At 38.4% G+C, this 411,507-nt stretch overlaps 16 protein-coding genes across 33 annotated transcripts; 8 read left to right on the forward strand and 8 right to left on the reverse strand.

Annotated features, from left to right (window-relative positions):
• The first annotated feature begins 923 nt into the window (after positions 1-923).
• pard3ab (par-3 family cell polarity regulator alpha, b) lies at positions 924-76,710 on the forward strand. Of its 3 annotated transcripts, XM_079612222.1 has the most exons (26): positions 930-1,310; positions 18,270-18,371; positions 26,878-27,061; positions 27,177-27,358; positions 28,759-28,902; positions 33,490-33,569; positions 34,175-34,258; positions 34,988-35,113; positions 36,151-36,545; positions 38,806-38,945; positions 39,038-39,166; positions 39,713-39,748; positions 41,891-42,079; positions 42,218-42,388; positions 42,709-42,735; positions 43,112-43,262; positions 46,997-47,180; positions 47,414-47,556; positions 49,920-49,964; positions 50,761-50,991; positions 51,129-51,348; positions 53,521-53,628; positions 54,356-54,586; positions 71,723-71,840; positions 74,670-74,791; positions 75,763-76,710. In XM_079612222.1, the coding sequence occupies exons 1-26, from the start codon at positions 1,191-1,193 to the stop codon at positions 76,187-76,189; spliced, it is 4,089 nt and encodes a 1,362-aa protein (XP_079468348.1). In that variant the 5' UTR covers positions 930-1,190; the 3' UTR covers positions 76,190-76,710. The 3 variants fall into 3 exon arrangements, with proteins under 3 accessions (XP_079468349.1, XP_079468348.1, XP_079468350.1); XM_079612223.1 differs by lacking the exon at positions 42,709-42,735 and having other exon boundaries at positions 924-1,310; XM_079612224.1 differs by lacking the exons at positions 42,709-42,735; positions 49,920-49,964.
• Positions 76,711-105,311: 28,601 nt separating this feature from the next.
• On the forward strand, positions 105,312-150,150 carry nrp1b (neuropilin 1b). Of its 3 annotated transcripts, XM_079611630.1 has the most exons (19): positions 105,312-105,423; positions 107,969-108,023; positions 122,365-122,449; positions 127,827-128,004; positions 133,450-133,631; positions 133,824-134,051; positions 135,558-135,725; positions 138,112-138,275; positions 143,441-143,596; positions 144,237-144,381; positions 144,725-145,056; positions 145,161-145,305; positions 145,430-145,597; positions 146,417-146,461; positions 147,649-147,795; positions 147,911-148,260; positions 148,338-148,434; positions 148,771-148,815; positions 149,442-150,150. In XM_079611630.1, the coding sequence occupies exons 6-19, from the start codon at positions 133,937-133,939 to the stop codon at positions 149,708-149,710; spliced, it is 2,346 nt and encodes a 781-aa protein (XP_079467756.1). In that variant the 5' UTR covers positions 105,312-105,423; positions 107,969-108,023; positions 122,365-122,449; positions 127,827-128,004; positions 133,450-133,631; positions 133,824-133,936; the 3' UTR covers positions 149,711-150,150. The 3 variants fall into 3 exon arrangements, with proteins under 3 accessions (XP_079467756.1, XP_079467755.1, XP_079467754.1); XM_079611629.1 differs by lacking the exon at positions 107,969-108,023; XM_079611628.1 differs by lacking the exons at positions 105,312-105,423; positions 107,969-108,023; positions 122,365-122,449 and adding an exon at positions 126,223-126,834.
• Positions 150,151-156,872: 6,722 nt separating this feature from the next.
• On the forward strand, positions 156,873-178,658 carry itgb1b (integrin, beta 1b). Of its 2 annotated transcripts, XM_079611637.1 has the most exons (17): positions 156,903-157,301; positions 166,139-166,196; positions 167,306-167,391; positions 169,851-170,070; positions 170,236-170,406; positions 170,515-170,753; positions 171,444-171,599; positions 171,696-171,791; positions 171,912-172,001; positions 172,218-172,358; positions 172,710-172,912; positions 172,998-173,236; positions 173,875-174,097; positions 174,189-174,421; positions 174,511-174,677; positions 175,928-176,005; positions 177,294-178,658. In XM_079611637.1, exons 2-16 carry the CDS (start codon positions 166,139-166,141, stop codon positions 176,003-176,005), a joined length of 2,400 nt encoding a protein of 799 aa, XP_079467763.1. In that variant the 5' UTR covers positions 156,903-157,301; the 3' UTR covers positions 177,294-178,658. The 2 variants fall into 2 exon arrangements, with proteins under 2 accessions (XP_079467764.1, XP_079467763.1); XM_079611638.1 differs by lacking the exon at positions 175,928-176,005 and having other exon boundaries at positions 156,873-157,301.
• Positions 178,659-180,566: 1,908 nt separating this feature from the next.
• Positions 180,567-198,767, forward strand: LOC306997974 (integrin beta-1-like). Of its 2 annotated transcripts, XM_079611641.1 has the most exons (15): positions 180,567-180,773; positions 188,500-188,647; positions 188,937-189,003; positions 189,260-189,345; positions 189,449-189,653; positions 191,546-191,716; positions 191,796-192,031; positions 192,506-192,589; positions 193,656-193,751; positions 193,879-193,968; positions 194,602-194,742; positions 195,965-196,167; positions 196,256-196,494; positions 196,914-197,136; positions 197,228-198,020. In XM_079611641.1, the coding sequence occupies exons 3-15, from the start codon at positions 188,937-188,939 to the stop codon at positions 197,466-197,468; spliced, it is 2,082 nt and encodes a 693-aa protein (XP_079467767.1). In that variant the 5' UTR covers positions 180,567-180,773; positions 188,500-188,647; the 3' UTR covers positions 197,469-198,020. The 2 variants fall into 2 exon arrangements, with proteins under 2 accessions (XP_079467767.1, XP_079467766.1); XM_079611640.1 differs by lacking the exon at positions 180,567-180,773 and having other exon boundaries at positions 188,475-188,647; positions 197,228-198,767.
• Positions 198,768-199,992: 1,225 nt separating this feature from the next.
• On the reverse strand, positions 199,993-204,149 carry LOC306997975 (uncharacterized protein). Of its 2 annotated transcripts, none has more exons than XM_079611643.1 (7): positions 203,978-204,149; positions 203,660-203,740; positions 203,420-203,446; positions 203,116-203,242; positions 202,892-203,016; positions 201,681-201,891; positions 199,993-200,230 (listed from the first exon to the last, which is right to left on the reverse strand). In XM_079611643.1, exons 1-7 carry the CDS (start codon positions 204,137-204,139, stop codon positions 200,097-200,099), a joined length of 867 nt encoding a protein of 288 aa, XP_079467769.1. In that variant the 5' UTR covers positions 204,140-204,149; the 3' UTR covers positions 199,993-200,096. The 2 variants fall into 2 exon arrangements, with proteins under 2 accessions (XP_079467769.1, XP_079467768.1); XM_079611642.1 differs by having other exon boundaries at positions 202,892-203,043.
• Positions 204,150-210,928: 6,779 nt separating this feature from the next.
• LOC306997973 (integrin beta-1-like) lies at positions 210,929-221,238 on the forward strand. The gene is made up of 16 exons (XM_079611639.1): positions 210,929-211,206; positions 211,825-211,891; positions 212,151-212,236; positions 212,343-212,547; positions 214,412-214,582; positions 214,662-214,897; positions 215,372-215,527; positions 215,629-215,724; positions 215,852-215,941; positions 216,578-216,718; positions 217,921-218,123; positions 218,212-218,450; positions 218,882-219,104; positions 219,294-219,526; positions 220,407-220,573; positions 220,698-221,238. Exons 2-16 carry the CDS (start codon positions 211,825-211,827, stop codon positions 220,761-220,763), a joined length of 2,379 nt encoding a protein of 792 aa, XP_079467765.1. The 5' UTR covers positions 210,929-211,206; the 3' UTR covers positions 220,764-221,238.
• Positions 221,239-221,970: 732 nt separating this feature from the next.
• epc1b (enhancer of polycomb homolog 1 b) lies at positions 221,971-241,996 on the forward strand. Of its 4 annotated transcripts, XM_079611634.1 has the most exons (16): positions 222,007-222,335; positions 223,138-223,228; positions 233,008-233,167; positions 233,899-234,044; positions 234,304-234,339; positions 235,648-235,854; positions 235,936-236,084; positions 236,429-236,573; positions 236,779-236,937; positions 237,020-237,109; positions 237,225-237,373; positions 238,265-238,629; positions 238,948-239,069; positions 240,465-240,597; positions 240,684-241,029; positions 241,434-241,996. In XM_079611634.1, exons 3-16 carry the CDS (start codon positions 233,068-233,070, stop codon positions 241,504-241,506), a joined length of 2,220 nt encoding a protein of 739 aa, XP_079467760.1. In that variant the 5' UTR covers positions 222,007-222,335; positions 223,138-223,228; positions 233,008-233,067; the 3' UTR covers positions 241,507-241,996. The 4 variants fall into 4 exon arrangements, with proteins under 4 accessions (XP_079467761.1, XP_079467760.1, XP_079467759.1 ...); XM_079611635.1 differs by lacking the exon at positions 234,304-234,339 and having other exon boundaries at positions 221,971-222,335; XM_079611632.1 differs by lacking the exons at positions 222,007-222,335; positions 223,138-223,228 and adding an exon at positions 225,324-225,805.
• Positions 241,997-242,673: 677 nt separating this feature from the next.
• Positions 242,674-249,264, reverse strand: nlrp3l (NACHT, LRR and PYD domains-containing protein 3-like). Its single transcript, XM_079611631.1, is given in 12 exon segments — positions 242,674-243,848; positions 244,131-244,250; positions 244,599-244,685; positions 245,176-245,436; positions 245,868-245,951; positions 246,061-246,144; positions 246,378-247,762; positions 247,766-248,091; positions 248,237-248,281; positions 248,533-248,676; positions 248,973-249,001; positions 249,157-249,264. Coding segments are annotated over 11 exon segments (2,571 nt in total). The 5' UTR covers positions 248,989-249,001; positions 249,157-249,264; the 3' UTR covers positions 242,674-243,829.
• Positions 249,265-249,619: 355 nt separating this feature from the next.
• Positions 249,620-258,356, reverse strand: LOC306997966 (NACHT, LRR and PYD domains-containing protein 1 homolog). Its single transcript, XM_079611625.1, has 13 exons — positions 258,188-258,356; positions 258,058-258,090; positions 257,336-257,584; positions 257,196-257,237; positions 254,171-255,887; positions 252,732-252,815; positions 252,467-252,637; positions 252,239-252,307; positions 251,888-252,034; positions 251,644-251,802; positions 250,771-250,893; positions 250,315-250,434; positions 249,620-250,188 (listed from the first exon to the last, which is right to left on the reverse strand). The coding sequence occupies exons 2-13, from the start codon at positions 258,068-258,070 to the stop codon at positions 250,158-250,160; spliced, it is 2,925 nt and encodes a 974-aa protein (XP_079467751.1). The 5' UTR covers positions 258,071-258,090; positions 258,188-258,356; the 3' UTR covers positions 249,620-250,157.
• A 725-nt stretch (positions 258,357-259,081) lies between these two features.
• Positions 259,082-261,435, reverse strand: LOC306997976 (dual specificity protein phosphatase 14). The gene is made up of 2 exons (XM_079611644.1): positions 261,143-261,435; positions 259,082-259,799 (listed from the first exon to the last, which is right to left on the reverse strand). Exon 2 carries the CDS (start codon positions 259,789-259,791, stop codon positions 259,282-259,284), a length of 510 nt encoding a protein of 169 aa, XP_079467770.1. The 5' UTR covers positions 259,792-259,799; positions 261,143-261,435; the 3' UTR covers positions 259,082-259,281.
• Positions 261,436-261,965: 530 nt separating this feature from the next.
• Positions 261,966-282,200, reverse strand: kif5ba (kinesin family member 5B, a). Of its 2 annotated transcripts, none has more exons than XM_079611626.1 (26): positions 281,863-282,200; positions 276,293-276,380; positions 276,128-276,201; positions 274,053-274,157; positions 273,888-273,936; positions 273,670-273,725; positions 273,478-273,565; positions 273,178-273,302; positions 272,992-273,096; positions 270,153-270,298; positions 269,815-269,963; positions 269,333-269,541; positions 267,944-268,012; positions 267,643-267,849; positions 267,396-267,539; positions 266,298-266,486; positions 266,032-266,149; positions 265,872-265,927; positions 265,682-265,791; positions 265,384-265,485; positions 265,077-265,137; positions 264,898-264,969; positions 264,597-264,701; positions 264,183-264,399; positions 263,934-264,069; positions 261,966-263,522 (listed from the first exon to the last, which is right to left on the reverse strand). In XM_079611626.1, the coding sequence occupies exons 1-26, from the start codon at positions 281,986-281,988 to the stop codon at positions 263,519-263,521; spliced, it is 2,910 nt and encodes a 969-aa protein (XP_079467752.1). In that variant the 5' UTR covers positions 281,989-282,200; the 3' UTR covers positions 261,966-263,518. The 2 variants fall into 2 exon arrangements, with proteins under 2 accessions (XP_079467752.1, XP_079467753.1); XM_079611627.1 differs by having other exon boundaries at positions 261,971-263,522; positions 266,298-266,483.
• Positions 282,201-283,740: 1,540 nt separating this feature from the next.
• On the reverse strand, positions 283,741-291,186 carry ftr16 (finTRIM family, member 16). The gene is given in 14 exon segments (XM_079613388.1): positions 283,741-285,032; positions 285,123-285,230; positions 285,233-285,488; positions 285,604-285,837; positions 286,037-286,132; positions 286,346-286,940; positions 288,199-288,653; positions 288,657-288,721; positions 289,191-289,250; positions 289,387-289,546; positions 289,652-289,885; positions 290,081-290,176; positions 290,496-290,642; positions 290,646-291,186. Coding segments are annotated over 14 exon segments (3,483 nt in total). The 5' UTR covers positions 291,084-291,186; the 3' UTR covers positions 283,741-284,493.
• Positions 291,187-292,692: 1,506 nt separating this feature from the next.
• On the forward strand, positions 292,693-322,517 carry arhgap12a (Rho GTPase activating protein 12a). 5 transcript variants are annotated; one of them, XM_079613865.1, is made up of 18 exons: positions 292,734-293,000; positions 297,080-297,771; positions 312,547-312,804; positions 313,190-313,321; positions 314,307-314,405; positions 314,642-314,764; positions 316,208-316,273; positions 316,991-317,052; positions 317,172-317,253; positions 317,356-317,454; positions 318,055-318,147; positions 318,239-318,341; positions 319,189-319,305; positions 319,404-319,502; positions 320,256-320,333; positions 320,435-320,569; positions 320,656-320,761; positions 320,960-322,517. In XM_079613865.1, exons 2-18 carry the CDS (start codon positions 297,154-297,156, stop codon positions 321,132-321,134), a joined length of 2,445 nt encoding a protein of 814 aa, XP_079469991.1. In that variant the 5' UTR covers positions 292,734-293,000; positions 297,080-297,153; the 3' UTR covers positions 321,135-322,517. The 5 variants fall into 5 exon arrangements, with proteins under 5 accessions (XP_079469995.1, XP_079469991.1, XP_079469993.1 ...); XM_079613867.1 differs by lacking the exon at positions 313,190-313,321; XM_079613866.1 differs by lacking the exon at positions 316,208-316,273 and having other exon boundaries at positions 320,960-322,516.
• Positions 322,518-323,210: 693 nt separating this feature from the next.
• On the reverse strand, positions 323,211-343,959 carry zeb1a (zinc finger E-box binding homeobox 1a). Of its 3 annotated transcripts, none has more exons than XM_079613847.1 (10): positions 343,593-343,959; positions 336,817-336,978; positions 334,187-334,234; positions 333,080-333,220; positions 332,780-332,982; positions 332,543-332,648; positions 330,076-331,682; positions 328,301-328,864; positions 328,038-328,209; positions 323,211-326,329 (listed from the first exon to the last, which is right to left on the reverse strand). In XM_079613847.1, the coding sequence occupies exons 1-10, from the start codon at positions 343,648-343,650 to the stop codon at positions 325,734-325,736; spliced, it is 3,657 nt and encodes a 1,218-aa protein (XP_079469973.1). In that variant the 5' UTR covers positions 343,651-343,959; the 3' UTR covers positions 323,211-325,733. The 3 variants fall into 3 exon arrangements, with proteins under 3 accessions (XP_079469973.1, XP_079469972.1, XP_079469974.1); XM_079613846.1 differs by having other exon boundaries at positions 328,038-328,212; XM_079613848.1 differs by lacking the exon at positions 343,593-343,959 and adding an exon at positions 342,271-342,572 and having other exon boundaries at positions 328,038-328,212.
• Positions 343,960-346,731: 2,772 nt separating this feature from the next.
• Positions 346,732-367,466, forward strand: nlrb5 (NOD-like receptor family B, member 5). The gene is made up of 20 exons (XM_079613840.1): positions 346,732-347,108; positions 352,075-352,109; positions 352,186-352,234; positions 354,594-354,625; positions 354,757-354,820; positions 357,852-359,520; positions 359,963-360,043; positions 360,157-360,231; positions 360,336-360,440; positions 360,866-361,012; positions 361,223-361,297; positions 361,419-361,507; positions 361,787-361,836; positions 362,108-362,178; positions 362,278-362,495; positions 362,761-363,011; positions 363,181-363,297; positions 365,302-365,443; positions 366,803-366,847; positions 366,956-367,466. The coding sequence occupies exons 1-20, from the start codon at positions 346,802-346,804 to the stop codon at positions 367,225-367,227; spliced, it is 3,894 nt and encodes a 1,297-aa protein (XP_079469966.1). The 5' UTR covers positions 346,732-346,801; the 3' UTR covers positions 367,228-367,466.
• A 1,357-nt stretch (positions 367,467-368,823) lies between these two features.
• On the reverse strand, positions 368,824-390,176 carry kirrel1b (kirre like nephrin family adhesion molecule 1b; the record flags this gene model as incomplete). The annotated part of the gene is made up of 15 exons (XM_079613389.1): positions 368,824-369,939; positions 370,537-370,617; positions 372,010-372,116; positions 373,048-373,155; positions 375,061-375,277; positions 377,729-377,829; positions 378,062-378,188; positions 378,364-378,491; positions 380,498-380,646; positions 381,643-381,748; positions 381,842-381,992; positions 382,169-382,326; positions 383,458-383,607; positions 385,461-385,613; positions 390,095-390,176. The coding sequence occupies 15 exons, from the start codon at positions 390,174-390,176 to the stop codon at positions 369,388-369,390; spliced, it is 2,370 nt and encodes a 789-aa protein (XP_079469515.1). The 3' UTR covers positions 368,824-369,387.
• Between the last annotated feature and the right edge of the window lie 21,331 nt (positions 390,177-411,507).

Consider the following 411,507-nt stretch of genomic DNA (forward strand, 5'->3'; position numbering starts at 1 on the left):
ACATATAAATAAAAAATATAAATAATTAATACAAATTATACAATTTAAATAAATGAAAAATGTAAACAAAAATGTAAATAAATAAATCACTTTTTAAATGGACAGATTTATACACTTATATAATAATAATACGTTTATTTTATATAGTGCCTTTCAGAAAACTTTAAAACAATAAAGTATATACACATAGCCTATATTAATCTGTCCATATAAAAAGTGATTTACTAATTTCTATTTTTTATGTTTAAATTATTAAATTGATAACTTAATCCTTCATTTTATTTTATTTTCGTTTTTTCTCTCCATATTGACATACTTGAGTGTTTTTGTTTTTTTTGTCATAAGTCTTTCCCAGGCCAATTCTAAGTCAAGTCTGAAGTGTTATTCTGTCTCAAGTTGGAGTGAAATCTTAAATCCCTGTTAATAGTTGTGTATATGCTGCAGGTTAATTTTATATAACTATATTATTTAGAGAGGTGTTCTTGTTAATTGAGCAATAATTGTCTAAAATACATTATTTGAGGTTTTACTTAAATGCGAAGGTAATTTCATTTTAACTTTTAATTATAATGTTGCAACATTTGGAGAACATACTTATCCATGCAGACTTGGAGACTTTGGTTTGTTCACAAGGCTCTAATTTGAAGTCAGATCAATTTAGTCAATGTTGTGATTTAAGAGATTGTGATTTTTAAGAGATTGTGATTTTCATTTCTGCATCTAATAAATGTGATGACCCTTGACCCTTAAAAACCTAAGCCAACCCAACCCACACAAATTTATATTCACAAGTTTCACTATATGTGATGACCTAAAACATGATTTATACACTTTTCAAAAACTCAAAAACTCAAAAAAAAAAAAAAAAAAAAAAAATAATGTTGTCATCCCAAGTACAAGCAGTGACATTTACCACCGCCAGAGGGCGCGAGAAGCTCGTTTTCGTTGCTCCTGAACCGACTGAACACGGCGCGGTTCCCGTACACAGATCCCAAACACTAAACAGGTGGTCATACACCGCCACACAGCGCCCGGCCGCCGCGATGAAACGGAACGGGCACCGACTGTAACTTACAGTAAGCCGTCAAGGTGCTCAACCAAAGATTATTAATGATCTGGACATCAGAGCACTGGAGCCTTTGATCCCGAGTTTCCCTTGGATTCGGGAAGGTCTAAGGAGAGTTGGAACTATGAAAGTGACGGTGTGTTTTGGAAGAACTCGGGTCGTGGTTCCTTGCGGAGATGGCAACATTAAAGTGCACTGGCTCGTTCAGCAGGCCGCGATGCGGTACAGGAGAGCGATCGCTAAGGTGAGCTGCTGTTTCAGTGTATCCTCTGATTCTGCTTTGGAAACATAGTTGCGCCCGATGCGCCGGTGAGGGCTGCAAATATGGCGGTGTAGAGACGGAGTAAGTGAGCGGGGGAAGGGATTGGGACAGTCCGGACACTTTAACTCCACTGAACAGGGGGAAAGGACGAATTTATTCACAAGTTATTAAAGCTTTGTGCGTTTGTACCCTCTTTTAATGCGTTGGGCCGTCTTCTTTGTTCTTTATGTCAACAGCAGATTGCTAGAAACCAGTAAGAAATATGGCAAATATGAAGTAGCCTAATATAAGAGAGAGCGAAGTTTACTCCACGTTTCAGACGTTATTACCCTACTTTGGGGACCCTTTAGAAATGACATTATTTACCAGGGTGCAATATCATGTGCATTGACTTATTGTTTACATGGCGGGTTGCTGCAGCTGACGCGTCCTTATGCTATTTCTAATTAGAAAAATAGTCTTGAACTTTTCTCATATGTGTGTGTGAGTTCTGCGCTTTGTTTCAATGAGTTAATGAGAGCTGCTGCAGCAGCTAGGCTAACAGTGACCATTGTGATATGACTTCTAAACGTTTGGCACGTCTAAACCGAGTTACAACATATTTACACTTAAAGAGAACGACGCGACAAAACCGGAACGCTGTCGTTGAGGAATCAACAAAGCTGTCTGTGGAGAGCGAGAGAGCTCACTGTCCGCGCGCCTAGTTCTGGACGTTCAGTGTCGTTGATTAAACTGCAAGTTAAAACAAAAAAAGTTTCCGTCAGTGTGTCTGTATGGGGCGTTTGAGCTCCCTCTCTCCCCCCCTCTCTCTCTCTCTCTCTCTCTCTCTCTCTCTCTCTCTCATATATATATAATATGTGTGTATATATATATAGCAAATTTAAAGTTTTAAACAAAATGAACAGGGCTTAAAAATATCATACACTTGTCATAATCAGTCTAATAGAAAATGGGCTTTTCCTTACAAACCAGTTAATGGTAGGGTAGGCAATTTCTTTACTAAACACTTTTTGTTATAGGCTACTGGTTGAAACTCTCTTCACATCCTGATAGTAATCAATAATAGAAGTGATCTAAATATTAAAACATGTACATATATCTTCTGTGAAAGTCTCAGGACCAAAAAATATTCGTCCAATCAATGCATTCGGTCCAATTCGGTCCTTTCCTTCACGCCATGTCGTAACTGTAATTACGAGATGGCAACCGCCAACCCGTGACGTTCTCAGACTCGGATTTATGCGTGTTCTGTGTCAACACCATTATATAGCCTACCGTAATTTTGTTTTTGCCTACCAACGAATGTATCGACGCAAAATAATCGACGTGAAACGATTATTGTGCCGCTGCCGCATTCCGTCCTTTCCTTCACAGCGGTGCACTTCCGTTCCTCTCTAAAAGCCCAAACCTGACATCCAAATCAGCTAAATAAGTGAGTATTGTAAAATGCAGTCTATTGTTGCTATACTGTGGGACGTGCTTGCTATTAAACAGTGTTTTTTAAAGCGCATTAAGCCGCGAAAGAAAACATGGCCTCCTGTGCGCACGTTCCGAGACGGGGTGGAACCGTCTATGGGTGGAGCGCGCATAAGCAAAGTATATTATGAGCTTCAGATATCTGCCTAAACGGTCAAATACACACAAAATTATGTCAAAATGCCAAGTATTCTGTTAAACACAATCAGTTTCGGAATGTTAGATAGTTGAGATAGATAACATGTTGTGTAACAGTATATTGGATCCGTGCATAAACTCTTAAAGTGACAGCAGTCTAATATTCCTGCTGCGGTCTGCCATGTTAATAAATAACTTTAATTCTAAGCATTAATCTGTATTTAACTTTGTTGTGATTGAATCCAAGAATGTCTACAGTAGATGTGTGTCCGAGATGAACATCAGACGTTAACAGCTTGGACTTGTGTTTTGACCACCATTTGCACAGTTGATCTCCCAGAATACCTCAAAGTCTGACTTGCGCCGGTGGGAAATCAGCATTCAGGATCAGCAGCACTTAGAGTAATAGCGTTCAATACGCAGCTTTTAAAGTTAAATGATCCTAGGCCTAGAGATTCAGCTCGATATACAAAGGAGAGCAGGAGTGACAGAGACAAAAGCATGTTTGTTCACATGAATAAATAATTTTCTCCTTTAGTAGCGTATGAGCAGAATAGTTTACATGTTTACAGTGCTAGCCACCTGTGAGTGTGTTTGTGTGTGGTGAAAGATTCAGTGTTAATATAAAGTTATTGCCACTTTGTTTTCTATTAAAGACAGCATCTGCTGTTGTATGGCTGTGATGATGACAGTTGTTGTTATGATGATGTAGAGTTTTGTCATGATGATATAGAGTTTTATTAGCCTGGGTTTCCCCACACTGCCTTTGCGCAGCGCAATTTTATTCTCGCTGAAAGGCAGTCTGGATACCATGGACCAGATTTTCGCCTCATCTAGGGAACCAATCACAGAACGGGGAGGGAGCAGCAAGACGATGACGACATCTATGCGACACAACTAAGCAGTTTGTTTATATCCATATATACCTTCGACCCTCATGTTTATCTTGCACAAACGCCAATAGTCGCTGAACGTCATTGTTTACACACAAATATCTTACCCATCGTCTTCTTCCTTGTCTAATTTCTGTCGCTCTACATACGTCATCTGATCTGGCATAATGGAAACGATTGGCTATGAGCTACGTACAGGCGCTTTTGATAGACATTCTTAGCACCCAATAAACGGCGCCGGGCATTCGTAAACCACGCCTCAAATACGAGAAAATGCACTTGTGGTTCCCAGACCCAAGTCTCAACAATTGGGTCTGGCGTTAGCCAGGCTAGAGTTCTATTGTAATGGAGCAGTTATTATGGTCCTATGGAGTGTTATTGTTATGGCAGATCTGATTTTATGATGAAGTTAAGGATGGCCTGTCTAAGAAGTTTGAGCCAGTTGACCCAACTGTCAATGGTCCTGCTCTGAAAACGTGAACATTTGCAATTGTGATTTGTATATTTCAAAAAGTCGCTAAAGATAACTAGCTGGCTATAGAAGAGGCTTTGTCAAAATTAAAAATAGCAAGAATTTCTGAAAGTCACAGAAGCATCAGTTAGAATGGTTCGAAAATGATAAATCACTGTATTTTCCAGCCAAAATGCTTCATTTACAGCTGTCTTGAGTTTATATTATAGCTAGACTATAATTCCAGCTTATATGGTTGTAATGGATACAATTTTTAATTTTTTTATCATTTTGGTAACACTTTCAAGTTTAATTTGTTAACATGAACAACTAACAATGAATGAACAATACTTCTATGACATTTTTTAATCGTATTTAATGTTAATCTCACCGTTTACTAATATATTTTAAAAATCAAATGTTGTGTCTTAAAATAAATGCTGTAAAAAATATTGTTTATTTTAATTTCATGTTAGTTATTGCATTAAGTAATGTTAACAAATGAGACATTTTTGTAATGTGTTATTGTCTCTATGATATGGTTTCTTTAAAAAAAACATTTTTATGTTAAAATATTTTTTTTATCTTGTTTTCTTTTTGTAAAACGGTCAAATATATATTAAATAAACTTAAAAAAAAGGTTAATAAAATAATTAAAAAACAGTTCATGGCACATAATATATATATCTATAGATATATATACATAGATATAGGGTCAGGTAAAATGTTGATGGGACAAGTACAAGTAATACGCATAGAAAAATCCTTATTGTTGAGCCCCTGTGAGGTGTGGAGCGTTGTTATGATAATTAGCTGATATTATGCTGATTTGGAGTGTTGTTATTATGAGGGGAAACTAAAGTCAGTATGATGATGTGGCGTGTTGTTGAGATCATTTAGCTGAAATTGTGGTGGCGTGTGGAGTGTCATTGAGACAATGTTGCCGTTGTGTGATGTTGCTTTATAACAAGGAAGTGGAGTGCTGTTGCGATGTAGCTGATATGCTGATGTCCAGTTTATCACAGGAAATGGAGTCATGTGAATAATTAAAAACGGTGTCTGTGCTCTGAGAGAGAAAGACAGGCAGAAACAGGGACGGTGTTAGTGAATGTGTGATCTGCGGCGTCCTTGGTTCTGTTATATTGTCACTCTTTCCATTTGCTTTCCCCAAATACCTCTGCTACTCTTTAACTACATTCAGCTCGCCTTTTTTTTCTCTCTGCTCACATTGCTCTCGTTCTTCTAGGTTCTAGGCTTTCAGCTGCTCTTTAAAGCAAACACACAAACGGAGGTGTTCTGTGTGAGACTGTGGGGTTCGATCTGTTGTCTGGAATTATTATCCCTCAGAGCACCAGCACACATTATTCCTGTCGGTTTATAATCTCTAAAGTTGAACATTTTAAGGGTTATTAGTCTGTGTGTGCTGTATTGAAAGGGCCCTATAATCCCTGTTTGGATCACAGTGAACAAAAATATGTCAACAGATTTACAAAAGAAATATGGAAAAGCATCAAACTGAAAACAAGGGCATTTAATGTAACCTTGCATATGAAATGGAGCTATCCCAGCTGATCACTCCTCTGGTCTGTTGCAGTGTGTTGGCAGGTTTTTCAGACGCATGTGTTCATGCAGCAGCTGTGCCTATAGAACTGGATTCTGGCTGTCTTTTTTGTATTGCGGTGCCTTTTTTCTGTCATTTTGCTGTCGGCAGCTTGAAATCTTTTTGTTTACATGCTGTTTGAGAAATGCATGCATAATAAGACAGAAATTGATCAAACGTTTTGTAGAATATTGGATTTCTATGGCAGCGTGGGAAAAAGTCCATGAGTCAAAATCTGCTAAAGGGTTTAGAAAGTGATTTCACTATTGTTTACAACAGGATCTGCATTTTCATGGGTTAAAAAAGATTTTTGTTATTAGCGACAATAAAAAGAACACATGATTTTCAAACAAATTTACGACTCAGTCTCTGAGTAACATGTAATTTATTTGAGCCACGAAATAATCTTCATCATTCCATAAAATAAGTATAATGAACTACACAAAGAGCATTTCGAAAGTCTCCAGCGCATTTTATAATTACCCAAAAAGCAAATATAGTTCATATAACACATGATTGATTCTACGTTTTTACATGATTTGTTACATTTAATTCCCCCTCCGCAGATTTTGACTCCTATAGATTGTTGTAATCACTGCTGTGTGTTCACTTCAGATGACTTAATAAGATTCTCTCTCACACTCTTCTTACTGAGGGTATCTGTATCTGTAATATCTCTGTGATGTTATTGAGTAGACGGAGGGCTCAGCTGTCACACTGATGCAGAAAAATAGTTACACAAGCCAGAAGCCACTGAATTGTTTCAAAAGCAGAAGCCTAAAAAAATGAGGGATTGTGTCCAATAAGGATCTAATAAAGAATTGCTTGTAAAAAAAATTGAACGCTATCATTGTTGCGATCTGAATATGACTGGGAGGAGCTCTGATTTTGAGTTGATTGTTAATTGTGATTTATTTATTATATAGCCAATGTCATACATATATATCTTGTATATATAATCGGTGTTGCTTTAACAGGTAACCTACCGAGACCCAGGTCTTAGCATGGGCTTCTAGGTGATTCCCAATCCTCGCTCCAGGCCACCAGAGGTTTCCTCTTACCATAAAGCTTGTATTTGTACTTATTGCTGTATAAAAGTGGGGACAAAAGAAAGAAACCTTTAGCTGAATTATAACCTGTAAGTGTGGATTGAAAACATCTGTCAGTTTACGTTTTAAATGTTGTGTTTTTGTAATATTTTGTGGCATAGGAAAATCTTGACCTTGAGTTGTAATTGGCTTCCTCTTTTTTTGGGGTGGGGGTTGGGTAGATCCTCCCATTTCTACTGAATCCTAGATTTCTCCACAGGGAATGATGCTGTTAGTGTACTAGATGTATTTTGGAAAACACAGTGTTAGTAAGTTCCCTGTGGAAAGAAACCCTCAGCATCTTGCTAAACTTTCTTTGGAGAAACTCTCAGCTATAACCTTTCAGAAAACATTGGGAAAAACGACGTGCCTGTGGCGGCATTTCTGCTAAATATTATGTTGCGCTAACAAGCATGTTCAGTTTTATCCTAAACAGATGAACGTTGATGAATGCTGGTTGCATTTTATTAAGTTGGTTGTTGTTACGTATTGCAGCAGTTTGGAAAGGAAATGTCCAGGTAATGCTTTTTTGCATTTAAAAATAAGTATTTACACCTTTCATAAATCTAACCAGTAATGTTAACAAAATCAAAAGTGAGATAAATACATTTCCTAAGCAAATGAGGTCTTTGATCGTGACTCTTATTTCACGGGACGTAATCGCAAGTGCAGTGCTGCACCAGGTGAATTACTGAGCAAGTTTGCTACACCAGAAAAGCCATAGCAATGGAGCAGGATATGCGACTATAGTACGTGCTATGAAGAAATTAGTTTTTTTGCGATTAATAAATGTAGCACCCTTGGATACAGGAGTTTTTGTTGTGTGTTTGTTTGTTTGTGTGGTTAATCTAGGGCTGCACGATTAACCGAAGTTAAACCGAAATCGGAAAATTCACTGATATCAGAGCGGATCGATCGGTTTGCAGTAAATGCTGCTCCATGCAAGTGTTGTGAATTTTAGTCACTTATAGCTTTGCATAAATATGCTTTATTCTTATGAAAGTATCCGAGATCGAGATGTCTATAAAAACACAGATAAACCAGATTTTGTTGAAATAATTTTCATTGTCTCTATCTGCGTTTTATATCTCTGAATGTCTTTATCCATTTAAATGATTTCCTGGAACATCATACGTTTTATGACTTCTCCAAGTCTTACTTGTCGACTTTATGCGTAAGGAGGATGCCCTCCAGCTACGCATATGCAACAGACATTAAAAATAGGAAAAGTAATATTTTTCTCTAAAGACATTTGAAGTAAACGCATGCGATTGCGAACCCATAGGTTTTTCTCCTGTGCAGAGAAGGGATTTTTTTTTGTCTCCCAGTGGACGCATAAGATCTCCTGACAAAAGTTGTGGATGTTGTTTGGATTGTGTGAGTGATATTGAGCTATAGATACTATTATTAATTAAAAATAATTATGATATATCCTCTATTATGGATTTTTGAAAATGACCTATCATGTAGTGTGTAACAGGTCTAAGTGAATGAAAATATCCTGCAAAGTTTTAAATCTGAAAGTGCACCGTATGTGAAGTTATTGTCTTTCAAAAATAAGAGTAAACTCTGAGTCAATGAAATTAATCATTTTTTTAAAAGAGTAATAAGCCTTTTCGTTGTGATGTCAAAACGTATTGCCCAATTATGGCGCGCACAGACACCAGGGAAAAGTTGAACCCCCTCACACCGGCAGCTGATTCATGTGGATACTGGATACTAGCATCATGTCGAGAAGATGCTGGGCTCTTCTCGACATTTCGCAAAACCGCTTGCTCTTGAAAGACGGTGTTCAATAGTTTTGAGTTTTATATTGTGTAGGTCTCCTGCTAACTGGTTAACTCACATTCTTACTGTCTCACTCAACGTCATTGTTCGTTTCTGTGTTAAGTTTACGGTGTATAAGAAGCCTCAGGACAAGCAGAGCTGACGTTGTTTTGGCAATGGGAGTTTTTGTTTTCGCCGCGCGCTGCACGCATCACTACAGACTGAGCTGTCTGGCCAATCAGAGCAGTAGCTCGCAGAAAGGAGGGATTTATAGATTAATCTGATGAGTCTTTTGAGAATCATTGAAAATGTGGTGATGTGCAAATGTATCTTATGAGAAAATTAAACAGTTTTTTTTTTACTTTTGTTTTGATGCATGTAAACCTGCTATAAGAGACTCCAAAACAACATTAGGAAACTTTAAAACAATATAATAGGGGCACTTTAAGCAGGTGGTTACGTTCATGCAGTCTGCCATTTTTGGCAAATAAAATAAAATGTGTGAAAACATTTCTTTTAGGGTTTGTATTTTGTGTGCCTTGTGTGGAACATTAATGTCTTTTTTCAGTTACATTTTGAACTGATGAACTACTTGTGGTTGTTTTCAGAGATAGTAACATACATTTTATAGTTGTGCTACAATTCTGTGGCCTGTGCTACAAAACTTTCAACGTCTGTAGCGCCAGTGCTATAAAAACATTAACGCTCAGCCCTGGGTTAGGTACATTTTTGGCACATGTTAAGAGAACACTTAATAAGATGTTAAATTTACAGAAAGATTATCATAGATCTAATGTGAAGAATTGGGTGAATTAATGGACAGAGTTGTGACATTTATATGGATCATCTTTTGAAGGCATTCTTGATATCACAGCAAGTCATGGCCAATTGTTACAAACCCCACAGAACACAACTGACATAGTAGTAATGCCTGTAAAATAGCAGTGTGGACACTGTGGTGTAATGTTCTCAGTACTGCCGTGGGTCACATACACGAATGAGTTCATTGGTTCAATGCTTCTTAAAGTGACAGTCACACATTATAGATGGGCAGCACAGACCCACGTGATTGAGTTGGTTAGTTGTCAAACATTCAGTAGTGTCTGTTTAGGTGTAAATGTCAGAATGACCCTGCACCTTCTGTTTAGGACATACACATATGACTTTGTATATGTTATTGCCAGTCATTTCCATTTCCATTTATTTTCTAGTGTGAACTATAACTTAAACGCTTATTACAATTTGCAGATATAAAACAAGACCTTATTTTGTCCATTTATGAACATTTGTTTTGTTACTAGTTTTGACAGGTTATGCTGTTCTTTTGGGTACATATTCAGAACTTTGTCCCCTAAAGGGTGGCAAAGCCTGCCCATACAAGTGAACACAGTGTGTGTGTTTGTGCAAGTTGTTTATCTGGGTGCCAAGCTATTCTGAATAGCATGAGATCCACAGAGGGGTATTTCAGGCTGCGTGAAGCTCACGAAGGACTTATTCCTCAGGAGACGGCTTTTAGAAGCACGGTTTTCGCATTTGTGTGAATCTCCCGCAGTGTGTGTGTGTGTGCGAGAGAGAGAGGGAGAGATGGAGGGATTGTGTCTTTATATGGTCGTGTCTGTAAGATCTTTGTCACGATATTTAAAACATCAGCTCTAATGTCGCTGGAATAGTCAAAGACGGCAGCTTTCTGCTATAAGCAGCTTCAAGTGTTTGTATAAACATACAGGATTCAGTGTATATACAGGTGTTTCGTCAGCTATATGGGCACTTTTATGTCCCAGCAGGGGCTCATTTCTATTAAAACTAACAGATTTAACATTTTTCTTTTTGTTATAAAGGTCACATTAAAACGTAGAAGCTTTTTCTATGCCTTCATTTATATTGGTATACTTTTCAAATGCTTTTTAATGTATGAAACGGGATGCACAATATATTGATACCATGTCAGTTGATTTAAATGTGCATGCTCATTTTCCAATGCTCCATGTTTTTACATTTAGATGACCTTTTTTTGTCATTAATGCTTACTTGAAGTTATCCTTTAAAAACATAAAGGGATATTATTTCACCGATTAGCATTAAGCTTTGTATCAGTAAAAACCCGGTAGTATTTTCGAATGACCGTGCTTCCCTCCTTCATGTCCCCCTGAGACGAGAGATTTCTGTATTGTGTGTCTGGAAAAAAACTCAGATGACGCAAAAATCATCATTTAGCTGCTTCATCCGAGGCTTTTTTGGCCAGAGGCTAGAGACTATACAGCCAGCTTTTCAGTTTCGAGTCAACTAGTAGCCTAGTTGTATACTTTCTTCCGATACTGCCCTCTGTAACCGCTAGGTGTGGCTTGTGAGTGGCCTCGTAGGGCAGCGAAGCAAGTGCATTCTGGGAGGAGTTGTCTTTCATCCACATGAGCCAAAAATACATTTTCTGGAAGGCACCAACTTATAAAATATTTTCACATTTCTACTACATAAATGACCCAATTTAAAAACATTAATCTTTCCAGCGGTGAAATATCCCTTTAAATGTACATTTTTGCAGATCTCAAAATTAATATCCATTTTTCATACTGTACATTATAATATTGTGATGTCTTCACTTAATTTCACATTTAAAACAATTGCTTTGATTTTTTTTGTTTATTTTTAATTTATGTAGACAAAATTGTGAAGAATATTTATCGGTTTGTCTGTCTTGGACTTCGACCATAACAGTTTGAGCATTGACCAGTTTTAGTGCATCCAATATATTCAATCTCAAATATAAAAATCCCAAAAAGAGTGAAATATACTTTTGAAATGTTTATTTTATGAAAATATTTGACAAGTTGCGAATGTCCTCATTTTTGCTACTAATGAATTTTTGCTTGTTCAAGATTTTCAGTGAATAACGACTTGAATTTTCTTCGCCACACAAAATGTAACAATAATAACATAATTAACATAATTCATGTAGGCTATGTGTTTTTTGTTGTTGTTGAAGATTGACAGCCCCACTCCTCATTCACTTTTATTAACTGACTGGGATATTCTTAAATGACATTCTGTGTTCCACAGGAGAAAAAGTGATCATTTTGTGTTAGATCAACCCGTTTAAATAATGACAGATTTCTCGTTTTTGAGTGAGCTGTCCCTTTAATATTGCATTTCTGCTGGACTGGTGTTTCTGTGCTGAACCTGTGACTGGTTTTTACAAGGTTAACAGTCATTTTGTGAGTCTGTCCTTCTGCCTGCAGATCCAGCTGAAGACAGATGAGTGTTAACGGACGGTCTATTTTTAAGTCTTAGACGAGGCATTAATGGATGTGACTTAATTGAGTCTAGCTCAAATGAGTTTGACTGTGTGTATGTGCATTCTGGGGAAGAGCAGCTTGGATGGAGAGCGAGTTTATGGGTTCATTCATTGTCATCTGTTCTAAAACATTGGACAAAGAAAGAGCGAATGAAAGAATAAAAAGCATAAATCTGAAAACATCAGACAGCATTGTGTGTGGGTTATGTAAGAGTGCAGCTGTGCTACAGGGATTTGCTCCACTGTGCTGGTGTGCAGATATGCTTATGAAAGGGAAGGGAGAGTGGGGCAAAGGTTCAGAGATTTAGGTGCGATTTTCAAGGTGTTTTAAGCCTTGGTTGTTAAGTTGCAGATTAATTCATTAATTAATAGTTTAAATGATTCACTGTGAAAAAGCACACAAATCAAGATAACAAGGAAACATTTTATTTTATTATTGAACTGAACTTGCAGACACAATGTGGTTTATTCATTATTATTATGATGATGGGAAAATACTTTATTGCAGATTTTATTGTACACACACTCAGCGGTTTTTGCAGCGATGCAAAAGAAGATTCCTTTTTGGCTTCCCAAAAAACCTTTCAGGGAAATATTGTTCTTAGTGTGAAGAACTTTTTTCCACTATAAAGACCCCTTTGTGGAATGGAAAGGTGCCATCATGGATGTTAAAGGTTCTTCATAGAAACATAGATGCCAGATTCCTGTCCTGGAATGACCATTGGAGTGTAGTTTATTATTTATTTAATTTTATTAAGGGAGTAAGTTGCATTGACTTGCACACACAGATTTTTTTTGTGATTATAATATGCTTATAAGGGGGTGTTTACACAACACTGTTTCTACTAAAAATGTTTTGGTCGTTCATTTACACGACAACAGCGGGTTTTTTTGGGGGGGGGGGGGGGGGGAATGGGTTTCAAAGTGCAAGTTTTTGAAAACGATACCGTTATCGTCTCTATGTAAACTACAAAAACGTGAATTTGTGAAAACGTTGATATCATCCACATGCGTATTACATGTTCAGACTAGTGTTTCTTTACAAAGCAGGGCTCCAGACTAACTTTTTTCCCTAGGAGCACAGTGGCCCCTAACAGAAAATTTTAGGAGCACAACCAGGAAATTTAGGAGCACACACCGTAAATCAACATACTAACCAAATATTCACATTTCTACTAATTTCCAGTGTATTACTAATAAATACTTTGATAATAGATGCAGAAATTACAATGCCTTTGCGCTCTGATTTAACGTTACAGCCTCTTGTCTTCTAAAAGCAACCGGCAATTGATTTATTAACACCGCATACTCTATGCTTTGTTATTAAATAGAGTATTGTGTTTAAACTGTGAAGTGCCTGCACTGTCGGCAAACTTCGTGTTCCCCGCAGTTATGGGGTAGCGACTGCAACATTCGCAGTTCATGGTATTCGTCTCCTTACAGTACTACCTCAACCAGCTGAATTCTCGCAGCCAGTCTTCCCGAAAATGGTGGGTTCGGCCTTTTTTGCCACTAAAACCTCTCACTCTGAATCATCATCCGACTGTGACACTGTACTAGGGCTGCAACATTTCAAATAGCTCACAGTTCAGTTTGTATCACGGTTTTAGGTTCACGGTTTCGGTATGATTTCGGTGTTATGTTCAGGGGAAAAAAAGACTACTGTCAAAAAAATTAAGAAATAATCTAACCACAAGCAAAAGCACAAATAAATACAATAGAGCAAAGATAGCCTAGCCTACTAATAAAATAAACTATGCTTTTCAGGTAGGTCTAACATTAGTTTTCAGGTACAGAAATTGAATAAAATAATCAAATGTAAAATAACATTGCATATTTGACTGTATAAATTAAAGATGAATCCTTATTAAAGTTACAAAAGCTATTTAATTCAGAGCTGATTCAGTAGGCCTACACCGATACTGTGAGTGTCTTTCTTCATACATGTTCACTTAAGGCATAACAGATACTATGTCTGCTAGGATACTCATCAAGACGGACATGTTGACTTACTTTTTGTGTGAATTTGTCCATTCAAGAGCAAGACTTGAAAGATAATATTTGCGCGCTGTCCGAGATGAGTAACCTACGCATACACATAGACACGAGCGCGCGCACACACACACACACACGCGCGCGCGCACAAATCTAGACGCGAGTTCTCTTTCGCGTCTTGCTCTTGAATGTTTGCATTGGCAAAATAAATGAGTTTAGTTTAAACACCGATGGTAACATCTGCAGTTCAGGTCTCGCCTGCGCTCGTGCGCTATCAACTCCCGGGTGATGACGGCGTAAATGACAGGTCATGTTCGAGCATTTGGCACTCACATTGAACAATGCACAAAGAGTAATCGTTTTCTTCACGTTTTTTTATTATTATCGCTGTTGTAATGTTTTATTTGAGAAGCCAGCAAGTGAATTTAACTGGCACACTAGCCACAGAACGAGTCAATAGTTCGCTTGCTCGTGGCTAAGACGCACATAGCAGGTTGTGATATTTGTCTCCGTCTCCTTCCTACAGACGTTGAAACGCGCGCTCGATTATCTCTAGGACCCTCCCCCTCCACACATTAGCCACTTACAGTGGCCATTCCCTATTCTTCTTGCACTGCCACACATTCCGGATTCATTGATAAGCCCCTTCCACGTTTAACGTGTAAAAAAAGAAAAGAAAAAAAAAAGGGACTAATTTACTGGTCGCACATGTGCGACTGGATGTAAAATTCAGTCGCACACTCTCAAATTTTGGTCGCAAAATGCGACCAATTGGTCGCAGTCTGGAGCCCTGCAAAGTGACATCGCCAACTACTGGCCCGGCATGAATAATAAAGAATTTTTCGTCATTTTCGTGGATCCGTGTGAATGGGGATAGTTTCGACAATGTTGTCTCCTTGACGCAAAACTTTTTAAAAACCCAACTGAAAAACGTTTCTGTTTTTAGTACATCACTGTCATGTAAACGTACCCCAAGTCATTCTGGGGATTAGACTAGAGTCATGTAGCTGCTTGAATCACTTCTCAAATCGAATGAAATCTATTCTCAAATTGAATCTTATACCAGTCAAATGTTTTCTTCCTGAATCAAATCTGCAACTAAAATGAATCCCGTTATTTTGAATATCTTCTCAAATCTTCTTTCTTGTTGAATCTTATTCAATGTTATATGTTGAATCTTTTTTTTTAATTATTCAAATCTCCAATTCAAATCAATCTCGTCAATTCTAATTGAACGTTATAGGATCACGTCAATGAATCAAATTAAGGCATTTAAAGGGGCTATGTGGAGTTTTCTGCGGCATCTAGCGGTGATGTTTCAGATTGCAAACAATACGCTTACAAGCGAGTGCTCGTGCGTGTGCTTTTTTTAATTTATTATTATGTGGAGTTTGTGTTGGAGTCTGTGTTGTGCTGGTCGTTTATATTAGCAGACTCCATGTCATAAAGTTGCAGTGTCGTCGCTGTTGAGTGCAAAGTCAGTAGACGAGTCGAAAGGCGAGAGGCTCGTGACCGCGCATGCATGTCTCAGTCACGTCACTGGATTCCGCGGCAAATCCGACCCGGAGCATCACATGGAAATAGGAATACTTGCTTTCAGAGGTAATAGCAAAACCCGTCAAGTGGATCATTTTATTGGGAGATTACAACCCCTTCACACACAGGCAATATAAAATTTATTCATTTTTGTAGAAAAACTACACATAACACCTTTAAGGCAAAAAAATAATAATTTGAAATCAATATTGCAATTCTTTATAAGACATTTTTTACTTGATGGTGGTGGTAATCTCTTTATGCCCTTTTGAACTTTTTTTTCTTCTGTTTTTCATGTCTCGTGTTTTTAACCGGAACAATGCGTTCTGTGTGAATGGGGCCTTCTCTGTTTTGCTTCAGCGACAGGTCTAGCATGTTACCTGGCTCTGTGATGATGCATCATCTCTCCTGTATCCAAAATATTCCCAAACCACAGATGTTGATTTTTTTTGGCCAAGTCCTTATCCTGTCCTGAATTCACCTTCCCTGTTTCTGTGCTTTCTTCCATGTCGTAACAGTAAACCCACTCTGTTCTGTTCCCGCACTAGATTCAGGCGAGAAAGCACTGACAGAAAAATCATGCTTTTAGATCGTGTTTTTATTATGATTTCCATGAATCGCACAGCCCTAATTACTGTATATATCATATGCTGTGTGTTGTCATTACTCTGCAAACACTCTGAACCAGCCTGTGAAATACATGGCATTTTTTTATGTTTCAAAATGTGACAAACAACGGTAAGGACACATTCCTTACTGTTTTTTTTTTTGTCACATTTTGAAATATTTCAGATGCCCGCATACCTCTTTAGAGTAAACACTCATTATGCCGAACATGAGTGTGTGTGAGTTTGCAATGTTAAATGACTCTTATTTCCTGTGTCCTGCAGAAAGAGAGCCAGTTTGTTGAAAAAAGGAGACTTTATAAAGACTCTTTCTCATGAAAACACTTTGCTCTCTGTTGGTGGAGACTGACGTTCCCTTGTTTGAGTTAGCGGACATGTGCTTTCTCTGTCTAGAGATTTTACGAAGCTTTATTAGCGTCATAAGTGAGGGATTACATTACCAAAGCATTAATAAACATCACACACACATACACCCACACACACAAACAGTGTAAAGTAAGTTTGAATATCCGGTTGCTGTGTACATGTCTCTCCTCCTCAGATGCTCAATAAGACATGGACTCTCCCGTATCAGATACACTCACTTGTCTTTAAAGGCACAATGCTCTCAGCTTACACACACGGGTCTTTCTGAGAGTGAACTTCTCACGTTACTGAGCGCGTCCTCGTTTAGGACTGTTCGCTTCGGAGCTGAGAGGAAGAAAGGAATGAAGAGAAGGAGACAGAAAGGGTGTTTAGCCGGCTCTGTTCTCTTTTGTGTGTGGAGAAAGATAGATTGTGATGTTTAGAGATGTGGAAGCATCACTTCTCTCTGCAGAAGAGACTCAGGGAGGAAAAGGGCTTGGCTAAGCAGGTAGAGTCAGCGCTGATTGGTTCATAACCTTGTTACGTTGTGACATCATGACTTTTCATTGGCTATAGCAAAAGGAATCGTTTACTGTTGTTTTGACTCTGTGATTTTATGCTCGAATGATGTTTAAATGCATTTATTAGATGTGCTTGTTGTTTTGAACCTCTAAACTTTGTCCAGTTACACCTGTGCCGTTTGTGCTACAGATGTGCGTGATTTCTTCTCTCAGCATCTTAGACACCTCATAAATATATAATTATGGAGTTTTGTGGCTTTCAGGTTTTCTCCATAAGATTTGCAGATGTGAATTTAAAATGTTCTCTTCCAAGAAAATGGACCAAAAAGTTGACTCACCCAGCACTACACAGATGTTTGCTCAATAAATATTATTATTTTTTACTTGTGTTGATTTGTATTATTTTTATTTAAATTGTTGTTATTATTATTATTTATTATTAATGGGGATTTTAATTCTATTAATAATGGTCTCTATGATTGTTTTGGTCACTACAGTTATATGCCTCATTTAATATTTAAAATAGTAATACAAATAGTATTACATTATCATTTATTTAAAATATAAATTTTACTATTGAAAATTAATAATCATTATACTTTTTATTATTTATAAAGTATGATTGTAATATTACTTGTTCATTAGCATTAGTAGTAGTATTAATAATAATAATCAATACATCAGTAATATTACATTCGTATTTTATATACATGCATAGCTACATGCTATTATTTATATAAAATATAATGAATTTTGTTATTGAAAATTATCAATTTTTTAATTTTTATTATTAAATATGACTTATTGAATATTTATATTATTTTTGTTTTTATTACAGACCCCTGACAGGAAAATGCTTTAATTTTTTGATTGACAGATGTTCCTGTCCAATAGTTCAGTTCGAGTTCTCTGTGACTTTGAAGTGTGTGTGTGTGTGTGTTGTTCTGTTCTGTTCTGTTCTGTTCTGTTCTGTTCTGTTCTGTTCTGTTCTGTTCTGTTCTGTCTGGGTGATGGTCTAGATTCAGGTGCATTATCCTGATTAGTTAAACCCTCATTATGTGTGTGTGCTGTGCTCTTCCTCATTGATTAGAGTGTCCTGAATCTGATGTAGTTTGTGTGTTTAAGGTCCTGCCGGGGTGTGAATACTTTCACTTAAGTTCAAGTCAATCAAAAGTTGAACATGTTCTCTCTGTCTCTCTCTCTCTCTCTCTCTCAGGGTGAAGAGTACTGGGTTCAGGTGTACCGACTGGAGCACGGTGATGGAGGAATTCTGGACCTGGATGATGTTGTGTGTGATGTGGCTGATGACAAAGACAGAGTGAGACATTCATGCACACGCACACACACACACACACACACACACACACTGCTCGCATTCTCTTCTAAAACAGGCAGCGCTCCTGTGTGTGTGTTGGTTTAGTAGTAGGCCTATGTATTTTAGTTCCAGGTATCAGATGACTCTTGTCTCCCAATAACCATGACCTAATTTGAGGATGAACTCACAAACACATCCACACACTGCTCTAAACTCCAATAATTCTCCAATAATTATTTCGATTAAGGCATCACTAGGTTTGTATGGAAGTTTTCACAAATTTTCAATCTGTGTCATTCAGAAAATTCTACACATTTCTCTCCTTTTGTGTGTTTGTTTTGCAAAAAATTGTTAACTTGCTAATTCCTTCAGCTTCACCAACAGGATTAAAGAACTCTCGGTTCCATTTAACAGGTTACCATGTTCAGATGATTCCTTAGAATTCCACAGACTCCCACACATGAACTGATGCAAAACAAAACAAAGGAAAATGTGTGTAGATTCTGTGTGGAACTTCTTGCTATTGTTAATCTGAGGCATTAGATACTGTTGATATTGGATATTTAATTTTGCATGATTATTTACTCTATATTTTACACTTAGATTAACTTAAAGGTAATCCTGAAAAATGATAATTATTTAATAACACTGTTGTGTAATCCTTAGCAAAATTATATATTGTACGTTATAATGTTATGATGCCTAAATTCACTCATAACATTAAAATCAATTGATTATAGTTTGACAAAATAATGTAGAATATTAATTTAGGTTGTTATTTGATGATTTTTATTTTTAATAATTCTCTATGATGTTCTGGATGTTTCCTACATTACTTTGGCTTGGGTCCCTCAATATATATAACATAATTAATTGAATAACAGTGATTATAATTATTTATTAAATAGTATTACTATTATTTATTATATTATTTTAAAATATTAAAAGTTTTTAGTGTCCCATTTAAATAAATTATTTATTAATAAATACTATTATGTAATAAATAAATAATTGGGGTCGGTAAGATTTTTGGGGATTTTTGGAAAAATAAGTCTCTTATGCTCACCAAGGCTCCACTGATGATCACAAATACAATCAAAACAGTAATATTGTGAAATATTATTACAATTTATTTTACATTTTTAAAGTATTATTTATGAATAATTAATAATATCTTCTGAGATTATTATAATTTATTATATCAATGAATTTCTATAATTTATTAATAATGAATTCTTATCAGTTGAAAAAATATTATGCTACTTAATATTTTTGTTTTTGATAAATAGAAAGTTTATTTGAAATAGACATTTTTGTAACATTTTACATGTCTTTTGATCACTTTATGAGTCCTTGCTGAATAAAAGTAAAAAGTGGCTCATTATTACTTTGGTATCTGACGGAACTTTTATATTTATGCATCTCTTATTAGTAGTACTGTATATTCAAAGTCTTTAGAATGAGCAGTTGCAAACATTTAATAAAGAAAATGAGTGAATAATTGAAAAAGCAGGGAGGGATTTTGTTTTCTGGCTTTGTGTTTAAGTGAATGTCTGCCCCCCTCTGGCCAAACACAGGCAGTGCGCCGTCTTTCCCACATTTCAACATGTTGCTGACCCAGAACAGATGATATCGGCTTACCAAGACCACAGACACTTCGCTAGAATGTAGTTGTGTGTTTGATGTGGTGGGTGTGTCTGGGCGTGTGTGCGTTATTTTAGTTCTCTGTGTGAAATAAAAGACACTTCACATGTGTGCCTGAAGGAGTGTGTGAGATCATTCCACCAGAGTTATGCTCACACATTTAGAGCTGATAGTGTCTAGTTTTACCATAAAAAGGCCCTCCTCTCTGTCAGCCAGTGACTGTGTCACATCCTGGTCTCTCACACTGAATGACTCACACTGCACCTGCGGTCACAGGAAACACTATCCACAAACAGGAAGTGCTACAGTACCGCTTTAATGTGGCTTATTGTGACTTATTCAACCTGAAATCACACAAAAGCACAGAAACTTGCATGTATGTATGTGCAGAAATGTGGACTGGCTAATATTAACGGTCTATGACCATTTTTTAGTATAATGGTCTGTGGGAAACCAATGTCCATTTTCAGGCAAAATATACGCATGGATACACACTTAGAGCAGTTTTTTTAAAATAATTTTGTATTCTTAATACAATTCTTTGTTCTTAATTTTTTGTATTTTTATTTTATTTTTTTCTATTTGTCCATTCATTTTAGTTTTGCTTTCTGTAGTTTTTTCTCTGTGACTATTAGTTTCAGTTTTTTGTTTTGCTTTTTTGTTTTTCTGACTTTATTCAATATTTGAGTTTTAGGATTTTAGATTTTATTTTAGTAAGTTAATAACATTAGTTATCCACAAATTAAAGTAATTAGTATGGACTTTGTAGGCCAACCGGCAGTTAGCATCACACTGGTTTCCTCGACAAAAACCCAATAGGATTTTTAAAAAAATTTGTATTATAGCATAAAACAAGCTTTGCGATCAACAAAAGTTTATGATACTTACATGTTTTGTCTATCAAGATAATTATCGTAGATGAACAGAACTTTCATGAATTTTGAAGCCTAAATGCAGTCGCCAGAAGTAAAAAGCTAAAGGTAGACTATAATTTAAATGTTTTGGCTTACAAATGTAATTCATACCTGCTCTACTCTATTACACTGTTCAAAAGTTTGGGGTCAGAAAGTGTACCAAGTAGTTTGTTTTCTCTTCATTTATTCAGCAAGGATGCATAAATCGATCAAAAGACATGTACAATGTTACAAAAATGTCTATTTCAAATAAACTTTCTAAAAAAAAAAAAAAAAGCGAAACCGATATTAAACGACACATTTTTTCCAACTGATAATAACATTGAATTACGAATAAATTATAGAAATTAATTAATATAATTATTGAATAAATAAATGTGTGTGTATATATATATATATATATATATATATATATATATATATATATATATATATTAATAATTTATTATTATAATGTATAAATTTATTATTATAATTTATTATTAATGTATTCTTATAATGTATTAATTTTTAGTGTATTAATAAATTATATATATATATATATATATATATATATATATATATATTAATTATATTAAGTTAATTATAATTATTACATAAATTATAAATGATTCATGAATAGTAAAAAATGTTTTAAATATATTTATATATATAGCGGTATATAATTTTTCAAAATAATATTTCACAATATTACTGTTTTTATTGTATTATTGATCGTCAGTGGAGCCTTGGTGAGCATAAGAGACAAAAAAATTCTTACAGACCCCACACTTTTGAGCGTCAGTGTAGTCGCTTCACAGCGCTCATTAATAAACACTGTACGCCCTGTGTCACACACACACACACACACTCACACACACTCACACACACTCACACACACACACACACACACACACACACACACACACACACACACACACACACACACACACACACACACACACACACACACATATAGGGCTCCCTTCAATAAAACACCTCCCCGTCCCCGCGACAGGAGTGTTATGTGTGAACCGGCCGCCCCATATAAACACTGTAAGCGCAGTGTCAATGTATCAGCCAATCGGGTCTCCGGGTCCCTAGTACACAGCGACCAGAGCCCTGAAACCATTCTACTGTATATTAGGGTTTTTCTTTTTAATGTTATATATTAAAATAGTAAGTTTACCACAGAAAACACTCATCCCTCAGTTTTTTGCATTAATGGTGTGATTCCTGTGTGTGAATATTTCTGTGTGATCGGTTACTTTCTCTTTGCATGTACCATGTGAAATTTTAGTAATTGAAAAAATGGAAAATGTTTTTACATTTTACTTGACTAGATTGATAAGCGGTTTTATCACATAAGCCTCATGTTGACAGTATTTTTCAGTTTTATGCCTAAATATATATAAATATATATTTTTTGTATTTTTTTAATTTAACATTTATTTTGGTGCAATGCCTTGCCCCATATATTTCATTTGTAAGTGCATTGCTGTAAACAAATTTTGTTTAGGTTTTTTTTATATGTTATGAAATTAATTTCTGTGTATCAAACTTTTTTAGGCCACCACAAAAAGAAAAACACTGACTAGATAGTTCAGCTAGAAGACAGTAGAGGGCGCCAACAATTCAGCTGTGATTGCACCTCTCTCTCTTTCTCTCTCTCTCTTTTTTTTTCTTTCTCTCTCGCTCTCTCTCTGTCTCTCTCTCGTTCTCTCTCTCCCTCCCTCCACTTTTTCTTTAATCAACATTGCTTGTTTTAAAACAATGCCAGTACTCATGTTTGGCCCTCTGTCAGGTATTAACTAAGCAACACAAAAGCTCTTTTATGCCCCCTTCTGTGATAACGTCCTCTCTGCTGGACAGGAAGCGGTCGCCGGTTATAAACAGGACGTTAACGTGCTGCTTCTGGTCAGACGGTGTATGTGGACGTCTTGTTTGTGTGGATGTTTTCCTCAATGCTTAAGGAAGTGTGTGAGTGGTGGCGTCTTAACAGGAAGTGTCTGTGAATTGGTGCTGCTGGGTGTGTTGCATTCACTTCTGACCACATGATCTGTTACGTGTGTGTGTTCATGCAGAGTGTGACCGAGGATTTGCCCTGCCACCAATGACCAGTGAATCATTGCATAGATGCTATCATTTAAAAGTTTAGTCCATAAACCTCATGATGATCACATAAGTCATGATTTACTCACCCGTTCCAAACTCGTAAGATTTTCGTTCATCTTCGAAACACAAATGAAGATATTTTAATACGAGTTTTCTGTCCCTCCATTGACAGCTACGCAACTGACACTTTGACGCTTCAAAAAGTTTATAAAGAGATCGTAAAACTAAATCTATCAAAAACAAAACAAAAGTGGTTTAGTCGAAATTTTCTGGAGAGAATCGATCACTTTATATGATGAACAGATTGAGTTTAGGCTTTTATTCACGTATAAACATTCATCAACACACACACCAGTTATTGTAAACGGAAGCTCAAGCATGTTCGCTTGACGTGTGAGAACCAATGAGGTTCATTCTCGTGTTACGCACTTTTGAGCTTCAGTAAGAACCAATGAGGTTTGTTCTCTCGCATCCAGTAAGTACGGTTGAGCTTGTTTATGTGTGCTGATCAATGACAGAAAATTCACAGATTACATTTAAAATATCTTCATTTGTGTTTCGAAGATGAATGAAAGTCTTCCGGGTTTGGAACGACATGAGGGTGAGTTACTGATGACAACTTTTGTGTGAACGAAGCCTTTAAGTTCAGTGAGCTGGTGTGGCCGTCTCAAACACAACCCTGTTTCCATTAGCAACAGGCCTCTTGAGGGATTGAAGCAATGGGCCGCGAGAGACTGTGTGTTTACAGTGACGGTGGGTGTACACGGGTTAAGGGATGTGGCTTGGCACAATGCGAGAAAAAAAAACATTCTTAAGGATCCCATGAAATAAAAAAATGCAATGTTTGGCTTTTAGTCTTTAGGGCCAACTATATGCCAACACACTCTTAAATGTTGATGAAATGGCATGCGTTTTGTTGATATATACGCATTTGAAATTTCTCTTTTAGGAAAATGGACAAAGAATATTAATGGCTTCTCTTGCACACTTAAGCGAAACAAGTTTTGTCAAATAAAATGCTTTTGCATTACTGCATTAACCTGAATCTGAAGGGGTACAAGGCGCGTGTGTGTGTGCGTGAGTGAGAAAACCAGTAATTTTTTACTTTGTGGGCACATTTTTTTTGATCCCCATGAGGAAAACGGCGTATAAATCATACTCTAATGATGGGTAGGGGATAAAATAGTATAAAAATGATTATGGAAAGTCCCCATAAAACATGAAAACCCAACGTGTGTGTGTGTAATGGCTGTTTTACAGTGGCTTTGAGAATTGTTCATCCAACCAGATTTTACAGCCGTGTCCAGCTGAAGATGAACTGTGGTCTCCTCTCCTTTGGTCGGGTTCAGACTCATATGGTCAGATATGTGTAAACTAAGCTATAGGGCAGTCAGAGCGTGTGTGTGTGTCGGAGTGAGATGGGTTCAACAGATTGGGAAGCTCAAAGATCACAACCTTTTAAAGAGGGGAAATGAATATCCACACAGGAAGTATACAAATGTTCTCCTGGGAACTTCCTGTCAGCACACTTGGCTCACACAAACCTCTGTTGACCTCCAGTGTATGTGGAAGATGTTTAAGATGCGATTTGGGTCAGCGGGTTCTTGTTTTTAGAGCCATTGTGAAACACATGGAGGGATTTCTCAACGCCGTCCAGCTGTAATGCTACTGTGTGTGTGTGTGAGAGAGTGTCTGTGTATAGCAGTAATGCATGAGGTGTCATGTTTGTTTAGGTAACCAGTAAAGAATTACTCAACTCTATGAATAACAGCACTGCAGTGTTATTTGTAATGTTAAAGTTCGTTGAGGTCTAGAGTATTTGAAGCAGCAAGAAACACAAACACACACACACACACACACACACACACACACACACACACACACACACACACACACACACACACACACACACACACACACACACACACACACACACACACACACACACACACACACACACACTGCAGCTAAAGACATTCTTCACATCTTCATATATGTTTCCCCTTCATCTCTATTGTTTTTCCATCACTCTTTTTCTTTGCACTGCCCTTTTGTTTCTACAGTGGGGAAAATATCATATCTGTGCGTAAATCTGGCAAAACCTTTGGGGACATTAAGGGTGTCCTCATTTGTATTTAAATAAAGTAAATTGTTTTATTTTTACAGTTTTATAGTTAGTCGGTCTGTAGTATTTATAATTGACTGTATATAAAAACAAGAGAAATCTATGATGTGTCCCCATTTAGAAGTGTGTGTGTGTGTGTGCGCGTGTGTGTGTGAGAGCGAGAGAGAGAAAGAAGCTTTAGTGTTTAAGCTTCAAACGTGCTGAGAGCAGATCTGTCTCATGGGAACGTGTGTCACAGATAAATGTGTGTGTGTGTGTGTGTGTGTGTGTGTGTGTTTGAACCTCTGGCTGCACCTGAAGATCTGCTGTGAAACACTGGAAGCCTCACTGACTGCTGGTCATATAAAGCTAACAATGCAAAGCTATAAATATATATATATGTATAATGTATACGCGCTCAGATAGTTCCCTTGAGTGCATTTCCAGAAGCGTCATGTTTGAAATGATCCAGACCGTCCTTCTCAAAAAAATAATATACAAAACAGACATTAACAATTTATTTTCTGACAGACATTAGCAATCATCTTAAAGAAATGCAGAAAGGCCGCACGCACGCACATTTTAGTGCTTGATTTCCCACATCCTAGATTGGATTGCAAAACATACTCCCAAAAAGCCTCAAAGGGGGTCCCTATGGATTCTGGGTAATGTGCCCTTCAGCAGCTCTCCTGTGATTGGTCCGGACCTCTATCAGTCAGTCCAAGCCTCAAATGCACTGGGTGTATCCAACCATTTCAACCCACCAACTGAACCAGTGCTGCAAGCATTATCATTCATGTTGACACACACACACACATTATTGAGACCAGATGTTCACTTTGTAGCTGAGATGTTTCCTTCTGTCCCAAATACTCAAGTGTCTTGAGGGACACGGTGATGAGAGTGTCCTGCTCTAAATGAGGACACCACACACGCGCTGAAGCTCTCCTCAGACTTCATAAAGCTGCATGACTCCCTGTGGTCAGGAATAATCAAGTTTTTAGAAGCACTATATTGGAATGTTTTTTGTTGTGCTGTTCAAAGGTTTCTCGTGCTCACCAAGACTGCATTTATTTGATCAAAGATACAGAAAATAACAATAATATTATAAAATATGACTAAAAAATAACTGTTTTCTAATTTTTAATGTAATTTTTTCCTGTGATGCAAAGCTGAATTTTCAGCATCATTACTCCAGTCTTCAGTCACATGATAATTTCAAGATGTGTGAAGTAACATTAGTTAATACATTATAATAAACATAAATAAAAAATGTAAAAATTATTTAATCTTGATTTTTTTTTTCTGTTATTAGTTCGTGATACCATATGCTTTAACTAACATAAAAAATTAAACCTTATTGTTGTATTACCAAATTATTATTATTATTTTTTGCAAATTTGTAACAATCTAGAAAATATATGTCTATATAACACCCTTTTGTTGGAAAATGATGGTATTTCACATGCCATTTTAGCCAAACCTCATCCATGTTAACCAGCTAGACAACATTATTTTAGTGACAAATGAGCAGTATACATCACAGAAAACCAAATATTTAAGTTTGCAAGGAATAAAAATGGATGAAAACATCAATGATTTATGATTTTCAGTGGCACTGATCTGAAACGGTAAGCGACTGACCTGAAAAGTGTATCTCACCGAGTTTGGGGAAGAGGACCATCCTTATTGTGTTTTAACTCTCTGAAATGCATCATTCTCACTATTTCTGTCTCCGTGTCTCTCTTTGCAGTTGGTTGCAGTGTTTGACGAACAGGAGCCTCACGTCGGAGGTGACGGCACCAGCGCGAGTTCCACGGGCACACAGTCGCCTGAGATCTTCTCTGGAGAGCCGTCCACCTCCACCCCACTATCTGCCTTCCAGCCGTACCTGCCCCACAGCGAGATAGAGGTCACCACATCCACGCTTCGAACCAGTAAGAGACCGAGAGAATCTCATAATATAGTCTAGGTCTTTGAAACTGTGATATGTGCCACTGCTGTGGAAGTTTGGCCTTTTTGTGTCACTCACTGGTCTCTCCTTTCTCACAGACATGCCTTTGCATGTTCGTCGCAGTAGCGACCCGGCGATGTTGAACCTGACAGCGATGTCTTTCTCTGAGCCGAGCGCACAACCCGAAGAACCTTCCAGAAAAAACCCCACACGTTGGTCCACCACCGCCGGCTTCCTGAAACCACGTTTCTCCACCGGCACCAACAGCCTGGAAAGGAAGGTATGTATCGGCTGTGGAGAACATGATTGACTTAAGGCCTGTTCACACCAAGAACGATATCTTTCTCGTTTATTTTAGGCACGCACTGCAGTAATGCTGTATTTCGCTTTAAATGCTCGAGCTCTTTAAAGCAGGATGGATTCTGAATGGCTGTCCATTTTTTTTTTCTCATTCATCAGCTGGGTTGTTTTTTTTGTTTTTTGTGGAAGTGATTCTAAATGCTCTGTGCCATTATCTTTTTAGTTGTGGTGTTGACTATGCTATTCTTTTACGATTCAAGCGATTTCTATACATTCATTGTTATAGTTATCGTCCTTGGTGTGAACAGGGATAGTTTACCCAAAAATTACAATTCTGTCATAATTTTTTCACCCTCGTTAAAAACCGAAAAGACATTCTTGTTTGAACGAAGATATTTTGAAATACGCTTCAGTGTTGTTGTTTTTGTCCATACATTGAAACTCAGTTGGACCCAGTGTTGTTTTGGACCCCATTTACTTTCATTGTATTGTCCAAACAGTTAAAAATTCTTCAAAATATCTTATTTTATGTTCCACAGAAAAAAATACAATCATATAGGTTTGGAACGACATGAGGGTAAATGAAGCCATAGTATTTTATGAAAACTATCTCTTTAATACCCATCTCTGATGCTGATTAATGTTCATACAAAGGTTGTCAAGATATTTAGAGGTAGTAAGTGCCAAGAGGACGGCTGAATTTACTCTCGGAGCTGATGTGCGGTATAGCTGCTTTTGAGGCCATTGGGTTCCTGCTGGTGTCGCTTCTTAGATCATATCCCATAAATCTGTCATATTTAGTGGCAGAGGTCACATCACCCTTTATGCCACCTCCATGAATATTTACTGTCAGTGCTGAAGGGTTCACAACCCCACGTTTCACAAACAGTAAGAGCTCTATAAAACAAGCCATGTCAAGCCATGTGACTGCAGAGAATGTTGTGCTGCTATTTGTTAAATTTATTGTGTGCGTGTGTGAGTTCATTTAATGCGTTTGCTGATGTGACCATCATTTCTCTGTCTTCTCTCCTTTCAGCAGAGTAATGCTTATGTCAATGCTAGTCATAAAACTCTCCAGACAATGAGTTATGGATTTCACTCGCTCACACACTCTCCCTCTCATCTCAGTTATTCCTTTGCAGTATTAGGCATTGATTTACGGCCTTTTCTTCTTATCTATCAGCGCAGTACCAAAAAAAATATATTTGGGCATACATGGCAGTTTACTAATATATTAAATTGTAATCTGACCTTCCATCTATATTTTGGATTACTATTATTACTTTACAACAGTTTACTGAGTAGAGAATCAACAGGGAGCTAAAAATATTAATATAATATTCTTTATATATCTCTCCATCTCTGTCACACTCTCTTCAGGGCCAAAGTGTTGACACATATCGTAGTCTTCCTCGTGATGCTGGGCAGTGGTCCAATCAGAAAGAGTTTCAGCGTGAGAAGGCCCGTTCCTCACTCAGCGCCAATCATCCCATGGTGGACTGCTGGCTGGAGAGACAAGAACAGGTTGGGACAGTAATGATCCACTTTCGCATATAAAATATATATTTTTTGGGCTGAAAGATTTGGGAAGAAAATCTAATTGCAATTTTTCTGATAAAATTGTGATTTTAAAATACGCTTCATAAAGCTCCAGGTTTGCTCTGCTTGTTTGTAAGGCTGCACAATTTTAACAGAAAATGTAGATATTAGTATGACTATAAAATAATAATAATAATAATAACTCTTGAAACATGCATCTCATTTTATTTAATTATTTGATATCACTGCCTTTGCAATTTGATAATCACAGTATCATATCGCGATTTCGGTTTTATTTTGATTAATTGTGCGGCCTTAATTTTAAATGGTCATGTTTCTACATTCTACATTTGAAAACTTTCTGTCAAGTACCGTACACAAAACGAATGAATTGAAACGATGCTATAAAAATGAATGAAAATGAAAATGAAAAATGAACTTCCACAAATATTTGACTTGATATCAGTGATTTTAGTGTCTCCTATTGGTAGATCAGATACTTTGGTAGGCCAGTCATGGTTAGGTAATCAGTGGAAAGCACGATAAGATCCTATTATTGCTAAACACCAGAGAAAATAACAGTAAAATGTGTGAAAGTTCAGCACTATATTCGACTTGACAGCAAAACCACTGTTCTTCTGCGAAGGCACTGTTTCTTAAAGGCAAAGCACACTGATTTTTGAGACGACAACTTTTATTTAAATTAGTAACATTTCCACAGGTAGTGAGAGATGATCACGAGAATCTTCTCAACAAAAGTGCACCTTTTACATCTGATTTTCTGTATCAAAATTCTTACGTAATGCCACATAACTCAAAACTTGATTTACACTACTGTTGAAAAAAATAAACAATTTTATTCTGCACAATGCATTAAATTGATCAATGCAGACATTTATAAAGTAGCAAAAGATTTCCATTTCAAATAAATTGTGTTATTTTGAACTATCTGAAAGTCCTGAAAAATGTTATCACATCTTTCACAAAAATGTTAAGCTAAATTAAATTAAAATATTAAACTGTTTTCAAATTTGTAATAAAAAATGTTTCTTGAGCAGCATATTCAAATGATTTCTGAATGATCGTGTGACAAATAAATGACATTTTATAATATATTGAACAAAAATGTTAGGGGAAAAAACTAGAATATAAGTACAGTTCATCTTTTTAATAAAGAAACATGCAAAGATTTGCTACTGTTTAAAATAAACATTTTTGTGAATGAGGTCTAAATAACGCTGATAGTGTTTGTCTGTTTGTGTTGTATTGTGTCTATTAGACACAGAGAATTGTGAAAGCACTGAATCGGTGGCATTGATCATGTAGAGAGAGAAGAGACACAAGGCTGGTGTATCAGAGAGAAGATCCAGCAAGAGAGGGTTTGTGTGGAGGAGGGGAGTGTGAGTGTGTGTGTGTGTCTGTAATTAATCATAAAGGTAAAACAGCGATTATAAATCACTCTCAGCGTTCGACTGCTAATGAGATAAGACTATATATAGATCTCTCTTTCTCCTCTTATCTCTCCAGTAGGTGCTGCTGTAGGTCAGTTGTATCACAGTCATTGTTTTTTTCTCTTTAGTATCTCCTTACATTCATGTTCACTTTGTCAGTCCACTGTGTTTAGTGTTTATCAGATAGATAGATAGATAGATAGATAGATAGATAGATAGATAGATAGATAGATAGATAGATAGATAGATAGTCGGACTGATAAGCAGACGGATGGACGGATAGATAGATCGGACTGATAAGCAGACAGACGGATTGATGGATGATAGTCGGACTGATGGACGGACGGACGGATAGATAGATAGATAGATAGTCGGACTGATAAGCAGACGGATGGATGGACGGATAGACAGATAGATAGTCGGACTGATAAGCAGACGGACGGATGGATGGATGGATAGATAGATAGTCGGACTGATAAAAAGACAGACAGACAGATGGATGGATGGATAGATAGTCGGACTGATAAGCAAATGGATGGATGTTCAGACAGACAGGCGGACTGATATGCAGACAGACGATAGATTGACGGATGGATGGATGGATGGAATGATAAGCAGACAGATGGATGGATAGATGGACAGACGGAGTGATAAGCAGATAGATGGATGGATGGATAGACAGATAGATGGATGGATGGATAGATGGACAGACGGAGTGATAAGCAGATAGATGGATAGATGGACAGACGGAGTGATAAGCAGATAGATGGATGGATGGATAGACAGATGGATGGATGGATGGATGGAAACAACTCTCTTTTGGTTGGAAACTGTTTTTTTTTTCTGAAATTCTCACCCTCTTCCAGAGGTTGGTCGGTCTCTCACTGATTAATAATGAAAGACTAAACAATGTTCTCTGTTACTTCTCTGGCTTTTTCTCGTCATGCATAGCAACACCTCAGCAAATTAAAGTGAGGCTTGCCGTCTCCAAAATAACAGCAGGAGTAACACTCGACCATATACTAATAATTGACTGAATTAGGACGAGCCCTTTATCCTGAATGTGTATTTGTCCCGTCGGGATTTGCCGTTGAATGTATTAATGTGCAGCTTCAGTGAGGAAAAAGATGTGCAGTCAATAGAAACGGACTGTTCAGGCTCTGCTTTCTTATGATATTAGTCATTTCAGTTTAAGAAAATCGCAGAAAAATACTTGGCTACACAGTCACCGTGGAAAACAATCTCTGTTTGCAATATGCTTTTGCCGAGGGAAAGGTTTGGATCAGATCCGAGCAGGACAATGGCTTGGCAACCGTCTCTGATCATTTCAAGCATGTTGGATGTTGTCAGAGGGTCTGCGGTGCCGGTCTGATACAGTTATGCTGTCAAACACACACACACACACACACACACACTCTTTTGTCATATCAGACAGCTGTTATATAAAACGCGATGGTTATGTCTGCCGTAGAGGGTGTATTGTGTATCACAGCTATTTTCTCCTCTTCCTTCCATTGTTTTTTCTCTGTATTACACTTTTGAAAACCCTTGTTCGCGGAGGAAAAGTGTGATTGACCAACTGCCCTAGATAAACCAAAACATGGGGCGAACTAATCAGGGCTGCGTTTCCCATTCAACGATCATGTAACTCATTCAATGTTCAACCACGTTGGTTAATGATGTCACGCAGGTAGTGGAGTAAAAACTTATATTAATTAATCCATTTGAGATCAAATTAATGGCAGTTTTTTTGCTACAAATCTCAGACATGGCATCTGAGGACTAATACGCATATGTACATTTCAAAGAAAACTTTTTCAAAATAAAACTTTATTTCCAGATTCAATCATAGGCTTCTTTTGACGTACTAGAGCACGTATGCACATGCACTCTCTTCAGAAATGCCGCTTTAAAGGCACACCGCGGAACTTTTGGCCACTAGGGGCGCTAGACCTGTAACTTTCACGTCGAGTGCCCCTAGAGGCCACAAGCGCCACAGCACTGTCGCAAAAGTCAAGAAGACATCCACGATCCCTCTCGCGTTTTCTCTTTTTTGCCTCCTCAGGAGCAGTTTTAAACTTTTTCCTTGCCTCAGCCATGGCCAGGAGTCGAGCAGGCGAAAAAATAGTAGCAAAAGCGTTAGCTCCTTGAGTATATCAGAGCTTGTGGTCACGTGACGGTCGTAAAGTGATTCGTTCTCCAGGCATTCTCCAGGTCACATGACCTGGCCAAAGACGGTGCGTCTTCTCCAAACTTACATAGGCGGTATTTCAAGAGGGCAGCCCAGCTCGGAGCATTGATAGTGTCAAGTGCTGTATATTGGCCTGAGGAATCATTTAAAATAACTCATATGCTTCAAATCTTTAGGTCACAAAGTCCGCAGTGTGCCTTTAAATCTTTGTCCTTTTCTGTTTTTGTTTTGTTTTTATTTTGTTTTTTTTCTCTCCTTCCTTTTTGTTCACTGCCACCGCTCCCTTGAGCTGAATAATTCATGTGACTGTCTCAAGCCCAGTGTTATGTTTGGACCTAGAGTCGTGTGTGTGTGTGTGTGTGTGTGTGTGTGTGTGTGTGTGTGTGTGTGTGTGTGTGTGTGTGTGTGTGTGTGTGTGTGTGTGTGTGTGTGTGTGTGTGTGTGTGTGTGTGTGTGTTCTTCTTTAATTACAGATTGTATGACAGTATTGGGTCCAAAATAGTTAGATTGTATAAAAAACTACTTTCAAAGACATTGAAAGTGTGTAGGCTATGTGAGAACATATAATTGGTGCCATGGCAGCAGTACATGGACCTGTTGGTTACTGAAACTTTAATGAGAGTGTGTGTGTGTCACTGGTAGTCTGGCACTACTCGGATAATCAAGTGACACAGTAGTGAGCATGAGCTCTTGTGTACTTCCACCTGATTGTAGTGTATCAGGTGAAACATCTCATGTATGAACAGAGGATGAATTCCTTCAAACTGTTTCGAAAAAGAAGAACTTCAGAGCTTCCAGTAGAAGTATTCAGCCAGGTCATGTCATATATACATGTTCTTTTGTTATTTATTGATGTCATGTCAAATGTCCTGCTGGATGGGGTTTTGTTGAGTGCAATGCATTGTGGGTAAAACCGTTTTCTTGTTGCAGGATGAGGAGGAGAACGGTAGGATAGAGCCTGTAGGACGTGCAGATACATGTTTGGAACACATGGGAGTGAGATCGTTGGAGTAAGTGTCACACACACACACACACACACACACACACACACACACACACACACACACACACACACACACACGTGTTCGCTGACTGACAGCAACAATGATGTTATCTCTTATTTTATGTGAATCTCTCCTTCATGCCGTCAGTTTGATTTGCAGGTAATGAAACATTTCAGCTCTAGAGTTTTATTGTAAAAGATGACAGTTTTTTTTCCCCTAAACACTGGGATCAGATTGAAATGTTTTGTATTAATCTCTTATAAACTGACATCTTTATTCTCAGTCGAGTCTTTCACAGTTATGTGTGACACTTTCTAGATATGATGACATTGATGCCAAAATGAAAGAGTTTTTGTGTGAATCTTTAGACCCTTTCATACATAGTTTTGACATTTTTGTGGCATTTATGGTCTATATAGATGCATGAACATCATTTACAATGTTTATATAGATGCAAGAGTGCAGTTTGTGTGACAGCTGAATCTCAGCAAATCAGAGCATTTGTTCTGTTTGCATGTTGTGACTCCGCCCCCATGGATCTTTATGTTGAACTGTATGTTCATTTACTCTGAGTGTGACGGTTTCTTTCCTTTTTTGCCTTGATCCTTCAGTGATATCGTGAAATTGGTGGAAGTGTCCAATGACGGAGGTCCACTCGGGATCCACGTGGTGCCCTTCAGCGGACGAGACCGCAGGTAACAGTCTCCAAAGACCAATGTTATATCAATAAAAGGGCCAAAAGTAAAAATAAAATAATAGTTTTTTGCTGATGAAACTCAACAACTGAACATAAAGCTTGTTTATGGAGGCCAGCACTCAATAAACCAGTCATATTCTTGGTGTATGTTTGCCTGAACTGTTAAAATAGTTTGCATACGGAATATTATATTAATACATTTAATATTCAATTAGTTTTTTTTAACCCAACAAGAGCTCTGTTTTAGTTCACTTTAAAGTCTTCTGCTTCTCCTTAATTCACCTTGTATTTGTTATGAGTGATCCTTGTTTGAGTTGAGGTGACTAAATGTTTGCGTGACTCTAAAGAGTCATTGAATCCTCTGCAGAGAGTCCATAAGAATCTGTCCAGTTGAGATGGAGTATCTAAACAGCATCTGTATGTGAGCGGTCAAAAGGCAAACTAATCTAGCTAAAAGCAGTTTATATCTGTGATCTGCATCTAACTCCAGGCGGCGAGCTGCAGCAACAGAACACGGAGTTTTAAAGATGAAGAGCGTTATTTATCTTGAGGAATTAGCTTTCGTTCAGAAGTGCTTTATGATGCTGCATTAGTTTCAAGTTCTTTCAATTCGATATCAATCAAATTAATGTTTCATTTCAAATGGATGACGCTTATGACTAAATGAATAATAAATCTCAGGCTCCCAGGCATAGATCAAGTGTGTGTGTGTGTGTGTGTGCTGCAGGACGTTGGGTCTGCTGGTGAAGCGATTGGAGCGTGGAGGAAAGGCTGATATCCAAGGTTTGTTTCAGGAGAATGACTGCATCGTTCGGATCAACAACGGAGACCTGCGGAATGTCCGCTTTGAGCAGTAAGACCTGAACTCTGACATGTGTACAGAGTGCTTGTTTGTCACTTTAACTCCTTACACTTTCCCTTCAACTTCCATTATAATGCTCCTCTGTAGGCCTGCCGCTATTATTGATTCATCATCTGATTGTGGCCAGTCAAAACCACAGATGATTTTCTACTTACTACTTCATTCATTCTTTCCCTCCATCCTTTACCCCTCTATCCATGCTTTCATCCATCTGTTCATCCATTCATCTTGCATCCATCCTTGCATTCATTTTTCCATTCATATATTTGTCTATCCATCCATCTCTTTATTTTTTCATTCATCCATTCATCCATCCATCCACCTCTTTATTTGTTCATCCGTCCATCCATCTATCTGTTTATTCATCATACTCATGTTTATCCATTCATCTCTTCATCCATCAATCAATCAATCCACCCATCCATCATCCATCCGTTCATCTGGTCTTCCATCCATCTGTTCCTTTATTCATCCATTAATTTAATTTTCCTTTATTCATCCATTAATTTGTTAATTTTCTGTCCGTCTATCCATCCATCCATCCATCCATCTCACGTATTTGTGTCTCCTTTTCTCTGATGTTAAAGGGATAGTTCATCCAAAAATAGAAATTCTATAATTTACTCGCCCTCAAGTTGTTCCAAACCTGTATGAATTTCTTTCTTCTGCTGAACACAAAAGAAGATATTTTAAAGAATGCCGGTAACCAAACATTTGATGGGCCCCATTGACTTCCATAGTATTTTTTTCCCATACTATTGAAGTCAATGGGGTCCATCAACTGTTTGTTTATCCATATTCTTCTTCTTTTGTGTTCAGCAGAAGAAAGAAATTCATACAGGTTTGGAACAACTTGAGGGCGAGTAAATGATGACAGAATTTTAATTTAGGGTGAACTATCCCTTTAAGTGAGCCTCCTATATTTTCTGTTTTGCTGTGTGTCTGGTGGTGCATTAAAACATAAATATACAATTACACATGTTTGATTTAATTCCTAAACCTAAATGTTTGTTTTTGTATGTTCTCAGAGCTCAGAACATGTTTCGTCAGGCAATGCGTTCTCCCGTCATCCTGTTCCACGTGGTTCCGTCCCCCATGAGATCCCAGTATGAGCAGATATTCCATAATGAGAACAACCCCAGAGCGAACATTGACCTTTCTGGACGTTTCAGCCCAGATTCCCTCGCCAATGATCTGATCGACAATGCCGGACTGGATCACGCCACTCACCGACTGGCACAGCACAGGCCACACCCACCCAATAACCATTTGGACACTAGCTCTCCCCTTCATCATTCTGTTGGTTCGTCAGGGAAACCTCCATCAGGTCATGCCTCGTCTCCCCAAAGAGGCTTAAGCCCCGCCCCTACACCCGGCTTCACTAAGAAGGTTGGGCGGAAGCTCGGAATCCAGCTTAGAAAAGGTATCAGTAAAAACTTCTTATTGGCTGTCATTTGATAAACAAAACAGTTATACTGGTATTTAATCAAATTGACCGCATATATTATGATACAGTTTTTTATTATTGCTGGAGACAATTAAATAATTAAATGGGCATTACAAATTTTTATGTAACAATTTGAATAATAATAATTGTTCTAAATTAACTTGGAAAATCCCAATGAATTATATATATTTTATTGCAAGATAGTTTTTCTTTCATGTATTACTAAATTATGTTGTTTTAAAATATGGTTTATGCCCTGGATGTGCTAATGAATCCAGATTTCTATTCTTGAGCATATTTCCGATCATGCAGAGTCTGCTCAACTGGGAGAATGTTGCTCTGTTATCTGCCAACAGCTCCTGCCTGTTTGTGTGTGTGTGTGTCTGCTGTAAAGGTGTGGGATGTGAAATGATTGACAACAGTTGGCACAAGTCTTGGCACCTGTGTGTGGACAGGTGGCCCAGCGGGTGCACGGGGTGGCGGCGGGGTTACGGAACAGCGGTGCAGGGAGCGTTGCTAGGCAGCGCCTCGTGTCAGTGTGATGTGTTTCCATATGGCTGTCTGATTCTCTCAGTGTTTTATTGGACCCAAGTCACACACACCGGAAATCTTGCAGTTCTTTGTGTAATGTGTGACTGAACTCTACCTGTAGGGGTCTCTCTCTCTCTCTCTCTCTCTCTCTCTCTCTCTCTCTCTCTCTCTCTCTCTCTCTCTCTCTCTCTCTCTCTCTCTCTCTCTCTCTCTCTCTCTCTCTCTCTCTCTCTCTCTCTCTCTCTCTCTCTCTCTCTCTCTCTCTCTCTCTCTCTCTCTCTCTCTCTCTCTCTCTCTCTCTCTCTCTCTCCCTTGCTGTTGGGTCAATAGGTCACGATCTTGTGTTGCTATTCAGACCTCCTATAATCCAGGTTTCTTCTGCTGCAAGCTTCTGATGTTGCTCACACGCAGATAGACAGAAATCTGACACAGAAATCATTTGTTTCCAAACATAGTTTATACATAACATTTTTACTAATTAATTAGGTCTGCCCCCAACTAAAGATTTTTCTAGTAATCTGTCATTTAAGCCATTAGTCAAGTAATCACACGTTTATATTAATTTAATACTTTAGTATATAGTTACTAAACAATAATAAGCCTTTAATATAGGCTTAATATATAGCCTAGTGCACGCCTAAAGCTTGCCGCGAAGCACTGGCAAAAGTAATGATTATGAATGTGTCTGAAAAAGTAGTAAGGAAGACATTTTTTTAATTTATTAATAAGCTAGTATTTTCTGAGTCTGTGCCTGCTGCAAAGAATGAAGTTGAATATGCTGACTTGTCATCTTCGCAGTTCAGTGGATGTGCCTTTAGAGAGAAATGCACCTTTCATACGGATTACGTAATCAGAGAGTATTTGTTTTCGATTTGAATTGTGTTTTTTCGATTTGAATTGTAGACATTTCAAGCTTTCTATAGATATATTTCTCATGTCTGTGAGACCAAGTAGCCTGTTTATGCTGAGTTTAGGTTCATTTTTGTGACGCGCTCCAATTCACAGATTTTTTTTATTTATTTTTTTACAAAAGCACAACGTTTTGTTTTGATTGTAAGGGGACACATGTAAAAGTAGACAGGTTAGAGTTTCAAATGTATTACTCTTATCTGTATGGCCAAAAATGACCGTATTTTAAGTTGTTTTCGCTGTTATCTGGGTGTAAAAGCAAGTGATCAGGCCAGCGCCTCAATGTCATGCAGTGAAGCACGCTATGCTTTAGCTTCCACACTCTGCTCAAACACGTGGACATTTATCTAGGTTAACGTTAGAGTGAACGGCCAAGTAAAGTTGCTACTACTTGCATGTTTCAAATGATAAGCCATATTTAAGGTTGATGGATGATGGATTTCCTGCCTGACATACTGTACTTACCACAAGGACCCGACGTAAACATCCTCACGGACTGCATGACTTTTTTTTCTTTCTTTTTTTATTAATTCATTTACTTTTCATTTATTTCTCTTTTTTTAACATTTATTATTATTATTATTATTATTATTTTTATAATTATTGTTGCTGTTGCCTTACCAGAAAGTGACACCATACCAGTAAGCGTGTGTTATACTGCATTGGATCTGTGGACGACCATAAAAGCCATTTACTAGGGCTTTAATCCTACAACCGCTTGTTTCTCTGAATGAAATGGATAGTTGTATATGTTAGGTTTTGGTTGTCTTTCAACTGTGTTCTCTGTGTCTGACAGGGCCTGAAGGTCTCGGGTTCAGCATCACATCAAGAGACGTCCCTCTTGGAGGCTCCGCCCCTATTTACGTGAAGAACATCCTGCCAAGAGGCGCTGCCATACAGGACGGGCGACTGAAAGCAGGCGATAGATTGCTAGAGGTGAAGAATATATGAATAAAATGAGTTTTATAAATGAATAAAAAAAGTCTGAATATAGAATGACTTAACAAATTATTTTGTGGTTGGCACAGGTCAATGGGGTGGATCTTAACGGGCGTTGTCAGGAGGAGGTGGTTTCTCTGTTGAGGGCGACTCCCATGGGCGGGACTGTGAGTCTTCTGGTACTGAGACAGGAAGACTCCTTTCTACCCAGAGAGATGGTGAGGATCTGTCTCTGTGTGCGTTTGAGTGACAGTTATGAGATGTGTGAAATCCTCCTGCTAATGTCTTCATCACTATCGCACAGCATCTCACACATATAACTGAGGCTCACCGCACTTGTTTCACAAGTAATGTGTTTGAGTCAAGGTTACTAGAATTTTGCAATTTCACATTTTCTTCGCACACAATTTCTATTTGCATTTCAATGAAAACTCTATAAAGAGGACTATTTATTTTTCTTGCTTATTTTATTTCAGTTGATTTTTCAGTGTTTAGTTTCTGTTAAACATTACATTTATACTGTTTTGAAAACATCTATGTTGTTTTCCCTCTTTTTGAAGGGTCAATTCAGGTAAATTGGGTCACTTTTCACATTCAGATCAAAAGCAAAAAGCCAATTTACCTGAATTCACCCTCTGATATTAACCCCAGTTTGAGTGATGTTTAAGACCCTTCTTTGGTTGCAATGTGTGCATGTGTTTGTTTCATGCATTCATTTTCAGTTGCAGTTTTACCATAGTCCTCTTCTTCCTCGCTCTCTTTAGAACACAGAACCAGCGATGCAGAACACAAGAGAATGGGTAAGAACTACACACACACACACACACACCTCTACATCTGTACATGGCGAGGTTTTTCACTTGTGCAGGAACTGTTAACAGGGAGGTTCAGTGCAGTTGTTGTCACTAAGGTACATACATGTGTCTCTGAGGCTCTTTAACACTCCTTATTCAGTCCAGCGCACTTTCTTTAAGGGATAGTTCACCCAAAATAAAAAATGTATGTACTCACTCTCATGTTGTTCCAAAACGTATGACTTTTACCAAACACTTGAAAAAAATTATTAGGGTTTGGCTATCGTTTAAATTTTAACGATGCCAATTCTGTTTATCGATTCCGATTCTTATCGATTCCGATTCTTATCGATTCCAATAAGGTGACTAAATGTTTTAATTTTCAATCATTTATGGGTGAACTATCTCTTTAATCTGACTCACTTGTCTCTATGTATCCCAATCTGTTTGTAATGTATGTCTGTCTCTCTGGTGTATTAATAGACAGATCATGCTGTGATCTCAAAAATGAAAATTCTGTCAGTAATTACTCACCCTCGTGTTGTTCCAACCCCGTAAAACTTTGGTTCATATGCGGATGACACATTAAGATATTTTTGATGAAGTCTGAGAGACCTTAAGTTTATCAAGCGACGAGAATACTTTTTGTGCGCAAAAACACAACAAATATAAGGACTTTATTCAACTATTCGTTTTCATCCGTGTGGGCCTCTGTTGTGAGTTCACTAGAGCGCCACAATGCATGCGCGGGAACTGATAAACTTAAGGTTGAGCCACTCTAGTCACTTGAACTATTTTAATGTCTTAACTAACTTTTCTGGGCTGGCAAATGCAATTACCTTGTAGCCTATGAGGGAGTGAGCCAGCTCTCAGATTTCATAAAAAATATCTTAATTTGTGTCCCGAAGATGAACAAAAGTCTTGTAAGGGTGAGTAATGAGAGAACTTTGCGTGAACTAACCCTTTAAATTAAAATCACATGTTGTCTGTATAGATAGAGCCGCAGCTGTTTCGCTTAAGAAACAATGTCAGTGTGAAAGCTCATCCTGCCTCCCTCTGTTTTTCTCTTTCTGTCACTCTCGCCGCTGTTTGTGCATTAACCCCTCAAGGCTGATAAGATCTGCTTTAGCAGTGCTGGTCCAGAGAGCAGGAGAGAACTAAATGAAAGCCATCCATTTCCTTCTGAACACAAGTGTGTGTGTGTGTGTCAGAGGTTGTTACATTAAAGTGAAGGTGATTAAAGCTCAATAAAGATAGACTTTCTTGAGCAGTCACTCAGTAGATGGTTGTTAAAACCGTCACATCTCTCTCTCTCTCGCTCTCTCTCTCCCACACATACACTCACACACTGGCAGACGCTAACATGAGGGAGTCACTGGAGAGGTCAGAAGAGCATCAGACGTAATGGGTTTATTATCTATGTGTCTGAATCAGAGAGCAGAGGTTTGGCAGGCATCATTTCTCACGAAGGCTTTCCTCCCCGCCTCATTTACATAAGCTGAATTTGCTTCAAAAGCAGGTGAAAGTGGCAGCTTTGCTTGTCAGCGACGGTAATGGACAGGAGAACGATCAAAAACTGCTTCTGCAGAGATTCATGGTGTTTATTGAAATCTATTGCACACTGCAAACAGAAACTTGCTATCCTGTCAAGGTTTAAATGGATAATTCGTTTAAAAATGACTATCATGCCAATGCCATTATTTACTTACTTTATGTGAGACACAAAAGGATTATTCTTCTGAAAGACACAAAATGAATATTTAGAAAAATTGTACTGGTGACTCTTTTCCGATGAGGCTTCCTGATGATGTTCCACGGAGGAAAGAAATTGGTTTGGAATGACCTGAGGGTGAGAGAATGTCTTAAAATAGTCTCAGAACAACGGATTTGTAGTGTGTGATCGACCCCAGAGTCCACAAACCATGGTAGTGTCTTCAAATAGTAGAAGTAGTAGAAGTAGAACGTTTTTATTGTCATTGCCAAATGAAGATATTTATGTTTTTTCTAATGAACCTGTCTCTCCAGGCTGTCCGTGTTCCCCGGTTTTTGACCTAAGACCTTAATCGTTGCTTTTAAATGGCTGTTTCATCTTCAAAACTACAGATGACAATTACAGTTTTGTGTCTTTCTCTCTCTCTCTCTCTGTAGAAGGTAGAAGAGGAGGAGCTGGTCTTAACCCCAGACGGGACGCGGGAGTTCCTGACATTGGAAGTGCCTCTGAGTGATTCTGGCTCGGCGGGATTAGGAGTCAGTGTCAAGGGTAACAGGTCAAAGGAGAGCCACGCTGACCTGGGCATCTTCGTCAAATCTATTATCAATGGAGGAGCAGCATGTAAGGTTAGATGTATACCCAATATTTTTTTTTAGCAGATTCAGTCGAAATCTGCTTTTTTCATGATCCATTTGTTATTGGTTGCTCAGTCTACTTACAGAATGGTGTATGAATGGTGTTCATAATCTTATTCTCTGGCGTAGGACGGAAGGCTGCGAGTCAACGATCAGCTAATCGCAGTCAATGGGGAGTCGTTGTTAGGGAAGACAAACCAGGACGCCATGGAAACGCTGCGCAAATCCATGTCAACGGAGGGCAACAAACGAGGGATGATTCAGCTGATCGTGGCAAGAAGAATCAACAAACGCCACGAGGTAAAGAGAAGAAGAGACAAGCTGAGGAGATCCTGAAAGCTTTGAGCATTGTTCATGTTAATGTGTGAAGAGTGCTTAATGTATGACTTATGTAAATGACATTCATTAGTGTTTTGGGTTGAAATAAAATGTTAATAAATATTTTCAACTTGACCTGGTTCAGAATATAAAGCTCACTGCATCTCAGATCTCTCTCACTGTTGATCGTAGTTTGTTATGGCTCGCATTTGAAATCCTCCAGTTTTGCCGAACACACACACACACATTAAGGTTGTCCGCATGCTGTTTTCTTTTTCTTTTCTTTTTTTCTTTTTCTCCAGAGAACGCCTGATCCGTTTAAAGAGCAGGTAATCAGGTCACTGCATTTATCAAGTTTGTCCACAAGGGCCTTCTAGATGTATTTTCTGTAATTCTGAAGGGGAAACTATGATGGTCTCTTGCTGTTTTCTGTCACTGGGCTGTTATAAATTGTTCGGCTGATGGTAATTGTCTTACCCAGAGCAGAATCATAAATGCACAAGATTTTCCCGTCGTGTCAAGTGCTCAGTGTCTGCTTCTGGACAAGACAGGGGTCTTGAGCCCAGCGGAGCTGTTTCTGACCGCTCTGTCACCACAACACAAACCACAGTAGTCAATTACATCTCTGAGAAGATAAATCTACAATGTAGGTCGTGTGCTTTAATTGAATCATGATGTTCCTCATGTTCTTTTGGATTCTGTTAGGGTGAGAGCCGATCCAGTCCCCGGGGGTTAGAGCGGAGCCTGAGCCCGTCTCCTGACGACCACGAGCGGCGGATCTCACACTCCCTATACGGAATCGAGGGGCTTGATGACAACCTGAGGCCGCAAGCTAGCACAAATAACCGTAAAATGAGTGAGTTGTAACACTTAAAAGTTAAAGTGTGTAATTTCTGACCAGCTGAAAAGTGCATTGAACCTCTCCTTTGAAGTGTAGATAGAATTTTTTTGTAAACGTTTATTTAAAAAAACTTAAGTCTTATCTATATATATATAGTCGTCGACTTTCTTCAGAGTCAATAGCTACAGACCTCCAAACTTCGTGTGACCTTCAGATTAGCTCAAGAACAGTGCATAGAGATGTTCATGGAATGGGTTTCCATGACCGAGCAGCTGCATCCAAGCCTTACATCACCAAGTGCAATGCAAAGTGTCGGATGCAGTGGTTTAAAGCACGCCGCCACTGGAATCTAGTGCAGTGGAGACGTGTTCTTTGAAGTGACGAATCACGTTTCTCTGTCTGGCAATCCGATGGACTAGTCTAGGTTTGGCGGTTGCGAGGAGAACGGTACTTGCCTGACTGCATTGTGCCAAGTATAAAGTTTCGTGGAGGGGGGATTATGGTGTGGGGTTGTTTTTCAGGGTTTGGGCTTGGCCCTTTAGTTCAACTCTTAATGCTTCAGCATACCAAGACATTTTTGTGACAGTTTCTTGCTCCTAACTTTGTGGGCACAGTTTGGGGATGGTCCCTTGCTGTTCCAAATTGACTACGCACCAGTGCACAAAGCAAGGTCCACAAAGACATGGATGAACGAGTTTGGTGTGGTGGAACTTGACTCGTCTGCACAGAGTCCTGACCTCAACCTGATAGAACACCGTTGGGATGAATTAGAGCGGCGACTGCGAGCCAGGCCTTCTCGTCCAACATCAGTGCCTGACCTCACAAATGTGCTTCTAGAAGAATGGTCAAAAATTCCCATAAACGCACTCCTAAACCTTGTGGAAAGCCTTCCCAGAAGAGTTGAAGCTGTTATAGCTGCAAAGGGTGGGCCAACTCCATATTAAACCCTTCGGATTAAGAATGGGATGTCATTAAAGTTTATGTGAATGTAAAGGCAGACGTCCCAAAACTTTTGCCATTTTATATATATGTATATGTATAATGCCAAAAGTGCGTTATATATAATTACATAAGTACTGTTACAATCTCAACTGATTCAGTCCGATACCTGTCTTGAGTGGGTTTGATCTTGGTCATGATCTTAGTTGGCGGGTTTCGTTAGTGACCTCTATATATATAATATATATACAATTAAACACTGCATTGTCAGAGTTGATATTTTGCCCTTATATGTAGTCAGACACTTCTGAATGTGTCATTATATTAATAACGTTTTACCAAAATTAAGCTCAATGGAGTGCTCATGCGTGTTTTGTCTGTCGTTAGAACGGCCGCATCTGTGGCAGTAAGTGCATGACATCGTTTTCATCAACTTACAGGCTATAAAGTTTACTGTAGCTATGTGGCGCTCAGTTTTTTCTGTCATTTGGCCAAAATCTCATGTTATTAAAGACTAAATGCAAAGCACAGGCAATTTGCGACAGTATATAGGCTATGAGTCAACAACAGATGCTAGACTGACACTTTTCCTCAATATTAGTCTTGAATCTTATTTGATTAAAATGACACACATAAGTACATATATGGTCTTCAGATCAACTAAAACGCATTGGGTTTGGGAATGCGTCGTTATTATTGTTTTCAGGAAAGTAATTATTTGCATTATTTTGCAAGTTAATCATCACCAGATGCTCTCTACGATCACATTTGAACGCAGCATCAGGTTTCAGAAGAAGAACTGGCATCTCTGGGCTGCAGTGTATAAGAAACATGTGGTCTAACAGAAAACATATGAGTGTTACCCTGGACAAACAGATGCAGAGCTGTGGAGGTTCACTGAGAGCTCTCTGTGTGAGAGCGGGAGAGCGCCCAGCCGGAGCTGTTATCCCGCCTGTCAACAACTGAATCCACTCATGGGAAATGACAGTAGCAGGGTGCCACATACAGAAGTGCATATGCTTTCCCATTCGCCATACAGTATATATATGCAGAGTCATGCTCATACCATCCATACACTCACACAGACAGGCTTTCATTAGCTCGCTCTACTCGAAGGCTCCTGCGGAGAGATACAGACTCACTTCTATAAGAATGTGACTGTCTATCTATTTAAAGACCTGTTTTCAAACACTCCCCAGAAGATGTGTGTCAATAATAGGAGGAGGATGTTGTAGTTTGTGTGCAGAATGGGTGTGCATCTGCACGGGTGAGGTTATGTATAAACAGACAGCAGGTTAATTTCTCTTAAACAAATGTTATGAAAATTTGAATTGTTTTTTGGATGACTTGGCTTATTATGAGACATTTGTTTGGTGGAGGGGTATAGTGGATCTAGTCGGCTTTCGGAAGTAAAAGTCCTTTTCATTTTCTCCATGGGGAATTTCTTTTTGTGATAACTTGTAAACCTTTAAAGACAGACCTTGAGCTTGTTAATCGGTGGTAGGTGCTTTTGTTGAAAACATCAGACAACTGTTTAACAGCAGAATTCCTGTTGAAAAACTACTTTACCCATGATTCAGAGAATCCCAACAAACAAATTGAGCCAAAATACATTTTTAGTGACCGCGCACTCCCATGAATCACTGCAAATGACGTAATGGAGTCACTACACTCTTAAACACCCTTAAATATTTGTATATGCTGTATGCATATTTTGCAAATATGTATACAGTACACAATCAACATTTTTAAATCAATAGTTTTATTTCTCTGTCGTTTTACATTTTTCTCTGTCGTTTTAAATTTAATTGCTCTTTCTTTTGCCAGGCTTCATGGGATTGTAGTTATTTCCCTAAATAATGTTAGAGAATGTTAATTAGTTACACTGTCTTTAACCTTGGACTAAAAAAAAAATGACATTGGTTTATGGCGCTTTTACGAAAACTTTTTAAAGTTCCTATTGGGGAAAATAAATGGTAGAAATATTTCTGGAACCAAGGCCGCTAAAAAAAAGTGGGGAGTGTTGCACTTTATTGTGGTGCAAGTAGATTGGTAGACTCGGGTGCTGGCAATGCCAAGGTCATGGGTTTGATTCCCAGGAAAGGCACATACACATGGTGTGTGTATTGCTTGAATGCCCTCTGTGTGTTTTTTACGTGCTGATAACGATATCTCGATTACATTGTTTGGTGGAAAAATATACTCAAGAACTATTATCAAGCTAAATGGCATGAAGATAATCATTTGTTTCCAGTATTTCTTTAAAAAAGCACTTTGTTCCCAAACGTAGTGCATTGTGTGATCGTTTGCATCCCACACGGTTTCACTTATCGAAGTATACTGAAAAAGCAAAGTGTTTCTCATGGGCTTTATTTTAGACTAGGGTGGGAAATTTCTGAACAGATTAAAAACAAGCTAACAGAACTATTTCCCATATCTAAAATGCATACTTTCTATCTGTATTTAATTAAAAAAATGCAAAAGGTTTCTGCACAAACGAATATAGAAAAAGCAGTCATGCAAAGTGCACCCAGTCTGCATTGCATTTAAAAGTGTTTCTCACTACATGCAGGGTACGACAGAAATGATTCATTTGTTGCTCTTGATTCTCTGTGACTTTGACCTGCTTTGCTCAGAATGAGTTGATTTATTTGTGCATAAATTATAACTTACATCTTTATTTTTACCGAAACCCCGGTATTTATGAAACCCCCACCATGATAGGGATTAGCTGAATTACTTGATTTACTTTATAATAATAACATAATTTGATTTTCCCTACACCCCTTCCTGCTCTTATCTCTCTGTAGATCATTATCAGCTCTCGCCGACGGTGAACATGCCTCAGGATGACACGGTCATAATTGAAGACGACAGGCCACGTGTTCTCCCCACCCAGTTGTCTGACCAATCGTCATCCAGTTCACACGATGACATGGGTTTCGCTGTGGAGACACCACCGCCGCCACCCTGGGACCAAGAGCTTCCTGACAGGTAAATAAAAGTGGACGGTTTAGAAAGTATTGCAATTTATTTATTGAAGTATCCATTGTCTTTGTTTCTATTTTGAGCATCAACTGTCCGACTCTTCTGACGATCTTCCTGCAGTAATTGAGTCCATGGTCTTTCCTTTGTTTGTCAAAGGAGCCTCTGTTATTAGAGCAGGGCCAAGGGCTGGACACTGTGCTGTGATTTAATGTCTCTCTCTTTCTCGATCCCTTCCTCAGCTCTTCCAGTGCTAAAGATGAGGGGGTGTTTCAGAGGGAAGGCTTTGGCAGGCAAAGCATGTCTGAGAAACGCACCAAGCAGTTTGGAGACGCAGGCCAACTCGACATCGTCAAGACCCGCAAGTCCAAGAGCATGGACCTAGGTAGTCTAAAGATCAATCTTAAACACAGAACTTGGTCCTAGATACTCTAAACATTAATTTGAAAACACAGTGTTTGGTCTTAGCTACTCTAAAGATCAACCCGAAAGCACAGTGCTAAATATCAATTTGAATCAGTGATTGGACCTGGATAATCTAAAGCAGTGGTATTCAAATGGCGAACCGTGTTCCGGACCCGGTTCCATCCTTGAGACATAGTTGTGCCATTTTACCGTTTCTACAGTTTAAAGTGAGCAGTGCATAAAAACATGGGGCGGTTCACACCTCAAGTGCTCAGGGTCGTTTAAAGTAATGATCTTTCAGAGCACTACTCCCCATCCACACTACTGTGTTTTCGTTTAGAAACGGAGACCTTTTGCTACGTTTGCACCTCCCGTCCAGACTACAACTGCAAAAACGAAGACTTAAAACGGAGAAGTTTAGAAACGCAGCCGACCCCGTTTTGCATTTTGAATTTCCGGAGGGTGTTTAAGTGAAGACGGTCAAAACGGAGGACTTTACAAACGATGACACAGAGGCTCACGCTCGGCTCTATGATTGGGTGTCATCAGTCATGGCGTATCCTTCCGATTCATCAGCCACCCATCACATGACCCGTCCCCGTGAAGAAAACATACAAAAACAGCCTCGACTATTTAACGTTAGTGACTGCAACATGGATGGCCAAGCATGCGCCCTTAAAATAGCATATGACTAACGCGGCACTGACTTTAGACTAGGTTTTTCCTGGTTTGTGGCGGAATTGTTTTCTGAAACTCCAAAATAGCACCAGGGAACATTTGCGCCGGAACATACCGCCTGTTTTCGCTGAACCGCGAAATGTGCTACTATGTGCTACTTATAGGTCTCTAAATGTAAAAAAAAAAAAGCCTGATAAAACATCTGATCTAACCTTTTTATATTCATATTCAGTTGGGGCCCAGTATTCTCATCTTTGACTATTAGGAATTTTTCTTTTACAAAGTACTATGGCTGTGTATAATAGAATATGGAAATGTATAACTGTTCCAAAAGAGTATTGTCCGGACCTCCACTGGGAAGGAAATATAGACACCGGACCGTTTGGAAGTTTAATTGAATACCCCTGCTCTAAAGGTCAGTCCCAAACACAGTAATTGGTGGACCTAGATACTCTAGTATCTACTCTAGTTGTACAGATTACTCCCAAACCTCTAAAGGTCAATCTCAAAAACAGTAATATGACATAAATATTGCAAAGGTCAGTCCCAAACACAGTGATATTTGACCTAGATACTCGACAGATTATTCCTAAACAGTGTTCTAGGACCTAAAAATTCAGAAGGTCAATCTCAAAAACAGTAATTATACCTAAATACTTTAAACATCTGTCCTTAAAACAGTGATTGGACTTAAATACTCTAAAGATCAACTCAAAGCACATTACTTAGACATAAATACTCTTAAGGGTCTGTCCCATCTCCCAACACAGTGCATGGACCTAAATACTCTAAAGGTCAATCTCAAAACCATTGATTGGACCTAGATACTCTAAAGGTCAGTCCCCAAGACAAGAGGTTTGACCTACTTGCCTGATCTAAAGATCAGTCCCAAACACCTTGCTTGGACCTAGATACTCTAGGTCAGTCCCAGTAGATAAAATCCCACCCTGAAATCCAATCCATTTGCTCAAGTTACTTTCCTCTCTTTTATAAGAGCACTTCTCAGAATGTCTCTCATTCTGAGCATCACCATTCACCATCCACCGTCACTAAGTCTGCATTGGTCTCCCTTGTGCATGTGCTTTCTAATCTGAATGCTGTTTCCACTGATCCAATTCTGCTGGATGTTCCTCACTTACCACTTTACCACTGAAATGGAGCTGGTGCCAGGGCTCAGACAAGGGTTCTGCAGTCTTCTCTGAAAAACCGTTCAGAGTTTTTATTTAATTTTTATATATACTAGTTTTTTTTTGTTTTTTTTTGCTTAATCCTTCTAGGTATAGTTAACACAAGCTATCTAGCTTTGTTACAATGACATTATTATGATTTCGATCCATAATGTAAGGGCTTCCTGCTTTTAATATCAGCAGGTTAAAGAGGACAAATACGAATCCCATTTTTCTCACACAAAAAAACACCTTTTCTTTGGTGGAAACATGTGGAATGAGGTCCGTTTGGGCACCGGCACCGTCTCAGTAGAAAAGGGATAATTCTGAATCAGCAGAATCACTATGGAAACTCACGGTTTTGTTAATGAGCGCTGACTGATTGTTTCTGTCGTCTGATTTGTTGATGGTGATAATTGCCTGGTTGCTTGCTGCATGTTGAATGGTCAAACTAACCATCCTGTGAATGTATGTGTATGTATGTGTGCCCCTCACACAGTGGCTGATGAGATTAACCTCACACAATGCACAGAGAACCACCCAGGTAAGCATGACCACTTACACACTCACTTCTTTTCCACACTACATGATTGTAACGTCCCTGCCTGTTCTTCTTCAGTGTTTCATCATTGATTACTTTCCTAGGCCTGTTTGTCACAACTTGTTTGTCACAACATGTTTATTTTAGCACCTATATAAACAGGTTACAGCATTCAAACTAAATTGAATGTAAATTCACACTTTGCAATTAAGCAATGGTTTTATATAAGTATAAATATAAATGTAATTTAATCTTGTGATGTCAAATCTATATTTTCAGCATCATTACTCGTCTTAAGTGTCACATGATCCTTCAGATATCATTCTAATATGCTCCTTTGCTGCTCAAGAAACATTGACATCAATGTTGCGACCAATGCTTCTCAATATTTTTGTGGAAGCTTTTACTAATCTAGAAATCTTTTGTAACATTATCAATATCTTTACGGTCACTTCTTACAGTTTTTAGTTTTATTGTAAAGCATTTTGTTCTGAAAATTAATTTGATCTTAATATTGCAGTACTACAAACGCACAGCTGTATTATATTTAAAATAGCAGGGGAGCTCTGACACGCTTCAGTAAGGCTGTGCTGCGTGATGAAGATAAATTCATGCAATCTTTCCTGTCCTCCACTTACATTCATTTATCTTCATCACTTAATACAGAAACACACCTTTGCTTCCATGGCTGACTACATACAAAAGAAACACACACACACACACTTTGATTTGTGGCGGACAGACTGCATGCTAACTGCTCAAATGTACTTTGTGGTTTAACTAACAAACTCTTCCTCAGGCTCTTCCTCGCATGACGTTGGCCCATCTCTTGGCCTAAAGAAGTCCAGCTCTCTGGAAAGTTTACAGACGGCTGTCGCCGAGGTAACTCTCAACGGCGACATGCCCTTTCACCGGCCGCGGCCACGCATCATACGGGGGCGGGGCTGCAACGAGAGCTTCCGAGCCGCAATCGACAAATCATACGACAAGCCAGCAGCCAATGGAGATGAAGAGGAGTGCATGGACACATGTACGGGCGCATTCAAATTCATCAAATGTAGTGTTAACGGCTGCCAATTTGATTAACTTATGTTAATTTTGTTTTTTTATTATGACTGATAATAATAATAATAATAGCATTCCCCCCCTCCCTTTTTCTTCCTGTAGTGGATGAGGACACAGAAGGAAGCTCTCGGTCAGGGCGGGATTCGGTTTCCACGGTAGCTGATCTCACTCCGCTTCCCGTCACCGAGCAACAGCTGATCAATGGCAACCAGCCTCAAAACGACAAGAAGAAAGAAAAAGGGGGGAAGGACAAAAAGAAGCCAGAGAAAGAGAAGGGTAAAACAAAGAAAGGAATGCTCAAGGGCCTTGGAGAGATGTTCAGGTAATTAAAAGCAGATCTGAGCAGTGTTTTGTGTCAGATAAAAGAGACTAAGAATAATGATGATAAGAGCGCAGATCAGCCCAGAGCACTTTTTCTTCATGTCCTTAATTAGCTCAAAACCCAACAATAGAATAAAAAGACTAGTGTGCTCCCCACCGACGCAGCCATGTTCCAACAATAGGCAGAAACACAAAACTGGAGAAAGATGCGAGTTAAGAAAATGAGTGGTGTTTGCACATACGAATCTTGCCAACACATTTCTTAGGTGGATAGTTGCAGGGCCATTGTTGCTATGTTGTTGCAAGGGTCTTCTGGTTTCTGGAGCTTTGCTGGTTGCTAGGGTCTTTAAAATAGCAAAGTTTCTTTAAAAAAATGTATATCATGGTTTCTAGATATGAGCTGCAGTTGCATTAGCAAACTTCACTTATGCTACCCCCATAAATGAAAGACTTTGTTTCAGTCAAAACATTAAATGTCTATTTCAGTTTATGTAGTCCCAGAATGCATGTAAATCAAGCGAAATGTTGATTTTTAGTATTAATTACTGAAAACTGTTGATGGAAAATATCTAATGGAAAAATGCAATACTTGTGTATTTTCAGTGCTTACATCACTTGGTCGGTAATCATTTTTAATGTTTTTGAAAGAAGTCCCTTATGCACAAGGCCACATTTATGTGATAACATTAATATAGTCTAGTAAAAACAGTAATATTGGGAATTTTATTACAATTTATAACAACAGTTTTCTATTAGAATATATTTTAAAAATGTAATTGTACAAAAAAAAAGTATTCCCGAGTGCGTGTTAAATTGAAGGGTGATCGCACTTTCTCTGTCGCTGGGCCAAGATTATGGAACAAACTGCCCTTTGTGTTTAGATCTCCCCCAACTTTAAATACCTTTAAGTGCCATCTAAAGTCATACCTGTTCTCTTACATTTTAAAACATTAATGGGTTTTAATGGTGGGTGTGTTTTATTGGTGGGTGTTCTGTTGTCTTCTTTATTGTATTTATTCTTTTGTTTATATTATTTGTAATGTACAGCACTTTGGAGTTACTGTGTAGCCTGAAAGGTGCTTTCTAAATAAATAAATACCAAAATACTAATTCATTCCTGTGATGGCAAAGCTGAATTTTCAGCATCATTACTCCAGTCTTCAGTGTCACATGATCCTTCAGAAATCCTTATAATATGCTGATTTGGTGCATTACAAATATCTGTAATATCACTTTAATGCATTTTTGCCTAATAAAAGAATACATTTCTTTAAAACAAATTACTGACCCCAAACTTTTGAACAGTAGTGTATATAGACTGTCAACAGCAATGCATCTAACTAGATTACCTGGACTATTAATAAAAAGAATAATGTGGTTGATATATAATGATTAATGTTGATGGGCTGTTTGTGTACTCTGTGGAGTGACAGTGTGTTCCTGAGCTCTAGGCAGAATGGACAATCAGATCTAAGACACAGAGGAAAAGTTTGAGTTTCCACGAAGTTATTTAGAGAGATACGAGAAGACTAGAGGGGAGAGAAAGCAAGAACGCAGCTCATTCGAAGGTTTTTGAATCTGTCAGCAATAGATAAATCATTTTTGAAAAGCTCGGAAATTTTCGACTGCTTCTAGGGCAGTGGAGTGTTTTAATGGCTGTCATCTGCCTCACTGAGCCAAAGCTACCTGCTACATATTAATGAGCGCTCTACATATTAATGAGCTCTGCAGAATATCGGAACTCATACGCATACAAACGTATTGAAAAACTCCTTTCCGCTTTCTCACACACACACCTCAGTCATCTCTCGTGCACATGTCAGCGGAATAATAATGAATCTATATGCTTGATAAAGCAAAGATTTGCAGAAAAGCTTTGCAGAGTTGCAGAACAGTGATTAGTTTGTTAAATGAATTAGAATAGATGGATTAAGAGCTTTAATGTCGGTTTAAATAGAGCCGACAGGTTTAAGAGCTTTTTTATTAAAGAAGAATCATGCCCATTAAAATTGAAGGGGTATTTTTGTTGAATACTCAAATTGAATACTCAATATTTTTGAGCCAAGTAGCATTTGAATGCAGTTTCCCAAAAAATTATTTATGTTTTTTAGAATTAAGATCCACCGCTATTTAGCTTTTTAATTGCTGTCAACCTGAAATGTGTGTGTTCAAGGTTTGGCAAGTACCGTAAGGACGAGCGCTTGGATGGTGCGAAGTGGAAGCCAGAGGAAACTCATGTATCGGAGGAGGAGATGCGCAGAATGAGACAAGAACAAGAAAGGTGCACACACACACACACACACTCGGAGTCAGAGCTAATCTCCCCCATCATCAGCCTTTGATCAGAGGCATTTCCTGACACTTTACCTGCTAGCCGTACCCACTTCCTCAAACCCTCTTCCTTTGTGATTGTTTGAGTCCTGTTTGTTTTGTCAATGTGTTTTGTTAAAGCACTATGATGCTTTCATATTTTTTATATGTTTGTGTAATATGTTTGTCATTTTAAGTTAATCGTGTGTATGTTTGCCCGCAGGTGTGTGTGTTCATGTTGTTTTATTAATAATGCCATGTGAACCCCCTCCCGTTTTCCCTTCTGTCCTGTGAGACCCTGCTGAGATATCACCACTCTTTCAATTTCTTTCTTAATCTCCTACTCGTACGCTCATTTATCATCTTGCTTTTGATGGAGGTTATATAGGTGGGGTTTTTTAAGGTCCCGTGTGAAGAAACTAGCTCTTGTGTTGTTTCCAAATCTGTATGTATGACTGACTTCTGTGGAACCCAAAAAATGAAGAATGTCCATACAATGAAAGTCAATGGGGTCCCAAAACAACATGAGATCCTACTGATTTTCGTTGTATGGACAAAAATACAGTCTAGAATAAATCATGTTTTTTTTATATCAGAGGACATTTCCTCATTTTTAGTGTTTCGTTCACCCTGATCTGTCTGTTATTCCTTATTTTTAATGTGCGTTCTGTTAATGCTTTTTCAATGCTGTTATGCAGGATCCAGGCTAAAACGCGAGAGATTCGCCAGCGTCAGGCCAGAGAACGAGACTATGCTGAGATCCAGGACTTTAGCCGGTCCACCCTGACCTCACTTCCTCCCGAGGAGCCCCCGTACGCCGGCATCAGCTCGCTGGAGCACGGCGGGTACCATCGGATCCACACACCTCCGGACTCACCGTACACGCATAAACAGAACGGCCGCAACGGACACCCCTCCTCGCCAGACAGGTATTTACTGTAATGACACTCATTTCTAAATATCATAGTCCTTCCACTTCCTGAGTTATTAATGAATTAACCTGCCATTTTGAAGTCAAGATGCTATTCTTAACACTGTCTGAGATGTATCATTCTCCTTAAGTTGTATAAAGTGTTGAAAGTATTCTCGAGGGCTTTCATAAAACCCAGTTTGTGAGAATGTTTTGTTTGGGTTGTGTGAGGGTTGCATGTTTTTTTCTGAGACTAAAACAAACACAGGCGGACAGAGACAGGAAGGCCATTTCCTGTAAGAACCCTCAGGGAACAGGAAGTGGGTGTCATTCCACAGAGATGCAGAACATGGGACTGTGGGAATTATCCTCACAAATCTGCACAGGGAAGTGGATCTTAAAGGGGGCACAATGTGTGGGTGGGTGTGCTTTTATGGTCTTTAGAGACCATTGTGTGTGTGTGTGTGTGTGTGTGTGTGTGTGTGTGTGTGTGTGTGTGTGTGTGTGTGTGTGTGTGTGTGTGTGTGTGTGTGTGTGTGTGTGTGTGTGTGTGTGTGTGTGTGCAAACCGTATAGCATAGTGATCTTCCTGTTTTCTGCGTTTCAGCCAATCAGCTTTATTTATCAGTTTATAACTGTCAGGTCATTTTAGTTAAAACCAAGAAGTTGTTGGTGTGGCAGTCTGAAAAGACCGAAATACCTGATGTGATGTTTTAGGATATTTAGGCTGATTGAAGCTGTTATCTCATATAATGGCAAGATAGTGTCATTAAATTGGCAGGATTTATCTTTTATTTAAATCTTTTAATCAGTCTAAATCATCTTTGAGAATGAGACATTGAGTGCGGCATTTTAGATAAGGTTTTACAGAAACATGTTTCTTGTTTCTCATTCAGCTTGAATTATTTTATTTATTTATTTTTAGCATCATTATTAAGCACTTGAAACTTTTAGGTTTTTTAGATTTTAATTGAAAAAAAAATCATACATTTATTGACATTTTTTACGAGTGAGGACTCCTGCAAGTGTTTTTTTCCCACGTTTTTAGACCCTAAACAAAAGTGCACACATTTCACAGAAGAGACTTTGGCTAGTTTCAGACCAAGTCCTTTTTTTTTTTTTGTAAACTTGTATTGTGTAAACTATTGAAATGCACAGTTGGGTCCAGAACATGAGCAATCTAGAGGCATCAGTTAGTTTCTAAACTCTCAGAACAACGCCAGAGAAAGGGGTGAAAGAGGTCACAGTGGAAATCCAACTATAATAGTCTCATTTTTACAATGTCACTGCTTTAGCCGGACACACACGCACACACACACACATATACCGAGCATCTGACCTAGAAATCAGAGCGTTGCAGCTTTCTGGCTGTCAGCTGCAGTATGGTTTAAGTCCCTCAGTGCAGAACGTTTACGTAAATGAGAAATATATCTGTTCAGTCAGCAGAACTACTTTTTGGAGCCTGATAAAGGGCTTATACACACACAAACCAACCCAGTTCAAGTCCAGTTGAGGTGTAATGATGCATTAAGATGCAAGGTGAGGAGTCTTAGGAGATGTTTGTGCATACTAAAAGGTTCTCTCTTTATATTTCTCTCTCTTTGTCCGTTGTATGTGTATATATGTGGAGTGTGTGGCGATCGGAGCGGTGGCTGATATCTGAGGGTGTGACTTCAATTATAAATCTCTCTCTCTCTGGGGTCCCTGTCCACCCACCAGACTACATGCGGCTTTGTTAGAACGTGTGTTTGTGATCTTCGAGTCGTAATCTGTTTAATCTCTGTTATTGTGATCGGTTGGTATGTTATGTTTTTTTTTTTTCTTGAATCACTTAGAGGATTTTATTGTTAATGGAAGGATCAGAGAAAATAAGAGAGATGAATGACTTTTTGTTTGTGTGTATGTGTGAGTGCGTGTGTGTGTGTGTGTGTGTGTCGGGCTGTTTAAATGAATTAAACTCAATCTCTCTTATTCATTTCCACTCCTGACCCCTCCTCTCTGAGCTGGGATTTGATTCTCTCAGGTTTTATTAAATTGACTTCTTAGATTTGAGTCAGAGAGCGACAACGTGCGCACACACACCATTTATGTGGGGGGTTTTTCCTCTGTCTTTATGAGCAAGGATATCTGAGCCCTTGCTGTTCACATCTGAGCTGATGACCATGGGGCCACTGTCCATGTCTCTGGTCTCCCACCACCCTGTGTAATCAACATTCCTCCCTTCTCCTGCTGAACTTTAGTGTGTGTGTGTGTGTGTGTGTGTGTGTGTGTGTGTGTGTGTGTGTGTGTGTGTACTCTTGCTGAGTCGACTATGAGCCCTGTAGGGAATTTTAAAGAATGAACGTTGCAGAGGCCAATTAAAGCAGCCAAACGCACACAGAGGGTAAACATCTGACTAATCCCACAGCATTCACGCTGAGAACTCACACATACACATGCACACACACACAAGTTTAAGCTCATTATCAGCATTCCCTGGCACGCTGCGTGGAAAAAAAAGCTGGGATTAAGAAAAACCAAAGCGTCAGAAACAAACTCACAGCTTATAGATGGATAAAGAGAGTGTGACACCACTGCTAATTAAAATAAATAAATGAGTAAAGAGAGCAATGAGTGGTAGCGAATTTTTTTTTTTAACCTGATTGTTGTCTACAGTATCCTCTGACCTTTAGGTTTGAATAAGCTGTTTGTGGTTCTGTACATTTAAAACTTTTGATTTGCTTTTGCTTGACTTCTGATTGACTGTCCTCCGCATGTGTGCAGTGTAGTTCACAGTTTTTTAAAGGGATAGTTCTCCCAAAAATGAAAGTTCTGTAAAAATTCTGTGAAACAAAAAGCGTTGAGAACCAACCAACACAAAAAAATATTATTCAGATATTCTCAAAATATCTGCTTTTATGTTTTACAGAAGAAAGAAAGCCATACAGGTTAAGAACAACATGCAACAGTACATAATGACAGAAAATCTTCCAGTGTTGCGTGAACTATCCCTTTAAACAGAATGGGCTGAGTTGTTGAATATTAATAGACCTTGTATGTAAAAGTAGGCGTTAATATACTCTAGAGTGCAGTATCGAAATGACTTCTGATATAATCGTTTTTGCAGCTTAGGTCTGTTTCACACCCCATAGGCAAGTAGTGCATAACCAACCGTACTCCGAAAATACGGGTAAAATACATATATTTTTGTATATCCTTTAATATCAAAATTGGAAAATTGTTATGGACACACTTTTTTCTTTTTTTTCTTACTATATTGTAAGTACAAAATACAAGTACAAAAAGACAAGTACTAAGTATTGTATGAACAAGTAAAAACTTGATAACTGTATTGAATCATAATTTGCATGAGGATGAGGAATTTGCATTTAGAGATCCTCCTTATATCTAAATTATGAGACAGACCCCAAACTGAAATTGTAACCTGCTTCTAAATCAGCTAGATTAACTGCAAATTGTTGTTTATAAGTGTGTAGTACACTCTAGAGAATTCTGAGAAGTCTGTTTATTTAAAATGTAATCTTTTATTTAAAAGCATTTGCTAAATGAAGTCTTAGATTCTGATTTGCTGTATAGAAAGTGTTTGTTTTCCACTTTATGTTGCTTTAATCCTGTATAGTAAAAGATAAACTAGCTAAATGGGTTCATCATGCATTTTCTGAAGCAAAAATAGACTTAAACTCTACTTTTAAACGGGCCTTATTTTGAATTTTTGCTCTGGGTGGATTGGGAAGGGAGCTTTCTGTTGTGAGTGTTATAGCACATCAAAATCTTAGGACAGAAGAGCAAAAAATATATTTTTACATGCTATATACGTCATTTAGGTTTATATTGGAAGTTATTTTATCTGTGAGCATAACACAGCTGATATTCCAGACCCTGCGGCTGTTCCACACACTCCACTCATGGTTTGTTTTGGAAAGATCCGCTGAGGGGTCAGTGTGTTTGTGGCTGGTGGTCTGTGGTTTCAGCCACTGAGAGGTTGTGTCCGATTGTGGTTTAATGTTTATAAATGAACAGCACGGGGGTGACATTAATAAAGCCCAACAGCACTGGTGGTTGAACCATCTCTCATTTGGGCCAACTGACATACTCAAATGATGAATGGATCAGAAGACATTCAACACAATATAGAGCTACATTACCCTTTTCATGTTGATTTTTCTCTCAGACAATTACCGAGATAAGTTTTCTCACTAATTCTCTCTCCTTCGCTTTCCTTCTCGCTCTGGCTAGTCAGTGAATGCTCATTTAAAGGATTAATTCAGCCAAAAATGAATATTCTGTCATAATTGATTCACTCCTACAATATGACTGTCTGTCTTTTGTGGAACACAAAAGAAAGAATCATCTTTCATGCAGAACTCATGCAGTCTATGAGCTTGTGTGTCTGTTATTGATGAAAATAATGCGTAGATTAACAGTGACAAGTGTCACAAACAGAAAAAAATCTTTCTTTTTCACTTAGTGAGCTCAAACAGGCCTCCCATAATGTAGCTAAATCCAGTATTTGCAATGTTATCTAATGGATTTAATCTTCCACAACTTGTGATTATTAATTAAGGGGCCACACATGCAGACGACAATCTTGAGTACTACAATAAACAGACATTAGCAGATAATAACCATCTGTTAAAAGCTGAATGTTCCACTGAGACATCAGATTGTGTATTTTGTGTGATGTGGCATATGGTTTAAGATCTTCTCGGTTCTGTGCGCCTAAACTTGTAATCACTGGAGGTGTGACATCAAATAGAGGTCGAAAGTTCAGAACTGGAGTCAGGGTGACCCAAAAACCAGCGTTTCTGAGATCCCAGACCTCCTCGATCACCACTATGCCCTTAATTGCTTCTGGGACTGTCTCTGTAGCTTTTATTAGAAGGTAATTGCTATATGACTTCTATGGCCCTGTTTACACCTGGTAGCAACATGCTATTTTTGGCTTGCCAATTATCTCTAAATATCCAGAAATATAATTTTCATCTAACAAAAATTGTGTTTTAAACTGATGTTAATACCAGGTGTAATCCCTTCGCAGTATGACTAGAATAGGAGTGGGTTTGTTGACTTTTGGGTTTGTTGACTTTTGTCTCTTTATTAGAAAGTAGAAAATTATAGTTGGGAGAAGGATAGGATTGGATCAGTATGTAAATGTGTTTGTGCGTGCGTGCGTGCGTTCGTTCGTGTGCCTGTTCGTGTGTGTGAATTGAAGAGTTCCGCTGAAATGAGTGGATGCCCTCTCTCTGACCCCTCAACAAGATGACCTACTTTACTGACAGAACATTGTTCTTCTGTCGGGAACGTGCTTCTCTACGTCTTTTTATACTCCTTCGTTTTTTCAGGATATAGCTCCACTGCAAGTAGGCTAGTTTCTCAGTGTATTTAGCATTCTACACCAAATTTGCATGTGGTTTGTTCTCCTCCTTATTCTAGGGTGTCATGTGCGACTGTTTGTAAAGTAGATCTGCATCTGGCGTGAAAACACCAGGTTTGAGCATGCGAAGGCATGAATAGCGACTCCGTTCCAAAACTAAGCAAGCTGTCTTGATGTCTGCTGCCTACCCAGGTATCTGCACTCTAAACTTTTTTATTTTACTGTTATATTATGGGGTTTGTTGAATGCTTGATTCTGACTGGTTGACAACAAGTCATCCTGAAAAATGAAGCCAAAATATTTCGATCGCCCCCCTGGTGGCGCTGCAGTATACTTCATAAACCCTGTCCTTTCCATGTAATCGAATGGGACGCAAGCCAAACTAAAGAAAATCCAATTACCCTGGTTTCTGTCATTTTAGGTAGTTCTTATCACGCTGGCCAATGTTTAAGTGTTCGTTTTTTCCAAGAAGTTTGGATTTAGTTAGTTGTTTGATTGTATAAAAATGGGGTGTAACGTCATGATGGACAGCTGTGACCTTGATACCGCAACTTCAGAATCACTACTGAGCAGATTCAGTTTCCAAATGATGTAATGGGCAACGACTGTTTCTGGGATATTTTGGCTTCATTTTTCTACAGTGAAAGAAAATGGAGACTTGTCGTCGTCATTTTTTTACAGTCTATGGTTGACAAACATTCTAAGGAGTGCAGTTATTATTCAGGAAATGCACAGCTAAATTAGTTCCAGGCAAGTCTTGTCCACATTACAGTTTCATATCACTTCTACACATTTCAGTTATCAAAGGTCCTTACAAACTACAACAGCAAAAGAACCAAAACCCTCAAAGCAACAGAATAAAAAGTAACCACTATTTCCATGTTTTTCCCATTAAATTACCTTTTATTATCTATAGAAAACACTTTTTCTCCCACTCTTCCTACACCAAGGCAGATATTTTTATTTAATATTTATATTTTATTTTATTTCAGCTTTAATTCAGTTAATGAAAAGCATTTAATTGTTTTAGTCTCTGTATCTGTAACATCCTCCAGAAATGTCACTTCATAAGTTAGCGATTTGTCAGGGGTTTTCGTTAAACCACGTTAGGCTGCCGACAGTTTTACTGGTGTGAGGCGACTTCATATTTCAGAGAGAAGAAGTGACTCCAGTGTGACATTAAAACGGTCCCCCTGTGCGCACGGCTACATGTTCAGATTTAATTGGTTCTGTTGTCGACGCTCACGCTCAGTCATGCTGTGAGCTCTGCGTGTACGTGTGCGTTTATAAGACATTAGCTTAGAAATATTATCTCACTCTCTGTGTTGTTAATGGCTGCTGTAGAATGTGTCACTCAGATGAATGAGTCATTATGAGTTCATATTCGAACGTCGTAACTCATAATCATGGCTTGGATATAAATATGAGCTGATTTTTTTTTTTCAGGCGCACTTAGTGGGAGTTTCCTCAGCCCGTGTATGATGGTTAACAGAGTTTTTCTGTAGGTCTGTTCGCGTCACATGACCTGACTGACATTTAGAAAGGTACAGTGAAGTGTGTGAGGTGCCGCTAACAGACTGACTGCTTGAGTTACAGAGAGCCAATTAGAGCATTCATGCCAACAGATCACACACACACACCTACTCAATCTCTCCTGTGAAGACATTAGGCCTGTTACAAACTGCCTACTTAGCCATTATGCTGATTTTTAAGATTACTCATTTTGTCCAAAATTGCAGCCAGCATTAGATGTATACTTCAAGGAGAAAGAAATCCCGGAATGCTCAGTGAAATCATTCAATTCTGAAATTGTTTTATGAAATGGTTCACTTGGTTCACAATGGACTTATTTCAGACAATGAAAATTGTGCTATGTAGATTTTTCTTATTTTGCAGAGTACATCATTCAAAGTTGAGAGTGCTTTTTACATTTCATTCCAGTTCATGATATTGAATGTGAAATAATTTAGCAAACAGGAACTACACTAGTACATTTGAATAAAGGAAGAAAGAAATCAAAGAAAGTAGCCTAATTTAAATCTGTTAAAGGTTTAGTTCACACTAAAAAAAGCCATATATTACTCACCGACCACAAACAGGGAACAAAAAAAAAAATGTCCCACTCGTTCTCAACCATACAATGGAAGGGAATCGCGACCAGCATCAAGCTTTTAAAAAAATATGCAAAAGTATAACAAGAATAGTCCAATGCTCCACATGTCGTATATATTCCAAGTGTCTCGGGTTATACGATAGGGTTTGGTCAAAAAAACAAATTGAATGTATTATTTAACGCAAATCCTGACCTTGGCTGTTGGTCTTCTCTGTGTGTTTGTGAGACTCTGTTAGCGCCAGTTCACTCCGACTCATCCAGTAAAAGCACACAAGTTGTGCTAAATCAAGACTAAGACAAACACAACATAAAATAAAATGAATGTACTTCCTTCTCTGCGTTTTGAATGTATCCGTTCTGTTCATCGTTACAAGAAGTTTGCGTGTTCATATTTGTCAAATGTCTGTCATTCTGACTGACATTTTTCAACTCTTGATTTTATACTTTTTGGGGATTTCTAGTTTTTGTATTGGAAATTGTCAGTTTTTATTAATCTTGATTTCTCACAACTTGTGTGCCGCTTTTTCTGGGCTAATAGAGAGTGCAGAGAAGACCAACAGCCAAGGTCAAGAATTTAATTGTTTTTATTTTTATTTATGTTTTTACCAAACCCTATCGACACCCAGAACACGTGGGATATATCTTTTTTCAAAGCTTGATGCTGATCTATTTTATACATTTATGTTATGGATCTTATTTTACAAGTAAAACAAGACTTCTATCTGGTGACTTATGCAGAACTCCCAATATTTAGTCATTTTTTTTCTTTTTAGGTAATCTATACACTCAAATCTGTCACTACTTCCATTTCATCGCTTTTTTAACATGCTAACTCTGAACTCTATTGAAGTCAACCAGCACTAGTTGAGTCTTCTGTTGCCTTGGAAGACGATTGGAAGCATAGAGGTTTGAAAAAAGTTGTCTTTTTCATTTAATACTTTTTTTTTTTTATCCCTGCATTCACATTGTCTCATTGTCTTACTTTCTTTGGTGTCTAGACTTTTTAAATTGGCCTTATGTTAAAGTTTACATGGCTGTGTCATAGACACAAAAATGTTTCTGAATGTAAAACCTCTCCTATGTCAAGACACTGATCGGCAAAGCAGATCTAATGATCAGAACGGGGAATCACTCTGGTCTTATCGATTTGACACACACACACACACACACATCTCACACATGATTCTGTTAGCAGAAGTAATGAGAAATCAATAAGTACTGACTCCCTTAAATGCACAGGATTAATACTATTAGGAGTCAGTATGCTTCGTACACACACCCACACTCCCATACACAAACACACACTCCTTGCTCGTAAACCGCCTGTCCATTAGCCTTATCTTTTGGTCACATTAATGAAAGCTTTTTACCCACAATGCACAGTGCTGTAACCCTGGCAACCACACCACACTAATGTGCCCACCTATGCCTGACGGTAACCATGGAAACCACACACCCTTCACTCACATCATTGACTTCTGTAACCATGGCAACCACGTGTAAACCACTATATGATCCACATAGAGTTCAACAGTTCCCGCCCTCTTTTTCAGCAGCGTTGGTTCCGGAAGTTTTCTTCTTCTTTTTTGTTTCCTTCAAACAATGCAAAAAAAAAACCTGGACATTTTAGCCGATTTACAAATCCCGACATATCTAGGAAAAATGGGATGTACGGTCCACTCTAATGTGTTTGTACATTTCAAGTGTGTGTGCATCCCTTGTGTACTGTGTGTGATAGTTCCAGGGTCCGGTGGTTTCCTGATGACTTTACTCCAGTCAGGGTGAAAGTAGGTCATCTAGAGTTTCTCTGCTCTTTTTTTTTGTCTCACCCATACAATTCAGGAAGAAGCGTTGATGGACATATTTGCGGAAATGTCACCTCTCTTGCTCCAAAAGTTCCTATTGTCCTATAAGACTACTGTGAAAGTCACTCATGCTGAAGGGAATTTTCATTTATAATCATTGAATTCTTTCAAATCTAATTACATTTTCTAGTCAGGTTTTGTTTTTTTAAGCAGTCCACCTCCTTCCCGTTTTTGCTGCCTCTTGCATCATTATTATTGCACATACCAAATATTACATTTTAAGGCATTCTTGACATGAGTGATACCTCAAATGGTGCAGCTTGTTGAGCAGAGGTGCGCTATACTTTCTCAGTCGCATGGAAGTTCAACACATACAAAAAAGTATAGGCCAAAGAATATTACACTTATAGGAACATACTACAGCAGTGCCATGGTTCAGTTTTAGTTACCAAATGGCATTTTTAATGCATATTATGGTGCTGGATACTAAGTTACCATATTCATATACTTTGGTGTTTGCATGATGTTACAAAGTATTACAGTCATAGTAGTGTCTAAGAATCTGTGGATGGAAACGCCTTTGTACATTTTTGTAAGTGTATGTAGGTCTCTGTGTGGGTGATAAAATGGTGTCTGTGGGTTTGAGAAAAAAAAAAAAAGTTCATACACTATTTGTTGTGGTTGTTTGTACTACCGTTTAATATATTCCTTTGATTGTTTCCAAAAGTCTATAGTCTGTATATTCACATATTTGCTGTCTGTGGTCAGTGTTGCCAAGTCCGCGTTTTTACCGCAGAATTCGGCTACTTTTACACTGTAGCCGCGGGTTGTTGTTTTAAAATCCACGGGTTGTAGAGAATATGTATTGTAGACTATTTGCTCCAATAGTGAAAGTGAAAAAGAGAGAGTGATGTTTTGTCCTCTGCATTTAACCCATCCAAGTTAATGCACATACATTAGGAGTAGTGAACACATACACACTGCAAACCGTGGACACACACACCCGGAGCAGTGGGCATCCATTTTGCTGTGGCGCCTGGGGAGCGATTGGGGGTTAGGTGGCTTGCTCAAGGGCACTTGCTCATTTTCTGTCGGTATTGAGAATCGAACCTGCAACCTTCGGGTTACCAGTCTGACTCCCTAACCACATGAGTCTCCCTACTGCCTACTTTCCCCAATAGCAAAATAAAGAAATCCACAGAAAGGCATTTCCATGACTTTTCCCAAAGAGGGAATAATATAGAGATGTCAAATTTGCAGCAGTGTTTTTTTTTTTTACTGCCAATGTAACGCATTGTTTTTGTAATTATAACGATAAGTATAGCATTGTTAATGTATACACTTTTTTTTTTTTTATGATGATGATGATGAAAAACTGTTTCATAAGTGTTGATAACTGTATAAAGTGTCATCACAGTCTGCGAAAAGGGTCAGTTGGACTTAAAGTGAGTGAATCCTGCAAGTGTTTCCGCAATAAACGGATCAGAAAGGCATATGTACACAATCCCCTATCTTCAAAGGTGAAGTCTGACTGCCACTTTGCTACGCAGTGTCTCGTGGGAGCTGAACCTCACTGACTCTGACAGTGCTGAAATCAATCATAACTGTTTATCCACACACACACACACACACAGAGGTCTCTGTGACTCTGTGTGTGAGTGTGCAAAGGCCTCTTGAGCCATTTACAAGACAGATCCCACACAAGCCTAAACAGCACCTCTGGACCTCGACCATCTGTGTACGTGTGTGTATGCACGAGAGAGAGAGTATGTGTGTTTATGTGAAGGTCATTCTTTGATGTGACTTAAACTCGAAGCCCAATGGACCACTAGAGTCATTCCTCACACACTGCCTGAAGAGTTTATGCTCCCGTATGTTTCAAATTAGCAGCACATCTGACATAAACACAACACCATCATTTAAACAGATACTCACTATAACCTTCAATCCCCTTTAAAGACGTTTTCCTACTGTGTCGATCCCTTTTAAGCAGAGTAACTCGACTCCCTGAAAGTCAATTGCAGAGTGAAACGCTTTATTAAAAAGAGCTTTATTAAACTCTTTATTAATTCAGAGTCTGCACAGTGTTGAAACACAATTAAAGCCCTGACAGCTCTAACATTACTAAGAGTTATTGACTTAACAATGGTTAATTGAAGCTGTCAGTCCTGAAATACAACTTCATGTGCCTGCATGTTTAAACATAGGGCAAGAAAAAGCAAAAAATATTAGCTTACAAAAACAGTCTGAGATGTGTGCATTTTAATATTTTTTGTCCGTATTAGTTTGATCAAAAATAAACTAAAATAATTTCAATATGTACTGTAGATAGATAAATAACTCTCATGTAAAAGCTGCTTGTACAATAAAAATAAGCAGGCACAGCCTCAAAAGCCTGGTGTGTATATGTGTGTGTGTAAGCTGGTCTGCATTCTGAAACTGTTTGCCACAGTCTTGGCGCCTGTTTTTTTTTTTTTTTTTTTTTTTTCTTTTTTTTTTTTTGTCACCTCTCTCAGTAGAACTGTTATCTGGCAGGACTTTATGCCTGTTCTCAATTTCCAGCGAGCACAAATACACACATGCCCACCCTTCACTGAGATTTGTGTCTGTTTGTGTTTAAGTGCGTATCAGTGGCTATATCCCCATACAGTAATGTCTGCACATATTGTTTCGCTCAGAGATCGAGAGAGATTGAACAGAGACCCGTCAGTCCCTTCAGTCAGCTGTGACTTGCAGAAAAGATTTACAAGAGTAAAATACGGTTTCAAAAACAAGACTGGATATTAGCTTCTAATCTATCAGACTCCATCATTTAAAAAAAACAGTTATAATATTGGTCAATCCTGATGTGGATATAGATGTATTGTCTGTTCATAGTGAATGTTTTTGTTTTATGCTTTCATGTTTATATTCTCAATAAGGTGTTGAGTGCACAGCAGCATTTTTGACACTCTTTCCATTTGTGCACTTATAGCAAGCCCTGAACTGCCCAAAATAATGTGGTCTATCCATTTCAGCAGGAAAGCATGGTTACCACGGCGATAGTGATTCTTATATGCTCTAATGGCGACTGGAGGTCTTTTAAAGTACATTAAAACCGACGTTATCACAATTCCTCACATCACATGCACACTACTCTCAAAACAAATTATGACCCGTGAGGAGACCATATGTCTCCAAATCTCTTTCACGAGGCAGAAGCGGTTTACATATTGATATTAGATGCTGCATTATATGCTCGGGTGGAACGTTCATTCCTTTTATGAAGAGAGAAAGATTTTATCTGCTCATATCTATCTTTTTGTGTATCAGTGGTTTTAAAAGCTTTGCTGCATGACTGTACGCAGAGGCTTTGCGTCGTCTAGATGTGCTATTTTAGTAATGAGTCCTGCAGATCATAACAGTCATTATAATCAGACTTCTCCCTCTCTGCATATTACTTCCTGCGGAAGACAAATGCTGGATGAGGCTGTGAAAGGATGAATGCTGCATGAGGCTGTGAGAGGGTCATTTGTAAATGAGACTGTGAGAGTGAATTCTAGATGAAGCTGTGAGAGGATGAATGTTAGATGAGGCTGTGAGAGGATGAATGTTAGATGAGGCTGTGAGAGGATGAATGTTAGATGAGGCTGTGAGAGGATGAATGTTAGATGAAGCTGTGAGAGGATGAATGTTAGATGAAGCTGTGAGAGGATGAATGTTAGATGAGGCTGTGAGAGGATGAATGTTAGATGAGGCTGTGAGAGGATGAATGTTAGATGAGGCTGTGAGAGGATGAATGTCAGGAGAGGCTGTATACTAGATGAGGCTGTGAGAGAGTGAATGGTAGATGAGACGGTTAGAAGAAGATTTATAGGTGAGGCTGTGAGAGGGTTAATGTCAGATGAGGCTGAATACTAGATGAGGCTGTGAGAGAGTGAATGGTAGATGAGACCGTGAGAGGGTGAAAGGTAGATTTGGCTGTGAGAGGATGAATTGTAAATGAGGCTGTGAGAGTATGAATACTGGATGAGGTTGTGAGAGAGTGAATGCAAGATGAGGCTGTGAGAGGGTGAATGCAAGATGAGGCTATGAGAAGATGAATGTCAGGAGAGGCTGAATACTAGATGAGGCAGTGAGAGAGTGAATGCTAGATGAGGCTGTGAGAGGATGAACATCAGATGAGACTGTGAGAGGATGAATGTCAGATGTTCTACTGGGTTGGACCATTAATCATATCAATGATGAATTTACAGTGAAGTGCACTTTTGATTGAGACGCACTTTCTTGACCACAAAATGGCAGCTCTTATAGAGAGCTGAGAGAAAATAATGGGGTAAATGAACTTCAAGTGCCCACTTAAACTGTGTTTTTCATAAGCATGTGTGTTTACCTGTGAAAAGTCAGTTTAAACAGATCTGGTTTCATCCCTTCTTGCTCCCAACTCCCTTTCTGTTCATTTAAAGTGATAAAACAGTCAAGTTATATGCTGTGATTTTTATCCATGGTTGGTGCGTATTGATTATTTTGACCTGATTCTGGTGCGTTGAGCTCACAGCTGTTAGATAAAAATGCCAGGAGGAAGTAGAGCAGTGTTGACAGTGGTGATGATGATCTTTTAAGGGGATAAAAAAATGAATCCATCCAAAAAAAAGAAAATTCTGTAATTTACTCACACTCAAGATATTTTGAGAAACGTCTCAATTGTTGTTTGGTTTCCATTGTCCTTCAAAATTATTTCCTTTTTGTTCCGCAGAAGAAAGTAAGTCATACAGGTTTGGAATGATATGGTGCATTTGTATAATATTTGTAGGTATTTTTAATCAATTTGAAGCATTTATCATCAGGCATACACATAAATATACAGTGCATTCATTCATAACACAATAGTTCTAGTGTAAAAGCTGTTTGCCCTTGAGTTTGGGGTTGGGGGTGTTCAAAAATAGATCACATTTTTTTTGTTAATGTTTCTGTCTAATGTCACACAAGCAAATAAACTAGCTATTTGTGCAGACAAGGACATTACGAATGTTGCATTTTCATAAATGCATTGGATTTTCTGTTGGTTACGGTGGTCAATCATATTGAAAGTACTGAATGAGTACTATTATTATTGAGTGTTATGCTTTTGTAGGTTTGCAGAGTAACTTCAACAGGTCACGTAACCCTTTATACTCAAACACGACTGCTAAATAAGCTCATCTATGTGTCCGCCGCATCATGTAGAATTAATGTGTTTAATTCCAGTGAGTCTCTCAGTCCGATCTGAGAGTTATGCCACTGTTTTAAATGGCTCCAGCTGTTGGCAGTGAAAGAAGTAATCCTATGATGGGGTCAGAGGGACATCCTGTCTGGCTCAAACTGTATCTATGTGTGCACATGAAAAAAAGAAATATGTCAGGACATAACAAATGTGTTTAAGTCAATGCAGCTGACAATGGAAATGTAATTTCACACAGGTACTGTTACTGCCGTGTCAGCACACACACACACACTCACACTGGCTTTCTTTGTTCATCTGGGCATTGTAATGCATTTAGATGTTGCAAGGTTATTCTTTTAGCCTTTCCGGAAACATTACAGCAGTTCTTCATTGATTCTCTTATTGGATTAAATGGCTCCATGGTGTTGATGTATTTGTGTGTTTTTGATGAGTTTGTATTGATTGGTGTATGTTTTAGATCAGGTCTAAGTGTTTCAATGCCAAGAGAAAGAGTTCAGTGGTGGTTTTGGAATGAATGTTTGACCTATATGTATTTTTGTGTATGTGTCAGTGGCGCCGCTCAGCCGCTGCTGAATCTGCACCGACACGCCAAATGTGTGAAATTATAATTCTGTTGTGAGTTTGCACAGTCGGAAATGTGACGAGTTATAAAACCCTGGGTGCCGTGAAATAATGCTAACCGTTGCCGGGCTCAAACACAACCATACATTGTGACTAGTGTAGTCTGAATCATGAACAGATTACTCTTGTTATGAGCCAGTTCTTTAAAAAAAAATGCACAAAAAGACTCAAAATGCACATAAATGCACTTATTACAGTCGGTTTGAATAATTCTAATGATTTCTTATCAGAAACTAATTGAATCCATCAGAGTGAACTAGGGATGCATAACGATTAATCGCAATTAATCGTTTTCAGAATAAAAGTTTTTGTTTACATCATATATGTGTGTGTACTGTGTATAATAATTATGTATATATAAATATACAAACATGCATGTATAATTTTAAGAGAGAAATCTATTTATATTTTAAGTATTTATAATTATATATAATATAAATTATATTTAAATATAAAAATGTATATAAACATGTAAATATTTTTTAAATATATACATGCATGTGTGTGTATTTATAAATACATAATTATTTTACACAGTACACACACATATATGATGTAAACAAAAACTTTTATTCTGCAAACGATTAATTGTGATTAATCGTTATGCATCCCTAGAGTGAACACTGAATTAATAACTTGCATGGATCTGCACGTTTAGGCCAAAACACGGAAACGAGTTAGCATTTTAGCACTTCCGGTTCCATCGTCGCAAAGCAAATGGCTGAAATAAGGTCTGTGGTTAACACGGGCTCAAGATACTTTCACATTTTATTTTACAACATAAAATACATCAGTATTACAAAATTAGGTCATACCTGCACTACTCCATTCGATACTTACAATACCATCACCCAGCTGAACATGCCCAGTTTAAAAAAGCTAAAAAAGGGAAAGCGGCTAAAGCTAGCCAGAGCTCGGAGCCATCCACAAGTCCGCAGTCTCTCCTATCTTTCCTTGGTATGAGCAGAGAAAAGACCAAAGCAATTATGAGGAAAATTATGGAATTTATGGATGTCCTGCCGTTCTCTAAAGTTGAGGACCGAGGCTTCAGAAATATGATAAATTGCCTCAGCCCAAAATATACAATACAGAGTAGGCGGTACTTTTCCTACATAGCGTTACCCGAGTTGTTTAATCTCGAGTCATGTCTCATACGCAGCCCGTTACAAGCCCATCCCGAAGCAGCAACCAGATTTACAACTGATGTTTGAACTCATTTTCAGTTAATTGTTATTTCTACATCTTTCATAGCACTTTATTTGAGAGTTTATGAGAGTTGTGTATGTGAAAGAAGATCCTGTAACAGTGCAGTTTGGGGGAAATTGTAATGTTTATTAATTTCCTTTATTATGAAAATAAAATTTTGCATTGAAGAAATGTAGATTTCAATTATAGTTCTTAGAAAGAAAATTATAATGCTCATAAATCGGTATTGACTGGTCACACAAATCGGAAATTGCAATCGGCGCATCTCTGATAGATAAATAAATACATATATATATATATTCACACACACACACTAGAGACACATGCATATTTGCTGAGTAGTCTGCATTCTTAAATTATCTTCAGTCTTTTCCTATGACAGATTTTATACTGCATCTGTGTGTTTTAAACTGGACATCTGCTCATGTGTAAAAATCCCCAGTTGCTTCTATAATCGTAAACACTCAACATGTGATCATGGAATTTTAATAAGAGGAAATCTGTCTGGTTCCTTCTCACAAGCACACACATTCACGTCTGTACTATAAGTATATTGTCCGTGATTTCTCCTGCGGGTTTTCCTGATCTGATCTTGTGGACCAAAGGAGCCCAGAGAGACCATATCTGTTGCCCATTGAGGTATCTGGACCATCTGTGCTCAGTGTGTGACACCTTGACCTTTGTTCTCATAAAGTTAGCGGAGCGTAACTAGGTGACCTTTTAGAACGGGTCGCAGTTCCAACACCTGTCATCCCGGAGAGTATAGGATCAAAGAGATTATGATGTAATGTTCAAAATGTCTCATCATGTGACCTCTTCCTCCTGCTCAAACAGGCTGACGCCGAGCAACCACGACCGAATTCAGCGCTTGCGCCAGGAGTTCCAGCAGATCAGGCAGGATGAGGTAGAGCCAGATGATCACCAGCGCTCCTACAGCTTGGAGCAGTCCTGGGTGAGTGTGTGAGCTGTGTGTGCACCCATGATCACTGGACGTACGCCCATGGTCTCTGGGAACTCCCAAGAAGGATAAGACAGTCTGAGGACTGGGGCGGTTGTGTGCATGACCTCCAGGCCTGGGATTACGCTAACTTGCTAACCTGAGACCACTGCATGCAGGAGCATGTCACTTTTGACACTGACATTATCCGCTAACAATGCTAACATCACATGTGTTCATCCATCTGGACTGTTCACCCATCCATTCATCTGTTCAACCATATCACCGCAGCCATGGCTTCGGCAGATCATGAATTAAGGCAAGAACTGTGATTGGCTGAGTATGTGTGTGTTTGTGGCATGAAAGAGTGAATGTGTGTCTGAGAGTAAAAATCATCGTTTTAGACTGAAATTGTTTAGTATTTAAGCTATTGAATTTAAATCCAGATCATTAGAATCTGGTTTGAGTGTGAACTCAATATGATGATCTGGATTGAGGTAAATGTAAACCCTTTATGCCTTTACAATTGTGCAGAAGGTCCTAATAAAGGGATTGTTCACCTCAAAAATCAAAGTTCTGTAGTTTCAAACCTGTATGACTGATTTTCTTTTATGAACACAAAAGTGTCCATACAATGAAGGTCAGTTGTTGTGGACCCCATTGACTTTCATTTGTATGGGCAAAAGATTCCTAAAACGTCTTGTTTTGTGTTCCACAGATGAAATAAAGACACGCAGGTTTCGAAAACAACAAGAGTAAATGATGACAGAATTTTCTTTTTTGGGTGAACTATTCCTTTAAGTCAGGAATGAGTTGCACTTGAAAATGATCTTCCTTAAAAAGGGGTCTTGTCCATTTCAGAAACTCTTCTGTGTGGAATACTTTTAACATTATTCATTTGTAATCATCTTTCCAGGGAGAGAGTTTCAATGAACTGTTACACACGGTATTATGTGTATTTTCCTTAATGTAAATTTGTCTTTTTAAAGTTTTCATCTTCTCAACTTTTTCAAACACCTTTAATGTATGGAATTATTTTTGTTGTTTCGCTTTGTAATGGTAGTGATTATGTAACTGTATTAAATAACATCTTCGATGTCTTTTACCTTCCCCCTTTTACGTCCCCAAATTTTTCCCAGTTTCCAAACGTCCAAAACCCCCATGCTAATTCTAAGCCCTTTTTTTTATGCCTAAAACCTTTTTTGTACAGCAAAAGGCAACAGAATAAAGATGGGTGGTTTTCTTTAATGAGTCCGTTTTGTTTCTCTAGCCAAATCAAATCCAATTCAGGTATTTTTCAAACATGTCCATCATTTCTTCTTGGAGTTTTGGACAGGTGAGAATAAACAGAAAAATTTCCTCTTGACCACTAACCATTTTTCGTGAGTGTTTGTGAGTCAACTTTAACATCATTGGCTGTTATAAATCAGATAGCGTTTCTGCATTCGTATCAGACCTTTAATGCCGTAATCTGTTTAGCAAACAAATGGTACGTTCCTGTGACGCTGATGTTGTTTTAGGCAGTGAAGTGTGCGTGTGTGTTAATGAACTGGGCTAAATGACCCGGCTCCACACATCCTTCATCCTTCAACACCTCTGTCTCCACGGCAACATGGCTGGCAAGCTGTGTCAATCAATCCCAGCATGCTGTTCTCCTTCATTAGAGTTAATGGAATTCTCCGTGTGGATCGGCTCTTGATTGAGCATGCCTGGGACGGCATTCATCTGTTTGACCGAGCGTGACGAGAGCAGGGAACTCAATGTAAATGTTGCCATAAAAGAAATGGATTCTTATGGGTCATGAGCAATTTACCGCAGTTACACTGTTCTGAGTGTGGAACAAAGCCGTCAATGTGTGTGTGAGAGAGAGAGGCGGTGTTAAATGAGTCTTTTATTGTTTATAATTACACCCTTATGTTCCGTGCCGACCAAGTGTGAGTGTGTGTGTGTGATTTCTTAATGAATTACATTACAGAAGTGCTTATGTTATCACTACAAATCCACCCCTCACCATAAAATGAGCTAATATTCACTCAATGTTCATCTAGCATTCACCTAACATCCAGCTAACATTTATCTAACATTCCCCTAACATTCACCTAACGTCTGCTGTGACCCCTCATTCCAGTGCATAATGTATGTACCGGTAGACGTGTAGCTCAACTGGCAGAGCATGTCGCCAGCAATGCCAGGGTCATGGGTTTGATTGTTAAGGATCACTGAATCTCAGAGGAATAAAACTAGCACCACTGGAGATGAAAAATGTATGAGGGTTTAGAACTAAAATGATTTTAAGCATAATTTGTTTGTTAAAAAAAGCCTGTTTATATAATAAATATAATTACATCTAAATATAAATATATACTTCAGTTTTGTTTCGCATTTGTAGTTTGATTTTGGGAATTAACGTCGAGCAGAATATAGAGATAAATAGATCTGGAATAATTGCACATGTTTTTAATGATGTGGTCATTTTGAATAATGGATAATAATCTTATAATAACTATTGAGGACCGTAATGTAGCTGTAATTTTGTTATGAAGAGTAATAACCAACTCCATGAATATTTAATGGGTTATAATCTACTCTAATGGTTTCATTAACCGCAGTAATGCGCTAAAGGTCATAGGACTGGTAATAATGTTGCATAAACACATTTCTGCACTAATGTCACAGACCTCTACACAAAAAAAACATCAGTGATACCTGGTAAGTGCTTAGCTTAAGTGTTTGTTTGTCTGTATGTTCATAATGTTCCTTCCATAACTCCATAAAGTTTTTCATACTGCACTTTTACCTGTTTGTGTTAAATGAACATGGTAATAACTCTCGTTCCTGTTACAGTCGAACTGCGGCTCGCAGGCTTCGTCTGGCCGTCACTCAGTGTCTGTGGAGGTGCAGTTACAGAGGCAGGAAGCCAGAGATGCTTTCACACATGCTCAGAGACAGTACAGCTCTCTGCCACGGTACGCGTTTGTGTGGAATCTATTGCAATGGTGCTTGTTGTTATTTAGGCCTATTGGTCGAAGCACTTAAATAACCTTGTGAACTCAAAAGTAGGAGTCCATGTCTATTAGCTGTAAGAAAGGGTCAGTATGATTTTTTATTTTTTATAATACTTTTATTCTGTAAGGATGCATTAAATAGAAAAAACGTGACAGTAAATACATTTATAATGTTGCAAAATATTTCTGTTTCAAATAAATGCTGTTCTTTTCATGAAAAAATCCACACAAAAAAAAATGAACCATGCTTTCCACAAAAAATTCAAGCAGCACAGAAATGTTTATTGTGCAGAAAATCATCATATTAGAATATTTTCGGAAGGATCATGTGACACTGAAGACTGGAGTAATGATGCTGAAAATTCAGCTTTGACACCACAGGAATAAATATATTTTTTAAATAGTTAAATTGAAAACAGTTCTTTTAAATTGTAGTAATTTTGACTATTGCTGTTTTTACTGTATTTTTTTACCTTGATGAGCATAAACACTGACCCAATTTTTTTTTAAATGGTAGTTTATATGCTAATGTACACCAAAAAGTTGACAATTCAGTTTTAGCAACTTTATATTCTTTCTCTATAAGAAAAATAGGCAAAATGTAGAATTTTTTAAAAATAAAATGTACAAAGTTAAGTCAATAAATTCCTCCTTGTGATTACGAAGGAAATTAATTGACTTTGTATTTTATTTTAGATTTGATTCATTTTGAAAGTGTGCTCATATATAATACAAGCTGTCAAGTGTTTTTGCTGGACTGTGATGAAAACTAAAGGATATTGGCTAAAAATAAAAATAAAAATGTAAAAGGAAGCAGTTCTTTGATATGTCCTGCCCCCTGTTTTCAGTTTCAATATGAACAAACTATGAATGTCTTTAAACAGCCCATATACACTAAGCTTCTCACCTTTCCCATTTCTCCGCGTGTGTAGCCACCCTCGTAAGACGCCCACCCCGGCATCAGAGAGTGATTGGGCGAGGACGTGTCCAGCCGGAGACAGTTTCCAGGCAGCGAAGGACAGCGGCCGTTACTCCAGCTACCAGGGACATCGTTCCGTCCCGCGCACCGTTCCTCGTCACGGCTGCAGGAATGGCCTCTCCGTTCCCCCGGGAGCCGGCGGTACCTCGGTGGGTGGAGGATACAATGCACGTGTCCTTCTGGAGGCCCAGGAGCTCCTGCGACAGGAGCAGAGACGCAGGGAACAGGAAATCAAAGGAAGATGCCCATCAATGCGGCTGGACTACGAATCACAGGATTCTAAAGGGCCCCACAGACAGGACGTCCCACCGTCCCCTTCACAGGTTGTCCGACTCAGCCGCATACACACACCTGAGAAAACACACCCGTTTTTGTCGTGAGAAGAAACAAACAAACAAAGGCTCTCTTACAAACATTTATTTGTGTGCCACTTGTACACAGACTCCCCGAGTGCCTTTTCTTTACGAGGTCACAGTGGTCCTGACCAGATCGACATTGGCTCATTGGTGCGTCCAGAGGCAACAAGTCTCTTGGTTCGCTGTGAAGACCTTCATGCTCTGACAATCAGCCTGACACAGACCTGTTCCTCTCTAGAACCATGTAGAACTTGCAGTTTGCACAGGTTATAATGAAGTTTTGTGAAGTAGAGCTTTTTTTAAGATTTATCAGATTCATTCTTACACATCAGGTAAAAGTTGTCAGTTAAACTTGTATATGATGTAGTCAGGGGAGTCGCTAGTTTTGGGGAATAAAGGGACTGAGTTACAGGGGGCCCAGAAAACCTAGCGACATCACTGGATGTAGTCACATGTTTGAAGAGCTCGACAAATCTAGGTACAAAATACGCAGTCAGAGACTCCTGGGAATCCAGTGAAAAGAGAAAATCCCAAAAATGCAATGGAAAAGAAGAAAGGAAATGGGGTCACAGATAGCAGGTCATTAATTGATGCTCCTCATTAAATTTTCAGAGCTCTTTCACACACAGACACACAGAACCCACGACCCACTGCTGCCTGCCAGGTGTGTGTGTGTGAGTTCCTGTCTCCCAGATGACCCACACTGAATTTTTCATCACACACACCAGCTGCCCCTGTATTGACAGGCCACAGCGCTCTGTGAAAGTTCAGACAAAAAGATTGTCTTCCCTTCTCCCCTAAACATGCATAAATGCGCACACACACAAACACACTGAGGCTGAGTTTGAAATGGCATATGGAATATAATAAAAATGTATAGCCTGTGTAGACACACACACACGCATATATACAGAGAGTATATATATATATATACACACACATACAGTATATACATGAAATGAAAAAAGAAATGTGCATAGCTTCAATAAAGGCTATATGTATATACAATGTATGTATATATATATATATATATATTACATGTATATGTATAATGCTATATGGCCCAGTTTCATCTTATTTGTTCATATTACCAAAACTTGAGACTTTCTTACACATAATTGGATATAAAATCTTTTTATATAAACAATATACATGCAAAATGAGTATTGAATAAAATAAAATAAATCACTTTTTCACATATAAGCAATATTCAGTGCATACTGCACTCTGCACAGTTTACAGTACACTAGTATTCCATTTCAAAAACAGCCACACACTCCTCTGGAACACATGATGGATTTTATTGATCATTTAAATAGAAAGTCCTTACCCACTCGCAGTCTTACAGCCTGTGCCTGAAGCATCACTTAAGCCCCGCCTCTTTGCATATCAGCTCCGCCCCCAACAGCTGCCGAGATGGTGAATCTGCATGAGAGCGATGCGTTTGAGTTCTCAGACTAGAACTTTGAGTCTCTGATAGTTCTGGGCTTTGAGTCAAGAGCTCCCGTTGAGCTGAGACTCTCTCAGACTGGAGTGTAAGAGGCTAGGTCAGCGCTGTGTGTGTACGTGCGCGGGGGCAGTGCCATATGAGCCAGCCCATGCTCGCTTGACACATAACAGTGGGACACATGGTGCGCAACACACTCTACTGCCCAGGCACAGATGGTTGGGTGCGTTTGGTGTGTCTGTGTGTGTGTGTGTATGAGGATATCATGAAAAGAGCCTCAGTACGACACGACTAAACAATCAAGACACTTTGTTATGTTTTTGTTTTTTTTCTTCCTTGTTCCTCCGTATCCAGTATGGAAATTAGCTCCTGATCTTGCCCTGCTCATCCTGTTTTGTACATTCACCCTTTTTTAACCTTTTCAAATGAACAAAACCTCTTTTGCACCTTTTTAAATGTCAAATTTCCAGATTGTAACAATTTTAATGAAGAAGCGTTAAAAACATGGCGCCTATGATTCTTTTATTTATGTGTGTATCCTAGGATAGCAACCATCTCCATATGGTGTTCTAAAGGTCAGAGGTCATGAGCGGGCAGAGATATGGGGTTTCCAATGGACTAATGTATGATTTTCTGGATATTTTGTGTTAGTTTGTTTACAGGACTCTCTGTACAGGGTTTTTTGCTTTTTGTTTCTGCTATTTTGTGTTGTTTATACGCTGTTGAGAAATTGGTGATGTTTAGAAACACAGCAGCTGTTTTAACTTTGAACTGTACAAAACTCTTGTAAAATAAAGGAAGGGGATGCTCTTCCGTTTGCTGTACACTCTGTGTTTTCGTGTGTGTGTGTGTGTGTGAGATCCATATGTATACGTATATGCCACATTCAACCACTCTAGACACGTCGACTTGCCCGCCATCTTGCAAAAGGTCAGAGTGTCATCACACACATTAAGACTCAATGATGCCACAACATTGTGCAGCTTCTGTTATGAAACCGCAAAGATTTGAATTCACAGGCGAGAATGTGTTGTTATATGTATTAACTCAATATTACAGGTTTTTACTTTTCAATGTTTTTACTTTTACTACGGTGGCTTTTTGATGTCATGTCAGCTGACTCCTTAGTCTTGTTGTTTTGTTTTAGTTTAGCAAAATCATCTGCTGAGTTTTCGTTTGTGCTGAAGTTGTTTTGATGCCTGCTGTCCTGATCGTGACTTTTTTGCTGATCTTGTTTCCACCTTCTAGCCTTTTTTTTCTTGAATTTTCATTTGCTTTGCATAATTAGTCATTCTGTCATTGATGGACAAAAGGTCACCAGGGTCAGAGGTCAGTCAAAATAGAAAGTCTGTCAAGCTTTCACTTCTTTTTCTTCCAGACATGCAACACATACCCTTACTTACTTCTAGAAATGGTTACATTAAAATAAGAAATGAGAAACCTGCTCTTATTCAGAAGAAATACCGCAGCTAAATTATCTTCAATTATCACATTTGGTTGCATTAATGACTTGATGTAGACAAAACGACATACTATATGATCTGATGGGGTTTTCTGGGTGAAATTATGTTTTAAGACATTTTTCGACAGCAAGATAATTTATACGATTGATATACATATATTCAAAAGTTTGGGGACGGTAAAATACAAAAATAGAATAAAAAATACAGTGAAATGGTAAAATAGTGAAATATTATTACTAATAATAATTCTAATTTAATACATTTTAATTTAATTCATTTCTGTGATGGCAAATCTGAATTTTCAGCATCATTACTCCAGTCTTCAGTGTCTTATGATCCTTCAAAAATCATTATAAATATGCAGTTTTTTTAATTATTTTTTATTATCAATGTTGAAAACAGTTGTGCTGCTTAATATTTTTGCGGAAACCTTGGCTGCGTCCAAATATGCCAACTTCCATACTATATTATAGTAAGTGAAAAAATGAATGTGAGCTGAGATTTCTAAATTCATAGTATTCATAAGACAGTATAGGTGAAAAGTACACTGATCTATTATTTCTATCGAGATTCTGAAGTGCGCATTTAAAGGGACATTTTACTATGTGGGTTAGGCATGTATATAGACATGTCTATGGACACAACTGACGCTGGTAGGTCACGTGACAGTAACAACATGGCGGATGTAGTAGGCCTATGCCCGACAGTATATAAATAAGTATGCCCAAATTTCATTCACAATACCTATATCGATACTATATACTTTTTTTAATGGTTGCAAAGTAAGTTTCAAACCAAATGTAGAAACTACTATAAGAGATTTCGGATGCAGTACAGTATTCTTTGATAAATAGACATTTAAAAAGAACAGCATTTATTTGAAATAAAAATCTTTGGTAACATATAAATGTAGGCCTATTTACTGTCACTTTTGATCAATTCGATGCATCCGTGCTGAATAAAAATAATAGTTCCTTTAAAAATCTCTCTGACCTCAAACTTTTGAATGTATTGTAGCTACATTACCTTTTATTATGTGTAAATTGCACAATCATGCAGTTTAGCCTGAAACGCTGATTAGTGGAATAGGAATCATTCAATTCCATACGATTCTTATTGCTATTGAAACGACTGGTGCATTATTTTAATATTTAAAAATGTGCATGTTCACCAGGATAAAAATGGAAAGAAAACGATGGAGAGGGAGAGAGAAAGAAAGGCAGAGAGTGCTGTGCCAGAGCAGATGGAGCAGCCCTTCCTCCAGATGTTTTTGAAGGTGCCACTCTCACCTGGAACCTAGCAACAGATGTGCTAATTACACACACGGACACACACACACTTTTTTCTCACATAAATGTTCTCTTACGTAGAGTTCTCTCGTACTGCGTCGAAGAACGCTACGGGAAAGATATTTCTTTGTCGAGATTGAAGCCAAAAATTAATCCTTAATTTTGTAATATTGTAAAACGCTTTTCTGAAGCATACAACCTAGGCGGAGCAATACAGCTCACCCATTGGCTGCTCTGCCAGAAAAGCACAGCCTATGCGAGGCCAGGACGCTGACCAATGAGGACGCTTCGCGCCCTTCTGCGTCACCTCCCGCCCAAACAGGCGTGGCCTAGGCCTATAAATACGAGCATAGCTGTCTAACACGCCGATTTTCTTAAATTCACGAAGCTGCACGCATCGTTGGATTGGATTCGAGCCGCCACAGCCGTTTGGATACAAGCACCTCAGCAGGACGCGCCTCTTACCTGAAGCCGCTGGTCATCGCCGCCTTCAGCCGCCGTTCCCTGCTGCGCTTCTCCGGCGTGGAATATCCTTTACATTATGTGTGTGTGTTTTGTGTGTGTGTTCGCCGTCGCGTCACACAGTTTTTCCACACTAAAAGAGCCGAGCGTCTTTTTCAAGATGTCTCGCACCTCCTGTGGCTCGTGTAGAGCCCCGCTCAGCGACGGGGACCACGTGCTTGTGTTTCCTGCCTGTGAGTATCACGCAGCTTCAGCTCTCGTCGATGGCGGCTGCCATCACTGTGATTTGATGCCTACGGTGACTCTGCGGACTCGCCTGGCGTTCATTTACTGAAGCTGCACCCTTTTCCGCCCGCTGTAGTGCCGCGCCGTGAAAAGCGCCGTGCTCAGCGGAGCCCGGAACCTCCCTTCACCACGAGGTGCTCGCCGCTGCTGCCGCTAGCTCCTCCGCCCGCTTCGCTGGACTCTCTGACCGACGGACAAGGGCCGCTGTGTGCCGCCGCGTCCGTCATGGATGAGGAAGATGAAGCCGTGTCTGTGAAGGACGACTGCTGTTCTCTCCTCGCTTCGGGTAGCGAGGGATGGGCGAGCTCCGAGGATCTCCCCTCCCCCGCCGCTCGTGAGCGTCGACGGAGAAAGACCAGCATCGATGCGCTTACCGGCTGGATGGCTGCTTTTCTGCTGAGGAACGTACGTTACCGTCCTCACGACCCGCGCCTTTTTCTTCCTGAATTCACGAAGAAATCGCGGAGTCCCGGAAAGCCCCGTTTTCAGCCAGGATGCGCATTTCTGCTTCGAGGAAAGCTACAGTGTTAAAATCCCGCCGCGGCCGGATTTCACTAAAATGTCTCGCTCGCACAGTCCCAACATTCGCGACCGTGCCAGTGTATTTTGCAGTCACCAAATCGGCATCAATGCCCGTTTGCCTGCACACAGACGCCGTTTTCACGACGCCCCAGGTAAATCTGAAAATGTATTTACTGGTGTCCCGGCCACGGCCGATGGTGTAATGTGTGTATCCGTAATGCCCACGACCTAGTGCCCATTCGTACACACAAGCACAGCCCTACACAATACAGGGCTTGCACACATAAAATCGACTCGTGTCGGTTGTGCTTCACATGTAAGCTAGTGAACGTGCCCGCTTTTCAGTGCCCACAATCACTACACACTGCATGTCCCGTGGTTTCTGTAAAAACGAAACGAATGTACGGTCAGTCGGTTCTGATAGACAGTACTCTCTGTGCTACACGGTGTCCCGGCCATGGCCGATGATGTAATGTGTGTAACTGTATGCCCACGACCCAGTGCCCATCTGTACACACAAGCACAGCCCCGCACAATACAGGGCTTGCACACATAAATCGACTCATTTCGATTGTGCATTATATGTAGTGAGCGTGCCCGTTTTCAAGCGCCCACAATCACTACAAGCTACATGTCACACGGTTTCTATGAAACGAAACCTATGCACGGTCAGTCAGTTCTAATAGACAGTACTTCCCAGTGCTATAAATGTACCCGCGTTCACGCACCCACATTTATTCTCAAACATGCCGAGCCGTACGGGGCTCGCACCGCGCGCTCCCTCTTTCAGCTGAGAGAGCTGAGAGCGCGCGCGGGCTGCCCGCTCGATTAAGCGCGCCCCCGCATCACGCTGCAATGGCGCCCATGTTACAGCACACGACTGCTCTCGTGTCGCCGCCATTTCGCGACCAGAGCCCGGTTTTTCAACCCGTGCAAGCACAGCCCTGAACAACACAGGGTCTGCACACATAAAATCGGCTCATGCCGATTGTGTTTTACATGTAGTGAGCGTGACCCACTGCCAAGTGCCCACAACCACTACACACTGCACGTTCCGCGGTTTTCTGTAAAAACGAAACTAACGAACGGTCAGTCAGTACACAAAAACAGTGTTCCCGGTGTTATAAATGTGCCCGCCACCAAGCGCCCACGTTTATTCACAAACATCACGAGCCCTACGGGACTCGTCCCGCGCGCTCTCTCTCGACACAGAGAGCTGAGCGCGCGCGGGATGCATACTGTGTTAAACATGCCCCCCGCCTCACACGCCACGGCGTCCATGTCACAGCACACGGTTGCTCTCGTGTCGCCGCCATTTCGCGACCAGGGCCCAGATTACATTCAACCCCTAGTCACACGTGCAGATGCATGGGAATGACTTCCCGGGGTCTCAGAATGGGTGCTAGAGACTATAAAAAGAGGCTATTCGCTACAGTTTCATCGACGCCCTCCCCGTTTCACGGAGAAAGTCGAAACTACGGTGAAAACAGAAGTAGCACATCTACTTCGAGCCGAAATAGCGAAGCTATTGAGCAAAGGGGCCATAGAGCCTTTATCTCAAGCTCAGAGCGAAGGGGGTCTGTACAGCAGATATTTTCTGGAACCGAAAAAAGACGGGGGTCTCAGACCCATTTTAGATCTCAGGCATCTGAACAAAGCGCTGACAAAGCGAAAGTTCAGAATGCTCACGACCAGAGCTATCCTCGCGCAGATTCGCCGAGGAGACTGGTTTATGGCAATAGATCTGAAAGACGCGTATTTTCATACAAATTGCGTCACGTCACAGGCGATTTTTGAGATTCGCCTTCGGGGGCCAGGCATATCAGTACACAGTCCTGCCATTCGGCCTGTCTCTAGCACCTCGTACATTTGCAGTGTGCATGGACGCGGCGCTGGCACCCCTGAGACTCCGCGGCATTCGAATTCTGAATTATTTGGACGATTGGCTGATTCTAGCTCAATCACCTTCAGAACGCATCCGCCACAAGACCCTAATTCTCGATCACCTCGAGTGCTTAGGTCTGAGAGTCAATTGGGAGAAAAGTTCACTGTTTCCCAGTCAAAGGATCTCCTTTTTAGGACTGGATCTGAACTCACTGTCTATGACAGCACAGCTGTCATCACAGCGCAGGCAAAATACCCTGCAATGGCGAAATCCTTCCTCAGCGGCCACATAGTGCCACTCAGGAGATTTCAGAAAATGCTGGGCCTCATGGCCTCAGCCTCAACAGTGCTGCAGTTGGGCCTGCTGCGCATGCGCCCACTACAGTTCTGGTTGAGAGCGCGCGTACCGCGCCGAGCATGGTTACACGGTCGTTATCGCCTCAAGGTCACTCAGGAATGCATTTCAGCCCTGACACCATGGAGAGCGTCAGACTGGTACCGGTCAGGTGTAAGCCTGGGGACTTCCTCGAGCCTGAAGGTGGTGTCCACGGACGCGTCCACCTCAGGCTGGGGAGCACTGCTCGACGGCAGTCCGCTCTTTGGCCAGTGGTCAGAGCGAGCCGAACTACCGCACATAAACTGCCTGGAAATGATGGCAGTGGACTTTGCGCTGAGGCGCTTCTGTCCCCGGATAAAAGGACACCACGTCCTGGTCCGCTCGGACAACATGTCGGTAGTAGCCTACATAAACCGCCAGGGTGGCGTGAGATCCCGGAACCTATTCAGGTTAGCGGAACGCATACTGGTGTGGGCCCAGCACAACCTGCGCTCGTTAAGAGCAATGCACGTGCCAGGTCACTTGAACGTAGGCCCGGACAGACTCTCACGGAACAACGTTCCTACGGGAGAGTGGTCCCTACACACACAGACAGTGCGTCTGCTGTGGAAAACGTTCGGCAGAGCGGAAATAGACCTGTTTGCAAACCAGGAAAACGCTCATTGCCCAGAATTCTTTTCGAAGAGCGCGAACGCGCTGGCCAGAGTCTGGCCCCGCCGCCCGCTCTATGCTTTTCCTCCTGTCTCACTCCTGCCTCAAGTGCTGGAGCGTATCAAGGAGAGCGGATGCTCAGTACTGCTAGTTGCTCCATTCTGGACGAATCAGACCTGGTTCCCAGCTTTGATGCGACTGAAAAGTGCTGCCCCGTGGCCGATTCAGTGAGGAGAGACCTCCTCTCACAGGCCAAGGGCTCGATTCTGCATCCTCACCCCGAGCTTTGGTCCCTACACGTATGGGCCATAAACGGGTACCCGCTAACCTCCCAAGAGGAGTGTTAGACACGATCGAACAAGCTAGGGCTCCGTCTACTAGACGGCTCTACGCTTCCAAATGGTCGGTGTTCTCTGGATGGTGTTCAGATCAAGGTCTGTCACCACTTCAGTGTGGAGAACCGGAGATTCTCTCCTTCTTGCAAGAGCTATTGGATAAGGGAAGAACCCCATCCACGCTCAAAGTCTATGTGGCTGCTATATCAGCGTTCGTTAATCCAACGCTTGGCCGTTCACTAGGCAGGAACGACCTGGTGGTCCGCTTCCTGAGAGGCGCCAGGAGGTTAAACCCTCCAAGGCCTCCTTCAGTCCCCGTTTGGGACCTTTCTACAGTGTTGAACGCTATGAAAGGGGCCCCTTTCGAGCCTATTCACTCAGTTGACATGAAACACCTGTCTCTCAAGACCGTGTTTCTTTTGGCTCTCGCTTCAGTGAAGCGTGTGGGAGACTTGCAAGCGCTCTCAGTGAGAGCTTCTTGTATGGAGTTCGGGCCAAACGACTCTATAGTCGTATTGAAACCGAAGCATGGGTACGTGCCTAAGTCCCTCAACACACCGTTCAGGGCTCAGGTCATCTCCCTGTCGGCCATGCCGGCCTCAGAGGACGGAAATAGCTCCCTTTGCCCGGTCAGGGCATTAAGAGCTTACGTGTCCCGCTCCGCTGTTTTTCGACAGACGGAGCAGCTCTTTGTTTCGTTCAGCGGGCGCTCCAAGGGACGAGCCGCAACGAAACAGAGTCTATCTCGATGGGTAGTGGACGCCATTGCGCTAGCCTACGCATCTAGAGGCTTGGAATGCCCTTTGGGCATCAGAGCACATTCCACGAGAGGCATGGCCTCTTCATGGGCTTGGTATAGCGGAATCTCGTTACATGATATCTGTATGGCGGCAGGCTGGGCCTCCCCGTCTACATTTATTAGGTTCTATAACCTAGAGGTTCCTGCGTTGCAGGCTAAACTGCTCTCGGTCTAGAAGACTATGTATAAGTGTTCCTGCCCCGCGCTGCGGCCCAGGTCACTTCAATGGTAATATGTACAAGTGCTCCTGCCCCGCGCTGCGGCCCAGGTCACTTCAATGCCTAATATGTATAAGTGTTCCTGCCCCGCGCTGCGGCCCAGGTCACTTCAATGTTTAAGCATCACTCACTGACAATGTGTCCCATGAGCATGCTATTACCCTTCATATATATCTATATTTACATATATATGCTATTATGCCTTAAGAGGCACTACTATAAGGGATGATGCTATTTTAGCCGCTCTCCCTATACTTCTTGGGGTAGGCGCTTGTATACCAGGGCGCGCGCGCCCTTAGGTGTCTGTGTCGATCCAAGAACACGCACGGCGGTTTGCATAGGGTTCCCGTAGCGTTCTTCGACGCAGTACGAGAGAACTCTACGTAAGAGAACGTACTCGGTTACTAACGTAACCTCGGTTCTCTCTAGGAGAGGGAACGAGTACTGCGTCTCATGCCGTGCGTGTCCACGCTGCGTCGCTTCATTGACGAAAATCGGCGTGTTAGACAGCTATGCTCGTATTTATAGGCCTAGGCCACGCCTGTTTGGGCGGGAGGTGACGCAGAAGGGCGCGAAGCGTCCTCATTGGTCAGCGTCCTGGCCTCGCATAGGCTGTGCTTTTCTGGCAGAGCAGCCAATGGGTGAGCTGTATTGCTCCGCCTAGGTTGTATGCTTCAGAAAAGCGTTTTACAATATTACAAAATTAAGGATTAATTTTTGGCTTCAATCTCGACAAAGAAATATCTTTCCCGTAGCGTTCTTCGACGCAGTACTCGTTCCCTCTCCTAGAGAGAACCGAGGTTACGTTAGTAACCGAGTACGTTTTCTTCTTCTTGTGGTTTTCTCACACAAACAAGATAAAAAGAACAGTGAACATTTCTCACACACACAAAAGCGTTCCTGACTTTAATTTTTTTTTTTCATTTATTTTGTGTGTGTGCGTGTTTCAGTGTAGGTGTTTGCTTGAGATTGAGGTTTATAATTCGTAAATGAAAAAGGTCTTATTCTGACCGTGGGGCAGAGCGTACACACACACACACACACTGCAGGAGAGTCTGACAGACTCATCTCTGAGACAAAGTGGTGTGCAGGAGAGCAAATTCAGGAGAAGTAGAGGCAACCGTTCTGCACACTACCTGAATAGGTTCACGTTTAGAAGAGACTCGTTGTTTCTTCTTTACTAGATCAGTGGCTTGATCAACTGTTAGTTCAGATAGAGCAGAAACATTTTGAGGTCTTTAATGAACAATTAATGTAGTTAAAGACTGTCAGCAGTCTGTAATTAATATCTAAAAAAAAAATTAAGTTTCTATTGAGTTTTAATGCACTTGAGTTTTAAGCACTATAGCAATATAATTCAACAATCAATAATTAACCCATTTGATCCTAAGCCGGGTTGGTAGCTATTATTTATGGTAAATGCTATTTTATATTTTTCAGTTTTAATTTTTAGTATATTTATCATGTGTTTTTGTCTTATTTTTTCAATTTGACCCTTGGCAGGGAGCTTGATTGACAGGTGATCTTGACCAATCATTCTTCGCCATCCGCCATTTTGTCCGACAAAGCAGTTCGGAGAGTTAGTAGATTAACATGGGAGGATTTGAACTTGAAAAGCGGAGGGTACTGACGCCTTTCCGCGGTTAAAACAACATTCCTCCTCATGTTCATTCATGTTTATTTGATGCTATAAATTAACTGAAGGAAGAGATGATCGGTTCATAAGCAGCTTTAACTGATGACTACAGTGATCTGTCAGGCACATTAAAGAGCCACAAAACGGTATTTATTGTTTAAATTTCTTTTAAAAAAATACTCAATTTGAAAGGTGAGACTGTTTAATATGTTTAATATCAACAGTAACCGAAAAGTAACCTGGTCTGTCCTGTCTGTCAGCGCGTTGTCTCTGCTCCGTGATGTATTTTTCACTGTGAGAACATGGTGTGGTGTGAGAGCAGCGAAGATTGTCGGACATAGCGACAGGAACGGTCAAATTGATCCGGGTTGGTATTATTTATATGTTAAATTATATTTTATATTTTTCAATTTTATTTTTAGTATTTTTGTCATGTGTTTTTGTCTTATTTTTTAAAATGTCTATACAGCTTAATTTATTTGTATTGTATTTTTACCCCCGGTTTCACAGAGGCTTAAGCCTATCTCAGACTAATGTGTGTTTGAGCTGTTTTAACTAAAAGCAGCTTGCACTGATATATCTTCAATTATGTCAGTGTCATTGTTTTGCATGTCTGGAGATGCACACCAGTAATGTTTTAAAAAGGCATGTTTATAAAAGCTACTTAAATGTAAATGAACTAAGGCCCAATCCTGGCTTAATCTAAGCCCTGTCTGTGAAACCAGGCCTACGTACTAGAACTTATTTAATTTGGTTGCCAGGGTGTTTAAATGTGTGTGTTTTTTACTAATATTTACATTATTTTTATTTCAGCTTATTTCAATTACTGAAAACTTTTTAGTTAACAATACCAACTCTGATCCCAAATGAATAAAATAAGAGCTTCTTATCAAATAAATAAAATATGAAATTGTTTCGAGTTGAAATTAATTTATGTCAGAAGAAAGACCACTGAGGGATATATCATATGAGAGACATGAACTAGCCAGTCATTATATAAAAATATCTGAAAGCTGAAATTGTCCAATCAGAATCAAGTGCTCCAGTGAGCAGTGTAATAAAATGATGTATTATGAAGCTGGAAATTAGAGATTTGTATAGGCTGTGTTACTCCTTGGATAGACCAATGAAGCCTTCATGGTTTTTCTAGAAAAAAGTTTTTAAGATGTTTGTGAAAGTATATGTGGATTATTTTTGGTCACAGTTGTAACCGGTGGGAAATAACAGAGAAAGAGGCAAAATTTGCTCAGTTGCTCAATAAGACCCAAAAGAAAATGGCAAACAATAAAGTAACATGATTGTAATACTTTTTACCAGCAGACTTTTTATTTTATTTTATTTTTTTATAATGGATTGAATCAGTTACATATTAAAAGATAGCTCTTCATTTTCCAATGGTCACATGCTTCTTCTTTTTTAAGCTTTAAGACATTTTCAAGAAGGGCAATTATGATCATGTGACTATTTACATGACAAAACCAACAAGGTCACCCTTATGAAAATGAATAGTGTAGGTAGTAGCCTAACTGTTTTTTTTATTTATTATCATTAATCAGTTTTACTACACATACCATGGTTAAACTGTTAGTGTAGCAAAACCATGGTTAATAATTTGTAGTTGCCATGGTTTAGCTGCAATAACCATGATTTTTTTGGTTGTAGTGAAACCATGGTTCATTTTCTCAAGGGCCGACTTTTATTTATAGTTGATAATTTTAGACCCTTAACATTTTAAACTCTATTTAACAGAATGGGTTTTATGCTGTTAAAAACGCGAGACTCGGGTCAGGGGAAATGGAAAAGCACAAGGTCTAGTTCAAACGCATTTTCATAAAAGTTAAACTTCTTTCAACTTGAGTTCCGCGTTTTTAGAATGCTGTGAAAGACGTCAGTCTAGCTTGAGTTTACATTGAAAAACGCTTTTTGTTTGAACGACCTCTACCTGTTCATTTATAACTTGAGAGTTTGAAACTAGAAAAAGATTCAGCCTATTCAACTCCTGTCATTTTCAGGAAAAATGGTCTGAGAAAATGGAGATACTGAGGGGTGTGTGATCTGTCATGTGAGGGTCGAAACGGATAAAGAGGCTAAGAATTGAATAGTTTAGAGGGGACAATGCAGTGGGAAAAAAAAGAGAGTGACGGAGAGAAAGAGTGACCTACATTCTCAAAATCACCATTCATTACCGTTTATTCACATTTCCTCCCAGTGTTTTCCATACCACAGATTTAATGAAGATGCATCTTGTTTTCAGCTCCTGATTGGTCACATTGTAGCTTCATTCATCCTGTCAGAGCAGCACGGTCTTTCTGTTTATCTCTGCCCTTCATTTATCACGCCATCCAGTCAGTGAATGAATAGCCCTGCTATTGTGGGCCGCAGAGAGAGATTTCAGAGGTTAATGAACACGTCCACATCGAGTCAGAGACAATCATCCCACCACGGTACGCCTCGCTCTCTCGCTCCACGCTGAAATAGTCTCTCTGTCGGCGTGGTATTGTCTAAGACTCTCAGTGGCCATTCACTCCACTTGAAGAGATTGACTCTCACAGCTGTAACGCAGCCAATAGCTTCAGTCCTCAGCCAGCGGTTGTCAATGAAAAGTGCTCTTATTAGATTTCCAATTTCAGCTTTGCTCAGAAAACCATTTATGCGATGGGGGGAAGGGGGCGGACACATGGAAGTGCATATAAAAAGAACAAATCTCTAATTTCCAGCTTCATAATACATCATTTTATTACACTGCTCACTGGAGCACTTGATTCTGATTGGACATTTCAGCTTTCAGATATTTTGATATAATGACTGGCTAGATTCATGTCTCTCGCATCCCTCAGTGGTCTTTCTTCTGACATTAAATCATTTTGAAGCAATATTTCATATTTCATTTATTTGATGATAAGTAGCCCTTATTTGATTTACGCATGTGTAGTCGGCTTAAAATAAATGCTTATTTATAAAATTAACAATCAGCACATGTAAAATGTTTTTAAGAGCGTTAATTTCAATGGTTTTCCATCATCATCAAGAGGCGACTCAACAGAGCCAAAATGTTATTGGACAAATGTAAACAAAACAAATAAGCCTTAAAATCAAACTAATAAATACCTTTATAATAATAATAATACACTGTAAAAAATTATGATCAATAAGTTGATGTGACAAATACATGACATGTTTTTTACATTGCTTTAACTAACAATTTGAACTAAACTAAAATAAGTTAAGAAATGTTCAACTTTTTTTAAGCCATCATACAAGGTTTAACACATTTTTTAAGACCGTTTAATTTTTAATTTAAGTTGAAATGGCTTAAACATCTAAGATTGTACTTCTTAGATGTTCTTACAATCTTAGATGTACTTAAAGTACTACTATAATATTACTTAAGTGTTAAAATAGTGTTAAATAGTATTTTATAGTCCGTAATTTCGATTTCATTGTGTAGTTTTGTTCGTGGTTTTCAGAGGATATCATGCAACCTGTTCATATATCTGCACAATTTGGAAATCTTGTTACCATAATTTGTGCCAAAAAAAGTGAGTTTGATTGTCTTTGACGTGGACAACAAAAGATGCCTTTTCTCTTCTCTTTTAGAAGATGATCAGCCTATTTAGTTTACTATACTAATTCTGCATTATGTTAGTTACTTTTTATTATTTGTAGGCTATTTAGCATTGTTTTTTCAGAAAAGATTTAGGCCATTTTTGGCCACCCTCTCTTTCACCGGCAGGAATTTGTCCTCATTTGCGATGTCTTCAGGCAAAAGTTATAGTCATATGATGCAGGAAGTGCTTTAGGATCATGACACAGTTTCTGTCGGGTTAAAGTGCTGTTTTCGTCTGATCAGGGATCAGTTTTGCTGTACAGAGAGTGATGGAAAGCGAGTCCAGGATCGGAGGAGAGAGAATATTCCACCCCGGGGTAAATGTATGATCAGTAAATGAGGATGGATTTTTTTCTTCTGCTATGCTAAAAGCACAGGACACTGATAATAGGTCTGTTTGTGTGCTGAGTGCCGACTGCTATGTTTTACACAGACACCGCTCACGCATGGACAACTGTGTCACCAGTTACACATGACAGCTTTGTGTGTCACTCACAGTCTGGAGGAGAAACCTGCCAGCTGGCCAGATCGTGACACAGATATTCTTCATACACTGACAAGACACAAACTCTGGGTCTTTTGTTGTGTGTGTTCACAGAAGTCTGCTTCACTGTTTCAGTCAGTGAAACTTTTGAATATGTGTCTCATATCTGTCTCTTAGTAACCTGCAATTATAGCTGTACAGGTGGGAAGTTGACGTGTCCTGCTGTGTGACATGTTTTGTTCCATTCAAAACTATTTTCAACCGCATTTTTCCCACTTTTATAATTATTACTCATGCAGCTTTTAGGGCCATATTAATTGAAAGACTTTTAAAAGCTATTTTCTTTCACACCGCATGACTATTTAAATTAAGTAGTGAAGGTTAAAAGGTGTTTAAAAAGTAATGGGAAAAAGCACCATCACACTACCATCCAAAAGTTTCGGGTCAGTAAGATTTTTTGATTATAAAAATGTATACTTTTATTCAGCAAGGAGTAAAGACATGTATAATGTTACAAAAGAGTACTTTTTAAAATAAATAATATTCTCTTTGACTTTCTATTCATCAAAGTATCATGAAAAAAAGTATCACCGTTTCCACAAAAATATAACTTTTTTCAACATTGATAATAACAAGAAATGTTTCTTGAGCACAAAATCAGCATATTTTCTGAAGGATCATGTGACACTGAAGACACTGAGTAATGATGCTGAAAATTCATCTTTGACATCACAGGAATAAATTACATTTTATAATACTAAAATAAAAAATGTTAAATAAAATAAAGTTTTGATGAGCATATGAGACTTCTTTCAAAAACATAAAAACAGTATTTTATATTAATTAAAATTGAAAAAAAAATGATATTCATGTAAAACTTAACTTTCAAAACATTAATCAAGATTTTAGGTTTATAAATATTTAAACCTAAAATCTTGATTGAAACAGAAAAAAATAAAAGATTAATGAACATGTCCATTGTTGCAATAACATGACGACCTTTGTAAACAGAATTTTTGTCCTAACCAATCTCGACCACGAAGAGCGACAGGACACATTGCGCTCCGCATAAACATTTGAATCGTCTGTAATACATTGCGCAGTAGTTTCACATTCAGTGTGGGTAGCCATTCCTTGTTGCTTGAAACTTAAAACACAACATTATGCATCAACTATTCAGCCCACGAAGAACTAAAACAATCTGAACATCTGCCTCAGAAAAATGGGAATCCCTGAGCTTAAGTGACCATCCTGCCCACATACGGACACATCAGTCAGGAGGAATCATCTGCCACTTTTCCACTGTGAAGTTAACACCTGTTAAAGCACCTGTTACAATCTCCAGAGATATACATATGCTTAAACCTTTCTTTCTCTTTCCTTCTCACGTTTTTTTTAAATCTCACACACTGTTTTTCTGTTGTCTTGGAACAGGTTTGCTCGCAGAGTTTGACAACCCTCTGTTTTTGTGGTATGTGCGGCTGTCTTAAGGAGATTCTCTAACATGATGTATTACCTCTTTAAACTCTGAAATATGTCGGAGGCCTCACTGTTCTTTGCATATGGATCAAAAGGTCAGTCCTTGTGCTTAAACTCAAAGGTCGCATTCAAATATGTCAGTCTTAACTGGAATTACATCATGTTAGCAATGGGACTGCTGCTCTCTGCCTGAGAGGGGAAATGAAAGCGGCTTTGATCGTGACCTCGGGCTGAGACACAAGACAAGAGCCATAACTCACACACTCACACACTACCGGCTGCTGTCTCATCCTTCTGTTTAGTAAATCAGTGTTTCTGCATTTAAAGAGCACATGCAGTGCATTTAGTAGACATGTTTTATACCAGGATTGTACCAGTCTTGGTTAAATGACGTTCAACATGATGGCCCCATCCCTAATCTCACACTTGATGTGGACTAGCGGTCTCGTAATTTCTGCTCAAGCGTGGCCAAGAAGTCCATGGCATTGTAGGGTGTCCCATTTATCATTGTGAGCTTAACATAGGTGTTTACAAGCGCTTCTTTACAGCCACACTGTGCCCTTTGAACCCGCACTGGTGTGGACTTAGCAGCCCTTGCAAAAGAGAAGTTTATTCAAGTGTGGTATTAGTATACTTCTTTTAAACAAAAACAAATAAGTATACTTTTGATGTACTTCTCAGAAATATACTTAAAATCACACTCAAGTATACTTGACTTATACTGACTTGGCCTATACTTGTACTCATACTTTAAGTATACTGTACTTGGCTTGTAGCCTAGATGGTCCCTTTGATGGTCCCTTTTGAACATTCTGTTGACTGTAAGTGACTTTGCAACTGCATGTCAACTGACTCCCATTGGAGTATTAGTAGACTGTCTGCTTAATATCTGCTAACTCTTTATTGTGATGGTCCCCCAACAGACATTCCACTGACTATAAGTAACTTTGCAACTACATGTCAACTTATTTTAACCCTAACCCTACCAGCCTATACTCTACAAACACTATAATGAGAGTTAGTATAGGTGCAATTACTTATAGTCAACAGACTGTGTTAAAGGGACCATCAAAATAAAGTGAAACCAATACTTTTTTCACAGTTTTACATACTGTCTTATAAACTTGCATTGTTTGAAAGTATTGATTTATAAAGAAAACCGATACAGCAACAAGCGATAAAAGCATTGCTCTGCACAATCATCAAACATCGGTCCAGGTGCAAGTTTTGGGGGATGGACTCAATCTACTCTGTTTTTAATTATAATCATTCTGAATCCGATCCGGACGTAGTCTTTGACAAAAACGCAAGCTTTTTGGTTAAAAATGCTGCTTATTTTTATGAAACATACCAACATTCAAGTGTTGATTAAAAAAAATCCATGAATCTATATAAAAATGATTTCTTATTTCTTTTCTTTTTGTTTAAAAGCAAAGGTTCAGTTCTTTCATGTTCAGATATTCATACAACAAAATATTCTGGGGGTTATGGGGTATACTTAAAAGTATACTTTAATACACTAAAAGTGGGCCAATTTAGTCCCAAGTAGTATAGAAATATTGTATTAATCTTATAGAAAATAAAGAGCTTGAATACTATAAAAGCTGTGTTTTGAGGCATCATTGCCTATACGTGACTGTGATTACAAAGGTCAAGTGTGTCTGAGATGTTCGTGTGACCACTGAGCATGTTTTTGCTTAGTTAGGGATTTTCCAGTAAACAAAACTGTAAAAGAGTAAGACCCTGTTAAGATGTGTCATTTGGAAGATTCTTGCCTTTGGGAAAGAGTTGATTGTCCTTGGAAAATGTTACATTTTGCCTCTGAGAAAGGGTTGACCATCAATTGGCAGGTTTCCACAATCCGAGAGAAGTGAAACTGAATGGTGGGAAACAGGAGGACTGAATCTTACCGGAGCACTAAGTCATTTGGTTATTGTGAAATAACAGATAATAAAAATGTTTCTTCATTTTCAAGAAAGAGATGACTTTTTCTCACAACATTAGTGCATTGATATTAGTATGCTTACTACATAAAGTAAACTTAAACATGTACTTGAACTTTACTTAAGTACACTTAATAAAATGATCTTGAAGTATACTTATTTGATGATATTGTTCTTTTGGACTGCAAAGTATCCTTTCTTATTCTTGTATAATTTTTCACTTGAAATATCTAAAAATGCTTGGAAAAAAAATATCAACTTACTCGAGAAGCAACACGACATAATAATATGATATTAAAAATTAGTTTTTTGTCTTACTGCACTGGCAGACTTTTACATGTTGTAAGAATAAATAAATTAAAAACAAATAAAAAAATGTGCCAGTACAGTAAGACAAAATATGCAAGATATAATATACCTTATGCAGTGTTCCTTTTTAAGTAAATAACATCTTGTTTTGATGATTTTTAGATATTTATGCTAAGTAAACAAGTAAAAAAAAAAACTCATTAAGAATGGTTTGCAGTGTAAAACGTCTCTGGTTGTAGGTTATTTGTCTTTATGTAGGATAAAATCTTCCGTTTTTTCCCTTTTGGCTACCAGAACCAGGGTGTAGGCTACAACTTGAACATTACACACTATTGTTCAAAACTTTGAGGTCATTAGATTAAAAAACAATAATAATTTGTGTTCATTTTTTTAATTAAATTAAAAGGTTGGACATTATAACGTTTTGGCTCAAAATTAATACATTTTAAAAAATTCAACAATACATGATCAGTTCTTCTTCCAAAACATGTTTTTTTGTTTGTTTTTTGTTTTGTCTTACCCTGATTCACTGGCTAGGCAGCTACGGTATATGTGAATCTACGCCTATTTATAAGTGTTGACCTGACGGGATGGTTTTCGCGGGAAATTACGCATAAACAACACTCGCCAGTGATGCGTCTCGTCGTCATATCGCAGTAAATATAGAGAAATCGCGCATGCTGTGGGAATCATAGACATCATATAATATCTATGGTGGGAATGGCATAGGTTAGTTGTCACAACCAGCGAGAAAGATTGACATATGAGCGACAAATCTGGGAATTACCCGTTAAGAAAACGTGGAACAGTCTGCTGGCAAAAAGAGCGCAACACAGCTCGTAATAATACGAGAATCAACGTCGGCTTGGCAGAACAGGGGTTTGAAATGTGACCCGGCGATGGCGTTTTTACTCAAAAGGTGAGTAGCCTAACTATTATTGAACAGATAAATTGCTGGTGCTCTCAAAAAGAGTTCCTTGTAAAACCTGAAAAGGTTTAGATTTTGTAAAGCAAAAGCATCTTGATTCGTGAAGGGTCCTCCGCACAGTCACGCAGTCAGCCGAAGCACAACCTGTTTATATTCAGCTTTAGGGATAGCTGGATGCCTTTTTCTATAAGGTATTTCTCTGGAACACCATAACTTTACTTCGAATGACACATAGGCTACATTAGTGTTTAGCGCTCCATAATGTTTCACAGCCTCGTTTTTAATAATAATAAAACGTCTTATATGCTATATTATAAATATCATATTATAATGATTTCTGAATGCTCATGTGACACTGAAGACTGGAGTAAACATGCTGAAAATTCAGCTTTGACATCACAGGAATAAATTACATTTTAAAATATATTAACACAAAAGCCCATTGTTTTCAATTGTAATAATGTTTCACAATATTGCCGTTTATAAAAACTGTGCTTTTGATCAAATAAATGCAGCATTAGAGACTTCTTTAAAAAAAAAAAACATATTTCAGACCGTCAGACCCCAAACTTTTGAACAGTAGGCTAGAGTGTTGGCTATATAAGGAACTGAAAAAAACTGAGACCAAAGTGTTGCCCACATGTACCATTAGACTTATATATTATATATTATAGTTATCTTTCCTTTCATGTTGGAATAAGCAGGACACAAGAGAGAGACAGAGGGCCAAGGGCAAAGACTGACAGGTTAACGATTCTCAGGCAGTTACAGAGAACATCGAATACTCTCACAAACAGCAGATTTTGCCCAAGAGAGGCACTTGAGTTTTGAAAACGCATGCAAATGTGCACCGCATGAAGAATGCAGCAGATTTAATCTAGTATATCTCGAGGGCTGTTTCTTATTTCTGTCTATCAAATATTCAGGACTTGATTTGGCACATTTGGTAGTACAACGCTAGAATGCTTAAACTAAAATGTCTTTAAGCTTGCAGGAAAATTATTCTGTTTGGCTGTGAGGCCATAAAGCATTTTAAATGACATCTTTGTGAATAATTCTATTATTATCCATGTTGTAAGAGTCCTGCCCTAGGGAAAAAAGCTTTAAGACTGAGCTCCTGTGGCACACAGACACAAACATATTGTTGCACACTGAATGCTAATATTCAAGCTAACTTTGACACAGTGTCTTATTAGATGTCCACATCTCTCTGTCTCACACACTCAAATGATGGATATGTTTTTGACAAATAATCACACAGACTAGTTATGAAACCTGTCAGGTTGATTAGCATCCATGCTAGCATCAGCTCTAACACAAGAAGTCAGCAAAAGGCCACTCACCCCTGAATAAGTCAGGGTTACAGTCCTGAATAGTGATGTGAAATCATTTTGTTATGTCTGTTTTGGGACTTACCATCCTCTATACTGGATTTTCTTTGTCATTAGACTCTTCTATTTCATCTGGGGGATACATCTTTGTATGAATGATTCATTCAGACCAGTTTTGTGAAGCAGATCAGTGATCCACTGAATAGATCTAACTCAAAGCAATGGTTTGTTCATAGGAAGGCTACTTCTTTCATAAACTCGGCAAGAAGAACTAGGGTATATGTAAACATTTTGCCATAAAACCGACTTAAATGTCATTCTGTTCCTCACACAAAACTGTCGTATGCTTTTTTTTATAATATGCCATTCATTGAATGGAAAATAAGAGCATGGAAAAGAGTCTTTAAAGTTTCTCTTTTTTTGTATTTTTTGAAAGAAAGAAAGCCATACATGATTTGGAAAGACATGAGAGTGAGTAAACAATAGTTTTATGGTGAAATATTTCTTTAAATAATGGAATAAGAAAGTGTTTGTAATGGAAATGTGTTAATATCACGGGGGGAGACATGTTTCCAGAGATCATATATATTTTCTTGTTCTACTGTTTTGCAGTCAAGGTCCAATTTACCAATTTGCCAATGTCAAAGGAGTTGAGAGAATTTGCTATCAATATTTCTTACTAGACACAAAATAGTATTTTGTATTAGAAAATATATTTTTGTTATTCTGACAATTAAATGATTTAGCTGTTCTGTTTTTTCCCTTGCGTATGTGTGTGAAACCATACGGATCATCTCTCTACAGATCAACTGCACCTATCACACAAAAACATGATTTTATTTCTAATATAGCTGTTCTGTTTGCTTCATTTGAGAAATATGAAATCACATGTATGTGCCAGCAGAAAAAAACTTAAATTGGCAGCTTTGATAGACTTCTGATTGTAAAAATCTGAGGTTCAAGTTGTAAAAGCTTTCCTGTAGCTCAGTGGTAAGAGCAGGTGTTCTCTGTAGTATGTATATAGTTTATTATTTTTCATTTGAATTGCTCATGTTACTTACATCATCATCGGTTTACTTACCTGTGTGATAATTTTTTGGCATTTTACCCTTTTTTTAAGGTTTTAAGTTCCATTCTTGTCTTTTGTAGAAATAAGAGCACATGGTGATTTATTTTATAGATAACATTAAGGGCAATTCACTCAGAGGCCTCTTGTTTGTGCTTTATGTCAGGTAGCCTATGTTTTATACAATTTTCTTGTTTAATGTGATTTTTCTTTACTCAATTTATGATTCATGCTCCTCTGCCCCTTTTGCGTTGTAATCTCATGGGAGAGATAACATTAAGGGCAATTCACTCAGCGGCCACTTGTTTGTGTTTATGTCAGAGTAAACGAAGAGTTGGCCCATTTGCCGTCAGTCTCTTTATTAAATCAAAACAAAAAACAGTTACAGAGGTGAAAAATAAAACCGCTGATTTGGTTTGAACTTAGTGGCTATAGGCCTGGGCTAATAGTAACCAGACGTGATTCAAAGAGTGATTAATGGAGATTTCCATTGCTCCTTAGATCAAGAAACGTAACCTCATGTTGCTCCAGGAGAACATGGCATCCTTTGTTAAGGAATGTGTGAAGTGTATGAAATACACATATGTTGTGGATTGGATGCTGGTTTTCTGTTTAATAGGTTTAACCAGCTAAATATTTTGATCAGACAGGTTTACCAAATAGGATGCTGACGGAACAGCTTTACCAGCCAAGTTTTGCTAACATACCAGCGCCAAACCAGCGTAGGCCAGCCTGGACCAGCATGGAAAGTCCCTTTTCAGCAGGTTAGTAACTAACTGTGTTTCTCATTCTCACATGGACCGGCTGCTGCAATCAGATCTGTCTTTAAGAGCAATTCTCTTGTGGTTTGGTCATGATCAAGTGTATATCACGTGATCCAGTGATTTAAATGCCTGTCTATTGTCTGTAAACTTGTGACCCACAGGAAAGAGGTAAAATGTTAATGTAACGGACATGCCAGGATATTGCAACACACTGAGTCCTGGCTTTCTTTCCCTCATCCTCATTATTTTCAAACACTCGACAGAGCGACTCTCAACTGTGTTTATCACTGCCTAGAGCCGATGAACTGTCTGAAAAGTGGCGTGTGTGTGCGTAGTGCTGTTTGTCAGCTGTTCGATGATGCTCTCCACTTGCTGTAAACATTTTATTTCCCACCACTGTGAGCTCGGAGGTCATTGTATGATAGAAAGAGTGCGAGAGAGTTCGTAGTTCCACAAACATGCCACCATCTCACAAGTGGATAATTTAACAGCTGAACCTTGTTCAGCACTAAAGGAGAGCTCTTATGTCTTCTGTTTGGAAACGACAGGAACATGGACGTGTTTGGAGGTTTATAGACTATTATGGGAGTCAGAGGTCTATTTTTTTTTTTAAAGCATTGTGCTTATGCATTTTTGGATTTCTAGTCGGTTTCAGGTTTTTTTTTTTTAGTTTGAGGCTCATAAATATTTACAGGGGTAATTTTAACTGCAGCTTTTTGTGATTTTTGTGTAAATCTCTCTTTTATGAGTTTTACAAACACACGAAACATCTCTGTTCCAAAATATTATGTGCTGCCTATTAAGGTAACATCTTACACATTGGGGAACCAACATTGCATGGGGGCCAATGTAGGCACAATAGAGACTTGAGGTATGAGCCCTACATGTGTTTGTCCATGGGTTACATGATGGCCCTATGTGAATTAGCCCAGGAAACCCAAAGACAAACCCATGTAGGGCCCATACCTCAAGTCTCTATTGGGCCTACATTGGCCCCACCATGCAATGTTGGATGGGTCATGACTCATAAGTAACCAATTTGAAATGCACTGCATGGGTAGTTTACATGTTGCTAAGCTAATGGACACACACACACACACACAATTTATTTTTTATTTACAATTAACTATTTTGCAGTATTTGTGCACCAATCGGAATCGATTTAAGAATGCCTTTTTAATTCCAGTTTAATTGCTGAATTTTAACTGAGGTAGCAAACAAGATGCAGAATTCACTGAATTCACCTTTGGCTAAGCCCCGCCCCCCTTAGTTACTGTTGCTACGTCCGTCAACTTCATATGGGCTCTGGTTTTGTATCAACATGGCTTATGCTGTGACAGCTCTTCCTGCTGAAATTTTATCAAACTTTTATAAAGCAGCAAATAAAGTGTCCGATAGAAGTAGGCAAAAGGGGCTGCAGTATGCGTTCAAAGGCTATATTCAAGACATACAGGAGAAACGCAAGCAACAACAAAGCATCCAAATAGAGGCAAAAGCATAACGGTCACAGTCAAAAAATGAACCACTGCATATCCTAATCGAGACGGAGGCTGGGACTAACAATATCAAGGAGCAACACTGTTCATGCAAAGCTGGGTAGGTCTCTATTCACTTCTATAATCTTTATTATTGGGGCGACAGTGGCTCAGTGGTTCATGTAGATTGTCTACAAATCGGAAGGTTGGTGGTTCAATCCCCGGTTCCACCTGACCAAGTGTCCATGAGCAAGACACCTAACCCCAGCTGCTCCCGACGAGCTGGATCGCCTTGCATGGCTGACACCGCCGTCGGTGTATGAATGAGTGAGTGAATGGGTGAATGTGAGGCAATATTGTAAAGCGCTTTGGTGGCCATTGGGTCTGTGAAAGCGCTATATAAATGCAGTCCATTTACCATTCCATTACAAAGCAAACGGACTGCGCGAGTATAAAGTTGTATTTATTAGCAGCGTGTGCTAGCGTATCAACAATTAGGGTAGAGAACCGAAATCATAACCTAAAACAGCACAAAACTGTCTAACTAGTATAACTTCACAGTAAGGTTAAAAGCAACATTTATCTTAGAGCACAAAAGTGAGCTTGTTGATCCTTGAGGGGTTTCGCTGACTGAGGACGTCCAGTTTAATCCAAAGACGACACTTGTCAGGATTTGACTTCGGTTTTGGGAAGGGAAAAAAACGGACACCCCCCTCCAACCTCTCTGGGACTCGCGTATCTGTGTTACAAATGCCCCAGGCACAATGTTTAACCATATTTCTGATAAAACTACGACGGTAATAGCCTGCCGAGACCAAAAATATGAGACGTCTGTGTTAAAGTCAATGGAGCGCTGTGAAAAAGTGTCGGACCTCTGTGGGAGCTCGTTCTTGGCTGTGCTGTGATTGGTCAATATACATTCTAGGGCGTGGCTTAGCCAAAGGCAAATTGAAAGGAAGTAGAATTAAATTAAAATTGAAATGGATTTTTTAACTACAAAAGTAAAATGTCTAAGATATACTTTAAAGCTGGCATGAAATTAAAATTCACCGTATCTATTTTCTAAATGCATGTTATTGATCTTAATGTGAACGATTCATCTATGCATTCATGTATAAAAAAAACTGACCGTGTAATTTTTAATCAATATATCATAACCCAACATTTCACTTGGATGTGCATCACAGTGCGGAAGACTCGATACTTCCGTTTCATCACGACTGTAATTGCTGAAAATGCCTTTTAGATAGATAGATAGATAGATAGATAGATAGATAGATAGATAGATAGATAGATAGATAGATATAAGGGAGGAGAGATATAAAGGGAGTATGGAACATCTCCATATTATTTCTGTAAATGTTACATTTGTTTATTTTTCATAAGCTCAATTTTTCATAGACCCCTTTTGCTCATTTGGACTGTCAACACACACATTCACTTTAATTATTCACCTTCAGTCATTTCATTCTGACTTTTCCGAGTGACCAGGCTCCAGTCTGGCAGAAGGATGTTTCTATGGCAACTGGCAGAAAACACGTCGATTCTGGCTGAAATGACATTTGCTTTGCAATAACGATCTAAGCGAAGGATTTTCACTTTTGTTGTCGTTTAAAACGAGCTGCTTATGTAGAGGCAGTGCAGGCTGGATTAATTGCAGTGACTCACCATGTTAATGATAAACACAGACTGCACACATCTCCAGGTTCAGCGCGAAGCACATTATCTCTGACCTCCAACACTGGAATCAGATGGGAAATTAAAGTAGTACTGAAGCAGACTGACACATCAAGAGCCTCAATAAACCATCTGTTGCATTGTTTCGGATAAATAATAGCTCGAGTCTTTTGCCACCTCACAATGTGGCAAAAAACAAAAGAGTATTAGATAAAGACACACACAGACACACGCTCCCTTGTGTTTCTTTTGCTTTAGGCTGTATTTAAATAAATGAAGTCAGAACTCAATGCAGGAAGTCAAAGCAATACCACACCACCCAGTGAGTCCGTCAATCAGCACGTCTTTCTTCTTCTGCCCCTCTGTCTGCTTTTCTGTCTCTCTCCCTCCCTTCTTGCATCCCTCTTTCTTTTCAATGTCATATCCTCAGAGAATTGTCTGTGTGTGTCTTGAATAGAAATATGAATCCATCTTAAAGTTTCCTTTTCACCTTCATAGTCACCCTTTTTACATGCAGTCAGTAATTAATGTCAGAATATGTAAATATATACTCTAAAATAACCATTATACCATGGGCGGGCATGAACCAAAGGCATGTGTTCTTCTAATTTTATTTAAAAACAGCAATATGCAATTTCTTCATTTGTCTTGTCACTTATTTCCCATTGAGCTATTTGAAGACACGTCTGAATAGTACAACCACATTTCTGACTACGATCGATTCAGCGCAGCACAGCCTATTTTGTGCGTGACTGTGTGTACATACAGAAACATTACTGTGAGTGATTATTGTGCCTCGTACCATAAAAAATAATAGACTAGATCTCCACATATATGCGGTTATATGGCTGTGACGGAGGATAAATGATCCTTGGGCGGAAGAAAACGATGCCTAATATAGACAGACAAGACGCATGAGCCAAATACGAACCTTTCACATACTCGCACATCTAAATGTTTTCTAGAGATCAGCTCCGAGAGATAGAGTAAGATTCAAAAGTCTGAGCCTACATTGAAAATATGAGATTTTTTGTCCCCCATTTAAAAACCTTGCAATAAATGGAACATTCTAGAATTCTGAACATTTTCAAAGCATTGAACAGATATGAAAATACATGTTTTAAGAGGTAGTTGACCCAAATAATCTGTCTAAATCTGTGTTAAGGCTGGTTCACACGGCAGGATAATTAGGCCGATTTTAGCCCCGATTCACTCCTTCCGACAATCTTAAGGATGCTCCGATTATCGTAAAATAATCTGATCAGATATTCCTGCCGTGTGTGGTGTGTTAAGACTGCTCTCGTCTGCTCGGAAAGACGTCGGGACCGCTCCGATCTCAAATCGGGGATATCCAACATGTTGGATTTTTTTGGCCCAATTTCTCTTTGTGTGTGGTGTCCCCCGGGGACAAACGAGCACGCAGCCTGTGGCGTGTAGCCAATCAGAAAGCGAGGCGGCGAGCACCTGGAAACAAAATCAAAACAGCCGGCGGCATGGCGCACCAGAAAGTCCGGTGGACGTCGGAGATGGAGGATAAAGTTTTTTCTTCGGTTAAAAACAAACTACAAACTATCGCCACTGCATCCTCTTTGTCCGCCATGATTGTTTACTCTGAAGTCATGTTTGATCTCGAGGGATTTTGCGAGATTTCCCGTCTGACCTGGGAATGCGGAAGTCAAATCGGTTCGTGTGTGATGTGTTGATTTTGCCGTGTGGTTGCGCACCACACACTGTACGACCAAAACTGTTAGACCCGTGATTTTTTCTCGCCGTGTGGGGAGTATCTCAGGTTTGGAAAATCGGCCGACAATTTTAAAATCGTCCCGTGTGAACCAGGCATTAGTGAGCACTTCTCCTTTGCCGAGATAATCCATCCACCTCACAGGTGTGGCATATCAAGATGCTAATTAGACAGCATGCATGATTATTGCACAGGTGTGCCTTAGGCTGGCCACAATAAGGGCCAATCCCAATTCTACCCCTTACCCCTTCACTTACCCCTTCCCCTCTGTTTTGCTCGTGCACGTGGAGGGGTAGGGCTGTCTCGATTCTCTTTTGGTTGGAGGGGGAGGGCTAAGGGGAAGGGCCAGATAGCCCTTCAAACGAAGATTTTTCGGGACCACACTTCAAACTAAGGGGTATGAGAAGTGTCACTGCATACACCGGCTACAGAAGCAAAATGGCTGCCCAAGCAAAAAATTAGACCATAAATGTAAGAATTGTTGACTTTAATAAGTATTTTAACGACAAATAATGATTTGCTTTATGTTACATTCAATCTTGTGTTCATATTTACGGTCAGTTCCTTCAAAGAAACGTTTAGGCACACAAGCTATTGGTGCGTTCAAGTCATCTCGTAAAGATCGTATTTATGAGTTGAACGCACATGAACGCCACACAATGTCGTATTTCACACAGTTTCACACAGTAAATAAATAAATAGGTCAAAATAGGACAAACATAGGTCTGTACCTCCAACATGTTAATACAACACCACAGAAAACAAGTCCTGTGCATCTTGGAAGTTTGTGATAAACATCGGCGCATCTCCTGTGACGTAGGCGACGACGTATAATGACGTGTAACGGTGTAGTAGTGGTGTCCCATTTCTTAGGGGAATATTTTCACCCCTACGCCTTGCCACTCTGTTTCAAGGGTCAAGGGGAAGGGGAAGGCGAAGGGTTAGGGGTAGACGAAGGGGAAAGGGGTAGAATTGGGATTGGGCCTAAAAGGCCACTCTAAAATGTACATTTTTACTGTATTGGGGGGGAATTTTTGTCCATTCAATGGAAGTTGAATGTTGTTTGAAACTATCTTCTATGTTCTGCAGAAGAACATAAGTCATACATGTTTGGAATGACATGAGAGTGAGTAAATGATTTTCTTTTTTACGTGAACTGAATGCTGAATAACATGAATCACGAGGTCCAGTTTCATGTGTGAGCTCAAGTGATGCTGTTATGACCGGAATAGGGGGGTGTACATAATAATAAAACATTATGAAAATCATGTTATTTATTTTTGTATTTAATTAGCACAATATAATTTGTAATAAAAAATTATTCAATTAAAAAGTGCAAAATAGCTTTTTTTTTCCACTAGCTCATTTAGACATTTGACCCTATTGTATTTGATACGCTCAACCAATCAGCCCACAGTTGAATGAAATAAGCGTTTTCATTCAGTCCTCTGATTTGCTGAAAATGTCTCTAACGCATCTATGTGACATGCTTTAACTAGGGTAACGATAGTGAACGTTCGGCACGGCTCATTAAGAGGCCTTCACGTCCACTTAAAGACGATACCAGCAGGGCTAGGATGTCACGTGGAAGAGAGGAAGAGCGTTTACCTCTCTCTAAAGTCCTTCTAACGTCCTTCCCCTGTTCCTTCATTTGTCTTATGGATTTTTCATGCTCAGGCTGAAGGGGAAGCCCTCCACAGCGGGTTTTACCTTCAACCCCCAGCTATATTTATCCCATTGTGCTGAACTAATTGCTGGTCTGACATCACCTCTTCAAGAAGGACAGCTGATGAACAAAGCATCTGTGGATTATTTTTAGTTTGTACTTAAGACGGAGCTCAGGGACACACACATATATAGAGAGAGAGACAGGAAGTGCTCTTGCAGCTGGATACAATGTTATCTCAGGACCAGGGCAGGAAATGGGGTCCAATCACTTCCTGTGGACTATAGGAGCTTTAAGACACTGGTTTGGGTCTGATCGGCTAGTTTCTCACCTCAAGGAGGTTGTCACAAGGGTTTTGAATCAAAAGCGGTTGTTGTGTGGTTATCAATGTTGGTTTCAAAATCTAAATTTATTTTCTATTATCATATTATTTAATATTTCACAAAAGTGTTATACTATGTTTTTTTTTAATAATACTATGGCTTTACTATTTTATTTTCAATTCAGGTAGTCTTCACTCTACAATTGTTAGTTTATTTTTTCCCATTTAATTTAGTTTTTAGCTAGTTTTCACTATTTTAGGGCTGCCAAAGTTAGCGCATTGTCATATAATCTTCAAGTTTTTATTTATATTTCTCAATTTGTATTTTCAATTTACTTAGACTTCACTCTATAAATGTAAGTTTTAGTTCAAACCCAAGGTTTTAGGGTGTAGTAACTAATGTAAGTAAAGGTATTAAATCTTAGCTATAATATACCATAAATAAAATAAATGGCCACAAATTACTTTTCATTTTTATTTCAGTTAGTTCAGAAGCCACAAAAATGTATTTAGTCTATTCCACAGTCCTGTTAGTTTTTATTTCAGTTAACAAAATGTTTTCATTTAGTTTCAACACTAGTGAAAACTAGCCCCTGTCTCCTCTATAACCTTCCCAAAACACAACTACAGCATCATGGCATCTTCCACCCTTCCAATAAATCATAACCTCTGCAAATCACCATCAGGCCACTCACTAATTATGTTTTGTGCTAAACTACTGATTCCAGAGCTGTCTTCTGCTCTCTGTTAAAATGTCTGTGTGTTTCCCAGTGCGAGAGGAGCCAATCCTGGGTCAGTCTTGTGTCTTCACTGTTGGGGAATGATCTCGCTGGTCTGGTTCTTGGTCTGATTGTGTGTTCAGTGTTATTTAACAGACAGATTTAGCACAGAGTGTGAGAACTCCTCGAGTTGAGCCTTCGGAACAGTCCTATATAGAACTCGCCACCTACACACACACACACACACACACACAGCGCACACACACACATAACACGAAACAGCCTAACAGCTTCCAGTCCCTGCAGGGTGTCTGGATATGGTAAATGAAATTATTTCCCCTCATACAGAGAGGAATCTTTCTTCCTTTCTCTCCCCTTTTCCTGACATTTCTTCTGCCTCCAAACTGAACTGAATTAAAAGCTCGTTTGGCAGATATTGTGTCTCTGTCACAGAATGCTTGAGGCTAAATGTAGAAGAAGCAGCTGGCCTTACTTACCTGAGATAAACATCAGCTCTGTACGTCATCCAGTCATCGTGCTGAAATTAATGATGGGACGAATGAGCAATATCACGTATTGGCCCTTATCTCTGTCTTTCTCTCTGGCTGTCTCTCTTTCGCTCTCATGTGTCTGTGGTTGGCGCTTTCCACAGATGGAGCCCAAATAGGGTTTGAAAACCCCTGGAGTTTTTGTGTTTTATTAAAAGTTAACAGTCCATGTCTGTTTGGTTTGAGGTCTATATGCTACCGTACTCCTACTGTAAAAGTTGCCAAAACAAACTTTTAGCAGTCTTTCACTGCACGCAAAATAGACCAAAAATATGGGCGAATATTAGCCATATCTTGAATTAAGAGGTGTCTACCACCTGCCACTGACTATGAATACCAAGTAGCTATGCGTTTCATCAAAACATTTCATGGGGTCTTTAAGAAATTAAATCTATATATTGGTTTTTTTTTTTCAGTAAAGTGAAAGGAATCGCTGAAACTTGAGAAAATGCTGTTCGCCGTCCTCTGAAGGTAAAACTAAATACTGTTTTATTTCATATGAGCAGCTTTTTCTGCAGCAAGGTTTAAATCCTTGATTAATGTGCTGTCCAGTGTTATTTTAGTGTATGTATCTTCAGCTTTATTTCTAAGGATCTAATTAAAAACTCAACAATAATCTTCACAGTGGGTAACATTTTTGCAGATTTAGCCTAAATTAGCATGTCACTTTGTACAGGCTTGCTAGTTTGACACCGCATGTTGTTTTGTAATTAATGATAAATATATATTTCTCATAAGTCAAAGTGTTTGTTTGGGTATTTTTACACTAACTTGTGTAACAAGGGTGAATGGTTGAATGTGATGAATGCAGTCAATGCAAAAATGGGAACGAGAAGTGCCGTCAAAGGGATATTTGTTGCATCACATCACTCCCTCTTATTGTTGACGAGGTGGTAAGCAAATCTGTACCGGTGACATCATTCTGTGTTCAGCGCTGAAAACAAAGTGACCATTGTATTTTTTTAAGCTATAAAACACACTGATATCTCAATTAACTTATCAGCCTGAACACACAAACTGTTGTTAAGAGCTTCCCCTGCCACAACAACCGAAGTACAGGCCGAATAACAGACTTAAGAACGCACAGATTCTCTCGCTCTCTTGTGTGTGTCTGTTTTTAATGATGGCTTCAGTCTCTTTTGTAATTAGATTAAAAACAACACGTTATCTTAATGAGACGACAGAATTAAGAAGCTTAATAATATCAGACTTTGGTGCCCTGCTCCACTGATTATATCGTTAATTAAACTGCGTTTTAACGAGCTGAATGGATTAACAATTAATGCTATAACCAGATTTCACTGCATGACTGGAAACAAAATAATATTATATATTAATGAAGGTGTTGCATTATGTGAATACTAATGATTCTGCGGCTGTAAAGTTCACTTTATTTTACAGAGAAGATTACTGCCGTTTACGCTAGGTTGTCTCCCTTATATAAAAAAAAGTACTGTGGTGGTACCATTGCATAGATTTAGATTTACTTGGTACATGTTAAATTATCCATGCCAGTACCATCAATCACTTTTTTACTATGTTGTTGTTGTATTTTGCATCAATCGCAGCTAACAGGGAATGGTCTCTCAAAGTTACAAACTATTATTCCAGATGTTCATTCAAAGTAATCTAGTCTTTAAAATTATTTTCAAAACATTAGCTCAAAAACATTTTTTATACATTTTAGTTATTAACTTAATGTGAACGTTATAAAAATATTTTTAAAACATGTTTTTGTTACATGGAATGGTGCATTGATTTTGGACAAGTACCTTGGTATACCAACTTCTTGAAAGTACACTGGAATACCATAGTACCGGTACTTGACTTTTAGTACCATGGTATAGGTCAATTTATTTTTGCAAGTGTACATCATATGAATACCATATTACGTATAACAAAAACGTTGTAATTTTTGGTAATTTTTGGCTGAAGCTGAGTGAAGTTGTTAACAATATTGTGTTATTTAATGTAAAGTTGTGTTTGTTTTGCAGAGTTTGTGTGTGGTGAGGCGCTTAGGTGGAAGAGAAGCACAAAGTCAGCATTTACCAGTTTTATGATAACACACTAACACTATTTTCCCACACTCTTACTTGAATATGTGCAGAGACAACATACACTACCAGTCTCTCTCTCTCTCAAACACACACACACATTTTTAAGGGTAGTACCCAAGGGAGGTTGTTACCTGCGCTGCACATCAATCTTGTGCACAATTAGCATAAAACACAGCACACATATAATATCACACTCTGCCTCACTCTAATGCACACAGATTTGACCTGCTGTACATTAATAAGCAAGTATGAATGTGTGAATCTTTATACCTGAAATTCACAGTAATTACTAAATTAAGCTGCAAAGATCACAGCCAGCTAGCAAAGATATCAGTATTTTCTTTGCTCTTTCTTGATTCTTTTTTTTATTCAAGGTCTCTTAGATTTTAGTTCCATTTGTTATTTGCTTCATTTTGACTTTAAATGTTTAGTTCAATAATTGGATTACATTATGTGCAGATTGACATTTTCTTTTCTTTTCACTTTAGATGATCAAACCTGATGGATATTTTTTTTTACAATAACTTGTTTTCTGGATTCTACACAATGAAAGGCAAAATGTATGCTCATTCAAAAAAACATGCACTCTACACCTTTAATGTGATACACACACATACTTCACACTCTTTCTGTGCTAGTCTCACTGTAAATTTGATCATGGGAGATTTTGGTTGTTCCTTTTATCTAACATTTACATATGTTTGTATGCTTTGTATAAAATACGTGCCAGCCAGAAAAGAAGTGGGATTCCCAAATAAGTCTTGGTTCCTCACAATGCTCTTACCATCTTAGGGAGTTTATCTTTATCTGAGGCACTTTGTATAAATATAAAGATCTGCTTAGTTATATATAATAAAGATCCACTAGTGAACCACATAAGAACTGCTAGAATAATACTTTACTATAAAGAACTGCTAGTTCGCTACATAGGCTTAATTATAAAGATCTACTAGCGCACACTACATAACTAACCGCTAGTGCGCTACATTTAAATATTAAAATCTGCTAGTGCACTACAAAGAACCGCTAGATCACTATACTATACACTACCAGCTCTTCATATAGTGATCTAGCGGTTCTTTATAGTTATGTAGTGAACTAGCAGATCTGTTTTGTTATGTAGCGCACTAGCAGATCTTTAAAAATGTGCTAGAGGCTTAGATAACTAACAAACTGCTAGTGCACTAGCCTACATAAAGAACCACTAGGTCACTATACTAAAGAGTTGCTAGTGTGAAACAACCGTAAAAAACTGCTAATGCACTAGCCTACATAAACAACTGCTAGATCGCTATAAAGATCTGCTAGTGCACATAATAAAACATTTCCTAGAGTGCTACATAACTACAATAAACTGCTATATAACAATAAAGTTTTACTACTAGAACTGCGTCAAAGATCTACATGCTAGTTTTCATTTTTGGGTGATCTAACCTTTTAAAGGGGACCTATTATGCAAAGTTCACTTCTATAAGGTGTTTGAACACAGATGTGTGTCCACAGTGTGTAACCATAAAGGTAAACATCCTCCCACTCCTTTTTTATAATCCCCATAAATCATAAACAGTCTCTCCAAACGAGAGGTTCCAGATTTCCCCCTATACTCTTACGTAAGCCCCGCCCCTGACTGGTGACGATCTGCCCTATTAGCATAGATCCGCCGTTTCTGTTTCCTCACTGTAGTAGCTGCGTCTGTGTCAAAAAAACTTTACAAATGTTCTGTTAGTGGATGTACCAACGAACATAAGAGTCTCCATAGACTCCCGGCATCTGAGCCACTGAGGACACCGTAGTTGAATTTCACTTATGAAGGAAATGTGTCGAAGAAAGACGTTAAAGTGTTATATATTTGCGCAAATTAATTTACTCCGGACTGCTACACAAACGAGGGTCAGTTCAACTCTGCATTTGCATAAATTGTTTCTGGAAGATTTTTAGATTATCGTGACGGTACATGCTAGACTAGTTGATGAGTTGAATCAACTTAACTCCACAACAAGTTGATTCTAAAAGTTGTAACTTCTTCCTAAATCTCTCCATCAGTGTCCGACTCCGGTTTGAACATGTAAGGCTGAACATCGCTACTGACAATTTCTGACATTTTGGGTGCGTGAGACTCCAGTTTTGTTGTTGCAGGAGTATATGAAGTATGAGATGTGTAAAGGCTCCGCCTCTTCTGGAAAGGGGGCGGGAGCAGCAGCTCATGCACATTTAAAAGGACACACAAAAATTGGCTAAAAAAACAAGTGTTTTTGCTCACACCCAAATAAGGGCAAATTTGACAAGTTATAATAAGCTGAGCTTAAGCTTCACACACACATTCTGGGGTCACCAGAGACTTACATCTTGTGAAAAGGGGCATAATAGTTACCATTTAAGTAAAAAAAAAAAAGACAAAAAGCACCATGGCGAATTATTACCAGATCTTTGAGGATTTAATGAACACCATGAATACAGTTAGATGAATTAATGATGATTAGAAGTCTGTTAGTGTAAAGGTTTATTTTTAGAACGGTTGCTGTGGGTTTGAAATCCGCTGTTCTGTGGCGGGTGGGGTTTTGGGGGGTGGGCTGGGGGGGGGGGGGGGGGTATGTCAGGACGTTGCATCAAGGCAGTGTCCTCTGAGAAAAGACTGTATTCCCACAGGTTCCTCCCTCCCTCTCTCTCTGTCTCTCTCTCTTTCTGCCTTTCTCCAGAGAACATGACCATGCTAATGAGCCTTTTGTTCACTGGAACCATGACATGCTGAGAGAAGCTCTCTCGCTCATTCACTCTCACAATGATATTCTCATAGTGCATGTTGACTTAGACTTTGCTTACTGTTTATTAGGCCAGTGTGAATTGTCCCATGCTGTAATAAATTAAGAAATAACTGTCTAATCATAGCAACAAAGGAAAAGGAAATTCTATCAAAGCATCATATTAGCTTACATTTATGATTCTACAATTCATTGAGAGGGTTTATTGCTCATTTTATTTCATTTTGTTTGGACATTGATTGGAGACTAACAAATGTTGTGGGTGTCGCTAATCAGTTCTTCAAGACAGTTAATAACATGAATATTGATGAGATACATGATTAGAACTGTTGTCTCCCCTGTTCAAATCTATGACTGTAAACCACATGACAAATTCAAACCGTTTCTCGAGATGTATGAAGTGTCTACAAATCATAGTTGGCCTCCATAGTCCTCCATATTAGCATGCGAGGCAACCCCTATGCGTTTCTTCAGATGTGATGCAATTCCCAGCATATCCAGGACTGTTTTTGTTAATGGAGTTTTGCAATATATTGTCATCAGTTTTATTGAAGACAGATGAAACTCAACTCAGTGATCATTTGTTCATGCTCTTTGTCAGCCTCTCCAGTAAGGGGTTTAGCAACAATTATGGTATTTTTCAATGACTAACAATCATCAGTTGCACTATTGCTCACACTAGGGTTTGGGATTTGATCAAAGAATTCAACTTTGGTTCATAACTAGTCCCACACTGTTTGTGCTACAGATATGAATGACACCTCAAGTGATGTGACTTGTGTGCTAGGACTAAGCGGACTATTTTTGCCTGATCCTATCTTTGTTTATTTACATTAAAAGAGGGACTCGTGTCATTTCGATGGATTTATAGGGTGTGCTATTTTGACTTGGACAAGTACAACCACCTAGTTATGCCTAACAATTGCTCTGAACGCCTTAGCAACCATATAGCAAAGCCCCGGCAACCACCCATAACACTTTAGCACTGTGATGGTGAATATATGGCAAAACACTCCACAAATGCTATTCCATTTTTTCTGAATTGAAACACTAAACCCCATTCTCTGAACCAAATTCGCAATAGCCTAAACCAATTTGTCGAATAAATCACTCTTTCTGTAAAACGTTAAACAAGTTCAGGACAGGTAGTTAAGACACTGTTTGCAAATCTCTCTAAACACTCTAAACACATCCTCACTCACTAAAACAGATTTCGCACTGTGATGCACGCTAAACACAGGCAGGCAAAAGTTAAACACAACTAAAACACAGTTGTCATCGTTTACTCACAACGACTCAAAATTGTTCACACTGATTTCAAATGATGTGACCAAACCAACTGTGCATAATACAGTCAGTTCAGAGTGCCAAAATGTTGCACTGAATGTTGATACCAATAATGGATGGAAACAATATAAGAGGGAGACGAGGAAGAGTATGTGTATAAGAGATGGTGAACAAGGAGGAAGAGGAGGATGAGAAAGAGCAGGTGTGGAGAATGTTGTCAAGGCTGGATCTGGCTTTAGGGGTTTTCTCTGTGCCTGCAGAGATGACATTGAATGTGATGTGGTCAAAGTCCTTCAGCCGGACCAACATGTAGACATGATCAATCTCTCATTGACCTTGATTTTACAGTTGCACAACTCTTCTGAGTGTACTTCCTTTCCAGTTAGAGTTTTTTACTGTAACCTTTTATCCAAAGCGACTTACATTGCATTTTAAGGTACACTACTTTTACATTCTTATCAGCTCTTGCTTTCCCTGGGAATCGAATCCATGACCTTGGCGTTGCAAGCGCCAACGCTCTACTGTTCACCATACTACTGTCAGTTGTCATTACTATACTTTTTTTTACATAATTGCAAAATTTGTTTACTTTCTTACGATATACTTTTTTCCCTGCAAATGCATGCTTTGGATTCTGTGTTCTCCATTATTTGATGTAGTTTCTAATGAATGATCTGTAGTGTTTATAAAATTGACTCGCTGTGTGTATGATCTGAAAGCAGTGTTTGACTTTGAGCACAGATTAAATGGTTTTGAGGCAATTGTTTGTTTTTGCCAGAAGAGTCGGAGGTTCTCTGAATGTGCTTTGAAAATGTAGTTTTGTGTTCAAGGTTTTGAAAAAGTGAGTGATGGTTTCAAGAAATGTGTTTTAGCAATTCAGAAAAACTGTAGGCTAAATGTAGCTAGTTCATGGCGAAGAAAATCATTCTTTATTAAATATATTTTGGACATTATAAATATATTAGACCGAAAATATATTTTTAAAACTGTTTTTAATATCTAAAATAAGCGATATATATTATGTGGCAAAAAAAAGATGTATATTTTTTAATTTTTCCAGAAAATCTTTTTGATTTTTAATATTTTATCTGTTAAAAAAAAGAAGTAAAACCGAACAACCCCAGTAAAGAATCACTCACTCTTTCAGTATCTGCATCTGTATCTACAGCAGCAGATGTTTGGAGAGCGGAGGCTGTTTTCTCAGAGCACAGAGAGGAACCCTGAGGTTTCTGTGGTGACATTGGCTTTTGTTTGAATTGGCTTCTAAGAAAGATAGGAAGGATGGATGAATGGATGGATGTGTTTGGCTGTTTACCGAGACTTTGTTTGTGGGAGCTGATGAATGCAAAGACAACATGTGATAAGATGGTAAAAATGTGTAAATGTTAGCTTTAGCGCCACAGGCATTCGTAGATGTCACCTGTGTATGTGTTTGTTCAGAAAAAAAAATCCTTCAGCTAAAAACCCTTGATGTATTAAAGCCTTTAATGAAAGTCTTCTCAAGCATTCTCGCGTGTATGCGGTGAACAAAAAATCCCAGCATGCTCTGCTTATTTCACGCTGTTCCAGCATTGTTTGTGTGTGTATATGTGAGTGTAAAACACAGAAAGAGGAAGAAAGAAATGGAATGATTATGTGAAAATATGCTCATCGTTCTTTTTCAGGACATTAGCATTCGTATCTGCATAGATGTGTAGAAATGCATTGAGATCTGTCACATAGATCATAAGCCTACATAGATCCCTGTGGATTTCTCTTTGCTTTATTGATTGAACTCAATAAAGGATAAGAATTTTCTGAGGATAAGAATTTAGAGGCATCTGAATGTAAATCCAGATCGTGCACATCAGTCGGGTGACACGTGTTCTTGATGTGACATTTATTTGACATTTGAGGAGATTTCTGTGGAATGAGATGATATTACTGCAGTAAAGCGGAGATAAAGCTGGTGACAGAGCTGAGACGGTCACTCCACATGATTCATATCCTTTGAGAAATATTGATGATATTCTCTCATGACATTTTATATTTCTGAAAAAGAAACTAGACTTTTTATCTGAGATAAAACTGACCAGGTTGCTGAAGGATCTGATTGTTTTATGAGAATATTGGTAATTTATGATTTATAAAGATAAAGGGGATCATATTATTAAAGAACTCAGCTTATTATATCCCTCTGATTTTATATGATGGTAGAACATCCTGCGTATGTGTATTTGATACATCAGGCTTTTATGGCCAATATAGTATGATATTTGTGAGAATATGGAAATCACACTTTTTATTCAGAGGCCCAAATTGAGCAAAAATATGCCATTTGGTGCAATTGCTGGTATTTATATCACGAAAAAGATAGCTTGTAATGAAAATCAGTGAGATATTAATTACATACAACTAGTATAAGACGGCCTACTCTCCGCCTACTGATCTAATGCGTAAACATTATGGGAAACGCTAGCCAGACGGGATTTCAACTGTCGGCTGAAGACCCAAATTTGGTTTTGAAGACAAAAAAAACATACCAAGCTAAATTTTCACACAGCGTTCGGCTGGTCTTGCGAATGTCTAAGCAGAAAGATCTGATCGATGGAAAAGATCGAAATACATTTACCCGCCTATAGACCCTCCACTCGAAGAAATCAGGACAAAAGTGGTTGAAAGTGGACAAAAGAGACCACCAGGTGTAAAGGGGAATGTGTCTCCCTCGTCTCCTTGTGATCCGATCGACCGAAACACATCTTAATAGCAGGTGTAAACAGAGTCTTAAAGGGGTCATGACATGAGAAACCAAATTTGCCTTGATCTTTTGGTATATAAGAGGTCTTTGTGTCATTAAAACGTCCTGCAAGTTTCATAGCTTAAGACGTCCTCCCCATTATAAACGAATCATTTATTTAATCAAGCTCTAAATACAGCTCGTTCTGGATCCATGGTAAGAAGTGACGTCACGGTACGAAGTGACGTACCAGCGTTTGCATATAGACCGCCTCCAGCACAAGACAACTACGCTTAAAGCGCAAGACAACTACGTTCATTTCGTATCATTGTAGCGCCCGCGCGCCTCACAAGTGTTCAGTCGACGGAGAGCGAGTGGGTCTGTGTACAGGGAGATTACGACGCCGCAGATGTGCTGTTCCTGGCTGTGGACAAACAACATCTTTGAATACGCTGCGAAAGATCCAGTCGTCAGGGAAAAATGGATGCACTTTATTTTTTGCGGACGTCTCAGTCACGGCAGTGTTAGTTTAAGCGTTTGTTCTATACATTTAAGGATGACTGTTTTGAGCTTTGCCAGAAAACTGTTGCTCAAAGATAAGTCCGTGCCGTCTATTCTGGGCTCAACAACGACGACGCAAACTGTAAGTAATGTATTTAAAACTTTAAACTACTTTTTAAATACGCTGAAAGATCCAGTCATCAGGGAAAAATGGATGCACTTTATTTTTTGCGGACGTCCCAGTCACGGCAGTGTTCTATACATTTAAGGATGACTGTTTTGAGGAAAAAATCCCAATATGATGCTTAGCTTTGCCAGAAAACTGTTGCTCAAAGATAAGTCCGTGCCGACATTCTGGGCTCAATAACGACGACGCAAACTTACTTTTTACCATGGCTAATATAAACACATTTGTATAAGAGAATCTTGAAAATATGTCGCCTTTCTAGTAGGCCTACATGTGATAGAAAATTAAAAATGTTGCCTTTATCAATGCTGCATCTTCAAAGATGGCCTGTCTGTGCATGCATTTTTGTCCGTGGTACACCCTATCATTTCATTGGAATTAGTTAAATAATGTTAAACTGTTAGCAAATGAAGCTATAGGATAATTATGCAACAATAATCCGTTTTCAAGTGTCTCGGGTTAATTTTTTTTTATTAATTCAAAATAGTTTCACTTTCCATGTGTACACGGGCTGATCCAGTCTTCGTTGTTGTGGTGATGGTTAATTTTCCTCTGATTCTGGCTCAAACATAATAAGGTTTTATCATTGCAAGAGCCATCGCTTCGCATGCATCACCCGCTATTAAACAGTTACGCCGAATCCGCAAACGTTCTGGCTGGGGGCGTTAATAATTGATGCAGGCACTGACGTTAGCCAATCATAACAGTGGGCGTTAACACTGAACTCTTAAAGGGGAAACACCCCCAAAACAGACTGTTTGAACCAGAGGATGAGAAACAGGGTGGGAAAAGGTCATAAATCACTACATTTTAAAAGTTTTTTGTAAAAAAAACTATAGTAATACTATAATTGCACCTAAGGGAACATAATAATAAAAAAAAAAAAACCATGTCATGACCCCTTTAATGCTAAAGAAAGTGTAGAAGATCATGTTGGTTAATTAAGAGAAATATGAAACATATAGGCTTTATAGTGTTAAAGCTACTCAATCAGGAATGAAAGGAATCCAGAGTCAGGAGATTCAAGCTTTTATCTAAAGTTACTTTTATTATCCCAGAGCAGTTTGAGCCCCAGAAACAAGCTAGATTCGGCATCTGGAATATCTGTTTTTTAAAAGCACAAAGTGTCACTCACATAAAAGCTGGACACAACAGAAGGCAGTGCATGAATGTGAGTGTGAGGGAGCGGGGCAGAACAGGGGGTGACAGTAATCGACTCTCACCTGTTGATGCAGGGTCATAATTACAAACTTCAGTTGTCACCATGGAAACAAGCCGTGTTCCTATGGCGACATGGGGTGGTTTTCAGGGGCACAATAATCTTATGTGTGTATGTGTTTGTGAGGCTTTTCTGTAGCTCTGACCGATCAGTTGAGTTTCCACAAAGCATCATCCCGCTCCCTTCACAGCTGCCCAACAGCTCTGGTTCCGTCCTGGACAGAACGACAGGAATCCTGACGGAGGATACACAAAATATCACATTTCTAAATACAAAATGACTGCGTTTCTCTTCAGGGACCGGTAAAGTATCTTTCCGTCTCAGCCATCTATCAAAAGTGTCTTTGTGCGTGCGTTTGATTGACTGGGTGTGTATGACTATGTGTGTTCGCCGTGTGATGTATGATGTAATTTCAGAAATTTCTCCACATGCACAACGGCCTGAAGCAACAGAGCGGCAACATGTCCAACCCCCTCCGCCCTAGTCTCCCTCTTTCTGCATGAAAGAATGATAAATAGCTTTATGAAACCAGTGTGTAACACTCACTCATACACACACACACACACATACACAGGGCTGTGTGGAAGGTCAAACTGTATGTAAATGATCTGGTTTTGGATTTTGGTCCCAGCAGATGTAGATTCTGAGCGATAGCCAATCAGCTCCGTCCGCTGAGCAGACTTCCTGTGGCTGTGGAGGGCTTTCTTGTTTAATGACAGACGAGGAAAGAATAACAGAACTGCCTTTAAGGATGCATGAATGATTAGGGAGGGGATGTAAAATGGCGAAAGTATGAAAGAATGGCCGAAAGTATAGGAATTCCTGATTTTGTTGTAAATGGTTTGAATATTATGCGAATGAATCTCACTGTAAAAAGTGGATATGTGCATTTGTTACTTTAAGGAGCTATTTCTAACCTGACTTGACCTTTACTTTCATTGTTGTAACTGTTTTTTTGTCAGCCAAACCCCTTTGACCCTAAATATTTACTTGAAGTATCCCCTAAGAGTTTAAGTTATTTCAGTACGTTTAGTATTTAAAAACATATTCGCATGTTCACTCATCTCTGATGTCGGTTAAAGGCCACACGACAAGTAAACCAATAAAATATATATTTTTTTAAGTCATGTTTTATGTACATTTTTATTATTTATTAGGGGCCAAGCCCGTAGGGCAAGGCACCTATTGTATCCGTTAGTTTTCTTATTATTATTATTATTATTATTATTATTATTATTCTTCCTCCTCTGTAAGTCTATGGCAGCCCTATGAACCGTACATAGGAAAATGATGAAATTTGGCACAGTTATAGATATGACCATGAATAGTAATTGGACCAATTTTTGAGACTCTAAGTCAAACTCTATAGCGCCACCACCAGTTCAAAAATTGAACATTTAAATAGTTATAACTTTTGAACCCTTTGATCTAGGAAAATTAATCTTAGTACACCTGAATCCACTCATTATGGTGATTGCAATCAATATCGTACATTAAGACTCCGCCCATTACAGTAGTAGCCATTTTGAAAAGTACAGTATTAAGTTTTTTTGCTACTACTCATTCAAACTTTGTTCAATTCTTACGAAAATTGGCTCACATGATATTTGGACTGAACCGCACTGAAATGACTGAACAGATTTTTTTAATTCATCTTTGATCAAAAGTTATGCTGTTGCAAACTTAACAAACTCGACCCAATATTGGTTCAGAAGCTCTATCTCGGCCAAAGTTTGATCAATCGAAAGGAAAATTGGTACGCTTCATCGGAACCATGATCTCAGGGTCCATGCCAAATTCGAGAACAGCGCCACCTACAGGTCATGAGATATGAAAAATTTATATTTTGGCCAATAACTTTTGTACAGTTTGTCAGAAAATCATGAATGTGGTATCTATGGATTCCTTGGGTCATACCGAATCCGAGGATGCCAATTTTGTCAGGATGGGAGGTACCACGTGTCCGCCATTTTGAATTTTGACATAATTTGCAATCATTTTTAAACTATTTGACATATCTTCACAAAATTTAGTATGGATCATCGACACAATGTCCTGAAGGTACATGAGAACAATGAACACAGCGCCACCTAGTGTTCCAGAGATATAAGGTATTTTTCAAAAACGCTTATAACTTTTGAAAACATTGTTCAAATTTGTATTGATTTATGTCATTATGTTCCTCGGCTTATGCCAATTCCGACGATATCTCATTTGTCATTTTCCAATAATGTGACTATCCGCCATTTTGGAACAAATGAAAAACAGTTTTTTCACTACTTCTCCTTCAAATCTTGCTAAATTTTGTCCAAAATTTGATCAGATGTTCTTTGGACTGAGACACACAGAAATGACTGAATAGATTTTTTATATTTGCTACCGTTCCCGAGATATTCATCTTCGAAGTTGACCTAGCCTGTGTTTGTTGCCTTATGCTAGTTAGCTTAGCATAATAATTGGTTAGCATGCTAACCAGATGCCATTCTTTCTAATGTGGCTCTTCAGCTATCAGGATAACCATTAGCTTCATTAGCATTAAGCTAGCTTAGCATGCTAATCTCGTTAACATGATTTTGTGTGCTTATTCTTACACTGAAGCCTATCCTCTGCAGCTTTGAAAGTTATGTCCTCTGAGTGGCGCAATTTGATAAACCACGTGTCTCGAATTCCGAACCATTCTGGTCGTGGGTTCGAATCCCGTGTGACACATGCAAGAGATACTGTGGCCAGAAGTGGTGCAAAAGTTGCTTCTATTCAAGATATTGTGTCTTTCTGACAACTTCAATATAACATGCAGTACATCTTTATACAAATTCTTAATTTTTAGTTGATACTCACTTGAACTGTTGAATTTTGCCAGCTGTGTAAATGCATGATTGCCAAGAAGCACAACAAGATGAGGGACAGGCACCTGACCCATAGATAGTGGGTTCAAGTCCGTGTGGGACAACTTTCAAAATGTGTATGAATAATTCCTTTATTATCCAGATAAGAGCAATACTAATCTTTTGTAGGATTGGAAATAAGTGTTTTTTTTCTTCATTCTGTGTTCGTTCTCATCAGAACGTCTGTTCATTTTGATTTCATCCTATCTGTACTTCTGAAGATATCTGTTCTTCATGTACATTCTATTTCTGCTCTTTTTGCCCTTCTGGCTCTGCATTGCGCTGCAGCCCATTTCTTTCTTACTCTTGGATTGGAAATAAGTGTTTTTTCCTCTTCATTCTGTGTTTGTTCTCATCAGAACTTCTGTTCATTTTTCATTTCATCCTATCTGTACTTCTGAAGATATCTGTTCTTCATGTATATTCTATTTCTGCTCTTTTATCTCTTCTGGCTCTGCATTGCGCTACAGCCCTTTCTGGGCTTGGCCCCGTGTTGCTGCTTGCAGCTATATTTATGGTTTGATCTTGTTAAATATTATATTCGATTTTTTTTTTTGCAAAACCAGTTCATTCAGATGTTACCACATGATGTTATGTGAAAAACATTTTTACAGTGCATGCTCATATTTCAGCCCAAAATCAAAATAAATCATGACAATAAAGCCTATTTTTGGTACCATTAAAAGTTTTGTAACATTATTTTCATGACAGTTAAACACCTACAGTATCCCCTCATTTTCATTACTTTTATGCATAAATACTGATATATTGTTTAAATATTTAAATAATGTTTATATACCGTAATATTGTCTTTAATATTTAATTGTCTTTAATCTACGGTGATTTAAATAATAACAAATAAAATAAAACATTTTGTATTCCAGAAAATGAGAATCAATATTGAGAATAATGAGAACTTATTGTCTCAAAATATCACAATACTAAATAAATAAATAGGCTTCTTTCATTATGCAAAAAATTATTTCTTTTCTTCTTCTTTTATTATGAGGTGAAATGTGACCTGGACGTGTTTTCATTCGATTCAGCGGTGCATGAAAAAAACTATCAGGATATTAAACTGTGCTTTTGTTTTTTCAGCTATACGTGACTTTAAAATATCAGGTTTGGCAGGAGCTCATATCTGGGCAGACTAACTCTAAATCTCTCTGTCTCTCTCTTTCATTCTGTCTTTCTCACTCAGGGTTGCAGACATCTCTGCGTACAGAGGCCCGAGGCGCTGTTGAGTGTGGCATCATAAAACAGGCTGGAGAAGAGAGAGACAGAGAGTGAGTGTTTGTGAGCAGATTAACACACTGTGTGTTAGGGGATTTCAGCTGCTCTGCCTAACACACACACTCAGTGTCTGATTGAAAAGCCCATCCGAAGCATACGGACACAGTCAGAGTGCACTGTAAGCTGCAGATTCATGTCAACAGTCTTTAGCCTTATTCTAATTCTTTACAAGCTGCTGAAAATGGTCCTAGAAAAGTGTGTGTGTGTGGTTGTGTGTGTGCGTGACGACTCTTTATCTTCTTTTCAAAAACTTGTGTGAATCAGTGAGCGGTTATGGTGTTATCTGACCAGCGCAGTGTTATCAGTAGACATTCATCACCACGACACATAAGAATGCATAACAGCATACATAAGAATGTGTACATGTAAAATAGAAGCACATGAGCTTGATTACTAGCTGCTTTTCTTACATAAAGGGTTTTTATTTGGCATATGTGGTTCCATGAAGAACCTTTATCATCCAAGGAACTTATCTATAGCACAAGAGTGTCTTTTAAGAATTGTTCATTGAAAGATTTCTGGGAAAACTGAAATGGTTCTTGTGTGGCATTGCTGCGAAAACCCCCTTTTCAACCTTTATTTTTAAGAGTGTATGTGTGTATTCAAAACTCCAAAAATAATAACTCCAAGTCTTAATTTACCCAGCCCCGTATAATTTCTAAATCTGTATAACTTACTTTTAACTGCAGATATTTTAAAGAATGTTTCAACTGTTTGTCAATACAATGAAAGTCAATGTGGTCCAGAGTTTTTGGTTGTATGGTCAACAAAAGAAAAGGAAAAAAACAGACATTTTTTTAAATACCTTCTTTTGTTTTCAAACTGAAGAAAGAAATGCATATATGAGTAAATAATTACATAATTTTTTCATGTATGAATGGAAATAATCATTCAGTGCTATGATATATTTTAAGTGCTACGTTATTTCCTTCCAGTATCTTCAGTGAACCATTGTTCTGTATTGTAATGACATGCACATAAGAGTCCTCTGATTAGTTTGTAGCATTTACACCTTGACTTCAGAGGCATGTATTTTATTAACTGCTCAGTTATCTTAGGATAATTATTTGATTAATTATCGCCTAGGGCTTATAACAATCAGTGTCTGCCACTGGATAATGAGCACACACAAAAAATCATAATTTTATGTCATCATTTTCTTACCCTAATGTTATTACAAACGCATATGACTTAATTTCCATGAGGAACACAAAAGAAGATGTTTGGCAAAACTTCACAACTGATAATGCAAGTTGCAAGAATGGTGATCTGTTAATCACACAATGTGTCATGATGTTAGATGACCTTTGAATAAGTCATTTGGACCTTTTTGAAAAGAGCAGCATTTATCATAAATCTCCTTTTGTGTTGCATATGATCGGGAAAGTCAAATGCATTTGGAATAACATAATCATTTTTCTTCACAAAGACAAAACTTTCATTATTGGGTGAAATATTATTTTAAATGGTGGTGGATTAGAGCTGAGATGAGGGTCAGTGCCACTCTATGGATTCTTTATAGCCATATCCATACCTTTGTGAGCAGACTGCACTGAAAACATGTCTCCTCTCTCTCTCTCTCTCTCTCTCTCTCTCTCTCTCTCTCTCTCTCTCTCTCTCTCTCTCTCTCTCTCTCTCTCTCTCTCTCTCTCTCTCTCTCTCCCAGTGGATGATCAGATTGCAGCACTGGCTGCTCTGGTGCACTCTGAGCTTGAAAGTGACTACGTGCTACACATTTTTATGCCACTGTGTCACCAGCCAGAGAAACAGATTCCTGGAGTTGGCGCACTCATAATCCTTATTGCCATGTGCAAAGACACATTAATGCTAAATGAGTTCCTCTCATAAGTCTTACAAAAAACAACATTACACATCCATACCATATGTACATGTGTAGCATTTAATAGCCTAAATAAAAGGCAAGTTTTAATGGTATAGTGTTAGAAATCTCAATATAGCCTGTTTAGAGGAGGCTAAATGTACGGTTGAGGTATGTTTCAAGCAACAATGCATTGTTTTGTTGGATCATTTTTTAACCTACCCCACCCCACGCCACGCCTACTGCCTTCTTTTCCTCAGAAGTATTTCGCGATTTGTCAAAAGTCTATTTAGCGCATTCTGACAGGCCCTTCACACCAAGAACGGCGACTATAACGATAACGATAATAAAGATAGGCTACCGTTCTAATAATTGTTCTAAATATAAAAGAATATCAGAGTCCACACCGTAACTATAACGACAACGGCATAGAGAAACATAATCGCTGGCATCACTTTCAAGATTTTTTTCCAGCTTATGATGAATGATAAACACATTGACAGCCAATCAGAATCAATCCTGCTTTAAAGAGCAAGCATTTCAAGTGGAAGACAAGCGCCCCCCTTTTTTTTAATAGACATGAAAATGCATATTCCGAACTTAAATGGTTGTAATTCAAAAATGCTTTGGAATATAGATGTAAGATTGGTCTTGTTTTTAAGAAGACACTTGGCAGATTTTTGTTAAGACAGTTAAACAGAAAAAAAAGTTATAGAAGTTTGAGTTTATGAAAATGTACAACGTTAAAAATTAAATTATGCATATTTTATACAAAATATATATTTTCAAAACCTGGTGGACTCTAAAACTGCAAAAAAAAATCTGAACAAGTTGTGTTTCAAATTTTAGGTTGATATCTCAAAAAATATGCTTTCAGTGAGATTTTGTTTGGGCGCAGTACCAAACTTTTCCACTAGTTGACATTACTGCCCATATAAGGGCGCCTCCATTTCCATATACCCCTAACCCTTACCCTTATTTGTACAATTTTCATACAATTTATGAAGTAGACATCCTATTCAGAAGTAGTATTGGAAATTTGGCAGATTTTGAAATGAATTCAACCTCTAAGAAACATAAAAAGAACACGTATGTGCATAATGGTGAATTACAAATGGTGAATCTATTATTATTTTCTTTATATTGAAAACATTTCCAGACCTTTTTTTCTAAAACAATTGAATGGATGCTATCTTTTGAACTCTTGGCATGAAAACAAACTGAGGTTTCTACCATTCTTTCATGATTTTTCATGTTCATCACTATTTCAAAATAAAGGTCTGAACACATAGGAGTAGCCTATGGAAATATTATTGTGGCAAATTGATAAATCACGGCTCCTCTGTAATGTATTTGAACAAATCAGTCACCAAAAATGAAAACTAGAGATTGTAAGCTTTCAAATGATAGTTTGTCAAGATTGGTTTAGGTTTAGTATAGGATATTACTGTTTTAAATATATAATAACGGTGCCAATATAAAGGGCAACTAAGCTAAAACAACTTTTTTTTAGTTAATGATCTAAGAATGGGGCTTCATAAATGCTGTTCAGAAGTTCGAGTAAATTTTTAAGACATTTGGGTATAAAGTGTTTTAATTTTAAAATATATGGTGTAAAAACGTCTGAGTGCTGCCCTCTTCAGCGTTCATTGGTGTAAACGCTAATGTTTTTACCTTTAGTTCATTCGTGGTGTGAACGGACGTGTCAACTTACTCTTGTGGCAGCTGAAACGTTATTTGAAAGCGCTGTTAAAACGTATAACATTAAAAAAAAAGAGTATTTGTGTATGTCATACAAAAAAAAATATTTAAAGGGTTTTTGGGTGTCCAGGCGTTAATTAGGAGTAGCCTACCAAAACCCCTCATAATTCGCATCCATTGAGCAGCATCTTTTTTCAGCACTGCGCTCCCACGCAGATGAGCGCAAAGTCTCTTTGGTTTGGCCCCACAGTCTCCGTGTCTGGTTGGCAGAGAGACAGTGCGTCTCTGCCTGGAAGGGGTTAGAGGGTTTGCTCGTTTCCAGTCCGGCCCATTCTCTCTCAAGGAGGAGGGACGGGTGCAACCAGTGCTGCGAGAGTTTTGACACCCACAGTCTTCAGATCGGATGCTGACACCTTCACACCAGTGAGAACCTGCTAAATATACCCACCAGTGCCAATCTACGCGCGACAGAGAGGACGGAAATCAGTCATTTAAGGGAGTGACCCGACCGCGCGCCCGCAGAAGCGCACACAACCCCGTTGCCAACGAGCCGAGGACGCGCTGTCAAACCTCTCTAGACTTTGGATTATGAAATTCAAGCAGCAACAGCACTGACTGTGTGAGAATCTCCCGCTTTACAGTGCTGTGACTTTCTTCTTCACCTTATAGAAGAGGAGACAGCTGTAGGCTACCCTGGGTCTGGGTGACAGGATATTTCTCCAGCTAACTATCGCGTGGATTCAGAAATAATTATTACTCGAAATCCTGAGGATATAACTGAACAGATTTCTTTGAGGATGTACTGGCTTTTGCTCTGTGTGACTCTAACGGGATTGTCCGTGGCTCGCGCTCTAACGGGTGAGTTGGACATTGGTATGTTGATTGTGTCGGTTCGGCACGGGTTCTCTGCGCGCAGGAGAGCTCTCGTATGTATGTGTATTACTGTCGTTTGTTATTGATGCTCACCTGTAGGACTGCTGCTTCAGAAGGGAAACAAGTAGAAACCGTATTTGGTGAAGGGAGAAATCATTCGTTACGCACTACCCTACAAAATTAATTGCTGCAAATAAGTTCAAACCAGCATGTTTCTACACTGTAAAAAGGGAAAACGTGCTAGGATATATTTGATATGCCCCTTAAAATGCATTTGGTTTAAACTAATGGACAGGATTTGTGTAGCCTAATTAATAATATTATTTTTATGAATAAAAACAGTTAATTTAGATATTTCCTAGACATTTTTTGTTTATATGTTGGTTTTGTATTTACTTAATTTTTCATAAATTCACTTAATTTGTGCATTTTATTTTCATTTTTGAGTTATTTGTGTTTGCTTATTTATTTATTTAGGCTATTTATTTGATAATATGTGTAAAACAAGTAGATTAGTCAATTCATGGCAGCGCTTGGACGAAAGATGCTCTGTGTGTGTGTGTGTTGTATAGGCTACGCGTGTTCGCGAGATAGTTGGGTGTGTGTTATCAGACTCAAACACCCAGACACAGAGGCATATCTGTCCACCACGTCTGCACACCCATATACAGTGACCCTTAGTCCACTGCCTGTTGTGTTCAGCTCAGATACATTGATCGATTTCACGGCGCATAATCGATTCTCTGATCGGTTCATTCGTCTGTCGAACGATCTGTACGTTGCTCTGTAAGATCAAAGCGCTCTGTGTGTGACATTACCATGTGACATTATGGGTATCGTGTTACCTTTGTGTAGTTATATGTATAGGCTATATGAGATGCATTTAATAAAGTACTATGGCTGATTTTAGTTATGACAATGTGCAATTTAAATGATAATGTATCATTTAAATGATAATGTGCAACTCTGGTTTTTAGAAAGTCCCTGCGGTGGGAAAATCACTATCTCCAGGGCCGGGTATGTGACCTCTCCTGGTTACCCGACTGCATACCCGGTGAACCAGCAATGCACCTGGCTGATCCAGGCTCCTGATCCACAGCAGAAGATCCTCATCAACTTCAATCCGCATTTTGACCTGGAAAGTCGGGAATGCAAGTAAGTCTAACCAACCTTCCTGTCCTTGAAGAAAACTGGGCGTTGTAAATGATAGATATCAGATTGTTAGTCTGTTTGTGAGCTGTTTTCTTGGCCTCCGTATATAGCTTCTAGACTTCTACTGCCTTGAATTGGGAAAGACTGGATTAGGCAACTGATTTATTGAACAGGAAAACAGGACTTGCGTTCCTACAGCCATTTCTCCAGTAAATTGTTCTACAAGTGGTCTTCTACTTTACTCTCTCTGGTCTCAGAAAACATCTACCTGGTTTAAAGCAGATCAGTTTGGCGCTCAGGTCTTGAGGTGTGCCACCTGTTGGTTGAAAATGAAATATTTCAGATCTACAAAGCTAAATTTAGGAGGTGAACTAGATCTGTTTAAGAACAAACGTCCCAGGCTGTGATAATGGATCTGCATTTATCACTCAGAGGGATGTTTATCCCGAGGAAAAAAGGGGGGATGGTTTTCCCAAGAGGAAATCTCCCAGAATGAGAAGAATGCGAAGGGCACATATGATCTGAGAACGCTCTGTTTATGGTTTCATTTTCATCAGTTTGATGAGGCTTCCAGCACCACATGAGTAATTAAGCTGATTGTTTTCTTAACGAGGAGGCTGACAGACAATGACATTAAATGATCGTGAGGTTGGAGGCAGAGCTTGTTATTGCCTTGTGGCGCATTTCAGTGGTTTTAGTTAACAGCATCAGCACTCAAACACTCACGAGGCTTTGTGTGGACTGAATCTCATAAATGAGATGGATTTGATGACTCTCCCTGTCATTGTAAACAGCTCGTAAATGGGGCGTAAATCAGCAGCTGTCAGTCACACAGACTTTGCTTTTCTATTGGGTTGGATTTCAGCGCCAGGGGACCAATGAAAAGAGCCTTATGCTGAATGCCCTGCTGTTGGACCCTGAGGGGGCATGAAAGAGCAACAGACAGACCATGACCATCCCTTTCTCCTTCAGTTCATCTTATTTAGTTTGTGTCTGTGTGTGAGGGAAGTAAAAAATGGCATGCTAGATACCACGCATACTATTTTTGAAGTGTGCAGTACGTATACTATACATGCAAATAGAATGCAGATTCTGCATCTATATATTCTACTTTTTGTGTGAATAGAATATCAGATTGTCATTTTTTTCCCAAAATGTGCAGTATACAATCAAAACACATTGCATATTAAAACTGTATCCCACAACACAATGCACTCAAATTCTTTTATATCCAGTATGAAAAATATTTGATCAGACTGCATAAGTTTAAAGGGATAGTTCCTCAAAAAACTCCATCATTATTTACTCCACCTTATGTCATTTCAAACCTGTATGACTTTCTTTCATCTGACTGTGGAACACTAAAGATTAAAAAAATATTTTAACCATTTTTGTCTATACAATGAAAATCATTCGCATCTAAAACAACTTTGACCCAACTGACTTTCATTGTATTGACGGGGGGAAAAACACTGAGACTTTTTTTATATATATCTTCTGTTGCACAGAAAAAAAGAAAGTCATACAGGTTTGGAACAATATGAGGGTGTTTAAAGGGTGAACTATCTCTTTAAGTATGTAAGTTCTAGCATTCAATTTTAAGCATACATATTTGGTTAAAAACCATCCCTCGTTTCGTTCAAAACAAAAATCCAAGCTACTGAGTCCTCTATGATGAAACTGTCCTCTGGACTGGAGGTCATCAAATTTGGTGTTGGGTTTAAGTGACTATTTTTTTAGCATGTTAGAAATAAACCACATGTTCAATCACACACGATGTGTTTGCTTTGGATTATAAATGTGCAAGATTCCAGCTGCAGATGTTTATCAATCTTGTAACGGAGATCTTTGAAAACTTCCATGCTTCACAAGAAATACAAAAACCTGCCAGGAAGAGAAACATAGATATAGATATATTGCATCTCTGCAATTTGGACAGATTAATCAAGAATGTTCAAAACAACCGTGCTTGGTTACTGGTATTACTTTATTATCTCCCAGATTTCCAAAGAGTTCCAGAACCGTCCTGTCCATTCAGAAGCATTCAGCGAGCTTAAACGTTCTGCCTCAAAATGCTAAACCCAGATGCCAACAATAAGAGTGTGTGTGACTGTCAATGCACGCTGTGGAATGTCTGGTGTGTTTTGGAGAGACTACCATGAGTGTGAGTCTCAGAACTGGAAGGTTAATCAGAACTTCACTTTAACTTGGACCAGATGCCGCTGTGTTGTTTTTGGACTGGTTTCAGTTTTTTAGCTGTGGCAAAACTGCAGAGTTTATGGTGAACATTATTAAACGAAACCCTGCGGAAAAGCCCAAGAGACCACATCGAAACACGGTATTCATTCCTTCCTGCGCTGCACTGCAGAGAACAAACGCATCGGACAATCTAACAGCCTTTTATTTCAACCTATTATATAACAGAGCAGAGCTGGTAACACATGCATCCTATGAGAATGCTTGAGATGCTGCGTTAACAGTTTCTGACTGGCAATAAAACATTCCTTTCTTCATTGAACTTGTAGAAGTTGTAACTAAGATTTGATGATTGTGATGACAAAAATACTAGTGGCTTTAGCTTTTAAATGTAGTTAGATTGCACTACGTATTCATATTCACATTTTATTACAGCCAGTGTTACCTAGTGCACTTTCTTTATTATTAGAATGATGAATTAAAGTAGTACTTAATTATTTTGCTGTCATCAACAACAAAGCTGCACATGGATCAATTTTGGCGTTATGAGCGTTGCCATGGAAACAAATGATATCTGAGCCCGAGGATGTGAACAGCTCAGGGTAGAATCTCCAAGTTGTCATCTTGTAATTATAGTAATTCCCACATGGTATGATGAACGCAGCATTAATGTACAGAACGGTTCTCTCAGGTACTCATTGATAAAGCTCCGTAGGTTCTAAAAACTGTAAAATAAAGTCCCATGTTAATTGAGAAGGACCCAAAGAGACAGGAGCACATCCATGCTGAGAGATAAGATGTTTTGGTATCGGGTTCAGGAGCGTGGAGTCTTGCTGTTATAGTTAGTTTTTTTGTAATGTGAACGTTTATTGAGCTCGGCTAGCGTGATTTGTTTACAGTAGTAGTGGTGTACTTGTTTTTTCTGTTTCAGAGGCTCCGTGTGTTTCTAGAGCATTCTTGTCTTATCTGAGGGGAAGTTGGAGATGGGGGTCCTACAAATGCCTCTGTAATTAGTGTGAAATCAGTCACATATGTTCCTGTGGCAGTGGCACAACACACACACACACACATAAACACACATCTATATCCTTCATCCTCATAGAGACAAGAGTTTTCCATTTCAGTTTCGCTTGTCGTTTTATGCTGTGTGTTCCAGGAGAGAAAACACAAGTATATTCCTGCCGCATTCATGAGGATTGATTCCTCTCAGTCCCTCTACACACACACTTACGGAGTTGAAATAATGTTCATCGTTAATGGCTTTGTTGTGTGGGAATGCTTTAATAATTCTGCACATATTAATCATTAATGACACTCTGTTTCTCTCTCTCCTCCTTCTTAACAACCCTTCCGAACAGCCACACACACACACACACACACATTATTGCTAAGGCAAGCATCACCATAACTATTACTCATAAGTAGTGTTAGAGATTTAAACAAACTACTAACTCTTAAGTATTAAACTTTGGCATTTCACTATTATAGCTATTAATGATACCATCCTGGCAATGTGCTAAGAAAAAACTCAGAACACCCTAGCAACCGGATAGCAACGTGTAAAGAAAAACTACTCTGACCACCCTAATGACCACATATCAGCCACCCTCAACACCCAGAAGCATTCGCCATTTTATTTTCATGATTTTAATGACTTAATGTTATGACCTATTGTTTCGATGAGTTGTTTTATTCCTTATTATTTCCTCCTCAATCACTCAAACTTTTACTTTTAAACATAATCAGACTCTCACACTCCATTTTCATTTATGTGAGGACTGAATCATCTGCAAGCCTCCAGAACCGAACCATTGTTCCTGACAATGTTCAAAAGTTTCATTGTTGGTTTATTTTGCTCTCAATAAGTCACTTTATCAGCAGCTTTCACATCCTCATGTGTGTCTTGCTCAATAGCAGGATATGTTTCTATCCATTCCAAAACCATATACATTGTGTTTCTGAGTTTCTGTCTTAGTAGAAAGTGCAGGATCTGTTGTAATCACTGTTTCTATGTCTCTTATCAGTTAAAACACCCTGCAGAACTGAACTCTCATTCAATTTATCAGAAACGTGTGTGTGTGTGTTAGTTGTTTAGAGTTGTCAAAAAGTAATGGTCCACTGATAGACGCCTGCTTTCAAACGCTCCCGTCTGTGTCTGTGTAAGCGCTCAATGAAGAGCGTCATTGATGGATTTTTACAACATGTTTTTGAAGCGCTGATCATTGTAGCCAATCACAGACATATCCGATGATACGATTCCGCTCAAAGCGTCACATTTTTTAAATATTTCAGTTAGACTTTTTGACAACTCTAACACATATGATATATTAACAAACTTTTATGTTAGATGCGATTCATTGCGATTAATCGATTTGAGTACATTTTCGGTGTTAAATCATGTTAATTAAATTGAAAATAACTAATTGAACAGCTGGGACACCTTTTTCTGCCAGGGTTCCTGTTATAAAATAAATGATTCATTAAATGACCCAGATCATCAGTCCAGGGATGGAGCGATCTGTCTGAATGGCAGGAAGCACGCTCCGGCTCCCACTGAGGGTCGTGTCGTGGTGAGAGGTCAGAGATCATACTGACCGTCAGTGTCTTGGGTTACAGGAGAGCAAGAGAGCACCAATGTACTCAGAGGGGGTGTTGTGTGTAAAACCAGTGTCAGGTCAGCAGGAAATGCCTCATGTTTCGGGTGGTTTTGTTGGAGCTGATGCTGTAGGAGTCATCAAAAATAAATCTAAATGAGTCATGCAAAAGTTAGTCTATATGAAACCAGGGTGAAGAGTTCTCAGAGTTTCCAGTTACACTGTATATAAGCATATTTATAATAAAGGCATTTCAAAGTTATTCATAATACATTATAATATGTACTCCTTGTCACATCAAGAAATATAAAGCAGTATAAAATTAAATTGACATATGGTGTTTTAATGCATTATGGCCTTTAAATACATTAACATAATTGTCTATCATAATGTTTTTTTATATTTGTGTACATTATATCAGTGTATTACAGTTATTGACATGAACATGAAACTGATTATATGTTTTTTTAAAATGGCATTATGAATGTGGTCAAGGCATCCATATGTTTATTATTTTATCATATTTATCTCATATCATATATCATGTTATATTGCCCATTACAGAACACAGAACAGTTTTTGCATTAAATCACTTGTAAAAGTATTACAGAACACATAAGCACAGTATTTTCAATAATGTGTGTGTGTGTGTGTGCAGGTATGATTTTGTACAGGTGTTTGATGGTGTGGATGAGAACGCTTCCTCTCCTGGGAGATTCTGCGGCAAAATCGCTCCGTCTCCGATTACCTCTAGTGGAAACTCTTTACTCATCAAATTCACCTCCGACTATGAAAGCTCTGGAGCCGGATTCAGCATCCGCTATGAGATACACCGCACAGGTACCAGAAAACAAACACACACACACAGTCAAAGATCTTATAATGCACATGCTAACACACAAAGACAAAGAGGGTCTTTTAATCAAAATATTGATTCTCTTGTAATGTATGAGTGCATGTAAATGACTGTATTCTCTGACATATACTGTTCAGTTCCTGTGGTGGTTCACTGATACTTTTCATTTCGTGCAGGTACTGAATGTTCCAGAAACTTCACTGAACCAAACGGAGTTTTTCAAACCCCTGGATTCCCTGATAATTATCCAAACAACCTGGAGTGCACCTTCATCATCTTTGCACCCAAGATGGCAGAGATCGTTTTGGACTTCCAGAGCTTCGATATGGAATCGGACCCGTCTGCACCTGTGGGGGCCGTCTGCAGATTTGACTATCTGGAGATATGGGATGGATATCATACAGGTAGAGACGAGAGAAAAAAATTAAGGGTAAACTTAAAAGGGTTGTAAAATAAATCTCTGATGTCTCAGAGTGTGTGTATGTGAAGTTTTAGCTCAAAATACCCCACAGATATTTGTATATAGCCTGTTAAAATTGTCACTTTTTGAGGGTGAATAAAAACGCCTCGTTTCGTTCCTGTCCCTTTAAATGCAAATTAGCTGCTGCTCCCAGCACAGGGGGCGGAGCTTCAACAGCTTGTGTCCTTAGCAGCTTCGAGTACCTCACACAGACATGCACTGAAAATGTCAAAAACTTGTAGCCTTTTATGTTCAAACCGGAGTCAGAAAGATGGAGAGACTCAAGAAGAAGTGACAACATTTCTGAATGGTTAGTACCAGCCGTTTGCTGTAGTCCTTAAAAAGCAATTTCTTTAAAAGCAAATATCTCCCTTTGCTTTGAACTTTGAGCATTGTAACTTTTCAGATGTTGTTTATGCTCAAACAGCAACTTTTACACAGTAACTAAAGTTAGAAAAGTGAAATCATAATCAACCACCCCTCTAAGGGTAAAAACAGTGCTAACTTTAAGACCTCATGCTGAGAGCAGCAGGAAGTTTATAAAGTCTTAAGGGCCCAATACACTCACTGCAAAGTTCTTTTCTGTTCTTTGATTTGGGGTAAAAAAAGAAATTTGCAATACCTTTGTAGCCATATACTGTTAGCGGACATCCTGTATGTAAATATGTGCTGTGCTTCCTCTCAATAACAATATAAACACACAAGAGAAATGACAGTAATGAGAAAACAGCAGTTAAGAAAGCATGTGATCATAGCGCTGTGGATATGTTTGCACAAGCTCTGCAATCAGCGCTCCAGTCAAATCACGACACGCTTATTTCTATAGCACTTTATACAATAGACTGCTTTAAACCAAGCAGCTTTACAGTATTAAACATGAAAACATAATGCCAGCCAGTGTCTCTTTCAGTTAGGATTACAACTTCAATTTCTACTATAAAGCAGCTCTCCAGTGTGTTCATGTTTTTACTTGTGTACGTAAATGCCTCAGAACACACCAACCTAGTACGTAATCCTCACTGACCAATGGTGGTTCGAAGGTGTTTACCAGCCAGAGCAAACCTTTATGGAAAGTTAGCATTGGCAAGCTGTTTTGAACTCCATTGAAGTATATCGGGACCTTTGTAGCCGGAGGAAAAGCTTTTTAGAAAATATCCACAGACAACAGACCTGCAAAAGACAGACACACATAAACACACACAAAACTCAATCATTATAGCTCTTATGGTTATTAGAATTGCACTGCATGATGAAAGGCAGAGTTTTCGATTGAGATGTGAATTGAATTGCTTAATCTCTCTCTCTCTCTCTCTCTCTCTCTCTCTCTCTCTCTTTCTCTCTCTCTCTCTCTCTCTCTCTCTCTCTCTCTCTCTCTCTCTCTCTCTCTCCCTCCCTCCCTCTCTCCCTCCCTCCCTCTCTCTCTCTCTCTCTCTCTCTCTCTCTCTCTCAGTGGGGCCTCATATTGGTCGATACTGTGGTTCCAGACCACCAAGTCGTGTGATCTCGTACACCGGCATTCTCTCTCTCACCATCCACACAGACAATGCCATCACCAAGGAGGGTTTTTCAGCAAATTACAGCATCCGAACCAGCCCAGACCCACCTCAGCATCGCCAAGGTTAGTGTGAGACCTTGGGCCTCATTTATAAAACGTGTGAACGTACAGATTTGATCTTAGATATGCATATACTAAAAATCAAAGCCAACATTCATATTTATATTTATATATTTTATATTTTTATAAAGTAAAGGATTTGGACGTTGACTACCGCTCTTTTAAAGATAATTTGCGATTTTATAGATTTCACATCTGGAAGAGAGGCGTACGCATGTTTTTTGTGCGTTTGTTCGTTCTCTGAATCACACATACGCACATTTGAGAAATGATCGTAAGATCAAATTTAGTGCAGTTGCTACGCAACATTTTGTAAATGTACCCTTCAGTTTCATTTAAAAGTGTATAATAGAAAATAATTTTTCTATTTATTATGTTTTTTCAAGAACTCTTGACTGTTTTTTTCCACCTCTCTCTGTTTAAACACTGCTTTTACTGTGCTCATAAGGCTTCTCTATATAAGTGACCTCTATTATGATTTTTTTTTTTCAAGTGACATAAAGCATTTTGAATGCGTTGTGAATTTTCTGACAGGTTCAGTATTACATAGAAAGATATTTAAATAGCGGTTGGATGTTAATGTTTTTTTATGGCTGTGCCGCCACAACCATTAAAGTGTGGTTACATTTACCAATGAGAGCGAAATCAGGGCATTTCAAAAGGAATCCATGTGATCGGGAATGTCACATGAGGGCGAAATATTCCGGGCTCAAGTGAGTTTGCGGCGTTGACCAAAAGGAAGTTGCTTGGTTTGAAAGTGACTTCTTTGTGGGTTCTGCTTCATACATCGCTACACTGACATTAGACAATAGACCCCTTTTTGCACATAAAATTTAGCTAATGGGATGGCACCTTAGTGAAATCTATTTTTGCAGATTAGTTTCAGGGCTTTGAGTCACTGAGGAAAGCCTGTTTCATACAGTAAGCACATGCTGTCTTAGAAAGACTCATTTGCATTGCTTTATGGGAAAAGTAAGACACTGAACAACTTTAAAGGGATAGTTCACTTCACCCAAAAATGAAAATTCTGTCATTAATTACTAAATAATAATAATATAATAATAATAATAATTTATCAGATTTTTTGTTTAGTCGTGTGCCATAATCTTAGTCAAAATACCTAAAATACCAAAATACCCCCCCCCCCCCTCCCCCTCTTGCAGCAATATCTCTTCTCCTCACTGATGATGCGTTTACTGGCGTGAGGGCGGGACAACCTGTCACTCACATGACATCACAGCAATCGTCAAACCATCCAATTTATTCCCGATGGACAAAATCAATTCCATTTTTTCTTGTTCGAGAAGCTGTTTCGCTCGAATATACGTCACAATAGGGAAGAAAGATCTCAACTTCTGTGCCATGCCGATTTTAAAAGGAAAATGAAGCTTAAAAGGAAATCTTTAATTTCATTTCAAATTAAAATAATTGTGGGAAATCTAGCTAGAAGTTAAATAGTATTTATTACCTTGCCATGTTGTGTATAAGCGCATGCTAAAACCCAAAATTTGGGTTCAAAAATGGTGTGAAAAGCCAGGGTTTTGTATAACCAGAATCTCTTTTAGGACTCTTTTTTTCATTTTTTTCAAATAACATGAAATTAAAATGTTCATTGCAGGACAGATTTGCTACACATTTTAATATAGTTAAAACATTCTATTTTTTATATAGTTTTTATTTATTTATCTCTGGTCAATGTAAAGATGAGAATGACATGAGAACTGCTGATATTTCTCTGGCTCTCAGCTCACTCAGTCTGGGGGCTTTTATTAAACCCATCTATCATGTTTTCGGAGAGTCCCACACTAACTGAGACTGTTAGCAATAATGTGGCAATAATGTGCTTGATGGCACTGAGGAAACACCCATGATCCATTGAGACCTGAACCCAGCTCAGATTCACTTCACAACACTGTGTGTGTGTGTGCTTTCAGTTCAGTGTAATAAAGTGCAAAGAGGTTGTCCGTTTATAATTCATCTTCATCACACGGCCACACAGGGCAGGAGGGTCACATGGGTCACTACATCTGAGGCCAAACATGAAAGGCTAATATTAACTTCCTATTGTGAGAAGAGAGCAAATCCGACACACTCTCTCACTCTCTCTCTCTCTCTCTCTCTCTCTCTCTCTCTCTCTCTCTCTCTCTCTCTCTCTCTCTCTCTCTCTCTCACACACACAGACATTGATATTTACTAACAAAATATTTACTAAACCTAAAAATTCTGATAGTATCAGATTTAAAATAAATGATCAGATGGTGTGGTCCACTTCAAATTTCCTCAAAAGTCAGTTAAAAGTTTATGATTTGCTGTTTATAACTGCAAAAACACGACACTGCTGCTCACAGTACATATTTATGTATGTGTGTGTGTGTGTGTGTGAGTGTAGGTGAGTGCATGTCTCCTTTAGGGATGGAAAGCGGTGAAATCACAGAAGACATGATAACTGCATCATCACAGTATAACCCCAGCTGGTCTCCACTGCGCTCCAGACTGCATTACCCCGACAACGGCTGGACGCCATCGGAGGATTCTGCTCGGGAGTGGATACAGGTACAAACACACACACATTCTCAAATTTTATAGGGTAAGACTGTTTCACTTTACCAGACAAGACATGACCTTTACACGTGAAAAGTCACACATGCACTCTCGGAAGTGGACATAGACAAAATATTTAAAAAATAATTGAAAAGTTACATAAGAGGGTGAAAACTGTGCTTGCTGGTCTTGAGTGTGTACTTGCGTTTGACCTTAAAGAGTGTTCTTTAGATTTAGGGGACAGTACACCCCCCGCCAAAAACCCTGCTGTTTATTTTTGGCTTTTTAATAGATAGTAGACAGCATTTTGAAATAGAGAGGAGGAGATGGGATAGAGACATGTCATAGCCCACACTCAAACATCCATCTACAAATTGGGCATTAAATCAAAGTCAACTCTCAGTATTAATCAAAATTAATATAAAATGATATATATATATATATTATACAGACACATATTAGGCTGCATTTATTTGATCAAAAACACCATAAGAGAGTAATATTGTGAAATATTACTGCAATTTAAAATAACAGTTTCCTATTTTAATATAGTTTAAAATGTAATGTATTCTTGCGATGGGAAAACTGAATTTTCACATGATCCTTTAGAAATCATTGTAATATGCTAATTTGTTTCTCAAGAAACATTTCTAATTATTATCAATTTTGAAGACAGTTGAGATGCTTAATATTTTTGGATATGTGATCAATTTTATTCAGGATACTTTGATAAATAGAAAGTTTAAAAGAACAGCATTTATTTGGAATAGAAATATTTGATAACATTATAAACGTCTTTACTTTCTCTTTACTGTTACTTTTGATCAATCTAATGTGTCCTTGCTGAATAAAAGTAGTCATTTATTTCCAAAAAAATCGTATTGACCCCAGACTTTTGATCGGTAGTGTATATATAAATCTTTGATTTAATATACTTTATCTTGCTTTGATTTAATATCCAGTCTGATGTAAGATCTGCATTATCACTTTAGTTGGACACACTCATACATACACAAAGGGGTTTTCCTGCCTCTTTATTTCTACAATGAATTTGATTGACATGTTGTCATTCTCACAGCAGTACACGCAGGAAGGGTTTCCTCTCTGAAAGAGGACATTTTTGGAGTGCTTGCACTGACAGTAGGCCAGCGTTTCTGACGTTACCAGAAAAACACACTCACATCTGGACAACACATTTCACTCTGACTCGGATAGACAGAGAGAGAAAGAGCTCCACGTCTGAACAAGATGTTCAAGCACAGATTTCTTTTTTAGCAGCAGGAGTGAGAAGTGAATAATATTTAAAGGTCTTTGCTTTCCTTTGAGCATGAGCCTAAGATTTTGACTATTAAGTATATCAAGTTACATGTCTGATATGTAAGACTATAATTAAGTGTACATATGTGAAATATTATTATAATTTAAAATACCCGTTTTCTATTTCATATATTTTTAAAAGTAGCGTAATCTTCTGATGGCAAAGCTGAATTACTCAGTCTAATATGATGATTTGGTGCTTAAGAAACATTTCTTATTATTATCAATGTTGAAAAGTTGAGCTGCTGAATATTTTTATAACCATTATATATATAACCATTAAACATTTTTTCAGGATTCTTTGATAAATCGAAAGTAAAAAAAAAAAAACAGCAATTATTTGAAATATAAATCTTTTTGTAACAAATTTCTTTATGGTCACTTTTAATTAATTTAATTCTGAAGCAAACTATTATTAATTATTTTCTTTTTTTTAATCATACTGCCCCAAACTTTTGAACAAAGTTACATAGTTGCATAGTGCATAGTACTAAAAATGTAGTTATTTTCGGAGCTTACAGCAACTGGTCCCCAACTTTCATTGACTACGTTTACAAGCTGTTAAAATTCGGGTTATGGTCGGGTTAAGGTCACTATTCGGGTTTCTGAAACATTCGGGATAACCCGTTTACATGCGTGAGCAGAGAGAGTTACTCCTGTATACATGGAATGTGTAATCAGTCGCCAATATCCCGATGTAAACGGCGACGCACGGTTAGCGTCTGGACGTACGGACAACATTAGGACGCAATATGCGTCATTTCCGATTCTTCTTCCTGTATCCAAAGACAACAACAACAACAGCAGCAGCAGCAGCAGGCGGATAATGAATAGTTTGGGGCAGATAGCATACAAACCCTGCTTCGCGTAACATTTCGGTCACCTTCTTGTAAATCTCACTATCTCTGTACTTTCTGCCGTCAATAAAAGACATTATATTCTTGGTTTTCACCACACTAATAAAGAAATTGGTCTCCTCCTCGCTCCAAAAGTAAGGTAACCTAGACATATTCTTTCGGCCATTCGCAGAAAGAAAGAAAAAATCGAATGAGAAGAGGGTGAGAAGACAAAGGACAGAATTTTTATGTTTGGGTAAACTATACTGTTAACCTTACTACTCATCCGGGTGTCATAAGAATGTTGAATTGCTGTTTGAGTCATCACCCTGTCAGTGACAAGCACAACGGATGTGTGAATTGAGGCAAAACCGCCGTGGCAAGGGTGTCTGTGAATCTGGCAAGCAATGTCAAAGCTTTTTTCAGAAATTGCTGCTCCATTTTCCCTTAGATGGCCTCTTTCTTTCTTCTCTCAACCCATCTGTCTTCCCTGTCCAACGTCTTCATATTCCTGCCTTTGAACAAGTGATCCTTGTCCGGGGGCACTTTTGAATCAAACTATGTCTTGTCTTTTGGCCTCAGTCTGGCAACTATCCCAAGAAAGCAAAGCAACATGAGGGTCAGTAGAGCGCCGTCTTCCTTTTTCCTTATTCCTCTTCCCTTTCCTGTTTAAATTCTTTACTTCTCTCTCACACACATGCACCCACCAATATCCTGTTTTCTACAAAAAGTGACCATGTTTGTGTTAGATCCTGGCATTTGAGGGGCTCTGCTTCTGCCCTGCCATTGTTCACTCGCTAAAGGTTGTTAACACTTGTTTCAGCTTGTTAGCATGACTGGCTCCAGTTGGCAGGTCGAACGCTTCTGATACAGCACAATATTGAAAAGCAATTAGCCTCATAATACCTTCCTGTTCAGAGAGGGAGGCCGAGAGCGGGAGAGAAAGAGATGGCAGCATCTGCTCACTCAGACTTGGGTGGAAATCAGTGGGAGAGAGATGTGAACTTTTGTGCCAGGAATGCTTGTATTGAGCCAAACTCTCTCAATAGGCTATTTATGCACACTTCTGTTGCGTCAGTTGAGTTTAATTTATCTCAAGAGTCACGCACACACGCACTCGAGAGACAGACAGTAACTGACAGGCTAGATTTAATGCAGGAATTGCTCCACGACAACATGATTTGTCATCCTGGCCCTGAGCAATGTGTCGACATTTCTGGATCTGTGACCGCGTTTTAGTGTTATGTGATCATTATTACTGTAAGGGTATTGAAGGTCACTAAACCCTTAGAACAAACTTCTTGTAATTCTTGAGAAGGGAAGGAAATGGAGATTCTCGGAACATGAATATAAGACCATGATAGATGCTTCGAAAATGTTGAGTGTGTGTTTGGTTTCATTGGACAGTTATTGTTGTTGTAAGTGATTCAGATTATGACGGAGGACTGTGTTTGAGTGCCAATATGGACATGAGTGGCAAAAGTTTAGTTTCACACACTGGAAATGAGATTAGAAAGGTGCAGTTCGGTCGTTTGATTACCTGACCTAAGCTTTTTGTACAACAAGATAATAGATATAGATATAGATAATGTAGATCAAATATCAAATAAAATAAAATGAGAACTGTTTAATGTGAACGAGTGGCTGCCAAGTCTTGCCAAATGTATAAATTTGATCATTTTTGTCTAATTTGTTCAAGGTGTAGTTGAAGTCATAGTTTTACAGTGGGAACCTCATGTTTCTTCCAGCAATTTTCTGGCTGTAATTGAACTATATTTACATAGCTGCGCTTGTGCTGTACTTTACTTACACTGTGTGTGTGTGTGTGTGTGTGTGTGTGTGTGTGTGTGTGTGTGTGTGTGTGTGTGTGTGTACTTGGTATACATTACATTGTGGGAACCATAATGTCCCCACAAGGATAGTAAAACCTGAGATCACCTCCATTGTGGGGACCAGCCAGCGGTCCCCATGAGGGGAATGGGTTAATAAACATACTAAATTATATATTTTTGAAAATGTAAAAATGCAGAATGTCTCCTGTGATGGGTAGGTTTAGGGATAGGGGCAGTGTAAGGGGATAGAATATACAGTTTGTACAGTATAAAAACCATTACGCCTATGGAATGTCCTCACAAGGATAGAAATGAAAGCGTGTGTGTGTGTGTGTGTGTGTGTGTGTGTGTGTGTGTGTGTGTTTGTTGGTTTGACCTACATTATAAGGACCAAACTCCTACTGTAGTGTGTATTCATGCTTCACGCCATGCCCTCTACATTATGGGGACATGCTGATGTCCTTCTAATTCAAGGGGTAGGTTTATGGTTAGGTAATTAGCTCAGTATAATCATGTCATAATCATCATGTCATAATTATCGTAATTACAATATTTAAACTTGTCCTCATAATGATAGGAGTATCAACGTGTGTGTGTGTGTGTGTGTGTGTGTGTGTGTGTGTGTGTGTGTGTGTGTGTGTGTGTGTGTGTGTGTGTGTGTGTGTGTGTGTGTGTGTGTGTGTGTGTGTGTGTGTGTGTGTGTGTGTGTGTGTGTGTGTGTGTGTGTGTGTGTGTGTGTGTGTGTGTGTGTGTGTGTGTGTGTGTGTGTGTGTGTGTGTGTGTGTGTGTGTGTGTGTGTGTGTGTGTGTGTGTGTGTGTGTGTGCGCGCAGAGGGAATCCCAGCCATAAGCCTAAAATCCTGATTGTTTGGGATTTTAGGAATGTTGTACAATGTGCAACAAGGACGTTGATCCAGGAACATGTCCTACTTTGGTAAATCATGTTAAGCTTTTAGCCTCTCTGTCCAGACACTGCATTGCACTTCTGCTATGCAGTGAACACATCATAGATCATACTAACGGTCTGACAGTGAATCAGTGCAGTGTCTGACTGTGATTAACTCGCAGTTACATGACAACTGCTCCAACACAGAGTCCAAAACAACCCACATACATGAACACACACACACATTTATAAACACTCACTAGAGAGTAACAGCACTTCTCTTACAATCTTTTTCTGTCTCTCGCAGGTGGACTTGGGTTTCTTGCGGTACGTGACGGCCATAGGAACACAAGGTGCCATTTCAAAGGAAACAAAAAAATCCTACTACGTCAAAACATACAAGATCAATGTGAGCTCAAACGGAGAGGACTGGATAACCATAAAAGACAAAACCAAGCAGATGGTGAGTATTTATTATTGTGCTTGGTTTTCTATTTATTAATAAATTTATAGTTTTAATTCAGCAAGTGAAGTAAAGACATTTATAATGTTACAAATATATATATATCAAATAAATCTGAATTCAAACAAATATCATGGTTCCCACAAAAATATTGATAATAAGGTACTTTTTTTTTAGCACCAAATCACATATTAGAAGGATTTCTGAAGGATCATGTGACACTGACGACTGGAGTAATGATGCTGAAAATTCAGCTTTGCCATCACAGGAATAAATTACATTTTAAAATATGTTAAAATAGAAAACAGATATTTTAAGTTGTAATAATATTTCACAATATTGCTGTTCATACTGTATTTTTGAAAAAAAGAAAAAAAACTGCAGCCTTGTTGAGCATAAGATATTTTTATATAGTTTTTTATATATTTAATTTTCCTGTTTTTTATTTGATTTGATTACAAAAAGTCATATATTTTGTTTATTGTTTTTATTACTATTATTTGCCCATTTTTCTATCTTTGTTTTGTTGATTGATGATTTGGCAATATTGTGTGTAAAACGCTTTGAAATCGAACATTGGAAACAAAGCAGAGGAAACTAGGAAGGAAAGTGATGCATGTGTCATCTCTCTTTTTCTCAGGTGTTCCATGGAAATAAAAATCCCACGGATGAGGTACGCGTCAGGCTACCCAAAGCCACCCTCACCCGTTACCTACGGATACGACCTATGACCTGGGAACAGGGGATCTGCATGCGTTTCGAAGTGTACGGCTGTAAAATATCAGGTATCCCGTCACGCACATACACTTGAGTTTCAGCCATGGCATCACTATGAAATCCCAGCAGTGGTTTACAGCACTGAGTCACTCATAATTCCCCCAGATTCACTCACTCCATGTGTGATCATTACAGAATGACTCCTCTCTTTATTCACAGACACCTAATACTGACATCAAGAGGTGCCACCTGCGTGTGTGTGTGTTTATTTTAATAAATCCTCACCATTTCTGACAGCTAGAGTCAGACAGGAAGTAGCTTATATGTCCGTTTCCCATGGTTCAGAATATTGGTGCTTCTTTCATGATAATATGGTAGCTCACATTCTCTGTCTCTCTCTCCTTCTCTCAGATGCTCCATGCTCCAGTATGTTAGGGATGGTTTCGGGTCAGATTTCGGACTCTCAGATCTCAGTGTGGCCATCGGCAGAGAGGGGCTGGCTCCCTGAACAGGCCCGGCTGCTGACCGGCAGAACGGGCTGGGTGGTCGCTCACCCGCAGGGTCCCGTGAAGAACCAATCACTGGAGATAGATCTGGGGGCGCAGCGGATGGTAACGGGTCTCGTTCTGCAGGGAGGGAAATACAGAGACGTGAATATTTTCATCAAGCGCTTCAGAGTTACATACAGCACGACTGGAACAGACTGGAGTGACATACAGGAGGAGAACAGCAACAGAGTGAAGGTATTGCTTAATCATCCTTGGGGGGAAAAATGCCATTTTTTCTTTTTCTTTCATTTAACTGGACAGACACAAAACTAAAAAAATAATTATTTTCACCAATCCAGGTGTTTATGGGAAATCAGAACCATGACACACCAGAGGTGCGTACTTTTGATCCAGTGCTGATGCGTTTCCTGCGCGTGTACCCTGAGCGCGGCTCTCCTGACGGCATAGGGTTAAGGCTGGAGGTTTTAGGGTGTGACCTGCAAGGTGAGTGACACCAAACCAACCAGTCACAGAGCTCACAGCAATCCTGTTCTCAGGCTCCCTAATACATATTAAATGATGTATAACTCATGAAAGCTTCATTTACCTAATATAAATTGCTTTTCAGAGCCCACAACACCTCTTCCCCTCACCACCACCATGGAAACTACAGCAGCTACCGTCACCAGCGCTCCAGGGAATATTCCAACAAGCACCATTATTCCACCGACAGCAGAGAGTTGCGATGATGACGGCAACTGCCATAGTGAAGCAGTGACAGACTATGACACAACAGGTTAGAGACACAAACTTTACACTTATATCATTAACATCTATCATTTTTATATTTTGCTAATTATGTTGGCTAAACCATAACACTACCCCAACTCCTTAGAGAAATATTATGGTATTTTTAGATTTTAATTAAGACATTATTTTACTCTCTTTATTATGCCGTTTTCATTGTAAGGACTGTTGGGAGGTCCCAATAATGTTGGTAATTTCAGGTTTTACTATCACTGTGGGATATTTAGTTCTCCACTAGGAGAGCAAAACCCTCCAAAACATCCACACAGAGACAGACTATGACCCAAAAGGTTACAAAAACAAACACCCACACAGTAAAACACACACTAACTACGACCCAGCAGGTTACATACGCCTAGCAAAACAGTAACATGCTAAGAACCATAGGTTACACAAAAACAAAGACGTAGACTCTGTGACCTATCAGATTATCCAAACACACAAATACGCGTTTATCACCTAAAACACACACAAAGACAATGTCTCATTCATTAATAACAGCATCGTATTTAGAGCTAATCGTAGCCTATAGCTAATTCACAACACATGTATATGCACGATTTGTTCTTAACCTCGTTCTAATGTTAATGAATTTGGAGTATTGAGCGACTATGTGTTTGAAGTTAGTCATTTGCATAAAGCAGACCAAAACCATCTTCATTTAAGGGCTTTCTGCACAACAGAGACTCAACAAAACAAATACGTAAATGCACAGAATTTACAAATGGAATTAAACCAGTCTGTATTTACGGTAATAAACTCTTTAGCTTTGAATTTGATAGCACTTTCTGCCATTTGTTTTCCATAGAAACTGCAGTAGCAGAGCCATTTCTGGACATGGAAGCAGTACCTGGTGAGAAACTTCTCATGTCATTTGAACTAGTATGTTATAATGACAATTCATGTTTATTTTAGTTATCGTACTAGCATAGCACACAGATTAGCCCAAGTAGCCTGATAGCTTGGCTTTAACACTACGCATTTGCACTTACGGTACCCTACATGTATTGACAATTATTATTATTAATCAAGTGAAAGAAATGACATTATGTCCATTAATGTAATCCATTTTATAATGCACTAAATAGTGAGAAATTATATACATATTGTAAGTTAATGTAATTTGTTTATACTTCGTGTAACTGTTAACTGATGGTTGTTGGAGACCCGATTTGGAGGGAGGACCTGATTTTTCGAAACATAATCTTTGGTGTTTTCCATGTTGAGTGCACAACAAAATCTCTACTGCCCTCCAGTGTTGTGCTGCATAATTACATGAAATAATCAGCAGTTGTTTCAAACACATTGATGACAGATTGTTCTTACTGTCACCTTCAGAATGACTAAATTACACTTATGAACATCAGCACCACAGAAACACATCGGTTGTGAAAAATCGGTCTCTTCATGAGGTCTACATGTTTATCTGATTTTAAGCATTAACTTATAACGATAGATTTAGTTTGTGTGTGTGTGTGTGTGTGTGTGTGTGTGTGTGTGTGTGTGTGTGTGTGTGTGTGTGTGTGTGTGTGTGTGTGTGTGTGTGTGTGTGTGTGTGTGTTTCAATACTTAATTTAAGATATATCCTCTGAAAGCAAATTGTTAAGGTACCTATTACCTAACATGAAATATTTAAACCAGCAACACAGCAGAAAACATTGGATGTGAAAATTTCATGGTTCCTAAAAACTACCTTTCTATACAAGATCATGAGATTTACTGCAGTCAGAGTAATGGGAGAATGTGATATCTAGATGCAGTGCTGTGCAATGGTTTCTGGTGATTTAGCAGATTTTACTATAGGAACTAGAATAACTATTGTCACTTCACTCCCCTCTGAGGTGTAAGCCTATAAACATCTTGAATACATGTCCAAAGCTTTGACTAATAAGCTACTGCCAGTCCAAAAAGGATAGTGGGTGTTCAGTACGATACTGCTTTGACTAAATTAGCAAAACAACTGAAAGTGGGTTGAGTGGAAAGCAACATCAGAACGGAGGATTATAAGGTTGATTCAGTGTTGTTTGTGTTTCGGTTTAGCTTACATCTGGTTTGCCTGTGACTTTGGCTGGGCTGATAACCCTTCCTACTGTGGGTGGAGTCAAGACGGTGGCGAAGGAGCCGAATGGCATATAAACAACAACAGCAAACACGCTGATCACAAACTGCCTAATCTGGACCACACAGGTAAGAGATGGCTTAAATTTAGATGAATAAATTCCTAAATGCAAAAGATTGAGATAAAAATACTTATTTGCCACGACTGCTGAATAAACAGATGCACTCCTCTCCTCTGTTTCAGGAATGCCTCACAACTTCATTTACGCAGCTTCTAACAGAAATGCACAGATTGAGTTTGAAAGAAAAGCCGATATGGAAACAGATGAAGAGCTGGCGAGAAAAGAAAGGGTGGCGAGGCTAGCCAGTTTGCCGGTCACGGCTCCAGATTCAGATCTGTGCATGTCTTTCTGGTACCACTTCTCTGAGAAACACACGGGAACTCTGAACATCAAACAGAAGATAGAGCGAGAAGATGAGGAGGAGGAGGAGAGAGATGACTCTGAGCTTCTGATCCGCTCTGTGCGCGGACAATTCAAAAGCAGATGGAGGGAAGGAAGAGTTGTGATTCCCAGTGCCGACACACCTTATCAGGTACCGATGCCCACTTTATGAGTCAAGTATCATTATTACAGCATAATACTAATTCTCTTCCTGTGTTTGCATGGTAGGTGATCATCGAGGCCCACGTGGATCCTACAGAATCTGGTTTCATCTCACTGGATGATATAAAGATACTGGCTGAAGTGAATCCTGAGGAGTGCAAGGGTATGTTAAGCCACGCCCCTTCTGTTTAAGTCCCTCCCTTTTCTGTTCGGCCTGCTTCAGCCTGACCACCCACTTTTAAGCAACCCACTTGAGGGTGATGATTGATCATGGTTAGATTTTTATTATTGATTGAACTATCCCTTTAAGTCCCGATTTATTAATTTCCTTCATAGGCATTTTAGAAATAATTCAAACTAAGCGTTCTTACCCTTGAACCAAACCGATCAGCTCCAAGATGACACGTTTTTAACGTTTAAATATAAATTTGAACATTTATATGTTGAAGATATTCTGAATAAGAATTCATCTCCTTGATTGGATGTGTTTGTGTTTCAGACCCAGAGAATACAGAAGGTGATGAAGATGAAGTTGATGAGATCGGTAAGACCCACTGTTTATTAGAGAAACATTATAATAAAAACCCAATTTCATGAGTAAAATATTTTATTGCATGGCTCTCTACACTGCAAAAAATATATATACTTTTACTTGACAAAAAAAATTGTTTAAGATATTAAGCCAATAGCAAATTATTTTTCATGTTTTAAGCATAAACATCCCTAAAATTAGTTTTACTGATACACATTCAAACCTTAATTGCTAATAGCATAAAACAAATGATTCAAGATATATTCTCTTAAAAACAAGTTGATTTATATATATATACTATATATATAGCCTATATTTTTATTTTTTTTATTACATTATCTTGTTTCAAGGATGTTTAGATATTTTTTGAAGGAAAGACAAAAATACTAATAAATCAAGATTTTTTGTTGTTGTTGTTTGGCAGTTTTGAAATCGCCCCTGGCATTCTGCAATCAAATATTTTGGTATAATGACCACTAAACTATATAATTCCATTCCTACTTCAGGGTCCTGATCACCATTATTTCGCCATAATGACCAGCTGACTCTTATATAATATAATTGAGCTTGTTTACCTATGCAGGTCTTGACTCTCACAGTCTCTGCTTCTGTCCGTCTCTGTCTTTCTCTCTCTCCAGTGAACTGTGAGGGGTCTGATAACACCCTGTGGAGTTTTGGACGCGGCTCCATGCTGAAGAGTTTAGACCCCATCTTGATCACCATCATCGTGATGAGCGCTGTGGGAGTCCTGCTGGGCGCCGTGTGCGGGGTGCTGTTCTACTGCGCCTGCGCTCACACTACAAACAGGAACCTCTCCGCTCTGGAGAACTACAACTTTGAGCTGGTGGACGGAGTCAAACTAAAGAAAGAAAAACTTAGTGCACAGAAATCTTACACAGAGGCATGAGGAATTGCTGGACGAACCCAGGAAACATTTGCCGGACGATGTTGGAGGAACGTTTTTGGAACGTTGTTGCGACGTTTCTCAAGGTCGAGACTGAGCGTTATTCTCAGGACGTGCAGGACGAGGGACTGGCCTCTAGAGGGCGCCTTGTATAGATTGTACAGCCAGAGGATGATTGTCTACTTGTTTGTACATTTGTTGCTGGTGAAGAGACCAAGACAAAACTATGTATCCTCTCACACAGTTGGATATCTTTTTCTACAAACCCGTTTTTTCAGAGCTGTACACAACTGGGTTTTTTAGTGTTTATTGTGCTCGTTTATGTTTGGAGACGTGTTTGTTCAGTTGGTAACTCACACTTCATTCCAATGGTGCCTTTAAACGTGTTTTTGTTGCCTTTTCACACATGGACTCCTGCCCTTAGACAGACAGTCGTTTGCTCTTGAGCACAAACTGTTCACTGACACAGGCCTGACACAGGTCAGAGGTCAAGTTTTAAATACATAATGTATGGGGTGCTGCAGGGATGATGTGTTTTCATAGACCAAAAATTGTCCTGAAGACAATCGTTGCGTCCGAAATCGAATGCTTCTCTACTATATAGTACGTGAAAATCAGTACGCCAACAGAGTAGCATTTCCAAATTCATAGTATTCGAAAAACTGTACTCGAAAAGTACCCGGATGACCTACTACTTCCAGCGAGATACTGAACTGCGCATTCGATATACATGTTACTATCCTATGAGGCCATCGGAGATGAATTATGAATAGAAGTGAAGTGACACAACTGACGCTGGTATCACGTGACAGGAACAACGAGGCGGATGTAGTACGTCCCAATTTCATTCATACTACCCATACAAAATAGAACATACTATTTTTATGGTCGTAAAGTAAGTTCAAATTCAAACGTAGTACCTAAATACGTAAAATAGTAGGTACCTAAATAGTCATTTCGGATGCAGCTTAATGGTGTTTTTTAAATGGTTTTTGGTTAAATGCTTGAAATAAGGTCTGTGGTGAACACAAGCTCAAGATGTTTGCACGTTTTATTCTACAACATAAAATGTATCAGTCTTGAAAAAGGCGGTTGCTAAAAAGTGGCTAAATGGGACTACGGTGGTTGTCGGCGACATAAAACTTCATCGTACTGAACAGGAAAACTCACCTACTCACTAGTCCACTATAATAGATCACATAGTGAACTTTTTTTTATATAATCGTGCTCTTGCAAACTATTCTAACTTTAGGGAACGTGTCTGAAAGAGTTGTTAGAAGCTTAGTGATGGTGACATTTAAGTCTTGTGACCGTGGCGTTGTTCATTAATAGCCTATGATTATTAGCCTTACCTCTAGCGATCGTATTTAAGCTTCAAAATCCATCAAATTTGTGTTCACTTGTGAATATTGTCATTATGAACAAAATGTTTAAGAATCAAAAACTTTTGCTGGTAACAGAGCTTATTTTCTACGATAATCCGAAAGCCAATGGAAAAATCCTATTGAGTTTTTGTTGAGGGAACTAGGGTGATGCTAACTTCCAAGTTGGCCTAAAAATACATCATCACTGCAGCAATATCAACAGGACGTACGCATGACGTCTATCTGTCTCAATGTTAAATAGCGAAGAGATTTTACCACTTTATTTGATCCATCCTCACTATATATTGTAAAACAACAGATCATAAGATATTTCTTGGGTCAATGCTTTTTTAAACAATGGAATAGTAATGTGGAAATCGTTATTTCTTTCAGCTTGCCCATATGACATGTCTGTAAACTTGTGTTGTCATGGTATTGAGTGACATCATATTTCAGAATGACATCACAATGTCTGCGGACCATCTGTGAAAATAGTGTCTCCTAGACTGGCCCCCTCCCGATCAGGAGACGCTCACTCTGGGAACGTCTGGGAATGGAAGCGGAGACGAAGCAAATGAAGCATCTAAGAGCGCTAATGTAGAAGCGTCTCCCTGAGGAAATTAATTATATTTGAAGGACGTGAAAGGCACAAACTGATCCGTGCTCTTAAGCATTGGCGGGACAAGAAAGACGAGATGACACAAGTGCTGACAAAGGCATCTTGGTCTATTTCACACACAATGCAGAAATGCAGTTCGTTTTCAGCAGCTTGAAGGAGCTCCCAGAAACTTTTCTCGCACTCAAATGAATCAACGTATGTCATTTTGCACTGAGAATTATATTTAATGAAAGATTTAGATAGTAATAAAAGTGGTAACTACTTTAAATTGTGAGGAGAAATACAACCGTCAGTGTTACAACTCACTTTTTTAATGCTATTTAAAAGGAAATGGTATTTTTCTTAATTGTAATAGTTGTTTTTGTGTCCAAAGGAGCTGAAGTGACACTCAACTTGCTTTTACTCTCACAAGAAAACTCAATTTCACTTGAAGTTTAGATGTTATAAAGTTCAATCTGTCTGGTGGCTCTTTTCCAATTTGCATCAACTAATTCAATTGTCAGATTTATTCAGATTTATGGATTTCTCAATGACAACAACATTCCAAAGAGCGAAGTAAATAAAGTTTTTATAAAGATTTTGTTTTAAATAACTGTCTCCATATCGGGAAACTATGTGAATTCATGTTTAAACACTGTTTAATTGCATCTTTATTTTGTTTTCTAATTACACTTAAAGGGATAGCTCACCCAAAAATATAAATTCTGTCATCATTTACTCACCCTCAAGTTGTTCCAAACCTGTATGAATGTCTTTCTACTGTTAAACACAAAAGAAGATATTTTGAAGAATGGTAGTAACCAAACAGTTGATGGACCCCATTGACTTCCATAGTATTTTATCCATTTGGAAGTCAACGTGGTCCATCAACCACTTGGAGGGTAAGTAAATGATTACATAATTTACATTTTTCTGTGAACTTTACCTTTAACATTAATGACAGCAAATACTGGCTACAAAAAAAGCAACACTAAAATTTTATAATGGGCACATTGTCAACTATATTGGGTACATTGTTGCAATAAGAACTTGGCTGTTGTTCATTGAGAATAGTCTTATCTATATCTTCATTCATATAGATTCATATCACAGTAGGCCTATCTGTTTAAGGTGTATTAGGCAGTTCATATTTCATAGGACAACTTGCCACAAACTGGTAAAGTTTTTAGTGTTGACCCTTGTCTTATGCCAGTGTGGTTTTTAATTGTGTTCACACTATGCTGGATTGTATTTCGGAGAACAGATTTCACAAAAAGCATTCAAATTGAAAAAAATTATCACTCCTGGAAAATACACATTTGAAAATACACATTTGTGCAATTGAATTTTTGTCACAAATACTTAAAATCACTTGAATATAGCCTTGTCCCGTCGTCTTCCAATTTATTTCAGACATGCTGTTTCCGCTCTTCTGCCGTTAGATGTCGCTGCTCTATAAATTAAACGGGGCTGTTGTTTATTTATTTGTTTATTTTATTCTTTATTTGACAGGGACAATTGACTGTAAAGAAATGCCCCAGAATTCGCTACAAAGCTAAATTTAATCTGCTGTCCCTGGGAAGGAGAGGACCAAATCACATTGCATGCCAAAAGATCATTACATGGGCTACGATAAAATCCCCCCCACAAATGAAAAATATATACGACATATAATCACATAACAATAAAAACTGCAATCCAAAGTAGGCTACTACCGTATCCTAATATACTACAAGACATCACACAATGTTACAAATTCATTCCCCCAAAATTAATAAATTATAAAAACAAAACAAAAGCATTCAATGATCATAAACCTGACTCCTCTTTAACCACATTTTCAAATGTAACCTAAACTGAAAAAGTAGGACACTGTCTAATATTAATTGGTAAATTAAAATGATTAACGTACAGTTATTGACAGCTCTTACAAAAAAAAGCTGATCGACCAAGCTGTTCTTTATTGTTGACACTAGAGGGCATACTCTCCATTTCCGAAACTAAACGTCCCTCCCAGATCCAAGTAAAATCCACATGAAGTTTTGTGCAGTGGAACCATAGACAGTATATAAACGAGTGGAACCATACAGTCTATGAGTGGAACTAATGGCAAGCTGGGCAGAACAGTGTTGCCGTCATGGTAACACGGTTGCTTAAATAAACCGTGAATAGAATAGTGGTTTCACATCCAAACCGCTGCTTCAACACTTCTGCATATGAACCACTGAGTTCAGTGTGTGTGTGTGTGTGTGTGTGTGTGTGTGTGTGTGTGTGTGTGTGTGTGTGCGTGCGTGCGTGTGTGTGTGTAGTTCACTACCTAGCTCACTGCAAAATTTGTTACCACTGTGCCACTTCCCCTGCTGCCACAGATAAACCTCACAAACCCAATCAACTGACGTGAGATGAGGTAATTTATTTAGTAGGCTATGAATAATAATTCCTATAATTCTCCATTTATATTTAAAACAAACAAAAACACTCAGAGAAAATAGCTCCACACAGGGAGCACGATTCCTACTGTTACTGGCATAATATGAATTCTCTGTGATGCATAAACTCTCTTTCGCTCAGCTACACTGGGCGAGCACTGGAATATGATCTCATTCCAGTTAACCTTCATCATTGTCCGTCTGTAAACACTGACTCATATGGTTGACAAATTTCTTTCCACAAACAGTCAAACTCTTAGGCTATACATCATGTCTATCCATAGAATGACTGTCATCTCTCCTCCTCTCCTCTCTTATTATTTTTCCCTCTCTCCCCCCTCTCTCAGGAATGTCCTAAATGTGAACTGCTCCTTCTCAACATCAAGCCAGATGAAGTCCAGTCATTCCACAGCTATTTTTAGAGTAAATCGGCAACCTCCCTGTCAAAGATCTAAAAAACACAAAATCTCTTGTTATGCAAAGTTGGTGAAGAGAATAAAAATGAAAAAACAGTAACACACACACACACACACACACACACACACACACACACACACACATAGAGTTGCCACCCGTCCCTTAAAATACGGAATCGTCCCGTATTTACAAGTAAGATGATGCGTCCCGTATCAAATCAATAAGGGACTCGATTTGTCCCGTATTTTACATTAGGTCCACATATAGTTGAATAAAAACATAAGGATTTTGCAGTATGGATAATACTAATAGCAAATATAAAGAAATCAATTTCTTAGTAGAGAAGCTCATTGCGTGATTGCATTTTAGCGTCTTTGTTTCTATAGCGACTGAGTCTCGTGAACATGCGCTGTAAACCTGCACGTTTTTTAACCCCTTGTAGCGCGCTGTTCGGGTCTTTTCGACCCCAAATGACGTTTGCTGAAATAAATAAAACATTATATTTGTCCAAATGATGTGAGACTTTGCACGGTTGACAACACTTTCTACATCTACAAAAAATTTTTAATACATTTGAATAATATCTGTTTTTTATGTTAGTATGGGGGGAAAAAGTCACACTTGTGTTGTTTCAACAAAATGTCATTTTGAAACATAATAGTTTTTTTTTTTTTAGGATTTATAGTTTTAGGAGGATTTATTATATATTTTTTACTTTAGGCTATATAAATAAATATTTTTAAAACAAAAACAGTAAAAAAAAAAAAGTTAAATTCACTTTATAAAAGACCCACATTTCTAACGTTCATGGATATAGATAATTTGACATGGTTTAGTGTAAGATTTTTGCCCATCTTTTGGAAAATGCTGTTTTAAAAGTAAATAAATTATCACTTTAGTAGATGGCTGCAGAGCTACACCATTTGCTATTTGACTAAAATACATATTTTCAATAGCTTTTAGTTGGATTCATATCTACATATTATGAAATCACAATTATAACAATAAAAATGACTTTGTCAAAGTTGAGCATTTGGAGGGGGGGGGGGGGGGGGTGAATGGGTGTCCCTTATTTTGCCACACTGAAGGTGGCAACCCTACACACACACACACACACACACACACACACACACACTTACTTAATGTTACAAATATGACAAAAAAAAGACATTAAAATATGATTTAACAAATTTGTTTACAGCTTTGACCTGGTGGGGACTTTTTTTTGTTCCCCATAAAAAACTGCTTATAAATCATACAAAATTAGGTTTTTCTTAAAATGTAAAACTGCAGAGCATTTTCTGTGTCTATGTTTCACACACAAGAGACTTAGTAGCCTAAGGACAGTGATGTAAAGTTTCTCTGTGAACTATGGGCTACAGGAAATGCATTGCGGTTCATATTTTCACACTATATCAGGTCCTGTTTGCATGCAAAGGTAGCATTGATAGCTGATTTCCCCCGTTTGCTCATTTTTAATCTTAATGCAATTGGATTAGTTAATCAGTAAGACATTTAAATAGTTGCCCATCAGGGCTTGAACAGTTTTCTTGACTACTTCCATAAAGTTCATTTTTCCTCAGTATATGAGTTCTTAATCACTGGTGAGTAATGAATGACGTCTAATCAGTCCATCTTTGGGACACACCGGAAACTGCCCAGACTCTCGCTCTGACTGATCCTAGAGGAACAGGAATAAAACCAGATAAAGAATAAAACCGAGTTGAACTGGATTTGTAGGCAACGTTAAAAAAAGTAAACAAAGGAGCTCTCTGTCTGTGAAACCTTGAGCAAAAGTCGACTAGCTCTATCTAATCAAGACATTTTAGATGATATGACCAGGCTAATCATTCAGATTTGAGAAAACTATAAACATTAAATGAATTTTATGGGGGTTTTCTTACAGTCTATGTATGAGACAGAACGTTCTAACGTGTTTATGGTTCTAACACAGTATTAAATGCGGGATCACTCGAGGCGTTTTGCATAGCAGCATCAAGTAGACAAAAAAATTAGCCAGCAAACCGGGTTATAAAATAATCTTATCTGTGAAATTAGATACAATGTAAGTTACAGCTTCCAACATGGACGATAAAATATTGTTATTGTTGTTTGCACATTGCAGCATAATTTGTTTGGAAAACGCTCGAGACAACACAAACAAAGATCACCGCCTAATATTTAATATACTAATTGTTGCCTACTCTAAATACATTTGTTTTGATCCACATGGAGACCGATTCAACAGTTCAACCCCTCCAGTAGTACAAAACATTGCCACGCCACCGTCGCGTCCTGCTGAATGAATCTTTTTGTAAATTGATTCAAAAGACTCGAATCACTTAGATGAATAATTTGAATCAGAATCTTCTCCACAGTTTGGTCGCATTGTGGCTGGGGTGTTGAAACATTAGCATTATTTCCTGTGGGCGGAGGAAGGGAGAGGCTGCCACTGCAAACCCAACCCATCTCACAGTCCACCGACCACACATTACCCATCCGGACCGAGGACACGCCGAGTGTGGCAGGGCGAGCTGGACTCTCTGCCCATATTTAGTCATTTATTTTCCTCAATATCCATGATTTGTTTGTTGTAGGCAAAGGAATTGCGTGTTTTAGTACTTTGCAACCAGCTGTTGATTTAAAGTGCCCCACGGAAACAAAGACTCCACGGACGGGCAACTGGACTGCTGGACCAAACGCTGTCGGAGGGTTATTTACATAACAAATGTGGTTTTAAAAGAGCGTGTGATAGATTGAAGAATCGCCGGGGAACACGTGTTAAGGTAAGGGTCATCAAAACATTTCAAATGTAGGCTGTTAAACTTTAGGGCCGTTTGTTGAACGGGGTATTTCTAGCTGTCTTTAGATCAACCATGAGCTTTAGGGTTCGATCTGGGAAATGATCTTGGGTCACGAACTTTGGGTGGGGATCCTGTCCCATCCATTTCACTTCAAAGGGCAGACGTGGATCTGCCCCAAATGTGTCACGACTCATCATATGCAAACAGTGTCGCTTCAGGCTGTATTTACCAGACGTCTGTTATCTTTGATCTATTTGTTGCGTCTTATGTGTCCCCAACATCTGTTGTAAGTAATCTGCAAGCCTGAGAGAATCCGAGGGGGGCTGTGGGGGTTAACTGCCCCGTGAGCAATGCTTTATTTGGTAGTTGCTTGTGTAAATATGCCTCCCTGGAAAGTCGAAATGATGTAGCCGTTTTTGCATGAGTCATGATCCTCTTTAGGACATGCTGAACACATTAGACCACCTATGATCTGACGGATGCGAACACATTAAAGAATCATAATTGAGTTTCATAGCGCATCGGCTGGGAGAAGTTTGGCATTCTTACAGCACCAGAACTAAATGACTGCGGTTATGTGATGAAAAGCATCATGCTCGCCCATTGTGATGTTTTAGGAGAAATTGAATCATGGCATTATAGACATGAACAGATTCGTGGAATGCTAACGGGCCAATTTTACAAGGAAAGATCCCACAGCGGATCTGCATTAACTCCCACATACAACATATTCGGGTCACGTGATCGTGTGGAAGAATGTTGTATTTTTTGCCCGATGTCTTAAAGTTGCACTCACACAGTCCTTTTTGTCCTCACTAAAATGTTTCCCATATAAAAGAAATGAAGAGTGCTTTTGATATATATTTTAAAGTTATGTTCATTTACATTAAATCAAGATTCCAGCCTAATAAAAGCTGCTTTATTGTACTGAGAGCGGGTCGCCTCAATGGGGCAACATCACGTGACCAGTTAAATTATTTTGCTCTCTAATTAATCTTGGCTAACTGTAAATAACACATTCCTGCAGTGGCATTAGTAACTGAAAACTGGTTCATGATGCTGCATTGATGTCATTTTGTTTAATTTTACAGAGTTTTTTTTTTTACAGACATTTTACATAAAACAGATCACTCTTAATTGTAACGTAGAAACATGCAACTGTCGGCTAGCAAGCAAAATAAAAATAGAGTGCACCTTTTAAGTAATTCAGGTCATATTAATTTATAGCACTTTTCACAATACATAAAGCAGCTTTACAGAAAAAAATACATTACTATTAAGTGTAATCTGTTAACAAGAGTAATAAGTACTCTACATGTATGTAGGTGACCGCTAAAGACAGTTTACTGTGACTGTTTTGTTTTTTTAACTGGTGTAGTATTATAAAGTTTGAAATTTGTCTCTTACCTGCGTTTGGAGACCCGGCTCTTTTTTCGTCACACTCAACTACATCACTTTCGGCGTATGAATACTATCGAATGAACGATCCCGTGTTATGCGATTTGCGTATATATATATATATATATATATATATATATATATATATATATATATTAAATCTCCCGGAAATTAGTTTTTGCAGGGTGGAATGTCTGCTTGCATATCCTGACAGAACCTACCCTTATAGAAAATGGTAGTCTGCCAAAAATAGTATCTACAGCTGTTGTTGCTACAATAAAATTGGGAATTTAGTGTCAGACACCACAAAACAAAAAAGTGACAAAATCCAAAGCTTAGTACACCGTTTCAAGGGAGGTCCATATTTATTATGGTTTAATAGTAACAGTATACCTAATATCAAAGCTGTGGTTGCAATATCAGTTATTTGGAATGACTAGAATAAAAAAGTTATAACTAATGTAAAATGTTGTAGAAATAAACAATTTACATAGGTAGGAATTGCAGAGTACCAACTCTATAAAGAGTATAACTCTATAAAGAATTTAAAAACTGTTTGAGGGAAGACTGAATAGGAAAAAAATATATCCTAAATATGTAGGCCTACTTGCCAAAATACTGTGTTTGTACATGTGTGCGCACGTGTCTAGGCAGTGCTCTGTTATTAACAGCAAAGTTTTTCACTGCGAGAGATGTTTCTTTTTTTTCCCCATTTTTACATTTTTTCCCGACCTCGTAACTTTTAATTAAAATGTCATAACTGGATTTTCCGGTGAAATTGACAATTAATTTATTCCTATTAAAACTGCCCCTGCCAGCGTGTGTTCATCTGCCTCCATTTTTGAGTGCATTTTTACCATTCCAAAATTCAGTTAACAACTAATGTCTGTCTGTTTCCCTACCTTTTTCTTTTTCAATAACCTGTTATTACACTTGGATGTATGTCATAATACGGAAAAAATTTAGCTGCGTCCATTTCATCGCAACTTTAAAGGATTAGTTCACTCCAGAACCAAAATTTCCTGATAATTTACTCACCCCCAGTCTGTCTTTTCTCAGTCGAAAATAAATAAAGGTTTATTAGGAAAACATTCCAGGATTTTTCTCCATATAGTGAACTTCAACGGAAACCAACAGGTTGAAGGTCCAAATTGCAGTTTCGAAGCAGCATCAAAGGGCTCTACAGGATCCCAACCGAGGAACAAGGGTCTTATCTAGCCATTATAAGGGTCTTATCTAGCCATTATAAGGGTCTTATCAAGGGTCTTGATCAACCATAAAAAAAAATAAAAAAAATAAAAAATATATATATATACACAAATGCTCGTCTTGCATTAGCTCTGCAATGCGCGTCCACGACTTCACGCATTACGTAATGACGTTGGAAAGGTAATGCGTGACGTAGGCGGAAGTACTACTGACCGTAGTAGAAGTGTGGAGAAGACATCCTTATTTTACCTTTTTTTCTTTTCTTTTTTAAAAAAAAAGGCGTTTGACTTAGTCTTTTGCATGTTTGCTTTGTAAACACTGGGTCAGTACTTCAGCCTACGTCATGTCGTGTGACCTTTCCAACGTGATTGCGTAATGCGTGGCATGCAAAATGCATTATATTTGGCATCTATCTATATACTGTAAGTAGGGTGGCTTCATGTAACCTGCCATTGCGGATATGACAATCAAAGGTCAGGTCAGTGTAGGTCATAAAGGTAAGTGTAGAGACTGAGGAATCAGATTGTTTGATTCTGATATCTATTCTATGCTCCAGACTGTTGCTTTGACTCACTTCCTGTCGCTTCAACTGTTATGACACATTAACAATGAGACAAAATGGGGGCAGGGCAGCCAGGCATTGAAAACAAATTGGTCATTATATTCTGAAGGGCCCAGAGCTAGACTTTTCTAAAAGTGCTAAGAGAGTTGCATCTGCTGGAATAGTTACAGCTTACTGTGAAGAGGAAGAAGACACAATTTTTTTTTTTTTTTTTTGGCGTGAGAACGCTATGGCTAGAAAGTTTAAAGCTGTTTAAAAAGCTTGAAGTTAGAAGGTTTTAAGATTGAAAGAGTTTTGAGTTTGAAGTAGTTTTAAAAGCTAAGTTTTAAGGATGGATGGATGGATATATGCTCGATGAGTTACATGCAGAATGAATAGGCCTATATACTTAAAGTTGGGGTTTAGAACAAACTCGTTTCTCACTCCTCTGTCTGCCATTGTTCTGAAAGAAAAGGCCCCGCCCAAAACTCACACTATTGGTTGATCTTGAAGCTGATATGACTGGCTGATCAAATGATCTAATAATGTTTTCATTTAATGGTATATCAACATATGTCTTGCTTAGGATATTTGAAATTGACACTGTACCTTTAACGTATTAGGAAGGCCTTTACTGCAGTCAGTGTGAGGCTGCATCACTTTTGTGAAGGTGGAGTTTCCCCAGTCTGTCTGCCGGTCACCGTCTGAGGTAAATGATCGCCCATCACTCAGCAATGTGCGTGTGATGGAGGGGGTTGGCAGGGTGAGGCAGTTTAATTAAGGAAATGGCCGCCCTGCTGTGGAGGGTTAATGGCCACTCTGTGTGCATGTTTGTCTGGACAGTTACTTAAATCAGCAAGTAGTGGATAACCGAGAACAGCGACTTAAGAATTCCTGTTTAAAAGCATCATAAAGCTGAGAGACTATTTTAAAGTTCCAACTGAGAGGCATACAGCTTTGTCACATCTTTATGTGTTTGTATTAGTGGTGCTTGCAGTCTGTATTTAATGTGATGCAATTTTTAAAAAAATAGTAAAAATGAATCTTATGATCTGGTTCTTTGCAGTGAATCAAAAACCGTGCAACCAGTGTAGTCCGATTCCCAAATAACGGTTCTTGAATCAAGTTATTTTAATGAATAGTTCAAAAGACAATTTTTAAATCAGTCAGACAAATCCAAACTGAATCTATCAGAGTGGTTACTGAATGAGTTGCTTTGTTTTTAATACGGACTGAAAATAAGTTTTCAGTCTGTTCATATTTCTCTCTTCCCATAACGTTGTACATGTGCTATTGACATGTATTTGTGCCTCACTTTCAATTGTAATTGAAATACCGTTTATGCACACTTGTAATTTTATCTTATCGACTAAACATTGGCAAGAGAATGTGTTGCTTGAAGCAGAACTGTGATCTGATTGGTGTCTGGTTGATGTGGGCGGAGCTTTGGAACATTAAGTACCAAAGTCGCTCCAGGCAGCTGAAGAAGTGTTACACACACACACACACACTCACACACTCACACACACACACACACACACACACTACATTTACATCTAGAAACACCCAGACCTCAGGGCTGCATTTTCAAGGCCTTGATACACAGCACAGCCTTGAGGAAGGCAGACAAGGCTGAATTGAGAAGCTCTCTGTCTCTCTCTCTCCTACACACACTCTCTCTCTCTGAAGATAGTGTTACACAGAACCACTGAGAATAAAACGGCAGGCTAAAGAACCAGCTGTCTCGCAGCTCAGTCTGCCTCTGCGCCAGCGAGACTTATAAATGAGAATCAATCAAATACATGACCAATGAGGTCACTTGGAGTACTTTGTGCATTGAGGAGCTTATTTTTGAAATTTGGTCTCTTATGATGTCACTGGGTTTGAGATAAAAGAGCTCAAAGATTTTCTGCATTATTATTATTAATGTTATTACTATGCATCTTTCAAAGACAAGGTTTTCAGTTGATGCTTTAGTTCATGAACACGTGTGTTAGTGGACTTGATTGGTTTCTGTAAACCTACACTACAATTAAACAATTTTAGCTTAGTAGGATTTTTTTGAAGGAAATTAACTTTTATTTACAGCATTAAATGCTTTAAATTGATCAAAAGTGACAGTACAGACTTATACATTTGAAAGAAATGTGAGTACTGTTAAGAGTACTCACATAACAGTACTCAAACAGTACTTTGAGTACTGTTATCAAAGAGTACTGAAAAAATGTATTGTCTTTTCCACAAAAATATTAAGCAGCACAACTGTTTTCATCATTAATGATGATTTTTTTTTTAAATCAGCACATTAGAATGTTTTTCTGAAGGTTCGTGTGACACTGAAGACTGGAGTAATAGTAGCTGAAAATGTAGCTTTGAAACCTGATTGGTTGATGTGTGGATATTGTAAAGATGTCTCTCACAACAGTCAATGAATCACTCTGGAGCTCAGATGTTTCTTTAGAAGGAATAACCTGGAAATGATGCTCTGACACACCAGTGATGTGTTCAGAACTCCCCCATGCCTGAGTCAGCAGAGTAGACTGATGTTTTGCACATTGTGTCCTTGAACACTTAAAGTGATATTCAGTTTTATTTTCTGATCTGAAACTGCATTTACATTGTGTATAGAAACAAAATAATAGTATTATTTAGGATGCATTTGGCCTGTATTTGTACACATAAACTCTCACTCTTTTTCTTTCTCTCCCTATTTCAGTTCAATGTCAAATAGTGTGCTTTAGAGAAATGTTGATTTTGTAGTCCAAAAAAGCCTAGAAGAGAAAGTGTTTTTTTTTGTGGATTTTTTTTGGGATTTGGGACTAAAATAATGTCTTTGTTCTATGACATTAATAACAAAATTTCACAAATTCACATTTGAATTTTGAAGCTGCAAGTTGTGTAAAAGGACGGTATGAAACAGATGTGAGTATAGGGTGTAAGACTCAGCTTACTGTATTTTTAAAGTATAATTCCCCCAAAAATGCTAATTCTGTCATGTATTCACCCTCATGTTCATGCTCATTCACCCTTCCCACTGTCGCCTTTTTCCACCTTTGTTGTCATTGGCTTTGCTTGCTTAGTTGGGGACATTTAAATGTAACATTTAATTTAATATTCAACAGTAATATTGATCTACCTGCATTGACACTATTGTACAAGGACTGAACTGAGCTGGACGATGACATTACGGTTTACTCTAGAGCGGCTATATATATTCCGGACTATATATAATTAACTAAATTAATAACTTTTTTAAAACAAAAATGAAACATCACTGAACTTACTTAAGCTAGACTGTGACACTATTTTCTTCCGGAAACAAACTTTGTTGCATAATTTTCCTGTTATCTCTGTAAAGCTGCTTTGAAACAATCTGTATTGTTAAAAGCGCTATATAAATAAATGTGACGTGACTTGACTTGACTCATGTCATTTCAAAATTATAAGGTTTTTGTTCAACTTCCAAACTCAAATGAAGATATTTTGTATGAAACCTGAGATTTCTCTCCCTCCATTTAAAGTCCATTCCTCTAAAACTTGAAAGATCCAAACAATGTCATAAAGACTTTTGTAAAAATGATTAATCCAAGTCCAAGATCCAACAAATGTCTGCTTGAAAGTGTGAGTACTGCATGAGAAGAAATGAAACTAGTTTCAGTGACACTATATTAAACTACTATATATAATGTTAAAGGGATAGTTCACTTTAAAATTAAAATTCTGTCATCATTTACTCACCCTCAGGTTGTTTCAAACCTGTATTAATTTATTTCTTCTGCTGAACACAAAGAAAGATATTTTGAAGAATGTCAGTAACCAAACAGTAGTCTGTACCCATTGACTTCTATAGTAGGAAAAAAAAATACTATGGAAGTCAATGGGTACAGTCTACTGTTTGGTTACTGACATTCTTCAAAATATCTTTCTTTGTGTTCAGCAGAAGAAATAAATTAATACAGGTTTGAAACAACCTGAGGGTGAGTAAATGATGACAGAATTTTAATTTTAAAGTGAACTATCCCTTTAAGTAAAATCTATAATACAGAATATTTGTTTGTCCTGAACTGATAATAATCCAGTAATAATAATATTTCTATTTTAATCATAAAAATATCTCTCCTTTATTTTGGCTTAAGAAGTTTGGCTCTATTGCCAAAGAAAAAATAAGGTAAAACAATAATGCAAATAATGAAAAATGATTATCAAATAGACAAATGTACAATAAATACTAATTTAACACAAATAAATAAATTATTATTAATAATATTATTAAATTAAGTTATTTAGGGGATATAGACAAATTAGCATCATGGGACCAAGATAAATCACTCGCTGCCCTTCATGGTGTCTTTCTCTCTCTCTCTCTCTCTCTCTCTCTCTCTCTCTCTCTCTCTCTCTCTCTCTCTCTCTCTCTCTCTCTCTCTCTCTCTCTCTCTCTCTCTCTCTCTCTCTCTCTCTCTCACACTCACACTCACACTCACACTCACACTCACACTCACACACACACACACACACACACACACACACACACACACACACACACACACACACACACACACACACACACACACACACACAGAGACGCTCACCTTGGATTCTGGGGTCTAAATGAACGCCACCAGTGTTCTGAAAGAAGCAGTGTTTGCTTATCTTCAAGTGTTCACACAGGTCTTGTGTGTGTAGATAGAGTAACGGTTGAGTCTACAGCAGTTCACTCACCCGTCAGTCTCAACAGCAGACATTCTTCTGCTTTAAACAAAGAAATATGAGTCGTGTCACACATCTTCTGCTTCAAAACCACTGGAGTTTTGCTAGATTTACCTCTGCTGTGTGTGTATTTCTCATGCTGGATTGTGAACCGTTTCCCACCTGTGACTGAAGTGTGTTTTAAACACTATTGTTTGTTTGTACTCGCTGCCATGCCTAATAAGGCCAAATCAGCATCTTTGGCACTGGTGTCGGTGCACTTGATAGATTGAGGCAAACTGACGACCTCCTCTTTGTTTCAATAGCGGGGTGTTTTTTTGGAAGAGCAGATCCATCGTCTTACCAAATATGGGAGTAGAGTCTCTCTCTTTTCCTGGATGTCTGTGCGTGCTTGTCTGGCTTCGTTCTGTGTGTGCTTCATTGCTGACTGTTGCAACAGTAACTATTTTTTTTACTTGCTTTGTAATATTTGACTTCTCAATATGTGATTGTAAACCGTTAACCTAAGAGTGTTGTGGTGAGACTGTCCTTGTTGTAAAACAGTCACTTTAGATCTAAGAAAGTGTCTGCTAAATGAAGAAGAATCTGTTTCTGCAGTTCTGTGCAAACTGTGTTGGAATTCTTTACTGAGATCATGCATTTGTGCTAGGAGAAACAGGAAGTGACCTTGTAACACTCTGCCTGCACATTGAGAAGTCATACACACGCATGCATAGGCACACCCTTCCTCTAAGTGTTAATGTTTGCACTACTATTGGTTTTGTCAAAAGGCTTCATATTTAATTAAATTGTTAATGTATTAATATTTGTTGTTGTTGTTGTTATTAATATATATTTAATTAAATGGTGTGTGAAAAAATATATATATATATATTTTGTTTAAATATTGTATATCAAAGAAATACAATGCAAATCAATATGTTTTCCTGGGTGATTTTAACTCTTGTTCTTGTGCTGTTTTCAGATGGACGCAAGGCTGCTCCTGATTTTAGTGCTTCTTGGGCTCAGCAGGGCACAACAAGGTAAGAACTTATGATTTCAAATGCATCAGATATACTATGGGGTTCAAAAGTCTGAGGCCACTAGTGAAAAGGCTTCTGTTGTGCAATTTTTCTTATTTAATTTTAAAAGGTTTTTTTTTTTTTGTGGTGAATATAATTTATTTTCTATCTCGGTTTTAAAATATTAATAATCTGATAGTTGTTCATTTTAATAGATCTCTGTAATGATAATATCATGAGAATTTGCTGTCAAAAGCTGGGTGTGGGTTTCAGTGCGGTTCACCTCATGTTAACCACTGAAGTTTACAAAAAGTAAGCATAAACAAGTTTTTTTTTTTTTTTTGCTGAAATACAATGCGACAAACATTAAAAAAAAAAAATCCTGGAGGGCATGTTGTTTTGAGTTTCAGTGGAAGCATAATAATACCCTTAATTCAGTCTTAAATATTTGTCATTTAATTTTTTTTTTAAATAAGCTGTTTTCCTTTAAGTTAAAGTGTAATAAAATTTTTTTTTAAATAGGCTAAATCGCATTTCCAGTGTGGTCTCAGACTTTCGACCTCTCTGTATCAGTATGTAAGCATGCGTGTAGAAGCAGACTGATGTTTTGAGTGAAGTTTTTTTTGGAAGCTCCTCTCACTCAGAACACACACCAGACCAGAACCTGATCAAATTCTTGCAATGCTGTCCAGATCATCTGTTAGACATTTGCAATGATTTTCATTCCAGGAATATCTGAAATATGGCAGCACTGTGGAATCCAAGAAAAGAAAGAGATAAAACTTCACAGCTTTAATTCAGAATGATAGGAAGGCGGGATATATATCATCTTTATCTACTGCTGCAGTTCTGCATGGTTTATTCTGGGAGCACTGGCCTCGTGGCTTGCATTATGTCTTAAGAGAAGGCAGGAAGGATGCCATCATTAATGCAGTTCACATGACCTCTCACCGCATATGGCCACTCCAGAAAATCTTTGCGTCTATTTTAAAATGACAGTCTCGTGAGAGAGAATCATGTTGCGTATGGTTGACCACAGTGTTGGTTATTAAATGCCCTTTGCTTTGGATTGCCTGTGTTAGTGGTGATGATGATGATGATGATGATGATGGATGTGTGTGTGTGTGCAGATGGTAACGAATGCACCAAGGCCTCGGCCCAGTCCTGTGGCGAATGCATCCAGGCCGGAGAAAAGTGCGGCTGGTGTACAGACGAGGTGAGTTCATGCGAAACCATTAAAGAAGGAAATGGCTGCTTTTGCAACAATGTGCATTTAAGAAATAATGTTATTAGGGAAACTATTTCCTGTGGTCAGATTATTTGTTTATCCAAGTCTGTAGAGGACATCCTGTGATTCTACCAACAATTCTGTGCTGAAAACCTAAACTTGTTTTTGGGAAAGCGAAGTATCCAAAGGATTCAGCGTTCTGAAATGTTTCGAGTGACATCACCTCCTGTCCCACCTTCATTCGCCTGTGGTTGATTATTACCCGGCGTTTCTTGAGTCATTTCAGTGGATCTTGAGCACATATTACCCTTTAGTTAGTGATCGTGAGTCAGCGTCCTGTGTAATTATGTCTGTTTCTGACATGTGGAGCGGATTATGGCAGGACGGGAAGCACCAATCTTCTCACACTACATAAGAGAAACCGGAAGTGTACTATCACTAAACTGCATGTAATGCAGGATGGGGGGTTTGAGCTTTGTAAGGAATGTGTCCCCTCTTAATTGTTTCAACAGACACACTGCACATCCTCATCCTGACTAGCCCAACACGGCAACATTGGCTCAACCAATGGCTTGAGTTTGTGGTGTGAATATCTTTTTGTCTGACCTATATTTAAGAGCAATATTTACAGTACTAATTTGTTGCATTTGTGGTTCACGGTTCACCTTAATATAGCCATAGCAAGTTTTAATCACAAAGAAAAAGGTGTTCCAGTTTACAAGTTCAATTCACAACTTGTATTCACAAAAATTCACAATGAAAATTTAGAGACTGGACATCTTGTAAGAATTTCAATTGAATATAGTGACATTTCAAGTGTCCCTATTATGCTATTTTAAAGATTCCAAATTTTGTATTTGATTTTGATACAACAGGTTTACATGCATCCTAGGTCAAAAAAACACTTTTATTTTGCTACACATGGTATTAACCTGCATTTTGGTCGACCGGATCACAAGTAGATAATGGAGCCACATTTTTAACCTGTCTCTTTGGTCCACTTTTAACCACTTCTGTCCTGATTTCTTCAAGGGGAGGGTCTATCTGTGAGTAAATGTATGGGCTTTTTCAGAACTTTCGATCTAATGGTTGAAATAAACTCACGCAATTTACATATAAATGCACCGAAGACAACAAAAAAACGGAGAGCAGCAGCTTTCATTTCTGCTCTGACAGCCGCAAGACCAGCCGAACGCTGTGAATGCGTGTTAGAAATCAGGAATGGTGAGAGAACATTGTGCTTGGTACATTTTTCCTCTTCAAACCTAACTTAGATCTTTAGCCGACAAAGTTTAAATCCCGTCTGTCTAGCGCGCTCCCCATAATGTTTACGCATTAGGTCAGTAGGCGAAGAGTAGGCGGTCCTTTGTGGCTTTTCGAACGCATTCGACCACATGAGCATCTACACTAGGAAAGTGATCCAGACTAATGTTTTTCGACTACCTCCGGAGTTAAAAGTAACCCGGTAACTCGGATGGACCAGTGTGTTGTGATCTACCGCTTACAGCACGTATTGGAAACAGCACGTATTGGAAACAAAACGTATTAGCATATCTACATTTCAGCTCCGGATGCTTCCTCAGCACTTATATACATTGTGATACGAACAGTAATGATGGCATTGGTGTTACCGAATAAAAATAACTGAGTCAGAGTCCTCATCGTTAGGACGTGCATGCAAAGGACGATTTGCTTTCACAACACAGAAAACAGCATCATATAGAGATGTCGACAACATGAACCAAACTCTTCCAGGCCTCAGCTAAAACTACAGTGTTTAAGGACGGGTGTAAGTAGATGTTGTTCAAGGTAGCCAATGAAGACCATATGCTGGCATTATGCAAATGTGTTCCAAACCTATGTAGGTTTGCGCAGGTAGACTGGGTTTCAGGCAGTTAACTCCATTTATTGTCCACTTTGGTCTTTGAATACCGTTTACATTCACAAACATCTATTATTTATTACACTTCACGAAAGGTTCAATGAAATATAACAGGTTAAAGGGTTAGTTCACCCAAAAATTAAAATAATGTCATTAATGACTCACTCTCATGTCGTTCTAAGCCCGTAAGACCTCCGTTCATCTTCGGAACACAGTTTAAGATATTTTAGATTTAGTCCGAGAGCATTCTGTCCCTCCATTGAAACTGTATATACGGTATACTGTCCATGTCCATAAAGGTAATAAAAAGATCATCAAAGTAGTCCATGTGACATCAGTGGGTTAGTGACATTATTTTCATTTTTGGGTGAACTAACCCTTTAACAAGCAAGGATATATTGTCCCAAAAGAACGCAATTCTGTTTATAAGTCCACTCAAAACCACTTTATATTTTAGTAGGGTTAAGTAATACTGGTGCTTGAGCCACCTGGTATTATTTTTGTTTGAGTGTAATCTCTCTCTATTTTCTTCTCTTTCCTTTTATTCCCTCGCCTCTTTTTGCAGAGCTTTCTGAAACAGGGTGAGCAGAAATCCACACGCTGTGATGAGATTGATGCTCTGATTAAGAAGGGCTGTTCTAATACCAGCATAGAAAATCCTCGGGGAAGCATTACTGTCAACAAAAACCAACCTGTAACAAACCGCACAAAGGACGGAGTAAAACTGAAGCCTGACCAGATCACCCAGATTCAGCCACAGAAACTCACACTAGACCTCCGATCAGGTACCGGTTACTCCCACCGCAACTCCTGGAACACTTAAATGATTTAGGTCATCACCTAATAAAGTTGGATGTCATGTGAAGTGACGGTCTCCTTCTTGAAATTATAATTACACTCCCCTGTAAAGCTTCAGTCTAATCCCATGATCCTCTCTCATTCCAACCCAGGTGAAGCTCAGAAATTTGTTCTGAAATTCAAGAGGGCTGAGGATTATCCCATAGATCTCTACTACCTGATGGATCTCAGCTTCTCTATGAAAGACGATTTAGAGAACGTCAAAAACCTGGGAACCCACCTGATGAAAAAAATGCAAACAATCACATCTGACTTCAGGATTGGTAAGGAACCATACTGGATTTGTCTTTAAATGTATTATTGAAGTGCAATGTTAATTATGCTGCTAATTTCATAACACTTTTCCTTTTAATGTTTGTTAATGCTTCTAGGTTTTGGCTCTTTTGTGGAGAAAACTGTCATGCCGTACATCAGCACGACACCAGCCAAGCTGCTGAACCCCTGCACATCAGACCAGAACTGCACCAGTCCGTTCAGCTATAAAAATGTGCTGAGTCTGACTGAGGACGGATCTCAGTTTAATAACCTTGTCAGCAGACAGCAGATCTCGGGAAACCTGGACTCACCAGAGGGAGGGTTCGATGCCATCATGCAAGTGGCTGTCTGCGCGGTAATTTTTATTTTATTAACTTAATAATAAAATGATATAAAATAATACAATTATATATATTTATAACAACTGTGATACATTTTTTCAGGATTATTTGATGAATAGAAAGTTCAAAAGAACAGCATTTATTTTAAGTATAAATTTTTGGTAACATTATAAATGTCTTTACTGTAATATTTGGTCAAAATAATGCATCCTTGCCGAATAAACATATATATTTTTTTAATTGTAGTGATCACAGTTTCTACAAAAATATTAAGCAGCAAAACTGTTTTAAACCTCGATAATAATAATAAATATTTATTGATCACCAAATCAGCATATTAAAATGATTTCTGAAGGATCATGTGACACTGAATGATGTAATGATGCTGAAAATTCATTAATTACATATTTTAATAAAATATATACAAATAGAAAACAGGTGTTTTAAATTGTAATATTATTTCACAGTATTACTGTTTTTATTGTATTTTTCATCAAATAAATGCAGCAATTTCAATGACATTTTTTTTACTGTTTCATTTTTATTAATTTTTTTATTGTACTGTAACCAACAGTCCACTGTCTACTGGATAGGTGTGTCTATGTAACTAATCTAAAGTCAAACTAAAGTGAAGTAGCTTCTAACCCTGCTGACTTCTCAGATTTTGGAAATGAAGTTTATTCTTCCACTTGATTGTGTATCAGAATCAGATTGGCTGGAGGAATGTTACCCGTCTGCTTGTGTTTTCCACGGATGCTGGATTTCACTTTGCTGGAGACGGAAAACTGGGCGGCATCGTGCTTCCTAATGATGGGAAATGCCACCTGCATGATAACATGTACACCATGAGCCATTACTATGTAAGTGTGTGTTACACCACTGTGAGTCGTTACTGTTCTATATTATCCTCCATGAATATATGAGAAGACGTTTCATTTTTTTAATGTCCCTTTTAGGACTATCCATCTATTGCACATCTCGTTCAAAAATTAAGCGAAAACAACATTCAGACCATTTTTGCAGTAACTGAAGAGTTCCAGCCAGTTTACCAGGTAAGAAAAGCAGTCTTTTGTGTCTACATCAATAGGCAAGTCAGATCCTGTAACACTCATGGAAATAAAATACTGCATGGGGAAATTTTTTTTGATAAACTGTTTTTGTTTCATCTACAGGAGCTGAAAAACCTCATTCCAAAGTCAGCTGTGGGCACGCTAACCTCCGACTCCAACAATGTGATAGATCTCATCATTGATGCATATAACGTGAGTAGATCACAGGAACTGAGGCTAAAATTCAATTTAGTCAATTCTTTTAGCTAATTTTGCTTTTTGTTTTTTACCAATTTTCTGCAACATTAAATGTTTAATGGGGGGAGCATCAAAGCATCTTGAATTGAAAATACATTGATTGAAAGACTATCCTGCATGTGTTAAATTAAATTAAATTAAATATAGATTTCTTAAATCTGTCTTTCTCAGTCTCTGTCCTCTGAGGTCATTCTGGAGAACAGCAGGCTGCCCGAAGGTGTGTCCATCTCCTACATCTCCCACTGCAAGAATGGAGTGATTGAAAAAGGAGAAAATGGGAGAAAGTGCTCTAACATCTCCATTGGGGATGAGGTCAGAATAATTTCCTCCACTTAAAAACGTAATGAAGTTGCATCTTTAATTTTTTTTGTTGCTTTTGGTACTTTCCATTGGGTACAATTTCCTAAATGGAAACCATCCCTGTTATTCATTAACTTCCATATCAACATATAATTAGAACGATTATTAAAATGTTATAGTTGTCATGGTTATTGTCCTTGGTGTGAACGAGTCATTACAGAACATTTTTAGCTGATATTTATCTTTAAAGAAACTAAAGTATGCACTATGCAGCAACGTGATTTAAAAACTACAAAGACTGCAAATAGAAATTTCAAAAATGCGTATTTTGCTCACTGGTAGCTCTTCATCCTTGTGTCATAGGTGAAGTTTGAGGTAGCGATCACGGCTAAGGGTTGTCCTTTTAATGGTAAGTCAGAGACGATAAAGATCAAACCGCTGGGCTTCACTGAGGAGGTGGAGATCGTCCTCAACTTCATCTGTGAATGTGAGTGTCACAAAGACGGAATCCCAAACAGCCAATCGTGTCACTTCGGCAACGGGACCCTGGAGTGTGGAGCATGCAGGTGAGTTATTTACTGGCTCTAATGGTATCATCCATAAAATCCTCAACTGGCAGCACTGATATCCATCTACCTCTGCTTTATTCAGGTGCAATGAGGGACGTATCGGCAGAAATTGTGAATGTAGCAAAGACGAGGTGAGAACAGAAGACCTAGACGCAAACTGCCGCATGGATAACGGCACCGACATCTGCAGCAACAATGGAGACTGCGTTTGTGGAACATGCGAGTGCAAAAAAAGAGACAACCCAGAGGAGAGATACAGCGGAAAGTTCTGCGAGTGCGACAACTTCAACTGCGACCGATCCAACAACAAGCTCTGTGGAGGTACGACTATGTTTTTTTTTTTTTTTGTCTGTCCTGGGATACACAAAATAAAAACAACAGCTTGTTTAACAAACTAAAACCATAAAAACATTTCCGTTACTTGAAATACAATGAATGTTAACTTAAATAAATAGGGATACACCAATATGAAAATTTGCCCGATACCGTTAATTATTTTTATATTTGAAAGCCGATAACCGATATATTGGCCGATAAATCTAAATCCAAATTTTTATATAATTTTTGAGAGCCTGATTATAAAAACTAAAGTCTCACCATTAAAAGCCATGTCCCAAGCACACAATTATAATGTTCTCGTTATAATTTTATGTAGCCTATATGAAAGATTTGTGCTGCACATGTTCCACTTAACTGTATTTTTCTTTTTGAAGTGATTCAAATCACATTTTAAGCTATTTAAAACCATCATGGCGAACAGTGCGCATCTGAAGGAAATATTACATTATTTTTCAGCTTTAATATATCGTCCAAATGTTCTTAATAAAATTAAAATGAACGTATATTGCCCGATATATTGTGCATTCCTAGAAATAAAGTAGGGTTACATATGTAGGGTAACAGTACATGATTAAACAGATGACAAGTTACAAACTAAAAGTGTTTCTTTATCTTTTCAGGTCACGGTCATTGTGAATGCCGAAAGTGTGTTTGTGACGCTAACTACACCGGTAGCGCGTGCGACTGTTCTCTGGACACCTCCACCTGTCTGGCCAGTAACAAACAGATCTGTAACGGCCGGGGCACCTGCGAGTGTGGCGTGTGTAAATGTACAGACTCAAAGTTTCAGGGTCCGACCTGTGAAATCTGCCCAACCTGCCCTGGAGTTTGTACTGAACACAAGTAAGTAATTAACAGAACACTTGCTCAAACAACTGGCTTGTTATGGTCATCTAGCAGCGCTTAATATATTCGCCTGCGTTTTTCCTCACAGGGATTGCGTCCAGTGCCGAGCATTTGCTACTGGTGACAAGAAAGACACGTGTGAGAAAGAATGTGGCTACTTCCATCTTAAAGTAGTAAAGATGAAGAATGAACTTCCTCAGCCCCACGACCAGCCCTACATCAATCACTGCAAAGAGCGCGACGCTAATGACTGCTGGTTCTTCTTCTCCTACGCTTCCAAGAACGACAGCACCATTGAGGTCCACGTGGCCGAGGAACTTGGTACGTGCTGGATGAAAAAAGTACCAATTTTTTTAACTTGGCTAGTTATTTACCTTGTGTCCCATAATGCTTTGTGTCTGCGTTGACAGAGTGTCCCTCTGGCCCTGACATCATCCCCATCGTAGCGGGTGTGGTCGCAGGAATCGTTCTGATTGGTTTAGCGCTTCTGCTCATCTGGAAGCTGCTCATGATTATTCACGACCGCAGAGAGTTCGCCAAGTTCGAGAAAGAGAAAATGAATGCCAAGTGGGACACGGTATGTTTCTCTAATTTAAAGTTATATTCATCGTATGTAGCCACTTCATTGGACTAGAGAAGGCTGTCGGAATGACATGAATATGTAATATTTCTCAATGTAGTTACATTTATATGAAGCACTGCAGCTAGAGCTTGGTGTAATGGGATGTCTGGCTCATTGTGTGGGGTGTGGCCTCTCTGGCACCAGTGGAGTTCACTGCTGACACCTGCTGGTCACTGATAGTATTGCAGTGAATGAATCCTACACCATATTGCAGCAATAGACACAGGAAGATGGGCTCGTGCTTTAATAACATTTTTCTTTGGATCGGAAGCTTTTTAAAATGCATATAGGTCTATTTAAAGCGTAGTGCATAAAAAAGTTTGTCAATGTTAGAATTGTAGAGGTAGCATTATCAGCTGGAGGTCTTGTATATTATAGCCTCACATGAAATAATAGTCTGTTTTTTTTAATGAAGCAGTTTATTGAAAATTGTAAATATAAAATACTTTTTTTTTTAAATGCGTATGTATTTTGTATCATATTTGATACATCAGCCTTTTATGGCCCATATAATATAATGAGAATATGGAGGGGAAAAATATTAGTTTTGGTGCAGATGTTGTTTATATGGCCAAAATTATGATAAAGTTCTTGTAATGTAAATCAATGAGATCTTTATAACAAAATAACAGACTACTTGCATAAAATGCATATAAATATCCATGGTCTTGTCATTCTATATCTCCCAATAATGTGTCTTATATTTAAATATTTAGATTATATTTATATGCTTAGTTTTATGACCAAAGCTCTGTAGTTTTAATTGTGAGGGGCAAAATACAGAGAGATGCACAAATAAATGTTCCTCAAAAGCCTGATGTATCAATTTCTTTTTACATTATTTCTTCTCTAAATAATTGTGTATGGATAATCAAGTAAACCTAAGTTGCTTCAGTCCATTAAATGATCATCTTTAAACATAAGAATAACTCAATAATTCAAGATCTCACAGCAAAAATACATCTGTACCACAATCTGAATTTGGACATTTTTAGAAGGATACTAAAAGACATTTTATTTGCTAAAAAAAAGTATGTATAAATTAGAGGATTTATATGGCATTTGCACTGAACTGGTCAAAACTGCCTGCTCTTCTGCCTTTTGGTTTTCTTTCTTCAGTTCTGTTTGTCTCATTCTATTCTATTTTGATTTGTTTTTCCTTTCTGCTTTTCTGTCTCCAAACCTTTTCTTCTTGTCAAATCTAGCAAGAGAACCCCATATACAAGAGCCCCATTAATAAGTTCCAGAATCCAAGTTATGGAAATAAGGGCGTCACACTCTGAGTCTGTACTCTTCTTAGCTGCTTGCATGTGCTTTCGGTCACTTTAACAACAACCTCAGACCTGTGTGTAATATGGACGGCTTGTAAATTGTCCTTTGCAGTTATTTAATCTAATTCACTAATTATTTGGACATGCCTTTTCCACAATGTGAATGTGTGTTATTTACTGATTGTAATTGTATGACTTTCATCTGTGGAATACACAACCTTGAACTCAGTCATACAGGTTCAGAACGACAAGTAAATGATGATAGAAATATAATTTTTGGGTGAATTTTTGGGTGAAGGAATAGTTCACCCAGAAACAAAGATTTACTCATCCTCAGGTTTGTTTGTTTCTTCATCAGAACAGATTTTGAGAAATGTGCAGTGAGTGTGTGCCGTCAGAATGAGAGCTTAAACGGTTAATAAAAAAAATCAAGGTTATCATTTATAGACTCGTATTTTGACCAGAAGTGACGGTTTCAAGTTAAAATGCCTTACAGTGTAACTTCGCTGATTTTCAACCTGCTTTCTATTGTTACAATGTCAGTAGTATATGTAAGTGAACAATGTTTACTCGCATTTATTTGTCAGCAAAAGTCCACTGGTTGATGAAAAACGCCACAGATTGTGAAAACCACTGATTATACTTCCGCATTTTTGTATCCCGCCCACGGACAGTCGGGTCGACAGAGGGTTATTAACAGAACAGTTATTGAATTCCCATTGAATTCTTGCACACGGGTACGATACAAGTCGACACCATTATGACTAAAAGTTTTTTATTTGACTCTGTATCCATAGCAGACTGTTGGGAGTGGCTTTGGATGCCAAGTGCATTATGGGTGTTGAAGTTTTCCTACTTATTTGGCATAAGGGAAGCCTTTTTTTTTGTTTTGTTTTTTCAATTGTTCGCCTTTCTGCTGTACAGGCAGCCATGTTTTATTGAAAGCCCATTTTGCCAAATTTTCTTACAAACGCGTGTCATGTGAATTACTTGTAGATTCTGTTGTATTTCTGAGGATGAGTATATTTTCATTTTTGGGTGAACTATTCCTTCGAAGAGCATAATACAAAAAATGTCCAATACTAAACAAACTTTTCACATTGCTGCATATACAAAATGACTGCAAATACAGTGTTTGTTTTTGATTGTGTGCCTTTTGTAATGCTTGCTGGTGTTATTATACACTTTTTTGTTTTTTCAACCAAAGTTGACTATATTTGCTGTGAAGTGTCCTAACCTGGCATTTGTGTAGATATATTAATGGTTGATCTAATTATCGTCTCTTTATGTTGGTCTCCAGGGTGAGAACCCCATTTACAAGAGTGCTGTGACGACGGTGGTCAACCCTAAATATGAGGGCAAGTAATGGACGAATCTGTCCATCTCCAAGCAACACTGTATGCAGAACAATTCAAGAGGAGCGGAAGCGTTGAATTTCACTTTGTTTATTTTCTTTCTTTTTTGTGTGTTTGTTTTTAAATCACCTTTTGGCTTGTGCATTTGCCACTGTTCAGTATAATCAAGTAACCTGTGTTTCTATGCATTGTTTTGGAACTGTACAGTATGTATAAACTTTTTTTATGCAATCTTTTAGACCATTTAAATTTTTAGCCACAGGTCTGCCTTGTTTTCCCTGAATGTTAAAACCAGTCGTGTTGGGTTAGATGACACAGGTTTTGTATGTAAGATGTGGTCAAGTATGCATTAAGAATGTTATTCACAAAGACAAGACAATTAGCAGACCGACCTGCTTCAGTCCAGTAACTAGCTGAACATTGGAGTCAGTTTGTGTCTTATGTTGGTACAGGAAGCTTTCTGAACCTGTGGATGGAGTGTCCTGTCACTGGTATAGTAGGTAGCTGTAGCGGACCACTGCTGTTTGTTCACATGGTGCTTTTGATGTAGACGCATATGTCGTCTGCATAATTCTGGGAAATTTGCGTCCAGTCTATAATATTTAGGTCTATGTGACTGGATCTGTGTGCTCACGTCGCCTTTGGTCTGCAAATCAGATGGTTTAGTGACCTTTTTATTGTGCACATAATTGAATCCAATAGGACAGATTAGTATCTTTTTAATTGTCACAATATAATTGACATTTCATCTGTCAAGTGTTTGATTTAAATGCCTTTGACTTGGCAACATCTGAGTTTGAAAGATGTTAGATGGACATTTTCATCTTTGTCTGTGAATGGAACAATCAACTTTTTTTATTGAAAACATAAGTGTAAAGTCATATGAAAAGATCTTCAGGTTTTAGATTTGTTTTAAGAATGAGGAAATTGAATCTCAGGTCCCAAATTTCTCTCTTTCACTGATGCCAAATATTTACGTCTACTGTGCAAGACCTATATTTTATTGTTTCCGTTAGTCTCCATAAGTGGACTTGCTTCACATCTGCTTTTGTAATTTAATTTGTCCTTTTTAACAACATCTTTGTTCATAAATAAGCCTAACTGCTCAAATTATTGTTGGTAAAGATCAGTGTTATACGAAAGATTACGTTTTTCTTTTACACTTTTTTTTATTTTATTTTTTACCTTTTAAAAGCTTAATCAAGTTACACACAATTTGCATTTTAAAGTGCCTTTTCTTTTTTTGCATCAGGCCCTCTGTTTTTTTGTTTCTAGGAGTTATTTATTAAAATAAAGAACCTAAAACACTGGACTGCATTGTTATCGTGTGTGTTTGTGGGTCGTGGAATGTAAAGTCTTTATACACTGCCTGTCCAAAAAAAAGGATTTAAATAGGCAAATGCTAAGAAGAGTCTAGGAAGAGTCTATGACTGGATTATTACTGCGGTGATTATTATGTTTCTAGCATGTTATATGTACACCGTTCTTCTAACCCTAATTGATGGAGTGTGTAACTTTTCATTTCTTAAACAACCATGTAGGAAAACACATCATGGCCATATTCATCAGGCTCAAATTTTGAAGGAATGGTTGGGAAGGAGCACGAAGAATCATTTTCACACATGAACTGGCACCAGACCGTAAATGCATTGAAAGTCTTTGAGATGTGCTGGAGTTGATTTTACAGAGTGTTCGACTCTTGCATTGTCAATACAACATCTTGATAAAAAAAATTATGCACCTCTTGACACAACATTTATTTCCATCAAGATGTGCATGCATTTTTGGTCAAACACAGCCAATGTGTTGTTTTCCCAATGATCTTTATTGCACAACTAATAGTGTTTGAGGGTTCTCTCATGTCACTGCTACATATCTGATTGGTTTGCTGTCACAGAATAAACTGCACTTTGTGTGATTTTATCGAAGTGTAGGGGTTAAAGATTGCAATATTCAGCAAACAACTAAGCAAGGCCTGTATTAAATGCTAAAAAAAAAGATATGTGATAACCATGTTCTGATTAAACATTTGTGATGCATTATGAAAAATATTTTATATTAAAGGGCACCTATTATGCCCCTTTTCACAAGATGTAAAAGAAGTCTTTGATGTCCCCAGAGAGTGTATGTGAAGTTTTAGCCCAAAATACCCAACAGATAATGTTTAAATTGTCACTTTTTGGGGCTGAAAAAAAAGAGTATGGGGAGGCTGCAGACCTGGAGCCGGTAGATATAGGACCCAAACAGTTTTACGCCCCTGACAGTTTTACGCCCCTGTTGTTCCTGATGCGTCCAGTAGGGGGAGACTGTACAGCGAAACGAATTGAGGTAGCCTATATGTTTTAATCTTTTTTTAAATTAATTAATTTATTTATTTTGTATTGCAAATGAAAGGATACAGACATTAACAGTGAGAAGAGGGGGAAAAAAACAAAAAAAACAAAAAAAAAACAAGGGGGTATACGGACATCAAAAGAGATTGAATTAGGCTACACAAATCAATACAATATTACATTGTCAATAAAAAATTAAAGGTTCTTTACAACAGACTCTAGGATATTATTTGTTTTAGAAACCTTTGAGTTTAAAGGTTTTGCCATTGGATGGTTCTGTCTTTATGCAGATGAAACTTGCCCAGAATTGACCAAAAAGTTCAGGACGATCTGGCTTAAATTTATCTTACCACGTATGTAGGACACTGTTTTGTCTAATGGTCTAAATATGGTTAATATCTAAATGTAACTTTATATAAATTCACAACAACATATTTCACTTAGTCTCCATATAAAAACATACGGTGAGTAGGCCTATAACTGCAGTAGGTCATATCATTACTTGTCATAACACGTAGTTGATCCAACTATGTGTATTTTTAATTTTTCAATTCACAAAAACAAAAGTCTTCTGTAGGCTGAGTGAAGAGAGTGAACACCGACTGAATATCTGCATCTATTTTTCTATTTTAATCCGTGCAGATCTACACTGTAGCGTTTATATTTAAATGAACAAAAACCACAAAATTTTCAAGTCTATGGACGGGTTATTAATGTGTTAGCGTCGATTTAATGATAGTTATTTCGCAGTATATCCCCCTAATGGACGCATCAGGAACAACAGGGGCGTAAAACTGCCAGGGGCGTAAAACTGTTTCGGTCCTATATCTACCGGCTCCAGGTCTGCAGCCTCCCCATATAGAAAAAAACGCGACGTTAGTGTTTATCCCTTTAAATGCAAATGAGCCGCTGCTGCTGCAGGCACAGAGGGCGGAGCCTCACGAGCTCGCGCCTCAGTGTCAGGAGGACAATCTCATCTCACGGAATGATACTATCAAAACAGAAACTCTCAGTAGCATGTTCATTTCGACCCGGAGTCGGACAATAATGCCCACAGAGCCAGATAATATATGCTGTATGGAGATAGAACAGGTATAGTTTAGTTCAATTACGGTTATAACTTATTTTTCATCTTGCTTTTATCCACTATTACGTTATTAATACAAGCCTGTTGTAGCGTGTACTGATGGGTTTTTAATGAAGTTTATTGTAACGGTACATCACACAAAAATATGAAGCATCAGTTTTACTCCAGAAAAATCACAGTAAGAGCTGAATAAACACCGTATAAGAAGTGCGCCATCCATAAACTCTCTCTCCCATTCTTTATCATCAACATAACGTTACACAGAATTACACAAAAACACTCGTTACATCTAACAGTAAACAAATATTAACAGACTTGAACCCTTTTCAGTGGGTACTTAATAAACTGGCGAACTTTGTATCCGTAAAACAACTCTGACGAACTATAATAAAGCGCGCGCTCCATCACTGCCTTGATCAGTAACGTTAGGCCTATCGAGACTGTAACCTGGATCACGAACAGTTGGTGCAGATCCTTCCTCCAGTAAAAACGAGAGTAAATGACAATGTTAATTCTTACATCCATCAACAAAAAACACTTCAATCGCTTAGATAATATTCTTGACTACAGCTGCTCCGGTGTGGAAACAATGTTGGACTGTGTTTAGCTGTCTCAAGGGCGGGTCACCTGGGACGCTGGGATTTTTAAAACTAAAAACGTACTCGGTTACTAACGTAACCTCGGTTCTCTCGGAAAGATATTTCTTTGTCGAGATTGAAGCCTAAAAATTAATCCTTAATTTTGTAAATATGTAAAACGCTTTTCTGTAGCATACAACCCTAGGGGGAGCAATATCGCTCACCCATTGGCTGCTCCGCCAGAAAAGCACAGCCTATGCGAGGCCAGAGACGCTGACCAATGAGGGTGCTTCGCGCCCTTCTGCGTCATCTCCCGCCGAAACAGGCGTGGCCTAGGCCTATAAATACGAGCATAGCTGTCTAACACACTGATTTTCGTCACGAAAGCGACGCAGCGTGGGCACGCACGGCATGAGACGCAGTACTCGTTCCCTCTCCTAGAGAGAACCGAGGTTACGTTAGTAACCGAGTACGTTCTCTTACGTAGAGTTCTCTCGTACTGCGTCGAAAGAACGCTACGGGAACCCCATGTAACCCGCCGTGCGTGCTCTTGGACCGACACAGACACCTAAGGGCGCGCGCGCCCTGGCATACAAGTGCCTACCCCAAGAAGTATAGGGAGAGCGGCTAAAAATAGCATCATCCCTTTATAGTAGTGCCTCTAAGGGCATAATAACATATATATGAAATATTATATATATATGAGGGGTAATAGCATGCTCATGGGACACATTGTCAGTGAGTGATGCTTAAACATTGAAGTGACCTGGGCCGCAACGCGGGGCAGGAACACTAAACATAGTCTTCTAGACCGAGAGCAGTTTAGCCTGCAACGCAGGAACCTCTAGGTTATAGAACCGTATAAATGTAGACGGGGAGGCCCAGCCTGCCGCCATACAGATATCTTGTAACGAGATTCCGCTATACCAAGCCCACAAAGAGGCCATGCCTCTCGTAGAATGTGCTCTGATGCCCAGGGGGCATTCCAAACCTCTAGATGCGTAGGCTAGCGCAATGGTATCCACTACCCATCGAGATAGACTCTGTTTCGTCGCGGCTCGCCCTTTAGAGCGCCCACTGAACGAAACAAAGAGCTGCTCCGTCTGTCGAAAAACAGCGGAGCGGGACACATAAGCTCTTAATGCCCTGACCGGGCAAAGGGAGCTATTTCCGTCCTCCGAGGCCGGCAGGGCCGACAGGGAGATGACCTGAGCCCTGAACGGTGTGTTGAGGGACTTAGGTACGTACCCATGCTTCGGTTTCAACACGACTACAGAGTCGTTTGGCCCGAACTCCATACAAGAAGCTCTAACTGAGAGCGCTTGCAAATCCCCCACACGCTTCACTGAAGCGAGAGCCAAAAGAAACACTGTCTTGAAAGACAGGTGTTTCATGTCAACTGAGTGAATAGGCTCGAAAAGGGGCCCCTTTCATAGCGTTCAACACTGTAGAAAGGTCCCAAACGGGGACTGAAGTAGGCGTTGGAGGGTTTAACCTCCTGGCTCCTCTAAGGAAAACGGACCACCAGGTCGTTTCTGCCCAGTGAATGGCCAAGCGTTGGATTAACGAACGCTGATATGGCAGCCACATAGACTTTGAGCGTGGATGGGGTTCTTCCCTTATCCAATAGTTCTTGGAGGAAGGAGAGAATCTCCGTTTCCCCGCACTGAAGTGGTGACAGACCTTGGTCTGAACACCAACCAGAGAACACCGACCATTTGGAAGCGTAGAGCCGTCTAGTAGACGGAGCCCTAGCCTGTTCGATCGTGTCTAACACTCCCTTTGGGAGGTTAGCGGGTACCCGTTTATGGCCCATACGTGTAGGGACCAGAGCTCCGGGCGAGGATGCAAAATCGAGCCCTTGGCCTGCGAGAGGAGGTCTCTCCTCACTGGAATCGGCCACGGGGCAGTACTCTTCAGTCGCATCAAAACTGGGAACCAGGGTTGATTCGTCCAGTATGGAGCGACTAGTAGCACCGAGCATCCGCTTTCCTCGATACGCTCCAGCACTTGAGGCAGGAGTGAGACAGGAGGAAAGGCATAGAGCGGACGGCGGGGCCAGACACTGGCCAGCGCGTTCGTGCTCTTCGAAAAGAATTCTGGGCAGTGAGCGTTTTCCTGGTTTGCAAACAGGTCTATTTCCGCTCTGCCGAACGTTTTCCACAGCAGACGCACTGTCTGCGTGTGTAGGGACCACTCTCCTGTAGGAATGTTGTTCCGTGAGAGTCTGTCTGGGCCTACATTCAAGTGGCCTGGCACATGCATTGCTCTCAGCGAGCGCAGGTTGTGCTGGGCCCATACCAGTATGCGTTCCGCTAACCTGAATAGGTTTCGGGATCTCACGCCACCCTGGCGGTTTATGTAGGCTACTACCGACATGTTGTCCGAACGGACCAGGACGTGGTGCCCTTTTATCCGGGGACAAAAACGCCTCAGCGCAAAGTCCACCGCCATCATTTCCAGGCAGTTTATGTGCGGTAGTTTGGCTCGTTCTGCCCACTGGCCAAAGAGCGGTCTGCCGTCGAGCAGTGCTCCCCAGCCTGAGGTGGACGCGTCCGTGGACACCACCTTCAGGCTCGAGGAAGTCCCCAGGCTTACACCTGACCGGTACCAGTCTGACGCTCTCCATGGTGTCAGGGCTGAAATGCATTCCTGAGTGACCTTGAGGCGATAGCGACCGTGCAACCATGCTCGGCGCGGAACGCGCGCTTTCAACCAGAACTGCAGTGGGCGCATGCGCAGCAGGCCCAACTGCAGTACCGTTGAGGCTGAGGCCATGAGGCCTAGCATTTTCTGAAATCTCTTGAGCGGCACTATATGGCCGCTGCGGAAGGATTTCGCCATTTGCAGGGTGTTTTGCCTGCGCTGTGATGACAGCTGTGCTGTCATAGATAGCGAGTTCAGATCCAGTCCTAAAAAGGAGATCCTTTGACTGGGAAACAGTGAACTTTTCTCCCAATTGACTCTCGGACCTAAGCACTCGAGGTGATCGAGTATTAGTGTTTTGTGGTGAGCGAGTTCTGAAGGCGATTGAGCCAGAATCAGCCAATCGTCCAAATAGTTCAGAATTCGAACGCCTCGGAGTCTCAGGGGTGCCAGCGCCGCGTCCATGCACACTGTAAATGTACGAGGTGCTAGAGACAGGCCGAATGGCAGGACTGTGTACTGATATGCCCGGCCCTCGAAGGCGAATCTCAAAAATCGCCTGTGACGTGACGCAATTTGTATGTGAAAATACGCGTCTTTCAGATCTATCGCCATAAACCAGTCTCCTCGGCGAATCTGCGCGAGGATTTTTCTGGTCGTGAGCATTCTGAACTTTCGCTTTGTTAGCGCTTTGTTCAGACGCCTTAGATCTAAAATGGGTCTGAGACCCCCGTCTTTCTTCGGTACCAGGAAATATCTGCTGTACAGACCCCCTTCGCTCTGAGCTTGAGATAAAGGCTCTATGGCCCCTTTGCTCAATAGCTTCGCTATTTCGGCTCGAAGTAGATGTGCTACTTCTGTTTTTACCGTGGTTTCGACTTTCTCCGTGAAACGGGGAGGGCGTCGATGAAACTGTAGCGAATAGCCTCTTTTTATAGTCTCTAGCACCCATTCTGAGACCCCGGGAAGTCTTTCCCATGCATCTGCACGTGTGACTAGGGGTTGAATCTAATCTGGGCCCTGGTCGCGAAATGGCGGCGACACGAGAGCAACCGTGTGCTGTAACATGGACGCCGTGGCGTCTGAGGCGGGGGGCATGCTTAACACAGTGTGCATCCCGCGCGCGCCCGTAGGGCTCGTTATATTTGTGAATAAATGTGGGCGCGTGGTAGCGGGCACATTTATAACACCGGGAATACCGTGTTTGTGAACTGACTGACCGTTCGTTGGTTTCGGTTTTTACAGAAACCGCGGAACGTGCAGTGTGTAGTGGTTGTGGGCACTGGACAGTGGGCACGCTCACTACATGTAAAGCACAATCGACTTTATGTGTGCAGACCCTGTGTTGTACGGGGCTGTGCTTGCACGGGTTGAAAAACCGGGCTCTGGTCGCGAAATGGCGGCGACACGAGAGCAGTCGTGTGCTGTAACATGGGCGCCATTTCAGCGTATGCGGGTGGCGCGCTTAATCGAGCGGGCAGTCCGCGCGCGCGCTCAGCTCTCTCAGCTGAGAGAGAGAGAGCGCGCGGTGCGAGCCCCGTACGGCTCGACATGTTTGAGAATAAATGTGGGTGCGTGAACGCGGGTACATTTATAGCACTGGGGAGTACTGTCTATTAGAACTGACTGACCGTGCATCGGTTTCGTTTCATAGAAACCGTGTGACATGTAGCCTGTAGTGATTGTGGGCACTTGAAAGCGGGCACGCTCACTACATATAATGCACAATCGACATGATTCGATTTTATGTGTGCAAGCCCTGTATTGTGTGGGGCTGTGCTTGTGTGTACGAATGGGCACTGGGTCGTGGGCATACAGTTACACACATTACATCATCGGCCGTGGCCGGGACACCGTGTAGCACAGAGAGTACTGTCTATCAGAACCGACTGACCGTGCATTCGTTTCGTTTTTACAGAAACCACGGGACATGCAGTGTGTAGTGATTGTGGGCACTGAAAAGCGGGCACGCTCACTAACTTACATGTGATGCACAACCGACATAAATCGATTTTATGTGTGCAAGCCCTGTATTGTGTAGGGCTGTGCTTGTGTGTACGAATGCGCACTGGGTCGTGGGCATTACGGATACACACATTACACCATCGGCCGTGGCCGGGACACCAGAAAATACATTTTCAGATTTACCTGGGGCGTCGTGAAAACGGCGTTTGTGTGCAGGCAAACGGGCATTGATGCCGATTTGGTGACTGCAGAATACACTGGCACGGTCGCGTATGTTGGGACTGTGCGAGCGAGACATTTTAGTGAAAACCGGCCGCGGCGGGATTTTAACACTGTAACTTTCCTCGAAGCAGAAGTGCTCATCCTGGCTGAAAACGGGGTTTTCCGGGACTCCGCGATTTTTTCGTGAATTCAGGAAGAAAAAGGCGCGGGTCGTGAGGACGGTAACGTACGTTGCAGAAAAACAGCCATCCAGCCGGTAAGCGCATCGATGCTGGTCTTTCTCCGTCGACGCTCACGAGCGGCGGGGGAGGGGAGATCCTCGGAGCTCGCCCATAACTCGCTACCCGAAGCGGGAGAGAACAGCAGTCGTCCTCCACAGACGCGGCTTCACCTTCCTCGTCCATGACGGACGTGGCGGCACACAGCGGCCCTTGTCCGTCGGTCAGAGAGTCCAGCGAAGCGGGCGGAGAAGCTGGCGGCAGCAGCGGCGAGCACCTCGTGGTGGAGGGAGGTTCCGGGCTCCGCTGAGCACGGCGCTTTTCACGGCGCGGCACTACAGCGGGCGGAAAGATGCAGCTTCAGTAAATGAACGCCCGGCGAGTCCGCAGAGTCACCGTAGGCATCAAATCACAGTGATGGCAGCCGCCATCGACGAGAGCTGAAGCTGCGTGATCCTCACAGGCAGGAAACACAAGCACGTGGTCCCCGACGCTGAGTGGGGCTCTACACGAGCCACAGGAGGTGCGAGACATCTTGAAAAAGACGCTCGGCTCTTTTAGTGGTGAAAAACTGTGTGACGCGACGGCGAACACACACACAAAACACACACACATAATGTAAAGGATATTCCACGCCGGAGAAGCGCAGCAGGGAACGGCGGCTGAAGGCGGCGGCTTCAGAGAAAAGGCTCGTCCTGCTGAAGTGCTTGTTCCAAACGGCTGTGGTGGCTCGAATCCAATCCAACGATGTGTGCAGCTTCGTGAATTTTAGAAAATCAGTGTGTTAGACAGCTATGCTCGTATTTATAGGCCTAGGCCACGCCTGTTTCGGCGGGAGATGACGCAGAAGGGCGCGAAGCACCCTCATTGGTCAGCGTCTCTGGCCTCGCATAGGCTGTGCTTTTCTGGCGGAGCAGCCAATGGGTGAGCGATATTGCTCCGCCTAGGGTTGTATGCTACAGAAAAGCGTTTTACATATTTACAAAATTAAGGATTAATTTTTAGGCTTCAATCTCGACAAAGAAATATCTTTCCCGTAGCGTTCTTTCGACGCAGTACGAGAGAACTCTACGTAAGAGAACTGCAGTGTCCATCAACAGTCGTGGGAGGGGCTTGTGCAAAAGGACATCACATTGCCCCGAATCTGAGACAGTAGGTGTTTCTCAAGGCGGTTAAGAGTTTGATTATGCAGTTATGTCTTAAATCAACATTAACCGGTTAACTAGTACCAAAATACTTGTAGCATGCATACAAAAATCTGCTGCTACACAACAACAAAAAATATTGAAGCAAACATTTGTGCTTGGTTTTATTCTATAAAATCAATCTGAAATTAATGTAATGGTCCTTTTATTGAAATTTGCATTTATTTCTCTTCTTTCGGAGTTGCATGTCAGTTTATTTTCACACAGAGCATAAATGTCAGATTTTTATTGGTTACACACTCATGTTTCCCACATTTATACAGGGCATAGCATTTTATAAACATTTGAAACATAGTCACCAGTGAAATGAATCATAGTCACCAGTTGTTTGATTAGTATTGCCACTAATATAAATGCCGCTTATAAAATGTGAATGTGACCTTCATGAATAATTGCCTTGAAGCAAGCAAAATACTTTTTGCTTTTAATGGAGAGAAAAGACACTCTTACAGGGTATTGGGCTTCCTTTTAAGGGACGGCATGTTTAGGTCAGTTTATCAGTGATGTTGTGAATGATGTTGATCTTTTTAAACAGTCTTGTTCTTGTTTTGCAGCCGTATTTGTTTGTACTTGTGTGCCTTTGTTGTCGTTTCCCTCACTGAAATCACATGTTCAGGATTGCTTATGTTATTTTTAAATTTATTTTGTATCTGTACATCTTTTTTGGCATCTACAGACTGTAACCACATTTGTTTGTGCAGAGCCTTTTGCAGTTCACTTGAATTCATTCAATTCAGGTTCTGTGTGAATGTTATTTTTAAGTTTGATGCCAGTCAAATATTTTTTTCTAGTGTGAGTTTTTTCTAGTGTGAGTCTTTTCTGGAGGAGGAGCCTCACTCTTTACATGTTTAGCCCAAACCACACAACCCTTCAGTTTGTATTTCCTGTGTTTGTAAGGCGTACGACTGACCTGCTGCTGCTGCTGCACTGTTGCAGTCTGAACTACTAAAAAAGACCTGCTCACACGCCTCACACAAAAGTTGATCGTATAAACATTTACGTCATAAACACACATCTATTGAAAGAGCAAGGAGCATACGTTAAGGTAAGTAACTAAGCTTTTATTTTTCCACTTATTTATTTCCACTTATAAAATGCCCATAAAAAAATCTCATGACATCTTACTAGTCACAGAATATGCATGTAAATATTGTTTTTAAATATGTTTGTCTGATCAAAATTGTTCAAGCAAATCCATAAAGACAAACTACTACAATGTAAATCAAGGATCAATCATTTAGTGTATTTACATAAATGTTTATATTATATATAAATATATCTGTATTTGTACATGATGTGTTTCTGTGTAATTTATGAGGTTCTTCTGCATTTAGATGGATATGAGGGTGCTGTTAATTTCAGTTCTACTAGGATTTGTCTCTCATGTCAGAGCGAAAACAGGTAAGGAAGTAATATCGCCAACAACTCAGCTAGTTTCTGTTGCCTCAGGGGACATTCTTTTAATGTTAAGGTTTATGAATTTATATCATAGCAATTTTGAGGCTACTTTCTCAAGTTATTCTTCAAAAGAGCTTCTTGTTAGCTTTTTATTTCAAAATTATTTAGTTGCTGGAAAACTATTATTTAATAATCTTTAATAACATTGTAATGTTAGATCTTGTCTTCTAAAGTTGTTGTGTATGTGTTTTGCGCTCAGACAGCAATGAATGCATTTCTAAAAATGCCAAAACATGTGGAGAGTGTATTCGGACCGGGCCACAGTGTGTGTGGTGCAAGGATCCTGTAAGTTATTTTGTCTACATTTGATTGTCAACTTCTCGTCTGACTCTGGAAGATTATCCGAGTCTTACCGAAACATGTGAACTTAGCAAGTCTCTGCTTGCAGGATTTCAAACCTTCACGCTGTGATGAAATGGAGTCTCTGCAAAAGGCTGGTTGCACTGCACTCGGCATAGAAAACCCTCGAGGAACGGTCACCATCGACAAGAACAAACCTGTCACAAACCGTAAAATTGAGGGAGGAGAGAATCTGAGGCCTGAAGAGATCACCCAGATTCAGCCACAGAAATTCACCCTGAACCTCCGATCAGGTACTGTTGTGAAATATGAATCAGGACAAGTTCAATCAAATTTACATTTAAAAAAAAATACAGTAATCCAAAAATACATTTAGCCTACATCTGCGTTTTAAAAGAAACAGGCTGAAATGTATAATGTATGCTGACTTCATGTGCTATCTGAATTATTGTAATAATTGTAAATAGTTTCCTAGTTAAAAATTGGATATGAATGCCCTTTCATGATCATTGAATAGCAAAATATAATTTAGGTTTTAATAAGATTTTCCAATTAAGAATAAGAATAAACATGGTGTCCTCCATGATTCCTGTTCTTTCCGACAACAATGCACTTGAACACTAGGGTTAATGATGACAGGCTTTAATTTAAAAAACTTTTTACTAATAAGTGAACAACTCATTTATTTTAATTTTTTATTATGTTTGGTGAATTTTCATAATACAGGTGAAACTCCAAAAATTAGAATATTATAGAATAGCTAGTTTTCATAGCTGTAAGCCATAATCATCCAAATTATAACAAATAAAGGCTTGAAATATCTCACTTTGCATGTAATGAGTCTATATAATATATTAGTTTCACCTTTAAGTTGAAATACTGAAATAAATGAACTTCTGCACGATATTCACATTTTTCGAGTTTCACCTGTAATACAACAAGACATCACTAAAAAAGAAAGGACCACCAATAGCTCAGATTTGCATATAAAACAGGACTACGCCATAGTAAAACAGATTAGAGAATAAAAACAAAACAATAACATATTTTAAAAAGTTGCAGAAGAGGACAAAGGTTCAATGTCCAGAGAGTTATACAATTACATTATTCCTATTCCTTGTAATATAAAAGGGCGAAGATGAGTTTTAAAATAGTCCAGATATGGGGTCCAGACTTTATTAAACTGGCTTGTTTTTTGATGTAATACATAGGTAAGACACTCCAGGGGAATCAACTCAAAAATAACCTTACGCCAACCTTTAAGAGATGGAGACTTATCACTGATAATAATAATAATAATAATTTGTTACATTTATATAGTGCTTTTTCTGGGACCTCAAAGAGCTTCCCATATGGATGGTTTTAATCTCCTCAACCACCACCAATGTGCAGCATTCACCTGGATGATACGACGCACGGCAGCCATATTACGCCAGAACGCCCACCACACACCAGCACTGATCCAATTTAGTAAAATATTTTTTCTGACAGCGAAGGATAGAATATTATACAATTTCTTATTAGCAGATGAAACAATGCGTCCATTAGAATACCCAACAATTAAAGATCAACTCTCCCTTCCATCACTGCCTTGACCAGTAACGTTAGGCCTATCGCTCCGGAGCTATGCTTTACCAGTATTAATTAAGTAAACATGTTTACCTAAAAAGTTTAGCAAATTGTTCATTGCATTCATCATCATAGCATATTTCAATATTGTATATATTTTTTTCAGGAAAGAAAGTGTGGTAGATTTTTCCCTATCTCACTCCTACTTTAAGTCTACCTGGGTCGTCTCCAAATCGACGTTCCCTAACGTCTCCAAAACGACGTTTAATATATAGTCTACCCTTTAAACTAACTCACCTGCTGCGCAGCAGAAATGATCAGACAGACTTCGGCAAATGTCCTCTAAATGCTTTAATCACGGCCGGGAGATCTCGGACAAATTTCATTGAGAATCCCACCCGAAAACACGGATACAACCGTTTTTATAGAATAGGGAGGTATAGCAAAATGACATGAATTTGATTGGTTCTTCATATGCAAACTAGGTAAAGCAAAAAAAAATATCATTGTTAATGACAAGGTTCTAACACCTAGTCATCTAGTCTAGTTTCATTTCCCCTATTTGTTATTTACACACACACACACATTTTTGTCTCTCGTCTTTGTCACTCTACAGGTGAACCGCAGAAGTTTACTCTCACGTTCAAGAGGGCAGAGGATTATCCCATCGATCTGTACTTCCTGATGGACCTCAGTGACTCTATGCGAAGTAATCTTGAGAATGTCAAGAACCTGGGAGCTGACCTTGCCAGGGAGATGCGGGACATCACTAAAGACCTGCGGATCGGTTAGGAGGACACACATGCTCACATTCACGCCTTTGCGGTATTAAAACTGTTAAATGATCTGCTAACTCTTCCTTGCAGGTTTTGGTTCATTCTTGGGGAAGCTTGTTATGCCTTTCATTCCGATGACGCCAAAGTATCTGCAGAACCCATGTTTTCCAAACGACTCCACAGCACCCTTCAGCTACAAAAACGTCCTGAGTTTGACCAACGACAGCACATTGTTCACCCAAGAAGTCAGCAAACAGAAAACCTCTGGAAACCTGGACTCTCCGGAGGCAGGATTTGATGCAATCATGCAAGCTGCTGTCTGCACGGTGGGTCGAGTTCAACATTCCATAAATGCCACAGAACTACGGGCAAAGTCTCCGGTACATGTTAGCACATGCAGTGTTGTACTTGCGCTGTGAATGGTTGCAAAACAACTGCTTTCTTTTTCTTCCAATAAAATAGCTTTGTTTTTTTAAAATGCTAAATGCTACCAGTTTAGAAATCCTTTAGTTGAATACCAATTATCAGTTTATGTATACACAAAAATTACTTCATCACCATTTTTAAATACTGGTTCTGACTGTAGCCTGAGGGTCCTGATTTAATTTTCAAACACTAACCATGTTCTCAACGTGTGATTGAGCCTTTGTAAAATAAGAAACACACTCTCATTAATCATTCTTATTGAGTCATAGGGAGCAGCATGCTACTGAACATTACCGGTAGCTACTGAACAAGTTTGGACAAAACCTGACCATTTGAAGCTGTGTTCTGTCATCTTTGTTTTGATTATTCCTCAGAAAGAGATTGGCTGGAGGAATGTCACTCGTCTCCTCGTGTTTTCCACGGATGCTGGATTCCATTTTGCTGGAGATGGAAAACTGGTTGGCATTGTTCGTCCAAATGATGGGAAATGCCATCTTTCCAATAATATGTACACCATGAGCAGAGGTGGAAAGAGTACTGAAAATCTGTACTCAAGTACAAGTACCGTTACATTGCTGAAATAATACTCAATTACAAGTAAAAGTACTGGTGTCAAAAAAGTACTTAAAGGTATAGCGGAGGATTTTCTTCTTCCGGGTGGGTAGTGTATACTATTGGTCCACCTAAGTGTCAATCATTCTGGTGATATGTTTACGTAAGGCCGTTCACACGCTGGCGTGCGCTAAAAGCACATGTTGGGCTTCCCACTGATGCCGCAGTCGCGAAGATTCTACTAGACAGGTAAAGTTTGTCATGCTATTTGGAGAAATCCATTTAAAATCACTGCTAGTAGGCGTTCCCTCTCGGTCGGGAGCAAATAGAAATTGGAGAGGGCGGGTCTTTTCTAAAAGTAGGAAAGATCCTCCGCAATACCTTTAAGTAAAAGTACAAATTACTCTTCTCAAAAACTACTCAGAGTACTAGTTACTAGTTACTTTTTAGCTGGCGATAGTTGATGTATTACCAATAAATATTCAATCAAATCATAGATTTATGTAGAAAATAGCTACTTTTAACACATTTTTACCTTATTGACGAAGTACATTAATTAGTGGTCATGATACTGGAATTTCTAAGTTTTATTGGTCCGTTTATGATAAGATATTTTTATTGGCTACCGAAATGCCGGTCAAAGATTTGAATATCAATTCAAATTGTACTCAGTAACGAAATATGATTTTACAAGTAGCGAAGTACATTACTTAGCTTAATATCTACTTGAGTACAAGTAAAATTACAGATTTAAAAATATACTCAAAAAAGTACAAGTACCCGAAAAAACTACTTAATTACAGTAACGTGAGTAGCCTAGTTGTAATTCGTTATTTCCACCTCTGACCATGAGTAACTACTTTGTAAGTGTGAGCTTTACAGATAGACAGACAGACAGACAGACAGACAGGCAAGCAGACAGACAACTGGAACAATCAGAGTATGTCTTTCATTTGAGTTCTTTTTTTGAAGGACTACCCCACCATCTCTCAGCTAGTAGACACACTGAGTGACAACAACATTCAGACCATCTTTGCTGTGACGGAGCAATTCCGGGCTCTTTATCAGGTGTGTGCATGCATGTGTAATATATATTCTCCTGATTGCAACATCATCTCATGATTTAAGCATCAATTTTAACTCAGATAGTTAGTAGTCTGTGTTGATTCACGTTGTATATGTGTGTGCACAATAGGAGCTCTCTGCTCTAATCCCCAAATCAACAGTCGGGACACTGTCTACCTCATCTTCCAATGTCATCCAGCTCATCATTGATTCCTATAATGTGAGTTCAAGTTATGCATCAGATGTCTATCCAATGTGAAGTAATGGTGGCTGTGGTCAGCTCTAGTTCCTTTTACGGTTAAAGAGAAAAGAAACTTAAACCGCTGCTATTTTTCACTTGCGTACAAAGGAATTCATTTAACAGCATAATTCATAGTTCTTAAAGTGCGACCCACTGGCTTGGTGTATAAACCGCTAAGACAAGTCTTACAAGTTAGACATCAAATTACTTTCTTTAAGACTGTTCATAGCTTTTTTTTAATCACTTATGCTTTTAAAAAAAATAATAGATTGGTCTAATTTGATGCCAAAAAGTAAGACTGACTGCCACTGACTTACTGCTAGTGGGTCATACTAAAACTTAAGACACTGTCTTAATATAATGACTATGTTTATGCAACCGGCCCAAGAGAAAAATAATAAGTAATAGTTCACCCCAAAAAGAAAGCATTAATTGTTTATTTTAGTCTTAAACCCGCATGACTTTCTTACATCTGTGAAAAACAAAAGTAGATATTTTGAAGTATTGAATTTCAAAATGTCTTCTATTGAATCCCATACAATATTGTATGATTTGAATGAATATTTCATTTTCTCAGCACTAATATACTCCCTGTGTTTAATTCTCTCTCAGTCTTTGTCCGCAGAGGTCATTCTGGAGAACTCCAGGCTACCTCCTGATGTGTTCATCTCCTACGTCTCCCACTGCAAGAATGGAGTGAGCAGAAAAGGAGAAAGTGGGCGCACATGCTTCAACATCTCCATTGGGGATGAGGTGAGAGAGTGAACGCTCTTTCCATATGGCAGCAAACTTCTACATCATTCCCATTCACCGATGCTCTCCTAGTCTGCATACTTCTAAGACATGTTCCAATTGAGACTGAGTAGTCGCAGATGCTAGGATGAATTTCTTCTTTTTTAAAATATAGCCAACCTGACTTTCTCTGACAAGCAGAGAAACTATAGCAATACCCAATGAAACTGCGAAAGGAAAGACTAGGAGTGTAGGTCAATGTGTGGGAAACAGGAGTCCAGAAATATTAGAATCAAACCTAGTTCCAACTAGCTATCTTTGTTTTCCATTCTGTTCAAAACAGTGCAAAAACAATGTCTATGTTGCACTATTTCAGTGTGGATAATATGATGGTGTATGATGTACAGTATATGCAGGTGTTGGCTGAAATACTGCATCCTAAAGTTCACTATATGAAATAATTCAAAATAATGCAAATCGGTGAAAATAATTAACTCTCCAGCTTATCTACCACATCCTGTAGCAAACTCTGATCTCTATCGCTTAGTTAGATGTGACACTTCTATACGTGAGCTCTCAACCAATGATACACTGGAGCTACGCATGGACCGCCTCCCTCATTTCCATGTTGCACATGAAAAAGTAAAGATAAATGTATAAATAAATAAATATGGAAATAAATGTATGTGGGAATGAATAAATATATAAATAAATGAACGCATAAATAAATAATAGGATAAAAAGGATAAAAATAAATACAGAAAATAATAAATGAAGGAAAAAGTTAATTAATTTAATTCAAATAAATGATATTTGTTTTATCAAGTCAGTTATCTATTTATTTAGTTTTCATTTCTGCAGGTTTGGTCCTCCATAAAAAACACCCTAATGTATGTTCCTGATAACAAAAAGGGCAAGAAACTAAATTATTTATATAAAATATAATCATTTGTGATGTGTCACGGAGGGAGGGACTTCTCCATATATAGTAAGGCAACTTGCAATTAACCAATTAACAGGTTTTTACTTTAGAATAAAATAAAATAAATAAAATTACAGTGCACAACATTTTAGTGAATATTTAATGTACACAAAGAGCTTCTGTCTTATAATGTGCACAAGGACATTATAAAGAACGTGTCGAAAATAAAAGCTTTCGTTTCCCTGTGCACCCTGCTGGCTATTTCCATTTCTATAAATGATATGCCTGCTGAAACATAAAACAATGTGTTGTGCCTCATAGGTGACGTTTGATATAGAAATCACGGCTAAGGGTTGTCCATCTGATGGCAAGTCAGAGACGATAAAGATCAAACCGCTGGGCTTTAACGAGGAGGTGGAGATCGTCCTCAACTTCATCTGTGAATGTGAGTGTCACAAAGACGGAATCCCAAACAGCCAATCGTGTCACTTCGGTAACGGGACCCTGGAGTGTGGAGTATGCAGGTTTGAGAAGCTGTCACTCTCTCATATGCAAATGCAGACAACTAAGTATGACAATCATTCTGATTCGATGTTTTCTTTCTCATTTCAGGTGTAATAATGGCCGATTAGGCAGATTATGTGAGTGCAGCCAAGATGAAGTCAAAACAGACGATTTGGATGCAAATTGTCGCAGAGGTAAAGGGACAGAGGTCTGCAGCAACAATGGAGAATGTGTTTATGGAATGTGCGAGTGTAAGAAAAGAGACAACCCAGAGGAGAGATACAGCGGAACGTTCTGCGAGTGCGACAACTTCAACTGCGACCGATCCAACAACAAGCTTTGTGGAGGTACGACTCTGATGATTTCTCAATTCTGTCTTTTACCTAACCTTATTTATATTTATACAATTTTTAATGTTTAATGTTCACTTCTCCTAAATAAAAAATATAGAACAGTTAAAATCAACATGAAATTGCATTTGCGTCCCATTTTATTTACAGAATACACTGCATTTAATAAGAAAAAACAATTCTCTAGCATTTTTTTTCCTTAGTAAATAGCAACCATTTTGATTTCATGTTGACTTTATTGGGTTAAAAAGCTGCTGCATTTGCTTGAACACTGCAAATAAATATTTTCTTACTCAGTATTCTTGTGTTGTTTTCCAGTATAAGTATCTATTCATTCTTAAATCAAGATACATTAACTGGATATGCAAAATTACTTTAGATATTGAGTTTTCATCAAGGCATCCTTTTCCCCACAGGTCATGGACGATGTGAATGCCGAAAGTGTATTTGTGACCCTAATTACGCCGGTAGTGCATGCGACTGCCCACTGGACACCTCCACCTGTCTGGCCAGTAACAAACAGATCTGTAACGGCCGGGGCACCTGCGAGTGTGGCGTGTGTAAATGTACAGACTCAAAGTTTCAGGGTCCGACCTGTGAAATCTGCCCAACCTGCCCTGGAGTTTGTACTCAACACAAGTAAGTAATTAACAGAACACTTGCTCAAACAACTGGCTTGTTATGGTCATCTAGCAGCGCTTAATATATTCGCCTGCATTTTTCCTCACAGGGATTGCGTCCAGTGCCGAGCATTTGCTACTGGTGACAAGAAAGACACGTGTGAGAAAGAATGTGGCTACTTCAATCTTAAAGTAGTAAAGATGATGAATGAACTTCCTCATCCCCATGACCAGCCCTACATCAATCACTGCAAAGAGCGCGATGCTAATGACTGCTGGTTCTTCTTCACCTACGCTTCCAAGAACGACAGCACCATTGAGGTCCACGTGGTCGAGGAACTTACGTGCTAGAATCAAAGAATCAAAAGTTTGAGGGTCCGACCTGTGAAATCTGCCCAACCTTGTCCAAAAATCCTAAAGGATTCCAATAAGAAAATTGTACAGGATTCTAATTAGAATTTCTATCATATTTTGGAACCAGTCCTATAGGATTTCCAATGGGAATTGTCTTATAGGACTATACATAAATATCCTATATAGAATTCTGATTGAAATTGTCTTATAGGACAATGCATAAATATCCTGTAGGATTTTCTACATGATTTTAATGGGATCCAATTAGGTCACTTCTCAGGTTTATATGGGATTTCCTTTTTTTTAAGGTGCACTTTTCCAATGTTTTTCTTTTACTAATAGTAGTTTTTTTATTGTGTCTTGCAGTTTGCTTAAAGTCACCTCTATATAGACATTGGTCACTGTTTAATGCATGTTATGCAACCTGCAGTCACATTATAAACAACATGGCAGGTGATTTGGGCACACAGTATTAGTGCAAACATTTCTAAGGCACTGATAATGGATTGATGAAATAAAAAAACAAATCAACAAAGTTATTTTAATTTCATTAGTATTTTATTTATTTATTTCTACTTTCATAACTAATGAATTTATTACTTTTTTTACAGATAATATTCATTACAGACTTACACACACATACACTCAAACACATTCTCACACACACACACACACACACACACACTGTGAAATACAACATTAAACATCCTGAACAAATCAGTTTGATTCAAACAAACAATTAGTTTTTTTACAGATTATATTCATTACACACACACACACACACACACACACACACACACACACAGTGAAATACAACATTAAACATCCTGAACAAATCAGTTTGATTCAAACAAACTCACACATAATCATTGTGGTAGGGGTGGGTGATATGGCAAAAATATCATATCACGATTTTTTTCAGGAAAATCACGATTCACGATTTTATCACGATTCCTTTTCATGTAGGTTTTACTATTTTGCAAATGACTGAGCATCACAGCCAAACTAATGTCCCTATTTTAAAAACAAAGCCTTAGGTGACAAAATATAAGTGGCGAAGATAAAAAATCTTTGGAATTTTCTTTGTTATTAAAAATTAAGAACAAAAATACACATACACAACTTAATATACAAATTAAATAAACAGTGCTTTATTTTTTCAGCTACAGGTGTATTTAACAGCATTGAAGAAAGTAATTAAATTAACAAATATGAAAATAAAACACAACATAGACTTCACTGTATAAATTGTACATTGATTCTTATTAAAGCTATTAAAGTTCTCAGTCAAGAGTGAGGGATTTGCTCTTTGTATTTTGTTGTTTTATTAACAGGGATAGTTCTCCCAAAAATTTTAATTCTCTCAAGCCGTTTTAAACCCGAATAAGTCTCCCTCTTCTGTTGAAAATAAAAGTTATTTGGAGGAATGTGGGTAACCAAACAGTTGATGTACCCCAGTGACTTCCATAATAGTTTTTTCCTACTATGGTAGTCAATGGGGACCAGCAACCGCCCGGTTAGCCACACTCCTCAAAATATCTTCTTTTGTGTTCAGCACAAGAAAGAAATTAATACAGGTTTGGAACAACATTAGAGAGAGTAAATAATGACATCATTTTTATTTTTGGGTAACTATCCCTTTAAGGACAAGCGGCTGCATGTTTACTATTAGGGCTACTGTCTCTTTAAGATCTGCCCGCGACGAGTTGACAAGCAGATTTTTTCTTAATTTTTTCTACTGTTCTTTCACTTTAGACATAACCAACTTTGTTTATGTAAACCTTGTGTGTATTTGACAGTATTAGCGCAATAAGACTCGAAAGATAACTTAGCCCAGTAATCAGACGCTGTTAGACAGGCTTTTAGTGCATGTGCGCGTCGGTTGTTTGCCCTCAGAAAAGCGCTCGTTAGAACAGCGCACCAGCAGCGAATGACATGTTTAACCGGCAAGCCTTTAAAGCACATGCAAATAATTAATTTTTATGAACTACAGTGTCTCGTTCCTCTGCATTTCATGTGGATATACGTCGCGCTGTACACTATGTTGAGACGGAGGCGCCAGAAATGCAAACTGATAAAATGCACGATCCTACGATATTTCTTCAAAAGCAGATCGTGGAGACATTTTAATCGTCCACGATCAAAAATCGTAATATCGCACACATAGACATGTATAAAGGCTAGATGGCTTACCGGCGCTGAGAGCCAATGGGACCCGACGACGTCACATGGCGGCCATTTTAGGACAGGTCCGCTCGTCCAGTTAACGTTATAACATTAAAGTCTATTGTGCATGTAGTGCTGAAATAACTATATCTTGCTCAATTTTCAACCGATTTTCAAACGGCTTGGTGTGTCATAAACGTTAGGGATGCGGCTATTTAACTGCATACTGCATACATTCAAAACGTGAAGCTACAATTTAAACATCGGCATCAGCACAAATCATAGCCACGTTAATAAGGTTTGTAATAAACCAAACCGTTTGTAAATCCGTCAAGAATTCAGCAAGTTACGAGCATTTGTCACTCACCTTCCGTCCACAGCAGCAGGGAGCAGCAGCGCAGTCTCCTGACCTAAGATGGCCGCCAAATTGACGACACAGCTGACTCCGCCTTGAGCCATCTAGCCTTTATACATGTCTATGATCGCACACCCCACGTGGCGCCTTTTTGACATCTTGCATTCATCTGCGCATTTCTGGGAGATGGCCTTCTTAATTATACTTGCTTCAATGTTAAATTTATTTTTTATGTAGCCTGTAAGGAAAAAAATAAACAGAACATAAGTTTACAAACCATAATGATTATTGAGGAATGGTATTACGATTCATCCTTAAAAGACTGTGATCTCCATTCAAACGCCCATGCAATCTTTCAATTCGTCTGTCTATTATAAACTTAGACAAAATCATATCAAGCTTTAAATGGTAGCATACCACCTCTGCTGAGGTTCCAAGCGTACCGTACCGATACTAAAATCAAATGTGACGTGAAAACAATACAGATCACTGATTGGTCAGAGGATTTACAACACGTGACACCAAACCGCTAGATTTAAATAGTCAGCATCAGCAACAGCCACTGCAGTTTTAAAATATATTGCTCTATAAAAGTAGATACTTTTCCAAATTCCTGAGTATAATTATATCCTGTTGTTTTATATATACTCAAATCCGCCGCGAACTCTATGGGCGCCGCCATCTTGCCTGCCGCCATTACTGCGTGCCTGCAAAGTGTGGTGAAGAATACCCTCTAATGACATTTCAATGAAAGCGGATCCTGCTCATGAAAGAAAATGTCTGGAGAAATAAAATTTAAAACGGAAAATTGGGTTGATGATGTCATTTTGAGTCATAATGAGCTGTTTGTGAATAAATTATCTGCTTCCAAATTATGTCATTTGAAACATTAAAAACCATTTTGCTCTGGTGTACGAGTGATAGAGCACGGCAGCAACGAACCAACTGATCAGCTGATCATAGCTGTACCGTTGCTGTAAGGCATAGCCTTTTTATTTTTCGCCGGATTTGTATACAGGGTGCGATTTGCCGGGGGGGGGGGGATGCGTGGGATTTCCCCCTTTCTGGTCAATGTATCCCTGCCTCTGCTTAATTATTTGTATCCCCGGTGGGGATAAATTTATCCCCCCCTCAAAGTGATCATAGTGCTACTGAATTAACGACGATCACAAAACTTATCACGGATCCGTGGTTTGATTAAAGTAAATTTTATTTTAAAATGATTACTCACTCACTCTTGAGCGTCTGGCGCGAGTGATTTCAATGTTAAGTCAATGTAAAGACGCGTTTACGCACGGCTAGAGGTCCTGCGGCGCGAATGAGGCGTTTAGCGCGGCGCCGTGCTTATAGCCTCATTCGCGCGTCCAGTTCACACGAATGAGGCAAATTTTTAACACAGATAATGCATCTGTCTTTTCTATCATTTCACTGTAGCTCAGCATCACGATGTAAAGTTAACATTATTTCATGATCACAGTTCTGTGGAAAAATTGTTAATAAGAAAAAAGATTTGACATTTCCTGCAAATGCAGTGATAAAGTTCATGTTGCATGATTTATTTTTATGAATAAAAATGTTTCAAAACATCCCCCCCCCTCTGTTTTTTTCACAAATCGCACCCTGTGTAATGTATATAATAATATAACAATCCAGCCAAAACTTGATTTTCAGGAAAATAAATTACTTACTAATTATGTCAGACACTTTTTGAGCCTCCAGTTGTGGCTTTGCTTCTTTGTCTTTGAAGGCATTGGAACGTTTTCCTGTGTAGCAGTGTGTTGCCAGTGTTGCTCTTCCAAAGACAGCCACCAAGAGGTCTTTTGCTGCTTTTTTTGCATCTGTCCATTTCATGTGGCCAAACTGTTCGGCACCGATGGACGTGTTGGGGCCAATTCTAACCTGAAAACAGTGATTGAACAATGAAACAGTAACAGAGTTAAAAAGTGAACTTAATATTTTGTTTGTTATGATGAAACCTATGAGCGTAGATTCAGAATCATCCAAGAGCAAAAGTTACTGATGCCATTGTAGAAAGCACTATTTTTTGTCAGCCATGATTAATTAATTCTGTGAGTTGATGCAATTACAACAAGACACCCCAGGTGAATAGGGTAAAAAAAAAAAAATCGCTAATAGATATAGAGGGAATGCAATGATGTCACTTTCCTGCTGGAACACAGTCCCTCAGCCGGACTGAGTGGCAGAAGAGCTGCTGTGTGACTGGATTTAATAGGAGAAACCAATGCTTTCGCTTTTGGTCACTCAGTGGGCATGACCACAGTCAATCCACCCGACGGTGACGTCACACGCATACTGACAGACATAACATTTATGCATTTGGCAGACGCTTTTATCCAAAGCGACTTACATTGCATTATCCTACACATTTATACATAGGTATGTGCAATCCCCTGGGATCGAACCCACAACCTTACGTTGTTAACGCAATGCTCTTACCACTGAACTACAGGAAAGCAGGAAACATACTTCTCCAAATGACTGATTACATTACTTGCAAACATTTTTGTAATACATGTTTTCTGGATATAATTTGCATATATCTCTAGAACAAAAATAATAATAAAAACATTGGATGAAGTTGTCAGGATTATGTTGTTATGTTAGGATTACTTGTATTTTTGTTCCTTTAAAGTCTCAGATTTACAATTCTGTCCATTTTACATACCGTAATCTGTATCATGTCTCATGTAAAATGCCATTTTTGTTTTTTGGCCAAAAGAGAAAAAAGGCTGAAAATATGAACCGAACATAATCTAACAATTCTGACTTCTTTTAATATACAAACTCCTGTGGGAAACACTGAATCTTAATATACATTTTTGACCAAATTATGCAGCCTCAGTAAGAAGGCATTTTGAATGTTACTTAAAACCGATACCTTTTTGCAGTCATCAATACTCCTAGTCTCCTTTAGACGAAGAGGCAGTAAAGAGGAAGGGGCAGGTACCACAGCGGAAGACTCTGGGGCTGGCAAATCCGAAGTGGGTCCAGGGAGAGTTTGGACTGGTTCAGTCATTAATGGAGTGCATCCTAGAACAAAATAAGTTTTTATATCTTTTGACGCAATTACTTAGAAAAATTAAAAACATTTCATAGGGTTACCATTTTTTAAAAGTGTTAGAGTTTCAACAAGAACACTCTTTATCTCTTTTAATTTGGCCAAAATTTGTTGATTAACTCCACTGTCATTCCTTGTCCTTTTTGATGTTGTTGCCTCCCTGCTTGATTCCTAGAATTGTAAAACATTTGTTAGTACAGTTTGTATGTAGTTATTAAAGGGGTAGTTCAGTCAAAAATTAAAACTTGCTGAAAATGTACTCAATATCTTACCATCCAAGATGTAGATCAGTTTGTTTCATCACTTGTAACAGATTTTAAGAAATGTAGCATTACATCATTAACTCACCAATGGATCCTCTGCAGTGAATGGTTGCTGTGAAAATAAGAGTCTTGTGAGAACTTTAATAAGAATCAATGTATAATTTAAAGAGTGAAGTCTATGTAGTGTTTTCTTTTTTATATTTGTTAATTTAATTTCTTTCTTATATGCTACTGTTAAATACATCTACTGTTGCTGGAAAAATAAAGCAGAGGGAAGAATGAGTCTAGAGCCCTGATATATGTAACTTTGTTGAAATAATCTTACTTTTTCTAGATTATACTGCTGCAGAAAGGATCTGGCTCTTATCCTTTTGACGCTCTTTTCAGAAACTTGTTTACTGACCGACTGTAAAAAGAGAATTATATAATTACAAATATATCCTTCAAATTAGCTGAAAGTGGCAATCATCTGGGTCTAAGCAACAATAGCTAATCAGGTTGCGACGTTATATATTGTCATGTGCTTGTCCTTCGGACAAGTAAATCAAGTCAATTACTTGACTGAGTAAAAAGTTTGATTGTTCAGAAAAATGGATATTTGTGTTATATATTTTAAGAGGTAAAGGAAAGGAGGCCTTCAAACGGGAAAGACTAGTTGACACTTCAGGGCTGCGTGGTTGTCGCGTACAGGCGCTGGTCCTTCATCAGATCTGGATACGGCCTGGATCCGGCGGTAAACCTCGGTATAAACAGAGAGACTAATATTAGCGTAGATGCCATTCTTCTTATGATGTAACAAGTACATCAGGATTTAAGGAAAGTGTTCCCGGTTCCGGGTGACTAATGCACCTAATCTATGCAGCCTAACATTGAGTTATGGAAGTCTATAATGTATTATGTGAATGCTAGGTCAAAGAGATGTGTCTTTAGTCTAGCTTTAAACTGACAGAGTGTGTCTGCTTCCCGGACAATGCTAGTAAGACTGTTCCAAAGTTTTGGTGCTAAATAGGAAAGGGATCTATCTACCGCCAGCAGTCAATTAGTTTTGATTGATTCACTTCCATTGCAAAGATCATTAGTGCTCAGTCTATAGGTGTGCGTGTTTGAATATATATGTGCACAGGCGTGTAGTCTTTCTTTACAAATTGACCTCAACAAATAACTTGTCAGGCCTTCATTTATAATACAGATTTCTTTTTTTGTTTACGCTTCCGAGTGTCCATGTGAACTGGAATCATTTTGATACAGTTTTATCGGTACAGAGGTAAAGGAAAGGAGGCCTTCACAGAGGAGAGACTAGTTGACACTTCAGGGCTGCGTGGTTGTCGCGTTTAGGCGCTGGTCCTTCATCAGATCTGGATACGGCCTGGATCCGGCGGTAAACCTCGGTATAAACACTGAGACTAATATTAGCGTAGATGCCATTCTTCTTATGATGTAACGAGTACATCAGGATTTAAGGGAAGTGTTCCAGTTCCGGCTGACCTAATCTATGCAGCCTAACATTGAGTTATAGAAGTCTATAATGTGTTATGTGAATGCTAGGTCAAAGAGATGTGTCTTTAGTCTAGCTTTAAACTGACAGAGTGTGTCTGCTTCCCGGACAATGTAGGAAGACTGTTCCAGAGTTTTGGTGCTAAATAGGAAAAGGATCTACTACCAGCAGTTGATTTTTATATTTAATAAACAAGGAGTTAATATCGTGTTAGATATTAGACAAAATGGGATTAGGGTTACCACAAACCACATCATCCTAACTTACCTCATATTCTTCACTGCTTTCTGATTCAGAAAGTATTCTGCTAAATTTCTGGCGCTGCCCTCTCCCTAATTCTTCATTCCCTTCAGGTCTGGATCTTTTGATGGACTGATTCTCAATAGAATGAAGCTGCTTAAGCATGGCAGATCTAGTTCCTGAAATTATAAATAATAATTATCACAACATGCATCAATTTTATCACAGTAATGCACAGACATATTACAAAAACATACTTACCAACGTTTAAGATTTTTGCAGGGCTGGATTCCTCTTTGTACTGTACATCACATACACCACCAATTTCACACCGTCCATTAATAATTTTTTCAGTTGGAAGCACATCCCATGTTGGGGGATCTTCAATCCATTGGATTAACATAAACTTCATTTTCTAAATAGGATTTAAAAATATAGACAATATTCTGTCAATCATATGCTTTTGATGTGTGGGCAAAACAAATAGTGTTTTATGCTTTGTACGTGTAAGTGTATGTATATGTTTTGATGTTTAATGTAAAAAGACATGAATGTGTATTAATCTTGGTTAAGGTTTTGTTCGATCTCGACCTCAATTCAGACATAGCTTCGCACCAGCCGGTGGATCTAGCCGTGTTACTGTAGTTGCGTGCCTGTAATGAGTCTCATACATTATGACAGCCTGTTGCTTGCTTTCTCTCAGGAGATATAGGCTCAAGTTCAAAGAACACAAGTTGTTTCACGTCTATATTGCGAGGTTTACAGTGGATTTAGAACAGATAAGGGCAATTTTCCCTCCAAAATAATGTTTAAAACTGTTACTAAGCAACCAGCAACAGAAACTGCCAGCTCTTCTGCCTTTTGGTTTTCTTTCTTTCTTCAGTTCTGTTTCTTATTCTATTCTATTTTGATTTGTTTTTCCTTTCTGCTTTTCTGTCTCCAAACCTTTTCTTCTTGTCAAATCTAGCAAGAGAACCCCATATACAAGAGCCCCATTAATAAGTTCCAGAATCCAAGTTATGGAAATCAGGGCGTCACACTCTGAGTCTGTACTCTTCTTAGCTGCTTGCATGTGCTTTCGGTCACTTTAACAACAACCTCAGACCCGTGTGTAATATGGACGGCTTGTAAATTGTCCTTTGCAGTTATTTAATCTAATTCACTAATTATTTGGACATCCACAATGTGAATGTGTGTTATTTACTGGTTGTAATTGTATGACTTTCATCTGTGGAATACACAACCTTGAACTCAGTCATACAGGTTCAGAACGACAAGTAAATGATGATAGAAATAAAATTTTTGGGTGAATTTTTGGGTGAAGGAATAGTTCACCCAAAAACAAAGATTTACTCATCCTCAGGTTTGTTTGTTTCTTCATCAGAACAGATTTTGAGAAATGTGCAGTGAGTGTGTGCCGTCAGAATGAGAGCTTAAACGGTTAATAAAAAAAATCAAGGTTATTATTTATGGACTCGTATTTTGACCAGAAGTGACGGTTTCAAGTTAAAATGCCTTACAGTGTAACTTCGCTGATTTTCACCCTGCTTTCTATTGTTACAATGTCAGTAGTATATGTAAGTGAACAATGTTTACTCGCATTTATTTGTCAGCAAAAGTCCACTGGTTGATGAAAAACGCCACAGATTGTGAAAACCACTGATTATACTTCCGCATTTTTGTATCCCGCCCACGGACAGTCGGGTCGACAGAGGGTTATTATTAACAGAACAGTTATTGAATTCCCATTGAATTCTTGCACACTGGTACGATACAAGTCGAAACCATTATGACTAAAAGTTTTTTATTTGACTCTGTATCCATAGCAGACTGTTGGGAGTGGCTTTGGATGCCAAGTGCATTATTGGTGTTGGGAAGATGACAGCCTTTTTTTTCTTTTTCTCAATTGTTCGCCTTTCTACTGTAGGCCTACAGGCAGCCATGTTTTATTGAAAGCCCATTTTGCCAAAAGTGAAATGAAATTCCTCTTTAATGATTGATTTGTTTCTTACAAACGCGCGTCATGTGGATTACTTGTAGATTCTGTTGTATTTCTGAGGATGAGTATATTTAAATTTTTGGGTGAACTATTCCTTCGAAGAGCATAATACAAAAAATGTCCAATACTAAACAAACTTTTTACATTGCTGCATATACAAAATGACTGCAAATACAGTGTTTGTTTTTTTATTGTGTGCCTTTTGTAATGCTTGCTGGTGTTATTATACACTTTTTTTGTTTTGTTTTTTCAACCAAAGTTGACTATATTTGCTGTGAAGTGTCCTAACCTGGCATTTGTGTAGATATATTAATGGTTGATCTAATTATCGTCTCTTTATGTTGGTCTCCAGGGTGAGAACCCCATTTACAAGAGTGCTGTGACGACGGTGGTCAACCCTAAATATGAGGGCAAGTAATGGACGAATCTGTCCATCTCCAAGCAACACTGTATGCAGAACAATTCAAGAGGAGCGGAAGCGTTGAATTTCACTTTGTTTATTTTCTTTCTTTTTTTTTTTGTGTTTGTTTTTAAATCACCTTTTGGCTTGTGCATTTGCCACTGTTCAGTATAATCAAGTAACCTGTGTTTCTATGCATTGTTTTGGAACTGTACAGTATGTATAAACTTTTTTTATGCAATCTTTTAGACCATTTAAATTTTTAGCCACAGGTCTGCCTTGTTTTCCCTGAATGTTAAAACCAGTCGTGTTGGGTTAGATGACACAGGTTTTGTATGTAAGATGTGGTCAAGTATGCATTAAGAATGTTATTCAAAAAGACAAGACAATTAGCAGACGACCTGCTTCAGTCCAGTAACTAGCTGAACATTGGAGTCAGTTTGTGTCTTATGTTGGTACAGGAAGCTTTCTGAACCTGTGGGTGGAGTGTCCTGTCACTGGTATAGTAGGTAGCTGTAGCGGACCACTGCTGTTTGTTCACATGGTGCTTTTAATGTAGACTCATATGTCGTCTGCATAATTCTGGGAAATTTGCGTCCAGTCTATAATATTTAGGTCTGTGACTGGATCTGTATGCTCACGTCGCCTTTGGTCTGCGAATCAGATGGTTTAGTGACCTTTTTATTGTGCACATTATTGAATCCAATAGGACAGATTAGTATCTTTTTAATTGTCACAATATAATTGACATTTCATCTGTCAAGTGTTTGATTTTAAATGCCTTTGACTTGGCAACATCTGAGTTTGAAAGATGTTAGAGGGACATTTTCATCTTTGTCTGTGAATGGAACAATCAACTTTATTATTGAAAACATAAGTGTAAAGTCATATGAAAAGATCTTCAGGTTTTAGATTTGTTTTAAGAATGAGGAAATTGAATCTCAGGTCCCAAATTTCTCTCTTTCACTGATGCCAAATATTTACGTCTACTGTGCAAGATCTATATTTTATTGTTTCCGTTAGTCTCCATAAGTGGACTTGCTTCACATCTGCTTTTGTAATTTAATTTGTCCTTTTTAACAACATCTTTGTTCATAAATAAGCCTAACTGCTCAAATTATTGTTGGTAAAGATCAGTGTTATACGAAAGATTACGGTTTTCTTTTACATTTTTTTTTTTTTTTTTTTTTACCTTTTAAAAGCTTAATCAAGTTACACACAATTTGCATTTTAAAGTGCCTTTTCTTTTTTTGCATCAGGCCCTCTGTTTTTTTGTTTCTAGGAGTTATTTATTAAAATAAAGAACCTAAAACACTGGACTGCATTGTTATCGTGTGTGTTTGTGGGTCATGGAATGTAAAGTCTTTATACACTGCCTGTCCAAAAAAAAGGATTTAAATAGGCAAATGCTTAAGAGTCTATGACTGGATTATTACTGCGGTGATTATTATGTTTCTAGCATGTTATATGTACACCGTTCTTCTAACCCTAATTGATGGAGTGTGTAACTTTTCATTTCTTAAACAACCATGTAGGAAAACACATCATGGCCATATTCATCAGCCTCAAATTGTAAACGTAAAGGAATGGTTGGGAAGGAGCACGAAGAATCATTTTCACTTATGAACTGGCACCAGACCGTAAATGCATTGAAAGTCTTTGAGATGTGCTGGAGTTGATTTTACAGAGTGCTCGACTCTTGCATTGCCAATACAAGATCTTGATTTAAAAACGTTGTATTTGTATTTAAATACCCCTCTGACGGTCTTCGAGGTCCAATTGACCCCAAATACCCATAACGTCACTTTTTTTGAAGACCATCAGAGAGTTAAATACATTTTTCCACACAGTATTTTTATTTTAAATACATTTCCATGTATTTATGCCCATCTCTGCCTGCCATCATCATCCATATCTTGCTTTTTATGAAAATATCATGAATTACGGATGATGCTATCGAAAGCTAAATCAGGCTAGTATGGCTGGACAGAAAAGTGCACTCACTAAATATAAAGACATAATATATACATTTAAAGATGTTTACTTCTTAAAACCAAAGTAAAATCATTCACTGGCTACCTGGTGACTCGATGAGGTTACCATAGACAGTATGGAGGTTACGAGTAAATGTCCGGGTAAGACACTTCTGGCCACTGGGTGGGGTTGTTGGACCAATTTGGCGCTGGTAGAATGAAGGGACATGTTTTCATGTAAACAAAATTTACCGTTAAGTTCCCGGATGTGCCGGTTGTGCGTATGCCGCTACGTTGTGGCAACGTCATCAGAAGGTAGTCTCGTGACCACAGCGCTTATGGAGATAGAACAGGTATAGTTTAGTTCAATTACGGTTATAACTTATTTTTCATCTTGCTTTTATCCACTATTATTAATACAAGCCTGTTGTAGCGGACCGCGTCCGAATGATGGCCAAAAATGTAACTTACTGATGGGTTTTATGAAGTTTATTGTAACGGACGGTACATCACACAAAAATATGAAGCATCAGTTTTACTCACAGGATTTAAAATCACAGTAAGAACTGAATAACGTTAAACACCGTATAGACACCGTAGAAGTGCGCCATCCATAAACTATATTTTCCTTTCTTTATCATCAACATACATACTGTTACACAGAATTACACAAAACACTCGTTACATCTAACAGTAAACAAATATTAACAAACGGTAACCCTTTTCAGTGGGTGCTTATTAATAAACTGGCGAACTTTGTATCCGTAAAACAACTCTGACGAACTATAATAAAGCGCGCGCTCCATCACTGCCTTGATCAGTAACGTTCGTAACGTTAGGCCTATCGAGACTGTAACCTGGATCACGAACAGTTGGTGCAGACCCTTCCTCCAGTAAAAACGAGAGTAAACGACAATGTTAATTCTTACATCCATCAACAAAAAACACCTCAATCGCTTAGATGATATTCTTGACTACAGCTGCTCCGGCGTGGAAACAATGTTGGACTGTGTTTAGCTGACTCACTCAAGGGCGGGTCTATTCAAACTAAAAACTGCAGTGTCCATCAACAGTCGTGGGAGGGGCTTGTGCAAAAGGACGTCACATTGCCCCGAATCTGAGACAGTGCTTATGGGATTTAAAAAAAATGTTTTTTAAAAAGCACTGAGTGGATTTTTATCGTTGGTTGTGTACACACAGTGTCAACACACATTTATGTTCAAACACCATGTAAAAGTGAATTTTGCATAATAGGTGCCATTTAAATGATATAAACATGTTATTATATTTATATTATATTATATTTATAGTATTATATTTATTTATATATATATATATATATATATATATATATATATATATATATATATATACTAATTATATATATAATTAGTTTGATGCCAGTCAAATATTTTTTTCTAGTGTGAGACTTTTCTGGAGGAGGAGCCTCACTCTTTACATGTTTAGCCCAAACCACACAACCCTTCAGTTTGTATTTCCTGTGTTTGTAAGGCGTACGACTGACCTGCTGCTGCTGCACTGTTGCAATCTGAACTACTAAAAAAGACCTGCTCACACGCCTCACACACACTCAAGTACAAACCGTTTGATTTTGTTTTGTGTGCCGTTTCAGAAACACATTCTTCAGATGCCTACAGGACTACAGTAACCTGGAGTGTAACTCAAGAGATCAGGAAAAGTTGATCGTATAAACATTTACATCATAAACACACATCTATTGAAAGAGCAAGGAGCATGTGTTAAGGTAAGTAACTAAGCTTTTATTTTTCCACTTATTTATTTCCACTTATAAAATGCCCATAAAAAAATCTCATGGCATCTTACTAGTCACAGAATATGCATGTAAATATTGTTTTTGAATATATTTGTCTGATCAAAATTGTTCGAGCAAATCCATAAAGACAAACTACTACAATGTAAATCAGGGATCAATAATTGAGTGTATTTACATACATGTTTATATTATATATAAATATATCTGTATTTGTACATTACCAAAGACTATATAGAATTACAATAGTCTTAAAGGAACTTTGATATTACTCAGATTAACAGACAAGTAAGAGCCTGTTTCTTGGGGCTGCTTTTCTTTCTCAATATCTTTTTCGTTATCAAAGTAAATGATTAACTGTCTCTTTCATTGTTCTGAGTCAGAGACACTCCTTTTTTTTTACGGAAACCTACTTTTTGGTGCAAAGATTGGTATTTCTTCACAAATATATTTAACAAAATATATTGAACAATCATTCACAGTATGCTACAAAATCAGACAAGGATTTTGTGTATTTGTAAATAAGGGATTACTGATTATCTCTCTTCCTGATGTGTTTCTGTGTTATTTATGAGGTTCTTCTGCATTTAGATGGATATGAGGGTGCTGTTAATTTCAGTTCTACTAGGATTTGTCTCTCATGTCAGAGCGAAAACAGGTAAGGAAGTAATATCGCCAACAACTCAGCTAGTTTCTGTTGCCTCAGGGGACATTCTTTTAATGTTAAGGTTTATGAATTTATATCATAGCAATTTTGAGGCTACTTTCTCAAGTTATTCTTCAAAAGAGCTTCTTGTTAGCTTTTCATTTCAAAATTATTTAGTTGCTGGAAAACTATTATTTAATAATCTCATCTCATAACATTGTAATGTTAGATCTTGTCTTCTAAAGTTGTTGTGTATGTGTTTTGCGCTCAGACAGCAATGAATGCATTTCTAAAAATGCCAAAACATGTGGAGAGTGTATTCAGACCGGGCCACAGTGTGTGTGGTGCAAAGATCCTGTAAGTTATTTTGTCTACAACATTTGATTTTCAACTTCTCGTCTGACTCTGGAAGATTACCCGAGTCTTACCGGAACATGTGAACTTAGCAAGTCTCTGCTTGCAGGATTTCAAACCTTCACGCTGTGATGAAATGGAGTCTCTGCAAAAGGCTGGTTGCACTGCACTCGGCATAGAAAACCCTCGAGGAACGGTCACCATCGACAAGAACAAACCTGTCACAAACCGTAAAATTGAGGGAGGAGAGAATCTGAGGCCTGAAGAGATCACCCAGATTCAGCCACAGAAATTCACCCTGAACCTCCGATCAGGTACTGTTGTGTAATATGAATCAGGACAAGTTCAATCAAATTTACATTTAAAAAAAAATACAGTAATCAAAAAATACATTTAGCCTACATCTGCGTTGTAAAAGAAACAGGCTGAAATGTATAATGTATGCTGACTTCATGTGCTATCTGAATTATTGTAATTATTGTAAATAGTTTCCTAGTTAAAAATTGGATATGAATGCCCTTTCATGATCATTGAATAGCAAAATATAATTTAGGTTTTAATAAGATTTTCCAATTAAGAATAAGAATAAACATGGTGTCCTCCATGATTCCTGTTCTTTCCGACAACAATGCACTTGAACACTGGGGTTAATGATGACAGGCTTTAATTTAAAAAAATGTTTTACTAATAAGTGAACAACTCCTTTATTTATTTATTTAATTTTTTTATTATGTTTGGTTTGAATTTTCATAATACAGATGAAACTCCAAAAATTTGAATATTATAGAATAGCTAGTTTTCATAGCTGTAAGCCATAATCATCAAAATGATAACAAATAAAGGCTTGAAATATCTCACTTTGCATGTAATAAGTCTATATAATATATTAGTTTCACCTTTAAGTTGAAATACTGATATAAATGAACTTCTGCACGATATTCACATTTTTCGAGTTTCACCTGTAATACAACAAGACATCACAAAAAAAAAAGGACCACCAATAGCTCAGATTTGCATATAGAACAGGACTACGCCATAGTAAAACAGATTAGAGAATAAAAACAAAACAATAACATATTTTAAAAAGTTGCAGAAGAGGACAAAGGTTCAATGTCCAGACTTTATAAAACTGGCTTGTTTTTTGATGTAATACATAGGTAAGACACTCCAGAGGAATCAACTCAAAAATAACCTTACGCCAACCTTTAAGAGATGAAGACTTATCACTGATAATAATAATAATAATAATAATTTGTTACATTTATATAGTGCTTTTTCTGGGACCTCAAAGAGCTTCCCATATGGATGGTTTTAATCTCCTCAACCACCACCAATGTGCAGCATTCACCTGGATGATACGACGCACGGCAGCCATATTACGCCAGAACGCCCACCACACACCAGCACTGATCCAATTTAGTAAAATATTTTTTCTGGGAGCGAAGGATAGAATATTATACAATTTCTTATTAGCAGATGAAACAATGCGTCCATTAGTATACCCAACAATTAAAGATCAACTCTCCCTTCCATCACTGCCTTGATCAGTAACGTTAGGCCTATCGCTCCGGAGCTATGCTTTACCAGTATTAATTAAGTAAACATGTTTACCTAAAAAGTTTAGCAAATTGTTCATTGCATTCATCATCATAGCATATTTCAACATTGTATATATTTTTTTCAGGAAAGAAAGTGTGGTAGATTTTCAGACTTCAGCAAATGTCCTCTAAATGCTTTAATCACGGCCGGGAGATCTCGAACAAATTTCATTGAGAATCCCACCCGAAAACACGGATACAACAGTTTTTATAGAATAGGGAGGTATAGCAAAATGACATGAATTTGATTGGTTCTTCATATGCAAACTAGGTAAAGCAAAAAAAAAAATTAATGATCACTTCATTGTTAATGACAAGGTTCTAACACCTAGTCATCTAGTCTAGTTTCATTTCCCCTATTTGTTATTTACACACACACACACACACACACACACACACACACACACACACACACACACACACACACACACACACACACACACACACACACACACACACACACTCTCAAATTCACAAGTTTTCCCTTGGTTTGGAACAGTACATTCTGTTAAAATGTTAGATGTTAGACGGTGAGAAACATAGATATTTATTTTTGTCTCTCGTCTTTGTCACTCTACAGGTGAACCGCAGAAGTTTACTCTCACGTTCAAGAGGGCAGAGGATTATCCCATCGATCTGTACTTCCTGATGGACCTCAGTGACTCTATGCGAAGTAATCTTGAGAATGTCAAGAACCTGGGAGCTGACCTTGCCAGGGAGATGCGGGACATCACTAAAGACCTGCGGATCGGTTAGGAGGACACACATGCTCACATTCACGCCTTTGCGGTATTAAAACTGTTAAATGATCTGCTAACTCTTCCTTGCAGGTTTTGGTTCATTCTTGGAGAAGCTTGTTATGCCTTTCATTCTGATGACGCCAAAGTATCTGCAGAACCCATGTTTTCCAAACGACTGCACAGCACCCTTCAGCTACAAAAACGTCCTGAGTTTGACCAACGACAGCACATTGTTCACCCAAGAAGTCAGCAAACAGAAAACCTCTGGAAACCTGGACTCTCCGGAGGCAGGATTTGATGCAATCATGCAAGCTGCTGTCTGCACGGTGGGTCGAGTTCAACATTCCATAAATGCCACAGAACTACGGGCAAAGTCTCCGGTACATGTTAGCACATGCAGTGTTGTACTTGCGCTGTGAATGGTTGCAAAACAACTGCTTTCTTTTTCTTCCAATAAAATAGCTTTGTTTTTTTAAAATGCTAAATGCTACCAGTTTAGAAATCCTTTAGTTGAATACCAATTATCAGTTTATGTATACACAAAAATTACTTCATCACCATTTTTAAATACTGGTTCTGACTGTAGCCTGAGGGTCCTGATTTAATTTTCAAACACTAACCATGCTGTCAACGTGTGATTGAGCCGTTGTAAAATAAGAAACACACTCTCATTAATCATTCTTATTGAGTCATAGGGAGCAGCATGCTACTGAACATTACCGGTAGCTACTGAACAAGTTTGGACAAAACCTGACCATTTGAAGCTGTGTTCTGTCTTCTTTGTTTTGATTATTCCTCAGAAAGAGATTGGCTGGAGGAATGTCACTCGTCTCCTCGTGTTTTCCACGGATGCTGGATTCCATTTTGCTGGAGATGGAAAACTGGGTGGCATTGTTCGTCCAAATGATGGGAAATGCCATCTTTCCAATAATATGTACACCATGAGCAACTACTTTGTAAGTGTGAGCTTTACAGATAGACAGACAGACAGACAGGCAAGCAGACAGACAACTGGAACAATCAGAGTATGTCTTTCATTTGAGTTCTTTTTTTGAAGGACTACCCCACCATCTCTCAGCTGGTAGACACACTGAGTGACAACAACATTCAGACCATCTTTGCTGTGACAGAGCAATTCCGGGCTCTTTATCAGGTGTGTGCATGCATGTGTAATATATATTCTCCTGATTGCAACATCATCTCATGATTTAAGCATCAATTTGAACTCAGATAGATAGTAGTCTGTGTTGATTCACGTTGTATATGTGTGTGCACAATAGGAGCTCTCTGCTCTAATCCCCAAATCAACAGTCGGGACACTGTCTACCTCATCTTCCAATGTCATCCAGCTCATCATTGATTCCTATAATGTGAGTTCAAGTTATGCATCAGATGTCTATCAAATGTGAAGTAATGGTTGGCTGTGGTCAGCTCTAGTTCCTTTTACAGTTAAAGAGAAAATAAAATAAAACCGCTGCTGTGTTTCACTTGCGTACAAAGGAATTTACTTTACAGCATAATTCATAGTTCTTAAAGTGCGACCCACTGGCTTGGTGCATAAACCGCTAAGACAAGTCTTACAAGTTAGACATCAAATTACTTTCTTTAAGACTGTTCATAGCTTTTTTAAATCACTTACATAAAAACATAGATGGGTCTAATTTGATGCCAAAAAGTAAGACTGACTGCCACTGACTTACTGCTAGTGGGTCATACTAAAACTTAAGACACTGTCTTAATATAATGACTATGCTTATGCAACCGGCCCAAGAGAAAAATAATAAGTAATAGTTCACCCCAAAAAGAAAGCTTTAATTGTTTATTTTAGTCTCATGTCACTCATAAACCCGCATGACTTTCTTACATCTGTGAAAAACAAAAGTAGATATTTTGAAGTATTGAATTTCAAAATGTCTTCTATTGTATCCAATACAATATTGTATGATTTGAATGAATATTTCATTTTCTCAGCACTAATATACTCCCTGTGTTTAATTCTGTCTCAGTCTTTGTCCGCAGAGGTCATTCTGGAGAACTCCAGGCTACCTCCTGATGTGTTCATCTCCTACGTCTCCCACTGCAAGAATGGAGTGAGCAGAAAAGGAGAAAGTGGGCGCACATGCTTCAACATCTCCATTGGGGATGAGGTGAGAGAGTGAACGCTCTTTCCATATGGCAGCAAACTTCTATATCATTCCCATTCACCGATGCTCTACTAGTCTGCATACTTCTCTAAGACATGTTCCAATTGAGACTGAGTGGGATGAATTTCTTCTTATTTAAAATATAGCCAACCTGACTTTCTCTGACAAGCAGAGAAACTACAGCAATACCCAATGAAACTGCGAAAGGAAAGACTAGGAGTGGAGGTCAATGTGTGGGAAACAGGAGTCCAGAAATATTAGAATCAAACCTAGTTCCAACTAGCTATCTTTGTTTTCCATTCTGTTCAAAACAGTGCAAAAACAATGTCTATGTTGCACTATTTCAGTGTGGATAATATGATGGTGTATGATGTACAGTATATGCAGGTGTTGGCTGAAATACTGCATCCTAAAGTTCACTATATGAAATAATTCAAAATAATGCAAATCGGTGAAAATAGTTAACTCTCCAGCTTATCTACCACATCCTGTAGATGTGACACTTCTATACGTGAGCTCTCAACCAATGATACACTGGAGCTACGCATGGACCGCCTCCCTCATTTCCATGTTGCACATGAAAAAGTAAAGATAAATGTATAAATAAATAAATATGGAAATAAATGTATGTGGGAATGAATAAATATATAAATAAATGAACGCATAAATAAATAATAGGATAAAAAGGATAAAAATAAATACAGAAAATAATAAATGAAGAAAAAAGTTAATTAATTTAATTCAAATAAATGATATTTGTTTTATCAAGTCAGTTATCTATTTATTTATGTTTATTTATTTAGGTTTCATTTCTGCAGGTTTGGTCCTCCATAAAAAACACCTTAATGTATGTTCCTGATAACAAAAAGGGCAAGAAACTAAATCATTTATATAAAATATAATCATTTGTGATGTGTCACGGAGGGAGGGACTTCTCCATATATAGTAAGGCAACTTGCAATTAACCAATTAACAGGTTTTTACTTTAGAATAAAATAAAATAAATAAAATTACAGTGCACAACATTTTAGTGAATATTTAATGTACACAAAGAGCTTCTGTCTTATAATGTGCACAAGGACATAGCATTATAAAGAACGTGTCAAAAATAAAAGCTTTCGTTTCCCTGTACACCCTGCTGGCTATTTCCATTTCTATAAATGATATGCCTGCTGAAACATAAAACAATGTGTTGTGCCTCATAGGTGACGTTTGATATAGAAATCACGGCTAAGGGTTGTCCATCTGATGGCAAGTCAGAGACGATAAAGATCAAACCGCTGGGCTTCAACGAGGAGGTGGAGATCGTCCTCAACTTCATCTGTGAATGTGAGTGTCACAAAGACGGAATCCCAAACAGCCAATCGTGTCACTTCGGTAACGGGGCCCTGGAGTGTGGAGTATGCAGGTTTGAGAAGCTGTCACTCTCTCATATGCAAATGCAGACAACTAAGTATGACAATCATTCTGATTCGATGTTTTCTTTCTCATTTCAGGTGTAATAATGGCCGATTAGGCAGATTATGTGAGTGCAGCCAAGATGAAGTCAATACAGACGATTTGGATGCAAATTGTCGCATAAGTAATGGGTCAGAGGTCTGCAACAACAATGGAGAATGTGTTTGTGGAACGTGCGAGTGTAAGAAAAGAGACAACCCAGAGGAGAGATACAGCGGAACGTTCTGCGAGTGCGACAACTTCAGCTGCGACCGATCCAACAACAAGCTTTGTGGAGGTACGACTCTGATGATTTCTCAATTCTGTCATTTTACCTAACCTTATTTATATTTATACAATTTTTAATGTTTAATGTTCACTTCTCCTAAATAAAAAATATAGAAAAAATATAGAACAGTTAAAATCAACATGAAATTGCATTTGCGTCCCATTTTATTTACAGAATACACTGCATTTAATAAGAAAAAACAATTCTCTAGCATTTTTTTTCCTTAGTAAATAGCAACCATTTTGATTTCATGTTGACTTTATTGGGTTAAAAAGCTGCTGCATTTGCTTAAACACTGCAAATAAATATTTTCTTACTCAGTATTCTTGTGTTGTTTTCCAGTATAAGTATCTATTCATTCTTAAATCAAGATACATTAACTGGATATGCAAAATTACTTTAGATATTGAGTTTTCATCAAGGCATCCTTTTCCCCACAGGTCATGGACGATGTGAATGCCGGAAGTGTATTTGTGACCCTAATTACACCGGTAGTGCATGCGACTGCCCTCTGGACACCTCCACCTGTCTGGCCAGTAACAAACAGATCTGTAACGGCCGGGGCACCTGCGAGTGTGGCGTGTGTAAATGTACAGACTCAAAGTTTGAGGGTCCGACCTGTGAAATCTGCCCAACCTGCCCCAGAATTTGCAGTGAACACAAGTGAGTTATTGGCGGAACACTTTCTAATGGTTAAGCTACCATAGCTAACTCCGTGGGTTGAACTACTTCCTTGTAGTCATTTTTTTTTTTTTATCTGAATAACTTTTCTTCTAATTTCAGTGGTGCTCTAAAACAGATTTTATCTTTGCTAGCAGCACTAAATATATCCATGTGTGTTTTTCCTCCAAGGGATTGTGTTGAGTGCCTACATTTTGGTACGGGTATCAAGAAACGTACATGTGAGAAAGAATGCAGAAACTTCAGTATTATAGCAGTGAACAACAAGGATGAACTTCCTCAGTCCAACGACCAGACCCACATCGATCTCTGCAAAGAGCGGGACGTTGATGACTGCTGGTTCTTCTTCACCTACACTAGCAAGAATGATGACACGATTGAGGTCCATCTGGCTGAAAAAAAAGGTAAGTACCAGTTGCCAAGTACCAGTATGAAATATTTTTTGAAAATATTAAATATGAGTGTCCACTGATGTAAACCTGATTGATTTTATTCTTTAAAGTAACCATGATATCAAAATTGACAAATCTTTTTTTTTATGGAATATTGTAGTGCTTTTTAAATGTAAACCTAATTGATATTATTAAGTCACTAAGAAATCAAAAATGACAATTCTTATTTTTTACAGAATATTGTAGTGTTTATAATAAACGGTTTACCCATTTGTTTTACCTTGTAATCATTAATCAAAAACATTCGCTTTTCCTCCCCCTCGCAATGAAGTCTTTTCTCTGACATGTGCATTGGCACGAGAGCTGGACAATAATCCCTCACCTCCAGCACCGTCACACACACAAGATCGTAGCAATAGCAAACAACAATGATCCAATCAATTCCCCATGGACAAAATCAAATCGTGCACTACATTTTCTTTCTCATTCTAGAAGCTGTTTCACTCAGATATGTCACAATAAAGAAGAAAAGTCTTTCGCAACGTCCATGTCATGTTGGCTTAATTTCTTTTTTTTTGTTACTTATTTTTTATTTTGAATATTCTTCAGATCTCATTTTACAGCAATTACTTCCACTCAGAAACAATATCCTTTACAGGGTGTCATAAAATACACACGTTCTTACATATATGGTCAATTCCACAGGAGAATATGTCCAGAGGTACAATTAAAAGAAGAAATAAAAAATAATTAACAACATTTAAAGTAAACAATGTGAACAGAACAAACATCAACTTAAAACAAAACATGGGTGGCTTAATTTCTTAATTCATAGTTATTGATAACTAAGTTTTACCTTGTGTCCTATAATGCTTTGTGTCTGCGTTGACAGAGTGTCCCTCTGGCCCTGACATCATCCCCATCGTAGCGGGTGTGGTCGCAGGAATCGTTCTGATTGGTTTAGCGCTACTGCTCATCTGGAAGCTGCTCATGATTATTCACGATCGCAGAGAGTTCGCCAAATTCGAGAAAGAAAAGATGAACGCCAGATGGGACACGGTATGCAAATCTTTATTATTTATTATATTTATTGTATAATATTGCAAATAAATACATTTTGTTGGGTTCATGCTGAATCAATCGGATAATACTCATGTGTGTATGGTCTTTCTGTTCGGTTTAGGGTGAGAACCCCATCTACAAGAGTGCTGTGACAACTGTGGTGAACCCCAGATATGAGGGGAAGTGATGGATCTTCTCTATGGCTTGCAGCAGAGGTTCTCAACTGGTATTGGCTTCAGGAACCAGATTTTACATTGGTGACTTAATACAGTACCACAAACTGTATTTAATGAAGTCTGGGTCATTTGACTTTGGACCAAAATACCCACTCAGATGCCAACAACAAATGTTATGTTTCCTTTTAATATTTGATACATTTATTTATTTTGCATTTTACGGTGTGCATTTAGCATTGTTTTTCACTTCTGTCCAGTCAAATGCATTTTTGGATCACAACCTACCAGTTTAAAACTGAGGCTAGTTTCCTAACTTGATTATTTCTTTCAATGTTGATATGTAAATATTAAATTCATCTTTTCCTGCTGTGCTCTGGCTCAGAAATACCATAATCTCAAAGGAAGTCACAAGATCCACCATGTCTTCTTATTTTGACATACTTTCTATAAAGCCAATAAAACAGTGTTGGGTTTAACTAAATACACTCTTGACTTGTGTGGTTGATTTATTTTTCCCCATGCTAATCAGTGGTTGGTTGTATTTTGGGGGTGGGGCATTATCATTCTAGAGAGCAACTGATTGGACAAAAACCTGTGTAGTGCAGGAAGAGTCATCAATATTTTAGTTTTTTCTTTCCCAAGAGAAAGACTATACATTGTGAATGTATATACCGTATCTGCTAAAAGTGAATTTTGTCAGTGTAAAGGGCTGTTCACACCAAGGATAAAAACTATGATTATAACAATAAAGTTTTAACAATCGCATTAAATCACTAAACGACTTTACTGCAACACGTGCTTATAATAAACAGAAATGTATCGTAAGCAGTAATGCTGTCATGGACGTGTGTTATCATAGTGTCTTACAGATCTTTACATCGCATAAACTTCGGTAAAGCTGGACTAAATGCCACAAAACTAATGTCAAAACATTTAAAGGCCATATGGTTTTTCAAACAGACTACAAATGGAAAATGTATAAAAAATACAGTTTTGCTTTTTTTTTTTGTTGTGTTTGTATTGATAATCTTGTCAAGGTCATATAACCTGCTAACACATGTTCTATTTAAACTATTTAATACCGAAACCTTGTAATAATTTATCTGAAGACAATAGAAGCAGGGGTTAAGTGTATTTTTTGCAGTAATTAGTTCTGCCACAGCATCTCTTCATGTTGCCACTCTTAGATCATATGCCTGAAGCTTCCCACAGGTGATTGGTGCCACTCACTGACCAATCAGGCGGCGTCTCGCTGCCATTGCAAAGTTATTAACCCTGTGGCAGTCTCGGACTCTCCCCGGGGTCTGCTTACAGCCTTAATCTGACGCAAATAACTCCTTCATTTCCCTGCCGGATCGCTTAACGGGGTTGCGTTGTCTTCGTTTAACCGAGGAGATTGTCTAATCGCCGTGTCGAGCGGAAGGCAAAGGCGAGAGAGAGAAAGAGAGAGAGACAGTATGTCTGACGACTGTGCCGTTTGTTTGCCAAACACCACCTTGATGCGTTACACAGTTATGCCGTCTGAAACATTGAAATGTGGCAAATTCAGGACAGACCCGTGGATATGTCTGGATCTAAAGCTGGTAAGTCTTGACTTTATGCCTGCCTCCCGTTTAAAGTGGATTGATCGATTAATGTATTTTTTATAACATAAAGGGTTGTTGAATGAGCGAGTCAAACTGTGAACTTGGCAGGCGGGCGAGCGTCAGCATAATCCTAACATCATTGTGTCACATCAGCCTAGAAAATAAACTCAAACTATCTTCCTAAATTAGACCTGCCTTGATAACTGCACACTTTGATCAAATGTCGGAATTTTATGATCGCTCGCGAGCTATTTGTGGGTTGAAACAAAGACGGAGCACTTTTCGCGCAGGTTAAATATCTGCAGAAGGTTTGACTGCGGATGGCCGCATCATCTCCGCACATTAACCGCGAGTCTACGTGTCATCCTCTTTAAAAGCTCGCCACGGTTCGTTTTTTTTTTTGTCCTGTCAGATGTTTTTTCCCCTCTCGGTTAGCCGAGCAGCTTTTACATTCTCTTCCGCTCCGCGAGCTTCGTTGCACGAGCGAGAGCCCGCTGTTCATTTACGTAAATTCCGGATTTGAAGTGACATAATTGTGAACGGTCATATGGATTTGCGCGAAGCCACCGAAAATGCGTTATAGGTCATGCTTTTAGCATGGTGGCGCTATTGCAGATGTCTTATTTAACGTGGGGAAACAACACACAGCACTGCCCCTTTGTTGGTACAAGAAAGCTGTGTGCATTTGCACTTATGTCATAATTTGGCTGCTGTCCCAGAGATGGCAACACCTTCACCCTTGAGGTCAAGAGTATGGTCTTGGTCATGGTCAGTGCTCATATGTCAATGTGTGTGACAGGGATGGACGGTTCCGGATGGATTGTTGCCCCTCTGGAGGGTCAGACGGGTGAGGGTCCCCTGTGGGCGATGGCAGTCTTCTGGGAGTGCAGGTAAAACTACACTTGCGCTAGATCATATCTTCTTAGGTGCTTTATCTTTGACTTTCCAATCAGATAATACCTGAACGCATGTGGTTACATCATATGTTCTTAATGCATGGATTTTTATCATTCCATGCTGATAAATCTGGCTATTTTTCTTGTTATTTGATGTGCTGTGGTCTTATTATGGTGTAAGTGCATGGATGTATGAAGGAGAGAGTATAGGACTGCATTAGCTGACAGAAGGGGAATGGTGCATGTTTTTGCAGTGAAACATGATCTTGTGGGCGTCTCATTGCCGTCATGAGGCACTTGTCTTTGTTGTTTCCAGTGGGAATAGTATTTTATGATATCTTCTTTTCAAGGCAAATTTAGGCTTTGTAATCTTCTTTGACCACCATTTACACAAGATTCACATGTCTTTGATACAAGCTAGCAACATTGCTTCCCTGATGTCCCTGTGAAAATCAAGTGATTTATTGTAACATTTAAACATAAAACCTTTTATCCAGCTGTCAAATCATTTTAAAAGTAGTAACTACTAAAATAGTTTGTAGTCAAATACAAATTGAGCTCCACATCGACAGTATAAAGCACAGGATATGATTTCTCAGTTTGTAAAACCAAAGGAAAGCACATTTCAAATATGTAGGCTTACTGTTTAACTTTTGGTTTAACTATAGGTCTCATGAATTAGGTCAGTAACACAAACCAGACGTTCATCCGCCTAGAAAAGTAATATCACTTTAGAAGTATGAATGAATAACTTTTATATCAGACTGTATATAAAAAAATGTTTAAACTGTAATGCTATGTGAAAACATTCATTGATATAATCCAGTGCCTAACCTAAACCCAGGGACACTCCAAGCCGACATCAAAGAACTAGCTGCCACAAAAGCTAACTGTGTTGTTGTCTCGCACCGGCTGTGTCTTGACCAAAAAAGCGGCGCTTGAACACATCAAAAGGACTACAGGCGACTTTCATCTAGAATGTGTGTTCTGTGCCAGCGTGTAAATAAATATGTCTATATCAGCAGTATCAATAGTCGATATTCGTAATTTGTCCGTGACGTCATCCGTAGGTTTCTGAAGAGCCTTTTTGAAGCCCAAAGTGGATAGTAGTGACAGCAGCGATCCACCTGTCACTCAAGTGGCCACACCTTTAATTATGCATCATTTAAACGGATGAGTTATTTTAAAAAAATCACCCCCCTCGCAGTTGTCATGAAGGGTAAAATTAGCTATATAGACCAACACCACTTTTTGTACCAGGCTGTAAAAAAAAAAAATGGCGTAAAGTTGGGGGGGGGGTCTATGGGATTGACTCTTTTGGAGCCTGTCTCTAGCGTGTTGGATTCAAAAGAGAGCGGAAGGTTGCTGCTTGGTTTCTGCCTTTAACCTTAAAACCAAGTCTTAACCAAACAGACCTTAAAAGGGGCGTCAAAATATGAGGACCAGCCAAAATATCCCCATCTTTGTCCACACTCTGATGGTCTAAAACTCAAACTAGTTCTCACATAGATAAATATACAAGTATATGCACCCATTGCCCAAGTTTGAGGTCAGCATTTTTTTGAAAGAAATTAATACTTTTATTCAGCAAATTGATCAAAAGGTACAGTATATATATGTATAATGTTACATTATGACATTATTACGTGTATATTTATTTGAACTTTTTTTAATATTAATATTAAAAAAATAAAAATAAAAGTACAGGAAAAAACGTCTGTAGCTTGGTAAGTTGGGGAAAATGCCTTGTCTTGTCAAGACCAAGTTTATTTTTCAAATACACAACAATACAGCATGCAACACTTGAAGGCAACAAAATGCACTAAAATGGTGTATAAATGTGAAAATATTTATTTTCTGTCATAGCTCACCTGTTTTACTAATGTATAGTTGTTGACTACAAGATGGATTGATTAGAACCAGCAGCCACGAATTATTCAGCGTTTTCCCCCCTAATATAAATTAAAATGATATATCATGCTAATGCACACTGAGCAAAAATATGTTTTTGAAGAGGCGCGCTTTGCAAAAGGTATGGGAGTGGTTTTCACTCCCTCCCCCCTTCGCTCCACGCGCCAGGGGCGCATGCGTTGTAAACCCATGTGGGAATGGCTGATCTGGGAACGGGGGGTTGGGCCGCCCGACACGAGCAAACCGTTAAAGAGTGTTTTTAATGTCCGCCATGTTGGCCATGGCGCACTGAGCCTGGAATCAGGGACCGGAGCGCGTTGGAAACACACACCGAGAGAGTGCGACCGACACCCGGCCTCGCGCCTCTGCTCGCCCCGCCACCTCCACCGAGTGACCCGTGCACTGCTGGACACCGAACCGGCATCATCCATGAGAACTTTAATCGGACTAGTAGGGAACATTAGGGGATCGGATAGATTTATGCTGCATCTCGAAATATAAAGAAAAATGAGTAAACTGTCGTTTCGGGCGCGGGCGCTGGACGCTTCCAAGCCTCTACCCGTCTTCCGCTGCGAGGACCTGCCTGATCTGCACGAATATGCGTCTATTAACCGGGCAGTACCACAGATGCCCACGGGGATGGAGAAAGAGGAGGAATCGGTACGTTTTATTGCTTCGAATCATGTATTTTTGGAAATAATTTCATTTTTCTTGTCAGAGGCGCGTCCCTTGCTTCTCTGCGCCAGTGTACACAAAATGGCCGCCATTTCTCCTGCAGAAACGCGTCAAATCTGTAGCCACGGTACGATGTGGTCGAGGTTTCGTATATTGGACCCAAATATTAAACGTTTTACTCTGCAAATATAACCTCGGAGGTGATTACTACGCAGTATTTTTGCCGATAGACGGGTTACGGAGTACAAAGGAGTCACGTGACCACGGGGAAACCCGCCATTTTGTTGATTATGTTAGGGCTCCATGGAGGTGCAGTAACGCGCACTGAACCAAAGGGGGCGCCAATCTCTGCGCCCAGAAATCACCAATTAACACAAGCAAAACAATCAGTGAAGTAATGTTTCATATTTGAACAGTTCAAAGTGTCCATTCAAATATGTTTTTTTTTTTCTTAAGAGCCATAAGCTTTGGTCAGAAAACCTGTCATGTCAAAGAAAGCATATCTTTCTTTTTAATTGCATGTGTTCTTAATGAGGATATGCTTTAAAGCATTTACATATATGTGCATTGTGAATGCATTGGTGAATGCATCTCTGAATTGACAGAGGAAGCGTATCTGGCCCTACCGGTCTGTTCAGGTCTATGCAGTGATCCATTTGACGGGGCGGGGGTGCACATGAGGCCTTGTTTTCTTTTCTCAACACGGGCACCTGAAGCTCTTGACATCTCTATTTCATCTATTCTGTAGATCAGCATATAACAAGTAGCTTAAACGTTATACACATCAAATAAAACCACCTTCTCTTTCAGCAATTACTAATGTGGAAATATTTAGATTGGATCCATTAAACTTAAGTTATTTCCCCCATGACATTTGTCTGTGTATTTCTGTTTCTCAGTTGTTTTATTTTATTAATGCATAAAATCAAAGAAATAAATCATGTTTTAAACTGTTATTCTTGTTCCACATATCTTTGATTTACAAATCTTGAATGAGAATGATTCACATTTTCCAATTTCCACACTGATTTATTAATGCGTGCAAATGTGCTGGGGGAAATAATATGCATGTAGTAAACATGTCTGTCTAAAAGTGAATGTGTTTCAATTCTAGACGTTGGTGTTAACCTCAGCACTTTGGGACAGGTGTCAAGACTGTTCATGTTATGTTTGTGTGAGACGACAGACGAGTGTATGTGCTGCTGTCCCACTGACTGTTTTATGCTCATAATCATGGGGTATCAGGACCAACATTAGTGGTTTGTCTATGTGGATTTTTATCACTGGATTATATCAAATGGGTGATGTGGTCAAAAGTTTGGGAATAATTCAGAATAATGACATTTTTGGAAAGAAGTCTCTTCTTTCTCTTCAGTTTAAGCTCTCAAGGCTGCATTTATTTGATTAAAAAAATATAAAAAATGGCAATACTGAAATATTAAAATTGAAAAAAAATTCTAACTACACTAGTTAACATGATCTAATAATGAACTGCACTTCTACAGCGTTTATTAATCTTTGTTAATGTCAATTTCAACATTTACGAATACATTATTAGAATCAAAAGTTTTTGAAAGTATTTTTCAAAAGTTATCAAAAGTTGTATTTGCAGTTTGCACTGTGAACAAACAATGAACAGCTGTGTTTTTAGTAACGTTAACAAATAGCCTAAATGTATTTCTCATGGTTAGTTCATGTTAGTTAATACATTAATGTTAGCAAATTAAACCTTATTGTGTTACCGCGTGTAATATATTTCTGTGATGGCAAGGCTGAATTTTCAGCATCATTACTCCAGACTTCAGTGTCACACGATCCTTCAGAAATCATTCTAATATGCTGATTTGGTGCTCAAGAAACATTTCTTATTATCAATGTTGAGAACAGTTGTGATGCTTTTTGTGGAAACTTGTTTAGTTTTAGAAAATTTAATTAAAATTGTTTACAAATCAGTTGTTAATTTTAACTTCTAGGCCTAATAATTCCCTGTATAGTTTGTTAGTTGAGATATTTTAATTAAGTCTAGCCTACTATAGCTAGGCCTATGTCCAAATTAATCTATATTGAATCGCAAGCTATGAATAATTATTTTCCCACAGGAATAATTCTCACTCAAAACTGAACTCAAAAGTTGGCATCCCTGTTTTAAGTTTAAGTTTCAGGCTTCCTTAACCTTTATGAAAGTCACTGTAAGTTAACGTTATATATTTTGCTAATCGGATAAGAAAAATAAGAGTTCCAGTAGCCTAACGTTCATTATGTTTACATCTGTGCTAGTAATACACGCAGTGCATTCACAGTGTCTTAAAATTATAGGCATGTATAGGTTGGTAATGGAAATTAATCAGACATCCTAGGTTTCATTCATGCTTTTTGCTGCCTGGTTATGATAAAGTTTTTGTCACAAAATTAGTCTTGGCCACCCTATGTATAAAACTGTAGTTCTGCTGTGTGGACACATTAACATTTATAACTTTGGGGTAAAATCTTTTTTAAAAAGTATTAATAATAGAAATTATTACTTGTATTCAACAAATAGGCTATTTATTAAATTGAAGTTACAGTAAAGACATTTATAATGTTACAAAATAATTATATTTAAAATAAATGCTGAATCTTCAGATAGTTTCCACAATGTTTCAACCAAAACTTGTTATTGATGTAAATAACCAATCAGCATATTATAATGACTTCATATAAATGTGTGTATATAATAAAATAAAAACACTAAACCTTTTTGTTGACGTTTAGTTTGTTAGAGGTCAGTGTCCGCTATCTTGTAAGTGAATGTATATTTGAGAAAAAACAATGTTTAGTGAGGTCAGAGTCTTGCCATCTGCTGAGATCGGAGCATGTGCAGTTTTTTGTACTGGCGTGCCAATGTTTTGGTTCAGTTGGCATCTGACAGATCCAGCTCTGCTGTGTCAATGGTTTCCTTGCATTGGTGGGAACTAAGGATAGGCCACAGCAGTCGATTAGTTCAGCTGATGTTTTTAGTTAGGAATGCACCAAAATTCAGGGAAATCAGTGACCGAAACAGACGCTGAACAGTCAAAATGTGCCATCGGAGGATCACCAATTAAACTTCTGTGTTGTGCTCACAATGTGGACAATCTACAACAGTTAAACATGTCAGCTGTTGACGCTATCCTTGGATTGGCAATATTTTTTTTTTAAATTGGTAATATGGTTTCTATCTAAAATCTTATGTTCTGTGCTGTTTTCTGCACAGTTTTCTGCTGTTTTCTGTTGATTAACTTCTAAACATTTGTAGCGCACCTGCCATCCAATAATTTGTTTTTGCCATTTAAATAGCCGTGATGCTACCATGGTGTTAACTTAAACTATCAAACAGCACTCAATAAACATGGATGAACACCAGAGGGTATGTTGAAAGATATATTAGAACAAAGTGAATCCTGTTTCATGTAAATGCTCAGTGTTTCCACTAGGAAAGACATCAATAAAACGGATTGTAGGCTATACGATGTCACTTAACTTTACAATTACCTCAAGAAAGCTATAGTGTCCGTAAACTTATTTCTGAAATATTTCTCTATTTCTGTAGCTAGAGAAAATAACTAGCATTTTTAAGGATACACTGTAAGTAGACCTATATATATTCATTATTTTTACTTGCTCAGTTATTGATTCAATTATTTAATCATTATTTAATGCAGGCTATGTTTACATAGCCTAAATCTATCATGAAAACAAGTTATTACAGTTTATTGTAATTTAACTTCTATTTCACCAATAAACTAGAGTAGATAAAATTGTTATTAAAAAGTTAAAATAAAACTGCCTTATGTGCAATTGATATTTGAGTATTGATAATTAAATAAGTTTGATTGGTTTATTATTAATATTTAGTTTTTCGGCTAAATGCATTCAGAATTTTCGGTGTCTGCCCAGAATTGACATTTCTGTGCGTCCCAAGTTTTTATTGTGCTCAGTGTGCTGTGCTGTTTAACTGTTGTAGACTTCTACTTCTCATCTGTCCTCTGTGTTTTGCACTTGAACGGTTGCATTCCACTTTTGAGGTTGCAATGCTTTGAGGTTAGGGATGGGCATTTTTCAAAAAGATTTTAATTTAGAATATTTGGGCTCATAATTTTTTTTATTCTTTTATTTAAATGAATTTGAATGAGAACGGTGTTAATTTTTCAATCATTGCGTTTTTGTCACCATTTCTGAACATGCTTATGATTAGCAAATATACACAAGCTCAGCCTACATTTATATCTTGGCTTTTCTTTTAGTTGAAAACCTTAAACAATTTGTGTAAAAAAATTATATATATAGAACAGAAGGATTCAAGCTGCAGCAGAATGAGTAGGAGAAAAAATATATAATAATGCGGACAGTTATTGTGGCGAACGTATTATTGTGGAGAACGTACTATTGTGAGCATATGGTTATCGTTTTTATATTGTTTCACATGTTCATGTTGAGAAAAAAAAACGAATATCCCCATGCTTGGTTGAAAGTGACTCCTCAGTCAGCCGTGTTTCCAGGGGCTAAATGAAGTTCCAGGTAAATATTGCCCCCTCAGAGTAGGGCTGGGCGATATGGCCAAAAAAAAATATCACGATATTTTTTTATATATCAGTCGATATCGATAATTATCGATAAATGTCAAATCTTTATTTATTTCAAGTTTAAAGACAGATTTGTACTCCTAAGTGAAAGCTGTAGAAACCAGAGCATTGTGTTTTTAAACTACTCTTTATTGTCAGAACATATCATGACAATCACTTGCCAAACAGGTGAACATTTCACAAATCCTAGGTAGAACATTCAAACATTTGACATTTTTCCTTAACAAAATAAATCTCTTTATTTCAGTAGTATTAGCTTGAGTTAGGATGCAGATTTACTTTATACAATTTATGTTCATTAACAAAAACAGTAAAATCTGTTAAAAAAAAGTAACAACATTATTTATATTTGGTAAAATGTAATATTCTTTAGTTTTATTAAAATGAACCATTGGTCATCCAGCATCATGCATTTAGATCATGATAACCACAGATAAAATGTAACTTTATGGTTTATATTGTAACTTTATGGTTTCTATGTGAGAATGGTATTTATAAAAACCAGTAGACTAAATACATTATTAAAAACTGTAATTATATTCCATTAGTCCTTTAATACGTTGTCTACATTAATAATATTATACAATTCAATATATATATATATATCCCACATTTCATGATGCAGTTAATATTACTAGGCTAACGTTAACGTTAAATCCGTGGTAAATGATGGGAATGTGTAGACGGAAAAGCTTCTGACTGTATCGTTGCGCACAGTGCTTCTCCTGTGCGTCAGCGCGGTCTCATCTGCCTTTAAACTGGTTTAAATCACTGAGACATTTTGTGTTCCTCGCTGAATTCAAGCGCTCTCACTGGATCTAGTGACCGAGACCGATCAGAGTAAACGCGTCTGCTCGAGGGAGCTCGCGCTCGCGCTGCCGTTTGGACTTTGAGCCGAGCGGATAAACGGTCCGTGTGGCGCGCGCTGTTCAAATGAGATTCGTTCCGCTTTTGGCGCAAAAACATTATCGAACATTTATCGAACTCTTGATATCGTTTTATCGAGAAAAATTATATCGCGATAATTATCGTTATCGTTTTATCGCCCAGCCCTACCTCAGAGTGTCCCTGCTCGTGAGGTAGTACTTTTTCAAAGTTTAGGAACTGATTATTGATCCGTTCCTAAACTGATCCAGGTGTGATCAGTTTAGGAACGTTCCTAAACTGATCCAGGTGTGTCTGATTATTGTTGTTGGTCAGACACACCTGGATTAATCAGTTTGGCCAATCCTGGCAGACAGGAAACAAAGGAGCCTGCACAAGTTCAGGAAGTAGTGCAGCTGTGCATAGGGCCTATTGTACAGTAGACTAGTATCATTATTTCTGTCAAGTTAAACCAAACTTTTATTTTGACGGGTTGCCGTGAAGACCTTTGAGTTTCTGTGTGTGTATGATATGATGATAGTTTTTCTCAAAACGGTAAAATGCTCATGAAGTGACTCTCAGAGTGGCTCTGGAGATGAATTTCATCATGTCATCATATCGTGAGGCAGCAGAGACTGAAAACAGCGCGAGCGTCACTCGTTCTTCAGTGTGTGTGTGCGGTAAATGAAACCGTGCGCCTGCGCCATCCATTCACACAGAGACAAGCAGAACATGCAGGGTCAATATTTAAATAGTCTTTTTGCAGTTTAATACACACAGACACTATATCGCGGTATAGGCTAGTGCTCATAGTAAAAAAGTTCGTCTGGAGCCCCGCGCTTAAATAAACACGGAAGCGACAGAAAGCAGCGCCTATTAGTGGGTACCGAATATACCCGGTAACGTAACTACAGAAATGCTGGTACCGTCACATTTTCAGTACCGACTGGTACTTTGACAACACTATTGGGAATTCTGTGAAGAGGTTGCTGTTTCGGTCTCCCACGTGTGTGTGGCGAGCTGTACCTCCGGGAATGGTGCAAAAAATAAAATAAAGAAGTGTCGACGAAAAAATAACGTCGACGTCATCGTCGCGCCGCTACAGCACTAGTAAATGCAGAGGACGAAATCCAGCGTGAATTGGAAAGTCGTGCGCAGTCCTACGTTAGCGGACTAATTAGCCTAATCTTCACAATACTTTAGACAGCGATGGAAATGCAGAAAGCAGCAGGTCTGAGGGAAACAGTTCCTGGGACAAGTTGTTCCAGGTAATTTCGGTGGGAACGCGTGGCTTCTGATAACAATAAGGCCAAACGCGCTCCACCAACAGATGTTGCAGGGACACAAAGATCAAGGACTAAGCGAAGTTTCTTACTGTGCTTTAAGTTTCGTTCAGAGACCGCTTTAAGAAAAGAAAACCCAAAGGAAGCATGTGTGTGTTGATCAGAATACCATTTTTGTGTTTTGTTAGCAAGGGCAATGCAATAGATTTATTTTTTGGTGCAAAATAAATAAATTCTATTGGATATGCTGGTGTGGTTGGAAGTCCGGTCCTATATGTTGTGTGTGAAACTCCTAGCAATATCTTAAAGTGGAGTCTCTTTATGATCGATAATCTTAGCATTTAGTCACATGACTTGTCAATCAGCCAAACCCCAGATTAAATTGCACTTGCAACTTAATTAAATCTTGTCTTATATGTCTGTGTGTTTGTTTATGTAGGAACACCATCTCCAGCGGGCGATCTCTGCTCAGCAGGTGTACGGGGAGAAGAGAGACAACATGGTGATTCCCGTCCCAGAGGCTGAGAGCAACATCGCCTACTACGAGTCCCTCTATCCGGGGGACTTCAGGATGCCCAAACAGCTCATTCACATACAGCGTGAGTCATTCAACCTTACCCCAGAACAAATATCTCACATTCAGAGTGAGGGCTTGAGGTTTGTCATTTACGCCTTTTACTACTGACTTTACTCAGCTGTGACATGAAAAGCAGCAGAGAGGAAATACAATTAATCCATTTTGCAAGAGCCCTTCAAAACAGACTTGAGCAATGGTGAAACGCTTATTATAATATAATAAAATTGTCTGAATACACAGCTACTTTTGAATGGCCGTCAATGGAGAAAGATGCTGTACAGAGTGTGTAGCTTGATCATTTGGTTCAGACAAACAGATTGCCCCAAACTCATGGTAGTTGGAGCCAGTAGCTGTCATGGTAGTTGGAATACAGTGGCTTCTCTGATTTTAGCAACTTTCCTTTTTTATTATAGATATTTTACACCAATTTCCCAGGAAGTGATGATTTTGTTCTCTTGAACACATGGGATGGAAACGCTGCTTTATTTGCTGTTTCATGCGGAAAAAACAATTTTGCGCACAAGTCACAATTTTAAATGCAAACACAGCCATGCTGGTCCTCTCAAACAGATCGCAATTCGATGCCATTAAAGGCTCAGAAATTACACATTGCACCTTTAATGACTACACGGTTAGTTTGTTTACCTGCAGTCAAACTTGGATTATTGTGTTTTTTGTTCACAGTAAAACTGTTTTGTTTTTTCTGACTCTTGTTCTTTCCCACTTTCTCCAATCTACTCTTACTACATACAGCATTCAGTCTGGACGCAGAACAGCCAGATTATGACCTGGACTCTGAGGATGAGGCATTTGTAAATAAGCTGAAGAAGAAGATGGACGTAGGGGCCCTGCAGTTTGAAGAGATGATCGACCGGCTGGAGAAAGGCAGCGGACAGCAGGTACAAGAGGCGAGCAGATCTGGAATAGAACTGTAGATATATATATCTTTTTAAGGATTTTAATTGTAGTTTTGATCTTGTGATCTGAAATTAAACTCTTGAGCACAGAGACCCTTCAGATGGATTTTATTTGATTACTGGTCATGGTCATGACAATGTTTTTATGGATTCTGAAAAATCACAATAATACTATAAAAATAGCGGATAGCTTTTCATATAATAATTTTTTTTTACATTTGCATGTTTATTCATTTGACAGATGCTTTTATCCAAAGTGACTTGCATTGCAATGAAGGTATACGTTTTATCAGTTTATGCATTACCTTGGAATTAAACCCATGACCTTGGCATTGCTAGTGCTATGCTTTGCAGTTTAGACCACAAGACTGCTTTGAATTGATAACGTTTGCGGATAAGAGTGTAGCTGTAACATATTTTGCTTGCTTGAGGAAAATAGTGTTTTTTTTTTTCTTTTTAACAAGCATATTAAAGCAATTTGTTTGAATGCACGAACTGTTCCCTGGACTGCACTAGTGTTTCTGTAAGGGCATGCTTGTTCTGCAGCTGATTTATGGGTAAAATTGTAAGCCCAGTAGAGCTAATGATTATTCATTGGCTGATGTATGAGCCAGGCAAGTTGATCAGCAGTATTGGTTACCGTAATACTGATTGTCAGCCTTGTGAATGGACAACAACACACCACATGTTTAAATGTATAGAGAATTCATTTTGACATATTATTGTTTGAACTGAGTCATGGTACTTGTCACCACATCTTACTGTAGCTGATCATGTGCATGTTTTCTGAGAATCCAAGTTCAAAGATTTTGGGGTTGGTCAGATTTTTGTTTTTTCGAAAGTCTCTTATGTTCACCAAGGCTGCGTTTATTTTATAAAAGAATACAGTAATAACAGTAATATTGTGAAATTTTACAATTAAAAAACGTATTTTAATATATTTATATTATACATATCATCGATGGCAAGGCTGAATTGTCAGCACCATTACTACAGTCTTCAGTGCCACATGATCCTTCAGAATTCATTCTTATATGCTGATTTACTGTTGTGCTTAACATTTTTATGGATTTTTTTTTTTTTAATTCAAAGTAGTAAAAACTAAAATATTCGTCACTTTTGATAAAAAAATGCATCCTTGCTGAATAAAAGTATTAATTTCTCTCAAAAAATCTTACTGATACCAGATATTTTGATTTATTGCTTTTGAATTCTGCTGATTTCATTGACTAACACTGAACAATTGAACTTGACATGCTTTGGAATCTTTTGTTACGGTCAGTTTATGGCAAGAACAATGATACCTATATTAGCTTTTACACCAACAGCCAAGAACATAATTTTCATTGTATGATGTACACATTTTTAAGTTAATCAATTTTAATTGGCTGTCAATTGTTTTATCGTTCGCCTCTATGAGTGACCCCACTTATTGTTCTTGGTGTGAACGGGGGTTGAAAGGCCTGAAGAAAAAAAATCCCTTGTTGTTAAGCCTTGACAGTCTTTTGACCACTACTAATGGTATTAATGTTCATTAGCCTGTTATCTTGACAAGAAGCTTAATTAGAAACATTCTTTCTCTCAGCCGGTGTCTCTGCAGGAGGCCAAACTCTTGCTGAAGGAGGACGATGAGCTGATAAAGGAGGTGTATGAGTACTGGAGCAGGAAGCGGAAAGTGTGTCAGAGCGGTTCTTTCATCCCTTTGGTCAAACAGGAGAAGCGTGACGGCTCCAGCACCAGTGACCCCTACGTGGCCTTCAGGCGCAGAACGGAGAAGATGCAGACCCGAAAGGTAAGAGCAAAAACGCATAAGGAAGTGACTCTGCTTATGGAACAACAAGAGGAAAGGTTGACAAGTTTTCTTCCTCTACAGAATCGTAAGAACGACGAAGCTTCTTACGAGAAAATGCTGAAGCTGCGTAGGGACCTGAGCCGGGCCGTCACCATCCTGGAGATGATCAAGAGACGAGAGAAGAGCAAAAGAGAGCTGCTGCACCTCACGCTGGAGATTGTAGAGAAGAGGTACACGTCATACACCTTCTCATTTGTGGTCCCGGAGTCTTATGATCATGTTCAACCTGGAAATATCAAGAACAGGAAGTTTGAGTGCTGTCCAGACCAATTAAATTTCTATAGTAAATATATTTTATTATCATGTTTTGAATATGTTTCTTATATTCAGCTCTAAAATATTTTATTGGTGCCTAAAATTGCTTTTCAAACGTGCAAATTTAAATTCCAGTAGACAGACATTTGGGAAAATTCACAAAAATTCCTTGTTTTGGGAACCGTGATATTATAGATTGGTTATCCCTGGAGTGTGTATTGTTTGAGCTCATGATGTGTGTGTGTGTGTGTGTGTCTAGGAACAACATGGCTGATTTTGGAGGGGAGGTGATGGCAGAGGTTTTGGCTCAGAGAGCTTTGGAGAAACCAGTCATCCCTCTGATCCCAATCACTAACAGCAACCAGTACAGACACACAGAACATGACCGGGACTACAAAATCAAGGTACACACACTCAGAGCTATGTTTATCTGGGCAAGCTGGCTTCCCCTTATGGTAAAAACATATTCTGTGCAACTGTTGCATTTTGATTCTGCTAAATTATCTTAATATTTCTATGTATTCCCATTTTTGTCCAGTACAACATGAATATTTAGTGATAGTTGTTTAATAAAGGTTGTGTGTATTTGTTTCTAATGTTCGGCTATAGATGGATAAGCCAGAGGTTGTGCGGCAGAAACGAAAGTATGAGAAGAAGGCAAAGCCACTGCCGTTTGCAGGCTCTGTTCACTCAGGCCCGGCAGTCTTTAACACTAAAGACCTGAATCAGTATGACTTTCCCAGCTCAGACGATGAACCCTTCTCACAGGTACACGTGCTAAATCACAGAGGCTCATGGGAATCCTTTTCTGCTTTCTCTTGGTTTAACATTCTCCTTTTCATTTCCTCAGATGCTCTCTGGTTCTTCAGAAGTCGAGGAGGAGAACGATCCAGATGGTGTGTTTGGGTTCAGGAGGAGAACAGGCTGTCAATATCAAGCTGTACGTTGGAATGCATTTCAATATTGGAGTGAAAAATGATACTCGCTCATCCAGTGAGAGGCTGCAGTCCAGGCCATATAGTTTTAGTAAATTATTCTAAATTTTTTCCTCAAAGGTACGTCCGGGACTCGTGGCCAGTTGGCCCTGGTCAGACCCTGCCGAGGGCGGGGTAGCAGATGTGCGGTATCGCTATTCTCTCACCATGCTCACGGTCCCGCGGAGATGCCTGGGGTTGGCACGGCGACGAGTGGGCAGAGGGGGCAGGTGAGTGAGCCCCTTATCTTACAGAACTACAGTTAATTAGTATTATCTCAGCAAATATTTGTTTGAATTATGAACAGTTGCACTTCATTGGAGACATCCAATAGATTTCTTAGGCGCCCTAAAAGAACACCACAGACACGTGTAATCACCATGGGAAAATCTCAGAGTAAATCTGGGAGTTGTGAAAAATTATACACTGCGTTTTGCCAGATGAGAAGTTTATCTATGGATCTTTTTACTCTTTTAATTCATTTTATTACTGTATCATATCTCTTTTAATTTCTTTTATAACCGTTTTAATTTTCCTTGCTTTTATTTTGTGATTATTTTAATTCCTTTCTGTGAAGCACTTTGAATTGCCTAAGTGTATGAAATGTGCTATATAAATAAACTTGCTTTGCCATCAGTTAATTTGTATTCTTGTCGTTTGAGAACTTTTATTTGACGTATATTTCAGTTAATTTGTAGTTATATAATTTTTTTTAAATATATTTTTTTAATATAATATTAATTTAATAATATATTCATAAATTCGGTTAATTGTGTATTTTAAATTTGCTGGTAAAATAGTTTAATTCAAATATTAAAATATCATTATTTATAAGTTGCAATTTAATTAGTAATATTTGAATGATTAAATTATATGATACAGTTAATTTGTATTATCTTCAATTAATCTCACCAATTAATACTTCTAATATTAATTAATACTCTATATTTGCTCTTAATCACGTTAACATTTACTGAGAATTTGAATTTAACACTTAATCAAATGTGAAAATTGTCATATTACTGCAGATAATTGTGTATGTATATAATATATATGCTGTAAGAAATGTTTAACCCACATTCACTCTGCAAGCTAAATTTCTTTCTCCCATCTGTTTGTAGGGTTTTATTAGACCGAGCCCATTCCGAATTGGATACTGTGTATCATGGGCTGGACCCGGATTCCCCCGCATTCCCATCGTTGTCTCCCAGCCAGCAGCCCAGCATGGATACCTCACACACCAGCACAGATACCTCTGCCCCCTCTTCCACTTCACCTGACCTCACACAAATCCTGCTCAATATCAAAGCCTGTCGCTGGAGGCATTTCAAGCCTCGGACGGCACCGCCAGACGATCCCGACAATCCCGAGCACTGGTCTGCACGGAGACCTCGCCGTGGCTTCCTCATCCGCCCAATCAGCACGCTTCAGACGCAGAGAGGCCCCGCCTCCTACACCAGACCACCTGCCCCTCCACCCACACCGGGTGAGTCCACTGTTGCCAAACCGTTTGTGTGTATAGCTGCTAATCTCAGTTTTGCTTTCCCAAGGTAGACTCTTTTATTTACCGGTAGTATTGTTTTGAAACAAGTTAAGTTGCTTTGTGGTGGGTTGTAAACCACTTCTGACCCAGAAACCTTTTTCCTTTATCAGAGTTTACCTATGAAATGTTAGAATAACTTCCATTAGCGTAATTTAATGTTTGATCATGTTAATTGCCGGCGTCAATATTCTCACTGAACTGTTCTTGCATTTGTTGTCCTGGATGTGATGTCACTGATCTGTTCTCTGTGTCCTCCTGCAGCTGTCACCCCTGAGCAGTACCAGCAGCACCAGGAGCATCTCGCACTGATGCAGAAACAGCAGCTTGAACAGGTTCAACTACAGCAGCGGGCCGGCAGCACAGCCGTCACCAACAACCCCCAGGTCAGCCTTCTGTGACAGTCGATGTCCAGTGTCCATTACATCGTCTCTAGTGCCTCATGTCACTGCATGTTGATGTGAGCAAGAATTTGTTCATGCAGGGCTCGAAATGAACTTTTTTACTTGGTAAAACTTAAAGTTAGAAGCACCAGCTAAAATTTAGGAGCACCCACCAAAAATTAAGGACCCAGAGAGTATATTCAGCTACACAGTACTGTTATTTATGTGTTACAAATATTCTTATCACAGAAGAACTTGAATTGGAACTAGATTTAAAGATTATAGTTTGGATATAAACACTGACGTCTACAGAAGCGATCAAAATGGAGAAAAGCACCTTTTGAAAGCAACAAGGAGCTTCAAATAACAATTTTACCGATTACATTGTTACACCACTAGATGGCGACAAGTGACTTGAATGTTTTTGTTATTGAATCATTCATTTAAGAGATTCCTTCAAAAAAAAAAACCCGCTGATTCATCCATTAATGAAACAAGCAAAGTATTTATTATGATATTAATCTTATATTGCTATATAATACTATATTAGCCATGTATTAATATAAAAAATAAAAAACATCCTCACCATCGGCGTGTTCCATCTCTTTAGGTGACGGCTTACAAAAGAAATCTGTCAGCGTTCGTTTCATCTTCTCTCAGCCTTTTAAATTTTGTGCGGTAGTCTGCTCCCTGTCACGTGACAACGGAGCGCAGTGAGAGGGAGTGGGAGTGATTGACAGCTAATATTAACCAATCTCAAATCTGCTTTAAAGTTAAGAACGTAAGGATGAAGTTTGATTGGTTATATAACGTTGGATAGAATGATGGTCTGGCCACCGCTTGTCAGCGCACATAAGGTACACGCTGTGCAGTAATTTGCGAACGTTTTGTAGAGAAATGAAAACGGGTCGCACCACAACCATTATTTGCACTCGCACAAATGCTCCCAAATATATTTTTATGTTGCACAGATTAAATTTCAGGATGCAATTTCGAGCCTTGTCATGCATGGGCTTTCTGATTTCAATTGAATGGTTGTCCTCTTTACATGGGAAAATGTTTTAAGACTCATTACTTTGCACTACAAATGCAATGCAGTTTGACTTTGAAGACACTTCAGTCCTTTTCCCAAAATGGACATGTTTCCGCAGTTAACAGTACATTTAGTTATAAATCAAGATTTTTTTTTTTTTCATTTGTAAAAAAAATTAATGTACATTTTAGAACACTTTACACTACATTTTATTACCTTGGAAACCGATTAATGCTGCTGTTTCTTGTAATTAAAAGATCACCATTGTTAATCACATAAAATATAATGGAAAATGTCTTTTGTAAATGATAAAACAGCAGCTCTGGTTTATCCATTAATGTCTTCTTTTTTTTTTTTCATCTCAGAGTTTGGTGTCAAAGACGATAGACGCTGCCAGTGCTCAGTTTGCTGCCTCTGCGTTGGTGACTTCTGACCAGCTGATGGCGCTGAAGAGTAAAGAGGAGGGAGTTGGTGTCAATGGAGTCGTCTCAGCCTCAGGTTGGTCTTTTAAACTGTACACTTTCACTTTATATATGATATAATGGTTTATTTTTGACTCGTGAACTTCAATTTTGACTCCGCAGGCGTCTATAAGGGCTTACATCACACAAGCTCTGCAGTGTCGTCCATCCTTCCATCTGCCAGCCCTACCTTCACCTCATCCCCCTCTCCCGCTGCTGCAACCACCACCACTAACAACGGAACCTCCTCGGCCAATCATCACGTCAGCACAGCTGGCCCCGCCCCTGGCCAGGCGCTGGTGGGCGGGGCCGTGAGAATGAGCGTGCCGTCACCAGCAGGAACCTTGAGTGTGCGTCAGCTGCAGCGTCAGCTCACCGTTCCCGCCTCTGCCCTAAAACTAGCTGTCAACGCCAACAGACCCATCCCAAAGGTCACCGCAGGGTCAACTACACTCGACATGGGGCCCAGGTGAGAATCTGTGGCATCAAAGGAATATTCCTGATGAAATGGAAGTTAAAAGTAGGGTTGTGCAATTCATTGAAATAAAATAGTGATAGGGTTTTTATAATGGTGTTTTCCCATTTTATGAGTAAAATAAAGCCTGTGGTGAACATAACTTGACAATACTTTGACGTTTTGTTTTACAACGTAAATTACACACACACACCCCAAGCTGTCATATCTAGTTGCTTATTAAAAACGTATGTTTTCAAAAATGAATATAAGTGCTTCTAAATTTGTCTTTTCAACTATGTAAGTTGTATTGTTACTAAAACGTAAATTACACAGACCCAGTTATTTTTCTTCATTGTGTGATTTACTAAAATTTGAAGTCACATGATCAGTTGATTTAATCGAGTTTTGTCTTGCAGGGAAAATCACGATCAGGAGAAACCGCCGTTAAACAGTCTAACAGACAACACAGTTGCCATGGAGGTCACGTAGCCCCGCCCCCTCAGCCGTTCACACACCACCTCTCAATCGAGGCGTCTCCTTTTAGGTGCTATGCATCGTAGCGACGCTGTTTCCGTGGCAGCCGTTGGGACTTAATTGCAATGCTCATCTTTTTTTTTTCTTCTAAATTTTGTTACTGTTAAAATATCAACATCTGTAAATTATGAAATATTGAAAATATTATATGTACATACATATTTGTAATACACCTTCTTGTATATAACATTACTTGAATACAGAAATCGTTCATTTGTGATGTTTTGCACTTGGGAAAAAAATCAGAAAAAAACTGCGATTTTCGTAGTGTGTGTGCAGTTTGTGCGTGTGTGTCGGAGATAGTGAATGTTCAAGTGTTTGTGAGACTGTATCTGAATGTATGTGTCACACGCATGGTGCAAAACCTGCTGTTTTATCTATTTATTGTGAGGTGTTTACAGTTTTGTTTTGTTTTTCCCCCTTTAAATTTTTTTTTTTTTTTTTTTACTACACTGTAACCTCCTGGGTTTCTGTGTGTGTGTGTATGTATGTAGGTAAAGCAGTTGTATGTGAACATCTCTTGTTGGAAAAGCAGCAGGGTTCATCTGTCTGTCTCTCTTTTTCTTGTGGCTGCTCCCACTCCACTCAAGCACTATTTTATTTTTTATTTTTTTAAATCAATGCTGCTTTTGTATGATTTCAGTTTTTTTTTTTTTTTGGAAACTGAGAGACCCTTTTTCATTTGGGGTTTGTGAAACTTAAAAAATGGGTTTATTTTTATTACCTCTGTATTTGATGACTGATTGTATGTCCCCTGTCTGTTATTTGTGTGTAACAGTAGTTCATAAGGGAGAGGATTACAGTGACATCTCGGTATGTTTCTTCATCATCATCATCATTCCACTTTATATGAAAACAAGGAAAACGAACAAAAAAGGGACGTTTTGTTTCCTGTAAGACTTCATGGTGGCACCCTTCCTGTGGGGCCAGCATGAGCTCTCTTCTGTGAAGAGGACGGTACCTCACAAGGCTACTCGTAGTTGTTGTTTGTATGTACCACAATCTGAATGCCCGTTCCAATGGCATCATCTATCTTTGAGGTGTTTTTTAGTCCCACCTGGAAGAATGAATTAAAAAAAAAAAACTTATATGACAAAAAATGTTTAATAAACCCAGGGCATTAAGTGTTTGACCAGCACAATTCTGTCTGTCATTTTTATTTCAGATTTTCTATGAACAATTATGGCTCTTTCTCTTCATCGTACATGCAGTTTTATGTAGAAATTCTATACAAGTGTCTCTTGCAAAGTATGATTGTCAGGTCCCCTTAACTAATTACACTAGCCTTAATCAAAGGAGAGTCACACAAGGTTTTGGACAACTTAAAGATGTGTAAAAGCACAGTATACATTTTTGGTTGAATCCATTTTAAGTGATTAACCCTTACCAAACTTGTTGACATCTACAGAGACATATTCATGTTTCATATTCAAGACTCTTCAAATATATCAGTAATAAAGAGTTCCGAAAATTAAGTTAAATGTCTGTTGAATAGTCTGGAACTTCTTTCATGAAATTTCTGAAAAAGTTGCATCCAGTCAATATTTGAGGTCGAGTGATTTCAAAAGTGGCGGTGGGTCTTGATACTCTGATACTATCCATACTACGCACACAAACCGAATTGGTATAAATTAAAGCGACAGCTAGACTATATCATAAAATCGAACTGTTATTGTCGGTCTGTCAACCAACATCTTAACATTCAACCTTGTTTATTTTTTTTACTATATTTAAATGAAAATTCAGTTGTACCAAACATTTATGAATTAATTTATTCTGCTGAACACGAAAGATATTGACCCCATTTTTTTTTCATTCTATGGAAATCTATGGGGCCCAACAACTATTTGGTTACCCATATTCTTCAAAATATCTTTCATGTTCAGCAGAAGAAAGAAATTCATACAGGTTCGTTGTTAATTAAAACCCCATACACTATATAAAAAATGTTCTGCATGCATACATCCAATACTCTCACGTGGTCACACGATATATACTATAAAGCAAATCTCATATTGTCTTCACATATAAACATTCAACCTATCATTCAGCTCTAAACGTTAATCAGACAATTAAGCATCAACATCATAAAACTCTGTAAAGCTGCTTTGAAACAATATGTATTGTGAAACGCAATATATAAATAAATTGACACATGACAATTACTATTACATGGATCTAAATGATTTTAGATATTTGGTTGACGTCTTTATTACCACCACAGCTCTAGGTAAAGATGCCGCTTTAGCAGTTTTCTCATAGCTATCAAGCTGTGCCATTAGATCCAAAACCAGGGCCTTAGAAATCGAGAGAGACAAGAAATAAAACATGATAAATCATGTAGAAATATGTCTACAAAGCCGACCAGTACGTTAAGATCCACACAGCACACAATGATCATATGCTATTGCACTGAAAACTTGTACATGTATTATACAATATTCATGAGGAATTGTATAAATCAAGTTCAAGTTGAGATTTATTGTCATAAAACAATTGTTATACAAATCATAAATCAATTGTCATATTACAGTTCTCATCATTGGTGCATTTAGTTTTTAATATTAGTCATAACTTACTTTTGCAAAGTCTCCATAGAAAAGCCCTGGGAACTCAGATGAATCTTCACCTCCTGGTTGCAGCTGCTTCCGAGGTCCTTATATTGTGTGCATTTTTGAGACTGTTTATTGCATATGCGCCTTCATCAGAAAGCACAAAGGACAGCATCACTACAGAGTCTTTAACAAACCTGACAAACTGCTGTAACAATTATTTGTGTGAGAAACAGACCAAAATTTAAGTTGTTATTGACTGCTAATGAACTAGGAGATCTAGGGATAATGTAAAGAAAAATAAAGTAGCAATTCTCAAACTTTTGGTTTGTTTCTCACAAAAAGGTATTATGTGGAAACCAGGGAATATGCATAAGTCATACTTTTATGGTGTTTTTGTGTCCTTTTGAAAGGGTTTAAAGCTTTAGTCTCCATGAAATTGCATGGAAAAGACATTTACTGATGCAAAATGTGTGAAGATAAACCAATACAAACCCCTGAACTGTCACAATACAGGCTGGTCTTGTGCGGGACCTCTGCAAGATCTCGATTCCTTCCTCCAGTAAAATGCTAGCATGTACCCTAGATATGAATATACATTATACAGATAAAATGATTTAGATATTAGGGACGGATAATTCCATACTTTATACTTTCTTTTTCACTTATTCAATTGAATAATTCCATAGTGATTTAAATGGATGAGGGCCATGTCATTCCAAACCTGTATGACTGACTTTCTTCTGCAGAACACAAAGATAATTTGAACAAGGTTGGTAAGAAAACGGTTTCATTCGCACTGAATTAATTCCATTGTATTTTTGTTCATACAATGGACGTCAATGGCATCCGAAACTGTTTGGGACACCACCATTCTTTAAAATGACTTATTTTGTGTTCCTCAAAAAAAGAATGCAGGTTTGGCACAACAGGAGAGCAAGTAAAATCAATTTTAGACAGATTTTTTCCATTTTTGGATGGACTATCCCTTTAAATAAGGGCTGCACGGTTGTTAACAACAGACAATTCATATAGAAAAAAGACAGAAGGTGATTTCAGATCTTTTTCTTACATGAGTTCTGTTAGACTGGAGCAGTTGAGGTTGATTTGAAGGGTCCAAACAGACCACATCTTACTTAGACAGTCCACTGATAATTCCATCTTTTTCAGTTTAGGGAAAGAACAGAGAGGAGAGAATAATGCATCCGAATCTACTTGGTGAACTGTCTGAGAAAGTCTGCTCCAGTCCATGTCGATTAGCCCAGCGCGTGGAAAGGTGAGACTGAGTGATCGCAAAACTGGGCATGTATACCATAACATACTTGTGTGAATACTATACAAACAAACAAACAAACAAATAAACAAAATGGTATCAATGTTGTATCTGTGTCTGTAAACCAACAGGTACTTTCTTAGAATAACTTTTTGTGATTTCTTTTTTTATTATCAATTGATGGTCTGTTGGCCACCAGCCATTATTTGCATCATTAGCAATAATCAAAGACACTGAAAGTGTGATACTTTGTTTGATCTGGTCACCAATTTAGCTGCATTATTATTACCATAATTATAATTTGAGGGTATTAGATTGTGCAGAACACACAGGCCAGATAAATGTGAGATGTTTGCCAGGAAAAGGATTGTGTACTGGTAGAACTATTATGCTATTATAGTTATTGAACAAGGTGACGATATCTGGTTATCCGAAATATAATCATCATAATTATATTTCATAATTTTTGATGAACAGAAAAAAGTGTTAACCTAGATAGCTTCATGCTGGATAGCTCTTTACTGATTGACAGATGAAGTGGTAAAACAAATCCATATGGGAGGCGTACATCCAAGCTGCAAATCAAAGGACAAAAATATTTATGAAACAAAAACACACTGAAGAATGATAGCTCATGTGTCCATAAAATACATGAAATGTATAAAATGTATTTTGAGACATTACCAATGTGAGCTCAAGGTCTGTCCTCTTGTGAGAGCACACATCAGTTCATGAAACTCAGAGTCTGATGAAACATCTACAGCCAAGCTTCAAAATCAAATCCAGAAGATGACATTGCAAGTTAACTTGATTATTTAACCTGTACTAACAAACGACACGTTTATAAAATGTATTAAATACATTTAAATATTATAATAATAAATCCACAAGCAAGATATTCAAGTTGATGAAGATGGTATGAATATAAAAATAAAATGAATTAGGTATATATCAATTAGATCCACAGAGTACCGGTATCTCTTTTGGAACAAAGCACTTACCTTACTTTTTTAAACTTGTGGAGAACTGGCAGAATCATAAAAAACATTTCAAAAGTTACACTGCAGGCAACAAGACACATTTGTTCTATACACTGACAGCACTGAGAGCAGTACAGCAGGGCCCAGCAGTCTGTTCTTCTGATGTCTGCACGATATGCTCCAATACTATTCCAGGCTTTCATAGCTTCTTTCACAAAGTCCTCTTCATGAAGTTCATAGAGACAGTGAAGGAAGAAAAACGCTTTTTTCGAATACCTTTGGTCTTTTTGAAGCTCTTTCAAAATCCATTCTTTCAGATGAGCCTGTGTTTTTGGATGAATAAAGAGACCGTGTTTCCCAAGTGTGCATCTCACATCCTTATTCAGCAGACCAAATGCAAATTGCACCACAGCTGCAAAGCGTGGAGGACGTATATTATAAACACTTGAGTTTTTATCAATGGAAAAAAGCTGTGTCCATTTCCTCTTGGATTTTTTTTCACCCAGAAGGACATAGTACAGAGCGGTGAAGAACTCCTGAAAGCTGAGATGCATGAAACTGAACATCGTCTCCTGGTGGATTCTTCTCTTAATGAGGAGCTTGCACAGGAATGGACTGCCATCAGGGTCTGAAACCGTTTCATTTACTCTTTTCTCATCAAACAAGACCTGATATTCCAGCATCCCTCTCTCTGCCAGCTGACCCAGACTCCTCAGCAGGGTCGGGACGGACTGACTCAAACCCTGGCAGTGATGCTCCAGTAGAGTGGACACAAAGTCAGCGTAGATGGAGGTGGTGGTTTCCAGTCCACTTGCTACATCTGCAACACTTTTGAATCGTTCCTTGATAGTTGTGCAGATGATCCAGCAGACGACAGGGATGGAACAGGCGGTGATGAGAGTTTCATTTGTCTTCACAAGTGTATAAGCCTTCCTGAAAAGCTCCTCATTCTGAAAAAAATTCTGGAAGTACTCCTCTACCCCCTTCTCAGAGAAGCCCATAATCTCAGAGAAACGCTGAGGTCCTTTGAGCAGTTTACTCAGTGTGTCTGTAGCTGTAGATCTGGAGGTGACCAGCAGGAAGGACTCTGGCAGGATTCGACCCCTCAGCAGGTCACAAAGAATGACCACAGCTGGGGCTTTCTGAAGCGGATCAGTGTTTGGTGACGTGTCATAAATCTCCTCTGTGAGTCTCAGCTCATCAAACCCATCAATGATGAAAAGCACCTTCTCTGGTGACTGCTGTAACATCTGTGAGATCTGATCTGATGTTAAACTGCAGCTGTAGCTCAAGATCTCCACCAAACTCTTTTTGCCAGGAATGCGGTTTATTTCTTTACACTTTAAGTGGAACACAATATCAAACCGCTCTTCGTAGAGGTCACCAGATGCCCAGTCCATCATGATCTACTGCACAGTGAAGGATTTCCCGTTCCCAGAATTTCCCTGCAGTATAACAGCACCAGGACAGATCCCGTGACTATCTGTGTCGAACAGAGAGTTCAGGTGGACAGAGTCATCGCTGCTCCTGGAGCTGAGGACCTGCTGGAAGCTCTCTCCACTCGAGCAGATCTCTTCTTCTCTCTCTTTAGGATCTCTATGTTTCTGAATAATCAGAGGTTGTGTGTAACGCTCAGACAGCAGCACATGTTCACCAGGCCGTGAGTTATACTCGGTCACACACTGATACTCGCTGCAGATCAGCTTCTTGTATTTGAAAATCACTGACCTTGTTGCTGCACACATAAAATAAGCAATTTTAAAAAGGGTTAGTGAATTTTAACTAATTAACATAATTAAAACAAATTATGATTCTAATACAGTAAGACATTTAAGAGGTGTAAGGTACAACATTCCAGACATATCAGATTTATCTATTACCCGAGGTTTGTGTTTTTTCAGAGGGTGGGCGATACAAAGTAAAACCTGCAGAAAATAAGACAAACTTTCTTTAAATGTCAATAAATTATAAATTGTCAACAGCTAAATCTAAAACATACACAGCGTTAATATAATTTTTTAGCAAGTATCTGTTAGATCCTTCTTCTAATAGAACAATGAATACATTTTAGCACGTGACCTGTGATTACACACACAAAAACACTCAATACATGTTCAGAAAAATTATAATAGTCTATACTATCAGCATCTATGAATGTACAACACATTGTTCTTACCAGGTGCATTGTGTATGATGTGGACATTGCCTGTTATCGTATTGCTAGTGAGTACAGGTGCTGTAATGTGACCTCCACTCTCAGCTGCAGCGCTCACATTTGGTCCAGAGTGAGACGTGGAAATGTTCTTCTTACTGAAAAACTCTAGATAACGAGGAGATTTTAGACACCCAATAACACTGTATTAATGTTGTTGCTTTTAGCCTTAAATATCATGAATTAAATGAACACTTATTCGGTACAATACAAGCTTTGTGTACAGCTGAGAAGCAGAGAAAGATTTGACAAAACTTTGTTCTAAAAGCACTTTTACTTTACAGACTAAAAATAAAACTTGAACGATTAACTTAAGTTCTTTAGGTTTGACTGATGAAATCATTACACCCAAAACCATGAGATAATAATAATAGTTATAAAATGCCTAGTTGAACTTGACATACTGTAAAAAGTGTCCATTTCAGATCATCCTCTGCAAGAATAGAAACACACAATCAATAATACAAAAGTGAATGTGAATTTTCAGAACTATAAGGATATTTTATATCACAGTTATAAACGCATAGTGATAACAGCAAGTCTTTACAACAGAACAAGTTTTAGTTAGCATACATTTTGCGACGTTACCTTTCTTCAAGCAGTAGAAAGCCTGAATGACGCAAGTTGAATAGACCACAGACTGGTGTGTTTCCGTGATCAGTCACTTCCTGCTTTTTGAGCGGATGTCAGAAAGAGAACGGTATCTACTCAAATCTCTTGACCAACAAACATGAAATACGGCAAAGCAAAATCATACTTGAGAAACAGTTGATTTGATGTGTTTTCGTAAGAGGACAGACGATGGCAGTCTGTATAATATACTGAATCAAAACAATTAAGACATGTAGCCTACAACAATGATCCCTTTCCTTTTAATGCTTTGTTTTAGCAAATAGAAGCAAGTCAAATTGATTTCGATTCATCACAGTGACTCGAATCGTTTTGTTCTTCTCACACAATTATGTTTGTTCTTTTTGAGTATTACGAGTCCTTGTTAGACTTGTTGTACAGTTGTCTAGAACCAAAACACAGGAGCATCACTAAAGGCAGTGCATGTGATCAAAACAAAGTTTATTCATATCAAACCATAACAATTTCTTTTACACTATTAAAGCTAGCTTGTAGCTTCATCTTTTTTCATAAGAGTAAAGGGGCCTTGAATCGAACAGGCATGTCTTTGCCCGAGTCTAACATACGCATAAAAATATATTAAAATTGTAATGAGACATTTTAAATAAAAAAATCAGTAAATTAATAACAGTAAATTATGCACAATTACATGCAACTAACCCTTAACCCTATAATACATGTAGTTAATTAAAATTACACAGTACTTAAATATATTGTACACTGTAACAATATAAAAGATAGAGATAAGAGTAAGATAAGATTAAGATAAAGTGTAACCAAAAATTCAATAATATCTACAGACAGGAGTAACTAACAGGTATAGTCAAACACTTGAAAAAAAAGTGTTTCTCCGTAACTTCAGACTCGATTAGCCATAATATCAAAGTTCTTAAGACCTTCGGACGAGGATGCCACTCTGAAGACACACTTGGAGTTATTTATCTATCGAAAAGACAGCTTCAGTTTACATCGGGCAGTACAAATTTAGACCTGCAGGGAAAGATAAGTGAAAATTACATTTCAGCAATGAGAATGTTTGTATTTTATTTTTACAGTATATAATAAGAACAATAAAATCCATTACGTAAGCCCCTTAATTGTTCTTAACGAACTCACTTTATGTCTTCTGTACATTTCTCTCCACAGAACTCAATGGTCACTCTCTGGTTGCAAATGAGCTCCTCGATCTGCTCAGTGTGACGTGTGCAGCGGTCAGAGGATTTACTGCATCTGAACCTTCACAGAGACGCAGAACACCAGCACACATTTACCACGTTCAATACAGCGTGAAACACTTCATTTTAAAAGAAATGGATTTTTATTTAAATATTACCAGGAAAAATCTCATATGTGCTGCCAGGTGAGGTGTATAAATGTGTGAGATCACAGCACAGAAGTGTAAATGTGAAAGAACATCAGAGAACATGCGTATTTTCATACACAATTCAAAAAACATCATATTTTAATATATTTCACATTTATCAAACATTCATATAGCCGTCTATAACACTAGTAGATTAACATAAAATATGACTCCAAGTAAACAGATATGTGAGGATGTAAATGACAAACCCTATAATGTTCACAATGCACTCAGAAGGTTTTGCAGATTCCTTCAGTAACTTGATTCCCTCTTCCATTAAAAGGCCAGGGAGCCACTTGGTACCATCAGAGCCCCATGAACCAGCATGGAAACTACAAAACAGAGATAAGCTTGATATAAAAAAAAATGTGTGATTCTACACTGTTACAACTCTGCTGAGAAAAAGTAAAAAGAAATGGTTGTAAAACGTAAAAAGTTGCAGCAATTCAATTTTATTCTTCCAGGTATTTTAGAGCTTAATGGCTTTTAAAATGCATTACCCCACAGACAGGTATTAGTTAGTGTATTACTGTGCTGCTGTCACGATATTTGTCTGTTTTGTTTTAGCATCCCAACCAGCCTGGCATATCGACACTGGCTTGAATCAATGACAACCAATGGTAAAGTGCCTGCTGTTTGCTTTGGTGAAACTAGTAGTGCAGAAATTGCACACTTGATGTTCAACAAAAAACAAGAGCTTACACATTACAACTGTTTTCAGTCAATTTGCCAAATTGTATAACCTCTTCAAACTGAAAATAAATGAATTCTTTCTGACAATTTTAATGCAGATTTGTTTTTTATTGTTATCAGGATAATTAGAAACCAATACTTTCCTGTTTATTGGCAAAATATAGTTGTTGTTTTTTTTATAAATAAAAAAAGCATAGCAATTTTTCATGATCCGGACAAATAGTAATAGTTTAATATTTTTTTTATATATCCATTTTTATTTTTATGAAATGTAAAATTGTTTGGACAATGATCGCAACAGTTATCATAGAATGACTCGTTTATAAAGTACATTGCAAATATAAATGCACACAAACTAAAGGGACATGGACAAAGCTAATAACTGTCACCTGATCACAGCCAGTTTAGTGCAAGACTTGACCAGGAAGAGGATTCTGGAAGCCCAGGTCTCCGTCAGGAAGGGAACGGAAAGATTTATCGCGCTTAAACCAGACACAGATGTCAGCTGAGACAGCAGAGCATCGACCTGCCTGTCAAAATCTGCACTTCTAAAGACAGAGAGAAGCATTTAGAGAGAGAGTAATCTCCATACACAAAGAGCATGTGAAGGTGAAGGTGGTTTTGAAAACATACTGTTCTGTTATACAGTTGACACTGTGAAACGCCTGTAGGAAGCTCTTGACATTAATACTGGACACCTCTGAACGTGGACATTTCAGAATGATTTCTGACAGTGACGGTTCATTCTGTGGGCTTGAACACCACCTCACCACATTCAAGCTGTCAACAACAAACACATTTATTTCCTCAAATATCTCAATCAATAATCAAGTTTATTTGTCCAAGTCTTAGTTAAGAGGTTGCACAACATCATATACTGTAGTGAAAACGTGACATGTAAATGTATTTATTAATGATTAAAAATATATATAACAGATCAAAAGGGAACTGATTAGAGTTCAGGTGTGTGGGAGAGATCCTTACACAAGCTTTCCTTCAAAGCTGAAGAGCCGGAGAGACGAGCAGAGACTCTCCGTATCATTGGTCCTTAAACTGCCAATCAGAGTACAGAAACAAAATTTGTAACATTAATATCTAAACTTAAAAGCAAAAAATTGGGGTTTTAGATGTGTGACTGGCGATGGACTGATCATTTATGAATGCATGTGCAGTTTACTGTATGCAAATGTAAAACAAATTGACTACTGATACCTGATCTCCTCCCATTTCCCTTTGCTCTGCAAGAAGTCTGTGAGGATGAGGGCGGTGTCAGCTGAGATGCTCTTCTTCACCGCAAACTGAAGTCCACCCACACTCTTCTGTTTGTGCAGAGCATTAAGAACCTGCAGCACACTTTGATCGGACAGACAGCTGCTGTTCAGCCTGTGAAAGAGATTTATAATCTGATCAGTTACAATGTGACATTTATTAGTCACAACCATTAGCAGTTCTGTGCAGAAAAGTCACTGGTTTTTACTTCAGTTCTCTCAGTTGTTTTCCTTCTCCAAGAGCTGAGAGCAGATTAGTGACATCTGTGTCTGAAAAGTTTTGCACAGTCAACCTAAAAAGAATAAATCAATAAATGTCATTTAACACATTGATCATCCAACTTTTAAATATTTGTTTGTTTCTTGCTTGTAAACAAACAAACTATGGAAGCCCGCCCCAAACAAAAACTAAACAAATAAAAAAGCTAATAAAGTGTATTTCTCATAGATTTGTGACTTCCTGACAATTTGATTTTTAATTGTCACTTTTTTCCTCATAATTGCAGTTTAAAATCCCACAAATGTGACTTTATATCTCGCAAAAAAAATTAAGAATATGTTTAAGTATTTTTAAATTTTAACTTTCTCACAATTATAGGTCCAGTAAGTGCTTTCTTAGAAACACTGTAGATATTTGAAATCAACCCAAACAAACACACCCCTCCCTTCATTGCTCCTCCCCCCAAAATGCACGATCACGCAATGCAAAGGTGGATGTCTGTGGGCAGAGTTGACATATTTCACAGAAATTTGTGTAGTGATTGGTGCTTCAGACTATGAATCCATCCAGTCAGATGATATCAAACTTTTTGATATTTTGAGACAATTTCAGAACATGTTTTGTTTTATTATTTCATGCGTCTGCAAGCAATGAGGCGCATGTTTCTGAATGAGTGTGTATTCAGAATGACTTGACAGTCTGGTAGTGTGTGATCTTCATTCGTTTGGTGTATGATGGTCAAAGTTTCTCTGTAACCATTCACAAAGTCAGCAAATGTGTGATGTGTTTTAAAAGTTGTGTAGTGTATTCCCGCCTTTGGGTTTTTAATGTTTCACTCTAAGGTAGAAATGAGATTCCAGTAAAAACTAAAAATGTGAATATTCATATAACATTTAAATAATATTATATAGCCTATCATTTTTTATATTAAATGTAATATTATTATACATTTAAAAATTCATATTGGAAATATATTTCCTTTTTTTTGTTATATTATTATAGTAGCCTATTAAAATAGCATATGGTATACATAAATATATACGGCATCAGATATTCATGCTTCTTTGTTTCATTTAGCATGTTTAAACCTACTGTAACCACAATTCATTTATAGAATGAACCATCATATTAATTTCCAAAACATAACAATAACTGATAGTTGTCAATATCTCCAAAATGTTCTGTATAGGCCCTATGCACAGCTTCACTACTTCCTGAACTTAAGCAGGGACCTTTGTTTCCTGTCTGCCAGGATTGGCCAAACTGATTAATCCAGGTGTGTCTGATTATTGTTGTTGGTCAGACACACCTGGATTAATCAGTTTGGCCAATCCTGGCAGACAGGAAACAAAGGTCCCTGCTTAAGTTCAGGAAGTAGTGAAGCTGTGCATAGGGCCTATTGGTTCATCACTAGATTTGCACACTTACTCTAGTTCGGGGGTCCTGCACAATACAGGCTGTAGCATCTTCAGCTCTTCAGCCGCAAAGTTGATCTTCAGGCTTCTGAAGTGAGGACAGCAGTCCAGACAGTACAACAACGCCCAGCAGTCTGTCCTGCTCAGTGGATCCCAGGACATGTCTAACTCTTGCCAAGCTTCCATGGCTTTCTGCACAAACTCTTTCTCGTGGAGCTCATAGAGACAGTGGAGAATGAAGGGCAAAGAATTGTAGTCTCTAATTGTGCTAACATGGAGGATCCATTCTTCCAACTGTGCCTGTACAAAGGAAGGGACAGACAGATTGTGCGTCTCTTCGAGTGCGCTTCTCACTTCTTTATTAGAGAGACCACAGAGAAACTGAATCACAGGCAGGAAATGAGGTTCAGGACATCCATACTTCAGTGGAAACTTCTCATCCAAATATAGGGCAAGATAGCTTTGCGTTTGAGAGTGGAACCACTCTGTTAGTTTATCCAGAAACTCTCTTTCATTTAGTGAGATGTAGTACAGAGCGGTGAAGAACTCCTGAAAGCTGAGATGCATGAAACTGAACATCGTCTCCTGGCGGATTCTTCTCTTAAAGAGGAACTTGCACAGGAATGGACTGTCTGAAACCATTTCTTGCACGCTTTTCTCTTCAAACACCACTTGCTTTTCCAGCATCCCTCTCTCTGCCAGCTGACCCAGACTCCTCAGCAGGGTCGGGATGGACTGACTCAAACTCTGGCAGTGATGCTCCAGTAGAGTGGACACAAAGTCAATGTAGATGGAGGTGGTGGTTTCCAGTCCACTTGTCGCATCCGCACCGTCACTGAACCTCTCCCGCATAACCGTGCAGATGATCCAGCAGATAACAGGGATGGAGCAGGCGGTGATGAGGGTTTCGTTTGCCTTCACACAGTCAAAAGCATTCCTGAAGAGTCCTTCATCCTGAAAGAACCTCTGGAAGTACTCCTCCACCTCCCTCTCGGAGAAGCCGATCATCTCGGTGAAGCGCTGAGGGTGCTTGAGCTGACCGCCCAGGATTTTTGTAGCAGTAGATCTGGTGGTGACCAGCAGGAAGGACTCGGACAAGATGTGGCCCCTCAAAAGGGCCTTCAGAGAAGCCTCAGTTGGAGCTTTTTCAGAGAGATGCTTGAGTTTTGGCGTATTCGACGTGTCACTATATGAAAACCTGAGCTCATCGAATCCATCAATGAGGATGAGAACTTTCTCTGGTGACTTCTGCAGGATCTGTGAGATCTGGTCTGATGTTAAATTGGAGTTGTAGCTCAAAAGCTCCGCCAAACTCTGTTCTCCAGATACGTGGTTCACTTCTTTACATTTCAAGTGAAATAGACAATAAAATTCCTCTCTGCTGAGGTTTCCTGATGCCCAATCTAGCATGATCTTTTGAGCAGTGACGGATTTGCCATGCCCAGAGTTGCCCTGAAGAATGACAGCACTAGGACTGACTCCTTTATTATCGGCAATGAAAAGCGCATCCAAGACCGAGCTGCCCTTGTCCGCATTATTCCTGGAGGTGAGGAGCTGCTGGAAACTCTCTCCCACCGAGCACATCTCTTCTTCTCGCTCTCTCTTCTCTCTGTGTCTCGTGATGATCAGAGGTTGTGTGTAGCGCTTGGACAACAGCACATATTCACCAGGCAGAGAGTTATACTCACTCACATATTCATATTCCTTCTGGATCCACTTCTTATATTTCTCTGTGTATAATTAATTTTTAAATTCATTAGACATATGGACATATCAGCTTGTAAGCACTGTTGCATAACATAAAATGCAGATACTTAAACTTAATTTAAAAGGGCATTTTGATAAAAATGAAAACTGTGTCAATTTACTAACCCTCATCTGGTTTCAAGCTACTTTTTCTGTCTCTTTTCCATAATAAAAGTGACTGGAGATTGGGGACTGGGGCTGTAAAGCCCCAAGATGACAGAAAAAAGCATAATTTTCCAAGAGTTTTTAACCAAAATTTAAGTTAATATTCACTTATAATCATCCATTCTGAAACTTGGATGGCCCACAAAAATAGAGCGTCAATTCCATTTGTCCACAAAATCAATTGGTTTTTGAATGTCTCTTTGTCTGTTTATCACAAAAAGCACAAGTCAATTGAACCAATTTGTGGTGCTTTTTGTCATTTTGTAGCATTACAGCCTCAGTCCTCATTAATTCCCATTATATGGAATAGAGAGATGAGTAAATGACAGCATTTTCATGTTTGTGTTAAAGGATAATTCCGGTATTTAACACCTTGAGTCTATATTGTAGTTTGTTTTGGATGAATAAGAGTGGTGGACAAATTTTTTTTGACAATGGTTCCTCTCTCGAGTTTTTGACTATAATAGAATTGGCCATGGACCCATTTAACATTGGAGTCAATGTGCATGTCCGAAAATGTCATTAAAACAGCCAATGATGTTCGTTTACAAATCTGTTAAACTCACCGAGTGGTTAGTGGTGTTCGTTGATGATTATAAACAATATATCGTCGCAATATATGATTCCAATCCGTTTATTTTGCTATAGTGGAACTATTTTTTCAACAATGGGATTTTACAAAATGACGAATAAAACACGACAGAAACTGTATTTCGCAACACTTTTTGTTTCTGGAACATCAACTAACATCACTAATCACTCGGTGAGTTGCACAGTTTTGAAAAATAATGTTAAAGGTTGTTTTAATGACATTTTCGGACATGCACATTGACTCCCATGTTAAATGGGTCAATGGCCAATTCTTTTATAGTCAAAAACTCGAGAGAGAAACCATTGTCAAAAAAATGTTGTCCACCACTCTTGTTCATCCAAAACAAACTACAATATAGACTCAAGGTGTTAAATACCGGAATTATCCTTTAACTATCCTTATTCCTTACAAAAAAAACTTTTACTTTGCATATTTTTAATTTATTTAAAGAGGCGTCCAACCTAAGCATAAGCATTTAAGTCCAATAAAACTTAATTGAACACATGAAGATAACAAATTAAGATGAAATACTCACCTAAGCTTTTTACAAGCGTGTCTGCAGTTTGAGTGATGCTACCTATAAAAGGTATTTTACAGGTAACATTTAACAGAGCATATCTCAATACAACGGTCTAGATGCATGTGGCATAATAGCCAAAATTAGTGTGCTCTTACCCAAGTCTCTAAACAGAGATTGCTCATGCTTTTCCAGACTAGAATAAAAGGCAGATTTAACCTTGTCTCCTCCAGAGTGCAGTACTTCATAAAACTCTCTCATTTTCTTCTGGTTGATATCTGCTGATTTGATCTTACAGTACGGCTCCCACTCCAGCATACCAGCTGACCGCAGCTCATCCGCTATCGGCATCACCATGATTACTTTCTGGACAAGGTTCGCCCAATGGGCATCCACAAACTGAGCCCCTGGTGGAGAGATAATAAAATGATAATTGGTCACAAGAAAGTAAGTCAAAACAGCACATTTTAGACATTCAACATATACATATTTTAAACATCAAAGAGTAATTTGGACATTTGATTTAAGTCACACTTAAACATTAATTCCATTGCAAACAGATCAGTTGCTCTCAACCTTTTTTACTTGAAGGCTCCCCAATTTTCTTTTTTTCCCCAAGTTTGTGACAGTTATATTAATTATATTATTAATAATAATATATCATTTTAAGTCATCCTGTCCTCTGATTAAGACCCACAGAAGTAAATAATAAAACGTTAAAGTAAGTATAGAACCAGCAAAAATAAATAAATGACATCCATACATTTTTAAGTGTAGAAAATACTTATTTGGGCCACTTAATTTTTAATCAGTCTAAGGAAGACAATATTTTGCATATGACTTTCTCTTCTTTTATACCATGTAATAGTAGCCTACTTACGCTCTTGGTCCATGGTGTCTCATACGTTTTCCTCTAGGAAATAAAACAAAGGTAACGTCGCTAAAGCTGATCCACCTATTTGGAATGTCTACAATTGTTGGAGACAGTTTTGCGACACATATGGTATTACCTTATGCGGTAAAGGAAGTGGCATGTGGACAATTTACTTTGACGTACACTTTTTAGCATTGAAGTAACTTCAAATAACCTGCAGTCACAAAACTGTAAGTTGCAGGTCTTTGAACTTTAACCACTTGAAACGACGGCTATACAAAACGATGACGAAATCACAAAGAATCTCACCTGGCTTTTCAGGGACGCGTTTTGAAGCAACGTGAACGGGATTGTTACATTTTACCTTTATTATCGACGTCTTTTAGATTCGAAAACCGCATGACGTAACATGAACTCGACATGAACCATGTCTGAGTTTGCCCCGCCCATCATATTTCGCCCCGTACACTGTAGAATCATTACCAGAATTCGCCAACATGGTCTACGATCAACTTAGCTCACGATGCTTAAGTTTAGAGAAACACAGCCCTGGGCAGCGTTCACAATATAATTAATTATGTGTCATTCTAAAAATATACACGTTATGTTGAGGTAGGCCTATAGCCTACAGGTCTTTTTGAAGTGAAATTTTAAATTATGTACATAAACTTAAACGTTAGAATATCTTTATTATTGTTAATTAATATTTCAAGAAGAACATTGGACTGAAACAATTAGTTACTTGATGATCCATATATAGGCCTACATAATTTTCTTTCCTGTTAAAATGTAAACATCAAATGTTAAAACAGGCTCCTTTATCGTAGTATTGAATTATATTTATATATAATTAAAACTACAGAGCATTGATAATAACTCTTATTTTGACATATTATGAGATATAAATTGACAACTGACATTTATATGTTGTTAAACTGTTATAAAATCCCAAATGTGAGCATATTCTCACTATAATACTATTGCCATAAAAGACTGATGTATCTATGGTACAAAACATAAAACACATATGCAAAATTGTTTTAGATTTTATTTTATATTTTGTCTAAAAGTTCAATAAACTCTCTTGGTAATACCATGAAACACCATGTTCAAACATGTTATTAAAAATACATGATCTTTTGATTCGTATAAACATGATCAAGATTTTTAAAGAGTTTTAAAACACAGGCACACCATATAAATAAATCCAGTTCAAAACGTCCTCCTGAATTATAGATTAAGGCAGTATGACGAGTCCTGTGTGAGCTGGATGGCCTCAGGTAGGACGCCCTGCGAGGTGGCCACCATCCTGATGCTGTTGCAGTGGGTCAGTTTCCTCTCATACTGAAGCAGTTTCCTCCAGAACCCTGCGTTTGGGCGGATGAAGGGCCGCGCAGCCACAACCCGCTGATGAGCCTGAAGCAGTGTGACTCCCTCAAACCTCATGAGATACGCCATGATGAGAGACGGAGACCTGCTTCTACCGGCCGAGCAGAAAACCAGCGAGCTTCCAGTGTGGTTCTGCTGGATCCGCTCAGCCACGCTGTCGAAGTGCTGGTCCAGAGGGGCGTGAGGACGGTCCTCCACCGGCACACAAATGCATTTCACCCCCTCATACTCGGGACAGGGATATTCAGCGCAAACGTTCACCAGCAAAGTGACGCCTCTGTGGTCCAGCGCTGACTGATTCAGGGCCTGCACTCCACTCAGGTACAGAGTGGGAGTGATCTGAGAGATCATCACTGTGACTGTAAGGGATAAATAATGCATAAAAAGGTAAATATTATAATATTGACTATTATATTTGCATGTCGCTTATGAAATATTATACACTGTATATACATATAATATTTCTAAAACTAATCTGAAATACATATAAGAATATTTCTCATACAAACCATTGTGATTATTCAAACGCTCCAGCAATGATATGATTTACAATATTTCTACCAAGCTCTTCCTACAAAATACACTTTTTTCAACAACAAGATTTTAGGTTAAATTCATTAGAAATGAGTCAATATTAAAATTCTGATTATGATAAACTAATAATAATTTTTATGATAAATAGCAGATAAATCCTACAATTTTTTGTTTAATTAGATAAAAAATAAAACACTAACTAAAATCAACTTATAAATGCTACTAAATGTAAGTAACTTTAGGCAACGCAATATATAAAATATATATCAATTTTGAGATTTACATATAACAGAATACATAAACTTGCGAGAAAAGGTAATCTAAATTTAATAATAGGTGAAATGCACAATTAAAATAAAAAATAAAAATGTATAGGCCTATAGGTGTATGTGTAGACTGTATATAAGTGTGTAGACTGTAGATGCTGTAACTGGTCACCATTTAAGTGTTTTTTTTTTTACAAATGATAGTAACTTTTTTTTGTAATAATATAAAAAGAAAAGTAAATTTTTCATCCAATATTCCATATCTCTAAATAAATATGAGCTCATACAAATGCATGCGATATAAAGAATGTGAAAAGTGAAGCTTTAAAAGTTTCAAATGTCCCAGGACCCCAGGGGGCCAGGAGGGGTGCTAGAAGATACATGGAAATTAAAAGATAAAGTAAAGATTTTGTAAAATAAATAAATAGTATATATATATATATATATATATATTTTTTTATTATTATTATTTTTTTTTTTTTTTTTACGTCTGTCAAAGTTAACATGCACATTCAAGACATTAACAACATATCATTGTTGTTAACATATCATATCATATATCATATGATATCAACATATATCATAATCATATCAACATATAATATCATAATCATTTTGTTTACATTCACATATAAATAGGTTTTTATAAAATAACTGTCTTTATATTTTAGGAAGGTCCCTCACAATGGGATCATCATATTTGGAGCTCCTTAGCATTAAAAGATAGGAAAAACCTTGAAGTATATAATATAGCATGGCGCATTGAAGGACACTAACGTTACTGTCAGTACAGCAAAATCACAATAACTATCCAGCAGACTGCTACTGTAGCGAGCAACAAATAGCCTGCATTTATTGATGCATAAGTGACAGCAGATCATTTTATCCATGGAAAAAATTACCTCAGAGCTTCGAGGACTGTGATGATAGCACTTCCACTCAGTCTTTCTATCGGCTTTGGTGTTTCTGTTAGGGACTAACACAAGCAGCTTTACTCTGCTGCAGAATTATAAATAGAACAGAAGCACAGGCACGCAACAATATCAATCAAACCAAAAACAAGTTTTGTAGCCTTACGACGCCCTGGTATTGCTACCATATAAATATTTCCCATAGAATACTGCTGCTTAGTGCTTACATAACGATCTTCGCCATTCTTTGCCACGGTAGTGCAGCAGGAGCCCCCAGTGGACACAAGGTAGTAAAACATGTGTTCAACTTAAAGGGATAGTTCATCCAAAAATTAAAACTCAGGAGACACAATTTACTCACCCAGTCTCTCCAGATATAAGTGATTTTGTCTCAAAACTATATTTTTACTGTCATGATCCGAAAAGGAAATAGAGCAACATACTCTTTTTTATATTATCCTTTTTCCCCTACTATTTTAAACTTTTGGGATAGCCCAAACTGGGTTCACACAAGAATCTCAATCAAAAAGATTTGGTCAATTTCACTTAAAAAGTGACAATGAAACGGTCTATGCAACACAAAAGTCAATTCAAGTTTTTACTGAGCACTCAAATGTGAATAAGATTTAAGATTTGTTTAATTTTATAGCATGGTGCTTTTATATGGAGAGAAAGGATAAACTGCTTAATAAAAAGGAAATCTGACTGACTGGCAAGAACCAAGATTTTCATTGTCATTTACATATGTGATACATTTTTCATAGGCTAAACTACACATCAAATCACAGGTAACAAAAAAAAAAAAGGAGAAAGGATCTTCATGTTTCAGAATATTGATTTAATCACACATACGTCATGCAGTCCATCCAGAAAAAAAAGTATCATCAGTAATTTCATCTCCTCTCAGTCTTTCCCTTCAACCAGAATCTTCCAATAACACCTTGTACTGTTGGAATGATCCAGTGCCTTTGTCCATTGGTGGAACTCTGTCAATCAGTCATGGAGTTACTATTACACAGTAATAAAAAAATTAGCTATTTATTTGAAGTTTTCATTAAATGTGTGGCATTCCCCATGAACATCAATTAATTATCCTTCATGCACTGAAAAGGGAAGAATTTAGGGCTAATAACACAACTGCGCTCTTAATGGTCCTTGTGACGTCGCTTAAAGGTATAAAACACCCAGAAAGCAATAATGACACTGAAGGTTGTCATGTCCTGTAATTCGCAATTCATAAGCTTTCTTTCAACAATATCAGGAGTGTACAGTCTAAATAAAATCATTTAAGGCTAGCTTCAATAATAATCCACATTCCTTGAACCTCCTCATAAAGAGAGTTCAAAAATAAGCATTTCTGCAATGTCCTCTTGGAGATACAAGTTAAGGTTTGAAACACAAGCCAGCCCATACCATCATTCTGCTAAACTGATTGGTTGATCAGTAGCAGTGGCTGAGCAAGCAAGCAATGATGTCACGTGAGGACTTCTACAGATGTTCACTGACCACAACATACAAATCCAAAACATTTAAATACATATGCATTGAAGATACAGGAAGAATCTTAAATATAGACAATAACTTTTCAAATAAGAATTTTGATATGCAAGTGATATGTGCGAAAAGCAGGACAGGACAACCTTCATTTGTTTTTGTTAAAAAAACAACAAAAGCATTTGCCTTTGCAACCGCATTTTTAAATGAGACACTTACAGCATTAGCCTGCTGTGTAAGGCCTGGTTACTCATGCCTACAATCCTCTCCACCTTCCCCTTTACAACCATTAGTTACTACAGAAAGTAAAAACCATGGGGTTTCAGATCTGCACCTGTTCAGACAGTACTTTCACACAGGAATATCTGAGTTTGTAGTGATACAGGCGATCTGCTGATGAGCACGCTTGCATATTCTCTATTCAGGTATGTTTCTATTCAAGCTTGCTGCAGTCTAGACGCTGACCCGTATGAAGTGAAGCCAGGAGCGAGGTCTTTTGCACAGTTATCAGGCAGTAGTTTTAGAGGTTACAGGTGTGCAGAGAGCAGCTGAGGACTGCAGATGTTTGGACTGATTACAGCTGATAGCACAGGCTTCTGGGCCGTGGTCAATTGTTCACTTTGTTTACGTTTATTTCTTGATTTCCTTGTTATATCATGTTTGGTGCACGTGTGAGTGCAATATTCATAAAATAATTTGCTTTGGAGGGGAAAAAACAAAACAGATGGGGAGTGGAACTGTACAGCCATGAATATTTCGATTGGGACGTCCTCCCATGTGCACCAGCAGGAGGGATTATGTTAATGGAATGACATTTCCATGAAGACTTCTTGCATTCTCGCAGCTTCGGTAGTGAGGGAAAAAAACTCGTCTTCAGCTAAAAAAAAAACAAGAAAAGAAGACAGTGAGAAAGCTGGATCCAATAAAGTTGTGCTAAACAAACCAAGGGATTTTTATACTCAATAAACCCTCTCTGCCCACGAGGCTGTTCACACTGTACTTTCATTTATTGTTTAAATGTTAAACACTGTAATTTTTATGTTTTAAATATTTTAGACCTGACAGGCCACAACCATTATCTGGAGTATTCTCTAGGTGGAATAAAATAAATAATCTATTGTTACATTTATTAATTGTAATTATTGTTAGACATTATTATTGTTATGTTAATTCATTTATATGTTCCAAAAACCTGCCTGTTACACTACAGGTGGGTCAGAAAAGCTTCAAATAAAATGACAGCAAATGTGCCCCTACAAACAAAAGCCCCAGATTCTCTCTTACGAACCTCTTCTCTTGTTTAGCGCCTCCTCCTCTGATGGGCATAGGTTGGCTGTTCTGGTAGAGGACGCCACCGCCTCCACGCAGCACATTGGGGTGTGTAGGAGAAGCTACAGGTTGCTGTCCAGGCCTGATGGGTTTAGCTACAACCAGAGAATAGAGGCAAATCATGAGAGAAAAGATCACGGTCACTAAAATGAACCAAATTACAGACACCAGACGTTAATGTTATTATCAAGGTGAATTGTGCAGTCACCTATCTGTGCGGAGTGTCCTCTGCGGGCCATGTTTTTGGCTCTCACGGCCTCTTTGATGCGGTCCACCTCCAGCTGGTAGCGTTTGCGGTCGCGGGCTGCGTTCTCTTTGGCCTCTTTGAGAGCCGACTCCAGAGCCTTCACACGCTCCGCTGTTGCCCGCAGACGCTTCTCCAGTTTAGGAAGCTCACAGCGCAGGTCAGCATTATCACGCACCAGCTAAAGAATAAAGACAGATAGCATTCTTAAATAACCTGATTTATTATTTTTCTTCATGATTTAGTTAACTATGCATGTTGTTTTGTCAGCATAATTGACTATAAAAGGTAAATATTTCAGTAAGAGTTTATACATTTTGATTTTGAACTGGTAAAAACATTTGCTTATATGTGTGAATCATTCTGGTTTGGATTTACCTGTTTGTGAACCTTGGTGAGTTGTTCTAGATTGTTCTCCAGGAAAGAGATCTTCTGCTTCTGAGCAGCACTGCCACCAGTTTCATCAGAGTCCATCTCTGCACTCTACACACACACACACACACACACAGAAAAAACAAAAACCTTTCAAGTAAACAACCACCAAGTCGACTGCTTAGTAGGATACCCAATATATGGATTTACATTAACCTAAATGGCAGACTTAAGTTTACTTTCAAAACAATAACAGACACAGTAGACATGAAAATGAAAGGATGATATAAGACAGATCCACTCCCACCTTTTTAACACGAGTAGCCAGATCCTGAACAAACAATTTCCTGAGGTTGTGCAAAGTCTGCAGCTCCTTGGCCTTAAATAGATCGAAAATGGCAATATTTAAATGTACAAGCTACATTATGTGAATACAACTGTCATCTGTTGTCTCTCTCTAGTGCTGAAATGAGGAATTGTACTCACCACAGTCTCCTCCAAGCCTTTTAGATCCTGTTTGGCCTGTTCCCTGCGGTCCTGCATCAAACTGTAATGCACACACAAAACCATTAAAAACAGCACATCACTAAAGACAAGCAACCCATGCACAACTCTAATTTATTATACATTTCATATAATACACAATGCAGGAGTATTAATGCTTTGTACAATATTCCGGCACAACTCTTCAGATGTACAACAGAAACAAGGGAGATTTCGCTCATAAACAAGGTTTTATCAGCTCAACCTCTACAATGAGGAAGATGAACAGAACTGACTGTGCTTTACATACGTGAGCTCATGTAGTTTGCGGCTCTTCTCCTGGTCATTGGATTTGAGTTTCTCATGTTCCACCCTCAAACGCTCCTGCTCCAGCATGATCTTCTGATTCAGACTATAGAGAAAGAGAGAGAGAGAATTTATTAGCTACTGCTGTATTATTATTACTGCTTTAAGTCAACTATTAACTTTGATGTGAAGCTATAGTTTAGTTATGACTGTCATACATCTTAAAATCAGTCAGTATATTAACATGCACTTTAACAGTTGAATTTCCGACTGCTTTATTTTGACTGAAATGTGTATCGTACTCTTGAAGATCCGTGATAAGTTTCTCTTTGGTTTCCAGCTCGTCTCTCAGGCTGCTGATCTGTTTCTGATGGGCCTCCCTGTGACTCTGAATCTGCTTCTCAACAGCATCCTAAACACACAAACACTCACAATCAAATAAACATCCAAACTGAACAAGCTCATTTGTATGCATGTATACACATTTCTTACCTTCACCTCATTGGCACTCTGAATCTCACTCTCCTTCTCCATTGCATGAACTTTCTCTGTGGCCACAAACACACAAAAACATTAGAAGCACAGTAAATTACAGCCTGTTTTGAAAAAGTACATGTAGATGCATAATCTTTATCTATATGAGTCCGTGTACCCTGTGCGTTGATTTTGACCAGCTCCTCATTAAGGGAGTCCACGTCCTCTTCCAACTGTCTCTTCTTATGCTCTACGTTCTGCAGATACTCACTCAGAGATTTAATTTTTGCCTCATGCTGCAAAACAAACATATATTTGTTCATATAAAGTACTTGTTACTTTAATCATAACTTTATTGTTTAGTAGATTATAGTGCAAAGGTTTGCCATGTAAGAAATAAGTGTTTTAGGAGGCAGTATCCAGCAGAGGAGTGTGAAACCGTACCTGAGAGATGCGTAAATGGCATGCCGCAAGCTCCTTCTCAGATTCATCCACCTTCTTGTTGCTCTCAGACTGTGTGTTTTCCAACTGCTTGCAACGTTTGACCATCGATTTGACTTCGGACTTCATCTTACTGATGTAGAGTCTGGCTACAGTAAACTCTTCGTCTATAAGACCACTGCCTTCATGCTGCTGTAAAGACATTACAGAGAGATTACTCAATACTGTATAAAGTCAAGTTTAGCCCAAAAAACAACTACCGGTAATTATAGTTATTAAAGCTACTAAAAGTGCTAAATAATAAGCTATGAAAAGGTGGTGTATAAGTCGTTGTTAAAATCTATAAAGATAGCATAATATTTTAATAGACACTTTATAAATACAGATACTTGGTTATAACAACAGTATAAACACTGTGGTGCTATTAAAGTGCCCCATTCTGCTTTTTCAGATATTACCTTTTATGTGGTGTGTTATATAGCTGTTTGTGAATGTAAAAGTCTGCAAAGTTTCAGAGATCAAAGTGCACAATAAATTAAGTTATTGTCTCCCCAATTTGCATAATGCCAGCCTATGGTCTTCATTGGATGCCCGTGAACAACATCAAATTTGACCTGCCCTCAAACTCTAGTTGTAGCTGAGGCCTGGAAAAGTTTGGTTCATGTTTTCGACATCTCAAGACGCTGCTTTCTGTGCTGTGAAAGTAAAAAGCACTTTGCATGCACTGCCAAAGGATGAGGACTTGGGCTCAGATTGATACGGTAAAAAGCAGAAATTAATTGATGGTAATAAACGTTTCGTTTCCGTAGACCAAATCACAACAGACTGGGCCATCTGACCAATAAGAGCAGAGTAGTCTCGCAGACAGGAGGGGTTTAGAGAGACGGTATCCTTTATCGGACCGTTTCCTTTATAGGGGCACTTTATATATTTTCTGTGTAAGCATCAAAAACACAGCAACATTGGTTCAAACATTGGGGGCCGGTCTATCTGGCCAATAGTAAATGGGGGAGTGTTTAAAATTTTGTTAGGCGATTCTACTTTGGTAGAACTTACACACTTCACCTTAAAAAAAAAAAAAAAAAAAAACCTGTCATTCACCTTGATGTCCTTGTTGCCCACAGCAATGCCAATCTCAGTCAAATCTTTGAGCAGTGACGACATCATCTCAGTTACCCTCTTCCTCTGGTGATTCGCCATTTCCTTCAGTTTCTGCAGTTCTGAGTCTATAGATGCCAGGGTGCTCTGAGACAGAGAGCGTTTTAAAGTCAAGTTTAGTGTCATTCTTCTCACAGCAGGCTGACCGTAAGCAAATAACTGATATATTATTAGCCCTTCAGGCACTTACAGATTTTTGACCAAGTTCTTCACTGAGTGCTTCAAACTCCTTGGTTTTGTCCTCCACCTCCTGACTCTTCTGATCATAGTTGACGGCAAGCTCCTCCAGGGCCTGCAGCACCTCCTTCACCTCCTCTTTAGACGCATCGTTCTCCATCTGCAGACGATTCAGCTCCGCCTGCAGGTTATCATGGTCTCGCCGCGACGAGGCCAGCAGCTGCAACACACACACATTAACATATGCAAGCATGAATATACAGTGTTTACCTACTAATATTCATTTACATATGTGCACATGAGAGCTCACTAACCTCCTCTTGGTCCAACATCTGCTGCTTAAGCTTCTCGACCAACTGAGACTGCTGATTAATCTCTTCATCCTTGGAGAGAGATGAGATAGTACACAGAAAAAAAAACAAGCTCTCATTCAAGTTGAATATGTTTGTGATAAAAAAAGAAAAACATCATCTTTATGAAAACTGACCATGGTTTAACTATATTAACTCTGTATAGTGCTTGTGGTCCTTTTAAGGAAATTTAGTAGATTCAGGGTGCTTTAACACTAGGTTCGATTGCCTGATCCGAACCGGAGTTCGATCGCTACCCCATCCCCTGCTAGACTGTGTTCCCATAATATTTGGGTCCAAACCGCACGTGTTTAGCCTCGTTCAGACGGTCAGTGGAATCCGGTCATATTTATAAAGTGCGAGAAAAAAATAAAAAATCCGTTTTGAGATACATTTATAGTTGGTTTGAAATCGTTTCTGCCACATCCTCAGAAGACACTGTAGTCCAGCAAAGCCGCTACATATTGACATGTTGTAAATAAGACAAAATGTCTCCATTGCAAGCCCCTCCAAATTCCTGCTGTTGTTGTGTTTGGCATATGCCTACCAATGCAACGTCATTGCCATAGAAACCAATGCAGATATTCCTGGAAAACGAAAAAGAGCCATGGACGGAACACACAAATCGGATATGAACAGTTGGGATACTCAGTGTGGACAGACAGTCAATCATTTAGATCAGATTCCAATTGGATACACATATAACCGAATTTGGACTGACATAGCCTTTGTGTCATCAATGCCGCAGCTGTTTACCACTGTTTCTTGGCAACGACAACGCAGAAGAAGGCAGCAAAATAGATGGCGCTGCTCGCATCGCTTTTATATTTTGGTTTTTGAACCTCTGATTTTGTTTCAAAAGTGTCAGCACATAATGGCACTTGTGTTTATCTGCCGCGAATGTACTGCAAACGTTCTAAAGAACACGGTAGAATCCATTTCTACTGAAGGCGAGCAGAGAGAAATACATTCTCTCTGCTTGCAGTGCGCTTGTCAGGAAAGTGAGTGAGAACTGAAAATATACAAAAACACAAGATTTATCAAATCATACGCCATCAATAGTAATTCACTTCTGCAATTTAGTTCGATAGCGTTCATATCAGCAGCGAACCGCACTAGAGTTCACATGAACTGTACACCCCAGACCACCCTTTAATGCGGACTCGGGCTCAGTTCACGTGTGCGCAACCCAAGTTTGGAAAACAGCGTTCACATCATCCAAGCAAACTGAAATCTGATGTCAAATCGCATTTGGTTGCACACATAAAGTGCAAGTGTGAAAGCACCCAGAATCATTAGATAGATGACAGAAATCTGCTTAATTTTTATGTTACATGGCATGCATGTCTGCACCTTGTCGTCAAGTTGCTCGTACAGTTTGGTGAGGTCAACCTCACATTTATCCTTCTCAGAATCGGTGAGTCGGGCCCCGAGCATTCCTGGCACAGGCGGCATGCTTGGTGTGGATGCAAATTTATCATTATTAATTGTGTTATCCAGCGCCAACACTTCAGCATTAGCCTTCTCCTTATCGTACTGCTCTTCTGCAGGTACTGTTTCACCTGGAGGACACACAGAGAGAACCTTGAGGTACTGCAGAGGTGCCCTTTCAAAAGTTTAAACCTAAATATAATATTTCAGGACAGTTAAAAAAAATGTTTTAAATAAAAGGGATGTACAATGAATGCAAAATAGAGGCATTTCACAAGTGGTTTTAGACTGGGTGTCAATGCATAATAAACAAGTGTTAAAAAAGTTTTGAATGCAATTACATAACTGTTTCACAAATGTAACATAAAAATAAACAAATATAAAAAATAAAATGGCCATCTGACCGTTTCTCCAGCGGTTAAGTTCATTCTCCAGCCACGTGATGGTGTTTCGCAGGCTCTTGTTTCGTTCTTTCTCCCTCTCATATTTCTTCTTCCATTGCTCTGCTGTCAGCTCCACATTCAAACTCACTGTGTTCTTAATGGTCTTGGCTCTGCAAACACACAAACACAATCACAGCTGTACAGCTCTGGTGTTTTTCTCCTCACACGGTTGTTTGCGTAAATAAATAGAGCTGTAATTATTCTTGCATAAATGACACCAATGACAGTGACACCTTTATTATGAAAGGAGAGAAAAGACTAAGTGATAAAGTTGGACAAATATTAATGCATCTTCTCACCTCTGTCCAAACATAAGAGTGGATTTTGTCTCCGCCTCATTGTACGAGGAAGGAGAACAGCAGATGACAATGGTGGTCCTGCAGTTCCCACCCAGAGAATCCTGCAAGATCCTTGTCATTTTACTATCTCTGTAAGGAACGTACGCCTGAGAAAGAAACAAAGAGAGATTCCGGATAGAATTAGATCAACAGACATTAATAAAACAGATTTAAATGTGTGATTAAGTTTCAGGACTAAAACAGTCTTTGCTCAAAGGCATTCCCAGAAGACAATTAGCAAAATTGAGACTCGAGACTCCATTCTCTGGACTCGTGACTCGACTTGGACTCGCGGACTGATGACTCGTACTTGGACTCGGACTCGAGCCGAGGATATATAAAATCGGGCTTGAGCATTCATCAAATGAATGACGTTGTTTCTGAATAAATAGGTTATAAAATTTTATATAAGATGTTACACTTTTCCTGTGTCGGGCTCCAAGACCGGCCGTGATCTATTTTTTCCCTCACAGACAGTGCTACCGCTCGCTCTCCTTGCTTGACAACACATTCACTGACTTCACTCACTTTACGCTGCATTCACGTGCATTATTCATTTAACAGTAGATAAGTTCCTCTACATCTCATCATCAATTTCGATTTTGCCACGCTTTGCAGCAGCTGAGCTGACCACTAAGGAGTGAATGTACACTGACGTGACATAACTGCCAAATTCAAACTGTGCTTTCGTGCTATGGCTGGCGCTGAGCCAAAGACGGACGCGCTCAGCGCTTAAAGGAGAACTCCGGTCAATTTTAACATTGAGCTAATTTTTTTGTAATTTTTTTTTGTAAATGTGCACAGCCAATGTGAGTGATTCCTTCAGAGTGAACACGGTGAATCTGACTGCAGTAGAGATATGAGATATAAATAAAAGTGATGATAATTCAGCGAGCGCACATAGCCATATTTACTTCCTGTTTTCGGTCGATTGCCGAGTTCCCACTGTTCCTTAGTTACCTATGATCACGCGCGTGAACTCGATAACTCGACTCTGAAAGAAAATTTACAAAAAAATTAGCTCAATGTTAAAATTGACCGGAGTTCTCTTGTAATCCCGCTTATCATACCATAACACAATTATGTTTATTTTAGATTTCTGATATTTAAATACATACAATTTATAGCAAAACAATACATTTATAGTTTGTAAAATACACAATAGTGTCTTTGGAAGCAGCAATAAACAATCCTTTCAAATATATTTGCCGACATATTTAATTCATTTAAGATATACACAATGTAAGTAAGTCAACCATAAAGTTTATTCTTCTCCCAGTTCACCGACCACTTACTTTCATTTATTTCGGGAGAAACGGATTAATTCAGGAAGAAACCAACCCTAGAAGAAGCTTGTTGTTAAATTACTTTACATCGTCAATCTTTTTTCTCTTGATTTTTCCTCACAGCCACACATACTCAGTTGGACACCGCAACATTGTTTAATCTCTTTGCAATGAAAATCTCTAAACTTATTTACATTTTTACAAAAGTATCTTTAAAATACAGTGTACTCGACTCGGACTCGAACACAGGACTCGAGACTCGACTCGGACTCGAACTCAGGTAATGGTGACTCGACTTGGACTCGACTCGGACTCTTCTTTGGTGACTCGGACTTGGACTCGAACACTGGGACTCGAGACTCGACTCGGACTCGACAACAACACTGGTTCAGACAACACGATATTAGCCCAAAATGTTTGACGTAGAGTGTCGTAATGATTTGCAAATGATGGGCATCAGGATGCAAGAATAGATCGTTTTATTTTGTATAGTATGTCAGAGTGCTGCTAATTGGAATTATGCAATGAAGGGAAGGTTCGTGGAGCAATGGCAACAATACTCCTGCCTTTCCTCGAGGGACTACCACAGCAGAGTGAAAAAAAGATAAATGCTGGCGAACGATAGTGGAGGTGCAACACGGTGAGTACTGGAATAGTACCTAGCAAAACAGCCAGTACAAAACACACCGCTTCGGTAGCCATTGTTTGTTTACACTCTTGTTTCTAGAAGTCAGTCGCTTGTTCTGACTTCGATGACATCACATCACGCACATCGTTAAAGACGGCAAGCAATGTGTGTATGATATGTTATAATAGCATAAACTGACAGTGACTATCATAACAGACAAGAAAATATTGTGTGGTCTGATCCCAGCTTCAATTTAGCTTCTCCAATATAGCAGACTAAAATAAGGCCTTGCAATACCAAGAATGAAGCACAGAAAAGAGTTTGCTCGCTCAACTAGTCCTGAGTATGAAAGCTTTAAACTGTCCAGCCTATGAAGAGAACACAAGGACTGCTGTGTACAGCTGTGCTGCCCATCATGTGAGTGAGGAACACTATGTTTCCAGTCTGGTCTGGTCTACTTCACACCAAATCTTCACTATCAGTATCATACTTTATTTATTTTTTTACTTGTTCTTTAATTCTGTATTGTATTTGATCAAATACATTAGTGATAACTTTAGATGCTTTTATCTAAAGCGACTTACAATAGCAGGGACAATTCCTACGGAGCAATGTGAGAACTTTACCACACCCCAAATAAAATGAATTACATTATTTTGTGTATTACCTCATATTTTAATTTAGCATTGTCCTTTCATTGGCTTTACGCAAGTAGCATTATTGGTCATGCTGATAAAGAACAGAAAACTGAATTGGACAAAGCTGAAGTGAAACTCTGAACTCATACAAGCTATCCTCACTGCTCTAGGAGCCAAACACTAGAAACAAAGAGTGTACAGAACTGATCTAAAGCCTGTGAGCATGTGTCCGTGAGTATGTGACTCACCGAGCCCTCGGCTAAGGCTGATATCACGTTGCCCAGGGATGACAGAGACTTGTTGATGTTTTTGGCTTCATCCAGTACTGCGCCTTCAGCTCCTGTTTTACTGACCTGTGAGAGAATGCAAGAGTTCAACACACTCTGCTCATGTTTTACTGAACTACAAGACTAAAGTTTAACACACACACCCACCTTCTCACTGCCTGCCAAGTCGACCAGGTAGAGTTTCCCACTGAGCTTTTGTTCTGTCTGAGTGTTCTCCTGCTTCACATTGATCTGGAAGATGCTGTGACTCCTGGAGCTGTGCTCATTCATGTCTAAGACACACACACATAGACATTATTTCAACTATAATCACACCTTACATTGTCTGTTTAAAAGCTAAAACTTTCAAGAGAAAAATGCAGATGTTATAGTTTCTGTTACAGTTCAGTGTCTGTTTATGGATGGATAATTTAATATATTCTTTGTTTTGTGTCTGTGTATTCATACTTGTCACAGCTACATGTCTGTTAGATTTGCCCTCATCAATAGTGTCCATAACTTCGTCTGGACTGCAAACAAATCGCTCAGTGCAACCCTAAAACCAGGAAGACAATTATAACAAAAAAGATTAGTGGCATTTACCTCTTTGCTATTGTTAAGATTTTAATGGGACACTGGTGCCAAGTTTCAGGAACTCACCTTGACATAAGGAACCCTGTTTTTGTCTTCATGTACAGATAAATTAGTCTTTGAAACTACAAGACAAAGAGAGAGAGAAAGAAAAATATTATGGCACAATGAAAGCAAGCAGCATTATAATTTTACCTTTGAATTTGAGATCATCTTAAAATAATTTCGAATTATGTTTAGATCAATTGGTTGGTAGATGTGAGGCTTAGAACCACTTCCACACTCACCATCCAATAGGTCCCGAATCTTATCCAGGTATATCTCAAAATATGACACCTGTCAAAGTTAAACCATACCATCAAGAGAACGGATCCAACTTGAAATGATGCAACAAGGTTCCAATTAATGAGAAGAAAGCGTAAATTAAAGACTGTGTTAAGGCAATAACTTACTTTAATGTGGAACTCCAGATTTTCATCCATAGAGTAAATGTAGTTAAAGATGTCTTGTACTATTCTGGGAATAATTCCCATTCCATCTGTGTCATGAAGATTTCCCTAGAGAACAACCACAATACATCAGTCATAAAAGTGGAATAAAACAAGCTATTCTTCACAACACTACTTGCCTAAAACAGCCTGTTTGCTCCACTATTTTTTCAGATATATACTGTTCGAAAGTTTGGGGTCAGCAAGATTTTCTTATGGTTTTGAAATAAGAATCTTTCACCAAGGCTGCATTTATTTGACCAAAAATAGTCAAAAACAGAACAATTGTGAAATATTATTGCCATTTAAAATATTGCCATCATCTGTTTTCTATTATTTATTTATTTTTTAATGGCAAAGTAGAATTTTCAGCATAATCAGTGTCACATGAACCTTCAGAAATCATTCTAATTTCTAAATGCTTTGATAACCAAAGTTTGAAGAACAGAATTTATTTTTAATAGAAAACTTTTGTAACATTACATATTACATACATAAGTATAAAAAAATTGTACTGACTTTTTTTTAACGGTATAGTATATACTGAACACCTTAAGGCGAGACACTACGGGTGAATAGGGTACAATTTTTAAATAATAGATATCACCATGAAACTTCCTCAGTTGATTACTTACACAAGTTCATAAAAAAAAATGTATTACAAGTTTTTGAAATTTGTATGTTTAATTATGCAAATTAGGCATTATCTCATTAAATATGCACACTTTTGCATATATTTTCGGTAGATAGATCTGAACATATGATAAAGCCAGGTGCAAAATTCTTTTTTCATTTTGTTTACACACAAGATGAAAAAAGATGTTCAGAGGGATTTCAGGATATATGCTTTCATTACCTAAAAAATCAAAATATACTGTCCATAGCCTTAAAAAATAGATTTTCGCCATATTTTTTGGATTAAAATGTCACATAAATCAGGCCAGGAATGATTTATTAACAAATCCCTCTGAACATATCTTCAGAATACTGCTAAGTGTATAACTGGAAAATTTGGTGTACATAGGTGCTACATAGGCTGAGATGTTTCTACTGGAGGATGACAAAAAACTCATTTTGAGAAAAAGGCATTTAAAGATTTGTAATGTAAAAAAATCATACTTTTTTTAGTGGAAACAACTATTTACAGACACAATATCTCATCAAATCATTAGCAACAACAATACAAACCACCTAAATCACATCAAAACTTGTAAACACAGCATTTATGGCCTTCAACTTAGCAGAAAAACAGTCAAAAACACACATCTAAATGTAACAGCGCGTCACGTGATGCATCTGAACGAATCAGGTTGTCAGAAATTAACATCAGCCAATGAGATTTCACTTTTACAGTTAAATGCCCATTGTACTTTCACGATTGGTTGCTGATTAAAAGGAAATGACCATATTTGGATCCGACAGCATTGAAAAGGAGAGAGAGCACTTTCCAGACGTGTGCGTGATTAAAGGAAGAAGACAGAGATCGCGGAGCAGCGCGTTGATTTAGAACGCCAACTTTTGTTGAATTCCGGAGAAATCTACAGACGCAAATAGACAAAGTGTAGTAAAATAAAGACCTAAATGTGTATTTTGGACTTTTTTTCACCACAAGTCTGAAAGAAGACAAATAGCCCAAAATCTCAAAATTGACCAGTGAAAAAAACCCCGATGGTTTTGCCTGCCGTGTCTCGCCTTAAACCTCAAACAGGTTGAAGGTTTTCACTTACACTGATTTTCACAGTAAAGCAGCTCTGACGCTTTTTGTATTGTATAAAGTGTCATAATATAAATAAACTGAACCCGATTATGAATGAAGTCACTTCACTGCATTACACTTCACTGCTATCACACAGCCCTAAACATAAAGGTGCATTTGGCCATGAACCTAAAAGATCATCTACGGATAAGATTTGGTAAAAAATTATCATATGCGAATATGTGAAAGTGATTTTGAACATAATTCTTGACTTTTCATTTAAAGTTCATTTAAATTCTTGACTTTTCACAGCAGCTGAGATATCTCAACATTTCTCGCTCACCTCCATTGTGTGCGTTTTGCCTGATGACGTCTGACCATAGGCGAAAATGGTTCCGTTATATCCACCAAGCACATCTGTGGGAACACATTCATGATTAAGCCTCATTGCATGTTCTGCCTTTGCTTTGATTCAGAGGTCTATCATCATGAGACATGTCGCTTTTACCTTTGACGATTTGTTGAGCGCAGGCCGTGTACACTTGCTCCTGAGACGTGTTGGACTGGAAAACTCTGTCAAACGCATACGGTTTACCCTGTAGAGAGGAGAAAAACAAATATAAAAACAAGTTTTCAGGAGTTTACCATCACAAAACATGGAACAGAATAAATTGTTACAGAATACAGAAATCAAATGCTTGAAATGATCAGCTGAAGAGCAGCGAAGGAATGGCCAAACATATGGCCAGTAAAAATATGTCTTTTCTCATCAAATACTGAATTGTACAATTAATTAAAAACTCCAGCATTAATGTAAATAACATACGTGGCAGTAACAAAGATCTCAAAGGAAAGTGGTACTATACCGGTGAGAAAACCATTCATTTAATTTGCTCCAAGTTCTGTGTCATAACGTACTGTAGCATAGGCTACTCGTTAACCTTTGTGTTTTGTGCTACTCCGTGCACTTACATTGTCTTGGTAGACAGTTTTGACAATTCTCAATGTAAATATGCATATATTGCGTCTGTCATGATTACATCAGCAGGCAGCAAAGACCACATGCCAACCAACAAATTCATGATCACAGCCAACAACTTAAAGCAAATCCTACTGCACCTTCTGAAGAACTGGCATGATGGGATTATTTTAAGCCTTTAAAAGGCAAGGTGATAACTATGGCTGAACAAAGAATATATTTATTATTTTAAGGATTGGGGGGAAATGGTTAAAAAAATGCATTCAACAACACAAGAGGGTGAACGCCCTTTATCAAAACGCAGATACCATCCAATTGTGGTGATGTATGGTAGCCTAATGGTTAAAGCTCTAGACTGCCAAAACAAAGACTGCAGATTCAGCTTCTGCTAAAGTGCAAAGTGACTAAGAAAGATTGCCAACTCTTTGGCTCCAAACTATAGGCTAAGCTCTTCCATGGAGTTTGGGCGGAGGGGAAGTCAATTAATACCTTAAAGGATTAGTTCACTTTTAAAAAAACTTTTGCTGATAATTTACTCACCCCGATGTCATCCAAGATGTCCATGTCTTTCTTTCTTCAGTCGAAAAGAAATTAAGGTTTTTGATGAAAACATTTCTCCATATAATGTACTTCACTGGCGACCAAACGGTTCAAGGTCCAAATGACAGTGTCAGTGCCGCTTCAAAGGGCTTTAAACGACACCAGACGATGAATAAGGGTCTTATCTAGCGAAACGCTCGGTCATTTAAAAAATAAATAAAAAAGTTTAAGTTTTATAAGCACAAACGCTCGCCTTGCTCTGTTCTGTGATGCGCGTTCGTGACGTCACGTAATACGCAATTACTTTGAAAAGGTCACACTTCTATGAAAAATAAAAAATTTCTATCCTGACGAAAATTTTCTTTTAGGCTTTTTAATATTACAACACCCAAGATACGCACACGCAATGGGCATTTTAAACAATAAACTGACACAAAGACATTTGAATATGTGTATATGGTCCTCCTTCCGCACATTTGTAAACACTGACTCGGTGAAGCGTGACCTTTTCAACGTAATTGCGTATTATGTGACGTCACGAACGCGCATCACAGAACAGAGCAAGGCGAGCATTTGTGCTTATAAAACTTTAACTTTTTATTTTATTTTTGAAATGACCGAACGTTTCGCTAGATAAGACCTTTATTCATCGTCTGGTATCGTTTAAAGCCCTTTGAAGCGGCACTGACACTGTCATTTGGACCTTGAACCGTTTGGTCGCCAGTGAAGTACATTATATGGAGAAATGTTTTCATCAAAAACCTTAATTTCTTTTCGACTGAAGAAAGAAAGACATGGACATCTTGGATGACATCGGGGTGAGTAAATTATCAGCAAAAGTTTTTTTAAAAGTGAACTAATCCTTTAATAACATAAGTAGACACTTAAGACCCCCAGGGACAAAAAGAGCAGGTCAGGACCAGTCCAGTACTGGGACAAACTACACGAACTACCAAACCCTTCCAGCCATCATACTGTACAGACAGCCACTATGACAACAATTTACATTCATTTTCTCACCTGTGACCTGATCTATAAAGTTTAATATTTGACTACTGTGCTACCTTGTTTTTATGCAGTCAGGGCAATGTCAAATCATAAGTGTCCCATATCTTAGTTGAGACAAGAAGTAGCCTACATTAATTGTTTAATCATCAGTTTATGGCAGATTCATTTAATCAATTTTTTTTTTTTAAGTTGATGAACATAATCAACGAAAACCTATCCACCCAAATCAAGATGTAATATGTTGTGCAAAAAATGTAAGACTACAAAATTCAATGTTGTTATCAATCATCATGGCAATGCATGACCAAAAGAGTCGTTTGAAATATCAGGGCGAATGACTGTCTTATGATGTCCAAAGTCTAGAGGGAATGACAGGGGAAATAAAGTTTAACAGCCTTTCATGAGCTGGTTCACAGTCTGTAAAATGCTTTGTCTGTAGCCACAAGTATTAAGCCAGTTAAAATGTGCAGATTTTAAATATCGAAGACCAGTGGAGGAAGACTAGTGACTGCCAGAAAAAGCATGTTCCTGAATTCCATGGTTTCCCAAAATAAGGGTTCATGGTTTTATAATATGGAGAATGTTTTCAAAACAATTACTCAAATGCATTAATAAGGGGGTGTTGACACTGTTTTCAATGCAGTGATGTTAGCCAATCATAACAGTGGATGTTTACTGACAACAAGCCTTAAAGGAGCCGCCCTTTAAAACAGATTATTTCAGACAGAGTTCAAAATAATAGGTTTTTCGCATTTGTTTTGTTTTTTTGCAAAAAACTTTAACATTATAAGTGAATCTCAAGGAACATAAAAAATAAAAATCCACGTCTTGACCCCATTAATCATTTAATTCTTGCTTTTGACACTATAATAATAATAATAATAACAACTAATAACACAATTAAACATTATTCAATATAATAAAAATTAATACATTCTATTATTATTATAATGATTGTATTTATGAAAAGTTACATAGTCGCAAATTTATTTTGGTAACCGATAACGAAGTAGAAAAGTGCCAATATGGGCCGGATACAGTGCTGATACAGAACTGAGGCCAATCTCCTGTGAGAAGAGAACATTTTCCAGAGTTCTAATTGAGGCACTTTCTTACCCAACTATTTTCTCATCTCTCTCTCTCTCACACACACACACACACACACACACGCACACACACGCACACACAGAGAGAGAGTCCCAGGGGCTGCACAGGGTGGAGCGCTCTCTATTTCCAAAGCATTATCTCACCTTCCTCTAGTGCTCACACACTCTTTTCACTTAAATGACAGTGGATAAGCCTGAAGGAGACTCCAATATCTGGGCTTTCTCTCACATTATCTTCATACACATAGAAGAGGAGTATTAAGAGAGTGAGGGCTGAACAAAAACAAACATATCCGTTTTAGAGCCGGACTTTCTGGAAAGTACACACATTGTAACCAAACAGGAATTCTTGATCTGCCACAGTATCATAAAAGATTTGTGAAATTGAACCAGATGTACAAGAAAAACTGCTCTATGAAATCATTATTATTTACATTGAAAAGGATGGTGGTCACTCATATTGAGACAGCTTGCCACATACCATGTTTGCCAGGGGAGGCTCCTCTGAGGAGCCATGGGAGGCAGTGCCTCATTCAAAAAATTGGATGAGAAAATAATCCATATTACACAAATAAAAGAACGCAATGAAATTTTACAAAATGTGACATAAAAAAAAGTGGATAAATAGGGTTTTTTTTTCTAACAGTGATACCAGCAGGCAAAGTCACAGAGGGACACCACGTCTTTTCCCCATAATGAATGGGGACATGAGAGGATTCAATTGCACCATGATTGGATATGATTGGCTCACGCGGTAAACCCCGCCTCTTGTTTTTGTGCCTGTTCCGCATTCGGGTATCAGTCTGAATAAACTAAATGAAGGCGTTATGGGAAGGGTAATTAAAAAGTAAGTAAACAGCTCAGCCACTTAGATATGACCGCTTTGTGTCACGTCAAAATCAAACTTGAAATGACCTGAAAACTTGATGACTGTGGGGTTTTTAGTGAGGTACATCTCCGTGTCTGTGACCAGTGTTTACCAAGCTTGAAGACTAATGAAAATAAGTTAACTCTTAAAAAGAACAGCTGAATAAAATGTATTGTTTAAATTGTTGCTGCCTTTATTATTTTGGAATAAATGTAAAATGCTTAAAACACTAACGTGATGAGATTTATAGCTACTTGGTTTTAATATACAGAACATTAATTACATTGTTATAATGTAAAAATACAAAATGTCATGCCATAATGGTTTAGTGAAATTAAGCTTCAGAGTTTATAACAGAATACATATAGGCTAGCCTGTCATGTTTGAACTGGGTTTAAAGATAATTAAAGCACAGTGACAATCGATCAATCAATTTCCCAGTCCCCACCCATAAATACAAATAGATCCCAGTGCAGCACTATGACTCATGTTTCTCACTGCACAACATACACCTATATCTAATGCACCAGGAACACCAACATCTCTACGGGTTCCTTTTAAAAGGGACGTCACATTCAGGTCTTTGGTTCAATAGAAACCCATAAAAGTTATATGCTAACAGAGCCTTTATTCTCATTTCACCCAATGAACAACCTTATGTCCAATTTCACCTGTAGTTTAGATACATATATGTAACTATATATGTGTGACTGCTGATGTTATAGAGCAGGGGTTTTCAAACAAATTCCGCAAAACTCCATGGGCCGCAATAGGGGGGCATGACACTGAGAAAATTAATTATTTTTTAACAAATTTTACCAAAAATGTTTTTGTAATATTTTGTAGAAAAAAAAGAAAACGTTTAATTTTTTTATATTTTGCTTTTTGATTAAATATAAAAAACATAACATTTCATTATTATTAAATAATTGTAACAAATTTCCCCACACATATTAATATTTATGAATGACAATTTATTAATATATAATGCCTTTAAGCATTTTTAAGATGGTAAATATATAGGAAATTGGATCCTATTTGGGGGTTCTTGATATCAAAACATTTGAAAACGTTTCTGATCGAAATCATCTCAGTAACGTTAACTTATTTACAAACGTCTACAAATATGTACAGTTTCCTGCTCATTCAACATAACGTTATATCTACACCTAACGATACATTTAGAGGCTTACAATTATAATCATAACCTACAATGCGCAACCAATCCGTATCATGAACCGAATAACGTTAACGTTACATAAATAAAATAAGTTTTTGCTTTTTCAAAAGTGTAAAACTGACAGTGTTTCCGCGTTGAATGTGCAGGTGTGGCTAACACGGTTAGCATGAATCGGATGAGGAAATTAACTAAATTAACACCTTTGTGTGAATTAAACCGTCGGTTTCGGGGGTCACCGGACCGGAGGCAGTGGCTGGTGTCGGTGTCAATTATTCAGATTAACAGATTGTGACAAATTCCGGTGGTACTGGGCTGCGGTCATTAGCATTAGCCGCTCGCGCGAAACCATAGGAAAGATAAACTATACAAAATATCCCTGTCCCAAAATAACACTCACCGCAATCACGATGCTGTCCTCTCCCTGAAATTTCGCTACGTATTTGTCCCCTCTTGTCACCTCCGAGCTGTTTAACGGCCTGAAACGGCACATGACTTTAATGGTGCACTCCGCCGGGTCCGCCATCTTCCCCCGGTTACCGAATCACGAGAGCACCGGCCAGAACACACGCACACAAACGGATACAGACACGGACAGAGGGGTGGGGACACACCGCCTAGCTCCGAAATTCCGGCCTGGGTTGTTGATTCCTGGCCCGTGTGTGACTTAGCGCCGCGTTGGAGGATCACCCGGCCTCCGGTTCGGTGACGTCACATAACGCCCGTCACACCAAGAGCAAACAGAAAACAATGATATCCTCCTGAGAACCAGGAAAAAAAGTTTTGTGAATTAAGTTTTTTTTTTCGGTCATTACATTGTTTGGAGTATATAAGAAACAAATGGAAATACATTTTTGAAGATTTCTTTCTTCCCCTGTGTTATGTCCTGTGCAGACCCATTTATTTAAAAAAAATTAAAAGACAAGAAAAGACAAGTAGCCTATAGACGGTTTCAACGTTTTTGTTTCATTCACCAATCAATTTTAGGTGTCAAGCTTCTTCTTTTTTATCCAAGCTTTGAATAAGGATGATTCTCAACTGTGTTATGAAAGATATAACAGAATCATTTGATACCATTTTACTTTATGCAGTAGCCTATGTGTATAATCATTCATGGCCATAAATGCCATTCCCATTCTATGCAATGCATCTATACACTGTATCTAATCTGCATATTAATGTGTTTTTGGAGCACCATAATGATAAAAGACGTGTAATAATTGGAATAATAATTGGGAATATTTCATAAGAATAATGATATAGGGTGTAATTTCTTTTCTTAATCTCTATTCACCTGTTGTGTCTCCAAAATGCCAGATATGCTGTCCTGGTGTCCTCTACAGTGGACATGTATGAAATCGATGCCCTGTTTCATAACAGAAGTCGTATTCTGATTTGAAACCCCATTACAATTTCCTGAGATGTTGATTTCTGACAAACAATTTGAAAATTAGTCAATTTAAATGATAATAACAAAATATGATAATATTTCCATAAGAGTGCTAAATTTTTAAAGACCAAGGAGAGGGAGTTGTCATGGTTACACCTCCAAACATTTGGTATCTCTGCAAAGCCCTGAATGTGCTCTTTACAGGACGTCCAGACTTAAAACTGTGATGCATGTTGTCAGAGAAATTCCACAGAGGCCAAATAGGTTTCAGGAGGATATTTTATTATATAGCCATATGTCCTGCATGCGAAACATTACATTCACAAATAAAAATCTGATAATTGTCTAATTATTAATCATTTACAATTCACCCCAAAAACGGATCTCCAAAATGAGTTTTTAATTTGAATGACAATTAAAAATGGCATTATATTATATTGATCATTATTTTTTATTAACAATACTAATTTGATGATTTCATGTTAGTTTATGTGTGATTGTTAATGCTTTTACAATATAATTTTATTCTATATTGTACAAATGTCAATGTTTTTTGTTATTGTTACCGTTTCTTCATTCAACACTTCATTACTACCTTTCTTTAGTCATTTGCGATTTCTCTTTAGTAAAATTGTAGTAAAACGAAAACATTATCTTTGAAAGATAAACTTTCTCTGCTTCTTGAAGTAAAATCTGAGTTGTTCAACTGTTGATCACACTGCATGTTTTCTGAACTTTGTTTCATATTTAAATAAATGAACAGCAACACCTTTGACCTGCAAGGTTGTAAATTCTAACTGTGATGTCATGAACTTAGATTCCGAGTTTAAATAAGTATAGGCCAGAATAAATGACATGTGGGGCTTTGGTTCTCTCATTTTTTTATTTACAGCAGTGACAGACAATATGAATATTATTTGTCCTATTGGTTATTCATTTCCGTTATTCTTTCACTCTTACATTACAAACATTATTCGATTAATGTGATAAGATTGATATAATGGAACAAAGACAGATGAAATAAGCAGTGCTTTATGTTTTTCAGGTAAATCAACTATAAACAGACATTGAATAATCAAATGTAAAATAACAAGTCATAGTCTTAACTGTAAATTAAATAGGATTCATATAATGAATACAGTTTATTTTTGTCAAGCAACAAAGGTGATTTTCTCTTTCTCTTTTGTTGTTTGATTAACTTTGGTGACAAAAACAGTTGCAGGTATATTGGGCTGCTGTCACTTAAAGACGAATGCACACTGGTAATGCAAGCATCCGTTTTCTTTCTCTGTTTACAACTCATAACCGACTGCATTCACGAGGAAACTCGTCTTTATTTTGACTTAATTTTCCCTTTTTCAATTTTCCAAGAAAGGGAAGGGAATTCGGTGTTCACGAACTTCACGTGTTGTCTGCGTGGCTCTGATGGCTCAATCTTCTTGCACTTGATGTTTAAATTGACAGGAATTAAAAACACATGCAAAAAAACACATAAACTGTCACTCTATAATGGTTAAACTTTGCAATTAATCTGCGAATTACATGCGTTATCACAGATCAACAACGAATCCTACAAGCCTACATCGCACATCTTAGAATGGAACATGGGATGGAAATGGAACACAGCAGTAGTTGCCTATTCTATTTTGTGATATCACACAGTTTCACTGATCCATAAACTCTAAAGCCAGGATAGAGAGGCTGAGTAAATATGGTATGGACTCTGTGAATGAGGGTCATTGTGTCAGAGACGCTGTAGAAGGACAGAGTTCCTGCACTGTGATCCACATACACTCCTATTCTGGAGGAGATGGAGACTGCAAGGAGTTCAGTCTCTGTGTCATTGTGACAGAATGAGTATTTGCAGTAACTGGAGGGAAAGCAATACAAACTCCAAGACTGATCATTATATCCCAACGCACATTCATAAAAACCCTGTCTCTTCCTGCTGATGCTCTTATATGAGACTGATATACACACTCCTCTCCCATTCCACTCAACCTCCCAGTAACAGCGTCCACACACACTTTCTCGACACAACACCTGAGTCAAACTATCAAATCTGTCTGGATGATCAGGATACCGCTGGTCTGTGTTGGTTTCAGTAGTCATTCTGTTCTCCTCAGACAAACATAGGTATTTATGCACTGTGTTTGCATCCAGCGTGAACCGACGGGAATCTGAAAGATAAAACACATAATCTGTCTCTAAATCAGGAAATTACTGACATCAGATGGGAAGATTTCGCCCACTATAGTGTTGTGCCTTACATTGAAGAAACTCCTCCCTTGTCTTTGGTTCAGGGGTGGATACAATATCGATGTATTTTACTATGAAAACCAAAAGACATAGGCTATTCAGTGTAATATTAAAGAAAACATTGAAAGAAACAATGTTCTGTATTCATTTTTATACATTTTCGATTTTTCTAGCATGATGCTTAACTTATTTCTGAAAGTAAAAGAACAATCCAGTGTATTACCCATATCAGACATCTTTTCTATTTCCTCTCTGCAGAAAAGCTCCAGTTTCTCTCTCAGATGAGACACAGATTTACCAACATCATCAAAAGAGACGAGAACAGAAAGTGATGCTGGGTGAGTCTGTAGAGGAGGAACAGAGAGAGACTGGAAACTCTACACAGACACAAAGACACAGACACAAAAGAAACATTATAGCTAAAGACACAGAAATATTTGAACACAATCTCTTCCCTTCCTAAAGACCTTGTCCTGTTCAGATTTCTGTTACCTGGAGGAAATTAATGTGATCATCTGTGTGTGAAAGCTGCTCCAGCTCAGTGTCTCTCCTCCTCAGATCCTCAATCTCCTGCTCCAGTCGCTCCAGTCGTTCTTCAGCTCGACTCACTGAAGTCTTTTCCTGGTCTCTGATCAGTTGTGTCACCTCAGAGCGGCTTCTCTCAATGGAGCGGATCAGCTCAGTAAAGATCCTCTCACTGTCCTCCACTGCTGCCTGTGCAGAGCGCTGTTAGGACACACACAGAGACGCATTAGAACCAGTCCATTCACTCAGCTCTTACTGGTCCCTCACACAGCCTGTTCCCCACACTGGGCTTCAGTGGGACTGAAAGAGCTCCAGCACTGGCTCCTCACGGACTGACTGGAGGAGAGTCCTAACTGAGTCTGAAACGGCTCTTCCAGCAGTTCTTCTGCTCTAAACTCACCTTGTGAGTCTCTACAGCCTCTCTCAGTTTCTCAAGCTCCTTCAGTTCCTCCTCGATTCTCTGCTGGTTTGTTCTCTGCATTTCCTCCAACTGTCTCTGTTGAGAAAGATTACTGATATAAGTACTGTATTGGGATCCTTTCATATGTATTTTTAGAACGTTTTATCTAATGTAAACAATCGCTATCTTCGTAGTATATTTTGTTCACAAATTTATTTTAAGATGGTTGAGTAATCAATAATGCTGCTGATACACAATATAATTGGGGGGGGCATATTTCTTTAGTTTTTTAGTTTCTTTAGTTCATACCAGTTTCTCAGTTCTCTCTGCTGCAACTGATACAGTCTCATGATTTTTGTGTTCATCCACCATACACAGCAAACAAATGCACTTCTGTTCACTACGACAGTAAATCTCCAGCAGTTTCTCATGTTGAGGGCAGATCATCTCCTGCAGTCGTCCAGTGGCGTCCATTAGATTGTGTCTCTTACCTTTGAAGAAAATCTCATGTTGTTCCAGATGATTTTGACAGTAAGAGTTCAGACACACCAGACAGGACTTGATGGCTTTGCTTTTGTCCCCAGTACAGACGTCACACTCCACATCTCCAGAAGATTCAGTGTAACACTGAGCAGGACGAGTTTGTAGTTTTGTCTTCTTGAGTTTCTCCACCACTTCAGCCAGCATGGTGTTTTTACCTAAAACCGGTCTTGTAGTGAAGGTCTGTCTGCACTGAGGGCAGCTGTAGACTCCCTTCTGATCATCCTGATCCCAGCAGCCTGTGATACAGATCATACAGTAACTGTGTCCACAGGGAATGGTCACTGGATGCTTCAGTAGATCCAGACAGATTGAACAACTAAACTGATCCTGAGCCAAAGAAACACTGGATTCTGCCATTTTACTACTTTACTGTCTGTGAGTTACTGTTTGTCTAGCCCTTAGAAACAGAAGAAGAAAAAAAAACACAAAAATGCTGAATCCCACACCCAGACTGAGCAGGAAGTAGTGATGAGTTTCACTTTCACTAAAGGTAGGAGTGGCTAAAAGAGGGAGAAGGAGAGAGAGAGAGAGAGAGAGAGAGAGAGAGAGAGAGAGAGAGAGAGAGAGAGAGAGAGATGGTACGATGGTTCACTGCCCTCTACTGACAACTAATACTAATGTTGGTGTTAATACTAATGTCCTCTCACTGTCCCTACAATGAGTCTTCTGTAAATCGTAATCATAAATATATTGTAGAAAAGTTTGTTGCTTGTATAACTGCAAAATGGTTGTCATGTTATTACTTTGTTAAATAATGACCATGATAAATGAAAAAACGATGTCTCATCACAAAGTATTTACTGTCTTGTCAATTAGAAAGTGTTTAAAAAACATAGGATATTTGGTAGAGTGAACTAGTGATAGTTATGGAAGAAGAATGGAAAAGCAGTGACACAAACTTACATTAAAATGTAAATAAAATAACTAAAAACATGTCCAGGTATGCATTAACATCCAGCGGGTTTAGGGTAAAGCATCCTCATGTAATACATGGAACAGAAAGTGTGTGACCATTGTGCTCTTAAGCAACAGTCTTAATGGAAGTCCAATAGATTAGGACTGACCCTGACTGTGATCGGCTTGTAAGTCACTGAGGTTAAAATAAATGACTGCTTCACGACTTACTGTAAACATGTTGAGGCAAAATGAGAAAATCCAGAGGTGCAGTGACAGAAGCAACAATATGAGACTAAACTGTAACCATTATTTCTGGAAAACATCATATTTGTATCTTCATTCAAGTAAAAGTCTCTCTAAAGCGTCACTGTTGAATCCACCATTGTTTAATAAACATTTTATATTTTAAGACAAAGAGGATCCTCTAAATTCTCTCAATGAATACGTATTAATGTATGATTGAAGAAAACACAACAAAATGCCTCTCATGCTTCTTATTTATTATTATATTTGCATTAAGCAAGTAAATTAAGTTACATAACAAGTATTATTTCTACTGTTGGTGTCAATGATGATGTTTCCACATTCATCTTTTTTCTGTTTATGATCAATTATTCATCCGATTAATCTAAGAAAAGGCTCCACTCAGCATTTCAATGATACGGATTTACAATTGACCTCAAAAATGATTCTCTGTACCATCAATACAGTTCAATTCTCACAGTTTTACTTTTGAAATATGTGATCCCAAAAAGTAAACTCTAAAGCCAGGATAGAGCGGCTGAGTGAATGTGGTATGGACTCTGTGAATGAGGGTCATTGTGTCAGAGACGCTGTAGAAGGACAGAGTTCCTGCACTGTGATCCACATACACTCCTATTCTGGAGGAGCTGGAGACTGCAGGGAGTTTAGTCTTTTTTTTATCGTACCAGAATAAACATTTGGAGGAAGAGCAAAATAATCTCCAAGACTGAATGTTGCGTCCAAAAATACATTCATTTCCATTTCCCTTCCTACTGATGGACTTATATGACACTGATATACCCACCTCACCACTCCACTCAACCTCCCAGTAACAGCGTCTACACACACTCTCTCGACACAACACCTGCTCCCAATAATCAAATCTGTCTGGATGATCAGGATACGACTGGACTGTGTCAGTGTATTCAATCACTCAGTTCCCTTCAGACAGACAAATTCTTTTATGCGCTGTATTTATATCCACAGTGAACTGACGAAAATCTGATGAAAAAAAAAAAAAAAATCTACATCAGGAAATCATTACTTTAATTATTTTTTTTTATATCTTATTTTATTCAACAAAGATTAACAGAGAATAAATGTAGGACTACGTGTTGGTGTCAATCAGATTATAAAGGGGTAAATCAATGTAGTAGTAGTAGTGTGTTTGTGTGTGTGTGTGTGTGTGTGTTTCAGGTAAACCCACTGGGGACAAATTGTCCCCACAAAGAGCAATATCCAAAATATTTGTCCTTGTGGGGACATTTTTGTCCCCTATGAGGAAAACAGCTTATAAATCATATTGTGATATATTTAGAAAATTTAAAATGCAGAACGTTTTCTGTAATGGTTTAGGGTTTGGAGATAAAATATACAGTTTGTACAGTATAAAAAAAACATTATGTCTATGGAAAGTCCACATAAAACATGAAAACCCAACATATGTCTCTGTGTGTGTGTAGAGACTTACATTGTAAAAATTTCTCCCTGGTCTTGATTTCGGGTGTGGGAATGATCTCAATGTATGTTACTGTGGAACATGAAAAAAGTACAGAGAACATTAAATGTACATACTTCATATAATTGTTTTTGTGCACTTTTCATTCCAGATTATATTTCATGATGAACCACTTAATTTATTCTGGGATAAATGATCCAGTACTTACCTTTACCAGACATCTTTTCTATTTCCTCTTTGCAGAAATGCTCCAGTTTCTCTCTTAGATGAGACACAGATTTACCAACATCATCAAAAGAGAGACGAGAACTGACAGTGATGCTGGGTGAGTCTGTAGATCCAGGAGGGACAGAGAGAGACTGGAAACTCTACACAGACACAAAGACACAATAGAAACATTAGCTAAAGACAGAAACATTTGATAGGAAACACAATCTCTTCCCTTCCTGTCCTGTTTGTCAGATTTCTGTTACCTGGAGGAATTGAATGTGATCATCTGTGTGTGAAAGCTGCTCCAGCTTAGTGTCTCTCCTCCTCAGATCCTCAATCTCCTGCTCCAGTCGCTCCAGTCGTTCTTCAGCTCGACTCACTGAAGTCTTTTCCTGGTCTCTGATCAGTTGTGTCACCTCAGAGCGGCTTCTCTCAATGGAGCGGATCAGCTCAGTAAAGATCCTCTCACTGTCCTCCACTGCTGTCTGGGCAGAGCGCTGTTAGGACACACACAGAGACACATTAGAACCAGTCCATTCAGCCCTTACTGGTCCCTCACACAGCCTGTTCCCCACACTGGGCTTCAGTGGGACTGAAAGAGCTCCAGCACTGGCTCCTCACGGACTGACTGGAGGAGAGTCCTAACTGAGTCTGAAACGGCTCTTCCAGCAGTTCTTCTGCTCTAAACTCACCTTGTGAGACTCTACAGCCTCTCTCAGCTCCTCAAGCTCCTTCAGTCTCTCCTCGATTCTCTGCTGGTTTGTTCTCTGTGTCTCTTCTAACTGTCTCTGTTTGGGAAAGTGTATTGTTCAATATACAGTGTGTATATGTGTTTGATAATCAAAACATGTTAACATTCAAATATATCTAAATCAATGTTTGTACATAGTACTTTTGTGTTAACCTTACAAATCAAATTGTTCAAAACTTAGTATAAGATTTCATTTCTGATATCACCCGCTATCATTTAGAATTTAAATCATAAAACAAGATATTTGTAAAACACATGGCACAGCATGATAAACAAAACCCTTTATAATATGTTCAAATTGATCATATTGCAATTTATATTAATATTTGCATTATAGTCTCAATATCAGTTAATACCTGTTTCTCAGTCCTCTCTTCTGCAACTGATACAGTCTCATGATTTTTGTGCACATCCATTGTACACAGGTAACATATACAGGTCTGATCAGTACGACAGTAAATCTCCAGCAGTTTCTCATGTTGAGGGCAGGTCATCTCCTGAAGTCATCCAGTGGCGTCCATTAGATTGTGTCTCTTACCTTTGAAGAAACTCTCATGTTGGTCCAGATGATTTTGACAGTAAGAGTTCAGACACACCAGACAGGACTTGATGGCTTTGTTTTTGTCCCCAGTACAGACATCACACTCCACATCTCCAAATTCAGTGTAACACTGAGCAGGACGAGCTTGTAGTTTTGTCTTCTTGAGTTTCTCCACCACTTCTGCCAGCATGGTGTTTTTACCTAAAACCGGTCTTGAAGTGAAGGTCTGTCTGCACTGAGGGCAGCTGTAGACTCCCTTCTGATCATCCTGATCCCAGCAGCCTGTGATACAGATCATACAGTAACTGTGTCCACAGGGAATGGTCACTGGATGCTTCAGTAGATCCAGACAGATTGAACAACTAAACTGATCCTGAGCCAAAGAAACACTGGATTCTGCCATTTTACTGCACAAACAGTAACTCACAAACAGTTTAGCCCTCAGAAACAGAAAAACCTAACAAAACTGCTGAATCCCACACCCAGACTGAGCAGGAAGTAGTGATGAGTTTCACTTTTACTGAACTGAAGGAAGGAGTGGCTACTGGCTAACAGAGGGGGAAAGAGGGGAAAGGAGAGGGAAAGCGAGAGAACTGGTGAGATGTCTAAACTGTTACAATCTAACGCTCTGCTGCTCTCTATTGGACACAAATAATAATGTCGACCATAAAAACATTCTTCTCAATGTGAACCGAATGTGACACCACTGTTGTCTGAAGTCAGAGCTGCTTTCGACTTCGTTTCATAACAAATTTTGACCTGTTATTAATTACAATTTATTTACAAATTAATAACGGTTAACAAGTTATTGAACTGAGTTGAATAAACATTGAACTGACTCAAAGTAATAATAATAATAATAATTCGTTACATTTATATAGCGCTTTATCTGAGACCTCAAAGCGCTTTACATAGAAGGGGGGGAATCTCCTCAACCACCACCAAGTGAGAGCTTCTTATAGCTGAACTCATTTCAGAATCGAAGTTTACACAGTTATTGAAGGGAACAGAATCAACACTGAAGCGACTTCAGCTGAATAACAACACTAGGCCTGAATATATTCTCTATTTTAGAGCTGCTTTACAGAAGAATTTGAATGAGTTCTATAGGCTATTTGAAGTTTGTATCATTGAACATTATTTCACTGTTTATCCCAGTGAAGCTGCTTTGAAACAATCTGTGTATTGTATAAAGCTCTGTAAAAATAAAGGTGACTTGACTGTTCAACTGTCCCTACAATTAATCTACTGTAATTCATTTGATCAGATTATCACATCAATCAGATGAAAATTGATAAAACTTAAATTAACATTAAATAATAATTGTAAAATAATGTATTGCTTTTATAACTGCTGCATGGTTTCTGTCTGGTCTATGATAATTTTTTAATTCTTGTCTTGTCACATTCTTGTCAAAGTCTATTTGAAAAAGTTTAAAAACATTTAGGATATGTGTAAGTGTGAAATGTGGAAGAATGGAACAGCAGTGACATAAACTTAAATATGAAGGATCTGAAACCTGGATCAAACCTTCATGTTGTTCAAACTTTAGTAGGATTGGGATTTGAAAATGGAAGAGGATGTTTGCCTACATTGTGATATGTTCCATTTAGAGACTGGTCATCTGGATTTGGTAATGTGGAAAAGTTTGAATCTGGATCACATCAGTGATCCAATCCAGTGTTCCAAAATCGAAATCATTCTGATCCTAAATAAACTTTTTGAATAACTGCGCCCAGGTTTTACAGTGATTTTTTTGTATGAGGCTAATTCCCCCTCAAGATCACAAAGGTCTCCTAGCATAGCCTAATAACAAACAACAGGTAGCCTATCGGTCATCACATTAACATGTTTTCCCTGAAAATTGTGCTTATGCTGTCTCTCTCTAAAATAGATGCCACTTGATGTAAAAATTTTGATTGTAATTTACAATCAAAATTGTTACATCAAGTGCATCTATTTTAGAGAGAGACAATGCAATATAAATACTGACCCCAAATATTTTGGAGGGCACTGCTTTTTCAGTTTTAATTTAGTGAGTTTTCTGTCTATTGCCTCACGGTGGCGTCAGTGTCCCGTCAAAGGGCCCTTTAGAGTCCCAAGTGAAGTTCACAGGCACCGGCCCGCCAGGAGCGCGTGGGAGCGGTGAGGCGGGACTGCCTGTGGGGAAAGTGGGCGCGAGCGTGCCGGAGGAGTTCGCTCGCGCCGCGGCTCAGGAACAAGGAACTTCGACGCTCAACTGCCCAGCAAGACCAATGAGCCTCCAATTCAGCCTGTTTCTTTGGCTATAGCCCACGAAACACCTGGAATATCTCGCCAGGTACGTTCATCTGTCGGTAAACTGTGAAAATAGGCACAATGATAGGCGTTTCATCTTGTTTTACGGATTTTTAAAACGCGTTAGCAGGTTAGCAGGTAGGAATGAGAGCGAACCTGTTTCCTCAGGTGTGCTTAACGTTAACTCTTTTCTGCTTAGTAAACAGCATTTATACAGACATTAACTCTGAATTAAATGAGAAAATTAAACATAAAGGTTTAATTTGAGAGGTTAGTCTGTCACTCAGGTGAGTTTGAAAATGTGTCCTTCACCTGAGGGAGGGAATTTTAACTGACATTAGATTATTTAAGATTTAGCGTCATTCTGATTTTCATAAACGTGTAATAATAACATAATTTACACTTCTATTGAACTTGTTTCGTTTGTGTTATATTTGACTGGAAAAGTTGATTGCGTGAAATGTGACATTGATGTCGTGTATTGTTTGAAGTGTGTGCATGACATAGCTACACATCATAACATGTTACACGGAGAAAAGTGACAAGGAAATTGCTCATTTTATGTCATATATTGGGCGAAATGATATGGCAACCGTTAAACACTAGTTTACATATTCTGCTTGTATCTTTAACACTTAGTTTAAATGGTCTTTCCCATAAATCCCGGATTAAAATCAGTATGACAGCACTTTAAATTGTTGTCATGTTGACAGCAGGGGAGTAGGCTATGTATGTAAGAGATTGTGTTTGAGATATGAGGTTTCTGTGTGGGCGGAGCTTCTGTCACATGCTTTGCTCGCACATTGTCTTTTTAAACTTTTTTAACTTTTTGTGCATTATTTATTAAATTAACTGAAACATTTGCTTTGTGCTGCTCGCTGGCATACATGTCTTTAATTCACTGCAGTTTCCCATGACAGATGTCTGTGTTTAATGCTAAAGACATTGTGAATTAAACTTAGTCGGTCTTCTAGTCCAAAAACATGAAAGCTTTGACCTTTCTCTAGTGTTCAGTTAATATGAAAATTAGTTATGCTTGCCTCAAAAATATGTTATAGCTAGAAATGCTTTGTTTGAACACATTAATTTATTTTCTTAAAGGGATAGTTCACTTTAAAATTAAAATTCTTTCATCATTTAGCCTACTCACCCTCAAGTTGTTTCAAACCTGTATTAATTTATTTCTTCTGCTGAACACAAAGGAAGATATTTTGAAGAATGTCGGTAACCAAACAGTTGTCTGTACCCATTGACTTCCATAGTAGGAAAAAAAAATACTATGGAAGTCAATGGGTACAGTCTACTGTTTGGTAACCGACATTCTTCAAAATATCTTTCTTTGTGTTCAGCAGAAGAAATAAATTAATACAGGTTTGAAACAACTTGAGGGTGAGTAAATGATGACAGAATTTTAATTTTAAAGTGAACTATCCCTTTAAATCATTATCCCATAAACATGAATTACTGGGAAGTTATATATTACTTAGAACTTCAAAAATAATCATTGGTATAATTTTTTTTTTTTATCTCTCCTTTCTTTATATCTGTGTATCCCAACAAAATCTCATTCTCCGTCACTTCACCTCAGGATTTACTCTTCCTGATGCCATCATCACTCATTGGATCAGGCTTGTTGTGTTCAGTAAGCCAGTGTTTAGCTGCTGTGTTCAGAGGTCTCTGGTTAAAGAGTTAGGCTAGTTCATCCAAAAATGAAAATTCTGTCATAAATTACTCACCCTTATGTCGTTCCAAACCCGTAAGACTTTCATTCACAAATGAAGATCTTTTAAATTAAATCTGAGAGCTTTCTGTCCCTCCATTGACAGTCTGCATAACTACCACTTTCAAGCCCCAGAAAGGTAGTAAAGACATAATTAAAGTAATCCATATGACTCCAGTGGTTTAACTTCAACTTTATGAAGCAACACAAGTGCTTTTTGCGCAAATAAAAACATAATTTACCACTTTATTTACAAAATATTAATCTCTTAACGTGCATTCACAAGCCCAAACTATTATATTCAATAATTTTTTTTCAGATATAATACTAACTCAAATAAAAACTGAAATGTTTGTTGGCCTATATAACTGTTGCACATAAGGTCGTTTTCATAAACAATTGTTTTCATGACAAATTTATTAAAACGTCAATATAATTAACAGTATAATAAGCTTCTCTCAATTGTTTTTAACAAACTGAACATTGAATCATTTTCATGAGGTAAATGCAAGGTTAAGTGAAATTGTTGTTCAGAAACAGTTTTATCGACATCTTTTTGCTGTTGAAACACTGAGCAAAACATCAGACATAAGTTGTACTGTATCTTTCAACATACCCTCTGATGTTCATGCATGTTTTTTTGTGATGTAACTTGTATTAAATTGTAAGACAAGACTCACGCTCCACACTGCTGCTCGAACTGAAGAGCTACAGCGATCTGTCATGTCACATTTAGGAGTCACTAGCCCTGAAGACATGAATAGTACTTTTGACAAATATGTTTAGTTTTTGTGTAATATTGTCATGTTTAGCATAGGTGAATGTATGTGGTGTGCGTTTGGTATCACCTGTAGAAAATCGCTGAAAAAGTACAATTTATATTTTACCTCGTATTCGTGTCTCAGTCAGGCTGAGTTGCTCAAGTCAAAGTCACTTGAGTTTGGATGTCTGATGTGTGCTGAAGTTCGTATCCCCTCAAGCAAATTCCTCTGTGTTTCAAAATCCTGGTTTCTCCATAATGGTGGTTTTTATTGTAGCATTGCTGTGAACTCATAGGAGTTTAAAATAAAGACATGAAAATAATATGCTTTAGCATATCATTAAAGGAGAACTCCGGTCAATTTTAACATTGAGCTAATTTTTTTGTAAATTTGGAGTGCTGTCAATACAGAGAACAACGACAAAAATCGGTGTTGCCTACACTGTGTTATCCTCTTTTTAAAATTTGCACCCTGTTGACTTGAATGGGGCACGTTTTAAACCTGCTTTTAGCCTCTTAACATCTTTGATATGTCATTACAAGTGCCCAGCCATGTTAGATGATGAGTGAACACGAGTGAATCTGACTACTGTAGATGTGAAAGATATGAATAAAAATGAGTTATTTCAGCAAGCACAAATACCTGTATTTACATCCTGTTTTCGGTCGAAGTCCAAAGTAGTCGATTGTCGAGTTCACGCGCGTGATCATAGGTAACTAAACCTATACGCGTGAACTCGACAGAATTTTTCTGTTGATATGAAAAATCAGGTAGAGCTGCCGTGATTGAGTGGAGACGGGGATAATAAAAGTATAATCCTATATCCGCGTATAATAAATTAAGCAAGGGTGTAGTTGCATTCAAGCTATTTTAAGGCATGAATCATTTTTTTACAGGATTTATTTTTTAAATATGTAATTTCGTGTCATGATCATTTTGGTGATCATAGATGAGTTTTAAGGGATAAAATTGACTACAGGGGGACTTAATTTGATTATAATAATTTGTTACATTTATATATAGCGTTGTTTCTGGGACCTCAAAGCGCTTCACATGTGGAAGGGGGAATCTCCTCAACCACCACCAATGGGCTATATTATTGAATATATAAATATATTGGCCAAATATTGATAACAAAATTATAAAATATTGATCTCACACATTTTTTTTATGGTTTTTAATTATTGTTTGTTTGTTTACATCATTTAGTTATCAGCTTAACTATGTAGGCTACATCATTTTAATATTATGCATCCTATAAATGTTTTTCGCTTTTCCTTTCTTCAATCAAAATGTTTCAAACTATTTCCTAGTAATACTGTTTTAATTGGAAATTTCTTTAATGACATGTTTTAGAAAATTACACTATTTTTGATGGGAAAACCAACAGCACAGTCCGCAAACTTTATTTGAATTAATTTTATTTTTATAATTATATTTTTTATTTGTTTTGAGTCCACTATAAAAACAGAATGACAGTTGCTTGATCAAGCATTTATTTGTAATTCTTCTGTCATTTACTATAACATTGATTGACATGACTTTGCAATTGCAAAACATTTCACATACATTACTTATACAGACATCAGTCACTGATATTTCTAATAAAATGTTTTCCATCTCTCTCCCTTTGTCCTTCAGCTGATTCAATATCAACCCACCACAACCCACCATGCTCCTCTCCTCCTCCTATTGACCTTTGATCTCTGGCAGCGATGGCAGAACGCTCAGTGGCTCCAGGTCAGATGTACATAGAGGTGGAGTACGACTATGAGTACAAATCCAAGGAACGTTTGATCACCATTAAACAGGGGGAAAGTTACCTTCTTGTTAAGAAGACCAATGATGACTGGTGGCAGGTACGCAAGGACGAGGCCAATAAGCCCTTCTATGTCCCAGCACAGTATGTGCGAGAGGTGCGAAGGGCTCTCATGCCCCCTCCTAAACCCCTCAGTGCAGCATGCCGACCCAATCGTCCATCTGGCCTGGAAATCCAGCGGCCAGATGAGAACAAAAAGAGCCCTTCTCACTCTCCCTCCAGCAGTGCTTTACTGCCACCCAGGGATGACAGGGGCAGCCCGGGCAGCCCAACGGGACACCCCCCCCACACACAAACAAACACTTTACCTGACCCGCTTCCTCGTTCCAGAGCAGAGTCCCCGAATCGCAAAGTGGATGGAGAGAGCGATAAAGAGTTGGAGAAGAGTGGTCGAGGACCAGAAAAAGGTGCAATTCAAGAAGTATTTCCGGGAGAGGGAAGCAGCTCGGATAAGAACCGGAATAATTCAGAATCCGGGGATGATCTCAGCAGCGGTTCCACTGATAACCTACAGGTGAGAGTCACTTGTATACCAACCCATAAGCGAATACCTTTAGCTTCCCTCTTTCCAAAAGTCTATTATTTGAACATTCCTATCTCTTAAGCCCCTTTAAACTATTTAGATGAAGGAATTAATACATTTTCTGTTTTTCGAACATTGATTTAATAAAAAATGTCACATTTTTATGGTCCGTTTGATGTACACAAACAACTAAACATTTTCATTGCTAAACGCATTCCTGTATGTATGCCACGGTGTTGGACTTTGGGTGCTAGAGTTTGTTGTCCCCCTTGGTGTGGTTCGTTTGGGCAGGTGTGAATGCAGCATTTGCACTCGGGTGCGCACCAAAAGCGGACCAAACAAGCGTAGGTCTCGGTACGCTTTCAAACGAACTCTGGAGCGGTTCGTTTGTGGTGAGAACGTGATCCGACCTCGAACAGACTCAACTGCTAAAGAACTGCGCATTTTTGGGCTAAACTAGCTGCCGTAGTCAGCTGCGCTGTGCATTATGGGATGAGGACTTATGTTTGTTTACAGTTTGCACTTTTAGCATGGCAGCTTGCGGACAAACTTGGAGTTGTGAGGAGGTGCGGAGCCTCATAGAAATTTGGTCTGATGACCATATTAGGTCCCAACTTTCAAAAACTCACAAGAACAGTGAAATCTTCGCTTTGTTTAGCAAACAGCTCAGGGAAAGGGGGTTTCATAGATTCTGTTGGAATTTTCCGGCACGTTAATTCTGACCAATCGAAGTGCAGTTATGGAAATACGTTCAAGACGCATCTGGCCAACGAGTGATGTGGATGTTGTCACGTGACTGCATTTTGGTTCGTTTCATCAGCTGATTCAGACCAGAGCAATCATTGAGGTGTGAAAAGTAACCAAAACGCCTGAAAAATGCTACAAAGTATAATTTTTCGCCCTTGGTCCGGACCAAATGAACCGAACTACAGATGTGAAAGCACCCTTTTAGTTACTTTTAAAAATAAATTATGTGGTTAGTCCTCTGAAGTCATCTCTCTCTTAATCTTTCTCTCTCTCACAATCACACTCCTTCCTTTCTCTGAAGCTTTTTATTATCATCTCCTCCCACTGTTTTTCTTTCTTTTCCTCCTGCTGTGTCATCAAAGCATTTCTGCCAAACAGCAAATGTTTGCTGTTGTGTCATCATGGCATGTGTAGGATGGTGCGAGTGCTTTCTCTTGCTCGCACACTTACGCAACCGTTTAAAGGTTTCGGGGTCAATATTTTTTTGTTTAAACTAGTACTTTTATTCAGCAAATATGCATTAAATTGATCAAAAGTTACAGTAAAGACTAGGGCTGTCACGATTCAAGTACTCTATTTAAAAAAAATCCTTGTTTGTAATTTGCCCTCGTCGAGTAACTGGCAAAATACCGGAAGTGGCACAATGCTAGGACGAGAATCCATTAACTGCATAATTACACCATTTTCTGCAAGTCTGCATGATGTATTAACACCACCCATTATACTATAGCATAGTGCTATTGTGAATTCACAAAGGCTTCTACTCAATTAAATAAATAAATGCTCACTTCACAGTTGATGTTGCTCCACATGAGCTGTAATGATTTACATGTGTGGAGCGGGTCTCAAACTCCATCTCTGCATATGCTGTGAGTTTGGGTTGCTTATAACGTTCATCCGGAAGCGCAATATGTGCCATTTTATCAGATTTGTAACGTAAATCATTTATAAAGCTACGCCAACACAGGAGAATATATCAATATGTTTCTAAATATGCTAACTGTTCATCGTGATTTCAAAATAAAAGTTTAAAGGGCACCTATTATGACATTTAAAATGTTCCTAATGTTGTTTAGGGAGTCCCCAACAACAGTTTTACGTGCATGCAATGTCAAAAAACACTTTTGTTGTCGTATAATATGCATTTATTTTTACCTGATTTGCTCACCGACTCCCAAATGATTCGTTCAACGACTCATTTTTCCAAACCCCTCCTTTGCGCGACGCTAATCTGCGTTGATTGGTCAGATGACCCAGCAGTGTTTACAGAGATAATACTTATTGTTTAACATGGAGTACAATGATGATTTTATCAATTCAATCGTGTTATAATAATGATTATAGTCCACTGCTTTGTAGTTTGTAGTAAAAAACTAAAAATAAGATAAAGCATTTAATGTTATGTTAGCGAGCATAGCCCAGAGTTCATATTGTAAAAGCACAATCAGTCTTTGTTTGCATTAGCCCGATGCATAAACATAACGTTTTTACAACAAAAAAAATGCAGTTACGTTACTACGAGGTATTATTCTATTCTTTAAAGGGCACCTATTATGGAATTTTGAAATTTACCTTTCATGTAGTGTAGTGTTGTCAAAAGACCCGGTACTTCGGTACCATTTCGGTACTAAAAAAATTAAATGGTTACGGTACCAGCTTTTCTTAAGTACCGGTAGTACCGAAGTATCGGATTAATCCGGTTCTTGACGCGCTGTCCGAAAGGTGCACAGTTGCGTCCTCTTCATAAACACACTGAGACATGGCGACTGGCGGCGCTCCTAATGCGGTGGTCTGAATCCACTTGTTGACAAGAAAGGAGGAAAGAGCCGTTCACATAGCGCGTTTTTTGCGCGTGCAAATTCGTTTTCCAGGCGCGCCGCGCGCCTCTGTTCATGGTAGCATAGCAACGGCAGACGCAACGGAAAGCACGCGCTTGTGGAAAGGAGAAAGCGCGGAGCAAACTGCGCTCTCCATGATGACCAGGAAGTATCATCAAAGAATTAATTGATTTCTAGCCCTTGCATTAGCTTTACTACTAGATATATTCATTGAGATGAGAAATAAAAAGCCGCCCTGTACAGCTATGATCAGTTGTTACGGAAAGGCCGCTGGTTTTTGTCACATGACCTGTTGAGATGCTTCTATTATAAGCCGCGCGCCTACATTTGAAATAACGAATTTGCACGCGCATAAAACGTGATATGTGAACGGCCCCTAAAGTGGTATCGTGTGCGGTTGTATCTAGTTTAAAAGGCCTTTTAAATATGAACGCAGTTTTGGATTAAATAAAAGGACAGTCAAGTCAAATAATACATGTTTTATCTCCTGTTTAGTTGGTAACACTACAATAAGATTACTTAATGTCTTATCTAACATCAACACATTGAGTGAACAATATATTTTTACAACATTAATGTATGTTTGTGAATGTTATTTAATACAAACACTTGATTGTTCATGAACAGATAAAACTTTTGATTTTAAAAATGTATTAGTAGGCTACATTATTACCCCAAGGAGAATAATTGCTTCAGTGTATATAACTATTGTTAGGTCATTTTATCTAATGTTATCTAACAAATGGATATACACTTTAATATATGCAAATTTAATCTAAATTAGCTTTGGTACCGAAATTGGTACCGAGAACCGTGGATTTTCACAGGTATCGGTACCGAATACTGAAATTTTGGTACCGTGACAACACTAATGTAGTGTGTAACATAGATCTAAGTGAACAAAAACATCCTGCAAAGTTTGAAATATGAAAGTGCACCGTATATAAAGTTATTGTCTTTCAAAAGTGAGAGTCGACTCTGAGTCATTTTTATGAATCGTTAGAAGACCGAAGCTTTTTCTCTGACTAGATGACGTCAACTTGTCAAGTTATTTGAATACGATACGCCCACTTATTGCTCTCCAAGGCCAGGGGAAAATATCATGGCGACGAGACGCTGTGTTCTGAAGTGCGGCTCAAAAGCAAACTTTTTTCATCTGCCCAAGGAGGAGCATTTAAAGACTAAGTGGCTACAATTCACTATACCACAGAAGTTTTTTTTTTTTTTTTTTACTATACCACAGAAGTATAGTCCGAGCCTTGTGCTTTGTTCGCGTCATTTTGAAGACGATTGCTTTTTAAATGCAATCAAACTTGGATTCGCGAGCTGGCTGATATTGAAGGAAGGTTCAGTTCCAAGTGTATTTGCATCAGCTTCCTCCTCCGTATCACAACCTGTAAGTGTTATTAATAATTTTTGCTTTTATATTTTATGTAGCATGCTTAATAATTATTTTGTTTGTTGTGTAAGCACCGTTTAGCTTCTAGGTCTTCAATGACAATTGTATTGAGATATGTGAAGTGTTTGTCGTTGTTTTCGGAGTTGTCTTAAAGAATAGAGTAATAACTGTAACGTAACTGCATTTTTTTTTTTTTTTTTTTTAAACGTTATGTTTATGCATCGGGCTAACGCAAACAAAGACTGATTGTGCTTTTACAATATGAACTCTGGGCTATGCTTGCTAACATAACATTAAATTATTTATCTTATTTTTCGTTTTTTTTACTACAAACTATAAAGCAGTGGACTATAATCATTATTATAATACAATTTAATTGATAAAAGCATCATTGTACTCCGTGTTAAAAATAAGTATTATCTCTGTAAACACTGCTGGGTCATCTGACCAATCGCAGATTAGCGTCGCGCAAAGGAGGGGTTTGAAAAATGAGTCGTTGAACGAATCATTTGGGAGTCGGTGAGCAAATCAGGTAAAAATAAATGCATATTATACGACAACTAAAGTGTTTTTTGTCATTGCATGCATGTAAAACTGTTGTTGGGGACTCCCTAAACAACATTAGGAACATTTTAAATGTCATAATAGGTGCCCTTTAAGACAACTCCGAAAACAACGACAAACACTTCACATCTCAATAGAAGACCTAGAAGCTAAACGGTGCTTACACAACAAACTAAATAATAGTTAAGCAAGCATGCTACATAAAACATAAAAGCAACAATTATTAATAACACTTACAGGTTGTGATACGGAGGAGGAAGCTGATGCAAATACACTTGGAACTGAACCTTCCTTCAATATCAGCCAGCTCGCGAATCCAAGTTTGATTGCATTTAAAAAGCAATCGTCTTCAAAATGGCGCGAACAAAGCACAAGGCTCGGACTATACTTCTGTGGTATAGTTATATGAATTGTAGCCACTTAGTCTTCAAATGCTCCTCCTTGGGCAGATGAAAAAAGTTGTCTTGAGTCGCAGTTCAGAACACAGTGTCTCGTCGCCCTGATGTTTCCCTGGCCTTGGAGCGCAATAAGTGGGCGTATCGTATTCAAATAACTTGACAAGTTGACGTCATCTAGTCAGAGAAAAAGCTTCGGTCTTCTAACGATTCATAAAAATGACTCAGAGTCGACTCTTACTTTTGAAAGACAATAACTTTATATACGGTGCACTTTCATATTTCAAACTCTGCAGGATGTTTTTGTTCACTTAGATCTATGTTACACACTACATGAAAGGTAAATTTCTAAATTCCATAATAGGTGCCCTTTAAACCCTCTCTCTGAGTTTGCATGTTATGATGTTCACCTAATCTTGTCCAATAAATTACAGTGGCTATATCATTTCTATCATGAAGAATTGGCAAAGTATTAAAGATTAAGTTAACATTTGAATTAAATGTTGTTTTGCCAATACCGGTATTAAACAAGGATTTGATCTGCTGTGAAGTGTAACAACACCAGGCCCGTTGGTGCCCTCTGCACTGCAGGCATTCGTTAAAATACATAATGTTTAAAGTTGATTGTCTGTATTATGTTTATTATATTATATATTTTAACAGTGTTGTTCTATAAAGCCCTATGATTACTTGTTTTGATTCTTTTTGAACCAATATTTATCGCCTCACTGCAATTATATATTTATTTTTAGTCATTTAAAAGGCTATTGTTTATTACCACAAAATAAAAATCTGATTAGTTGATTAATCGTCAAAATAATCAACAGATTACTTGTTTGCCAAAATAATCATTAGTGACAGCTGTAATAAGATATTAATTAAATAAACAGTGCATTAATATTGTCAGCTGCAGTAGGTGTATTTAAGAGTAGCATTCAAGTAAGAAATGGAATAAATGTAAAAAAATAAAAATAAATATAGACTGTATAAATTAAATATACACTGGTTGTTATTAAAGATAAGGTACTAAAATTATTCAGTCAAGAGCAGTGAGTAATTTTCTCTTTGTATTTTGTTGTTGTTGTTTAACATTAATGACAAATTAAAGGGGTCATCAGATGCAAAATTCACCAAATTCATTGGTGTTTGCATATAACTCGAAAAATTTGAATATCGTAACTCAAAAGGTGAAACTAATATATTATATTATTGACTCATTACATGCAAAGTGAGATATTTCAAGCCTTTTAAGTTGAATTACTGAAATAAATAAACTTAACATGTCTTGTGTCAACACGCCCCTGGGAAGAGAGGGGTGGGGTGAGCAGTTGCTCATTATCATTTAAAGAGACATGCACCGAAATGGGTCACTGAACAGAGCTGTTTTTGAGGAGGTATAAAGGGTGTTATTTTACACAACCATTGAGGAATTGTAACCAAAGTATGTTTCTAACTTTACATGAAGACCCTAAAGAATCATACCAACTTATGGAATATGGGCATCCGATGACCACTTTAACTAACTTAATGAACAGATCTTATAGACTGACTCACATCTAAACTCTTTACATTCACTTAAGATATAAACAACTGTGTTTGTGTAAACCTTGCGTGTATTTGTCTGATTAAGATGGTTTAAGATGCGAAAGAGAACTTAATTCAGTACTCAAACGCTGTGTGACAGGCTTTTAGTGTGCGTACGCTTCGGGTATATGTGCTCAGAAAAGCTTATGTCAGAACAGCATGTGAGTAAAAAGTTTAACTGGCAAGGTTTTAATTCATGCAAATAAACTTTCGTGATGGAGAAGAACGGCAATGGCACATGAGCGTCCGCTGCGTTGCTAAACGTGATGTGAATGTACGTCGCGTTATAAAGTATGTTGGGATGCGGGCGCAGATAGTGGAGACATTTTAATCGTTCACAATCTTAAATCGTGACTCTCCAACATACTTTATTTTCAGTATTAAATAGTTTAATTGTAGCCTATCATTATCTACAAACGTTCTAGTTGAAACTTGTTTGAACAGGTTGAAAAGATAATAGACAAGTGTAGGTTGTGAATGAATGATTTCCTTTTAATACACTTGTATATAACTGGATGTCCCGGTGCTGCAGAGTTTACTTGATTTTGCATTCAACTCTGTGATCGTGAAATCCTGGAGGGATTGTTTGGGATATGTCCCGTTCTGTATTTTTTCCAACCTGGTTTCCATCTCTAAATAGTCTACTGCCTGTAAACATCAGAAGTCCTCAAACCAAAATAATGGTCTTGGCATCATCATTTCACTAGTCTACAACAGGGGGCCAAAAGGGAGTGACAACAGGGCTGTAAGAGGAAAAACTGTAAATAATAAGATAATAATGAAATTAGATTAGAATAAATACAATTCTAAATAATAATAATAATAATAATGTATTAGTTATTAGTCTTCTAAATGGATTAAATTAGTTCAAAATACATAAACATAATTTTGATGAATATAAGTAAATAAAAAATTAGATTACAATTAAACGAAGTGAGTAGAATGTGTGTATGTAACTTAATAGTAACTAATTTTAGATTTATAACATACATTTTTCAGTATAGAAATTGGGTTTTTATGAAGAGAGATGCCCTTTATATTTTAAAATGGGGGTCCTCACATGAGGGTTATCATATTCGGGGGTCTGTGGCGTCTAAAAGATTGAAAACCCCTGGTCTACAACATGTCATAAAGACTGAAACTGAGCAAGGCGTGTTCTGTTTGTACAAATGTGTCTGTTAATGTATGTGACCAAAGGTCACTTGCAGGGACGTGGAGGACTACATACAGTACTACATCGAAGAGAGAGTTTGATGGAGGAAAGAGATGAAAACACTCAGTCTGTCTGTAGTTCCTTCCATCATCTGTGCGTGTGAACAGAAGGGTTGTCTTTATTACGTTCATATGAAGATTTGCTTAATCTCTCTGAGAACAGAGGGAGAGTGAGAGAGAGTTTGGGTCGGGATGTTCAGCATGATGTGATGGTGTTGAATGGGAGGGGGTGAGGAGAGTGTTTCTCTGTGTTTGTTTGAGTGGTTTTGTGTATCAGCGCTCTGCACTGGCTCTAGCGTCCTTCATCCTGCCCAGTTAAGAGTTGCTTGCAGTTGCGTCTCCTGTTATAGGATATTCTGCACTGAGCAGCACTGCGGATACATCATGTACCCAGAGGAACCGGTAAGGCTCACACTCAGGCGCACACTCGCACACAGCACACCTCCATCTGCACTATGCATGAATGGACATACTCACACATACACAATTGCTAAATTTACCTCAACTACACTAAAAATAGTAAGTGCATTTTCTCTGTTTTTCTGTTTTCTCGTTTCTTTTTTTGCTGAATCACATACACATAAAGGGATAATTCATCCAAAAATTACCATCCTGTCATTGTTTACTCACTCTTGTGTGTTTTAAACCTGTATGTATGTATTCTATGGAAGATATTTTGAAAAATGTTTTTGTCATACACTGAATGCCAATGGGGTCCAGTGTTAAACAACTTATGCTTATGATACTCTCTAGCCATGCAAATGCTGTTGAGCTTGCATGTGCAGCACAGACGTTCACACAGGTTGTTCTATACACACAAACTGCAGTTGTTGTCAGAGAAAGAATTGGAGCAGGAACATGATGTGCTATTGTCTTAAGTTACTGTGACATGCTGATGTGACCAGGATGTGTGTGATGTGAATTTCTGTATTACATAAGCTTTGATACATAACAGTTCAGTGGACAGCTGGCCTGAGAAGAAACACACACACACACACACACACACATACACACACACACACACACACACACACACACACACACACACACACACACACACACACACACACACACACACACACACACACACACACACACACACACACACACACACACACACACACACACACACTATATCAAGAATACACAATTTAAGAAATCATACACTCAGCATATCTTTGCACACACAAGCAGGCTGACACACACATTACCAGGCTTGTTTTGCTTTTTACACAACTGTAATAATGTGATTGTAAAAAACAAAACAGTCTGATTCCTGATTCCTCTGCCCTGATGCAGATGAAATGCTGTTTTAAGCTGTTTTAATCTATTTTCTCTGTCGACCGAATCTCAGTGTTCAACTGCTCCATGGGCCTATTGCTCTGTAGCTTACATAATACTATAATGCTAATACTGCAGGATAGCTACTGTTAATACACTTCACTGTAAACATTGATCACTTATCACTGCAACAGCTTTATTTAACCTTGCTGAGTTATTTGTGAAGGTTTATTTTAATGTAATTGTTCCCTGGCATAGCATAAGCATACAAATAAATGGCATTCTAATGCTAATTCATATTCTCCTTTTAGAAAGGGGTTGTGAGCTCATGGTTTAACCTTGTGTATCCCTGCACAGGTTTGTACTGAAATCTCTGTGTGGTTCAGATAAGTGGAGTCAGTTCTGGATGTGAATGCTTTAGACTGAGTGTGTCTAATAACTGGTGTTTTATCATGTTTAACGTCAGACTTTTGTAGTCTCAGCCACAGACTCTCAGCTTATGCATATTGCAGACAAAAATGGCAAGAGCCATAAGCTTCACTGGCATTACAATTAACTTGGAGAAATTAGCTTTTAAACTGGTACATTGGCTGGACCAGTCTGAAATATTCCCTTTTTTTGTTATCTGAGGGTAAGAAGAACCATAATTTATTATACCATTCATGTCAGATTTGATTGCTGATTTGAAATATGTTATTGAAATGTTGGTTTGGTAAGTCGTTTTTGAGATATCACTGTTTCCCCATTCAGTTAGGTAGATAGATGTACTTGCTTCCCTGAAAACTGCTGCCTGATTGTGTTCCAGAGATTGTAAATGGACTGCATTTTATTCAGCGCTTTAGACCCATGGCCACCAAAGCGCTTGAACAAAGTTCTTGCACTTTTCTCATTGATTACTTTAATGTCTGTGTGGAGCCTTTCACTTTTTGCTCCAACCATTTTCAGATGGCCAGTTTAAGAGTTTAGCTTGCTTATACTCTGCTTTGCACTCGTTTTTGTGGCAGTGGGGTGTGTTTTATGAGGTTATCAAATATTATGCAACATCCTGCCCAAAGGTTTTTCATGTAGTTTATACACATCTATATAGACAGTACTGTTTAGGTTCAAAGGTCACTTTCTCTTTCTCGGACTACTGTTTAGCTTCAAGGGTCACTGTAAGGAGGATTGCACTGCATAATCTATGTCCCATCCTCCTTAGCACAGAGGACACATACATGCAGGATTATTCTTAATAAAGTGAGAAGCTCTCTAAGACTGGTCTGTAGTGGATTAAGGTTAGTCATGATGCGTGTGTGTGTCCATGTGGTCTATATAAATGGCCACAGAGGGTCTATTTGTATACAACAAACTCAGAAGAAAACTGCGTTTGTTACCCAGACCGTTTCGTGATAGAATGAGAGGAGCAACTAAAAAATGATTGACTCAGACATTATTAGATTACCAGATTATATGTCTCTCTCTTGCTGGAATTTAAGGATGCTTTAGTGTGTGGTATTGACCTGGACAGGCTCTAGATATTTCTGTGTGATTTAGACTTGGTTTCACTGTATTTCAAGAGTGATATTCAAATGCTTTTCTTCCATCCTTCCCCCATCTCTCTCTTGTTTTTTCCCTGTCCCTTTAATAGCTTTTTCTTCTTTTGAACATATCTATCTTTGATTCCCTGTTTCTTTAGTGTTTTTGGGTGCGTGTCTATTATAGGGCAGCACAAAAACACACTCATCTGAGTCTTTAGGGCATGTTGGCACACAGTGTTCTGCTTATTTGAGGTGTTAAGTCTCCTCATGTCAGAAACAGAGCGGTGGAGTGGAATGAGGGGGGAAATTGACAATATGAAGTTAACAATGAAAGAAGAAATTGAGTGGTTAAGAGAGAGGAAGAGAAGAAGTCTCACATTTCAAAATGCTCTTCCTTATTTTAGTACACTAAATAATCTTGGGTTGTTTCAAATATGGACAAACCCACCTAAGTAAAATAATTAAACCAACAGTTTGGGTTATTCCACATTTAACTTTTTTTTTTTTAGAGTGTATGTTTCATATTTTCTTTTATACGTTAATTTCTAACTTGTTAGTCACCTCTTTACCCTTTTTGTCAATTATTATATATAGCTGTAAATCCTTTAGCAGTAGGCCTACAAATTTACAAATATTTGCCATGGCAATAAGAGTTAGACTAGGGTTATAAAGGCTAAGAGAGGGAGAGGTATAGAAAGAGAAACGGGGAGATATAAAGGGTAGAGAAAGGAATGACGGCTACAAGAGATAGTTGGAGGCAAAGAGAGGGAGAAATGGAGTTAGCTTGGCTCTCTTCTTTAGTCCAGGGATTTTGTTCTGACTTGCTGCAAGAACACTTACACTTCCTCATTCCTGCACTCACAATGACTTGCTCACTATCCTGCTTGCAATACACACCCTTACACTCGCATACGCATAAAGTTAAGGTACATGATTCTACTGTTTTCTATTACCAAAATTCTGCACACACTGTACAATTCAGTACTGTTCAATTCAGTACTCCACCGGATACTTATTTTGGGTCTAATTGTAAATGAATAAAAAAATGTTCACTTGGAGCTTGTCATACCAGCATTTTCTATGCTGCTACTAAATGGTAAATGATATCGTACCATGGTTTGGAGAAGGAAGTTAATGTTAAAAAGAAGTACTACAAAGATAATACTTCTTTCTTTTGTTATTTCTTCTCTGGTTGCATGCAAAAACGAACCTACAGCTTCTTCACGATGGTGATGACTTTGCATTCACAGTGATGAAACTTCAGCCTGTCTGGCAAAAGCACAGATGAGCTGTTCAGCAGGGGTGCGAATCAGTCAAGTCATCTTAAGTAATATAGCGCTTTATACAATACAGATTGTTTTAAAGCAGCTTTACGGATGTTGTTCAGCTGAAGTCAGTTCAGTGTCTGTTGATTCCTGATATTGTTGAGTATTAAGTGTCCCCAACTAAGCAAGCTAGAGGCAACAGTGGCAAGGAACCCAAACTCCATCAGGTGACAGAATGGAGAAAAAACATTGGGAGACACCAGGCTCAGTTGGGGGGCCAGTTCGTGAACACGGTGTCATTATGATTCAGACTCCATCACAAGTCAGAGTTCAGATCGGGATCGGTACGCAGCATTTAAATATTCATCCAGTTCCCTTTGCTTGAAGATCTATTCATCACGCTGGTATGGAGCTGAAGCTAGCCATAGGGTCAGAGAATATTTAGAAGATTATTTTGGCAAGATTTAGAAAGAAATAATCAAATATTATTGATTGTGATGAAAGGTGTCATGTTTAATGTCATCTGAAAGCGTAGTCCCCTATCTTAAAACATGAGGATCCACAGACATACAGGGTGAGCATTACGCCACCTGCTGGCTGTTTCTTCACGTCTCTTAACATCAAGCTGGTTTCTTGGGTGCTCACCCATCTAATATAGTGCTTTGAATTATCAGGAACAGGCTTGTTTAAAGTTTAAAAAACACTTTGCTTCTGTCTTGATATGCTTTTATTAACTACCCTTTGTGTGTTGCGATCATTTGTGTTTATACATTGCTTGTTTTTTTAGATTCAATTGTTGTCGTTGTGATCCATGTTTTTGTCTACTGATCTTTTATTCAGTGAATTTGAAATGCTTAATTGGTGAGTTTCCATTGTGGAAACTAGTTGAGTGTTTTTATTGCCCCTGGCTTTTCATGTACCACCATTAATCTTTCATTCATACACATTCAGTGGTTTGTTTCCACAACAAATATTTTTTTCCCCCACATTTTCACATTTCACACTCTAAGCCATTACATAATCCAGCTTCAGCACATGAGAGACGGCGTAATTGGGTCTAGTTTTAGTAAGGGATTTATGTCTATAGTTATGTTTTGTAAATATTACACTGTTTAAATTAGCATTCCAACTTTCTGTTATCCTATGGTTATACTTAATGAAAATTGTACCAAATATTTAGATCGTAGACTGTTCACTGCACATTACTGGGCAGATCGATGAAACATGAATTTTGTGCAATTTGTCCAATACATCACATCGTTTTTTTTTTTTTTCATTAAATGGGAATGTTATGAAATTTTACATTATCGTTTTGATCACATGATAATTTTTGGGATATCGGGTGTAGGTTCTCAATGTTGCTTTGGGTTCACGTTGACCTTAAAAGTCTGACTTGGTTTAATCACACCATGCCATTAGCGTATGTTTGTGCGCTTCAGGCAGAGTCTTTAATCTGATGACATTATCCTCTGTGTGGCTTAAACTGTTAAGTGCCATCCTGGTTCACTATGCACACATTCATGTGAGCTCATTGCCTTGTTTCGGACACTGCAGTGATGGACTGGACTGGTGCACTTCACATATGCATTATGATTCACATTGTAATAAAACGTTCAATAGCTTCGCAAAATAATCAAGTGATCTTTCTCTCTCACACACTTACTCTAATGTGCTTAGTCATAATTAAATTACCTATGAGGCTGTTGTATAATAGGTTTGATTGAATGACACAATTGTTCACCTTCTCTCTCCCTCCATCTCTCTCTGTTTCAGTATTTTGTGAGCATAGAGGTTTGTCATCAATTCCCTCCTTTTATTCAGTGCTTTTGTGCTGCATTTTCATATTGTCATTTTCCTCATTATCCAGATTATTTTGTTTAAACAACTTTTTATCCATTGCAAATCTAATCTTGTCGAGATGCCTTGTGGTAAAGTAAGTATTCAGATGTGTGTTGTAAGGGCCTGGAATGTGGTTTTGCAGGTTCTTCCATAAATAGTTTCAGGTATGAATGATAGTCTTTCCCTCTCTCTCTAATCTATCCCCTATGTTTCCCTCTTTGACTGTTACTATTGTTCTTGTCTCATTATATCCGTCATGTAGCAATAGAAAGAAAATACAATTCAAATCAGTTTCTGTGAGCATTAGGGATACACAGAAATGTAAGCTGCCGCAGATGCCATTACTGCAATTTAGGTTTCTGTTCAAGCAAGAAAATCTGGCAAAAAACTGAAACTTTAACAGGTCATAGAAGTCAAGACAAGTAACCTTCATTTATATAGCGCTTTTAACAATATAGATTGTTTCAAAGCAGCTTTACAGTGTTTTTATAACAGGAACTTTGACATGGAGAAACATCAGTGTGCCTATGATCAGTTTCTCAACTGGTGGTTCAGGGAGTGTGCCGCCCAAGAAACATCAACAACAAAAAACTTACTTCTAAATGTTTAGAAGCACATTTGTGAGGTCAGGCACTGATGTTGGACGAGAAGGCCTTCCTAAACCTTGTGGAAAGCCTTCCCAGAAGAGTTGAAGCTGTTATATCTGCAAAGGGTGGACCACTCCATATTAAACCCTACGGGTTAAGAATTGGATGTCATTCAAGTCCATGTGCATGTAAAGGCAGACATCCCAAAACTTTTAGCAATGTAGTGTATATACAGGGTTTGACATTAATATACTCCCATATAAAATGTATTTTTAAAAAAAAACAAAAAACGCGCAGCACACACACACTGGGTCGAGGCTTAATGACCATGGGAAAATGTGGGTCCCATTGACAAACCCTGACGTATATCATGTAAAACATGTAATACATTGTTTTTCTATACAGTTTTCAATACAGTTGTCAATTGTTTGTTGCATAGGGCGTCATCATCTGAGGGGGCAGCAATGTTGGGAGACGGGTGCTGTAACTCCAAGGATTGATTCAACAAGTCTGTCTCTCTCTCTCTCTTCTTATGCAGACTTTAGGTTCAGGGCAGGGCAGGCCTGATTCTCCTGTATACACAAACCTGCAGGAGCTGAAGATCTCTCAGTCATCCACCCCTCCACTGCCGTCCTCTTCTCCGCTCCACAACCATGGTGACTGGGAGACTCACAAAGACCAGAATGGCAGACTCTTCTACTACAATCGCAGCACGCAGGAGAGGACCTGGAAACCCCCACGGGCACGGGATAGCCTCACCAGGAAAGAGGGGAAACAAGAAATGACTGACACTGAGGTACACACCCTCAGATAAGACACTTTACAACAAACGGTGATGCATGCACGCATAAACACACACACACAAAATCAAATCATCATATGTGGCTTGCAAAGGGGAATAACTCCATCAGGGACAAAATATCATCTGTGGCCTTGGGAAATGCATGATGGGATAGCTAAACTCTTTCTCTACCTGCTGTATGTTTATATACATGCAAAGCATTCTGGGTAACTGAGTTTCTCAAATCTTGTGGGCAATGGGTTGATTGTGACTGATTGGTGATTTGTTTCTCTTCTCTCTTTTCCTTGTCTGCATCTCTTAATTAACTATTTCACTTTCTTTTTCTCTCTTTTTCTTCATTTCTACTCGTTTTGCTTTTTTTGTGATTGGCTGGGTGAAGGTTCTGTCATCGGAGGAAAACTGTCTGAGCAGCCAATCAGACAGTCAGTACGGTTCGCCCCCTAGAGGCTGGTCTGAAGAAATGGATGAGCATGGACACACTCTGTATGTGTCTGACTATACTAATGAGAAGGTACAAAGACAAACCCAGTGTGTTAGTGCTTGCTTGACCGTTTTTTTCTTACTAACCTCACTAATGAATACTTTTTTTTTTTTTTGCGCTGCTTTATTTTGTGCTGGCAGTAAGCTGTGATTTAGTTGTTAGACAGTTAAACATTTCTAGCCTGATTAAAGTCTTATAGACTGACAACATCTCATCTGACCGCAGATACTGATTCAGGACAACACGTTTTTCTCTGACAGACGAATCAAAACCTTTCACGCTTTTCATGTCTTTCAAAATAAAAGTCTTGCATCAGAAAAACAATTTAGAATTTTTTCTTTTTGTTGATGTAGTTTTTTTTGACTGCACGCGCAGTTGCCCATTCAGAACGGTCTCGCGACCCACTTTCAGTCAATCAGATCACAAGTAGATGTGGGAGACACATTCTCTTTTACACCTGGTGTTTTAATCCGTCTCTTTTGTCCACTTTCAACCACTTCTGTCCCTTATTTCTTCAAGGGGAGTGTCTACAGATGGGTAAATATTTGGGCTTTTTTTGGATCTTTCGACCTTTCGAAATATCCTCATGCAAATTACATATGAAAGTTACTGGAGATGATGGAGAAACACAGAGAGAGCAACAGCTTTCATTTCTGCTCTGCTCTGGCGTGTTAGAAATCAGGAATGTTTACGCATTAGGTCAGTAGGCGGAGAGTAGCGTCTTTTGTGGCTGTTTTAACACATTCAGCCACATAAGCGTCTAAACTACAAAATCAAACAGGTCGAATGCGTTTTCGCCTACCTTTAGAAGTGGTCGAAAGTGGACAAACTCAGAACGTTTTAGACCCTGTTTACACCTGTATTAAGCAACCAATTTGCATCTTAATACCAGGTTTAAACAGGGCTTTCTCAAGACCGATTAGTCAACTGGTTGTTCAGGCAACTCACTGACTAGTTGATTTTAAAGATGATATTTTGCACATCATGCCTGTGTGTGTTTTGTATATGTATATAGTGGTTGAGGCACACAGACGAGCGAGGCCGGCTGTATTACTACAGTGCAGGTGACTCCAGATCTGAATGGGAGCTTCCTAAAATTGGTCTCAAATCACAGGTGAGACTAACAACAGATTCCGGTTCTTATCAGCATTAAAAATATATAGTCAGGAAGTCCCAGATATCCCTTTCAATTTGATTTAAACCAAATAATCAATACCCTGTGTGGTGCTTTATTTAAAGTGTGCGTCTGTGTGTGCATGTACACGTTGCAAGTATATCAAGATTTGTTTGCCTAACATACATCATCACAAGCCCTAATAATTTTGCATCTTCTCGTCCCACCTGTTTTAGTCTAACCACACACCTTTGCTGCCAGGGGATGCACACAAAACTCGTAGTCTTGATCGGAGACTGCCAGATCCTATTCCTATCATCAGGACGAGACGCAGCATATATTCAGAGTCCAATGACAAGGTACTCATACATTTACATACAAACTAAGAGAGAAAATGGATCTTCTTGCCATTTTACAGGAGACAGTGACAACATGCATAATAAAACTATTCAAATTCAGTAAAAAAGCCAAACTTGAGTAATCAACATGTTGTTTTAGGGTGGTTTTATCTTCTTTTAGTGGTTAAACTCTTATTTTCAGTCTTTTATGAAGATTGATTAGGTATTGTGTCACAATGTAAATGCTTAGAGGTTATTTTATTCATTAGCGCTGGTCTGGTTGAAATGAACTGTTCTTTTGGTTTTTAGTGAGGAAAAAGTCTCCCATTCTGATTTGGGTGATGTTCACATGTGATTAATGTTTTACTTAAGTTAAAACAGAAATCTGTCAAGGACCGGCGAGCCTTCTCCCCGCACCGCAAAAGCACCTTCCGCTCTCACCCTTATAGGCCACAAGTCAGTGTTGTCCCGCCCCTATATTCCAGCAACCAATCACGTCGAATGAGATGATGCATGCACACTTTTGACCATTGCAACTCATTTCAGTACACGCAGTGATTTCTGCACTAATGTGTTCAAACTGCATGAGAAATTGCTAGGGATGCTCCGATCAGGATTACTGCAGCAGATTCGACTATCGATTTCTTGCCATCATGATTGGCCGAAATTAAGACATGTCAATCCAAGCGATCTCTAGCTGTAGAACAGTGTCCGATTGGTCTCGACACATATTACCTACCCACAATACCCAAGATCCAGTTTCCATTGATTAAACTTTCAAATTACGTTGGAAAACACTGTGTTCGAAGTCCTATAGCTTTAGCCACTGCTTGAGGATTTTCTCAAGATCTACGCATCATGTTATGTTGTTTGTGAGCTTGTTTGAATCGAGATAAACTGCTCTAAATAGAGATGTGTAATTTACTATGGTTAACTAATGTTTTGTGACTCTTGAGTCATAGAATGTGATTATCGACCGATACCAATCTGCGGCCAATCGATCGGATCGGAGCATCCTTATAAATGGCACTTGTATATATCATCCTGCTTAAAGGAATCGTTTCAGCTCTGTCATCATGTACACACACTTATGTTGCTCTGATCCTCCAGGATGTTTATTTTGTGAGTGGTGTAAATTTGAGGAGATGATGACAGACTTTATTTCTTAAAGAACCATCTCTTTAATGATTTGAGAAATGATTTGCACTTGTATGATTACCGGTAATCACATACGTTTGATTAAAAGATCAGTAATAAAATACATATGTCCTGTCTGGCTTTGGAAACTGATGCTGTCTTCAAAATAACCTGTTTTGACCTAATAAATTATTGTGACTTGAAGCAAAGACCGAATATCTTGATTGATCCTGAAATAGAGATAGAAGTGTAATGCTATCTGATTAACATAATATTACAGGTATTGACACAAGTTTGAATTATGTGATTTGTTGTTTTCTTGTCTAGGACACTAAAACAGGCTCCCCCGACTCTGACTCGTCCTGCCCCTCCTCTCCTAAACCCCCCCACTCTGTTAGTATAAGCATCATCCATCTTTTCTCTTCCTGGTCCTCATTTGTCGTCCTTTTTTTTCTTTTTCCCTGTCCTTTCTTAACTTCTCTCTTCATGCAGAGCTCTGACTATGCTTTGTGCTTGTGGTGTGGGTTTATAATAAATCAATAACCATGAGAGCCTATGCATTAAGGGCTGTTGATAGGCTGAATATGAAGTGGATTGCTAAAAAGACTCTTGGCCATGGTAAAGTCACTGGAAGACATCTAATGGATCAATGCCTTTAGAAAGCAACTGCAATATATCAAGACTGTCAAGTGATTACATTCATTAGCAGTGATATTAATAAAAAGTAAAAGTAATTCTAAGTCAGTATGGTGCATTGATACAGATTAGATCACATTTGTCTACATCAGCTATTTTGCGTTTGCACATGCTTTGAATGCTCATCCAATCAATTTTATAAGCTTGATTTGCTGGTTTTGTTGCTTCTCTAGTAAATATTAAAGCACTGACTGTAATGTAGTGCAGTACGACATACTGCAAACACAAACAGGTCTAAACCACTGTTCTTTTGTAATTTCTCTCTTATGGTGGTTCAGTCTTTGTTGACACTGGGCAATATCGGGTTGCTTGTCTCTTCTCACTCTTGCTGTTTATCACTCTCACTGTAGTTTGTTTATTTAGGTTTGTCGTCTTTTTCTCTTTTCACATCAGCTTTTCTATTCTTTCTTTCAGCCGTCAGAGAAATGTGGCACTTTAAACATGACTAAAATCACTGAACATGGAAAAAAGGTCCGGTAAGTAGAAACAAACAGGGAGGAAATGCTCCCATTCATCTGACAGATCAAACAAATGACTGTAACTGTGCCATGCTGATATTGTAATTTGGTTTATTTGTCTAATTACATGCCTACAGGAAGAACTGGACCTCCTATTGGACAGTTTTGCAGGGTTCTTCACTGCTGTTTAATAAGGGCCAAGGGAGCGGGACTGGTTGGGTGAGTAACAGTTCACTGCTGAGAGAAAATTATTAGTAACCCATGTGATGTACTCAGTTTTATATGTCTGGTGTGTATGTTAATGTGGTGTTCTCTCAACAGTTTGGAAGAGACCAGAAGCTGGAGTTCAGTTTGGATCTCCGTGGAGGGTCAGTGGACTGGGCGTCTAAAGACAAATCCAGCAAGAAACACGTTCTAGAGGTAAACAGCCTGTTGGAAACTAACCCCGCTTTTCTTGTAGACTGATTATAAATTAAGGAGGTGTTTGAGGGTGTGTGTGTGTGTGCCTAATCAATTAGCAGGAAGGCTACATTTTCAAAAGATTTAATTAAAGTTTGATTAGCAGAATCACTGATTACAGCTATATTCCCTGAAGACATGAATAGGGAAAAATTGGAAGTTTTGGCAAGTTAATGAAACCGAGAAGCCAAACGTTTTTATTATCTCCAGATCTTCATGCAGCGACTAATAAAAAACACACACAATATTTTAAGGAATTAATGCAAAATACATGTCTCTGGCTGATACAACGGATTATTGATGGGTAAACGTTTTGATTTCATCAGCCATTGGCAGATGAAGCCGGTGTTATTGACCTAATTGGCTCTCTGTGCTTTATTTGGTTAAATGAGGTCTGAATATTTATTCATTTAAAGAAGTCTGAATGTTGAAATGGTATTAAGGTCATTCAGTTGACTAGCCTGTCCTTTTTTAATGAGCCTGGATGAAGGTTTGCTAAAAACTGCTTGATGTTTGAACGTGGTTCATGTGTTACAGATATTAATTTGATTTTGTGTGTAGCTGAAGACCCGGCGGGGCATTGAGCTCCTCTTGCAGTCAGATAACGATGGCCTCGATTGGCATAAAGCTTTGACTGAAACCATACACACATATGTAAGATTACTTTTCGCACTTACATTACATTACATATTCACTCTAATTGTTCTGAATCCTTGTACTGACATTAATGTGTTTCGTGTTGCAGATGTGGGAGTCTGATGAGGCCATTGAAGAAGACATGTCAGAATCTCCTGACACTGAGAAACATGACAAAGAAAAAGAGCAAAGAAACTCCAAGAAGGCCAGAGGTGTGTGTGTGCGCGTGTGTGTGTTGTGGTGTGTGTCCACGATTCTGAAGCTCTGCTCCAAAACCTATTGAGCTGTCAACGCAGTACTCTAATAAGCATAAAAATACATACCTCTCAATTAAAGGGTGAAATCTTTTGTTTTTTTTGTTTAACTATTGTTTATCAGTATTTAATGTAGTTAAATGTATATGTATATGTATTTATAATACCATAGCAAAAACTAATACTAATTAATTTCTTAATTCAATAGTGTTTTTAGTTCTCAATTATAAAAGACAATATTATGTGACAGTATCGTATTCTAAACCTGATAAATAAACACATTTCAGGCTAAAGAGCAAATAAGGACAATACAACAAAGATACAAATTAAGTAAACTAATTCTAGATCCCTGAAAAAATTTCAGCTCTGAATAAACCAAGAAAATGTGAAAAGTAGTGAAATGTTAAATAAAACACTGGTATTGATACTTACTGAAGTTTTTAGTCAAGAGCAGCAAGCAGTTACATCTTTGATTTCATTTCCATGACAGCTGCAGGTGTATTTTACATTAATACTCTCCAATACAGCCATTGAACAAAAATTGAAGTGTTTTTGATTGTTCATGCATGTAATCATGTTACTATGAGACGAGTGCTTTTCACATGGCACATACACATCTTTGTAATTTCTGTATCTGCTGTACCAGGAGTGCACCTATGAGATCTTAAAAACACATGTTCAAGCTCAGTTCTAAATTATAATTAGCATAAACAGTAGTTTTATTACCAATCCATGTATTCAGCCCAGCGCACTTGGAGTTGTGTACCATTCCTTAAATAGACTTCTTCACCCTTTATGCTTTTAGATATTAAGAAGTCTGTAAGCATGGATAATGCCGAACAGAAGAAGAAGACCAAGCTGGTGAAGCTTCTCACGGGCAGACCCACTTTACAGGCTGTCAAAGACAAGGGCTACATTAAAGGTTCCACATGCATCTACAAACAGTACTGGATCATCACAGGGTTATCTGTTAAATTCAGAGGCCTTTTATATTGTTTGATTTTCTTCTTTTTTTTGTAGATCAGGTGTTTGGCTCCAGTTTGAGCAGTCTTTATCAGAGAGAGGCCTCCACCGTCCCTCGCTTCGTCTGGATGTGCATCGAGCATGTGGAGAAGACCGGTAATCTTCTGTTTAGACCATGTGAAGCTGACTATTGATCCTAATCCTAAATTTACCCTAACCCCAACTTTCAAACTTTATGCTTAATAAAACTTTTTAAATGACTATTTTCACTCCTTGACACTGACTGCCTTTCCATGCTCAACATATTCCGTTTAAGTATCGTAATATTCCTGTGTATGTATTAAGTTTCCTTTCCCTCTGTTATTTACCAGGAGATTTAGTGCTGGCATTAATTACACAGTATGCTAAACTATTATTAGTTTTATTAGTACTTTTTCACCATAATTTAATTAGGACCCGAACACTTCTCACCTTCAGAAAGTTGGTTGAAAAAAAAAAAAATGTGTTGCCCCGACAACACCACCACAAAATTGAGAAAGTCGGGCAAGCATTGATGTCGATTTCTTTTAATAGTTACATGAAAACAAGTCATTCTTATTATCACTTCAGAAATGTGTCCATTTAGCTTGAGTTGTCATACCTAAATACCTGGCTAAGCATCTGTTAGCACTCACAATTCCTTGCGGACTGAGCATGTGCATGTCTCCTTTCAGTGGATTTTCTAAATAAGATGTTTAAAAATTTTCAATTTGTATAAATCTGAATATTGCCAAAATCTGATAAATATACATTTTTTTAATGTGCATGCAATCAGGATAAGTTGATACTCGCTGGTGCAAACTGTGTCCTAACATGCATTCTAATGCTTTGTAATGCTTGTCATTTCTTTCTCTTTCTCCCTCCATCCAGGGTTAGGAGTGGATGGTTTGTACAGAGTCAGTGGAAATTTGGCCATCATACAAAAACTGAGATTTGCTGTTAATCATGGTATGCCCTTCCACCATTTCACACCCTTGCTGATGTATATATAACATACTACTGGATAAAAAAACTGATGATTTGTGTCACTATGATCCACATAAATACAGATGAGAAAGTGAATTTAGGGGACAGTAAATGGGAGGACATTCACGTGACCACTGGAGCTCTGAAGATGTTTTTCCGCGAGCTACCAGAACCTCTGTTCACCTTTTCTTTCTTTAACGACTTCATCGCTGCGATCAGTGAGTGGACACCAATATTTGAGACACTGCTTTTTAGAGAGAGATGTTTCTTGCACATTTAACACTTTTATGTGTTTTTTGTGTAGAAATGCCAGATTACAAGCACAAAGTTCAGACAGTTAAGGATCTGATGAAGCAACTGCCATGGCCCAACCAAGACACCATACAGGTGCTCTTCAAACACCTGAAGAAGTGAGTGTAAAAGGGGACGGAGACTATATAAATGATGAATACAGATCTAATTTAGCTTTTTTTTTACTCTAGAAGGCACGTAATCATAAATGGAAATAATTAGGTAGTTTATAATTTGAAAAATTCTGCAATAGTATTAGATAGTTAATGTCATGTCACCTGCCACTGTGTTTATAACCTTTTTCTCTCTCTCTGTAGAGTCATCCAGCATGTCGTTGAGAACAGGATGACCACCCAGAGCGTAGCCATCGTGTTCGGCCCGACGCTCCTGCGGCCGGAGACAGAGACAGCAAATATGGCCGTGCACATGATCTACCAGAACCAGATTGTTGAGCTGATTCTTATGGAATATGAGACCATATTTGGCAGGTAGGTCACACGCATAGGAACCCTTTGACCAAATTCCACCGGGCCAGTCACTGCTGAAGTTCGGACAGCCCATTGACTGCCAGTCTGAAAACTGAAAACGTCTTGGTATGTTTACATGGGAGGACCGCCCATATTAGAAGAAAAAAAAATCCATCATTCTGGCTTCAACAAAAACTGTCAAATCCTTTCTCATATCTTTATTGGACTAAATTATTGTCATCTTTTTTGCCTGGATGTTGTGTTATTTTTTACATATACCCAAATCCATTGGACTATGTCATTTTTGGATTTGGTTCAAGCAACGAGGGCATGAAATATGGACATTTTTCAGTCCAACTGAAAACCATGTTGCTTATGGGAGAAATCTGATGCTTCATTTTAGATTTCCATTCACTACTAGTATTAATTTTTTTTCACATCTTTCCGTGGTAATACTGTAATACATTTTGGAGCGACACGTTTTCAGATCGACATATTACATTTTGCGTCACATCTTTCCATGGTAATACTGTAAAACATTTTGGAGTGACACGTCAACGGATTGACTGACATGATCGACATGGATTTTACCTTATATTAAAACTCAAATTTCTGCGGGTATGGATTTCATTCTGTTCTGGACTGCTGGAAGTGACCTCTGAGATGACCACTGCTGGGTAACACTGGAGTTATTGTGTAGACTCACTAGATTCAGACACACTTTTGTTTGAGTCTCAGCCTCCTTTTTCCTGATTATCAGTCCAAAATCAAAGGATGCATAAAGTCTTGCTGTGTGAGTGCATCTGTCCGTCTTGGCCCTTATAGAGACACTGGAATAAGATGTGTGCAGGACACATTTAACCCTGTGAGGACATTCGATTCGCTACTGTTCCTGACCAGACCCGTCATGGAAACTCTTACAGCATTTAAATAAAGAGTTCAGTATGCTTTAGACAAAATACCATGTGAAGATCTTGTATTCGAGAGATAAGTAAAGGGAGAAATTGTGAGTGGGTTAAACTGGATTTCTCTTTGTAAATATGTCTGACAGACATACTGTGTGTGTGTGTGTGTGTGTGTGTGTGTGTGTGTGTGTGTGTGTGTGTGTGTGTGTGTGTGTGTGTGTGTGTGTGTGTGTGTGTGTGTGTGTGTGTGTGTGTGTGTGTGTGTGTGTGTGTGTGTGTGTGTGTGTGTGTGTGTGTGTGTGTGTGTGTGTGTGTGTGTGTGGACTAAAAGAGCATGTGGAGGTAAAGGCACCACAATTGTATTAGAGGCTGGTTTATTAAAATGTTTTAATAAGAATTGAGATGGTTATTTGGTTAATAGCTGTTGAATGTAACTCATCAAATGTTCTGCTTTGTTGCAGAGCTTTGTCTTGATCAAAATAAAGTTGACAAGGCAAATCAGTCACCTTGTTGAGTGTCGTTACTCTCAAAGTTTCTCCACCAGGGGGCAGAAAACATTACAGTAACTCTGTTGTTTTATTTTCATGTGTTGACTTGAACATTCCCACATAGAATTGAACTACTGGTATATGAACCTACTCTTTACTCCTACCTGATGCATATTATGAATTTGATCAAAGCATTTTTGTAAGAGGCAGCTGTATAAAGAAATGTTCTGATTCAGACTTTTTTTTAAGTGAGAATCTAAATGATTGAACCCAGAACATTTCTTTAATGCTGTTGATACATTGACAGATTCTATTTTTATAGGTAAAGAAAAAAAAAAGAGATGTAATCAGATGCAGTTTGTTAATTTCATCTTTGATTTCTAGGTCTAGCACTCCCTTATTTCACACTAAAATGAGTGAAATGATATTTTACTCCTAATATCCTCTCGTCTAATGGGGATTTTTTTTTTCGTCTAAAAAAACTCACAAACCGTGGATGCTGTGTCAAGTGCTCTGAAAGGTTTTTATCACGTTTCTGCTTTTCAAGTTTTTAAGAATTATAGGCTTGTTTAATTTTGGGTCTAGGTTTTATATCAAATGCTAAACATCTTCCTGGATACCAACTATTGAGTGAAAAATTATAAATAACATTAAACATTACCATGTTTTTACTAAATTTGTTTGAGAATAAGTAATTAAGAAATGACCTGGTGCTTCACTTCATTTTATTTTATGGGGCATCATAAAAGGAAAACAAAGGAAGAAAAATCTTACAAGTAGGTTCATCATCACCTCGTGGAATATGTGACATTTACACACACAATGCAAAGTTGGCACAAATGAAAATAAATGTAAATGAAATGGGTTGACAAATTTTGGTTCCAAAATGGCAATTTCAACACCAGTACAACAATATGAATCCATGCTCTTCATCACAGGTTTAAGGGTCATTTACTATTAATTACCGTGAAGCTGTTGGAAAAGGTTCAGGGTTTAATAAAAAACAAAAAAACAATGGGTGCAAATGTCTGCCTGATTGACTTTCTGTGGTAGTATTAAAAAATAACTTGAAGTTATAAAACTAATACTGTAATAGTTCAGTTTGGATTTATATACTGTACATCAGGGTTTAACCTCCTTCGTGGCACTCAAATTCAATCTAAAATACATTGTGTTAAACTACAACATTGTGTATTACACGCAATAAATAAAGCAATACAAAAATAAGACGTATATAAAAAGGTTCTACAAATGAAACATTTGTCAATGACAATAATACTGATGGTATTACACAATATACACATGCATAAACACAAAGAATAAACATTTTAAAATACATTGAAATTAATAATACTGTAAGGTCTGCTCAGACACAATCAACTAAAACATATTAATCCTATGCGCCTCTTCCAAAGTGCTGCATTAATTGTGCACTTCACAGTCATATTACATACGGTCCATATTAGTCGTATGACTTTAGGATGATAGATTTTGTGTAGTCTATAGATCCATGAACCTTGGAAATCTTAACAGAGAGAACATCTAGATGAAGAATATGGATTTCCTTATCAATACAATCCTATGGCTAAGAGAGAGAACAACTTTTTTAGGAGTGCAAGGTGAAAAGCTTAAGTGCGCCATTTTGATTATCACAGGTAGATGGCAGTGTTACAAACTTTAATATTTTTGTACAATTTTTCAAATCTGTTTGGTTTTTGACGAATGTTGACATATATTATTTACCTTTAAATTCTTGGCCAGCTGACTAAAGTCTAGATTATCCAGTGTGACTGTGGCGCACTATTTTAACATTTGTGAATGGCACTTACAGCTTGGCGGTCTTGCATAAGGCTGTGGGTGTGCAGTTCCTTAGAGCAACACCTATGAACACAGACGGACACGCTACAACATAAAGCCACACAAAGATAAATGAAATAACAAGTGAAACTGCCTTCGAGGTTGAAATGACGAACCCTTTTTTCGGTTTTTGTTTTCATATGGTGTCATGATTGTGATAAGTATCTACAATTATTTTTTTTTAACGGTTACCGACAAACTTTTTGGAGTGCTTGTTATGAAACATTTTTTTCTCAATAGAATTACAATCTAATTTGAATTATTGATCAGTTGAGTAGTTCATTACAGGTAAACAGTTCAGATTATATCAACAAAGTGATTCGATTGTTAAATGACAATAAGCATTCCTATGAATATTTCCATAATTAATGATTCGTATGATATTGAATCATTAATTCTTAATAACGAAGTGCAATCTAATTTCCTTCATAAGGCAGACAAACAATCACATGGGAAAACGAGGCAATGCTAACAACAGATTGCCTGTTTAACAAGACAAAAATACTGAATGGTATTTTAAACTTGAGGCATTAAGTATCTGGCAAGTCTCACAAAAAAAAATGCCCAGGTCATATTTCACACCAAAACAAAAAAAATCAGAAAATTATATTTTGTATGAAGAAAATATTCATGACAATTAAGCATGAAAACCATCCTATCTGAACAGTTTTTCTTTTTTGTTTATTAAAATCACCATGAATTAAAATGTATGGCATAAATTAAAATCAGTGTATACTTACAATTGTTCTTTACAAATTATGTAGACTTTTGAAAAGGGAGTGTGTTAAATTGTCATCAAAATAATGCCTGTGATGGTCCTAAAAATAGGCTTAATTTTCTTTATGCAAAATATAATTTCCTCTCTTTTTTTTTTCTTTTTGATTTTTGGAGTGAAATATGACCCTTTTGTGAGAATCACCCCTGTAAGTAAACCAGCTATACCTGCAGTGCAGAATTTACTTTTGTTTCTGAAAATGTTAAAATACTGATTTTCGTAAACTTCATTGGCAAATATAAAGGTATAGAAATCTGACTGTACAGAGCAACAAAAACACATGAACACTGAAAATTTGACATACCGAGGTCGGTTCAGTAACGGAACAAAGCGAAACAACTGAAACTTTTAAGTCCTATGAAGTCTAGTTGAGTTGGAGTTTTTTGTTTCTCCTTTTTTTTCCTTGTTGTACTCAAATACTTTTTTTTTTTTTTTTTTTTAAACAAGGAAATATTGTTTTGTAAATCAGGCACACCTGGGTTTTATACACAGTAAAGAGCTGAAACGGTTTCCATAGCAACCGACGATTAGTTTGATGAAGAGCTCATCACCTCTTTCATTAGTCCCACGTGAGTGACAGAAAGAGGAGTGTTCATTCTTCAGTCCTCGACTGCCATCTCTGTGTTTCCTTCATTTTGAGTGAGAACTGGGTCCTCTGCACTGCCTGAAACCTCCCTCGATTCCTCCGTCTCCATAGCATCCTCCGTTTCCACGGTTTCCCCGACTTCCTCCTCCAGAGTGTCAGTGTCTCCAATTTCCACCTCCATAACCATTCCTCCTTCCTCTGTCTCTTCCTCCTCGTGTCCTCTGTCCTGCTCTTCCTCTTCTCCGCTCTCCTCCTCATCCTCGTAATCCTCTCCTACTCGCACCACTCTGATATCGCTCATGTCCAGAGCGGATAAATCCTCTTCCTCCTCCTCGTCCTCGTCCTCTGCGTCGCTCTCTCTCTCGTCTGAGTCGAGGTGAGAGGGAGGAGTGGAGGTGCTGATCTGTTCTGGCAGTTCATGAGTGTCCCTCTTGCAGTAAGAGTATCGGTGGTTCATGTGCTGAGAATAAGAGCCCGAGTGAGAGAAGCGTTTGCCACACTTGTCACACTGGTAGGGCTTCTCTCCGGAGTGTAGTCGCGTGTGCTCGATCAGGTGGTGCTTGTGTTTGAACGCCTTATTACAGATGGCGCACTCGTGAGGTCGCTTACCTGGGAATGATAACGCAATACGTTGAGTTTACCATAAAGGGAGTACAGATTAACAGGCACAGTGGCTGCAAAAAGTATGAATGCCACTGTATTCGATCATGGTGTTTATATATATATATATATATATATATATATATATATATATAATCACACACGACCAAAAAAAAAAGTTGCTGTTTGGATTTAAATAGGCAAATGATCAATGATTGGATCATTATTGCAGTGATTATTATGTTTCTAACATGTTATACGTTTGGCAACAGTTCTTCTAACCCTACTTGATAGTGTGTAGCTTTCATTTCTTAAACAACCATGTAGAAAGACACATCATCATGGCCATATTCCAGGATGACAACGTCAAGATTCATCAGGCTCACATTGTGAAGGGAGGAGCATGAAGAATAATTTTCACACATGATTTGGCACCTCTGAGCCCAGACCTTAAATTCATTGAAAGTCTTTTATTTGGGATGTGCTGGAGGAGACTTTACAGAGTGCTTGACTCTTGCATTGCCAATACACGATCTTGACCAAAAGGGGTGCATACATTTTTGGTCAAGATATTGTATTGACAAGGCAAGAGTCAAACACTCTTTAAAGTCTGCAAATGTCTGATACCAATGATTGGACGATACATCAGTGCATCAATAGTTTTAAAGGGGTGGTAAAGTGCCCTTTTCACAAGATGTAAAATAAATCTCTGATGTCCCCAGAGTGTGTGTGTGAAGTTTTAGCTCAAAATACCCCACAGATATTTTTATATAGCATGTTAAAGTTGGCACTTGAGGGTTTGGAAAAACGCACTGTTTTGTGCCTGGCCCTTTAAATGCAAATGAGCTGCAGCAGAGGGCGGGTTTTCAAGAGCTCAAGTGTGTTAGCAGCTGCGATTACCTCACGCAGACACTAAAATGACAGAAACTGTTCTGCCCAGAGTCAGACAAAGATGGAGAGACTCAAGAAGAAGTGACAACATGTAGAATGCAACAGGACGTCTCTGAATGGTTAGTTGATTAATTTATGTTTCTGATGTGGAGTTAACTATCTTCAATTAGGACATTCTGTCATCATGGTAATCTATAAATCGCTCGTATAGGAACTGTTGTGAGATGCACACAGAGTGACTTTCTATTGAATGTGAAAAGACAGATGCTAAAGTTTGAGCTGACTCACAAATGTGCTCTTATACAACAACTTTTCCTCTTCTCAACATGGACTGTGTTCCCGGGGGCGGGGTTTATGTACATTTTAGGGTTGGTGATGTCACTAACCCGGGAGGAATGTCGTGTAGTCCCTACCAGCCGTTTGTTGTAGTCCTTTTCTTTAAAAGCAAATATCTTCCTTTGCTTTGAACTTTTGAGTGTTTTAACTTTGCAGATGTTGTTTATGCTCAAACAGCAACATTACACACTAACTAAAGTTAGAAAAGTGAAATCATACTCAACCACCCCTTTAATATGTTACTTTTATACATTTACCAGACAATTGCATCCAAAGTGACTTATAGAGCAATAAAGGTTTATATTTATTATTATTAGTAGTAGTAGTAGTATTTTTTTATCAGTGTTGTTTTTCTTGTAAATCAAACCCAAGACCTCGAGTTGCAAGAGGTTGCCAGCAGTTTATCTACAGGTATATTTTGTTTTCTATATACTATATTAATACCTTTTCAGATGTCCAAATGCTGTAAATCATGTGTGGCTTTACGTACCCGTGTGTTCATACTTGTGTCGCAGCAGTGAGCTGCTCTTCTGAAAGATTTTGTCACACAGATCACAGGCGTACAGGCCCCCGACAGTCTTCCTCCTCTTCTTCATGAGAGGTGAATCTTCATCGTTCTGGTCCTCTACCCCTGACACGCAGTCAGAAGCGATGTCCGGGACCTGCTGAGGGAGAGAAACACCGAGTCTGGAATGATGTTCTGAAGAAAGGTACGTGCAGACCTTAACGTTTGTGTGTATTTGTTGTGCTTACCGGACAGTTGTTGAGTATCACCGTCCCCTTTGTGTCTGTCGAGACACTGTCAGGGGTCTTGATGCTGGAGTTGGTGGTGTAGGTGTAGGTGAGCTGAGGAATCAGGATGGTTCGTTTGTTACCGGATATTGCAGTGCCGATGCACGGAACGCCACCTGGCTCCGCTATGGCAAGCAGTGTTGGCAATGACGCTGTCATGATGTTTAATTGACCTGTGGTGCCCTGTGTCACATAGATGGTGTTTCCTGGCAACGTTTGCTTCTTGAGGCAGGTGAGGTTGAGCGGTTCCTTTTGAGTGGAGACCGGCAGCTTAGTGGTGGTGCTGGGTTGAGTTGGGCTGGACTTGGGGAGTGAGAGGTCCAGTGGTTCAGACTGCAGATCCTCCTCTACGTCTTCTGTCTTTACAATGACGAGATCATCGGTGCAGAGACTGGCTGGAGGGGAGGCGGGTGAAGCGGCACTTTCATTTTGGGTGTCCTCTGAGGTGTCATCAAGGGGTTGAGTGGGAGTGCAGGTGGCTTGAGTTGAGTTTGTTTCTTGAGAGACAGCAGATGGTGTTTTTTTCTTGATCAGACAAGAAAGTAAGACATTATTAACATGTTTTGGAACAACTCATTCATTTTAAAAGGCATCATTAGTGACCACCTTTGAAATTATTTTTTTAGGCCTTGACACGCTTAAATAATTGCCTTGTGCATTAAGTGAAAGGATTATAATTATTATAATGAACTATAATTAAGAAATATTGTATTATGCTTTTAATATCTGTAAATATATGATTTGTTATTTATATACACACTTTTTTAAAGTTTGAGGCAAGATTTTTTTAAAGAAGTATCTTATGCTCACCAAGGCTGCATTTACTTAATCAAAAATACAGTATATATATAATATATATATATAAAGGTAATTTATTCCTGTGATGTTAAAGCTGAATTTTCAGCATGATCCTTCAGAAATCATTATAATATGCTGATTAGATGCTCAAGAAACATTTCTTACTGAAAATCTTTTGATATCCTTAAATATACATGTATTTTTACACTTTATATTTTTAGAATTTAAAATATTGTCAGAACTTTTCTAAGCTTCATAATATAATATAAGCTTATTTAATCATGAATCCATTTTAAATAAGAATAAATAAATTTGTATTGTGTATCTGTGTTAAACTTTTACTTAATTACACAATTATTTGTATTCATAACAGCCCTAATTCACCGTTCGCAAAGACCCACACCCCTTAGTAGTTACTGTCGCTATGTCTGAAAAGCTACGCCACTCTCACACCACACCATGTTCTCACGCAGTGAAAAATACATCACGGAGCAGAGAGGACACTGACAACGCGCCGACAGACAGGACAGACCAGGTTACTTTTGATATTAATCATATTAAACAAAGTCTCACCTTTCAAATTTGGTCATTTTTTAAAAGAAATTTAAACAATAAATACCGTTTTGTGGCTCTTTAATGTGTCTGACAGATCGCTGTAGAGTATCAGTTAAAACTGCTCATGAACCGATCATCTCTTCCTTCTAGTTCATTTATAGCATCAAATAAACATGAATGAACATAAGAAGGAATGTTGTTTTAACCGCGGAAAGGCGTCAGTACAGTACAGATTACATGTTAATCTACTAACTCTCCTGACTGCTTTGTCGGACGGCGAAGTATGATTGGTCACTGGTGAGATCACCTGTCAATCAAGCTCCCTGCGAAAGGTCAATTGTGACAGCTCTATTTTACAGTTCAATAAAATGTTTTGTACTAACCTCTTTGTTGGTTTTTGGGTTGCTTGCACCCTGGAGCAATATCTTTTTTGAGCGCATCTTCTGGTACCACTTGCTGACCGCCTCTAGAGGTAACTTCACAGTCTTGGCCACCTGTGCCAGCTGCCCGTTAGTAGGCTCTGGGTTCTGACTGTAGGCCTTCAGAAGAGGGAGGAGGCGTTCTGCTGCTCCACTCTTATCCTTATCCAGTAGAGAGGTGAGAGAGATAGTTGTAGGCGACGCTTTGGCGTCACTGTCTTGCGAGTCTGCGAGCTTCCGTTTACTCTGGGAGCTGTCACAAACCAGACATGTCGCATAGTTATGGAAGTTATCTCCGCAGGCGACGCCACTGTGAACCGTTCCAGAGTGTGAGACTGCATCAGTTGTTTGTTTCCCTTCGTCTTTATTTCCGTCTGTCTGCATCTCGTCTTTCTCTCCTTCACTCTGCATATCGGTCTCGATCTTGGACGGAGAGTCTGGTTCGGTTTTTATTTTTTTTTCTGGTGGTGCAGTCAGGTTTTGTGGTTCACAATTATCCTCCAGCGAACTGGTATTTTCAGTTGTCTCTTTTCTTGCTGGTGTGTTTGTAGTTTTGTCTGGGGTTGATTTCACCTCGGTGCACTGCGTGTTGGGATTGGCGACAGGTATTTGTCGAACCACAAGGCTCTGCGACCCATCTGCCCTCCTCACTAGTAGTAAAGTTTGCTGGGTGAGCTTAGGTTGTGCCGCCCGAGCTTGGACCAACCTAGCGGCCTGCGCTGGCGTTATCTTGATGATAGATGGCGGTTTGCTTTGGACTGGTTTAATGATGTTTACCTGTGTAGGTTTAGGTGTAGGTGTACCTGATGTTTCCGTTTCGGTCAAGTTGGACTGTACTGAATTAAGCTGGATCACTTTTGGCTGTGCGATGTTAGATTCTGTAGATTTTGCTTGCGCCATACCGGTTTGGGTCACTGTGGGCTGCATTGTGTTCACTTTTACTCCCTTGAGTTGTGGGTCTAGCTGGGGGTTGTAGTTGATGATAATTTTGGTATTTCCGTCTTGTCCCACAACCGGTAGAGAGATGGCGGAGATCACTTGGGGCTGTCCCTGCTGTGGCTGCAACATGACAGCTTGCGTCTGCGATTGGCCTATGATTTTAGCGTTTGTTCCGTTTGCATTACCACTAGTCAACACCTGCCTGCCCTCCATCGCAGCGTTCAGCGCATTCTGTAAGTCACTAAGGTTGATGCTGATTGGCTGGACCAGCCCGACAGTGGGCAGGACCAAGGTTTGGATGACACCTTGCGGAGCCACGACCCCGTTGGCATTTGTGCCGGCTATTGTAGGTGTTGCTGGCGCAGATTTGGGTTGGTGTTCAACAGGCTCCTGTTTGATCTGTTTCAGGGGGAGCTGCTCTTGCAGAGGCTTGTTGGTGATTTCCACCTTCTCCCTCAAAAGGATTTGTGTGGGGCGAGAAATGGTAAGCGTTGTTTTCACTCCAGGTGCGCGAGGCAGGCCGTTGACCGCTTTAGTCACGCTCGCACACTTCTTACTGCTGATGTGAGAGCTGTAGGACCCCGAGTGAGAGAAACGCTTCCGACAATTAGAGCATTCATATGGCTTCTCACCTGTAGAAACACAGAGTTAAAGAAGCTTATGGATTACAAAAGTATATGTAGTCACTGATATACACTACTGTTCAAAAGTAAGTTTAAACTTTGATGAACAAAGAACTCTGAAAAAGATGTATCATGGTTTCCACAAACATATTAAGCCACACAACTTTCTTCAACATTGACGATAATAAAAAAATATTTCTTAAGGACCAAATCAGTATTTTAGAATGATTTCTGAAGGATCACGTGACACTGAAGACTGGAGTAATGATGCTGAAAATTCAGCTTTACATTACAGGAATAAAATGCATTTTAAAATATATAAAAATAGGAAACAGTTGTCTTAAATTGTAATAATATTTCACAAGATATTTACTGTATTTTTTATTGAATAATTGACCACCTTCTGAAGGTTATTATGGAAGCCCTCAAAGGAGGAAAAAACAATTTTATCTTTATCTTACAATGTAACTTTAATTATTTATTTTATACCGATGTGCAAACAAGCTTCCTTTTTTACCATTTCTGAAACATACCAAAAATCTGTCTCTTAAAATATGTTTTCCTCAGACGTTAAAACTAAACAGTGTGAAAATGTCGACTGTACAAAGATCATAAATATTCAATTGGGCACTTGTCAGTATTCATAATTGGCGCTCAATTCCCTATAACAATCGTAAATTTACTGTATAACATTTGCTAATACGTTAACCTTTCTCTGGAACAGGGTTTCATAGTCCATGGTTAAAACTGGTGTTAATCCTAATGTTGATTTACAAGTGGGTGGGTTTAACCTGGATTTACAAAGACATTAACTAGGGATATATCAGAATCATTACTGGACTCTATTTGTGCGGTGGCTGGCAACTGACCGCTGTGAATGCGCAGGTGCTCCTTCAGGTGATGTTTGTATTTGAAGGCCTTGGAGCATTCTGTACACTTAAACTTTCTGTTTCCGCCCGACTGAGAAATAGTCCGCTGAGAAAAGAGACAGGAAACAGTTTGTTCCTTCAAAGTAGTTTGAGTCAACATGTGACTGTGAACAAAAGGTCTGTGTCATTTCCTCCACAGAGGTGTGAACCCCATGAAGGTGTGGGTGCTGCTTGTACCTGCTCTCGGACGTGTCTGTGAGCGGTCATGTGACGGACGAGCTGTGTGCGGTAGGTGAAGGTGTAGCTACAGAGGGAACAGCAGTAGTTGTCATCGCCCTTTTCATGCCGTAGTTTAATGTGCTCCTTCAGCGACGTGTGACGCTTGTAACCGCGGGAACAGTGAGGACAGGTGTGCAGCTGGGAGAATGCATCAGGAGTACCTGACAGAGAGAGAGTCGTAATCAATCTATGCATTCAACTGTAGAGGAAAAGCTGATAGCAATTGAAGGAAAGACAAAAAAAGAACTAGATTGGTACCGTTCTCATCGTGGACCCCTCGTTCTGGCGTTCTCTGATGCTCCTCCTGGGTGTCTGAGTAAATAGGTTCAGTTTCCGTCTGCTTTTCCTCACCGGCCACTTCATTATCAGCACAGTCTTCCTCATCAGTGACACACTCCTCTTTCAAACACACACAGGCAGATTAGATCAACTAAAACGCACACAAATACCCTCTTCTCAGCTTCTGCTTCAGCATCAAATATATTTGCATTTTTATTTGAAACGCACATATTGTGATGCACAAAATTTAAACAACAATTTAAACAACTGTTATATCTTATTATCTTAATTGTTTAGATTTTTATCATGCACATTAGCTTTTTTTCGATCCACTGGCTGAATAAAAATTAAATTTCACTCTCTAACAGTAGGTGGCGCTTACAGGGGTAAGCAGAAATATAGAGGTTACTCTGGTAACCCCTGTATATTACAACAGAGCTGTACTTTTTAGAAACGCGATGATTTTGCAGGTGTGATATAATCACCATTTTTAGGTAAAAATTGTCATAATTCATCAACAATAGATCATAAGCAGTAGCTTGGCATAAATGTATTCACTGAAACCTGTATAATGCACAACAGTTTTTACTTTGAAACAAATAAATCATAGCCTTTTGAGGTTTAATATTCAAATTAAGCCATATCGTGATCCTCATGAAATGATAATTAAGACATTTCTAATACCGTTTAAGATATTTAAGACCTTTTTTATTGCCTTAAATTTGATCCAGCTGAATTTAACAAAATCCCAATTACAACATTGTATAGATGACATTGTATCATATGATGCTCATAAGTTTCTTCATGTTGCGTTATTAGCTGATAACACCAAATCAGTAAAATAATAAAAATTGCACTATGAAAGATCTCCATAAATTGCCTGTTTTTGCACTTCCTGCTTTTCCCTGCTTGATAATTTCTGTCCAATGGATGACCTTAGCACACGTGTGGTTTGGTTTACAAATTTTGGTTCACTTGCAAAAAGGGGCAAGTTGGGGCAAAAGTCACGTAGTGCAATCCAGCCTTTATACTGGTAAAAGCCTTTGAAATTAATTGAAAAATAAAAGTGTGTTGCACTAAACTGACCTTTGACCCTTATTTCTTGTATTAAAGCATCTGGCCCCAGGCTGCCATCTGTTGAAAGAAAAAAAACAAATCTATTACTTCATTGTTTTGATGAAATCAATGTACTATTAAAACAGCTGCTTTCGTTTCTGCTCTGATAGCCGCAAGATCACGGTAAACACGGTGAAGTGTGTGTTAGAAACAAGCGGCAACCTCCCCGTCTCTCTCTTGAAACCAACACGGAAGTGAATTAAACGGCAATTCATCGACTGGCCGCTTGAGGCTGGCTGCAGAAGGGAGTCAAATCTGTATCTCCCCCATGTTAAAATGCCCAACTTTAAAGCAGAAAGAAACATGTTTACAGCCTGGTTCTCTCTGTGGCTTTGGTCTATACAGCTAATGTTGCCCTTCATAACAACTGTGAGGGGGGTGATTTTTTTTTATAACTTACCCGTTTAGTTGATTAATATTTAAAGTTCTGCAAAATTAAGGGTGTGTCCACTTTTGAGTGACAGGTGGATTCCCGCTGATGTAAATGCTAGCCGGTTAGCCGTCACTTCACCTCAGCAAATTCCAGCCGCTGATCTTGCCATCTCTGCCGTGTTTGGGCTTTTTTTTGGGGATTATTTAATATAATTTAATACACCCATTACTTCGCCCATGGCTTTGGATCCCGCCGTTGTCGTCGAGTATCGTTCGAGAGAACAACCAGCGCTGTATTCCAGTTGTTTTCCTCTGTGAACATCATGCACTAATGGATGTGATGTCTGACAATTTCGTTGCTTTTTGGAGTTTTCAGATTTAAAACCGTCTATAGATATAAAGGCTACACTCGTTCTGCGGTGCCGTTGCTCTGGGACAGATTATAACATCATGCTTATGTTCCATCAGATGAAATCCTGCAGGTGTCTGTGTTTCTCCGTCCATGCAATAAATGCACATCCTTGAATGAGTGCGGATCTCTAGCGCATTTACTTGAACTTCATAGGTAATATATCTATGTTTTGAGTTTTGACCCATTTGAGAATTGAGATGCGGCCAAAATCAGAATTTAAAATGAACTGAATAATAAAGCTCTCTACGAACTTGACGAGCGATGCTGCGCTGACGGACCAGAGACTGTAATAAAGAGTGACTGACATGTATGCACATAATCACGGACACACACACACACACACACACACACACACACACACACACACACACACACACACACACACACAGTAATATATTGTAGTTACTGCATAATACATTTTCAACTAGCAGAATAGCTGTACAGAATCACGATACACAGTCTCACTTGTAGCTATGTCTTTTAACTATTATAATATTTTCGAAGGACAAAAACAGGACCTTTTAATTGGCATTCTGATTTTAATCATCAACTGTCACTTTAGCACGAGCCCCTGTGCAGTCGCAGACTTGGTACTGTGAGTAGCATATAGCATTAGCTCCCAAGCCTGCGCTAACCATGGAGCTAACTCCATAACGTCACGCTAGGTGGGCGTGGTTTCAGATAGCCAGGCTCCTCAGCTCCGCCTCTTTGCCCATATTCTGTTATCCGGGAGTGACGAGCGGTGACGAGAAGGCCAAGATGGCGACGGCCAGCTCCGCCCACTTTAGGCTTCGAAAAATGCTCTTCAGAAACCTACGGGTGACGTCACGGACACTACGTCCATATTTTTTTACAGTCTATGGTTAGAAATCAGGAATGGTGAGAGAACATTGTGTTTGGTACGTTTTTCGTCTACAGCCAACAAAGTTTAAATCCCGTCTGTCTAGCGCGCTTCCTATAATGTTTACGCATTAGGTCAGTAAGCGGCCATTTGTGGTTTGAACGCATTCGACCACATAAGCGTTTACACTACGAAAGCAATCCAGTTAAATGTGTTTTCGACTACCTCTGGAAGTGGTCACCTGTATTTAGCGACCAAAACGCATCTTAATACCAAGTGTAAACAGGGCCTAGATTCTGCACCATTAAAGGCTGTGACACGCAAAGCCGACGTCAAAGAACTAGCACGGTGAAAAAAGTGCTAAACACAAAGCCGACTGTGTTGTTGCCTCGCATCGGCTGCGTCTCGGCCAAAAAGCTGCGCTTGAACACACCAAAAGGACTACAGGCGACTGTCAGCTAGCATGTGTGTTCTGTGCCTGGCTGTAGGGAAATAACTTTATCGGCAGGTATGAATAGTCGATATTCGTCATTCAAAAAAGGAAACTAAAACTAGGACTGCAGATATAGAAACGCGTAAACAAAGCAGAGCTTGCTTATCATTTTGAAAATCAATCATGCTGATCACTTTCTTCATTCTAGATTCTGGAATGCTTAGGTAAGATACTTAAAATTAGAACAGCCTTCTGTCTGTGCCACTCGCTAAACTGAACAGCCAATCAGAGTGGTCTCTACCGACGGCCCCGATGCCGATTCAACATGCTGAATTGGGGTAAATCTCGCCGATGTGAGAAACACACCGCAAAAACAAGCCCGACAGAGTGACACTCCCCGATGGCCCAACGTTGGACGATTGTCGGCCATGCTGTGGTAAGATGTTATCTGTCAAACATCAATCATCCTTACAATTGCATCCGTTTTGGTTTGTAACCTAAATAAATGCATTAAGTTTCTAATCTCTTGTTTGTTTACTCACCGTCCTGTGTGCATGTGTCAGACAGCTGCCGTGCTGCTTTGAGCTGGAATACTGAGGACTTTTGGTCAGGATCGTCAGCAATACTGTCCTCCTCCACAATGTGCAGTTTGTCTTCATCATCTGAATCTGAGGTCGCCTCCGGCACACTGCTAAAACTCCTCACTGCATAACAGAGAGAGAGAGAGTCTGGCTTATTCATTTTAGGATCACAGATGTTCCCAAAGGCAAATTAACAGTGATGATCATACTCTCTTTTAACTATTGGCCATGTTTGATGCTGTTAAAACACGTGCACATATGTTTGCAAACAGGACACTTCAAGTGGTGATGTCTCTCTAATCAGTAACAGCTGTGATTGTTTTTTTGTTGTTTTTGTTTTTAATTACTGTAAACCTAAAATGTAAAATGATTGTGAAAATAGAGGGTTTACACAATCAAACAGGCACACACACACACACACATCCCTGATGAACAAATATATGATCATGCATAGCATACAATAAAGGTAGAATTTGTGCCCTAAAGACAGGAAGTAAGATTCGTCTAATTTTAGATCAGTTTCCTGCAGCCCAGAAAAGCTTTTTACCTGCTGTGTGACATCATCAGAGACACGTTGAAGAAAGGAAAGACGAGCAGTGTTTAAAAGTGTTTTTAATAGCATGTTAGCGCAGATACAGCGATTTTGACACATGGATCCATTCCTTTCTCTAAATCCGAGAGCTCTAGTTCTCAAATTGTGCACAAGCATATGAGGTACTGGAAAACTCATCTCTAACGTGCGTGTGTGTGTGCGCTTGTGAATACATGTTAGGATACGAAGAATATTTCCAGATGTGCATGTCAAATTTGTGTTTTTAAATACACAGATTTAAGCTCATCCAGTTTGTTCTACAGGCAGAATTTGAGGATGTCAACAGGAAGTGATGTAAAAGTGATCCGATTGTGCAAAAAAAACAGTTCCCGTTTAAGGTTTCTGTTCTCTGAAATGATCCGTACGAGGTCATGTCACATACCTGTGCATGCAAGAAATGGAAATTATGTTTTTTTTTGCCATACAGACGGAAAATTTATTCAAAAACCTTCTCTGTTCTCACAGCGGATTCAGACCACTGCTGAATGTCTGTCCCATCCCCTGGACAGCTGAAATCACAGTCACTAGAGCAGGTGTGTAGTAATCAGAGATGCTTTTGGCCCTGATAAAAATACATTTCAAAGTGCAAAAATTCATTTCATTCATTGTTCCAGCCACGAGAGGAGCATGCGATCGGCTCTGAATCAGCATAGTGGATCTCATATAATTATTTTTTTTTTTAACAAGATGATTGATTGTTTCCTGGACTACCTGACCTTTCACGATCAACATAGATAGTGAAATTTCAGTTATTTAAACCGTAGTTTCATAAAATACTTAACTGACAAAAAAAGTGGTCCATACAAGCTATACTATAGTTCTCTGTGGCAATAAGAGACACTCATAAATGACATAACTGATTGATATGAATCACACCGTAAATTTCTCTGTTCTTTACACAAAGCCATAGACCTTAGTCAGGATAGCGCCATATTTAATTTTTGACTGCAATGGAAACGAGGCTGTGAGCTTGTGAGGGATGTAATTGCAGTGCGTGGATTGTACTGTTGTTTAACAACATATCGATAAAAAGTAGAAAAAAAAAACATTTTGAAAAGTTGTGAGTTGTGAAAATGATGTGATCCCGAACCTTTTTACAGGGCGTGCCATTGTGTAAAGACTCTAAGTCTATCCCTCACAGCCTTGTTTTCATCGGCATAAAATTTAATATGGCATTGGCATCTAACCTGACCACGGTCTATTGTATCAGTAGACTTTTAATGTAGCACGAGAGTTAATGGTAACACTTTACAATAAGGTTCATTAGTTAACATTAGTTAACTACATTAGTTAACATTAACAAATAATGAACTGCACTTATACAGCATTTATTCATCTTTGTTAATGTTAACTTCAACATTTACTAATACTTTATTAAAATCTTGTTAACATGAGTTAATGCACTGTGAACTAACATGAACTAACAATGAACAGCTTTATTCATATTAACTAACATTAATAAAGATTAATAAATACTGTAACAAATGTATCGCTCATTGTTAGTTCATGTTAGTTAATACATTAACTAATGTTTAATAAATGAACCTTATTGTAAAGTGTTACCGAGTTAATTGCATGGAAACAAGCAGCATGAACATTCTTCAGAATATCTGCTTTTGTGTTCTACAGAATCAAGTCATACAGGTTTGGAACGACATGAGGGTGAGTAAATTGTTTTAGTTTTTAGGTGCACATTAAAGGACATGCACACTTGTGCTGCCTTCATGGGTGTGTTTATTGTGCACCACCTGAGTGACAGACCGTGTTGGCAGGTAGAACCGTTTCCAGTGTGACTTCATAATCAACACAATCAGGTCACCATGGCAAGCTCCGGTTATGTGACATTTCCTGGGATGTGTTGATTTGGCTTGTTATAGAGTGCACCTGCCACCATACGTGTACACACACACACACACACACACACACACACACACACACACACACACACACACACACACACACACACGCTCTGACTTCACATAAGAGAGAACCGTTCAGGATCACCCTGATATTCTAAAAACAAATTAACCAATGAGTGCATTAACTATATGAGCACATTAAAATTTAAGTTTCTGTTTGTGTGTACCGGTAGCTATATGTTTAAAGGGGATGAATTTAAAGCCGATAAACATTCAAAAATTTCTAATGTCAGCAATGAACTTACATGTATTATGTGTGTGAGTGACTACTAAAATGTTAATTTCTTCCTATATCCACAAATACCCATTAAATTTATCAAAAGTATCAGTAAAGACATTTAATGTTACTAAATATTTCTATTTTAAATAAATGCAGTTCATTTGAACTTTCTATTATCAAAGAATCCTAAAAAAATCAATTTCCACAAAAATATGAAAAGAACTTTCAAAACTTTAATAACACTACAATCCAACAAAAATATTTTTTAATGATTGTCTTTATTTCTGATACAATATATATTAGACCTTTAAGTATTTTGATCTATGTGTTTATATATAGTCGAGTGCACAACTTTGCAATACCCTCTTTTGTCTTGTAAGTTTATAAATTCCTTTAATACAAACATACAAGATATTACTTTTTTTTAAATATAGTGCTGGTCTTCAGAAACTATGTAAGATATGCACATATCTGTCACAAAAAAAGTAATAAAGGAAGTTACACACCAAAAGATAACAATCCTGCGGATTCATGCAAATTTATGGACTCAACTGTATAAATGCATTTGTGTGTGTGGTTGTGTGTGTGTATATATATATTATATATATATGAGAGAGAGAGAGAGACTTAGGCATGTAATGGTGTGTGTGTGTGTGTGTGGGCACATAATCTATTTAGAATCACTTGAGAGCAGTGGTCACCTGAGATTTGTTTCTCCCAGGTCTTTAGGTTAATAAGGGCCTTCATGTACACACACTGTATGAGCCACGTGAGACCAATTAAACAACTTTTCTTTTTCACATCCATGTAAACTTAATCACGACATATCTTTCTGCTTCTTTCAATCACACAAACACAAGTCCCTCCCAACCCTCCCCCACCCTAAAAAAAAGAAAGAGAAAAGACCTCCCCTTCACCCTGAGAAACTTTCCCCCTGCCGTACAAAGAGGCGGCAAACCACTGGGGGAGATTAGCATGCAAAAAGAGATGCCCAGCAGTCACAAGCCCCCCCACAAACACGGAGTGAAATGTGAAAAGCTCTTTAATGCCCTCACATATCCCTTTTCCATCAGCAGGGAAGTGTGAGAAGAGCTCAGTGCTACAGGTGTTCTTATTGTCTTTGCTTGTTCCATGCATATACCTTTACAACACACATTGAGACACGCATTACAATGTACTTCATTGTTAGAAATGTCATTGGCATAATTTGAATGGTAATTTTCTAATCTATCTAGAGAAAGAGAGAGAGAGGGGAGAGTAATACCTGATATTATATTAATATTAGTAGTTTGTAATACCTGACAATACAATTTGAAGATTCTAGCATATCTATATATCTATCTATCTATCTATCAATATTATATATATATATATATCCCTTAAGATTATGAAACGGGCAGTGAATTCTTAAAAACAACAATCCAGAAAGAAAAGCTAAATGATAACACGTGTGGCCTCAGAGGTCAGGGGTCGACTGAAAGGGTCAGGAGGAATGAGGAATGGAAAAAACATTTTCCTCTTCCAAAGCATAATCTTCATTTTATGTTTTCTTAAATATAACTTTGGTTACTAAAAAATTCTCAAAGCAACTACTAGCCTATCTGGCTGTCATTTTCTGTCTTTCTGTATCTCACCTGAAATGGAAATGAGATGTAAAATGCACACTTCTAATATTATGTGCTCCCTAATCATGACATTCTCCAGGACTGATATCCTACACAAACACAAGCACATAGACGCATAGCCTACATGACAGCTGATTCTACAGAGACATCTCTCCAGAAACAAACATGAGGCTGAGTAACTGGACCAATGAAAACCACCGTGTGACCTCATTTCCGTGCAGTAACGCCCTTAAGATCGTAAGGCCTCGTGAACATGTCAAGCGCGAGAACCAGCGGCATGAAGAATGAAAATAAAAGTCACAGCACTGCGTGGCGCGCGCTCCTCCTAGTGCTTACGTCACACCACCCGTTCGGCACACAATACATCCGTCCGCGCCACACAAAACAAAACATATTCGCCGTGTATTCTTGTCAAATGTAATAATATGGCATATCGCACAAAACAACCGAAACAAAATCTCAACATGTCTGATAGGGATAAAACTGTAAATTCGCTCTATAACGACGGACACAGTGAATCCGCGCCTCTCGACATGAATAGACTACCTTTGTTTCTTTACAAAGAAACGTGTGATGTATATTGTTACTGTCATTATACAGCTTAAAACGCGTTTAAATATTATATTAAAATCGTACAATTACTAAAAAAATGCCAATGAAAGCACCTATGTAGGTGTTTCGTCACCTATCCTACCTGGCTCGTCTCCGACATACGAGAGCAGCCGCCCCGCCCTCACTGCAGCAAATAACGGTCCACACCGCCATTACAGAAATACCTTACGGAAAAAACGACCTGTTTGACTTCTGACCAGTAATAGGACAATAGGACAGCAGCTCTAACAACCACCTTATGCACTAAATCCTTCTTTCCCGAACACTCTACAGCCGCTGAAACTAAACTCCGGCGCGGAAATAAAAATATAAACAAAACAATCTATTTTGTAGCAACGAGCATACAGCGAAATATCACTCTATAGTGGATGAAAGCTAAATAAAAGAGGTCATCGGTCTGAGCTCGACATTATGCACGTCTGCAATCAAACACCATCTTCTCTCTACCTGCACAAGTTGCCATTTGCCGTGGAGTGTGCTGGGCGCCTCTCTCGCGCTTCTGTCGGGCAGATCGCGTTTCACACACCGATTCCCTTCCAGCGTCGGTGCAATCACGGCTCTGGACACGCGAGGAGTGCGATGATCGTTAAAAGAGGACATTGGATCGCTCCGTTATCTTCTCACCGTTCAGGTAAACACGTTGACGGCTCCTGGGCGTGTTACGTCGCGAGCGGATCCGCGCTCCTTGTCACACGCACGCACAGGAAAAGGTAGCACGGTGCTCATAACTGCACTGCACGGCGGACTATATTACCGGATTACCGGAAAGGTTATTTAAAGAGAAAGTGACGTCGAACCAGAAGTCAACATTCAGTGCAATATTGGACGGGGATATTTAGATAATGAAGAAGTGGATGAATGCAATTGCCTTTGTACTTTTAAAATGTATTTAATAAATCTGATGTTAGATCTTTTTGATATAGCCTAGGCATTTTTCTCCAGACTTTTTTTTTTGCGAGGTAATGGCATAAGCTATATATTTAATGAGAAAGAAAAAACTTTTAATAATATGGCAGATTGTTATTTGCTATTAATTAAATAAAAATATACTCTTGTAAAATCTAGAAAAAAAAAATATTCAGCTAAAGACCATGGCTTTTAAGATTCAGGACTGGACGCTCTTAAAGAGACAGTTCACTCAAAATGAATATTCGCTCATTATTTCTAACATTCGTGTAACAAAAAAAGAGATGTTAGGTTGAATGTTATGGACTGACAGGCTTGGTCACCATTCACTTTTATTACATATTTTACAATAAAAGTGGATGGTTTGATGCTGTCATTCTGCTGAACAGGTCCTAAACATACAGGTTTGAAACAACATGTTAAATGATTTTGGCGTGAACTGTCCCTTTAAGTATTTTATTAAATGTGTGAGTACCGACAACTGTCAAGAAGCCCTCTAGGGATCTGTCATTTGAATGCAAAACAAGTTTCAGCTTTTAAAGCAGCAGATACTCTAGTTATGATTGAGTACGGCACTATTTGATTTACTCTACGCCACAAGTTTCTGATCAGGACAAACGCTAAAATACTTAATTGTGTTTAATGCAGTATGTAATGCACACGCAGTTAGTGCACGAGACGTGCGTCCTTCCGTATAACGGTCCGGGCAGACTCAGGTATAACGGTGCCCAGTCCACTCCCATATACTGCACAACTTCATAAGTCGTCATTAAACTAGTCTAAAGATGGAAAAACTAATTTTAAACAACTTTTCTGCCTTTCGTTCTAGTGCGTGTGATCTGATTTCAGCCTGTGGGACTTACCGTTGTTGCGTTGTGGTTGTGTCTGTTTTCTGCGCTGGCACCTGGGGCCATCCGCCATGATTTTTGCGCTGTGTCTAAACGGTGCCTCGCGGATTGAGCCCCCTCTCCCCCCTCTATTACCCCCTCCCCATTCCAGGCCCCTCTCCGCACCTGGTTTACGACATTCTGCTTTACGACATAACCTTTTTATGCAGTGAGAAACACCTCTCCTCTGACACCCCACCCTCTATGGGCAGTTATCCATTGCTTTCAAATACGGAGAAACATTCCGCATTTGTAATAAGCGTTTATTAAGAGGTACGGGGAAAAAGTTTAGAGCGACATATGGGGACATAAGGGTTATTGTAATATCGGGAGCGCCCCCGACAGGCTGGGAAGTCCGATGACGTAGTTTAACCCTTTAAATAGAGGTTAATATCAGCGTCAGTGAGTGCACTGCAAACATAATGAAAGTTGTGGACACATGCGACAAGACTGATGCAAAGAGTTTCAGTTGTTTTCTTTGTATTACTCTAGTTGTCTATTCCATTTCATTTCACTGCATAGATAATTGAGGTTGGTTTGATCAGGGTTATTTTTTGTTCAAAATCGAACTTTTTAATGAATGCCATAATACAAGAATGACAGAATGAGAATCATTCAATTCAAAAAGAAAAATATATATAATGAAGCCGTGCCATACATTCATTAATAATATAAAACAATAGCCTATACAATTGGGAAAGGGTTGCCATATAGGCAACTTACTTACAGTGTTATAAGCTCTAATCGCATTTTCTACTAGGCTATTACATTTTATGTAAAACATTGGAATAAAATGAATTTAAAATGGAGAAAAATGTGGTTTGTAGTCAAACCATTTCATGATGATGAGTAATATATATCAGACAAATGTGTGGTAGAATAAAATAATAAATGTTTTCATCTTCTCTGTTGGGTGTCAACCTCTTTGAAATTGAAGGGGGAATACTGTTCACTAAAGTCTAGTTTAATCGGAAAGTGCACTCTGCTGTCCTCTGCTGGAGGAAATAATCCAGTGCATCTATGTCACCTTCTATTAACTGTACAACATTTATTTTTTTAAATAGGTGTGTGTACATATAAGTGATTTGACCGGACGAATTGACCAGACTCGCAAAATACAGAAAAACAACCATGAATGAGTAGCTATTCCCAATATTTTCCCCCAAAACGATTCTGTAGCAAGGTTTAAGGTTCAGGAACGAAGGAGGCGGGAACCGAACGTTCAGAATAAACTTTAATCCAAAAATAAACAAACAACAATACGAAAGTCGGCAACCACCCTACGTACCCCAACAACCTTATAGCAACACTTTAGCAACCACCCTAAGTACCATAGCAACCGCATAGCAACACCCTAGCAACCACCAGAGTACCAAAGCAACCGCATAGCAACACCTTAGAAACCACCCAGAATACACAGAATTGCAATTGACAAAAAAAATTTAGTAACAACTTTTGGATTTGAAATAAAAAATAATGAATAAATGTTGTATTTGTGGCAAACACCGGACCATTTTCATTTGTACACGTTTTATTTAGACATTGGTATAATTAAAATGAATAATATTTTGTCTTTTATTGGCCTGTTTAGCTGAGCACTCCATGGAAAAAAATTAACAAAATTGATAAAAGAACACATATTGCACAGACACATATTTAATCTTATCAGACGATTAGTTAATTGCATTTGATCGATTTTTACTTTCAATTAAAAATGCATATTTGGCCTGAGTTTTTGTTGCGTTTCCACTGGATTCTAGTTCTGGCCAGAGGCCCCAACAGTGGCCCCAACAGTGAAAGCCAGAAGAGAACCAATTATACAGGCTTTTCTGGTTGGAGCTGAGACGTGAGGAAAAGAAACGAGGAGGCACAAATTAAAAATGAGAAGCACCCCAGTTATCTGTACAAAACACCTTATTTCCACGTTGATTAGACCAAAACAATAAACAAAGAGGTATTCTGTTAATATCAAAACTGCATCTAAGGAAAAAATGTACACCACCATGTTAATGCCTCTTTGTTTATCTAATTTTTACCAGGAAGGCTTTTAAACAACTTCTCTCCTAACTCCTTGTTTATTTGGAATAAAAAGTATATTACACACAAAAGAAAAACTTTATTTTTTAGACATCGGTTTGAGTCTGATATATTATTATTTGGTCAGTTTTTGATAGTCATTGATGGTCAGTTTTTGAGTATTACTGAATGTCTTACATTTAAGTGTCATAAAAGAATATTGTATTGTCATGAATTCTATTTCTGACAAAATTTTTATCTATTCAGAAATCAGGGCACTTGGTGTAACACTGTAGGAAGTCTCCAAACATTTGTTTTTAGTAGACTTGATTTAATTAATGATAAATGCAGTAACCAATCGATTAGATCTATTAGATCTCTTCTCCTCCATCCAAATGTGTTTAGGTTAATATGTTTCCCTCATTTGAGTGGGAACATTTTTGGGGAGTTCTTAATCGGTGTTGTGTAAATAAAACCAAAAAATTTAAAATTTTTCACAGAATATATCCTGTGAAAGACACAGTGTTTTCATCTGGATGTTGATTACAAATGCTGTTTTTGTAATTGTGAAAGAGTCTATATTGTGCACTTTTTTTTTTTAAAGGCCATGCTAATTTTTCTTTTGGGAAAAATAACCAAAAGAAAATTTAGAAAATTAAAGATTTTTCTTTAATCTGTGTTAAAATCAACTGCAATCTGGTGTTACATTTGTCATCTGTTTTACTTTATTCCAATAAATATGACTTTTTAAAATTTGTTTTTGTTATTAGAAAAATGTAGTATGTAGGCCTATGTAGTAACTAAATGTAGTAATTTACTCATTTTAAAACAGCCTTTAAAATGTTTTTAGAATCTGTAAAGTAAAAAAAAAAAAAAATCGAAAAGCCCAAATAACTGTAGGCCTATCTCTGCTAAATTAATTTAACATGTTTGTGATGCCCTTTATTTTGAAGTAAAAAAATTTGTTTTACTTATTTTAATTTTAATTATTGTTGTTTCAATTTATACTTAAAAAATGTGACAACGTGTAGCAGAAATAGACGACGCACCTTCACTCGTTTCCTGTACAGAACATATAGATGTTGCGCATGCGCGTTATAAGCACAAAATAAACGAAACACTCTCTGACACCAGACAACTCGGTGTTCCCGAGTAAAGAATTGTTCAAAATGAACATGGTCATGACAGACCCATTATTACTGGAAAAGTGTCTGAGCATTAAGGAGCTCCTGAGTCATATTTTTGATGATCTTGGAATAGAAAACCAAAAGAAGTTTAAAATAATATTGTGCGATCGGAAGAAAAAACCGCACTTCAAAATATTTACAGTCGACAAAGTTACAGACTCTACAGATCTCGCCGATTTAATGGTGACAACTTTCACATTGAAGGACGCGGTTCCTGTAACACTCGAAATATTAGAGGCTATTGGCTGTAATCAACTAGCAGTGGAGCTCAGAAAACGCACAAGAGACGGTAAGTAAAACTATTGTAAATTATAATTATAAATGCGAAACTAAATTGAGAGGTTTCGTTTCAGACAGGATCCCAGGGGGCCTATAGGCTATTACAGAAACTTTCTATCGGACAAGTTAATTTAGGACTTTTCACAAATTCGTATTACAGAACCAAATCTCAAATTGATGTAGTTTTCTAATCCTATTTTAGAAATTCTCATCTCTGTAGTTATGAAATCTTAAACCGCTCCATCGAGTTTAACTGCAGATATTGGTCTGATACAACACCGCCACGCTAAACCGTCTCATGCAGGAAGTTCGAGAGAGAGAGAGAGAGAGAGAGTTGTGTGTGTGGAGCGCTTCAAAGTTTTAATGTCAAGTATTTTATTAAAACGATCCATTTAAAATGTTAGTTTGTGTTGAAATGATATTATAATTGTTTTCTAGGATAGAGAGACCCTGACTTTTTGTTAATATGACAGCTTAATCATATAAACACACACATATATAACCCCCTTGTAACCTTGTTTTTAAAGTTTATACATGCTTTGCATGTAATATTTACATGCTTTGGAAATTAAACAGTGAAAAAGAGAATTCTTTTATAGTCTGAAAAGTCCATTCAGGACATAGACGGTAAAAGAAGGATAAACTTGATAGTGAAGGATAATCTTGATAGATTATCCCATGGTTTTGTAAAACTGGAAAAACTGGAAGAGAAGGCAACTCTCTGAGAGAACAAAGGAAATAACCATTTGAACTCACTCTTGTGCACCATTCGAGAATACATCTATTTCCCTCTTCCCCCCCACTCCTTCTCTATCATGCTGAGATCACCAAAATTCAACCAAGAATCTATATGGTTTAATGTGAATAATTATCATACAGTATTAAACATGTTTGGTATCATTTGAAATGTCTCAGTGCGTCTGGTACAAATGTCTCATTCTCAAAGAAGTAAACCAAAAGGTAATCAAGTTCTTAAAGGACAAGTTCGGTATTTTACACTTAAAGCCCTGTTTTCAGATCGTTTCTGATTAAATAGAACGGTTAATATTCAAATTTGGACACATGCTGCTCCCAGTTGATGGACCCCATTGACTTCCATAGTAGGAAAAAAAGATACTATGGAAGTCAATGGGGTCCATCAACTGTCTGGTCACCAACATTCTTCAAAATATCTTCTTTTGTGTTAAACAGAAGAAAGAAACTCATACAGGTTTGAAACAACTTGAGGGTGAGTAAATGATGACAGAATTTAAATTTTTGGTTGAACTATCCCTTTAAATAAACAGAAGTACTTGAGTATCAAAAGTACAAAGTAAATGTCATTGCATTGTTATATTATTGTTGCATTATTACAGGACATTATGCCTGAAGCAACCTAGTGAATACAGTTTGTAGTTTTGTAGTGTGGAGCTTTTAGAATGTCACAAAACCTATAGATATTAAACAACTGAATTTATAAAAAAGACCGCCATAATCATCTTCATTTTATTTAACACTCCTACCACCCCAACAAAAGAAGTACACATCCATGCGTATCCATTCATGCACATTTGAAACAAGTGGTGTGTAAAAAAAAAAAAAAGGCAATACAACCATAACAGTAGCTATAACTGCCCAACAGCAATACTGCTTTAACAAACAACACAACAGAAATACTTATTTACCATGAAAACAAAACTTTCAAACCATTACTTGTGATAACGATACTGTCTCTCACAGATCACTTGTAAAGAAAAATCGTACTAATCGTCAAACTTCACGACACGTGACCCTACAAGAGTGATTAGATACGGATCATTCCCTGACTAACATAACTACTTTCTACTCAAGGACTTTGACAGAAATGTAGTGGAGTAAAAAGTATGATATTTGTCTTTCAAATGTAGTGAAGTTAAAGTAAAAAGTTTACAGAACAAATGCTCAAAAAGTGTACTTAAGTACAGTACTCAAGTAAATGTACTTTGTTACTGTCCACCTCTGAACCCTAATACATTTTACGTCTTCCTTGATATACTATTCTTGTTACTGACTGGAGTACTCCAAACAGATCTTGATTACTTTTTGAATAGAATGACCGTAGGCTTGCTAAAACTGTTGACGGATCTGAGCATACCAAAACTTTGCCATGTCCCGTCTTTTCTACCCATCGTAATGCATTTCCAAATTTCCAGCTTTTCTTCTATTGATTCCTATTCCTTTACAGTATCTGGTATCACCATCCCCAATGCTGTTGCTGTCTCTGGATTCTTAGCACCATCTGTTTAAATCTGGATATATTCATTATAATTTTCCATTACCATGTTCGTTATTGATCATTAGGATCCTCTGTCTGTGTCTTCCTATTTTCCTGTAACACAGACCAGTCTTCCTTAGGCCAAACTATAGCGTCCTTGGAGCAATCTCTGGATAAACTACCGTGGGATTTATTAAACACCTCAAATTAAACACTTTTAATTCTTTAGCTATATAATTTCCAATCCGTCCAAAATTGTCCTTTAGATTTTTTCCATACTCCCAGCTCTCCTGCAGTACTGGTTTAGTGAGATGTGAATTATTACGCCCTTAAACCAGCCCAATAGTTTGCTATCAACTGCTTCCTTCTTAACTTCTTAGTTGCAGTTCTCCCATCTCTACCTGTATGGAAGTTATGGTGTTGGTTTGAAAGCTCTTCAAATTACATAACTCCTTATAATCATTCCCCACACTTCTCCCAGTGGTGTAGTTCTTTCTATTTCATCACAAAAAATTCCTCCAACTAGTCCTCTTTGCTTCGCGAATCGTTCTTCTGTTCTGACAACTGCCTCAGCTTTCTTGAACTTAATTAGATGATTCATATGATGTTCTTTTAATCATTCAAAAAGTTTTGTTTCTCTCTTACCGCCTGATAACACACTTCATTCCACCAAGGACCAAGGCACTCATTTTCGATTTACCCTGTTTCTCTCTTCAGGAATAGCTTCCTCATCTGCCATAATAATTGCTGAAGTTATCTGGTTGTTAACATCATCTATGCTTCCAGAAACCTCAATTCTAGTCATTGATTGCATCATCATTCATCACTCAATTTCTGAAACTTATCCCAATCAGCTTTCCAAAAATTCCACTTAAGAATTCTATCATCTGGTCTTACTTCCAATCTTCTACCCACTGAGGAGGAGGAGTTTGGTATTCAAAGGTATTTTACCAAGCAACCAACGACGTACACACAGCTGCTGTGAAGTAAACGCTAGATTTAAATGGAGAAGCAATATGCTTTTAAAAATACTTTTAATTAAGTGCTGCAGAAAGATAAGTTTTGATAAACTTAAAGGATTAGTTCACTTTTAAAGTGAAAATTCTGTCATCATATACTCACCCTTAAGTTGTTTCAAACCTGTATGAATTTCTTTCCTCTGCTGAACACAAAGGAAGATATTTAGAAGAATGTCAGTAACCAGACAGTTTTTGGTTCCCATTGACTTCCATAGTAGGAAAAAAATATACTATGGAAGTCAATGGGAACCAAAAACTGTCTGGTTACTGACATTCTTCTAAATATCTTCCTTTGTGTTCAGCAGAGGAAAGAAATTCATACAGGTTTGAAACAACTTAAGGGTGAGTATATGATGACAGAATTTTCACTTTAAAAGTGAACTAATCCTTTAATAGAAAAGGCAAAGCCTTTTCATGGGAGTCCATTATTATTTGTTTTGTTGTCAAAGTGAAGAGCATCATGTTGCGTGTTTCCACCATCAAACATCGCTGTTCTTCATCTTGTATCATTAATAAATGTGATGCCATTCTCAGACAGGGCTATTGTCATGTGATTTCTACAGTTGGCGTTCAAATAATTTTGAAGTTAGGACACCAGTGGGGTTTTTTGTCGAGTTTGGATGGTTCTGTAATAGCCTTTACCTATCCTTAGTTAGGATAAGATTGTGCCCTTAAGAAATGTCATTCTGTAATAGCTTTTGTCCTAAATGAGGTCTTAACTGAAATTGCAAGGGTTGCCAAAAAGATAAGAGTGTTATAAAGGGTAGGTTCTTGGTGCTAAAGAACAGGGTTTGGGGTATTAACGTATGGACGTAAACAAAGCCCCAAACCACACATATGATGCTGGTAGCCCAAATTGTCAGAACTTGTTGAGCAGCTGACAGAAGTGTGACACAAAATCCTAAATAAATAGCCTAAATTTAGTGATTTTTAAAATAGATATCAATTAAACGTATTTACAAATTGTTAATATAAAAAAAAAAATGTAGTCAGTTGGTGGCACATCTTTATTTGAGTAGCATGTGCCACTGAATGTTGTTATACCAGTGCTATTGTATGTTGTTGATCAGGCAAACTACCCATTCTAGGAAAGTCACAGAATAAATCTTTCACTGCGAATAACTCATTAAAAGTCGGCATGAAATCAAAATTGACCCTATTTACTTTGTTAGCGGATATTACTAGTCTTGTGGTGAACAATTAATCCGTGCAAGTTAATACACGGAAAAAAATTGTTTGCCCAAGTTATCTTTTATCAAAGTTTGAAAAGTTAGTTCCGGGTTTGGAATGGTTCTTTTTCTGATGACATAGGTTTGACGGCTTGGGTTGCTTAAACGCGTAACCACTCCCCTCAAACCGTTACTCTGCTATGGGCGAGGGATGGAGAGGAGGAGCGCTAAAGTAAAACCCTGCCCTCTGTTCAATATTCCGTTTCACTCGGAAATGCGTCACAACACTTGAGAAAAGTCATTTGCAACTTCCGGTTCAAGCGGACTTTAACAGTAGCATCCATTACTGTAAATCTTTATTTTTACATGATGCTGAGTGCAACTATCCCCTATATTTTTTAATTCAGTGGCCTTTAATTAGAGACCTCATAATATAGATTATGAGGTATATACCAAAATAATAAGCATTGTACTCTAACCCTTTTTTATCCGGTCAAATTGTTTTGTGACATTTATTCCTGCTGACATGAGCTCTAACAAATTATTTTCATGCAGGGAAAGACACAAGGGTGAAACCTGAGTTATATACTGTAAGTGAGGAGAAATTTCCTATAATTTGTTTGTTGCAATGAGACTGAAACACTAATTATTTCTCTGTTTATTAAGAGGGACTATTTATCATCATATTCTGAGTATGAAATCCCCACACTCCAAGGTAGGCTCATATTCTGACTTTTTAAAATGAGAACTCTTCTTTGATTGCTGATGAACATTGTAATTTGCTGCTGTGTTTGTGTCTGCACTATAGGAACTCAGTGTCCTAGGACTAAGGATTATCAGGTCTCTACCAGACTAATAAATTACTAAATTACTAAATCAGGGGTGTTATTAATGCTATAATGTTAATTACAGACATTTATTAAATACAAAATTAGACACAAAATTAATTACATACGCGAATATAGAGACATTGTTTTCTGGCATGCCTCCCTTTTACAGTTCTCCCTCACAGACACACTCAGCACATTAGCTCCTAATGCATTCACGCCTTACCTACAAGACACGCTTTAAACACGCTTACACCATTGTTACATTGCTACATGGAAAAACTTTTAAAAATGTAAAATTGTGATTTCCAGGCCATGGAAAAACTAGAAAATATATATTAGATTTTTTTTTTTTAATTAACTATTCTAGTAAAATATGGAATAGTTTTGCTCAGTTAAATTACATGTTGTTTTTTATTTAGCACTGCAACGAATATGTTTTATTATAACAGATGTTTACATAGTCCACAAGATATTATAATATCTGCATTAACACAAATGAAACCGTTCAATAGTTTGCATACACTTATGGAATAAGTGCAGGGCAGTGCTAAAAAAACAAGATCTTTAAATAAAATAAGAACAATTCATTTTTCAAAAAAAAAAATTTTTAAGTCAAAGACTTAAATGCATTTTAATTTCGTATTTAATACAAATTTCATTAGAAATCAAAGCAAATCATTCTGAATTTGCAAAAGAAAAATACGTTATTTTTTGCCAAAAACCTATGAATCATAATTCGAATCGGGTCTGACCATCCAACACTACAAAATAATACTGTTTTCTAAATGCCCCCTAACGAATCAACATCATAATGTGATGTTGAATCAACACTGCCATGGATTCAATGCTAAAATTAGCAAAAAGAATCAATGGTAATGTTGTTGAATCAGTTACAGTGTGATGTTAATTCAACATCATGTTTGCATTCTCAGTTAAAGGGGTCATGACATGGTTTTTTTATTTTTATTATTATGTTCCCTTAGGTGCAATTATAGTATTACTATAGTTTTTTTTACAAAAAACTTTTAAAATGTAGTGATTTATGACCTTTTCCCACCCTGTTTCTCATCCTCTGATTCAAACAGTCTGTTTTGGGGGTGTTTCCCCTTTAAGAGTTCAGTGTTAACCCCCACTGTTGTGATTGGCTAACGTCAGTGCCTATGCATCAATTGTTAACGCCCCCAGCCAGAACCTGTGCGGATTCAGCGTATTTAAAAAGTAGTTTACAGTTTTAAATACATTACTTACAGTTTGCGTCGTCGTTGTTGAGCCCAGAATAGTCGGCACGGACTTATCTTTGAGCAACAGTTTTCTGGCAAAGCCAGCATCATTTCGGGATTTGTTCTCTACCACTGCCGTGACTGGGACAAATAAAGTGCATCCATTTTTCCCTGTCGTCTGGATCTTTCGCAGCGTATTCAAAGATGTTGTTTGTCCACAGCCAGTAACAGCACATCTACGTGGCATCGTAATATCCATGTACACAGACCCACTCGTTGTCCGTCCGTCGACTGAACACTTGTGAGGCGCGCGGCGCGTGGGCGCGGGCGCGACAATGATACAAAATGAGCGTAGTTGCCTTGCGCTTTAAGCGTAGTTGTCTTGTGCCGGAGGCGGTCGTATGCAAACGCTGGTACGTCACTTCGTACCGTGACGTCACTTCTTACCATGAATCCAGAACGAGCTGTATTTAGAGCTTGATTAAATAAATGATTCGTTTATAATGGGGAGGACATCTTAAGCTATGAAACTTGCAGGACGTTTTAATGGTACAAAGACCTCTTATATACCAAAAGATCAAGGCAAATTTGGTTTCTCATGTCATGACCCCTTTAATGCTGAAATTTGAACGGAAAAAAAATATTACACTGCCATGTTGATTTTAAATCCCTTTTGTTGAAACATTGAAAACAACTAAAATGTTATCATATTGCTGGACCATTAAGGAGAAAACCACTTAAAATTAAAACAGCATTAATTAGACTACTGAGTGCACATGCAAAACTAAAATTCCAATCAATGGGTGTTTTCAAACAACGATGCATTTATCCACCCATGTGTGCTGCCGGCTTTCTTCAAAATGTCTATGGTGATCCAACATACTTTAAACATTGAAATGTCAGTCTCAACCAAGATAATGTTTTGGATGAAAACTAAGCATTGAATCAATGTTACCCTGCTATCTGAGATTGTACTTGACATTATTCCAGCTGTCACAAGTTCTAACAAGTTCTTTTCAAGCAGGGCCAGACAGAGGGGTGAAACATCGGTTATCTGTAAGTGTAATGTGTGTTTGTTATAATGAGACCGTGAACTAAAGGACTTTTGATTTTCAACTAATGTTGGGTGCATTTGTTTACTTCATTTTAATGAACTGCTTAACACTCATCATTCTCTCCTTATTAAGCGGCCCACTTTCTCAGGGTTTGGGAAGCATGATTGGACTGAAAGACACCGGAAATTACCCCAAGGTAGGCTTATATTCTGTCTGTTTAATATTAGAGCTCTACTTTGATTGATCTTGAAATAAATCACCAACTGAATAAAACAAATCACTATAAGAGTTTAGATCCATAATTTAAAAGCTGATATATGAATCAGTAAAAGGTTTTCTTTTTTTGAAACGGGTGTAACTTGAATCTTGACCGAGCAGTTCTCACATTGAGGGTCATATTTATTTAGAGCTACTGAACCAGAAGTTATAATTTGGGTTTAGTAATTCAATGCAACAAAATACTGTAACTTCAGCTTGGTTTAAAAGCATTGTCTGTTGTTTTGTCTATATAGTGCTGTTAAACCAGACTTTTCATCTCAGGGTGACAGTATTATGTGATTATTCTCCATTGAATGTATCATTTTCTATTGTGAGACTAAAGAATGTTTAAAAACTTTAAAAAAAAATTTTTTTTTTTTAAACTATTCTAGTAAAATATGGAATAGTTTTGCTCAGTCAAATTATGTTTTCTTTATTTAGCACTGCAACAAATTTGTTTTATTATAACAGATGTTTACATATAGTCAACACGATATTATAATACCTGCATTTTCACAAATGAACCAGTTCAAAAGTTTGCATACACTTAATTGATTCTCAGTATGGTGTCATTACCTAGTAGCCTGGCTCCGCCCTCCTACGTGCTTCCGCTCAATTTTAATTTTCCTTCAGAACTACGTCTGGGATTGTGGTGTATTCTTGGGTTTTCTCCATTTTTTACCGGTCCAATCAGCGAACAGAGGGAATGGCTGAGAACGATGACGTTGAGGTTGTGCGCTAGTTTGAGTCGTCATACGTCACGACCAAGCGCTAGCGCTTGGTTATGGCAGATCCAGAGTGACTCTGGGCAGATCCAATAGTTTTAAACTTCAACAGAGGACCCGCCTTCAAGGAAGTTAACGCTTGTCAATGGAGAGAGGCCAGACTCTCTGTACAAATGAAATGTACGAGAGTCTGGTAGAACCAGGCTATAGATGATCCCTGACTGTTTTTATGATAAGTCCTATGTTTGTCCTGAGCAGTTCTGTTCTGAAATATCCTCCAGGTCCAGTCCATTCTTTGATTTTCCATCATCCTCTGCACATTTAAACCCCTTTTCCAATAGTGACTAAGTTTTTTGAGATCCATCTTTTCACACTGATGACAACTGAGGGACTCGTATACAATTATACAATTATCACAACCTCGAACTATCACAACCCTGCCAATTGGTTGTTGGTCATATATAATAGTTTAGCAGCACATTTGATTATTCCTTTCAACTCTTTACTTATATTTTACCCGTTCATATTAAGCTGTCACTTTGAGGTCCTCAAGCCTTCTGTTTAACATGGGTCTCAAGATCACAAATTCGTCAGTTTTCGGGTCACTTGGCAATATATCCGAGATGGTCGCATCCTGTTAAAAGGTTTACACCCACTGGCTCTTAATGGGTTGTGTTGCCTTGACCATCAGTGAATGTTTGCAGCTTTTGATCATCCAGGTAACAACACACACTGTTAAGAATCAAGCATGTGTAAACTTTTGAACTGGATCTTTTGTGTAAATGCAGTTATTATTATGTCTTGTGGTCTATATTTTAACAAACATCACGTGACTCGAAATGTACATATATTTAAAGCTCCTCTCAAATTACTTTTGGTGCAATAAACAATCCGAAGTAGTTTCTTTTTCTTGCAAGAAAGTATTAAAAAAAAACAAATGCATTTTATTTAGTAATTAATATAATTTCTTTAGAAATCAAAGCAAATCATTCTGAATCTGCAAAAGAAAAATAAGTTGTTGTTTTTTTGCCAAAAACCTACAATATGAATCATAATTTGAATCAAGTGTGACCAGCAAACACTACAGAATAATGATTTTTTTTAATGCCCCCAAACAAATCAACATCATAATGTGATGTTGATTCAACACTGATTCCATGCTAATGTAACATGCATAAGTTTGCAAAATTCTGCACACAGTAAACATCATCCTGTTAATAAAAATTAGCAATTTTTTTTATCTTATTGCGGACACTCCTTTTAGGTGGCGTTTGTTCAACTCATTGACCACAGTAGGCTACATTGAAAGTAAACATAACCGGAAATAAGTGAGACATACTATTTCAAACGGAAGTGTGTCACGAAGCTTAGTGCAAGTGGTCCATTGCTGTCATAAAACAACTTTAATAAAGCATTAATTAGACTACTGAATGCACATGCAAAACTAAAATTCCAATCAGTGGGAGTTTTCAAACAACATGGGCATTTATTCACCCATGTGTGCTGTCGCCTTTCATCAATTTATATCCTGATCATCCAACATACTTTAAACATTGAAATGTCAGTCTCAACCAAGATAATATTTTGGATGAAAACTCAGCATTGTATCAATGTTACCCTGCTATCTGGGATTGTACCAACCTGACATTATTCCACTTCTTTTAAACTTTCTATTCATCAAAGTCAAAAATATAAATAAATACAAATAAAAAAATTGTACACGACTGTTTTCAAAATTGATAAGGATCATAAATGTTAGTTGAGCATCAAATCATCATATTAGAATAATTTCTGAAGAATCATGTGATGAAGACTGGAGTAATTATGGTGAAAATTCAGCTTTAATCACAGAAATAAATTATATTTTATTGTATTATTGTTTTAAATTGTAATAATATTTTATAATATTACTGTTTTTACTGTATTTTGGATCAAATCAATGCAGGCCTGGTGAGCAGAAGATACTTTTGAACAGTAGTGTACATCCAACAGAATGATTCTAGCTTCATTTACCAATGTAGTATTTACCCTAAAAACAACTGGATGCTTGTTTGTTCTACGTTATTGACAGCATTCTTTAGAGATTAGAGAATCTCACTAAAACTTTTTTAAATAGTTTTTGGTTTATTGGTAATAATTGTATTTGAATGATTTTACAATATTTTTGAAAAACAGTACTTATGCAATAGTAAGTGGTTTGAGTGTTACTGTTTTTGCTTTTACATTTTGTTTGTTAATCAACAGGTTTTCCTTCAGAATCTCGGGAGATTGTACATCAATATAAGCTGTCAATCATACAGAAGTATAAGAATGAGTGGAGCTTCCTATCTGGTCAAAAAGAATCATTGTCTGCCCTCTATACTGAACCAGTGATCATTCAGAAAAATAAAAATGACATATTTAAGATCATCAGTGTGGATGAGCTTGTGGATTGTTTGTGCGTTGAGGGTGGTAGTTTCCAGTACCATGATCCAGTGAATGTCATTCTCCAAGGCGACTCTGGCAGTGGCAAATCCTTCATAGCACAAAAGATCATGTTGGACTGGGCATCTGGAATGTTTTACAATAGAGACTGTTTTGATCTAGTTTTCTATCTGAGGTGTGAAGAGTTGATGTGTATTTCTGAGGAGATTAATTTAATTGAGCTCTTGAGCTACAGCTGCAGTTTAACATCAGATCAGATCTCACAGATGTTACAGCAGTCACCAGAGAAGATGCTTTTCATCATTGATGGATTTGATGAGCTGAGACTCACACAGGACATTTATGACATGTCACCAAACACCGATCCGCTTCAGAAAGCCCCACCTGAGGTCATTCTTTGTGGCCTAATGAGGAGATACCTCATCCCTGAGTCCAAACTGCTCGTCACCACCAGAACTAAGAACACTGTGAACAAGCTGGTAAAAGGACAACAGCGTTTCACTGAGATCATGGGCTTTTCTGCAAGTCAGGTGGACGGGTACTTCCAGAAGTTCTTCAGGAAAGAGTTTGAGTGTGTAAGAGCAAATGAAACCCTCCTCACTGCCTGTTCCATCCCTGTTATCTGCCGGATCATCAGTGAGATGTTCAGAGTTGGTGCAAATGTAACAAGTGGACTGGAAACCACAACCTCCATCTATGCTGACGTTGTGTCCACTCTACTGGAGCATCACTGCCAGGGTTTGAGTCAGTCCGTCCCGACCCTGCTGAGGAGTCTGGGTCAGCTGGCAGAGAGAGGGATGCTGGAACATCAGGTCTTGTTTGATGAGAAAAGAGTGAATGAAACGGTTTCAGACCCTGATGGCAGTCCATTCCTGTGCCAGTTCCTCTTTAAGAGAAGAATCCACCAGAAGACGATGTTCAGTTTTATGCATCTCAGCTTTCAGGAGTTCTTCACCGCTCTGTACTATGTCCTTCTGGATGAAGAAGAGTCCCAGAGGAAAGTGAGAGAGCTGCTTCACACTGTAGAGAGAGGATGGGCTCTGTCCCGTTGGTCTGATAAAGACTTTTCAATGACAGATGAAGAAGTTAGACGTGCAAAGCTTCTGCAGCCTGTGATTCTGTTCCTCTGTGGTCTCTGTAAGAAAGAATGGATCCACTCATTCTTTGAAAAGTACAACATGGTTGTTTCTATGAACACACAATCCCAGATTAAGGAATGGATCAATCAGTGTTCACAGAGATATCAAAATGAACACATGCTGTTCATTCTCCATTGTCTCTATGAGCTCCATGAGAAAAGCTTTGTTGGGAAAGTTTTGGAAGGTTTGATTTTGATAGATCTGTCAGATATTCCACTGAAAAGGACAGACTGTTGGGTGTTGAAGTACTGTTTACAGTGCTGTGAACACATCAGAAACCTGAAACTCCATGTAACATCTGATGATCTGAAGATGCTTCAGCCTGAACTGTGTCGCTGTAAAGAGCTGTGGTGAGCGAAATTTAGACTGTGCCTTTTCTGACACGTCATCAACACATGACATTTTACAGCATTTACATTTTATTTACAGCCATTTCAAAACATTCACTTCTCTTGGAGCTCTAAATGTAATTGTTATCTGTTTCAATACTTATGCAATATCACACAAGCAAGAGTGCTGTAGTACTGAATATGAGCACAGCTGTGATTCAGCCTCTGGGTAATCTGATATTCAGTACTACAGCTGTCATTATTGTGTGATATTGTTTTGATTTTTACCACACTTACTCCACAGTCACTGGAATCACTTTTCTGAACCAGACCGGAGAGAAAATGCTGAGTCAAAACATTCTAAAATATATACGCAACACTGCAAACACACACAAAGCCCAGAATGAACAGTTTGTGTAATGAAGATCAAATCTGATATACTGTCTTCTTTTTACTTTTAAAGGTTGATGATGAATCACATTTCAGACGATGTTGATGGTTTTATCGCTGCTGCTGGTAAAGGGAAGATTCTACATAAACTCAAGTAATGTATAATTCATTTTTGAATACAATTGTACTCTTTGGCATATTCAGTTATTCTGTATATTTAATCAAGTTTATGTAATATCTAATGAAATACTCATTACATTTTGCCAGTATAAAGAAGCCTGAAACCCATGAAAGGGGATTTTGCCCAGAGATCACCGTGTCAGTCAGAGATAAAGACATCACGTATGAAACTCTCATCACTTGTCGCATTCAAAATTGCAGTCTCATCCTACCACCTGATGATTATTATAAACCTATACTGATGTTTATATCTGTGATTGCTTCAGGTTCTCTTTTAGCAGTTTGGTCTTCACATCATTGACTCTAACCTGTCCAAGCTCAGTGGTTTCCACCATCAACTCTGCTGTACAGTTGTACAGGTCTCGACATTTGTGAGTGGAAGCTTCATTCTTTCTTTTTTCAGATATACCCCATTAAGAATGGCTGCCATATACTATCAAAAATATATAAAAAATTTAAGTGCACCCAGAAATGATTATTTACTCACCCTTGTGTTGTTGCAAAGCTATGAGACTTTTTTTATTTTTTCAACAAATTTGTGTTTCAGAGGTAAACGAAAGTCTTGGGTTTGCAGTGAAATGAGGGCGAGTAAATGATGAGAGAATTTTCATTTTTGAGTAAACAATCCTGTTAAGGATCTTACATCATGATCAGTTGGTAGATTTATTAGGTGTTTATTAGATTAATTTCTCTTTTTTTTTTTATTCATAAAAAATAAAAGCATGTATATCTAAGCTTTGAGCCTGAGAACCAGCATGTCACATTTACTACTTCATCTGGGTTTTTTGTTGTTTAGGGGTTTTAATTTGAAGGAACTGTTGGTGTTCCTGAAATCACTGTCTGGTTTGAAGAAAGTCTGTCTGGATGGTTCACATCTGAGTTACACATTTGCCCCTCAAATCCTGTCCCTCATTCAGGCCTGTCCCAGCCTGACTGAACTCAGGTAACTGCAGTATTTGAGCATTCACAAAGGTTTTATGTTGTTTTCTTATTACTATTGTGAAAATTACAAAAATATCTTAATAGTTTGTTTTCCATTCAGTTTCTCATACTAATTATCATAATAACTTTCCCCAGCATTCATTGAGCACAATAAACCATAAGCATTTATATTTGTAGAATTAATAAAGTTCATTTTTTAAATCTTTTTCAGGATAAATCCCATCGATGGATACATGTTAGAGTCCCTGAAGGACTCATTGAAGAAGATTGATTGGACCCTGACTGTGTAAGAGTTAAATATTAGACTTTTTTTTTTGTCGTTTCTTTCAGTTCATTATGAAGGTTATGTTCTGTAGACATACAATAATTTTGCAGTCATCAAGAGTGTTTAATGTTGTTCTCCTTAGCTGGGGAAATTCAGTGTTGATCAAGGCAGATGGGAAGAGATTGACAGTGGAGAAGCTGAACATAAAGAAAGAAAAGAGTGAGAGCATAAGTAAGCAAATAGTTCTTTTTTATATATATAATCAAGACTCCTGCCATATAGCTTGATCTGTGCCTTCATTATGCACCTCATTATAACTCATATTCCTGAGAATAAACCAAATAATCTAGAGAACTGTCAACAGTCAAAACATCTGATAGTGAAGCGTTCACTGGTGTATACATGATTAGAAGACCCACAACTGATGACAAATGCTTTTATTTGAGTCTCCTGTTATTACAGTTCTGTTTCAATTAATATTATAGTTATGAATTGTGTTTTGTCTGACAGAAGGAGAGAGTTGCTCATCATCAAAAGCTGAATCATCTTCAGCACAATCAGTGAGTAGAAGCTGAAGAGGATTCTTAAGTTTTTCTTGTTATAACAATTATTCTTTTTTGTTTGGGATATTTATGTGTGAATGAATTACTTTGAATCTGGAGATGATTTTGAAGCTATAAAACATTCTTTTAAAAACAGTGGTATGCTATTTGATTTCATTACACTATTTTGTAATCCCATTATTCAGAATGTTTACATTTAATATTTTACATACTGTAATATGACATTTTCAATGATAAAATATACTCTTTATTCTTTTCTTTTTTTCAGTCCTCAGAAGATGTGTTCACACCTGAACTGCTTCAGGGAGATGATGTGGACAAACACAAGAATACATACAGGTATTGAACACTTATCCTATTTTTGGACATTGTTAGAATGTAAGCATACTGTTTTGACTTTATAAAGTTTAAAAATAAAATTAATATAATGTCCTCCAGGTTTGTGTGTCCACATGCTGGTCAGTTTCGTTGCAGTCTGACCAGCCTTGTGTTTGTGATGGAGGGTGAAGGAGAGGTGCTGTATAAAACTGTCTCATGGGATCCTCATGTGTTAGTTGGTTTGGGTCAGATGCAGCCAGCCGGACCCTTGTACAACATTGACTGTTTTCATGGTTCAATCTCACAACTGCACTTTCAACACTGTGAAATATTCTCTGGTATGTGTATTTCTACATCCTAAATATTAATGTTTCACAGTTGTTGACTGTTAAGAATTCATGTAACATTGGCTGATAATTTACACATCAGATAACTTGAAACTGCATCTATTGAGTATATGTATGTAAATATTTAGCGAGGAGTAAGATGGGAGTTCTTGATGATTACATTGACCAACATTCTACACAAAGTGCTTTTACTGTATAATTAGAAATCAATACCTTTATTTTACCAAATAACAACATTTTTAAATGTATTTTGCAGAAGAAAATAAGGATGGTTTGGCTGTGGCACATTTGGTTGGTGGTAATGTAGAAATAGTACAGCCACTCAAAGTGACAGAAACTCATGTGATCATTGACATCAGCGAACTCAGCAGTTTTGGCCTTGTCTGGATAAAAAGTATATTTGGCATCCCCATTAGAGGACAGGTTTTGCTCTTCCTTCGAAATCTAACTCTTGAAAGGAAAATACTCAATATCCACTTGCTTCCAGAGAATGTTCCAGTATCAGAGGTATCTGAACGTATTGCTCCTTTGTTTTTTCAATGTGCTTTTCGTTTAAAAGAGTATTATAAAAAAAAAGCATGTTTGTACTGACAATATTGTGTAAAAGTAGCAGAAATTTTAAAGTAAATTCACCCCTTTTTGTGTTTTGTTTTTCTCCCTGCCCCCTTTCCTCAAGGTCAAGAGCAGTCATGGGGATAAAAAATACATTGAGACAAGTTCAAAATGTCACCTGATTCCTTACCAAAAATACAGTCTGTGTTGTCAACCAGAGAAATGTGAAGTGCAACCAACGGTAACAATATTTATTGAATAACATTTGAATTCCAACTGAATACCAGTGTTTAATAAGGTTTTGGGGTAGTTTATGTATACATTTCCAATTACTTTTTTAATAAATATTTTAAGTTAAATGATATGAATTCATTATATAAATAAGGGATAATGTTTGTATATAGTGCTGAGATTGGTCACCACAGTTTAAAGGGGTCATGACATGAGAAACCAAATTTGCCTTGATATTTTGGTATATAAGAGGTCTTTGTACCATTAAAACGTCCTGCAAGTTTCATAGCTTAAGACGTCCTCCCCATTATAAACGAATCATTTATTTAATCAAGCTCTAAATACAGCTCGTTCTGGATCCATGGTAAGAAGTGACGTCACGGTGCGAAGTGACGTACCAGCGTTTGCATATGACCGCCTCCAGCACAAGACAACTACGCTTTAAGCGCAAGACAACTACGCTTTAAGCACAAGGCAACTACGCTCATTTCGTATCATTGTCGCGCCCGCGTAGTGGGTCTGTGTACAGGAAAATTACGATGCCGCAGATGTGCTGTTCCTGGCTGTGGACAAGCCACATCTTTGAATACGCTGCGAAAGATCCAGACGTCAGGGAAAAATGGATGCACTTTATTTTTTGCGGACGTCTCAGTCACGGCAGTGTTAGTTTAAGCGTTTGTTCTGTACATTTGAAGGATGACTGTTTTGAGAACAAATCCCAAAATGATGCTGCCTTTGCCAGAAAACTGTTGCTCAAAGATAAGTCCGTGCCGACTATTCTGGGCTCAACAACGACGACGCAAACTGTAAGTAATGTGTTTAAAACTTTAAACTACTTTTTAAATACGCCGAATCCGCAAATATTCTGGCTGGGGGCGTTAATAATTGATGCATAGGCACTGACGTTAGCCAATCATAACAGTGGGCATTAACACTGAACTCTTAAAGGGGAAACACCCCCAAAACAGACTGTTTGAATCAGAGGATGAAAAACAGGGTGGGAAAAGGTCATAAATCACTACATTTTAAAAGTTTTTTTGTAAAAAAAACTATAGTAATACTATAATTGCACCTAAGGGAACATAATAATAAAATAAAAAAAACCATGTCATGACCCCTGTCAGGGACCAAGCAGTTAAGCAAGAGAAGTCGCAAGGGAAGTTTCAAAAGTAAGGATTTTTATTTCCAAAAAATCATAATAACAAAAATAAAGATAAAGTTTTGGGCCCCAAAAAAAGGGTCAAATACACAGACAATAACTGAAGCTCTGAACAAAAAAGACTCCAAACCAAAAATACAACTGACCTCCAATAAAAGAAACAACGAGGACTTATATATTGGCTGATCAGACCAATTTTGACCCACAGGGAAAGACTAACAACAACACTACTACATAAACTACAAATAACAGCAAAATCTACCTAAAACTTATTCCAAAAGGAATGTACTTTTACTTAACTCAACAAAAGCACTTCGATACTTGAGTTTAGATTTATATCATATTAAGTAGTCAATCTCAACTAGTCAATCCAAATGACAATCCCAAAAATATATTTCTGAATGGTCAATTAAATAAAGTATAATATATGTAAAATAAACTACGTGTCCTGTGAGTTATTTATAAAATAAATATTTGCAACAAATGTATAATGTGTATGAGGTTACCGCTCTTGAACTGGTTGTGAGGCCATAGCTGTGGCCATCACAACCCCTTTTTAAAAAAAAATTATCAACTTTTTACCTTCTCTCCTTTAAAGATAGCCTTGCATAAATATTTAATAAAAAGTTAAATATGTTAATTATAATGATCAGAATAAACAATTATTCCATATAGGTCATTATCCTAACTGTGAATTATTAAACTCTAGCAATTTATAATTATAATTTGCATTAATATTAAATGCAAAACACACACCTGTTAATCATTTCATTTTAAGGCCTTTAAAATACATAATTAAGAGTCAGAACTAACCACCTTATAATATTGTCTTTATATTGGTGGTCTTGTTTTCAGACTGAAATATTTGAGTGTAATTTTGGCCCAAACTATCATCCCACATTTGAAGTTTTTCTGGATGTCAACATTGAGGAGGTCGGACTGAGTATTTTGGAAGGTGGGAAGGAAGTGTGGAACAGACGGCGCATCTTTCTTACAGGTACAGTAGTCATGCATGTTGTTAAAAGCTTGTGTTGTAGTAAGTGATTTGATCAAGTTTGGGAGAGATTTTAAGTTGATCTATAGACACTCCACTGTGAGAAATGTCATTTCTACGGTAGGTCCTTGAGCTTTTTAGGGAACAAATATATCTCTAAATTTATACTTTATTTTATTTTGTGATCAGCAGTATTTAATTTATCAGGTGAATTAAAAAAAAGATATAATTAAGAGTGAGAGCATTAAACTTGGACAGATACATTTAAAATAAATACAACTATTAAAACTAGAATAAACAATTCTATTTTGAAGAACTGATCGTTTTTTAACAGGTTAATTTGCATGAACAGTCCGAACAATAGAAGAATGCTTTGACGCATTATTTTGTTGCGCTTCTGCTATGATAAACAGACATCCACTCATGAATTGTGTGCGTAATGGAGGCGAGCTAGTGAGTGTTGTGCTGACAACTGTTAGGGAACGCGGTCATTGATAGTGCACTCGCCTCGCATGCCGGGGTATCAGTGTTTGTGACCGACTCTGAGCAGGGCGGTTAGGATTGGAGGCGGAGTTTTGGAGGCGGAGCAATATAGAGAAGGGTTTGTTTGTTTGGGTTGATTTCAAATATTAACATTGTCCAACAGCATTTTTGAAATACTGCTTACCCCACCTTTAAAGGGTTAGTTCACACAAAAATAAAAAAATGTATCACTCACCCTCATGTCGTTGCAAACCCGTAACACATTTGTTCCTCTTCAGAACACAAATGAAGATATTTTACCCTAAATTAAATATGTTCATCATCATATAAACCGATTGTCTCATCAGAAATTTTTTACTAAACCGCTCAATTCATATGGATTAGTTGTACAATCTCTATTTTTAGAAAGCATCAAAATGAGTGTGGTCCTTATTTTTGGACTTTTGAAATTGTCTGCTCTCACCCACCCAGTCATCTCTCCTTCATGAGAAATACAAAAAAAGTGTTGTTAGTCTTAAAATGCTACTTTACAATGGCACTGTTGAGAACTGATCTTTGAAAAATTGCAGTCTGATCTAGTTTGTGATGAAAGTCCGACAAATCCGCCGTGGTTGTTGCGTTGCCGTCTATGAAGAGAAAGAAATTTGTCAGATTTCAGCAAGAATATTGAAAGTCTTACAGGTTCGGAACGACATGAGGGTGTGTAAATGATTTTACAGATGACAGAATTTTCATTTTTGGGTGAGCTATCCCTTTAAGGCTGGTCCTCAGAAGGATAGTGGTTCATTCCCTGCAAGGAATGAGACCTCAAAAGATTGTGATAACCGATTTCTCAGTGATCTTAAATGTCTTTTTTTATTTATTTTTTATTATCAATAGAACCAAGTAAAGGTGTAGAACCTCCTGAACACAGAAGGATCCCAGGTCTGATTTTATTGCTGAACATTTCAATCACGTTTATTCCTGTATTAGTCTCACACATTTTGTACACTCTTCTAAAGACTAACTTAAATCATATTTTGTTTCAATCAGAAACTGAATTTGTGGACACACACGGAGATAAACTCATTCAGAAAGTTTCATCAGTGATGCCGATTGCTGACAGTTTGAAGAGCAAAAACTTGATTACAGTTGACATCTGGAGAAAGATTAACGCCGCAAAGCCACAGGATAAAATGAGAGACTTGTTGGATGCTCTCAACTCATCCAGAGTAAAAGCAGAGGTATACAAACTGCTGAAGGAGAATGAACCTCATCTAGTAGCTGATCTGGAGTCTGGACCCAGTGGACCTTCACCACAGTAATGCTGAGAGTGGGTTTGAGGCGTAAAGAGCAGCTCTGCCGTTATTATACTGTACATATTTATATGATCGTGTCGATGTAATACACTAGTTTTACTCTAAGCCTACACTATTTTGAGGTATGTACGATGATGTTACTGTATGACAACATGAGTTACTATGAAATGTTTTTATTGGATATTACTGTGGAAAAATAACCACATACAATTAAAAACAATTGTGTAAAAGTTGCTGTGGGAAAACATATGGGTCATATTTTTCTTTTACATTTTTAAAAGATGAATAACACATGAAAAATAGAGTTAATAATAAACAATATGAAGTACAGTTTTTTTTAACAGGAGTATGAGGAAATGGATCTCAAGAGTCACACTGAAACATGCTCTCATATTCACACTTTAAGCACAGTATTGCACATTCATTCCCTTTCCATCTCTGATATGTGAATTTGATCCTCAAATTCATCTTCTCCTCATACATAAAGGTGCCAAATAAGTCTCAAAATCACAGAGACCTAACATGGTTAATGTAAACCCATTTTAAAACTGCACCTGCAAACTTTTTTTAAACAGACCAGCTCACTGTAAAATTTACACTTTATTTCTGACAACTGATTAGAGTTTCTAATTTGTTGAACCGAACTGTATTGATCATTGCATTTTATGAACGTTCAAAAATGTTTAATATAGATCAAGGGTCAAGTCCTGTAAATTTCATTAGAGTAAGCCTAAATCAAGCCAGATTTAAACTCAACAGCAGAGCAAAGGTTGCCAAGGTTTTTGAGCTCACATAATAAAAGCCCTTTATTTTTCATAAGAGATTTTACAGAAACTCAGGATTTGAATGATTAAATTGCTTAAATTTTATTATTATTTTAAACCTTGCTCTGATGATCTGATTCAACATCCTTTTCCAGAATTTTGACAAATGTAGAAGTCACGATCATAAAAAAAAGTTTTTTAAAACAAATTTCTCCTTTACATTGCTTATACCAAAAACCATTCAATCTCTGACCCCTTGCCACCATCTTAGAAAAATACTATAAAAGCGCTTTCGAATGCAATTTAGTTCAGATACAAATATGAAAAAGCACTCTACTCTACTTTGAAAGTGTGAAGGACAAATACACGGACACTTCAGAGAAAGAGATTCATGACATTCAGTTTTTTCCTTCACATCACACGAGCAAACACACTCTCTCACACATATAGAAACACAAAGCGTCAAATACTCATGAGGTTTTCTTGGAAGGAGGCAGAGCGTGTGTTCAGAGAAGAGTCTGTAAGCTCACTTTGACACTCTGTGAGTAGCATCCATTTGTTTAAAAAATCCTAAAATGTTACATAAACTCCAGCTTTCAGAGTTAAAAGCACTGGTGGCGTTTACCCAGATACTCACGTCTCCGTCCTATCAGAAGAGTTCAAACTGGCAGCGGACAGCTATTCCTACGAGGAGCTCGGGCAGTGTGAGCAGTGGTGAGTTATTACACAAGCGATTGTCGACACCTGCGGAATTCTTCAACTGAGTGACTTGTTCTGCGATATCACATTGTAGATTTTACAATCAGTGTGAGCATATCCACAACTCCCATCATTTATTACACATCATATTTTATTAGGTTGAGTGATGGGACAGATCTAAACGGTCCAGTGTCAACTACAATGCATAGCGATCAGGCTTTCACTGGGCTTTACACCCAATAGTTAATGGCTTCTGGGGCCCTCCAGCCTTTTATTGGCTATTCTTTAAAAAAAACCAGCCTTCAACTGATTCACATGGAAAAAAAACATCCAATGGCTGCTTTGCAGTGTCTCCTTATGGTGTGGACATCAGTTGAGATTTTAGAGAATTGGTTTTGCCGCATCAACCCCTCTTCTTCAAAGAAATTTTGGAAAGAAGAGGGAAAGATGATACAGTTGACATGCTTTCTCTCCACTCAAAACTGTGACCTCTTGTGTTTTCCTCTTATGCTGCAGTCATTTAGTAATTTGGCACTTTTTTCTCTCAATCATGTTGTAAAGGTAGAAAACGCAATGTGTGTGTGTTTGCATATAGTTATCTTAGAGAGAGAGTTTTGGACTGTAAGACTGTGTAAAAATGAGAGTGTGTACCATGTATTTGCGTCAAAGGAAGTGCTTTTTTGTGGGGAAAAGCGTGTTTGTTTCACACATGAGTCTGCATTCTTTGCGTGTGTCTCTGAGAGTATTCTGTGGGCGGGGTCGAATATGGAAATTGGGCGGAGCTAGGGTATTTTCCCACGTTGGCGTCTTGGCTCGTCCCTGCCCCCGCCCCCTGTCCTGTAGGATACATTTCATAGGCTGGTCCTGCCTCCAAAGGCGGAGCAAAGCCTAACCTGTATTGAGGTGTCGTTGAATAAGCGTAGCTGTCAAAAGCCAACGGATTGGTTGATTCCAGCAGGCCACGGTCTCCAGAATAGTCTGTGGTCTTGGAGACTGGGTTGGGCGGGGCTTGGATTTGTGACGCCCTGGCAATGGTGTTAAAATGGGCGTATGTGTTGTGAGCCATTCGGGAAGCGGGGCGGGGCTCGTAACGGCCCGGGGGCGCGGGGTGAATGTTGGCCACTGGGCCGGCGGCTGCTGCCGAAACTGAAGCGGGATTCGGTGGCCGGAATTCCTGGTACAGCAGGGAACGGGTAGAGGAACGGACCTCATCATGTGTCGTAGCTCGAACATTGTAATAGCCATTAGTGGGATCCTGAAATGACAAACATATAATATTTCACTGTGATGCACTAGTTAGGGTATGTGTCTGGTTTATATACACTGTATAGGTGTGTGGAAACCTCTATATATCTAGACACTACCATTACTAAAAAAATATTAACACCAAACCTTTGAGCAGTATTGGAATATCCATTGGAATATACTAATAAAAAAAATTCTTGTCTGTTAAAAATGGTTGGACAGAAGCTAAAATACTCCCTCTGTGTGTTTAACAGTAGGTAAAGTGTGTTATTTCTGCACCACTAGCATCAGTAAACGGAATTGGAAAAATAACGACACCTTTCAAGGAAACTCACCTCATTTGCTATTGGTCAGGCAAAAAGATAGCCCCGCCCTAATCTCACAGTATTGGCTAAACCAATATTGCTGTGTTGGGCTGCTTAGGGTGCTTAAACAGTGAAATTTGATAGCGCCACAGTATTTACAATTTTAGAGGCAATACTTCACATTGTCTTTGCATATTAAACTGACACAATAAACAGTAAACTGGAATTCAAAAAATTTTGCACACTTCATCTTTAGGTGTACTGTAGCATTTATGTCCATATGCACCTGCTCTGTTCCTTACCTTGGGCTCATACTCCTCCACCTTGGGTTCCTGCGTGTCGCTCTGGAGGTCTTGCTTCAGGTCCATGTCATCTTTGAAGGGCTGGGTGGAGGGAGAGAGGGAGACAGAGGGAAGAAACTAAACCATCAAACGACAAAACACACACACGGAGAGAGGGAGGAAGAGAAGGAGAGAGAGAGGGAGGAAAACAGGATATCAGCTTTATCAGAGTTGGTGAAGAACAGATGTTCTTTAGTTTGAGATGGCAAGAAAGTCTTTCACCATCAGTCATTTTCTCTTTTACATTTGTGGATTAAATTAAGCAGAAAAGGCCCAACAGACCTGACACTTTACAAAGCTCTAAAAGTGGCTGTCGTTACTCTATAGGGATTCTTCCTATAGCGCCTCCTAAACTCACTAGTACATTTATATACACTTTAATAGTTGGATTTCAGTCAGACTGAAAGGTCATCTGAAATTATACCAGGCCAGTTTTTGCCAAAGCCTGACTAAAAATGTGATTGTAGCGATTTTGTAGTGACAGTTACACCATATTCTAATAAACACTGGAAGCTTCCAGTAACTGTAATTTATACACAGTCAAGTCCACACTGAAAGCAAAAATGCTGCATGAAGGAATATAATCACAACAATTGCAACATATTTTATATTTCATATGCTGCTACCATTCAAAAGTTTGAGGTCAGTACGATTTTTTTATTGAATAAAAATGTATACTTTCATTCAGCAAAAATGCATTAAATTTATCAATTTATTACAAAACACTTATAAATGTTACAAAAACATAAATGTTGTTCTTTTGAGCTTTCTATTAATCAAAGAATCCTGACAAAATGTATCAGTTTCCAGAAAAATATTAAGCAGCACAACCATTTTCAACGTTGATAATAATAATACATTTTGAGTCATCAAAGGATCATGTGACACTGAAGACTGGAGTAATGAAGCTGAAAATTCAGCTTTGCCATCACAGGAATAAATTACGTTCTAAAATATATTAAAATAGAAAACGGTTATTTTAAATTGTAAAAAAAAAAATCACAATATCACTGTTTTTACATAATTTTTATCAAATAAATGCAGCCTTGTTGAGCAAAAGAGACTTGTTAAAAATACTCCCAACCCCAAACTTTTGAAAAGTGTACGTGAAGCAGGATTTTCGGCCAATAAGATTTAACTATGGGCGGGGCTAACCAGCACAACGTGGCAGAAACCAAGTGCCTGACAAAATGTCTCGTCATGCTTCTCTATTTTTAGGATAAAACATAACGATGCCACGTTTGCAACATCGATGTGAACTAACCAAACCCTATCGCCCTCAATTTCTTTTCTTTTTAGATACATTTTAAAAGTCTTTATTTGATTATATTTTATAGTAACAAAACAGTGTGTCAAAAGTCTAAACGATGTTAAATCAGACAGCCTGACAGTCTAGTCTATGCTATAGATACTCACAGAATACATAGCCTTTACCATTCGAGTGGCTGTGGAAGCGCTGGCGGCCTCTTCCTCAAGACTGTGCGTCTCCTTGTTGACCGTTTCCACCTTAATGTCTGGCTTCAGCGTGACTCCACGACGACCTGGAAACATAACAGATAACTGACACAATGCCTCGCATCATGTATCATCAATGAAATGATTTAACGCTTCCATTAAATCACAGCAGTTAATAGGCATTGGTCTGAAAGCAAGATTACGATCTCAGTCATTTTATTGTTACCTCAGACTGAACCTACAAACTTTGTGTTAGCAGGCTGTTCTATAAAAGGTAGGGCACATAAATCCTTATCAGGTCTCATTAAAAAAATATATTTTGTATTTGATAATAGCTGATGTAAAAGTTTCAATTAAAAAACTAAATACATGAACCATTTTTAAGCAAAATTTTCACTTTTGTCAAATGGTCAATACTGAAATGTGTCTAGATGTTTGACTTTTAAGTTTACAATTCTCATTGATGACGATTCTCGTTTTTGGACAAAATAATTTATTTGTTTAAAATCAGCATAGTTTAATCTATGTAATGAATATAAATACTTCCCAATTCAAATATATAACTTTTTTTATTTCACACAACTGGTGAGGGAAGTGTGTGCATTATTTAATTGTCATGACAATAATTTATAATGCCAAGAAAATGCCTCAATAAAAAAAGGTCCTAAAAATAGACTTCTTTTTGAAAATAATAAATAAATATAACTTATATATATATATATTATTTTAAATATATAATTTATCATATTTTCCTCTCGATTTCAGGGTGAAATATGACCCAGGCATGTTCTTGACAGACTTTGTTATTTTCTGTCTTCTAGCCACACGGGGGCTCCAAACTAAAATCAAGCATCATCCACTAATTTGATTTCCAGAGCACTGCCTTTTAATGCACAAGTAGATTTATTGTCTTGGAATCTGAAGCTCAATGATAAATTGGACAACTTCATCACAAACAAATGAACATAAAACAGATGCACACACACAGAGCAACATACATATACACAGTGTACTCACTGCCTTTGCGTTGTCGATACAGATAGAATATCAGAGCAAACAGGAGGAGCAGAAGCAAAATGGAAGATCCAACAGATCCACCTGCTATCACACCTACAGGCACTATATCTGAGAGAGAGAGACAGGTATAAAACATACAGACACTATACCTGAGAGAGAGAGAGAGAAGTAATAAACACGGACACTTCTATAACCTACAGATACTATACAGAGAAGCAAAGATAGATATAATATCTACTGCCACTATTTAAGAGAGAGAGAGACAGGAAAATACCTACAGATGTTATATGAGAAAGAAACAGTCATAATATCTACAGATGCTATATCTGAAACAAAGAGACTGGTATTCTATATTATGATATATTATATACAGGTATTATAACGTCTAACTACTGGGGTGCCTCAAGACTCCAAGACAAGTGCTTGGACCACTTCTCTTCTCCATTTACATGTAATCATTAGGATCTGTCATTCAGAAACATGTTTTTTCCTATCACTGCTACGCTGATGACACACAACTCATTCCATCCATCTCAGGATCTGAAGGTATATGCTCGCATCTCAGCCTGCCTGACAGACATTTCTTGCTGGATGAAGGACCACCACCTTCAACTCAACCTTACTAAGACAGAGCTGCTTGTGGTCCCGGCCAACCCAGAACTCCATCACAACTTCTCCATTCAGCTAGCTTCGTCAACCATAACTCCATTCAGGACAGCCAGGAACCTTAGAGTTGTGATTGATGATCAATTGAACTTCACAGACTACATTGCTAGAACTGACCGGTTCTGGAGATTTGCCCTATACAACATTAGGTGGATCAGGCCCTTCCTATCGGAGCATGCTACACAACTTCTTGTTCAAGCGCTTGTTCTATCCAGACTGGACTGTTGTAATGCTTTCTTGGCAGGTCTTCCAGTATGCACTGTCAAACCTCTGCAACTGATCCAGAATGCTGCAGCAAGAGTGATCTTTAACGGGCCGAAGAGGGCACACGTCACACCTCTCCTCATAAAATTGCACTGGTTGCCAATTGCCGCTCGCATCAAATTCAAGGCACTGACACTTGCCTACAGAACAACCACTGGCTCTGCACCCCTACACCTAAACTCATTACTTCAGACCTAAATGTCATCCAGAAACTTGCGTTCTGCAAGTGAACGTCGCCTTGTGGTGCCATCTCAAAGAGGCAAAAAATCACTTTCACAGACCTTCACCTCGACTGGTCCAAGCTGGTGGAATGACCTGCCTAACTCAACCCGAGTCTTTAGCCATATTCAAGAATCTAATAAACACTGCATCTCTTTTGCCAACATTTGACTCATTAATACTAACACTTAACTATACTATATCTATTATATTAAAAAATCCTTGCTGCGCTGGTCTAGCTGAGGCTGGTCATGACATTTGCATATTGTTGCCCTATTGTTAGTTTGATTGCTTCTATTTCTCTCTTCATTTGTAAGTCGCTTTGGATTAAAGCGTCTGCTAAATGATTCAATGTAAATGTAAATTATATCTATAGGCATTTTAACAGAGAAAGACACCAACGGACACAATTTCTGAGAGAAAGACGGGTATTATGCCTATAGGCCTTATACTCTATATCTGAGAGATAGACACCTACAGTCACTTTATCTGACAGAAACAGGTATTATATCTACAGCCGTTATGTATTTGAGAGAAAGACACCTACAGACACTATATCTGAAAAATATTATATCTACATGACGTATATAACTGAAAGAAAGATACCATCAGACAATATCTCTTTGCGTGTGTGTGTGTGAGAGAGAAAGAGACAGAGAGAGAGAGAGGTATTATACTTATGGATGCTACATCTGAGAGAGATAGAGAGAGAGAGAGAGAGAGAGAGAGAGAGAGAGAGAGAGAGAGAGAGAGAAAGAGACATAGACATTATACTGTACCTACAGACACTATATCTGACAGAGAGAGAGATTGAGACAGGTCAATAAGATTATATTGCATCTGCCACTAAGTGTTTTTTCTGACCTGTCTCCTCCAGGGTGATGATCATGGTTCCTGGTCCAAAGGCGTTCCATGCCGTGCAGTTGTAAGTGGACTGGAAGTCTGACTCCATGACATTATTGATGGTGAGCGTGGACAGAACGGCGCCCCCTTGTGATGCAGGTCTGCTCTGCTCCACTGTGTACCTCTCCAACAGCGTCCCTCTCTCTTTTTCCCACACATTCTCCTTCCAGGCCCAAACCTGCAGAAAAAACATTCATGCATTCACACACACATATACACATTAGTAAACAGCGACATGGGAATGTCATACAATTCTTTAAAATGCATTAAAAAAACATGCATATACACAGGCAGGGGTTCAGATCTTTTAGTATTTTGCTCTGAACTGTGGGAGAGCAGATAGTTCATACAAAATGAACAACACTCCATCAAATATTCACAGCGCTAATGTCCCTCTCAAACTGACAGCAGAGGGAGCGAGAGCGGGGGGCGCAACAGGAAGGACGAGCGAGAAGATGAGCAACAAAAGCATATGGCCTGCTCGCCTTTCCTCTCCTCCACCTTCTTCCTCATTCATTCCATTATTCATTATTTCATAAGTACCGTCTTCACATTAAGGCCAGTCCTGGTGTGTCATGTCTCATTATCCAGAGAGCGTTCAGAGAAAGAGAGAGAGAGAGAGAGAGAGAGAGAGAGAGAGAGAAAGAGAGAGAGAGAGCGGTAGATGGCTTCAGAATGAAGTCAATAAACTTGAGCACAGCAGCACTATTATGGGCAAATATATTTTTAATTTCATTGTTATCCCCTTTAATAGCTTGCTTGACTTTTGCTTTATTTTATTTTATTTGTTATACTTATAACCCATTCCTTGTTTATTTTTTTAATATTTCCCCCCATTTTCACTTTACTCTTTTTTTTGCTGTTATTATTTATTTTATTATGTGCAATTTTTTTTTTAACTTGTATTATTTGTTAATATTTGCTTTATTCGTTTACTATTTTAATACTATCTTTTTTTTTCTTATCTTAATTTTTAAAAATTTTTTTTACACCATGCTACTTTTCTTATTTGCTAATTCTACTTATAACTTATTTTACTTATTTGGCACAGCAGTATTTATTGTGCCAACGAAGCATGTTTAAATAGAGAAAGGAAAAAGAGTGACTCGAAAGGTGGATGAAGGAAATTAAAAAGAGGAGGAGGGTGACTAGAGGACAGGTGGAAGGCAAAGAGCGAGAGAGAGAGGGAAGGAAAGAGGAAAAGAGGCAGAGCGTTGAGTAAAGTGCTGAGATTGTTAAAAGCTCACTCATTTGTCTGTCATGTCGCGTCGTCTTCCGGTGATAATCGACACTGAAAGGTACAGGACTTGTTCAGCGCCGTCACTCTTTTTCTCCCCCCTCCCCGTCAGCCCACCTCATCTTTCATGTCTCAGTTGATATCTTCTTGACCTCTATTTTTCACGCTTCCTTTGATATTGCTCTCTCTTTCTCTCTCAGTATTCAATCAAGTATAGTGTAAAGATGATAAAAGAAGGATGAATAAAACAAGTACAGTAAGAGACACATTAAGAGGGGCAGTATATATACTTAAAGCTGCTGTATGTCATTTCTGTGCCATTATTGCCAAGAAACAACATTGAAAGCCCAGAGAAATTATGTTAGTGATGCATAACCAGAATTTCCTACACCTATCAAAAGAAGAATTAGCCCTGCATCAACTTTAAAGCTCCTTTAAAGAAAACTTTATTATTTTATTTCACATGCATTTTTGCACACTGTCTGAGGGATGCATGAAATTGCTGTCTGCTGCAAATCAAAGCATGCCCCACGTGCTGTCTTTAATAATCTATAATACAGCGGTCAGCTTTATGGCATGTGGAGGGATAATCACTGGTTTGTTGGATTTGCATGCTAGCACAGGTTAAAATCTCACACTTTAATAAACTTGATAAAACAGGATGTGTGACTATGAGGAATGATTAGATCAAAATGTAAGTCTGTATGCTAGGGATGTGCGCAACAACTCATTTCATTACCGTTTAAACGGAAATTTTGCAACCGACTAGTCCACTGACAACAATACATTATTTAAGCATATTCTCATTAGGATGTTGATATAGCAACTGTTCAAGTGTCAAGTAAGTTTCATTCATAATGTTTCTCCTTTAACCCGATATAAAATGTCATAATGTATTGTCCCTCATAACCGGTAGTATAACAAGCCTATAAGCAAGCTTAATTGTTATATACCAGTTTGGCATGACATAGATGAAAGCGGAAAAGCTTTGTGTAACGTTAGGCTTTTAAAACACTCCCTCACCTTGCTCATCTTTCTCTGAAGCCGACGCGAGCACCACAGAGAAAACCAACGCAAGCGGAAATCTGAGGTCAAATAAAATTTTGTTTTCCGCTCTAGATATACACGTTTCAAAATAATATATTAATTTTAAAATGTAACATTAACATGACAGTAATTTAAATGTAGTCAAAAAAAATTTTTTGTATTTTTTTTTAGTACGAAATTTAGTATTTCCAAGTCGACTAGCAGCAGTATCGTTTTATCGACTAGTCGAAGTCTCGCACATCCCTACCGTACGCAAGTTTGAGGGACTTTATTTAAATTAAATTCATACACCTCTTTAGCTATTGTTGATTATTCCTCTGCGTGCCAATTGGGATTTCAACTCACGATTTTGTCTGGCGGAGGGGTGCTGGCTATGTAGCACTTTATTTCCCCCTTCTCTCCTCTCACAGCATACTGGACTGCCTCACTCGAGATGATTGGAGGACCTGGACAGCCAATCACATCACAGGAGAGTCATCTCATGATTTTAGCAGTCTTGCAAGCATAGTTTTAAAAATGATGTTATCTATTATAATAAAAGTCCATAGGACTCTTCCGTTATGTGAGTAGATGATGATACACTTTTCAACTGTGGAAATGTTTTTGAATTGCAGGTTTACTCATGTGAATATTAGCAATGTATTTTTAACACACAAAGTATTTTTGTGTGTTACTGACCATTGACTGTAAGAGTGACCTCCGTCTCACCGACGCCGATTCTGGGGACGATGGCTTTACACACATACTGTCCTGCATCCGCCTGACTCACAGACTTCAGAAATAACTGATTACTATTGCTGAGAACCTAAACAACAAAAAGTGGAATAAAGAAAGATAGACCATGTTAAAAATTATCTATTCAACACTGGTTGTTTGTACCTATTTACAAGTGATGGCTTATGGTACAGATAGTGTATTAGACACACACAAAAAAAAATGTAAACGTTGAGTGCACCCTGTAGGACCCTGTGTGCACTCACCATACTGGAGCCCTTCTTGGTCCATGTGAGGGTGAGTGGAGGATTTCCTGACCATTTACAGTTGAGTGAGACATCAGAGTCGACGTCCACTGTTACAGGCCTCGGCTCCACCACCAAAATTGGACCAACTAAGAGAGAAAATTAAGTTATTAACTACAACAATTAAGAAGATGATCCAACTTCAAAAGATGATCCAAAATCCAACTTGAACTGAAAAACAAAAGCATGAAATAAAAGTGACTAAAATGTCCTTAAATATAATAACCATAATTGAAATTATGCACAATGGCACAATCTGATTTTTAAGAAACACAATTCCCAATGTGTGGATATATGTGTGGATATGGAAATGGTGTTTTCTATATGGATATGCCAAATCAGAGCACACTGAAAAATACTTACCTTTAATTTTTTGTTTTACAACCCGAATTCCGGAAAAGTTGGGACGTTTTTTAAATTTGAATAAAATGAAAACTAAAAGACTTTCAAATCACATGAGCCAATATTTTATTCACAATAGAACATAGATAACATAACAAATGTTTAAACTGAGAAATTTTACACTTTTATCCACTAAATGAGCTCATTTCAAATTTGATGCCTGCTACAGGTCTCAAAAAAGTTGGGACGGGGGCAACAAATGGCTGAAAAAGCAAGAAATTTGGAAAAGATTCAGCTGGGAGAACATCTAGCAACTAATTAAGTTAATTGATATCAGGTCTGTAACATGATTAGCTATAAAAGGGATGTCTTAGAGAGGCAGAGTCTCTCAGAAGTAAAGATGGGCAGAGGCTCTCCAATCTGTGAAAGAGTGCGTAAAAAGATTGTGGAATACTTTAAAAACAATGTTCGTCAACGTCAAATTGCAAAGGCTTTGCAAATCTCATCATCTACAGTGCATAACATCATCAAAAGATTCAGAGAAACTGGAGAAATCACTGTGCGTAAGGGACAAGGCCGAAGACCTTTATTGGATGCCCGTGGTCTTCGGGCCCTCAGACGACACTGCATCACTCATCGGCATGATTGTGTCAATGACATTACTAAATGGGCCCAGGAATACTTCCAGAAACCACTGTCGGTAAACACAATCCGCCGTGCCATCTGCAGATGCCAACTAAAGCTCTATCATGCAAAAAGGAAGCCATATGTGAACATGGTCCAGAAGCGCCGTCGTGTCCTGTGGGCCAAGGCTCATTTAAAATGGACTATTTCAAAGTGGAAAAGTGTTCTATGGTCCGACGAGTCCAAATTTGACATTCTTTTTGGAAATCACGGACGCCGTGTCCTCCGGGCAAAAGAGGAGGGAGACCTTCCATCGTGTTATCAGCGTTCAGTTCAAAAGCCAGCATCTCTGATGGTATGGGGGTGCATAAGTGCATACGGTATGGGCAGCTTGCATGTTTTGGAAGGCACTATGAATGCTGAAAGGTATATAAAGGTTTTAGAGCAACATATGCTCCCCTCCAGACGACGTCTATTTCAGGGAAGGCCTTGTGTATTTCAGCAGGACAATGCAAAACCACATACTGCAGCTATTACAACAGCATGGCTACGTCGTAGAAGAGTTCGGCTGCTGAATTGGCCTGCCTGCAGTCCAGATCTTTCACCTATAGAGAACATTTGGCGCATCATTAAACGAAAAATACGTCAAAGACGACCACGAACACTTCAGCAGCTGGAAACCTATATAAGGCAAGAATGGGACCAAATTCCAACACCAAAACTCCAGACACTCATAAACTCGATGCCCAGACGTCTTCAAACTGTTTTGAAAAGAAGAGGAGTTGTTACACCATGGTAAACATGCCCCCGTCCCAACTATTTTGAGACCTGTAGCAGGAATCAAATTTGAAATGAGCTAATTTTGTGCATAAAATTGTAAAATTTCTCCGTTTAAACATTTGTTATGTTATCTATGTTCTATTGTGAATAAAATATTGGCTCATGTGATTTGAAAGTCTTTTAGTTTTCATTTTATTCAAATTTAAAAAACGTCCCAACTTTTCCGGAATTCGGTTGTAAATTGACTGAAATAAAAACATAATTTGCACAGGTAACACTGCTAAGCACTGGCAAAAACATACAGTTTAACATAAACCCATAAATAGACATGTGGTAGATAGATACTCACAGTGAACGTCCACCAATATACTGACGTTAGTGCTGCCCACTGCATTAAAGACCAGGCAGGACACGGGCTCAGTGAAGAACGAGTGATCTGCTGTCGTCTCAAACACACTCTCTCTTGCTCCGTCCAAAATCACGCCCCCTTTAGCCCACCTACAACACACCAGGGTTATTATAGTTAACTAAAACTAAAATTAAAACATTTGAAGTATTTGAAATAATTTAAATAAATAAAAGATATTAAAATATTGCCTATATACTAATAGAAAATAACAAACACACAACAAAATTACTAAACCATTAACTACAATTAAACTAAACCTGAATATATATATATATATATATATATATATATATATATATCATATATATATATATATATATATATAAATTATTAAAAACTATAGTATCTCAATGAAACTAAAATAACACTCCAACCAGGGCCTAAACTTAATATTTATATTTAAAAAAAATACCAGCCATGAAACTGTTTATGCAAAAACAGGTAGTTATGACAGTGAAAATTCACAATTACAAAGTAATCAAATGTAAAATAGCACTGCATAGTCTTCACTGTATAAATGAAACATAAAAATTTTATTCAGTCAAGAGCAGTGAGTGATTTTTCTTTCTTTTGTTGTTTGATTAACATCAAGGACACAGACGGCAGCAGGTATATATTAGGCTGCTGTCACTTTAAGAGCTACACGGATCCAATACACTGATACACATGCATTTTCTTTGCAACTGTTTATGTTTACTTAAGACATAACTGACTACGTTTACGAGGATCCTCGGCAATAAGCCCATTTTCAAGAGCAAGACGACGTAAAAGAGAGTTCAATTCAGTACATGCACACAGAAAACTTCCCACACAGCGAGTAACAAACTGAGTTTCCTATCACGTCTTCTAGCGCTTGAATATTTCAACTGTCCAGAGCGTCGTTTAAGTTTGTTCACGTTCATCTTCTCACAACATTGCATTGCCAGATGTCATACAAATATTACCGGCCAACTGGCGATTAACACTGCTTTATATATTCACCAACACAGATTTCCCATTTGGTGCTTGGCGAGTGTCAATTTTAGGCCCTGACTCCATCACACATATAAAACAAGTAGAGCACATCACTGAGATCACACACTAACCTATAGCCCATAATGGGAGGGTTGGCAGTGGCCTGGCAGGTAAATGAAACTCGCTCTCCTTCTAGAACCGACCGAGGCTCTATGGACAGAATGACTGTAGGAGGATCTGGAGAGATAGTGAGAGGTCATCAGGGTTCTTTTTGTGGATATACAATATGCTATTACAGCAAAATAGATGTATGCAAGCACAAACACTTACGGTGGACATTGAGAGTGATAGTGGCTCTCTTCCCCAGAGGGGCGGCAAGGTTTGAGGCCACACAGGTGAAGTTTCGTCCTGTGTCCGTGTCCACTGGTTGGATCTCCAGAAAACTCTTTGTGGTCACCCTCTTCCTGTCACTTAACACCTCCTGATAGATCGATCGATAGATAGATAGATAGATAGATAGATAGATAGATAGATAGATAGATAGATAGATAGATAGATAGATAGATAGATAGATAGATAGATAGATAGATAGATTACTGTGTGTTCTCATATGTATCTGATGATCACCGTGTCATATTTGCTTGTGTCTTCACTCACAGTGCTGGTGTGGGCTCCCTCCACTATGATCCCATCTTTGTACCATTCTATCGTTGACAGTGGCTTTGCTCCTCGAGACACACAGGTGAGGTTATATGAGCTTCCTGCCGTCAACAGGATCTCTGGAGAGCCCTCGACAACAGGACCTTCAGGGGGGACTACACAGACACACAGATAATACACTGAAAGTGACACTGTGCACACAGATAACATTTATAAATACTGATGTATATGATATTCCAATTGGATAAAATACATTTTGTTCTCTGTGAATAATGTGTTTTATACACTGCCATCCAAAAGTTTGGGGTCAATAAGTGCAAAAAAATTATACTTTTATTCAGAAAAGATGCATTAAATTAAACAAAAGTGATAGCATAATGTAAATAAATGCTATTCTTTTGAACATTCTATTCATCAAAGAATCCTAAAAAAATCTATAACTATTTCCCAAAAAATATTAAGCAGCATATTATAATAACAGTTTATTAATAAACATCATAAGAAACTTCCTTCAAAAACATTAAAAAAATCTTACCGACCCCAAACTTTTGATTGGTGGTGTGTGTAACGTTTATTACTGCATTGTTTCACTTGTGTTTGTAGTAATGTAACTAAAGTGATTTGATTTTTCAATAATGTCTGTGTAATGGAAATGTACACCTATTGTATATCATGGCAGAAAAGCTTCACGTGAATAAAAAGAGACATAGAGAGAGAGAGAATGTAGATAATTAAATTGCTCCGAGGCAGTAGAGCAGCATCTCTTGAGCTGCTATTAGTGTGCCTACAAAAGCTAAATAAAGAAAACAGAATGTATTCTGTAGAAAGAGACTTCCTGTGTATCGGTGGATCAGACTGGAAAACTAGTGTATAAAGCACTGTGCATACTGAATACTGCATACTTTTTTAAAAATAAAAAATTACATATATGTACATATACACTGAATAATTTAAACAGTAAACAGTATTACAACGTTGTCACATGACCTCATTAAAATTCAGCAGAAATCTCAGAAATAAAAATGACTTTGCCTTTTTTTTTATCCAATTTTGTATTAAAGTGCAGTTCGACCAAATAATGCTTGACAAAAGAGATTTAGGTTCATTCATCACACTGAAAATGGAAAGTCATGTTGAGTGCATTGCATTGTGGGATACAGTATGTATACTGAAATGCGCAGGAATTTCAAGCAAAAAAAGGTGCATACTTCTCATATTATACATTGTAAAAAAAAAGAGCTAAAAATGGTAGTATGCTATTCTGAAGATATTCCGTGTGTACTCACTCAGAACAGTGAGTTTAGCTCTTCTGGACCTCAGAGCGGCTTCAGTGGCCTGACACTCGTACAGAGAGTCATCGGTCAGGTCTGCTGACGTGATCTCCAGATTATACTGCCCAACATCCAGGATGCGTAAAACACGGTACCGCGGCCATGCTGAAACACACACCATTACACTTTAACACAATAAACTGCCATTTGTTTTATGCATTTATCGTGTAAGATGAGGATAAGACTGTGCTGCAAATGTCCTAACATAGCTTGTATATACAGTACAGTCCAATATAGGGTATATTTATTTTGTCTTGAAAGTATGAATGTCCCTATTTCATGTATTCCCCCCCATAATAATCACTCATCTCAAACGACTATAAATATTCTTTGTAAATGCATGAAAAGCTCCAGCGATCTTTGAATTTTAAAACAAATATTATACAGCCTGTTTAGCCAATCAGTGTGATTATGTGTTGGCTTGTAGGACATGTGTTTGTCACCAGAGGGCAGCACTCCAACACATTGGCATTCTAACGGCACACTCTCTCTGGCACACACATTATGACATCATCGATCTGGATACCAGGAGGACAAAAGTATTGGCAACGATTACATCATCCTTTAGCTCAACCAATCAGCAAGCAGACACTTAACCTGTGCGCGTGTTTGCACATCTATATGTGTATGTGTCTGTGATTAGACCGCGGACAAAAGATCAACACGTCCAAAAAAAAAAAAGGGAAAGAGAGCAAGGCGAGACAGAGGACAAAGAAACAAAATGGCAATGTCTGGACAATAAAATAAATAAAAAATGTCTCCTGGTTTCATGCAATACTTGTGCGGTCCTGTATGTTGCATATATGTTGTATGGACAGGGGTTAGTGTCAGAAATGAAGCATGTCCATTCAAACTGAGAGCGGGGTACATGCCTTGACGGTGTGAATGGGATTTTAAATGCAATTTCCAAAAATAAAAAACATTGTATCTTTGAAGATTGGATGCACAATTCATGTAGGAAAAAAGGGTGTTTGTCTAAAACACTGCAGCCGAAATGTGGCGGCTTGTCAGGGGAGGCACAGCCTACCCAAAATTATGAGGTGAAAAATGGGAGAAGGATGATTTAATGTTAATAAAATCCTCATTCTCATTTATTTCATGTCTGAGAATGTGAATTTATTCTTGTTTGTAATTTCACCATTGTAACACCATAAAATATCACTGAAGTCGGAACAACCGCTGCTCTTCCCCGAATCTGTCGGAAAACTGTGCTAAGGCGAGTCTGAGGGGATAGAGATGGGAGGGGGCGGCAAATCCATAGCCAGAGACTTTTGTCATTCGCTGGTAAAAAAATGAGCCAATCGCCATCGAGTATTTGACTTTCATCCATCGATCATCGCAGAGACATAAATTATATGATATAAGTTTGAACCGCTCCCACTGATAATCTAGCAACTTCCTTGATAATGTATAGTAGATATATTGAATATTTGATCTTCGACAAATTGACCAAGGCACCATTTGAGAGCAGCAGCTACAAATTTAAAATGAAGCAAGACCCCACACAGAGGCTGGACAAAGGTATCAGCTTCACTACACGGCCAAACGTGCTCTTTTAACACGGACATTTAAAAGGACAGAAGGATGGATTTTTGTCATGTGTCATTTTCTTTTTTACATTTTGTTTGAAAGTGACCTCAACATTTTCTTAAAGCAGTATAAAGACTGCTCTACAATTAGTGTGCCTCCTCTATTTTAAAATCCACGAGCTGCCATTGGCATTCACATGTCTAAATTTGATCAGTCATTTACTTTATATTGAAAATCTAGTCATCGTACCCACCCTTGTGTTGCTCCAAACTAGTATGACCTTTTTTTTGTGGAACCTCTTTTACATACAACTAAAATGAATAGCGATTAATCGCTGTCAGATAACATGGTTTATTTGAACCCATATCGCTTGAACCCATCGCCATGACGCTTTTGGTTAGAGTGATCTGGTGTGTGTGTGTTCTCACCCCTCAGATCTTCTCCGATGCCAAGAGCGAGCCCGTCTTTTGTCCACTGTACAATGCCGGTGTAGTTAAACACCACGCAGGACAGAACCACTCTCTCCCCGACCACCACAGACTGATCCGCCGGCTCCTGAGAAAACCGCGGGCCGCTGAAAACTGACAGACAAAGAGAGACAGAAATTAGGTTCTATGTTACTGAACATATATTGCACCGTCAGAAACTACAAAAAAAAAAACTGTATATATTTTTTTTGGGAATGCCACACATTGTTGAATAATCCATACTAAACCAGACAAGCCTAGACATTTACAACTTTGCATTTGGCATACATAAACATTAGGCAAAAATACACTACTTTTCAAAACAGTAATATTGTGAAATATGTTTTCTATTGTAATATATTTTCAAATGTAATTTATTCCTGTGATGGTAAAGATGAATGACTTCGGTGTCACATCACATGATCCTTCAGAAATCATTCTAATATGAAGATTTGGTGCTCAATAAACATTTATTATCAACAGTTGTGCGGCTTAATATTTGTGAGGAAACCTTGATACATTTTTTACAGGATTCTTTGGTGAATAGAGAATTCAAAAGAACAGTATTTATTTAAAATATTTGCTGTATCTTTTAAACAAAGTGAATCTCTCTTGCAACAAAAAAACAACAAACTTACTGACCCCAAACTTTTGAAAAGTAGTGTACATTAAAATGATACATGACAGATTAAAAAACGATTTGAGGAGTTCATCACAAGAGCATTTCCCCATGCATCTTACATATCAGGGACATTTTTGCCCCAAACCCTGATTAATTTCTAACTCTGATAAATTGAGTTAATGAATGTCTTTCTGTAATATTTCAAAGTGCAGATTGATTAAAGTAAAACATTTTTTTTACAAACATATGCTACACAGACACTCATGAGCACATCCCAAAAATCTTCACCATTACATCATCGCAAAGAGATCATTCTGAACAATTTCGTCACTCTCTCTCTTTTTCTCCTCAGGCGCACGCCTCTCCTCCAGGATTATTGGTAACAGTCCAATTTGCTAATTAAGGCAAACCTCGTTAATAAGGGGGGGGGGGTGCACCTCCAGAGGATTACATTTACAGCCGTAAAACAAAACTCTTCATCATCACACATAAAGGAATAGGTCACACCAAAATGGATATTCTGTCATTATTTACTCATCCTGATGTTGCTCCTAACCTGACTGACTTTCTTCTGTGGAACGCAATAGGACAAAATACCCAGACATACTGTCCACGTGTACCAGATGTGGGCCGGATCTGGGCCGACACTATGTTGCTGTCTGGGTAATGAAGAATGTAGTGGCTGCTTTTTTTTTAATTCACTTGACTTTGGTGAAAGAAAGTCATATGGAAAGTCAAGGTCTCTGGACGTCAAGTTTCTGTCATAAAGCCAGCCTTCCCTCTTTGTAACTGTCTGTGCATTGCGATTGGACTGCAGGACACATGACGTCATGTCTTTGCGGCACAGCTGCTTATGACAGCGCCTAATATCAGAACCCTGAAAGCAGCTTCGCTGGGTTAACTAGTCATTAGTGATGCAAAAGTGCCCTCAGAACAAAGACACAACATCTGATCTCTGATTCATAGACTGATTCGTCTCTGTGTGTGTGTGTGTATCTTTGAAAACTCTGAAGTATTTCCAGATGCTACAGTATAAGAAAAACATCCCTGAAGTGGTGCTGCCAAATTTTAAGCATTTACAAAAGCAGCAGAGCCAAATGCAAGACGTCATGGAGAGAGAGAGATAAACAGAGAATGACAATAATGCACCCTGTAGCACTCACACAGAAACAGCCTTTTAATTATGAGCCGAGAGAGGTAAGCAAGAATACATGACTTTTAGTCAAATGGTCTCAGACGGAACATTCATCTGTCCACATCTTTCCTCAGGGCAAGTCTTGCTCTAATTTTACAGACAAATAAAAACTGTATTTTGTGTGGGTTTGTGTATAGTGTGATGTCCATGAGCATTTGTGTGCGAGTACTAATATGTCTAGGTCGGACTCAGGTACCGTAACATTAACATCACTCTTTATTTAAAGGAATAGTTCACTTCAAAATGAAAATCTGTTATTATTTACTCACTCAAGTTGTTTAAAAAATGTATTAAATTTCTTTCTTCTGCTGCACACAAAATAAAATATTTTGAAGAATGTCGGTGACCAGACAGTTGATAGACCCCATTGACTTCCATAGTATTTTTTTTTCCTTCAATGGAAGCAGACTGTATGGAAGTCAGTGGAGTATCAACTGTCTGGTTACAGACATTCTTCAAAATATATTCCTTTGTGTTCAGCAGAAGAATTTCAATTTGTCCTGTGATCTTGAAACTATCATTATATGACATTTTAGAAAAGTGTGGATTTGTGCTAATTTGTCTGTGGTGTTACTGTCTTCATATAGTAGCACTGTAACCTCATAAGCATAAGCACTATTTGACTAAAATGAATTAAAACCATAAACTGCTCAATATATGAAAATTAAATATTCAATACAATTAATTTAAAAAATGTTGTTTCCATTTTATGAAGTTTTATGTAACAAAGTTCGGGAGGAGCATGTTCAGATAATTAACCACTCAACTCAAGAGGAAGCTGGTATAAATTAAGCTTTTCCTCTCCTCTGTCTCACAACAAGTTTCTCAGCATCCCTCCACCACCCCATCACCTCACACTCGGCTGGGTCTACCCCAGTATAGGGGGAGTACTCTGGGTTCGGGCAAAATTCAGAGCTCGGAGCCCTCCCCTGGACAGCAAGCCAAAAACGCATAATACTACATTAGATTTCATGTACGTGTGAACTCGTGAAATCTCGGTGTGTACCTGTAGCCTACATGTGTAGGCATATTTCATTTCCTGGTATCATGTTTTTTTTTTTTAATCTCTTTAGGAAACAAGTGAATAAAGGTCTCCAATTTCTCTCTATCCCAATTTCTATCTATCCAATTTCCTGAGGGAAATTTAAGTGGAACAAAGGAGAGAAGCAAACAGATGAAATTTCAATTTTAGTTTTTCACAGTAGGCCTTTTCAATCCTTCTCCCTTTCTGAGTTCATCCCACTCTTCAAATATCATATTTTTTCACTTTACTTCTCTTTTGCTCGTCCTTCCTTTTCTTGTTTTGCATTTATTTGGATTACTCCTCCTCTATCTCCATCATTCACTCTATCCATTCATATGTTTTTCCCCATCTCTATTTTTCCACCATATGCAGCATTCTCTGTTCTTGAAGTGGAAGAATAATTTGAATGTAGGCCTAGGTAATAGTTCTACACATCCCGATCAACCATTGCATTCTTATTAAATATTTGGCTAATTAATTTGTACTTTGGAGATTTCGCAGATTTCTGCTGGTTCGTTTCGCCACTCGCCAGTAGGTGGCGACAAGTGACTGTGTTTATAAACGAGTCATTTTCTCCAACGATTCATTCAGGAACAAAGAGACTTGCTGCAATTTGTACTATCCGTCCTAAATAGTAGGTTATGAGAAAATAGAATTAGTGTGATATTAATTAAATGTAGTGCTCTTTGCGCTATACTAAATCATGAAAAATCAAAACTGAAATCCGACCAAAAACAACCATCCAGTACACAAACACACACCACAAAATGTTCTTCTGTAAACAGCAGCATGTTGTGTACAGGGGTAACACGCTTCGGGACATTCAGCAAAACCACTCAAATGTCACTCAGTGTACTACGGGGCCTCAGGGGGATCTGGTGACCCTCGACATTAGCAGTGGCACAGAAACAGGACGGCGTAAAAGATTCGCCAAACGCCCTTCATTTCATTAATATTTCATTTCACACATCCCTCCCGTCCCAGGAATCTCAAGTAAACTGATGCTCAGAGGAGCGGATGAGAGAGAGATTTAACCCCAGAGAAAAGCTGCTGAAACATCTACATCTCCTCTCAGATATGTGTGTACATACCACTAATGAAGTCAGACATTTAAAAACTAAAATTATGATGAAATTATGCTGTTACTCCACTTTGAGCTGTTGCAGTGCAGAAGAGCGAGTGCGAGGAGCATAATGAGCGCTGAGAAGCAAGAGAGAAGTAAGAGAGTGTTGCTGTGAACGTCATAATGCATTTCTGTCAGGACCACTATCGTCAAATACGATTGACAATCACAGTATAGCATATAGTTTGGATTGGCGTTATGGTTCTGTTCTGGGCGAGAACTCCCTGCGCATCCGTGTAGCCTAGCATGGATAAGAGCCGGGAGAGCAGCAATAACCCCCCTGTGGGTAAACAGAACAGAACCAACACGAACGTATTGCAGATATCATTAATTCAAGATTTTAAAGTACAACATAATGCGAGAATTTATTCTGATTCAAGGGGAATCAGAATGCCAAAAACTGACTGCACGAGAGGAGGAGCTGGGGAAGGAGGAGGGTAATTCGCTCCCGAGAAACGCGATAGCCACTGATAATACTGAAGGAGCTTATATATGTATATGGTGATGGGCGTCGTATTCCTAGACGTGGATCAGCTGAGAGTCAACTGAAGCGAACGTGACTAACGTGACCCGCCAGAACTGACGCTACGCTTGATGTTTGTTTAGTTTCTTGAGGCCTCGACATACTGACCTCTTTGTGTCAACAGGCTGTTAGAAAGGTCAAAGGTCATCTCCATAGGGTGCAGGACACACGAGGGCACTCCGTCTATCATATTTACTTTACTTTTTTTTCCTTCCCTGCATGGTTTCTCTGCTCCTATTTTCCACAGGCATCTTTCTTTATGTGAACTTTCTTCCTTTATTTATCTCTCCTCTGGTTTTCCAGCTCATCCCAACTGTCCGTTTCCTTTTTCCATTCGATCATCTCACTTACTCACACACACACTTTCTCAGCACTGAAAGAATGTGAAGCATTTCCTTTATCTCTCTCTCTCTCTCTCTCTCTCTCTCTCTCTCTCTCTCTCTCTCTCTCTCTCTCTCTCTCTCTCTCTCTCTCTCTCTCTATCTTCTTTCCTTCTCTTTCTCAGTTTCCATCTCACCTCATGCCTCTCAACTCATTCTCCTCCCATCTTTTTTCTGTTTTGGTCTCTTAATTAAATATTTGTGAAAATGTCTGCTTTCGGCATCAGTCACCTCGGTGCAACGAAAACACAGAAAGGGAATCATTTATGCACTGTACTGTCATGTCATTTCTCATTTAGACTCTACTTCTCTCACTATTTTTTTCTGCCTCACATTCTCAGATTTTATCAAGTTGAAAGGGAATCTTTACTTAAGGTTTGATGGAGAAAATGTTACAGGACACTCTGACTGCATCCGAAATGGCACACTTCCCTACTATATAGTAGGCAAAAAAAAACTGAATGTGACAAAAGAGGTATGTCTGAACTCACAGTAAAAGAATAGACAAAAAGTACCCGGATAACCTACTTCTGGTGAAATTCTGAAGTGTTCATACGATGGACACTTTACTGTCCCATGAGGCCACGGGAGAGGATTTATGAATGGCAGTGAAGCGATGTAACAGACGCTGGTAGGTCACATGATAATGACAAAATGGCGGATGTAGTACGTCCAGATTACTACTAATACTAGAACATACTTTGTAGCAGCCGTGAAGTAATTACGTATTCAAAATAAGTACCTCAATTTTTGGACACAGCCTACCTGTTAAACTCTCTAGCTCCACCTGCTATAGCAGCCATGCCCCAAACTCACAGTATCGGTTAAAGGGATAGTTCACCCCAAAATGAAAACTCTGTAATTAATTACTCACCTTCATGTCGTTCCAAATCTGTAAGATTTTCGTTCATCTTCGGAACTCAAATGAAGATCTTTTTGATGAAATCTGAGAGCTTTCTGTCCCTTGACAGCTACGTAACTACCAATTTAACACTTCAAAATCATAAAGAGATCGTAAAACTAATCCATATGATTTCAGCAGTTTAGTCCAAATTTCTGAAGAGACACAATCGCTTTTTATGATGAACAGATTGAATCATCAACTCACACATCAGTTGTGGTGAACGGAAGCTCAAACATGTTCGCGTGATGTGCGAAAACCAATGAGGTTCATTCTCGTGTTACGCAGTTTAAGCGTCCGCAAGAACCAATGAGGTTTGTTCTTGCACATCAAACAGGTTCAGTTGAACTTCTGTTTATGTTCACTGATCAATGATTATATGTAAATAAAAGCCTAAATAAATTAAATCTGTTCATCATTAAAATGTGATCAAGTCTCATCAGAAAACTTGGACTAAAAACCGCTCAATTCATATGGATTAGTTTTACGATCTCTTTATGAACTTTTTGAAGCGTCAATAGTTGAGTAGCTGACAATGGAGGGACAGAAACTCAGATTCCATCAAAAATACATAATTTGTGTTCTGAAGATGAACGAAAGTCTTACGGGTTTGGAACGATATGAGGGTGAGTAAATTATGACAGAATTTTCATTTTTGGGTGAACTATCCCTTTAAGCTGGAAAGATATTGATGATATGAGTGGACCACTCTTAATGTTTTGATGGTGCCAGGGGGGGTTCAACGTTTAGGGGATTATAGGGGGTTAATGGCATTATAGCAGTCAATAAACAATAAACTGCATGGGTTAAGAGAATCTATTTTAAGATGTTAAAAAAATCTTACATATTTCACCCGAAAACTGTGCTTTTACTTAAAGACTTGTGATTTTTACCTGGTGGACAATTAAACTAAATAAAGTAATAAAACTCATAAAAAAGGAGGCCATATTGAACAGAATATCATAGAGCAGAGATTCACAAACTTTCTTGTCAACTGAACCTCTTTGCAGCACATGTTCACATGTTACCTGCATGCTTTGGCATGCAGGTAAACAAATAACATATTAGTATTAATATAAATAGGTGTTTTATTTTAATTGTTTTAATTTTAAAAAGTATTATTATGTATTTTTTAATGTATATTTTTATGATTAATGTTTTTGTTCACAAACCCCAATTTTTGGAATAGGCGGCCATAGCATCCTAAAAACCACTCAGAACACCTTAGCAACCAGATAGCAACACCCTGGCAACCACCCTAGCACCATGGCGGCCAATCCAGTACAGGCAATGATCACTAATGTTTCGATTTTTTTAAATTCTAGTATATATATATATATATATTTTTAGACACAGTCCTAGTAAAGATTATTTTCCCCCTCCCCCTACAAATTTAAATTCAAATGGACATATTCGAATGACAAAGAAAGCATCTGCAGTGTGATATATTCGGCTCGCCAGTGCACCACCGAAAAACTACAACATGCAGAGGGTCGTCTCCCAAAATTCCAGCACGCCCTCTCTCTCTCTCTCTCTCTCTCTCTCTCTCTCTCTCTCTCTATACATCCAGTTATCTCTTACACTGTTTCCATCCATTCTCCCACATTCTTCCCTCTACCGCTTCCATCCAAATCCTAAAGTTCTGTCGCCATAGCAACAACTGTCGTCTGCGAAAATTACCCCCAAAAATGCTCTCTTTATATGCGTGCTGGTTGCTGCCCACCCTCTGCAGACTGTCTCCAGTGATGGTGTTTAGGGAGAATCAGCGATATTGGGAATCAGCAAATGAATTCAAAGAGACACACAAACGACAAACCATTACAGTCAAAGTAAAGCAACAGAGAGATGGATGGATGCATCCTCTCAGAATCAAGCAGAAAATACAAAGAGATTCTGAAAGCAAAGAAAGAATGAACAGGTATCATGATGGGGAGAGCCATCGCCATGGTAACAGAGAAACGAGTGAGCGCGAAAGCGGGGTAAGGAGGTAGACAGACAGAAAGGAGGGGAGGGGGGCATGCCATCACCATGGTAACTAAAGAAGAGGGTATCCTGAGAGAGACAGACAGGCTAAAAAACACAAAAGACACATTAAGGAAGAGGGAAATCACATCTCTCGTTATCTTCTCTCTCTTTCTCTCGTTCCATTCCTCTCGGTTCTCCACTGCACCCACTCATTCAAGCAGAGCTGCTTCCATTTGCAAATCTAATGTGTGTATGTGTATGTGTGCGCATAGAAAAGAGCAGTGATTGAGTGCATGTGCATGTGTGTGCGCTGCATGTGAACTTGTAGAACTGCAGAGGGACAGAACATGTGTGTGTGTATCAGAACAAAAAGGAATTTATCTATTTCTGCTGATTAGATCAAATCAAAAATCATCCCTATAAAAATAAATACACCAAAATGTATTTTAATACATTTTATGCTAAGTATACTACAAATACATTTACATATTTATGTATTTAATATAAATATACCCTGCAATTGTACTTTTGGTATACTAAATTGATACACTTAAAGTCTGCTAAATGTTGTACTTAAAGGGATAGTTCACCCAAAATGAAAATTCTGTCATGTTGTTACAAACCCGTAAGACTTTCATTCTTCTTTGGAACACAAATGAAGATATTTTTGATGAAATCTGAGAGCTTTCTATCCCTCCGTTGACAGCTACGCAACAAGATCATAAAGAGATCGTAAAACTAATCCATATGATTTCAGCGGTTTAGTCCAAATTTCTGAAGAGACACGATCGCTTTTTATCATGAACAGATTGAATTTAGGCTTTTATTCACATATAAACATTCATCAACTCACACATCAGTTGTGATAAACAGAATCTCAAACATGTTCGCTTGATGTGCGAGAAACAATGAGGTTTATTCTCGTGCGTCAAGCACACACTGTAGAACTCCTGTTAATGTACGCTGATCAATGTTTATATGTGAATAAAAGCCTAAATTCAATCTGTTCATCATATAAAGCGATCGTATATCTTCAGAAATATTTGAACTAAACCGCTCAATTCATATGGATTCGTTTTACGATCTCTTTATGAACTTTTTGAAGCATCAAAGAGGTAATTGCTTAGATTGTCAATGGAGGGAGAGAAATATCTCTAATAAGTGAAATTCTGCAAATTGATCAAATCAAATTTGCAGAATTTCACTTGGGCCAATTGAAAAATTTAGATGTGACCAGTCACTAGAAATTTTTGAGTTGGGGAGGTTAGATTTTTTACAGATCCGGAAGTAGCGCTGAGGTCCAACTAAAAATGTACGTATATTTGATTGTGCTAAAGAACTATTGCAAGAATACTTTTGGTACATTTTAAATATCTTGCATTAAAAGACTGATATTATAAAGTGTTAATACTATCCTTACTAATAGTGATATTAAAACACATTTTAGGCTTAATATAAAAAAATGTGCAATAAAGAAGCACTCCAAATAAAGTTTAATTATAATAATTATATCAGTAAGTCTAAAGCAATATGTCAATCTGTAAACAGATTTTTACTATATTTAGTATGAAATAAATGTATACATTTTAGGTGTTAATTTACAATGCAAATATATGTTGTTGTCACGAAAATGAGTGATTTGAATGAATACATAAGAGAAACCATCAAAATATGAGGGAAATATTTTATAAATATTTTAAATATGAGGGAAGAAAAAACTTGGTAATGATATTTATCTGACAAAAAAAAGGGGAAAATGTATTACATGTTTTTGCATGTATTCATAATTTCTTTGTTGACAGCCTGGCCAAAAATTATGTCTGCACAATTTGGCATGTTTCATTGCATTATAAAACTATTTACTCAAAGCACAACTACACAACACTCTGAAGAATATTTATTGGCATTGATGGTTCTATTATAATATTAAGAAGATCTAGCATCCATGGAACCTTTCCATTTTACAAAAGGATCTTTATAGTGCAAAAAGGTTCTTTAGATTTGTAAAAATTTTCTTCTGAAAACCCCTTTTTAGAACCTTTATTTTTATGCTTACAAAATATATAACACATTTTTTTATCATATTTAAATAAAGGGTGAATATGTAAATTGTCCGAGACTGGACATCACTTTCGGCCACTAGCCTATATATTTGGATAAAAGTGATAAAAGTGTCTGCCAAAGAAATGTAAGTTTATAACAATGCCAGTTAGAAAAAGAATAGGAGGAGATTGCAGCATCAGAAATCACTCCCAAAACCAATTGTTGACTTTGTAAGGGCTTCCCATTGCGAGGCTGTTGTGAGAACAATGTACTGATTTTATAAGTTAAAGTTTGGGCTGTGTAATCCTTCTCTGTCATTTGAAGAATTCTGGGAATCCTTCAGCCTAATGCCAATGGATCTGGACCTCTGCCCTAAAGGTTGCAAGTTCAGTTACAAATAGAGATGACCCAAACACTGAGACACGATTACAGAGATTAATCCTGCTCTATCTATTCTGCCCTTGAGATACAAACTCAACCCCGAGCTGCCGTGGGAGGAACTGTCCCTGCAATACATTTTCTGCAAATCACTTTAGATGACTAACTAACCAATAGACTGGAAGCAATAACAGATGCTGACATCTCAAACCAAATGGATATAATGAATTAAATAATTTGGGAATAAACATGATAAAACAACATTGTTCATTACACAGTTACACAATTAGAAGACATATATTATAAATATTTGAACAAATATTAAACTTATTCAAGCAAATCTCTGTATTCTTGAGAACTCGTTCAGCTCAGATTGAGTGAGGAAATTTAAAGGATTTATGCATCAGCTTTATGCATCAAGCATTGTGTGAAAGGTTTCGTTTCTTTTTTCAGACTCTGGAATGCAATGTCATTCGTAAAGGTCACTAAGCAGCTAGTTAATAAAAAAAAAAAAAAAAAAAAATTAGATAGTAGAGCTGCACGATTCTGGATAAATTGAGAATCACTCTGTTTTTCTTTCAAACAGAGATCACGATTCTGAACAGACAACTAAATAAAATAACGTAATTTACTAGAGGTTCTGATTGATTTGCTATGGTTTAAATGATTTTCAATTGATTTAAATGAATGATTCAATGACTCATTTAATTACTGGATGAATCAGTGTTTTTTTTATCAAATCTCTTGAATGAATGATTCAGTGACAAATAAATGTTTTAAAGTTACACTATGTAGAAATTGTGTTTTGGTCAAACAGCGACCTCTAGAGTCGCTGTGGAATACTTGCACTGTCGTAAATACCAACAATAAAGTAGCCTACCGCGTTTGCTGGCTTATAACGTTTTTACATAATTGCAGCTAAATCACAAGTATAGCCTATAGTCTACTGGCCTACTGTATAATTTCATTTGTGTTTTTTGATTGTAATGTAAACATTACAAAATGCCAGATGACATCAATAAAGTTAAATGTACGTCGCATTATTTTATAACATTGGCCGTTATGATGTCATTAGACATGATTATTGCAATTTATCATAATAGTTTGCAAATTGTGCTCGTTTACACTATTTACAACCTCTAGGCTTATTTATGTCCTGATAATTATGTGAGATTTGACAACTGTTCTCATGATAATCGCAGGAAGCAACGCCAACAGCGTCGTCTGATATAATGGATGAATGAACAGCATCATAAAAAAATGACATACTACAAGCAAGCGCAACAACATACAACATAGAACGCAAACAAGTTTACAAATAAGAGATTTATTTACTAGTTCATCAACAAGATCGCCAGTTCAGCATCGCTGCTGCATCCAGTGCTGCTTTTTAGCTCGCGCCAACGAGTGAAAGCCTGAGCGAGTGTGACTCTTGTCCGGTTCCTCACGCGGTCAGATTATCTTTTCCTTTTCCTAGTCCTTTCCGACCGCGTTTTCTTTGATTTTTCCATCGTCGAGTATCACGTCTGAAATGCGCGCAAGTGTCTTCATGCTTCATATGTTGTTAATGTGTGTGACGTCATTGCCGTAAAGCAAGTCGTGATTCTCGCGAGATTTGTCGGGGGCGCTCCTCTCAAACTTGCGTTGCTGGTTTTTACAGTGGCGTCCCCCCCCCAAGCTTTACTACCAGGATGATTCGCCCTACTATAAGTTTGTTACCACCAAAATGACTTTGAAGCTGTTATATTACAGTTACAATTTCTACATAGTGTGCCTTTAACAACCACTTGTCGCCACCTACTGGTGTAATGATTTAATAGATACAATCGTAATTTGAAGCGTCATGTTTGTTTTGATCGCTTCCATAGACAGTGTTCATATCTAAACTATAAACTTTTATCCCATGTACTACTGTGATAATATGAATATTTGTAACACAGAAATAACTGTGTGGTTGAAAAGACTGCTCGTGAAGCTGTTTCGTGATAACTGCTCTCTATGGCGGTCTGATTTTGTCAAAGGTTTAATAGACACAGGTGAATAGACACAAAGACACAATAGACACAAAGGCCTACATTTGGCCTCAACATGGTTCCACTGGGAGAGATTGTAAACTTTAGCATCATCATACATTTAAAAGAACAATGAGCAGAACTAGAACAAAGGAAGCACATATATATTGGCTTGCTATTGCCAGGATCCATTTAAACATGTCAATGTCAAATGCATGAACCCATGTCAAAGATCACCTTAAGGCGAGCAGTAAACCTACCGGAAGCAAAACCAAAAAAATACTGCTTTAAACACTCACCTGCTGTGAGTTTTACCTGAGCATCAAACTATATTTCCTATATTTCTTCCCTTATTGCCTTATGTCTAATAATTTAATCTTTTTATTATGTTAAGGCATGTCCATGTGAAGTGAGCACATTTATAGCGCTTCTGTGTTACTACTTCATTCATTTTTTGGTGAGCATTGCTGTTTCTGCAAAATCCTATGTACATTCATTCTCCGTGTGTCATGTTTTACTACGGTCCGCAGTCTTGTGCATGAAAGGTGCTTTGTGTTCCAGCGGCTCTCTGATTGGGCAATGGTGACGAGGGTGAGTCTCTGATTGGCTGAGGTACTTTGTTCCGTCCATTTAGCTCTTGTCCCTCCCTGAGATTGTTCTCACCTCGTTTGCTCTCTTTTTTCTCTTCCTCTCCCTCCCAACCTATAACATCTCATATATTTCTGTAAGTTTCTGCCATTCCCTTTGTGAGTTGCTATGGTTACCAGGTCTCTCGTACTCCCCCAGTTCACCCCTTCTCCCTCCCTTTCTGCCTCTGCTTCTAGGGTTGCTATAGTAACAGATTTACTTAAAAAAGAGACAGCACAAAAAAAAAAATCCCCCTTCATGCCCCCCGCTCTTCCTCGGTGATAACTGCAGTGCTCCGCACATACATTCACATATACTAACAACAATGTATCAGTAAGGACATCATCAATATATTGCATAGAGCACACCATAGACAAATTAATACAATGAATATTCATAGAAACCAATGAATACTGAGTCAATCTCTCTCAGATCTAGCACAAACATTGTTTCCATTCTCATTCAGTTACCGTAACTTCATGCACATCTATAATATCAATTAAGACCAATTAGCTGTTAAGACCAAGACGGTCAAGCTGACGGTCGGGGCATTTTTGATCGTTGGTCGGCTTAGTTTTTGGCTCTAGTCGGACGCCATTATGTTTTGTGGGGCAGATTTAGTATGTTGAATTGGCATCGGGCCTTCAGTGAGAGAGAGAACTCTGATTGGCTGTTCAGCTTAGCGAACAAGTCAGTGCACAAATGCGAAATTGAAGAAAGTGAGCAAATAAGTCAGACTTGCTGTTATAATTTTACATCATCTTACCTGAGCCTATCTAATATTTTCATAATAATATGAGCCGACTGGATCAGCGTGATTGATTAAAAAAATTACAAGCAAGCGATGCATTGTTTGTGTATCTGCAGTCCTAGTTTCAGTTTCCATTTTTGAATGACGAAAACGTACTCGGTTACTAACGTAACCTCGGTTCTCTCTAGGAGAGGGAACGAGTACTGCGTCGAAGAACGCTACGGGAAAGATATTTCTTTGTCGAGATTGAAGCCAAAAATTAATCCTTAATTTTGTAATATTGTAAAACGCTTTTCTGAAGCATACAACCTAGGCGGAGCAATACAGCTCACCCATTGGCTGCTCTGCCAGAAAAGCACAGCCTATGCGAGGCCAGGACGCTGACCAATGAGGACGCTTCGCGCCCTTCTGCGTCACCTCCCGCCCAAACAGGCGTGGCCTAGGCCTATAAATACGAGCATAGCTGTCTAACACGCCGATTTTCGTCAATGAAGCGACGCAGCGTGGACACGCACGGCATGAGACGCAGTACTCGTTCCCTCTCCTAGAGAGAACCGAGGTTACGTTAGTAACCGAGTACGTTCTCTTACGTAGAGTTCTCTCGTACTGCATCGAAGAACGCTACGGGAACCCTATGCAAACCGCCGTGCGTGTTCTTGGATCGACACAGACACCTAAGGGCGCGCGCGCCCTGGTATACAAGCGCCTACCCCAAGAAGTATAGGGAGAGCGGCTAAAATAGCATCATCCCTTATAGTAGTGCCTCTTAAGGCATAATAGCATATATATGTAAATATAGATATATATGAAGGGTAATAGCATGCTCATGGGACACATTGTCAGTGAGTGATGCTTAAACATTGAAGTGACCTGGGCCGCAGCGCGGGGCAGGAACACTTATACATATTAGGCATTGAAGTGACCTGGGCCGCAGCGCGGGGCAGGAGCACTTGTACATATTACCATTGAAGTGACCTGGGCCGCAGTGCGGGGCAGGAACACTTATACATAGTCTTCTAGACCGAGAGCAGTTTAGCCTGCAACGCAGGAACCTCTAGGTTATAGAACCTAATAAATGTAGACGGGGAGGCCCAGCCTGCCGCCATACAGATATCATGTAACGAGATTCCGCTATACCAAGCCCATGAAGAGGCCATGCCTCTCGTGGAATGTGCTCTGATGCCCAAAGGGCATTCCAAGCCTCTAGATGCGTAGGCTAGCGCAATGGCGTCCACTACCCATCGAGATAGACTCTGTTTCGTTGCGGCTCGTCCCTTGGAGCGCCCGCTGAACGAAACAAAGAGCTGCTCCGTCTGTCGAAAAACAGCGGAGCGGGACACGTAAGCTCTTAATGCCCTGACCGGGCAAAGGGAGCTATTTCCGTCCTCTGAGGCCGGCATGGCCGACAGGGAGATGACCTGAGCCCTGAACGGTGTGTTGAGGGACTTAGGCACGTACCCATGCTTCGGTTTCAATACGACTATAGAGTCGTTTGGCCCGAACTCCATACAAGAAGCTCTCACTGAGAGCGCTTGCAAGTCTCCCACACGCTTCACTGAAGCGAGAGCCAAAAGAAACACGGTCTTGAGAGACAGGTGTTTCATGTCAACTGAGTGAATAGGCTCGAAAGGGGCCCCTTTCATAGCGTTCAACACTGTAGAAAGGTCCCAAACGGGGACTGAAGGAGGCCTTGGAGGGTTTAACCTCCTGGCGCCTCTCAGGAAGCGGACCACCAGGTCGTTCCTGCCTAGTGAACGGCCAAGCGTTGGATTAACGAACGCTGATATGGCAGCCACATAGACTTCGAGCGTGGATGGGGTTCTTCCCTTATCCAATAGCTCTTGCAAGAAGGAGAGAATCTCCGGTTCTCCACACTGAAGTGGTGACAGACCTTGATCTGAACACCATCCAGAGAACACCGACCATTTGGAAGCGTAGAGCCGTCTAGTAGACGGAGCCCTAGCTTGTTCGATCGTGTCTAACACTCCTCTTGGGAGGTTAGCGGGTACCCGTTTATGGCCCATACGTGTAGGGACCAAAGCTCGGGGTGAGGATGCAGAATCGAGCCCTTGGCCTGTGAGAGGAGGTCTCTCCTCACTGAATCGGCCACGGGGCAGTACTTTTCAGTCGCATCAAAGCTGGGAACCAGGTCTGATTCGTCCAGAATGGAGCAACTAGCAGTACTGAGCATCCGCTCTCCTTGATACGCTCCAGCACTTGAGGCAGGAGTGAGACAGGAGGAAAAGCATAGAGCGGGCGGCGGGGCCAGACTCTGGCCAGCGCGTTCGCGCTCTTCGAAAAGAATTCTGGGCAATGAGCGTTTTCCTGGTTTGCAAACAGGTCTATTTCCGCTCTGCCGAACGTTTTCCACAGCAGACGCACTGTCTGTGTGTGTAGGGACCACTCTCCCGTAGGAACGTTGTTCCGTGAGAGTCTGTCCGGTCCTACGTTCAAGTGACCTGGCACGTGCATTGCTCTTAACGAGCCCAGGTTGTGCTGGGCCCACACCAGTATGCGTTCCGCTAACCTGAATAGGTTCCGGGATCTCACGCCACCCTGGCGGTTTATGTAGGCTACTACCGACATGTTGTCCGAGCGGACCAGGACGTGGTGTCCTTTTATCCGGGGACAGAAGCGCCTCAGCGCAAAGTCCACTGCCATCATTTCCAGGCAGTTTATGTGCGGTAGTTCGGCTCGCTCTGACCACTGGCCAAAGAGCGGACTGCCGTCGAGCAGTGCTCCCCAGCCTGAGGTGGACGCGTCCGTGGACACCACCTTCAGGCTCGAGGAAGTCCCCAGGCTTACACCTGACCGGTACCAGTCTGACGCTCTCCATGGTGTCAGGGCTGAAATGCATTCCTGAGTGACCTTGAGGCGATAACGACCGTGTAACCATGCTCGGCGCGGTACGCGCGCTCTCAACCAGAACTGTAGTGGGCGCATGCGCAGCAGGCCCAACTGCAGCACTGTTGAGGCTGAGGCCATGAGGCCCAGCATTTTCTGAAATCTCCTGAGTGGCACTATGTGGCCGCTGAGGAAGGATTTCGCCATTGCAGGGTATTTTGCCTGCGCTGTGATGACAGCTGTGCTGTCATAGACAGTGAGTTCAGATCCAGTCCTAAAAAGGAGATCCTTTGACTGGGAAACAGTGAACTTTTCTCCCAATTGACTCTCAGACCTAAGCACTCGAGGTGATCGAGAATTAGGGTCTTGTGGCGGATGCGTTCTGAAGGTGATTGAGCTAGAATCAGCCAATCGTCCAAATAATTCAGAATTCGAATGCCGCGGAGTCTCAGGGGTGCCAGCGCCGCGTCCATGCACACTGTAAATGTACGAGGTGCTAGAGACAGGCCGAATGGCAGGACTGTGTACTGATATGCCTGGCCCCCGAAGGCGAATCTCAAAAATCGCCTGTGACGTGACGCAATTTGTATGAAAATACGCGTCTTTCAGATCTATTGCCATAAACCAGTCTCCTCGGCGAATCTGCGCGAGGATAGCTCTGGTCGTGAGCATTCTGAACTTTCGCTTTGTCAGCGCTTTGTTCAGATGCCTGAGATCTAAAATGGGTCTGAGACCCCCGTCTTTTTTCGGTTCCAGAAAATATCTGCTGTACAGACCCCCTTCGCTCTGAGCTTGAGATAAAGGCTCTATGGCCCCTTTGCTCAATAGCTTCGCTATTTCGGCTCGAAGTAGATGTGCTACTTCTGTTTTCACCGTAGTTTCGACTTTCTCCGTGAAACGGGGAGGGCGTCGATGAAACTGTAGCGAATAGCCTCTTTTTATAGTCTCTAGCACCCATTCTGAGACCCCGGGAAGTCATTCCCATGCATCTGCACGTGTGACTAGGGGTTGAATGTAATCTGGGCCCTGGTCGCGAAATGGCGGCGACACGAGAGCAACCGTGTACTGTGACATGGACGCCGTGGCGTGTGAGGCGGGGGGCATGTTTAACACAGTATGCATCCCGCGCGCGCTCAGCTCTCTGTGTCGAGAGAGAGCGCGCGGGACGAGTCCCGTAGGGCTCGTGATGTTTGTGAATAAACGTGGGCGCTTGGTGGCGGGCACATTTATAACACCGGGAACACTGTTTTTGTGTACTGACTGACCGTTCGTTAGTTTCGTTTTTACAGAAAACCGCGGAACGTGCAGTGTGTAGTGGTTGTGGGCACTTGGCAGTGGGTCACGCTCACTACATGTAAAACACAATCGGCATGAGCCGATTTTATGTGTGCAGACCCTGTGTTGTTCAGGGCTGTGCTTGCACGGGTTGAAAAACCGGGCTCTGGTCGCGAAATGGCGGCGACACGAGAGCAGTCGTGTGCTGTAACATGGGCGCCATTGCAGCGTGATGCGGGGGCGCGCTTAATCGAGCGGGCAGCCCGCGCGCGCTCTCAGCTCTCTCAGCTGAAAGAGGGAGCGCGCGGTGCGAGCCCCGTACGGCTCGGCATGTTTGAGAATAAATGTGGGTGCGTGAACGCGGGTACATTTATAGCACTGGGAAGTACTGTCTATTAGAACTGACTGACCGTGCATAGGTTTCGTTTCATAGAAACCGTGTGACATGTAGCTTGTAGTGATTGTGGGCGCTTGAAAACGGGCACGCTCACTACATATAATGCACAATCGAAATGAGTCGATTTATGTGTGCAAGCCCTGTATTGTGTGGGGCTGTGCTTGTGTGTACAGATGGGCACTGGGTCGTGGGCATACAGTTACACACATTACATCATCGGCCATGGCCGGGACACCGTGTAGCACAGAGAGTACTGTCTATCAGAACCGACTGACCGTACATTCGTTTCGTTTTTACAGAAACCACGGGACATGCAGTGTGTAGTGATTGTGGGCACTGAAAAGCGGGCACGTTCACTAGCTTACATGTGAAGCACAACCGACACGAGTCGATTTTATGTGTGCAAGCCCTGTATTGTGTAGGGCTGTGCTTGTGTGTACGAATGGGCACTAGGTCGTGGGCATTACGGATACACACATTACACCATCGGCCGTGGCCGGGACACCAGTAAATACATTTTCAGATTTACCTGGGGCGTCGTGAAAACGGCGTCTGTGTGCAGGCTAGGGCTGTCAATCTTCCTCTATAATACTATTCGAATTCCATTCCTTATTTTATTTAATATTCGAATAATATTCGAATATTAAATGCTCAAATTCATCCTATTATTAATATTTGCGACATTACACAGGCTTATGGATCGTCAATGCCACTATAGCATTTGGTTGTTGTTACACGTTCTGTCCACTAGAGGGACAGCTAACATTACAATAAACATTTAGAAACGGGTGATCGCGTTTTTTTATTAACAATAAAACAGCGGAACAAAATGAATGACTTTAATTTGGCAACTTGAATGGACATTTTTCCACTGATCAGTTGTCTGATGTTGTGTCAGAGTTTCACAACTCTGTCAGTGATTGTTGCGCGGCTAGGACAGCAGACAGCTGGTAAGCCCCGTGATGAAGATAAGAAAATAAGTAATTCTTGCCTGTTTTAGCAGCGGTTCCTTGGACAGATCGCCTATAGCTTGTCATGGTGTAGCGTTGTCAGATGTGCCCTAATGTGCGAATAGCGCGTCAGGCGTGAATGGCCACAAAAGTGGTCAAGTGTATAACTAGACGCGGCAGGCGCGAATTTGACGCGCTATTCGCGTCCGGTGTGAACGCACAGTAAGGTTGCAAGTTGAGGAGTGATATTTCATTCAGACTTTATTTGTGATTTAATTTTCCCATTTACACCTTCCACACATCGCTTCTCAAATTCTCAGGAGTGGTGATCTCCGTTTCCATGGAGACATTGCTCACCGCCATTATTGACAGTATTGTTATGACGATGCAGCGTGGATAACGCGCACAATTGTGTTACGATTCAATTTTTTAATTGTTTATCAGACGAAACAAAAGCATTTCATTTTCACATGCCTGTGTAAGCCAAGCTGGCGAGAAAGGCAAGATATCATATAGGCTAATAAAAATAAAAAAAGCAATATTCGAATAGTAACTTCAGCATTCGAATAGTATTGATTTTTTAAATATTCGAATTATATTCGAATTTCGGAATTCGTTCCAACAGCCCTAGTGCAGGCAAACGGGCATTGATGCCGATTTGGTGACTTCAAAATACACTGGCACGGTCGCGAATGTTGGGACTGTGCGAGCGAGACATTTTAGTGAAATCCGGCCGCGGCGGGATTTTAACACTGTAGCTTTCCTCGAAGCAGAAATGCGCATCCTGGCTGAAAACGGGGCTTTCCGGGACTCCGCGATTTCTTCGTGAATTCAGGAAGAAAAAGGCGCGGGTCGTGAGGACGGTAACGTACGTTCCTCTGCAGAAAAGCAGCCATCCAGCCGGTAAGCGCATCGATGCTGGTCTTTCTCCGTCGACGCTCACGAGCGGCGGGGGAGGGGAGATCCTCGGAGCTCGCCCATCCCTCGCTACCCGAAGCGAGGAGAGAACAGCAGTCGTCCTTCACAGACACGGCTTCATCTTCCTCATCCATGACGGACGCGGCGGCACACAGCGGCCCTTGTCCGTCGGTCAGAGAGTCCAGCGAAGCGGGCGGAGGAGCTAGCGGCAGCAGCGGCGAGCACCTCGTGGTGAAGGGAGGTTCCGGGCTCCGCTGAGCACGGCGCTTTTCACGGCGCGGCACTACAGCGGGCGGAAAAGGGTGCAGCTTCAGTAAATGAACGCCAGGCGAGTCCGCAGAGTCACCGTAGGCATCAAATCACAGTGATGGCAGCCGCCATCGACGAGAGCTGAAGCTGCGTGATACTCACAGGCAGGAAACACAAGCACGTGGTCCCCGTCGCTGAGCGGGGCTCTACACGAGCCACAGGAGGTGCGAGACATCTTGAAAAAGACGCTCGGCTCTTTTAGTGTGGAAAAACTGTGTGACGCGACGGCGAACACACACACAAAACACACACACATAATGTAAAGGATATTCCACGCCGGAGAAGCGCAGCAGGGAACGGCGGCTGAAGGCGGCGATGACCAGCGGCTTCAGGTAAGAGGCGCGTCCTGCTGAGGTGCTTGTATCCAAACGGCTGTGGCGGCTCGAATCCAATCCAACGATGCGTGCAGCTTCGTGAATTTAAGAAAATCGGCGTGTTAGACAGCTATGCTCGTATTTATAGGCCTAGGCCACGCCTGTTTGGGCGGGAGGTGACGCAGAAGGGCGCGAAGCGTCCTCATTGGTCAGCGTCCTGGCCTCGCATAGGCTGTGCTTTTCTGGCAGAGCAGCCAATGGGTGAGCTGTATTGCTCCGCCTAGGTTGTATGCTTCAGAAAAGCGTTTTACAATATTACAAAATTAAGGATTAATTTTTGGCTTCAATCTCGACAAAGAAATATCTTTCCCGTAGCGTTCTTCGACGCAGTACGAGAGAACTCTACGTAAGAGAACAGACTATTGATACTGCTGATATAGACAGATACTGTATTTACTGGTACAGAACGCACATGCTAGCTGACAGCCACCTGTAGTCCCTTAGGTGTGTTCAAGCGCAGCTTTTTAGCCGAGACGCAGCCGATGCGAGGCAACAGTCTGCTTTCGTTGCCGCTAGTTCTTTGGCATCGGCTTGGTGTTGGTGTGTCCCGGGCTTTAGAGGCCACTGTTGGGATTCTGGATCATGAAGGCACACACATGCTCTCAAAATCGTACAAAATCAATCGAACAAAATCAAAGTTACAGTATCTTTTGCTTTTATTGAGGTAATTTTTTATATAATGGAAACCGGGGCAAGCTGTCACTCTTTTTACTCTAGCGAAAGTTTCTTGAATAAATTTGGTTTTAAAAGTCTAAAAAAATAAATAAATAAAAAAGTCAGATTTCAGGTCTTGTTTAAAACAAACAAACAACTTACAAATAAATATGAAAATATTAGTTTAATATTAGTTTAAATTAGTTTAAAAAGCCACCAAATATATATTTGTGCATATATATATATATATTAAGCCATTAAACAATTATGAATAAAAAAAATTATATTCATGAAACTGCATGAATAGAATATCAAAATGTATCAATATACTGTAATCGCACATTATTTTGTACTAAAAATTACACCTTATTTTAGTATTATCACAATAATCGTTTTTATTATATTAAATTATATTATAATATATTATTATAGTTTTAAAAATAATTCAATTAGTTTCATTTAATTTTAATTGAATGATTTTTAATTTTTATTAATTTTTATATTTTATGTTTTTATTTTTATTTCAGTAAAAAAAAAAAATTATTTATTAGTTATTTTTTTTATATATATGTCCATATAGGCTAGTTTTTATTAATTTTTATTTCATTTTTATTTTTGGTTATTTTACTACGGAAGAGGATTAGGGCCAGGCAATAATAAAAAAATAAAACCATCTCGAGATTAAAGTCATTATAATGCGAGATTAAACTCGTTAAATTTCGAGAAAAAAAGTCGAAATACAATCTTGAGAATAAACTCATTAAATATCGAGAATAAAGTCGTTGTGTTTCGAGAAAAAACTTGTTAAATTTCGAGAAAAAAAGTCGAAATACAATCTCGAGAATAAACTCATTAAATATCGAGAATTAAGTCGTTGTGTTGCGAGAAAAAACTCGTTAAATTTCGAGAAAAAAACTCGAAATACAATCTTGAGAATAAACTCATTAAATTTCGAGAATAAAGTCATTGTTTCGAGAAAAAAAGTCGAAATGAAATGTAGAGAATAACGCATTCAATCAGTGTTCATTGCATACTGATATCAACCGCATCGAGGTTTCGTGGTTTCCCAGGATACCACAAGACGCATTATTAATCATTGTTGGTTGTGTACGCCTCCATCCACAGAATGTAACGACTGTAACCATATACAGCTAATAGCAATGCTGTACGGTTTTAATTTATCATAGCTGTCCATATGCCAGAGTGCATTTGGGCCAGCGCAAGTGGCGTCTTCTTAAGCGTCTCCTTCGTCGTAATTCCACACCTTGAGCATCAACAAATAATGCGTTTTATGGTATCCTGGGAAACCTCGATGAATTTCATGTTGGACAAAAGCGAGTACATCGCGCAAATTGGACTGATTTTTTCTTCTAAAAACACCTAGCCGACCTAGATCATGTTCTATTCTTTGTTACTGCAAGAAAGTCAAAAATATAGATTGACTAATTGGGATCTAACTCTGCCATGTCCTCTATCAGTAGGGAGTTTATTCTCACAATTACTTTATTCTCGAGATTGTATTTCGACTTTTTTCTCGAAATTTAACGAGTTTTTTTCTCGAAACACAACGACTTTATTCTCGATATTTAATGAGTTTATTCTCGAGATTGTATTTCGACTTTTTTCTCGAAATTTAACGAGTTTTTTTCTCGAAACACAACGACTTAATTCTCGATATTTAATGAGTTTATTCTCGAGATTGTATTTCGACTTTTTTTCTCGAAATTTAACAAGTTTTTTCTCGAAACACAACGACTTTATTCTCGATATTTAATGAGTTTATTCTCAAGATTGTATTTCGACTTTTTTTCTCGAAACTTAACGAGTTTAATCTCGCATTATAATGACTATAACGCATTATAATGACTTACTTAAGGTCTTTAAAATATAAATTTTCAGCCATAGCACTGTCAGAAACATGGGTTAATGAAGCTCGAGGTGTAGATTTCAGTTTGGAAGGTTATGAATTGCATCATTGCAGTAGAAGAGATAAGAGGGGAGGCGGTGTTGCTTTATTTGTGACCACTGATTTGAAATGCAGAGTTGTAGAATGTATGACAACAGCCATTAATGATTTATTTGAATGTATTACAGTGGAGATTGATATGGAAAAGAAGAAGAATGTTGTTGTTACATGCATTTACAGAACACCTGGATCAAAAATTGAAACATTCAATGAACAGCTTGAAAAGGTGTTATGTCAGCTGAATGAAAAGAAAAACTATATTTTGTGTGGGGACACAAACATTGATTTGTTGAGTGTGAATAGACAAGTTGCAGCTAGTGATTATTTAGATATGTTATACAGTAGAGGGTTGTTTCCATTGATCACCGAGCCAACTCGGATAACAACAACATGTTCGACATTGATCGACCATATTTTCACAAATGTCTTAGAAAGTAAAATCAAGAGTGGTTTGGTGATCAACGATATAAGCGACCATTTACCTGTTTTTTGTGTTTTGGATTGTCAAATGCCCAATGAGAAGGAAGCTGGCTGTAGGACTAAATATGTTAGAAAAAGGACAGATGAAGCAATTTGTAGATTTAGAAATGACCTGAGTGAGCAAGACTGGCAAGAGGTGTATGTTGGGGAAGTAAATGCAGCATATGAAGCTTTTCTAGATAAATATCTTACATTATATGAAAGACATTGTCCATATGTGCATTGTAGATATAAGGATAGCTTTAGCAAAAACCCTTGGATCACTAGGGGATTACAGAATGCATGCAAAAAGAAGAATAAACTTTATAGAGATTTTATCAAATCTAGATCAAAAGAAGCAGAAATGAAGTATAAGCTGTATAAAAATAAATTAACAACAATAATGAGACAAGCGAAAAAAGATTATTTTGGTGGTTTATTCGAAAAAAACAAAAATAATATTAAAGGTACATGGAATATTTTGAATAAGCTGATTGGGAAAAGTACATCAGGTCAGGGCAGTACACCACACCACTTCATAAATGAGGATAATAAGGAAATTGAAAACTTAAATGAAGTAGTAAATGAATTTAATTCCTTTTTTGTAAATGTGGGACCCAAGCTAGCAGAGAATATTGAAAAACATAACTCAGGGCCACAGAGTGGAGGGACAAGGGGGAGTAGAGTACTCCAATCTATGTTTCTTGGAGATGTTAGTGAAAATAAAATTCTATCTATAGTAAATGCATTAAAAAACAAGACATCTACAGATACGGACGGGTTAGATATGATTATTGTGAAAAAAACCATTGATTGTATTGTTAAACCTTTAAGTTACATATTTAATCTTTCATTTCAAACAGGGATCTTCCCTAATAGGATGAAGGTAGCAAAGGTGCACTGTAAAAAAAATTGCTGCGATTATTTAGCACAACTTAGAATCCAACATTGTTTCAACTTCAAAAAGTATGTGTTCAAGCTTGACTTAAAATATTAAGTTTAGTTAACTTTAGTTTAGTTTGGTTAAGTTGGATATTTAAGTTATCTCAACAAATTTTAACTAATCGCAGCCACATTTTTTACAGTGTGGTCCCACTATACAAAGACGGTGATAAGCATATGTTTACAAATTATAGACCAATTTCGTTATTATCTCAATTTTCTAAAGTCCTTGAAAAGATTTTTGAGCAAAAATTAGAGCAATTTATTGAAAAAAAACAGTTGTTAAACGAGAGCCAGTATGGCTTTCGTTCAGGTAGATCTACAGCTTCTGCGACCATGAATATAGTTGAGGATATAGTAAATGCAACTGACAACAAGAAACACACAATAGGTGTGTTTATTGACTTAAAGAAAGCATTTGATACAATTGATCATTCAATCTTGTTATTAAAGTTACAATCATATGGTGTGAGAGGAATAGTATTGGATTGGTTAAGTAGTTATTTGAGCAAAAGACAACAGTATGTTCAGTATAATAATAATAAATCCAATAATATGCAAATTCAATGTGGTATACCACAAGGTTCAGTCTTAGGACCAAAACTATTTATACTTTACATTAATGACATTTGTGATGTATCTAAGTTATTGAATTTTGTTTTATTCGCAGATGACACAAACATCTATCTCTCAGGAAATGACTTAAATGAATTGGTAATTAGTATGGAACAAGAAATGGTTAAAGTGAAGGAATGGTTTGACATTAATAGGTTGTCATTAAATCTAAAGAAAACAAAGTTTATGATTTTTGGTAATAGAAAAAAAGATGAAAGTACTGTACTATCAATAGCAGGAACAAAAATAATGAAAGTTAGGGAAATTAGGTTTTTGGGTGTGCTACTAGATGAAGGGTTGACTTGGAAACCACATATCTCACACATTCAGAAAAAGATATCTAAGAGTATTTTTGTAATAAATAAGGTAAAACATGTGTTAGATTATAAGGCATTGAGAACTTTGTATTGTGCACTGGTGTTGCCCTACATCAGCTACTGTGTGGAGGTGTGGGGAAACACATACCAAAGCAACACAAAGTCACTCTTTCTATTACAAAAGAGAGTCATACGAATTATATTTAAAGCAGATTATAGAGAGCACACAAATGCCTTATTTTTTGGCTCTAAATTGTTAAAATTTAAAGAATTGGTCGAATTACGGACACTTATTGTTATGTTTAAAGCAAGAGATAGAGTATTACCTATAAACCTTCAACAATTGTTTATCCTTATAGAAAATGAGGGAAGAAGAAAGGGACATTTTAGGTATCAAACTGCAAGGACAACAGCAAAACAAATGTGTACGTCAGTGGTGGGAGT

Source organism: Phoxinus phoxinus (genome assembly GCF_949152265.1).
Source record: "Phoxinus phoxinus genome assembly, chromosome: 5".
Taxonomy (NCBI): Eukaryota; Metazoa; Chordata; class Actinopteri; order Cypriniformes; family Leuciscidae; genus Phoxinus; species Phoxinus phoxinus.

Bases quoted from the DNA above. Each gene is read 5' to 3' on its own strand.
- pard3ab (XM_079612222.1), top strand. From the start codon at position 1,191: ATGAAAGTGACGGTGTGTTTTGGAAGAACTCGGGTCGTGGTTCCTTGC. The intron at 43,263-46,996 runs GTGAGTTGTAAC...ATCTCTCTGTAG, and splicing joins CACAAATAACCGTAAAATGA to ATCATTATCAGCTCTCGCCG. The intron at 50,992-51,128 runs GTACGGGCGCAT...TTCTTCCTGTAG, and splicing joins AGAGGAGTGCATGGACACAT to TGGATGAGGACACAGAAGGA.
- nrp1b (XM_079611628.1), top strand. From the start codon at position 126,774: ATGTACTGGCTTTTGCTCTGTGTGACTCTAACGGGATTGTCCGTGGCT. The intron at 135,726-138,111 runs GTTAGTGTGAGA...GTGTGAGTGTAG, and splicing joins CCCACCTCAGCATCGCCAAG to GTGAGTGCATGTCTCCTTTA. The intron at 146,462-147,648 runs GTGAGAAACTTC...GTTTCGGTTTAG, and splicing joins GGACATGGAAGCAGTACCTG to CTTACATCTGGTTTGCCTGT.
- itgb1b (XM_079611637.1), top strand. From the start codon at position 166,139: ATGGACGCAAGGCTGCTCCTGATTTTAGTGCTTCTTGGGCTCAGCAGG. The intron at 170,071-170,235 runs GTACCGGTTACT...ATTCCAACCCAG, and splicing joins CACACTAGACCTCCGATCAG to GTGAAGCTCAGAAATTTGTT. The intron at 171,792-171,911 runs GTAAGAAAAGCA...TTTCATCTACAG, and splicing joins AGTTCCAGCCAGTTTACCAG to GAGCTGAAAAACCTCATTCC.
- LOC306997974 (XM_079611641.1), top strand. From the start codon at position 188,937: ATGGATATGAGGGTGCTGTTAATTTCAGTTCTACTAGGATTTGTCTCT. The intron at 192,032-192,505 runs GTGGGTCGAGTT...ATTATTCCTCAG, and splicing joins TGCAAGCTGCTGTCTGCACG to AAAGAGATTGGCTGGAGGAA. The intron at 194,743-195,964 runs GTGAGAGAGTGA...TGTGCCTCATAG, and splicing joins ACATCTCCATTGGGGATGAG to GTGACGTTTGATATAGAAAT.
- LOC306997975 (XM_079611642.1), bottom strand. From the start codon at position 204,139: ATGTACTTGTTACATCATAAGAAGAATGGCATCTACGCTAATATTAGT. The intron at 203,741-203,977 runs GTTTGAAGGCCT...CTCTTTTTACAG, and splicing joins AGTGTCAACTAGTCTTTCCC to TCGGTCAGTAAACAAGTTTC. The intron at 201,892-202,891 runs GTATCGGTTTTA...CACTGTTTTCAG, and splicing joins GTATTGATGACTGCAAAAAG to GTTAGAATTGGCCCCAACAC.
- LOC306997973 (XM_079611639.1), top strand. From the start codon at position 211,825: ATGGATATGAGGGTGCTGTTAATTTCAGTTCTACTAGGATTTGTCTCT. The intron at 214,898-215,371 runs GTGGGTCGAGTT...ATTATTCCTCAG, and splicing joins TGCAAGCTGCTGTCTGCACG to AAAGAGATTGGCTGGAGGAA. The intron at 219,105-219,293 runs GTGAGTTATTGG...TTTTCCTCCAAG, and splicing joins AGAATTTGCAGTGAACACAA to GGATTGTGTTGAGTGCCTAC.
- epc1b (XM_079611632.1), top strand. From the start codon at position 225,653: ATGAGTAAACTGTCGTTTCGGGCGCGGGCGCTGGACGCTTCCAAGCCT. The intron at 236,574-236,778 runs GTACACACACTC...GTTCGGCTATAG, and splicing joins ACCGGGACTACAAAATCAAG to ATGGATAAGCCAGAGGTTGT. The intron at 237,110-237,224 runs GTACGTTGGAAT...TTTTCCTCAAAG, and splicing joins CAGGCTGTCAATATCAAGCT to GTACGTCCGGGACTCGTGGC.
- LOC306997966 (XM_079611625.1), bottom strand. The intron at 252,638-252,731 runs GTAAAAACCAGT...TCTCTTTCACAG, and splicing joins AAACAACTGAGAGAACTGAA to GCTGAACAGCAGCTGTCTGT. The intron at 252,035-252,238 runs GTAAGGATCTCT...TGTTGTTGACAG, and splicing joins AGCTTTGAAGGAAAGCTTGT to CTTGAATGTGGTGAGGTGGT.
- LOC306997976 (XM_079611644.1), bottom strand. From the start codon at position 259,791: ATGATCTCTCAGATCACTCCCACTCTGTACCTGAGTGGAGTGCAGGCC.
- kif5ba (XM_079611626.1), bottom strand. From the start codon at position 281,988: ATGGCGGACCCGGCGGAGTGCACCATTAAAGTCATGTGCCGTTTCAGG. The intron at 273,566-273,669 runs GTGAGTTCCTGA...TCCTGGTTTTAG, and splicing joins ACAGGGTTCCTTATGTCAAG to GGTTGCACTGAGCGATTTGT. The intron at 267,850-267,943 runs GTTAGTGAGCTC...TGTGTGTTGCAG, and splicing joins AGATGTTGGACCAAGAGGAG to CTGCTGGCCTCGTCGCGGCG.
- arhgap12a (XM_079613865.1), top strand. From the start codon at position 297,154: ATGGCAGAACGCTCAGTGGCTCCAGGTCAGATGTACATAGAGGTGGAG. The intron at 297,772-312,546 runs GTGAGAGTCACT...CTTCTTATGCAG, and splicing joins GTTCCACTGATAACCTACAG to ACTTTAGGTTCAGGGCAGGG. The intron at 317,455-318,054 runs GTAAACAGCCTG...TTTTGTGTGTAG, and splicing joins GCAAGAAACACGTTCTAGAG to CTGAAGACCCGGCGGGGCAT.
- zeb1a (XM_079613846.1), bottom strand. From the start codon at position 343,650: ATGGCGGATGGCCCCAGGTGCCAGCGCAGAAAACAGACACAACCACAA. The intron at 332,649-332,779 runs GTACAAGCAGCA...CTCTTTTCTCAG, and splicing joins ACAGACACGTCCGAGAGCAG to CGGACTATTTCTCAGTCGGG. The intron at 326,330-328,037 runs GTACGTAAAGCC...TATCATTCCCAG, and splicing joins ACACAAGTATGAACACACGG to GTAAGCGACCTCACGAGTGC.
- nlrb5 (XM_079613840.1), top strand. From the start codon at position 346,802: ATGAACATGGTCATGACAGACCCATTATTACTGGAAAAGTGTCTGAGC. The intron at 352,235-354,593 runs GTAGGCTCATAT...CTTTTCAAGCAG, and splicing joins TGAAATCCCCACACTCCAAG to GGCCAGACAGAGGGGTGAAA. The intron at 360,044-360,156 runs GTAATGTATAAT...ACATTTTGCCAG, and splicing joins AAGATTCTACATAAACTCAA to TATAAAGAAGCCTGAAACCC.